This window comes from Pongo pygmaeus, chromosome 2, assembly GCF_028885625.2.
Source record: "Pongo pygmaeus isolate AG05252 chromosome 2, NHGRI_mPonPyg2-v2.0_pri, whole genome shotgun sequence".
NCBI classification, from domain to species: Eukaryota; Metazoa; Chordata; class Mammalia; order Primates; family Hominidae; genus Pongo; species Pongo pygmaeus.
Window position 1 is genome coordinate 51,517,068 of NC_085930.1, and position 521,218 is coordinate 52,038,285.

Below are 521,218 nucleotides of genomic sequence, written 5' to 3' on the forward strand. Positions count from 1 at the left end.
ATGTCTATGGAGGCCCTACAGAGGTACAGCTCATTCTACATGGGAGGAACCAAGAAGGATTTAAGAAGGATGTAGGACTGGAGCACAAAAGGGTAAGAATAAAGGAAAAGGCATTGTAGGTTGAGGGGTGAATATAATTGAAGGCCTAGAATGTGAAAGAGCAAGACAATATTCATTATTTATGGGACTAGAACATAGGACAAGGTGGGATTTGGTGGAAAACAAAATTAGAAAAGCCATTTAGGGGAGCCCAGTCCCTGAAGAGTCTAGCGCTTCTTCTGTAGGAAGTGAGAAGGTAATGGAAGGTTTAGGGGTAGGGAATAATATTGGCTAGGTGTGTAGTAGGCTATAAAATCTAGGTTTGTATAAGTACACCCTATGGTTTTCACATAATGATGAAATCACCTGATGACACATTTCCCAGAATGTAGCCCCTTCATTAAGTGACACATGACTGTACTTGCAGAAATGCATACCGATTGAGCATCTCTAATCTTAAAATTTGAAATCCAGTATGCTCCAATGAGCATTTCCTCTGAGCATCACATTGGCACTCAAAATGTTTGGGATTGTTGAGCATTATGGTTTGAAGATCTTCTGATTAGGGATGCTCAACTTGTAACTTTCAAGGTACATACAACAGAGAGGGTTCAGAAACAGATAGATACTGCAAGTGACTCTGAAAAACAATGTTAAAACAGTCTGTCTATTCAAACTATATAGATATATATACACACACACATATATACACATACACACACACACACACACAATTCCATAGGGGAGAAACGTATAAATTTTACATTAAAAACAATTTTGTCAGCTAGTTAGAAACTTAAGGAATGTTAGAGGATTACTGAAGAGAAAGAAGGGAAGACCTTTGATATAGGTGCTCAATCTAAATCAAGTAAACTTTTGTTTTAATTAAGGTACATTGTCATGGTCTAACTATGAGAGAGTTAGAGGGTCAAGTAATTAAGAAATTGACCTTTGAAATGAATGACTGTTAAGAGAGCATCTTATCACTTTGCTTTGATAAAGAAAAACTTCTAGAGCCTCTGGAAGGAAATACTTATTTTCCTAACACCAAAAGTATTCCTGAACTATAGGAAGGACAGCTCAGAAAGGCTTCACAGTGGAAGTAAGACCAGTGATGCCACAAGCCAGCATCATGTTCTGATTAATACTGAACACCGCAGAAGTATGCTGATGTATGTCTACATTCCACAGTTTCTTTAAAACTTGCTTCAAACCATAATTTTCATGTAGTAAAGAAGTAGGCAATCCATACTTGTCCACATCTAGACAGCTTTAATAGAGCACTACATTTTGGTTTATAGAACAATGTCAAATACAAGTGAACTATAAACATTAATTATTCTCAGCTAGTTGGGCTGGGAACTCTTGGTCCCAGGTTAGTGTTCCAAGGCCTTTCCATGATATGGTGGCAGCTGCTCAAAGGCCAGGTACAATATATACTTCTATATAAAAATAACTACCTTTTAGAATAGTATTCTCAGTCTATCTGTGATGATGGGCCAGTCTTTTTAATTGTTTGCTTTGTTTGGTTGTTTAATGTTCAGCCCACTGCAGCCTAGACACCGCACATGAGCAATATGTAGCTTGCCCTCTATGCACCTCGCCATGGGCAGAACACAATACCTGAAACTTCCCATACCCTATTCAGTGAGATAAGGTCATTGATCATCTACTAGGATTTCATGGCTAGGTTAAATGGCTATAAAATGTCTAAACACTCTCAATTTCTCTACTCACCTTATCAGACTAGAAACAGTTTTCTTACTGGCACTGGTCTACCGATGTCACTTTGGGAAGCGCTGTATAGAAGATGGGCCTTTTTATTAGGTAATATCAGTACAGTTAAGCATCCATTAACAATGGGGATATGGTCTGAGAGATGTGTCTTTAGGTGATTTTGTTGTGCAAACATCACAGAGTGTACTCACATAAACCTAGATTATATAGCTTACCACATACCTAGGCTGTATGGGATAGCCTGTCGCTCCTGGGCTACAAACCTCTACAGCATGTTCTTTTACTGAATACTGTAGGCAACTGTAACACAATAGTAAGGATTTGTGTATTTAAACATATGTAAACAAATAAAAGATACAGTAAAAAATACAGTATAAAAGACTAAAAAATGAACAAATGGAGCTTGCAGGACTGGAAGTTGCTCTGGGTGAGTCAGTGAGTGATCAGTGACTGAATGTGAAAGCCTAGGACATCACTGCACACTATTGTAGACTTCATAAATACTGTACAATGAGGCCACACTACATTTATTTTAAATGTTTTTTCTTTCTTCAATAATAGATTAACCTTAACTTACTGTAACTTTTTTACTTCGTAAACTTGTTAATTTTTGCAAATTGTGACTCTTTCGTAATAACATTTAGCTTGAAACACATAGTATAGCTGTACAAAAATTCTTTATATCCTTATTCTATGAGCTTTCATCTATTTTTTATAAACTTTTTTTTTACTCTTTAAAATTTTAAAACTTTAAACTATGTAAATTGTTGTTATACTGTATTTCTTGGAAATAATGAAGAGAATAAAAGTCTTCATATATTTAAAAAAAAAAAAAAAAAAAAAAGAAGATGGGCCTTGACAATCTGAATCACTTTCAGTGGCAATGAATAGGCTATGAGGTGAGACTAAGGAGGAAGAGACCAATGAGTAGACATTAAGCAAATGTTCTCTATGAGACAGCAAATGATGGCCGCATCAATACTTTCTGTCAGCACAGCCAAGCAGAGTGCCAGCTCTGTGGGAGGAGGGTTCCTCTCCTAGGCCTCCCTTAGGCTAACACCAGCTCCAGCCTGCAACAAACACACTCCAAGTATCTGCAAACATAGGGCCCCAAGACCAAATCTGTGAGGAACTCAAATGTGTGAATGAATTTACACTCACTGCCCTTTTCTCCAAGCTCGCCTGTCCTGCCCCCAGGAGGGACTCAGAAAGCACTTAGCTATAGTGATGGGTTTGAAAGAACCTCAAAGAAACTTCCATTTTCCCCATGAGTTCTCTGAAGGCTTCAGGAGAGAACTACAATTTCACTTAATCCTTAGATAGTTTGTCCTACATTTTATAATTTCTGAAAATGGTATGCACGTTATAACTAATGTATACACTTAGTATGGCAGTGTTACCTTTTTTTGCCCTCATCTATGTTTAAATTGATATTTTCTAGCTGATGCCATTTTAGAAATGGAGGAAATTAGGTATGTAATGTCACTGTGAATCAAAAGCATATGGCATTTTATTTCCCTTAGGCAGCTTTGCTTTAGGGAAGTGTGTATCAGGAAAATGGATGAGAGCATTGGTCAGCCCATTTGACAGATTTAAATAATATATAAATAATATACATATAAGCAATAAATATAAAGGTAGATTATATATATGGCTACATGTATATTTTTTATTGCAACATATTTGAGAAAAAGTGTATATATTCAGTTATTACATGATAATCTGATGTACATATATACTATATAATGATTACTGCAGTAAAACTATTTAACACATCCATCACCATTCGTAGTTACGTGTGTGTGTGTGTGTGTGTGTGTGTGTGTTAAGGTGTTAAGGACACAAAAATCTACTCTCATCAAATTTCAATCAAACGATACTTGAGTAGTATTATTTACTACAGTCACCAGGCTGCACATGAGATCTCCATAATTTATAATGAAAAGTTTCTACCCTTTGAGCAACATTTCCCATATTTATTGAGATCCTGTTATGTGCCAAGTACATGAGGGCTTCTCCTGTATTAACTCATTTAAAACTTATAATAACTCACTGTGGTTGGCACTCATTTTAAATACACAAAAAACGAGGCACAGACAAGTTAAGAAATTGTATTAGTCAGCTTTCTCTAAAGGGACAGAACAAATAGGAGAGATGTATATATGATGAAGGGGCGTTTATTAGGAGAATTGACATCACTTTGTGAAGTCCCACAATAGGCCGTCTGCAAGCTGAGGAACCAGGAAGGAAGTCTGAGTCCCAAAACCTCAAAAGTAGGGAATCCGAAAGTGCAGCCTTCAGTCTGTTGCCGAAGGCCAGAGAGCTTGTAAGTCCAAGAGTCCAAAAGCTGAAGAACTTGAAGTCCGATGTTTGAGGGCAGCAAGCATCCAGCACGGGGAAAAGATGAGGACCAGAAGATTCAGCAAGTCAAGTCCTTCCATGTTCTTCTGCCTGCTTTATTCTAGCCACGCTAGCAGTTGATTAGATGGTACCCACCCAGATTGAGGGTGGGTCTCTCTCTCCCAGTCCACTGATCTCCTTTGGCAACACCCTTACAGACACACCCAGGAACCATACTTTACATCCTTCAGTCCAATCAAGTTGACACTCAGTATTAACCATTTCAGAAATTTTTCCCAAGATCACACAGCTAGGAAGTGTTGTAGCTAGCCAGCGTTCAAATCAATGTTGATTACTGATACCCTAATCATCACTTAATCAATTTGTTGATAAAACAGCATCAAGTTCATTGCCTACTGAAATAAGAAAGAATACTCCCTTGACAGAGTCTTATTTTCTAGGAGGGATATTTATGAGGTTTGAGGATCTGGTTTAAGGCAGGTATTCAAGGAAGGAACCTAACTCAGATTGGGCCAAGTTCCTGATAAAGCAGTTTAGGATTAATGGCCATAGCAAGGAAAGGGTTCCAAGTGAATCTGGAAGAGTAAACAGTGGCATGATGAGTCTGAAGTGACCTCTTGTCCCAAAAGTGAGTTATTTATTCTAACACGGGATAGTTGGATCATCTTTCATTCAGATAAATGGGTTTCAGGAAGTCTTATAGCCAAATAATAATTTGCAACATCGTATTCCTGGGCAAGAATTTCTTGAAATAAGTCATATTAATGCAGACAGTGATCTGCATGGCTCCAGATGGTTTGGGTTCCCACCAGGTGGTTGCTACCCATGCTCAACATTCATACAAGCTCAGCCACCCTTACTGAGTGGCTGTAAAAATTTGATGAAATAATCTGTGTCAACAGGTTTCATAAGCTGGGAAGCACTATGTGCATATCAGCTGACAGAATTGTTAATAGTAGCAGTACCTGCAGTTCCTGACTTTAAGTCCCACTAGTTGGGCCAGAGCTTAATAATATGGCTGAGTAAAGCAATTGAACCTAGCAGTTCTCTGAGGTAAGGCTCACCTTGAGTTAATCAGAATGGAAACTTGGCCAAGGAATGGAAGAACAACTCGGCACCAGGAAAATCCACATTCTCTGTATTCCTGAGAAAGTGAACACCCAGCTGTGAATTTATCGACTCTCCCTTAAGAAGTTCTAATGCAATAAATTTTCCCTTCTTGGTGCCTGCTAATTAGACAATTATTTAACTCTGTTTCTTTTTTTAATGACTCTCTGCTGTTGTTTGAAGACTTCTGTCTATTATTTGTAATAAAAACCTCTGTCACATTTTTGCCTCATTATCCTTAACAAATAGTGCATTCCCCAGCCCCAATCCCTGGCTCCCTTAGTTCTCCCTCCCCCAGCACCTCCCCAGTCTAGAGCTCCCAGAGTTTCAAAGAGCAGCTGTTATCATGTTGTTGACTGAGAGATTTTTAGAAACTTCTATCACAGGCACAAGGCTCCATGGGGGGCTGTTGAATTAAATATCAGCTCTTCAAACAGGAATTAGCTCAGAGAACAAAAGCAGCAGGAAGACAAGGGACAAACACAGGCAAATGCTGCAGTCCTCCCACTCAGTGATTGAGAAACTAGTTCTCTTTTTCTTCCCTAGAACTCTAATACAGGAGTTCCTAGGCCCCTGACCACACTTGGCCATGATGAGTCACATATCTCTTCTCAGGGCTGGAGAACAAGCCCAGCCCAGCCCTGGGTTACTTACTCTTCAATCAGAAAATGAATGTGTTCAAAGGAAATTGTCCTTTTCACTATCCCCAATGGTGAGGCAGCCTCATTTCAGCACTCTGAAGGATTTTCTATGGAGCAACTGTTTCTTCAGAGGGGAGAAGTAGGAAAACAAGAAAACAAAGGAATCAACATTTGCTAAGTCGTACTACATGATGGGATCTGCCTGCAAGGTAGGTACCGTTTCTCTACTCTCAGTTTATAGCAATCCTGGAGAGACTAGATCCTTGCTACTCAAAGTACGGCATGGGTTGGCTTCAAGGGTGTGCAACTTCTTTTTTTTTTTTTTTTTTTTTTTGAGATGAAGTCTCGCTTTTGTCCCCCAGGCTGGAGTGCAATGGCACGATCTCGGCTCACTGCAACATCCACCTCCCAGGTTCAAGCGGTTCTCCTGCCTCAGCCTCCCAAGTAGCTAGGATTACAGGCACCTGCCACCACACCCAGCTAATTTTTGTATTTTTAGTAGAGAGGGGGTTTCACCATGTTGGCCAGGCTGGTCTCGAACTCCTGACCTCAGGTGATCTGCCCGCCTTGGCCTTCCAAAGTCCTGGGATTACAGGCATGAGCCACCGCGCCTGGCCTGGGTGTACAACTTCTATAGTCACATGGGGCCATTCGCTTAGGATGGCCACACTTTGTTTAATGTTCTGTTGTCTTGAATTTTTAAATAATTTTATCTTTCAACTTGCATTTTGTAAGTAAAAATGTACTGAAACACACACAGACACAAAGGAGATGCAGGCAACATATATATTTACCATTCCTTGACACCCCATTCACAAATAGCATTTGCAATGTCCATAATCACAGAATTCCATTGGACTCATGATATGTGGGAGTTCAGTAAGACTCAAAGCAAGTACAAGGTAAGCATGTTAAGTCCATGACTGAGTAAGTGAGAGTGGTGGCAGCTCCAAGAAACCATACCTCCCTTTTACAACAGCACATGCTTTGAATACAGAAAGAAGAAAATGGCATTCTAAGAAGCACAAGCTACCAAGGAATCCTTTCATCCCTGTGTTAGCCAGACACATGCTGAAAATGACACAGGAGGAAAAGATAAGAGAAACTCACAACTCCTTTTCTTTGAATCCTTCCCTACTCATAAATAACCTGAAGGTAGAAAATATTATAGACTATGTGTGTATCAAGAAGTGAAATAATTTCTTTTTCATGATGGCTGACTAGGAGCATCAGATGTCAGTTCTCCTCAAAGAAGTTCAATGTTCCAGGTGAATGGTCATCATCTGAATGGAAAACTAAAGGAAGAGAGCCAGACTCTGTCAGAGTGCCCACAGGAAGAAGCTGGGATGCAGAAAAACAAAGCAGCAAGCATCTGGCAAAGATGGACCCCTGAGGAACTCGAAGCCACATGGAAAGGGTAGGTGGGGGTGCTTCTGTGCTCCCCTCAGCCCTGGAACAATCTGCTGACTGCTAAATTGTCAAGGAGTACCTCTGCCCTCACAACCCAGGACAATGCCATTAGTAGTCATTTGAGGACTTCCCGGGGACAGAGAACTGGGGGCCAGCTCGCACAGGGGCACCTGTACTCCCCTCAGGCCTGAACTGAGATGGCAAGCACCATATTGGTTGTGTAATTATTGTGGGCCACTGCTCTGCCTGGGGAACCTTAAACCTTGAGTTACTACATCACCAGATACCCCCACCAACATACCCTAGAAACTTCCCTGACTTTGGCAACCGCAGAGGACCAGCATCCAAATTGGGAAAGAGGGAGTCAAATTATCTCTTTGTTGAGGACATGATTGTACACCTAGAAAATCCCAAAGACTACCACAGAAGACTCCTAACTTGAAAAGCATCTTCAATAAAGAATAAGGATACAAAATCATTGTTTAAAAATTAGTTCCATTTCTATACCTAACAATGCTCATGCTGAGAACCAAATTAAGAACTCAATCCCATTTACAATAGTCATGGAAAAATATCCTATGCTCATGGATAGGAAGAATCAATATTGTGAAAATGACCATGCTGTTCAAAGCAATCTATAGATTCAATGCAATTCTCAGCACATTACCAGTTTTATTTTTCACAGAATTGGAAAAAACAATTCTGAAATTTGTATGGAACCAAAAAAGAGCCTGAATGGCAAAAGCAATCCTAAGCAAAAATAACAAAGCTGGAGACATCACATTACCTGACTGCAAACTATTCTGCAAGTCTATAGTAACCAAACACCATGGTACTAATACAAAAATAGACACATGTATCATATAAAAATAGACAAAAATATACACATGTATCAGTGGAAAAGAATAGAGAAACCTGCAACAAAGCCACATACCTACAACCAACTGATCTTCAACAAAGCTGACAAAAATAAACAATAAAGAAAGGACACCCTATTCAATAAATGGTGCTGGGAAGACTGGCTAGCCATATGCAGAGGAAGGAAACTGGATCCTTATCTCTCATCATATACAAAAATTAACCAAGATGGATTCAAGACTTAAATATAAGACCTGAAACTATAAAAATGTTCTAACAAAACCTAGGAAAACCTTCCGGACATTGGCCTAGGCAAAGAATTTATGACTAACACCTCAAAAGCAAATGCAACAAAACTAGACAAACGGGACTTAATTAAAGAGTTTCTGCACAGTAAAGAAACAATCAACAGAGTAAACAGACAACCTACAGAGTGGGAGATATATTTGCAAACTATGCATCTGACAAAAGACTAATACCCAGAATCGATAAGAAACTAACACAAATCAACAAGTAAAAAACAATCCCATTAAAAAGTGGGCAAAAGACATGAACAGACACTTCAAAAGAAGACACACATGCGGCCAACAAATATATGAAAAAAATGCTAAACATTACTAATCATCAGAGAAATGCAAATTAAAACCACAGTGAGATATTATCTCAAACCAGTCAGAATGGCTATTATTAAAAAGTAAAAAATATAAGAGATGTTGGCAAGGATGAAGAGAAAAGGGGATGCTTATACATTGTTGGTGGGAATGTAAATTAGTACAACTCTAGGGAAAATAATATGGATGATATAGCTTGGCTGAGTCCCCCGCCCAAATCTCATCTTGAATTGTTGCTCCCATAATTCCCATGTGTTGTGGGAGGAACCCGGTGGGAGATAATTGAATCATGGTGGTGGTTTCCCCCACACTGTTCTCATGGTAATGAATAAGCCTCAAGAGATCTGATGATTTTATAAAGGTTTTCCCCTTTCCCTTGATTCTCATTCTCTCTTTCCTGCCGCCACATAAGACATCCCTTGCTTTTCCACCATGATTGTGAAGCCTCCCCAGCCATGTGGAACTGTGAGTCAATTAAACCTCTTCCCTTTATAAATTACCCAGCCTCAGGTATGTCTTTATTAGCAACTAAGAACAGACTAATACAATGGAGATTTCTCAAAGAACAAAAATAGAACTACCATTGGACACAGCAATCCCACTACCTGGCATCTACCCAAAGGAAAAGAAATTATTATATAAGAAAGACACCTGCTCTTGTTTATCACAGCACTATTCACAACAGTAAAGTTAGAGAATCAACCTACTGTCCATCAATGGTTGACTAGATAAAGAAAATATATATGCATATATATATATATATATTCACTGTGGATTATGCAGCCATAAAAAAGAATGAAATCATGTCCTTTTCAGCAACATAGATGGAACTAGAAGTCATTATCCTAAGTGAACTAACTCAGAAACAGAAAATCTAATACTATATGTTCTTACTTATAAGTGGGAGCTAAATAATGGGTACACATGGACATAAAGATGGAAATAATAGTCACTGGGGATGGGGGTAAGGATTGAAAAACTACCTGTTGGGTACTACATTCAGTATTTGGGTGATGGGTTCACAAGAAGCTTAAACCTGAACATTACACAATATACCCAGATAACAAACCTGTACATGTAACTCCTGAATCTAAAATAAAGTTCTGTGAGAAATCACCAAACTGCTTTTCACAACAGCTGAACTAACTTACATCCCCACCAACAGTGTATATGCATTCCCTTTTCTCCACAGCCTCACCAGTAACCGTTATTTTTTGACTTTTTAGTAATAGCCATTCTGATTGGTGTAAGATGGTATCTTACTGTGGTTTTGATTTGCATTTCTCTAATGATTAATGATGCTGAGCATTTTTTCATGTGCTTGTTGGCTGCATGTATTTCTTCTTTTGAAAAGTGTCTGTTCATGTTCTTTGCCCACTTTTTAATGGTGTTGTTTGTTGTTGTTTGTTTTTTGCTTGTAAATTTGCTTAAGTTCCTAAAACAGAATTACTATTCAACCCAGCAATCCCATTATTGGGTATTTATCCAAGGGAGTATAAATCGTTCTGCCATAAAGACATATGCATGCATATGTTCATTGCAGCACTATTCACAATATCAAAGACAAGGAATTAACCCAAATGCCCATCAATGGTAGACTGGATAAGGAAAATGTGACAGACACATACTATGGAAAACTATACATCCGTAAAAGGAATGAGATCATGTTCTTTGCAGCAACATGGATGGAGCTGGAGACCATTATCCTAAGCAAACTAACACAGGAACAGAAGACCATATACCGCATGTTCTCACTTAGAAGTGGGAGCTAAACACTGAGTATATATGAACACAAAGAAGGGAACAGCAGACACCATGGCATTCTTTCTTGAGGGTAGAAGGTGGGAGGAGGAAGAGGTTCAAAAAACTACCTATTAGATACTATGCTGATTACCTTGGTGATGAAATAATCTGTATGCCAAATCCCCATGACATGCAACTTACCTATATATCAAACCTGCACATGTACCTCGAACCTAAAACAAAAGTTTAAAGAAGTTTAAAAAAAAAATTGTAAAATAAAATACTTTTTTAAAAAGTGAAATAAAAACAGCTGTTTTGTGTAGTGTGACCACTATTTTGGTAAGAAAGAATTACATATGGATGCACCAGCTACAAAATACGAATTATATAATTATATATGAATTGTATAATTTCAGTGAATCCATATATGAGTTAAATGCTCTTATATTTGCATTTAAAAGTGATATTGAACAACAAAAAGATAAATTATAAACCATGCTAATAATTTAAAATTCCAGCATTTCTTTACAACATTAAATAACAAAACACAGCATAACAAGCTGAGTGAGACTGGAAGAAAGAAAAAAGCTTTATATTTTAGTACCTTTAACAAAACTTTCTTCTCGCTTTTTGAACAAGGGGCCCCTCGTTTTGCACTGGGCCTGGCAGTCCCCACCCTGTCTGTAGCATCAGTATGAACTGGGAGCTCCTTAGAAACGCAAAACCCCAGCCCCCTCCTCAGATGTATTAAATCAAAACTCACATTTTAACAAGTTCCTGAGATGATTCATGTGCACATGAAAGTTTGAGAAGCACAGGGTTAGAATAATCTGCTCAATGATTCACAATTATCCAATGGAGGAGTTGGGATCCAAACTCCAGCGGTCTGACTTCAGAGTAGAGGTGAGTGACCACTACACTTAACTGTGAGACTGTGAAGTCAATGCCATATTATCCCTCATTTACAGATATAAAAACAGCTTAGAGAGGTTAATGGACTTGCCCAAGGTTGTAAGTTGCCAGCTAATGAACAACCAAACAGGAATTAAAAGCAAATCTGCCTGGTTCCCAATCACAGCTGTTTGCATTGGTACGGATAGTTTCCAAATAAGAGTGAACATCAGAAATAATTAGAGAATGTTTTAAATGCAGATTCTGGCCCCACTCCAGTTGAGAATGCCTGTTTTAAGAAACTTCCAGCTGATGCTGATGCTCAGCCAGGCATGGAGACTCTGCTTTACAGGGAAATATGCACCTGTCCACAGGGCTGCCCACTGGACTCCTGTGCATATAGGTTAGGAAGAAGTGACTAATAAGCAAACAAAAAATATAGAATTTCAGAAAACTACTTTCATTTCTAAAGCCAACCTTATCAACTGGCTTTAAATGTGAAAAAATGCAATTAGTACTCAAGATCACTGGTATAATGTATCAAAGAATCATTAGCAGCCAAAAAGCAAGAACTCTGTACTAAATATTTGTATCTGTTTCTAAATCAACATTTTTATCTCCAGGAATATCGACATTCACTAGTCATTATTCTGGAACTCTTGTCAAATGTCCACGTTAAGAGAGAAAGGAACTATCTGCAACAGTCAGGGAAACCGGAAGCAAGAAACCCAAGACCCACAAAGGCAGAATGGAGAAAGAGTGCAGCTAGGGGTCTCTTACAAGCTGTTGGCAGAGAATCTCAGGAGCTCAGGGTTAAAATGTCCCCAGAAGTCAGGAATTAAAGCCCTCTTTCAAAACCTGACTTCTGCCTACAACATCTAGCCCGACTCGAACCACCACCTGTATATAAATCACCCAGGTTATAGTTTAAGCTGCAGTAACTTCTAATCCCAGCCCAAACCTCCCATATTGCCATCATCTGGGAATGGTGCTCTAAAAAATAAGTTCCCCAAGTGATCTGCATGCACATTAAAGTTTGAAAACAGCTATTATGATAGTTCTATTAGGTACTTCTAGCCCAGTGTTAGGCAGGGGCAAATTCACCAAGCTAGCATCACTCTTGGGATGTTCTGGTGGCTAGCCAGCTGGCGTTTTCCCCTTGAACAACACTTATCTTCATAACTCCATCTTTCCTATCTACTCTAGAGTTAATTGGAGGTTGTTCTACTCATATCTTAGTATGTAGACTATTAGCCATGTAATGGACATTAGACATTGTATAATCAAATGTGTGCAATATGCAGGTCACTTTCACGTAAGCCAACATAAGTTACCTTTTCTCCCTCCTAAATATGTCCAACTGGCCTATTTGGCAAGGTTTCACTGACACACAAAAGGTACTTGGTATTGACCAACACCCCAAACTACAGAGTAGACAGTGCCATATCTCCCCTCAAGGGCTATCCAGAGTGAATCTTCTCTTTTCCACAGGACAGTCTTTAATTACTTACAAATACATATCACATCCCTCTCAAATCTTTTGTTCATCAAGCTGAATAATCCCATGTCCTCTAGCTTTTTCTTTTTACTAAATTGCCTTAAAATTATGTTTGTATGTGTGTGGTCTTACATAATATATATTATTGTTTTGGTGCATGTATTTTTAGTTCATGTAAATGGAAGTGTGTAATATCACAGATGTTTTATCAAATGTGGTCTTTAGGAGTTACACATGTTGCTATGCACACGTCTTACTTTTTTCTTTTGCACTGTGGTTTCTCTATACTTTCCCCTACCACTCCTCCTGCACACCCCTAAATCTTCCTCAATTTATTGTTTTACATGTACTCCTCTTTATCCATGTCCCTTTTAAACTGAGGTATTCAATCTGAACGTTGCCCCAGCCACTAAAAAAAACACAGAATACTGGAGATATATTTTACAGATGTGTCATTCCAGATTCTCACAATAGTTACCCTTAAGTATGCTCTTTAGTTGAAATACTATTATAATAAGACTACCTCACTTAAATCATTTACCATTGAAGGACATTCCACTCCTTCTTAGGCTGAATAAATCTATGGCATGGAGAATATTGTTTCCTAAACAGACTAGCACTGCATTCTATTTCCATGTATTCTTTTTGCTTACAGAAATGCTTGGTGTGTTGTTAAAGGCAGTCTCATCAAAAGAGACTCAGAATATTCAAAATAAACCTTGGAGATCACCCAGCGTGAAGTTGCCTAAGGAGGTGGTAGTAAACCCTAAACATTTTATGAAGGAGGAGACTGAGGTCCAGAGGGGTTCAATGACTTGCTCAGAGACACAAGCCAATTACTACAGCCTGTGAGCTGAGTCAGAAGCCCCAGGTGTCCTGATGCCCAAGCCAGCTTTCGCTAGCATCCACGAGCCATACACCCTGCGGCACAGTGGAAGGCTGTGAATTGGCTCTTACAGCTGCCCACCCCTCACCCATCCTCTGATTCTCTGAAAGCAGAGCACACAGACCCAGTCTGTTTTGGAGTTTCAGAGCTGCAAAGCCTGCATTATTTAACACTGGTTTTATCTATCAGAAATGGAGAATAAATAGCACTATAATAAAATCCATAAAATATACCAAATTGGATTTTTTTCAGGATGGCTCCAAGCACAAGTTGGTAATCAAAAGGTTTTGAGAAAAACTGGAAATAGTGTTTACTATGCCGAAAATTTCCAGAATCTTAAGAGCATCCCTGCTCTCCAACACCCACTAGCTGAATACTTTAGGAGGAGAGATGTGTTACTCTAAGTCACCAGGAAGGAGGACATTTTCAAAAGGCCTCATAAAGAATGCTTCCTCTTCCCATCTTCATGAGCCATTCCCACTTTAGAGAATAAAACTGTTTAGGCTTCGTGCTCTTCCATATTCCCAGAGCAGCAGCAGTCAAGGTGGTAGAAGAAAGGGTGGTTGCACTTTCCAGCAAGGTGTGGAAGCTGTCAGGAACAGCAAGTGACAGTTGTGTTGGCTACACTTTTGTAGCTATCTGGGTTTCTAGGACTACTAATAATGAAGCTTCCCTCTTCCTCAAGCATTTGACCGGGATTTAAATTTTTCACCAGCTAATTCCCCTCTTAAGGGAAAAAAAAAGTCCAGGAAGCACTGTTTCCCATTAGTGTAGTCAAGTGAGAGGCAGTACTTAGCGTGATTTTTCTATTCATATAGTACCTTTAAATAGAAGCTTCCATTTCAAGAAGGCCTAATGAGCATATGCAACTACCTCTTTTCCAACCCAAGTTCCCAGTGACATAACTAAAAGGATATAGGTTAAAAGGTGAAATCATAACAAGGATATCACATAAGAAAGAGAGCAATTCAGGCATCAGAAAGTTTGAAGAAATACTGAAAGACAGAAGAAAGATGAAATAGAAGGGACATCACCACCCAAAACACCAGAAGTAGGAGTTGTTTCTCTCAGGAGAAGCTGGAAACAAGACAAGCAACTTGGTGTCGATAAACAACAAAAAGCAGAAATAGGCTCTAAGGCAATCAGATGAGTTCACTGAAGAATTCTTTTTAGATCAACTGAGCCAGGAAAGTGTTGACTCCTCTTCCAGGTATACAGAATACGAATAGCAGAACTTTTGTCTACTTGGAGGAAGCTTTACAAATACTCCTTAACAAAATGGAGAATTGTCTAAGTGAGGATCAATGTGTGGATGCTTGGGGCAGAGGGAGAAGGAGGGAAAGGTTCATACACTTCCATACTCCACCTCAAATCATAAAGGAAAAGAAGAGGAGGATGAGGAGGAAAAGTTGGAACAAGAAAATGAGGAGGGAGGAAGAGGAAGTACAAGAGGAGGAGAGAGCTCTTCTTCAGGTATCCTTCCCTGGAGCAAGCCCTTTCTGACTTGAGCTGCTGTGGCAGCTGAAGACAAATGCCTGCTTCACCTCAAAGTGCCCTTCATGTGACCCACCCACTTACTTTCCCTCCCATGAGAGGAAGTCCTGCAGGCACACACCAGCCCAACAAAATAAGAAACCATACGAGGAATGTATACTAATTAATCTAGCTCTTCGTGCATTCACGTGTATTAACCAATAACCAGAATTCACTAGGCATTTGAGCAAGAACTAGAGAAAGAAGCTTTAACACAGTGACTAAACCAAATAACTGACTCAAGAAGAAAGAAGTATTTCAAGGTCCAGAGAACACAGAATGAAATTTTAAGAAATCTAATTAATATGCTCAGCAGTCACATAGTTTCGTTTCTATAAAACAACTCAGGTGTTGATCCAGAAGACAAAGCAAAACGGAAAATGTAGAGGGAAAAGTCAGGTGATATGGAGGATAGAGTCAAGGAGTCCAACAGCTGTTTAATAAATGTTCCAAAAATAGAAGACAGGGACAATGGATGTCTCTGACCAAATTTCAAAATTCCAACGATGAAGAAAAAAATCCTAAAAGTTTGCAAACAGAAAATATGTAATCACCTATAAGAGAAAGATCGGACAAAAGTCATGGTGATTTTATTTATCAACCACGAATACAGCACTTATTTCGTGCCAGGCCCTTTTCTAGGTAATTTAAAGAATACATGTATTTAGTGAAGTAAAGTGTCACATTCATTCTCATCAACAAGTCTGGGTACTAGAACACAATCAAATAATGTTTTTAAAGTTGTAAGAAGGTATTTTTAATCCTTAAAACCCACCTATGTTCAAATCATTAAGTCAAATGTGAGCAAAATAAGGCATTTTTTGGTCATGTAGAATTTGGAAAACTTATGTCTCATGTAGGAAAAAAAAGATGCTAGAAGCTAATGCAACAACATTAGAAAGAGATATAAAAATACAATATAAGACTGTGATGGCTGAATATGACCTAAAAGAAATGAAGAAAGTTGAAAATAAATTAAATAATGATTCAGTGGACCTTGACGCTTGAGATATTCTCTTTTAGCATCAATGGTTTAGTGACACCAGATGATATTTCCTTCTGTATGACCAGGCACTAAGCTTGATACGACCGGATAATCTTCACATAATCATAACATAGAAAATGCTGATTGTAGGTTTAAATTTTTTGAATAAGCATATAGTCAAAGCAAGAAAAGTTTCATTGCAGAATAAAGTATAAATTCAAATAAAAAATATGAATGTAACAAAAATTGAAACAAGAAAAAAAGAAGAGAGGCAGGGAGAAAATATAAGTGAAACAAATAGATCATCCTTCATGTCAGGAAGTCAACAAATACAATCTAGCATTAATAAATCAAGAAAAGAAAGTATTAGTGACCATTTAAGGTTGTAATGATGAACATCAGAACAACTAAATATCAAAAAATTTAAAAATCAGTTATAGAGGTATATGGGAACTATTTGTACTTTCTGCTCAATTTTTCTGTAAACCTAAACTGCTCTAAAAGTAAAGACTCTTAATATTTTTAAAGGGTAATTACCTGTGTGGGGTAGGTGGGTAGCCTCTCTGTGTGGTTTAAACATTTTTATTATGATTACTTTAATAATATGTTAAATATAGCTTAAGGATTAAATAACATTGAAACAGGATGGAGAGTTCTTGACAAATACATTTGATCCTTATTATGGTTATTTATATATTTGTCTTACCTCCATAAACTCTTTGAAAACTTGTCTAGTATTTCCTGTAGTAATTAGCACAGTGCTTTTCTTCTTAGTGTAATTTTTTAAAGTATTTGTAAAAATTTTAAAGAAATAGCCTGGGTGTGGTGGCTCACACCTGTAATCCTAGCACGTTGGGAGGCCGAGGCAGGCAGATCAGGTCAGGAGTTCGAAACCAGCCTGGCCAACATGGTGAAACCCTGTCTCTACTAAAAATATAAAAAAATTAGCCCGGCATGGTGGTAGGTGCCTGTACTCCCAGCTACTCAGGAGGCTGAGGCAGGAGAATCGCTAGGATAATCATTTGAACCCAGGAAGTGGAGGTTACAGTGAGCCTAGATCGTGCCACTGCATGCCAGCCTGGGCGACAGAGCGAGACTCCATCTCAAAAAAATATATATTTAAAGAAATACAAGCATAAAGGCACAATTATTGATGTTTCTTACTAATTTTCCAATTCCATCAATAACGTCATGTGTGCAGTATCTAGTTAAGACAGATTTTGGCCAGGAACCAAGGTCATCCTGGTGCCATCTACTGCCTGTCTGCCCTCCTTTCTCATGGCTCCCCAGCTCTTCACGGCTCTCTTAAACTTGTGGCCTTCACTGGCCTTTGCCTGGCAATGGCTGGGTCCTTCCACACACCTGCATTGCTTCTGTTTGCTCTGAGGTGTGATGGCTTTGTATTTCCAGTCTCTGAATGTCCTCCCTTGCTGCTGACAGCCCACACATCCAACTCTCTCTCATTCCCTGCCATCCGTTTTCTTCATCTTTGCTTTCCCCCTGGGTATCTCTTCATCCCACCCCTTACTGCACATGCCCATCCATTTCCATCTGTCCCTCTCCCCACCACTTACCTGGCCATAATGTTAGTCTAAAGTACATTTTATTTGTTATGTCTATTGATTAAAGCTTTATGTTCCCTCTTCCTAATTAACTTAGCATTCATCCTCCCATATCTTGCTGTTGTATATTTCAAACAGTAGATATATTGCTGATAAAGCTATTTGTAAATCAATGTTCTGTAAACTGAATCATGTTTTAAATATACTGGAAGAACTTGCTAGACAAAAGAATCATGTGATGAAAAATTAAAACAATTCCCAATAATGCATATTTTTTGTGTGTCTAAAGTTTCAGATAATGGCCATGTAAAATAAAACAAATTCATTTTAATGCCACCTGCCACAATCATTCTGCCACAGTTTTGGTTGATCACCTCAAGATAGATATTAAATCTGAAAATAAAAGTCTGTAGAAGGTACTAGATGATTCCCCCTGGAGACTCTTCTATATGAAAATGGAAGCGTTGGAAGATGAAGGATGAATTAGTACATGCCTAAGGTTTGAAAATTTACAAAAGATAAACATGCAAAGAAGATTCATTCATTATATATATATATGTTTAGTTACTGTTATATTCCAGGCAATCTGCTAGGTATTGAAGATAAAAACTGGATTAAGACAGTGCTTGCCCTCAAGGATTCACAGTCAAATAGGGGATACAAACACATAAATAATTCCAAAACAATGTATAAGTATTATATAAATAATGGTAGAATGTATCTTTTTTAAGGCTCAGCAGTGTCACCACCTGGGGAAATTTTCACGAGAGCAGAAACTGGGTCTGTTTCATCTCCAGTGTCTAGCTCAGAGCTCCACTTACATCAGACACACAACAAATATTTGTTGTTAAGCTGTCGAGTGATCCACTCTGCTGTGGAGGGAGTTGGAAAGAGCAAATCAGCAAGGTCGTCAATGAGGACAAGATATTTAAACTGGGACTTCAAGAAGAATGGATGTTTTTTAGTAAGGCAATGATGGAAAACAGCATTCCAGGTAGGAGAAACTATGCATTGAAGTACAGCGGTGACGGAGATCACTGGACACTCAAAAACTCCAAGTGCCTCAATGTCAAGGCAGCACACATCATTCAGAAAGCCATCTCTCATATTACCAGGAGGAAGGAGAAACTACTTCCTTTTATGTGTAGCTCACTATCTTGGCTTCTTTTTCCCCTTTATGGTTTTGCCTATACTTATCATTGAGTTGTCTCCTGTTCCTCTATGCCTCTTTGACAAAATTGGACCCTCAAAGGTGTATTAATTCTTCCAAATACTAGCCCCTCTTTTCTTTTCTTTCCCTTTTTTAAATATTTATTTATTTATTTATTTATTTATTTATTTATTTATTTATTTATTTTTCTGAGACAGAGTCTTACTCTGTCACCCAGGCTGGAGTGCAGTGGCGCGATCTCGGCTCACTGCAAACTCCACCTCCCTGGTTCAAGCGATTCTCTTGCATCAGCCTCCCGATAGCTGGGATTACAGACATGCACCACCACACCTGGCTAATTTTTGTATTTTTTTAGTAGAGATGGGATTTTGCCATGTTGGCTAGGGCTGATCTTGAACTCCTGACCTCAGGTGATCAGCCTGCCTCGGCCTCCCAAAGTGCTGGGATTGCAGGCGTGAGCCACTGCACCCGTCCCCTTCTTTTCTTATACTCCTAAGCTAATGTCTTAGCTCAATTGTTTGAAGTAGCTCCCTAGCATGTGTATGTTAGTGCAAGATGTGTTACTCATTCCAAATGACTTTTTGCTTGCCCCTGTAGGACCTGTCAGAGATGGTATACCGACTTTGTGGGTTTTCATAGGTAGTATGAACTTACACCCAGGATTTTCTGGGACAATTTTTATTTTAAACACTCTATTCTATTGTTCTCTAAACCTTCAAAGTCTCTGAAGTTTGAATGTTTCATCTTCAATCTATGTATTCCAGTCTGATTCACAGCATGAAGCTGCACAAAATTCTTTTGTTAGATCACCTGTCACAATTTTTGTTACCTGCTTCATGGGTCTTGTCTCCTACAATTTGTACACCTTAACATTTGGTGCAACAAGTTTCCTTCTCCATGGCTACTCTGGAAACAGGAGCCGCATGTTTGTCATGAGTGTGCAGCACATTAGGTGAAAACTGGAAGCTATCAGCATTGCCCTCAGGAAGGGCAGAAGCAGTAATAAAGGTAATGAGGCAGAATGTACAATGCATGGGCTTTACAGCCAGCCAGGCCTCATTCAAATTCCATCTTTCTCACTTACTAACTGAGTAACTGCCTAGCACAATACCTTGTCTTAGCCCATCTCAGTGCTTTTCCTCTTCCACCAAGCAGTGAAATAGAGGCAGGAGGTCTCCTAGCCAATGAAGTTGGTCACCTACCAATGCCTAATGCAGAAATAAAATATTAATAGATACTCTTGGCCTTCTACACCTGAAGACCTCCTTCTGCCATCAGTCACATATGTTTCTATACCACCTTCATGAAGAGACATGGCCCACACTCTATCCCTTCTCTCTTCTGATCAGTCTCCCCTTTATTCTCCCTGCCCCAAGGTTTGCAAGCAATAATACCCCAAAGGGTAACTGTGACTCACACAGCCACAAGCTACTGAAAGGGGTCATGAGCAAGGGAAAGGCTCTTTGCAAACCTTAGATTTTCACCCTGACTTCCCAATTCTCACTTCTCTCTCACCCCTCAAGGATGCTGCATAAGATTATATAAGTTTCTCCTGCACAGATGTGCCCAACCCAGTCAAGGGATGCACTCATGCAGCCACCTAACTGCAAATGGGTGTCTTTTCCTAAATCACACAAAGATACTGGATGGGCCAGCAGTGGCCCTTTTTCTGATTAAATATGCTCCAGACGACCATTTACATAATGCCTGCTCAGGACCCATCATGTGCTCAGAGCCCCCTCCTTCCCTTCTCTTGCCCTCCCCTCATCACCCCAGCTGTCTTTTTGTCTGCTCTTCTCTTCCATTTATTCTCCTCTCTACTCTCCTTTCAACCCTTTCACATGCCTTGGTCATTTTATGGGAATACAAGGACCACGTATTTCATCTTACAATTACACCAGACCCTCCTTAATTCTAACTCTTATCGACTCCAAATTGGCCTTCTGAGGCTGAAGTATAGGGCAGGACTACACAGCAACGTGTGGGCAGTCATTTTCTAAGAGCTAAAATACACACCCGATTTACATGACTATTTGCATTTGTGTATAAATTATACACCAATATGTATCCTCCTAAGACAGTCAGTTACTAAAATAATTTTGCTACTCTCAAACTTGTTATTGCTCAATTTTTCCTCTCTTCCTCTTGTTACAACACCCACACACATCTTTTCATTCCTTGGGAGAAAGAAAATGAGAATAAAAACAGGGGAAGAGAGAGAAAGAATACGCTAAGAGTGGAATACAGGAGAAAAAGGAGCAAAGAAAAAAGACAAACATGAGAAAAAATAAGAGACATTTTTGAGCAGTCATATAAAGGATACCACTGTCATGATCTTGAAATTATGATTAGGCACAATGTAATTCACCCCCAAAGAAAGAAAAATAAATATAAAATCAATTATACACAACCTCTCCATAATTTCAGGTAAAAATAATTAGAACTTAAATTCTTCAGTAAGTTTCCTTAATAGGTCACTTTGCTGTACTAATCTAGATTCAGTCTTTTAACAGTAAGTGAATGTCATAAAACACTTCAGCTTCAACTGTTTTGTGCTCACACTAAACTGGCTTTATTCAGTGGCACTGCAAGAGGATCAAACAAGATGGAATCTCTCTTCCCTGCCCCATCCCATTCCACCCCAAATCGGACATCCAGGCAGCCATGCTTTCACCACAGGACTCCTGCATCCGAGGCGAATCATATTCCCCTTGGGACTTAGAGATGCCAGGTAGTCTGAGCTCTTCGTTTGAGCTGACGAACTGAGTTTCCCTTAGAGAAAGCCATCTTCAGCTGTGCAGAAAGAAGCACAAATAATGACTGCAGAGAGAGAAAACTGAACTAGAGAGAAATCTTGAGGGTTAAAATGTGCTTATGCCTAGCTTTGGGTGGGTTGTTAGCTTCAGGTTGCAATCCCATTTTCCGCCATTGGGAACTCTGAGACACCCATGTGTCCTTATTAATAAACTCCCACTCTCTGTGCCAGCCAGTGTGAATAGGTTTTTGTTATTTTCCACCAAAAGAATCTTGACTAAGACTGTTTAATCAAATTAATCCAGAGGCATTTCCAATTTAGTTTTGTATTTCTAATCATTTTTAACACATTTGAAGTGTTTTACGGATGATGGGATTTTTTTTTTCTTTTTCTATTAAATAAATTTGACTCTTTAGGATATGGTTAGCTTGTCTAAGGAACTTTCCCTAAGAGCATTATATTTTCAACCATAACAGTATCAGATACTGTAGGGACACATATCACTTTGTGTTGCACAACATATTATGGCTTTGCAAATTATACATCTTGGAAAATAAAATACATTGAAGTTCAATAAAATTCTTACCCATGGGTTTCACTTCTTCATTTCTGCCATCAAAATACCAATACCTTATTAAATGTGAGCAAACATTAGAAATGTGCTAATTCAGTTAATAAATATGTGAAAAGAGCAAAGGCACAAATAACAAAAAAAGGCAGTAAGAATGAGGCAATAATAATAAAAAAGAATAACTATGATAAATTCTGCAGGACAGGCTGCAGACTTGGTAAGAATTTATTATAGTAGAACTAAGAAAGTAGAACGTGGTTGGAGATTCACAAAACCTAGAGGAGGAATCTGTGCCAGCCTGAATAGAGTCCTTTCTCTCTGCCCTACTTGTGTGTAGCACCCAGGAGTTAATATCAAAAACTCATTATGCATTAGTTCTTGTTGGTTGTATAATCATGCATCAAAGCTAATATATGACGAAATGCATGTCCTTCACATTGCACAATATAGAATCAGTCATTCTCAACTATTTTTTATATTTTCAGAAAAGAAATATAGGTTCAGATAATTTATAATCTACGCATTCAAAACAATGTTTATTTCTGTCCTATAAACTATGCCTATGACTGGGAGATCCAATCCCTGTTGTTAGCTGAGACAGGTCTGAACTAATCCTATATTCATGCTCTAATTTCTCCACTCACTGTTACTAATGTAACTAAAGTTGGAATGAAAGACATAGAATCACAATTATCATTATTAATATTCAATATCTACTGTGTGCCAAAGACTATCAGGTGACATATATATATATGACAAATAAAATTATCTTTCCATTCTATAGGGCAGGTATTACTCTACCTATTTTACAGATAAGCAAATTGAGGTTTAAAGAAATTAGATAATTTGTCTAAATCACACAATAAATCAATGACAGTATCAAGACTGAACCCAAGTCTCTCTTAATCCATGATTCATATATTTCTATTTCACTTGGACTGAACATAAAACTACACTAAACAGCCTCTGAAAAAAATGAAAAGAAAGATATTCAATCACTTAATTGTTCATTCATAAATATTAATTTATTTTTATTAAGTGCCTACTGCTGTGTTGCACAACTTCAGGGGTACCCCTCACAATGTATCTCATATTAGGCTCTCCCTGCTAGCACAAAAATGTGGCTAGTGCCTCTGGAACTGCAAAACTTACAGACCCTGTCTACCATTGCACAAGGCCTTGTATAAGATACAAAAGTAAGGCGTACAGTCTTCTCCTTACAGAAGCCTATGGTCTTTTCTTTCTGAGGATAAATAAAATATCTATTAACCATTAAATAAAATACCATAATGCCTCAAGAAAAGTAAAAATACAGTGGACCTTCCAAAGCAAGCATCCAATTTCCCAAAGGATGCTTGAGGAGATTAATAAAGGAGCCCTTTAAATACCATGAGCAATTTGCTAACTGCACAGGTGGCCTGACATGGCCCACTGCTGCCAAACACATTCAAAGACACCACAAGGAAGCGAGGTGAATAGGGAAAGTTTTTTACATTTTTTTAACCTCCTGTGTTATCTTCCTCTGTGCTATGAGTGGAAACAAGTCTGTCTCCCTTCTCCTCTCAATTTCACCTCCTCTCCCATTTCAACACACACACACACAACAGACACTCTCCAATTTAAATTTATAATTCATCTGTGTTCCTCTTCATTGGGGTTTCCTTCAGGTTTCAGTGACTCAACATTAGGGAATGCAAATAGGTGTTCTCTTGTTACCTGCCCTAGCTCAATAATCACTTGTCAGTACACTGACAATACATGAAATTAAAGGACATCTGAAAAGACTCATGATTCTAAGAACAGACATCAAAGAATATTAAAAAGTAATGAATCCATAATTGGACACCAAGTAAACTTCCCTTCGTGTTATTTCTTTGGCTCATGGATATCTGATAATGCACTTATGCCTACGAAGTTAAGTATATTAGATCAAGGATTCAATTTTGATATTTTTTCACATATCTAACATTATCTGTTGCTACAGTTCCATAAAAGTATTAAACTGATACTAATCATATAGATACGTGAATACACACACACACACACACACACACCAATGCATGTCTCCTACCCTGAAATAAACTGCAGCTGTTCTTCATTTCCCTCCTTCCATTGGTACCTAAGCTTTTATTCTTACTGAGGAAGGAAGATATTATTTTTTTTGCTCTAGAAGTCAGAAGATTAGAAGCATTAAAACAGATGCACCACAGTCATGTTTATTTGAGATTTTTTTTTAATCTAAAGACCAAAAGGAAGCAAATCTAATTGGTAGATACATGAAACAGGGCTGCTTTCTCAAATAGATTATTTTCTTGCCACTGACTTTCTTCTCATGCTCTATCCAATGCCTCATCTTTGAAAATACAGGGTTTGCTTTGTAATGAATCTTAGGAAATCCTCTCTGTCACTCAGCCAGCCAAGAGCAGTCCTCTATGGCATGACACGTCCCTTCACAGGTGGCTATGCCTGTGGAGAAGACATCAGAAATTCCCCAGAGGGAAGAAAAAACACAAAACAGACAGCTTAAAAGTCGAATAAAGAATTAAGTGAGAAAGGGTGTTTTCCTTTGGGGAGGAAGAAGATTGGGGAAGGTTACAGAGAAGACAGGGACTAGATAGACCTGGAAAAGGATTGCCCTCTTCACTCCAGGGGGAAATCCACAGTAAGTGATGCCTTAGACCAAACCAAACCTGCCCGGTGCTTAGAAACCTGAGCATCATCAAATACAGATTTGTGGGTTCCATCCAAAAAAATTGCTGAATCAAAACCTCTGGATATTGAGCCTAGGCATCTGTACATTTTTAAAGTGTACCACACGATGGAGCTTGTGTTTGGAACCTTACACGACACAGAAATGTATGCTGCTTTATCCTAGTAGAAGCCAGTTTCCTCAGTGCTGATGCAGATCCTGGGGTGGGATGAGGCCCTCATTAAAATGGGGAATTGAAGGGCAGAGGACTAGCAGTTTTCAGTAAGCAAACCCTAATAGGAGATGGCTATAATTTAGACACGAAGCCACAGCCCTGAAATTAAGTGACAAGACCATGAACGGAAAGAAAAATACAAATGCAGGTATTATACAGAAATATTGAATGGAATGTGTTGGCTGGTTGAATACTAAATGTGTTCAAATATAGTGATACTGAGGTTTGACTTTGTGTCTGAGAATCAGCATCTTCTCTCAACCTCCACAACCACCTCCCTTGCCCTAATTTACATTATTGTTACAGCCTCCAGACCAGACCAGTGTCCCTAGGTCCACTCTTGCCCATCTCCTTTCCCTTTTCTACCTATGTTGTTTTCCTTGTTACTTTGACCTGTACAGTTTCCTCCCACTACCACCCACATCCCAAGACTTTCAGGAATGCTATTTTTGTGCCTAAAGTGTCCTTCTCCAGCCCTGACTCATCAATCAGATCTCAGGGCAAACATCCTTCTCAGAGAAGCTTTCTCTCCCCTCCAGTCTAGGTCAGGCCCCTATTATACATTTGCATGGCTCCCAGTACTTTTCCTTTAGTCCTCCTCTCAGATGTGTGGTAACCTATATTTTTGTGATGATAGAAATAATAATATAACCCTTCCACATGAATGCAAACTCCACTGAGGTAGGGACCATATCTCTTAGTACATAATCTACCCAGAATCTAGCACAGTGTCTGAAATAAAATAGATACTTGTATTTGTTAGTTGGTGGGGGGTGGAAAATACAGAAATACTTGGATGGCTGGGAGAATAAGAATACCACTGAAAACATAGAGAAACCAGGAAAGAAAAAAACAAAATGTTCGATTTCAAGGATAGACAATAAGCTGACAGAAGCAAGTTCGGGTATAGATATGTAAAGATAATAATAATTACAGTGACATTTGACTTAAATGGATAATAGATCATGCACATTGTTGTTTAGGGCTGAATATAATGTTTTGAAACATATCACGTAAGTGGTAATGAAATCCTGAGAAATCCAAATGAAAACGGACACATAGACAATAATGTCCAAGAACCAGATGCTGAGTCTCAGGGAATGTCCATGGTGAGCTGGTGAGAGAGCTACGTGAGAGAAGGATGGACTGGAAGGACATAAGACCAATCAGGATGGTGCAGTGAAACAGCACAAGGAAGGGGGTTTTCCAATCGGCATCATTAAGATGGTCAAATGCTGCAGAGAAGATAAGGATGGTAAGGATCCAACAGACCACGGGTATTGGTGAAAGTCTGCCCCTTAAAGAGCTGAGCACTGGAAACTCTATCATGAATGACAGGTAAGCAAGTTAAGCAGTAGACAAAAGCCTATATTCAAGCATCACCCACATGTTTATCTGCAAATGTAACCCCAACGTCTTGAATAGGTCAGTGTGTCCAGCAGCAGACAGATTAAAGGCTCTTTGGATAGCATAAATAAACACAACGTTCCTCCCTCACTCTTCTTCCAGTCTTAGTCAGATGCATGGGATCTACCTTCCCTCTGTTCAAAAGCATCTCTGACTGTCCTGAATGTTTGCTGACCTAGAACACACATCTTTTCAGGTGTGGTCATTCATCATGCTTTCTTAGGGCTTTCTGGATGGTGCTATTTTGTTCTTATTAAAGGGGTACTAAAGAAGCACCAACAATGAAGGGCTTTGCCCAAGTCTCCCCCAGATTAGAACCCCAACTTGTTCCCATCTGAACCAATTACATCATATACCCTCAGTGAGTATTTACTGATTCTGACGGTAATGTTATGGCTTTTGATTGTACCCATTTTTTTTTAGCATAACAGAGCTTATTTTGTTATCAAATACTTGTGAAATATTTTATTAAATATCATTATAAAAATTCAAAGATACAGTGGCATTCCTTCTTGAGATGCTAATTGGCAAACATAAAGGGAGGGTGGATTGGGGCAAACATTGAAATCATCCGCCGATGGGGGTTCCAACTGGTCCATAACAACACTGACACCTTAAAGTGTGTAAAAGGTCTCCCAGCACTTTGGGAGGCCGAGGCGGGCAGATCACGAGGTCAGGAGATCGAGACCATCCTGGCTAACATGGTGAAACCCTGTCTCTACTAAAAATACAAAAAATTAGCCGGACGTGGTGGTGGGCACCTGTAGTCCCAGCTACTCGGGAGGATGAGGCGGGAGAATGGCATGAACCCGGGAGGCGGAGCTTGCAGTAAGCCAAGTCGTGCCACTGCACTGCAGCCTGGGCGACAGAGCGAGACTCCATCTCAAAAAAAAAAAAAAAAAAAAAAAAGTGTGTAAAAGGTCAAAGAGGTCACTAATTTAAGAGTTCCCATAAAGCCATAAGGTAATACTGGAAATTAATGCATGTACTCTACCATCTAGCTCACAGCACAGATTTTTAAAAAAGAGCTGAAATATGGACTTGGCCAGTTTGTATCCAGAACTGGACACCAGAACCAGGAAAGTCAATTTCTTCCAGCATTGATAAGCAGACATGTGAAAATCTGGTTACAGAAAGAGTTTTACCAAATACTGCATCCTATTCTGAATGTAGTGTTTCACACTTACCTCTGTGTCTCTTTCAGGTCCACTTCACTTAGCAAGTGTGCCCACCTTTGGCTGGGCCCATCCATGGCCTCCACGATCAATGGCATAATGAGTCAATTCTCAGAATGTTTACATGTGACCTTAGCGACCCACAACTAAGCCCAAAGAGAAGGCAGACAAGAGAAAGGGAAGTTAAATTCTTCCAACCCTTTGCTCTGACATCAGCCTTGCCTTTCCTGTCCTCCTGTTCACTCAAAGCATATATTTGCTCATTACAAGTAGCCCTGGATATATCAATAAGTCCTAATGACTTTAATTGTCCACAAGTTCATGATGAGCCAGCAATGTATCATCTAGAAATAGAAGGAAATAGATAGCAGTCCCTTTCTTTGGTATATTCAGACCACATCTGATATCTGTAATCCATGCTGGGAGCGACATCTTATTAGGGATGCAGAAAAATTGAAGTAAGTTCAAACTATGGTAAACAGAGAGCTTCAAAACAATATCATATGAAGACAAAGTGAAGGAATTGGGGCTACACTGCCCTGGAGTAGAGAGGAGTAAGGTGGAGTCGGTGCAGGGCAGGGAGGCAGGGGACACCAGTGCATTGTTAAGCTGTACTGTTTTCATCACTTTTTCCATCTTCCCCACAAGACTGTGAGCCTGGTGAGTACAATGACCATATCTTATTTGTGTTGGAGTCTCACTACAGGCCTGGGCCTATAATAGGCACTCAGTAAATATTTGGTTTTTAAAAAGTAGATAAGTGAAAATTGCCTTCAAATTTTCAAAGAACTACCATAAGGAAATATTAGATTTTGTACTTTGTGGTCTCATGTAACACAATCAGGAGCAATGGATAGAAGGTATAAGGAAATACCTTTGTGTCAATATGAAGAAGAACTTCTTATAGAGCTCTTTAGAGAGGATGAGCATTTTCCTTGGAGGTAACTAACACAGACCAACCAAATTTGGGCCAGTCATAATCATGCATGGGAGATTTGAGCATCAAGTGGGTTTACGTAGATCATGGTTCTAAATCTTGGCTACACAGTAATCTGAGAGTTCATTTTGTTTTTATGCAGATGGTCAGCACAATGCCCCAGAAGCTTGGTTTCAACTGGTCTAGGGCATGAGTATTTCTAGAAGCTCTCCAGATGAGTCTAACCAGGAGTGAGAAGCACTAGTCTAGATGAAACTTTAAGGTTCCTTCCAAACTTAATACCCTGTGACTCTACATCTGAAGAAATGGGAGTATTCATTTAAAACACCCCAATTTTGACTGACTGCCTCATTCATTAGATTTCATTTAACATTTGTTAAATAAATAAGGCATCTCCGGCAATATTCCAAACAATATTCCAGATATTCCAAACAGAATAGAAAATTGGATAGACAGAGAGAGAGAGAGGAAGAGAGACAGTGAGTGTGTGCTGTATTAAAAAACATATCTTGATTTGTAGTTTGCAAATTCTAAATAATTGGATTTGCACTTTATCAAAATTTTAGAAAGTGCTGGCTGTACAAACATGTAAATTTCTTCTCCTGAAGTTTCCTGATATGGAACCTCAGCAGTTGGATCACCAGTAGGTGTGGATTTAATCAAAGACCTCAGAATTCTCAAATCTCAAAACACTGTTTGAGACCTTTCAGCCTGAGGGCTGAAAATATAGAAAGTGAATGGGAGAGTACATATGGTTGTTAGAATGCAAGTAGATGACAATTAGATAATTGCATATGCTGCTTTTTATCCTAAACTATTTTAGTAAAAGTCTGCTCTTTGGTAAATGAATAATTCACTTATGTATCTCAAATGCATTTTAAATGTTTCATATTTGAAAGTGGGGTAAGATATATTTATATAATTTATCACTTTTTAATAGGTTGAGAAGTGGTTTGGGGCCCCAGATGGAAGAAACTGATTACCTGAATTTCTAGGAAAATAGAAAAGGGATGAGCATTTCATTCTTTCCTTTCATCCAATAACTAGAAGAAAATTCCATTTAATACCTCTTCTAGTTTCTGGTTTCCTTTGACTTGGCTTCCAAGATCCTGATTATGTTGACTGAGTCTGTTCAGTTACCTGTGGTTCCCAATAATTGAGGACTTATCTACATCTGCATCCTTAGAAGAGATCATAATTTTAGAATAAATGTATCATATTATCAAAATACAAAAGTCTTTAAAACACATTGAAACAAATATACAATTAACTTCCAGTAAAGACAGTTGGGAGGTAAGAAGGCACAATGCCATATCCATAAAGTTCCAACACTCTAAGTGCAGCAACAGAAGATCAGCTCTTCAAGCAGACAGGTATATAATACTATCTATTAAAAAACACAGACACTGCACTTTTTTTTTTTTAAGACAAAGTCTCCCTCCATCACCCAGGCTGGAGTGCAATGGCATGATCATGGCTCACTGCAACCTCCACCTCCCAGACTCAGGTGATTCTTCTGCCTTAGCCTCCCAAGTAGCTGGGACTACAGGAGTGCACCACCACACCAAGCTACTTTTTGTAGAGATGGGTTTCACCATGTTGTTCAGGCTAGTCTCAAACTCATGGGCTCAAGCAAACTACCCACCTCAACCTTCCAAAGTGCTGGGACTACAGGCATGAGGTGCACCATACCCGGCCAACACTGCACTTTTAAACAGTATGTTTGAACAAAGTTTTTGGAGAGTGATCACTATATTCTGGGTAAAAAGGTTCAGAAATTGAAAACATTATTACCTTCAAGAATGAAATTTTTACATGGTAATTTTTAATAAGATTCATGATCAAATAATCATGATCAAATTCATGATAATTTTCTTTATAAAACCATTGTCTTTTAAAAATTATATTTCATTTTTAATAAGTCTATAGTACAGCAAGAGAAAAGGTAGGAGCTTCTGGGATGACTGGGTTTTCCAATTTTAAATAGGATGATCAGAGAAGGCCTTACTGAGAAGGTGACATTTTGGGAAAAGTAGGTGAGGGAATTAGTCATGCAACATATATGGAGAAAGAAAGTTCTAAGCAGAAGGAGCTGCAAGTGAAAATCTTCTGAGTAGGAATGTGGCTGGAGTATTGGAAGTCAGTGTTGTCACTGACGACACACAGAGAGAAAGAGACTATTAGGACATTAACTCAGAAATGGGTTTAAAGAGCCTTCTAGGCCTCTGTAAGGACTGGCAATTACTCTGAGTGAAATGTGGATCCATTCAAGATTTTGAGCAGAGGAGTAGCATAATCTGAATTTTGTTTTTAAAGCATAATCCTGGCTGCCACATTGAAGCTCTACTACAAGGGGCCAGGGAAGAAGCGGGAAGACATTCAGGAAGGGTATTGCAACAAACCAGGTGAAAGAATATGGTGTCTGGGACCATCACAGTGATAGCTGAGAAATGATAAGCCATGGTCAATTCTGGATGTACAGATATTGGGAAGATAAAACCATTAAGCTATGCTGATGCACTGAAGTAAAATGTGAGGTCAAAAGATAAGTTAAGAATGACTTCAAGGGTTTGGGCTCAAGCAACTAGAAGGAAAGAGTCGCCATTTACTGATAAGGGAAGACCAGGAGGTGCATGTTTGGGGGAGAAGTTCACTGAGACATTAATTTTTCAACATGCCTGTTACCAATTCAAGTGGAGAGTTGAGCAAGCACATGGTTATATGTATCCCTAGTCCACAGGAGAGTTTCAGGCCAGATATATACATTTTGGCATTTTCAGTAGATAAATTGAATTTAAATCCATGAGATGGGATGGGCATGAGTATAGACAAAATAGGAAAGACATCCAAGGACTGAACCCTAGGGGACCCAATATTTAGAAGTCAGGAAGATTAGGCTGCATCAGTCAATGGGAGAGAGATGGAGCAGTCACTGAGGTGCAAGGAAACCAGAAGAGTGTGATGTCCTGGAAGCCAAGTGAAGAAACGGTTTCAAGTAGAAAAGTATAACCCAACGTGTTAAATGTGATGATAGCACAATTAGAATGGAAGCTGGGAACTGATCTCTGTTTTTAGCTGTGGGGAGGGCATTGGTGGTCATTATGAGAGTACTCTGGCTGCAGTGGAGGGAGTGAAAGTCCTGAATGGAATGGATTTGAGACAGAAGAAGAGGAAGTTTAGAGAGCAGGCAGAAACGATCCAAGTAGCCATCACAGAGTGCAGGAGACAATGAAGAACTAAATGGATGTATCCCCCAATTTAAGCAGTTGAACTCAGCACACGTAAAATGGGCTCCATATTCCTACTCTTAGAGGAAGGAAAGAGCTGCTCATCTCTTTCTCATAAGGTGATTCATTTTTAAACTGCTTCATCTTGTCAGCCTACCTGGCCTCTGAATCTAAGTCACAGTATTTCTGCTCAATTTGACAAACTCATCGGTGGCAGGCTTAGATTTCATCTCCAACCATTTTTGTAGGCCATAATACAATTCCACACCCCAAATGCCTCAGGCTTCCACCCAATCAATAAATTGCAGTTAATGTCCTTAGGGAAAATGTTCTTTGATGTGTGTCGGTGTTAGCCCCCAATCCAAGCCCATTAACTTTCACATCTGGAAATAAGGTGAGTAAGGAAAATGAGGCTGATGGCTTCAATTTAGTTTTGATTTATCAGCATCACAATAACCTGACTCAACTACATACAATTCAGGGTGACTGAATGAATTTGCTGAGTAGAGGCCCAGGACTGAACTAATAAGGAGGTGGAAGGTTAGGATCCAGGACTATTGGTAGAGTTGTTTCAAAGGACCAGGAGTGGAGTCACGGAGCAAGAATAAAAGGGCACCGAGTAAGACGCACAGAGGCTCAAATCCCAGAAAAGCGATCAGGGCTGACGTAGCTCCACATCACTCACAGTTCCTGTGACTTTTGATCCTTGCTATCATCTAAAACAAACAAACATTTCTATAATTTAATCTCCTTAAATTGTCTTATTGTCTATTTTTTTCATTCAAGTCCCTTAGCAGGCAATCACCTCCATTTCATAGATGGAAAAACTGAGCTCGAAGAGGGTAAAATACACAGAACAGTTAACAGTGAGAGCAGGTAAAAGAGTATGCTTTGTCTCAGTTAACAACACATTCCCCTAAGGAAGCAAGGAATTGGCTATTTGCAATTAACCAGATTTGGGAAGTATATATATGTAATGGGGTGAAAAAAGTTTTATCAGCTAACACCACAATTCTCCTTATGGAGAAAATGGCCCATGGTTAGAAAAATACCTATTTATGAAATAGCAGATTTTGATTTATCCAGAACAATTCAAAATTTTGCCTTTTATCCAAGGGAAATTATTAATACTATCCACTTTAACTTTCAAAATTGTTCCAGTTCCTAGGATATAGTCACCCTATTGACTGACTCTCTCTCTCTCTCTTTCCCTCCACACAAACATACACACCCCACATATAAGCTACCTGAGTAGAGGCAAGTAGGAAGGTGAGATCCTACCCAAGAGTAGCGATTAGCCAAACAGCTCTGCCTTTCATATAAACATGAATAGAAAAAAGAACAGAAGAGAGAAAAGAAACAAGTAAAATTCAAAGAAAGTAGGCAGATAATGCATGGCTGGGGTACTATGTTGGGATTAATGGTCAAATTCTCTTCTCAGTAGCAAGGTGGCCAAAGGACTTTTAAGAACAAGGATATCTGATTTTCAATTTGAAATTTTTGTTGCTACAATATAAAGCCCTCCCTTTCTCCCTCTTCGGTCAAGTCTACCATATATGCAACTGCTCTATGTAAGATTTTTTTTAATACATAGAAATTACAGAAACCTGAGATCACAGCCAGGACTAAGTGACAGAGAACAAAAAGAATACACAAACGACAAATGATAATGCAAAAACTGAAATACAGGGAACCAGAAGGTTAGCGCCAAAGGTGACCACAAACATGTAAGTCCCCCAGGAATTCTCAGATTCCTTGGCCTGGTGTGGAACTTTAAGGACAATGTCCTATAATTCTGAAGGAGCAGAAACACCCAGCTCATGCTTGGGCTTCATAAATAGCGAATGCAATAGGAATTGACAGTTGTTGCTTAATCATAAAAGACAGTCAGTGTTCCCTAATTTTATTCAAAGTTAAACCTATAAGTATAAATGTATTCATCAATGTATTAATCTGGAGTCCAGGGTGCTGCTTCTACCATAAGCCTGTTGGTAAGAGTCTTCTATTGTCTTTCTTGTATAAACCACAGCCATCATGTACCATCTGATTTCTTTAGATGAAACAAAAAAAAATCTTAATGCAGAATTCTCCTAGACTTTAATGATTTAACTTTTTGCAGATGTTCTGTCCATTCCTAATTTGATAACAACGCTTATTAACAACTTGTATTTAAATCTTTCCAAAGAAGCTTAGCTTTCACAGAAATGCTTTTTTCTTGCATTAATATCCCATCTATTTAGAGGAAGTTTACAGAGCTCAGCTCCCTTCCATAATTGGGACCAAAAGCCTATTGACATACTCCGGTGCTCCGTGTGCTACCATAGGCCCTCACAGAAACTATCTGTGGTCACACGCATATCTAGTTTAAACGGGCACCCCTGGCCCACTACCCATGGGGCTTGTGCCAGCTGAATAGCCTGCTTGGCTGCCAGGAAGCCTGCTTTAGCTGCACACCCATCTCCCAGAGTACCTGCACCAAATCAGAGTATGATTGCCATTTACTCACAGTTTCTGGTATCTCACCGACATCATGACAAACAGTCTGTATGGCTGCCATCAGCCACTTGATTAACATGTGCTCACCTTGCTCTTGTGCCAAGCATTGGCACAGCTGCAGCTGCTGACGAAGGGAGGGGTGAGTTGTGATAGAAGCCAGCTTCTCCAACTCGGAGGCAGGGCAAGAAATTCTGTCAGCCCCCTCATCCCAAAGACAGAGTAATCAGGGCTGGGAGGGGCTCCCCTGGGTGCTGCCTGTATTGCCTACCTAATTCCCACAACTCATGGAGGGTATAAACACTATAAGAGGTGTGTTCCACCACTGTGGGGGGCCCCTGGGCTCTCCTCTGGGGTCCCATCAGCTGCTCATGTTCTACCTTCTGACAGATCACAGGGTGAGCCAGCAGTGGAGGAGCCTCCTCCTTCTCAGCATCAGACCAAACGGGAGTGCCCGGCTTGGAGGACCGGCTCAAGGTTGCATTCAGAGCTGTTTCCAACGCCTGCTCCAGGCTGTTTATCTGAGCCTCTAAGTGCCCTGCTTGCGCCTGGAGGTCCTGCACCCCCAGGTTTTGCTCCAAGCTGTGCATTTGGGCTCCCAGGCACTCAACTTGTGCCTGAAGGTCCCTTACCTGTGCCATGTCCCACAGAGACTGAGCATGTACTTCACGTAGTATGGTCAGAAACGCCTATCCAACTCTGCCGGCGAAGGTGCATTTCTTCTTGGTGCTATGAGCTTCCAGCTGCTTCAGTGCCTTCTCCACACTCGTGGGAGACCCGTCCACTGCCTCCCACATTTCCACTGGGGCCCACCCAAGCAGCACCTCTGCCACTGGGTACCAGAGCCCATGTTGCCACATAGCCAACCTGGGAGCCCCAAGGGCTGAAGACCCACTCACCTCATCCTGCCAACGACTATGCCAAATGTCATGCTCAGGGTCAGGCTCCAGTTCCAGCTGAGAGCTGAGGGGAGTGGGTGGACGTGGGGGAGGGAGCTGGAAGAACACTCAAGAGACAGCAGGTAGATGAGACACGGCTTTATTCAGCAGCCCCTTCACAAGGTCAATATTACATTTATACACTACACAGACAATAGTGGCTGAAAGCCAGGTGGTGAGCTTCTCTATGTTATGTCTACATGGCTATGGTTATATAAGACATGGGACTGTGCTCTTGCACCCCAAACTCGCTGAGTCATCTAGGCTGTTTACCTTGGCCATGCCTGCTGCCCTATGCCTGCTTGGCTGCAGCACAACCATGATTTTCACAGTGCCCCATTTTTTACAGAGGAAAGAGCAAGCTCTGTTATTCTAGGGAGCTTTGTAAGTGGAGGTCACCTTCTAAAAAGCTTCCTTTGGGTCTACACATAATTTTCCTGAAGGGTTAAACAGCTTGCCATTGCAAAGTACATGGAACTATGGCCCTGCCTTGCTCCGTCTAGCAAATGCATCACTTTTTTTTTTTTTTTTTTTTTTTTGAGACGGAGTCTCACTCTGTTGCCCAGGCTGGAGTGCAGTGGCACGACTTGGCTCACTGCAACCTCTGCCTCCTGGGTTCAAGCGATTCTCCTGCCTCAGCCTGCCTCCCGGGTAGCTGAGATTACAGACATGTGCCACCATGCCTAGCTAATTTTGTGTTTTTAGTAGAGACGGGGTTTCACCATATTGGCCAGGCTGGTCTTGAACTCCTGACCTCATGATCCATCCGCCTCGGCCTCCCAAAGTGCTGGGATTACAGGCATGAGCCACCTTCCAGATCCCTGTGATCTCCATTCAGTGGGTCCAGAGGCCAGAGAACCACCTCTCCTCGTGGAAAAAATTCACTCCCAATCCTAACTGAATGATCATACTCAGTGACAGGCTTTGACATAGGCTTAAACTTCAGTGAAGCCCCATAAAAGAAGCTAGACTGTACCAAAAGCCAGACAGAAGAGTTCCAGGAGATTCTCAATGAAAAGTTGTAACATTTAGTGGTAATGACTAAACGTATGTATTCAGTGTAAATTAAGACTCTCTTCTTCAGCTGGAAAGGGCAGAGAGCTAAATCTAAGAAGCAGTCAAAGCAAATTTTCTCCTAATCGGAAAAGCACAATCATGGTGAAGTAGAGCAGGTAAATGGAGCTAGTGTGTGTAATTGGGATCGTTTTTCTTTTCTTGCAAACTATGAGAAAGAAAAGGTGGACATCTGAGGAAAAGGAAGCTAAGACTTCCAGAAGATGACTTTGTTTCTTAACTGAGGACAGGTTAAGCCTTGATAATTGTCTTGGTAAAGAAAACTGAAGACACCTACAGCCTGGGGAAGGGCCATTTAAAGGGACTTCTGATGTCAAATTCTAAAGTGATAACACTATTTCTTTCAAGTTATGGACTTTTAAAGGACTGATATGGATCAATATAAGCAGTTAATCAAGCAAGTTTTATAGCTGTACCTAGGTTTCATGTGTCTTTAAATTTTACTGATCATATGTATTCTTCATAGAGTGTTTAATAAATTCCACATAGTGGGGAATTTAGTACAAAAGATTATTTTTTTATACGGGCCAAATTGAGTAAAATAAATGTCCCATTGGTTCTGGTACTCTGCCCCTCACATATGGGCCGTCTAGTCCTCCATGCCTGAATCAGTTTAATCAGAGACCTAGTACTGCAGGTAAACCGGCAGCAGACTGAAAACTATAAGGTGTATTGGTAACTGACAGAAGGTAGGAGATGTAAAAAGTGACTCAAATTGAACTGGATACTTTGTTGATTTGTTTTTATATTTAAAAAATACTAAAAGAAGCAAAGAAATTAAACGGAAGTTGCTGTTTGGGGACTGGAGAACAAATACACAAATTTTGTTTTACCTGCCCCCAACCTTGCCTGGCAAATGAAGACTTTGGTTCTAGCCTAGCATTTGTGTTTTGAAGTTGGAAGGTAGATATTAGTGGAGTCTCCACACTTCCCTCTTCTCTTGTTCTCCCCCAGCTCAAATTCATAGCAAGAAGGCCCATGCTGAGGCCTCTGCGGGAAACCATCAACAGTAGCTGCTAATGGGAAACCTAATGACACTTTAATGGGACTAGTAAAGCTAAAAGAGTTGTGCAGATAATATTTATAATAGAAGAAAAAAGAAACTATGCACTAAGTGGAAACAGGAGCTGGCCAGCCCGGCTGGGAACTGTTAAGCCCAATAAAGAAAAAGCTGTAGTCCTAGAGAAAGGACATTTATCACTCCTTTGAAGGCTTCCATTACATCCACTGTAGCTGACAAACAGAGAGAGTAATGAGGCAACATTCACGGGGCACCATGACATCTCACAGGACACCTGTGCTGAGTAACAAGCAGTAGACTGAGGTTTTTCTTCATTTGAATTGATGAAACAGTTTTAACCAATAGGAAATAGGCTGGGTGTCCAAGACCTGGGCTAAATCTAACTGAAACAAAACATGTTGTCAATCAAATTTAAATATGGCCATTGTAGCAGAAGAGCATGGTTCTACAAATCTTTCCCAAGCCCCATTACATCACCTGGTTTTACCAACTAACCCAAATTCATCTTTATAGCCTGAATATTTCCATCCCACCCATTCTGGTAGTAATAACAAAGCTGAAACTCTAAAATGATGTTTCTCCAACTATAATCCCCAGGTCAGTAACATCAGCATCACCTGGGAACTTGTGAGAACTACAAATTCATGAGCGCAATATCAAGCCTCCAGAAAGTCTTGGAGGTAGAACTCAGAATCTGTAGTTCAACAAGCCTTCCAGGTGATTCTTATACATGCTCAAGTTTGAGAAGCACTGGTCTGTAACACTTGATCTCACACTTAGCTGCATATTGTAATCTCCTATAAAACTTTTTTTTTAAACGCTGATGGCTGGTTCCTAATTCCTCTCCGACCTCCAGAGATTCTGATTTAATTGGCACCAGGTGCACCTTAGATGTTTAATTTTTCTTAACTCTCCAGGTGATTCTAATGTGTAAGAAAGCATGAAAACTACCAGAACATACTCAGAAAATGAAAGTGAACAGCCAACTTGTCATACCTGGGTCAAAAAGCAGATAGTCAACAGATATTCAGAGCCACCGATTATAAAGAGTACTAGAAAAGCTATACTGAGCGACTCAGCCATGATTTTCCTTGATTATACTTCATCAAAAGAGAAAATAAATTTGCCTGCAAAGTCTTAGGTTTGATTTATTTAAGTATAATTTGAGAATTCATGTTTTGTCTTTGCTGGTAGGGAGCTCAGAGGTTAATTTTGTCTTTAGGAATTTTGTCTCCCCTTTTTAAAGTGCTGACTCCTGCCTTTTATATCTATTTGAAAGTTCTGTGGCCATGCTTCTCACACTAAAGTACACATGTGCCCAGGTTATTGCCATGGTGTGCTGTAGGATCCAGGAAGCCACGGGTTAAAGGCTCATATATCTGGCAACTCCAATGTGTTCAAAGCTAGGTAATTTAAAACTTCGTAATATTCATACAAACATTGTGAATTGGAAGGCAAAATTTGATCATTCTGGGTTATCCCCACAAAGCCTCCTGAGAACAGTGCCCACCTATTCTCCTCTGCCATTAGGAGCACCACACTAGGCAAGTTGAAAAGACACGAACATTGTATATATGAGCCTTATTGAAAACTGCCTGAAATTATTCTGGAAGAAAGAAAAATATAAATAAATAAAGAGACCTCTTCTATGCATTTGTTCAAAAACAGTTATTAGTATCTCAATATCTCCTCTCCTTCAACCACTATTTATTCTTTGGATTATCTCAGACTCTGATACTCCATAAAGAGAAAAGAGCTATTCCCTATATGATATGATTGATAGATTGATACATATGATTCTACTATAGGAGACATTCAAGAAACCTTTGAAGTATTAATAACAATAAAGTTAACCCCTTGTCTTTCTAAATGAGACCTGAATTTGGGACTCGTTCCAGGTGCATATATCTGTCTCTGGGAGGACGATGATGGGAGCAGGTCAGAACTTAGTGGTAGAGACACAAGGCAACCCAGCAAGAAGCAAAAAAGAAATAGTGTTGAGTCACTGATGATCAAGGAAATGCCAATCAAAACCACAATGAGATACCACCTTACTCCTGCAAGAATGGCCATAATTAAAAAACCAAAAAATAATAGATGTTAGCATGGATGCATTGAAAAGGGAACACTTCTACACTGCTGGTGGGAATATAAGCTAATACAACCACTATGGAAAACAGTGTGGAGATTCCTTAAAGAACTAAAAGTAGAACTACCATTTGATCCAGCAATCCCACTACTGCGTATCTACCCAGAGGAAAAGAAGTCATTATACTAAAAAGATACTTGCACATGCATGTTTATGGGACCACAATTCACAATTGCAAAAATATGGAATCAGCCCAAATGCACATCAATCAACGAGTGGATAAAGAAATTGTGGTACATATACATACAATGGAATACTACTTAGCCATGAAAAGGAGTGAACTAATGGCATTCACAGCAATCTGGGTAGAACTGGAGACTATTATTCTAAGTGAAGTAACTCAGGAATGGAAAACTGAACATTGTATGTTCTCACTCATAACTGGGAGCTAAGCTATGAGGATGTAAAGGCATAAGAATGATATAATGGACTTTGGAGACTTGGGGGAAAGGATGGGAGGGGGGTGAGGGATAAAAGACCACAAATTGGGTTCAGTACATACTGCTGATGTGATGGGTGCACGAAAATCTCAGGCATCACCACTAAAGAACTTACTCATGTAACTGAATACCACCTGTTACCCAAAAACTTATGGAAATAAAAAATTGTAAAATAGAATTTTTAAAAAAGTGTAAAAGTGTTGAAATTGGGATTCCAGGGAAAAACTTGTAAACATATATAAGGTAAAAGCTGGAGAAAACAGGGCATTCCCACCCTCTTTCACAAGAATGAGAGTAGAGAGTGGAGAATGAGTGACAAAAATCCAAATCAGGATTACAACCTCAAGGAAATATTGTCAACATTTTATACAGAATTTTTGTGCCATATTTACACATTTATAACACCCAAAGGGTTTATTGTCCAGTCTTTCTGCTATACTCCAGGTGAAAAATAGAACTCTGCTTTTCAGAGCTTTTACCTTTAAAAAAGAATAAAAAAGGTAATAAAATTCCCCATAGAGTTGTCCCTGTCTCCTAGCTTTTTCTTCTTCACAACCAAGTTTGAGCTTGTGGAATTGGCCTTGTGGGGTGTTTTTTATTTAACTTTTGCTGTAGGCAGTGGCATGCTGCACTGCATTTTGGGGCCTTCTCACTTCTGTTGTGTTCCATTGAGGGCAGATGGCGACACAGGTAAGTGCAGCATCCCTTGGGTGTGTCAATATTTTATATAAATGCAATTTCTATCTTTTCTGTCAGAAAAAAAACAAAATATAAAGCTCCTAAGTATCCTTAGCATTACCTGTTCTAAGCAACAAAATAAGCATACCCAGAAAGTTGAGGAGGTGAGCCTCTAACCTTCCACAAACATCACATTGAGCCAGAGCATGTTAGTACCAAGGAGAAACTCAGTGACCCTATTCTAACAATAAAAGAATGGGGCACAGAGAGAAAAAAAAATGAACTCTCAGGACCACACAGCCAGTGAGACCAGAGTCCCAGTCGCTGAGTTAGTTTTCTTCCCCCCCCCCCCCCGCAGTCTACCTCATCCCTCATCACCCCCCTGACATGCCACAGGGCACAGCTGGGCTGCAAGCTGCTGTTGCAACCAGCAAACAATGATAAAGGAAACAGAATAAAGCCTAACAAGATGGAAAGGATAGGAATGAAGACTTGACACTTGACGAGCGTGGAATGTTGATGCATACACAGGAGGCAACCAGTGGAGCTGCAATAGGTCTTGACTCACAGGCAAGCAACACAAGCAGAGAGCAATAGCAGGGACAGAGAAGCCAAATGGGATTGCACAGGAAGCTCCAGAGGATGCAGGTGAGGGCCAGGCCTAGGGCGGAGACCCTCTTGCCTGTCTCCTGGTTTGATGCTCCTAGACAAGTCCAAGGTACAAGGCCTAGCACATGTGTTCTTGCACCCAGAGAGGTGGAAAGGACAACAGATTCTAGAATATATTCTAGCTTCTCTGTCCTCATCTGTAAAATTGAATCAAATACTCCTGCCCAGTAAAAATGAAGTGAGACAGATGAACTTCTTTGTAAATTACAAAGAAGGGCAAAATAGCACTTGTCTTTGTTAGGACTTCTATAAGAAAGTACCATAAACTAGGTGGCTTATAAACAACAGACATGTATTCCTCACAGTCCTAGAGGCTGGAGCACCCATCATCAGGGTTCCAGCATGGTCAGATTCTGGTGAGGGGCCACTTCGGGTTGCAGGCTGCTGACTTCTCATTGTATCCTTACTTGGAGGAAAGAGGGCTATATAGAGCTCTCATTGGTCCCGTTTTTTTAGGGCACAAATCCCGTTCATCAAAGCTCCACCCTAGGCCAAGCCACTGTGGCTCATGTCTGTAGTCCTAACACTTTGGGAGGCTGAGGTGGGAGGATCACTTGAGCTCAGGAGTTTGAGACCAGCCTGGGCAACACGGTGAGACCCCATTTGTATTTGCAAAAAATACAAAAATTAGCCAGGCATAGTGGTACATGCCTGTAGTCCCAGCTACTCGGAAGGCTGAGGTCAGAGACTGGCTTGAGCCCGGGAGGCGAAGATTGTAGTGAGCTATGATGGTTCCACTGCACTCCAGCCTGGGCAACAGAACCACGCCCTGTCTGTATTAGTCCATTTTCACACTGCTGATAAAAACATACCTGAAACTGGGTAATCAATAAAGAAAAAGAGGTTTAATGGACTCACAGTTCCACGTGGCTAGGGAAGCCTCACAATCACGGTAAAGGTGAAAGGCATGTCTTACATTGTGGCAGGCAAGAAAGAGAATGAGAACCAAGCAAAAGGGATTTCCCCTTATAAAACCATCAGATCTCATGAGACTTATTCACTACCACAAGAACTGTATGAGGGAAACAGTCTCCATGATTCAGTTATCTCCCACTGGGTACCTCCCACAACACGTGGGAGTTACAAGAGCTACAATTCAAGATGAGATTTGGGTGGGGGGACACAGCGAAACCATATCACTGTCAAAAAAACAAAACAAAACAAAACAAAAAAAAACCCTGCACTCTCATGACCTAATCCCTCCCCAAGTCCTACACTGAAAGGCAAAAATATCTAGGCCTTTAGGGGATTTCTGATATAAAGTCCCCAAGTTTAAAAACCGAGAAAGTGCATTGTGAAACAAGAACAGGCTTTGGAAACAAATAAAGCTGGGTTTTCACAGCAGCTGAGTTACCTTAGACAAATTACCTAACTTCTCTGAACCTCGTTTCCATAGCATACATTAGGAAATTAATAAATTGCAACAATGAATAATAATAATAACAAATACGCTATGAATAAAGCTCTCTCTGAAAACCAGTCATCTCACGGCCAGCAAGAATAAAAAATCATTTTCCATGTGTTGACTCTGTTACTGTATTAGTCCGCTTTCACACTGCTATAAAGATACTACCTAAGACTGAGTAATTTATAAACAAAAGAAGTTTAATTGACTCACAGTTCTGCAGGCTGAGAAGGCCTCAGGAAACTTACAATCATGGCTGAAGGTGAAGGCGAAGCAAGCAGGTTCTTCACAAGGCACAGGAGAGACAAAAAGCGCAGGGGAAACTGCCATTTTTAAAATCATCAGATCTCGTGGGAACTCCCTCACTATAACGAGAACAGCATGGGGGAACCGCCCCCATGATCCAATCACCTCCCACCAGGTCCTGCCCTCACACGTGGGGATTACAATTCAAGATGAGATTTGCGGGGGACACAGAGCCAAACCATATCAGTTACCTATTTCAAATCCAATCCCAAATGGGCTTATCTAGATACACCTTTGTCCTGAAAAGATTTTCCTCTGTCCCCTTCTGACTATCCAGGTGTGGAAGACCAACTATCAGTGACAGTTTAATCTTCAAATCAAGAATAGAAATACAGCTAGAACAAAGTAAAAAAGAAAGAGAACAAATATTCCATCAGAACCATCAGTTTTAACATTAACTAGCTAGCCCGAGAATCAAATATTCAATGCATGATTTTGGAAATTGTTTAATAATAACTTGAAATAATTGCCTTTATTTGGCTTTCTTTTTATACATGCAAGAAATTAAATGTTCTAGTAAGTCAAAGAAACACAGCTGAAAAATAGCAAAAGGCATGTTGGATAGAAATGACAGAAACCACAGTTATCCGATCTGGATCAAAAATATTAAACAAAGAAAAAATACTCATTATTCTGTCAGCTTTAAGACATTTTCAGCTTGTTCAAACTGGAACACTTCCCCCTGTGGTCTTGTAAAACTCAGTGAATTGGAGTAAAGCAATGTAAGCAGTAGCTTCATCTTCAAAGATGCCATGTAAAATATACATATTAACAAGCAGGGTTGGTTTTCTTTCCTTTTGTTCTTATCCCTTCTGTTTGTTTCCCTGCTCTGTTCCAAGTACTGGCATGTCTTAGTAGTGTAAATATCCACTAGAGTTTACATTTTCCTTCACCCACAATCATCTTCCAACCTTGAAGCTTCCACCACTGCCCTCTTGGGTTCCTCCAGCAGGGACTGAACTTCCAGAGCCAATAAATTTTTCCAACCTACATCACTTTCCTCAAAGACAGTACCTGGTAAATAATGCCCAGGTTAAACTGCTTATATTTGAAAAAGCAAATAAACCAAAAAGGCATGTTTGTGGGTGTGTGTCTTCATGATTCTCTCTGTAAATTTTTATTGAATAACTGATTAGACCACGAACAAGCAGAGTCGTAGATCTGAAACAAGGATCTAATGTATAAATTCAAGATTTTACATACACATTTCAAAACTGGAGAGTTACATACACATTTCAAAATTTGGGAGTTCCACTACACCACACCATTCCCATTTTGGTGGATTGCTGTAGATAAGATTCGGGATTCCATTCATCTCATCCTGACCACACACCATCCTTTGCAAAGGGTAGGTGGATGGAGTCAGGAAGCAGGACAAATGTGAAATAAGAGATAGAAGTCCTGGTGATGTCAGCTTTTTGAATTTTAGCTTCCCTTTTCCTTCCCACCTATGGCTATTGAGGTATGTCTCTCTAAAGGTAAAGTAGCTGTCAAGGGAGTGGTGACAGTCTGTATTTCATCCTTTAGAGTGCAAATTAGCAACCATTTTTGGAGACTCCAAAAATTATGAAAATCTGTATCTCCAGCATTTAGTACAGCGTCTGGTACATTGGAGACCCCCAAAATAATGCCTGTTTAAAATAAAAAGGAAACATGCTGAGAGGCCAGAAGGAGCAGACAACCAAGATGTTGGAACCTAGGAAATGGACAAACCCACCAGAGTGGGGCAGGTGGACCAAGCTTTTAGAATTCGACAGCAGAAGTGTATGCAGGTGTTGTGAGCATCATAAGAGTTTGGCATGGGCCACCAGCAGTCAGACAGGGGTCAGGCCTGAAAAAGACTCACTGCAGCTAGAGGCTGCCGCATGGTGTCTGAGCACCCAGGATAAGACTCCAGGAACTAGGTAAGCACCCTGCTGTGTAGGCCAGGACTTGCAGTAAAACTCTAATCATACAGCTGCTGAAAGAAAAGATAGTGTTCCTAAAATCTCCCTGCCTTTCCTGGAAACATAATTGGCCCTTGAGACCAAAGTGCAGCTGAACCTAAAACAACCATATTAACACGAAATACTGATATGGTAGTCACTGTGCTGGGTACTATTAAGTATATTCACCCTATGAGGTGGGCACTATTATTAATCACCTCCATTTTACAGATGAGGAAATGGGGGCACAGAGCCCTTCAGTGCTTGCCCAAGGTCATGCAGCCAATAAATGGCACAGCAGGAATGTGAACCTAGGCAGCCTGGTGCCAGAGCCCATGTTCTTCACACCACATCTGCCTCCTTGTAGGGTCCCTGGCTGGGGGATGCTGATGGGGGTGGTCAGAAAGCCTTCTGTACTTTCTTTTTTTTCTTTGGAGACGGAGTCTGGCTCTGTCGCCCAGGCTGGAGTGCAGTGGAGCGATCTCGGCTCACTGCAAGCTCAGCATCCCGGGTTCACGCCATTCTCCTGCCTCAGCCTCCTAAGTAGCTGGGAATATAGGCGCCCGCCACCGCGGCCAGCTAATTTTTTGTATTTTTAGTAGAGACGGGGTTTCACCGTGGTCTCAATCTCCTGACCTCATGATCCACCTGCCTTGGCCTCCCAAAGTGCTGGGATTACAGGCGTGAGCCACCGCGCCCAGCCTGTACTTTCTAAGCAGTTTCAATGAATCCAGTTGCCTATACGGAGAACTCCCTGATGAGATCCACACTTTCAGATGTGCAGAATTAGAAAGCAGTGGAGCACATAACCAAAGACTCATACACAGGACTGCACAACCCTATAAGAACAATTCAGCAGGGAAAAAGCCCCAAAGGACATGAGGTTTGCTCATGCAGTGAATTTAAAATTTGTGCATTATGACTCAGATGTGAAGAAATGGAGCTTAATTCCCCATACTCTCGAGCCCCCGTTTCCATTTGCCTGCCCCTATAAAGCCACCAAACAATCACTTGTGGTTTAAAACAGTCTCCTTCGGGTGGATGTTCAGGGCAGTCAGGGGTATCCCCTTTATTGTTCTCCTTCCCTTCCCCCGGAGGGTGGACTTAGCTATTGTCCTAACCCTGGGGAAAGGAGTTCTGGGTGAGGAATCCTGCCCCACTTACTCCTGGGCAAAAGCTTCTTTAGCCTGTCAATATTTCAATTAAAATTAAATAAATGAAAAATCAGTTTCTCAGTCACACTGGCCACATTTTAAGTGCTTTATAGCCACGTATGGCTAATGGCTATCAGAATTGAATAGTACAGACAAAGAACAATTTGTGTCATCACAGAATATTCTATTGGACAACACTGTGTGTATGTGTGTGTGTGTGTCTGGGTGTCTGCGTGTCTGAGTGTTATGTGTGTATTCTTGTCTATGTATAGTTTAGTTTCTTTTGAAAATAACAGACACACAATAAAACACATTTATAACAAGACATTCAAAAGTCAAGTTAGAGATCCATGGTTTGCAGAACCAGGTTCTGCCAACTGGTCACAGTGGGATCTTCGAGCAAGTTACCTAGCCTCCCTGAGTCTGCTTCCTTGTCTTTAAAATAGAGAGAATAACACCAGTGCCACAAACCTCACAAGTGGTTGTAGGATCACACGAGATAATGCATCTAGAAGTACTTTCAAATTTTTTAGACAAAATTTAAATTTATCTAGTGCTATTTCTATTCTAATAAAGAATTACTATTGTATTTTAAAAGGAAAAAAGCTTGTAGCAGAACCCAGACTCATTGTATCTCAGGTGCTAAAGGAATTTGCATCTGTATTTCAGAGCTACTCTGTTAGTATGATAAAATCACAAAGAACAGACATTGTATAAGAAGACTGAATATGGAATAACTCTTAAGTTTTTAAAAGGAAGAAAAAGAATGGTTCTACTAAACTATAGAACAACACATTACTTATCAATTCTCAGAAAATTTAGTGCATACTTTATAAAAAATGATTTCAAAATATTCAAGACACAATGTATTTGTTAGAATTACTTACTAGGCTATTCATCTGCAGACCAAATAATTTAAAAAATAAAAAATAAAAATAAAGGCAAAAATAAAGAATTACTAAGCTAAAAAACTTTAGGGAAATTGCAAACATAGTTTGCCTTGATTTAAGCAAGATATTTAATATTCTCCAATATACCTTTATTGTTTGAATAGTGACATGGGGACTGTATTAGTCCATTTTGCATTGTTATAAAGACCAAGACCTGAGACCAAGTAGTTTATAAATAAAAGAGGTTTATTGGCTCATGGCTCTGCAGGCTATGCAAGCACAGCACCAGCATCTGCTTGGCTTCTGGCAAGGCCTCAGAAAACATTTGCTCACAGTGAAAGGTTAACAGGGAGCAGGCATGTCACACAGCAAGAGGGAACAGGAGAGAGAAGGGAAATGCCACACTTTTTTAACAATCAATTCTCACATGAACTAATCAAACGAGAACTCACTTATTACCAAGGGGATGGCACCAAGCCATTCATGAAGGATCCACCTCCATGACCCAGACTCCTCCTACCAGGCCCCACCTCCAATACTGAGGATCACATTTCAACATGAGATTTGGAGGGGACAAATGCCCAAGCTATATCAGAGACTAAAGGCATGATTAGGTCTACTCATGTCTGTTTGAAAAATTACCCCAAGGTAGTGTTAATTTTGTGTTCAAAGTTAGCTTGAAAGGGAATCTGGAGACTATTGTCTTTGGACTATTTATTTTGCACATTTTGACAAGAATGGATGCTCTCAAGGGAAGTCTTTGCATATGACAACAACATACAGCAATTCACCTAAGCTTCAGCAGAGCTGGGCTTTGAAGGGACACTCTCCAGATGGGTAGGGCAGGCATTCACCTTATTCTTGTTTAGCCTCACCTATACATTCTCCTTGGGATGCCTTTCCGTAATCCCCAAGGCAGCCATCATACCACACCCCAGCTCCCAGGATTACTTTTCTATGATGGAAATAAGATGAAGAACAGCCGGCAATGCGAAAGAGACCACTGAGCAAAGTAATGGAAGCCTACTACTGCTTTCCTCACAGTGGGAGACCATCAGATCTCTGGGTAAGAGCACACAGACATACACACACACCCACAAATTAGTACCAGGACATTGTGCCCTGTTAAACTTACTACAACCATGCAAAGATCGATATTATTAACCCTACCTTAGAATTAAGGGAACTGATCATCAGAATGGTTAAGTAAATTGCTTAGGGCCACAGGGTCACCAGGCAGCACAACTGGGATTCCTGCCCTGGGTCTCCTAACTCCCAAGCTTCTAGTCTTTCCTGTACCGCACATCTGAACACAGCCGGGGACTGTCTTCACTCCCCACAATGCACCACTCTCTCTTTGTCCTTTCTCTGCCTTCCTCTTCTCTTTCTCTCATTCCCACTTTCTTTCCTTTTTTATTATCTGCTCTTTGAATTATTCCATGCCTCATACCTATTCGGGTTTAGGCAGGTTTTGTGCCACTAGATTTCTTAAGGAGACGCTACGGGCTGATCCCTGCCTTAGAAAATAATGTTCATGTTCCTCCAAGGGCAAAACTACTAGGTATCCCAAATACAGTTGGAAATGACCCAAATTTTAATGTTTGTTCCATTTTCAACTCCATTGGGACAAATAACTGTCCTATATTTAAAACTGGAACTAGGGTGTGGAGGGTGTATATGTGTGTGTGAGTGAGAGAAAGAAAAAGAGAACATGCAAAAACCTCACTTCCTGATTTTATCATGGAAACTGCCAGGTCAGTCATATTTTGTTCAATCAGCATTCACAAAGCATGACCTCTCTCACCCAACACACACCTACTATCATATACCAATAACCTCTATCTGTAGCACTGACATCTGGAACCTCAATATTTCATTCACATCTTGCATGTTCATTTTAACCTTTATAACATTCCTATCTGATAGGAGTAAAAAATGTTACCATTCCTATTTTGAGTAATCAATAAATCAGAGAATGCCAGTCACTAAATATATATGAAATTTTATTTCCAAGTCTCTAAATCTGGAGTCTCCTGGCTTCCAGGCCAGCTCTCTCTAACCTCTCAAGGCTCCTTGACAACACTGCTAGGAGGAAAACTAGGTCCCCTGCCTTCTTATTCAGGTGTTTTTACAGCTGAAATTCACATCCTTAAAAAGGAGAGAAGTTGACATGGAAATAATTTATTCTCCCTTTAAGTAAAACAAGGAAAAAAGGAGTAGGAAAATAAAAAGACAAAACCTCCTACCACTTCAAATGCAGCAAGATGACCAGCTTCATGCATAACAGGGAAATAGTTATCTACAATTATAGAGAGCTAAGGAATCTAAGAGCAGAGGTCTCAGAGTTCCTCCAGCTCGACCCCAGCTCCACGCACAGAATCTCTGGCATGTGATGACATTAGTGACGACAATAGTCACTAAAATGTTCACTGAGCACCCTCTAAGTTTCAGGTATTTTTCTTAGGAGTTTTGTGTATTTTCTCTTGTTTACTATCTACCACCCTAAAAAGGAACTATTATCATAAGCATTTTACAGATGAGAAAAGACATTATTGCTTGCCCTTAATTTTCATAATAGTCCAAAAAGATTGCTGTTACCATGATTGCCATTTTAGAGATGATGAACTGAGGCTCAGAAAGGTCAAGTGGCTTGCCCATGGTCACACGGGTCTTCTGATACGGAGCCTGCAACTCCTTCACAGTCCAATAACTCAGCAGCCCAGAAAATGCCTTCACACCCTCCTCCCATTTGACCATTCGTCACAACACATTTAAGATCAGACCCTGACGGTGACATTCTGCAAATAAGTTCAACTTTGGGTGTTGTAGAATCTCAGGGAAGAAAGGCCAGCACTGACCCCTGAGGATATCCACAGTCAATAATTCAAAATGTAGGCATGAATTTGTCACTAAGCCAACTTAATCCTCAAAAAAAAAAAAAAGAAGTTTCATAAGAAGAGAATCTTTAAAAGAGAAACAGAATTGATGGCTTAGGAAAGGTAAAGTTACGGAAACGGGTTGTAAATCCTGATCATAAATTAGGGCTGAAAGGAAGAGGATTTTTGATTCAGTCGCTGAATAAACTGTCTTATTGGATACACTAGCACCACCTTGTGGTGAGGAGCAGGAACTCACAAAGTACTACCTGTTTGGCACCACGTATAGTAAAACCTTTGCTGTGGAGGTAAACAATGTTGGATACAAATCACAAGGCTCCAGAATTTCATCACCAAAGTGATGATGGCTACTTTGACTAAAATAGACCACTTTTGAAAGAGCATGTTTGTTTTATCCCAGAGAGGGCAAAATGCAAAATGAGGCCAGTCCTCTGGTGCATTTCAAGGGTATCTTTATTGATGAATGCGAAAACATAATATTGAGGTATGAGAATATCTCACATTTGTGTAGCATTTTTCACATACATAATTTTATTTTATTATCAAAACAACACTGTGAGTTAGGCAGACAATATATTGATCCCATTTCACAGACAAGGAGAGAGGTTTATTTGTGATAAGCATTAATGTGAAGTTAATTGTGAAGCTTCCAGAGAAAGCTCAGTAGTTATTAAGCCTTCTCAGGAACTAAGAATATTGTAAAGATGAGTATGCTGAAAAGGTAAAAGAGTTAGAATCAAGAGTCAGTCAAGCAAATGATCCATTCACTTCTAAATAACTTCTAAGCAGTTGATTTCTCAGCAAAAGTGTGCTAGAGTTCAAAAGTAAATAGAATCGTGGCACCAAATGCCCGATGAAATAGGCAGCCACAATTGTCTGGACCACTGGGCCAGACCCATGCCATGCCCATGTGTTGATTCATCACTAAGTCCTTCAGGGACAACATGTTTACATAGAAGATATTTTTGCCAAGCTGGACTCATCACACTGCAGTTGAAATAATTACATCATCCAAATCAGACCACCTCACCCCATCCCCAAGTTGTCCAAAATCTGCTTGTAATTTCTTGTGTGAGCTCCTGTCCACAAAACATCAGAGACCTTATTTTCATTCCTCTGTTTGGACTGAGCCAAGGAATCTCATTTAGCAAAGAATAGTTCTATATGCAATCTTCCTACTAGGCCTGTGGCCTGGTTCATGGTGGAATGACATGCATTTGGCAATTTTTTTCAACTGTGCTTTTAGTGAGAGCTGTGTCAGGGATGGGGTGCTCACCTGTCCCATTTGAGAGAGGGCTTACTTGATGTCTTATTTTTGTGTGATATCATGAGACATTTTGAGGATCGTGCATTCATTAAGCATTAATCTCATTGATCTCAAATGTCAATTCACCAAATCTATGATAAACATACGTACTATAAAAAATTCATATGTTAATCTTTTCTGCATTTCTAATTATTTCTTATTAGGTTTTTTGAAGGAAAAGGTGTAGAGCTTGACAAATTATTCTAAATTTTATTTGGAAAAATGAACAGATAAGAACATATTTTTTAAATACCTTAAAAGAAGAATGGGGAACTTTTTCTTCAGGATATTAGTTATTCCAATTATTTTCCTGTTTATTATTTGCCTTTTAATTTTCTGGTGAAGTTATTTGACATAGATTACTAGAATCAGAGGATTTAGGATAATTTTTGGCTAAAGATCAATATTCTTTTTTCCTTGCTTTGCCCCAAATTAATTAATAGGTTCTTTTTTAAAGGCAGTGATTGAAAGGCCCAGATACCTATCAGACATATTTTTAACAAAGTTCCTTTATTCTCTACTCAAGATAACATTAAGAAATCATCAGATATCACTTCTCCTTGAACTGCTTCACAGACCTGAGCCAAAGTGAAGACATATCTGCACACACACACACACACACACACACACACACAGATACACACACGCACACACACACCCCACATACACCACATGATGGCTTAGGTGCAACTATATTCAAGTGATATGACCTGGTCCCTTCATCTCTCCCTTGAGAAATCATAGCCCCCATTATGCTCCAGATGACTGACAGTAATCACATTCAATCACTTTTTCCTTTTTTTATCTAGATCTCCACGAAGTGGGCTTCCCAATCTCTAAACAAGATTTTACAAAGTAGCCAATATGCAAACATTTTGATGACATAATACAATATAAAGCTAGTGAACATCTTAAGAACTCATTCTCTTTTCCACTGTTATAACTCATATATATGTATACATATACACACAACACATATCACACACACACGTGTGTGTATATATATATATTTCTAAATAATAAATTAGACCGCACTGTTCACAGATGAAGTAAATGTTTTCCCATAGCAAAGACTGAGAAACCTATTGGCATATGGTAGCAAGACTACCTGAGGGATCCTGAGAACTCCAGGTCAAACAATATTAAGAACATGAACGAATGGAAGACATCTCAAAGAATATTTTTGATATATTTGTTTCTAGTTTATATGTCAATAAAATAAGAAATCAATAATGAATATATGAAAATGCCACAGGAAAATAGAGAAAAAACATAGACAATTCCAACAAACAAATAAAAGTGACTGCTGAAACCACAGCGCCCATCACTAGTAGCTGCTAAAAATATGCCAAATAAAAATAATTATAATTAAGGTAATGGAAACTATTTCAGCAAGGAAATACTTTTTTGTCTCTATCAGGCTGGAAAATATGAAAACATTAGCACATATATATTTTATACTGCAATTGCCCCATGCCACCAATTGTGAAAACACTAAGACAATATGTATTAAAAATCTTAAAAATTTTATACTCTTTGACTTAGTAATTTCAATTCTAGATAACTACCCTAAGGAAATCATCAGAAATGCAGGCGAATTTATGTGCAAATATGTTTATTATAGCATTATTTATTATAGTAATAAATGGAAGCAGTAAAAATGCTCATGATAGAGGACTGCTTACATAAGTTAGAGGCCATACATACATGCATATCATGGACTGTTACACGGTCATTAAAAATTACATTCACAAGGAATTGGAATGTCATGGGGAAATGCTTACAATGCACTCAATAAAAGAAGCAGAATATACAGCTATTTATATAGCACAATCTCATCATTTTTAAAGTGAGTTTGTAGCAAAGAAAAATAATTAAAAAGTATGAAACTGTGAACAATATATAAGATTATAAGTGATTTTTATTTCACTCTTTATAAAACTTGTTTTTCCAAACTTTCCATAGTGATCATTATTACTTTAATAATTAGAGATATATTAACTTAAAGTACATTCCATTCACGGCCCTGGAAAACCTTTGCTCTAGCCCTGATTGTTTCCTAAATACATCAGGCATTTCCAGATCCCCATTTTTTTCTGCTTAATATCTGACTACTTGGAAGGCCTTACATGAACTTGAAAATCAGTTCTTCTAGGTGGCATTCTTTGAAGCCCCAAGTAAGAATTGGTTGTTTCTTCATTTTTATTTTAAAACCACTTGATACTTGGCTGTAAGTTGCCATTTACTAAATTAATTATAATTATTCATTTATGTGTGTGGCCCCCCTATTGGACTTTGAACTTTTCAAAAGCCCTGGGTCTTAGAAACCCTTAAATCTCCAATATATGGTACTATTCCTAGCAAGCCATAAATACTAAATACATGCATAAGTGAATGATAAATGAATGGAACAATGGATGGATAGAGGGAAACGTATAAATTTTCAAAAGGTGACAGAATCTAGAAGCTAAGGCATCTTCAAGTTGTTTCCTGTATTTGGATGTGTACATACTACAAACAACATACAGGAAACACTATGTTGAGCATTCCTAAGACAAGTTGAACTATAATTAGCTTATAATAGAACTGAAATTTTTCTAGTTGAAACAACAAATCTGTTATCCTACTTTGCAGTAAATGGCTTTCTACGAAGGATACCCACACGCTTTTTTATTATTAAAAACCATTCCAATAAAAGATATGCTAAAAAATTATTGTAATTTCTGCTAATTAAAAACTAATTAAGTCATTTGCTGAATAATACATGTACTCTACTTGCATTATCTATAAGCATGCTCTTCACTTACAAATATTTGTCTCCATTTCATTAAAGTAATTAAACTGCTCCAAGTACGGTTATTTTTACAAGCATTTTATAGCCAACTCTCAATTTTCCATACCAATGGAGAAGTATAATTGAAATATTTAAAACTGAATAACAGATAATACAGAACCTCCCTGCAGTTCTTCTCCTCCTCCAGTTTAGCAAACAACAAAAGCAACCATCCTGAGGTTTAACTCAGTTCCCTTCCCTCACACCCACTCTGGTAGCCTATACAGAAAATAATTACACATAAATAGTATGACTGTATTCAGGCACTTAGGCCTTCTTCCCACCCCCACCTCTCAACACTCTCATTTTAATGTATGTTAAGGCAAGATGGAGGAATGTGCTAGCCTACTTTACCAGGGAAGAGGGACCATCCCCAAATCAATGACAAAATTAATTGCACTCTGTCTCTCCTACCACATTGCTCATGCTTTGTCCCTGGCAATTATGACAATTCCTTAAGTTCCTAGAAAAAGAAATGCTGCATAAAGCAAAAATTCTTTATGCTAAGAATTATAATGGAGATTCTGAGTGAAGGTGTCAGCGTGCACGTCACAGTGTGCCTGGGTGCAGCATTTTTTGCTATTATAAAGGAAAGCGAATTATGTGGAGGATGCATTCTTCTTCCCAAAATGGGAGGGAGCATAATTATGAAGGGGCAGAGAGTAAATATAAATTGGATGCATCTAATTACATATATTTAGAAATGTGACAAGAAAACATTTATTGCAAATGGGTTGACAATCTATCTTCCATAATAGGCACTTTGTTGTGGATAAACAGAATAGAGCTCTTCTAACTCCCTAATTCTGGTTTTTGCCTAAGTGTTAGAGGCTGCAGTGATGCTGCCTGTGAGAAGAGAGAAATGGTGCCAAGCAGAGAAAGCACCATCCGCAGAGGCAGAGTCATGCAGTGGGGACAGCTATGAGGAGAACAGGGAGGGAAGAAGGTGGTCAGGGAACAAGCTGGTGCATAGGACATAAAGAATGATTCCAGGCTGGGCACGGTGGCTCACTCCTGTAATCCCAGCACTTTGGGAGGCTGAGGCGGGCAGATCACCTGAGGTCAGGAGTTCGAGACCAGCCTGGCCAACATGGAGAAACCCCATCTCTACTAAAAATACAAAAATTAGCCAGAAGTGGTGGTGGTGCATGCCTGTAATCCCAGCTACTCAGGAGGCTGAGGCAGGAGAATCTCTTGAACCTGGGAGGCAGAGGTTGCAGTTAGTCGAGATCACACCATTGCACTCCAGCCTGATCAACAGAGCCAGACTCCATCTCAAAAGAAAAATAAAAAATAAAAAAAGATTGATTCCAAGGGCCTGGAAACTGCAGTTGTGCTACAAAACAGATAACAGATAGATAGATAGTGGTGGTGGGGGAAGTGCTGGTGATATATATGTAAATAAAAAGAAAGAATATTTGTTATACACACCTACCACATAATAAGTATTTAATAAATGTACTAAGCACTTGAGGTCCTCAGAGACAACATTTGGTTCCTAAGGTTAAAGACACAATAGAAGTTGTTGGACAAGAGGCGGGGGAGGTGGTTTTGTTGTTTTGTTTCACTTTTAATACAGGCCTCAGAGGCGGTACCCAAAATGTGTTCAGAAGGCTTGAAACAGAATTAAATTCAGACCCTGCGTGTCAGATGGCATCTCCTTTATTCTGGACTTTCCCCTGCTTTAAATTTTATTGGATTTTAATCGGAGACCATCTGATGAAATGTTCTGAACCTAGATTAGAATGTAGCGTGTACAACAGCTGAATGAGAGGGAGGACAGTGGAATCACATAATGGAATATAAAATAGATTTTAAAAGCAATAAAACTGCAGCAGGTGGAGGGGTCTCCTGAGGGTCAAGAAGAAGCGGGAATGTTGAGGCGCTCTCTCACTGCCCAGAGAAAGAGGAATCCATCAGCCCTTCCCTGGGACTGTGCCCAGGATGTGCCCATCCTACCCAGGGCACAGGAGAAAGGGGAAGCAGAGCCTGAACTGGTTTATGCAAATAAAACTGAACAATATTATAAAAAGAAATAGCCAGAGTACCCAAGGACCCAAGGCAGGCCCTTGACTTCTCCAAAATTCATGATGAGAGACAATGGAGACGAGTTTTGCTGTACCACTTACAGCAGGGCTTCTCAAATTTACTGTGCAACTGAACTCAGGTCTTATTAAAATGCAGATTCTGATTTTGAAGGTTAGAGGTGGGCCTGAGAGTCTGCATTGCTAGCAAGTTTGCAAGTGATGCTGATACTGCTGTTCCAGGGATCACACTTTGGGTGGTGAGATATAAAGGTGCTTTGCTCACCTGCATCAGCATCACTCAGTGCCCAGTGAAAACTCAGACTCCTGAGCTCCACCCAGACAATGCATCCCTAGGGACAGCACCTGGGGATATGCACATTTTTTGAGCTCTCCAGTTTTTTGTTGGTTTTGTTTTGTTTTTTAGACAGGATCCTACTCTGTCACCCAGGCTGGAGTGCAGTGGTGCAATCTCAGCTCACTGCAACCTCCCCCTCTCGGGTTCAAGCAATTCTCCTGTCTCAGCCTCCCGAGTAGCTGGGATTACAGGTGCATGCCACCATGCCCAGCTAATTTTTTTGTATTTTTAGTAAGTAGAGATGGGGTTTCACCATATTGGTCAGGGTGGTCTCAAACTCCTGACCTCAGGTGATCTACCTGCCTCGGCCTCCCAAAGTGCTAGGATTACAGGCGTGAGCCACGACGCCCGGCCACTCTCCAGTTGATTTTTATGCCTACTCTTCCAAATGCCAGGCACATTCTTGAGAATTTATAATAAGGAGTTATCCACATAATTACAAGACAGGAAGGTGAGCAACAAGTTAACCAGCAGAACTGAGAGTGATGTGAGGAGGTGTGGGGAGTGGCTATCATCTGGGAGTTCAAGAGCGAGTCCAATAGAAAACAGCAACAGGAACCCTCCCTTTGGGGCATCCAGTGCATGCTTTAGGGCAAGCAAAGCTACTTAAGGAGTACATCTGCCTGAGTAGATTTTTTCTTTTCTTAAAACAAATCCCATTACACTGTTTTATTTAATGGAATCATCTTGGGAGCCATTTTCACTCTGCTTGTTCTCCCTCCCACCTTCTGCCCACATCCCATTACGAAGTCCTGTTGGCTCAGCCTCCAAGATCCATCCTCTCATGCGTCTCCTTCTCCCATTCCCAATGCCATCATCCTAGTCACAGCTGTTACCTTCTCTCACCTGGGCCACAGCAACCGTTTCCTAGCTGGTGTCCCAATTTCTGTCTTGTCCCCTAATATCCATTGCCTATTCCACAGCTAGCCTAGAACTTCTTCAGAAGCTTCTCTTTGCATTCAGAATAAAATCATCACTGAAGCTGTGAAAGCCCAACAGGGTCTTATCCCTACATCTTTCTTGAACCTCATCTTTCTCTCTCTATGCTCCAGCTACACCAGTTTTCTTTAGTTTCTCAAATACACTAAGCTTGTTCCCACCTCAAGGTCTTTGCCCATGCTCATTTTTCTGTTCTTTGCCAGACATAGCTAGCCCCACTCTTCCTTTAGGTGTAATCCTAAGTATCACCTTTCCAGAGAGAACTTCCCTGCCCACCTAACCTTGAGTAGATCCTTCTCCAGCCCCTCGTTGTTCCTTTATAACATATATTATAATTGGCAGTGATTTTACTTTGTATGTGTCTTTCTCTTCCATTATAATACTGATTCTCAAAATGTGGCCCCAGACAAGCAGCACCAGCATCACTTGGGAAACTCTGAGGGTTGAGCCCACTCCTGTCTTCTCAATCTGTCCTAGTAAGTTTGTGGATGCTGAAGTTTGAGAACCACTGCACTGGACTGTAACCACCACAGGAGTAAAAACTGCATCTGTCTTTTCCATCATTATATGCCCAGCTCCTAGATTTCGGCATATAGTAGATACTTGGTAACATTTTCCTCAAATAAATAGATAAATGAGTCCCATGAGGCAAGCAATTTACATTTCCCAACCAGTATCCCATCCTAGTATACTTACAAAAAGCTCTATTTGAAAGATAAATCTCACAGAAACTTGGCTTCCAATGGTGGAGTTCTAAGCAGGCTTCAGAATAGAGAATCCATTATAGGGGACAGGATAGAAATTGGAAGACCAGGTAGGAGAGTGTTGCAGTGGTCTGGCTGAGCGATGATGATGGTGGGAACTAGAGTGATGGTGGTGGAAATGGAGAGAAGGAGGTAAATTTCAGGATGGATCTTAGAGTCTGAGCCACCAGGACTTGATGATGACTAGTCATAGGCAAAGGGGTGTGAAGGAAATGCAGGGTCAGGAAAGGTATAACCTGCGTGCAGGTGGTGAAAACGGGGGCGCGCAAGTATACTGGGTTCCAAGTAAGGAAAGTGGGGCAATCAAACAAATCAGCAGACTGCCTTTGCTTAAGAATAGTCAACCTGGGCCCTTTTCTCTCCCTCCTTATGGGCCCTTTTCTCTCCCTCCTTAACTCGCTTCCATCCCACCATCCCAGAAAACACATGCAAAAAGTAGATATTCTAATGTAACCCAAAGATGAATATGTGGAAGAAATCAAAGCACATTTAGTGGCCTCACATGTTTATTAATGTGGCTGAGGATGTTGCAGCTTGTACAGGGTCAATGGCTCATTCAGGTCACACAGCTGCTGGAGGCCATCAGGACCAAGCCCCAGTCTCCCACCTCTCAGTCTATTGGAAGACTTGCTTTATTGGATGCTCTGTGGGAAAAAAAGAAAAACTCCAGGGTTCAACATGTTTGGAAATGCTGCAAGCAATATGCCCTCTAGAGAGTTTCAGCGGTGGACATTATATTAAGGCTACAAAAAGTCTTCCATCGGAGAAACATGTTTAATCCAGCACTCTGCAAACAGCTTTGGCCATGGATTCCCATTGGCCCACAGAGCTTCATAGCATCTATTAGCACCCTCAGACTATATATACCAAGCATGAGCCATAAGAAAAAGAAGGATAAGTTAATCCCAGTTTAAAGGTTATGCCTGAATTTTTCATATGCTCATAGAAGTCCTGGTGTCTTTGCCCACAGAGCTTCATAGCATCTATTAGCACCCTCAGACTATATATACTAGGCATGAGCCATAGGAAAAAGAAGGATAAGTTAATCCCAGTTTAAAGGTTATACCTGAATTTTTCATATGCTCATAGAAGTCCTGGTATCTTTGCCATGTTTATCCACATTTTGAAACCTTTAAATGACTATTTTCAACAGCTAGCTGGGTTCATTTTGAAGGTACTTGGCTAACACCAAGGGAAAATAACATGGGAAGCCGCACTGGACTGATGCTCTCATGAGGTATTCCTTAATGCTTAGGATATGGGCTTCCCAGGCCTGATCCGTGGTGACCTGCACTCAGAAGTCTCCCCTGCCAGCTTCCCTTTTCTATTGTATGACCACAGCTTGCACAGAAGCCCCTGGTGTGGACAAAAGGAACTGGCAAATAGCGATGCATATCCCAGGGGTGGTAATATAGTCCAGGGTGATCAGGCAAGGCTGCCTGCCCACCGGGATGACGAGGGATGGGGGATAGGGACCAGTGCTCAGGAGTCCCATACCTGGAGCCATGGGGACTTGGGTAGGCTTGAGGCAAAACTCGGAGACCTGGAGGAGATCTCCCAGAAATATGAGATTCTGAAAGAAGGGATTTCTGGGAGGGGTGCACAGGCCTAGGACCTTCCCAATGGGGAATGGCCTGGGAAGGACACTGGGAGCTTCACTGGGCTGGGTCATCCAACTGTGTGGCAGGGAACAGTCAGAAGAGCTGAAGCTTTAGGATTCATACAGACCAGTGGCCAAATGAACAAGCTTCTCATGTTTTAGCTTCATAACTTTAGACAAATTACTGAATGCCCCCGAGCCTTGGTTTCTGCATATGTAAAAAAGACACCATAATTTCTGCCTCTCAGAGTTGCTGAGTGGTTTAAATCACATAATGAGTATGAAAACACTGACAGATAATAGAAGTGTAACCAAACACAGGTATAATTGTAATAATTATTACAGTTGTTTATTGAGCATTTATAATGTACCAGGCACGGGGTTAAGTACATGAAAAGACATTAGGTTGTTTAAACCTTCTAGGAACCCTCTGAGGTAGATACTCACACAGCTCTAATTTTATAGCTGAAGAAATTGAAGCCCAGGAAAGTTAAGTTAACTTGCCCAGAGGCACACAGATAGAAGGCAGTGCAGTTGAGATCAGAATGCAGACAGTCTGAGTACAGGAAATATTTTCTACTCTACAAACACTGATGCAAGAAAGTGGCAGAGAGGCAGACAGGCACCTTAACAGAGAAGCAGCCAAGCTCGCTGGGAGGGTGGGCTGTATGTGCCACAACAGTCAACAGCCCCTCCTGGGTCAGTTTAGCCAGCAGAATCTTTTGAGTTCAATTTGCACATTCTGCCTGAGACATAAAAGGAACTAAAAATTCCATCAGAGTATTTATCCAGTCCTCATCGTGGATGGCAAAAAAGCCTAGCTGGGTGACAGTGGCCAAAGGGGACCTGTGCTGACACAAGAGGTGGCCATAGTGTGCTCTGTGCTGACTCCTGGGACAGGCATCTCCCTCCAGCCCCTCAGGCTGAGCCCTATGCTGACGAGACAGAGTGCACAATGCAGGTCAGCCCAGCAGCGGAAGGCCCCACATCAGCCGCATCAGGTAGCAACTGATCACAAGCCCCCTGTGGAAGCCCATTGAGTCTAGTTGGTGCAGCAGCCCTTGGCAATCCGGAGGCAAAAGCTCCTAGGTGGAGATTAAACCATAGGAAAACTATTTGCCCAGTTGGGATTTGATGGACAAGCCCAGCCAGCCCTGAGTGATCTTTGGAAGCAGGTCTGTGGGGACTTTAAGGAGTGAAAGCATCCATGGAATGGGGTAAAAGCAACTTTTACAGCACCTGCCTGCACTTGGCCACACCAGGCAGTCCTCAAAGGTGTGTAGAACCCAATTACTCGCGTAAATAACAGATTCCAGTCATTGGTACCAAGATTTCCTGGGCTGGGAAGAGGCAGACACCAGCAGAGGAGATCCTCTCTGTTTTGCAAGATGGGTGCACAGGCTTAGGACCTTCCCAGTGGGGAATGGCCTAGGCAGGACACTGAGGAGGGCTTGAGGAGAACCCTTGAGATTAATTACAGCACAGGGTTAGGTCAAAGGGTTGGAGTGGGGGATTTCAGATTTGAGGCTGTAGTGCAGGGAATAGGAAGGAGTGCTACATGCCTGCCCCCAATCCCATATGCATCATGAAATTCAGTATAGAAAAGTATATCTCATGAGTGAAATTATCTAGCCAGAAACCTACAGAGCAGTCCAGAAAACCAAGCAGTGCAGATGAGAAAGACAAAAATCGGCCTTAAAGCACTTGAGGAGGGAGATGAGGCTGGGAGAAGGAAAGAAAGGAAGGGGAGAAAAAGAAAGGAAGAAGGGAAAGAAGAAACAAAAGGAGGAAGGAAAAGGGGGAGGGAGGAGACGAGGGCTCCTAAATGAAATCCTTTAGATGAAGAAACTGCATATCCAAAGTCAGCCCATACGTGATAGGACACTTTTATTCTATTGGTTATCATTTCAATAAAATCTATTGTTTTAAAATAGTACCATCAGACTTTCAGACAAGTCTGCTCTTCACTATAGCTTTCACTCTTGTGATAAAGGGAAAAAAAGAGTTTAAAATTAAACATAAATGATAAAAACCTCAAAATTTTCAAGTCAAATTTCATTAACTGATAAAGGTCTACCCTGAGCCCTGGGCAAGGGCAGTGGAACGGATTTGGTTAATTTGGAAGATTAAAGGCATTCTGAATAATTGAGGCCACATTAGAAGGAGACTCCATAGTTTGAATGACATTCCAAAGTCAAGAGACTAAAGAGCCAAGAGTTCTTACCCTAAAAGCCTTGAACCTCAATGGCTGATAAGAAGAAACAGAAAATACCAATTGGTAATCTACCTGTTTATACATAGATTTATCTTTCCTTTGGTTAAGGAATTTGACCAGTAGAGTCTTGAATATTTTAAGGTGTTCTGTATAAAGTAATGTGTTATCTTGACAGTTTATTAGCAACAAAGTCAAGAAGGTCAAAACTGAAGACTCCTTCTATAATTTCCGCTCTGCTTACATCTTAATAAAAGGTGTCTCTTGCAACAGTAAACAGAAACCAATCTGCATTTGCAGGTGCAGAAAAGGTGCTTTCAAATATATTAGAATCACAGAATGGCATAAGCTTAGAAGGATGTGCATTACTCAACATTCTTTAGACCTTGGCAAGATACAAAATGATCTTTCTTTTCTTGGTTAAACAGAAGTAAATGACAAAGTCAAAAGGATACAAATCTAAACCAGTTAAGACTATGTTCGTTTTGTTATTGTTGTTATTAATAATAATAACTTATGCAGTCCTTTATAGCAGAGATCCCCAAATCCTGGGCCACGAACTAGTACCAGTCTGTGGCCTGTTAGAAACCAGGCTGCACAGCAGGAGGTGAGTGGCTGGCAAGTGGGCGTTACTGCCTGAGCTCCGCCTCCTGTCAGATTGGCAGCAGCATTAGATTCTCATAGGAGTATAAACCCTACTGTGAACTGTGCATGCAAGGGATCTAGGTTACGTGCTGCTTATGAGAATCTAACTAATGCCTGATGATCTGAGGTGGAACAGTTTCACTGGAAACCATCTTCCCCAACCCCCATGGCTGTGGAAAAACTGTCTTCCATGAAATCAGTCCCTGGTGCTTTATAGGTTACTAACAATTTCCCACAGTTCATTGGTCAGCACTGCTTTGGTTGAAGGTATGTGTGTGTTAGGGGCAGGTCAGACCTGAGTGTCTCATCCCTCACTCCGTCACACCCTATGAAGTAGCTTTTGAGGCTAAATGAGACACAGAATTTTAATAACCATAGCCATAAATTGTCTGATTTTATAATCTATTTACTATCATGGTTATGGTTGCCTCCTTAACTTCTCTTTCGTCTTCTCTTGGTAAACATCAAGATTCTCATTCTAGAACCCACACCCTGCCCACTGTAGCCCATGTGCTTTGGTGGAAACTAAGGCACACCTGATTCCAGATTTGGGGCATGTAGGAAAATAAGTGTTATCCTGTCCCTAGGCCACAGTTAGTGGTTCAAGGCTAGGAATACAGCACAATGTGGGCCCATGAAATTGTATGCTGGAGTTTTCTAGGAGGCCATAAGAAAGAGCATCCCCTCTTTTCCAAAAGACTCCCAATGGGTTCCCATATTTACACACTGCAAATGTGGACAAGAAACCTGGTCCTCGAGTTGGAGAGTGATGGAGAATTATTCTCAGGATGAGGTTGGCACATAGGAAGGCAAAAAAGGACAGAGAGAGAAAGAAATACACTGACATTGTGGTCTGCTGAATCACACCCATCCTGAAGCTCACCATAGTTCTAGACCTCTAATTACATGAGCTAATAAATTTTTTTGATTACTTAAGCTAATTTGATTTGGATTTTCTGTTACTTGTAACTGATTTTACCCTAACTGATATAGTTACTAAGTGAGGTTGTTTCATCAAATGTTCTCTCTTCATTTTAGAGATAATTGTGAAGTTCTAATATTTTATATGACACAAGAGCACATAGCTAGTAATTGATGAAACAAAGGCTCAAATTCAAATCCACTGACTCCAAGTTCAAGTGCTCTTTCTTTTGACATGTGCTCTGTCAATGATATGGTCCCAAAAAGCCCCTTTTTCAGATTTATGATTGCCACTAGGTTTGAATTTAAATATTTCAACATTATGCAATTGAAATACAAATTTGAGTATTGGCTCAAAAAATTATCTGTTAATGAGTAGCAGTGTTATTTTTTATAGAAAAGCACCATCAACCCACTTGTGGACTGGGCAGTAAACCCATCAAACACCTCCACTCATATCACCACCACCAATATCAGGCATGAAGACAGGCTGGCCAAAATATGGTAGATGGCTAGGTATGTTGTTCTTATAGGAAAGGTTATAAAATATATTAAAACAGAAGTCCTAGGTCAGTTATTTAATGCCAGTTAACAACATTGGTGATTAGGCAGTGTAGAATCTTAAACATAGTTGTCTTCCAAGAGTTCGTTATCTAATGGGAAGAGAGAAGATATTGATACCCTCTCCTGCTACACCTTCTCTCCACTATATTCCTTTCCCATAGCCCGGTTGTAAGATTAACTCTATGTACATACATGCTAAATAATTGAGGGGTGGATCAGGAATCTTTCTACAGTCACAGAAAAGAGGGCCCAGCTTTGCGTAAAAATCAACTAATTAGGCTGTGCACAGTGGCTTATGCCTGTAATCCCAGCATTTTGGGAGGCCAAGGTGGGAGGATGGCTTGAGCCCAGGAGTTCAAGACCAGCCCTGGGCAACACGGCAAAACCCCGTCTCTACAAAAACTACAAAATTTATTCGGGCATAGTGGCACGTGCCTGTAGTCCCAGCTACTTGGGAGGCTGAAATGGGAGGATTGCTAGAGCCCAGAAGGCAGAGGTTGCAGCAAGCCAAGATGGCATCACTGCACTCCAGCCTGGATGACAGAGTGAGACCCTGTTTCAAAAATAACAAATTTTTAAAAATGAATTGTATAAAAGTGGGTACAGGCAGGAGGAACAGAAAGAAAATAGAATAAAGAAAAGTGATTTGTTCCCTGAAGTTATACCTCAGGTCATCAAAGATGTAAACGCAAGTTGAACCAAAGGTGAAAAAACTTTGGGCTGCCTAGAGGTAAAACAGACATCAATTATCATTCTTTTAAGTTAACATTATTTTTATTACAACTAATTTCAGACTGATAGGGAGGAGTAGGAACTAGGCAGTTATAGCCTATAGCCACTATAGAGAGGGTCATGCTCTTTCCACTACTTGGAATATTGACTTCTTCTCTTTTAAAATTTCTGCATAGTAAGAAGGTTAAGAATAGTGCTCAGGAGTTCTAGATTCAATATAGATTTATAAATCTGGATCCAAAGCCCATTTCCAACATTAACTATTACATGACTGCATGACTGGACAAATTACTGAATCTCTTTAAAACTATTTCCTCATCTACAAAATGGGTTGTTGTAAGGATTAAAAATACCTGTGAAATATTTGAGAAATAGTAAGTATTCAATAAATTGAAGATGCTATTCACTGCCATATTCCAATCATCATTAAAAACTTTGGGCCGGGCGTGGTGGCTCACTCCTGTAATCCCAGCACTTTGGGAGGCCAAGGTGGGCAGATCACGAGGTCAGGAGATCGAGACCATCCTGGATAACACAGTGAAACCCCGTCTCTACTAAAAATACGAAAGATTAGCCAGGCGTGATGGTGGGCGCCTGTAGTCCCAGCTACTTGGAAGGCTGAGGTAGGAGAATGGTGTGAAGCCGGGAGGCGGAGTTTGCAGTGAGTCGAGATCACGCCACTGCACTCCAGCCTGGGCAACAGAGCAAGACTCTGTCTCAAAAAAAAAACAAAACAAAAAAAAAAAACTTTGCCCAGATTCCTAATTGCTGATCAAGCGTTCTCTGGCTTCCCATAAACCCTGATCATCTGACCTAGAGCAGCTACTGAAGCAGCAGTTACTAAGGCTCTTCTAAAAGCTCTGGCTACCAACTCCAGAGAGGGCTTCAGTATTAACTCTTTCCATTCCAGACCCAATCCTTCTTCGCTGGTTTTGCAGACTCTCAGTAGGCTAAAGATCACTCCTCTACATCACTGCTTTGTTTTCTGGGTTCCTGGGCTCTTTCCCAGGTTGTCTTAGCTCAGATATGCCTGCCCTAGAAGTAAGCAACTTCTGATGACCCAGGTTAGCATCCTGGAGAAGGGGTATCTCTTGGCGGGAACCAATGTGTAAGGCAGGATTCATGTGATCCTTTTTCACAGAGGGTCTGGGAAACTGCAAAGGCTCACATCTCTTTCTATATTCTGGTAAAGACTATGAGTCTCAAGGGCTCCTATATTGGCCTTGTCTGAGAATCCTTATTACAGTTCCAAGCACAAACTCAGGTAAGATTTTATATCGGTTAAGGTACAGTAAGGAGACAGAAAGCACCAAAGAAATGTGAATAGAGAGAATTTAATATAAAGAATGGTATAAGGCTATTAGCCGAGAAACAGAGAGAATGAAAGAACATTAAGGTATTATGGAGGCAGCAACTGCAGGAAACAGCTATCATCTCTAGGGCTTGGAGAACAAAGTAGTTTGCAATTATTAAGACTTAAAGAAGGAAAAAAAATTACAGGAGGGACACTGACCTCTGGGGGGAGTGGAGGGGTGGCAGCTGACTAGTGCTATTGTCTCGAGGGGAAAAAATAAAACTGATCTTCCAAGTAGTGGAAAATCTGTAAACCAAATTCAGGTACTGCTACAAAAAGGAACTGCTGCTGCCAGAGTGAAGAAGCTTTACTGAGTGACACCCAAAGGAACAAAAAGCAAACAGAAAGGAGTTAAGTCCTTTCTTCTTCCTTTAGCCTCTCAGTCTCCCTCTTAGTACCCCCTACTGGCAACGTGAATAAGTAACCAGCTGGCAAACCATAAATATGATTGGCAGAGTATCACATTTATGGTGGCTTTGGAGGTAAGAGACAGGTCTTAATGACTGACAGAAAGCACCTATCCTTCCCCTCAACCAGAGATTTTCTACACTGGGAAACTGTGGAGGTTCAGAGACATCCACTATGCTCTTCCCTATTTCAAAGTACCCCCAACATTTAGCCCCAGTAGCCCCTGAAGAATCCAGGGATTTCCCAAGAATATAAAAGGCATAAAGGGCCTCCTAAAACTGCCCAGACTAGATCTAGTTCCTAGGTTATAAATCCTATTAAAAATGAGAGCAACTAAGAGAAAAGCCAAGTCTCTAATATCCACAAATGCCTAAATACTGTCTCCTATGACCATTACCACTGCTCCACCAAGGTTCCTAGGATGATTGATAGATAGACAGAACAAAGCCAAAAATGCATGATCTTTATTACCATGAGTTGTTTACCCCAATCCCAATGTGGTCCTTGGTGACCAGACTCAACCACATGGAAGATCCCTTTTGCCTAAGAGGCATATAAGCATAGCAAACTCAGAGACCCCCTAGATCCCTTTCCCATAAGCTGACACATCTTAATCCTCTGAATATTACCACTCCAATGGGAAGGAAAAGCAATTCCAAGGAAAAGCACACCAAGAAAATAGTTTCTTCCCACCATCCAAGCTTACACACCAAGGCAGTAAGCTCTTCCCAGGAGGAAAAAAGAAGCAAAGGAATAGAGAGTTACCCTTACCCCTCTCACCAAGGCCCAACTCCAGGTAATATGGGCCAATAAATGCCCTTAGACCTGTTTGGAAACAAAGCAAGGAAACGAAAAGTGGTTCCAAGATGACTCATGAGCTCCCAATAGACTAAAATTACCCTGACTGTTCGTTTTCCCTAGTATGGCTGTTCTTCCTCAAAATAATATTCCAGTAGCATATCCAAAAAAACTCAGTCTTTCATAAAGCCACATTTCCCATCCCTGTTCCCAATTTTATAAATAGACTTAATCCAAGAGATGACCAGTTTAGCTCATCAAAACTATTGCCTATAGGAACATCTGAGATGGGTTCAAACAAAACATGAAGTTGTCACCAAGGACATATATTACATAAGGCCATATTAGTCCATATTGTGCTGTTATAACAAAATACCACAGACTGGGTAATTTGTAATGAACAGAAATTTATTGATTTGTGGTTCTAGAGGCTGGGAAGTCCAAGATCAAGGGACCAGCATTTTATGAGGGTCTCCTTCCCTCCATAGCAAAAGGGCAAAGAGAGAATAAGACAGAGCAGGAGATAACAAAACTCATTCTTTCATAAAGAACCCACTCCCTCAATAATGACATTAATTCATTCATACAGGCAGAGCTCTCATGGCCAAATTACCTCCCATTAGGACCCACCTCCCAACACTGTTTCATTGAGGATTAACACTAGCATTTCTTAAAATTCAAGCGCAGTACACAGGCACCCACAAAAGATCATTGGAAACTGGAAACACTGATTTTCAAACTAAATATCTCAGTAAGTTAATTGACACAGAAGTGGTTAACAGCAAGACACAATTAATGCCCTGGAACACCAATTATAAGAACAATCTCAAAGCACAGAAAAAAAATGGTAAGGTGAAAGATAAAAGACTTAAAGGATAAATTCAAGAGAATAGAAATGCCAATAATAGGAGGTCTAGAAATCACAAATGAAATACAGGAATGAGAAGAAATAATTAAAGTAAATAAAAAATAAAAGAGAACTTCCTGAGATAAAGGAAAATTCAAAATTTCAGATTAAAATTACATTAAATTACAGACAAATTTGACTGAAAAAGATATTCCCAAGCATATCCTGTTAAAACTGCTGAATTCCAAGGATAACAAAAATATTATAAGTTTCTAACAGGAAAATTATCTACTAAGAACTAGCATAAAACTCCTTATCAACCACATTGGAAGCTAGATGTTGGTGTACTATCTAAAAAACTACTGAGAGCAAAGAAATGCAACCCAAGAATTCTGTATTCAACCCTGATATTATTTAACTGTCAGAAGGAAAAAATAATAATTTGTAGATATGCATGTCATTCATATTTCACCAGAATAAAATGCTCAAGAAAGCACTATAATAAAAAACAAAAGAATCATGACAGAAAACTCAATATCTAACATAATGAAGAGGAGAGGAAACAATGATGAATATAAAGCTTTGCAGCCCATGTGTGTGAGAGAGAGAGAGAGACAGAGACGGAGATGGAGACAGAGACAGACACAGAGAAAACAATAAATGGATACTGATAAACTATGGGAATGAATGATGTAGGCACTAAATAAGGATTATTAAAATAGAAGGAATAAACATCAGTAAAAATTTTAATAATGCCTAAAAACAAAAAGAACTAAACTATTTCAGCAAAATGTTAAGGTCAGGAGTACAGAGAGGAAAGAGGATGTTGACGTATTCCAAAGTGTCACCTGGGTTGGAGCTGGAATTTATTAGATGATGAAAGTTAACGTATTCTTAAAGTTTTATTTTATTGACATCATGGTAAGAGAATAAGAGGGGGGATACAGGGTCTTGATAAGGGAAATAGGCAAAATGTTTAAAAATTAAATAGTAGAGAAATATGAATATGAGTTTGAATAACACAAAAGAGAATGGCAAAGTATAGTAGAAAATTAACAAGAGGAGACAAATTAAACGAATATCAACTTTAACAAACCAGCAAAAACAATAATTTAAAAATAAAACTCATTTGGATTATTTAAATACTTTAAGTATTCCATTTTAATTTATCTATTGGCTTTCTGGTTATTTTTTTTTTTGTTTTATCTTATTTCTAATGGCTGCTCTAGGGATTTTAAGATAAATATCTAACCTTACCATCTCAGTCTAATTAGAGATCATTATGTACCACTTTTTATAAAAGTAGAAGACTCCTAACCATATAGCTCCCTTCACCAAACTTTATGCTATAAAGATTATATATATTGCATATTTGCACAGTGAGAAACCCTATGTTTTTGCTTTTTTCAGTCATACATAATTTAAAGACTTTAAGAGAAAAAAAGTCTTTTGTATTCACTGAGAGTTTTGCCACTGTTGTTTTTCCTTCATTTCTGAAGATTCTTTCATCCTGAAAAAAACTTTCGTAGACATTTCTGAGAAAGCAGATCTACCCATGATGATTCTCTTAGCTTGCCTTCATCCAAGAAAAGCATCTTCATTTTATCTTCATTCCTGATGGATATTTTCACTGGACATAGAATTTGAGGTTGACAGTTCATTTCTTTCAGTATTTAAAGTTTTCGTTTCATTCTCTTCTGTCCTTCAAGGTTTTTGATGAGCAATCTATAATCATTCTAATTATTGCCTCCCTGTATGTAACATGTAATTTTTCTCTAGCTGCTTTCAAGACTTGCTTCTTTATTTTTTCTTACATCACTTTGACTATGCTGTATCTGGGTGCAGCTCTCTAAGTTTGTCTTGTTTAGGTTTCACTGAGCTTCCTGAATGTAAATGTGTGGGCTTTTCCCCTCCAGATTTGGAAAGTTTTGCTGTTATTTCTTAAAATGTGTTTTCTCTCACAATCTCTTTGTCTTCTAATTCTAGAACTTCCATAAAACTTATGTTAGAGCTTTTAATATTGCTCCACAGGTCTCAAAGACTCTGTTCATTTTTTTCAATCTTTTATTTTTTTGCTCCTCAGATTGGACAATTTCTATTGATCTATCTTGAAATTCACTTATTTATTTGTCTTACCCACCATGCTATTATGCTTATCCAGTATATTTTTCTAGTTTACATATTGCATTTTTAGTTCTAAAATTTTCATTTTATTCTTATAATTTTTATTTATCTTCAAAGAGCTCACATTTTTTTCATTTACTTCAAGTGTTTTTCTATTAGTCCATTTTCACACTGCTATAAAGAACTACCTGAGACTGGGTAATTTATAAACAAAAAAGGTTTAATTGATTCACAGTTCCACAAGGCTGGGGATGCCTCAGAAAACTTACAATCATGACTGAAGGTGAAGGGGAAGCAAGGCACGTCTTACATGGCAGCAGAGGAGAGAGAAAGAGGGAATCACCACATACTTTTAAAACATCAGATCTTATGAGAACTCACCCACTATCAAGAGAACAGCATGAGGGAAACTGCCCCCATGATCTAATCATCCCTCTCTCAATAAGTGTGGATTACAACTGGAGATGAGGTTTGAGTGGAGACACAGAGCCAAACCATATCATTCTGCCCCTGGATTCTCCAAAATCTCATGTTCTTCTCATATGTCAAAACACAGTCATGGCTTCCCAACAGTACCCCCCATTCCAGCATTAACTCAAAAGTCCAAGTCCAAAGTCTCATCTGCCTATGAGCCTGTAAAATCAAAAACAAGTTAGTTACTTCCAAAATACCATGGAGGTACAGGCATTGGGTAAATGCTCTCATTCCAAATGGGAGAAATTGGCCAAAACAAAGGGGCTATTGGCCCCATGCAAGTCCAAAACTGAGAGAGCAGTTTTAAATCTTAAAGCTCCAATATAATCTCCTTTGACTCCATGTCTCATATCTAGGGCACACTAATGCAAGTGGTGGGCTCCCACGGCCTTGGAAAGCTCTGCCCCCATGGCTCTGCAGGGTACAGCCCTCTTGTACCCTGTACCCTCTTGTACCCTGTAGCCCTCTTGCTTTCATGGGCTGGCATTGAGTGCCTGTGGCTTCAACGCTGGATCTACCATTCTGAGGTCTATAGGATAGTAGCCCTCTTCTCACAGCCCCACTACGCAGTGCTCCAGTGGGGACTCTGTGTGGGGTCTCCAACCTCACATTTCCTCTCTGCACTGCCCTAGTAAGAGGTTCTCCATGAGGGCTCTGCCCCTGCAGCAGAATTCTGCCTGGACATCCAGGTATTTTCATACATACTCTGAAATCTAGGCGGTGGCTCCCAAGCCTCAACTCTTGTCTTTTGTGCACCTACAGGTCCAATACCATGTGGAAGCCACCAAAGCTGGGGGCTTGCATTCTATGAAGACACCACTAGAGCTGTACTTTGGCCCCTTTTAGCCATGGCTGGAGCTGGAGTGGTTGGGATGCAGGGCACCATGTCCTCAGGCTGCACAGAGCAGCAGGGCCCTGGGCTCAGCAAATAAAAGCATGTTGCCCTCATGGGCCTCCAAGCCTGTGATGGGAGGGGCTGCCATGAAGACCTCTGACATGCCCTAGAGACATTTTCCCCATTGTCTTGGCTAATAACATTTGGCTCCTCATTACTTATGCAAATTTTTGCAGCCAGCCTGAATGTCTCCCCAGAAAATGGGTTTTTCACTTCTACTGCATGGCCAGGACGCAAACTTTTTTTTTTTTTGGTAGAGTCTTGCTCAGTTGCCAGGCTGGAATGCAGTGGCACAATCTCAGCTCACTGCAACCTCCGCCTCCTGGGTTCAAGTGATTCTCCTGCCTCAGCCTCCTGAGTAGCTGGGACTACAGGCACGCACCACCACACGTGGCTAATTTTTGTATTTTTAGTCGAGACACGGTTTCACCATGTTGGCCAGGCTGGTCTCAGTCTCCTGACTTCATGATCTGCCTGCCTCGGCCTCCAAAAGTGCTGGGATTATAGGTGTGAGCCACCTTGCCAGGGGCCCAGGCTGCAAACTTTTATGCTCTGCTTCCCTTCTAAACATAAGTTCCAATTTCAGATCATCTGCTTTTTGAATGCATATGACTATATTCTGTTAGGAGCACCCAGGCCACACCTTGAATGGTTTGCTGCTTAGAAATTTCTTCCTGTAGATACCCTAAATCATCTCTCTCCAGTTCAAAGTTCCACAGATCCCTAGAGCAGGGGCACAATGCCACCAGTTTCTTTGCTAAAGCATAGCAAGAGTGACGTTTGCTCCAGTTCCCAATAAGTTTCTCATCTCTATCCAAGACCACGTCAGCCTGGACTTCATTATCCATATCACCATCAGCATTATGATCAAAACCATTCAGCACATCTCTAGGAAGTTCCAAACTTTCCCTCAGCTTCCTGTCTCCTTCTGAGCCCTCAAAACTGTTCCAACCCCTGCCTGTCACTCAGTTCCAAAGTCGCTTCCACATTTCCAGGTAGATTTATAGCAGTGCCCCAAACTCTTGGTACCAATTTTCTGTGTTAGTCCATTTTCACACTGCTATGATTAACTACCTGAGACTGGGTAATTTATAAACAAAAGAGGTTTAATTGACTCACAGTTCTGCATGGCTGGGGAGGCCTAAGGAAACTTACAATCATGGCAGAAGGCAAAGGGGAAGCAAAGTACATCTTACATGGTGGCAGAGAAGAATGAGTGAGGGAAACTCCACACACATTTAAACCATCAGATCTTGTGAGAACTCACCCACTATCATGAGAACAGCATTGGAGAAACCACCCTTATGATCCAATCACCTCCCACCAGTTCCCTCCTTCAACACATGAGGATTACAATTCAAGATGAGATTTGGGTGAGTACACAGAGCCAAACCATATTAGTGTTTAACTTAACATCATGGAGCATAGATATAAAAAAAAGTTTAAAAACTTTGTCTGATAATTCTAACATCTGAGTGATCTCAGGATTGGTCTCTGTTGATTGCCTTTTCCCTTGAGAATTGATCACATTTTTTTGGTACTTTGTATGTCAAGTATCAGATTGTTATGTCATGTAGAGTTTGGGTTCTATTAATAAACCTTTGTGTTGATGAGTATGTAAAACTGGGTCTGTCATATATCTCCAGAATGTAAAAAGGTTTAGCCACTTTACAAAACAGTTTTTCAGTATCTTGTAAAGTTAAACATATACCTGCTATGTAACTCAGCCATTTTATTCCCGCATATTTGCCCAAGATACATAAAAGCACATGTCCATACAAGGACTGCTACATGACTGTTCACAGCAGCTTTCTTCATGAACTCCCAAAACTGGAAAAAAACCATATATTCATCAATTGGCCACTGAATAAACAAATTGTGATATATCCATAAAATGGAATATAAAAGAAATGAACTATTCCTACACACAAAATAGATGAGTTTCAAAATCATATGCCCTTTGAAATAAGTCAGGCAAAACAGAGTGCATACTATATGATTCCACTCATATAAAATTTTATATCTAAACTAATGTATATTAGCAAAAAGCAGAACAGTGTTTGCCTAAAGACAGGAGTGAAGAGAGGGAGAGAATATAAAGAAACACAAAGAAACCTTTGCAGGTGTTAGAAATATTCATTATCTTGATTGAATATGGCTTACAAATGTATACATATATCAAACGTGATCAAATTGTCCACTTTAAATCTGTACATTTCATGTGATTTAATTATTTATATCTCAATAAATGGGATGAAAAGAGGACCAAACCATGTAATGAATACAAAGCATAAAACAAGAGAGATGGAATACCATCAAATATATCAATCCTTACATTGTGCATGATTTAATTCTTCCACTAAAAGATAAAAGACAAAGTGTGTTTTCTCTTTAAAAAAATTCTAAGCTTAAAAAAACCACTTAAAGCAGTCATGAGAGCTTGAAAATAAAGAGATATACAATGAAATCATGGGAAAATATAGATAAAAGAAAGCTGGATAGAGCATTTTAAAATCAGATCACCATGTAATGAATACAAAGCATAAAACAAGAGAGATGGAATACCATCAAATAAACCAATCCTTACATTGTGCATGATTGAATTCTTCCACTAAAAGATAAAAGACAAAAATAAGTTTATTTTCTCTTTTAAAAAAATTCTAACCTTAAAAGAAACACTTAAAGCAGTCACGAGAGGTTGAGAACGAAGACATACACAATGAAATACTGGGAAAAGTATAGATAAAAGAAAGTTGGATGGAGCATTTTAAAATCAGACAAGGTTATTTTTTTAAAAAAAACTTTTTTTAAAGCAAGTTCAGCTGGGCCCAGTGGCACATGCCTGTAATCCCAGTGAGGGACTAACTGGCTAAATTGGCTGGACTTCCTGGGTCAACAGGGACTTCCCTAAGGGGACTTTCACCTAAGCCAAAATGAGTCACAGCTGCAAGCTAAGGGATTGCAACTTCAACCAATTATATAGGGAGTTTAAGCTCTAGCTGCAGCCTAATGTTGGCCCGCCAACCCACAAGCAGAGAGAAAATAAGCTAATTCTATAGGACAGAAAAAAGAAAAGGGGAGGGGTCATAAGGGGATATAAGCATAAGACACCCATGCCAGGCCACCTTCCAGGTCCCCTTGCACCGCATGGAAGCTTTACTTTCTCTTTTGCTTTACTTTCACTTTCACTTTAATAAATCTTGCCACTGCACACTCTTTGGGTCCGTGCATTTCTCTAGTCAAGCTGTAACACTCCATGCTGTGGTCCACAGCTTCATTTCTTGAAGCCCATAAGACCACGAACCCTTTGATTGAGAAGAAAATCTTCAATCAGGAGAAGACTTCTTGTCTCATTTCTGGGGGCTCGTCCAGGATTTCTCCAAAGCAGTGAGTAACATCAGACCCCTTTTGCTTGCTATTCTTTTCTATCTTCTTGCTAGAAATTGGAGGAAAACACCAGGCACCTGTCAGCCATTTAGAAGTGACAAGTGTGGCTGCCGGACTTAAGACACAGGTGTGAGGCTTTCTGGGAAAGGGCTCTCTAACAACCCTTGGCCCTCCGGGCTGGGAGTATTAGGTTGCCTGGAACCAATTCCACCTTTCTCTACCTTTCCTGGGAAAAGCCAAGGGCTGGCTAGAAGTGGAAAACTGAAGTCCTGAACTCCTGGCACTGACCCGGTCGAGATTATGGCACAGTGAGAAGCCTCTACTCTGCAGCTGCCCATGCATGTGTTCCCTGCCTTTTCTGACCCATGCCTCCTGGGTCCTAACATCCTCAGAGAAGACTTTCTTGAGGCCCTATCCTCCAGGATCCTTCCTACCCCTGAGTCTAAGAATCTTTTGGCTAGGAGCCAAAGTCAAGTGGCAAGGCAATCCAAAGACCCTTGCTCATGGGGCCCCCAGGCTTATTCTTATGCAGATGGGTATCATTATCCTTATACAGGACTTGTCTCTCATAACCTGTACCCTCGACACTATCCGGGACATCAAAAGGCATGTCAGTGGCTGATAGAAGGCCTAGGAAATTTTTCCTTTTGTTGGCCTAAACTTACTCCAGATTGTAGAGGCTACTTTAATTACTATCTTTCCTGTCTGGGATCAGTGATTAGAACTGTAGAACATCTCCACTGGAAGCAGTCATACATATGGGCCGAAAACAATATAGCAGACAATAGGTCCCCTGGTCCAAGGCCAAAGGTCAATGAATATTCTTATGAGGGCAAATGAGGACAGAAAATTCGGGTACAAAAAGCACTGTTTCAACCTTGGTCCTCCAATTCGCCATTGCCTACTCTAAAACTGTTGTGCTCCAGTTCCACTTTTATGGAATTCATCTTGCTGGGAAAGCTCCAAGCCCAGAAATATGCTACTTGGTGCCTGGTCTCTGAACTCAAAATACACCCCGAACCTAAGACCCACTCACAGATGCAAAGGCAATTGTGAGCATGCTGGTAAGGAGCCACTAAAATCCAGCAGCCCCATCTCCCTTTTTTTGCAGCTAAAAAAGTGCGGGAAATGAGTGCGGGCAAAACTGCTACATCAGTAAGTGCAATTAAATCAGATCAGCAGGGTTCCATGGGTGATTGCACACCCTGGAAAGAAAAGGACACTAGAACCATAGGGGACACCGTAGGGCTATTGCTCACTAGGGGATGACTAGGGGTGCAGGCACTCCTATGTTCTCCTTTCAGATGGGAGATGTTCTCTCAAAAGTGAAGCCACCCCTGAGGTGTATTCTGGATAATTGGGATCAATTTGACCCTCGAATGCTGAAGAAGAAGCGACTTATATTTTTCTGCAGCACTGCCTGGCCACAATATTCTCTTCCTGGAGGAGAGACATGGATGCCCAAGGGAAGTACAAACTATAATACCATCCTACAGTTAGATCTCTTCTGTAAACAAGAGGGCAAATGGAGTGAAGTGCCATACGTACAGGTTTTTTTCTCACTAAAGGATAACCCACAATTATGTAAAAAATGTAATTTACATCCTACCAGGGGTCCTCAACGCCTACCCTCATACCCTGGTCTCCCCACAGCTCTCCCTCCCACTAGTAAGGACTCTTCTTTGGCCCTAACAGCCCAAAAGGAACCAGAAAAAAAGATAGTCAAGGAACCGAAAGGCGCCAGTGGCCCTTGATTGCGCCCCCTCCAAGCCATGGGAGGAAGAGGAGACTTTGGCCCAGCATGAGTACATGTCTCCTTTTCCCTCTCAGACTTAAAACAGATCAAACTGGACCTAGGAAAATTATCAGATAATCCTCATGGATACACAGACATCTTACAGAGATTAGGACAGTCTTTCGATTTAGCGTGGAGTGATATTATGTTGTTGTTAGGTCAAACATCAACTCCCAGCGAAAAAGAGGCCACCTTAGCTGCGGCCCGGGAGTTTGGGAATCTCTGGTACCTAAGCCAGGTAAATGATAAAATGACATCAGAAGAAAGGGAACAACTCCCCGCAGGCTAATAGGCGGTTCTCAGTGTGGATCCCCATTAGGACCTCAATTCTGAGCATGGAGACTGGAGTCACAGGCACTTACTGACTTGTATACTAAAGGGATTAAGAAAGGCCAGAAAAAAGCCAATGAATTACTCAATGATGTCCACCAGAATGCAGGGAAAAGAAGAAAACCCTATGGCATTTTTAGAGAGGCTAAGGGAGGCATTAAGAAAGCATACCTCCTTGTCACTGGACTCTATTGAAGGCCAACTAATTTTAAAGGGTAAGTTTATCACTCAGTCAGCTGCAGACATTAGAAAGAAACTTCAAAAGCCTGCCCTGGGCCCCAAGCAAAATTCAGAAACTCTATTGAATTTGGCAACTTCGGTGTTTTATAATAGGGATCACGAGGAGCAGGCTGAATGAGGAAGACAAGACAAGAAAAGGCTGCTGCTTTAGTCATGGCCCTCAGGCAGATGAATTTTGGTGGCTCTGAAAGAAAGAAGGGCTGGGCAGGCAACCTGCCTAACAGGGCTTGTTATCAGTGCAGCTTACAGGGGCACGTCAAAAAGGACTGCCCAAACAAAAATAAGCTGCACCCTCGTCCATGTCCCTTGTGCCAGGGGGAATCACTGGAAGGCACACTGCCCCCAAGGGCAAAGTCCTCTGGGCCAGAGGCCACTAACCAGATGGTCCAGCAACAGGACTGAGGGTGCCCGGGGCAGGTGCCAGCCCATGCCATCACCCTCACAGAGCCCCAGGTAAGCTTAACCATTGAGGGCCAGGAAACTAACTTCCTCTGGACACTAGCATGGCCTCCTCAGTTTTGCTCTTCTGTCCCAGACAACTATCCTCCAGGTCTGTCACCATCAAAGGGGTCCTAGGACTGCCAGTCACTAGGTATTTCTGCCACCCCCTAAATTGTGACTGGGGAACCTTATGTTTCTCACATGCCTTTCTTATTATGCCTGAGAGCCCTACTCCTTTACTAGGAAGGGACATATTAGCTAAAGCAGAGGCCATTATATACTTGAATATAGGAGAAGGAATACCTGTTTGCTGCCCTCTACTCGAGCAGGGAGTTAAACCTGAAGTCTGGGCAGAGGAAAGACAATACAGACGAGCAAAAAACGCTTGTCCAGGTCAAGTTAAATTCAAGGATCCTACCTCCTTTCCTTATCAAAGGCAGTACCCCTCAGACCAGAAGCCCAACAAGGGTTACAAAAGATCATTAAAGACCTAAAAGCACAGGGATTAGTAAATCCATGCAACAGTCCATGCATCACTCCTATTCTAGGCATGCAAAAACCCAACGGACAATGAAGGTTAGTGCAAGACCTCAGAATTATCAATGAGGCAATTGTTCCTCTGTATCCAGTTGTACCTAATCCTTATAATCTACTCTCCCAGATACCAGAGGAAGCAGAATGGTTATACAGTCCTAGAGCTTAAGAGACACTTTCTTCTGCCTCCCTCTGCATCCTGACTCTCAATTTTTATTTGCCTTTAAAGATCTTTCAAACCCAGCATATCAGTTTACCTGGACTGTCCTACCCCAAGGATTCAGAGATAGCCCCCATTTATTCAGCCAGGCCTTAGCCCAAGACTTAAGTCAGTTATCCCACCTGGACGTTCTCATCCTTCAACATGTAGATGATTTGCTGTTAACTGCTAACTCAGAGACCTTATGTCATCAGGCCACCCAAGTGCTTTTAAACTTTCTCGCCCCTTGTGGCTACAAGGTTTCAAAAGCAAAAGCTCAACTATGTTTACAACAGGTTAAACACCCAGGGCTAAATCTATCCAAAGGCACCAGGGCCCTTAGTGAAGAATGTATTCAACCCATTCCGGCTTATCCTCACCCCAAGACATTAAAACAACTAAGAGAGTTTCTTGGCATAACAGGCTTCTGCCAGATATGGATCCCCAGGTATGGCGAGTTGGCAAGGCCACTATATATGTAATTAAGGAAACTCAAAAAGCTAATACTCATTTATTAGAATGGATACCTGAGGCAGAAACAGCTTTTCAGGCCCTAAAAAAGGCCCTGACCCAGGCCCCAGTGTTAAGTTTGCCAACAGGGCAAAGCTTCTCTTTACATGTCACAGAAAGAACTGGAATAGCTCTTGGAGTTCTTACTCAGGTCCAAGGGACCAATTTGCAACCAGTGGCATACTTAAGTAAGGAAACTGACATAGTTTCAAAAGGCTGGCCTCTCTGCCTATGGGTGGTGGCTGCAGTAGCCATCTTGATATCCGAGGCAGTTAAAACAATACAGGGAAGAGATCTTACCATATGGACCTCCCATGATATAAACGGTATACTCACTGCTTAGGGGGGTTTATGGCTATCAGAAACCGCCTACTTAAATATCAGGCTCTGTTACTTGAAGGGCCGGTACTGCAACTGCGCACTTGTGCAGCTTTTACCCCAGCCACATTTCTCTCAGACAGTAAAGAAGAAATAGAGCATAACTGTCAACAAGTTACAGCCCAAATCTCTGCTGTTCAGAGGACCTTCTAGAGGTCCCCTTAATTGACCCTGACCTCAACTTCTATACTAATGGAAGCTCATTTGTAGAAAAGGGACTTTGGAAAGCAGGATACATGGTGGCCAGTGATAATGCAATACTTGAAAGTAACCCCCTCGCTCCAGGTACCAGTGCACAGTTGGCAGAATTGGTAGCACTCACCCGAGCGCTGGAACTGGGAGAAGGAAAATGAGTAAATATATATACAGATTCCAAATATGCTTACCTAGTCCTTCACGCTCATGCTGCAATATGGAAAGAAAGGGAATTCTTAACCTCAGAGGGAACACCCGTTAAGCATCAAGAAGCGATTATGAAATTATTGCGAGCTGTGCAAAACCCTAAAGAGATGGCAGTCTTACACTGCTGGGGCCATCAAAAAGGGAGTGAGAGGGAAGCAGAAGGAAACTGCCGAGCAGATGCTGAAGCCAAAAAAGCCTTAAGATGAGATCCTCCATTAGAAGTGCCCATAGAGGGACCTTTAATATGGGACAATCCTCTCCAAGAGGCCAAACCCAATATTCATCTGAAAAAATAGAGTGGGGAACCTTATGAGGACATAGTTTCCTCCCCTGAGGATAACTAGCAACCGAGGAAGGAAAAATACTTTTACCTGCAGCTAGCCAATGGAAAATACTAAAAACCCTTCATCAGACATTCCATCTAGGTATCAATAACACCTATCAAATGGCTAAATCATTGTTTACAGGACAGGGCCTTTTCAAAACTATTCAGCAAATAGGGAAGGCCTGTGAAGTCTGCCAAAGAAATAACCCCCTGCCTTATTGTCAGGCTCCTTCAGGGGAACAAAGAGCAGGTAGTTACCCTGGAGAGGACTGGCAACTAGACTTCACCCACATTCCCAAATCCCAGGGACTTCAATACTTCCTAGTCTGGGTAGACACCTTCACTGGTTGGGTTGAAGCCTTCCCCTATAAGACAGAAAAAGCTCAGGAAGTAGCGAAACCCTAATTCATGAAATAATTCCCAGATTCCAGCTTCCTCATACTTTACAAAATGACAATGGCCCAGCCTTCAAGGCTGCAGTAACTCAGGGAATACCCAAAGTACTAGAAATACAATACCACCTCCACTGTGAATGGAGACCACAGTCCTCAGGGAAAGTTGAAAAAATGAATGAAACCCTCAAAAAACACTTAAAAATACTAACACAGGAAACTTACCTCGCATGGCCCACTCTGCTACCCTTGGCTTTGTTAAGAATCTGTAACTCCCCATAAAGAATAGGGATCAGTCCCTATGAAACACTCTATGGACGGCCTTTTCCATGAATGGCCTAGTAATTGATAGGGAAACAACAGACCTTGTGAAAAGCATAACTTCCCTAGCAGGCACATTCTAAAAGCATTGCCTGAAAGACATCACAGAGAAAAAGGAAAAGAGCTATTCCATCCTGGAGACCTAGTATTAGTCCCTCTACCTCCCTGTCCCTACACCCCTCCTGGGAAGGACCATATCCAGTCATCCTCTCTACTCCAACTGCAGTTAAGGTAATTGGGATAGAATCTTGGATTCATCACACTCGAATCAAGCCCTGGACGCCACCAGGAGGACTCCAGGAACCAACAACCCAGGACCCTGAAAACAATGCCTCCTACACCTGTGAACTGCTGGAGGACCTGTGTCTGCTCTTTAGGTAAATTCCTAAGGAAATTAACTAATCACCACTCTCCCCTATGGCCCCCTCCTATTTCAAATTCCTCCTAATAGTCTTTATGCTTCCCTTGGCTAATACTGTCCCTTCATGTACCTGCACCACCCCTGGCTTCAGTTCTTCATGACTCCTGGGAAACATGGCAGTAGTCAATTTTGCACGCCTGTTTGGGAGGGGGGGCCTGCTTTACTGCCCACACTTATATGCGCAGAGAGTGCTATAAGGCTGCTACCCTCTGTACACATGCAGGCACCAATTATTGGACAGGGAAAATGATCAGAGCTGATTGTCCAGGCAGATATGGAGCCACTCCTTGTTGGACCTACTATACACACGTTGGCCTATCCAACAGAGGTGGGGTCCAAGATCAAGCCCAAGAGCAACACCTTCAGAAGGTGATCTCCAAACTGGTTCAAACCCCCAGCACACCCAGTCCCTACAAAGGATTAGACCTCTCAAGGCTACATAAAACTCTTCGCACTCACTCCTGCTTGCTAAATTTATTTAATGTCACCCTTACCAAAATTCACAGGGCCTCCAGCCAAAATCCAACTGCCTGCTGGATGTGCCTCCCCTTATGCTTTAAACCATATGTCCCAGTTCCTGTTCCCAAACACTGGAATGCCACCGAACTGAGAGCAAACACCACAGGCCTGGTGGGCCCTTTAGTCTCAAATCTAGAAACAACACATATATCAAATCTCACCTGTGTAAAGTTTAGCACAACAATTGACACAGCCGCCTTCCAGTGCAAAATATGGACTACCCTACTTCCACGACTCTCTTGCTTGCCATCAGGAATCTTTTTTGTTTGTGGCTCCTCAGCTTACCGCTGCTTAAATGGTTCCTAACAAATTCTATGCTTTCTCTCCTTTTTGGCGCCCCCCTGTGAGTATCTACACTGATCAGGAGTTACAGGATTTTCTTCTACCCAAACCCCATTACAAACGGGCACTAGTACTTCCATTCATTATCGGGGCTGGGACACTAGGACTAGGAACCGGCATTGGAGGCATTACCACTTCCACCCAATTCTATTACGAATTATCACAAGAGTTAAATGATAATATGGAACAAGTCGCAGATTCACTAGTCACCTTACAAAGCCAGCTTAACTCTTTAGCAGCAGTAGCACTTCAGAATTGGAGAGCCTTAGATTTATTAATAGCAGAAAGAGGTGGGTCCTGTCTTTTTCTAGAAGAGTGCTGTTGTTTCGTTAATCAATCCGGAATTGTCACCAAGAAGGTTAAAGAGCTTCGAGACCAGATACAGCACTGGGTACAAGAGCTCCAAGACACAGGACCTTGGAGTATTGTCAACCAATTGCATCTGGAGAAGACATCCTGGCTTCTCCCCTTCTTGGGACCCTTGGTGGCTGTTATGATCTTGCTTATCTTTGGACCCTGCATTTTTAACCTCCTTGTAAAATGTGTCTATTACTGAATAGAATCCATGAAACTGCAAATGGTTCTACAAATGGAGCCCCAAATGACCACCACTAGCACCTACTATTGAGGACCCCTAGACCAACCCACCAACCTGTTCTCCCACCACAACACTGAAGAATCCCCTCCCCAGGAAACCTCAACTGCAGATCCCCTTCTATACCCCAGTTCAGCAGGAAGTAGCTAGAACCATCGTCACCCAACTTCCCAACAGCACTTGGGCTTTCCTGTTGAGAGAGGGGACCGAGGGACTAAGTGGCTAAGTTGGCTGGACTCCCTGGGTCAATGGAGACTTCCTTAAGGGGACCTTCCCCTAAGCCAAAATGAGTCACAGTTGCAAGCTAAGGGATTGAAACTTCAACCAATCACATAGGGAGTTTAAGCTCTAGCTGCAGCCTGACGTTTTTAACCAGTCAGGCCTACCAACCCACAAGCGGATAGAAAATAAGCTAATTCTATAGGACAGAAAAAGCAAAAGGGGAAGGGTCATAAGGGCATATAAGCATAAGACACCCAAGCCAGAAACAGCAACCCTTCCAGGTCCCCTTCCACCATGTAGAAGCTTTACTTTTGCTTTCGCTTACTTTTGCTTTTGCTTTACTAAATCTTGCCACCGCACACTCTTTGGGTCCACGCGTTTCTCTAGTGGAGCTGTAACACTCACTGCTGCAGCCCACAGCTTCATTCCTTGAAGCCTGTGAGGCCACAAACCCTTCGATAGAGAAAAAAACCTTCAATCAGGAGAAGACTTCTCGTCTCACCAGCACTTTGGGAGGCTGAGGCAGGCGGATCACCTGAGGTCAGGAGTTCGAGACAAGCCTGGCCAACATGGTGAAATCATCTCTACGAAAAATACAAAAATTAGCCAGGCATGGTGGCAGCCACCTGTAATCCCAGCTACTCGGGAAGCTGAGGCAGGAGAATTGCTTGAACCCAGGAGGCAGAGGTTGCAGTGAGCCGAGATTGTGCCACTGCACTCCAGCCTGGGTGACAAGATCGAAACTTCATCTCAAAAAAAAAAAAAAGGAAGATCAAGAGATATTTTGCAGTAAGAATGCACTATTATAAAGAAGAGACAGTGATCACCAAATAACACAGCCAATAAATATGTCAAAAAAAAAGCATTGAGATTACAAAGAAAACTCAATAAAAATACAAATATAGTAGAAGGATTCAAAACTTCTCTTTCAGGAATGGGTAGCTCTACCATACAAAAAATAAGCAAATATCTAGAGAAACAGACTGATGCAATCAATAAATTGAGTAATACAATCAATAACTGTATTAGATATATGAAAAGCCACATAGCTCTAAATAGAGAATACACATTTTTGTCTTATGTCCATAAAACATTTACAAAAATAATCATGTATTTTGCTTAAAGATTTATTAAGAGAATATAGTTTACAGGCTACATTTTCAATTCATAATCAATTAGAAACAAAAAATAAAAGTTGCTTTCTAAGGTACTGTCAGGACTTTTCTGAGGCTAAAATATCACTTGACATTGATCATGACACAGTGTGAAACTTGTGGGCAGAAAATTTAGGATTAAGTTGTGTCTGATTTTCCTGACTGTGTGACATTGGGGCAGTCACACAAACCTTATGAGATTCCAACTCCTATAAAATAGCGCTGATTCTACCCACCCTAGGAATTTTATAAAAATTGTTGCTAACAACCAGGCCAATTGAGGTCATGGAGATTATAGCATTTTTTCAAATTATAAAGTACCATGCAAGCATAGGGTTTCTGTAAGAAAATGCATCCAAGTAGCAATCAACTGAACTCATGAAAAGACTTTAGAAAAAACAAAAATGCTTTAGAAATATATGCTTCCTTTTGGGGGGTCTGCCTATGCATGTATGCAAAGATCTTTTCAAAGAAATCCAGAAAAGCCATTCATACTTGGAATAGTAGAAGCTGTAGCAACTAACAATGATAACTTGTTACTCACTTACAACTAATGAGGAGTAAAAGTCCCTCAGATAGGCGCTACTTAAATATTTGATGACTAATAAATTAAATGTTAATTAAATACTTCAGTGATTTTCTTCCCTGACCAGCATATAATTAACATTTAATTTGTTATAAAATATTTAAATTCATGAAATATCCTATGGCATCAAAATGTCTCCATTCTGAAATCATCTTGGGACAATGTGTCAAGGGCACAAGAGGTTAGACTGGCATTTAAACCTCAGGAGACAGAACATAAAAAGTGCCTTTTGTGATTTTCTCACATAACGAAACTGAGAATGAGATAAGGGAAACCTCATTTTCCAATTGAATTTAACCATAGAATGTATAACTAAGTGCTACTGAGGTGTAAGGGATGAAATAGGAATGAGATACCCTTCCAAAACTAAAACTACATTGCCACATGAATGTTGCAACCACCTTAAGTGAAAAACACAATTAAAAGTTGGTTAGGAAGAAAGCATCATTCTCTTTGGCTACTTTGAACTTGAAATACATGTAGAAGAACAAATGTTAGGAGGTAGATTGGATAGGATAGTTATCTAGTAGGACAAGGGGTGCCATGAGAGAAGTGTCCTACTCCTAACTTCCCCAAAGGGCTGGCTGAAAGTCCCAGACAGAAATGCATTTTCCACATTGGTTTTTAGCTAATCTTGGAAAGTACGTGAGCCTGGGCTTAAATAAGGAAAGTGGGGGCTGGTAGGGCAGAGATTGCTGTGGAAAGACATCTAGATACTAAGGATAGAGGGATTTATTTGAGGTCTGAGGAATGAGCATCCACGTTGTTAGTCTCTAAGACCATGCACAATAGTCACTTGACCACGAGAAACAACATTTCTTGTGGATCATCAGTAGAGCTATATAATGAACCAGGCTAAGAGCAATCCCACCAAAGAAGGCTCCCCTGACAAATACCTACAACATCAAAGGGAACAGGTGGGTTTCTCTATCAAAGACCATAACTTGGGGATGTTGTCTCTCCCCTTCCCTCCTTTCATGATCCACTTGCATGAATGGTCTTCAACACCAACCCCAGTTCAGTGGTTCAGAATACACATGTGTTCTATCAGAGGTGAGATCAGTGTGATATTCACACCAGACACTAGACCTTGGCCAGCTCCAAGAGCTTTCCAACCCCCCTCAATTCCTATTACTACAGGTATGATGATAAGACTACCTATTCAAACTCCTTGACTCATCAACTCACTTCTACCTCATGTTTAAAGAGAGTATAGCTCCATCTCCAGTCCCCTAGCCCCAAGGAATATGTTCTGCTCAGCATAATATATGCCATTAATAAAAATCTCATTTTGCTTGTCAGTGATTGATTTAGGAGGAAATAGGGACCTAGTTCTTGCCAAAGAGATATGAAAATAGGTGTACTGGGATCTCTCTATGAAGAAGCAGAACCTGGAAGAGCTAGTTCTCATAATTTTCTTCTGGTGGTTATGTCTGTACACAACTATGGAACAGTGGCAAACATCTTGTCACCATGGGAAGGGTGACCCTGAAGATCAAGCATCCCACTAAAAATGAAGATAAAAAGAATGAAAGAGGCTGGCCATTCTTGACATTAGTGAGCTATGAATTAACCTCCCCTGGGGATGCCCCACCTCTGGACTTCTTACACTGTGTCTTTTCTTTTTTTTTTTAATATTCCTTCTTCTCTTGCATTATACAGCCTTCCATTATTGCTAACTTCTATTTTCTCAATATTTCTGCCCTTTTAAAAACTAATATTAATTCCCTCCTATCTGATTCACACAAAACTCCTACTTGGTCAAGTTACAGCCTTCTCATATTTGGTCTAGCTCAATTCAACAAACATAAATTTAGTGCCCACTGTGTGTTGGTTACTAGGATTTGAGCTAGTAGTAAAGTTCAAACTGCCTCCATATAATGTGTCTAAAATCTAAATTGTAATATGATTGCAACTGTCTCTTCCAGACAGCAGTGCTTCTGAGTTGTCCTGTAATTCTAGATACAGGAGACATCCAAAATTGCATAAATAATAGTGTCTACACCAGAAATTGACCTTCTTTTCATTCCTTTAACTTCCATCCCACCCTCCACTCCACAAAGTTATTTCATTCACTGCTACCTACAGGTCCAGAGGCAGCCATTTCAGGGAACAGATTTGAGTTTAACATGAAAGATCTATAAACTTCTGGGACTGAACATGGCTTCATTAGACACCACCATTTTGCAGCTACCTTATAACCCTTGTTTTCTTGTTTGCTTTTCTCTACGTCTTCTGCTTCTGTAGAACTATAAGTCTCAACCCTTTCCCTGGACGGTATACTACATACATTGCTTTGCTCTTCAGGAAACTGTGGCCCAAATCAGATTTGCCTACATGGTTTCTTACCTGCTCTGTGGCATGTTTCTCATCCTAGCTCTACTCTCCAAGCTTAACATTAATCACTGACCTGCTGCATAAGAAAAGCTACTGTCCATAATCCAGAATGACATATGTAGTCACAGCTCTAAGAAATATCAGCAAGGGCAAGGAAAATATGTACATAATACTGTGAAACACACTATTCTATGGATATAAGCCAGGCCAAGTGACAAGTAATTTTTCCATGGAAAGGTGATAAAGCAATAAAGGAAAATTACAGAGGGATAATGACATATGCACTAAATAAGAATACGGGCATACTTTGTTTTATCATGCTTCATGTTATTACACTTTACAGATATTGCATATTTTACAAATTGAAGCTTTGTGCCAAATCTACATCTAGAAATTCTATCAGCTCTATTTTTCCATCAGCATCCACTCACTTCATGTCTTCGTGTCATATTTTGGTAACTTTCACAAAATTTTAAACGTTTTCATTATTATCATTGTATCTGTTATGGCAATCTGCATCCAGTGATCTTTGATGCTACAACTCTAATTGTTTTAGAGCACCACTGACTGCCCATATAAGATAGCCAACTTAATCAAAAATGTTGGGTGTGTTCTAATATTCCACCAACCAGTCATTCCCCTGCCTCTCTCCTTTTCCTTGGGCCTTCCTATTCCCTGAGACAAAACAATATTGAAATTGGACCAATTAGTAAGCCTACAATTACCTCTTAGTGTTCAAGTGAAAGGAAGAGTCATACATCTTTCATTTCAAATCAAAAGCTAGAAGTGATTAAGCTTAATGAGGAATACATGTCAAAGCCAAGATATGCCTAAATCTAGGCCTCTTGTACCAACAGTTAGCCAAGTTATGAATGAAAAGGAAAAACTAGTGAAGGAAACTAAAAGTACTACTCCAGTGGAAACACAAATGGTAAGAAAGGGAAACAGCCTTGCATTAGTCCATTTTCACACTGCTGTAAAGAAAGACCTGAGACTGAGTAATTTATAAAGAAAATAGGTTTAATTGACTCACAGTTCAACATGGCTGGAGAAGCCCCAGGAAACTTATAATCATGGTGGAAGGTGAACGGGAAGCAAGGTGCAAGGCATGTTTTACATGATGGCAGGAGAGAGAGAGTGAAGGGCAAACTGATACTTTTAAACCATCAGATCTTGTGAGAACTCACTATCATGAGAACAGCATGGGGGAAACTGCCCCCATCATTCAATCACCTCCCACCAGGTCCCTCCCTTGACATGTGGGGATTAGAATTTGAGATGAGATTTGGGTGGGGACACAGAGCTCAACCATATCGAGACTTATTGCTAATATGGAGAAAGTTTTAATGGTCTGGATAGAAAATCAAACCAGCAAACAGTCCCTTAAGCCAAAGCCTAATTTAGAACAAGACCCTAACTCTCTTCAATTCTATGAAGGCTGAGAGAGGTGAGGAAGCTAAAGAAGAAAAGTCTGAAGCTAGCAGAGGTTGGTTGATGAGTTTCATAAAGAAAAAAGCTGTCCCATAACATAAAAGTGCAAAGTAAAACAGCAAGTACTGATAGAGAAGCTGTAGCAAGTTATCCAAGAGAAAAAACTAAGATCATTAATAAAGGTGGCTACACTCAACAACAGATCTTTGATGTAGCTGAAACAGCCTTCCACTGAAATAAGATGCCACCTAGGATCACCATAGCTAGAAAGGAGAAGGCAGTAGCTGGCTTCAAAGCTTCAAAAAACAGTCTCTCTTGTTAGGAGCTAATGTAGCTAATGACTTTAAGTTGAAGTCAATGTTCAGTTATCATTTCAAAAATCCTTAAGCCCTTAAGAATTATGTAAAATCTACTCTGCCTGTGCTCTGTAAATGAAAAAACAAAGCCCGGATGACAACACACCTCTTTACAACATGGTTTACTGAATATTTTAAGCCTACTGTTGAGATCTACTACTCAGAAAAAAAGAATCCCTTCAAAATATTATTACTCATTGATAATGCACCTGGTAACCCAAGAGCTCTAATGGAGATGTACAAGATTAATGTTGTTTCATGCCATCCATTCTGCAGTCAATGGATCAAGGAGTAAGTTTTACATTCAAGTCTTACATTTTAAGAAATACATTTTATAAGGTAATAGCTGCCATAGATAGTGATTCATTTGATGGATCTCGACAAAGTCAATTGAAAACCTCCTGGAAATGATTCACCATCCCAGATGCCATTAAGAACACTTGTGATTCATGGTAGGAGGTCTAAATACCAAAATTAATGGGAATTTGGAAGAAGTTGATTTCAACCTTCACAGGTGACTGTAAGGGGTTCAAGAGTTCAGTGGAGGAAGTCACTGCAAATGTGGTGGAAATAGCAGGAAAACTATTAGAAGTGAAGCCTGAAGATGTGACTGAATTTCTGTACTCTCAAGATAAAATTTTAAGAAATGAGGAGTTGCTTCTTATGGATAAGGAAAGAAGGTGGTTTCTTGAGATGTAATCTACTCCTGGTGAAGATGCTGTGAACATTGTTGAAATGACAATAAATGATTGAGAATTTTAGGTAAAAGTTGATAAAGCAGAAGCAGGGTTTGAGAGAAAAGACTCCAAATTTGAAGGAAGTTCTGCTGTGGGTAAAATGCTATCAAACAGCATTGCATGCTACAGAGAAATCTTTTGTGAAAATAATGCAGCACATTTCACCATTGCCTTTTTTAAAGAAATTGCCAGTCACCTCAACTTTCAGCAACCACCACCCTGATCAGTCAGCAGTCATCAACTCTCAGGCAAGACTTTCCATCAGAAGAAAGTTAGGACTTGCTGAAGTCTCAGATGATTGCAGCATTTTTAAGCCATTAAGTATTTTTAATTAAAGTATCTGCATTGTTATTATAGACATAATGCCATTGCACACTGGACTAAAATATAGTGTAAACATGAGTTTTATATGTACCGGGAAACCAAAAAAAATGTGTGTGACATATTATTGTGATATTCAGTTTACTGTGGTGGTCTAAAACTGAGAAGTCAGTATCTCTGAGATATACCTGTATATGTAGAAGTTCTTTGATATATGTGAAGCTTTGAAATGCTAGATTGGAGAATGGTCAACAGAATGAAAGGTTGAGAAAAAAAATGAGGTTTTGGGAAACATCATGCATCTTAGTTCATTTCAGCTACTGTAACAAAACATCATGGACTGGGTATCTTATAAACAACAGAAATTTATTTCTCACAGTTCTGTAGATCTGGAAAGTCCAAGATCAGAGTGCTGGCAGATTTGGTGTCTAGTGAGGTCTCATATCCTGATTCATAAGTGGTGCCTTCTCACTGTGTCCTCACATGAGATTAGCTAGCTCTCTAGGGCCCTTTTCTGTCTTATTACCATTTTCAATTAAAATATAATAATTGTATATATTTATGGGGTAAAGATATATGTATACAATGTGTAATAATCCAGAGGTAATTAGCATATCCATAACCTCAAGCATTCATGTTGGGAACATTCAAAATCCAATCTTCTAGCTATTTAAAAATAAAAAATAAACTGTTAATTATAGTCACCCTATAGTGCTATAAAACACTAAAACTTATTCCTCTTATCTGGCTGTACTTGTGTTTCATTAACCAAACTATGGCTATCCTTTCCTACCCCCACTCTTCCCTACCTCTGGAAACCACTATTCTACTTGCTACTTCTATGAGATCAACTGTTTTAGCTTCTGCATATGAGATATTTGTCTTTCTGTCCCTGGCTTATTTCACTTAATGTAATGTCCTTCAAGCCCATGTGTGTTGTCACAAATGCCAGAATTTTGTTCTTTTTATGGCTGAATAATATTCCATTGTGTATATACACCACATTTTCTTTATCAATTTATCTGTTGATGTGCACTTAGGTTGATTCCACATCTTGGCTATTGTGAATAGTACTGCAATAAACAAGGGAATGCAGAAATCTTTTTGACATACTGACATTCTGTCCTTTGGATATATGCCCAGTAATGGGACTGCTGGATCATATTGTAGTTCTATTTTAGTTTTGTTGAGAAATCTCCATACTGTTTTTCATACTGACTGTAACAATTTACATTCCCATCAACAGTGTATGAATTTTCCTTTCTCCACATTCTCACTAGCATTTGTTATTTTTTGTCTTTTGGATAATAGGCATTCTAACTAGGGTGAGATGATAGCTCATTATGGCTTTGATTTGCATTTCCCTGATGATTACTGAGGAGCATTTTCTCATATACATGTTAGTATACATCAGTTGTATGTCTTCTTTTAAGAGATGTCTATTCAGATAATTGGCCCATTTTTTAATCAAATTACTTGGTTTTTTTGCTGTTGAGTTATTTGAGTTCCTTGCATATTTTAAATATTAATCCCTTGTTGGAAGAAGAGTTTGCAAATATTTTCTTTAACTCTGCATGTTGTCTCTTCACTTAGTTGATTTTTTGTTTGTTTTGCTGTGCAAGAAGCATTTTACTTTGATACAGTCCTATTTGTAGTTTTTGTTTTATTGCCTATGCTATTGAAGGCTTACCCATAAAAAACTTTGCCTAGACCAATGTCCTGAAGGATTTCTTCCATATTTCATTTTTTTAAAATTTTTGTAGGTACATAGTAGGTGATATGGTTTGGCTCTGTGTCCCCACCCAAATCTCATCTTGAATTGTACTCCCATAATTCCCACGTGTTGTGGGAGGGACTCGGTGGGAGATAATTTGAATCATGGGGAAAGTTTCCTCTATACTGTTCTCATGGTAGTGAATAAGTCTCATGAAAGCTGTTGGTTTTATCAAGGGTTTCCGCTTTTGCATCTTCTTCATTTTCTCTTGCCACTGCCATGTAAGGAGTGCCTTTGGCCTCCCACCATGATTCTGAGACCTTCCCAGCCATGTGGAACTGTTAGTCCAATTAAACCTTTTTTTCTTCCCAGTCTTGGGTATGTCTTCATCAGCAGTGTGAAAACAGACTAATACAGAAGGTGTATATATTTATGGGGTACATAAGATGTTTTGATACAGGCATGCAATGTGAAATAATCACATCATGGAGAATGATGTAGCCATCCCCTCAAGTATTTATCCTTTGTGTTACCAACAATCCAATTACACTCTTTATTTTTAAATTTACAATTAAGTTATCATTGACTGTAGTCACTCTATTGTGCTGTCAAATAATAGGTCTTATGCTTTTTAACTAATTTTTTGTGCTTATTAACCATCCCCACCTGTCCCCAGGCCACCACTACCCTTCCCAGCCTCTGATAACCATTCCTCTACTCTCTCTGTCCATAGGTTCAATTGTTTTGATTTTTACACCCCACAAATAAGTAAGACATGTTATGTTTGTCTTTCTGTTCCTGCCTTGTTTCACTTGTAATAATCTCCAGTTCCATCCATGTTGTTAAAAATGACTGGATCTCATAATTTTTATGGCTGAATAGTACTCCATTGTGTGTATGTACCACATTTTTGTTATCTACCATCTGTTGGTGGACACTGAGGATGCTTCCAAATTTGACTATTGTGAACAATGCTGCAAAAAACATAGGAGGGAAGATTTTTTTGTATATACTGATTTTCTTTCTTTTTGGTATATATGCAGCAGTAGGATTTCTGGATCACATAGTAGCTCTATTTTTAGTTTTTTGAGGAGCCTCCAGTGTACACCCTCACCAGCATTTGTTATTGCATGTCTTTTGAACATAAGCCATTTTAACTGGCATCAGATGATATCTCATTGTAGTTTTAATTTGCATTTTTCTGAAGATCAATGATGTTGAGCATCTTTTCATATGTCTGTTTGCCACTTGTATGTCTTATTTTAAGAAATGTCTATTCAGAACTTTTGCCCATTTTTAGAACAGATTATTAGATTTTTTCCTACAGAGGTGGTTGAGATCCTTATATATTCTAGTTATTAGTCTCTTGTAGATAGCTTACAGATACTTTCTCCCATTCTGTGGGTTGTCTCTTCACTTTGTTGCTTTTCTTTTCTGTGCAGAAGCTTTTTAACTTGATACAATCCCATTTGTCCATGTTTGCTTTGATTGTCTGTGTTTGTGGGGTATTACTCAAAAAATTTTTTGCCCAATGTCCTGGAGATTTCTCCAGATGTTTTCTTCTAGGAGTCTCATAGTTTGAGGTCTTAGATTTAAGTCTTTAATCCATTTTGATTTTATTTTTGTATATGGTGAGACATAGGGGTCTAGTTTCATTCTTCTGGATATGCATATCCAATTTTCCCAGCATCATTTACGGAAGAGACTTTTTCCCCAGTGTATGTTGTTGGCACCTTTGTCAAAAATGAGTTCACTGTATATTGTCTGGGTTTGTTTCTGGGTTCTCTATGCTATTCCATTGGTCAATGTGTCTGTTTTTATGCCATTTCCATGCTGTCTTGGTTACTATACCTATGCAATATAATTTGAAGTCAGGTATTGTGATTCCTCCAGTTTTGTCCTTTTGCTTAGGATAACTTTGTCTATTCTGGGTCTTTTGTTGTTCTGTATAAATTTTAGGATTGTTTTTTCTATTTACGTGAAGAATGTCGTTGGAATTTGACAGAGATTGCATCGAATCTGTAGATTGCTTAAGGTAGTATAAACTTTGTAACAATATTGATTCTTCCAATCTATAAACATAAAATATTTTTTCATTTTTTGGCATCTATTTCACTTTCTTTTGTCAGGTTTTATAGTTTTTACTATAGAGAACTTTAGTTTCATTGGTTAATTCCTAGTTATTTAATTTTATTTGGGGCTATTATAAATGAGATTACTTTTATGATTTCTTTTTCAGATTGTTCAGTTGGCATTTAGAAATGTTACTGATATTTGTATGTTGATTTTGTATCCTGCTTTACTGAATTTGTTTTATCAATTCTAATAGTGTTTTTGTGGAGGCTTTAGGTTTTTTAAAATATAAGATCATATCATATGAAAACAAGGAAAACTGTGTATTTTCAAATAGCTTGTCTTCAAGCTCAGCAAGTCTTTCTTCTGCTTGAGCCATTCTGCTATTTAAGGACTCTGATGCATTCTTCAGTATGCCAATTGCATTTTTCAGCTCCAGAATTTCTGCTTGATTCTTTTAAATTATTTCAATCTCTTTGTTAAATTTATCTGATAGAATTCTGAATTCCTTCTCTGTGTTTTCTTGAATTTCTTTTAGTTTCCTCAACACGTGTATTTTGAATTCTCTGTCTGGAAGGTCACATATCTGTCTCTCCAGGATTGGTCCCTGCTGCCTTTATTAGTTCAGTAGGTGAGGTCATGTTTTCCTGGATGGCGTTGATGCTGGTAGATGTTCTTTGGTGTCTGGGCATTGAAGAGTTAGGTTTTTATTTTAGTCTTCACTGTCTGGGCTTGTTTGTACCTGTCCTTCTTAAAAAGACTTTCCAGGTATTTAAAAGGACTTGGGTGTTGTGATCTAAGTCGTATCTACTTAGGGGGCACCCCAAACCCAGTAACACTGTGGTTCTTGTAGACTCTTAGAGGTATATCCTTGATTGTCCTGGATAAGATCTATGAGAATTCTCTGAATTACCAGACAGAGACTCTTGTTCTCTTCCCTTATGTTCTCCCAAACAAACAGAATCTCTCTCTCTGTTCTGAGACACCTAAAGTTGGGGGTGGAGTGACACAAGCACCCCTGTGGCCATCACCACTATGACTATGCTGGGTCAAACCTGTAGCTAGCACAGCACTGGGTCTCACCCAAGGCCTGCTACAACCACTCCCTGGCTACTGCCTGTTTGCTCAAGGCCCTGGGGCTCTATATTCAGCAGGTGGTGAGGCTAGCCAGGCCTGTATCCTTCCTTTCAGGGTAGCAAGTTTTGTCAGGCTCTGGGTGGGTCCAGAGGTACCTGGCAATCAGTGACCAGGATCAAAAACCTTAGAAGTCTACCTGGTGTTCTATTGTATTGTGGCTGAGCCGGCACTGCAACCCACAAGACACAGTCCTTCCCACTCTTCTCTTCCCTTTCCAAAGGCAGAGGAGCTTCACCCCAGGTCATGAGGAGTACTGCCAGACTACTGCTGCCACCCCAGGCCACAAGGAGTACTGCTGATGTTTCCTTAAGGCCCCAGGGCTCTTAAGTCAGCTTGTAGTGAATGCTGCCTGGCCTGAGACTCACCCCTCAGGGCAGTGGGCTCCCTTCTTTCCCAGGGCAGGTCCAGAGAAGCTGTCCAAAAGTCAAGTTCTTGAATTGGAGGCCCCAAGAGCTCACTTGGTGCTCTACCCCTCTGTATCTGTGCCAGTACCTAAGGTGCAAGAAAAAATCCACTTTACTTTTCTCTCTGTTTTTCTCAAGCAGAAGGAGTTTGACCTGGTAGCACCACAGCTGGTAATATGCTGAGTCTCACCTGAAGCCAGCAAGTCTCAGAGGCTCACCCAAGGCCTTTGAAGTAGTGCTGGGGTGTCGCGGGAAGTCAGGGACCCCAAATGGAGGGACTGGCTGAAGCCATGGCAGAAGGACATAAATTGTGAAGATTTCATGGAAATTTATTAGTTCCCCAAATTAATACTTTTATAATTTCTTATGCCTGTCTTTACTGCAATCTCTGGACATAAATTGTGAAGATTTCATGGACACTTACCACTTCCCCAGTCAATACCCTCGTGATTTCCTATGCCTGTCTTTAATCTCTTAATCCCATCATCTTCGTAAGCTGAGGAGGATGTATGTCACCTTGGGACCCTGTGATGACTGTGTTAACTGCACAAATTGTTTGTCGAGCATATGTGTTTGAATGATATGAAATCTGGGCACCTTGAGAAAAGAACAGGATAATAGCAATGTTCAGGGAACAAGAGCGATAACCTTAAACTCTGACTGCCAGTGAGCTGGGCGGAACAGAGCCATATTTCTCTTCTTTCAAAAGCAAATGGGAGAAATATCGCTGAATTCCTTTTCTCAGCAAGGAACATCCCTGAGAAAGAGAATGCGTCCCTGAGGGTAAGCCTCTGAAATGGCTGCTTCAGGGGTGGCCATCTTTTATGGTCGCAGCTGTAGGGATGAAATATGCCCCAGTCTCCCGTAGCGCTCCCAGGCTTATTAGGACGAGGAAATTCCTGCCTAATAAATTTTGGTCAGACTGGTTGTCTACTCTCAAACCCTGTCTCCTGATAAGATTGTTACCAATGACAATGCGTGCCGAAACTTCATTAGCAATTCTAATTTCACCCGGTCCTGTGGTCCTGTGATCTCGCCCTGCCTCCATTTTCCTTGTGATATTCTATTACCTTGTGAAGCACGTGATCTCTGTGGCCCACCCCCTATTCGTACACCCCCTCCCCTTTTGAAAATCACTAATAAAAACTTGCTGGTTTTACAGCTCAGGGGGCATCACGGAACCTGCCAACATGTGATGTCTCCCCTGGACACCCAGCTTTAAAATTTCTCTCTTTTGTACTCTGTCCCTTTATTTCTCAGACCGGTCGACACTTAGGGAAATAGAAAAGAACCTACATGAAATATCAGGGGTGAATTTCACCCAATATCTGGCTGAATTTCCCCCGATATCTCATGAAATATCAGGGGTGAATTTTGCCTGATATCTGGCTGAATTTCCCAATACCGGGGTATCATTGCTGGTTTTTCAGGGCCCAGGGGCTCCTCAGTTAGCAGATGATGAATGCTGACAGGACTTCGCCCTTCCCTTCAAGACAGTGGGTTCCCTTCTGGCCCAAGGTGTGTCTAGAAATGTCATCTGGGAGCTAGGGTCTGGAATGAGGACCTCATGGCTCTGACTGGTGGCCTATTCTGCTGTGGCTGAGCTGGTATCCAAGATTTAACACAAAGTCCTCCCCACTCTTTCCTCTCCTCTCCTCAAGTGGAAGGAAGGGGTCTCTCTTGGAGCCGCAAGCAGTGCAGCCTAGGGTAAGGGGAGGAGTGACACCAGCACTCCTATAGTTGCCCGGCTGATGTCTCAGTAGGTCACGTGCCACTCCAGTCTACTGTCTCTGTGCCAGGTTCAGCCCTAGGACTCATCTAATAGTTGCAGCCCTTATGGCCTAGACTGCCTTTCAAGTTTACAGACTGAGAGCACTTTGGCCCTTGGTAGCAATGTTTGTGGGCACTCAAGTCCAGACTGCTGGGATCAGTGATTCCCCTCTGGCTAGGTCTGGTTTCAATGCTTCCTCCCTGCATGTGCTTCAGCTGAGTTTGGTCGAGTTGTCCTTTCTGCTCTAACAGGGCAGCACTGAATTCAATATCTCACTATTGCTGTGCTCTCCCTCCCTTTTCCTCCAGAGCTACCCTGGGCTCTGCCATTGCCAGGGATGGGAAAGGGGTGGTGACGCACTCCAGGACTGTTTTTTCTATCTCTTCAGTGCCTCTTTCAGTGATACAGAGTTAAAACCAGGTACCATGAGGGCTCATCTGATTTTCTGTTCTTATGAAGTTGTTTTTGTCTGTGTAGATAGTTGTTACATTGGTGTTCTTGAGGGAAGGATGATTGGCAGATCCTTCTATTCTACTATCTTGCTCCTGACAAATCTCTCTCCTATGTTTTCTTCTAGTAGTTTCATCATTTCAGGTCTCACAATTAAGTCTTTAATTCATTTTGGTTAATTTTTGTGTATGCTGAGAGATATGGGTCTAGTTCCATTTTTATGTATATGAATGTCCAGTTTTACCAGCACCATTTATTGAAGATACTGTTTCTTCTCCAGTGTATGTTCTTGGCAACTTTATCAAGAATCAGTTAGCTGTAAATAAATGCATTTATTTCTGGCTTCTGTATTCTGTTCAACTGGTCTATGGGCCTATTATTATTTCAGTACTATGCTGTTTAGCTTACTATAGTTTCGTAGTATATTTTGAAGTCTGATAGTATGAGGCCTCTAGCTTTATTCTCTTTCTTAGAATTCCTTTGGCTATTCAAGGTTTTCTGTGGTTCCATATAAATTTTAAGATTGTTTTTTCTATTTCTGTGAAGACTGTCAGTGGTATTTTGATAGGGATTCCATTGACTCTGTAGATCACTTTTGGTAGTATGGTCATTTTCACAATATTTTTCCAATCTATGAATATATCTTTCCATTTTTTGTTTTGTGTCCTCTTCAATTTCTTTCACTAGTGTTCTATAGTTTTCCTTGTAGAAACCACTTACCTCCTTTGCTATATTTATTTCTAGATATTTAATTATTTTTCATAGTTATTGTACATGAGATTGCTTTCTTAAAATTTATATGGAATCACAAAAGACCTTGAATAGCTAAAGCTGCAGGAGATCCCAGTGGTGAGATCTGTAGGTGTCCAAGATGTTGTTGGGGGTTGCTGGGATTATCTTGCTTACTTCATCACCATAGGGAAAAGTTCCTTCTCATTCCCAACTGATCCTGTTTGGGAAATGGGGTGGTGGAGGTCCAGCATTTCCTACTGTTTTCTATGTGACCATCTCAACTTTCTATGCTCATTAGGGTTTTTTTTAACTCTTCCGATATACTCCAGCACTCTCCCTGTTATTTTTATTAAAATATAGTTGTTTATTCATTGTTCTGGCTTTGTGAGAGGGATGAGCTCAAGGGGCTTTTACTCAGCCATCATGCTGATGTCACTGGGGTCTCTTTTATAAGGGCAATAATCCCAATCATGAGAGTTCTGCCTTCATAATCTAATCACCTCCCAAAGGCCCCACCTCCTGTTACCATCATCTTGGGGATTTGAATTTTAACATATAAATTTTGGGGGAAGACACAAACATTCAGACTATAGCATCATGTGATTTACAATTTCAGAGGTCATATTAACTAAGTCAGAATGCAGAGAATCTAGATTAATATTGCTTTTAGAGGAAGAACTCTCATTTTTGTTGCACTTATACCCATGGGTGATTCAACAGAGAAGCTGAGCACAAAAGATAGTGTTCATAAGATACTACTCAAGCAAATGGCAGATCTAGCGGTCTCATGCTTTCAGAAATTACATGAACCTCACATGAGGTTATACAGCAACATCAGCTTTGGTACTGGCTGAAACTTTGCTTACAGTGCCAGACATCTGCATGGTGGAACAGCTTTCAGCCATGCCATTTAACTCTCCAATGAGCCTGCCACAGTGATAAAGCTCTTCAGATCCCTAGACTGGCAGGAAACAACAGCATCACATATAATTATCATCCTCAGAGAAAAGAGTCCATTAATGATCCGGGCTGAAACAAGGTCTGAATACTAATGAAAGGGTGGCCTTCTAGGATATTAATTAGGGGTGACACTTTCAGTGCAAGTTTGACTTTTCTTCTTCAGATTCCAGTTGAAACTGTGCATTGGATGTGAGCAAAATGCAGATCAGAATGAGAAAAGAAAAGAAGAAACAGCATAGGACTGGCAAAAAAGCGACAAAAGGGAAAATAACCATGAAAAGCAAGTCAAGAAAATTTCAATCCTAAAACACAAAATGTAATTCAGGTGCTTATAACTCAGGTATTGGCTTCCCTCTCCCTATCATTTGAGATTTAGTAAAAGTGGCTCCACCCTTCTTTCATGAGCTCTCTGGGTAGTGTAATACTTTATTGCAAGATATCTGAGAATCTCTAGGGTTTATGGCCTCAAAGATTTTTGCATTCTAAGTTTCTCAATCTGCTGAACATGATGTTTCTCCTGCATTTCTCATGCCTGTAATTCTTGCCTCTCTCATTGACAGTTGAAGTATGGTCTTGAGATTGGTGTATTGGTAATACCTGGGTCTTGTTAGTAATGCAGACTTCCCCACCCCAGACCTACTAGATCAAAATCTGCAAGTTTAACAAGATCCCCAGTGATTTTCATGCATATTAAAGTTTAAGAAGCTCTACTATAATCAATGCAGACAATCTAGGTATGGAACACAGTTACTTCTTGGTTTCCCAGGAAAAGCATGGTAGGAATAACAGGTTTTATTACAGATTTGGTACAGTGGAGGGGTTTATACAGAAGCAATGCCTATACTTTATAATTGCATATTAGCTGCCCCTAAATTTAGAAGTCCTTGAATCATCTTTTTTTTTGAGACAGGGTCTCAGTCTGTTGCCTAGGCTGGAGTGCAGTGGTGCAATCTCGGCTCACTGTAACCTCTACCTCCTGGGTTCAAGCAATTCTCCACCTCAGCCTCCCAAGTAGCTGGGACTACAGGTGTGCACCAACCACCACACCCAGCTAATTTTTGTATTTTTTGGTAGAGGCAGGGTTTCACCATGTTGGCCAGGCTGGTCTCAAACTCCTGACCTCAAGTGATCTGCCAGCCTCGGCCTCCCAAAGTGCTGAGATTACAGGCATGATCCACCATGATCAGTCTCTTTGGACCATCTTGACTGTTGCTTGACTACCTTTTTCTCAAATCTCACATCTCAATTCCTCTCATTTTAGTTTTCAGACTAATTTAGTTCCCCACCCACAACCAGGCTCTATGCTCACATTTGCATATATAAAGATTCATTTATGTCCTCCAATAAAAGAGTTATCTATTCTTGCTCTCAACCTTTGGTACCCCAGAAAAATTTACAGTGACTTTGAAGTTTCATCCTTTTCTGTCTTTCTTTCCTTCTGGCCTCTATGAGTAGAAGGAAGTTGTACAGACATATAATTTTTCTCAGATATGAAGTATGTCAGATCTACCCCACTTAAAAGGCGGAAACTGCTATAGTCACTTTGGATTTTGAAACAATCTTTTTTATCCAACTACATGCCTAAATCTCAATTATTCATTGTAAAGCAAGATAAGAATAGCTTGGGTCATTCAAATCCACAGAGTCTAAACACCATATGTGAGAAACCACTTTCAAATATTTTAACAGAATTACAGACAGGGAATGAGAATTATTCTGAGAACAAGTTCTACTTAGTTTTTCTTTATTTGATCATTCTCTTTTGTCAAGACCAGCTATTATCTCCGACTTGTGACTCTGGCTGGAGTAACCTAGTATCACCTTCCTTATCCAAGTCATTGACTGCTTGTGGGTTTTAGGGGGATGTCTCTCTAGAATTGGTCAGAGTCCATAACTGGACATTACTAAACATTGCTGGCCAAGGTAGGTGTTTAATGTGGGTTGACTCTGTGTTCCCACCCAAATCCCATGCTAAATTGGAATCCCCAATGTTGGAAGAGGGACCTGGTGGGAGGTGATTGGATCATGGGGGTGGATTTTCCCCTTGCTGTTCTCATGATAGTGAGTGAGTTCTCATGAGATCTGGTTGTTTAAAAGTGAGTAGCACCTCCCTCTTTGCTCTCTCTCTCTCCTGCTCCGCCATAATAAAATGTATTTGTTTCCCTTTGCTTTCCATCATGATTGTAAGTTTCCTGAGGCCACCCAGCCATGCTTCCTATACAACCTATGGAACTGTGACTCAATTAAACCTCTTTTCTTCATAAATTACGGAATCTCAGGTAGTTCTTTATAGCAGTGTGAGAACAGACTAATACAGAGAACTAGTACCAGAGAAGCAGGGCATTGCTATGAAGATACCTGAAAATATGGACGTAACTTTGGAACTGGGTTAACAGGCAGAGGTTGGAACAGTTTGTAGGGCTCAGAAGAAGACAGGAAGATGAGGGAAAGTTTGGAACTTCCTAGAAACTTGTTGAATCGTTGTGACCAAACGATGATAGTGATATGGACAGTGAAGTCCAGGCTGACGTGGTCTCAGATGGAGATAAAGAACTTATTGGGAACTGGAGTAAAGGTCACTCTTGCTATGCTTTAGCAAAGAGACTGGGGCATTGTGCCCTGCTCTAGGAATCCATGGAACTTTGGAGTTGAGAGAGATGACTTAGGGTATGTGGCAGAAGCAATTTCTAAGCAGCAAAGTGTTCAAGACGTGGCCTGGCTGCTCCTAACAACATACACTCATATGCATTCACAAAGAGATGGTCTGGAAGTGAAATTTATATTTAAAAGGGAAGCAGAGCATAAAAGTTGAAAAAAATGTGCAGCCTGACTATGTGGTAGGAAAGAAAAACCCATTTTCTGGAGAGAAATGTAAGGCTGCAGAAAGTTGCATAAATAAAGAGGAGCCAAATGTTAATAGCCAAGACAATGGGAAAAATGCCTCCAGGGCATTTCAGAGACCTTTGTGATAGCCCCTCCCATCACAGACCTGGAGGCCTAGGAGGGAAAAATGGTTTTCCAGGCCAGGCCCAGGGCCCCACTGCTCTGTGAGCTTCAGGACATGGTGCTCTGAGTCCCAGCCACTCCAGCTCCAGCCATGACTAAAAGGAGCCAAGGTACAGTTAGAGCCATTACTTCAGAGGGTGCAAGCCCCAAGCCTTGGTGGCCTCCACAAGGTATTGGGCCTGTGAGTGCACAAAAGACAAGAGTTGAGGCTTGGGAGCCACTGCCTAGATTTCAGAGGATGTATGGAAATGCCTGGACGTCCAGGCAGAAGTCTGCTGCAGAGGCAGAGCCCTCATGGAGAACCTCTACTAGGACAGTGCAGAGAGGAAATGTGAGGTTGGAGCCCCAACACAGAGTCCCCACTGGGGCACTGCCTAGTGGAGCTGTGAGAAGAGAGCAACCATCCTATAGACCCCAGAATAGTAGATCCAGCGTTGAAGCCACAGGCACTCAATGCCAGCTAATGAAAGCAACCAAGGGGGCTATATCTTTCAGAGCCATGGAGGTAGAGCTGCCCAAGTCCTTGGGAGCCCACCCCTTGCATTAGTGTGCCCTGGATATAAGACACGAAGTCAAAGGAGATTATTTTGGAGCTTTAAGGTTTAATGACTGCCCTTCTGTGTTTTGGACTTGCATGGGGCCTGTAGCCCCTTTGTTTTGGCCAATTTCTCCCATTTGGAATGAAAGCATTTACCAAATCCCTGTACTTCCATTGTATCCTGGAAGCAACTAAATTGTTTCTGATTTTCAGGCTCATAGGCATAAGGGACTTGGCTTGTCTCAGATGAGACTTTGAACCTGAATTTTGGGTTAATGCTGGAATGAGTTAAGACTTTGTGGGACTGTTGGGAAGCATAATTGGTTTTGAAATGTGAGGACATGAGATTTGGGGGTGGGGATCAAGGGCAGAATGATATGGGTTAGCTCTGTGTTCCCACCCAAATCTCATTTAAAATTAGAATCCCCAATGTTGGGGGAGGGACCTGCTGGGAGGTGATTGGATCATGGGGCTGGATTTCCTCCTTGTGGTTCTCATGATAGTGGGTGAGTTCTCATGAGATCTGATGGTTTAAAAGTATGACACTTCCCCCCTTTCTCTCCTGCTCTGCCATGGGAAGATGTGCCTTGCTTCCCCTTCATCTTTCACCATGATTGTAAGTTTCCTGAAACCTCCCAGTCATGCTTTCTATACAGCCTGTGGAACTGTGAGTCAATTAAACCTCCTTTCTTCATAAATTACCCAGTCTCAGGTATTTCTTTAAAACAGTGTGAGAATGGACTAATAGAGCGTTTCCTTGGGATCAGATGACCAGGAACATAGGGAGTCATCAGACTTACTGAGAGAATGAAAAGAGGAAAAGTTTCACCTATCTCCACATAAAGTGGAAGGAAGAGAATGTTTCACACATAGTAGATAGAAGGATAGACTGGGTGGGTGGCCTGCATGACCAATAACACATCAGATTAATTTGTTTTATAATCAGCAACTTCTAGTATATACTAATCAACTTTGATCAATAGAAGAGTTGATAAAAATAGTCTTGAGTTCAATTGAGTTCCAATATTCAGATTCACAAACTTTTTTTAGCATCTACTATGTGCCACATGTGAGGCCTGGAAAAACACAAATAATTATGAAATAGTTACCACCTTCAAGGAGCAAATAATTACAAAATAGTTCCCATCTTCAAGGAGCATAGTCACCGGACAAAATTAATTTGAATATGATATGGTATATCCTATAATAGGTATACATTATCTTATATAATCACAGAATATTTATTTTCCTGTCTTAGGCAATCAAGGAAAGCTTCAGGAAAAGATATCACCTAGGAAGAGATTTTTCTATTCTTCTGTGGTGGAGATTCCTATCCTATTTTCATCATATCCTTTCACCATGAAAGTTAGGTTTCTAAGATAAGCACATAACTTTCCTGAAGTTTTGTCTCAGAGCTATTAAAATAGAGATGTTGAAAGAGTCAACAAAGCTGTAATGTGAATTTGAAGATCTATGGAAAACTGATGTTAGATTGTGAACTCCTGACATAAAATAATTTGGAGGATGATTACTAGACATCATTTCAAGCTGTGGTGACCTTATAAACTTATTGCCCAAATTAAGAGAGTAATTGAGGGACACTATTAATAATTCCTAGGCTACAAATATAAACTGAGACTAACCTGGGTGAGCTGGTAATAGGGTCACTCTAGTGTAAGGCCATATTTCCAGTCATCTGGGAAATAGTAAAGACTTCTAATAACATACTTCGTAATGACCATGGGTCTTCCATATCATGTTGAGGTTAAACTGCTTGTGAGGGATTTTTGAATAATATCTGAAACATAAGATTAATTTTTGGCCTTGAAATTAAGCAACTTTTAAATGTTAAGTGCTATTGTCTGAATGTTTTTCAGAATTCATATGTTGAAACTTAATCCCCATGGTGGTGTTGTTATGAGGTGGGGACTTTAGGAAGATGATTAGTCATTCCGGCTCTCCTCTCATAAATGGATTAGTGCCTTATAGAAGATCTGGGGGAAGTGGCTTAGGGTCTTTTTGCCTTTTTGGCCCTGCAAATATGTGAGGACACAGCAAAAAGGTCCTCACCAGACACTGAATGCTGGTGCCTTTATCTTGAACTGCCCAGCCTCCAGAACTGTAAGAAATAAATTTCTATTGTTTATAAATTACCCAGTCTGTCGTATTTTGTTATTAGCAGCACAAATGGACTAAAACGATGAGACTAAGATCACATCTGAACGGACCATTACTTAGAACAGGATGTGACCAGAGAGGAGGGTCCAGGAGAGCACTCAGCACAGCCACAGGGGACAGGCACTGGGGAAACTGAATCAGCCACTAATGCCAACAAAGCTTCCTGATCTATAGCACTCCTAAATCTTAGCTTATGTAGATACTCACCAGTGGCTGAGACAGAAAGAGGAGGAGGAGCACAGGCAAAATCAGAGGCTATCTCAATTGGTAGGCAGTGACCATTGAAAAAGAATACAGGATAGGTAAGACTCAACAAGTCAGGTCAGGAATCCAATATCTAGATGGTATTAAAGCCCAGCCACAGCCTTGCATTCTGCCTGGAGAGACCTAAATCTCAAATTCAATTAGTGGTACTGCGGCACTAGGGGAATGCAATAGTCTTAAATACAATGTTGACTTTGCACACATTTTAAAATATGTATTTATAACAATGAGACATTTCAAATAATAGTGATAGTGGCTAGTGTGCATTGAATAATGTTTCAGTGACTGTTCTAAGTGCTTCACATCTTAAATGCTGTAAACTATCATCCTCATTTTGCACTTGAGAGACTGAAGTACTGAGATATGAGCTGTGAAGTCTTGGAGGACACGGGAAGCAATGCATTTACCATTGTTGCAATTTTGTCACTTAAAAGGTAGACTTGGACAGACGAGAAATACAGCTCTTTTAAGGCAATGCCATTTACTTAAGAAGCACACAATGAAGGATTTGAGATTATCCTAAGAGTGTCTCAAAGGGTAAGATTTTTAAATTTTTCCAAAAATAGTGAGAATTTCCTGTTCATTTACACAATGCTAAGTCTGGTGCATTATTATAAATGCCCACTTTAATTAATACAATAGTACAATGTCGTTCACCTAGAATTAATGGATGAGGGAGGAAGCAAACTTGCTCCTATTTCTCAAAGAGGTGTGGAGAGAGACAGAAGTTAGGGAAAACTTTCTAATAAAAAATCAGCTGTTGAAATCAAAGAAGCTTTAGCATGAATCAAATTGCTAAGAACCAATGGCAAATTAGAAGAGGGTAACTAGGTGCTGGGATCCTAAAAAGAGATCTACCATCCAGAAACTCAGACTGGAATTTGATAACCTTCTGAGAAACATCAGATTATTGTTAAAGCACATTCCAATAAACTAGAGCTCCTATTTGGCTCAGGATGAATGTTTTTAATTTTGAATACTGCTCTGAATTGCTTATCATGAAAATGTTTAATAATGCAATGTGCTACAATGTAGGAATGCACTGTAAAGAGAGGCAGAAGGTGAATAATTGACTGGGTAAAACAATCTCAATTTAAAATGAGCAGGGCAGCTGGTTCATAAAAGAAATACTGTGTACATGAGTGGAAGAAAATAGCTGGTGAAAAACAAAGAGAATCAAAAATAGTGTAACACAGAGAAAAGGAACTGCAGTTCCTAAGTCCTCAACAGAAAGCCATGTGATGTAAGCGGTGGGTTTCTATATTACCCAGAATCCCAAACAACAACTAAAGATCTAAAGATGTGCTTTTCGCAGTAGAGTTGGAGAAAAGAATAGATTCCAGATGACTTAGATGATGCCCCTCACAGAGGCCCAGGAAATATTCTCCAAGGCGTCAGCTACATGGACAAGGTAAAGAACATCACAGTTGGCCACACAAGACATTTGGGCCCCTATATGAAATTTATGTTCGTTGTGTGTTGTTTCCAAGTAAAATTTCAAATTAACTATTTCTTTGAGAAGAAATCGCCATAATTCTTAGAGTGCTGAAAGGGAGAAAATGAACCAACTATAGTCATGGACAATGAAATTAATTGCCTGAGAATTTTCTGTAAAAGGGCTCTGGATTAGGTCACAACACACTTATGTTAAATGCTGTATGAGATATTCTCCAAAAAATGTCCTAAATGGGGCCTAGATCTCCTGGCACTGTCATATAAGGAGTTCTTCAGATGGGACTAAATTGAACAAATAGAAAGTAATCGTTATCTGTTGGAAAGGTGTAGCCAGGTCTTTCTGTACCCTTTCCAAAAGAAAAACTGCATATCTTCCATGAGAGACAAAAGTATGTACCATCTGCAAATTCTTGGGAAGAGCCATATCACATAAAAATTACCCTTATTCTCTCCTTTGATATGTGGACTTCTATAAATAAATCGAGAGAAGCTAAGCCTTTGGCAAGCCAAAAAAGACAAAATAAAATTGGGACTGGATGTCACTATGAGCCCACAGTTTCAGTCTAGAATAAATAAAAGGAATCAGTATTTCTATGCCCCTTTTCTAGAACTGTTGCACATTTTCACCAGGCTGCCTGGTCGAGGAGAAAAGAAGTCTGGGAATGGGGATGCTATCTTTGTAAAGGCTTTGGAAACAGGATCTCAGCATGGCAGAGAGAAACCATGTTGGTTTTCTATGGGAATTAAGCAGATTAACTGTACAAGCCTATAATTCCAGGGAAGTAACAGCCTTATTGCTGCAAAGGGTAGAAGCTTTAGAGTGGAAGTCACTATTAATTCCTATGTGGTTTGCCACAAAGGGTGTGCTGTCAGCAACAATAACCCCAAGGGCTGCTAGCTTGAATTCTCAGGCCATGCTCACATGAACTACAGAATCCTACAGTGACTCTAGAGATTGGTGGTGCTTATGTCTCTCATTCTATGCTACAAATAACTGAATCCTGCCTCAGCTGATGGTATTCCCAAACATAAGGACTAGACAAGGGCACAGCGGTAGCACAAGTTTTAGAGTGTGAGTCTGAGATTACAGAGGGAAGTCAGGCCAGGATAGAACCCCTCCAGTGTTGAGGGTCAACATAACAACAAGCTCAGAAGCAAATGTAACAAGCTGCCAAATCTCCAAGGTAAAATGTGGTAGCTGAAATAATTTAGAGAGATTCTGTAGGGAGAAGGACATATTTGAAGTGAAGTCCACAGATGAGGATTTCAGGATCTTGCAGGATATTGAAAGCAGGATAAGGTTTTTTGTTTGTTTGGGTTCTTTTTTTTTTAAGCTACCATTGTATTAATGGTCTGAGGATCTTTTTTATTATTTATTTATTTATTTATTTTCAATTTTTATAGCTATATAGTTGGTGTACATTTTATGGGGTACATGAGAAATTTTGATACAGGTATATAATGCACAGTAATCACATTAGGGTAGATGGGGTATCCATCACCTGAAGCATTCATCCTTTCTATTACAAACAACCCAATTATACTCTTTTAGTTATTTTAAATGTACAATAAGTTATTATTGACTATAGTTACCTGTTATGCTTGCTACCAAATACTAGATATTATTCATTCTAACTATATTTTTGTACCCATTAACTATTTCCACTCCACCTACTGCACTCACTACATTTCCCAGCCTCTGTATTATTTGTAAGCCTCATGGTAACCATAAAATTTAAAACAACAGATACACACACACAAAAAAGCAAGAAATCAAAGCATACTACCAGAGAAAACCACCTGTACTAAAAGGAAGACAGGAAGGAAGGAAAGAAAGAAGACCACAAAACAACCAGAAAACAAACAACAAAATGGCAGGAGTAAGTCCTCACTTATTAGTAATAACATTGAATGTAAATGGACTAAACTCCCCAATCAAAAGACAGAGTGGCTGAATGGATTAAAAAGCAAGACCCATTGATCTGTTGCCTATAAGAAACATACTTCACCTATAAAAACACACATAGACTGAAAATAAAGGGATGGAAAAAGATATTCCATGCAAACAGAAACAAAAAAAAAGAGCTGGATATACTTATATCAGACAAGATATATTTCAAGACAAAACTTTAAAAAGAGACAAAGAAGGTCACTATATAATGATAAGGCAATAAATTCAACAAAAGGACATAACAGTTATAAATATATATGCACCCAACACTGGAGCACCCAGACATATAAAGCAAATATTAGAGCTAAAGATAAGGACAGGCCCTAATTCAGTAATAGCTGGAGACTTCAACACCCCACGCTCAGCATTGGACAGATATCTAGACAGAGAAATGACAAAGACATACTTCATGATATCCTTACTTCTATTTTTACCTGGGAACTTTTTGAGACTCATTTTATACATAGGGTACAGTTGAAGCTGGATTGTTCCATCATGCCCATATTTACAAGGTAGAGGCATGTAATTTTGGTGTTTGTAATATTTACGAGGTAGAGGCATGTAATTTTGGTGTTTGACTTTTCTGTTAATGAAGAACAACAGGGAGCACACTTAGAGTGCTGTTCAGTAACTCTTTCCCAAAAGGGCTTTCAAGTGCTAACGGATCAGGAATACATACCACTTCTTATCAAGGGCCAAAACCTAGTGAGCCATAAAATTTAAAAAAAAAAAATTGAGACAGGGTCACACTCTGTGGCCCAGGCAGGAGGACAGGGGTGCAATCATAGCTCACTGCAACCTCCACATCCTGGGCTCAAGCAATTCTCCCACCTCAGCCTTCTGAGTAGCTGAGACTACAGATGTGCACCACCACACCTAACTAATTTTTGTATATTTACTTTTGTTTTTTGGTCTTTGGTTTTTGGTTTTTTTGAGACAGAGTTTCACTCTGTCACCCAGGCTACAGTGCACTGGCACAATCTCGGCTCACTGCAACCTCCGCCTCCCAGGTTCAAGCAGTTCTCCTGCCTCAGCCATCCGAATAGCTGTAATTACAGGCACCCACCACCACACCCGGCTAGTTTTTTTGTTGTTGTTATTTTACTAGAGACGGGGTTTCACCATGTTGGTCAGGCTGGTCTCGAACTCCTGACCTCAGGTGATCCTCCTGCCTTGGCCTTCCAAAGTGCTGAGATTACAGGCGTGAGCCATCACACCCAGCCAATTTTTGTATATTTTATAGAGATGAGGTTTCACCATGTTGCCCAGGCTGGTCCTGAACTCCTGGGCTCAAGCCATCCTCCCACTTCAGCCACCCAAAGTGCTGGGAATACAGGTGTGAGCCACTGTGCCCAGCCAAAATACATTTAATTTTCAAGTTTCTAACATCTCTGTTGGTAATTATGGAATATAGGCTGTTCTGGTGATGGCATCAGGTAAAGAAGGGCATATTTCTTTTTTAATGTTACACATCATGGGTTAGCAAACTATAGCCTGTGTGCTGAATCCAGCCAGTTCCCTGCTTTTGTAAATAGAGTTTTATTGGGACATAGCTATGTTCATTCATTTACATATTGTTTATGGGTACTTTTATGCTACAATGTTAGAAATGAGTAGTTGCAACCGAAACTGGTCCACAAAGCCTAAACTATTTTTCACCTGATCCTTTACAAAAAAGGTATGCCAACTCCTACCCTAAAGTAAAAAAGGATTTGAACTTTGTAAAATTCTGTGACAGTTTAGTCCTGTGAGCAGGTCCTGATGAATTGCTTCTCCTGCAATATAAGTAAGCAACAAAAGGTCAGTTGAGTCTCTGGGGTTGCTGTGATTGTAAGGTAAAGGCAGAACCATCTGGCTTGCCGAATCTCAGGAGACAAGTGTCTTCAGAGGCACCAGCCACAATTTCAGAGACCCAGGACTGGTTGCCAGTCTCATAAGCAGTTGTGGCATGTGGAGTGTGACCCAGAGGCATGTTAACCTTGAAACTCTGAACACTGCGATAGCCAACTTAACAACCACTAAAACTAATTGTCATAAACCTTGCAAAGAAATAACCTTCTCCCCAAAGTATTGGGCTTTCAACTCTATCTCAGACAACAGCAACAGCAAATGGGACTTTCGGAAGGTGAGAACTCTGGGAAGCAGACAGCCCAGGAAAGAGGATCCCAACTTCTTCTCTGAGCTCACTGACCACTAAGGCAGAAAGGCCGTTTCTACTTTTCACATTTGGGCAGGACAGTTCCTCTGAAATGCCCAATAATGATTCCCTTACTATTCTCTCATGGAAATCTCTAAACTCCTGTTTCTTCCACCTGCTAGCTCAGCTGTGCAGTGGCTCTTAGCTACTTGGATGCAAACCCTCCAGAGTACAGTGGATTACTCTGGTCATTCTGCTACTGAACGGGCTTTGCTTACATTCTAGCTCATGGGTCTGCATGTGAGGGAGGGAAGAGACAAGCCTTAGGGGTGTCCACGAGTTATTTTGTTGTGGATATGCTGCACTTCTGAAAATTTCCTGCTGCCTCTTCTCCTATCATTGCCTCTGATAAAGTAGCTATCTATATTCACTAAAGGTGGCTACTGGCCAGGGGACCCTGAACTCTGAAATTTGTGCCTGCTTTTTAAATGGATTAGGCAGAACCTTCAAGGTGTTTGAACTTAAATGGCAACTTGATTATTTTCACTAGTTCTCAGCCCCTTTGTGGCCTCTCTTCTTCCAACTGCAAAAAGGCCCAGCCTCTTTTGAGTGTGAGCTCCTAGTCACCACCATCTGCTTCTCTTCTTCTACCAAGTGTATCTGATATGTAATCACACTAATTATAATTCTGCTCCATTACGTTCCTCGCAGGTTTGAGGAGAGGCTGGTTTTTGGGTGCATTTGGAACTAACCACTTCTCACCATGAGAGGGTCCTCCAGCTGGTTTTATGCCAGCTTCACTGCATGACGAGTGAATGCAGAGGAACTCCCAGTCCCAAAAGTAGATCCCAGTATTTGGTTCAATGCTGTCTGTATCTCAGGGGCAAGGAACAAGAGCCACAGTTCCCCCCATGCCGTGACAGGGAAACCACCACCTAGCATTAGGGACTTTAACAACGTTAAACCAGAAGGTCAGGTGATGAAGATTCTCTGCTATGGAAAGTACCTCAGGCTCATTAGCATATCTATGTGGGGCTCATCTGTGTGTGCTGGGGGTGCATGGCTGTGGTCGGGGGCATGGTTGACTCTTTCTCTCTCTCCTACTCCCCTTGGCCAATCCTCAATTGTCTATCGGCCCCCCATCACTTGTAAGGTAAACAAACAGCAAGTGATGGGGGCTGATAGACAGGTGAGGATTGAAGCGGACTGGGAGACAAAAAGATAGTGGTGCAGAGAATTACCTCTCACAAGCCTGCGAAAGGTATGAATAATTTTAAAAACAAAACCAAGCCTCTGCCAGTGAAAATGCTAGAGCCCCACTCTGCCAGAGCTCCTCCCTTTCCATGACAGAGCTCTATGAGTGGGTCACTGTGCTGGAGAGTCACTACAAGTTCATCTTTATGGTAATGGAGAAAATTCCACCTCTGATCCTCCCAGGGCTGAAGTTTCCCTGTTCTTCCTATCACTATTGCATGGCAGATGATGTGAGGACCTGACCACCTCCGAAGTAGCAGACCTTGCCCCCCAGCCACCTGCTCTGGCCCCTTGCTACCTCCTTGTCACATCCCTCCATCACTTGGTGCTTTGCTGTCCTTTCCCGTGCCTGCCACACTGTGGAGGTGAGAGGCTTTCTCATCACCAAGGTTCCAATGTTCTAACATGGTCCTGGTATGGAATAAATTGTGCACCCCCTTCCTCAATTCATATGCTGAAGCCCTACCCCAAATGTGACTGTGTTTGGAGACAGGCCCTTTAAGGAGGTAATTAAGGTTAAATGAAGTCATAAGGGTGGGCCCCTAATCGGATGGGACTCGTGTCCCTATAAGAGGAGGAAGAGAACCTGGAGACCACTCTCCTTCCACGTGCATACAGAAGAAAGGCCATGAGAGGGCACAGAAGAAGGCGGCCACACGCAAGTCAGAGAGGCCTCCCCAGAAACCAACCCTGCTGCCACTTTGGTATTGGACTTCCAGCCTCCAGAACTGTGAGAAAATTAATTTCTGTTGTTTAAGCCACTAAGTCCATGGCAGATTGTTATGGCAGCTGGAGCTGACAAATATGGTCCAACACAGGAGGGACATGCTTTGTCACTGGCTTCTAGTATACCCTTCCATTGGTAACCTCCATCCTCAGTCTCTTACAGTGCCTTCCACAGGAAGCTGAGAGACAGCCCTTTGGCACTAAGCCTCAGGAACTATGAGAGGGAACATCAAGTTGTATTTGAAACCATCCACCCTGCCCTGCCTGCCTAGCTTTGTCCAGAGTCTGAGCTGTAAGTTCCCTAAGTCCAATTCACGATTTCCCTCCGCAGGCCCATCTATTCTTTCACCACCCAAAAAGGACCCCAGCCCTTCTCTTGACCCTCTAGAAATATTTCTTGGGAAGACAACACTGGCCTCTGCAGAACCCTCACTCTGCAGTGATTGCTTTTTTCATTTAAAGGTCTCTTTTCCTGTGTGTCTCTGTGCTTCCCACAGCATCTTTCCTTGTCTCTTTCTTTTGAAAATATCCTTGTTATTCTTTCTCTGTCTCACTCTTGAGGTCTATCCTCATCTCTTACTCCTAATGATTCCCTTTCTATTTCTTTCTTCTCTTTCACCATTAACATTGAAGTATAAGTTATTTTTAACTTATTGAATATGGCTCGTTCTCTAATACTAATTTGATAAGTAAATGAGTCCAAAATATATGCCTCTTCTTGCATAACAACAAATAAGCAAACAGAGATAAAATTAACATAGCTTCTCTAATCCTTGACTCCACTTTTCCTGGGTTCCTCTGCTCAGCACTACTAACCAACATTTGTTGGTGCCACAAGGGGGCAGTGCGATCAAGCAGATTATTTAACCCAAGCAGCCATAAAAGAAGTCAGAGGAGGTAGGGAAAGGTAGAGGCAGAAATCAAGAAATTGCCTGCTTGTCACTGGGGAAAGGCCATGGCAGGCAAAGAGCATGGAGAATGATTCCACTGGCTTTCTGACTCATCAGTTTTTATATCTAGGAAATGAGATTATACCCAACTAGAGGAACTTAAAGTTCATCCTGGTGCAAAAGTCTTTTGATTGGAAATCAAAAGGCAGGTGAGGGTGGCGAGGTCAAGGATGACTGAATCTTTGAGTAAGGGTGAACACAGGGTCCTGGAGGCTTGCTTATGCACATATTGACTGTGTGGTAATGGAATGGATAAAGAGAAAGATCTAGCCGGTATCTGGAAATTTGTGCCTAGAACTCAGAAGAAAAATGAGGAAAAGAAATGTGATTTGGGAGGTCACAAAAGCCACTTACATGGAGAACCAAATGTTCTGCGATTTCCACCTGATGACTTAGGCAGGGCTCTGCTTCCCAGTCCTGTGTCTTCCTAACTTCCCAAGCTGGGACCCAATATGCGCCTGTCCTAACTCTGTCATTCGCAAGTGACAAAAACTCAAGTCAAATTAGAATTAGTGAAAAAGGCGACTGGCTCTTGTCTCTGAATTCCACAGAAGCACTAGCCAATATAGTGTGAGACACACATGTAATTTAAAAAGTGTTAATAGACACATTTTAGAAAGCTGAAAGGTCAAGGTAAAATTAATTCTAGGAATATATTTTTTAAATTCAGTATATCCAAAATTATTCTTTCAACATGTAATCAGAATGTTAAAATTATTGAGACATTTGAAAATTTGTGTACAAAATCTTCAAAATGTGGTATGCATTTTACATTTCCAGCCATCTCAACTTGGCCTAGCTATATTTTATGTGCTCAATAGCCACATATGCCAATGGCAATCATATTAAACAGTGCAAATCAAAACTAGACCCTTAACACAGGGCTGGATCCAGGAACTTAAATAGTGTGATGTGTGCTAAGTTTTGCATTTCTTTGTATGTTGGGCTCATCCTCTCCAAAAAGATAGTTTGGGAAAGATGGCCTGCATGTAGTTGCAACTTATATTGTGCTTACACTCACAGTCACAGAAGAAAAGACAATGCAATTTCAATAGCTTTGATTGGTCCTGATGATGTCACATGATCCTCCATGAATCAATTACTGAGGCCAGGGGAATGGAACCAACTCTAACCAACACTGTTTTCAATAGCTCAGGCAAACAAAGCTCTGATTGCCCAGGCCTGGCCACATGCTCCTCTCTGGACCTGAGGGTAGAATGAGGAGGCTGTTCAGCCCCACCTGAGCCACACAGGATCAAGGAAGATGGGTCTCCAAAAGAAGGGATGTGGCACACATCGCATACATCCATTTAACTGCCACTTGTAGAGTTAAACAGCCCAGAGACCCTAGATTCCATGCAATCCCAAGGCAAGGGAGATTAGGAAGGTTGGTATTAATAGCTGTCCATCCAGTCACACCTTGATAACCAGTTCTTTTTCTACTTACACCATAATCACAGTATCACAGGAGTGGAATTCCACTGGATTCCCACTTCTGAATCTGCAAGTCCATTTAGCCAGCTTCTCAATGCCTGTGGCCAGATCCTGGATTCCTCTGAGGGTCTAACCTGTTCCTCCATCAGGCCCCTTGGAGCTTAGATTTAATTTTGGCCACGTGCCCTGTCCTTTTTCCCTTGTGGAGCTCACATTTGCTCTGAAGCTCAGATTTAGTAATCTTAGGCTCAGCTCCTTCATTCAACTATAGTTGCCTTTGAGAGGCAACCTCAGTCCTCATGGTGCTCTCCTGACACTGAACTCTGAAAATTTAAATAGCAATAAAAAATAACACAGAGAGATTGTATAGTATAAATAACAACAACATAGACTATGGAGCCATATTGAAGCTGGGATTCAAATCCCAGCTCTGCCAGAGTCTCTGTGATGTTGGGCCAATTAACCTTCCTGTGCTTTTTTTTTTTTTTTTTTTTTTGTCTTCAACATATGGATAAAAGACAACTTACCAGGCTTGTGGTGTAAGTTAGATCTATAAATATATGCAAAATTCAAACCACTTTATGCACAGAATTTACAGAGCTTTTACGTACACAATATTTAATCCACATAACAATCCAGTTGTGTAGGCAAGATAAGGTTTAGTTAGAGAGCTAGAGAGTGGCAGGGCTGAAACCCCACGGCTGGCAATCTGATGATTCCAATCCAGTGCACCACTCAGTCTGCCCATTGCCTCCTCCACCACCTGGGGGCAGCACAGGGCACAGTGTGAGCACTCAACGATACTTCATAATTGGCTTTCCATTTACAGGTGCACATCAATTAAAGAAGAATGAGTACTCTATGGCACAGTGAAACTAATTTTCATGTGGGGCTTGTAGGATCTGTCATTACTAATTCATCACACTTCAAATATTCCACCCAAATGTTGAATTTTTAAGGGTTGCAGTTTCATAGAATTTGCAGTAAGTGTCACCCTACAGCTACTGAACAATCAATGCCCCAGATCTAAAAGTAACAATAAGTGAAAAAATGTAATGCACATCCTATAACATCATCTACATTTTAACCTAGATAAAACAACACAAAGCAAAAAGAAAAAAACAAAAAACATTGCACCATTTCATGTTACATTGCAGATGACTGTTTTTGCGGCATATTTCTTCCCACTGCATCCCCTTGACTCCCTATTCGTCAGGGAGTGTCTTTGGGACATGGTTATGTGCTGATTGCTGGAGAGTGGCAGACTGTTAAAGTAGAATTTTCAAAAGCGTTACTTGTTCTGTTGTTTTGATATCCCCCAAGTCCTATGACTATCCCTCAGAGTTGGATCTTCTTGATGCAAAGCTGCCCCTAACAGCACACTGTCCTCTCCCTACCTTCTTTGCTCCTTCCCGGATCAACAGTCATGATGAACTTGGTTGCCCTTATAGCTGGACAAGTGTGTTTTAGGACTATTTAAAAACATGGGGGATAATAGTAACCTTGTATTTGTTTTACCCCTTGTACTTTTCAAAGAAATTTTTTTAAATATCTGTAATCTCACTTGAAATTTATAATAACCTTGTATAATGAGTAGGGCAGATATTGTACTCATTTTAGAAAAGTGGAACTACGCTAGAGAGGTTAAGTCAATTGACTAAGATTGCACAGCTGGTCAGCTGAAGGAAGTGCTGTATTTCCCAAATCCAATCCCAGAACACATTCTGCTATTGTTAAAGAGGAACTAGGGTCTAATATGTATATTAGCATAACATGTGTGTTCCATACTAAGAGGTTTTGACTGAAAGAGAATAATTAGCTTCAACAGTCTCAACAGCCACAAAATCATAATCTCCCATTTATCTACAGTTTAGGATGGTAAAGAATAGAACTTTCTGGTTAGAGTGCCACACATATATCTATGATTTGATACTGCTAGAGTGGCTATCCTAATCTTGATTTATGTTAGGATTTCTAGAATGTAAGTTTATTTGAGGGGACAGACTTTGGTTTGCTTCTGCATCTTCAGCTCCTGGAACAGTCCCAGGCACATAGTAAGTGCTTAATTTGTAGTTTTAAATACTTAAAAATTTTAAATATATGTTGAAAAAAATAAAATCCGGAGAAAAGCAAAGCAGAAAGGAAAAATAGTGAAAATGTGTGCACTGTGGCTTTGCACAATTCGGCTTTCTAGTTTTGCCTCAGTCACTTAATATATAGAGGTATAAATCTTCCATTTTATATCTGATTCTATTCAATAGACAGAACTACAGAACAAATGAGACATTTAGCAGTAGGCATCCCTGCATTTTTCCCTGAGCCCTTGTTATTTCCCCAGTATTCATAAATGCCATATTCAAATATTAAAGTCATTCATAGTCATCCAAATCAGAATCTTCAATCCACAAATGGATTTCCTGCCCCGACTCTCACCCCTCAGTCGAGTTAATAGTTTCCAAGTTTTGTCCATCAGAAATGCCTGAGTTTTGAGAAGAATACACTGTGATTTTTTAAGTGTGTTTTTCAATGGCCCTATACTTGGATTGTGTCCCATCCCATCATCAAATTGCTCCAGAAATATCACCAAACCCAGGCCATCAGAGGATTTCAACCACTGCATTGGGGCTAGAGGCTAGAGAGCACTCTAGAGTCTCATGGAGTATACTGGGCAGTTTGTCATCTGATTTCTCCATTGGAAAGCAAGACTGGGTTCCCAGGCACATGCATTTCTTGCCTGAATTATTGAAATAATCACCCAGCTAGCTTATGAAACTTAGTTTCTCCTCCACTTTCTCATTCTGTAATATAGGGCTCACCTCATCACTTCACTTTCTGCTTTCAAACCTTATAGTGCTTCAGTTCCCAAGAATAAAGGACAAAAACTTAGCAGTGCATGTAAAACCCCTGAACTCTGGCCCTAGACTATTTGACTATATTACTGCTCTCTTTCACCAACTATCCATGAACAACACTACCTGCTATAATCAAAGTTAATAAACACTTTCAACAACCCCATCTCAATTCCTTGATTATTCTGATTTCTCTGCCCTGGAATGTGCATTCCTCCCTCCTCTAATGCCTGAGAATGTTCACTAGTCAGGGCCCAATACCAAAAAATTCACCTGAGCACATATGATGTTGCTGGTAGTATAACTTGCTATAATCTTTCTAGAAAATAATTTGGCAATAGATATCAGGAGACTAAAAGTTCATATTCTGTGGCCCAAATATTTTCCCTATCTATCCTTTCTAAGGAAACAAACTTAAGAAATTATCTCCTGGGAAATCCATTACAGTGTTATTTATAATAGTAAAAAATACAATGACCCAAATTTCCTCCTGTTGAAGAATGTTTAAAACAGCAACTTTCAAACCTTTTTGACCATGATCCTCAATAAGAAATAAAAGGTGTATTATAATCCAATTACACTATTCATTTGTATCCACACAGTAAACATACATTTATGTGTGTGTGTCTGTGTGGAGAGATCTGAAATCTTCATGAGACAATACATACTGTTAACTACATATAATGCATACAATTTCACTTTTTAAAATGTTGATTACAACCCACTAAACCTACCAATTAATAGGTTGTGAGCCACTGTCTGGAAAACAGTAGATTTAAAATATGATCGTAGTATAATGGAATAATATTTAGTTACATAAATATTCCTTAAAATAATAATCGCCCAAGAATATAATAGTGATAGAAAGCAAGGTACTGGTTAGGCACAGTGGCTCACGCCTGTAATCCCAGCACTTTGGGAGGCAGAGGCGGGAGCATCACAAGGTCAGGAGTTCGAGACCAGCCTGGCCAGCATGGTGAAACCCAGTCTCTACTAAAAATACAAAAAATTAGCTGGGCATAGTGGCAGGTGCCTGTAATCCCAGCTACTGGGGAGGCTGAGACAAGAGAATCGCTTGAACCCTGGAGGCGGAGGCTGCAGTGAGCCGAGATCGCACCACTGCACTCCAGCCCGGGTGACAGAGTGAGACTCCATCTCAAAAACAAAAACAAAAACAAAAAACCAGTGAGGTACCAATAATCTACACAGCCTGATTTTAATATTTTTGAAGTATATATGCATTGGGATAGTTCTCTGGGGCCATTGCTAAGACAGAGGGTACTCCACTGTGGTCAACAATTTGCCTAATATTTCTATGTCACAGTTTCTTGCAGGGAGCATAACAGAAGAGCATGGGATTCAGACAGTCCTGGAGTCCTGTGTGCTCTTGGATTAACTGTGAAATGTATTCATTTTATTCGGCTGGGCACAGTGGCTCATGCCTGTAAACCCAGCACTTTGGGAGGCCGAGGCAGGCAGATCACTTAAGTCCAGGAATTTGAGACCATCCTGGGCAACATGGCAAAAACCCACCTCTACAAAAAATACAAAAATTAGCCGGGCACAGTGGCACACACCTATAGTCCCAGCTACTTGGGGGGCTAGGGTGGGAGGATCGCTTGAGCCTCGGAGGTCAAGGCTGCAGTAAGCCAAGAACGCACCACTGCACTCCAGCCTGGGTGACAAAGTGAGACCCTGTCTCATTTAAAGAAAAATAAAAGTATTCTATTCGTTTTATTCAATAAACACCATTGGCTATAAATATTATGTGCTCAGAACTACAAAATGCGAAGGTGTTCCAAATCTATCACATGAAGGCAGACATTTAAACAAATAAATGCACTAGTGTTTCAGACGATGGATGGACGATGTACAGTGGGGGCCAAAAACGAGAAAGAGAGTGCTCATTTCTATTGGGAGATAATGCCTGATCTGAGACTAAATAAACATGGGTTTCCACCAGGAAGTCAAGGAAGAAACGAAGAGCAATCCAGGTAGAAAGAAGGAGCACAGAGAAGGGTGAATCTTCGTGGTAAATTCAGGGCTTAGCAGGCATACTGCCATGATTGGAGCACAAGGTAAGGTGGGGATGGGGCTGAAAAGTGAATCTGGAGAACGGAGTGCAGGCAGAATCACGGAGGGCCTTGTGTGCAATGCCAAGGACCCTGGACACTCTGAGCCACTGATTCTTACAAGAATGCACATAGCCTGTGCAGCTTTAAAGATGACAGGTGCCTAGCTCACCCCCAGTAACACTAATTAGTTGGCCCTTGGTGAGATTTGCCATGTTTTATTTTTTTACTCAACCTCTTTGTGTAGGCAGTGAGGGGCCACTTAAGGAATGCAATAAGCAGAGGTGTAGTATCACAGTTTCAATCAGCTACACTGTGGAGAATGGATTGGAGGTGTACAAGATTGAAAGCAAGAGATCCAACTAAAGAGACCATCATGGTGGCCCAAGTGAATAAGGGCAAAACACAGGCTAGAAAAAAATGCAGGTGGAATACAGACGAGAGGAAGGATATTGAAATGTCAAGTACACAGTCCAGACTTACTATAGAGGCAGGGATGGTGTGAAAGGGTGGGTTGGATCATGGGGTTGAACCTCCCATGATCTTCTGCATCCCTCCTAAATGCAAACGTAAAACAAAAACAGGTATTTTCTGTGCTAAAAGAGTCGCAGGAAAAATCCTCCACCTTCCCTTCCTCCATCCTCCACACTTTCCAATAACTTGTTGCCTCTAAGTAGTTCTTCTTTCTGAAGTCATAATTAGTGTCTGGGGGCAAAGAAAGGAGGCATAGGGGTGGAAAGGAATTAAGAATGACTGCCTTTCCAACACGTCAGGGAAAGTAATACTTACCTCACGGAGTGAGAAAAAATAAGATAATTTATGGATTGTGTCTGGCACATGGTAGGCTCTCAAAAAATCACTTCCTTGAGTGACCGAAGCCCAAGCCCTCCCCTTGTCTGAGCAAAAATTTCTACCCAGCTCTGTTTTCCTCTCAAACATATCTATAAGTTTTCTAGTGCAAGACTAAAATGACAAGTTTTCACTTTCTTTCTCAGACAAGATTTTGTTTTTCATCCTATGGAATAAAGTCAGAACTGGGTGAAGGATTTTCCCCTTTCTGCTGTGTTCCATCAATTGAGAAGAAACTCTCTTTCCTGATAATCTTCTCTGAAATGTAATATTTTTTTTCACCCTTATACTCAATGGGGGAAAAAAAGTACTAGCAGCAACACATCTGAAGATTCCTTGTACCCACCTAAAAGTTAACTCCTCTTTAGTGCTTTGCAGGTAAGCAAAAACACTACACTTCAAAAAAAAAAAAAGCAAGCAAGCTGCAGAGGACTCTACGAAAGCTGTTCTTTTTATAGAAGTGTGGTCACAAATCAATGCATTGTTAATGAAGAGTTTCCTCTATAAAACTCTAGAGTTATGTGGAGACTCAAGATTTGCTTATGACTTCTCACTGTGGGGAGGGGTGGGCTGAGAGTTTACACAATGGGGGCTTTCAGCCCCATTTACTTCAGAAGATCTTTGCCCAAGAAGCCTGATGAGAGAATTGCCCTTTTCTCCTCCTTTCCAAAATGTCAGCCTGGATTGTTTCGAGAACTAGGGAGAGTAGTGTACTGATCTAAATCATTGAAATATTCCTTGAAAATTTAAAATTACCAGAAATGCACCGTTTCTTTTTCTTCTGAAAGCACAAACATTAGAAAATACTATATAGCAATTAGGAGCCAGGTTGCCTACATTTGAATCCAGGTCCCAGGTCTGTCCATATAAACTTAGGCTAGTTACTTATCACTTGTACCTCAGTGTTATCATCTGCAAAATGGGATAGTGTTTGTACCTATCTCATACAGTGGTTGTGAGGATTAAAATGATTTAATAGATGTAAAGTGCTTAGAGCAGCACCTGGCATGTAGTTTCCTGTTACTCGATACTATTCAGAAGAGGAGAGCTCCAAGCTGGATCCACCCATGAAGCTGCTGGAAACAAGTCTGCTCAATAACAGAGATTGTAAATACTGGACCACAGGCCACACAGACTTACAGGAATGTATAATTAAGCAGGATTTAACTTTAAAAAATTCATTGCCGACATATACAATCCAAGAGAGATACAAATAAGCATTTCTGGCTTCTCTTGAAGATTCAAGAGACCTGGCCATCCTGGACCCAAGTCCTACTGACCACTCTTGGTGGGAGCTGAGTAGCTGCTAACCTCTTTAAGCAGGGCATAAATCTCCAAGTCACCATGCTCCCCATCTGGCCCAGTTCTCTCATTTACTTTACCTTCACAGGCATTTCAGGTTGTGATCTCTATACTAAAGGGATTGGGGCTCAGAAATCACAGCCTCGCCTCTACTCACATCATAATACAGGATCTCTACTGTGAAGCTGGAGGGGTGAACACACCTTGATCTCTGGATGACCGAGAGAGGGGAGGTGAAGAAAAGAGTTACAAGCTGGTTGTATGTGAGACTCAGGTCTTCTCTAATCTCTCCAGTAGAACTTCCTTTTTTCTCCTTATAAAATTCAAATACATGACTTAAAAAGTAAACCAGTAACAGCTACAATTTATCTATATCTTTTATATACATTATCTAATGGTATCCTCAGACCTATGATGTAGCAATTATAATCTCCATGTTATATCCCCAGAGAGGCTAAACAGCTTGCCTCAAGTCAGTAGGAAGTGATGGAGCTAGGACTCAAGTGCAGGCCCAGGGTAGCAAAAGGCATCCTTCCACGTACAATTTCCTCCAAATTCACCATGTCTTCAAAGACCTCTGTGTTCCCCTCAAAACTTCTCGCCTACGGGAATTTCCTCAAACCCATCTTCCCCTGGCAATAGTTCTGACTGTAGAGCTGAAGGTGGTAAGGGAACTAGTGTTTTACGCAAATTGCAAATGCCCTAGGAAACTGATGAGAAAGAATTAAACGGCTGTGAGACCCCCCAGTGTGCAGAAATTAAGAGGAGAAAAACTCAAAAAGCTTGACCGCATGGAAAAAATTATTCTAATAGTCTTACAAGTCAGAGATGGTAATTTTATTAAATAATTTTTTTAATGGGCAAAGAATGACTAGAAAGAATAAAGAACTCTGTCTATGCCAGGCCAAATTTGAAGCAGCACCAAGACCTTTACTATTTATTGGCTATCTTAACGGAAGGACAGTATATGGCAACACATGAGCAATGCCCTTGGCTCTACATCTTACAAGCTTTATGACCTTGAGCAAGGTACTTAACCCATGAAAGCCTGTTCCTTCATCTGTAAAATTAACATAATACAGTACTGAAATTGAAAGTGTTGAGGATTCTATGGGATATACACAAAGTGACCAGTATGCTGTCTAGCATACAGTAGGTGCTCTATAAATGCTGATGTTTTCCCACCCTCTTAATTATCCTCAGCGATTTGAAATTGATAGTAATCAGAAGATAAGTGTGTTATTTTGGAACAAAATGTGAGGAAAAGGGAAATAGGAGAAAGTATTTGGGTAGACAATAATTACCGAGGCTTCTCCTTTCTCTTAAACAAAAAAAAGTCCCGAAGTGCTATTTTATATGCAGTAGCACTCAAATAGTACTTCTGGCAAAAAGAGTTGGAATACTGAGTAGGTGTAAATGACATAGCTATTGCCTAGAAATTTAAAGCTTCTGAACTACTACGAATAATGGCAAATATCAAGTGTTTACTATCACCAGACACCATGATATTCATCTTATGTGCATTATTTCATTTAGTACTCACAATCTCAAAGATAACTATTAGTATATTGTTTCTATTTTGTAGATGAAACTGAGCCTTAGGGAATTTTGTAGTTTGTCCAATGTAATGGACAACTGAAGCTCATTCATATATATATATAGATATATATATAGATATATATATAGATATATATATAGATATATATAGATATATAGATATATATAGATATATATATAGATATATATATAGATATATAGATATATATAGATATATAGATATATAGATATATATATAGATATATAGATAGATATATAGATATATAGATATATATAGATATACACACATACACATACATATATATATAGGCATACAATCTTGTCCAAGCCTCAAATGCAAAACTGCTGCAAATCTGATAAACAGAGGGAGCAACTGATGGATGATAGAGAAATATGGCTTCAATGTAAGTTATAACAAGCCAAATTATCTATTCTAATCTGACCTGCTAAAATTAATCAGGTATCAACTGACCTCACTGTGTTAAATACATATTAGGCACATATACTTATTGCTTTGTTTAATAAACTTGCCTCTATCATTAATGTCTTATGATTAAGTCAGAATTTTGTGCCTTGCCTTTACCTAAAATAGGGAAATAATACCTTCTTCACAAGGAAGCTGTGAGGAAAAGCTATAAATAGCTGTATACGCATAAAATTTACAAGTCAATTTTTCTCTGAATTGCATTTATCGTCTCAGCATTTTTTCTGTGAAGTTGAATATCATCTTATTTAATACAAGTGATTTGTCCAAAAGAGGGCTATAAGAAGGCAAAACAACGAGGATCCCAGATCTTTCTTTTTAGACATTGGTTCAGTCAGACAGAAATATCTACTGAGAAAAGCAACTGACAGATTACTGAATAGTCTGGGAAAATTGTTTAACCACTCTTACAGTTTCTGAACTTGTAAAATATGAATGATGATATCGTCCATGTAGAAGTGTGATAAAATTAAATTAGTACTTGAAATGCATTTTTTCATGTACTGCCACGTAGTAAGCATAACAGATATTATTTTCACACAAAACCCTTCATAATTACTTAAGATTCTTCCAAACCACTGCATTAAGTATGTTGTCTCCACAGCTTTCCCAAACAATACTGCATCTCTAATATAACATCAAATGCCCCCAAGGAACTGGCACAATCATTTGCCACATGAGTAAATGACTCTGATGTGGCCTTGCTTTGGGAATATTCTAATATTTGACTGCTACTTTTAACACTGAAGTTAAGAGACCATATATTTTCAGTTTCATGAATTTAGCACATCCTTCAAGCACTTTCTCTGAATACAGCAACGTGTTAAGTGTTGTGACCACAACCAAGATATAGAAGTAGTAGTCCCATATGCTTGAACTTCTATAAACATCCACTCATATACTTACACGACTTGCAACTACTTGCTCACAGATGTGGATCCCTCCTGCAATATGGACTTTCTGAGGATATGGCTGCAGTTACTTCTCTGCTTTTACCTTCAACACCCAGAACAATGTTTAGCACATAATTAAGGATCAAAAATGATTGTGGAATAACTCATTTTACAGTCCAGCAGGAGGGATCAATCATGTACACAAATACAGAAATATAATACAAACTGTGGCAATTCCCTTACAGGTAGTAAATGCTATACCTCTTTTTATTTTATTATTATTATACTTTAAGTTTTAGGGTACATGTGCACAACGTGCAGGTTTGTTACATATGTATATATGTGCCATGTTGGTGTGCTGCACCCATTAACTCGTCATTTAGCATTGAGAATGCTATACCTCTTTAGAGAGGGCAGTCACTTCTCATTAGACTGAAAAACAGAATTTATACAGGACAATGTATTTGAATTGGACTTGTGGTACCAGAAGATTTGGGTGGAGATTATAGCTGGAAGGTGGCGGTTGGGGGTGGGGGCGGGTGGAAAATAGAAACAAAAAGAAAAAAATTTACTTCAAGGGAAGGTGAACAGGTCTGGAGCAAAGTTTGCATGTAGAGGAGGCGTAGACGTTAAGAATGAAAGAGGCAGTGAACTATTTGTGGAAGAAACTGAATAAGTCAAGGAAAGGAGTAACAATTTTATTTAATACACAGTTGAGAATTCTTAAAGCTTTCAAATAGTAGGGTACTATGAGCTTTGTTTAACTGATGATTATTTCAAAAAGTAATGATTCAGGATTTCTGGTTCCAGCCAAGATGGGATAGGCCCATTACAAACTCCATTTTAAGATGATCTAGCCTCTTAAAATTAACACAAAATTGACATAACACAACAAGCAAGCATGGGAAGACCCTAAACCGTAGAGAGACAGTGTACTTCCTGAGGAAGTTGAGATTCTCCCAGTGGGGAGCTGAGCCACTACTTGCACTTGGCATTAACAAGGTGGAAAGACGTGGTGTAAGGCAGGGCAGGTGACACTGTTTCCTCCTTCCTCTGGTTTCTGCCAGTGGGGAGATAAGCCTTCACCCTTCACCTACCATCAATAAGCCCAAATGAAGAGGCACTCCACTTCCCTCCCCTGCTCCACTGGTGTCAGCAGGGAATCAGGATATTGAGTTTCTACCCTTACCCTATGGCAACAAGCGGTGTGGTGTCACCAGGGCCCAGTTTGTATTTCCTCTTAGCAGCAACAATGTGGTGCAACTTGGTGCCCCACTTTCACCAAGAAAGTATAAGCAGAGCCAAAGGAGAAGCCATCCTTCTACCGTGTTCATCTGCACTGAGGCAGTATAAACATTCCACTTTTGAGGGGGTGCTGTCACTGAGACCCAATGGTAGACTCAACATGTACAGATCCAGAGTCCCATAATATCCAAAGTGTCAAAGAGAAAATAGTCACTCATCACCCCAAGAACTAGAAAAATTACAACTTGAATGAGAAAGGACAATCCACATATGCCAACATCAAGATGAATCAGATGCTGAAAGTATCTGACAAGATATTTAATGCAGCCATAAAGTGCTTCAATTATAAATTCGCTTAAAACAAACAGAAAATTTACAAAATGTCAGTAAATAAATAGAAATTAAGTAATACATGCTACTATATATGGATAAATGTAAAAACATTATGCTAAGTGAAATAAGCCACACACACACATAAAAACAAAACCTCACATATTATATGATACAATTTATAAGACATGTCCAGAATAGGCAAACCTACAGAGACAGAAAGTAGGTTAGTAGTTTCTGAGGCTAAAGGTGGCATGGATTGAGGACTGTCTGTCAGTGGGTACAGTTTTCTTTTTGGGGTATTGAAAATGTTCAAATATTAAATTGTGGTGATGCTTCTACAACTCTGCATACATACCAAAAACTACTGAAATGTGTACTTTATATGAATTAACTTTATGGTATGTAAACTATATCTCAGTATAATTTAAATTAATAATTATATTTTGTTTAAAAAAGGAACGTCATCAAACTAAAGAGTCCAGTAACTGAAATAAAGCCTTGCTGCCTGGGTTCAACAGTAGAATGGAAATGACAGAGGAGAGAATCAGTAAATTTGAAGTCAGCTCAATACAATTTACACAATGTGAACACAGAGATATAACCAACTGAAAAAAATAAACAGGGATAATAACAAAAGATCCATCATTGGAGTCTGAGGAAAGATATGAGAGAGTATTTTAAAAAGTAATGGCTGAACACTTCCCAAATTTTTCAACTGCTGAAAGAAAAGAATTGCCAACCATGACTACGATATCCAGTGAGGGATGAAGGGGAAACAGAGACATTCTCAGACAAACAAAAACTAATAGAATTTGTTGCCAGTATAACTACTTTTAAAGATCGGCTGAAGGGTTTTCTTCAAAGGAAATGACAGAAAAAGAAATCTCAGACAATCAGGAAGGAAGGAAGAACAAAATAAACCCAGATGTATGGATGCATACACTGGACTTCTCCTCATCAGTTTTAAAAATCATCCCTGATCATTAAAACAAAAATTATACAACATCTTATACTAAAGAGAAAGATATTTAAAATAGAGAAAGAAAAGGGATGTAAATGGAATTAAGTTTCCACACGTCAAAGTGGTAAAACATTGATACAAATAGACTGGGATATATTATGTGTCCATGTTTTAATACCTAGAACAAACACTAAAAATACATATGTATATACACAAAGCAATATACTAAAAACACTATAAATAAATCAAGATGGAATCCTACAAGTTATTCAAGTAACCCACAAGAAGGCAAGAAAAGCAAAATGGATAATGAGAAACTGAGGGAGAAAAACAGATCATGCTCTGATTAAAAAGACAATAAGGAAATAATACAAACAATTTTATGCTAACAAAATTGACAGCCTAGAAAAAAAATCGCAAACCACAAACTAGATGAAATAGTCAACCTTAATAGTCCTATAACCACTAAAGAAATGGTATTAGTCATTTAAAACCTGAAATAGAAATCTCCAGGCACAGATTTCACGAAAGATGAACTCCAACAAATTTACAAGAAAAAAACAAACAACCCCATCAAAAAGTGGGCGAAGGACATGAACAGACACTTCTCAAAAGAAGACATTTATGCAGCCAAAAAACACATGAAAAAATGCTCACCATCACTGGCCATCAGAGAAATGCAAATCAAAACCACAAGGAGATACCATGTCACACCAGTTAGAATGGCAATCATTAAAAAGTCAGGAAACAACAGGTGCTGAAGAGGATGTGGAGAAATAGGAACACTTTTACACTGTTGGTGGGACTGTAAACTAGTTCAACCCTTGTGGAAGTCAGTGTGGCGATTCCTCAGGGATCTAGAACTAGAAATTCCATTTGACCCAGCCATCCCATTACTGTGTATATACCCAAAGGACTATAAATCATGCTGCTATAAAGACACATGCACACATATGTTTATTGCGGCATTATTCACAATAGCAAAGACTTGGAACTAACCCAAATGTCCAACAATGATAGACTGGATTAAGAAAATGTGGCACATATACACTATGGAATACTATGCAGCCATAAAAAATGATGAGTTCATGTCTTTTGTAGGGACATGGATGAAATTGGAAATCATCATTCTCAGTAAACTATCGCAAGAACAAAAAACCAAACACCGCATATTCTCACTCATAGGTGGGAATTGAACAATGAGAACACATGGACACAGGAAGGGGAACATCACACTTTGGGGACTGTTGTGGGGTGGGGGGAGGGGGGAGGGATAGCACTGGGAGATATACCTAATGCTAGATGATGAGTTAGTGGGTGCAGCGCACCAGCATGGCACATGTATACATATGTAACTAACCTGCACATTGCGCACATGTACCATAAAACCTAAAGTATAATAATAATAATTAAAAAAAAAAAAAGAAGGACACCCATAAAGGGTCTAGAAGACATAGAGGGTATGTGAGCTTGCTTATCCAGGAGAAAGGCCCAGAAATGAACAGCAAAATTTGCTTTCATTATTTTGATTTGCCCAGCCAATGTCCCTGAACGGTATTTCTGTAGCACCAGAAAACGTCCCAGCACTGTTGGATAACATATGGCATTGCTTGGAACAAGGAAGAATTCATTCTACTCTGATCTGGAAAATTTCAAACATGGTCCTAGGCCAGTGTTTGATCTGAGGCGCTAAGCAAGAATAGTCAGAACAATCAGCAGAGGTGGCCACACAAACCCTGAGATCTGACAAGCAAGGAGAGAGCACCCATCAGAGAAGGGGAAAAATGCCCCAACCAACTTCATCAGCTGCTGGGCTCCGCTTAGGTCCAAGGCCTAGCTCAGCTTGAGGCTCTCTGCACACAGGCACATCTCCAGAGCTGAGGGTTAGGGCATCCAGCCTGGAGCACGTCTTCCTGGGTTACCTCAGCTAACTCTGAGGGTGAGGGCACCAGACAACTCTCCCTCAGTGTCTGCCCCAGCATTCGCCTTCCTCTAAGGCTTCTAGGCTTGAATCCTTTTCCTGGTGTGGAAGTCACATCTTCAAAATAAAACAGAACCCCAATATATGTTCTGTTTTTAAAAAGCAGTTTTGATAAAATCTTAAAATAATATAGTAACCTCCCAGCTGGTCTCTACCTCTGTACTTCCAAATCTCTCTCATTCTCTCAATCTATTCTATGTGCAGTTGCCAAAATTCTCTTTTTGAGAAGCATGTGAAGCAATTACTGCTGTGTTTTAAAACCTTCCATAGCTCCTAACTGCATTCTAAATAAAGTACAAACTCCTTACCCAGGACATTTAAGATTCTTGGTAATCTGGACCTAGTCTGCCTTCCCAATGTTATTCTCACTATTTTTCTTCCTGTATCCTATGCTTCCAGCAGATGGAATACTGACTGATTTCCCTCCATGCCTTAGAATCCAATCTTGGTGACCCTAGTCACATAGACACCTGGACCTGCCCTTTTCTCTCCTCACCTCATGTCTAACTCAACAAATGAGACTTCCTCCAAAGAGATTTCTTTGATATTTCATTTCAGAAATAAAATTTCCCTCCTCTAAACTTCAAAACAAAAAGATTTCCATAAACACACACACAAAAATCCTCATCAAAATATTAACAAATCAAATCCAGCAATGTTTAAAAAGAATTATACACCATGACCAAATGGGATTTATTCCAGGTATGCCAGGCCGCTTCAACATTCAAACATCGAACAATGTAACCCAGCATCAACACACCAGAGAAAAAAATAATTATGTAAATAAATGCAGAAAAAAACACTTAACAAAATTCAACACCCATTCGTGACTAAAACTCTCAGAAAACCAATAGAAGGAAACTTCCTCAACTGATAAAAAACATCTACCGAAACCTATACCTAACATCATATTTAATGGTAAAAGAATGAATGCTTTCCCCATAAGACTGGAAAAAGGGAACACCACTTTTATCTAGCATAGTACTGTTAAGTTCTGGTCATTGCAAGACGGTAAGAAAAAGAAATAAAAGGCACACAGTTTGAAGGGGAAGAAATAAAACTACACCTATTTTCAAATGACATGATATTGTATGTAGAAAATCCCAAGTAATCTATAAAGAAGTTTAAAAAAAAAAACCTCAGAAGACATAAATCAGCAAGGTTGCAAAATACAAAATCAACCACATAGAATCCAATCATTTAATCCAATCACTAAAACCAACATTTAAAAAACAATCATTTACAATTGCTTCAAAAAATTAAATACTTATGTGTAAGTCCAATAAAACATGTATCATATCTGTGTCATAAAAGTTATAAAATGCTAATGAAATAAAATTAAAGAAGACTTAAATGAAGAGACACTGTGTTCATGGCTAAGAAAACTCAACATAGTAAAGATGTCAATTCTTCTCAAAATGGATTCTATAGGCTTCAATGTAATTCATATATGAAAATGGCAAAGTGTTTTGTAGACACAGACCACCTTACTTCTAAAATTTATAAAGGCACAGGACCTAGAATAGTTAATGTAACTTTGAAAAAAAAAGAACCAAGTGGGAGAAACCATTCCACCAGATTTTGTTAAGGCTTACTAAATTGCTACAGTTATCACCACAGTATTGATGGAGGGGCTGACACACACACACACACACAAATCAATGGAACAGCTAGAGGACTCTGAAAGAGATTCACACAAATATGTCTAAGTGATTTTTTACAAAGGTGCAAAAGCAATTCACCAAAGGAAGGACAGGCTTCAACAAATGTTACTGGAGCAACTGGACATCCGTAGACAAAAATATAAACCTCAACCTAAACCTTACTATTTTATAAATTAACTAAAAATGAATCACAGAATTAAATGTAAAACTCTAAAATTTTTATGAAAAAAAAAATAGAAAATCTTCAGAACCCTGGCAGGTCTAGGCAAAAATTTAGACTTGACATCAGATGTACAACCCAAAAAAGGAAAAATTAAATTGTACCTCATCAAAATTTAAAACTTTCGCTTTATGAAAAACTGAAGAGAATGAAAAGGCTTTAAACTGGGAGAAAATATTTGCAAACAATATATTCAATAAAGGATCTGTATCCAGAATATGTAAAAACCTCTCAAAACTCAACAGTAAAAAAAAAAAAGTGTTCTAGAAAATGGGCAAAAGACACGAGCAGATATTTATTGAAGAGGACGTAGAGATGACAAGCACATGAAAAGATGTGCTTAGCCATCAAGGAAGTGTGAATTTAAACCATCATCACAAATCTCACATGTTCTCACTCATAGGAGTCAAAATGAGTTAAAAATTAACACAATTGTTCTCATAAAGATAGAAAGTAGAACGATGAGGATCAGATGATGATCAGAGGAAGGGTGGCAGGTAGTGGGGGAAAGTGGGAATGGTTTAGGTGCAAAAATATAGTTAGAATGAATAAGATCTAGTATTTGATAGCATAACAGGCTGTCTATAGTCAACAAAAATTTACTGTTATCTTTTTAAATAACTAAAAGAGTAAAATTGGAATGTTCTTAACACAAAGAAATAATAAATGCTTGAGGTGATGGATACCCCAATTATCCCAATTTATCATACATTGTGTGCTTGTATCAAAATATCACATGCACTCCATAAATATATATAACTATTATGTACCAATAATAACTTAATAAAATTTTAAACCACCATAAGATATGATATCACTACATAACTATCAAAATGGCTACATGTAAAATTTTGATAATATCAAATGCTGTCAAGGATTCAGGCAAACTGGGTCACTCAGATGGCTGAAAGAATTGTAAAACTATATGGCTACCCCGGAAAAGAGTATGTCATTTTCTTTCAAAACTAAACATGTACTTCCCACATGCAACCCAGAAACTGCACTCCTGGATATTTATCCCAGAAAAATGAAAACTTATGTTCACACACAAACCTATGCACACGTTTATAGCAGATTTATTCCTAATAGCAAAAAACTAGAAACAACGCAAATATCCTTCATATCCTCCGATGGGTAAAATAAACTGTGCTACCTCTTCTGTACCATGGGAAACTACGCAGCAATAAAATGGAATGGATTATTGATACATGCTACAACTTGAATGGATCTCAAAGAAATTATTCTGAGCAAAAAAATTTAAAAAAGCAAAAGCCAGTCCTCATACTGCATTCCACTTATATAGCATTCTCAAAATGACAAAATTACAGAGATGAAGAACAGACAGTGATTGGTAGGAATTAGGGACTTGGGAAGGAGGGTGGTGGCTATGACTATGAAAGGGTAGCATAAGGAATCCTATATCCTGACTGCAGTGTTGGTCACATGAAATGTACATGACATTATTGAAAGCTGAAACCCTAGGAACAGAAGTCAGGTCAGTGACCGCTAGAGAGCGGTTGGGGAGAGTGGTTTAATTACAAGGTAAGGAGGGGATTTTTGAGGGTGATGGAAATATTCTGTATCTTGATTGTAGTGGCTGTTACATTCATCATACATCACACACACACATCACCTTAAAATGGTGAATTTTACTGTATGCAAAATATGCCTCAATAAACAACAAAAAAAATCTGTTTGTAAATAAATGAATGTAAATACTCCAAAATGTTAAGAGTGGTATTCTGTAGGTGGGAGTATATTACTTGTTGATTTTTAAATCTTTTTTCAGTATTCTGTATTACTTTTTAAATAAATAAAAACTAATAAAAGTTTTTAAAAAATCTACATGTGTGATAAACCTGTATATAACTAAATGTGCACATACACACGAGTGCATGTACAAGTGTTGAAATCTGAATATGGTTGATAAATTATATCCATGTCAACTTGTGATACTGTACAATAATTATGCAAGATGTTACCATTGGGAGAAATAGGTAAAAGGTATATGACATCTCTATTATTTCTTACAACTGAATGTAAAAGTATAATTATCTCAAAATAAAAAGTTAAAACAAAGGAATGATCCAGTACACATCAAGAGCTACAATCATGCTCATAACTCGACTTAGCAATTTCAATTCAGAAATCAGCATTTATCTACTCAACACCCACATGAGGCACTGTGGTAGGTGACGGAGATTCAGTGGTGAAAAAGGCAAGCATAGAGACTGTCTTCATGAACTTTCATTCTAGGAAATGGGAAAATAGCTCAATGTATGAAGGTCATTAATCTTCAGTCATATGGGTAAGAACTGGAATCAAACTAAATTTAAGAGAAAGATTAAGTAATTTTTGGAATACCATGTGCCTATCAAAATTATTATAAATATTATTTAACAGGATGGAGAAAATCTTGTAACATTAAAGAGAATACTAAGTTTTAAAATGACATACTCATTAATATTGATAATTAATGACAACTTATTTTATATGAATAAAATTTTATTGAATTTTAGATAATTAGAAAGAATAAAGAAATGCAAGATAAATGCTTTCTAAACAGCATCTGATAGAGTCATCTTTTCAGTGTCATGGTATTTTCACTTTTCTTTATAAAAAGTATAGACATTCATTTATTTAAATTTTTACAAAGTAAGAACCATCAAATGGAAAAAAAAATAAGTAATGCTAAAGTAAATTCAGCTTTTTATCAATACTGAAATGGTTGGCAATGGTTAGGTTCTGAGTGTAGCCTTCTTGGAAAAACAGTGTTTGCAGCAGCTGTTGGTTTCCATTAATTCACATAACTGAAAAAAATGTCAGGAAGCCACTCCCTGTGAAGACTACGCTTGCAGGAGAAGAGAGCAAAAAGTACGGTGGTAAGAGGGAGTGAGAAAGAAAAGACACTCTTATTGAGACATGGGATGAGTATCATAAGTAATCTAGGAAACAAATCTGGGAAGAAATTTGTGGGTTGCTTAAAGTGTGGTTAAGGCAAGACAGTCACTAATACAAGTATGGCCAGATCTACATAGCACAAAATAAAGTGGGGGAGTTTGTAAATTAATCTGGTGAACCACAAGGCCAGCCAAGCCAGGTAGTAACCATAAAAGGAATCTCTTTACAGTGGTGTAAAATGCATCTGGGCAACACTGCAACCCTGAGCTGACACACATGTAGGGTAGACAATTCCAGGAGCACAACCAGAAGATAACACCTTTAGTCTCAGTCTTACCTCTTTTGCAAAAAGAATTATTTTGAAAAACAAAACAAAACAAAAAAACAACGTCTGCCCTCCCTGACAAGTAAGTTAACCTCTACTTGTCAAATAAGGAGAAAGTTACCTACCTCAATACAAAAGGCATCAGGTGCTGCCCTCATTAATAGTAACCTACTGTAATAGCAAGGGAGATCTGAACAACCTTGCTCTGAGAGGCTGCCCAGCAAGGCTACAACCCCTTAGCCCTACCTTCCTGCCCACACAACCTAGCTCGGTCATGATATGATGGACCTCTATGAGCTCACTAAATACAACCATTGAACAAGGTATTACACAACAGTCTTTTCTTTCTTAGCCCAATGCCTCTCATGTATTTAAAAAAAATCTTTTATAAAAAAATATTTTTCCAGGAAAAAATAAACAGTAATTGCCATGGACCTGTAACAGATCCTAGAATAACACAGACAGGCAAGAATCTGTCAATATAGCAATATTCCAAATATGAAATTCATGGTTCAGGAAGAGATAAATAAATAAATATGAAGGGGCTTCTCAAAGACGTTTCCTTTGTCTTCCCCCATTTCTTACTGAATTTTGCTCATGTAAAAAGTTTTGATCATATGATAGAAGAGTCAGCCCTGTTGGGACCAATATTAACCACTTACACCATTAAGCCCTCTACATAACGAGGGAATTGGGAGAGACGGAACATATCACAGGGTTGCTTGTTATTTTCTTAAAGACACCTACCTTTTAAAATAATTTCAATATTTAAACTCCATCTGGCACTTTAGTCTCTTAAAAATTATTAAGTTAGGCATGAAGAACAAGCCCATCTGGGCGGCAGTTTGGATTTTAAGTGCTATTCTGCTCTTATATCTTTTTCCTTGGCTTGGCACATCTTTGAGATCCAGCAGAATCCCAGGACATCTTTGGTGGGGAAGCAAGTCTTCATGATGGAGCATTCCAGTCCATTTTACACATCTTAGTGGCCAAGTAACAGCACTGCCTTCTTCTTTGTGCGTTTTACTAATATAATTATAAGGAAGTGTTCTTTCCCAGCACTCCCCACCCCACCCTCCCCCTTGCATGAGGGCATTCCGTTTATTCATTTCTGAACACAACATTTCCTCATGTCCTATACCAAGGACCCGGCCCGACTCTGGGCTGGTACCATGACAGGTACTGCACCAATTCGTTCCAGCGTTGCGTGGCTGATGGTGTAGGAATGAGTGTGTGGAGGCCGAGGCTTCCTACTGACTGAGCCATTGCTCCTGGACATCACCTGTGGTGATGACCCTCTGTTGGCTGTCACTACCAGAGTCTTATGTTGACCTGGGACCAGATGGGTCCCATTAGCATAAATGGATGGTATGTTGGCATTGCCCGAGTGGAAAGAGAAAGACTGGCCCAAGTCACTGAAGTGGTTGACTGACTCTGTGTTTCTATGAACTTTTGGATTGTTGCTCCAGTATCGACTGTTGTAGGTATTGGAAGAGGTTAGTGTGTTGTTGTCCGAGGAGGAAATCTCAGTGTGAAATGCTTTGGCAGAAGAACATTTGGGTGGAAGATCATCCTCTCTGAAAGGAACAAAATAAAGTCGTCATGAGGATTTACTTCAAGTTAATCCTATCCTCCTACCCTGGAATCTTTCTTTTCATGTTAAGGCTTATACATTCAAAAAACAAATCCAGGAGAGACTACTCTGTCGTGAAAGCAGGCATGGCAACCCTGGATGGCCTCAGCTTTGGTATCCATTCCCTTTGAGACAACGGTCAAGAAAATCTCTCCTCAGCTTCTCAGTCTCCAACAGTAGAAAAGGATATCTCAGATCTCTCAGAGAATGTCTCTTCCAAAACAACTTTTAAATATATATGTAAATAACATTCACATAAATATGTTTATATATCATATAGTAAATACATAACAAATCTTGCTTTATATATATTTATAGTAAATATTTAGTATCTTGCTTTATATATATAGTAAATATTCACATATAGTAAATATTTATTCACACATAAATATTTACTGTAAGTAGGAAATTAGTCCATGAAGAAATCTACTAAACTAGGTGCCATAAAATAGCTGGGAAATCAAACTATAGGTATGCAGAACTTAAATAAATAATCAGAGTTGGCCTGACTGTATTACCCTTTGGAGTTTGAGAAATCACTGCGGGATGCTGATGAGAGGTTTTCCTCAGTAATCTTATCCTGGGATAGACTCTATCCCTGCATATGGCCCAAATGCTTAAGAATTACAACAGCCTAAAAGAAGTCATTTATTTAATTTAAGATGCTAACCAATTCATTTAACATTTATTGGGTACATTTTACAATATGTTTCATGTAAAAAAGACACAAATCCTACACCTAAGAAACCTATAGTCAATGAGGGTAGTAATCAATGCAAGAATGTTTACAAGTCTGAAAGGTTGGGCAAGGGGCTAAAGACAACTTATGTGAGGAGGTGATGCCTGGCCTAATCTAGAAACAGATCAAGGAATTTAGTAAAGAGATGGATCAAATGAAAAGCATGGTCCAGGAAGAGGACAGAGGCTTGAGCAAAAGCCCTGAGCAATGGGAAAATGCAGGACAGACTGGAAGGCAAAGTGAGCTGAGAGTGATGAGAGAGAAGATACGCAGGCAAGAATCAGATCCTGTAAGGCTATGGTATGTCTCACTACTGAGACTAGAGTCATTACAGCATTTTCAATAAGGATATGCCATGATGAAATCTGAGACTGAGCCGGAACCCTCAAATCTCCCCAATATGACTAGAGTCACTTTTCTTTAAAGATGATGTTGGCATTGTTTTCTTAAAATGTTCATATTCTTGTCTGAACTACCTTTCTGAGCCATAATGCTGTGGCCTGACTGTGTACAGGCACTGCTATGCTCTTACGGAGTTCCTTCTTGCTTTATGTTCACATCTATTATAAATGTCAATAGTAAACACGTTTTAGACACTACCTTTCCCATTGTGGTAGCCACGTAACCTAACCCTGCCTACCCTGGAGACATGGAAGAGCAGGGGAATCTTCATTTGTATCCTCCTAGTTGGGCACATGCTGGACCCTTTCCCTCCTTCATGATCCAGTGAATAAAACTGAGTAGTACCATGAAGCAAAGTGATATACAAGAAAATACCATTTAGCCACTTTAATAATCTCGGCCATCAGAGTTTTATGATTAGCAGATATATCTTAACTGACAAAAATGAATAGAAGTACATAATGGCTATGCAGGACAAATTTTAAAAATCTGACATACAAACCTTATTTCATTAGGAATTTCTTCTTCTTCCTCCTCTTTATTTTTGCTTCTCCAGTAAAAGAATGCCCCTAAAATTAGTGCAATGCAAAAAATGATAATAACTGCACCAGTGCCAATGGCTCCAGCTATTAGTCCAATGTTCCTGGGCTGGGCTGCAAAATATATTTAAGATATATTTAAAGAAAAAAGAAAGAGAGAAATAGCATATACCCATGCACCTGTAATAAGCACATAAGCTTACTAAATAATCTGCTTAAAACGTATAAAACTGTCTAAAATCTTTCATCTATATAAAGTTAAACCTCAATTAACTTTCTATATTGTCAGTGGCTAGGAATAACACATAGTAGGCTCTGAACATATTTTGAATGAATAAACAATTAAATGACTTGCACATTTTAGGAGAACAATACCTACATTAGGTAACAAACAGCACCAATCTAACTTGCCTGATCTACCCTATATGAATGCTGGAAACTAGGGGATATCCTTCTACCTCAACCCAGCCAGATCACTCCCTTTTGCAACTGGAATTCAAATATCCCAGAATTCTCAACTAAAGAGAAGTTTTCTACACTGCCATTTATAACCTAGACACTCCAAAATTATGCAGATACAAGAAACAAGGAAAAAACACAAGAAAGTCTTGCTATACCCATAAGATTATTACGATTTTTATAATGTCTATAGCATTATATGATAAGAAACTGTCCAATTTTATTGATCCTGAGGAGAAAGATATTTTGCATAAAGATTATCATATTGCTGAGGCTGGAAAGTATACTAAAACATTTACAAACTATTTTCAATAATAATTAAAACCAAAATAATTTCTATTTAATCTTCAGATAACCTTAAGACAATTCATCAGAACTCTTCATTTTCTGGTATAACAAAGATCTTAGAGTTTCAGACCCATGGTTGACATCAGAATTTCCATATGCTTACGTGAAATAACCTGGAGATCCAGAAGACAGGTGCTGGTTCCAATAGCATTAGAAGCCACGCACTGGTACAAACCTGAAGACAGGGCACTGATGTTCCGGATGGTGACTGTTCCCTGGACCTGGTCTGTCACAAAAATAACAATCGAGTGAGGATTTGGCAGGACTAATAGCAAAACCAAAGAAATCAGCAGAAGACCATAAAAACAGACGAACACTGGAGAGCTATCAATAAATTTCTTTTTTGGGGGGGTAGGGTGGGAAATTACTGGTTCATGAATGTTAAAGACTAAAATTACTACATCACTTTAAAGACCTGGAACTTTGGAGGGCTGTCCTAAATAAGAACAATCTTAAAACTGAATCTGCAGGTTAGCATGTAAAGTCCTAAATGTTCGTAGACTTCCCTGAGGAAATGGTGGCTAATACTTATCCTAGGGAATTTAAGGTAACACCAAATTCTAGTTCTGAGGAACTGCAATAACATAAAGATCATGTTAAACTTATAATAACTTTAACTTCATACCTGATGAAGAAAATATCAAATCTGTGCTCTAAGGTATAGACTGTTACTCCCTAACAACAATTACAGTTGTTTGTGTTAGCTCAGATCCTCCAAGAAGTAGGCACCAAGACAACTGTGAGGTTTCCTGGAGGAAATACCAGTAAAGGAAATGTGAGAGGAAGCTGCAGAAGGCAGGGAGAGCCTCAGACTTCGGTGTAGGTCTCACCACTCACTGTCAAGGGGAGAGGGAAGCAAGGAAGATTGGGTAGAAAGAGTCTCAGGCTGCAACACAGTTTTATGGAAGTGTCCACCAGGCAGATGGGGAGTCCTTGAGCCAAAGTCACCTGTTAAGGGAGTCCCATGCTTTGCAGAAATAGGCCTGCATTAGGCCCTAACCCTAACCCTAACTCCTCATCACTGGCTGGGAGCAGCCCAGGGGAAGCTTGGTCTTGGTGCAAAGCAGTGGTGGATCTACAGGGGAAGCTGCAGGGCTTTCAGTCAATCATGTTCCCCACATCAGGAGTTTGAACAACAAATTTTCAAGGCCACTGCACTGGTATTGCCAAGAAATGCTTCAATAGTTCACATTTTAGTAATTCATCAACATTAGCATAGTTTGATTATTTATTCCTATAAAATATAAATGACTTACAGGAATAACTTTAAAAAGTTAATAGTTATTAGTATGTTCCAGGCATTGGGTAAGCTTTTATATGTATTATTTCAATCTTTACAATTACTCTGAGGTATTTTTATTATTAATCTCATTGAACAGTCAAGGAGACTGAAGCTTTAGATGTTTAATAAGATTACACAGCTGGTTGTCAAGAAATTCAATTGGATGAAGGGGCTGTCTCACCTCTAAGCTCTAGGCTTCACTGCCTTCCTTATGCAGGAAAGAGAATACATTCTGTCATCTCAACCATTCAAAATAGCTGCAAATTTAGAAGTAAATGGAAAAGCCTCCTAATAGGACAAGTAAAAAAATATTCTGGCACAAAGTCCAAGTATGCCTGGGGCAACACCTAGAGCTATCCCCATCCTGGGCTACTTATTTTTACATGGAACTAAGATTTAGTTAACTGGTTTCTGCTGGCAATCATCATCTCTATCTAGATCAAAGGCAGAAGCAGACAGGAGGAGTCAGCAAAAGCAGACCTGAGTAAAGTATGCATGCATTTATTAATTCATTCATTTAATAAATAAATATTTATTGAGCATCTTCCTTTGTGCTTGGTTTTCTGAGGATGGTGATAAAATAATGAACAAGATAGGCCCAGTCCCTTACCCTAAAGAGACAAGTATGCACACAATTACAATACATGGGATAAGTGCCAGCCAGTGCTAGAGAACAGAGGGTGATAGGGGAGCATACAGGAGGGACATCTAATGAGGGATTGAGAAATCAAATAGACTGCAGGGGAGGAGAAAATAATTGCTATCTCAGAAATTACCAGGCACACAGAAAGGTGCTAAATAAAGGTAATCAATAAATAAAAGTGCTGCCTACTCTTTAGTGTCTGTTGTGTACCACATACACTGCACTAACAGCATTAAATATGCCTCATTTAATGTCCGTAACAAGCTTATGTTCTATATTCCCTACTTTTCAAAGATAAGACAACTCAAAGAAGCTATGAAATTTGTCCAAGATCACAGAGTACACAAGTAGCAGCAATCTACAAAATGAGGTTTGTCCAAGTCCAAAGCTTATACTCACCATACATACACCTGGCACTCTAGTAAGGCATTTAAAACCACATTATTCTATAGGATGCATCTATAGAATATTTCCTGACCAATAAATGTTCTAATGCTGTAATATAAACTAAGCGATGTGCCTATCTCCCTCTTCATGTACACATGTACTAATATCATCAACGCAAGAAAACCATAATCTCTGGGCAATCAACCACATAATTTGTGTTCCTGGGGTTTTTGTTGTTGTTGGTAGTGGTGGTGGTGGGTTTTCCCCTAAGCTCTGGAATTCTAAAAATTTGATGAGCTCACACCAAACTGGTAATTTTGTTGACATTTCCAGAGACAATTTGGGAAATTTTAAACAGCTCATCTACGCAGCATTCTGGCATGTAGAAAGAGGTAAACTGTAAAGACTCTTGCTTTGAAAAGTTATTTTTAAAAGGTGAAGTCAATGTCTTCCTTTTGTCTCTATAGATGCCAATACCATGAGCATGTTTCTGTAAGATAATATTATTAAATGAAGTTGATATACCATGGTAGATTTAACTTGGAATATAATCAGGGAAGGAGACAGGTACATTGATAACAGAAGATTAACCAGAACAAAACAGCCCTGTTTATATAGACAAGGCAAAATAGAGAAGGGAGCAACTCCAGCAAACAGCAGACTGTTTGCAGCCACAAAGCACATAGCCCTTCCTGAAACTAGCGGGCTAATTCTGCCATCTGTCATTTCACTTGGTCTGCTCAGGCAGGGAAGTAGTTTTCCGAAATAGAGAATAAATACTTTTTTGAGCTTCTTTTAAAGAATAGGGAAAGTTCAATGGCATGAAACGACATAGTTTGGGCAACTCAAAGGACCTCACACTCCACTGTTTTAGTTCACAGCAACTATGCACTTGGTTTACCACCTACATATCTGGCACAGAAGGCCCTTCTGAATTAGAAAAAAACAAATGTTAGTGTACATTTCCAGTTCCATCCTTTCTCCTTAGTTCCAGAATGCTGCCTCTGGCTGCCTAGTAGCTGATGTATCTGCTAAGAGCATGTTCCAGTTAGACAGCCTAAGTTTGAATCTATTCTACCTACTACCAGTCATATGGTCTTGAGTGTGTTCCCTGTTCTTCATCTATATTTTAGTTTCCTCATCTGTAATATGGAGCTACCAAAGTGCCTACAAATCGTAGATTACTGTGAGGACTAAATGAAAGGTTAGTATAGTATATGGTAATGTTTCCATGTAGGAATTCCTTCCTGGTACTTCTAGGGGAACTGATATATTTTTCTGAATCATAAAAAAATTCAGTCAAGAAATATGAAAAATGTCTAGTGTCTCCCAATGGATATTAATTCCCAATAGATATTGATCTTCAGGAGTTGAAGAGTTAGATAAGAATTCTTAAATCATAATTATATATTTTCATATGACTTATATATTTTAAATAATGAGTAACTATAATAAACTGAACATTTCTTATATAAAAGTTTCAGAAGTATTCTGTAGGCTATATAATAATGGATGTATACCTTACTGTTATTTGAATGAATACATCAAAATTATATATTTCAATAATAGGTAAAAATGATCCTAACCTGAAAAAGATATTTTTTAAAAATCGTAAATAAAGGGAAATACAAAATAAATGTCAAATAAAAATCTGTGGAAAAAAAGATGACATCACAAATACTTAATATCAAACTCTATTAAAGATAAATTTAAAATATAACATTGGACACAGAAAATTTTATTTCATTTTGTGTTGATGCTGGCTGAATTAAGGCAGAGATGGAGAAGGGACAGGGAAAGAACCTGTTCCCATTAATAGAATTTCCAAGGGCACCGTCCAGATGGATGTTAGGATACTTCCTGCTTCACAGTAGCTCAGTGCCTTTAGACAATGATAAAAATATTTTGTCTGTTTGCCCTGATTTTGGTTTGGCATTGAAACAGATATTGCTTTTGCCAAGTCAGGTTTTAAATTCACTTCTGATGTCATGTTAGTATACTGCTGAGCAACATTCTCATCCTCTTCTATTTGTGTTTCTGCCATTCAAGTATTCACAAAGAGCTGAAGCTTATAGCAAATATTCAAACTTGTGAAAATACCAATGAACATTACTCAGCATTATTTGAATAATATAGTGTGTATAAATACATTAGTATCTCTTTGCAAGAATGATTCACCATTAGCAACATACAAGAAGGCCATGACCACACACTTATCACATGGCAAAAGCTACAAGCAAGACCAACTAATTAGATTTTGACTGCTTCTCTCCTACACACTTTTGTTGACTCTGCTTTTACGTTTAACTGGACATCAACAGATTCTTCTGAATCCGTATATCTCTATGTTGACTGTTGCTCTTTAATTCTCAAAGAATGGCACATGGTGTTCAAGAAATGTTACCATTATCATTATTTCAATCCCCATATAGAGGTCCCAGGAGACCACTAACTCTGCTTTCCTCAAGCAAACTTCTACAAATTTCTCTTCTGAGTTAAGATGGTTACTGTTGATTCAGTGTCCCACAACAGGAATCTGAGTTAACTCTGACTCTTCTGAGTTTAAACATCTAATCAAGCTCCATATATTGTAATTTTTTCCTCAATCTCTCTTGAATCTTACCCTCCCCCACTGTGCCTTCTCCGCCCCTGTCACTAGGGACTTAGTTCAGGTCCTTTTCATTTCTTGATGGGGCTATCAACAAAGCCTTCCATTTATGACTGGCTGCCAATCTTTCAGCCTGATTACTGACAGAGTTTCTAAAATGCGTATCTGGTCATCTTCTCTTGTTTATAAATGTCAGCGCATCTCTACACTTAAAGATAACATCCAAACTCCTTGCATATTATATAAAGCCTTTCACAATCTGGACTTCATCTTTTCAAGCTCCTCTCTCGTCAAATCCCCACGACCCTTTATGTCAGCTTCACAGATCTTCTCACTAAAAATGTCAAACTTTTACACTTGCAAGATTTTGCAAGCATGGTTCCCTGTATTTATAATACCCACTTTTAACCAGTAAAACTTCTATCCATCATTTAAGACCCTTTTCCTGCTTGGGAATCCTTTTCCCTATAAAGTTCTTCCTGGACTCTTCAGGGACAAGTAATATTTCTATCATTTAAATTTTATAGCACTGCATACATTTTTATAGCATTAACATGTAGTGCTATGATTTTCTCTTTATATCTGTCTCCTCCATTAGGCAGTGAGCTTTAGGATGGAGATATGTTTCCTTGTATTTCTCCACCTGCCCCAACACTCAACTCTGAAGCAGCTGCAAAGAGTAAGGTGTATGTTTATGTGTGTGCACACACACACATATATGTAAAAATGAATGAATATATACACAAATTAATATGGTTATAACTGTTGACATTTAATCTTTTAAAAAAGAGGAAGTACTGAACATTATATGGGATTTGCTTCTTTATGTCAGCAGGCAAAAAAAAGGGAGAAAAAACTCAACTTCAATTAGAATAACATCTTGATAAAGAAGAAATAAGCACTCATTTATTCAGCACTTCTAGTGGGTGAAAATTTTTCTGCTCCCCATGAAAAAAATTATGGAACCACTCTTACTGGGAAGGGAAACAGCAGTGTCAGTTCAAGAAACAGAATCAGGCGTGGTGGCTCACACCTATAGTCCCAGCACTTTGGGAGGCCGAGGCATTTGAGACCAGCTTGGTCAACATAGCAAGGCCCCATCAGGACACTAAGGCAGGAAGATAATTGAGCCCAGGAGTGTGAGGTTACAGTAAGCTGTCATCATGCCATTGCACTCCAGCCTGGGGGGGTAACAGAGCAAGACTTTGTCTCTAAAAAATGAGAGAAGAGAAAGAGAGAGAACAAAGAGGAGAGAGGAGAAGAGAAGAGATAGAAAGTGAGAGAGAGGAGAGGAGACAGAGAGAGAGAGAGAGAAAGAGAGAGAAAGACAATATAAGATTCCTGAGTGTTACAACCACGCCAAAATAATTTTAGTCCTTCCTATCAGTTTTGGGCAAACCTGGTCTCTTCTAGTAGCCTCAGTCTTTTCCCTTGTAACATGAGAGTGGGACCATGGTGATATTTAAGATACTCTCCTGCTACAGCTATGATCTCTAAAGATCTACACAGAGTTCACAGGCAAGCAGGAGAGTTAATCATCTCTCTTCACTGTATTAAATTATGAAAGGATGATGAAAACAGAGGATTTCTTACAAACCATGAAAGAAAAATGTATAATCTAGTTTCAGAAAATGTTAACCATTAATAATGAAAATAAATACACTATATATTTACCAAGATAAAATAATGGATAGAAAATGAATTGCCATTATTTGCATATAATTTTTAAAAACACATTTTAAAGTTCTCCATGCATCTTTAAACCGTGAAGGTTATTCTCCCCTTTAAGTCAGAAGGGAGGTGTTTTTTTTCTAATTATCCCTCAGCTTTCCTTTCTGAGTTCAAGTTTTACTGACCATTGTGAGAAACAACTGTGCTTATCTCCATCCTTGGTTGCCAAGAAGCTGCAGGACTTGGAGAGTGGGTGTCATTCCAGGAAGGAATTCCACTCCATGGCTTGATATGCAGCTCCTGTGAGCTAGCTCCAGCCCTGGATTTTCAATTGCTGCAGGACAAATCCCGTGTTGCCTCACATCTCCAATCATCTCACTCAACAGCACAGGGCCCAGCCGCCCGACCACACTCACTGTATGGACAATCATCCCTTTCCTGTTTTGCTCATCCCTTCATCTTCCCGAAACCTCTAGAGCTGTTGGCAGAAACAAATAGAAAACATAACCTACAGCTTTAGAGAAACTATAGAACAATCCAGGTGAAGAGTTCACATGAGGAAAACAGGAAAGGAATGTCACCGTGAAGAAAAGTTAACTACACAACAAACAGGAGGATTAGCATACAAAGAGCATAAAGTTATGTGAAGGTCACTATAAAATTAGTATGCTTAAAATTATTAAACATATACAGAATAGTCACCATAATAAAAGAGGATGATGCCATGAAGAGACAAAAGCAACATAGAAATAGCCAGGTGCTGTGGCTCACATCTGTAATCCCAGCTACTCGGGAGGCTGAGGTAGGAGGATTGCTTAAGGGCCAGGAGTTTGAAGTTGCAGTGAGCAGTGATTGTGCCACTGCACTGCAGCCTGGATGACAGAACGAGACTTCATCTCTTAAAAAAAGGAAAGAAAAGAAGAAAATAAATTCCAAAACTCAGTGGATAAGCTGAACAGCCATCAGAGTAGAAGAGAGAACTGGTGATCTGGAAAAATAAAAAACGAAAACAAAAACAAAAACCAGAATGCCACACAGAAAAGTAAAGAAGGTAAAGACATTTATGGATAAGCAAAGGATTAAAAAAACATGGTTTACAGAATTAAAAGACTAAACCAAGAGCTAACAGGAAACAATAAAGAAAGAAGAGAAAAGGCTATATTCAAAAATATAAGGACAGAGATTTTTCCAGAAGTGACAAAAAATACAATCTCTCAATTTAAGAAGCACCACAAGCCCATAGCAGGATTAATAAAAATTAACACATACCTGAAATATATTCTAGGATCTACAGAACATCAAGTACAAAACAACTGCAAAAAGCAAAGGAAGGAAAACGCAAATGCCTACAGACTACCAGCAGATTTCTCAACAGAAACAAGAAAGGTGGGAAGAAAATGAAACATTTTCAAATTCTTGAGAAACAATAACTGATAATCTAGCATTTACACTCACTAAACTGCATTAAAGAGTGTAGGGAAAAAAGATATTTTCAAAGAAACAAACATTAGAACAACTTAACACTCATAGATCATCGATGTAATACCTACTGAAGGGTGTGTGTACTTCAGTATAAGAAAACGGAACACAGAAAAAATGACTGTGATGAAAGAAGCAATGGAGCAAAAAAACTGGCAAACTTTCGGGTAAATCTAAATAAAACTGAAATGTATGTAAACGATGATGAAAATGGGGATGATTAATAAGGAGAAAAGTTAAAAATAAGGTGGAACAAATATACTAAAGCCAAGAAAATAACTAAAATGCAGACAATAAAAACACAGAAATTAAACATATCAGACAGAAGCTGAGAATTATGGTGGACAGAATGAAAAGGTCCAAAAAATGGCTAATAGGAGAGAAGAGAAAGAACTGATGAGATGAAATATTCACAAAGATTAGGGAAAACGGAAGAAAGACAGCTTTCTATGGTCCTATTATTTGGATAGAGAGTAGAGATTTTTTTTACTTCTAGACTACATTAAATCAAGTATGTATTTAAGAACTTTAAGAATAAGCACTAAGAGAAATACACTTACAACTTCGAAAGTAGAGGAGAAAAAATATTATAAAGAATATTCAAATAATCAGTAGAAGATATGGGAAGAGGTGGCGTAAAGAAAAAAGCTTAATAAATAGAAAACCTCAAATAAAATATTAGACATTGAACCATACCCATAATCATTGAATTCAGAGGACAGAAGCTCTCAGATTACAGATTGAAAACCCAACTAAATCCAGATATATGTTGTTTATAAGCAATACATCTAAAACATAAAGCATGGGAAACTGAATGCCAATGAACCATATAATAGAAACGTACCAACAAGAATTGACCAAAGAAAGCCACTACATCTTTTAATTTTAATAATTAAAAATAACACAAAAAGCTTATTAAACATAGAGAAACAATGAAATATAACAAGCTTGCAAGCATCTAATGACACAGGCTCAAGATGGGTAAAGAAAATTGGCATAATTATAAGAACAAATTGACAAATCCACAATCTTACAGTGTGATTTTTAAACACATATTTCTCATAATAACATAGCTGAAGCATGTAAAATATTGCTAAAGATACAGCATATTGAATAATACAATTATAATGCTTCCTATGCAATGCATGTACCAACACCCTAACACCTGCAATATAATGGCTCTTAAATTCTCCACCTTGCTGGCTGCACTCCAAACACACTGGCCTCTTTGATATTCATCAAGTACATGGGCACATGCCTGCCTCAAAGCCTTCATATGTCCATTCCCTCTGCCTGGAATGCTCTCCAGTCCCCATATTCACATGGCGCATTCCTTCGTTATCTTTAAATATTTGTTAGAATATAATGAGGCTTACCCTAAGCACCTTACTCAAAATTGCTGCTCCTCATCCCCTAACTAATCTATCTTACCCTGATCTAATTTTTCCCCACAGAACTTTTCACCTTGTAACAAATTCTGCAATTTACTGATTATATTCCATCTCCACCCATTAGAATGTAAGCTCTACAAAGGGAAGAATATCTATCCTGTTCAGCAATGTATCTTCAGCACCTAAAACAGTTTCTGGCACCTGATAGGTGCTTAACAAACATTGGCAGGAGGGAGGGAGGGAGGGAGGGAGAAAGGAAGGAAATTTATGCAAGTTACAAAAGGTTAGATAAAATCAAAATCTGAGTTTAGCAAGACAGATTTTAAAAATAGAGGAAAGGCACATATAAACAGTATTAGGAATGAAAAGGAGACTAAATACAGAGTTTAAAACTTTGTAAGAGAATAATGATGGTAATTTAAATATTAATATTTAGTAGGGACTTACACATGCCAGCTGCTGTTCTGCACATCTTACATGCTTATTCATTCAATCTTTATCCAACCATAAGTTAGTCATGATGATTGTCTCCATTTTACATATAAGAAAACTAAGACACAATGTCACATACCCAGCGATTCCTGGATTCAGAGTTCAAAACTATGCCCACTGTCTCCAGAACTTACACTCTTAAATACATTATTCTGTTTTTGTATAGAGAATTCTATGAACATCTTGATGGTGATATGTATAACTCAAACAAAAAAGACATTTTCCAGAAAAATAGGGTAGAGAAAACCTGTACCATTAGAGAAATTAAATCAGTAGTCAAAAATCTACAAAAAAAAAAATAAGAGCAAGGCAAACTTTCATAGGCAAATTCTATAGAATCATCATGATGCCCAACTTATTCATACTATTTCAAAGAATAGAAACAAGGAAAAGCTTCCAAACTCATAAAATTATTTGATATTATATGATAATAAAATTGAACGAGGACAGATTTCTCAATAGAAACAAGAAAGGTGGGAAGAAAATGAAACATTTTCAAATTCTTGAGAAACAATAACTGATAATCTAGCATTTACACTCACTAAACTGCATTAAAGAGTGTAGGGAAAAAAGATATTTTCAAAAAAACAAACATTAGAGGACAATAGAAGACAGAAAAAAAAAACCCATAGGCCATTCTCACTGGTGATCACTGATGTAAATATTTTATTAAAATATTAGCAAACCCAATGGAACAATTTATTTTTAAAAATCACAAACAAAGAGACTTTATTCCATAAATGCAGGGATGTTTTAACAATAGAAAACGTTAAATGCAACTTATTTATTGAAATTTGGGCCCAGATAATTCTTTGTTGTGAGGGCTTTCCTTATGCATTATACGATTGTTTTTCTTTCTTCCCCAGCTTTATTGAAGCACAATTGACTAACAAAAATTGTATATATTTATGGTATATATTTTGATATACATATATACTGTGACAAGATTACCACAACCAATCTAATTAATATGTCAATCACATCACATAACTACCTTTGTGTGTGTGTGTGTGTGTGTGTGGCTGGGAACAGTTAAGATCTCCTCTCAGCAAATTTCTAGCATACAATACAGTAATGCTACATACAGTCACCATACTGTACATTAGATCTCCAGAATTTATTCATCCTGAATAACTGTAACTTTGTACCCTTTAACCCACATCTCCCCATTTCCCCCACTCCCCAGCCCATGAAAACCACCATTTTATTCTCTGTTTCTACCAGTTTAACTATTTTAGACTCCTCACTGTCTTATCTGTTTAGGCTGCTATAACAAAACACCATAAGCTGGGTATTTTATAAGCAACAGAAATTTATTTCTCATAGTTCTGGAAGGCTGGGAGCTCCAAGATTAAGACCCCAGCAGATTCACTGTCTGGTAACAGCCCATTTCCTGGTTTCTAGATGATGATGTCTTCTTGCTGTGCCCTTTCAGGACAGTTCTTTGGGTGGTCTGGGACCAACTCAGTTCTTCCCACTTTCTTGCTTGCTGTTCTCAAGAATAACTATAGAACATGCTGGGAATGCAACATCCTGAATTAAGAAGGAACTGACTGGAACACCTCAGGCTCTGTTCCAGACCCTCCTAGAAACAAGATGTCCTTCAACACTTTAGTGCAGTGACACTCGGGTATAAAACTCAGAGTGAGCTGCTTTCCGGGTTCTCTCAGCTGATGTGCAAGTGGACATGTGCAGAAGAGACTCTATCTGTTCCAGGAAGCTTTTCTGAGCCTTGGGGAACTGGCTTTCAATGAATGCTAGGCTTCTGTTGTCCTTTGCTGCCTATTAAATAATAAATACACTTCGTGAAACTTGTTTTGTGTATGAATGCTCTGTCTCACCAGACTCGGGCAAGTAACCAGTGCACAGTAAATTTGCTTCACAGTCCTTACTTGGTGAAAAGAACTAGTTAGTGCACTGAGTCTCTTTTATAAGGTTGAAGACATCATGCCTTTTTACCACTAAGTACTTTAGTGAATACTTCCTAAGAACAAAGACACATTTTATGGAATCACACAGTACACGTATTAAAGTCGAGAAATTTAACTCTGATCTAATAGTATTAGCTAATCTATAGTTTATATTCAGTTTCATCAATTATCTCAACCATGTCCTTTATAGCTATTTCTTTTTCTGTTCAGATTCTAAACCAAGATTCTTCATTATGTCTAGTCATCTTAACCCATTTATGCCCAGTGTTCCATTATTGGAATGCTAAGCATGTGGGAGTTATTTACATCCTACTGCTCAAGGTCATTGCCAAGGTCTGATTGCAAAAAATCAAAAAATTGCAACCTCAGGGTTAACTCCCTAGTCTTTTTCAATTTGAACAGTTTTGCCTTCACATTTGTTTGTTTGAGGTTTCCTCATGATGAGATTTAGGTTATGTGTTTTTGACAGTAATATCACAGAAATGATGTGTCCTTTTCAGTACATATATTAGGAGGTACGTGATAGCAGTTTGTCACAATATTGGTGAAGTTTACTTTGATCACTTGGCTAAAATGGTATCCAACAGGTCTCTCCCTTACAAAGTTACTTTTGTGTCATTAATAAGCAATTTGTGGGGACATACTTTGTAACTAAATAGCCTGCTTCCCATCAAACTTTTGCTCACTGTTTTCACCTCAATGATGATTTTCTAACTCCATGATTCCTTGTATACACATTAGTTGGCATCATACTGTGAAAAAAAAAGCTTGCCCTTTGACCCCATTTATTTATCAGTAGGGATTTGGTGATGCTTATTTTATTCTATGGACTATATATTTATTTTGATGTTTGAATTGTCCTAGATCTGGCCAGCGCGAGTTCCCTCAAGCTAGTCTCTACATATAAGAGAAATTCTAATCTCAAAATATTATTCCCCTGTCACCAATCAGACTTCCGGGATTCACTTTCCTGGTGTCAAATATTCTTTTTTCAGAGAATGCATCATGAGTTTATATTAATAACTGTAAACATAATTCGTAAAGTAAATCTTCTGAAAAAAATCTAAATTATTTTGGGGCAATATTCTATTTTGAGATCAACTTTATTAATATGGATATTAAGAGATAAATTTAGATTAAAAATATTACCATTTAATGTACATGATTAATAGATATGGTTATCCAAAGTAAGTTTGATAATCAATCCAGAGTTTATAAAAGACAAAGTTTTCATCCTTGTCATTCAAGTTCACTTTTATACCTAAAGGTGCAAAGAGTATTCAAGTTGAAAAAAGGATATGATACCAAGAAATCTAACTGATGTACACTTACCCAGAAATAAAGAGGTTATGGAAGGGTCTTTCTACAGCTATTTCTCAACTTACATACAAATAACCACTGTCAATTGTTCATTTAAAATTCCAAACTCCAACCAATATTCCACAAAGATATTATAAATAAAAAAAGAAAACGCTGCCACAGAGGACCTTGAGGATGATACCCCTTTATTTTTGTTTAAAAAAAAGCAACATGGGCCCGGAGAGGTGAACTGTTACAGAAACAGTGGAAAATCTAAAATTTGAATATAGTTTTCAGTATGTCAAGACAAGGGCTATTTTAATCATGTCATTTACAATGGTGAGATTGACAAATCATTCCACAAAAGCGGCTATTTAGCCAACAGTGTGGCTGAAACATTTAGCAATGAACAACAGTATTGCAGCAATCACTCTTAAAGTAATAAAACTTATTATGTTGAAGTTTTTTTTTAATGATGAATTTGAGGCTAGGTTAATTAAAAGACTACTGTAAGGTCCATCAATATTTGCTGGGATTACTAGCGGACATTTATAGGCTCTTAAGAGGCTTGCGGCGCTGGCTCTTTAATGTGAATAATTTTACTACAACTTAGGACTTTCCTTTTCCATGAGAGGCGTGGACTATCAATATGATTCAGACTTACAAGGCATAATTAAGGCTGTTTGTGGCCTCTCCATTAACTGCCAACACTTTATGGTTAAATTTCAGATTTGTAAATCTACCCTGAGAATACTACAAGAAACATTTTCTGTATTAGAGATGATGTAATACTCGAAGCTGCTAAATTTCATTTTCTTGAACTAGAGTATTTTATAATAAAATTCTATATCTTCCCCTCATTTTATTTGACAAAATCTCTTCAACTTTTCAAGGATGTCCTATTTAAAACTAAATTTAAGTAGCTGGGTTTACATGTAGAAATCATCCATGACACTCAGGCTTCCTCCATTATTACCTGTTTGGTGTGACCAATTCCTGGATCTCCTGTGACCTGAGGCCTTTTCCTTTACTCTTTCCTATCTTCCTCCTCTAACCAGATTTGAGGCTGAAAACAGGAGGATCAACCCTACTGACACTATGCTCACATTTCTCCTAGTAAAATAGGCAGCTCTACCTCAAGCAGGAAGTGTATTCTCAGATATAAATTTCAAGGATTGTCTTACAGTTAACACAAAGAAGCTATCATTTAGGTGCTTTAAATCTTCACGTGAATGGGAACAGTTTCCATATATAGTTACCACTGGATGAAATACATTTCATAAAGACAATATAGAGAAGAGAGAGAAAATGTTTTATTCACTTTAAATTTGAAAACACAAAATGATCCAGAAAGCTTTTTCAGCAGTTATAGGGTGTTATTTTTCAAAACCAATTAAAGTTAATTACTTTTTGAATATTAGAATTGTCCATGATAACTAATAAAATGGGTAAAGCAGCACTGTACATACCCTGAGTAGCCGTTGGAGGTAGTTTGAGGGTATTGTCTAACTTCTCCCACAGGTAAGTTGGTCGAGGAATGCCTTCCTCTGAGCTACAGAGCAGGATGACATCACTGCCAATATCCTGGGATCCTTGGATTTGGCAGTGTGGAGCAGAAGGGGGAACTATAACAGGAAGAGTAAGCAATAAAGTACACATTTTACTGTGAGCCAAGTGATGACGGAGGAGACATCAACATTCAGTACACTGGACCCTTAGATTATACTGTTTTGGGAACACATACCAGGAGACAGACTCACCGCCTGAACCCAGAGGAGGCATGTACCAATTCACGAGGCTTAGGCACAGGAGCAGGCCTGCTGCTTTGGTAAGCAGGGGGCAAATATGTACAAAGGGGCTTCACTCTTTGATTATATTTCCAAGGTATCTTAAGATCTTCCTTTCACTCTGCTTCCTCTAAAGAAGAATTCTTAAGATCCATTGTATCAACATGTTGATTTTAAAAACATTGCTGAAAGAGGCCACTTTTCAAGATTTCAGGGAAAAGCAAGCATTATCCTGCCCTGGCGAAAACCATTTTAACAAGGTCCTTCGTTACTTTACAAACAAAAACCGGACAGACCCACTTTATATCAAATTCTGCTTTATGGTGGGGAAAGTTAAACTAAGGGTCAGGTAAAAGCAGAGTGGATAATAATGTAGTGGACATTTCACAATCATTAAGACAGGACACAAAAAACATGGAACAAAAATTACCAAAAAGAACACTAAAGGAAGAAGGTGGTGATATATAGTAACAAGGAAAAAAAACAAAACAAAACCATAAATTAAGCCCATGGCTTGAAGTTTCATGCTGGGGAATACAGACGGTAGAGTTTAAATCCAATTTATGATTTATTTGTAATGCTAATGACTTTTCAGTAAATATGTTCACCCTTTCCAAAATGAATAAATGAATGTATGAAAAAATGAATGCAGAGTATACACAGGAATCAGAAAAAAAAAAGAGGGGGTAGGGGAAGAGAGAACAATAAAAGAGTATAGGTAGGAAGAGTAAAAATCTTAGAGAATCCTAACTACTGCGGTGGGGCAAACTAATCTTTGGTTGCCTTTGTCATTGACACTATGATGCCAGGAAGAGAAACCCAAAATAATTCTTTGGAGGTAGCATTAATTATAAAATAAATTAAGGGCTTTTTATCTTCTTTTTAAAAATGATGCTGAGAAGTCTGGACAAACAAAAAAGAAATAAGGTTGGATAATATGGGAAGCCAGTCACCTAACTTACAGGTCTAAGCATCAGAATATTTAATTCCATTAGTACACTATACTTGGTACTCAGAGTATTTTATAATCTATAAAATTTTTAATATACTACAATGAATATGATTTTGAGAATAGAAATCCCCGACTTGGTCATTAGTTTTTTTATTCTGTTTGAAGGCTGGGAGAAAAAGGCACCAAAGGCCAAGGGAAAATGACAAGAATTCCCAACACCTGTATTCTTAAGTGACTCAACAACAACAAAGGAAAAAGAAAGGGGGGGGGGTGGAGTTTGACAAGGACTACGGGAGTAGATTCTGAGACTTGAGTAGGATGGAGGAGAATCAAGAACATCAACCTTCTCTAAACGTCTTCCATCTCCCCAGATGAGCTGAGTTTAGCCACCTCTACCACAAGTATTCATTTAGAAAGCAGTATTTTATATTAGAGACAGAAGAATTGAAAAATAAAACATGCTTATAATGGATATAATTTAGTATGAGATAGTCTAACAACATGGTGTAATGGAAAGAGTGCTGGTTTGAGTAAGGAGATCTAAATTTTAATCTAAATGTTGTTGTTTATTTTCTATGCAATCTGGGGGAAAAAAACTAAATCTATTTGGTCTCAGTACTAAGGTGATAATATGATTTATTCTTCAAACAAGGATACTTGTGGGAGTAAAAGGAGGTATTATTACAATTATGCCAGGACAACACATGCAAGCCAAGAACTGTGGTGATCCTACTCGGTGTTACACAGATATGAAGTAATAGTATTATTCTCACACGTGCTAAAACTTCTGCTCTGTACTAAAATAAGTAATTCTTGATTTAATTTGCTCTCAACAACAAGTTCTGCCCTGTAGAAGCTTAAGAAAAGTGAGAGACCACTTCTGATGGTATTTGATACCATCTTTCTTCACCTTCAGAAGAAAGTCATTAAAGAATTAAGTTTTAGAGACCACCGGAAATGAAGAAAGGAGGGGGAGACTATCTGTAAGAAGCATGGAGAAGCAGAGAAGAGATGGAACTGAGAGAAGACAGAAAAAGAACATAAGCAGACTGAAGGTGTAGAGACAAGGGCAGAAGCAAGTATGCTTGAGAGTAGATTCATAAGTAAAGCCCAAACAGCCAAGAACTCTTGTGTCACTCACCTAACACCGTAAGACCGGTGACCCCAATGTTCCTGCCCCCTATGTCTGGAAGGTTGTTGACCAGGCACTGGTAGGTGCCAGTATCTGATAACTGAGTGTTATTAATGAAGATAGAGACATTGGTAGCTGGCATGGTGCCTGTAAATCCTACCCTACCATGGAACCGGGGGGCACCGTCAAACATCTGTCCACCCTGATACAGGATGACCTGGAAAAGAAAGCAAAATAAATAAACTGGCCACTCTATCTTCTCCTAGACACAAAACAATAACTATTTGGTAGACAGTACCAAATGCTGCACCAAACGTTGGAAAATTTTATTTCTAATATGAGAATTATCATCAACTTTTTTTTTACAGTATTTGTTCATACGTATCTTGGAGTTTTAAATTCTCACATACCAAATTGGAATAATATTTTTTCCTTACCTAACACATCAGAACATAAAAAAAGTCTTTGCTGCTACCCACCCTACTATCAGTTCATAAATATTTTTACCAGTTCGAAAAATTGATTCCAAAACAAAAATTAAAAAATATTAGCACTGCCATTCTCATGCTTATTAGGTCACACAATGATAGATCATAGGTATAGACTGAATGTAAATAAATGTCACAGAAGGGAAGTAGAGTTACAAGTCCATGATTGCTGTTCTTATGTCAGCCTCTATTATCAAAGTTAAGTCTTCATGGAAGATTTAGAATGACATAACAAAAAGCCCTTTGGGCTGTGAGTGAGGGACTCAGTTCTATTCAAGCTCTACCTGTAAATGTGTTTAGTAACTCTACTCAAGCTCTTTCTTTACTTATTTAACTCCATCCTTGATTCCTAAAATAATAAGGTTGAACAAAATGATCTTGAAGGCGGAGTCTAACTACAAAAATTCTACGAAGAAACAAAAAAAGCTTCTATTTAATTTCATATCAGAAAATTTAGCTTATCAAATATTTTGAGGTAATAATAAGCTTACTGAAGGAGGAAAGCTCCATTAACATTGTAAATAAAGGTGTAATCATTATCACAATTCATTAACTTCCTGAGCATTATTTTCTGCAGTGAGTTCTACAAATTATGTGTCTTTTTCCTGTAATTGATACAGCTTACTGGGGAGTAGCTTCCATTTTCATGTACATTCTTTCATGTACACATTCTGTTAATAATTTATATGAGACTCTTTGAGGTGGCTAACATGGCTAGTCATGTTTTACTTTAAAATACTAGTGAAGTTAACTTAAAAAAATCAAGTACTACAACCTAATGTTACTTCCTTACTCTTATCACTATCTTTTAAAAGTATGCTCTCAACCATCTGTGATGGTGCCAGTCCCTTCTGGTCAAAATTGCCTATTAGCAATGTTGTTGATAAAATTACAGGTTCCTAAGTAAAACTCTCAGAAGGACATTCTTAACATCTGTTACCTTTTTAAAAAGAGGATAGCATCTTCTGATAGGTGACTGACAGGGCAGAGGAGGAGGCCTTAAAAGAGCACACATATGCTGAAAATGCCACCTTATTCTCGAAACCGAAGATGTACTCACGATGATTCCCTACCAACCTCCTCTGAAAAGATTAACCTTTTAGAGGTAGCATAGGATGGAACAGAAATACCTGTTCAGGTTGGTTGGCATTGGAGAGAGGAGTGACCATCCAAATGACATTGAGGTTAATGAGGGCAGCGCTGGTAGTGAAAGTGCAGGGCAGGACTGCTGTCTGACCCCGGGCCACTTGGATACTCCCAGGGCTCTCTGACACTTCCAAAGATGCTGCAACGCCTACAGAAAAAGGAACAGGGAGGTTATATGCTCGCCCTTTCCTGACAGTACAAACTCCTTCAGGGAGGTTTGTGTGTTTTATGTTATTACATTATTATTGATGATGTGAACAGACTGACATGATAGTCTTACTTAACAACTGCTGACCAGTCACTGAGTCAAAATAATAAAAATTGTTCATCCCTTTACCTCCTGGAAACTACAATAGAAAAATATTAGAAGCTCTTTACTATCTTTTGGAAGATGGTACCTGATATGTGGCCAGATTCAAATATGACACAGATGAATTCAACTAACGGGGTTTGATGAAAGATTAGAAATAAACTGAATTTTCAAAGTGTTGTTACATAAGCACACTGCAAAATTAAATCCTTACATATAAATCTAACAAATCATATAAGTCTAACAAAATACGTACAGCACCCATACACAGAAGAGTATACAATGCTAATAAAAGAAATCAGTAAGACTAAATAAATGCAGAGATATGTAATGTTCATGAATTGGGAGAGTCAATCTTAAGATGCCAATTGTCCCTAAATTGATCTATTGATTCAGAGCTAGCCCAGTCAAAATCCCAGTAGTCTTTTTGCAAACGTTGACAAATTCTAAAACATATAAAAAGACAAAGAACTAGAATAGCCAAAAGAATACTGAAAAATAAGAACAAAGATGAAGAATTCACACTATCCAATTTTAAAACTTGCTATATAGCTGCAGTAGGACAGTATGGTACTAGGTTTTTAAGGATAGACATACAGATAAATGTCACAGGGTTGAGAGTACTGAAACAAATCTTTATATTTATGGTCAAATGCTTCTCAATAAAGGTACAAGACAACCACATGGGGCAAAAATAGTCTTTTCAACAAATGGTGCTGGGATAATTTGATAGTAATATGCCAAAAATTAAATATTCTGAATACAAAATCAACAGAAAATGATCACAGACCTAAATAAAAATCAACAGCAAATGTTCATAAACCTAAATAATCATAACATACAAGTAGTCAGCAATTTCGTTTACTAGGAATCTACTCAAGTAAAATGAAAATGTATGTCCACACAATGACTTGTCCATGAATGTTCACAACAGCATTATTTATATCATGTCCTGAAAAGGAAATAATACAAATATCCATCAACTGGTGAATGGACACACAAAATGTGATCTATCCATACAACAGAATACTGTTCAGAAACAAAAACCATCAAAGTACTGATACATCTTACAACATGCACGAGCCTCCCAAAACATATTTCTTAAAGATGCCAGATGCAAAACACTGTATAATATATGATTCCACACATATAAAATGTCTAGAAAAGGCAAATCTATAGAGACAGAAAATAGATTAGTACCACCCGGGGATACACAGGATGGCATAGGGACTCGTGAACAGACTTAATGGGACTTTTCAGTGATGGAAAACTAAAACTAGGTTCCTGTGATGGTTATACAACTCTGCAAGCTTAAAAGTCACTGAATTTGTTTTTTTTTTTTTTTGAGACAGAGTCTTGCTCTGTTGCCAGGCTGGAGTGCAGGGCACGATCTCGGCTCACTGCAAGCTCTACCTCCCAGGTTCATGCCATTCTCCTGCCTCAGCCTCCCAAGTAGATGGGACTACAGGCACCCGCCACCATGCCCAGCTAATTTTTTTGTATTTTTAGTAGAGACGGGGTTTCACCGTGTTAGCCAGGGTGATCTCGATCTCCTGACCCTGTGATCCTGCCGCCTTGGCCTCCCAAAGTGGTGGGATTACAGGCGTGAGCCGCCGCACCTGGCCAAAAGTCACTGAATTTTATACTTCAAAGGAGTAATTTTATGGAATATAAATTATATGTCAACAACACTTAAAATTCTAAAAAAGAAAACTGATTCACCAGAGCCAACTCATGGGAAGTCAAAATAACTGTTATCTCTTCTGCAAAGCCTCCTCCCTAAGATGATGAAACAGTATGGAAATAACAGTAGATCAAAATAGGCCATGGAGACCCTACAAAGAAGTTATTTTAGATCATGAAAAATACATTCAGTCTATGACAGTATCTCAAACTGTTTTACTTTGAAGTGATAGTATCTCAATTCTCCCAAAAAAGTAACAGAATAACATACTGTTAGGATTACAATTAGTTTAAAAAATAAACATACATAACACCTTCCCTGTATAGAATGTCATATTCTTCACGTATAGTCTGATGATGTTCTCAGGAGTTAAATTTGCAGAATAAAATGTTTCATAAACTGTCTGTGATCGAATATAAAGCATTTGATGACATCAGGAAAAGTTTCTAAAATAAATAACATTAGGGGAAGTCTCTAAATTTTAAAAAAGAAGTTGAAAGAACCTCAGCAATTAGTGACAGAAAGGGAAGGTTACTTGATCATGGAGCAGGCAATGAATAGAATGAGCTACCTCATAAGGTAGAAGCGGGTTAGAGAATGTATTTGTTATAATGATATGATAAATTTAAAATAAATGCTGATAGAGATGTTTTTAAGAATAAGTGTGGAAGCCAAACTGGTGCCGAACCTCCATCACTGCCTTCTTCAGACAATACTCCAAGGAAGAGGTAAAGGAAATATAATACCAACTTAAACTACACAGGATTGTAAGTATCCTCCACCAGCAATTCACTAATTTCAAGCTTAACTCAAATAATCTTTGATACAAATTTTTAAAAATGACCAATATGAACTAAGAATGAAAGAGAAAGAGAAAGCAACCGCAACAGGGTGCTTTCAGAGGACAAGGAGCTGTGCGGGACAAGGCTGGGAGCCAGGCAAGCAACAGGACTGCTGGCACAGAGCAAGCCTCTGGGGCAGCAGAAGTTGCGAAAGGCCAACTTCACTTACTTCATGTTTTTACATAAGGTCAATCCTAAAATCTCACATTCTGAAATAGCTGAAGAAGAAATATTCCGGATGAGCTGCTTTCAGAACTTGCAAAGGTGTAGGTTTGAAGCTGTACAAATCGGGTTTGAAATGTGGTACTTTCATCTATTTAGCTGCATGTCCCCAAACAAGTAACTTAATCTCTGAGTCTGTTGCTTCACCTATAAAACAGAGCTAAATATTATCATCACATCATACAAGGGGTATGATGAGGGCAGTACCAGATGCTGAGGGTGACTACCACCACCACTACTATTGCTAGCTAATATTTAGGTCACACTGACTACACCAAGTCCACATTAAGCTCTCTCTACATATAACATGTATTATATATATGTATACACAAACTGATTTAATCCTATAAGGTACTTACTGACATTATTTTCATTTTACAGAAGAACAGAAAAACAGAGAATTAAAAATACAGCTCAAGGTTGCACAGTCGCAAAGCTAGGAAGTGGTAAGGTCTGGCTTCAAACCCAGGCAGTTAGTCTATAAGGAACACACACTTACTACTACACCTAACTCAAGACACAGAAATCATTCCATATGTGTTTGCTGTTATTATCACTACAATATTATATGATGACAAATTTTAAACTAGAATGGACTTTTACATAAAGGAGTTAGAAACTCCTCTACTTCCTGCTTCTCAATCTGCAAATCAGTTTCAGTCTGCCTCACCCTCATCTCCCTCTCTCCTGTCAGGTTAGAGGAGTTTATCTAGAACCAACCCTGTATGTGAGCTTCAAATAACATCTGCTTGGCCCCCTTAGTGACCTTACCATAGACTGCCCCCTCCCGTAACTTCAACCCCTTTCTCTGCACTGGAGACTTCCTGATAGCATTTAAACATCCTCAAGTATTTAAACTGAAAACAAAATTCCTACCTCCCTACACCCCACAGTCCTCACCAGGGAGGCCTTAGCTCTCTGACACTTCACATTAATCTTTTTGAAAGCACTGTCTATACTCTCTCCACAGAATCTATTCCTGCTCCATAGTCTTCAATCTACTTCTGCCCCAATCACTTCTTAAAAACAATTTTCCCTAGGCTTCCCAGATATCTCCTTGTGGCTGTATGACACTTGTAATCATTCTTGGACTCTCGTAAACATCTGACAGAGATGACCCTTCCCTCTTCCTTAAAACACACCTTTCCCTTAGCTTCAGTGATGTTAATATAATTCACTTCTGGTTTCCCTCCCAATTCTCTGGACACTTCTCACTTCCTCTTGCTGTTTTACCCTTTTCCACATGGTAACTGAATGTTGGTATTTCTGAAAGTGCTGCCTTGATGCCTTATTCTAAACTATCTCCCTACAGAATTTCACTTACCATCATGAATTCAATTCTCATATAAATGCTAATGGCTTTCAAATTTATATCTCTAATCAAAACCTCTCCTCTTATATCCAATTGCCTCCTAGACTTCACCATGTGGCTACCTCAAAGGCATCTCAAAAGTGTGCTTGTCCAAGATCAAACTATTCCTTTGCATGTCCACCTCCCGAATATACTCTGGCTCCTTCCTGATGTTCCCTATGGTTGTGAATGGCTTGAACAGGGCCAAGCTGGGCAAGCCAGACATTTAGAAATCTTCAAGTCAACTCTGTCATCATCTCCCAAACCCAACCCATGATCAAATTTGGCACATTTTACCAACTAAATTTCTCTTGACTCCTGGAATCTGAGTCTTTGCTCTGTTTTCTGTCTTTCCTCTGTCTGGTTTGCTTTGTTCCAAACCTCAACTTCTTTACGTAGTAACCTACTCATAAACCCCAGCTTCTTTACTTAGTAACCTACTCATCATTTACAATAGCTCAAGTGATACCTTCTCACAAGAAAAGCCCTGACCTCTCAGTCTAGGTCAGAGTCTCACAAACTAGTGTCAGAACACCACCAAGCTTTTAATCATATCTTGCGATTATTTAACAAATCCTCATTAGTATACTGTATGGTCTAAGAAAGCACACCATAGGAACGCAATACATACATGTCGCTAAATTGATCTAATCCAATTCCTTCAATTTCCACATGAAATATCAGGGTATATATATATATATATATACCCTGAGATATACATACACACACACACACACACACATACGTATATACATATGTACATACATATATGTGTATGTATATGCACACATATATGTACATGTATGTACATACACATATACGTACATGAATGTACATACACGTATACGTACATGCATGTACATACACATATACATACATGAATGTACATACATATATGTATGTGTGTGTGTGTGTGTGTACATATATATATCAGATGCCAAAAGAGACTTTTAAGACAAACTGCCCTGAAGAATTTGCACAAAGAAGATGGCTGAAAATTGTGAGGACTACACAAAGAGAATAAATACGTCAGGGGTGAAAGTCTGTAAAGAGGCTTTGTGGAGAGAACTTTTAAATTAGGGCTGTGGTACACTAAAAGACTCACTCACCCTATTCCCACCTTGTAGGTGAACACACATGAAAGTTGGTGCAGGGTCTTCTTAGGCCTAACGAGCGCTCGCTGATGGGACCCCAGTAGAGGAAAGTTGAAGCCGGATATCTGGACTCCTAGAGGGTATCTCACTGGCCGTCAGGGAACCATACTTATAATTCTGTATATAAATTAAGATTTTCTTATTTTGTTTCATTTTTTAAATTCAAAGTGATCAGAAAAGTTGTATAACCTGCTTTAGTTCTCATCTAGGGAAAGAACTGACTCATGAATGAATTTAAAGGTATGCAGAAGACGAAATTAAGTTACTCTGTGAATGTGTCTCATGGTTCCTCTTTAGTATATTGATAGAAGTATGTGTAATAAAAAGTTTCTTAGAGTAATAAAAAGTTTCTTAGAGTAAGAAGGAGGGAAATGGGTGTTTTTTTTGCATTTTTGATGCTTAAATTTTTTCTATCCTATTAAAAAATCAAAAACCCTATTTCCTTTTAAAGTGTATTTCCATGTTTAAAATTCTAGGCAAGAATTTAAACTTGAACGCTAAATATTAGATTAAAAATCCACTTAGGCTGGGTGCAGTGGCTCACACTTGTAATCCCAGCACTTTGCGAGGCTGAGGCAGGCAGATCACTTGAGGTCAGGAGTTCGAGACCAGCCTGGCCAACATGGTGAAACTCCATCTCTAACAAAAATACAAAAATTAGCCAAGCATGGTGGTGGGCGCCTGTAGTCCCAGCTACTTGGGAGGGTGAGGCAGGAGAGTTGCTTTAACCTGGGAGGTGGAGGTTGCAGTGAGCCAAGATTGCACCACTGCACTCCAACCTGGGCGACAGAGTGAGATTCCATCTCAAAAAAAAAAACCCTTAAAACATCTTACAATTTGCAATATTTACATGTAAAATGTATAATTTAAGAGCCAAAGTGACAGAATTTTGCACTTGAATCTTTTCTTTGTACTTTCACTTGAGTCAGCTCAGGAATTCTGAACAACTCTCAGCAATTACATAAAAAGGACATCAAGTGCATGGTCATATTTCCTCTGAGGAGTTAAAGTCATAAATACAGTTGTCTATAATCTTTCTTTAGACTCCTGTTTCCCAAGATTTAAAGCAGAAAGGCATTCACATTATCTCAAACCTCTTGGTACATGTTAGAGGAAATGAAGCTGGCAACAAAGAATCTTTAAAAATCCTAGGCGGTACCATCCACACTACACAGCCAAGAGAACAGACAACGGACATTTTACTGTGATCTGCCTACTGCTAGAGTCAAATGACATGAAATCCCCCTGCAAACGCATCAGAGATTGAACGTCGGATGTTCACAACAGGAAATGGCCCAAGCAATCCAATGGAGATTTCACAACAGTGTTCTCTGATGACTATGGAGCAAGTGCTCATGTTTCAGGATCAGCCCAACTGCCAGAACACTTCCCTCTGGGAATATAATCAGCAAAGCATCAAAAAGACCTTTATGGCACTTTGGGAGGCCTATGTTAATCCTTCTGCCTAAAATGTTAATATCAGTGGTCACAAAATGCTTATTGGTTTATATCATCCCATATGATCTCACAAGTATTTCTTACATAAAGACATGTAATACAAATTTATTTAACCTATCAAATTAAGTTTCATAGTTTATCAGACTGACATGAATTCAAAAAGTAAAAATTCTACACTATCCTCCTTGTTTTCTGAAGGAAACTAAAGAATACCACAATTCTCTAGTATTGTAGTAGTTTTTTAAACAAATCATTCTCTCTTCATATTTTAACCAAATTTTAATTAGATGAAATAATCTACCTTTATACTTACCATATAATCTTTTTACAAACTGCCATCTCAACTAAAAAAAAAGTTTGTGTTAGCTGAAATTCAATTATATTTTGGCCATCTACTCAGTGCTAAGTGAAATGAAGAGTAATAGCTGACTAATTTATCAATATAGATGGCTCTATTACATATTGGTCATCCACATTCATCAATTTACAAGATCACTGCCAAGTTTCCACTTCATTTTATGCCATATCACACAATATATTTCATGGTCGGTATACAATGGCAAGCCACCATAAAATTATGTATCTTCATTTTCTGGCTGAAGCATTAAACAGTCATTACACAGTCTATGTAACATGTAATAGTCTGGCTGTAATATGTAATTGTATTCTATTTCTATGGTACTACAGTTTCCCTTTAGATATAATTTCAGTGCTTTCTCACTGACTTCTCCCCTTCAACCACAAACATTGCTCAGGGACCATCCTAAGGGCAAAGAGCACGGCTTATACTGAACTAATGCACACTCTCTAGATTATCACTCCTCTTTGTCACTTTCCAAAAGATCTCTCTCTCTCTCTCTCTCTCTATATATATATATATATAGTGTGTGTGTGTGTACATATGTATATATGTGTATATACATATGTGTGTGTATACATGCTTATTTGATTCCTACATGTCATGGCATATATATTACGTAGGTAGCATTAACTCAGCAGTATCTCCTAAAACTTGGTGTGAACTTTATCAGAATTCTCTTCAGCAAGTTTCCTATTATTATCACTTCCTCTTGATTTCATATCTGGCTATCAGCTTATGTATTCTACTCCATTTAGGAATCCCCTTTTGGGGGGCAGTTAGTAACACCAGGCCTGCATTTCACATGGCAATTGATTAGTGCTGCCCCTTTAGACAAAGCAGGAGCTTTCCACACTGCCAGGATCCCCACCCACTTCCTGTTATTCCACGATATAACCCACTTTACTCCATCATGTTACCTGTCTGACTCCTGTGGGCATTTATGTTTGCAACCCCTTATTTAAAACTAAGCAAGTAATGTGATTATAATTAGCTATAAAGAACCAAGGCACAAAAGCAGAACCAGGTTTTGCAGTGTTATGATGGACATGCTACTATGATTGCTACCACACTCAAAACTGACTTCAGAGAAAGGAGAAAGAAGCAATTCCATGAACATGAGTCACTATGGTTTATGACATAGGATCTTATTTACATCCTGGCTACAAGTGATCGTACCAGAAATTAGCATTTCACCAAGGAGAGGCTGGACAGCTAATTATGAGGTAACTTATAAGATAATATAGTTTGGGAAAGCAAAGAGTTTGGGAAGGCAGTAGCATGTGAAGAGAGAAGAGTCAAATAACTAAAACAGGCATAAAGAGGGATATTACATAATGATAAAAGGGCGGGCTGATTCATCAAGAACCTAACAGTCCTGTGTATGCACTTCACAACAGAGCTTCAAAGTACAAGAAGCAAACACTGACAGAATTAAAAGGAAAAAAGTGAAAAACCTGCAATTATGGTTGGTGATTGCAACACGTCTCAGTCATTAACTTATAGAACAGACAAAAACAGTAAAAACACAGAAGACCTGAACAATGAACTTAATATAAATGAAAACTTTAGGATGTTCTACCTATCATAGAATATACATTATTTTAAAGTAGACATGGAACATCCATTAAGGCAGAACATATTCTGGACTATAAAATGAACTTTAGAAATTTTTAAATAATTAAAGTTATACAAAGAACATGAGTTAAACTAAACTCAATAGGAAGAAATCTAGAAAACCATCATGTATTTTTTTTTAAATCACTTCGGGCCAGGTGCAGTGGCTCACGCCTGTAATCCCAGCACTTTGGGACACCAAGGCAGGTGGATCACCTGAGGTCAGGAGTTCAAGACCAGCCTAGCCAACATGGCAAAACCTCGTCTCTACTAAAAATATAAAAATTAGCCGGGCATGGTGGCATATGCCTGTAGTCCCAGCTACTTGGGAGGCTGAGGCAGGAGAATCGCTTGAACCCAGGAGGCAAAGGTTGCAGTGAGCCAAGATCACGTCACTGCACTCCAGCCTGGATGACAGAGCAAGACTCCATTTCAAAGAAAAAAAAAAAAAATCACTTCTAAATAATTCACAGGTCAAAGAAGAAATCACAAGGAAGATTAGAAAATATTTTTAATTATGTGAGTATGAAAACACAACATATCAAAATTTATGGGGAAGCAACCAAAGCATTACTTAGAGAAAAGTAATAGCAGCATCTAAATGTGCATATTAGAAAAGAAGAAAGGTTTATAATCAATGACCTAAGTTTCCACCTTAAGAAACTTTTTAAAAACTAATTTAAATTAAATCAAATGCAGGCATACAGAAGCAAAGTATCAAGACAGAGTAGAATTCAATAAAAATAAAGACAGAAAAACAACAGGGTAAATCAATAAAATCAAAATTTAGTTATCTGAGGTCAATAAAATTTATAAATCTCTAACCAGACTGACAAAGAATAAAGAGAAAAGTCACAAATTATCAATATCCGATATGAAAGAAGAGACATAATTACAGATCCTACAGACATTAAAAAGAAGAACAAAGAGATATTATCAGTACCAATAATTCAAACAGCTAACAAATTTAATGGTAAAAGATTTTCCTCCTACAGTAAGGAACAAGGAGAGATGTCTGCTCTTGCCACTTCTATTTAACATGCAGATTGTAGCCACTGCAATAAGGGAAGAATAAGAATTAAAAGACATATAGATTGAAAATTTGAAAGTAAAATTGTATTTATTTGCAGATAACACAACTATCTACATTAAAAATTCTTACAAGTCTACAAAAAACCAACTAATTCTAATAAATTAGTTAAGCAAGGTTTCAGAAATCAAGGCCAATATACAAATAGCAACTATTTTTCTATACAGTAGCAATGAATATTTGGAAATTAAAATTTTAAAATGATACCACTTATAATAGCATCCAAAACATGAAATACTTAGGGATAACCTTAAGAAAATATCTGTAAGATCTGTGCAATGAAAATTACAAAATTTTCCTGAGAGAAATTTAAAGATTTTACTGCATGGAGAGACAAACTGTGACCATTAGTCAAAAGACTCAATACTGTTAAGAGGTCAAGTCAACCCAAATTTATCTTTAGATTTAACAGAATCCAAATCAAATTTTCAGTGAGCTATTTTGTATAAATAGACAAATTACCCCTGAAATGTATGTACAAAAGTGAATATTAGAATAGAATAATTTTCAAAAAGAAAGTAAGTTATAAAGTAATATAGATAAAGTAGCATTGGAATAAGAACATATAGAGAGTCCAAAAATTGATTCATACATAAATGGGCAAATGATTTCCAACAAAGGTGTCAAAGCCATTCAGGGGGAAAAGTTTACTCTTTTTGAAAAACTGCACTGGGGGGAAAAATAATCTCCATATGCGAAAAAAAAAACACCTCTACCCTTATCTAATACTTTATATAAAAATTAACTCAAAATAGATAAAAAATTTAAACATATCAATAAAACTATAAAACTTCTGGAAGAAAACACAGGGGAAATTCTCTATGACTCTGGGTTAGAAAAAGCCTTCTGGAATAGGATACAAAATGCATTAACCACTTAAAAATTGATAAGACCTCATCAGAATTAACAGTTTCTTGTTTTCAAAAGACACTATTAAGAAAATAAAAATACATGCCATAGGTTGGGAAAAAATATTTTCAAAACCCAAGTTCTTATATTTATAATACCTAAAAACTCTTAAAATTCAACAAAACAGTCCAATTTTTTAAATGCACAAAAGATTTGAACAGACACTTCACTATACATAGAAAGCATACAAATGAGTAATAACATCCTGAAAAGATGCTCCACTTCATTATTCAACAGGGAACTTAAAACCATATTGAGGTAATACAAAACATCAACTAGAATATATTATATTAACACGACAATGCTAAGTGTTGACGAGAATGTAGAACAACTAACTCTCATACATTTCTGAAGGAAATGAAAGGTAGTACAGTCATTTGGAAATATTTTCACATTTTATTACAAAATTAAATGTACACTTAACTATACAATCTAGCAATTCCAATTCTAGATATTTATGCAAGACAAGTAAACATACAGATCTACAGAAAAACCTATATGCAAATGTTCACTGCATCTTTATTTGTAAAGCCAAAGTACCAGAAACAACTCAAATGCCCATCAACTTACAAATGGATAAAACAATTGTGACACAGCCATTTAATGAAATATTACTTATGAACAAAAAAAACCTCAAACTTCTGATATATGCAAAATGACTAAATGTTAAAGCTATTGTGCTAAGTGGAATAATCCAGAAACAAATGGCTATATACTGCATGTATCCATTAAAAAAAAAATCTATGGAGAAAGCAAAACTATACAGGCAGAAAACAAAGCAGCAGTTGCCAGATGCTGGAGCTGGGACTGAGGGTTAGAGTTTGGCAGAGACTACTACATAGGTCAGAAGGGAACTCCTTGGAGTTATAGAAATAGTGTACATCATGGTTACAGTAGTGAACACAAGATGAAACATTTGTCAAAACACAGCAAACTATATACCTAGACAGGGGGATTTTATTGTATGTAAGTTATACTTTTTTAAACTTTTTTTTAGAAAAAGGTATGTTGGGAAGCTCACAGAATCATGGAGATGGCTTAAGAAACAAATTAAGAGCTAATCTTCCAGGAAAACATCCATAACTATACTGTAAAACTGGCTTAAGAAAATTGCTGCAACTGTCCCTGTCACCAAACCCCAAATGCCAAAACTTTACTGCAACTACGAATGATGTCTCAGTGCTATATCAGGCACTTAACCCTACAACACTATAATCCTGCAAAGCCATACTCTTATGCTGTTATCTGTGCTAGCAACAGAAGCTCAATATAGAACTTGTTCTGTCATGTTTCTTCTTTCAAGTTTCTTCTTTCAAGTCAGGGCGAGATTCTCTATGTGAATCTGACTGAAGGGCCGAAGCCCAAGCTACACAAGAGGCCAGAAATTTAAGTTCTCATTTCTAATACTGGGGAGGTAGACTCATAATGTGGGAATTCCTCCAAATAGAAATACTATTCAAAATATGATTTGTCAGCCATGAATACGACTATGCTGACTATAGCAAGCGACAAATGAAAACATTAACAATTATGTCTTTCTCCTTCCTCTCTCCTACCTCTTCTAAGCCTATCTTTGTCAAGTTGTCTGTGTATTCCTTTATTGTGTCGGCTTTGCAGGGTGGAAAGATGAAACTACTGAAGACCAACAGGCTTCCTGTCTCTTGTGAAGCCTATGCTCACTGAGGAAGCTACAGTGGGGCAGAGGAGGTAGGAGGGGCTGCCTTTGAGCCTGATAAAGGAGAAAAAATACTACTGGGAGGGGAATGGAAGTTGGCCAAGTTCCTTGACAAGAGGAGATCCATGCTCTCCTTTGCTCAGAGGACAAAGGAAATAATGGTGCCTCAAAGAGGATGGCTGCCCTGGAGACTGAAGCTCTGGTCATCACAACATTCCATGTGTCCTACAAGGCACAGAAGCTGCAGAGCAACACGAAGGATCCTGTGGGCTTGAACAAGGGGCTTGAACAAAAAGCAGTTACTCCACAGAAGACCAGAGGGGTCCTCCCAGCATTCTGGCTCTGTAAGAGAGGCTGCAGCACATAGAAGGGAGCCCCAATAATTCATAATTATCACAATGATTTTTTTAAAAAGGGGTCTCAGATTTGAATTCAACTTGACATTTTAAAAAACAGATATTTCTTAAAAAAACTTTGTTGAGCCTAGAAATGATGAATAAAGTTTAAAAATAAATCTTAATGCCCCAAGCATTAGATAAGGACTTTAAAAAAGATCTCGGTGCTTTCAAAAATTTCAGAAATCGTAGTTTAAAGACAAGGCAGGGAATGGGCAGAGAAAACTGACAGAATCTAGGGGCTATTTTTTCGCTATTTCAGGATTGTCTTTTATTACAATGATAACCCTCTAGCCAAATCTGAACTTCCATGTGACTGGCCTTTTTGAGGGAAAATAAAAATTTCTTGCTGCTTAGCTTTCTAAAGGACGTCTGAAAATCTAGGCTTTTAACTTGGATAATGAATAGGGTGAGAAGAATTTATTTTTCTTTCCTGTATACAGAACACTCTCTGACACTGTGATACTATAGCTGCATGTCCTTATCAGTCTGGTTATTACATTGAGATTTATATTGGGAAATGCTATCTAGAGTTTCCAGATGGCAAGAGGCCAGATAAAGGGCCTTTGCTGTTAAATACAACCGTGTACTCTCAACTTCACCACTTGGTTGAATATAGCTCTACTTGGCTATAATGAGCAAGCTCCATTTGTTTAATGAAGCATTCATATGACAAAAGTGGCTAAATCAACAAGTAGAGTTATTTATGAACAAATAAAGCCATCTGAAACCATCAGGAAGGATGTTACATTCTGAAACCAATTAAATTCTTTTTAAAAATGGCTCAACTGAAATATTTTATTCTTGTTCACCAGTAACACTGCTTCTTTCCAAATTAAACACTATTTTTAAAATTTTTCTTGATTTTTAGATATGTTTGTGTTAGTACTAATTTAACTTCTAACTAGTTTAAAGCATTCTTCAGTTTTTAACATACAAATATTTTAAATGTGGAAGTAGAGAGTTTGGTTATCCTTTTAGAAGTTCTCTTGAAGTCTAGGAATACAGACAGAGGTAATACGGCATCATCATTAGGTTCTGATACAATGTATCTAGATTTAGTTTCTATGACCTTCAAGGCTCTGCTTAATCTGACCTTTGCCTATCTTTCCAGCCAGTCTTACAGTACTTTCTTCCACAGTGGACTTTTCTCAGGTTCAGCAACACACTGCACTCTCCTATTTAAGATTTATGTGGTCTATTGCCTTAGCTTGAAATACATACACACACACAAACACACACACACACACACAAACACACACACACACACACACGATCCCTCTCATTTCTACCTATCCTTCAGATTTCAAAATTCTGCTGTCCTCCAGAACAGACTACCCTTCCTTTTTAAATGCCCTCATGACACCCTGTACTTCCTTGATATAGTCATGACACTTCAAGTTATCTTAATAGAGGCCTTTCTCAATTTGATTCTAAGCAGAACCTGTATGCTCAGGTCTCAGCACACAGAGACCATAATACAGTAAATGTTCAATATATTTGAGGTTCAATGTACTTGATGCTATTCATCAAGAACTTATGTGCCAAGTATTGTTTTAGGCGGTTTATATAAAGCTTAGTAACAAACAAGACTTGGAGGTGATATGATTATTAATCGTATTTTACAGATGAGGAAACTGAGACCCAGAGATGGAGCTGGGATTCAAAACAATGTCTAGTGTGACTCCAGTGCCTTTCCTAACTCCTACCCCTTAAAGCCTCTGAGGAATGCTGAAAAGAGCACAGGACATAGAATCCAGGTACAGCTACTGACTAATTGTGTAGCCTGGGGGACATTATTTTAACTTGTTGGCCTTAGTTTTTGGCATCTTTAAGAAAAGGCATAAAAAATATCTGCCTCACAAAATCACTTTGAAGAAATATACATTAAATGCCTTGCACAAAGGGTTTTTAATAAATAGCAATTGAATTTGATCTCAAAAAATAACCTAACATACAAATAAGCAGGGAAAAAAAAACAGAAAACAGAGGAAAGAAAATAGCATGTATTCACCTAGAGCCATATAATCGTCCCAGGAGCAGCAAACTTCTCAAGAAAATTGTGGTCATACTCTTATTTTGACAGAGATCTGCAACTGTGATTATTAAAAGTAATACAAAGTTACTCTTAAGCATATATTAGGAAGAAGCTTATTTTGGCATGAGTTATTACATATCTATACTTTCCACCCTGCCACCTCAGAGTAAAGCCAAAAAACTTCCCATGATGAAGCCGTGGTGAAATTCAAAAGTGAAATGTAAATGAGAAGTAGGAAAGAAATATTAAAAAACAAAAATTGGTAGGAAATGAAAAGATAAAACTAAATGAAACCACAGAGTGCCGGAAGAATAAGCAAGGAAAGAATACAGGAAGATAATGGGGATAGAAGGCACTGTATTGTTGACAGCATCTGATCTAAAGATTAGTGTTATTTCTAAGCAGATTAACCAAATCCCAACTGTTCCACATCAGGTCCTTTCTCTAAGCTTTTCTTACCTCATATCAGCAAATAAAAAATAAATAAAATTTTAAACACATAAATGAAATTAAAGGAAAAAACCACCCACACAAACCAGAAATGTCCCGGGTTGACAATTCATCCTAATATGCTTATCGTCTCCTTCTGTTCTGTGCCTAGACTAAAATGATGAAAGTCATCAACCTTAAAAGAAGCAAAAAAGAAGAGAATTAGCTCCTCTGTGTAATTTTTTAAAATATAGCATCAAACCATCTTCCCGTCAGCAACAGGCACTGCAGTATTCAAGATCATCACATGAGGGCAGAGGGCATAAAAAAGGATGGTGTGGTGGGAGATTGTTATTTCTGTCCCAGATACAGAGAAGAACTTTTAACCTTATTGTGCTTTTCCTTATCATAATCTTCTCCATAGCAACCATAGAACTGCAGTAGCAAGAAACAGATGGGAAGACAAAAAATATACATACATTATTAACCATTGGCTACACACACACACACATATATATATAAATCCTGAAAAATGAATTCAGTAATGATTTTTTTACATCACTTCCCCCCAAAATTTCATATTGCTATGGAAGACTAACCACTAGAACACTAGGCTAGCATAGTATTATTGTAATTTTTCTATAGCACTTATACTTGCAACCTATTTATAGCACTTTACAACAGATTTAATCTCTAAAATGAGCCTATTTTGCTTAAAAAAAAAAAAAAAAGAAGAAGAAGAAGAGGAGGAAAGAAAGAAATCTTTTGAGGCCCAACAAACAGATTTCTCAATGTTTAGTCCTAAAGAATGGGCTTTTACCTCCCTCACTATTCCTGAATAACTAAGACTGACATAGTAGTCATGTTATAGGATTATGACTTTGTGTCCAATGCATGTCATACTGCTGGTGAAAAGCACTTCTTAACCCTATTAGTCATTCTCCTGAGTTTACCAGAAAATCTAGAAAGGGTCACCACTAACAAGCATTTTTATGACAGGTAAAACAATAAGAGTACAGTCACTCTTTGGGCACAACGCTCCCTACTCTGCTATCACTGTTTCTTTATTTTGGCTTAACGTTTTTAACTGCTTAACAAATGCACATGGCCGGGCGCGGTGGCTCACGCCTGTAATCCCAGCACTTTGGGAGGCCGAGGCGGGCGGATCACGAGGTCAGGAGTTGCTTCCACCAACTTCTGAGTTAAAGGGTTGAGAAAATTGTTAAGAATTTAAGGTACTACAACTACTTAATATTAGTAATTTCCTTCCAAATAATTTTTAAAGTTATTCTCATTTCTCTCCTCCTAAAACAACTTCCAGTTGAGACCAGAAGCAGCAGCAGTCCTCGACACCAATTACAACCTTCCTTGCACAGTGCACACCCTCTGATACACTGAACCCAACGCCTATCCTCCAGCCCCCTAAGTACTAGAGAGGGAGCCTCGCAACATTCCAATTTAATCCTTCAGAAAATTCATTACTCTTCAAAGTTGTCTGTGGTTTTGTGACAAAGATATGACTAGGTGCAAAATGGCTTGCAACTAATTAACAAACACAGAAGCATCCAACAAACATATACGTGTACAATCTGAGGATTTAGGGATGAAATCAGTTATCCAGGTTAGACATCAACAAAAGAGCAGTAATTATAAAGTTTCATGAAGAAAGTGGCTGTTGAGGTGTGGATTATGAGAGTAAGACTGACAAATAACAAGAAATGATTTTGTTATAATCAAGAAGTGAAACTAAATAAATGTTCTTTAAATTGATGGATAAATAAGAATTTATTTACAACAGTAAATAAATCCAATACTTGTTATAAATAAGATAAAGTTAGCTATAAATTCACATTTTCATGTGAGCGTTTTGAAGTATGTAGACAAAGAAAAAACACACACCTCAAGTATACTTCTCAATGATTTCTGATAAAGAACACACCTTTGTAACCAGCACATGCTGTGAAACCAGAAACAAAACATTACCAGATTCCTAAAGAAGCCTTCTTTGTGCCCCTTTTTAGTCACTACCCTCCCCCATTCAAGGTAACTTCTGTCTTGACTTCTAACACCATACTTTCAGTTTTGCCTATGTTAACTTGATATAAATAGAATGATACTGTATATTTTGTGTGTGTTTGGCTTCTTCTGCTCTAACTTTTGTTGGTAAGGTTCATACCGATTGTTAAATACAGCCATAGTTCATTTATTTCTATTACTATGTAGTATACTTGGATTCAGGAATACACCATAACTTAATCATCCATTCTATTGTTGACTGGCATTTAGGTTATAAGCACATGCACAGATGTAGAACAACCACTTTTAAAAAATGGCTTGGCAATTTTCTAAACATACACAAATTCTATGAACCAGCAATTCTATCCCGTGTATGTGTACATATACACACATGTTAAATATATACACAGAAACATGCTGTGAAAGTGCTTTGCAAATGGCAAAATGTAAAATGTAAGGAATGTTACCAAAGAGCTGAAACGCACTGTGGCTTTCTTGCAACACAGATTCTTGGACATATCAGATAATAAATGTATTTTGTACTGAAAATAAGATATTGCCACTGTTGCCCTCAGAAATTACTATAAGAATTCAAGGGTCACGGGAGGAAAAGGCAGAGGAGTACTTAGCTGCAGGAAATCTGCTGGGACACGTCAGGTCTCAGGGACTTGTCTCTACGTGAAAACTTGAGACTTCTGAAAGAACTGGATACGAAAGCAGCGTGCTCAGCCCCAAAACACAAGAAATGAAGTTCCCACAAAATGGGAGATTACAGAATCCTTAACTTGACCAGAAACTGAAGTTAAGTGGGGAAAAGGTCTACATGCCAAAGTTTGGGTCTGGTAAACAGGGTGGTAATAGTCAATGAGGAGGATTAGTGTTGGATGTCATAGTAAATACAGCCATTTGTTGTCCTGTTCTACAGCTCAAATGCAGGGGATTTATCCCTGGTTCCTCAGGAGAAAACTGTAAGAACCTTAAAAAGCAAACATTAGGCCGGGCGTGGCGGCTCACGCCTGTAATCCCAGCACTTTGGGAGGCTGAGGCAGGCAGATCACGAGGTCAGGAGATACAGACCATCCTGGCTAAAACGGTGAAACCCCGTTTCTACTAAAAATAAAAAATAAAAAAAAATAGCTGGGCATGGTGGTGGGCGCCTGTAGTACCAGCTACTTGGGAGGCTGAGGCAGGAGAATGGCATGAACCCAGGAGGCAGAGCTTGCAGTGAGCTGAGATCGCTCCAGCCTGGGCGACAGAACGAGACTCCGTCTCAAAAAAACAAAAAAAAGAAAGCAAACATTACATTTAAAGGCACAATTTTTTTATATAAAATGATAACGAAGGCAAAGACATCCTGATAAACTTCATAAAATAACTGATAGGAAAATGGATACTCTTTGGCCCTGGCTCAACCAGGGCAGCATAAGGGACAAAGGGCACAAGAGGCAACAGAGAGTCCATAGAAAATGTCAACAGCCACCAAGACCATCTGTCCCAAGAAACCAAAAAAAAGAACAAAGATTTTTACCATTCTATTATTGGAGCAGAAAATCACAACTGCTTAACTCCTCTGTTACTATTACTTATGCATTGTCTCACTAGGATTGCTTTAGCCACCTGAGGAAAAAAAAAAAAGTTATACTCTGCCTCAGAGTTGCCCAGAAGCTTAAAAAACCCTATAGGTAGTCTGACCACTCACATTATTGAAAAGAAATACAACACATGAACATACACAGACACAAAAACCACACAAACATCACTTCAAGAACAAGATTCTCCTGAAATCTAACACTCCACAGTTGTTAACATTTAAGAGGCTTGAACAATGAAGCATGCATAGCTGAAATGTGATGAAACCTCAACCTGAGATCTGTTATCTTTCCTCTGAGGGCTCTAAGCAGTTTCACTTTTGCATGTATTATTCTCAACATTCTTGCAAATTAGGTGGGCACTGCTCCTGTTATCTTCATTTTATACACAAAATAAGGAACAGAGTAGTAAAGCAGCTTGCATAAAGTAATCCAAAAAATTTCTCAAAGCCAAGACTGAAATTCAAGTCTCATGATGTTCACTTTCTTTCTACTGTAACACACAGCCCCAGGAGAAAGGATTAAGCAAACAGCTGTTCCAGGTAGGTCAAAAAGCCTCTGCATATCTCCCCTTGGGGAGAAGTGATGAATTTACTCTAATGTAAGGGTAATGTTTGAAATTAATTTAGCAATGAAAATTGGCCTTAGTCCTCAAGCCCAAGGCCTAGAATAAATTAGGTTATGCTGGAGAGGGGAAGGAACAATTACCAATGCAAACCCTCAATAAAGAGGGAAAATATAAAGAATTATCCCTAATATTTATTGAGTCAGGACTGGAAGTATAAATTTATACTTCCCATTAACCATATAATACTTGATGCTACCACTCTTTCTAAAGAAACCACAGCACATACACGCTCACTCTATACTTTGTTTAAGGAGTAACATGCGGGCTCCATCATGAATGGCAAAAGAGACACAATCCTATCCACTAACCTGAATATCCCTAAGGGATCTGATCTGTTACATCACCTCCTCCCAGCTCAAGCTTTCTCCGGTTAAGTTCTAACAGAGTAAAAATTCTTCAAATCACCATTAAGGTTAAAATTGTGCTATTTCCTATTATAAACAATAAAGCATTATTCTAGTGATAGCAAATGTTGATTGCCACCACGAGATACGACAGTATTATGACACAGTAAAAAATTCCTAAGGTAATATGCCTTTTATATATTTTATAGAGAATATTCAAGGTTAAGGTTTCTCACTGATGTATTTCTCCTAGTGGGTGAAAAAAATACACACACGCAAACATATATATACCGCAACTCAATTTTCCCCTTCTTGCCTGGAAAGGTATTCATAATGTATCTATATAATAGATACATTATAATAATACATTACAATAATGTATAAATGATTCTATTTATATCAAGTTAATAATAGGCAAAACTAAAAGTACGGTGTCAGAAGTCAAGACAGAAGGTCATGCAGGAAAATAAACTACTTTGTTCCCCTATGGAATTTTCTCCTCAACGTGGAGAATCAACTAATGCCAGAGGCCTACAGTCACCAAACCAAGAGCTTTGATGGGGTTGGGGGAACCTGAAAAACAAACTTGTAAGCTGCTGCTTGGGAGCAGATTAACAGCTAAGTAGCATAAGACCAGTCTTACAGTACTGTGTATTACAGGTCTGCTGGCTCTGGCTTGGTGATTTCTCACCTTGTAGTCACCATTCCTTGTAGTCACCAAAGAATGGATAAGTTGGTAGACAGTAATGAATGAATATGTTTACAAGCCATTAGGTCAGCTCTATCCAACAGAACTTTCTGTAATGATGAAAATGTCCTGTATCTGCACCACCCAACACAGTAGCAGCCACATGTGGCTACTCAACATCTGAATTGTACCTAATGTGACTGAGGAACTGAATTTTAATTTAGATGTCCACATGGGGCTAATGGCTAGCATGATAGATAGCACAGCTTTAAATACTCAGTCTTTTTATAGAACTAAGCTATGTTTGATGCATGTATACCTTATATCAGGGACTGCAACTGGTGATTCATAGACCAAAGCTGGCTGACAAATGAGTACAGTTTGGTGATCATAGTATTTTGGCTTTTAATCTAAATTGAAACTTATAGACAGGGTACTCCCCAGTTGGCCACTGTATCTTAACATTTTCTAATTCTCCATCACACAGATACAACTACACACACACATAAGCATTTGATTTTTCTATCCTACAAAATGTGGTAGTATTATTTTTCAGATTCTTTTTCACAAAACATCACTTCAAGAAAGCTTCAAGTGATATTTCTTTTAAAAATAATAATAGGCTAATAATAATATCTATCCCTTTATTGGTTATTTACTATGTGTTAGGAACCATTCTAAGTTCTTCACCCATATTAGTTCAACCCATCAGTATCGACTGGGATTGGTTCCAGGACACCCCCCAGACACCAAAATCCCTAAATGCTTAAGTCTCTTACATAAGATGGTACAGTATTCGCATGTAACCTACAAATATTCTCTCAAATACCTTAAATCATCTCTAGATTACATATAATACCTAACACAATGTAAATGCTATGTAAATATAGTATTGTGTTTGTATTTGTATGTTTTATCATTGTGTTTTTTTTTAAATTTCTTCCCAAAATATTTTCAATCTGTGGTTGGTTGAACCCATGGATGCATAACCCACAAATATGGAGGACTGACTGTATACATGCAGACATATCTCAGAGATATTAGAGATTTGCTTCCAGACCACCAAAATAAAGTAAAAATCTCAATAAAGCAAGTCATAACATATTTTTTGGTTTCCCAGTGCATATAAGTTGTATTTACACTATACTGTATGTAGTCTATTAAGTATGCAGTAGCATTATATAAAAAAAGTACATATCTTAAAATAAAAAATACTTCATGGCTAAAAATGCTAACGATCATCTGAGCCTTTAGTGAGTCATCATCTTTTTGCTAATAGAAGGTCTTGCCTCAATGTTGATGGCTGCTGAATGATCAGGTTAATGGTTACTGACAGTTTGTGTGGCTGTGGTAATATGGCAACAGTGAAGTTTGCTACTTTGACACTCCTTTCATGAAAGATTTCTCTGTAGCAGGCAATGCTATTTGATAGCATTTACCTACAGCAGAAACTCTTTCAAAATTGGAGTCAATCCTCTCAAATCCTGCTATTATCATCTAAGTTGATACGATATTCTAAATCCTTTGTTGTCACTTCAACATTGTTCACATCTTCACCAGGAGTAGATTCCATCTCAAGAAACCATTTTCTTTGCTCATCCAGAAGAAGCAACTTCTCATCTGTTAAAGTTTTATCATGAGATTGCAACAATTCAATCACATCTTCAGGCTCCATTTTTTTAAGATAGAATAAGCTTCTAATATAAAGATGATTGAGCGTTTGTCAAACTAGGGTATAAATATTACTGGAATTTCCCATGATTTTTTCAGAAAACTTGTAGATATACAAAAATGAGAAGTAAAAATTAGATCTTAAAACTGAAATATGACCCATAAGACACAAGCACTTAAAGGAATTATATTAATAAAGTTTTGAATGCACTGATCAAATGGTGAAATCACTTTATTTGGAAAACTCCTGTTTTTATGTTGTTATTTTTCCTGAGATCTTAAAATTATTTTTTAACTTTTTTTATTTCCATAGGTTTTTGGGGAACAGGTGGTGTTTGGTTACATGGATAAGTGCTTTCGTGGTGATTTGTGAGATTTTGGTGCAACCATCACCTGAGCAGTATACACTGTATCCAGTATGTAGTCTTTTATCCCGCACCCCCCTTCCAAACTTTCCCCCCTTTCCCAAAGTCCATTATATTATTTTTATGCCTTTGAACCCTCACAGCTTAGCTCCTGCCTGTGAGTGAGAACATATGATGTTTGGTTTTCCATTCCTGAGTTACCTCACTCAGAATAATGGTCTCCAGTTCCATCCAGGTTGCTGTAAATGCCATGATTTCAACGCTTTTTATGGCTGAGTATTATTTCATGGTACACATGAATATATACCCCAATTTCTTTATCCACTCGTTGATTGATGGGCATTTGGGCTGGTTCCAATATATTTGCAATTGCAAACTGTGCTGCTATAAACACACATGTGAAAGTATCTTTTTTGTATAATGACTTCTTTTCCTCTGGGTAGAGACCCAGTAGTGGGATTGCTGGATCAAATGGTAGTTCTACTTTTATTAACAGTTATTTAAGGAATCTCCATACTGTTTTCCTTAGTGGTTGTACTAGTTTACATTCCCACCAGCGGTGTAAAATTGTTCCCTTTCTACCTCATCCATGCCAAAATCTATTACTTTTTGATTTTTTTTAATTATGGCCATTCTTGCAGAAGTAACGTGGTATCGCATTGTGGTATTGATTTGTATTTCCCTGATCATTAGTGATGTTGAGCATTTTTTCATATGTGTGTTTGCCACTTGTATGTCTTCTTTTGAGAATTGTACCATGGCCTTAGCCCACTTTCTGGTTGGATAGTTTGTTTTTTTCTTGCTAATTTGTTTGAGTTCCTTGCAGATTCTGGATATTAGTCCTTTGTCAGATGTATAGACTGTGAAGATTTTTTCACACTCTGTGGGTTGTCAGTTTACTCTGCTGATTGTTTCTTTTGCTGTGCAGAAGCTTTTTAGTTTAATTAAGTCCCATCTATTTATCATTGTTTTTGTTACAGTTGCTTTTGGGTTCTTGGTCATGAGATCCTTCCCTAAGCCAACATCTAGAAAGGTTATTCCAACGTTATCTTCTAGAATTTTTATGGTTTCAAGTCTTAGATTTAAGAACTTGATATATCTTGAGTTGATTTTTGTATAAGGTGAGAGACGATTCCATTTCATCCTTCTATTACATGTGCCTTGCCAATTATCCCAGCACCTTTGTTGAATAGGGTGTCCTTTCTCCACTTTATCTTTTTGTTTGCTTTGTCGAAGATCAGTTGGCTGTAAGTATTTGGCTTTATTTCTGGGTTCTCTATTCTGTTTCATTGATTCATATGCCTATTTTTATGCCAGGACCATGCTGTTTTGGTGACTATGGCCTTATACTGTAGTTTGAAGTCAAGTAATGTGAAGCCTCCAGATTTGTTCTTTTTACTTAGCCTTGTTTGGCTATGACGGCTTTTTTGGGGGGTTCCATATGAATTTCCAAGTCTAGTTATTTTGCTATTTCCAACACAACCGCAGTGACTTCCTCTTCTGAAGTCTTGAACCCCTCAAAGTCATGCACAAGGGTTGGAATCGATTCTTACAAATTCCTGTTAATGCTAATATTTTGACTTCCTATGACAAAAATGTTCTTAATGGCATCTGGAATTGTAAATCCTTTCCAGAAGATTTTCAGTGGACTTTGCCCTGATCCATCAGAGGAATCACTCTCTATGGCAGTGACAAAATGCATCAAACAGCCAAATTGTGAATGAAAAGGATAAGTTGTGTGTTCACTGGAGTAGCATTTTTAATTTCCTTCAATACTTATGAAATGTATTTCTTAAATAAGAAGACTTGATAGTTGAAGTTATTCCTTGATTGACAGACCACACAATGAATAAATGTGGTTAAATGCTATCAAATGGTGAAATCACTTCAAAACCACAACGCGATACCACCTTACTCCTGCAAGAATGGCCATAATAAAAAAAAAAAATAGATATTGGCATGGATGAGGTAGAAAGGGAACAATTTTACACTACTGGTGGGAATGTAAACTAGTACAACCACTATGGAAAACAGTGTGGAGATTCCCTAAAGAACTATTAGTAAAAGTAGAACTACCATTTGATCCAGCAATACCACTACTGGGTATCTACTCAGAGGAAAAAATGTCATATGAAAAAGATACTTTCACATGCATGTTTATAGCAGCACAATTTGCAACTGCAAAAATATGGAACCAGCCCAAATGCCCATCAATCAATGAGTGGATAAAGAAATTGTGGTATGTATGTATGTATACATATACACACACACACACACACACACACACACACCATGGAACACTACTCAGCCATATAAAGAAATGAAATAATGGCATTCACAGCAACCCAGATGGAACTGGAGACCGTGATTCTAAGTGAAGTAACTCAGGAATGGAAAACCAAATATCATATGTTCTCACTCACAGGTGGGAGCTAAGCTGTGAGGGTTATCATCTATAATTTTTATGGTTTCAGGTATTAAAGTCTTTGAACAATCTTGAGTTGATTTTTCTATAAGGTGAGAGATGAGGATCCAGTTTGATTAGCTGTCATGAAAACAACATTAATCTCCTTGTACAGCTCCATCAGCACTCTTGGGTGACCAAATGCATTGTCAATGAGCACTAATATTTCGAAAAGAATCTTTTTTTTCCGAGCAGTAGGTCTCGACAGGTGGCTTAAAATTTTCAGTAAACCCTGCTATAAACAGATGTGCTATCACCCAGGCTTTGTTATTCCATTTACGAAGCACAGGTAGAGAAGCTTTAGTGTCATTCTTAAGGGCTCAAGGATTTTAAGGATGGTAAATGGGTGCTGGTTTACCACTTAAAGTCACCAGTTGCGTTAGCTCCTAACAGGAGAGTCAGCCTGTCCTTTGAACCTTTGGATCCAGTCATTGACTTCTCTCTAGCTGTGAAAGTCCTAGATGGCATTTTCTTCCAACAGAAGGCTGTTTTTCATCTCCATTGAAAATCTGTTGTTTAGTGTAGGTACCTTCATCAATGATCTTAGCTAGAACTTCTGCACAACTTGCTGCAGCTTCTAAATCAGCACTTGCTGCTTTACCTTGTACTTTCATGTTATGAAGACAACTTCCTTCCTGAAACCTCATGAACCAACCTCTGCTAGCTTCAAACTTTTTCTGTGCCTTCCTTGCCTCTCTGTCTTCACAGAATTCAGAAAAGTTAGGCCATTGCTCTAGATTAGGTTTTGGCTTACAGAAATGTTGTGGCTGGTTTTATCTTTTATCCAGACCAGCAAAACTTTCTCCATATCAGCCATAAGGCTGTTTCACTCTCTTATAAGTTGTGTGTTCACTGGAGTATCACTTCTAATTTCCTTCAAAAACTTTTCCTTTTCATTCACAACTTGGGTGTTTAATACCAAGAAGCTTAGCTTTTGGCCTATCTAGGCTTTCAACATGCCTTCCTCACTAAGCTTAATCATGTCTAGCTTTTGATTTAAAGCAAGAGATGTGTAGCTCTTCCTTTTCACTTGAATACTTCGAGGCTATTACAGGGTTATCAACTGGCCTAATTTCAATATTGTTTTGTCTCAGGGAACAGGCAGGACAGAGGAGAGAAAAACTGGCAAACAGCTGATCAGTGGAGCAGTCGGAACACACACAGCATTTGCTAAGTTTGCCATCTTATATGGCTAGTTTATGGCACCCCAAAACAATTACAACAGTAATATCAAAGATCGCTAATTGCTACAAAGCTGCAGAGTTAAGAAAAAAGAGATCACTGACCACAGATCATCATAATAGACAGAGAATAATGAGAAAGTTTGAGATATTGTGAAAATTACCAAAGTGTGATAAAGAAACACAAAGTGACCATATGTTGTTGGGAAAACAGTGCTGATAGACTCACTAGATGCAGGGTTGCCTTAAACCTTCAATGTGTGAAAAATGTAATATCTGTGAAGCATAATATACTGAAGCACAATAAAACAACGTATGCCTCTGTGAGTGTGTTGTGGGGGGGGGTGGTTTATTATGAGGAACTAGCTCACTAGATTAGAGAGGCTGAGAAGTCCCATGATTTTCCATCTACAAGCAGGAGTCCCAGGAAAGCTTGGGTGTAACTCAGTCCAAATCTGAGGGTCTAAGAACCAGTGGACTTGATTATGCAAATTCCTGTTCAAGGGCAGAAGATGAGATGAGACTTGTCAACTCAGACAGTAAGGCAGGAAAACAAGGTGAATTCCTCCTTCTTTCATTTTTTGTTCTATTCAGGCTCTCAACTGACTACACGATGTCTACTCACACTGGGGAGGGCAATCTACTTTACTTAGTCCAACTACTCAAATGCTAATCTCAGCTAGAAAGACCCCACAGACACACTCAGAAAAAAATGTTTAATCTAGGTACCCACAGCCCACTCAAGTTTACACATAAAATTAACCAGAGTTAATTATTAATTCAATTTCTTTAACAGACATAGGCTTGTTTAAATTATTTCTTCTCATGTGAGTTCTGGCAAACTGCGTCTTTTAAGGAACTGGTCCATTTCACCTAAGTTAACAAATGTGTCGACATAGAGTTGTTAATAGTATTCTCTTATCAGAATCAAATTTTGAATATAAGAAGTCTGGTCCCAGAGTACATGCATGCTCTTAACCATCACACTCGCCATTCCTTGTAGGCTAGCTTATTTTCTCCAATCACCATTTATTTCACAAGCAACATATTTTAAACATAATTTTTTCAATGCAATTACTAGTCTCCACTTTACCTCTGTTTTGAGGTAAAGTAGAAAGTAATTCCTATTTTGAAAGAGCAGTCAACTGCCAGCAGAGGCTTAAGCGGAAAGTGCTCTGTCTATAGGCTAAACACAGGAACACCCAGTTTTGTTACCAACTTGACCAAGGATAAAGTAACTAGCATTCCTTTCTTTGCCTCCAAAAAGGACATCAATCCACAAACTTCTATCTTTCTTACCTTCTCTGGGCTACTAAGCCTATTACATGTTTCCAATTTGACTAGGAAGACATTAGCAAAATAAGCTAGTTTTACAATAGCTGAAAAGCCCTCCTCCTAAAATCAAAGGTGCTAAAATACAAAAGTGGAAGTTCAGAAGGAAAAGAAATCTTAAACTTAACAGTACTTATTCTAGAATCACTTGAAAATCACCTTTTTTCTTCTGTTTCCCAGAATTACAGATACTGCCCCAAATTTCTGCATAGTATTTCAGAGAAGGTAGGAAAAAATTCAAAGTCTACTAAAAGAAAGGTTAAATAAATTTCACAATTAGCCTTGCCAATGATGAACATCATTACTGTCCTTCCGTAAAAGAAGAAAGAAATACATGAAAGTTGACAAATGTTGGCAATAAACTACAATCCAGAAACCACTGTTATTACCCATTATTCTGACCACCATTTATGCTTTAAAGTGAAAAGGACGGGGAACATAGACATATTTTGTAACTAAATTTGTTAATTTTTCCCTTTCCTTATCACACTGTATTCAGAGATGCTTATATGAGGACTATGGCCAGGAATCTTATAGCCATGCATTTCATTAGTTTCCAACTTTGTGGGAAAAAAACAAGAAAATGTTATAAGCAGCAAGATAAAAAAAATTATTACAAAGCATGCATGCACATTCACTATAATAACTTCAAGAAATATAAACATTTTATAGTTATGATTGTTTCCACCCCTAGAATTAATTCAAAAATGAAGAATGCTAGATTTACTTGCAGTGAGTAAAAAGCTGATATAATGACAAGGTCAGTCTGTGACATTAAGGATTAATAAGTGTGTTTTATAATAGATGTTCTTCAACACTGAATTATCACCAAAGGCATTATTATAATAATACGATGAAACAGAAGTATAGACAAACAGAGAACAGCTATTTTATTAAGGGCGAGTTTTGCCCTTAGCATTGAGTTAGGCATTGTGGAGAATACAAAAGCAGCAAATGAGATTCTCAACATTAATAGAAGTCATCATTTCACTTCATAAATTCCAAGCGCAGACTCCCCCTATTTCCTTCTGGCAGAAATTCTACTTTTGCTGAATTCTATGGACTGGAGAGGCACCTACAAAATACGTGTAGGGGAGAGAAGGCTGTTTTGCTCGTAAATAAAGTTGGATACATCATATTAGATGTTAAAGCTGCACTTTAGAGGTGCCGTATGGATTTGGTAAGGAGTACAAATAGAAAACCCATTCTGCAATATGTGTAGAAGAGTTTTCTTTAGACAGAGAGTCTATTATGATGGTCCCTGCCATGAATTGTGGACCACAAGTCTCTGCTTAGACAAGATACAAGCCTCTAAGTAACATTCCTGATTGAGATTACATATGCTACTGGATGTCAGAAAAGGAAGAGATAGACATGGCTTGGGTCAAAAGGGAAAGACTGTGGACAGTTTGAGTAGCGAGATATGGAAAAACAGGGAGAAGAATAAACAGCAAGGAAGTGGTACCATACTCTAGACAAACAAAACTCCAATAAATGCCTCACAGAGAGTTATGTCAAGGGTTATTCATGACGGAATAACAGGTGAGTAATAACATTCATGGATAACGTGACCCAACCAAAGGACTACCAAAGCCATTCTTAGCCAGGTGTCATTGCTGAATTCACAGAAAGAGAGCAACTACTATGAATAGTAAGTGGTTTTCCTCAAAGAAAACAGACAATAGGTATCCTAAATTTTTAGGGGAGCATGGCCTGAGGAAGTCTTGATTAGAGAGAATAGCTGTGTATGTGTACACATGTGTGTTTAATTACTGCTGCTACTGTCGTTGGTAAGAAACAACAAATGTGGGCCGGGCGCAGTAGCTCACACCTGTAATCCAGCACTTTGGGAGGCCAAGGCAGGCAGATCACGAGGTCAGGAGATCGAGACCATCCTGGCTAAAACGGTGAAACCCCGCCTCTAAAAATACAAAAAATTGGCTGGGCGTGGTGGCGGGCGCCTGTAGCCCCAGCTACTCGGGAGGCTGAGGCAGGAGAATGGCGTGAAGCTGGGAGGTGGAGCTCGCAGTGAGCGGAGATCGCACCACTGCACCACAGCCTGGGTGACACAGCAAGATTCCGTCTCAAAAAAAAAAAAAAGAAATAACAAATGTGTCGAACAAAAAGGTTATACACTCAGGTAGTAATGTGGCTCAGTCCTTAAAGTTAAGGCTTTCAAAGGATCACTGAAATTAAAACTGTTTAATATCTAGAACTTTGAAAATGTTCCTATTATCTAGCCCAGTAATTCCATTTCAAGGAATATGTACCAAGAAAACAATCAAATATGCCAGGATTTACAAAGAAATGTGTGTAGTACGGCATTACTTAAGATGGTGAAATTTTAAAAATAACCTAGATGTCCAGCAACAGAGATATTGTTCATCAAAAAACTACTATATGGCTATTTTTCTAACTGCTTTTGAAAAATACTTAGGGAAAAGGGAAGCTGATTGTGTTATTAGGTGATGAAAATGCAAGATATAAAATTCTATAAAATGTATTTTATCATATACGTATGTATAAAATGTATCCTATACAGGTATTAATAATGCAAATATATCTAATTTAAAAATTACTATTTTGCCGGTCAATTATTCTTTAACAGTATTTGTTCCTCCTAGCTACAACATATACAATTTATTTCAGACAATTTAAGGGGAAAAAAACAAAAAAATAAAATAAAAATCACTTATAATATCACTACTCAGAGATGAAGACTATTGGTGTATATATACACCTAATCTTTTCCCATGCATTTATTGTATTACTTTTATAATCACATAGTAAGGCTACAAATTTATTTTTTGGCAGGGGTTAATTTTTGTGGTAACATATTACAAATTTACTTTTGAAACATTCAACTGTGTAAAGAAAATGCAGCTTCTTTCATTTATATAGTTGATTTAATCATCCTTAGGAACCCCATCCTAGTGGGTAGTGGGAAAACAGACTTGCTAATCAGCAATATTTCAAGCTTTTCCAGCTTAGACAATCCTTTGGTTTAAACATTCATTTATTTGAAATCTGACCTGCCAAAACAGCTGGTTTAAATGATCCCCTTTGGATGACTCAGGGACTTCAAGACAGTCTCTTAGAGCTCCACTCCCATCCAGGAAGATTAAAAGACACAATCTGTAAAGAGGCTCACAAGAGCCTTCTGGTGAGAGGGAGGGCTTTGGTCCAGCTGATGCCCCTAGGCATCATTGCTGTTGTCAGCTACAAAGTGACCCTCTTCCTGGGGCCAGTTCCTGCTGAGATGTGGCTGGTCCTAGGCTTCTTTGAAGAAACCTGCTGGCACCTGCACTGTGGTCGTAGACAGTTTACTCTGCTAACAAAGTCCCTGCGTAGAGCCTGCTCTCCTCCAAAACCAGGCTTCTGCAAGTTCACAGGCTCTTTCATACATCCCCACCACACTTATTCCTTAAAGCTCAGGGCACTGTATAATACACAAAGCAGCAATTTTCCTACACAAAAATTATACCTCAAAAAAAGCTATTTTTTACAGTGGTAAAGGAAAATTTGTTTAAAATGTTTACATTAACAAAAAGAAAAGTCTCAAAATAAATTAATTAACCACACAATGAATAAGTTAGAAATTGCGTAGAAAAATAAACTCTAAAAACATAGGAGAAAAGGAATTTTTTAATGATCCTACAGTTCTTGGCCTAAGGTGAGTGTGTAAATGGCGATCCAGTGGCGAGATCCAGTGGATACTAAGGGTATGAGAGTGAGTTCAGACAATAATGGGGTACACTGTTTGCAATCAATTTAAAAATAATAGTATAGCTCACTAAAAGTCAGTTTGCTTCTTGTTGTCACTGTGAAATAGCAATTGTAAACAATGTCATTAATAAATTACTCCCTGTTAAAATGTGTTGGTCTATGTGCCCAATAATTGCCATGGTTACTGTTAAGTTTTAGCAATAGCTATGTAATATATGTGTAAATGCTGAACCAACACATTCTCATTTCTTATACTTTAATAAATGTGGTATGCCCCATGAAAGTTATTTCAGAAGGAACACTAATTATATGGGATTTACAGATAGGTAATTATATGGCCTGGACTCTGATACATGTTTGTTGGAAAAACTTGGAGCTCATTTCAGGTGTAGTTTCTGTCTCTGACCCATATATGTCTCCAACTACATATTCCTGTGCTTACAGGTTAGATTCTAAATAAACAATGAAAGAAAGAAACACAATTTGAGATATTTCCATTTTGTTCTTCTACCTGCAAATTATTTTCTGAAATTTGTAGAGTTCACTCTTTTGGAAGTTTCTTCACAAGTTCTCCCCTTTCTTTTGTCAATTATTATATTATTATAATTATGTGACTATATAAGTTTTCCTTTTTGTACTATAATACTTTGTTGCTGATATGATTATATGCACACAGATTTCAATAAAAAAAATTTTCTGCCATTATTTGTTCCATTTCATTATTATTAGTGAAAACAATTTTGTCATATAGGAAAGGTGAGTCTTAAAAAATAATCTACTCTGGTTGTCAAGCACTCTGGAGAGGTCACTGGTGGGACCATTTAATAAAATGGAAAATACAGGTGGAAGAAGTATTTGGGGGAAAATGACTTTGGGTTCAATTTTAGACACTGAGTTTGAAGGTTCTGAGGGACAGACAGGTGAAAACGACCAGTATGTAGCCATAAATAAAGGTAAAGAGCAAGATCTGGAAATCACAAAAAAGTGGGCCATGAAGGTAGTGAAACCAAATAAGAGATCATCCAAGCAAAAGACAAAAAATAAAGGCTAGAATTCTGTGGGCGTACCTACAAATGAGTGGTAGGCAGAGGAAGCAGAACTAGAGAATAAGAATAAGAAGGAATAACTGGAAGGGCAAGACAAGCACCTAGACAAGTGAGAAATAGGGAGGAAAACAGTAATCACAGGAATAAAAAGCTATAAACATCAATTTTTATGTGTAAGTCAGTTTATCATGAAGCTTGCAAGCCAGTAACACTAGACTTGGCTACCAGGAGTTCTCTGGTAGTCTTTACAAAAGCAGTTGCCAAAGAGTAGTGCCACTTCGCTGACACAGATGATTGGACAATTAGAAACCCACACTGCCCACTCTAGGTAAGCCATAGTGGAAATCTCTGGGCTCTGGTGAACTATAGAATGTGGTCCCTGAACCACATGCATCAGGATTATCTGTCATACCCGTCTAAAATGCTGATTCAAGGACCCTACTTCAGATACTCAAATCAGAATCTCAGAGGTAAAACTCAACACTATGTATCCTAAGCACCCAGGTAATTCTTAGGCATGCTAAAATTTGAGGACCACTGCAGTATATGTTCTTCAAGGTCCATTCTACCTCTGATATTCTGGACTTCAATGGATTGTCTCTCTCTGACAATAGGATGTGAAATCACGATTACTAACATCAATGCAGAAGTCAGCAATTACATATTAAACATACAATAATCAGAAGCACTGAGGGCAAAAATAATACTTTTTATTTACATCAATGCATTCTGATCATGTGATATCTTTATTCTGATGAGGGTTGAGGTGCTATAGCCCTAGGGGATAATTATGTTCATAGATAGCTAAGAGACTCATGGAGATAGGATTCTGGGCCAGGAAAACTGTGAAACAAGAATTGAAAAAAGAAAAAGTTCTGTTTAGTAGTACTGAGGTGCTGAAAAGAAGTCAGAGAACCTAAAAGCACTAGATTCCTATTGTTAGATGTATTCAGAAATACTTAGTTATTGTCTTTCTTTTGGTTGGGAAAAGAACTATATTTCTATTTATCTATATATAGAAATAAAGAGTCAATGTTTCTAATCTATATAGAGAGACAGAGAATCAATGTTTTTTTCCTTAGGGAGGCTACAATTTTAATTAATATTCTCTAATTGACATTGACTTTAATTGACTGGTGACAGTCTTATGATGGGCCCCTCTGCCAAGCTTCCTGAGTGAGAATCACAACGAGCTCCATTATAAAGAGAAGCCTTTTGTTCTTAGTGATCTCCGCCTAAGCAATGTTTTTTAGGTCTCAGAATATGAGAGCCAGAAAGATCCTTGAGAGACCATTTAATTCAACTTTCTATACCTTACTTTCTAAAATCATTACACCTACCCATCCCCACCCTCACAGTCTAAAGGATCTGCTCACTTCACTTGAGTTCTTCCACAGTTATGTCCTTTTGACTCACCTACAGCATCCTATATATTGGATTACCTTGGGGAAACTGGTATTCAGGTATACATTACATTATGGGTTTGTATATTTGTTTCAAAGAGTTTTTAATAAAACAGCAACTAAGTGAAAAAGAAATCAAGAAAGTTGGGTGGGTTAAATCTGTATATGTCTCCTAATCATAGTGTTCCATAGACAGTTAACCAACATGCAGACAATGAGTGCAAGTCAGAGGATGGGATGAAGAATGGGCAGAGCTAAAGAGGGAAAAAAAGGGGTCAGGACAGACTTTCCACCAGTATGTCACAGGCTAAGAAGAGGGTCTGAAAACACTAGCTTAAGGTAAGTACACACTTTACAGCAAATACACAAATTATTTGCAGGAAGAAAGCATGGAGAAGGGAGGAGATACAGATAGGAAGAAGGGAAGACATTTTACACTTTTAACTACCTATTAGGATTTCTTAGACTCTGAGCATATGGAATATTTCACAGGTAATGAAAATTGTTTTAAATTCAAATAAGATCACTTCTAAAGTACTTAATTAAAATAAAAATCTTACCCAATTTATGAGAAGAATATTACAAAAACTCATTCTAATGTTTGAAATTCCTATTAGGAAATGTCTACCAAATCTATCATATAGTCTACCAAATCTATCATACAAGAATTTAAAGCAGTATTTATTTTGTCTTCGGCATTCCATAGCTCATAGTTAGCCTCAGAATACAACAATAGTTGATATGGTTCAGACTAGAAATATACTGTCCCTTGACTTTTTTCCTAACCACTAAACCCAGTTTTCATAATTGTCTTTAAATTCTGTATAACTTCCACGTACTTTATGCATAAGTGACTCCTCTTTGCCGAGCGGTTATGTACCTTGCCCAGAGTTGACAAGAATTCAAGGGCTAGCCATAAGCAGATCTTAGATTCAGATCCTGAATCTTTTTTCTGGTCACAGAATCATTTAAAAATCTGATAAAACTCATAGGCTGATTATCTTCCCAGAAAAATAAACATATAAAATATACTTTAGCATATAACTTTAGAAAATATAAATAACCCCCAGATCAGGAGCTTTCAATTTAGATAAAGCATGTCTTCTAAGGGACCATACTCAAATTCTAACATGAGCTACATAAGGCACCCCAAGGAGACCCAGTGGGATGTCATTCCTTAGCTAAATGTGTGAGCTATAAGGAGTATAAAAAATATAGGGAGGGAAAAGTAAGAAGCAATGACAAGAAAATTAACTATTTGATGAGCATCTAAAATGTGTCAAGAATTACTAAATAAAAGAGCTCTTCTCTCTCCTGATTTATGTTTTGTTGCTTCTTTTTTTTGGCTCAAAAATGAATCAATGTTAGTAAACATAGTCATCTTATGCCAGATAGAGGTAAAAATAAAATGTCATTAAAATTCTTGAGGAAAACTAGTTCCAAATTATCATAGATCATAAATAAATGTGGTGTTGATCTTCTAAATCTAACAAATACATGTGAGTTGCACTGAAAATCCAAACATTTCCTAAGTAATTTTTTAGGAGATACAACAGATACATTAAAAATCTAGCAGATGTGAGCTCTCAGTGCAAAGCATTAGAGTAATTTTAATTTTCTTCTTTGTACCTGTCTACCACTTCTAAAATCCCTGCAAAATGTATGTTATGTTTGGAATTAGGGAAGCATTTATTAAAACATGTTTACTGCATAGTAATAAAATGTCATTTTAGAGGGATGAAAGAAAGATGAGGAAAGGACAACTTATTTTACATTCAGCAGTTGGGTGGATGAGTTCTGGGTATGGAGCAGTTCTTAGGGTTCAGAAAAGACCAGACAAGATTAAGGAAAGGTAAGAAAAGGCCACAGAAATGAGAAAAAAAAAAACAAAACAGAAGAGTAAAAAGAATTGTTGTGAACAAAACTACAATAGTAGTTAATCAAAGAACCTAGTGTGATGTAAATGTAATCAAAACCCATGTCAGTGAATAAAAATACTATCTCCTTTTATATACAAAATGCATAATGAATAATACAAAACCAATACCAAGTACACACCCACTTGGTAAATTTCACCTCGCTACATACCACCAGCCTCTATGCTCAGGTTTCATCACAGTTTCATCAAGCAATGCCAACTCTGCTGCATTTCCAGCATCATTCATGTGATCACGGAGGCTCTCTTCCACCTATCCTGCTCTGGTGGACTGACCCCCACTTCATCAACTTGCACAGCAGCCAAACCAGATGATTCTCATGTTGCGTGATCACATGTCATCCAGCAAGGTGGCAATACAGTCTGCTTCCTGTCCCGTGGTCCTCTGTGTGAGGCAGGACCCCGTGAGTGACCCCTGGTCTGGCCACTGAATTGAAGCATGATGCAGAAATGGCACTGCTAATGCTTCTCAAACAACACACGGAGCAGCTACAAAGGATTCAGGTCACACAGCTACTGAACTGTGAACTGCTTAAAGGCAGGGGCTAGGATTGTCTTGCCCAGCATAACCCTGCACATAATATAGGTATGATCAACAATTACTTAATTAAACTCATCTGAAGGTTAGGGACCACACAAATGTGTGGAGCACTTTCACATGTATTGTGATCTTCACAAACGTCCCTAATAAAGTAGGCATTATCTCCATTTCATAGATGACGAAACAGCTCAGAAAGCTTATGTTTTCAGTATAAAGTCACATGGCTCTTTTGTGGCAGAACTGAAGTGTTAAAAGGCCCCTGGCTCCATGTTACTTTTTTTCTACACAACAGTACCTTTACAAGCTTGGTTATTTGGTTTATCTTAATTATATTCTACATAAGCTAAATATCAGAAAAGTATGGTAAGTTTACCAAAAGACATCTAGCCTTTCTGATTTGCATTTCCCTTCAAGCATTTAACAATGTGCTTACTACGGACTAGAATTAAAAAGGTAACTTTCATCTCCATATTATGTATCTTCAGGGACAATTATAAGGATCGCCAGGTTCAGGTTAGCACAAAGGCAACATTAAGACAGCATATCAAAGATTCTATATTTACTCAAATAAAAAGCAGCCAGATCACTTTAATAAGGGTCAGGTTTGGATTTACATTTAAGAAAGTCAAGTGAAAAACCATTTGTCACTTCTTATTCTTTATATCTAGTTTATCCTTTCACAAACTGAATGTCCATGTAGCTTAGCCAAGCCAATCTTCCTCTCTCTTTGTCTAGTTTCCATTCCCAGGACATCTTTGGAATGCACAGGGCTCTGCCTGCACAGGAGGTGGTAACACGGCACCACATTTAGAAGAGACAACTGTTCCTACCACTTTCTGTAATTCTACCCAAAAGATAAGCTAAGAAAGGGAAAGGAGAAGAAAGCAAAAAAGATACACCTTCCGAAGTAAACTCAGGATTTTGAAGGAGGGCTCTAATTTAAATATATTGTTATATTCTCAAGTGAGATAAGCTATAAAAGGTTCCTAACATATGGGGACGCTAAATAAACTGAGCTTCAAGAATTAATGCCAAAAAAACCCAAAAGACTATCTACCCATACATATATATGTGTACATATGTATGGAGAGAGAGAGATATATAATCTTTTAAATAAATGTCCAGATGTAACAGTCATAATTTGAGTAAAAAAGTTTATAAAAGCCACGGACCACATGGCATGATCTGCGTTAAATTTTAAATCTCTAATCTTTCTTTACATTCTCTATTAAGATTTAGATATAACTTTACAAGATTATGCTGTTTCAACTACATTAACTCTTCAAAACAAAATATTTCACTTTCCACAGCTATTTGCCAATCGAGCCCAAGACGTGTCTTTTAAAAATTAAACATAAGTATTTCTAATGGAGCTGCCTCCATCTCCTGCTATTCTCGCCTTATTGCTGTGCCATGTTGTCTAGCCTTCTACTAGTCAGTAGGAATTCAACTTAGAAATTCAGTAAGTCTCAGCTTAGAAATTACTTTCTTAAAGAACCCTTCTCATAAAGGACCACCATCTCCTGTCCATTTTTTTGCATAGTACCCTGTGCCTTTTCTTCTCCGCACTTACTGAAACATGTCAAGTAAATAAGCAAATGAGAAAGCAAGTGAATACATATAGTTGTATTGTTTTCCTCTTTGTAGGAGCTTTTCTATCTTATTTTTTTACTATGCATTGGCAAGCAGTGCCACTGAATGAGGTGGGGATTCCTCCCAAAGTCAGTGCATGTTCTTCTTTATTCTCACAATAAGGACACATTTGCCAGTAACTTTAATGTGACACAGGGTAGTTTCCAGTTCACTCCAGTAGGAAAGAAGAGAGAGAGAATTTTTGAGATCTTAACCAAGAAGCACCTCAGATAAGGGTGACCTACAAGCAGGGTACTGCAAAGCTCAAATTATTTGTAAGGTGCCATCTGAGATTTTTAAAAATATCAGATGCATTATATATTTTTATATGTGAAAAATAATACATGTTTTATGGGTCATCCCTAAAGAGAGGCATATGGCCTGCTTCTGCAAAATAGGTTTTATGTTCTTCTCTGGATCTGGGGGAAACCAATGCACGACTAGAGGAAGGTGCTGAACGAGAACAAAGTGACATTCCTGTGTGCCCGAAGCCTCTCAGGTTTCTGTTCCTTCTTTCCTAGGTCTCTTGCCTGCTTTGGGTCCCCAGCAAACTATACACAATAGCCAGAGAAATTACGTGAGACACAATAGCCAGAGAAATTACATGAGACACAATAGCCAGAGAAATTACATGAGAAAAGAAGATCTAGCTTCTCTAAAACCCAACGGGGAAGTACTCTTCTGTGAAAAGGTCCTTAATATCGAATTAAAAAATAAAGTACAGGACAGAGAAAGTAAAGTCCAGAACAGGGAAGGAAACTTATCCAAGCATATAAATGAAACACTGAACTAGAATTTAGGGCAAAACATTCTTCTGAAGCTACGTCAAAAAGGGGATCCTAATTAACAACAGATAACTTAGCAATTAAAAAATATTACACAAGACAGAACAATAACTCTCTCTTTATCTCTTTGATAACTTTGAGCAAGTGTTAACTAAAGATGTTCAATCTGTGATGCCCATATTCCAGAGGCCCCTTTAGAAAAGTATACCATTGCATTAAAAACACTCAGAGTACTTATTTAGCTACCTATTTTTAAGTGACATTTGAAAAATTAACACCATCAAGGTTTCTAAAAATAGGCAAGTCAGCTTTGTTGTACTTGTCAGAGATGGGAACAGTGCATCCACCCACTGCTTGCTTCTTTAACTTAACTGCTAGTGTGGTAGAGACATAGAAATACATAAAGAATAAAACAGATAAAGATAAAATTCATCTCATACACAGAATGTAAATAGCAATCGCTTCCACCCCATTAATTAATGAGTAATTTTTCAGTATCTGCTCTATGCCCACCATATGCTAGCATTCAAGAGAACACAAGAGAAAAACAGGGTATGGCCCATGTTCCTAAGAAGCTTATCATCGAGTTGGAGAAAAAAAACACTAACAGCCATAGAACAAAAATCAAGAAACAAAAAGCATTACATAAGTGCCAAGAAGTAAATATTAAAAAATAATAATAATAATCCAACACTGTAGTGACAATAAAAATAAAGAAACGTCATAAAATGACAGCTCTGTTAGGGCCGAACCATGAAAACTGGTAAAGATGTAGACTGGCGAAAAAGAGGAAGGCGACAGCTCATGTCTGAATGTAAGAGGGAAAAGTATACACAAAGAAAGAGCAGTTAGGCGGGAAGCTGAGAAGTCTCCCAGTAGACACCAGGCTATGAGGGGACTGGGCTGCGTAAAGGACAGGTTCAGGTTGGAAAACAGCGGGAACAATGAAGCAGACACAGAGTATGAAGAATCAACATGTCCAGGCCATGTATTACCAACAGCCATGGTAGCTTCCCCCGTGAAAACAGCAAGATTAGAGAGGCTTCACTGCAAAGGAACCAGAGCAGCAGGTACTAGGGCAAAGCACAAACTCAGGTGTGCAAGCAATTGGGAGTTTATTACTGTACAACTGAATTTAATCTCTGTTTTAAAACTCCTATGCTGCTGAATGGTGAAAATTAAATTTCAGTCAAGTGAGGGTAATCTCAATTTCTGGTTTCCCCTTCCTCATGGGCTGCATCTAAATTCCAAAGGATTATAAAATGCTAGATTTGTGTGGTAGAGGAATGGAAGGATGGGTGGAGGTCATCAGCATTTATCCACAAACATCTGTAGCTCTCCTACAGGCAGGTCTACCCAGATCCTTAGCTCCTTCCCTCATCCTCCTCATCTCTGCCACAAGCCTTCTGTCAAGTCTGGCTTTCTGTTGGCTACATCCATGTCCCTCTGGGCATACAGGTATCTCCTCATCACACCCTAAGTTACCCTTGCCATGGGAAATTTGCAAAGTTGCCACAGTTCCCTCTAACTAGACAGCCATCTCTACTATTCTCCAGCCACGCTGGGCACAGGGGATCTGCATGCCACCCACCACCCCTAACTCTACTTTTCTGAGGACAGAAATAACTGATTCTAATTATTCCAGAACAGCTCCCTTCATGCCTAGAATTTGACATAAAATTCAAAAGTCAAGAATTCAACTCTTCTGCAGTATGAGATATGCTACGTTTATCTTTTCCTGAAAAAAACAGTACCTATTTCCAAACAAAAGGGAAGGTATAATAGGAAATAATAATAGGGAGAGACACTGATTAAAACTCCAATTGTTACCACATCAAAATAAACTAGACATAAAGAGGACCTGAACTAGGGGATCTTTGGAAATGAAATAAGTATGTATATTTAGAGGTGCTAAATGGAAAAACTGGCAGGAATGTTCAATGGGAGTGAAGGATACTACATAAGCAAGAAAATAAAATAAATTCATGTTTCCTGCCTTTAAGATTATCAGAATCCTGGCATTATCAAAACAGAAGCCAGTTTGAAGTGGAAAGGTTTTGAATTTGGTTTTGAATTATATTCACGTACTTTTGTCATTTAAGGTGATGATTTAAAATAGCAGCAAAAAGGATATATTCTAGGAGTTGGTACTATTGCATTCTCAGTAATACACTCATTACTGTGGTTTTCAAATACTACTAGCTTTCAAACAGCTACACAGTTTAAAAAAAAAACCACAACTAATTTTAAAAGTTTTTAAAATCTTAAAGCATTAAAATCTGCTTTTCCGTTCCCACTTCTCTATTAAATAGTCTTTTCATTTGTAGAAATAGGTACGTAAGTTAATTATTTGAAAAAAAAATGTTTAGCTAAAAAGACCAAAAATAGTGTGTGGTGTCACAGCAGTATTGGCAGCTGATGCAGAACAGGCAACAATAAAGCTGGCAATAATGAGGTGCCAGCCCCACCTTCACATGCCCTGCCAAAGCCCAGGGGTGAATCCTGCTGAGCTCTGGAGCTCACAGATGTGCGTCATGCTCCCTTATGAACTAACACTCTGCCCAGATGATAACCTGAAGAAATATAAGAGGCAATTATACTATTAAAGAGCAAAAAGTACTAGAATGACTGAAGCATACAACGGGCATTTACGGCATGCTGTATTTACAGGGGCAGAAAGCAGAGAGACATTTTTATATTCTACATTATTAGGTCAGCTTCCATCAGATTAGCAAACTTCAGGGAGTGACAATCTAGTAACAGAAAATAAATACCAAAGGGGAAAACATTTTAGGTTTATGTGTAAACATGAAAAACAGAACACCAAAATTCAGGATTATGCCAAAATAAGAAAACATACCTTAAAATTAAAATCAATGTGGTTTCATTTTAATTTTCAGGTATGTTTCCTTATTTCAATAACATTAATTATTCTGAAAAGAAGTGACTGGAAGAAAAAGGGAAAATAAATGATATAAAAGTATAGTTGGGCCGGGTGCAGTGGCTCACACCTGTAATCCCAGAACTTCGGGAGGCCAAGGTAGGTGCATCACGAGGTCAGGGGTTCAAGACCAGCCTGACCAAGATGGTGAAACCCCGTCTCTATTAAAAATACAAAAAATTAGCCAGGCGTGGTGGCAAGCGCCTGTAATCCCTGCGACTCAGGAGGCTGAGGCAGAGAATTGCTTGACCCCGGGAGGCAGAGGTTGAAGTAAGCCGAGATCACGCCACTGCACTCCAGCCTGGGAGACAGAGTGAGACTCCATCTCAAAAAAAAAAAGAAGTAAGTATAGTTGCTGGATAGAAGAAACTTCTGCTCCAGTGCCTTCTCAAGCCTTGACTGATAACCTGAAAATTTTAGTTTATAATTAAGAATAAAGAATGGCATGTTTAAGATAACATATTCCCAACATCATATTTAAATCTATTCAATACAAAGATATTCAACCAAACCACCTAAAATTCAAATTATTATTGCTTTACATTGAAGACAAACATTAGAACAAAATGCATTTCTATCTTTAAGGAGAAACTCCCAAGTTCCTAAGAACAGAAAGGAAGAACTCAAGTGTCTCCTTTGGGGGATTGCTTTCACTACATCTTGACCTGGACTCGAGATTTGGGGATTTATTCCTGTCCTTCTCTCCAATTCCCAAATGGCGAGAACCAAATGGCTAATTATTCCTGTAGGATCCAGATAGATACAAGGATTTGAATGCCTGTTTCCTTTAAGTTCTGTAATCTAAAAAGCAAATGGAAAATACTAACCTATAATTAATCTCGTATAATTATGTATTTTCAACTCATGCTCTTACCACTCTTTCTATTTTGCAATGTACTTATGACTTCCTAACACACTTATTAGGAGCATTATACTTATTATGCTTCATGTCTATTGTCTTCACTCCTGGCTAAACTGTAGGTTCCGTAGGGGCAAAGATCTCCTATTTTTTCAGTATATCAGAGAATACTGCTCAATAGTTGCTGAATGGATGATTTTGCATAGTCCATGCAAATTCTGACATCCTATTAATTTGCCATTTAGAAACAATAAAATCCATGCACCTGACACATAACACATGGGTACAGGGCTGGACAGATAGATCCTCATTATTCGGGGCAGACACCATTACTAAATTTGTAGAAGCTATAGCTTAATGCTTGGGAGGTATAATTCAAGGATAAGTGAAACATTTTCAGATATGTAGCCCAGGGTTTCACTTGCATAAACAAAAAGCAATTAAAGAGTTAAGTAGCCCCTGAAGAACTAAAATATAGACATTTTCAATAAAGAATTAACATCTCCCGGTAACACTGGGATAAAGCATAGACCACACCACAAATGAATAGAGTTGGAGTCAGTGACCTTCAGGTAATGCCAGAACCTAGGTAAATTCTAGACAAAGACGCACGTACTGTGAAGGACATCAAAACCCTGCTCTACGTGGTTGTTTCCACTGGCAATATGGATATCAATTTCCTCTATTATTAATATCTCCTTTTATGTCTGTTCTAACTACTTACTTACAGTCTCTCATTCCCACTGTTTTGTTCTCTCTGCTGCTCTCTCACCCAGGATTTCTCATCCAGGGATATGCCCCACCCAGCAGAGCTTATCATATGTATACAGAAGCCAGGCCTCTCCTGCCCATCAGTACATGCCAAGCTCAGCAGTGGCTTGGCACACATAAATGAGTCCTGATCAGAACAGAATGGAGCATGGACATCCCCTAGAATTAACTGTTCTATGTATAAGGCACTGGGCATGCACCCAGAAGCTGAATCTATTCAATGCATCTAGGATAAGTCCCCTCAAAACTAAGGAAAATCATTTTTTCTGTCAAGTGCCTGGGCTGCGTAGAATTTGGTGACACCAGGGCTTTGACAGGAAATTAAACAAAGGAGTGAAATAAAAACCCAACTCATTTCTCTAACCTGACTTGTCTGAGTTCCCAAAGGCCTGGTGCCACAGCAACTTGAAATACAAAGCGGGGTAAGCCATCCTGATCTCTCCTAAAGGCCTATGCTTCAAGCACTAGCATCAACTTTTCAGCATTGCTACACTATAAACAACTATGCTAAGTACTGTAAGATCTCTTAAATAAAAATATAACAGAAAATTAGTGGTAGAACACAATTAAGATGGTGAGGTACTGAATTGGACCTTAAAGGATTTAAGACTTAGAGAACCAAGGAGGTTTCCAAACAACAGCAATCATATGTGCAAAGAGGCAATGGCAGAGATGAACACAACACATTTTAAAGACAGGCAGGACACAGGCTAGTTGAAAACAGGGTTCATCAGAAAACCAAACACCGCGTGTTCTCACTTATAAGTGGGAGGTGAACAATGAGAACACATGCACACAGGGAGGGGAACAACACACACTGGGGCTTGTCGGAGGGGCCGGGGGAGGGAGAGCATCAGGATAAATAGCTATTGCATGTGGGGCTTAATGCCTAGGTGATGGGTTGATAGGTGCAGCAAACCACCATGGCATACATTTACCTATGTAACAAACCTGCACGTCCTGCACACGTATCCCAGAACTTTAAATTCAATTTAATTTAAAAAAAAAAGAAAAGAAAAGAAAATAGGGTTCATACAGAAGAGCTATAGGAGATAAAGTGGGTTGGTCTCTCTTCAGGTGACCTTGAACGTCAAGATAGAAGCATGGTATTGTAGGCAATGTGAGCCTTTACCAAAAGTATTTGAATAAAAAAGAGACAGGGATAAAGGAGTATTTCATAAAAATGTATTTGGTGGCCACAAGTAGGTTGAATTGAAGTAGATAATAATCTTTACCTGAGAAAGATCCATTGGAAGAACAGGCAACAGTTCAGTACTAGCAATGAGAATCATCACTAATGTGTTGGCAATTGCAATTAAGAAAAGGGCACAGAGAGGGTGATCAGGAAGAACAGTCAGATGTTACGAGAAGCCTCTTCCAGGATTTGGAATGGCATGCTAATCTTACGTGAGGGTCGAGTGGCACTGCAATCTATCCTAAGAATCCTACAATGGTTTAGCACATTTGTGGTTGCAGTACCTAATCTCCTGGCCCTTCTTCAGTACAAAACACATTCCATGACTGGCTTCCCAAAAGACAGTTTTGTATATCCCAATTTTGTCTTCTCCTTTAAATTCTCCTTCCTCCTTTTCTCCAAACTTCTTAGCGTTGAAAATCTGGTGTGAGGTTTCCACCATATCACCACATCACGGAGCCCATCTTCTTTCACACTACAATCTTTCTTCTTATCATTTTCTTTATCACTATTACTTTCTTCTTTATCATGAATTAATCTCATTAAAAATATATTTGTCAAAACACCCAGTTACCATGGTGATAAGAAAGCAACATAACAGATAACAACAACAAAAAAAATTGCCCTTCTCCATTTCCTAGCTTAAACATATCTCAGTTTCTATCAATTTACCTAAAAGATTAGGCCATTAATCTCCAGTCTCTCAAAACAAGCCTAGAAATAGCTCAACCCTCCTTCCATGACCAATATACAGTGCCAGCCTCATCCTAATTGCTCTAATTACATGAAGAACAGAATGAGATACAGCAGCAGATGGCTACAGATTACATTCTGGAGAGGAAATTCTCCTCTATCTCCTCTTATTGAAGAGATTTTGCCTTCAACAAAAAATAAAATAAAATCATTTTGTTCACAAAGCCAAATATATGTTTTTTAAAATGTTATCCCACCACTTTTCTATTTCCTTCAATAATATCTTTCCTTAAAAAAATTTACTCATTTCATATAGATTTTACCAGGTGACAAATAAATTTGTAGCCCTGCTGGATTTAAAAAAAAAAAAAAAAAAAAAAAAAGATGTCCTCATAGAAAGTTGTTAGGAGCTCATATATTGAATCATATACTTCCACAAACCTGAACTATAATCTCAAAGATATGCTCTATCAAATAACAAATTTATGAGGGGGTCTTTAATTTGAGCCTAAAAGTCTCTATCCAAAACATTGTTAGCCCCAGCTTTTCACAAAAGATGAAGTGTCAACTCGTATGTTCACCGCAGCACTATTCACAATAGCAAAGACATGGAACCAACCTAGGTAGCCATCAACAGTGGACTGGATAAAGAAAACGTGGTACACATACACCAGGGAATACCATGCAGACACAAAAAAAGAATGAAATCATGTCCTTTGCAGCAACATGGATGCAGCTGGAGGCCATCATCCTAAGTGAATTAATGCAAGAACATAAAACCAAATATTGCATGTTCTTATTTATAAGTGGGAGCTAAACATTGGGTACAGATGGACAAAAAGATGAGAACAGACACTGGGGACTACTTGGGGGCAAGGGGAGGAAGCCAAGGGCTGAAAAACTACCTTTTGGGTACTATGCTCACTACCTGGGTGACAGGATCATTTGTACCCCAAACCTCAGTGTCACAGGATATATCCATTTAACAAAGCTGCACACGTACCCTCTGAATCTAAAAGTTGAAATAAAAATTAAAAAAAAAAAAAACAGAACATGAAACTGATACATGAAATAGAAGAGACAGACTTAACTAAATTCAAGTTATGTGTTCCCAGCCAGCCCTAAAGGCAGTTTAAGCTGTATGCATTTCATGGTTTGGTTATATGCCCCAGTAAATTCCTCTTTTTAACCTTAAAAAAGAAAAAAAAGATGGTGTGTCAAACTTCCAGCCACCATTTTAATAATCATCACTTCAAAGTCAACGTCCAAAAATGAAGTCAATGTCTTCTCCTTAAAAATTAGTTTGTTTTCCCAACTTGCTCTTTTTTGGTTAAAGGTAACAGGCTCAAACCTTGAAGCTATCTTTTCTAGTTCTCATGCTATTGTCTGTACTTTCAAATGGCACCTTGTATATAGGAAATCCCCAAGGCATGACCCCAAAACCACCCTCATCATTAAAGTGCCCAAAGCTCTCTTCACCTACTTCCCAATATCTTAAAGTAGGAATCTACCACTGCTGCCATGATCTGGGGTTCCAAGGAAGTTTCCATGCTGCTACAGCGAGTACAGGAAAGGCGAACAAAACTCCTGCTACTAGGGAAACTAGAGATAGAATCAAACTTTTATTCCACTCTGAAGATAGAGAACATTCTGAAAACTGGATATAGGCAACCCTTCTTCCCCGAAGTTATAAGCCTCTTGCTTCATTCCTCATATAATTTCTATGTGGACCATATTAATGTATATCAAAGTTCCTACTACCATGGCAATCTACAGTGGACCAGGAGAGATATGAAAGATAACAGGAGAGTCCATCCTTCCCTTTACCAACCCCCATAATGTAACAGTCTAACCTCAATATCAGAAATTATTTTTCATAATCATATTTTCAAAAATAGTGATAAATTCTCTAAGAAGTGAATTTCCTGTCACCCACTTCTGTAGGAAAAAAAGAGATACTGAATTTTATCAGCTGCTCTTAGGGGTCTAAGCCAGGGCAAGTTCATTTATTAATGGAAATTGATATGTGAAAAAATATTTGATCCACAGCATTAGGACAGTGATCATTTATCCCATATTTCACTTTATATTATCATAATGTCTGCTTTGAGAAAATGGCAGCAAGAAAACACATATTCCCCAGATTTTCCTTTAATGTTGCCCTGGTTTGGATCTCTAAGTAAGCCACCTAAATACTTGATTTGGACACTCCTGGGAGGGTGAGCTCAGCGGTCCCAGCACCGTGGTTTGCATAAGTTTATTTGTTGAGCTCTATTTCTGCTGCCCTCAGACAGGCAGCAACAGCTTGCAGGGCCCTTGTGGCTAAGGGCCAGGACCACATTCCTCAGTGCCCCACACTATACCTGGAACCTCTGAGGCATGTTCTAACTTGGTCTTGGGTAGTAATTCTTGAAAAAGACAATGTCCCAGCTTCAAGATGGCTGATTAGAGGCATCTCCTAATGCCTACTCACCTCCTCCATTAAGAAGAAACAAAATAGTGAGGAGAAAAATCACATTTCAAATAGATCATCCAAGAGAGAACACCGAAATTCAACAAAGTAACGGGAAACATCTAAAGCAACAAAGTAGAGGGAAGTGAGGTAGCCTGCTCAGCAGGGATCATCTTGGAACTCCCCAGTGTGGAGAAAGGGTGAGAGACCCCAGTGGTCCACATTCCCATCATGGACTACAACAATCCTAGCCAGGGGAGAGCCCTTTGACCCTCAGAGGCCTTGAAAGTAACATAGGGTGTGCCCTAGAAACCACACGAAGGCACTGTTCCAGACAGGGAGCTCACACCGAGTCCCACAAACCCAAGTCCTAAGCGGCTGCAGCACAGTGCCATTTTAAGAGCCCAGCCCACACTGGACTGTGTCCTGCCCTGCAACCAGGCCCAGGTCAAGAGTCTTGAGCAACAATCCCATCCCCAGCCCAGCAGAGGGGCGGCCACGCATCCTCATGCATCCTGAGGACAAATTCCACTGCCCGCAACCACTGCAGCTACAGACTGCTGTGGGCTGAGGTGCAAGAAAAGCCCACACCCTCCAGCTGCCTGCCTATGGCTGCCCCCAGGGGAGGCAACCAAGCTTTCTCTGATAGCAGGTCCACAGCACAGATGTTGCTGCTTCCACCTGAGCACACCATCCAGGAGCTTGGAGATTGCCTGATCCAGTCCACTGCCCGTGGCACCTGAGCACTCCTCCCAGTGTCTAGGATCAGGTCCACTCAACCTGCTACTACCACCACAGCCGGTACCCATCCCTCACATGTCACCTGCAGGTCATCAGCCCACCCAACTGGTCACAGCCACTGCCAACACTAGCACAGACCACTTGGGTTTCAGAGGGTTGTCTCACTGCTGCCACATTGCTCATGCCACATCCACTGCCAGGGGCTCAAGAACTCTTCCACCCACCCAGCCCACCACTGCCATGCCTGGTACCTGAACAAGCCACTTGGAGGCAAAGAATCAGCCTGCCTGGTCCTGCTAACACTGGTACCAATGTATGCCACCTTGGGCCCAAGGGCAGGCACAGTCAGCTCCCTGCTGCCACCACTGAAGCCTAAAGACTGGCATCCCGGATCTCAGCACAACTTCACCACAGCCTTCTCTGACAACTGTACCCTAAGCCGCCAAGGAAATCAGACACCACTGATGCTGTCTATAGTCAAAGAAATCATACAGACACTGCACTATTGCATGTACCCAGAATCAAAGCCAAAGTGCCCTACCCAACCAACACCATATATTCATCTTCAGGAAAAAGTCCTCCCCTATGAAAGCAAAATCACAAAATTGGAAGAAGCAACTGTTACACCAGATGCACAGATACCAATGTAAGGACACAGAAAACATAAAAATGCAAGGAAATATGAAACCTGCAAGGGAACATGTTATCCAGCAATAAATCCCAATCAAAAAGAAATTCATAAAATCTCAGAAAAAGAGTTCAAAATGTAGAAAATGTTAAAAAAGAAAACCTCATTGAGCTATAAGATAACTCTGAAAAACAATACAAAGAAATCAGAAAAACTATTCAGGATGTGACTGGGAAATTTACCAAAGAGATAGATATAATAAAAAAGATATAAATAGAAGCTCTCAAGAATTCATGGAATGAAATACAAAATACATTCAAAGTTTTAATGATAGACTAAACAAAAGAAAGAATATTAGAATGTGAAGACAGGTCTTTTAAAATAACACAATATAAATCAATAAATAAATAAGAGCAAAGCCCTCATGACATATGGGGACACAATAAGGCAACCAAATATACTCAAATTATTGGTGACCTAAAAGAGAATGAAAGAGTTAGAAAAACTATTTAATAAAATAACAGATGAAAACTTGCCAAGTCTAGAAAGAGACTAAGACATCCAGATACAGAAGTTCAGAGATCTCCAAATAGGCACAATGTAAAAACAATATACTTCTTTAATACATGGTGCTGGAAAACGAGATAATCATGCAAAAGAATGAAACTAGAACACTATCTCTCAGCATATACAAAAATCAACTTGAGATGGATTAAAGATTTAAAAGTAAAACCCAAAACTATAAAACTTTGGGTTTTATAGAAGAAAATTTATGGAAAACTCTTTAGGACATTGGTGTAGGCAAGGATTTTATGGCTGAGACCTAAAATGCACAGGCAACAAAAACAAAAATAGACAAATGGGACTATATTAAATTTAAAAGCTTCTGCATAACAAAAGAAACAATCAAAGGAGTGAAGAGGCAACTTCTTGATTGGAATAAAATATTTACAAACTATTCATCCAACAAGGGACTAATATCCAGAATATGCAATCAACAGTAAAATATTAATAGCATGTAAAAAGAGTCAAAGGACATATATAGAAATTTTCAAAAGAAGACATATAAATGGCCAACAGGTTTACAGAAAAAAATGCTCATCACTAATCATCAGGGAAATACAAATCAAAACCACAATGAGGTATCATCTTATTCCAGTTGGAATGGCTATTAATTAAAAAAACAAGAAATAGCAGATGTTAGTGAGGACGTGGAGGAAAGGGAACTCACACACTGTTGGTTGTAATGTAAATTAGAACAGCCACTATGGAAAACAATATGGACATTCAAAAAACAACAACAACAACAACCACAAACAGAACTACCATACAATCCAGCAATCCCACTACCAGGTATTTATCCAAAGGAAAAGAAATCAGTCTATCAAAGGGTCACCTGTACCCTCACATTCACTGCAGCACTATTCATAGTAGCAAAGATATGGAATCAACCTAAGCGTACATCAACAGATGATGAATAAAGGAAATATTTTATATTTATACAATGGAAATCTATTGACCATAAAAACAAAGGAAATCATGTCATTTGTCACAACACAGATGGAGCTGTAAGTCATTATGTTAAGGGAAATAAGCCAGGCACAAAAAGTATTGTGTGTTCTCACTCATACATGGGAGCTAATAAAGTTGATCATATGGAGGTAAAGAGTGGAACAATAGATACCAGAGACTGGGACAGATGTAAGGGTAGAGGGTGGAAGTGAGATAAAGAGAGGTTTGTTACGGGGTACAAACATACTATTAGACACAAGGAATATGTTCGAATGTTTGATAGCAGATTAGTGTGACAGCAATCAACAACAATGGTCGTATTTTTCAACACAAATAGTAGAGAGGAAATGAAACGTGCCCAACACATAGAAATGATAAATACTTGGGTGACAGATACCTTAAATATCCTGACTTAATCATTACACATCTATGCATGTAACCAAATTTCATGTATGCCCCATTAATATGTACAAATATAATGTATCCAAAAAAATTTTAAATATTTGATTTGTATTTTTTCTTACACTTTATTCTGCTATTTCTTTTTTATCTTCACAATGAGTCAACCTAAGAAGTACATTTTAAGAAGTCACATTTTCTTGTTAAGTGGTTAAAGATACTTGAAAACTCATTTCCCAGGAATCAAACCCATTTACCACTTTATGTGGTATGTGAGGGAAGCAGAGTAACATCTGGGACAGTGGTTGACAACACTTTGCCACTCACCAAGTTTCACCTCAAGGATCACTTGTGTTTATGAGTGAGCTGAGTTCTGACTACATCTTCCACTGTAGCAAATTCTTATAATTATTTTATGTTGCTTTGGCATCCATTTTATTTTATTTTATTTTTATTTTGAAACAGGGTCTCACTCTGTCACCCAGGCTGAGTACAGCGGCGTGATCTCAGTTCACTGCAACCTCCACCTCCTGGGTTCAAGCAATTCTCCTGCTTCAGCCTCCCAAGTAGCTGGGACTACAGACACATGCCACTATGCCTGGCTAATTTTTGTATTTTTTGTAGTAGAGATGGGGTTTCACCATGTTGGCTCAAACTCCTGACCTCAAGTGATCTGCCCGCCTTAGCCTCCCAAAGTTCTGGGATTACAGGCATCAGCCACTGTGCCCAGCTTTTGGCATTCATTTTAAACATAAGTTGAATTTTTTTCGTATCAGAAGGAAGGGTAAGTCATCCCTGACACAGTTTCCAGTTCTTCACCTCTTCCCTGTTCCTCAATGTGATTGATCCAGATATCTCCCTTATATAACTGCCTCCTGGTGACCACTTCCCTGTGGAACAGCTAAACACAGCCTATTTGACTTGCCCCACTGACCTCCACACCCCATACATACTGTGCAGATATGCCACAGTGACCTCCTCTCAGACACAGCATGCCTACATAGAACTTGTGCCTGCTTCCTCTAAACCCACCAATTAGAACTCCCTGTGGGAAACTTACTTGGGTAACACCACGGACCCCAGTAAAGACTTCGACCCACATGTCTATCTCTTTCTGTCTTGTTCCCAACCGCCAGTTGAGAGTACATGTCCTGGATGACTCCCCTTCCTCCTACTGGCCCTGAGGTGTGCTGCCCTCTTCTTTCTGGGTCTGTAAATAACATACACTGCTTCTGTTATTTCATGCCTCCTCTGTGTCTCACTTGACCAACACAACCAAACCTAACTCTCTGCCCAGTCATGGCTCTCCTAGAGAGTGGCTATCTCATACGCTGGACACAAGCGAGGCACAAACCACAAAGGTACCTGCCAGTATATTCAAGTTCCCTGTAAGAGGGAAACCTGGTCATGAGTTAGACACTTAGGTTAGACTGTCCACCAGGATAAAGAAGTATCATGTAAAGCCACTTTGTAAGCATCTAAGACCATCTCCCTTGGACCCCCATCAGGGCAGAGCTAGAGTTTCTAGCAACTCTCCAGAGAGAGACCTCAATACCAAATTAGAGGAAAATACAACATCCACTGTGCTTCATTCTTAGCCTGCATTTAAAGCCCCCTCCTTTCCTCAAAAACTTAATTGGAACTCTTATGTTTTCTCCTCCATACCTTTTGATAAAATCTTCTCCCAAAAAAGAGGAGCTGATAAACTCATTCACTAATAAAATTAGTAATGACCACTCCAGAATATAACTGTTTCGCATTTAGAAAGATGTAAGAAGCTTTAAAGAAAGAAAATTCTATTACAGGATATGGGACAATAAAAAGAAGGACAAAGGGTTTTATCACCAAAACATGCATTTCCTCTTTTAACCTTGTTTCTGTGTCTTCAATAAAATCCTCCCTCCTCCTTAATATCATTAAGGAGGATATCTTAATGAATACCTTAATTCACTGAAAAGGCCTTCTCCTAAAAATGACCCCTCAACAGTTTGTTGCATTTAGTATTCATCTACCAATATTAGTCATATTAATCTACACAGGCTAGATTATGCCTTGACAGCACAATGACAAACTCTCAGCAGTTTTACACAAAGTTCATTTCTTGCCCATACAATGTCCTCGATGCATCCAGAAGCTACATTACAAATGGTGATTTAGAAATTCAGTCTAGTATCACCTTGTGAATCCATCATCTCAACATGCAGCCTCCACAATCCACATGGCAAAGGGCTTTGAGTCATAAATGACACATATCACCTCTACTTATAGTCTACCAGTTAGAATAAGCACATAGCCCCAACATAATTGCAAGGAAGGCAGAAAAAAACAGCTTAAGTTTGGCTCTAAAGATGAAAACAAAACGGGACTAGGTGAACATGTAAGCACTGCCTCTGTCACAATGAGATATTTACTGTATGTATAATTAACTAACATGTGCCTATAGTTGTCTATAAAGACACACTAACATGTGTCTTTATCTGTATTAACATCTTTAATATTCACAACTAACCCAGGAGATAGGTATTATTAATATCCTCTCCAGTTTACAAATAAGGAAACTGAGGTTCAAATAAGTTAAGTAACTTACCTAAGTGTGTAAGTGGGCTAGCTGAGATTCAAATCTAAGAAGTGTGCTCCAGAATACATTATGGCATATGGCTTCTCAAATATACAAGACACAGTTAAAGACACTGGCCCTCAAATATTTGTAGAGCTGTCATATGAAAGAAGGGTTTAGATGTAGTCTATAAGTCTTAAGAACACAAAATAAAGACGTAATACTGAGATTAAAATGTAAGCAGAGTATATTTCTGAGTACCTACTATGAGCCAGGCACCATTCTAGATATTGTACATATATCTATCCAAGCATCAAAACACTTCAAACGATGTGGGTACTATTATTCCAGTTACACAAATGAGAAAACAGACTCAGAGAGATTAAGTAACTAGACTAGGGTATTACACAGAGCCAGTATTTAATCCCAAATCAATCCAGCTTCAGAGCCTAAGCAATTTTCCACTATATCTCACTGTTAGTTATTCAATATAGATATAGTAGATGCAAATCCCACTCCATAAATCACAGGGGTAAAAAAAGTAATATAATTCTTTTTATTTTTTTCTATGACTAAACAATTTCAGTTGTGAGTCTCCATTTAGTTGAGAGGCAGAAACTTAATCTTGGCACACTTCCTCTCAGGTCTTTCTGCTTTTTTAGCTTCCATCAGTGGGTGGGGTGAGTCATGGTAGGGGGAAGTCCACTCTCCTCTAGAATTTATCAAACCTGCCTAGGGGGTTCAAATACAATCCCAGTATCTAGGTTCGTTCAACCCCCTACCCAGCTCTCCTTCCTCTTCTAGTCTATAAAATCTTTTTTCTTGACTTTTGTTTTTTCAAATTCAGTTTTATAGCCAGACTCAGGCTTTGTAATTTCTGAAATTCAAAAAACAAACAAACAAACAAACAAACAGACATTTGCCTGTTTTTTACATCCTGCTGAAGTGTCCTTCCCCTCCCTCCCCTTATAACCAGAAAAAGTAAAGCCGTCAGAAGGTTGCAGAAAATAACAGGAATAGAAAGCACATTGGTTAATGTATCATGATATCACCATGTTACGTAAGGAAGGCCCTTCAACAATTAATGTTGCTGAAAATGAAATGAACTATATGAGATCATGAACCTCCCAGTCAATACAAAATGTATCTAAGAAAAGAACGGCTGGTCAGTAGCTAGAACATTAAAGAGGTTTAAAAAATACATATGAATTGGGAGTAGGGTATAGTGATTGGATCTGGGATGTTTTATCTTAATGGATAGAAAAAAAATAGAAGGAAGGGAAGGAGGAAGACAGACAAACCCATAATTTCAAGGGAGCCAGAACAGAATGGCTGATTTTCTATGTAAATTCAAATGAAAGAGGGTAGGAAGAGACAGGTTACCAAAAATCTCAATATTGACAAGAAGACAATTAAGGAAAAATATGTATAGAAAGTAAAGGAATAAATCAAGAACATCCAAGAATATGATTTCCTAAGGTCTCCTGAAATAAAATGAAGTGTACCCTCCACGCTGAGAAAAGAGGAGGGAAGGGTAAGGGAGCAAGGTGAAGGTGTAGAAGATTATCCCAAAAATGCAGTGCTGCAAAAAAACTGACTGAAAGCTGCCACTCAGTGACACCTTGATTCTGATCTAAAACCACAGAGCCCTTCCAGGAAAGAAAAGGCAGGATGAGTCACGTGAGAAGATAAGAAGCCACTGCCACCAAGGCATTTACATTTATCCCTTCCACAGCCTAAGGAATACATCCTGACTTTTTCTAATAATTTTTTCTAAACTTCTGTCTGAGATCTAATAATGAAATAATAATAATAATAAATTACTTTAAAGCACTCCCAGAGGCATCAGAATATATGCTGAGCCACATTAAAATGCAGCTTGGAGTTATGAAAAGTATCACATTAAAATTTAAAACCCTTCAAAATTCAATCTTGTTTAATTTCAAAGCTATATCTCAAATCAAAAGGCACTATGAGAATTGAAAGAGAAAAGGGAGATAACAATATTCTATCTCCATTAATGAGAGAATTGAGGTAGGAGGGAAGGGGGGAATCTACTGGATATTTTTAACGACAGCTTCATTTGTGACATATTCTAAATTTCTGTCTCTGTCACAATGCAAAGACAAAGCGATCATTCTACTTGTTGTTTCTAACGTCACTGTCATCAATGAAGACTAATGTTAAAAAGCTGTGTTTCTGGCCTTGACCTCTGTGAAGCCCCAGACCTACCTATCAAACTGCCTGCCGGTCTTCCCTCCCCTTGGATAACATCCCACAAGCAGAACAAATTCAATTTGTCTGAAACTGAATTGATCATCTTTTCCCCAAAATCTGATCTTTATTTGCCATTCCAATTACATATACCCAACAAAACAACCTAAGAGAGTCACCCTTGACACTTTTTCATCCTTTACAATGAAACTATCACTCATTTTACCTCCTAAGTTGGTCTCCTCCTCTTTATCCCTCTGCCATTTGCTCTTTCAGTTTAGCCCCTTATCATCTCTCCTCTGAACCCCTGGCACCAGCTTCTTGATATGTCTATTCCTCCTTCTCCCTTGTCTTCCTGCAATACATTCTGAGCACTAGCACCAGAGTGATTCTTAAAAAATGCTAATTTGATTTTGTCACAACCTCAGTATAGAGCCTTGAAACGAATGGCCCCCATTCTTCATAGGATATAAGTCAAGTTTCTCAGCACGACAAAAAGGACTTCCATGGGCTGGCCATTAACAGCTTCCCCTCCTGCCACTTGTCATGTCATAATCTGCAATTAAGCAAGCCTGAACAATTTGCAGTTACACTTGTTAGGCAGCTTCATACTTTATCTTCCCTCATGTACTTCCCTCTGCCTGGAATGTGTGCCCTCTCTTCAAGAAGCCACAGTTCAAAAATCCTTTGCTTTACCTCCCTGACTTTGTGCCACCCTTCACTCCTCTCCCGCTGAATGAGAGCAAGTGCCCTCTACCTTATGTGCAGAGGAACCAGTCATGCCTCTAAAGCACCCATCACACCCCATTTAAATGTCTATTCACTCATCTGTTTTCCTCATTAGACTGTAAATTTCCAAAAGAAGCTGCCTTCTCTACTCACAGGGCCTGGTATGCAATAAATGTGCATTGAACTGAACTGAATTTTATTCATTAAGTGCCTCAATTTCTACTTTATACTATCTGTAACATTTTCTGTTAGTTTCTAATATAGGCACAAGTGGGGAATTTATAGTAAATAATAATTTGTATGCTCAATTTAACAAGAAAATGGAAAGGAGCTTTTACTAAAGTGTTCCCCAGGTCAGCAGTGCATGGTGCCAAGTACATACTTTCACCATGTTATTTAATATGTAATACAGCCATGCATGTTAAGCAGTGGCTATAGTCTGTTTTCACAGAGAACGAAACTACAGCTTAAAGGGGATAGTAAACCCTTCCAAGATTATCTAGCTGGAAAGGATGGGTTCATATTGAAATATAGGTTTTACATGTATACACTAGTGCTTCTCAGGTAAGAAAGAGAAGAACACAGAAATTGAGCAAAAAGAAAAGGCAATACGAAGAATAAATAAAAGAAAATTTTCTAAGTTCTCCTCCAGTCTCACAACTTCCTCTTTTCTCCACATCCCTCAGCAGAATATGTGACTCTGGGTAATCAGGTCACTATAAGACCATAGCTGTTGCTTAGAACACAGTGTTAAAGGAGAGTTATGGTTAGCAGTTCCATAAAGTTATGCATTAATTAGTTTCATTTATCTAGACATCTGTCCACTAAACCCTTGCAACCTATTTCACAAACACATGGACCAGGAAAACGTGTGGAAGCTCAGGTTAAATCCATCACCATCCTTACAAATACAACCGTAAGTACTAACCTTCCTAATGGTGCTTCCACATTTTGGTATTTGAAAGATACTATAAAGAGGTAAACGGCTCAGTTCTGTGAATGGAATGCAAAATAGAATGCCTAACTAGAAAAGTGAGGCCAGGTAAGTGTGAGGGTTATTTCTTGTGTTCATCCCAGAGGATGAGAACACCTCTCCTCCAGGAAATGGGTGAAGACAAACTGCCTCTCACACGACACCCACACATATTCTAGGTTTAGGGACACTGGGAACAAATGGTGGACGTTGAGAACTATGAGCTGGTATGAATCAGGGCTTCAAGCTCAGGAGTAAGGACTAAACCAAGTCCAGAGCCTGACACTTCTAGAAGTCCTGCCTAGTAGTATGGAGCCATAAAAACAAGCCTGGCCTAGTCAGTGGAGGTAATCTAGTCCCAATAAAAATTGCTTCTGCTGCTCAACAATATTTGGAGTTCATCACTCAGAGAGTTAAAAGGGCTACAATTCAGGGACACCAGGCAAAGAGCCCAACATCAGTAGCCTTGAAAAAGACAAGGAAGAAAAAATGTAACAGCAATTCACTAGGCATGTGACTTGAGACTTGGCAGGCTGCCTTGGCAGGGCTGGATAGTCTGTGGGCAGAAAATTCACATATTTTTTTCCTGCAGCCAGAAGCCAAGAAGGCACAGACAGAGGAATACCAACTCAGATCCTTCATCAAGCTAATAATAATCAGTAAGACCTTCCTAAGGAGAACAATGAATGAATAACCACAACTTTCATCTGTTTTACACATGCATATGACTGATCACCATTACTCCAACTGGGCTTTATTACTTTTACAACCTTAAACAGTTCTGTAATATATTAATTGGATATCAAATATGCAACCAATCCAAGTTTTCTCACCTGATAGGCAGACTGCCAAACAAAGGTCTGAAGCAAAAGCAAGGGACAGAGTTCAGCTCAAGTCAACCAACGTTAATAGGGCATGAATTAAGACACTGGGGCAAGAGCAGCTAATACAAAGATGAATACGGTATCTTTGAGGAAAGTACAGTATACTGTAGGAGGAAAAAAAAGCAAAGAGAATGTCAAATAATATCCTAATTGCTGGCACAGTATGTACGTGATAGTGTATGAAGATCACTAGCCAGGGTTCAAAGACCAAAAGCAAAGCAAGCAAATGTCGATCAACCCCTGTGAGGACTAAAAGGAAGAGTTAAAAAGCTACCCTAGAGATAATTCAGTCTGGATTTCAAATGAGGACACATGTTAAAAAGGGAGTATGACCTGCCCAGAGTCATAAAGTTAGTTGCAAAACCTAGGCTGGAATTCAGGTTTCCAGCACTTTCCACCATAGCAGAACGCTTTTCCAAAATCACAGGAAATTGGGCAAGTTGCAGGCTTCCGAAGCTGGGAATATGACTTTCAAAAATGCAGATTCTAAAGACATATTGATTAATGATCTTTGATTAATGATCTGCGAATGAGGATGGGGGAAGTGCATGGCAGCTGGCTGTCCTCAGGGTGGGAAACTTGGAGAACAGAATGGCATCTGCATGTGGTTTGTCAGTAAAAACAAAAAGCTTAAAAAAGCATTGCATTTGTAACTCAAAGCAACTATTTGCTTAAAAAAAACTTGCTTCAATGGCGCTACTAGTTCCATTCTCCTCTCCTACAGCAAAGAACTGTTTTATCACTTGTGCTAATAATATGGAAATCTCTCCTTCCTGAACTGTGAGGTTTCTCAGAGATCAGCAAAACTAAAGCATGTTACAACATTAATACCTCTACTTCAGACTGAGTTAGAAAGCTCTTTCTCCAGTAGACTTTCACTATGACATCATGAAGTACTAAGTCCCACATAAACTAAAAGAAAACCCTACCCAAAGAAATGCAAGCCAGTTGTGATTATAGGGTAATAAGACCAATGCTACTCTTAATCCATTCAACAAACATTTATTGATTAACCCTGTGTCATGAACTATTTTAGCTAAGATTTTGAGAGGAGGGAACAAAAGATGGGAAGACAAAACACAAGATCAATCAGACACAGCCCTTGTCTAGTGAGGAAAGCAAATACACAAGCAAAGGATTGTAAAATTGATAAATGTTACAAAGCAATGCTACTCAAAATGTGGCCCTGGACCAGGGCAGACCTGTGAATTGTTGGTTGTTGATCCACAAGAAGATGGCTAAGTACACACGTTAAAAGTAAATATATAGAAAACCTTTATAGCATTTTTTTTTTTTTTTTGAGACTGAGTCTCACTCTGTCACCCAGGCTGGAGTGCAGTGGCGCAATCTCAGCTCACTGCAACCTCCGCCTCACAGGTTCACGCCATTCTCCTGCCTCAGCCTCCTGAGTAGCTGGGACTACAGGTGCCCACCACCACGCCCAGCTAATTTTTGTATTTTTAGTAGAAGACATGGGGTTTCACCATGTTAGCCAGGATGGTCTCGAACTCCTAACCTCGTGATCCGCCCGCCTCGGCCTCCCAAAGTGCTGAGATTACAGGCGTGAGCCACCACATCCAGCCCCTTTATAGCATTTTAATAGTAATTTTAGGTCTGTTGAAGCTAACAATTTTTTAAATGAGGCTATCTTATGTTTTTTACACTTCATTTTTCTTACATATTTCATTTTTATTACATTTTACAAAATCATCAGCACAAAAATAGTTTAAGGAGCAATTAATAGAGTGATATAACAGAAGTACTACTTTCTATACTATACTATACAAACACAGATAAAAAGAAATGGCCTTTGAGATTTAAGAGAGGCTCCAAAGGGGAGATAACTTTTGAGCAGCAAAGGATAAGTAGGGGTTTTCCAGACATATTAAGCAGAAGTATCAGGCAGAGGAAGAGCATCTGCAAAGGCTTGGGGTCATACTAGTGGATAGTATTTTTATAAAAATAAACTTTGAGGCACAGTAATAAACAGTAGAAGTGCAGAAAGTTAGGTTACAAAGAGATTCACAGAGACTGGCATGATTTTACAGTTCAGGCTTTGGACTCTCCCCCAAAATGCAATAGAGAACCACTGAAGAGTTTTATAAGTAAAAGAAGGATATATTTATGTTTTCATTATTCTGACAGCAGTGTGGTAGACAGATTTGAAAGGGAGAGAGAATAGAGGGAGGGACACAGACCAGTTGTGAACACACTGAAATAACCTAGGTGTGAAGTGAAGAGAACCTGCATTATATCAAGGAAAACAGGCAAGAAAGAATGGCTTAGAGCAATGTTTTGAAAGTATGGATGTATAATGTGCCTTACTTAAGATGGGTCAGAATCTGTAATTAGACAGCTGTTCACTCAATTCAATTAAGTGTACTGATGATATGAAGGGGAGATCAGTAAACATAAAGATGCTAAGTGAGTGAACTGAGAGATAGGAGATAGACCTGGGAGTGAAATACAAAATTCTAGAAAAATCTTGGGTTTTAATAATCTTATATAGATTCACATATATATAAATGGAGAAGAAAAATGGATAAAGAGTTATAGCCAACACATTTATTCTCCACATTTTATGTACAGAGCAGTATTGTAGACACTATGGAAAATACAAAGGGAAACAATACAGTCCTTTTCACTGTTTCTAACCCCTGGGCAACTTGAGGGTCTCCACCTAGAAGTTAGTTCTGGGCGACAGAAACCTGATGTATTTATTTCAATAGATTTCAAACCAAGACTCATTTTTTCAACCCACAGAAATTCTGTGGGTTCAGGGAATCTCTAAAGGGCAAGGGTGTGTATATATGTGTAGGTAGGAAGGGAGAGTTCCTTGATGGGAAGAAATGAGTATTTCCTGAAATGTTCCCAAGGAAAATATGAGTCCCTTGGATGAAATCTGTTCAATCAACCAGCTCCTCTGGAATTACCTAGTCTCCAGGGAATGCACAGCCCTCTCAAATCCAATATAAACTCCACAGAGATCCAGAGAATTGCATCTCCTAAAAATACAGGTCACAGGCTTAGGGAGCCCATAAAACTCACTTAGAAAGGACCAGAAGTGGAGGCACTGGGCAAACATACACCATTCTTCTGGGAGTATTTTTTAAAATGCAACAGAAAATTAGATGGAGTCAGAAACAATTCAATTATTGTTCCATCACAGATATTCTGTACCCCCACTAACCATAACACATACAAGGAACACCACTTATCATGACACTGTTGTTGTGGGCAGGCCCAATATCTATGTTATGGTGGTCTGACCATGTCTTATAAGGCTCTCATAAGTGCCTACTATATTTCAGGGCACATGATTTTACCAAAGTATATAACAGGCTTAGTTTTATAACAACATCTACTGTATTCTAGTCATGAACTGGGACAAATAAGCCTTTTTGTACTCCACAGCTGCATCTATTCAAGTGAAATATCACAATTAACCTGTGAATTTAATCTAAATATTCAACAAGTATACAAAATTAAATATTAAAAAGTTTAATTTACCTAAAGAGTAATTAGCTTTTAACATAAAATCATCAACTGCCACTTAATTTTCTTTTATAAAAACATTATTAGCCTCTGCCTTTGTAAAATGACAATGGATATAAGATAAATGCTCACATATAAGAGAACAAAACATAAAATTATCTCCTAAGAGCATTAACTACCATTTTTTTAATTTAGAAAATGAACAAATTCTCAATCAGTGCCTACCATCTGCAAGACACTATTGGGAATCAATGGAAAACAAAAAGATCTAATTATCCACAAGGTCTGGAAAAGATAGAGAACAGAATCACTTAATACCACCAGTGTATGGAGGTAAGCAAGGAGAAGCTCTCCATTCAGTCTCCAAGATCCTCTGCTAGTCCCATACAATGCACCAGCATGGAAAGTGATGAATAAGCTTCATTGATAATAGTGACTACGTCACAGCTGGCTGAACATTCAGTCCCCAAACAGAAGGCTTCTGTATTTGCTCGAATCAACCATAGGAAAGTTTTAGCAAAAAGACTGTTATATTCAAATGGAAATCAGTACTTTCCAGCAAGAATAGACAATTAGTAATTCCTTTAACTGGCAGTAAAAGGAAGAACAGAGAAATGTACCAAAAATTATCACAAACAACCTATATTCCAAAATGTGAAACAAATAAGAAAGATTACTATTGTTAGCATTTTGAAAAACTCACGTACCAGACATAAGGTAAGTCTGGATGTTATGAGTCTCCCAGTTATCAACTTATACTGATAAATTTTACTCAACTACTCTCCCTTAGTAAATTTCTTATCACATAAAGTTTAAACTGTAGTCCAAGATTTCAGCACATGGTTAATTTAGATGGCATTCTTTAAACATTTAGCAAAAAGTGCAAAGTCTGTTTATACAACGTTTGAATCTACATTTTAAAAGTGTTTATTCACCAGATTAACAGATTCTTGCAAATACCTCTTCAAGACTAGCAGGGCACATAATCATCAACCTCACTCCAATCTCCAACCACACACACAATTATGGCCTATCTGACTTATGGATCTGGTTTTATGAATCTGATCCTGCGACTATAGAAGTCTGCAGGCCCTTAATTAAGTTACAATTATTCCATGGCTACCTTGGTGTTGAAAAACACAAAGGTCAAGGAAATAGGCAAAAGAAATTTCACCGGAGGTAAAGCAATCATTTCCTAGATACAATGTCAAAAGCACAAGTGATAAAAGAAAAAAATTGAGGTTCAACTTTATGAAAATTAAGAATTTTGGTGTTTCAAATGTGACACTACCGAAAAAGTGAAAAGAGAGCCAACAGAATGGAAGTCATACACAAGGGATTTGTATCCAGCATAAATAAAGAATCTTAAAATTCAGTAACAAAAAGACAAATAAAGGTCAGGTACATCACATCTAGAATACCAGCACCTTGGGAGGCCAAGGCAGGAGAATTGCTTGAAGCCAAGAGTTCAAGACCAGCCTAGGGAAAATAGCAAGACCCTGTCTCTACAAAAAATTTAAAAATTAGCTGGGCATGGTGGCACATACCTGTAGTCCCAGCTACTCACAGTAGGCTGATGTGGGAGGATCATTTGAGCCCAGGAGTTCAAGGATGCAGTGAGCTTTGATGGTGCCACTGCACTCCAGCCTGGGCAACAGAGCAAGATCCCAATAAAGTAAGTAAATAAGTAAGTAAATAAATAGGCAAAGACATGAAATGATGTTCAGTATCATTAATCACTATAAAAATGCAAAACCACGAGATACTATTTCAAATCCATTAGAGTGGCTACAATTAAAAGACAATAACAAGTGTTAACAAGGATATGGAGAAACTGGAGCTTTCAGACAATTCTGTGGAGAATGTAAAAGAGTGCAGTCACTTTGGAAAACAGTTTGGCGATTAAACAGAGTTGCCAATTCTGTAATTACTAAGCAATTCCACCTTTAGTTATATATGCAAGATAAATAAAAACATATCACATAAAAACTTTTACCTATATTTATAGAATATGTGTTCACAGCATGATAGCCAAAAAGTAGCAACAACCCAAATGTCCATCAACTGATGAATGAAAAAATAAAAAGTTATATATCCATACATGTATTATTCAGCAATAAAAAGGAATAAAGTAGTGATAAACGCTAAAATATGGATGAACCTCGAAAACATTATATAAAGTGAAAGAAGCCAGTCACAAAAGACCACATATGGCATGATTACATTGATACGAAATGTTCAGATGGAAGTCTACATAGATAGAAAGTAGATTAGAGGTTTCCAAGGACTGAGAGGGTGCAAGGGCATGGGAAGTGAATACTAATGCGTACAAGTTTTCTTTCTGGAGAGTGATGGAAATGTTCTCAAATTAGATAATGGTACTGGCTGCATAAATTTTTTAAACATACTGCAAACAAATTGTACACTTTACATTGGTAAATGTTGTGGTATATAAATTATATGTCAATAAAATAGTTTTGCATTGTGCCAAACTGCAAACCTTTTCACACTTCTGAAAGCAGTCCCTCAAACTACCTGATATCTGATGGGGGGCAAGGCACATATGAAGTAGAGCAATTATTCTCCTGTCAACCTGTGTCTATATCTCAAGCATTAATCTAGAGTTGGGCTGGCTCTGGGGGCACCAGAGAACTCAATGTATACATTCTAAACATTATGAATTCCTAAGAATTACCGAAGCCTAGCAGCACCTACTGCCAATTTTGGTTCCATTTACTTCAGTAAACATTGACTGAATGTTTATGGACAGAGGCCCATAATTGGCTAAGGACTATCTCTAGAATACAAAGGCAAAAGAAATAGTGGGGCTGGGCACAGTGGCTCATGCCTGTAACCCCAGCACTTTGGATGGCTGAGGCAGGAGAATCCCTTGAGCCCAGGAGTTTGAGACCAGCTGGGGTAACATAGCAAGTCCTCATCTCTATCAGAAGTAAACAAAATTAGCCAGGTGTGGTGGCACACAACTGTAATCCCAGCTACTCAGGAGGCTGAGATGGGAGGATCACTTAAGCCTGGGAGGTTGAGCCTGCAGTGATTCAAGATTGCACCACTGCACTCCAGCCCAGACCTTGTCGAGAGAGAAGAGATGAGACGAGAAGAGGAAAATAGTGGGCCTAATACCCAAGGAGTTCACCACTTGTTAAGTCTAAGACAGATACATATGCACATGGTTCCAGTTCAGTATACCATGTGCAAACTACAGGAATAAGCATGGGGGCAGAGAAATAGTACAGAGAAGGGAGTAGTTAATTTTATCTCAGTATGACCCACAAAGGTTTCACAGGAATAAGAATACCTGAGCAGGGCTTTAAAGGATTGGTAGACAGGAGAGGAATGGTACAGGGAAGAACGTGGAGGAAGGAAAGCAGGCCACACTCAAGGCAATGAAAAGGGGTTATGTAATAGAAAAGCGGCTTGAAGGGCTGAAAGAAATTTGGAAACAAAATTAAGGGCCATGCAAAAAATGTCAGAAGATGAGTTTGGGGAATTAAGCTAGACTATGGATATGCTACAAATTTCAAACCTTATCCTAAGGCAACAGTGAGGCTTTGAAGGGTTTTAAGCAGGTGAATGAAATTATCAGATTTATTCTAGAAATATCATCCTAGCCAATCATTTGCAGAATGACGATTCATTAGAACAAGGGTTCTCCAGGTTTTATTTACCTAAGTAATCACTTTTAATGTGCTTTCAAATGCAATGTTACATAGTAACCTGAGACGAAAGAAAGCAAAAAGCAAATCACTTCTGGTTGAAACACTGGAAGGCCTGGAGCCCTGTACAGGCAATGATCACCATTTAGCCCCCACAACTGAAGAACCCTGACAGCTCAGCAGAAGATGGTGTGGAAATTTTCGAACTAAAGAGAAGTATTAATAATAATGGAAGACTGGAGATTAATTAAGAAGCAAGTTTAATAGTCCAGGGTAAAATGATCAGTACCTAAAAAGACAGACAAAGAAGAAAAGAGAGTCCAGAAAGCTCTAAACAAAAACAATTGACAGAATTTCAAGACTGACTAGATATAGCATAAGAATGAAGACAGAATCAAGGATGACTTCTGGGCTTATGGTTTGCTTGTTTGTTTGTTTATTTATTTTTGAGACAGAGTCTCACTCTGTTGCCCAAGCTGGAGTGCAATGGCACAATCTCAGCTCACTGAAACCTCCGCCTCCCGGGTTCAAGCGATTCTCCTGCCTCAGCCTCCTGAGTAGCTGGGACTACAGGCGCCCACCACCACGCCTGGCTAATTTTTTTTTTTTATTTTTAGTAGACAAGGTTTCACTGTGTTAGCCAAGATGGTCTCGATCTGACCTCGCGATCTGCCCGCCTCGGCCTCCCAAAGTGCTGGGATTACAGGCGTGAGCCACTGCACCTGGCTAATTTTTTGTATTTTTAGTAGAGACAGAGTTTCACCATGTTGGCCAAGCTGGTCTCAAACTCCTGATCTCAGGTGATCCACCCACCTCAGCCTCCCAAAGTGCTGGGATTACAGGTGTGAGCCACCACACCTGGACAGCAAGCAGGTTATGGTTTAGGTGAAGGGAAATGACTCTGTTGATAAAATGGACAGGGATATTTGGCTTACCTAAAGATACTTCAAACTTAGTAATTCCCAAAATTGAACTCTCTCGCCCCTCATCAAACCTGTTAGTGTTAGCAGTGTTAGCAGTTTCGTATCTCAGTACATGGCACCAGATTATGCTGGTGCTTGAGACAGAAGCCTCAGAATCACCTTTGATAGCTACTCCCACACATTCCATACATTAAGTCCATCACCAAGTGTCACTGATTCTAATTTCAAAATTTGTTTCATTTACCCACCACTTCCATCACCACTGCTACCACACTACTTCTATGCCACCATCATCTTACACTTTGATTTCTACAACAGCCTCTTAATCCAGTTTCCTTGCTACTATCCTTGACTCACTCCAAACCATTCTACACACAACAATGAGCTTTATAAACCATAAAACTCTTCTGTGGATTCCCATTGCACTTTAAAGACAAAGAACATGTCTTGTTTGTTTGTTTGTTTTTGAGTCTCGCTCTGTCACCCAGGCTGGAGTGCAGTGGTGCGATCTCAGCTTACTGCAACCTCTGCCTCCCGGGTTCACGCCATTCTCCTGCCTCAACCTCCTGAGTAGCTGGGACCACAGGTGCTTGCCACCACGCCTGGCTAATTTTTTGTATTTTTAGTAGAGATGGGGTTTCACTGTGTAAGCCAGGGTGATCTCAATCTCCTGACCTTGTGATCCGCCTGCCTCGGCCTCCCAAAGTGCTGGGATTACAGGCGTGAGCCACCGCGCCTGGCCGAGAACATGTCTTGTTTTATTCATCTTGGGACACTCAGTGCCTAGTACACTGTAGACAATAAATATTTTTCAAAAGAATAAAAAAGAAAGGATCAGGCCTGGAGTAAGATGATGAGTTTTATTTCAGGATTCTTGGGTTTGAGGTGTCTACGGGATGTGCAAGGGGTGACCCTATGGCAACTGGTAGTAGGAGCCTGAATCCAAACTGACATTTGGCCTCACTATTTCAGGACTAAACAGTAGTAGGATCCTGAATCCAAACTGACATTTGGCCTCACTATTTCAGGGCTAAACAGTAGTAGAAGCCTGAATCTAAACTGACATTTGGCCTCACTATTTCAGGACTAAATAAGTAGAGTTATCTACGGTAAACAGGACTAAGACTATTTTAGATAATCATAAACTAAGTTAACAAAGCTTGAAGCAAGCTCAGCTTCTTAGAAAGATTAAAGTGTCTCTCTAATCTGGAATTCTGCAGCTCTGGGTCAGGTCTAGGTCAGCATTTCAAGGACCACAGAAACCAGTGACCTAGCACTAGATTTGTGGTGGAATCTTTACAGAAGGTATTTGGCAGCAAAGCCTGTGATTTGCCCACTTTCTTCAAACTATTTTCACAACACCTCTGCCGCCCCCCTAACCACACCACCCCCCTCCCCCCGCTCCCTGATGTCCTCACCAATTTCCAAATGACTTCTCTATTAGTTAATCATGAACCTTACCTGACTCTCAGACAGCACATCTGGGGTGGTGCCTAGAAGCCTGTATTCTGACAACCATACCAGGCAATTTCTCAGTCTGGAGAAAGTTAACAGTTTAGAGAACATATGCAAAAGTTACCTTCATTCCTCTCTTCTACTGACCCTAGATAGCTGCCTTAGGACGTTACTGTTATGAGGACTTTCAAACAATAATAAAATTGTAATTTATTGCAGATTTCCTATAGTACTACACAAAAATATTTAATATAATGTACTGTTCATGGCAAACGCTAAGAATTTCCAGGTTTCTAATAAGTAACCACTACTTTTCCAAAGACACATGTAAGAGACACTGATTATAATATCCAATATCCCTTTTCCTCCTTAATTTCCACCAACATCAGTGTTTAACTACTGTATACAAACCCTTCAAGTTCAGAAAGCTGGTAATGGCACCTCTATTTTGATTTTTAAGTCAATATATAAAATAATAACATTTTTTCTTTTAAAACAGAGCTTCTGAGAACCTCTGCCTACATATCCAGGGAATGTGTACAACAGTAAGTGTCCGATGAGTTGGCTTATGACCTAATCGTTTGGTTTATTATTCAGGTGATCAGAGGTGACAGCCTGGTAACTTTGTCAATCCTAAAGTTTTACACTGATTTATGCTTGGTTTTAAATCAATTGTTTTATATCTATAAAGGACTACTGGTTAAATACAAGAAATATTAGAATTATTGAAGTCAATAAGGAACATAAATGTTAAATCCTGAAACTTCAACTCAAGATGACTTTTACCAGCTCTGTATATTGCATTATCTGATCAAATTTCTTAAGACTTAAAATGTCTCCAATACTTCAAAATCAATTGGGGGAAAAAAGAAAAAATGAAAACACAGCAAACAACATCAAACTGACTTCTTTCATTTATGGTGAATAAGTATTATCTGCACCCACAAAGTATTATTTGCAAAAAAAAAAAAAAAAAGTTTGCAAATAGCAGTTTCAAATATGTCATATTTTACTGTATTTTAAAAGAAAGCCCCAAAACTATTTTTTATAAATAAGGAGAAAATACAAGACTTTCAACTGCTGGGTGACAGACTAAGGTTTTTATTTATTTTTGATGCCTCAATATAACCTTAAATTTCAATCGGCCCTTTAATCTACACTCATTCCCAAAAGCATGTGATTTTAAAAGTTGACAAATGGTATCTATTTTATGCGGTTAAATTAAGCAACCTTTACATTGCAAAACAGTATGTACAAAGTTATTCATTTTGGCATTGTTTATAACAGTAAAACAGTGGAAACCATCTAAGTATTCATTAATACAGGGTGCAAGTTATGTTACATCCATACAATGAAATGTTATGAAGAAATTTTTTAATAATAAGGAAATGGGTATAACTGTGCTAGTACTTGTGTAGGAAATGGGGGTGCACTGGGGAATATGTAAATATATTAGACTGTATATGGGTAATATAACTCTAGAATTATACTTTAAAAAAAAATCTGACAATACTAATGCCCTGTGGGGAAACAAATTGAGGGAATGGGGCCAGGGTATGAGAAAAACTTACTAATAAATATCTTACATTTTTTGAAATTTGAGCCATATAAATATATTAGCTAAAAAAGAAATGGTTAAAATAAATAACATTTTTAAAAAGTGAACCATGTATAAGAGTACTTTAAAAGAAATGAATACTTTCAAAAACATATTGCTCAATGACTAGGTTATATATAATTACATAGATAAAACCAATGTGTAAAGAAACTGTAATAATTATGTCTTCTCTTAAAACTTCTCACTATGTACTCCATTGAGTAATATGACATATAAAATTCTAGAGTTAATTTCATCCCAAACCCTTCAGACGTTCCATCAATGGTTGAAACAGCAACAACAATGGGTTCCTTCATTCCTCAGGACTACAGGAAAAAGGCAGCAAACATAAGGTTCTTGACATATCCCTGTAAGTGACTGAGCAAAAAATTTTGAAAATATTCAATTTTTCTCATCGCACTGTAAGTCACTTGTTAAATGAAAAATGTCTCTTCATTCATAATGCTATATTAAATCATATATTAAAATAAACTTTATAACACTACTTAATAATAGAATATCCATTTAAAATCCATATCTTATTCACATTATCTTTTATAGACCCAAAATGACAGAATGCTTTTTAAAAAATAATTCATATAGAAGTTCTTCAGAAATAAGGTCTTGGGTCCAAAAAAGTTGAGAACAAAGCAAGATGACTACAATACCAGCAACCAACACCCAGAGTTGTTGGAAAACAAAAATCAATAATGTAAAACAAGATGAACAAAAAGGGTTGGCTTCTCGATTAACCATCTAAATTCAAATAGATACTCCCACTATTCATCCCTCACTGAGTTCCTGACAGACTGGCTTTAAAAGCTCTTCCAAAGATTCATTATTCTTAAACTTTACTCCTATCACACCCTTCCAACCTTTGGCAAACACCTCATTTTTTATCTTTATTAGACTAAATTGAAGGAATTCTCCCCCTACCATCTCAGAGTATCCACTTTTTCACCTATCCTTTCCCCTTCTCTCCCACACCACAGGAAGCAGAGTAAGCTCCATCCTTGCTTTAACCCATCTCCCAACCTCTACCAAGATCTTGTTTGCTCGATCATCCTACAACTCGACATTTCAAGTTTTCCCTTTTCTTTGGTCCCTTGCTTTATGCCTTCAAAAAAGCAAAGATCTTCTGATATTTTGAAGAATGTATCTTGATCATGCTTCCACCTTTAACTTTATCATATTTCTTTCCTTTTTCTAGTCAAGCTGCCTAAATATGTAGTTCACATCCATTGCCTCCTCCTTCTTCCCTCAGAAAATATATGCTTCAGCTTCAAATCCTCTACTAAAATAGCCTTATCAAAGTTCCCTAATGTCCTCCTAATAATCGACTCAAAAGTGAAAGCAACCTCCATATTAATCTACTCCATTCACTCCCCTCTACAGACAAGGAAGCTGAGACCTATGAGAGATTATTTTTACCAATATTATAGTGACTCTTGAGGGTTGAAATCTCAACAACCTTCCATCCAGAAGAATAGACTTTTCTTGGTTAAGAAATGAACAACAACAAAAAAAAGGTAAATAAAAACTCCAGATTATTTCAGAAATCTCCACAAAAGAAAAAGCCACATTTGTCTAAAATAGAAGTCAACAGGAATATACCAAGAGATCATCCAAAACTCATTCCAATTGTCTTTGGAATATGGCCTTCCTTGCACTTTTTGAATTCCAAAATCTCCAAACCAAATAATAAAGTTCCACTGTGAAAGCTTTTCAGGAAAGTCAATTTTTTCTCTACTCCTCCATCTGCCATGCACTATAGTACACAGTCTAAATTTGGATATTAAAAGATCCTGCACAGAAACCTAGGGAGTATTCAGAGAGGTAGAAAGAGAATCAGGGAAATAAGGAGGAGGAAGTTTTTAGGAGGAGGAAGCAATCAACAGTGCTAAAAGCTAATTTTTCACATCTTCTCCCCTACACACCTCCACAACATTTTTGGTGATTCTGAATAAGTCCATAGAGTGTTCCTGAATTAGGGTATAATCTCATCTACAAAGAAACATGCCCATCACCTATGAGGGTTAATGTGCCAACTTGACTGGGCTATGAGGTACCTAAATATTTGGTCAAACATTATTCTGGGCATTTCTGTGAGGGTGTTTTTTAATGAGATTAACATTTAAGTCATTGGACTGAGTAAAGCAGATTGTCTTCCATGTGCGGGTGGGCCTCATCCAATCAGTTGAAAGCCTGAATAGAATGAAAGACTGACCTCCCAAAAGCAAGAGAGAATTCTCCTGCCAACTGCAACATCACTTCTTCCTGGTTCTATAAGCAGCTTCCAGCCTTCAGAGTCAAACTAGGACACTGCCTCTGCAGATATTGGACTTGCCAGCCTCCATATACACAGAAGCCTATTACTTATAATAAATTTATTTATACATACATACACGCACACATACACACACACAAATTTCTCTGGAGAATCTTAATACACCATCTGAGCATGAAAAGTATACATTCTTTAGTCTATTTCCTTCAATGTTCACCCTTTCAGACTAAATTTTAGAGGCCAACTAATAATCTTAGAGTAAAACATTTGAAATTCTGTTACCCAAGCTTTCTCATCTTGCATAAAACCCTTTGCAACATCCATATTACCAAAAAAAGAGCAAAATAAAGACCAAAAGCAAAGAACCTATAAACAACTGATATGATTTGGCTGTGTCTCCACCCAAATCTTACCTAGAATTGTAATCCCCACGTATCAAGGGAGGGACCTGGTGGGAGGTGATTGGATCATGGGGGCAGTTTCCCCCATGCTGTTCTCATAGTGAGGGAGTTCTCATGAGATCTGATAGTTTTAAAGGTGGCAGTTTCCCCTGCATTCTCTCTCTCTCTCTCTCCTGCTGCTTTGTGAAGAAGGTACTTGCTTTTCCCTCACCTTCCACCATGACCATAAGTTTCCTGAGGCCTCCCCAGCCATGTCGAAGTGTGAGTCAAATAAACCTTCTTTCTTTATAAATTACCCAGCCTCAGGTAGTATCTTAACAGCAGTGTGAGAACGAACTAATATAATGATCAACAGGAATTAACAGATAAAAAGATTATTTTCCTTATCATTTAGCCTAATTATTTTCATTGTCAAGTAGTTAGGAAATTTCATAGTCGTTTTGCTTTATTTATTTCTGTTTTGTCATGCTACTTTCAACTACCATACAAATTGGGAAAAGGCAAGGTACTATAAGGAACATAACATCTACCTTGACATCTACCTTGAATTATACAATACCTAGATTACAAATTAAACAATTTAAACCATAAAATCATGTTTTATTTGCTAAGAGTAAGGTATTTTGATATTTTGAATATGAATTTAATAAAATTAATAATCAGAATGAGTAGAATCATAATAAACAAAAAAGGGAAAAGAGATGGAAAGACAGATGAAAAAAGTAGAGAAAGTCATGCAGAGAAGAGTCATCCTATTGGCCTCCTTCTGGGGCGCTGTGAAGTGTCAGTTTGCTTTCCTTTCCTTCAGACTCCTATTTGAGAGCTGAAAAGATTCCCTGCAGGAACCACAGAGTATACCCATGCAACAGGACTCCTTCTGGCAAAGCAGTGTACATGAGGTTACTGAAATTCAGCTGGGATTCCCCAGCAACCTTCTCACTCCACTGTCTTGTTTAAAAGGAATAAAAAATAGAAATACCACAAGAAGGAGAAAAGCAGGAAAAGATGAGAGCCCTTCTGCAATGGTTAATTGTATGTGTCCACTTGACTAGAGTAAGGGATATCCGGAAAGCGGGTAAACATTATTTCTGGGTGTATCTCTGAGGGTGTTTCTGGAAGAGATTAGCATTTTAATTGGTAAACTGAGTAAAGAAGACGGCTCTTCCTTATGTGAGTGGGCCACTTAGGGCCGAAATAAAAACAAAAGAAAGAGGAAGGGTGAATTAAACTCTCTTCTATAGCTGGGACTTCCCTGTTTCTTGCCCTCAGACATAAAATCCCCTGATTCTCAAGCCTCCAGGCCCACTGGACTGGAGCTACACTACTCGCTTTCTTGGGCCTCCAACTGACCAACAGTAGATCATGGGACTCTCAACTTCCAATGCTGTGTAAGCCAATCCCTCATAATAAATCTCTTTCTACATATCTACATATATCTAATGGTTTCCTTTCTCTGGAGAACCATGAATGATATATCTTCCCAGGTTAGCAAACACCAAGGATGCTTCTCTAAATACCTGTGTACTCAAGAATGGCAGCCAAAACAGGACATCTGGCTCTCTTCAGTAAATATAATTTTAGACTCAAGGAATCATACTAGTTAAAAATGAACTAAGAAGTCATTCAATTCATTCCTCCTACTTAGAAGTTACTGAGATAAAAAGCACTTGAAGAAAAAACCATTGCAAGGTTTCATACGGAAGGATAAGCTTCTAACAAATTAATCCTTCCACAAATAACGTTGGATAACATATGAAAAACAATTACCTGAGGGCTCTGGCAAGTGAACAAAAGCAGCCATGTTTGGGAGGGAAGTCTAAACTGTGGAAGTGACTGGCATGGGGCAAATTTCAGGGTTTTGCAGCTTTTCCCTGAGGACCGTGGTGATCGTGGTGCTGGGCAGCTAAGCTGAACCTTTTGGTTTAATGTTATAAATGAATCCCTAGGAAAATAAAATATTAAATTTGAAAAAAATAAAAAAAATAAAAAACATCTAAATGGCCTGTAGAACCAAGAGAAGGAACTCAGAGAAACCAGAGCCCTCGGATAGTAAGGGAAAACCATGGAAAAGAGAGATCAAGAGGAGAACATCAAATTCTATATAAAAAGTCTGCCCAAGTTGTAGACCCCTGAAGCACATGTGCATGGGACAGACCAAAATTAGTATAATCTGTGAGAAGAGCCACCACCTACTGTGGCCACAGCACATGGAGGCTGAAACTCCAGTAGAAAAATCTTCCATCCTTCTGTCAGAAGAAACCAGGGCCCAAGGCAACATAGGCTACCAGAGAGAGAAAGAGGAACCCTGGAAAGAAGAGGGCCACAGAAGGAGAACCCAAAATTTTACAGAAATACTATATAAGTCTCTGGCTAACCAAGGAGCCATATATGTACAGGCCAGACTCAAGGCGGCCTGAAATTAGATATGAGTCGCCATCTATTGCAGGCATGACAGAGGCTGCAGCTTGAGTCTACCCATGTTAAATGCCTGCTTACAAAGGAAAATATTCAACATACTTTGGACCAAGATAACAGAAACCAGAATCTTACAACACAGCATTCAAAATGTTGAACATATAATTTAAAATTATTCCTCTAAAAAAAGGCTAACAAAATCTGATTCATTCTCAAAGAAAAAGACAATCAACAGATGCTATATAGTGTTCTCTGTGTGTGTGTGTATATACACACATATATATAGGTATATATTCTTTCCTCTAGCAATATAGTGTACACACAGAGAGAGAGAGAGAGAGAGAGAGAGAGAGAGAGAGAGAGCGCGAGTGTGAGAGCACTAGAAAGAATTACTGGTGGAAAGCTGAGGAATGGCGTTGCAAGGGTCCATTCCCAGGAAGCATAAGATAGAAAAGTGACACACAGGCAACTCAGTATCCCCAAAAAGACCCTTAAGGACAAGAGATTGCCAGAGATTCTTGGGGACCTCTGAGAAATATGGAGAAACTGGCAAACTATCAGTGATTAGTCTCTCAAGGCAAATTCAGGAGAAATAAACTACTAAGGTCTGCTATTCTCAGAATTATTCATTATGATATTTCCAAACCTTTCATGAGCTTCCCAAATAAGTTCTAAACTATAATTTTACAGGTTTTAGTCAACATATTTGTAATTTATATACCAACCCTCCAAAAAAAGGTGGCTTAGTTTGTGCTCAGAGGTATACTGTTTAGTAAACTGAAACTGAATTTCCACTTTACCATGCAATCTAGATTTCTAAGATCTGGCTGGCTCATCAACACAAGTAGAAAATGGATACAAATGGCTATAATTCAGTCTCAATACAACACCAATAACCTGTCAGTTTTTCACATTTCTCATCTCTTAAATAAAACTCCCATCAACATTTTTTCCCTTCATACATTTCCCCCATTCTAAAAGAAAATCTTTTGCAGTTTTCCACTCCCCCCCTACTTTTTTTTTTTTGCTTTCAAACAGAAATTATAACAAGTGTTTTAAAGATCTATTGAAAATCCATCCCTTTTCTTAAACTTAATTTACTAGCACTTATGAGGAATCTCACATGATCTTTAACGACCATGACAGCCTCAACTGATCTGCCCCGGTCCACTTCCAATCCATCCTCCACACTGCTGCTAAAGTCAAATTGCTAAAAAAGCAAGTTTAAGCAAGTTATTCCCCTGTTTAAAACCCTTGGAAGCCTTCCCACTGCTCACCGGATAAAGTCCAAATATCTGGTGCTTGCCCATCCTTCTGGCCCCATCTCCAGCCTCTGCTCCCCTTAAACCCTACCCTACTCTCCAGTCACGTAGAACTACCTGTGGCTCTCAGGCTATTTTATGCCTCTGTAACTCTGCTTACCCATTCTCTTTGCCCAGAAAGCCTAGCTCTCCCATGCCCTCTCCTTTCCCCATTACCTCCTTGCTTCCTGAACTTCTATGGAGTTCTATGAAGACTAATCACATCTTGGAGGATAAACAGAAGTTCAGCAAGTCCATCCTTCTAGGCTCACTTCTTCTGCCCCTCATCTTGCAAGACTTCCTTTGGTAATGGACTCAGACTGTTTTCTGCAATTTCCTCTTGGAACTTTGGAATAAAAGTGGTTCTATCAACATATTCATTTGTATAAAATGTGATTCCTCACAAAACTCACACTCCAATGAAAGGCAATCTGCATATACAAACCTCCTCACTTGTTTGGTTATTGCTTTTTTATGTCCCTGGATCCCTTTTTGGTCTCCTCAACTTAACTGTAACAGGGAGAAGTAATGTCTTCTAGTGGTGGCCAACACTTAGTTCCTAAATAAGCTTCCCAATGAATTCTGGTAATTGAAAATATAAGGCAAACAGTACCGATTCTTTTGACAATGTTTATTAGACAACGACTAATAAATGTGGGCCAGGCACTGTGGTAAATTCTGGCGACACAACAGAATACAAAAGAATTTATAGACACGGATTCATTTATAAAAACAAAGAACTTTGTAATTTAACAACAAAAGATACATTAGAGACCATGGAGTCCAATCCACCCATTTTACAGTGGACAACGTGTGTCTTGCCCAAATTCACCCATCTAGTTAATTGCAAAGATAAGATACAAGAGTTTTCTCATTCAATGTCTCTCTCTTTCCAAACTATTTTACCAGTCTGAAGGAATCTTGAGTAATAAGATTAAACACTATTTTCGGTTTCAGATACGATATACATCTCAAAGTTTAAAATAATATTAATCTATATGTGAAAAGAGGCTTGACACTACTTTTACAGAAAGAAAAGCAGCAACATAAAACAAATCTAAAGGGGGTGAAATAACAGAAACCCAGCAGTGGAAGCTGAGCTTCATCTAAGTCAGCAGATGACATCTATTTGCACTCGTTAGCACTGCCTGGCATGTGCTACACCACCCCCTCGGGTAATTTACATTTTTTTAAAGCATGTATTTCTAAATTTAGGAAGTTAGGATAATCAGGGTGGAAAAGCCCATCTGTTTGACGTTCACTCCAGCTGCTGCAGATTCTGAAATGAAATTTGAGTATTTTCTTCTGTTTCATCTTATCCAGTCTGGAATACAATGGCATGACAGAGGCATAAAAAGGTAGCTACAGGCAATGTATCCAATATATATTTTACTCGATCACACAACATCCCCACTGTGCCTAAACAACCCTGCCACAATTACACAAGCACATACACTATTTATACATAGTGCACAAATATATCCGTGTACATTCATGGGACATACACATTTTCTTGTGTAGTATTTTATTGAGATGGAAAGACAGAGACAGAAAGGCCCCAAGAAGAGATGATTTTTGACCCTAAAGAAGTTAAAGTTAGTTTGAATAAGACAGAAAAAGTAACTGAAATATTGCTTAGTTTTATTATTTCACTCATGTTTTTGGAAAGAGCATCAACATGGATTCTGGCCTAAACTTTGCCACTTACATGCTGTGTGGTTTTAAAAAGATCACTTTACCTCTCTAGATTTTTTTATTAAATGACATGCAAGAATAGAAGCAGGAGGAAAGAGTTGAGTATAGAGGAGAACCCAGAAGACTGAAGGTATCTTCCAGATCTACAATTCCAGGGCTGTATGACAGCTACATAAAATTTCACAATGAAGCCACTGTAAGTGGAAGAAATCTTCACCTTCTGGCTTGGAATTATCAACATTAAACCTTCAGAAGCAAATCAGTAAATACCTATATACCTTTTTATGTATCTAAAAAGTGTATGAGTCATATACAGTATGCTAAATGTCTTTTTAGCAGTACTAAAACAACTTAGAAGTATTTTTAAAATAAACACAATTCAAACAGAACAATTTTACTTTTCTGAAGTATACAAATAACAGACAGACATTATCTAGGATGATGTTTATTACTGCAAACAAACATCACATGTAATTGTTGATAAAGCCCCCAAAACGGAAGTATAAAACTATCTCCAGAAATAAACATTTGCTGGGTCCACACATCTTTCCTAAATACCTTCCCTCTGTAAGGCACTGTGGTATAGGAAATATTGGCCAATGATTGTTTCAGACAAAATTATTAAAGTTTCGTTACTGCTCTTAGCAACAGTCATTTATTTAGAAATGAAAACAATGCTTGTGTAAGATCTACCTTATTTAACGCAATTAACTGCAGGGGTGTCAGAGACAGAGACCCTCCAACCCATTACAACCCTGTCACTTCACTAAGGAATCCGTTATAAACCTCGAGGACACGAACAAAACTGAAAGGTTATAAAAGCTTTAAAAAGTATATTTACCACGACTTAAGGACACCTAAGTACCTAACATAATATTTTTTCTGTATCATGTTATTCTTCACATGCCTCTATTTTAGAGGTAAGTAAACATTTTAAGCGGCAGGGACTTGAGAGAAAACAATTTAGTGCTATCTCATTTTTTGCTGCCTTAGATGTTGTTACAAATGTCTTTAGTCTATTTTTGCCTCTGCTATATCCTCAGTATCTAGAACATAGCCTAACACAAAGCAGGCACTAGATAAATATTTACCAAATATGAATAAATGCTAAAAAAAAAACTGTTTTATAATGTTAAGAGCTGGGGGAAAGCAAAAGTTAGAAACTCCTATTCACTAAGCACCTGGTGCCTGACGTCCACCACTTCATCTAGTCTAGCCACTTGGTGTGGGTAGGCATTACCTGTCCCACTTTCCACGAGAGAAAAACGATTCAAAGGTTAAACAATACTCTGACCAAAGAGAAGAAAACATGAACCATCTAGTCTAACCACTGAACGGGGGCACAGGTGCAAAACTCATCTGAAAGAGGGAAGACATAAAGAGAAAAGCAGTCTGAGCAGACCAGGCAGAAAGGCTGAGCTAGGAAGGTTAGGGATTGAGTAAGAGGCAGCATGGGAAAAGAACAGCCGCAAACACAAAGGTGTAACTGGCTAGGCCAGAGCCAGGAAGGAGGCACAAAGGGTGTCACACTGGGCTGCGGGGCACAGAAGAGAAGGGAGAGAGGTGTGGCAGCCCCCAGGAGTGAGGCTGTAAGGGTCCTGGGAGCTGGGAAGCTGGGGAAGCCAGGTGGCATATGGCATGTGTTCAAAGGTTCTCAAAGTAAAAACTGCCCAGAAATATGTCAATTCCAGCAAATAACAGCATGAACATGAATGACAAAGATGATGGTCATTTATGGTAATTTATTATTCATGCTGTCATTCTTAATTCTTTTAAAAAAAAATCTTTAGAAATCTAAGAGGAAAAGCCTGTTTTCACCAGAAGGAAGAGAACATTGTAAATATAGGATTATTGACTATGCAAGAAAATATTTAGAATGCTGAAGCAAATAGTTCAATGTGTACAGATTATATGCATAACAGAGCTTCAAATGAGTTACCATAGCTACCAAAGGATAATTAATTTTGAGGAAACAAAAGAAAAAACATATCATTAGGGGCAGTTTTCAAAGAGCTGAAATGATAAACGTGGCATCCAAATTTAACCCACGTTACTTCCTAACAGGAACTAGCAACGCTTCTTTCCACATGACTATTTCTAACATTATCTCCCACCCTCCTCCCTCCCCAGTCTTGTGTACCAGGCCACCTCTGTGCTAGTCTAAATCCCACTCAGATCCTGCAAGACTCAATTATAGTTCCTACCTGTTCCATAAAGTGTCCGACTCTAGTTGTATTTCTAACCTGACAATACAATTATCGTGTATTGTTTATGAAATAAACGTGTATTAAGCACTGGCTAAGAAAGGAAGAAGATTAAACAAATAGGTAAGTGCATAAATTACAGTAAACAGATATGGGCTAAAGTATGAGCAAAGTTAAATGGATGCAGGACAAAAAAAAAAAAAAACTATGGGGCCGACTTCACTTGGGAGGTGATATCCAAGCTGGGTACTAAAGCATAAGCATTATTTTCCAGGCCCAGAAAAAAGAAGGGTAAGCGAAATTTGAAGGTGAAATACAGTCACGTTTCACTTAATGACAGGGATACGTTCTGAGAAATGTATCATTAGGTGATCTCATCATTGTGTGAACATCGAGTGTACTTACACAAACCTAGATGGTATACAGCCTACTACACATCTGAACTATATGGTGGAGCATCTACAGTACAAACCTGTAGAGCATGTCACTGTACTGAATACAGTAGGCAATTATAACTTGATGGTAAATATGTGTATCTAAACATATTTAACACAGAAAAGGTACAGTGAATATACGGTGTTATAATCTTATAGGACCACAGTCATTGTATGTGTGGTCCATTGTTAAACAAAACATCATCATGCGACTCACAACTTTAACTGTATTTTCCTCTTCTCTGTTTCTTAAACCAGGAAGATGAGTTTTGGAAACCAAATGAATTGAGCCATGTGATCTTATTTAACCTTTCTGATCATTTTTCTTGTTTATAAAATGAAAACAATGCCAAGTTGTGGTAAAAATTAATTATATAATGCATACTGAAAGACTAGTTAGGCATTCAAAAATTTTTTTTCCCTTTTCTCCTCTAAAATTATAAACTCAGTAGAGGCAAGAACTGAGTTTTTTGTTTCTTTGTTTTAGTTTTTTTTTTTTTTTTGAGACAGAGTTTCACTCTTGTTGCCCAGGCTGGAGTGCAATGGCGTGATCTCAGCTCACTGCAACCTCTGCCTCCTGGCTTCAGGCGGTTCTCCTGCCTCAGCCTCCCTAGTATCTGGGATTACAGGTATGCGCCACCATGCCCAGCTAATTTTGTATTTTTAGTAGAGATGGGGTTTCTCCATGTTGATAAGAACTGAGTTTTATACCTCTTTCCTATCACCTACACTGTCTAACTCAACAGTCGAGCACAATTTCTTACTGACTGGTAATCTCTAAAACAGGATTTTTAATAATTCCCCTTTGAATTTGATAACACATTTATTTGATATAAATTAAAATTGTAAACTCTCATAGCTAGTGCTTTATTACTCAATAGGCACACCAAACAAATAAATAAGGCATCAGCAAGGCAGAGATAGAGATAAATGAGTGAGAAAGAGAGAGAAGTCCTCTTGAGGATAAAAAACTCAGAACAGTGTTACCTGCTCACCTATACTTTACAGTTTACTGTTTGGAGCTTCACAGTGCTTAAGTTTCTAATGTTTAGGGTTCTAAAGGTCTCTTACAAGATCTGCTCATAACTCCTATAAATGTTTCCCAAATTCTCTAGTTAGGCCCTAAAATGCAGACAAAATCACCACAAAGGTAAATAGAACTTATAAGAGAAAATGTAATCCACTTACTGATCACTTGAGCCTGACACAGTATTAGGCACTTTACTATTTTTACATGTTACATATTATGTTTACCTATTATCTTACTTAATATTCCAGGCTCTTAACTATAGGTACTGGAATTCATTCTGCTCTACAACTGAATCATCTATTTCTTCACTTGGAAATAGGACTAATACTCATCCATCTCACAGGCTTAGTTTAATGATTAATGAATAAACATACATAAAATGTCTAGGCAATACATGGCACATGGTGGTTACCCAATAATGACAGCTATGCCCTTAATGAAAATTTGACATCCAGACTGGACACTTGTGACACTAAAAGAAGAAATGTGTGAGACTCAGAGAGGCATGCAGAAGTGCTGGCAGCAGCAGAACTGAAGCTCATCAGAGCTGGCACTGAAGGCTGGATGACTTGGCTTGCCATCCTTTGGCACATGTGCCCAGAAACTATTCAACTCCAGTGTTCCAAGCTGTTTAACCGCATTCGGTTTACTGTGAGCACCTCAGTATCAGAAAAAGCCTGCCAAATCCAAGTATTTTTAAAAAGCACTTCAAGTGATCAAGCGAATAAGGAGGCTTTTCTTAAAAGAAAGTATCATTTATTGAGATTCAATAAACCATTGCAGTGCAGTTCTTGCAACTGCTTATACATTTGCTGCCCTGTTGGTATATCAGCTTAAGTTAAAAACTAGGACAGAGGTCAAAATTGGTGCATCTGGCCAGATAAGGATCCTTGATTCTGTGGGATTAGCCATAAATCTATAGCAAATTTTATCAAGAGGACAACAATAAGTACATTTACATTCCTTTGTTAATAAATAGGCATATGCAAAGAAACAGAGCCTATTTTCTCTCAAACTGATCTTATCTTACCACTTCTCACTCACACACACCCCCAACTCACTCCCATACTAGATGGGTGGCAGGGGTCAGGAAGATGATTAGAGTGGACTGAATTTAGTTATTTCAGGCGGATCCAAGAATTTGCACAGCCTAAGAAACCTCTAGATTTCTCTTTTCAATAGCTCAGAGAAACTCTCGGTCTTTCAGATTTCTTTCCCTTTGTCCTCTTTACTTCAGGACAGTATCTTCCTGCATGAAGGAGAGAGTGCTCAAATTACCCCCAGCCAGAGAAGGAAAGAGTTGCCCCTATAGCCACACCAAGTTCTCTGGTTTCTTTACCTGCCTCTGCTGGAGAATATCTTGACAGACTAGGCCAGACTGGTAACCAGTAAAATATAAATGCTCCTCCATGAGGGTATTCTTTCCATTGTTGCTGTTATTGAACAGGAACAGTGGTGGGTGTGTGCAAGTTCCCACCCCTGTACTGTGACCCTGGCCATCTGTCTCTGATTGCCACAGACTGAATGTTTGTATACCCCACAAAATTCCTATGTTGAAACCTGAAACCCAAAGTGGTGATATGTGAAGGCAGAATCTTTGGGAGATGATTAGGTCATGATGGTGGAGCTCTCATAAACGAGATTTATGCCATTATAAAAGAGGACCCAGGGAGCTCTTTGCCCCTTCCACCATGTGAGGACACCACAAGAAGATAGCTGTTCATAAGCCAGGAAGCAGGCTCTCGCTAGACACTAAATCTGCAGGCTTAGACTCCTCAGCCTCTAAAACTGCGAGAAATAAATTTCTGTTGTTTATAAGCCACCTAGTCTATCGTATTCTGTTACTGTGGCCCAAACAGAGGAAGACACTGATCTTGAAATCCCTGCGCAGACCTCTACGTTATAACACAGGCCTCTATCAATCCCCTCACAAGGACACACAGACACTACTAGGTCTCTCATACACTTCATATAGTCCTGAGTAACCAGGAGCACTGCCTCAGACGCCACCTGTTTTCTGCCACTGCCTCGATGTCATCACTCTTACACACTCATGCACAGCTGCACAGCATACAGACTCCAAAGAACCACACTCCAAAGAACACATACTACCAGAGAAAATCAAATGGCTTGGTGAGAACAAGAATGAGAATTGAGCAGGAAATAACACTTCACTCACTCCACGAATGTAACACATTACACCATAATGAGCTAAGTTATGTTTGTCCTTTAGAGTAAATCATGTTAGTTTAGTCTAAACTTGAAGACTGGATCATACACATTTGTCATCCTTCTATCCCCAGACGCCTGGAGCATAATAAACCCTCAGTTGTTCTTTTTCTCCTTACAAACCACTGAATACATAAGAATCAAATGTGCCATGCCTCACTGGCTGGGATAAATACCAGGCAGGCAATACACAAGTTTATTAACTATCTGGCTACATCTTCTTCCACATGACATTTTAACTATCATACATCTATACTTCTGTTTCCCTACATAATCCTGACAATAAGTATTCTGCAATTACTTCTTTTCTGATTCACATATATCTCCAAACTGTAACTACAGTTATAATTCCAACTGTAGTTATGTAAGTATAAAGTTACTTAAGACCAGATACCATATTGAACATCTCTTTATAACTCACAGTGGTGTATATAGAATAGGTTCTCAATAGTTTGTTGGAAAATGAAATAACATATTTTTAAAAGTTGACGAGACACTCTCCCCAGGGAAAAGAAAAATATCAAGGCATATAACACTGAATTTGGAATAAAATTTCTGTGACCTCCCGAAAACCATCTTTTCGCCACAGGTTAAAATCCCTTGTACAATACAAATATAGGCAGTGGTTATATGATGCAAAGGATTCAACAATGTAAAAAGTCATTTAAAACTAAAATGATTATTTTAAAACAAATTACTATATAATAGAAAAATTAGTATCATGAGATTAAAAACTTAACCTCAACTCCAGACGATGAAGATTATGTTAATGAAGTAAAAGGATATGACAGTGATAAAGATGATGGTGACAACAAAGGAAGAGGAAAAAGACAACAAAAGGAGGAAAAAATAATGCTTATATGGCATTCATATATAGAATTCTGTTTGGGACCGTATGTGTCTTTTGGGAGATGAGTCTTCATGACTTATTTATTAATAAGAGTTTATTGATCACTCACCATGTGTAAGGCACTGTACTAGACTCTACAGGTAAAACAAAGTGTAAGATCACAACAAAGTGTAAGACCACATCTTATCTACCTAAAAAGGCTAAAAATAAATAAGCCAGCCATCATAAAAAAATAAATTTTTGTCCTTACCCCCGACTCTCATTGCACACAAGACAATGAATCCTAGATGGGCTGTAGGTTGAAATATGAAAGGTAAAACAGTATAGCCTACAGAAGACCACAGGAAATATCTTTATGACATTGGGAAAAGCAAAAAATTTATAGTCAAGGCACAAAAAATGCTAGTAAAAGAGAAAAAAAGTTGCTTAAATGAATCAATTAAGAACTTCTGTTCTTTAAAAGACACCAAAGTGAGAAAGTAAAAAAGCAAGTCACAGAGTAAGAGATTTTACAACATATATAAACAACAATCTGCCAGTACTTCCACAAACATGTTTTTTAAACCCACCGAAACCAAGGGAGTGGGAGGGGACACTGACTCCTTAATTTTAAAAACTGGCAAGAAGCCCAAGTATCCATCAACAGATGAGCATATAAAATGTGGTATATTCATACAATGAAAAATTATTCAGCAATAAAAAGAAATGAAGTTCTGGTATATGCTACAACATGAACGAACCTTGAAAACATTATGCTAAGTGAAATAAGCCAGACACAAAGGATAAATGTTGTATAATTCTACTTATATGCGGTATCTGGAATAGGTAAATTTATAGAGATAAGAAGTAGATTAGAGGTTACCAGGGGTTAAGTAGAAACCGGGAGGTATTGCTTAATAGTTATAGCTTCTGTTTAGGGTAATGCAAAAGTGTTGGAAATAGCGGTGATAGCTGCATAACACTGCGAATGTACTTAACGCCACTAAATCATATACTTAAAATGGTTAAAATGGTAAATGTTATGTTATATATATTTTACCACAATTTTTAAAATAATGTAAAATACCAAAAATGATTGGACTGTATACTTTAAATGGGTGAACCATATGGTTTGTGAATTATATCTCAATAAAGTTGTTTTAAGAACAGGCAAATGACTTGAATAGAAAATTTGTAAAAGACAATACCTAAATGCTAGTAAAAAGGGGAAAAGGTGTGTAACTTCATTAGTAATCAGGGAGTACAAAACACCTACATACATACACACACAGACACAATGAGATGCCATTATGCACCTATCAGAATGGCTGAAGTAATAAAATAGATTGACAATACCTAGTGTTCACTGACAAGGATGTAAAGGAAATGAAACTCTCATACACTGCTAGTGGGAGAAAGATCAGCACAGCCACTTCAGAAAATGGGCCATACCTACTAAAGTTAAATACATGCAATTTGTTTCATAGGGATATACCCAACAGAAATGCATTCTGATATGCATCAAAAGACACACACAAGAACATTTGCAGCAGCATTATTCATTATAAGCCAAAACTAGAAAAAAAAATGTCTTTGGCTGAGCACGGTGGCTCATGCCTGTAACCCTCGCACTTTGGGGGGCTGAGGCGGGAGGATCACCTGATGTCAGGAGTACGAGACCAGCCTGGCCAACATGGCAAAACCCTGTCTCTACTAAAAATACAAAAATCAGCCAGGCATTGTGGCTGATGCCTGTAATCCCAGCTACTCGGAAGGCTGAGGCAAGGAGAATTGCTTGAATCTGGGAGGCGGAGGTTGCAGTGAGCCAAGATTGCGCCACTGCACTCCAGCCTGGGTGACAGAGCAAGACTCCGTCTCAAAAAAAAAAAAAAAAAATGTGGTGAGGAAAGAAAGGATAGTAAGAAGATCACAAAGAAGAAATACTTCAAAAATTCAATGCCTTTCAAGATGTTAAAAAAAAAATAACTATTTTTGCCTACAAATGGGCTACGGGATCATGCACTTTTACAGCATAGTGCTGCTACTACTGACATAGTTCCTAAAGTCTGGACAATATCAGAAGCCTGAACCAGATACAAAATCAGCCTGCCAGAGATTTAAAAATACATATGCACATGTATGCACCCCCCATACCCAGTTTACACATATGTAAACTGCCACATATAAAATTAGATAAATCTAAGTGCATTTGTCTAATTAACATACATGAAGTAGAAGAAAAAGTAAAGTTTTGTGAAGTTTAACCTAAACATGAACATGAATTAGTTCACTTGCCACAGTTGGGATAAATACAATGAAAAGGACTAGGAGAATGGACTTCACTACTCTCCACTCAAGTCGAAGAAAAAGCTAACATGCCAACCCCCACTATGTCAAGAGAATCTGAGCTGAGAACTCAAAAGGAAGTGCTGAAGACTGCAAATTATTTTTGTGTTCATGGTCTTCATCATCATCAGTTTATAGAATATTTGTTAGACACTGAAGGAGTAAGCAGATTTGATTTATTTTAATGCAGGCAGATGGCTTGGTCATGGAAATTGTGAAGAGATTTACCGAGCGGCTTCATCAGATCAAGGACATTATGGAATTAAAGGGCTCTAAGAGACCTTACTTGTCCAGCTCCCTGTGGCTCACAACATTATACTTTCTTATTAATGAGAAAGATAACTCAACTCCCTAAATTCAAAATAACTGTGGTGGGAGTAAGGGGTTGGGAGAATAAGAGCACAATTAATTTGTTCAAAGAAATGCAAATGTTAAGACTGAGAATGAAAACACATATTAATCAACAGGCAACTAAAACTTGTCCTGTTCTGAGGACAATGAAATCACAAATTAGAAAGAATCAAAAGTCACAATTTTAGAAAATATTCTCATGAAAATGAATCATGTTTAAATTTCTTTTACTATTAATACGTTGGAGTACAAAATTCAAGAACCATCTCTTATCAGTATGGTTGTTTCAGGAAAAATTTAATGACCTGAAAACAGATTCTACTTATCAAGATAAAATACTAGGTGGTGAGTTTATGAATCTCAGAATTATTTAAGTTTTGTCAATGTAAGTAATTCTATCCATTTTAGAGACCACCTGGCTTTGTGCAAAAACCACCTCTCTCATGAAAATGCAAAAAAAGAACAGCTAGGCAACACTATTGATGATATAATCGATTATATAAAATCAAAATTAAGATATGCCCTAACCACACCCCTCCAAAGCTTTCAGTTTAAGTATCACTATATACCTGCCTAAAACTTGCTTTTTTTTTAAGCTCACAAGCTTGTCCCTTTTAATCAATAATAACACTACTAAAATGTCTATATTTATCACGTAACCTGGTATAGTTAAAATTTAGACATCTATGCTTGGCTTAGACAAAGAAAGCTCATTATCAGAGAAAAGCAGAGAAAGATCATAAAAATCAAGTTAAAGGATTAGAATACAGTGATTGAGGTAAAAAGAAGATATTGTCATACTTACAGCCTGCTTTGAACTGACCCTTTCCTGACACATACAAGATCTGTCCGTGATACAAAGGATTGAAGAGAAAAAATAGGTATGTACACAGCCTAAGTCAAAGTAAGTAGTAATCAATTTTAAAATAAATTTTAAAAATAAGCCTATATTCAAATGACATTTTGTAATCTTTCTACAACAGATGCAGATAGTTTTAATTCTGAGGATAGAAATTACTATAACATTTTATTATATTGGGAGGGGGAGAGAGAGAGGAAAGTCAAGTAACTATTTTAGGAAAAGTTTTACAAACACGTTAAAACCAGCCACATAATTTCTCCACTTTATCTTATTACAAATATTTTCAATACTGGAAACCATGTCAAAGAATCACAAGATTATAGAACTGGAAAAGAACAAGAGATTACCTAGTCTAATTCCCTCATTTTGCAAATGAAAGCAGGCCTGGAGAATTACATGATATGCCCTAGGCCACAGCTCCAGTGGCACACCCTAAATAGACTCATCTCCTGACTTAAAAATTGGGACTGATCAATCCTTGTAACAGTAACTGCCACTAACTGAGCACTTGCTGTATGTCAGGCACTATGCTAGACACTTTACAGATAACAGTTTTCATTTAATTTAGTACTTCTCAACACAGGAAGAAGGCTATCTCCATTTCACAAGAAAAACTCAAGCTCAGGACATTAAATAACATTCTCAAAGTCATAGAGCAAAGAAATGATGAGTCATAATTTAAACCCAGTATGTCTGACTATACTTTTACATGGGCTTTGTATAGTCAGACATACTGGGTTTGAATTACGACAATGCTTTTGTCTCTCCCCAAATGTTAAATGTGTACATCCAAACAATTGCACTTTGGGCAAGCTAGACCACAGAAATATCTGTATAAATGTATAGGGTATATGTACAAAGATGATCACTAAAACATTATGAATATCATAAAATCAGAGAAAACACAAATGTGCATAATGGAGAAACAGCTAAAAATTATGGCATACTTGCTATGAAATACTAAACTTCTATTAAAAAGAATGAGGTAGATCCATGTAACAGATGTGGTAAGATGCCTACATTAGGCTGGGCACGGTGGCTCATGCCTGTAATCCCAGCACTTTGGGAGGCCGAGGTGGGCAGATCACGAGGTCAGGAGTTCGAGACCAGCCTGACCAACATGGTGAAACCCCATCTCTACTAAAAATACAAAAATTCTTCTTAAAAAACTTCTTAAATACTTCTTCATTGAGTTTTTACCCTAGAATATGTTACTTTTAGATGTTTTTATATTATAATACAAAATAAAAAATTTCAAATAAGTTCATTTTTTATTTTAAAATAACACATGTATATTCCATTTAATGCTACCCCATATAGCACAGATTTATTGTATGGCTAGTTGTCTACAGCAATTTCAAAAAAAAGAGAATCTAACATTCTATTCCGGATACCAGCATTTCAAGTACAGTCCATGGACTGATGCAGATTCCCCAGACCCTTTCAGAAAGTCCGTGTAGTAAAAACTACTTTTCTTACTAACAGTAGAGTTTTATGCCTTTTTCCCTGGGTTAACATGTGCATTGATGGTACAAAAGCAGTAGTGGGTGAAACTGTTGGCACTTTATCACAGGTGAAGGCCTTGGCATTAGACTGTACTAGTAGTCACTGTAGTCTTCACCATTATATAGTCACAGTTAAAAAAAAAAATCCAGTTTCACTAAAGAATGTCTTTGATGAAGCAATAACAATAATTTCATTAAATCTTGACCTTTTGTAATATTCTGTGTGACAAAATGCGTAGTATAAAACCACTTATGCTGCATACTGAAGCAAAATGGTCATACCAAAGTAAGGCATTGCTGCAATTATTTGAGGTCAAGGCTGAAGGAACTAATCACTTTCTTTCATATCTACTTGAATGAACAACTCACAGACTATGGTTATTCAAACTTATATATTTAGCAGACATTTTCTCAAAACTGTACAAAATGATACCATCACTTCAAGTGAAATAACTGACAGTCATTTGCAGCCAATGATAAAATTCAACCAAATATTAAAATTCGGTAAAACTTGTATCTGACATTGTAAGTTTAGCAGCTTCATAACACTTAAAAGACTGTTCTGATTATCTCAGTGGTCATATTGATAAACACAATTTTTAAATTTATATAATGTAGTATAGTAACATTTGTAAGATCTGTATAACAAAGTGAACCAGTATTTTACAATGATCAATGCATAGATTTATGAAAAATCATGCATGAGTGAAAGATCCATTCAAAGTGCAAGATAAACCAATGCATTTTAATATAACAAGTAGGAAATGTTCACTGATATGGTGTCTGGCTCCACATTTCAACCAGTCTTTAAGAAACCACTGCATATCATGTTTTGGTAGAATACCAAACATGAATATCCAAAATTATCTGAAAATGCTGTCAAAATACTATTTATCAGTGTGAGCCCAGATATTGTTCACATTTTCCACCAAACCAAGATGACATATCACAACAAATGAGATGCAAAAGCAGACAGCAGAATCCATTGTCTTCTAATAAGCCAGACATTAAAGAGGGTCCCAAAAATGTGAAAGTGCCACTTCTCTCACTAATATTATTCAGCTTTGGGGAAAAAAGTTACTTGTCATAAAAATATTTATGTCAATGTGTAATGGATGCCTTGTTGTTTCTAAACAGATTAATAGATTCTTTTAAATTTTCTCACTTTTAATTTCTAATACAGTATCAATAGACATAATCCACATAAACTAAAGCTCTTTGCAGTCCTCAATAATCTTTAAAGCCCCAATAATCTTTAAGGCCAAGAAGTTTAAGAATCTTTGCAGTACACTGTTAACCAATTTTTCATATGCCCTGCATACTGTCTTAAGTCTTGATCAACAAGGCTATCTGTATTTACACATGGGCAATATACATAAGTGAACTGTACTATAAACTTTCTTAACCAATAAAAGCCTAAAATGTTAGCCTGATTTGAGTATGTTCTGCAAGAAGTGACGTTTACTACAGTACTGCAGCCTCTGTTTTTGCCATGTATTCTGTGTTCTGGCAAATGATCTTGACCCATGGGAGCTAACAGAAGTTGTATACCTGATAGTCATGGACCTGGCCCAAAGAAAAAAAAGCTTAAGTATTAAGCCTTGATGTTTGATGTTATTTAAGCCATCTTTAAGCATACAGTGGAGGATTTATGATTAGTAAACGACTTTTGACATTTTGAGAGATGTATAAATACTGCAGACTGAGAGTGGTCCATAAGGGTATAAATCATGGCTGGGATAAACTATGAATGGAAATACATAGACTTCAGGAGGCGGGAAGGGAATAGGAGAGGCAGACAACTGCCAGTCTTGCCAAACTCCCGCAATATAAGGTTGATTTATAGTTAATGCTCCTATTTCTAGAAAAGTGTCTCCAGTACTTTGTATACAGTAATGTAGGGAAAAAGAGGGAGGCCTCAGGCTACAAAAGATGTTATTTTAAGTAATTATCTCTGTTCTTGGGAGACTAGTTCTAACATACAGGTCCCTCAGGACTAAGAAGACCAGACATGAAAATGGTAAACTTCAAGGTTCTACAGAAATTGCCAAAAGTCCAAGATCATTCCTTACAACATGAAGCAAAAGCTTCCGAATTCCTTAGGAAAAAATATTTCAAATATTTAGGATTAAAGATAAGCTAAAAATCAATTTCAAAAGATCTGTAAGTATTGAAATTTTGAATAAACTTCTACAGAAGTTATAAATTTGAAAAAAAAACTATGAAAATTGATCTCTATCACCTGATCCACAAAATATTTACCAAGATGTAAAGATTAGTTGAAGCTGACATAGTCACACCAAATCCCTAAAGAAATTTTTAACAAAAATTTTATTTTTCTTTAAAAAAGAAAATGCACTTAAAGCTAGAGAAATCGGAATAAGCTCTGTGGATTGTACCAACCCCAATTTCCTGGTTTTGATTTTGTATTCTGATTTTGGGGGATGGTAACATCAGGGGAGGCTGAGTGAAGGGTGTGCATGGGACCACTCTGTACATTTCTTTACAACTTCCTATGAATCTATATTTCAAAATAAAAAGTTTAAAATATGAAAAAAAAAAGAAAACAAGTCTTCTCAGGCGTACCACCTGTATTAGTAAACCTTCATTCACAAGTATCTACTGAGCATTACTATAGTGCCCAGCATGGTAGACATGGTACTGCCTTTTGGGGATAATACACACACACACACACACACACACACACACACAGACACACACACACAGACACACACACACACACACACACACACACACACACACAGACACACACACACACACACACACACACACACACACACACACACACACACACAGACACACACACACACACACACACACACACACACAGACACACACACACACACAGACACACACACACACAGACACACACACACACACACACACACACACACACACACACACACACAGAGAGAGAGAAAGAGAGAGAGAGAATGCGAGTGAGAGAGAGAGCAGGCAAGCACAGGGGGAGAAAGGGAATTTTATTATAAAGTTAACTTCATTAAACAAGGGGAAAATATTAGCATATAACTATGCCCACACTCCCACATACCCCACCAATGCTCAGCTTCTATGGTGATTTCTGTGTCTGCCTGGTTGGCTCCAGGGTTAATTTTTTGTAAATATCAATCCTTGAAATGGGTGGGGCTGAATAATTGGAAAGAACCAGGACTGGATTTATTACCTTAGAAGAACCTGATGTTACTAGCAGAGGAATATAACATCTCCCAAAGTGGAACAAGAGGATGACAAGTAAAAAAAAAAAGAATCATTAAGGGGAATACAGAAGAGAGAGGTTTTATGAGTGTGACTGCTGTGAACAGTGAAACTTTGGGCAAAAGCGAGTAAAGGGGTTCTCTAAATTAGGACACTGTTCTGTTTCCATTGTTGGGATCTTCAACAGACTTTGGAAAATATTTAAACTTAAATTTCTAAAAATACTGAACTGATGATTCTTTTAAGACCAGCCTACAAGTGGCCCCAATACATTAGAGTTACATTCACAAAATCATATTGTATTATTACATATTTGTTACCCTCAGTGAAAAAATGGCATTGACTTTCCAATCCCACAAACCTATTACACTTTAACCACCTATTCCAACCCTAAACCCTGGTCCACTACCATTAATGGCTGCTAATGTTAACCTAATTCTCTGAAGATCTTCCCAAGGAACTCTACGTGGTATAAGAATTTTCTGAACTCGGTCCTTCTAGGATCTCAGCTTCCTTCCAGGAATCCTTTTCTAAATGTAAGTGTCCTCTAATACTGTCAGCTTATATCTCTCTCAAGATCAACAGAGTTAACTGCTAAATGAAAACAAACCAGTAAGTAGACTTTTTCAAATAACTTTTTATTGAATGGACTTTGTCCACAACAGTAAATTTGTATGGGTTTCATCCTACACTGTAAATAAAAATTTTAGTGACACTTATCAAAATACGATTCTTTCTGTAATATATGAGTGAGGCAGACCCATACTGTACCTATATAATATCTGATAAAGGCAATGATGATGCGGTAGATCATTGGCTGAGTCTATTATTTGCAAATTGGAAACAAATTTTCTCTCTGTGGCTTACTTCATATTTCTGCAATTTAAAACCATTACAAATGCAAACTACTACTCTGGTCTTTTCTTGGGTGGCAGAAAACCAGGTACACAGAAAATTAATTACCCAAATGTTAACAGAAAAAAAAAAAATCCTTCCATGGTTTAGTAAGATAGGCTTAACTAATAAGTAAACTAATTAACTTTCCACTTTTAAGACCAAACTCAGCTCAAATCAGATGGCTTTTTGAATACCACCCAAGAACCAACAACCTCTCTTAAGCCAGTTGCTCACAAAGTATGGTCAAGAGAAGATTTCAGATCCTCCAGATGGTGTGGGGGCAGTTCTCAAAATGCAAGGACGAGATGTGTTAGTGCCAGCTAGCCCTCACCAAACAAAGAAAAAGTTGAGATGACTGTGTTCACTTGAAGTAAATTAGAAAATAGAAATTCAGCAAACCCTCCCCAAACTGCCTAAAATAATTAAGTGTTGAGAGAGTATAAAAAATTGTCATTAGTCTAGATAACAATAGATTTGGAATCCCTATTCTAAATAAACCAGTTATGGGGCCAGGCGCGGTGCGGTGGCTCAGGCCTGTAATCCCAGCACTTTGGGAGACTGGGGTGAGCAAATCACTTGAGGTCAGGAGTTCGAGACCAGCCTGGCCAACATGGTGAAATCCCGTCTCTACTAAAAATACAAAAATTAGCCAAGCGTGGTGGTATGAGCTTCTAATCCCAGCTACTCGGGAGGCTGAGGCAGGAGAACTGCTAGAATCCAGGAGTCGGGGACTGCAGTGAGCCAAGATCGCACCACTGTACTCCAGCCTGGGCAACAAAAGCCAGACTCCATCTCAAATAAATAAATAAATAAACTAACTAACTAGTTATGGATGAAAAGTTTTAGTGGGAAGGCCACAATTTTCTGAACTTTCTCCCAACTCAGTAAGTACTGCCTGTCCCTTCCTTTGTATTACTCACTACAACTAAAGAATCTTTTGCACCAGCACATCACCTTGTTTGACACTAAATCACACGGCATAAGTATGAAGACTCAAATGAGAATTTTCATTATAAATCTCTCCACTATGAAAGTGTGAAAACACATTTCAAAATCTGCCACATACTGTCACCCGGGGAGGGAAGCCAAAACAAGCACTTTTACCCCTTGCATCATTACCTTGTGTCTGACAACAGTTCTAAGCATAACACTTTTTAAGTGCTTGGTAATTTAATATTTAAATTGTTTCCTGAATAGTCCATGTTGAATATACATGTGTATTAGGCTTAACATCTCCGAAATTTTCATCCCGTAGCTGTCACCTTTCACGTAGGTCAAACTACAGATTTTTACTAACAGGTGAATCCTTCTAAAACAATTACAGTATTAAATTTAGAGCTGATAAATTGGATTTTACAATAAATTTTTAATAATGGTAACACTGAAAAGGTTCACGACTTTTTTCATTTTCATTGCATTTATGCAGTCGTTTCTTTCTTTTTATACATTTTCTCAAATTCTGAAAAGTTATCTGCTATTTCAAGGAATCACAAGTATGAGAAACACTTTAGTTATATCTAACCCATTGGAAGAACTATATAGAAGTCAGCTTTTCAATTCAAATTCCCTTTGAAGTTACTCCACAAATATAAACAAAATAACAAAAAAAAAAGAACAGAATAGAAACAGAAATTAATTAACATCGATTTTCTTTCATTTATTGAAAAGACCCTCTATTTCTACCTTTGGTGTATTATTTCATTGTAGTGGCCACTGCTATTGGTTATTTATCTAGCATCCATTTCCCTTTACCCCTCTGTAATGGAACCAACTTTGTTCAGATACACACCCCTCCTGCTATTCCACATTGAAAGTTCTGGGGATGAGCCATAATTCATTCAAACCAAGTTTGCCCTTGACTAGTTCAAGAATTAAATTCGATTAGGGCAAGGTATTCTCCTGGAGACAGGTATGCTAGCACAAACAGGCGCGCTAGCTGTTCATCCTCTTCCCCGCCCCACAGTAAGGAAACCGAACATCAGTATTTTTTCCATGGCCAGCCGAATAAAGCCCAAACGCAGCATTCAGGATTCTCTACTATCTTGCCCCCAACTACTTTTTGGCTCTTTCTCCCTTGCACACATCTCCTGCTCTAGCAGCTTGGCCTTTCAAGAGTATACCCCTGCCTGTTCCACTTTACATCCTTCCTTGAGGCTGTTCCTTTGGTTAAGAAAGCCCATCCACTCCCATCTAAGCCAATTCATACCCTACTCATTCAATGTCCAGATAAAAAGTAAACTTTTCCAAGAAGTCTTACTTGATACTTACATTAACAAATAGAACTCATCATACATTCCCTGTACCATAAATTATTTGTGCATGCTTATAGCCTGTTTTAAAAATGCAAACTCCTTATGGGCTGCAGACACTCACACGCGTCTTTGTATTCCACCACCACCTTTCCCCACCAGATACTCAAATGCACAGAGTGATGGCTCTGTAAATATCTGTTGAACAAATTAACACTGTTTTTGAAAGTGGAAAATGCCTCTACATAACAGGTTATTGCCAAAACTGGGATGTCCTTGGAAGTCTTTAAAAACATTCTTGTATGGCCTGGGAATAGTTTTGCTGAAGAAAAAGGAACAAATCAGATGACCTTGCAAGGCTGATTCTGCAAATTATAACAACTCTTTTAAAGTACTGCCTAATAATTCAAAAACAAACTATACACAAATGCTATTTACAAAAAGAGTAGCATTTAGTATAATATACAAATTTAATAATAGATTGTTCTACCAAAAATTTGAGCTGTTCTTGTAATATTGGTAATATTTAGAGCTGTGTCCAAGGATTGCATAAAAAGCCGATTTACTCTTATTTCACACTTAAAAGTAGTAGGACAAAGAGAAAAACTGGCCATCTCAAACTAGTAACAGTACAAAAGATATTTGGAAGCACAAGTTCATAACATGGACATATTGATGTTATTGTCTGCACATCATCACTATAAATATACCTACTGAACTCTAGAAAAGTTAATTTTGATGATTACAGCTTCATTAGTTTCTATGGAGAAGACATACAAAAAGTTTTCGTATTCTCTTCTCCCCTATTCAATGAATCTGCACAATTTAAGTTGGCTAGAATTAGGTTACTTCAAAATCAGTTCGAATAAGGCCATAAAATGACTGGAAATATGCTGGTGTCTCCAGAAAAAAAACAGGGTTAACCACAAAGTTCCATAAATCACTGAACCCGCTTTTTAAATAACATCCTTCAGAAAAAAATCTCAGTAAATCTCAGCAATAAATGGCACAGAAAACTGGATTCCACAGGAGAATGCACACACAAAAACAAACAGCACTGTATAGGATGAAAATCAGGATCTAAATTAATATGATGGCTATTCACCGAAAATGTAAGAAAGATTAAGCAGAGAGTGAAAAACTAAATTTATAAACAGATGTTTTAAAAACCGTTAACAAGAAATTTAGACATTTATTTATTTTGTTCTAATATTGTTATATTCTATGTATTTTTGTGAGCCAACTTAAGTCCTTTGGAGATGAAGCTAGAGTGTAAATAAATTCTTGTTTTCGATTGTAGTATAGCACAGTATACAATTATTTTTAAAATAAAGATCATTTTCGGCCAAAACGTGTATAGGCTTCTAAAAGGTTACGTTAAAGCTATAAAGTTTTCCAAATGATTTTAAAAGCACTTCTAGTTTTCCTAGGGCCGCCTAGTAAAGACAACTTGTTCTAAATACAGTTTCTAACTGGACCAATGAGTAAGGGAGTTCGTTATCTAAAAAGGATCCTGCATTCCGCAGAGCGCAGCAAGGTGAGAGTCAGGGCCCGGCCTGGGACCGGAGGTAGCGGGGCGAGTTTAGTTACCTCTCTGACAAGGAACACCTGCGCTGCGCGGTCGGCAGAAGCAGCCGCCGCAGGTGCGCGCGAGCCTCGGCCACAGCAACGAACGCTGCCCCTGAGAAAGTTGGACTCCCGACCCTCGGCAAAGCAAGGAGGCTCTTTGCCGTCCCCAAACAGCTTCGCCCCGGGCCCGCCGACCCGGCCTGGCCCCACCGGGAAGAAAGGGCTGGAGCTACTCACCGTGCAGAGAGAGGAGCAGCAAAGGCGCCAGAGGGGAACGCTGAGAAGTCATCCCGGGGCCGCAGGGAGTGCGCCTGCCGCCTACCCGGCTCCCGGTCGCAGCAGGAGAGGCGCAGGCGTGACTCTCCGCGCTCCTGGGGCAGACTGGTCCTCCCAGACCCAGCGCCGGGCCGCTGTCCTCAGCGCAGAGCTGGGACCGTCGGACCCACAGACGAGCCAAGTGCAGCTGCAGCGCCGCCCGGCTCCGCGGACGCTAAGCTGTGACCAGAGGCGTTCCGGGCTCGCCAGCCGCGCCCAGCAGCGTACAGCCACCTAGCCCTGCCCCAGGACCAGCCGACCCCTCGCGCAGTCCGGGGAGCCACTCCCCCCAACTCACGCCCCCCTACTCCAGCCGCAGCTCGGCTCCTCGCCGCGCCGCCCACTCGCCCCGCTCGGTCTCCAGGGCAACCGCGGCTCCAGCGCGACGCCTGGCGGCCCACCCGCGGAGCGGAGCGCGGCGCGCAGCTGGCGCGGCCCCCGCCACCTGTGCAGCGCGCCGCCCGCTCCCCCGCACGCCTCCACCAGCTCCGGGAACCGAGGGGCGGGCGCCCTCCTCGCCGGAGTTAGGGCCCCTCCCTTGCTCTAAACCCCTCCGCAAACAGGTGGTGTCGGCTTCATGCATCCTGGAGAGCTCTAGCAATGACTTTTCCACAGCCTTCCTCTGAACCTGCAAGAGTCTTTCCTGTTGCAGTTTTCGGATAATTTATATTTGGCTTTTTCACTTTCAATCCTCTCTTATAAAACCTAAATAATCTGAAAGAACCTGACTCTGGCAGAATTAGGAATTCCTAGTTTTACAGTTTTTTGGTTTTGCGCTGTTTCCTGGATACCTTTTCACCTTTCTTCCTTGAAAAGTGGATAGAGGCTGTACCATGCCCCTAACTCCCCATTCCTATCAGAGAGACTGGCATCTTATCTTCTCTTGCCCCTTTTGTAAACCTTATGTCAACTTCTAATATTTTAAGTTTTCCAACTTAAACGTTAGTGCTTTCTTAAACTGACCTTAAGTATACATGTTAACTAGTGGGGTAGGTACATTTATTGTAATAGTTGTTTATTGGGTTTTTTGTTTTTGCTTCTTGTTTGTTTGGGTTGGGTGGGGAGAAAGACTTTCCTAGCATCTGAAATTGTTTTACTTAAATATCTACCTACATCTTTTCTTATAAAACCTATCTTTATTCCCTTATACTGTGCTCTGCTCTTTATTGTACAGCTCTTAGACACTTCCTGCTTCAGCCTCCAAACTGAGCCTTCTAAATTTGAGGACATGCCTGCCCAGGGGATGCCAACCCATTTTGGTCAGTTTCTACAGCAGCATAAATTAGGATTCTCAGAGCCATTCAGAAATTGAGCCTTCATCTGGCAAATACAATCCTCCCAGGGAAACTCAGAAACAAAAATAATATGCACAGAAGAAAAATATGTAAAATATTTTTTAAACATACATTTGGACAAGGATTGGAAGATATATGTAAAATTAAAATATCAAGATGGTGGAGTTATGGATGGACTTCTCTTTTTTGAAAATGTGGATATTATATTTTTAAGGTTAAAAAAAGGAAACATGTTAAGAAATGTTAATAACTTTTAACAAGAGTATCCTGAAAGGATAAATTTTGATTATGAATTAGAGATGCCTCAACTTTGCTCACTACTTCCAACTTGCTAGAATTCCCTACCAGATCTCTAATGGCAAGAAACAAATGATATGACAGTAGAGTTTTTCATATTAATAACAGAAATTTAAATTTCCAACTATGATATCACGAGGCTAATTCTCATTCTTTTAAACTCCAGGGGTAAGGACTAGAGTTTCTTTTATCCATCCTATTCAATTCCTCACCCTCTCTTATACATATTCCTGCAGTCTAATCCAGTCCTAAGCAGGGTGTAAGAGTAAGCAATATAAGAAGAAAAACAAGGAAGCTGTCAAGTATAGGAGCTACTGAGAGCAATTCTTCATGTCACCATAATCTCAGATATAAATATAGAGGCAGAATATTTATCCTTTAAATAAATATCCTTTAAATAACCTAATAATCTGAGCTTAAAGCCCTGATAAAGCAAGTTTTCTGATATATTTATCGCATCGATTTAACAACTATTTACCAAGTACCTACACTTTGTAGGGCACCGGGTTTAAGGTTAAACCAAAAAAAAAAATTACCCCTGACCCCAAATAAGTTCCAATTGCATATGGGCTATATCTGTGCTATCATGAATAAGCAGATAGAGTTCTGCCTCTTTGTCACCTAAGGATACTTCTGCCTTGCCAGACAAGAGCTACTGAGTCATTAAGAGGACAGTGCTCACAGTTCAGTAGAGGAGCCCTTTCAATAGAAAAAAAAAAGTATGGCTTCTGAAGGGAGAGTGAGGATGATCAGATTTCAGAAGGCAATCCAGCTGCCCAGAAGCATGGGAGCAGATGGTAGATGGCGGACCAGAAGAAAGCAGATCAGGAGTACTAGAAGCTCCAAGTGCTGTACACACAGGTTTCCAAGGACACTCTCCCAGGAAACAAAAAGTGTGGTTTTTAAAAAAATTCATAGAGATAATACCATTGGCATATACTTTGAGTAATTTTTTATTAGTAACGATGAGTTTCACCAGCTCTTTTATCCTAATCTGCTTTACAACCACAGAAGGATTTCTTTAAATCTCTTAAGTATTCTGAGTACTAAAGACACAGACAACATGTTATATTTGTATAACACTTTACAAATTTCAAAGTGCTCTCACACCTATTATCTGATTTAATCTTCACAGCAAACCCAGGGGGAATGGGTAAGGCATGTATGATGACCCTGTCTTCACACAGGAGGATACTGTGTCTTAAAGCTATCTGAGGGTAACACTGTACTTGCCTCCTAAAGATTTATCCCACCTCTGCCCCACCATGATCACTACCACACACATGATACCACCTCAGAAGCTATGAAATTTGGATGAGATTGGCCCCACCCTCATCTCTGAGAGAGTTATAGTTGGTCTACCTTACCAAGAAAGAAATGGAGAGGGGAATGATCAGGATGTGGAATCCTGGTAGAAGACTCTGCTATATGGCACCTTTGACTCAAAAACATTGATGACGTGAAAATAAGTCAACTGCTAAAGTTCACATTTTAATCCTAGGCAGGCTTCTCTCCTCAACCCATCAAAATGCTGGACCACTTCTTTCCACAATCAGTTAATCTGCCTTCAAGAATGGAATATTAACTATATTATTAGCTTAGGAGGAACATAATTAAGAAAGAAAAATGATGTAGGGAATTATAAGGATTTCCAATGCCAAGTATAAATTATTTTTGAATTAGCTATTTTAAGTTTTTAATACCTCAGGATCCCTCTTCATTCATGTATATAAATTAAAGGTTAATTGCATTTAAGTTTTGGTCTGTATTTGTCTATGGAGTGTTTTATCAGAACATTATTCTTAAAGTTAGGAAAAACCTGTTTGATCCTTGCTTGAGCCAGTAGCTCATTCTGTATATATTTTAACCCAGCTGCTTAGAGCCAGCATATAGTCTAGAGCACAGTTTGGTCCTTTTAGAAGTAAAATTTTAGAAGAATTTTTCTCCCTCCCCCTTTGCAAAATGTCAAGAAAAGCTCTAAAATGACAATAAAGGAATGGAGAAGAAAATAGTGGCATCATTACAGTAAGAAAGAAAGTAAACCAACAAGTGTTCATTGTAGGTTGACATAAATAGACCACTTAATATTTTAAAACAACACTCTCAAATTTTGGATTAACTCATAATGTAGATATATTGATATCTTGTTGTCTTTCTTACATCTGTTTCTTCCCGCTCCTCTGTCAACTGTTCCTAGATAGGATTTACAAGGAGCTAAACAGCAATATCCATCCTCCTCCCCATAGTCCAATCCCTATCACTGTTGTGAATATTGTCAAAGTTTCCCATCTTCATCCATTTTGGGAAAAGTTAGCTCTTTTTCTTGAAGCCCTAATTTATTTTTAGGTAAAGTTACTCTCTGAGCAGGGAACATTGTAACGAAATGCTACTGAACTAATTCTAATAGCAAATTTAAAATAATACCACTATTTTTTTTAGGACTTGAAAAAGGCAATAGCATAAGTAGCATTTTGTATGTTACCTGAAAAATTTTTGTATTTTCATTTTTATAAGGAATATAATTTTCAAATATTCTGCCAAGTTTCTTTACCAGTTTTCATTAAAGGTAATATGCTTCAGATTAATTCACTTGATTTTATATTGGGGTATAGGAAGTTACCTCAGTGTTTTCCAATTCTGAGGTGTTTTCCATAGACGTTTAATTTAAAGTGCAGTTCAGACTTTCACTTCCAGCAACAAAACGTGTTAGAGACCTTGATTTATTAAAAATGTGAAATTATATATTTTTATAATCTTAAATGAATCCATTATAATCTTGAATGAATAAAATATGGAAAAGTAAAGCCAAAGGCTGCACGAAGGAAGGAATCCATCTATAGTCTATTCCTAACACAGCATCCACGGTGATCCTATGAAGTCAGATCAGGTCTGTCCAAGACCTTCCAATGGCTTCCTGTATCACTCAGGATGAGTCCTTACTGTAAATGACAGGGCCTGTGTTAGTTGTCTATTGCTGCTGTAACAAATTACTACAAACTTAGTGGCATAAAACAACACAAATGTGTTATAGTTCTTGAGGTCAGAAGTCCAAAATGATTCTCAATAGCCTAAAATCAAGGTGTGGACAGGGCTGTGTTCCTTTCTGGAGGTTCCAGGGGAGAATCATTTTCTTACCTTTTCCAGATTCTAGAGCCCACCTATTTTCCTTGGCTCATGGTCCCCTTCCTCTATCTTCAAATCCAGCAACATCTGGCCAAGCCCTTCTCACCTCTTTCCACATTTAAGGATCCTCGTGATTACACTGGGCCCACACAGATAATCCAGAATAACCTCATTTCCAGATCAGTTGAACAGCATCCATCAGCAACCTTAATTCCCCTTTGCCATAGGAGGTAATATATTCACAGGTTCTGGGGATTAGGAAGTGGGGAATCCCCTTTGTGGGGGGCCCTTATTCTGATTACCACAAGACCCTACTGGATCTAGTCCCCCATTATCTCTCTGACCACATCTTCTGCTTTTCCCCTTAGTCATTCTGCTCTCACCATAACGACCTCCTCAATGTTTCTTGAATAAGCAGGAACATGTTTGCCTCAGGACCACTAAAATTGTTCTTTCCCTACATTTTTGCATAGCTCTCCTTTCACTTCTTAAGATCTTTTCTCATGTGTCACTGACACATGAGACTTTCTCATAAGTCGTAACTGACCATTGAAACCGCCTTTGCAAAATTATGACGGAGACAGTGAAAGAGATCTAACTTAACCTACTCCATCTTGCTTCTAACCTCCAACCTGTCCTTGTTCATTCCTGGGCATAGGCTGAACTAACTTTGGGAGAAACTTAGTTTATAGTTTAAACAAAGATGATAACAGCCCTTTTCCAAAGCAGACCTTCTTCTTGCCTGGGGACTAGATTGCTTTTGTAGGACTAACATTAGCCACAAGATTAGAAATTATGGTTTAGGAGTCATGCAGCCAGAGGCTACAAGATTCCGATCCTCCCTAAACTGCTCCTAAGATCAGTGCTTGAGATATTTTGCAGACCCTGCACAGGATGGATGGATCAGCTGGCACCTCCCAGACCAATAAACTGGCTCATTTGATCTTGTGGCCCCCTCCCAGGAAATGACTCAGTGCAAGAAGACAGCTTTGATTCACTATAATTTCATCCCTAACCAATCAGCACTCCTGGCTCAATGGCTTCCCCCCATCCACCAAGTTATCCTTAAAAACTCTGCTCCCTGAATGTCTGGGGAGACTGATTTGAGTAATAATAAAGCTCCAGTCTCCCGCACAGCCGGCTCTGCGTGAATTACTCTTTCTCTATTGCAGTTCCCCTGTCTTGATGAACTGGCTCTGTTGAGGCAGCAGGCAAGGTGAACCCCTTGGGCAGTTAACATCATCCTTCTAAAATAAAAAATTTAAAAGACATTTTAAAATCCTTCTCCCTGTTGTATCTTTTCTTAGCATTCTGTCATTAACATACTCAATTATTTTAATAATCTTGTTTGTTTGTTGTCTGCTTCACCCAATATAATCTACAAGGACAGGAACTCTATTTTATTCATTGCTGAATTCTCAGTGTCTTTAACAGATCATGACACATGTAGATACTGAATAAACACTTTGAATGGATGAATCAATGAATGAAGCAATTCTCAAGAAATATGACAGGATTGAAATTATTTACAACACATTCTTTGACCACAATGATATTAAGGTAGATATCAATAACAAATACACACTCACACACATTTAGATATTACAAAAAGCAATTCTAAATAATTCAAAATCAAGAAATCATAAAGGAAACTAAAGTGTATCTGGAAGAAAATAAAAATATTTTATATTGAAATCTGTAAAATGCAGCTAGAGTATCTATTCGAAGGAAAACTTAAAGCCTCAAATGTTTATAATAGAAAAGATGCAAACCTAAACACAAATAATTTACTATTTAGCTTAAGAATTTTGATAAAATAAAATAGGTCTAAAGGAAGTATTAATAGAAGAAAATAATATAGAGGCAAAATCAATAAAATGTTTAACAAATATATAATACAGAAGATTGACACAGTCAAATATTTGCACCTTGAAAATGTTAGTTAACAAAACTCCAGTGACACTAATCAAAATTAAAAACGAGAGAGACCTCAAATAAAAATGGTGGCCAGATGCAGTGGCTCACGCCTATAATCTCAGCACTTTGGGAGGCCAAGGCAGGTGGATCACCTGAGGTCAAGAGTTCGAGACCAGCCTGGCCAACATGGCGAAACCCCATCTCTACTAAAAATACAAAAATTAGCCAGATGTGGTAATGCACACCTGTAATCCCAGCTACTACTCTGGAGGCTGAGGTGGGAGAATCGCTTGAACTCAGGAGGCAGAGGTTGCTGTGAGCCGAGATCATGCCACTGCACTCCAGCCTGGGCAACAAGCAAGACTTCATCTCAAAAAATAAAAATAAAAAAGGAGACATTACTACCTATGCTGCAGATATTTAAAAGATAAGAAAAATGTGAATAATTTTCTGCCAAAAAATCTGAAAATTTGGAGGAAATGGGCAATATCCTAGAAAAATATAACTTATCAACATTTGCTCAAAAATAAGCAGAAAACGTGGATAGTCCCGTACAATTAAGGTAATTGAAGCAATAGTTTAAAATCTTGATATAAATAAAATTCTAGCTCTAGGTAATTTTATCAGCAGATTTCACCAAATGTTCAGAAAACAAAAACAAACCCAATCTTTTAAAACTATTTAAAAATAGAGAAAAAATGAAACACTCCACTCATTTTATGATGCTACCATTATACTGCATACCAAATACTGACAAGAATGATAGGAGAAAAGAAAAGAAAATAGGCCAATTTTTCTTATGCAAAGAGATGTAAATGAGCATTAGCAAACCAAGTCCACTAATATATATATGAGATAATGCATCACACCAATTGGATTTATTTCATGAGAGTAATGTTTCATATTTAACAATCAATGCAATTCACCACATTGAGGTTAAAGGAAAAAAATGAGATGATCATTTTATTAAGTGCCCACTGAAGGCAATGAAGCCATTCCTGGCCTTATCTGACAGAGGTCCTTGGGGAAGAAAAGGCAGCCAGCAGAATCAGACAGAGGCCACAGGGTGAAGGAAGCTCATAGTGCAGATTGGAGTGCTCAGTGGGCAGGCAGGGAGGGGCAAAGCCTGAGAGCCCTGCTTGTTTTCTCAGCAGGCAGGGTTGTAGCCTTCGGCAAGATCTCAGCCCTGATTGCAAGCTGACTGGATATAAACTCAATATGGTTCCTGGAGCATGGCAGGAGTGAGACTGACCTTGCTGGTTATGAGGGAGCTGGGTAAGGCCTGTCACTGCTGGCTTTCCCCCACTTCCCTGGTGACCTGTATGATGCAGCAGAGGCAGCCATAATACCCCTGGGAACAAAACTCCATTGGCCTGCGAACCACCTCCCACCCCCCACAGTGGTGTCAGCAAGCCCTGTCCAAGAAGAGCCTGAGCTCAGACCTGCCTAACAGTGCCCACACCTGATGGTTTTTCTCTACTCACTCTGGTAGCTGAAGACAAAAGGCATAAGCTCTTGGGAGCTCTGTGGCCCTACCCATCACCTGAGAATCCTGAGTACCCATCCTGCCAAACGTAGGGCAAGGTTATATACCCCTTCTACTACCTCAGCTGGCGCTCTCTTGAAAACACCACCTCCTGGCTGGAGGCAAACCAACTCAAGCCATTACAGCAACTCATAACAGAACAACTGTTACCAGGGGGTCCTTGTACTTAGAGCTCCCAAGATGGTGGCGGGCAGCTTCCAAGATGGTGGCAAGCTTCTTGTTCTCTGACCTGGGGTTCTTGGCCTCACGGATTCCAGGGAATGGAATCTTGGCTCATACGGTGAGTGTTATAGCTCTATTAGAAGCTGTGGGTCACAGAAGAGAACCGTGGAACCCAGCGACTAGTGTTCAGCTCGACTTGGACGAACCTGGGCACTTAGCTGTGCAGGAACAATGGCAAGCCTTTAGCCTGATTGTGCAGTTGCAAGATTTAATAGAGTGAAAACAGAGCTCCCATTAATGGGAGGGGACCCAAAGGGGGTTTCTGTTGCCAGCTCGAATGCCTGAAATAGACATCATAAAGAAAAGACAATCACAACTTCTGAAAATGAAAGACATACTTACAGAAATGCAAAATACACTGGGAAGTTTCAGCAATCAAATTGAACAAGTAGAAGAAAGAACTTCAGAGCTTGAAGATACGACTTTCTAGTTAACCCAATCAGACAAGGGTAAAGAAAAAAAGAATTTTTAAAAAATAAACAAAGCCTCCAAGAAATTTGGGATTATGTTAAATGACCAAACATAAGAATAATTAGTATTCCTGACGAAGAAGAGAAATCTAAAAGTTTGGAAAAAGTATTTGAGGAAATAATTGAGGAAAACTTCCCTGGTCTTGCTAGAGATCTAGATATCCAAATATAAGATACTCAAAGAACACTTGGTAAGTTCATCACAATAAGATCATCACCTAGGCACAGAGTCAACAGGTTACCTAATATTAAGATGAAGGGAAGAATCTTAAGAGTTGTGAGGCAAAAGCATCTGGTAACCTATTATACAAAGGAAAAGCTACCAGACTAACACCAGATTTCTCAGCAGAAATCCTGCAAGCCAAAAGGGATTGGGGTCCTATCTATAGCCTTCTTAAACGAAATAATTATCAGCCTAGAATTCTGTATCCAGCAAAACTAAGCTTCATAAACGAAGGAGAGATAAAGTCTTTTTCAGACAAACAAATGCTGAGAGAATTCACCACTACCAAGCTTGCACTACAAAAAAATGCTAAAAGGAGTTCTAAATCTTGGAACAAAACCTGAAATACACCAAAATAGAACCTCCTTAAAGCATAAATCTCACAGGACCTATAAAACAATAACACAATTAAAAAAAGGAATTCAAGCAACAATCAGCATGATGAATAGAACAGTACCTCACATCTCAATACTAACATTGAATGTAAATGGCCTAAATGCTCCACTTAAAAGATAGAGAATGGCAGAATGGATAAAATCCCACAAACAAGTATCTGCTGTCTTCAAGAGATTCAGCTCACACATATGGGCTCACATAAACTTAAGGTAAAGTGGTGGAAAAAGATATTCCATGCAAATGGAAACCAAAAGTAAGCAGGAGTAGCTGTTCTTATTTATATCAGACAAAACAGACTTTAAAGCAACAACAGTTAAAAAAATAAAGAGGGGCATTATATAATAATAAAAGATTAGTCCAACAGGAAAATATCACAATTCTAAATATACATGCACCTAACACTGGATCTCCCAAATTTATAAAACAATTACTACTAGACCTAAGAAATGAGATAGATGGCAATACAGTAAGAGTGGGGGACTTCAATACTCGACTAACAGCACTAAACAGGTTATCAAGACAGAAAATCAACAAAGAAACAATGGAATTAAACTATACTCTAGAACAAATGGACTTAACAGATATTTACAGAACATTCTACCCAACAACTGCACAATATACATTCTATTTATCAGCACATGGAACATTCTTCAAGATAGACCATATGATAGGCCACAAAACAAGTCTCAATAAATTTAAGAAAATTGAAATTATATCAACTATTCTCTCAGACCACAGTGGAATAAAATTGAAAATTAACTCCAAAAGGAACCCTCAAAACTATACAAATACATGGAAATTCAATAACCTGGTCCCAAATGATCTTTGGATCAACAATGAAATCAATATGGAAATTTAAAAATTCTTTGAACTGAACACTAATAGTGACACAACTTATCAATACCTCTGGGATACAGCAAAAGCAGTGCTAACAGGAAAGTTCATAGCATTAAATGCCTACATTAAAAATTCTGAAAGAGCACAAACAGACAATCTAAGCTCACACCTCAAGGAACTAGAAAAAAAGAACAAACCAAACCCAAACCTAGAAGAAGAAAAGAAATAACAAAGATCAGAGCAGAACCAAATGAAATTGAAACAAAAAAAAATGTACAAAAGATAAGTGAAACAAAAAGATGGTTCTTGGCTGGGTGTGGTGGCTCATGCCTGTAATCTCACCACTTTGGGAAGCCAAGGTGGGTGGATCACTTGAGGACAGGAGTTTGAGACATGTCTGGTCAACACGGTGAAACTCTGTCACTACTAAGACTACAAAAATTAGCCAGGTGTGGTGGTGTGTGCTTGCAATCCCAGCTACTCGGGAGGCTGAGACAGGAGAATCACATCTGTCACAAAAGAAAGAAAGAAAGGAAGAAAGGAAAGAAGGAAGGGAGGGAGGGAGGGAGGGATTTAAAAATTGCCAACAAAAAAAGTCCAGGACCAGATGGATTCACAGCTGAATTCTGTCAGACATTCAGAGAATTGGTACCAATGCTAATGAAACTATTCCAAAAGACAGAGAAATAGGGACTCCTCCCTAAATCATTCTATGAATCCAGTATTACCCTAATACCAAAACCAGGAAAGGACACAGCAAAAAAAAAAGAAACCTACAGACCAATATCCCTAATGAATATAGATGCAAAAATCTATGTTCTTGATGCAATGCCCATCAAAATACCAACATCATTCTTCACAGAGCTAGAAAAAACAATCCTAAAATGTATATGGAACCAAAAAAGACCCTGCATAGCCAAAGCAAGACTAAGCAAAAAGAACAAATCTGGAAGCATCACATTATCCAAGTTCAAAATTATACTACAAGGCTATAGTTACTAAAACAGCATGGTACTGTTATAAGTACAAACATAGATACAAAATATTAACTAATCGAATCCAACAGGTTATCAAAAAGATTATCCGCCATGATCAAGTGGGTTTCATACCAGGGATGCAGGATTGGTTTAACATATTCAAGTCAATAAATGTGATACACCACATAAACAGAATTAAAAAAAACAAAGGTCATATGATCATCTCAATAGACTCTGAAAAAGCATTTCACAAAATCCAGCATCCCTTTGTGATTAAAACCCTCTGCAAAATCAGCATACAAGGGACATACCTGACTGTAATAAAAGCCATCTGTGACAAACCCACAGCCAACATTATACTGAATGGGGAAAAGTTGAAAGCTTTCCCCCTAAGAACTGGAACAAGACAAGGATGCCCACTTTCACCACTTCTATTCAACATACTAGTGGAAGTCCTAGCCAGGGCAATCAGACAAGAGAAAGAAATAAAAGACATCCAAATCAGTAAAGAGGATTCAAACTGCCACTGTTTGCTGATTTGCTGCTGTTTTCTAGGTATAGATCATATACCTAGAAAACCCTAAAGACTCTTCCAAAATGCTCCTAGATATGATAAATGAACTCAGTAAAGTTTCAGAATATAAAATCAATGTACACAAATCAGTAGCACTGCTATACACCAACAGCGACCAAGCTGAGAATCAAATCAAGAACTCAACCCCTTTTACAACAGTTGCAAAAAAATAAAATAAAATACTCAGAAATGTACCTAACCAAGGAAGTGAAAGATCTCTACAAGGTAAACTACAAAACACTGCTGAAAGCAATTACAGGTGACAGAAACAAATGGAAACACATCCCATGCTCATGGATGGGTAGAATCAATACTGTGAAAATGACCACACTGCCAAAAGCAATCTATAAAGTCAATGCAATGCCCATCAAAATACCAACATCATTCTTCACAGAGCTATTAAAAACAATCCTAAAATGTATGTGGAACCAAAAAAGACCCTGCATAGCCAAAGCAAGACTAAGCAAAAAGAACAAATCTGGAGGCATCACATTATCCAAGTTCAAACTATACTACAAGGCTATAGTTACCAAAACAGCATGATACTGTTATAAGTACAAGCATATAGACCAATGGAACAGAAAAGAGAACCCAGAAATAAAGCCAAATACTTACAGCCTACTGATCTTCATCAAAGCAAACAAAAAGATAAAGTGGGAAAAGGACCCCCTATTCAACAAATGGTGCTGGGATAAATGGCAAGCCACATGTAGAAGAATGAAACTGGATCCTCATCTCTCACTTTATACAAAAATCAACTCAAGATGGATCAAAGACTTGAATCCAAGACCTGAAATCATAAAAATTCTAAAATATAACATCATAAATACCTTCTAGACATTGGCTTAGGCAAAGAGTTCATGACCAAGAACCCAAAAGCAAATGCAAAAAATCAAAGATAAATAGATGGGACTTAATTAAACTAAAAAGATTCTGCACAGCAAAAGAAATAATCAGCAGAGTAAACAGGCAACCCACAGAGGGGGAGAAAAATCTTCACAAACTATGCATCTTCACAAACTATGTATCCAACAAAGGACTAATATCTAGAATCTACAAGTAATTCAAACAAATCAGCAAGAAAAAAACAATAATCCCATCAAAAAGTGCACTAAGGACATGAATAGGCAATTATCAAAAGAAGATAAACAAATGGTCAGCAAACATGTGAAAAAATGCTCAACATCACTAATTATTAGGAAATGCAAGTCAAAACCACAATGTGATACCACCTTACTCCTGCAAGAATGGCCATAATTAAAAACTAAAAAATAATAGATGTTGGCATGGATCTGGTGAAAAGGGAATACATTTATACCGCTGGTGGGAATATAAACTAGTACAACCAGTATGGAAAACAGTGTAGAGATTCCTTAAAGAATTAAAAGTAGAATTACCATTTGATTCAGCAATCCTACTACTGGTTATCTGCCCAGAGGAAAAGAAGTAATTATATGGAAAAGACACTTGCACACACATGTTTATAGCAGCACAATTTGCAATTACAAAAATATGGAACCAGCCTAAATGCCCATCTGTGTATATATACACAGATACAGACACACAAACACACACACACACACCCCACACCATGGAAACTACTCAGTCATAAAAAGGAATGAAATAATGGCATTCACAGTAAACTGGATGGAGTTGGAGACCATTATTCTACGTGAAGTAACTGAGGAATGTAAAACCAAACATTGTATGTTCTCATTTATATGTGGGAGCTAAGATATGAGGACGAAAAGGTGTAAGAATTATATAATGGACTCTGGGGACTCGGGGAAGGGTGGAGGGTGGTGAGTGATTACAAAAAAGTACACATTGGGTTCAGTGTACACTGCTCAGGTGATGGATGCACCAATATCTCAGAAATTACCACTAATGAACTTATCCATGTAACCAAATACCACGTGTTCCCCAAAAACTACTGAAATAATTTTTGAAAATGATACATTTATTATTTTTCAGTACAACTAGAAGGGAAAGGGTATTGGTGGATGTGGGGCATCCAAAACTGCAGACACTGGTGATTTTTTAAATTTTGTTATTTTTTTTTTACTGCCAAGCTTTTTTTTTCTGCTAAGCATCAAGACCTTCTTCCCATGTTCAGACAATTTTCCAGAGTTTGATTTTCAGTGGAAAGTAGGGTCCACCTTCCCCTGCAGAGGCCAGAAATATCCCCTAGCAACCAGGGTGCAATCACATAACATGAGGTTCAGCCAACTGGAGAGCCTCATATTTGGAATTGTAAGTCTTGAGCAAGTGTAACAAAAATTTAGGGATAAGGAAAGAAGAAGGAAAAGGAAATGATAAGACATAAAAGAAGGAAGAGATGACAAAGAGTTCATTCCACTGTCCACTGACCAGAGGCAGTTGTAGCTGTGGTGCCAGCAGTGGTGGTGGTGCCAAGAGCTGTCCAGTGAGTCCCCACCAGAGTGTTCCTCTGGTGTCATTTGGCTATTCAGCCTCCTTTGGTTGCTGCTTATTTTCTAATCCTTTAGACTTCCCATCTTTTCTATGAGCTACCTAACAGCCTGGACCTTTTCTCCTTTAATGAACCATCATCAGTTTCTGTTGCTTGCAACCAAGAACATTGTCTTTAGGACTAAAGTGTTCTGAAATTCTTGTCTTTCCAGAAAGTTAGAGATATTGATTAACTTACACTTCAAAAGAGGTGAGGAGGGTCCTACCTGATGAGAGCCATCAGAGATCTTTCTAAACCAGCAACATCCAAGAAAAGGGTCAAAACATAAGAAAAAACAACTCTGAGAAGAACCAGAAGATTTTGAAAAAATGGCCTCCAATCTGATAGCACATATGATCAGTGTGTGAATCAGAACCAGTGATGGGTGTACATTTCACACTTAAACTTAATCCATATTTATGGCATACTTATATGGTCCAGGCACTGTAACTGTACTATACACTTTAACATAATCATCTTATTTAAATCCTCACAACAATGCTGTGATGCAAGTAATTTTACTTCATTTTTCCACATAAAGAAAACTGAGATTCAAAGGAGCTTTAAACTGCATAGTCAAGATGATACAGCTCATAAATAGTAAAGCTTAGAAAGTAAAACTCAAGTTTTCTGTCTCTATGGCCAGTGTTCTTTCCACTATATGCAGATACCTCCATTTGAATTAGCACCCTGATCAACAATTTGAAACTGATAAACTTTCTGCTACTTTTTAATACTAAAATATCTTTTGTTCAGATTTTAGCCTGTCTTTTGTATCTGTTAATGAACACTCTTCTTAAGAGATACAGACATATACAATTAAATAGATAACCCACTCTTTAAAAATTAATCCAAAGTTTTATATTTTGTAAACATGAAAGACTAAGTAAATAATACCTGGATTTTAAATGTTTTTAATAATAAAATCAGGAATAACCCATAAAAATTGGAACTCAAAAACAGTGAGCTATGCTGTTTCTATGGTAACACAATAAGGAAAAAATTAGATGGCCTAAAAGATATTTTAATTCAAATAAATTGGCTCACAGTTTTAATATCATTTTTAGAAAAATCAATATATATCTAATCATTATTATTACCAAAATCCACATATTAATACCATGTATTCTTAAAGAAAGAGTGCCGCAGTATTAGAATCTTCTTATGCACCATTTCATATCTTCTCAGTTCTATCTCTTATTCTAGCTTCTGCTGCAGGCTTAGATCAGCTTCTCACAGGTATAACCTAATAGTGTGTTGCTTTGCCTTGGACTATATCAAGTACCTCTCTCTTTCTGCTCCAGAGATTCGCTGACACCAGCAGGAATCCGGAGCCATAGACATGTGCAACCTGGATGCATAGGGGCCACTCTTGACCAATGTAGGATGGGACTCAATGGATAACCTTTCACCTTTGCATCCTCCAAGTGAAAGTTCGTAGCCACATTTCATCAGCCTCCCCAGAAGTTCCTGGCATGATCAATGACAACGAACCAACAACAAATGCATCTTTGGCTTTTCTGGTTGCCTTTTTCACTTCCCCATCAATTACTCTTTCCCCCTGAAATTACTTCTTAAATAAATTAACTATATATCAGCCTTTAACTCAGGATATACTTTCAGGGGAACCCAAACTAAGACAACTAACTTCAAATAGATTTTATGTATCTATGTATGTGGTTCCTACTAAGATTTAACTATAGTTTTTTCTTTATTTTTCAGTAGCCAGCTCTTTTTAAATATACATCAAAATTATGATAATAGTATACTTCTTGTCCTAGAGATTTGGGCATGTCTATAGTGTATATTTCTTGATGTCTGGAACCAAATAAGGTAAATACGAAATAGAGCTTTTGCATTTGACCTTCTAAATGATAAAAGGTTTGCTTAATTTCAACTGTGCTGTATTATTAATAACATTGGGAAAGTCACTTAACCTCTGTATGTCTCAACCACCACCTTATAAAAATGGAATATAAGTCCTACTTCACAGGTTATTAGAAATGAATCAGGTAATATGTATGAAAATGCCCATTACAGTGCCTAGCTGATAATCAGCCTGGCAAATCTGATTAGCTGCTGTTATTATTAACATTATTAGTAGAATTGGTTTTATGTGAAAGTTTGCAATTATGGAGACAAAAGATCCATTGACTTGATATTTCTACCCAAATATTTCACTGCATTGTATTTTGCAGCCATAAGAAAATATTTGAATTTAATTTAATGTGGAGAATTAAGATATCTCCCCAGAATAAACTGGAATACCTCTGTATAGATCTTTGAAATGAGAGACTGCAAAACATTATCACTTCCACAAATGCCTTTGCCTCACAACCAACCCCACTCTTTCCTTCCATTGAATTTGCACTGCTCTTGTGCAGTCTTTCATCAATTCAACAACTATATAAAAATCCTGCTATGATGTGTTGAGTGGAAACTAAACAATCAGATCGTGCAAAATATATAGTCATATTATTATGAGGTTCTAAAATGATTGGGGTAATAAATTGCCTAGCAAGATGGCCAAGAATTCCAGAAATCCTGTTGCTGAATCTGCATCTATTTATGTCCTAGCTATGGTTTAGCAAGGTGGCACTTCAAACTAAAGCTTAGCTATTGATGGAAATGTTTCTGGGTCCTATATTGATTGATACTTCCAGGGTTGCATCAGTGGTACCAGGAACAGTGAACCGGCACTTGTTTCATCAGCTTGATGCAAGAATGATATACAGGAACATATACAGTCCATGATATACAGGAACCCACCCTCTGCTTCTCAAGGCAGGATTAGGAAGGATTTAACCCTCTAACTTCATTCACCCCACCACATCCTCCACTTCAGCCTCCACTCCCTTTAACTCCCCTCCCCGCACTATGAGAAAAGGACTAAACATAGGACAGGAATTTTCAACAGAATTATATATTCATTCTCATTATTAACGGGGTACACTGTAATATGGTTTTACAGTGTTTTTTGAGAATATACGCGCTCCCAGGCTCTGTCCAGGGTACTGGTGATAATACATTAAGTAGCAAAAATCAACAGGTCTTTGCTCTTATGAAACCTTCAGTCTAGTGGAAAAGGCAGAAATTTACCACATAATTCTACAAACAAACGTGAAAAGTGGTAAGAAGGAGAGGGGCTGAGTTCTGAATGGGCCGGTAACAGAACAATTTGACACAATCAAAGAAAGCTGGAAAGAATTCCCCAAAGACATGATTCCTCTACAAAGACTGAGGGTTGGCTAGGCAAAGGGAAAGTGGATAATTTTTGGAACAGGTGAAAAAATTGAGATATTCTGAAACAAAACTGCATTTTAATTCCCCTTTGTAAATCATGTTTTCTTATATATTTTCCCTTTTGAGGACAAGCCATGAGGGGTTTTTTTGTTATGTTTTGTTTTGTTTTTGTGCACAGACATGAACAGTGCAGGTACCTAGAAAAAAAAATGTCATTCTTCTGCTTTGAGTACAATGGTTACATTTTTTAGTCCCGTGCAAAAATACTTTCTCTTAGCCAGGCTTCAAGATAGGGGACGTCTTACTTTTGTTGTGTTCTTGTTATTATAGTGTATAGTTTTGTTTTTAATTTCAATAGTTCCTTTTTAAATATCTAGAGACAAGTCAGATGTATTCACACAAAGGTGTTATATTGTAAGTATTTCTGAATACAAATCAGAGGATATTATATAGATGATGTTCCAACCCTAGCAAGAAGGAAAGGAAAACTTTTCAAAGAGGAACCAAGGGAGAGAAGGAAAGAGGCCAGGAGGTCAAATGTGAGTGTCCTCACTTTCTTTGTAATACATAGTAGTGCAAGGAGGCACTGCTGCATTTTAGCAAATGAGCTGTGGAAGAGTGATGATTGGGAAAATGTCTTGATGAGTAGGCCAAAAGATGGTCTCATGGAGTTGCACATTTTCCATTATAGTGGTCCAGAAAGTGCAGTGTAGCATTAGGTCCTTGGTTGAAAGGAGGAAGGGGACTCTGAGATGCCAAGAAAACTGGTGTGCAAGAGGAACCCTGAGTCGGAATAAAATGACCACAGATCAGGGACCACAACAAAGTCAGAAAGAAGTTCTCCTACATTTTACTCTAAAAGCTTTTTTGTTTTACTGTTTCACATTTATATCTGCAGTCCATATGGATTTAATTTTTATAAATGGTATGAGGTAGGAATAGCCAAAATATTGACTGAACCCAAGCATCATTTGTTTAAAAAGGCTTTTTCTTACTGAACTGCAGCATAGCCTTTGTCATAAATTAGATGGCTGAGTATGTGTAGGGAGTTTTCCCTCTATTCTGTTCTCACTGGTCTGTTACTTCATCCTAATCCCAAAACCACGCTGTCCTACACACTGTAGGTTTTTAAGTCTTGATGTCTGGCAGTGTAAGTCCTCCAGCTTTGTTCTTCTGAGATTGCCTTGGCTGCTCTTTTTTTGTTTTTTATTTCCATGTGAACTTAGAAATCATCACCTCAATTTACACAATAAAATCTCTGGAATTTTGACCGGGGTTGTACTGAAACTATAGATTAATTTGGGACAAAATATCTTTATAATATTAGGGCTCCCAATCCAAGAACATGGCATATCAATCAGTGCATTTAGGATTCTTTCATTTCTCGCAATAATATTTTGTAGTTTCTTGTTCCTTTTTAATTAAATTTATTGCTCATATGTGACATTCTTTGATGTAATTATAAATAGTATTGTTTTTCAAATTTAATTTTCTATTTGATTATTGCTGGCATACAAAAAAGTTAACTCTTATACATCTAACTTATTTCCAAAAATCTTACTACATTCACTTATTGATTGTAATAGTTTAACTATAGATTCTTTTGAATGGTCTACATATACAATCATGTCATGTAAAAATAGGTTTATTTCTTCCCTTTCAATCTTTATTCACTTATTTTTCTTGCCTCATTGTACTTCCTGAGACCTCCAGAATATATTTAATGTAAGTGTTGGTAGCTGGCCTCTTTGACTCATATCCAATTTCAGAGAGAAAGTTTTGAATATTTTATCTTTTCAAGTGATGTATCACATAGGTTTTTAATAGATATATTTATCAAATTAAGAGCATTCCATTTTATTGTAAGTTTGCCAAGATTTTCAAAAATCATTAATGTGCACTAAATTTTCTCAAATACCTTCTCTGTATCTGCTGCAATGATAATGTCACCTCTCACTTTTTCTTGATAATATATAGATTGTCTTCATTGATTTTTTTGCCAAATCATCAGTGTATCTGTGAAATCTCCCTGGTCATCATCATGGGATATGTTTTTTACATATAATTGGATTTTTTAAATGTATCTACTTTCATGAGACAGTGGTCTGTAATTTTTTTTCCTTGTAATTTCCTTGTCAGTTTTTAGAATCAAAATTATGCTGGCCTCACAAAAAGCAAGGAAGCAGGCAGGGGGCAGTGGCACAGGCCTGTAATCCCAGCACTTTGGGAAGTCAAGGCAAGTGGATTACCTGAGGTCAGGAGGTCGAGACCAGCCTGAGCAATATGGTGAAACCCTGCCTGTACTAAAAATACAAAAATTAGATGGGCATGGTGGCGTGCAACTGTAATCCCAGCTACTCGGGAGGCTGAAACAGGAGAATTGCTTGAATTCGGGAGGTGGATGTTGCAGTGAGCCAACATTGCACCACTGCACTCCAGCCTGGGTGACAGAGTGAGACTCTGTCTCAAAAAAAAAAAAAAAAAAAAAAAAGCAAGAAAGTATTCCTTGTAGTATTCTGTTTTATAAAAGAATTGTGGAATATTTGTTTCACAAGAATTTCACAAATTCTTAGAAGAATTTACTTGTGTATTCATTGAATGTGTAATTTTCATCATGGGAAGGCTGTTTTTTAATGGACAACCTTTTAAATAAACATAAAACTTCAGGTATTTTATTTCTTCTTTCAGCTTGGGTTAGTAGTATTTTTTAAAAATGCATCCATTTCATCATAATTTATCAAAACTTTGATGTCTATAAAATCCATAGTAATGTCCCATTTTTCATAACTAATACAAGTAACTGTATTTCTTTTTTTATCATGGTTAAACAGGCAGACAACAGTTAGGGCCCAGCTGAATTAACTGATCCAGGATGATCTTATCTCAAAATTCTTAATTAAATCTGTAAAGATCCTTTTTCCAAACAAGGTAACATTTGTTAGGACATGGACATATCTTTTTTGGGTGTCACCATCCAGCCCATTATACCTTGGTTTGCAACAGTTTCATGATAATATGCCTACGTATAGTCTTTTTTGGATTTACCATATTTATAGTTTGCTGTGATTTATTTTCAAAGTTTTGGGATATTCTCAGCTGTAATCTCTTCAAATATTCCTTCTTTCCCATCTCTATCTTCTCTCTGGATCTCTAATTAAACATATTTTAGATTATAAGTATGATTCATATAAAGTGGTGTGCTGGAGCAGCGCATACCAGCTTGTCAGAGCCAATTGTTAAATATTCAGGAATTCTGTGAGATTGTTGTTAAATCATTGGTAGCTTGAAACCATCCACGGTGACAGTATTTACACCATGACAGTCAGCAAACACTGCAAGTTGATACTTTATTTTTCCCAGAGAACTGGATTGTCATCATACCACTATACCTGTTTGCTATACTCCAGTTTGTTCTTTCGATCTTTTTGTCTTGCCGTGCTTCAACTTGGGTATTTTCTCTTGAATTGTCTTCCAGCTCACTTAATCTGTGTTCTGCTGTGCCCATAAAACCTATCTATTGAGTTCTTGATTTCAGATATTATACTTTTTAGTTTTATACATCTCTTTCATTTCTTATAGATTCCAATTCTCTGGCAACATTTTCCACCATTTTATCTATGAGTCCACATTTTCCATTATTTTCCAAACATATTAATCACAGTTATTTAAATTTATCGTCTGCAAATTCCAATATCTGGACCACGTGTGGCCCTAGTATAACTGTCTGCTTTTTTCTTCATTATAGATCCTATTTGTCTTGCCTCAAAGTAAATCTAGTAGCTTTTTATTGTATACTAAGCTCCATGTATTTAAAAAATGATACAAAGCTCCAAGTAATGTTATCTTTCACCAAAGAGTTTCTTCTGTCCTGTACTAGTGTATAGGATGAGTGGTTGGCTGATTACCTCAATCCAATTACTGAGCTGGGTTGGAGCTGAGTTTCAGTGTTAATAAAAGTCAAGTCTACCTCTAGCTCACCTCTTTTCCTCGGGCTCTCGTGAGCTTTCTTCTGGAGATCCTGGTGAGCTTCCCATTTCTTCAGTTCTGACAAACTGTAGATCCAGCTCTGCCCTTCCAAGGTCCTCAGCCCACCTTCAGCCTCTTGCCTCCTACATTTTAAAATCTAGCAAATATCTTCAGGAGGAAATCAACTGTATCTTTAAGGAAGGTCCCCTCCCTTGGTGGGTCTTTGTTTCCTAAGTATCATGAGACTGCAGGGAATTTCACTCTGCCTTTTAGAAGCTTTCAGCTTAGCTCTTCAGCTCCCTTGTAATACCAAAACTTGACTAACGTACTGTGGGGAAAAATCAGACATGCATCTAAAGTGCTTCAAGTTTCTTCTTTTCCATTCTAACCCTGCATGACTACTAAAAACTTTATTTCATGTATTTTGGTCTCCGTGAAGTCCCTCTACTTAGATCAAGCAGGATCCTCAATCCATGCCTAGAACAGGCAAAGGCCCCAGAGGGAGGCATTTGTTCATTCACCTACCCTCTCTAGGTTCTTCCCTCTCTAGGATTTTAGTATTATAAAATTGCTCTTACAGGTATCTGATACCTTTAAAAACGTATTTGTAATTTATCTGGCCATTGCAATGGAAACATTGGCCTGCTGCAATCTACATACATCTTACCTGTTAGTAGATGTCAATATCCCTAGTAGATTCTAATGAGTAGCCAATCTTAAGCAATACTGACTGCATCTAAGAAACTATTACAAGGTTGAGGTCTAAGTTGAAGTACTTAGGTTCTCTCAGCTTTCCCTCACTGCTACAAGATAAATGGGTCTTCACCTATCATGCCTATCATGTTCCATGCAGGAGAAAGGAGATCATCCATAGAGCAGAAAAGGCATACCAGCAGTGGATCACTAACTTTTGAAGTATTTGCAGATGTCCTAACCATAAACTTCCATTTGTTTACATCATTGACCCAAACCATATTATTTGTCCACTTCTACCTATAAGGGAGGCTTGGAAATGTAATATTTTAAGCTTGAGTACATTATTGCCCCCATGAAAACTTCATAGCAAAGAAAAAGAGAAAAATGGATATTAGGTGGGCAGCTAGCAATCTCTGCCACAGTTCCATTCTTAGCACTTGTTTTAGCTTCTTTCTTATCTGACTAATAAATTCCTCTCTATAATTGCACAAGAGAAAAATTATTTTCTGCTCCAAGTACTTATCAAAAGCCCAAAGAACATTATGCCATTTCATATTTGCATGCTAGCAGCACGACTTCCATATCTGTATCCTTTATCAATGAGAAGGAAATAATTTTACTGGCAACACGTTTCTCTGTCATTCAGCTCTTCTCTCTAATAAGAAATTTTTTAGTAAATAATTTATTTACTGATCTCTGCCAAACTGCTTTTGAGGACTCTAGCTTTCAAAGAAACTTTTTAGAAATAAGTTTTAAGCAGAACAGTATTTTAAAATAGCTTCGTACTGACTCACATGATAAAAGGACAATGGTTTATTTATTCTAAAAAAGAGATCATAACTTAGAGTCTTTCTTAAGTAAAGCATGTAATTAGAGCATATAAAGGTATGATTTATGAGTGACAATGGTTATTTTCTTTTTTTTTTCTTTTTCCTTTTTTTTTTTTTGAGATGGAGTCTCGCTCTGTCACCCAGGCTGGAGTGCAGTGGCGCGATCTCAGCTCACTGCAAGCTCTGCCTACCAGGTTCATGCCATTCTCCTGCCTCAGCCTCCCAAATAGCTGGGACTACAGGTGCCCGCCACCATGCCTGGCTAATTTTTTGTATTTTTAGTACAGACAGGGTTTCACCGTGTTAGCCAGGATGGTCTCAATCTCCTGACCTCGTGATCTGCCCTGCCTTGGCCTCCCAAAGTGCTGAGATTACAGGCATGAGCCACCGTGCCTGGCCGACAATGGTTATTTTCTATATCTTTGGTGGAGAGAGGAGAGACAACATGCTTACATTTTAGTACGTTGGGTTGGTAATTAAGACCACAAAAACAATGAGTGAGTGAAACATATTGCCATGGAAATTGAGTCAGCATTAGGTATTTTGAAACAGTGAGTAGAAAAATCCTTTTGGAAATGATCTTATTGAGAGGGTGAAGGAATACTACATGACCATTGTAGTCTTTGAGATTTTATGAATAAAATATAATTATGGCTTAAAGACATCTGATAAATACATATATTGATTATGAAAAGGCCTAATTTCAGATAATAATAAAACCCCAGATACCCTCCACAATATCCTGCAAGCAGCAGGGTAGGTGATATAAAGCTGCTAGATATTACTGTTAACATTTTCGCAGTAAATAGAAATTCAAATACCAACTTCTCTTTTTGGTCCTTTCAGAATAAACAAATAAAATTAGGAAAACTAGTTGAAGCAAAAAGGGAAAAAAAAATCATATACTTGCCAACAATTAAAAAGGTGCTACTTTGTTAACAGTTGCTCACTGTTTCAGGAGAAAATTTTTTACTTCTCGAATTCTGTTGTCATGGCAATAAAAATTGAGACCTATTTCTTCCCAGTTCTAAAACTCCCATATAGCAATGATTCACTCGAGTATGAGACAACCCTGTAAGAAAAAGCAATGGGTAGGAGGAAGTAACATCTGTTGAGCGCCTACTAGGTGCTAGGCACTTTGCAGCATCTCATTAACATTGGGAAATACATTCCATTTACAAAGGAGGAAACAAGCTCACAATGAAACTTGATCAAGAATACATAAGAAGTGAAGTTGGAATTCAGAAGTTCTGGAATTTAGAGCTCATGCTTTACTCCCTTTATCACAGTTCTTCTAGACCAAAACAGTAGATTATATAATTTTTAACCCCAGGCCCTCAGCAAGAATTTCAGATGTGTTTTTTCCTTACTCTTTTGAAAATTGAAAACAAAAATAAACGAATCTTCAACCAAAAGGGCTTACCACTTTTCCTGGGTGCCTGCATATAGGAATTGCTGGTAATTATACCTATGTCTGAAATAATGTATTACAATACTGTTCTAATTAGAATATTGATATATATTTGAAATATATAAGGAAAGAATGTATAAAGCGATGGGAGTTGAACTAAGCAAGCATACCAAAATAACTACTGATTAAGGATACTTTATGCAGTCTCAAAATTTAACTACTTTAAGATGATTTTTAAAATTGTGTCTTATCTGGACAGCTAAGGATCACATCTTCTGATGTGCAGGTAACATTCAAGTATCTACATTTAGAGTTTATATACATGTTTTTTATTCATTCCTTCTTTGTTTTTTGTTGTTGTTGATGTTTGCTTTGTTTTGGTTTGGGTTTTGGGGTTTTGAATTTTTTTTCCTAAGGGAATATAGAGTGATATAGAGGCACCTGTGGAATAAAGATAAGAGGAAATTGGGGACAATGATCAGGATGCTGTGCCATTTCTCTCCATGTCTATACTGGAGGATGGGTTCAAATTCCTCTGAGAGCAGTATTAGGGCAAAAGGCTAAAGGAAGTATATTCATGACAGGAGGCTCTGAACACAACATAGCTACTTTTTTGTCCAAGTGATCATGTGCAATACAGAATCACAGAGATTATTTTTCCTTTCCTCCAACACTACCGTGAACATACTTTTGGCCTACAGTAGGTAGAGAACAGAATACCCACATGAGTAGCATCCTCAAAAAAAGCTGTTGGGAGAAATGCTTCTCCCTGGAGTCTTGCAGTTAGGAGGCTTACACAAGAGTGAAAGAACACAGACAGAAGTTTTCATGAGCACATGTGAAACAACAGAATCATAGAGCTTCTATGAAACAACTGGAAAAAATTTTTGAGAGGAGGATGAAGTCCTGCAAGACCAGGAAGAGCTAAGAGGCAAAATGGGCATAAATGACCATGGCCACAGTCCTACTCACATAATTTGTAATTATTTATTCCCATTCTGTGTGTTGTCTTTTCACTTAATACTGTCCTTTAATGCACAAATATTTTTAGTTTGGTGTAGTCCAAATTATCTATTATTTCTTTTGTTGCCTGTGCTTTTGGTGTCATATTTAAGAAAGCATTCCTCAATCCAAGGCCATGAAGATTTACACCTATTATCCCTTCTAAGAGTTTTATAGTTTTAGCTTTTATATTTAGTTTTTGATCAATTTTGAGCTAATTTTTGTATATGGTGTGAGGTAGGGGTCCAACTTCATTATTTAACATTTGGATATATAGTTGTCCAAGCACCATTTGTTGAAAAGACTATTCTTTTCCCATTGAATAATTGGGCATCCTTGTCAAAAATAAATTCACCATATATATGAGCATATATATAATTTCTGGACTCTCAATTATATTCCATTGATCTATATGTCCATGATCATGCCAGAGATACATTGTCTTGATTCCTTTAGCATTATAGTACGTTTTGGAATCAGTAAGTGTGAGTCTTCCCACTTCATTTTTCTTTTTCAAGATTGTTTTGGCTACTCTGGGCCTTCATGATATCCATATGAATTTGAGAATCAGTTTGTCAATTTCTGCCCAACGAAAACAAAACAGCTGGAATTTTGACAGGGATTGGCTGAATCTCTAGGTTGATTTGGATTGTCATATTAAAAATATTAAGTCTTTTGATCCACAAACATGGAATGTCTTTCTACTTATTTAGGTATTCTTCACTTTCTTCAGGAAATACAAGTCTTGCACAGGAATCAAAAATAAGAGACTCTAGGAGAATATTCCAAGAAAAGAAAAGTTGCCTAAAAACTTTCCAATTTCCATAAGGTCTGGCTATATTTAGCACATGTCTTCCATGAGATTTCTTTGTTTCCGTACAGTAAGTTCACTATATTTAATCTAGCTTGAGTGGGCTTCTCTTCCTTGCAAGCAAATGATCCTGAGCTAAGGCATTATCTATCAAGATTAACAAATAAGCCTTTTTAAAAATCAGAAACTGTCCCCAAATCAGAGCAGTACTAAACAGCAAAGTTGAGATTTGAACTCAGATCCAGCTAACTACAATATTCATATTTTTCCCACTACCATCTTTTATGACTCCTTTAATTGCTTGCCAATGTACCTTTAGGAGTTAGGTTGTGTCCAGAACTGGTGGGTTCTTGGTCTCACTGACTTCAAGAATGAAGCTGCAGACCCTCGTGGTGAGTGTTACAGTTCTTAAAGATGATGTGTCTGGAGTTTCTTCCTTCTGATGTTTGGACGTGTCCAGACTTTCTTCCTTCTGGTGGATTTGTGGTCTCGCTGGCTTCAGGAGTGAAGCTGCAGACCTTCGTGGTGAGTGTTATAGCTCTTAAGGTGGTGCGTCCACAGTTGTTCATTCCTCCCGGTGGGTTCATGGTCTCGCTGGCCTCAGGAGTGAGGCTGCAGACCTTCGTGGTGAGTGTTACAGCTCATAAAGGCAGTGCAGACCCAAAGAGTGAACAGCAGCAAGATTTATTGCAAAGAGTGAAAGAACAAAGCTTCCACAGCGTGGAAGGGGACCCGAGCAGGTTGCCACTGCTGGCGGAGGCAACCTGCTTTTATTCCCTTAACTGGCCCCACCCACATCCTGCTGATTGGTCCATTTTACAGAGAGCTCATTGGTCCATTTTGACAGGGTGCTGATTGGTGCGTTTACAATCCCTGAGCTAGACACAAAAGTTCTCCAAGTCCCCACTAGATTAGCTAGACACAGAGCACTGACTGGTGCATTTACAAACCTTGAGCTAGACACAGCATGCTGATTGGTGTGTTTACAAACCTTGAGCCAGACACAGAGTGCTGACTGGTGTATTTACAATCCTTTAGCTAGACATAAAGGTTCTCCAGGTCCCCACCAGATTAGCTAGATACAGAGTGCTGACTGGTGCATTCACAAACCTTGAGCTAGACACAGGGTGATGATTGGTGCATTTACAATCCTCCAGCTAGACATAAAAGTTCTCCAAGTCCCCACCTGACTCAGGAGCCCAGCTGGCTTTGCCTAGTGGATGCCATGCCAGGGCCACAGGCAGAGCTGCCTGCCAGTCCCGGGCGACACACCTGCACTCCTCAGCCCTTGGGTGGTCAATGGGGACTGGGTGCCATGGCGCCACGGAGCAGGGGGCATTGCCCGTTGGGTAGGCTCAGGTCGCACAGGAGCCCACCGTGGCAGGGCTCAGGCATGGTGGGCTGCAGGTCCCGATCCCTGCCCTGCGGGGAGGCAGCTGAGGCCCGACGAGAATTCTAGTGCAGTGCTGGCGGGCCGGCAGTGCTGGGGGACCAGCACATGCTCTGCAGCTGCTGGCCCAGGTGCTAAGCCCCTCGCTGCCCAGGGCCAGCAGCGCCAGCCAGCTCCTCCAAGTGCGGGCCGGCTGAGCCCACACCCACCCAGAACTCGCGCTGGCCCGTGAGCCCCACACACAGCCCCGGTTCCCACCTGTGCCTCTCCCTCCACACCTCCCCGCAAGCAGAGGGAGCCGGCTCCGGCCTCAGCCAGCCCAGAGAGGGGCTCCCACAGTGCAGCGGTGGGCTCAAGGGCTCCTCAATAGTGGCCAGAGTGGGCGCTGAGGCCAAGGAGGCGCCGAGAGTGAGCGAGGGCTGCGAGGGCTTGCCAGCACGCTGTCACCTCTCAAGGTCACCTAAAGATATATGGACCCAACACTGGAGCACCCAGATTCATAAAACAAGCTCTTAGAGACCTGCAAATAGACTTAGATAACCACACAATAATAGTGGGAGATTTCAACACCACACTGATAATATTAGGCAGATTATCAAGGCAGAAAGCTAACAAAGATATTTGGAACCTAAACTTGACAATTGACCAAATGGACCTAACAGACATCTACAGAACACTCTACCCAACAACAACAGAATATACATTCTTATCTGCATATGGCACATACTCTAAAACTGATGACATATTTGACCATAAAACAATTCTCAACAAATTTAAAAAAATAGAAATCACACCAACTACATTCATGAACCACAGTGCAATAAAAAAAGAAATTAATACCAAAAAGGTCTCTCAACCCTGTACAATTACATGGAAATTAAACAATCTGCTCCTGAATGACTTTTGGGTAAACAATAAAATTAACACAGAAATCAACAAATTCTTTGAAAATAATGACAGTACAGATACAACATAGCAGAATCTCTGGGACACAGTTAAAGCAGTGTTAAGAGCAAAGTTTATAGTGTTAAATACCCACATCAAAAAGTTAGAAAGATCTTGGCTGGACACGGTGGCTCACACCTGTAATCCCAGCACTTTGGGAGGCCGAGGCGGGCAGATTCACAAGGTCAGGAGATTGAGACTATCCTGTGAATGGTGAAACCCCGTCTCTACTAAAAATACAAAAAATTAGACGGGCGTGGTGGCAGGTGCCTGTAGTCCCAGCTACTCGGGAGGCTGAGGTGGTAGAATGGCATGAACCTGGGAGGCAGAGCTTGCAGTGAGCTGAGATCGCACCACTGCACTCCAGCCTGGGCGTCAGAGCGAGACTCCATCTCAAAAAAAATAAATAAGTAAAATAAACAAAAAAAAAGTTAGAAAGATCTCAAATTAACCTAACATCAGACCTAGAGGAACCAGAAAAACAAGAGCAAACCAATACCAACGCTAGCAAAAGAAAAGAAATAATCAAAATCCAAGGTGAAGCGAATGAAATGGAGATGCAAAAAACCATACAAAGGATCAACAAAACCAAAAGATGGTTCTTCAAAAGAATAAGATAGATAGATATACCACTAGCTAGACAAATAAAGAGAAAAGAGAATCCAAATAGACACAATCAGAAATGACAAAGGGAACATTATCACAGACCTCACATAAATATAAAAATTCCTCAGGAACTACTTTGAACACCTCTGCACACAAACTAGGAAACCTAGAAGAAACAGATAAATTCCTGGCAATATACAACTTCCCAAAATCGAACCAGAAAGAAATTGAAACCTTGAAGACACCAATAATTAGTTCTAAAATTAAATCAATAATAAAAAACCTACCAACCAGAAGAAATGCTGGACCAGATATATTCACTGCTAAATTCTACCAGACGTAAAAGAAGATCTGGTACCAATCCTACCGAAACTATTCCAAAAAAACAAAGAGAAGGACTCCTTCCTAACTCATTCTATGAAGTTAGCATCATTCTAATACCAAACCTAGCACAGACACAACAACAAACAAAAACATTCAAGCCAATATCCCTCATGAACATAGATGCAAAAATCCTCAGCAAAATACTAGCAAACCAAATCAAGCATCACATCAAAAAGCTAATCCACTGTAATCAAGTAGGCTTTATTCCTGGGATGCAAGATTGGTTCAACATACACAAATCAATAAATGTGATTCATCACATAAACAGAACTAAAAACAAAACCCAAATGATCATCTCAATAGATGTCCAAAAAACATTTTATAAAATTCAATTATCTTTTCATGTTAAAAACCCTCAACAAGAATCAATATCATGAAAATGGCCATACTGCCCAAGGTAATTTATAGATTCAATGCCATCCCCATCAAGCTACCAATGACTTTCTTCACAGAATTGGAAAAAACTACTATCAAGTTCATATGGAACCAAAAAAGAGCCCGCATCGCCAAGTCAATCCTAAGCCAAAAGAACAAAGCTGGAGGCATCACCCTACCTGACTTCAAACTATACTACAAGGCTACAGTAACCAAAACAGCATGGTACTGGTACCAAAACAGATATATAGACCAATAGAACAGAACAGAGCCCTCAGAAATAATACCACACATCTACAACCATCTGATCTTTGACAAACCTGACAAAAACAAGAAATGGGGAAAGGTTTCCCTATTTAATAAATGGTGCTGGAAAAACTGGCTAGCCATATGTAGAAAGCTGAAACTGGATCCCTTCCTTACACGTTATACAAAAATTAATTCAAGATGGATTAAAGACTTACATGTTAGACCTAAATCCATAAAAACCCTAGAAGAAAACCTAGGCAATACCATTCAGGACATAGGCATGGGCAAGGACTTCATGTCTAAAACGCCAAAAGCAATGGCAACAAAAGCCAAAATTGACAAATGAGATCTAATTAAGCTAAGGAACTTCTGCACAGCAAAAGAAACTACGATCAGAGTGAACAGGCAACCTACAGAATGGGAGAAAATTTTTGCAATCTACTCATCTGACAAAGGGCTAATATCCAGAATCTACAAAGAACTCAAACAAATTTACAAGAAAAAAAACAAACAACCCCATCAACAAGTGGGTGAAGGATATGAACAGACACTTCTCAAAAGAAGACATTTATGCAGTCAACAGACATATGAAAAAATGCTCATCATCACTGGCCATCAGAGAAATGCAAATCAAAACCACAATGAGATACCATCTCACACCAGTTAGAATGGCGATCATTAAAAAGTCAGGAAACAACAGGTGCTGAAGAGGATGTGGAGAAATAGGAACACTTTTACACTGTCGGTCGGATTGTAAACTAGTTCAACCATTGTGGAAGACAGTGTGGCAATTCCTCAAGGATCTACAACTAGAAATACCATTTGACCCAGCCATCCCACTACTGGGTATATACCCAAAGGATTATAAATCATGCTGCTATAAAGGCACATGCACACGTATGTTTATTGCGGCACTATTCACAATAGCAAAGACTTGGAACCAACCCAAATGTCCAACAATGATAGACTGGATTAAGAAAATGTGGCACATATACACCATGGAATACTATGCAGCCATATAAAAGGATGAGTTCATGTCCTTTTGTAGGGACATGGATGAAGATGGAAACCATCATTCTCAGCAAACTATCACAAGAACAAAAAACCAAACACCGCATGTTCTCACTCATAGGTGGGAATTGAACAACCAGAACACTTGGACACAGGAAGGGGAACATCACACACCGGGGACAGTTGTGAGGTGGGGGAAGGGGGGAAGGAAAGCATTAGGAGATATACCTAATGTAAATGATGAGTTAATGGGTGCAGCACACCAGCATGGCACATGTATACATATGTAACAAACCTGCACATTGTGCACATGTACCTGAGAACTTAAAATGAAAGAAAAAAAGAAACATCACACTGTACCCCATAAATATGTACAATTATATGTCAATTTAAAATAAAATTTAAGAAGAAAAAGAAACCCTCAACAAACCAAGCATCAAAGGAATATACCTCAAAATAAGAGCCATCTATGACAAACCAACAACCCACATCATACTGAATGGGCAAAAGCTGGAAGAATTCCCCCTTAGAACTGCAACAAGACAAGAATGCCTACTCTCACCGCTCCTCTTCAACATAGCACTGGAAGTCCTAGCCAGAGCAATCAAGCAAGAAAAAGAAATAAAAGGCAGCCATATAGAAAGGAGAGGAAGTCAAATTATCTCTTTTCACAATGATATGATTCTATACCTAGAAAACTCCGTAGTCTCTGTCCAAAGGCTCCTAGATTTTATAAATAACTTTAGCAAAGTTTCAGGATACAAAATCAATGTACAAAAATCAGCAGCATTTCCATACACCAATAGCGTCCAAGCAGAGAGCCAAATCAAGAATGCAATCTCATTCACAAGAGAATAAAATACCTAGAAAGGCAGCTAACCAGTGAGATGAAAGATCTCTACAACAACAATTACAAAACACTGCTGAAAGAAATCAGAGATGGCACAAACCAATGAAAAAACACTCCGTGCTCATGACTAGAAAACATCAATATTATTAATATGGCCATACAGCCCAGAGAAATTTACAGATTTAATGCTATTCCTATAAAACTAAGGCATTTTTCATAAAATTAGAAAAAACTATTCTAAAATTCATATGGAACCAAAAAAGAGCCTGAGTAGCCAAAGACATCTCAAGGAAAAAGAACAAAGGCAGCATCATACTACCTGACATCAAGTACTATACTACAAGGATACATTAACCAAAACAGCATGGTACTGGTACAAAAACAGAGACCATGACCAACGGAACACCAATACAGCATGGTACTGGTACAAAAACAGAGACCATGACCAATGGAACAGGTTAGAGAACCCATAAATAAAGCCACATACCTACAACTGTCTAATCTTTGACAAAGTCAACAACAAGCTGTGGGGAAAGGACTCCCTGTCCAATAAATGGTGCAGGGATAACTGATTAGCCATATGCAGAAGATTGAAGCTGGATGTGTTCCTTTTACCATTCACAAAAATCAACTCAAAATGGATTAAAGATTTACATGTAAAACCTAAAATTATAAAAACCCTAGAAGAAAATCTAGGAAATACCATTCTGGACATAGGCCCTAGCAAAGATTTCATGATGAAGACTCCAAAAGCAATTGCAACAAAAAGAAAAATTGAAAAATGAGACCTAACAAAACTAAAAAGCTTCTGCAAAGCAAACAAAATTATCAACAGAGTAAACAGACAACCTAAAGAATGGAAGAAAATATTCACAAACTATGCATCCTACAATGGTCTAATATCCAGAATCTATAGGGAATTTAAACAAATCAACAAGCAAAAAACAAATAACCCCATTTAAAAATGGGCAAAGGACAGAACAGAAGTGAACAGACATTTCTCAAAAGAAGAGATACAAGTGGCCAACAAGCACATGAAAAAATGCTTCACATCACTAATCATTAAAGAAATGCAAATCAAAACCGCAATGAGACACCATGTCACACCACTCAGAATGACTATTATTGAAGTTAAAAAGTAGGCCAGGCATGGTGGCTCATGCCTGTAATGCCAGCACTTTGGGAGGCCGAAGTGGGCAGATCACCTGAGGTCAGCAGTTGGAGACCAGCCTGGTCAACATGGTGAAACCCTGTCTCTACTAAAAATAAAAAAATTAGCCGGGTGTGGTGGCGGGTGCCTGTAATGCCAGCTACTCAGGAGGCTGAGGCAGGAGAATCACTTGAACTCCGGGAGACAGAGGTTGCAGTGAGCTGAAATCACGCCATTGCACTCCAGCCTGTGTGACAGGAGTGTAACTCCGTCTCAAAAAAAAATAAATAAAGTTAAAAAATAACAGATGTTGGTGAAGTTGCAGAGAAAAAGGAATGCTTATACTCTGTTGATGGGAATGTAAGTTAGTTCAGCCACTGTGGAAAGCAGTTTGGAGATTTCTCAAAACTTAAAGAGAACTACCATTCGACCCAGCAATCCCATTACTGTGTATATACCCAAAGGAATACAAATCATTCTTTCATAGAGATACATGCACATGTGTGTTCATTGCAGCGCTATTCACGATAGCAAAGACAGGAATCAACCTAGATGCCCATCAGTGGTGGGCTGGATAAACAAAATATGATGCATATATACCATGGAATACTACGCAGCCATAAAAAAGAATGAAATCATGTCCTTTGCAGCAATATGGAGGCAGCTAGAAGTCATTATTCTAAGCAAATTAATTCAGGAACAGAACATCAAATACCACATGTTCTCTTTTGTAAGTGGGAACTAAACAGTGAATACACATGGACACAAAAAAGGGAACAAAAGACACCAGGGCCTACCTAAGAGTGGAGGGTATGAGGAGGGTAAGGATCAAAAGACTACCTATCAGGTACTATGCTCACTACCTGGGTAATGAAATAATTTGTACACCAAACCCCAGCAACATGCAATTTACCCATGTAACAAACCTGCACATGTACTGCCCTGAACCTAAAATAAAAGTTGGAAGGAAATAAAAAAGGGTTAGGTCAAATTGCAGCCCTACTAAGTAAGTAATTATCTATCAAATTGCACATCTGCCTCCACAGGCAATTTTTCTTAAATCATATTTCTAATTTTACATATGACTCTCTAAACTGCTTAGCTGAAACCCCTAGAAGTTTCCCTTTTATAATTTTTCTATGCTTAGTAATGGAAGCTTTGATTCTTTACACTCTGAGGATTATGGGAAACATTTTTTCTTTATTCTTGAATATGCTTCTATTAATATATTCTAGCATCATACTGGCTTTTAATAATACCACAATTCTATGATCCCTCTCATGTTGCTCCAAAAAAATTATGGACATTTGCAAACCACAGCTTTGTACCAATCAATATGACAGTGTGCAAAAAAGTAAACACTATCCATACAATTTCAGCCGACAGATTTTCTTCTCTTATTTCTTAATAACAGTGGGAAGTCTTCTGCAAGAACAAGTAACATTGAAGAGACAAAGCCCAGAGAGGAGGGGCAGAAGCCTGAGATGGTGTATTTTTAGTCATTTTGATTAAATTATGGAGATGCGAAGTTGATAATTTATTGAAGGGGAACAGGGAAGTCTATGTAAATGTTTGCAGATGAATAATTAATGTGACTTTCCTACATAACTAGGCCTTTAATTAAAGCCACTGTGAAACAAAGAAAGAACCAAAGAGCACAATTATTGTAGCAGCTAATTGTAACTTTCTTATCCTAAGTACTATTTGAAAGTCCATGCTTAATTTGCATCTTTAAAGGAAGATAGCCCAGACCTACGGTGACAGTTGCTTTTTATCCCAGTTTAACTAATTCCCCACAAATCAAAAAATCTATTAATATATTAATGAATTTCCTCCTGCTAAAATTTTACCCAAAAAGTTTCAGGGTTTATTTATTGGTTTTTTTTCAATGTATTAATTTTCATTTTAAGGCAATATATTGGTGTCTCTCAGTAACTTAGAAAGTAAAATGAATACTCAATGTTTTTAAACACTAATTGTGTAATGTGTTGTTTCACATGTTATTTACAACAGCTGATTGAGCATTTGACTGTCTAGGGAGTATTTTTCATGTCTTTTATATTTTATTCTTTATTATCTCCTTACGTTTCATCCTCATAGTCCCATTTTTCATCTGTTTCTCTTTTGCTCATTTTTATTCTCCTATTTCTGTCTTTCACTTCTATTTTTGTCTCTATCTTTCCATCTGCCTTGCTTCTCCTCATAATCTTATCCTTTACTTCTTTTCCCTCTACTTTTTATTGCTTCTTGTTCCAGATATCCTTTTTCACATTCTGTTTCTTTGTGCTCTACTCGATCATTGTCATGACCATAATACCTAGGTGAATACTGAATCCACAAGGGCAGCGTGGGTCCCTACCAGCTCCAAAGGTGACACTCCTTTGGTACAGTATTTTATATATACTAAGTATGGACTAAATATATATAAAGAACTGTCCCATGTCCTACAGTTCTTTTAAAAAGCAGTTCTTTTCTAATATACACTGGATTTGTATTTAGAAATTCTAGTCCTGGTTTTCAACACTTACAAATCGTATGCCCTTTGGCACATTACTTTACCACAAGGAGCCTCAATTTCCTTACTTATAAAATGAGAGTTGTTTTGGATTTCTAAAGACCCTTTCAGTTTTATGATGCTGTTACTTACTCACACCTACTTGTGAATGATAGGTAGGAAGATTTAAATCTTATTCCTTCCATGGGTATTTGCTTGTCCAAATAAATCTGTGTCTGGTGGAAATTTATGAAATATATTTAGGGACAAGAAACCTCCTTTGGGACAAGAAACACTTCTTGGCCTGTGAAGCCAAGGTAAGCACTGAGAATGAAGAATAGGGAAAAAAGGGAATTGGAGGTCACAGTACCCAGACGACCTGAAATTTAGGAAACTCCAATGTGAGAAATTATAAAGCCTGACCTTCTAATCCCTCCTACATTCAGGGTCCTGAGATCCTCAGATAGAGAAACTTCCTGCTTCATTCAGTTTGCCTATAGTTAGCTCCAATCCTGAAATCTGACTATGTAAACACCTCCCACTTGTAATTATTTATATTCACTTTATTTATTCAGACCTCCTGTTAATTGAAATTTAATGGCTTACCAAAAAGTAAAATATAATAAGTTATAAAATTTAATAGGTAAGAAAAAATGGCAACATAAAAGTAAGATAAAATGTGAGCTTAGGACATATACTTCATGCCATAATATCCTCCACACTTAACTACAGATTGGCCAGAAATCTGGCTCTGAGCTTCCTGGCAGGCAATGCAAAGAGGAATATGATCAGTTATAAGATACAGAGTCTCTAAAAGGTAAACAAAAGAATAGTTTATAAGCAGCAGAACTATTACAGGTTCTAAGAACAGAGAAAAATCTTCCATGAGTATTCATACAGAAAATAATATATAATGAATTAAATCCTATCCTCAATAACATCCTTACAATCAATACAATAACATGTTTTATGGGTTACGTCTATACTATTCTTCCACAGATAAATTATGACAAAGTTCAATATTTATGTTTAAATTTCATAAAGTTCAATAGCAATCATACTCATCATTTAATATTTCAGATTAATGTCACTGTAAATTTCATTGGGTGCAATATAAAATTCAGTTTGTATTTAGTCTTTAGTGTTTGTATGTTCAAACATTTATAACAACAAAAAATTAAACTTTACTGAAATCTTAAGGGAAGAATCTAGGAGGTATGATAAACTTTCTCTGAAAACATCAACTTAGCATGCTTCTATGACCAAATCTACATAAAAAGTAGGGTTTTCAAATATAAAACAAACAAACAAAGTTATTTTGTCTCAGGGAGTATAAAAAGAAAAATATCAGTAAAGATTACACAGATTTAAAATCAATTGTCAGGGTTATGTTTTAGGACAAAACTATAATCAAGAAGGCTAAATTGACCAGTTAAATTCAAGTATAGCACCATAAGCTGTGGGTTCTTTCACTGATTGCCCCAGATAATTACCTTCATAGACTAATTCCTTTTTTTTTCTTTTTCTTTTTCTTTTTTTTTTTTTTTTTTTTTTTTTTTTTGGTGGGGGACAGCATCTCAATCCTGTTGCCCAGGGTGGAGTGCAGTGGCATGATCTTGCTGCGGCCTCGACTTCGTGGGCTCAGCCCACCTCAGCTTCGCGAGGAGCTGGGACTACAGGAACAAACCACCATGCCCAGCTATTTTTATGCATTTTTAGTAGCAACAGGGTTTTGCCATGTTACCCAGGGCTCAAGTAATCCTCCCGCCTCGGCCTCCCAGAGTGCTGGGATTACAAGCATGGGCCACTGCACCTGGCCAGACTATTTCTATATAGTAGTTTATTCCCACCTCCTTTCCTATCCCTCCTGGGAATAACTGACCTAATTGATCTATAGAACAAACAATCTTACCACAAAGATCACACACACACACACACACACACACACACACACATAGAGTCATGTACCACATAATGATGTTTCAGATAACAGACCTCATATATGATAGTGGTCCTATAAGATATAATAGAATTGAAAAATTCCTATTGCCTAGAGACATGTAGCCATTGTAACATCTTAGTGGAACACATTATTCACCAGTTTGTGTAAACAAACCTACTGCTCTGCTGGTCATATAAAAGTATAGCACATACAATTATGTGCAGTACACAGTATTTGCTAATAATAACCTACTAAGGTAATTGTTTATGTATTTATCATACTACGTTTTTGATCATTCTTTTAGAGTATACTCCTTCTATTTATTTATTTTTTTTAATTTAATGTAAATAGCCTCGGACAGGCCTTTCAGGAGGTATTCTGGAAGAAGGCATTGTTATCACAGGAGATGACAGCTCCCTGTGTGTTATTGCCCCTGAGGACCTTCCAGTGAGACAAAATATGGAGGTGGAAGACAGTGAAATTGATGATCCTGACCCTGTGTAGACCTAGGCTAATGTGTGTGTTTGTGTCTTAGTTTTTAACAAAAAAGTTTTAAAAGTATAAAAATAGAGGAGGGGGCAAGATGGACAACTAGATACAGCCAGGAAGTGCTGCTCCTACAGAGAAAGACAAGGATTTTGTCTAAACCAACATAATTTGAACAGATCTTTGGAGAGAACACACCAAATGTAGAAGGTGAAAAGGCACAGACACTGAGGCTGAAGGCAAGGAAGCTGGGAAGCTGGGAATCTCGTGTGGGGTGCCTAAATGCTAGGGCTGGTTTCCCGCCTCGAACCGCACTTAGGGAAAGGGTGAGTGAAGAGGATGGACAACATCCCACTTGCACCACAGACCTCTGGGATCCTAGCTGCAGGAGACCCCACATCCCCCATGGATGCTTGAGCTAGCAGGGGCATTTCCCCAGAGATTAGACAGAAATGGACCTGCAGCAAGCATGTGTGGGGTAGTTCCAGTGGAGCCCAGCCATAAGCACCCACCCCCACCTCAGGCTGCCCATCTCCCTCTAATCTCCCAGCTAATCACCGGGAAGAAAGCAAGGCTTGCTTCTACATGGGACTGGGGCACATCTGCCCTGCAGGCTTGCCTGCCAGCCAACCCTTCCAGGGCTCCTGTCTGGCTGCCCTGCAGAAGCGTGCACACAGTGCAGGCTCTACTGCCCAGCCTGGGTCTCTTGCTTCATCTGAGTGCATTCTGGCAGTTTGTAAGCCCTTCATATCTCTCAGTGCACCCAGAACCCAGTCCTGAGGACCTGGGGGAGGGAGCCATGAGCAGGTCCTGGTGTTCCAGGGTTGTGGCCAGTGGCTCCAGACTGCCAACACAGGATCTGTGCCCGGCACTTGAGCTGGGGAGGAGCCCACATTCTCAGAAGCTGAGAGGGCTGAGTCGCACAGGTTCCCAGGCTGGTGTGGAACCTAGGTATGCCTCCTTCCACAGGGCTTGTCCAATAAGGGTGTGGCCCATCTCCCTACTGGACCTCTTCTGGAGGGAGCCTCGACGCCCAAAAGACCTAATAACAACAACAAAATTGTGGGCACAGTGCCAATGATGGGAGGTGGCTCCCCCAAGGCTCGAGAGTGGAGCTGGTGAGGTCACCTCTCTCCCCCTCGTACCATAGAACACATCTGCAAATGTGAGGATACACAAAGGAGATGCATGGCTGAGTAACAACCTGTCGCCCATTGTCTCAAGCATCACCTACTGGATTGTAGCCCAAACTACAATGTCAAAAAACTAATTCTCCCACCTGTGAAACTAAGAGCAAGCACTTAACAAAGACCCTGTACAAAGCTTTAGCCCTCTGAAAACTTCCATAAATGGAGCCAACTGACTGTGTACTCAAATTTACACCACAGTTAAGAAATAAAAATCATCCCAGTAAGATAGAATCAGTGCAAGAAATCTGGCAATTCAAAAAGCCAGAGTGTCCCCTTATCTCCAAATGAGCCCACTAGCTCCCCAGCAATGGTTCTTAACCAATCTGAAATGTCTGAAGTAACAGAGATGGAATTCAGAATCTGAATGGCAAGGAAGCTCATCAACATCCAGGTGAAAGTTGAAACTCAATCCAAGGAAGCCAAACAATCCAATAAAATGATTCAAGAGCTGAAAGATGAAATAGCCATTTTAAGAAAAACCCAAACTGAACTTCTTGAGCTGAAAACTTCATTAAAAGAATATAATAACACAATCAGAAGTGTCAACAGCAGAATAGAGCAAGCTAAGGAAAAGATCTCAGAGCCTGAAGACCAGTTCTGTTAATGGTGGATGGTGTCCAGGTTCTTGGCATCTTGAAAAAAGAATCAGACAAAATGCACAAACAAAGCAAGGAATGAATTAAGGGTTTTATTGAAAATGAAAGTAAACTCCATAGTGTGGGAGTGGGCCTGAGCAAAGGGGCTCAAAGGCCCTGTTACAGAGTTTTTGTGAGTTTCAATACCCTCTACTTGGGCAACCTATGTAAATGAAAAGGATGAAGTGAAGTTACAGTTACAAAGTCATTTATGGCATATGCCCTATGGAGAGGATATTTCCTGTTATAGCTGAAGTGTGAATCGGCCTTATGTTCCCTGCCTCTGGACCCTATTTTCCTGCCTCAGTTCTTCAAATCAACTCAGTCGGACAAAAATAAAGAACTTTAAAAAAATGAACAAAATCTCTGAGAAACAAGGGATTATGTAAAGAGACCAAATATATGACTCACTGACATTCTTAATAGAGAAGGAGAGAAAATAAGTAACTTGGAAAACATATTTCAGGATTCAATCCATGGAAATTTCTCTAATCTTGCTAGGTAGGTTGACATGCAAATACAAGAAATACAGAAAAACCTGGCCAGACACTATACAAGTCACCATCCCCAAGGAACAGTGTCATCAGATTCAGCAAGGTCAACACAAAAGAAAAAGTCCAAGGTGGAGGGAAAGCAAAAAAAAGAAAAAATCTTAAAGGTAGCTAAAGAGAAAGGTCAGGACACCTACAAGGGGAACCCCATCAGATTAGCAGCAGACCTCTCAGCAGGAACTTATAAGCCAGAAGAGATGGGGATCTATTTTCAGCACTCTTAAAGAAAACAAATTCCAACCAAGAATTTCATATCCCACCAAACTAAACTTCATGAGTGAAGGAGAAATAAAATTCTGCCAGGACAAGCAAATGTTGAGGGAATATGTTTCAATAAGACAAGCCTTACAAGAAGTCCTTAAGGGAGTGCTAAACATGGAATCCAACACCTGCTACCACAAAAGCACACTTAAGCACATAGCCCACAGGTACTATAAAGCAACTACTTAATCAAGTCTACATAACAACCAGCTAACAATATGATGACAGGATCAAAACCACACACAGCAATACTAACCTTGAACATAAATGGGCCAAAAGCCCCACTTAAAGGACAAAAGTGGCAGACTGAATAAAAAGACAAGACTCAACTATCTGTTGTCTCCAAGAGACCTATCTCACATGTAATGACACCCACAGCCTCAAAGTAAAAGGGTGGAGTAAGATCTAACATGGAAACAGAAAGTAAAAAAGAGCAGGAGTTGCTATTCTTATATCAGATAAAACAGACTTTAAGCAATAAAAATTAAGAAAGACAATGTGGAAAATAGTGTGGAGATTCCTTACAGAACTAAAAGTAGATCTACCATTTGATCCAGCAATCCCACTAGTAGATATCTACCCAGAGGAAAAGAAGTCATTATATGAAAAAGATACTTGCACATGCACGTTTACAGCAGCACAATCTGCAGTTGCAAAAATACGGAACTAGCCCAAATGCCCACCAATCAATCAACAAGTGGATAAAGGAAATGTTATACACACACACACACACACACACACCATGGAATACTACTAACCCATAAAAAGGAATGAAATAATGACATACACAGCAACCTGGATGGAATTGGAGACAATTATTTTAAGTGAAGTAACTCAGGAATGGAAAACCAAACATCATATGTTCTCACTCATCTGTGGGAGCTAAGCTATGAGGACGCAAATGTGTAAGAATGGGAGGAGGAGCCAAGATGGCCGAATAGGAACAGCTCCGGTCTACAGCTCCCAGCGCGAGCGACGCAGAAGACGGGTGATTTCTGCATTTCCATCTGAGGTACCGTGTTCATCTCACTAGGGAGTGCCAGACAGTGGGCGCAGGTCAGTGGGTGAGTGCACCGTGCGCCAGCCGAAGCAGGGGCGAGGCATTGCCTCACTCGGGAAGCGCAAGGGGTCAGGGAGTTCCCCTTCCAGAGGTGACAGACGGCACCTGGAAAATCGGGCCACTCCCACCCGAATACTGTGCTTTTCCGACGGGCTTAGGAAACGGTGCCCCAGGAGAGTATAGCCCGCACCTGGCTCAGAGGGTCCTACGCCCACGGAGTCTCGCTGATTGCTAGCACAGCAGTCTGAGATCAAGCAGCAAGTCGGCAGCGAGGCTGGGGGAGGGGCGCCCGCCATTGCCCAGGCTCGCTTAGGTAAACAAAGCAGCCTGGAAGCTTGAACTGGGTGGAGCCCACCACAGCTCAAGGAGGCCTGCCTGCCTCTGTAGGCTCCACCTCTGGGGGCAGGGCACAGACAAACAAAAAGACAGCAGTAACCTCTGCAGACTTAAATGTCCCTGTCTGACAGCTGTGAGGAGAGCAGTGGTTCTCCCAGCACGAAGCTGGAGATCTGAGAACGGGCTGACTGCCTCCTCAAGTGGGTCCCTGACCCCTGACCCCCGAGCAGCCTAACTGGGAGGCACCCCCCAGCAGGGGCAGACTGACACCTCACACGGCCGGCCAGGTACTCCAACAGACCTGCAGCTGAGGGTTCTGTCTGTTAGAAGGAAAACTAACAGAAAGGACATCCACACCAAAAACCCATCTGTACATCACCATCATCAAAGACCAAAAGTAGATAAAACCACAAAGATGGGGAAAAAACAGAGCAGAAAAACTGGAAACTCTAAAAACCAGAGTACCTCTCCTCCTCCAAAGGAACGCAGTTCCTCACCAGCAACGGAACAAAGCTGGACGGAGAATGACTTTGACGAGCTGAGAGAAGAAGGCTTCAGACGATCAAATTACTCTGAGCTACGGGAGGATATTCAATCCAAAGGCAAAGAAGTTGAAAACTTTGAAAAAAATTTAGAAGAATGTATAACTAGAATAACCAATACAGAGAAGTGCTTAAAGGAGCTGATGGAGCTGAAAACCAAGGCTCGAGAACTACGTGAAGAATGCAGAAGCCTCAGGAGCCGATGCGATCAAATGGAAGAAAGGGTATCAGCCCTGGAAGATGAAATGAATGAAATGAAGCGAGAAGGGAAGTTTAGAGAAAAAAGAATAAAAAGAAACGAGCAAAGCCTCCAAGAAATGTGGGACTATGTGAAAAGACCAAATCTACGTCTGATTGGTGTACCTGAAAGTGATGGGGAGAATGGAAACAAGTTGGAAAACACTCTGCAGGATATTATCCAGGAGAACTTCCCCAATCTAGCAAGGCAGGCCAACATTCAGATTCAGGAAATACAGAGAATGCCACAAAGATACTCTTCGAGAAGAGCAACTCCAAGACACATAATTGTCAGATTCACCAAAGTTGAAATGAAGGAAAAAATGTTAAGGGCAGCCAGAGAGAAAGGACGGGTTACCATCAAAGGGAAGCCCATCAGACTAACAGCGGATCTCTCGGCAGAAACCCTACAAGCCAGAAGAGAGTGGGGGCCAATATTCAACATTCTTAAAGAAAAGAATTTTCAACCCAGAATTTCATATCCTGCCAAACTAAGCTTCATAAGTGAAGGAGAAATAAAATACTTTACAGACAAGCAAATGCTGAGAGATTTTGTCACCACCAGGCCTGCCCTAAAAGAGCTCTTGAAGGAAGTGCTAAACATGGAAAGGCACAACCGGTACCAGCCACTGCAAAATCATACCGAAATGTAAAGACCACTGAGACTAGGAAGAGACTGCATCAACTAACGAGCAAAACATCGAGCTAACATCATAATGACAGGATCAAATTCACACATAACAATATTAACTTTAAATGTAAATGGACTAAATGGTCCAATTAAACGACACAGACTGGCAAATTGGATAAAGACTCAAGACCCATCAGTGTGCTGTATTCAGGAAACCCATCTCACGTGCAGAGACACACATAGGCTCAAAATAAAAGGATGGAGGAAGATCTACCAAGCAAATGGAAAACAAAAAAAGGCAGGGGTTGCAATCCTAGTCTCTGATAAAACAGACTTTAAACCAACAAAGATCAAAAGAGACAAAGAAGGCCATTACATAATGGTAAAGGGATTAATTCAACAAGAAGAGCTAACTATCCTAAATATATATGCACCCAATACAGGAGCACCCAGATTCATAAAGCAAGTCCTGAGTGACCTACAAAGAGACTTAGACTCCCACACATTAATAATGGGAGACTTTAACACCCCACTGTCAACATTAGACAGATCAACGAGACAGAAAGTCAACAAGGATACCCAGGAATTGAACTCAGCTCTGCACCAAGCAGACCTAATAGACATCTACAGAACTCTCCACCCCAAATCAACAGAATATACATTTTTTTCAGCACCACACCACACCTATTCCAAAATTGACCATATCCTTGGAAGTAAAGCTCTCCTCAATAAATGTAAAAGAACAGAAATTGTAACAAACTGTCTCTCAGATCACAGTGCAATCAAGCTAGAACTCAGGATTAAGAATCTCACTCAAAACCGCTCAACTACGTGGAAACTGAACAACCTGCTCCTGAATGACTACTGGGTACATAACGAAATGAAGGCAGAAATAAAGATGTTCTTTGAAACCAACGAGAACCAAGACACAACATACCAGAATCTCTGGGATGCATTCAAAGCAGTGTGTAGAGGGAAATTTATAGCACTAAATGCCCACAAGAGAAAGCAGGAAAGATCCAAAATTGACACCCTAACATCACAATTAAAAGAACTAGAAAAGCAAGAGCAAACACATTCAAAAGCTAGCAGAAGGCAAGAAATAACTAAAATCAGAGCAGAACTGAAGGAAATAGAGACACAAAAAACCCTTCAAAAAATTAATGAATCCAGGAGCTGGTTTTTTGAAAGGATCAACAAAATTGATAGACCGCTAGCAAGATTAATAAAGAAAAAAAGAGAGAAGAATCAAATAGATGCAATAAAAAATGATAAAGGGGATATCACCACCGATCCCACAGAAATACAAACTACCATCAGAGAATATTACAAACACCTCTATGCAAATAAACTAGAAAATCTAGAAGAAATGGATAAATTCCTCAACACATACACCCTCCCAAGACTAAACCAAGAAGAAGTTCAATCTCTGAATAGACCAATAACAGGAGCTGAAATTATGGCAATAATCAATAGCTTACCAACCAAAAAAAGTCCAGGACCAGATGGGTTCACAGCCGAATTCTACCAGAGGTACAAGGAGGAGCTGGTACCATTCCTTCTGAAACTATTCCAATCAATAGAAAAAGAGGGAATCCTCCCTAACTCATTTTATGAGGCCAGCATCATCCTGATACCAAAGCCTGGCAGAGACACAACAAAAAAAGAGAATTTTAGACCAATATCCTTGATGAACATTGATGCAAAAATCCTCAATAAAATACTGGCAAACAGAATCCAGCAGCACATCAAAAAGCTTATCCACCATGATCAAGTGGGCTTCATCCCTGGGATGCAAGGCTGGTTCAATATACGCAAATCAATAAATGTAATCCAGCATATAAACAGAACCAAAGACAAAAACCACATGATTATCTCAATAGATGCAGAAAAGGCCTTTGACAAAATTCAACAACCCTTCATGCTAAAAACTCTCAATAAATTAGGAATTGATGGGACGTATCTCAAAATAATAAGAGCTATTTATGACAAACCCACAGCCAATATCATACTGAATGGGCAAAAACTGGAAGCATTCCCTTTGAAAACTGGCACAAGACAGGGATGCCCTCTCTCGCCACTTCTATTCAACATAGTGTTGGAAGTTCTGGCCAGGGCAATTAGGCAGGAGAAGGAAATCAAGGGTATTCAATTAGGAAAAGAGGAAGTCAAATTGTCCCTGTTTGCAGATGACATGATAGTATATCTAGAAAACCCCATTGTCTCAGCCCAAAATCTCCTTAAGCTGATAAGCAACTTCAGCAAAGTCTCAGGATACAAAATCAATGTGCAAAAATCACAAGCATTCTTATACATCAATAACAGACAAACAGAGAGCCAAATCATGAGTGAACTCCCATTCACAATTGCTTCAAAGAGAATAAAATACCTAGGAATCCAACTTACAAGGGATGTGAAAGACCTCTTCAAGGAGAACTACAAACCACTGCTCAAGGAAATAAAAGAGGATACAAACAAATGGAAGAACATTCCATGCTCATGGGTAGGAAGAATCAATATCATGAAAATGGCCATCCTTCCCAAGGTAATTTACAGATTCAATGCCATCCCCATCAAGCTACCAATGACTTTCTTCACAGAATTGGAAAAAACTACTTTAAAGTTCATATGGAACCAAAAAAGAGCCCGCATCGCCAAGTCAATCCTAAGCCAAAAGAACAAAGCTGGAGGCATCACGCTACCTGACTTCAAACTATACTACAAGGCTACAGTAACCAAAACAGCATGGTACTGGTACCAAAACAGAGATATAGATCAATGGAACAGAACAGAGCCGTCAGAAATAATGCCACATATCTACAACCATCTGATCTTTGACAAACCTGAGAAAAACAAGAAATGGGGAAAGGATTCCCTATTTAATAAATGGTGCTGGGAAAACTGGCTAGCCATATGTAGAAAGCTGAAACTGGATCCCTTCCTTACACCTTATACAAAAATCAATTCAAGATGGATTAAAGACTTAAATGTTAGACCTAAAACCATAAAAACCCTAGAAGAAAACCTAGGCAATACCATTCAGGACATAGGCATGGGCAAGGACTTCATGTCTAAAACACCAAAAGCAATGGCAACAAAAGCCAAAATTGACAAATGGGATCTAATTAAACTAAAGAGCTTCTGCACAGCAAAGGAAACTACCATCAGAGTGAACAGGCAACCTACAAAATGGGAGAAAATTTTCGCAACCTACTCATCTGACAAAGGGCTAATATCCAGAATCTACAATGAACTCCAACAAATTTACAAGAAAAAAACAAACAACCCCATCAAAAAGTGGGCAAAGGACATGAACAGACACTTCTCAAAAGAAGATATTTATGCAGCCAAAAGACACATGAAAAAATGCTCACCATCACTGGCCATCAGAGAAATGCAAATCAAAACCACAATGAGATACCATCTCACACCAGTTAGAATGGCAATCATTAAAAAGTCAGGAAACAACAGGTGCTGGAGAGGGTGTGGAGAAATAGGAACACTTTTACACTGTTGGTGGGACTGTAAACTAGTTCAACCCTTGTGGAAGTCAGTGTGGCGATTCCTCAGGGATCTAGAACTAGAAATTCCATTCGACCCAGCCATCCCATTACTGGGTATATACCCAAAGGACTATAAATCATGCTGCTATAAAGACACATGCACACGTATGTTTATTGCGGCATTATTCACAATAGCAAAGACTTGGAACCAACCCAAATGTCCAACAATGATAGACTGGATTAAGAAAATGTGGCACATCTACACCATGGAATACTATGCAGCCATAAGAAATGATGAGTTCATGTCCTTTGTAGGGACATGGATGAAATTGGAAATCATCATTCTCAGTAAACTATCGCAAGAACAAAAAACCAAACACCGCATATTCTCACTCATAGGTGGGAATTGAACAATGAGAACACATGGACACAGGAAGGGGAACATCACACTTCAGGGACTGTTGTGGGTTGGGGGGAGGGGGGAGGGATAACATTGGGAGATATACCTAATGCTAGATGACGAGTTGGTGGGTGCAGTGCACCAGCATGGCACATGTATACATATGTAACTAACTGCACATTGGGCACATGTACCATAAAACCTAAAGTATAATAATAATAATAATAATAATTACAATAAAAGAAAAAAAAAAAAAAAAAAAAAAAAAGTGTAAGAATGATACCCTGGACTTTGGGGACTTGGGGGGAAGGGTGGGTGATGGCAGGGGATAAAAGACTACACATTGGGCACAATGTACACTGCTTGGGTGATGGGTGTACCAAAATCTCAGAAATCACCACTACACAACTTCTTTATGTAACCAAATGCCACCTGTTCCCCAAAAACCTACTGAAATAAAAATTAAAATTTTTAATAATAAATAAGGAAAAAAATTAAGAAGGACAATGAAGGGCATCACATAATGATAAAGGGTACAATCTGACAAGATGCCTTAACTATCCTAAATATATACCCACCCAACACTGGAGCACCAAGATTCATAAAACAAGTTCTTGGCATACAAAAGACTTAGGCAATGATATAATAATCGTGGGAGACTGCCACACCCCACTGACAATGTTAGATGAATCACTGAGGCAGAAAATTAACAAATTCTGGACTTAAACTTGACACTTGATCAATTGGACCTAATAGACATCTACAGAACACTCCACCCAACAACCACAGAATATACATTTTTCTCATCTGCACATGGAACATATTCTGAGATTGACACATGCTCAGTCATAAAGCAAGTCTCAAAAAATTCAAAAAAATTAAAATCGTACCAGGAACACTCTGTGGACCATGGTGAAAAAAAAAAAAAACAGAAATCAATATCAAGAAGATCTCTCAAAACTACACAAATACATGGAAATTAAACAACTTACTTCTAAATAACTCCTGAGTGAACGTTGAAATTAAGGCAGACATTTTTAAATTCCTTGAAATTAATGATAATAGACACACAACTTATCAAAATCTCTGGGATGCAGTTAAAGTAACGTTAAGAGGAAAGTTTTATAGCCCTAAACACCTTCATCAAGAAGTTAGAAAGATCTCATATTAACAATCTAACTTTGTGCCTAAAGGCACTACAAAAAAACAAAAAGAGAGAAAAATAAAACAGGACAAACCAACTCCAAAGCTAGCAGAAGAGAAAGAAGAAACAACTAAAATTTGAGAAGAACTTAATGAAACTGACATGCAAAAAATCCATACAAAAGATCAATGGAACAAAAAGTTGGTTCTTCAAAAAATAAATATGATTGATAGACTGCTAGCTAGATTAACAAAGAGAAGATCCAAATAAACACAATCAGAAACAGCAAAGACAGTATTACAATTGATCCCACAGAAATACAAAAGATCCTCAGAGACTCCTATGAACAACTCCACACACACAAATTAGAAAATTTAGAGAAAATGGATAAATTCCTGGAAGCACATAAACTCCTAAGATTGAATCAGGAAGAGACTGAAACCATGAATAGACCAATAACTTCTAAAATTGCATCAATAATAAGGAACCTACCAACCATAAAAAGTCCTAGACCAGATGGATTCTACTGACATACAAAGAATAACTGATACCAATTCTGCTGAAACTATTCAGAAAAATCAAGGAGTAGGAGCTCTCCTGACTAACTCTATGAAGCCAGCATCAGCTTGATACAAAAATCTGGCAGAGGCATAATAAAAAGAGAAAACTTCATACCAATATCCCTCATTAACATAGATGCAAAAATCCTCAACAAAATATTAGCATACCAAATCCTACAGCACATCAAAAAGTTAATACACGACAATCAAGTAGGTTTTATTTCTGGGATAGAAGGCTGGTTCAACATACACAAACCAAAAAATGTTTCACCACATAAACAGGATCAAAAACAAAAACCATATGATTATCACAATAGACACAGAAAAGCTTTCCAATAAAATATAATATTCCTTCATGATAAAAAACCCTCAACAGATGAGGCATCAAAGAAACATACCTCAAAAAAACAAGACCTATCTATGACAAACCCACAGCCAACATTATACTGAATGGGCAAAAGCTAGAAGCATTCTCCTTTAGAACTGGAACAAGACGAGGATGCCCACTCTCACCACTCCTATACAACATAGTACTGGAAGTCCTAGCCAGAGCAATCAGACAGGAGAAAGAAATAAAAGGCATCAAAATAGGAGACAAAGTCAAACTATCTCTCTTTGCTAATGATATAATTCTATACCTGGAAAACACTGAAGACTACCAAAAGGCTTCCAGGCTGATAAGCTAAGTCAGTAAAGCTTCAAGATACAAAATCAGGCTGGGCACAATGGCTCATACCTGTAATCTCAGCACTTTGGGAGGCCAAGGCAGGCGGATCAGCTGAGATCGGGAGTTCGAGAACAGCCCGGCCGACATGGCAAAACCCCATCTCTACTAAAAATACAAAAATTAGCCAGGCCGGGTGGCACTTGCCTGTAGTCCCAGCTACTCAGGAGGCTGAGGCAGGAGAATCACTTGAACCTGGGAGGCAGAGGTTACAGTGAGCTGGTATCATGCCACTGCACTCCAGCCTGGGCAACAGAGCCACAATCGGTCTTAAAAACAAACAAACCAAAAAAAAAAAAAATACAAAGTCAATATACAAAAATCAGTAGTATTTCTATATACTGACAATCTCCAGGGTGAGAGTGAAATAAAAAACACAATCCCATTTACAATAGCCACAAAGAAAATGAAATACCTAGGAATATAGCTAACCAAGGAGGGGAAAGGAAAACTACAAATCACTGCTGAAAGAAATCAGAGATGATACAAATAAATGGAAAAACATCCCATGCTCATGCATTGGAAAAATCAACATTGTAAACATAGCCATATTGCCAAAGAAATGTACAGATTTGAAGCTATTCCTATCAAACTACCAACATCACCCTTCACAGAATTAGAAAAACTATTCTAAAATTCATATGGAACAACAACAAAAAGCCCATACAGCCAAAGCAGTCCTAAGCAAAAAGAACAAAGCTAAGGCATCACACTACCTGACTTCAAACGGCACTATAAAGCCACAGTAACCAAACAACTTGGTATTGGTACAAAAACAGACACATAGACTAATGGAACAGAATAAAAAAACTCAGAAATAAAGCCACACACCTCCAACCATCTAATCTTTGACAAGGTTGGCAAAAACAAGCAATGGGAAAAGGATTCTCTATTCAATAAATTGTGATAGAATAACTAGCTAGCCATATGCAGAAGATTAAAGCTTGATGGCTACCTTTCACCATATACAGAAATTAATTCAAAATGGATCAAAGATTTAAATGTAAGTCCTCAAACTATAGAAATCCTGGAAGACAACCTAGAAAATAGATTCTTGACATTGGCCTTGGCAAGGAATTTTTGGCTAAGTTCCCAAAAGCAACTATAAAAACAAAAACAAAAATTGACAAGCGGGATCTAATTAATGAGCTTCTGCAACAACAAAGTAAACAGATGGCCTACAGAATGGGAGAAAATATTTGCAAACTCTGCATCTAACAAAGGTCTAATATCCAGAATCTACAAGGAACTTAAGGAAAAAACAAATAACCCTATTTAAAAATGGGCAAAGGACATGAATAGACACTTCTCAAAAGAAGACAAACAAGTGGCCAATAAACATGAAAAAATGCTCAGCATCACTAGTCATCAGAGAAATGACAGTCAAAACCACAATGAGATGCCATCTCACACCAGTCAGATGACTATTATTAAAATGTCAAAAAAACACCAGATTCTGGCAAGGCTGAAGAGAGAAGGGAACACTTCTACCCTGTTGATGGGAATGTAAACTAGTTCAGCTACTGTGGAAAGTAGTCTGGAGACTTCTCAAAGAACTTAAAAGAGGACTACCATTTGACCCAGCAATCCTATTACTGTGTATATACCCAAAAGAAAACAGATCCTTCTGCCAAAAAGACATATTCACTTGTATTGTTTATTGCTGTGCTATTCAAAATCACAAAGACATGGAATCAACCCAGGTGCCCATCTATGGTAGATTGGATTAAACAAATGTGGTACATATACACCGTGGAATACTACACAGCCATAAAAAAGAATGAAATCATATCCTTTGCAGCAACATAGATGGAGCTGTAGGCCATAATCCTAAGCAAATTAATGGAGGAACAGAAAAACCAAATACTGCATGTTCTCATTTATAACTGGGAGCTAAACACTGAGCACACATGGACATAAATATGGGAACAGACACTGAAGACTACTAGAGGAAGAAGTGAGTGGGAGCGTGGGTTGCAAAACCTCCAATCAGATACTGTGCTCATTACCTGGGTGATGGGATCCATATTCCAAACCTCAGCATCACACAACATTCCCATGTAACAAACCTGCAAATGTGCCCCCATATGTAAAATAAATATTGAATGTTTTTTAAAAAAATAGGAAAATAAAAATAAAAAATTTAAAAATAGAAAAAAACTTACACAGTAATAATATAAACAAAAAATGTTTTTGTATAACTGTACAATATGGGTTTTTTTCTTTTTTTTTTTTTGGTGTTTGGTTTTTGGTGTTTTTTTTCTTTTGTTTTTGAGACACAGTCTCACCCTGTCACCCAGACTGCAGTGCAGTGATGCAATCTCGGCTCACTGCAACCTCCACCTCCTGGGTTCAAGCAATGTTCATGCCTCAGACTCCTGAGCATGTGAGATTACAGGTCTGTGCCACCACGCCCTGTGTTTGCACCTGAAGCTAAGTGATATAAAGGAGTAAAAAAGTTAAAATTAAAAAGTTTCTGAAGTAAAAATATTATAGTAAGCTAAGATTAAACAAAGTTAAAATAAAGAAAAAAATTAATAAATTTAGTGTAGCCTAAGTGGTGTACAGTGTTTCTTTCTTTCTTTCTTTTTTTGTTTTTTAGATAGAGCCTTGTTCTGTCGCCCAGGCTGAAGGCAGTAGCGCAATTTTGGCTCACTACAACCTCAGCCTCCCAGGTTCAAGAGATTCTCCTGTCTCCCAAGTAGCTGGGATTCCACGCGTGTGGCACCATGCCTGGCTAATTTTTGTATTTTTAGTAGAGACGGGGTTTCACCATGTTGGTCATGCTGGTCTTGAACTCCTGACCTCAGGTGATCCACTCCTCTCAGCCTCCCAAAGTGCTGGGATTACAGGAGTGAGCTACTGAGCCCAGCCGTGCACAGTGTTTCTAAAGTCTACGGTAGTGTATAGTAAGTAATGTCCTAGGCCTTCACTTTCACTCACTACTGATTCACTAAGTTACCCAGAGCAACTTCTAGTCCTGCAAGCTCCATTCATGGTAAGTGCCCTATACAGGTATACCATTTTTTAATCTTTGTACCATATTTTTGTTGTAACTTTCTATGTTTAGATACACTAATACTTACCATTTTGATATAATTGCCTACAGTACTCAGTACAATAACATGCTATACAAGTTTGTAGCATAGGAGCAACAGGCTAGGTGTTGAGTAGGGCTATACCATCTAGGTTTGTGTGAGCATATGGCCTAGGTGTATGGTAGACTATCCCATCTAGGTTTGTGTAAGTACACTGTATGATGTTTGCACAATGACAAAATTATCTAACAATGCATTTTTCAGGGAGTAACCCTGTCATTAAGTAACACATGATTGTATATTAAGATATCAACACAAAAATAAATAAATTAACACAAAGGTATATTTAAAGTGTGAATAACAGAAAATGCCCTATCGAACAATGCACACACTGTGTTAACTCACAGAAGACACTAAAGATTGCTGAGCTACATCTGCCTGCAACGCTTGTGTATTTCACCTTCAATCATTGGCACTATACTTTTTTGGACATTTCCCAGGGATTACACTGCATCAGCTTCATGTCAATAGAATGAGCTCTGACCCAAACACACTACCATGGAGAACTTCCCGAAGAAGCTGCTGGCCATTTACACATATGGGCTTCTGAGACCCTTTTTTTTTTTTAAACCTGACCGTTAAACTTACTCTGGTTGAAAACACTTCTTAGGAAAAATTTATGTCAGTAAATGCCTGTATCCAGCCACATTTTAGGATGACAAATCTTTAATAACCACCAGGTATCTTCAATATCAATACCAAAAGCAAAGTATTGTCCTCCACATTAATTTGGGGCTCAGCAGCAGTCTACTTCCCTCTACCTTCCAGAAAGTTCACTAGATATTTTCATAAAGCTTTGACAGTCAAAAAGCCCAAGTTCCATTTCTTCATGAGAGGTTGTTTCAGGGGTCTGACATCATCAGAGGTAAAGACAGGTCCCTAATGTCAGCAAACCATTTGCCTTTGAGCTTTCTCAGTGTAGGGGCTATGGTTTATTCTGACTCTTGTACTCTCTGACTCTTGTACCCAACTCATACTGTGTGGCACAAATAGTAGGCCCAAAAGAAGGCTTAACCTGAATTGAATATATGAATAATTTATCATGAGAAATAGAATATCCAAGAGTATTTATACATCTCAGCTAATCAACACAAGCACTTCTAAGGGAGAAATCCAATTAAGATCAGAAGATAGCCTAGATACAATCAGAAAATATGATCTTAAGAGATTTTAAGAGACATTTTCGTAACGGTGAAGTATCTTGGTAAATCACCTCATGAGGTATAGCATGTAGCAGGAATATACTGGCCGAGCTAATGATATTCATAGTTACAGTTGATAAAAATTTTAATATGGGTCCCAGGAAGATGAAGGAGTGGAAATATACCTTTTCCATTTTTTCAAGTCCCCACATAAAATGGAAAGAAGAACTACATAGCGAAGTAAAAAAAACAACAACCAAAAAATGAGTAATATTTATTTACTAATTGAACAACAAGGTACTCCTATAAACCACAACATACAAATGGGTAGTGGTGAACCACTAACAACCAGAAAACCTGTATGGTATTAGCATTTGTTTGGTAGGAAAGATAAAGAAGCAATTAGGCACCTTCTGACAGATGTAACAACAAAATCCTTCTATCAGTTCATGTCTTCCAGGAAGGAGATGCTGAAAAAGAGCTAGGAGTGCTAGAGAAGGATGGAACAAAGAGAGAAACTGCTGTGAATGCAATCAAAATTGAACAGAATAGGAAAAAAGGAACGAGAATATCTACACCAAAGTAGGGTAGGTGAACAAAGCCAGAAAATCCCAGAGAGCAACTCTATTTTTTTTTTTTTTTAGACAGAGTTTCACTCTTGTCACCCAGGCTGGAGTACAATGGCGCAATCTCAGTTCACTGCAACCTCCGCCTCCCAGGTTCAAGCAATTCTCCTGCCTCAGCCTGCCAAGTAGCTGGGATTACAGGCTCCTGCCACCACACTCGGCTAATTTTTGTATTTTTAGTAGAGATGGGGTTTCACCATATTGGCCAGGCTGGTCTTGAACACCTGACCTCAGATGATCCGGCCACCTCGGCCTCCCAAAGTGCTGGGATTACAGGCATGAGCTACCACACCCAGACAAGTCTCTATATTTTTAACACCACATAAAGGAAGGAATTCTGTAACATTATGAAAAATTTTCCTGAAACCCAACCTATTCCAAAAGTTCAAAAAAACTAATTTCACATTGAAAAATTAGCTAAAGAAAAGTATCAAAGTAAAAACTCAAACAAAATTGGTATTTGAATAATGAAAATAAGAAGCTGAATCTGATACATACATACTGGATGGTTAATGCTCATATCTGAGAATGTATAATCTTTGTTTTTGTTAATACCCTCTCCTTCACACTAATAACCATAGACTATAAAAAATCTGGCACAAAGAGAATATACACAATATTTCCAAGAACTGAACAATGAACCAAGTAGACATACAAGGGTCACAATTAACCAGAGAGCTAAAATATTCACAGGGTGGCCTTGCCTGATTCTGTTATTTGACATGGTACAAGTGACCTTATTGTCCCCCTAAAAATCCACATTCATTATTCGTCTTAGCTAAAATATCAGTTTACTTTCCCAAGGCAGAGTACAGTCAGGGATTGTGAAGGGTCTAGGATTTTACTCTACTTACAAGCTAACAAATTAACCTACTACTGTTCATGGATCCTGGCAGAAGACATGAGATTCCTAGATAGTGACAAAGGACTTCATTACTTACAGCAAAAGTAGTAGCCAAAGCTTCATGTTCATGCCAGTTCCTCACATCCTCCAAGTCTCACAGAAAAAAACAACATTGAGTTAGGGACCATGGCCTACACATGCAGTAGGTTGCCTTACAGGAGAGAAACACTAAACTTGGAGATTCAGCACTTTTACAGTTAGCAAGCCTATTCTTTGGGGGAAGAAATTATCTTAACCCTCAAGGTTGCATGCTGCAAACCCAACCCTGAGAGTGGCTTAGGTAGAGATAAATCAGAAGCTTTCATTCTTGGTATACCCAGAAGGAGTACACGGCGATACTCAGGGCCCATGGAAGATTGCATCTTATAAACTTCTTTACTTTTTACTTATATCGTGTTCCAAAAATCCACCTATATGTCTTTCTTTTCAAGTATACTTAGAACTTAAGGATGAAAACTGTTTTATTTATTTATTTATATTTAACTCCAGCAACTACCTAGCACAGTGTTTAGTACTTAGTAGAAACTCTAAGAAAACAACGGATGTATTGAATAAACTCTATCATGGTTACAGTGACTTAGCTTTCAAGCACCCTTCTTGATGGGAGGGTACCTACTGGAGGGCATACTCACCCTCAAGGCTTTATTAACTGGTCTACCCCTTATGGACCAGGCTTTTGGACATACACGTGGAAGTGGGAAACATAGCTCTGACTTCAAGTAGAATATATATATATATACACACACATATATATATACACACGTATATACATACATATATGTACATGCACACACATATATACATATATAATGTGTATATATACACACATATACAGCCATATACATATAAATTCTTAAAATGAAATGCAATCTATATTAATGATAATACAGTCCAGAAGTGCCAAGGAATCTTCAAATGGAGAAAAGCAACTGAACTACACTACTTCACCCTGTCTGAGATTCTTTCCACTCCTTTGCACCTTCTTGCAGATTACTAATGCCATCATCATATTTGCCTCTGGGTTGTGAAGTTGTGCTACTTTGTATTTAACTCTCTACCCCATGCTGTGAAAGTACACCTTTTCTTTATGTCCAGTGGCACAGTGGGAAAAGACCAGAAATTCAAACATGCCTTTACTAAATGCCAAGGCATACCAAAGGGGAAACAAACAGAATAACACAGACCTTGATTGGCTTATACAAATAATAACGTTCTCTCTCTTGCAGGCCCAATTTCATCTTTTAGAGCCTTAGGCAAAGAGAGTGGCCAAGAGTTTCTAGCTTTTAAGACACTGAGCTCTACTCCTTCTAATGCATACCATCCCTTCTTCTGGACCAGAAGTTCCCACGTTTGTAAGAAAAACATTTTGTTATAATGGCCCTTTCTCATACTTTTGGCACCAAGTTTTTCTCATGCTGCCATCTCTATTATTCTTCCACATCTCTCTTCTGTTTTTTTTTTTGAGACGGAGTCTCGCTCTGCCTCAGCCTCCCGAGTAGCTGGGACTACAGGCGTCCGCCACCATGCCTGGCTAATGTTTTGTATTTTTAATAGAGACCGGGTTTCACCGTGTTAGCCAGGATGGTCTCGATCTCCTGACCTCGTGATCCGCCCGCCTTGGCCTCCCAAAGTGCTGGGATTACAGGCGTGAGCCACCATGCCCGGCCTCTCTTCTACTTTTAAGATTTATTACACTGGATCCACCTAGATAATCCAGGATAATCTCCTATTTTAAAGTCAGATGGTTAGTGAACTTAATTTCATCTACAACCTTAATTTCCTTTCGCCATGTAATGACATTTACAAGCTCCAGGACTAGAATGCAGACATCTTTGGGAGCCCCTATTTTGTCTATCATAATACCTTTCTCCAAAAAAGGAAATTGCTGTCAGAAGTTAGGAAATATTAGGGAGGAATGCATCATCTCCACTATTTCTGATGTTTCCTTCCCTGGAGGAGCTAGGTAACTATAATTATGGCATCTCTCTGCTCACAGGAGATGAAGTGGTTTATCTTCTTGGTAAACTTAGGAAGAGTAAATTGGGCATGCTTGGCTCAGAACCTCCCATTTTTCCTCTGGGGAGCAAACTGCTTATGGAGAGTACATATTTCACTACTCCTCCAGGGAATCTACCCCAGCAAGCACACATTGGGAGTGAGGCTCACCCCAAACCTGGCCTTCCTGGGGTGGAGAGGTAGAGAGAGAGCCTGCTAACTCGGGACTTGGTATCGTTTGGTTAACAAATCGGCCTCTATCAGAGGGTGATATTTTGACCCCATCACCCAACTCTTTTGTTTTATTCCTCAAACTGTTCAAGAATCCAGGTGGAAAAGGAGAATACCTTGATTGAGACTCCATTACAAACCTCAAGAGAAAGCACTTACTTCATATGATGCTGTTTATTTTTCCAAGATATCTCATTTCTCCATATGTGATTGGTTTTTTTTTTGAGACAAGGTCTTGCTCTGTCACCCAGGCTGGAGTGCAGTGGTGAAAACACAGCTTACTGCAGCCTCAGTCTCGCAGGTTCAAGCGATCCTCCCACCTCAGCCTCCCAAGTAGCTAGGACCACAGGCACATACCACCACATTCAGCTAATTTTTTTTTTTCAGAGGCAGGGTCTTACCGTGTTGCCCAGGCTGGCCTCCAACTCCTGGGCTCAGGCAATCCTTGCACCTCAGCCTCCCGAAGTGCTGGGATTAAAGGTGCGAGCCACCACCCCCAGTCAATTTGGTTTTCTTTTGGAGAACGAAGCTTATGTGGGAAACAGTGCAGTACAATGATGAAGTATGCAGGTGTATTAAAACTGCCTTAGTTCAAATGCTGATTCCATCATTTATATGTCGTGTGATGTGTGGCAGATACTTAACCTTTTTTGTGCCTCTGTTTCCCGCCTATAAAATGGGAATACTAATTCTTACTTCTTAGAGTGTGAATAATAAGTGATATAGTGGAAGCAAAACACTTAGAACAGTGCCTAAAATATTGCAAGCATTCAACGCATGCTATGTATTACTATGTCTTATAACATATATGCATACTCCATTGTATTTAGTACAGAAATACTAAAACAATTTTTTTTCACGAAACAGGGTTCTCTGAAGCAGGGACTATGTCTTACTCAGTTTTGTACCCTCAAGAATAGCACAGTGCCTAACACAATAGAGATTAACACATGTTCGCTGTATGAATAAATGAAATAAGAAATGAAGCCAAAAACCAAGGTAAGAAAATTGTTCTGCCATATACCACAATTTGCTTTACTAAACTTAAAAGCCTTTGCTACAGATTAGTTTCCACTTGGCCAGAAAGTCAATAAAATATGTTTTTTAAATTAATGGAAAAGGCATTTTGTGCAATTTAGCATTGGAAACTATATTTCAAAAGTAATCCCAAAGCATTTTTAGCTGTTGCCTGATTCAATTATGAATCTTTGCTGCTCTCTAGTGGGAGAAAACGTAAAGCACACAAAGGTGATGTCCTCAATTGGCTGGCATATATTTTTTAAAAATCAAAACAACTTTTCTACTCTATCTTATATGTTTTCAAAAAAAAAGTTTCAAAACTTGCATTATTATCTCAGGTAACAAATTCTTCGCATTCCTAATCTAGTCCCTTTGGGAAATCAGTCATATTAAGTACAATGTTTCACTTTTTAAAATATGCCCCAATTGTAACAAATTGCAAAATAAATAAGATATGAAAATTGGGGAAAAAAGGTCACAGGTGCAGAATGACATTTAGAAGTATAACAAATTTCAAGGGTACTTTTGTTCCACTATTACTTAAATGTTTGCGGATAATCCCTCTGGTGTCTAACCTCAGTTTTTAATCCAATTTCAGATTACTGAAGTTCTGCAGAGGAGTCACAAAGAGTTCTCAATTCAATCCAGAAAATTTTCTGAGCACTGAGAATGTGCAAAAACTGGGAAAGGGAAGGTTAGTGTAGTATACCAAAATGAAAAATACATTATCTCTGCATAAAGGAAGGTACGTGGACACAATACCACTAAGCAGAATGGAAAGCAAACTGTGAGAACATAATTCTATTGGTGGTACAAATTCAGAGATATGGGAGTACAGGGAAAGAAACTTTGCTCTAGGAATGCTTCCCAAAGTAGATGGTAGATGAATGAGCTCTTTAAGGATACTTAAAACATCAACAAAAAAATAAGAGAAAAGTTACTTCACATAGATGGAAAAAGGTAAACTACTACACATGAGTAGAAAAGTGCAGCTTGAATTTTGGAAAAGATGACTAGTCAGGTATAGCTGCAGTGGCAAGTGTATTCAGAAATCAAATCAGAAACAAGGGCTGGTTAGAAATCATGGAGGGCCTTGAATGCCATCAAGAAATCTGGACTTTGATCTATCTGCTTTGAAAAGTTATTGAACGTTTTACAAGAGGTTGCAGTAAGATCCATGGTTTTAGAAAAACATTTTGCTGTATATTAGTCCCTTCTTATCCACTGGGGATACATTCCAAGAGCAGCAGCAGATGCCTGAAACTCTGGGTAGTATTGAACCCAATGTACACTGTATTTTCTCAATCTGATAACTAAGACAACTACTAAGAAACTAATGGGCAGGCAGAGTGTACAGTGAGGATACGCTGGATAAAGGAATGATTCACATCTCAGGTAAGACAGAACGGGACGACATGAGATTTCATTATGCTACTCAGAGCTTCATGCAACTTAAAATATAAATTGTTTATTTCTGGAATTTTCCATTTAATATTTTTAGACTGCAATTGTGGGTAACTGAAACTGCAGAAAGCAAAAGTATGGATAAGGAGAAACTACTGTAATTTCAAAGACAAACTGAAAAAGAGAAAGCCTAAAATCAAGGAGATCAGTTTGAAGGCCACTGATATCATCCAGAGATGAAAATGTAAACCACAGCTGCAATAATGGCAATAGAGAAGACACAGATACAAGATGTTTCAGAAAAAGAACCCAAATCACTCAACAGTGGGTTGATGTGCAGTGTTGGATAAGAGAAGATCCTTAGAGTAAGAGAATAAAGATGTCTCTGAGGCTTTGAGTCTAGGCAGCTAGAAAGATTTTGAAGCCAGTGTGGCAGAGATCACAGAGATGATGACAATTTGTCATTAATTCCCATACGTTGCTTACTTGCCACATGTGGTTAAAGGACAAATTTGATCTAGTATTCACTGCTTAGAAATGTTTTCATTTATTATCATTTAAATAAGGAGTAGGGAGATCAAAAATACGTAACTTCATACTCCAACTTATTTAAATTTACAAGAAAAATCCAAAAGTCACATAAACTGTGTCTTAGGCTTTTCATTGGTAAAATAAAAGGGCTGGACCATGAGGCGTTTCTAAGGTTCATTTTAGATCTAAAGTTTATGATCTTGGGTCTTGTGATTAGTCAAGGATAAGTGCTATAAGTTACATCCAGGGGGCATCTGATAACCAGGTACTCTAGAGTTTATGAAAGATATGGAAACTGTTCACAAACATGTAAAATCGAAAGTCATGGAATGGGATGAGATAACGGGATTCTATAGAGGGAGATGAGGGATGAATCCTGAGGACAGATCCATGGGGAATCAGTATATCCCATCTTATGGAATGCCACCTCCATCTATCCAGTTACCCAAACTAGAAGAAACATAGATGTTGTCTTCAACTCCTTTCTCTTCCTCACTACTCATCATTCTAACACCAAATCTGACTGATAATACTTCCAATCCATCCACTTATCTCCATGCCACTGCCATTTGTCTAACATGGGCTATCATCATTTCTAATACAAATGATTTAAATAGCCTCTTTTTACAAATTTACTTTTAAAACTAAAAAAAGTTATTTTTAAAAGTAAAGCAGGCCAGGCATGGTGGCTCACAGCTGTAATCCCAGAACTTTGGGAGGCCAAGGCAGGCAGATCACTTGAGGTCAGGAGTTTGAGACCAGCCTGACCAATATGGAGAAACCGTCTCTACTAAAAATACAAAATTAGCCAAGCGTGGTGGTGCATGCCTGTAGTCCCAGATACTAGGGAGGCTGAGGCAAGAGAATCACTTGAACCTGGGAGGCAGAAGTTGCAGTGAGCCGAGATCACACCATCCCGCACTCCAGCCTGGGCAACAGGAGAAAAACTCCATCTCAAAAAAAAAAAAAAAAGTATAGCATATACATACATGGCACAAAAAATGTTAAATTACCAAAAGGTATACAATAAAATGTATCTCTCCCTGCCCTGAGCTATACTGAATGGATATACTATAATTTATTTCACTGGTTCCAATTAATGGGCATTTCCCTGATTTATGGTCCTTGGCTTTTACAAATGATGTTGCCATAAACATCTTTTCATATACCTTATTTCTCACATTTGCAAATATATCTCTGGGCTAATCCTAAGTGTATAACATATTTAATTCTCTATTTCATTGGATGGTATCTATTGACTCCACAGTATCAACAATGATTAAATAAATTAATCTATTTCCATTTCATTTTCACTTTCTTCTTACTCCAGTACCTAATGTTAGTGAATTATCAGATTTATCTTAGTACTTGTCTTTAAAGTTTTAAATATATTTATTTTCAATTACTTCATCTATATTTTAAATAATTTTAGCTTCTAATTATAAGAAGTGCTTACACTACCTCCCACTTTTTCTTCCCGTTCCCATCTTTTGTTTGTTCTATTGTTTCCACTTTGTCAGAGTTTATAAAACAGATTCCTTTCTAACTGTAACCTCCATGTTTATTTTTACCTTAATTCCACATTTAATCATACTGGTACATCACTGCCACTCTTTTTGCCATAATTTCTCCATTTATCTGTGGTTGTTGAGGTTTTCCATCTGCTATAAAAATTCATGGAATTATATTCTCTGGGTTTCTGCATATTCAAAGATGTCAGCTATCTTTTCACTAAAAGGATAACTTATCTGGAAATGCATTTCTGGAGTCCACACTTTCTCTCCTTAAGGAATTTTAAGCATTATTCCATTGTTTCCTAGCATTGATTGCTGCTGTGGAGAAGTCTGAGCCAGTCTGAATTTTTTTTCTTACATGAAATTAGACCGTTTTGCCTAGTTGCATAAAAGAGTCTTATTCTTTGAGGAGCAGTAATTTTGTTTGAACATAACATAAATGTTAACAATTCCATGCCAAGTTTTCCTAGGCTGCAGAATACCATTTCCATACATATATCCAAGACATTTTTTGTTTCTGGAAAATATGTTTGAATTACACATTTAAATATTGCATCTAGTCCATTGAATCTATACTCATTGTTATATATTGGACCTCCTTATCTTTCCTATCAATTATTTTTGTCCCTAATACTTCTAAATTTTTTGTGGATTCTGTTTCATTTTTCTTGCTTTTCTTCATTCCATCTTCCGCATCTCCAAAGTGTTTTAAGTTATATCTAGTTTTCTTTCGGCTTCTTCCAATAAGACCTTCATTCCTATAATAGTTTTTTAATTCTCCATTTCTTCCCTGAGTTCATTTGTCAAGTCCCTCTGTGGTCTTAGTATGTCTTCTCTGAGCCGTTGGAGTTCTTCGTTTTGAGTTCATATTTACAGGAGTGCATAACTAAGGTTTGTTGTTTTGTTTTATATTTTAATTCACACTTGGCCAATTTTTTTTTTTTTTTTTTTTTTTTTTTTTTTTTTTTTTTTTTTTGAGTTAGAGTCTCGCTCTGTCGCCCAGGCTAGAATGCAGTGGCGCAATCGCAGCTTACTGCAAGCTCCGCCTCCCGGGTTCACGCCATTCTCCTGCCTCAGTCTCCCGAGTAGCTGGGACTACAGGTGTCCGCCCTAATTTTTTGTATTTTTAGTAGAGACAGGGTTTCACCATGTTAGCCAGGATGGTCTCGACTTGATCTCCTGACCTCTTGATCCGCCCACCTCGGCCTCCCAAAGTGCTGGGATTACAGGCGTGAGCCACCGCGCCCGGCCCAAAATTTTTATGTGATCTATGACAACTTTTTTTCTGATGAGAGTTCTTCTTTCTCTACTTGTTTTGGTGTCTACTGTTCCTTTCTTTCTTTTTTTTTTTTTATACTTATATAAATCCTGTGTTAATTCCTCTTTGACTACTGCTCATGTTTGAATGTGAAGAGTTTTTCTTATGATCACAATTGGCAGGAGGTTTATAAGAGGAAGGAGCTAAGACCTTCCTTTCCGCTAAGCCAAGAATTTCTGGATTACCAGAAATTCTTCCCAGTTAACAGTGATGTTTCTTATGACACAAGGTTACACGTAAACGTTTCTTTTTTTCTTTTTACTTCTCCACAGTCATCAAAGATCAGTTGCTATAGGGCTGTACCCAATGCAGAGTCTCTTTCGTCCACCCTGTACCGCTAATAAAATAAAATGTAAAACTCAGATATGGCCTATTAGTGTGATTTTTCCCTCATTCCTACCAATCCTGCTTCCTACTAGCATTGACTTGAGTGGGTTAGGGAGACTTCCACTACCATCTTCCTATAATTCCAAATAAGGAATTGTTGGGTATTTCCCCAGTTTTGCTTGAGGTATACAGATGCAAGCAGCACCTAACTGTATCTGCCAATACTCCTCTTCACCCATAACTGCTCTTGGTAATGCCCCCTCATATATTGTGGCTAAGGTTTATAAGTTTCATCTAGTTTTTTTAGAAAGATGAAATTTACATTTCTGTTTTTTGTTCTTACCTTGGGTTGATTTCTGAGAGAATAGGAGGACAGTACCGTCTTTACTTAGCCATTTTTAAAATAGAAATTTCTATAATAAGGTCATCTTAGTAGCCCAATTTCCAATCCCTTCCTCAATCCATTTTTCCCAATTACAACCAGCATGATCTAAAGTGCAAGTCTAATTGTGTCAATACCCTGCAAGAAATCATTTGATGACTCTGCATATTCTTGGAATAAAAGCTAAACATCTCTATATGTCCCGTCTACCTTTCCTGCCTCATCTATTATTACCCAGCCCCTTCACACTCAATATTACAACATATTGAATTTCTTTTAGTTATTCAAACTCCCTGTAATCTGTTCTGCCTCCGAGCATGTAATATGCTCTTCTCTTTGCCTGGAATAGGCTTCTCCTGACACTGATCACTCCCATTCACTTCTTAAATCTTAATAACCCTTCAGCTCTCAGCATAGTAATAATGAGCTTCCATTTTTTATTATTTACAAAAGCACTGTGCTAAGCAATTTCTATGTATTAACTCATTTATTTTCACAGCTAGCCAATGAAGTGACTGGTATTATTGTCCCTATTTTAAATATAAGAAAACTGAACCTTTAAAAGGTTATGAAACTTGTATAAGGAAACCGAACTAGTAAATGTTGTAGCTGCAACTGAACTCCAGCACTCCAAAGGCCTTATAACAACAAACTGACTATACATTTTGCTATATTTATGTCACTTCTCCTTACCCTTCAGCTTTGGGTTATGTGCTTCTTCTACAGGCACCAATAGCTGTTTATACTTCTCCCATCATAGCTCTTAACACAGTGTGTTATAATTGCATTGCTTATTTTCTTATCAGAGTCACCCTCCAGCATATGGATTCTCAAGGTTAAGAATTCTGTCTTATTTCTTATTGAATCCACAGTGCCTGACACATAGCAAGGGCTCAATAAATATTTTTTGAAAGAAAAAATGATTTTTCCCAGGATTTAAAAATGGAAGATTTTTTTTAGTAGTAGAAGAATATACATAGAGGTCAGTATCACAAAAAGCCTTTCACTCAGCCAGGCCATAACAGATAATAACTACTAGTAGTAATAAAACTTTTCCAATGTCAAGTCACTAACCAGTTCTAGAAAAGCAGTTCCACCACAGCAAAAGTTCCACCAGAGACATTTATTCTTCTTGCCTGAGGAAGATGAGAACAGGGGAAGAGAGACTTTATGTCATGATAACATTATATGAATTTCATTTTTTAAAATTTTTAAATAGTTTATTTTAGGAAAACCTTCTTGGGTACAGGATTTGGAGCCATAACAAAATAATTAGGAGGGAAATCATTTCATCAGACCAATTAATCACACGGAAACTTTAATAGGAGAATGGATTAACTAAAGCTACCCCAGACTAGATCTGTATGGGATTACCCGCAGTTGTATCAACATGGATCAGGGTAATAGAATGGATACTACTTTTCCATCATGGCTGCCACCATCCAGAGACCTTGACTTTCTTTATCTCCTATATTACTCCTTGTAGTAGGTCACCTGCATCAATTACAACAACCTATCAGAGCAGTAACACACTTATCCAATTTTCTTCAGTAATTTAAAACCTCCTCTGACATAAACGGTGAGGAGTAAAAAAGTTACAAGCTCTTTCAGATTAGGAAACCACACATACCATACATGAAGTCCTTCAGCTTGCAAGATGGCATTTACCGGTTTCTTCCTCAGTCTGGATGAGCACTCCCAATGCCCATATCCAGGTCTTTCTCAGCCTAGATTCCTTTGGCCTACCGCCACAAAATAGGTCTAAATTCTCTCTCACTTTAGTTAAGGTCCCTTTTTGCCCTTTCTTACTCCAAAAATTAAATTATAGTTCTTTTCTTTTTTATACTTCGCTTGAACCCCAACCAACAAGCTTTCTGTATCCCTTTCTACAGGGAGGCAAAAAATTGGCTCATATTTATTTGTCATATTACAAACATATTGAATGCAAAACATATATAGAGCAAAGGGATCACACATTTAAGGATCCACGTTAAGAGGTATGTCTGCCATAATTCCCTGCATCCTCTTGATTTATTTATGGGATATATATTTTGATACAGGCATACAGTACAATAATCACATCATGGTAGATGGCATATCCATCACCTCAAGCGTTTATCCTTTGTGTTTCAAAAAATCCATTTATACTTTTTTAGTTGTTTTTAAGGATACAATTAAATTATTATTGACTATAGTCACCCAGTTATACTATCAAATATAGGTTTTGTTCATTCTTTCTAACTATTTTTTGTACCCATTAACCATCCCCATTTCCCCCCAAACTTCCCACTACCCTTCCCAGCCTCTGGTAACCATTTTTATACCCTCTATCTCCATAAATTCAATTGTTTTCATTTCTAGCTCCCACAAATACGTTAGAAATTTGCTTTTCTCTGCCTAGTTTACTTCACCTGACGTAATGACCTACAGTTCCATCCATGTTGTCAAAAATAACAGGACTTCATTCTTTTTTATGGCTGAATAGTACTCCATTGTATATATGTCCCGCATTTTCTTTATCCATTCATCTATTGATGAACACTCAGTGTATTAGTCCATTCTCACATTGCTATAAAGAACTACCTGAGTTTGGGTAATTTATAAAGAAAAGAGGTTCAATTGGCTCACAGTTCTGCAGGATGTACAGAAAGCATGGCTGAGGAGGCCTCAGGAAACTTACAATCATGACAGAAAGTGAAGAGGAAGCAGACATGTCCTACATGGCTAGAGAAGGAGGAAGAGAGCAAAGGCGGAGGTGCTACACACTTTTAAACAATCATATCTCATGAGATCTCTCAGATCTCACTACCATGAGAACAGCAAGAGAGAAGTCTGCCCCATGATCCAATTACATCCCACCAGGCACCTCCTCCAACACTGGGGATTATAATTTGACATGAGATTTGGGTGGGGACAGAAATACAAACCGTATCATTCCACCCCTGGCCCCTCCCAAATCTCATTTTCTTCTTCCATTTCAAAATACAATTATGCCTTCCCAATAGTCCCCCAAAGTCTTAACTCATTCCAGCATTAACTCAGAAGTCCACAGTCCAAAGTCTCATCTGAGACAAGGCAAGTCCCTAACTCAAAACCAGTTAGTTATTTACAAGATACAATGAGGATATGGGCATTGGAAAAATACTCCTGTTCCAAAAGGAAGAGATTGGCCAAAACAAAGGGGCTACAGGCCCCATGCAAGTCCAAAACCCAGGATGACACTCATTAAATCTTAAAGCTTCAAAATAACCTCCTTTGATTCCCTGTCTCACATCCAGGCCATGTTGATGCAATGGGTGGACTCCCAAGGCCTCAGGCAGCTCCACCCCTGTGGCTCTGCAAGGTACAGTCCCCATGACTGCTTTCAGAGGCTAGGGTGGAGTGCCTGCAGCTTTTCTAGGCACATGGTGCAAGCTATCAATGGATCTACCATTCTGGGGTGTGGAGGATGGTGACCCTCTTCTCACAGCTCCACTAGGCAGTGCCCCAGTGGGGATTCTGTGTGGGGTCTCGAACTCCACATTTCCCCTCTGCACTGCCCTAGTAGAGGTTCTCCATGAGGGCTCTGCCCCTGCAGCAGACTTCTGCTTGGATATCCAGGCATTTCCATACATCCTCCAAAATCTAAGCGGAGGTTCCCAAGCCTCCACTCTTACCCTCTGCACACCCACAGGCTTAACACCATGTGGAAACCACCAAGGCTTACAGATTGCATCCTTTGAAGCAGTGACCTGAGACATATCTGGGGCCCTTTTAGCTACAGCTGGAGCTGGAGCAGCTAGGATGCAAGGAGCAGTGTCCCGATGTTGTACAGGGCAGCAGGGCCCTGGGCCCAGCCCATGGCCCATGAAACCTATGCCTCCAGGCCTGTGATAGGAGGGGCTGCTGCAAAGGTATCTAAAATGCCTTCAAGGCATTTTCCCCATTGTCTTGGCTATTAACATTTGGCTCCTCCTTATTTATGCAAATTTATGCAGCCAGCTTGAATTCCTCCCCAGAAAATGGGTTTTTCCTTTTTGCCACATGGCCAAGCTGCAAATTTTCCAAACTTTTATACTCTGTTACCCTTTTAAATATAAGTTCTAATTCCAGGTCATTTCTTTGCTCACAAATATAAGCATAGGCTGCTAGAAGTAGCCAGTTCACTCTTGAACATTTTGTCACTTAGAAATTTCTTCTGCCAGATGCCCTAAATCATCCTTCTCAAGGTCAAAGTTCCACAGATCCCTAGGGCAGGGGCACAATGCCTCCAACCTCTTTGATAACACATAACGAAAGTGATCTTTGCTACAGTTCCCAATAAGTTCCTCATTTCCTTCTGAGACCACCTTAGGCTGGACTTCCTTGTCCTTTTCACTATCAGCATTTTGGTTACAATAGTTTAACAAGTCTCTAGGAAGTTCCAAACTTTCCCTCATCTTCCTGTCTTTTTCTGAGCCCTCCCAAATGTTCTAACTTTTGCCTGTTACCCAGTTTCAAAGTTGCTTCCACATTTTCAGGTATCTTTATAGCAATGCCCCACTCTTAGGTACCAATTTTCTGTATTAGTTCATTCTTGCATTGCTATCAAGAACTACCTAACACTGGGTAATTTATGAAGAGGTTTAATTGCCTCACAGATCCATAGGCTGTACAGGAAACATGGCTGGGGAGGCCTCAGGAAACTTAAATCATGATGGAAGGCAAAGGGGAAGCAGACATGTCCTACATGGCTGGAGCAGGAGGAAGAGAGTAAAGGGGGAGATGCTACACACTTTAAAATAACCAGATTTCACTCACTATCACAAGAACAGTAAGGAAGAAGCCCATCCCCATGATTCAATCATCTCCACCAGGTCCCTCCTTGAACATTGGGGATTACAATTCGATATGAAATTTGGGTGAGGACACAAATCCAAACCATATCCCTCAGGTTGCTTCCAAATATTGGCTATTGTAAATAGCGCTGCAATAAACTTGAAAGTGCAGCTATCTCTTTGATACATTGGGTTTCTTTGCTTTGGGGTATATACCTAGCAGTGGGATTACTGGATCATAAGGTAGCTCTATTTTTCTTTTTTTGAGGAACCTCCAAACCTTTCTCCATAGTAGGTGTACTAATTTACAGTCCCACCAACAGGGTACAAGGGTTCCCTTTTCCTCACATCCTTGGCAGCATTTGTTAATTGCCTGTCTTTTGGATAAAAGCCATTTTAACTGAGGTGAGATGATATCTCATTGAAGTTTTGATTTGCATTTCTCTGATGATCAATTATGTTGAGCACCTTTTCATATACCTGTTTGCCATTTGTATGTCTTCTTTTGAGAAATGTCTATGCAGATTGTTTGCCCATTTTTAACTGCATTATCAGATTTTTTCCTATAGAGTTGTTTGGGTCCCTTATATAATCTGGTTACTAATCTCTTGTTAGATGAATAGTTGCAAATATTTTCTCTCATTCTGTGGGTTGTCTCTTCACTTCGTTGATTGTTTCCTTTTCGGTGAAGCTTTTTAATTTAATATAATCCCATATGTCCAAAAATAGAGAAATGTACAATCTATATAATCTTCTAAAACGAGGTGATAAAAAAATCAGTGGTTTACCATTTGGTGTCTGCTAATTCCCTCAAAAATTTATAAAAGTGGTGCAAAATTTTATTTGCTATCACAAAAGCCTTAACAAAACATTTTAAGTCTTAAGATTATATAATTAAGGTCCTACTTCTGAAATGACAAAATGAGGAGCTTTGTGAATTTACTCTACCTCTAAACAATAAAAATATGAGCCAAACAACTGTAATGGCTAATTTTGTTTGTCAACTTAATTGCACAACAGAGTGCTCAGATAAAACATTATTTCTGGGTGTGTCTGGAAGGGTGTTTCTAGATGAGATTAGCATTTGAATTGGTGGACTCAGTAATGTAAATTATCCTTCCCAATACAGGTGGGCATCATGCAATCCACTGAGGTCCTGAACAGAACAAAAAGGCAGAGGATAAAGGAATTTGCCCTTTTTTTTCCTGCCTGCCTGCTTGAGCTGACATATTGGTCTTTTGCTCTTGGACTGGAATTTATACCACTGGCTCCCCTGGTTCTCAGGCCTTTGAACTCAGACTGGAATTATACCACTGGAGGTCCTAGGTCTCCAACTTGCAAACAGAAGATCACGATATTACTCAACCTTCATAATCACATAAGCCAATTCTTCACTATATGTAAAATCACCTTTGCAGAAGTTATATCAGTGAAAAAATTATTACAGTAAACTAAGCTAAGCTAACCTCCATCTTGCCTTTCCTTTATTATTCCTGGCATATTGGGCCATGCTAACTTTGGAAGACATTTAGGCTACAGTTTAAATGATAATAGATATTGCCCAAAACTCAACTGCTTTTGTAAAGCTAATAGGAGGACATCAGGCTAAAGGGAGGAGAGGAGCCTGAGTCCTGCTAAGGTGCAGATATTATTCCAGAGTTTATAAGATATGCAAATTCACCAATTACTCTTGCAAATAACACCATTATGGTAGATTGGCCTTTTGAGATATCTCTCCAGAATTTTTTGCATATCTGACACCCATGTCTCCACCTGGACCTGATGGCTCTACCTGAACCAACAACCCCACTCCTGTAGCTCCACCCAGAAGTGATTTGGCCTGCAGGAGGAAAGCTTCAACCTCCATGATTTCATCTATGCCCCAGCCAATCAGCAGCAAGCACCTGGTACCTAGCCACCCCTGCCCCTTTTCCCAAATTGTCCTTGAAAAACCCCTAACATATGGGCTTTGGATGAGATGATTTGAGTACAAACTTCATCTCCCACATAACATGTCCAGCCTCATATCTATTAAACTCTTTCTCTGCTACAATTTCATGGTCTCTCTTTATGCAATGGGCAGGAAGAACCCCTCAGGTGATTACACATGGAGGTCAAAACACAAACTGGAAGTTATCTATCAAAAAAAAAAAAAAAACTACTGAATCTTGGTAAGATGGGGGAGGGGGTTGTATTAGTCTGTTTTCATCGTGCTGATAAAGACATATCCCAAAACTAGGTAATTTATACAGGAAAAGGGGTTTAATGGACTTATAGTTCCACGGGCTGGGGATGCCTCACAATAATGAAGGAAGGCAAGGAGGAGCAACTCACGTCTTACATGGATGGCAGCAGGCAAAGAGAGCTTGTGCAGGAAAACACCTCTTTTTAAAATCATCAGATCTCCTGAGACTTATTCACTATCACAAGAACAGCACAGGAAAGACCTGCCCCCATGATTCAATTATCTCCTACCAGGTCCCTCCCACGACACGTGGAAATTCAAGATGAGATTTGGGTGGAGACACAGCCAAACCATATAATTCTGCCCCTGGTCCCTCCAAAATCGCATGTCCAGACATTTCAAAACCAATCATGCCTTCCCAACAGTCCCCCAAAGTCTTAACTCATTTCAGCATTAACCCAAAGTCCACAGTCCAAAGTTTCATCTGAGACAAGCTTAGTCCCTTCCACCTATGAGCCTGTAAAATCACAGGCAAGTTGGTTACTTCCTAGATACAATGAGGGTACAGGAATTGGGTAAATATTGCCATCCCAAATGGGAAAAATTGGCTAAAACAAAGGGGCTATAGGCCCTATGCAAGTCCAAAATCCAGCAGGGCAGTCAAATCTTAAAGCTTCAAAATGATCTCCTATGACTCCATGTCTCACATCTGGGTCACACTGATGCAAAAGGTGGGTTCCCATGGTCTTGGACAGCTCTGCCCTTGTGGCTTTCCAGGGTATAGCTTCCTTCCTGGCTGCTTTCACGGGCTGGCATTGAATGTCTGTGGTTTTTCCAGGTGCACAGTGCAAATTGTTGGTGGATCTACCATTCTGGGGTCTGGAGGATGGTGGCCCTCTTCTCACAGCTCCACTTGGCAGTGCCCCAGTAGGGACTCTGTGTGGAGGCTCTGACCCCACACTCCCTTCTGCATTGCCCTAGCAGAGGTTCTCCAAAAGGGCCCCATTCCTGCAGCAAACTGCTTCCTGGACTTCTAGGCATTTCCATACATCCTCTGAAATCTAGGTGGAGATTCCCAAACCCCAATTCTTGACTTCTGTGCACTCACAGGCTCAACACCACATGGAAGTTGCCAAGGCTTGGGGCTTGCACCCCCTGAAACCACGGCCTGAGTTCAACTTTGGTCTCTTTCAGCCGCAGCTGGAGTGGCTGAGATGCAAGGCACCAAGTCCCTAGGCTGCACACAGCACAGGAACCTTGGGCTCAGCCCACAAAACCATTTTTTCCTCCTAGGCCTCCAGGCCTGTGATGAGAGGGGCTGCCACAAAGGTCTCTGACATGCCCTGGAGACACTTTCCCCATTGTCTTAATGATTAACATTCTGCTCCTCACTACTTACACAAATTTCTGCAGCCAGCTTGAATTTCTGCTCAGAAAAAAAACGGGATTTTCTTTTCTATCACATTGTCAGGCTGCAAATTTTCCAAACTTTTATGCCCTGTTTCTCTTTTAAAATTGAATGACTTTGACAGCACCCAAGTCATCTCTTGAATGCTTTGCTGCTTAGAAAGTTCTTCTGCCAGATACCCCTAAATCATCTCTCCCAAGATTAAAGTTCCAAGAATCTCTAGGACAGGGGCAAAATGCCACCAGTCTCTTTGCTAAAACGTAACAAGAATCACCTTTGCTCCAGTTCCCAACAAGTTCCTCATCTCCAGCTGAGACCATCTCAGCCTGGATTTCATTGTCCATATCATTATCAGCATTTTGGTCAAAGCCATTCAACAAGTCTCTAAAAGATTCCAAACTTTCCCACATTTTCCTGTCTTCTTCTGAGCCCTCCAAACTCTTCCAACCTCTGCCTGTTACCCAGTTCCAAAGTCGCTTCCACATTTTTGGGTATCTTTTCAGCAGCACCTCATTCCTGGTACCAATGTACTGTATTAGTCCATTTTCATGCTGCTGATGAAGACATACCTGAGACTGGGTAATTTACACAGGAAAAAGAGTTTAAGGGACTTAAACTTCCACATGGCCAGGGAAGCCTCACAATCATGGAGGAAGGCAAGGAGGAGCAAGTCACATCTTACATGGATGGCAGCAGTCAAAGAGAGCTTGTGCAGGGAAACACCTCTTTTTAAAATCATCAAATCTCCTGAGACTTATTCACTATCACAAGAACAGCACAGGAAAGACCTGTCCCCATGATTCAATTACCTCCTACCAGGTCCCTCCCACAACACATGGGAATTCAAGATGAGATTTCGGTGGGGACACAACCAAACAATATCAGGGTTGTCTGTGATATTTTAAACTTGGGTCTATTCCCATGACTCCTCCCTCTCCAGCTCACTGGCAGAAGCCAAAAGCCAGCATCTTTGACTGCTTTTGGAATTCCATTAAAAGATTCCAACAAAAGGATAGGAATAACGAGATAAAAATTATTAAGAGGAACCAAATGAAAATTCTGCAGCTGAGAAGTACAATAACTAAAATGAAAACTGTATTATAGTGTTTTAATAGCTGATTAGAGCAGGCAGAAGAATTATCAAATTTAAAGATAGGTCAACTGAAATCATTCAGTCTGAGGAGAAGAAAGAAAAGAGAATGAAAAGAAGGGGAGCAGAGCCTCAGAGATATACAAGAAACTACCAAGTATACCATATATGCATAATAGCGGCCCAAGAAAAAGAGGAAAAAGAGAATGGGACTGAAAGAAAATTTGTGACTAAAAACTCTGAGTTGATAAAGATAAATGAGTCTGTAAATCCAAAAAGCTCAATGAACTCCAAGTAGAACAAACTCAGAGATTCCCACCTAGACATATTCAAGTCAAATGGAACAAAGTCAAACACGAAGAGAGAATTCTGAGGGTGGCAAGAGAAAAACAACTTACCATGTACAGGGAATCCTCAACAAGATTAATAGCTGACTTCTTATAAGAAACCATGGGGGCCAGAGGACAGTAGGACAAGATCTTCAAAGTGTTAAAAGAAAATGACAGTCAACTAAGAATTCTGTCCAAAGAATCTCTCATTTAAAAATGAAGAAGAGAGGTGAAGCAAGATGGTGGAGTAGAAGGTTGCACTAATTGTCCCTCATGTAGGAACATCAAATTTAACAAGTATCTACACAAAAAAGTACCTTCATAAAAACTAAAAATCAAGTAAGCACCACATAGTACCTGATTTTAATTTCATATTTCTGAAAGAAGCACTGAAAAGGGCAGGAAAGACTGTCTTGAATTGCTGATGTTACCCCTTCCCAAACTCCTGGCAGCAGCTGCATGGCATGGAAAATCTGTGCACTTGGGTAGAGAGAACACAGCAATTTTGGGACTTTGCATTGAACTCAGTGCTGCCCTCTCACAGAAGAAAACAGAAGCAAACTGTATATCGCTGATGCCTGCCCACAAAGAAAGCATTTGGACTGGCCCTAGCCAGAGGGAAATTGCCCATCCCAAAAAAACTTAAGTTCAAGAAAGTCTTGCCACTGTAGGCTGAAATGCACTGGGGCCCTAAATAAACTTGAAACGAAGTCTAGGCCACAAGGACTGCAACTCCTAGGTGAGTCCTAGTGCTAAGCTGGGCTCAGAGCCAGTGGACTGGGGGAGCACATGACCTACTGAGATATCAGCCAGGGCAGCTAAGGGAATGCACATACCACCCCTCACCCAACTGCAGGCTGTACAGCTCACAGTTCCAAAAGAAACTCCATCCTTCCTCTTGGGAGAAGAGAGAATTTTGTCTTGCATTTTGGGTACCAGCTCAGACACTAGGATGGGGCACTGGGCAGTCATGAGGCCCTAGCTCTCAGACATTTCTAGACATACCCTAGGCCAGAAGTGAACCCACTGCCTTGAAGGTCCCATCACCTGCTGACTAAGAAGCCCTTGGGAACTGAATAACCAGCAGTGATACCCAAGTAGTACTCTGTGAGTCTTGGGGAGACTCTCAACCATGCTGGCTTCAGGCGAGACACAGCATATTCCCGGCTGTGCTGGCTATGGTGAGAGGCTCCATCTCCTTGAGAAAAGCAGAGGGAAAAGTAAAGGGAACTTTGGCTTGCATCTCAGGTACCAGCTCAGCCACAATGGGGTAGAGTACCAGTTGGGCTCTTAAGAATCCTGATTCCAGGCCTTGGTTCTTGGATGGCATTTCTAAACCCATGCTGGGCCAGAGGGAAGCCCACTACTCTGAAGAGTGAGTCCCAGCCTGGCACCATTCACCACAAGCTTCCTGAAGAGCCCATGCACCTTAAGTGAACACTGGTGGATGCCTGGCAGTACTCTCCGTGGGCCTGTGGTGGTAGTGGCCACAGGGTCAGGTTCCTTTGCCTGTGTAAAGAGGTGGGAAGAATGGGAAGGACTATGTCCTGTTGTTTGAGTGCCAGCTCAACAGCAGTACAAGAGAACACCAAGTAGATTTCTAACGTTTTTTACTCCAGTCCCTGGTTCCTGGACAACATCTCTGGACCCACCTGGCACCTGAGGTAACTCACTGACCTGAAGACAAGAACTCAAGCTTGACTAGCTTTGCCACTTGCCACCTGCTGATTGTACAGCCCTAGGGCCTTGAGCGAACATAAGCAGTAGCGAGGGAGTGATTACAGCAAGCCTTGGGCAAGATCCAGTGCGGTATTGGCTTCAAATATGACCCACTGCAGCAGTCCCAGTGGTGATGGCCACAGGGGTGCTTCTGTCTTTCCACTCCCAGTTCCAGGAAGCTCAGCACAGAGAGAGAGAGAGAGAGAGACTGTTTGGGAGACAGAAAAGAGCACTAGAGTCTCTACCTGGTAATCCAGAGAATCCATCTGGATGTTATCCAAGACTTCCAAGGTAGCACCTCTATGACTCTACAAGAACCACAATGTTACTGAGCTCGAGGTGCCCCCTAATGTAGATATGGCTTAGGTCACAATACCCAAATCCTTTTGATTACAGGGAAAACCTTTCTGAAAAGGATGGGTACAAATAGGCCCAGACTGTGAAGACTACAATAAATACCTAAGCCTTCTGCCCAGACGCCAAGGAGCATCTATAAGCATCAACACCATCTGGGAAAACATGATCTCAACAAACAAGCTAAATAAGGCACCAGGGACCAATCCTGGAGAAACAGAGATATGTAACTATTCAGACGGAGAATTCAAAATAACTGTGTTGAGGAAACTCAAAGAAATTCAAGATTTCTTTGAAGGAATTCAGAATTCTATCACAGAGATAGAGAAGGAATTCAGAATTCTATCACATAAATTTAACAAAGAGATTGAAATAATTAAAATAACCATACATTCTGGAGCTGAAAAATGAAACTGAAATATTAAGAAACACATCAGAGCCTTTTTTTTTTTTTTTTAAGATAGAGTTTCTTGTCACCCAGTCTGGAGTGCAATGACGTGATCTCGGCTCACTGCAACCTCCACCTCCTGGGTTCAAGTGATTTTCATGCCTCAGCCTCCCAAGTAGCTGGGATTACAGGTGCCGGCCACCATGCCTGGCTAATTTTCATATTTTTAGTAGAGACGGGGTTTCACCGCATTGGCCAGGCTGGTCTCAAACTCCTGACCTTTGAGTTCAAGACCAGCCTGGCCAACATAGTCATCAGAGCCTTTTAATGGCAGAATAAATCAAGCAGAAGAAAGAATTAGTAAGCTTGAAGACAGACTATTTGAAAATATACAGTCAGAAGAGAAAAAAGAAAAAAGAATAAAAAATAATGAAGCACACCTACAGAATCTAGAAAATAGTTTCAAAAGGGTAAATCTAAGCATTATTGGCCTTAAAGAGGAGCTAGAGAAAGAGATAGGTATAGAAAGTTCACTCAAAGGGATAATAACAGAGAAGTTCCTAAACCTAGAGAAAGATATCAATATCTGAGTACAAGAAGATGATAAAACACCAAGCAAAGAAGACTACCTCAAGGAGATACTAAATAGTAATCAAACTCCCAAAGGTCAAGGATAAAGGATCCTAAAAGCAGCAAGAGAAAAGAAATAAATAACATACAATGGAACTCCAATACTGGCAGCAGACTTTTCAGTGGAAACCTTACAGGCCTGGAGAAAGTGACACAAATTTAAAATGCCAAAGGAAAAAAACTTTTACTCTAGAATAGTATATCTGGCAAAAATATCTTCCAAACATGAAGGAAAAATAAAGACTTTCCCCGACAAACAAAAGCTGAAGGACTTCATCAATAACAGACCTGGTTCTACAAGAAATTCTAATGGGGGTACTTCAGTCAGAAATAAAAGAATGTTAATGAGCAATAAGAAATCATCTGAAAGGGACAGCAGTGCCAAGATGGCCAACTAGAAGCAGCTGCATTTGGAGGCTCCTGTTATGCGCGTCCGTATAAGAGACCAACCGAGCAGACTTAGTATGAAGAACAAGGCTGTTTATTCACTTGGGTGTATGTGGGCTGAGTCCGAGAAAGGGGTCTCCAAAGGATGGTGGGATTATCATTGGTTCTTATAGGTTTGGGATAGGCAGTGGAGTCAGGAGCAATTTTTTAAGGGCGGGGTAGATGTTACAAAGTATATTCACAAGGGCGGGGAGGAATGTTACAAAGTACATTCACAAGGGCTGGAAGGTGCATTGTCACAAGGGCAGGGAGGAATGTTACAAAGTACATTCATAAGGATGGGAAATATCACAAAGTACATTATCACAAGGGCTGGGGAATGTCACCATGGCCTGACTATGGTGCGGCCAGCTCAGAGGACTTTATAGCTCCCATCAAAAAAATTCATAATACGTGTGTGAATCCTTCACCGGCAACCAAGCTATCCAGGTTCTCTCATCAAAATTGAGTAGAAGGCTGGCATGACCCATGGAGAGAACGGAGAGCAATGTGGTGCTACAGCCCACCTGAGAGCCACATGGGGAAGGGGAACCACCTCTCCCCAGCCAAGGGAGGCGGTGAGTGAGCATGCTACCCAGCTGGGGAAATGGTGCAACCCACGGATCAGAAGATCCCACTCGTGAACTCATGCCACCGGGGCCTAGTGTCCCAGTCCTGGAACGCGTGGATTCTTACAGCCTTTCAGCTGGAATCTGCTTAAGCCTGCCAAACTCCTGGGGTAAGGGGCGACCAGCACCGGCTGCTGCTGCCTGCTGTCTAAGCTGTTTGAGCTCCTTGAGGGAGGGGCAGCAGCCAGAACTGGGACTCACAACTGCCTAACATGCTAAGTTCCCTGGGTAGGAGAAGGGTGACACCCATTTCTATAGCTCCAGGCTGCGCTTTTCCCCTGCTGGAGCCAGGGAGGCTGGACGGCTTGGTCCCAAGACTTGTCCCCACAGCCGAACACACTGGCTATGGCAGTCAGCAGCCAGAGTGCCTCTTCAGGTCTAACCCTGAGCAATCCTTCCTCAGTTGGTGGGGCTTCCCTGCAGGATCTCCAATAACTCCAGCCAGAGGCTCAGGGACAGAATTCAGATCTCCCTGGGCCTGAGCCCCTAAGGGGAGGGGTGGCTGCAGTCTCTGCAGATCAGCAAACTTAGCTGATCCTCCTGGTGGTTCTGAGGAATCCAGGCAGCCCAGACAAGTGGGTTTCCCCCCGCAAAACACACCCTCTCCACCAAGGGACAAAGTGCTTCATTAAACGAGTCCTGCTCCCTGTACCACCCAACTGGTTGAGCACTCCAACAGGGGTTGTCAGACACTCCATACAGGAACGATCCTACTGGCATCAGGTTGGTGCCCCTTGAGGTCAGAGGTCCCAGAAGAAGGAGCAGGCACCAATCTTGGCTGCTCTCCAGCCTCCTTGAATGATATTTCCAGGCACGGGAGCAAATCAGATAAGGCCTGAAGCAAATCCCCAGCAAACTGCAGCAGCCCTAAAGAAGAGGAACCTGACTATTGAAAGAAAAACAAGCAGAAAGCGACAACAACAGCATCAACAACAACAACAACAACAACAACAAAAAGGCATCTACAAAAACCCCATCCAAGGGTCAGCAGCCTCAAAGTCCGAAACTAGACAAACTCACAAAGATAAGAATCAATGAAAAAATGCTGAAAACCCAAAAGGTCAGAGTCACTCTTCTCCAAATGATTACAATGTCTCTCCATCAAGGGCACAGAACTGGATGGAGGATCAGATGAAAGAATTGACAGAAGTAGGCTTTGGAAGTTGGGTAGTAAAAAACTATGATGAGTTAAAGAAGCATGTTCTAACCCAATGCAAAGAAGCTAAGAACCTTGATAAAAAGTTAAAGGAATTGCTAACTAGAATAACCAGTTTAGAGAGGAACATAAATGACCTGATGGAGCTGAAAAACACACACAAGAATTTCGTGAAGAATACACAAGTATCAACAGCTGAATCAACCAAGCAGAAGAAAGTATATCAGTGTGAAAACCACCTTATTGAAATAAGACATGCAGACAAGAATTTAAAAAAAAATGAAAAGGAATGAACAAAGCCTCCAAGAAATATGGGACTTCATAAAATGACCGAATCTACAATTGATTGGAGTACCAGAAGGAGACAGGGAGAATGGAAACAAGATGGAAAACACGCTTCAGGATATGATCCAGGAAGATTTCCCAGGATATGAACTCCTGGGAAGATCCAGGAGAACTTCACCAACTTTGCCAACATGCAAATTCAGGAAATACAGAGAACACCATTAAGATACTCCACGAGAAGATCAACCCCAAGACACACAATCATCAGATTCTCCAAAGTCGAAATGAAGGAAAAACTGTTTAGGGCAGCCAGAGAGAAAGGCCAGGTCACCTACAAAGGGAAGCCCATCAGACTAACAGCAGACCTCTCAGCAGAAACTCTACAAGCCAGAAGACATTGGGAGCCAATATTCAACATTCTTAAAGAAAAGAGTTTTCAACCCAGAATTTCATATCCAGCCAAATGAAGCTTCATAAGCAAAGGATAAATAAAATCCTTTCCAGACAAGCAAATGCTAAGGGATTTCATTACCAGCAGGCCTGCCCTGCAAGAGCTCCTGAAAGAAACATGAAATATGGAAAGGAAAAGCCGGTACCAGCCACTGCAAAAACACACCAAAATATAAAAACTAATGACACATGAAGAAACTGCATCAACTAGTGTGCAAAACAACCAAAGAGCATCATGATGACACGATCAAACTCCAAACATAACAATACTAACCTCAAATGTAACTGGGACTGGGCACAGTGACTCACACCTGTAATCCCAGCACTTTGGGAGGCCAAGGCAGGTGAATCACCTGCAGTCAGGAGTTTGAGACCAACCTGGCCAACATGGTGAAAATCCATACCTATCAAAAATACAAAAATCAGCTGGGTGTGGTGGCAGGTGCCTACAGTCCAGCTACTAGGGAGGCTGAGGCAGGAGAATTGTTTGAATCTGGGAGGTGGAGGTTGCAGTGAGCTGAGAGCATGACACTGCACTCCAGCCTGGGTGAGAGTGAGAAAGAAAGAAAGAAAAGAAAGAAACAGAGAAAGAGAGAGAGAGAAAGAGAGAGATAAGGGAAGGAAAAGAAAATGTAACTGGGCTAAATGCCCTAATTAAAAGACACAGACTGGCAAAAAAGGAGTCAAGACCCGTTGGCGTGCTGTATTCAGGAGAACCATCTTATGTGCAAAGACATACACAGGCTCAAAATAAAGGGATGCAGGGAAATTTACCAAACTAATAAAAAGAAAAAAAGAAGCAGGGTTGCAATCCTAGTCTCTGACAGAACAGACTTTAAACCAAAAAAAGATCAAAAAAGACAAAGAAGGGTATTACATAATGGTAAAGGGAACAATTCAACAAGAAGAGCTAACTATTCTGAATATATAGGAGTGTAAACTAGTTCAACCATTGTGGAAGACAGTATAGCAATTCCTCAAGAATCTAGAACCAGAGATACCATTTGACCCAGCAATCCCATTACTGGGTGTATTCCCAAAGGAATATAAATCATTCTACTATAAAGACATATGCACATGTATTTTTATTGCAGCACTATTTACAATAGCCAGGACATGGAACCAACCCAAATTCCCATCAATGATAGGCTGGGTAAAGAAAATGTGGACATATACACTATGGAATACTATGAAGCCATAAAAAATGAATGAGATCATGTCCTTTGCAGGGACATGGATGAAACTGAAAGCCCTCACCCTCAGCAAGGTAACACAGGAACAGAAAACCAAACACCGCATATTCTCACTGGTAAGTGGGAGGTGAACATTGAGAACACACGGACACAGAGAGGGGAACAACAACATCAGGGTCTGTTGTGGGGTGGGGGTGAGGGGAGGGAACTTAGAGGATGAGTCAATAGGTGCAGCAAACCACCATGGCACACATACACCTATGTACCAAACCAGCACGTTCTGCATACATGTATCCCGTTTTTTTTTTTAGAAGAAATAAAGAAAAATAAATCATCTAAAGGTATAAAATTCACTGGTGATAGTAAGCACACGGAAAAATACACAGAATATTATAACACTATAACTGGGGTATGTAAACTACTGTTATCTTATGTAGAAAGACTAAAAGATGAACCAATCAAAAATAATTACTAAAATATAAGCCATTTGAAAATAATAATTTTTCAAAAAATAGTACTATAAGATATAAATAGAAACAACAAGAAGTTAAAAAGCAGGGGGATGCAGTTAAGGTATAGAGTTTTTATTAGCTTTTTGTTTGTTTTCTTATTCAAACAGTGTTAAGTTGTTATAAACTTAAAATAACTGATTATAAGATAGTATTTGCAAGCCTCATGGTAACTTCAAATCAAAAAACATACAATGGATACACAAAAAATAAAAAGCAACCATGTACAATGGCTCATACCTGTAACCTCAATGATTTGGGAGGCCAAGATAGGTGGATCATTTGAGCCCAGGAGTTCCAGACCAGCTTGGAAAATATAGTGAGACACTGTCTCTGAAAAAAATCTTAAAATTAGCCAGGTGTGGTGGCACATACCTGTAGGCCCAGCTACTCAGGGAGCTGAGGTGAGAGGATTGCTTGAGTCTGGGAGGTTGATGCTGCAGTAAGCCATGATCACACCACTGCACTCCAGTCTGGGCAACAGACCAAGACCCTGTCTTTAAAAAAAAAAAAATTTAAATTAAAAAAATCAAAAGCAAGAAATTAAGTCATACCACCAGAGAAAATCACCTTCACTAAAAAGAAGACAGAAAGGTCTGGTTTCTGTTCCAAGATGGCCGAATAGGAACAGCTCCAGTCTGCAGCTCCCAGCATGATCAATGCAGAAGATAGGTGATTTCTGCATTTCCAACTGAGATACCTGGTTCATCTCATTGGGACTGGTTGGAGAATGGGTGCAGCCCAAGGAGGGTGAGCCAAAGCAGGGCAGGGCGTTGCCTCACCCAGGAAGTGCAAAGGGTTGGGGGATTTCCCTTTCCTAGCCAAGGGAATCCATGATAGACTGTACCTGGAAAATCGGTACACTCTTGCCCATATACTGCACTTTTCCCATGGTCTTAGCAACCAGCAGACTAGGAGATTCTCTCCTGTGCCTGGCTCGGCAGGTCTCATGCCCACAGAGCCTTGTTCACTGCTGGCACAGCAGTCTGAGATCGAATTGCAAGGCTGCAGCCTGGCGGGGGGAGGGGTGTCTGCATTGCTGAGGCTTGAGTAGGTAAACAAAGTGGCCAGGAAGCTCGAACTGGGCGGAACCCACCACAGCTCAGCAAGCCCTACTGCCTCTATAAACAACGCATCTGTGGGCAGGGCATAACTGAACAAAAGGCAGCAGACAACTTCTGCAGACTTAAACGTCCCTGTCTGACAGCTCTGAAGAGAGCAGTGGTTCTCCAGACAGACTGCCTCCTGAAGTGGGTCCCTGACCCACATGTAGCCTAACTCAGAGACACTTCCCAGTAGAGGCCAAAAGACACCTCTCTGGGACGAAGCTTCCACAGGAAGGATCAGGAGGTAATATTTGCTGTTCTGCAATATTTGCTGTTCTGCAGCCTACGCTGGTAATACCCAGGCAAACAGGGCCTGGAGTGGACCTCCAGCAAACTCCAACAGACCTGCAGCTGAGGGATCTGTTAGAAGGAAAACGAACAAAGAGAAAGGAACAGAATCAACATCAACAGCAAAAAAATCCTCACCAAAACCTCATCTGTAGGTCACCAACATCAAAGACCAAAGGTAGATAAAACCACAAAGATGGGGAGAAATCAGAGCAGAAAACCTGAAAATTCTAAACACCAGAGCGCCTCTTCCCCTCCAAAGGATCACAGCTCCTTGCCAGCAACAAAACAAAGCTGGACAGAGAATGACTTTGACGAGTTGACAGAAGTAGAGTTCAGAAGGTCGGTAAATAACAAATTTCTCTGAGCTAAAGGAGGATGTTCTAACCCATCCCAAGGAAGCTAAAAACCTTGAAAAAAAGGTTAGATGAATGGCTAACTAGAATAAACAGTGGAGAGACCTTAAATGACCTGATAGAGCTGAAAACCATGGCACAAGAACTTCGTGATGCGTACACAAGGTTCATAGCAGATTCAATCAAGTGGAAGAAAGGATATCAGTGATTGAAGATAAAATTAATGAAATAATGAGAAGACAAGATTAGAGAAAAAAGAGTAAAAAGAAGGGAACAAAGCCTCCAAGAAATATGGGACTATGTGAAAATACCAAATCTACGTTTGACTGGTGGACCTGAAAGTGATGGGGAGAATGGAACCAAGTCAGAGAACACTCTTCAGGATATTATCTAGGAGAACTTCCCCAACGTAGCAAGGCAGGCCAACATTCAAATTCAGGAAATACAGAGAACACCACAAAGATACTCCTCAAGAAGACCAACCTCAAGACACATAATTGTCAGATTTGCCAAGGTTGAAATGAAGGGAAAAAGGTTAAGGGCAGCCAGAGAGAAAGATCACGTTACCCACAAAGGGCAGCCCATCAGACTAACAGCAGATCTCTCGGCTGAAACCCTACAAGCCAGAAGAGAGTGGGGGCCAATATTCAACATTCTTAAAGAAAAGAATTTTCAACCCAGAATTTCATATCCAGCCAAACTAAGCTTCATAAGTGAAGGAGAAATAAAATCCTTTACAGACAAGCAAATGCTGAGAGATTTTTTCACCACCAGGCCTACCTTACAAGAGGTCCTGAAGGAAGCACTAAATATGGAAAGGAACGACCAGTACCAACCACTGCAAAAACATGCCAAATTGTAAAGACAATCAATGCTATAAAGAAACTGTATCAATTAATGGAAAAAATAACCAGCTGACATCATAATGACAGGATCAAATTCACATATAACAATATTAACCTTAAATGTAAATGGGCTAAATGCTCCAGTTAAAAGACACAGACTGGCAAACTGGATAAAGAGTCAAGACCCATCAGCGTGCTATATTCAGGAGACCCATGTCACATGCAGAGACACATATAGGCTCAAAATAAACAGATGGAGGAAGATCTACCAAGCAAACAGAGAGCAAAAAAAAAAAGAAAAAGCAGGGGTTGCAATCCTCATCTCCGATAAAACAGACTTTAAACCAACAAAGATCAAAAGAGACAAAGAAGGCCATTGCATAATATTAAAGGGACCAATTCAACAGTAAGAGCTAACTATCCTAAATATATATGCACCCAATATGGGAGCACCCAGATTCATAAAGCAAGTCCTTAGAGACCTATAAAAGACTTAGACTCCCACATAATAATAATGGGAGACTTTAACACCCTACTGTCAATATTAGACAGATCAATGAGACAGAAGGTTAACAAGGATATCCAGGACTTGAACTCAGCTCTGCACCAAGCAGACCTAATAGACATCTACAGAACTCTCCACCCCAAATCAACAGAATATACATTCTTCTCAGCACCACATCACACTTATTCTAAAATTGACCACATACTTGGAAGTAAAGCACCCTCAGCAAATGTAAAAAAACAGAAATCACAACAAACTGTCTCTCAGACCACAGCGCAATCAAATTAGAACTTAATATTAAGAAACTCACTCAAAACCACACAACTACATGGAAACTGAACAACCTTCTCCTGAATGGCTACTGGGTAAATAACAAAATGAGGGCAGAAATAAAGATGTTCTTTGAAACCAATGAGAACAACGACATAACATACCAGAATTTCTGGGACACATTTAAAGCAGTGTGTAGAAGGAAATTTATAGCACTAAATGCCCACAAGTGAAAGCAGTAAAGATCTAAAATCGACACCATAACATCACAATTAAAAGAACTAGGGAAGCAAGAGCAAACAAATTCAAAAGCTAGCAAAAGGCAAAAAATAACTAAGATCAGAGCAGAACTGAAGGAGATAGAGACACAAAAAAAACCCTTCAAAAAATCAATGAGTCCAGGAGCTGGTTTTTTGAAAAGATCAACAAAACTGATAGAACGTTAGCAAGACTAATAAAGAAGAAAAGAGAGAAGAATCAAAGAGGGGTGCAATAAAAAATGATAAAGGGGCTATCGCCACCAATCCCACAGAAATACAAACTACCTTCAGAGAGTACTATAAATACCTCTATGCAAATAAACTAGAAAATCTAGAAGAAATGGATAAATTCCTCGACACATACACCCTCTCAAGAATAAACCAAGAAGAAGGTGAATCTCTGAATAGACCAATAACAGGTTCTGACATTGAGGCAATAATTAATAGCCTACCAACCAAAAAAAGTCCAGGACGAGACGGATTCACAGCCAAATTCTACCAGTGGTACAAAGAGGAGCTGGTACCATTCCTTCTGAAACTATTCCAATCAATAGAAAAAGAGGGAATCTCCCTAACTCATTTTATGAGGCCAGCATCATCCTGCTACAAAAGCCTGGAAGAGACACAACAACTAAAAGAGAATTTTAGACCGATATCCCTAATGAACATCGATGCGAAATTCCTCAATAAAATACTGGCAAACCGAATCCAGCAGCACATCAAAAAGTTTATCCACCATGATCAAGTTGGCTTCATCCCTGGGATGCAAGGCTGATTCAACATACGCAAATCAATAAACGTAACCCATCACATAAACAGAACCAAAACCACATGATTATCTCAACAGATGCAGAAAAGGCCTTTGACAAAACTCAACAGCGCTTCATGCTAAAAACTCTCAATAAACTAGGTATTGATGGAACATATCTCAAAATAATAAGAGCTATTTATGACAAACCCATAGCCAATATCATACTGAATGGGCAAAAACTGGAAGCATTCCCTTTGAAAACTGCCACAAGACAAGGATGCCCTCTCTCACCACTCCTATTCAACATGGTGTTGGAAGTTCTGGCCAAGACAATCAGGCAGGAGAAAGAAAGAAAGCATATTCAATTAGGAAAAGAGGAAGTCAAAGTGTCCCTGTTTGCAGATGACATGATTGTCTATTTAGAAAATGCCATCGTCTCAGCCCAAAATCTCCTTAAGCTCATAAGCAACTCAGCAAAGTCTCAGGATACAAAATCAATGGGCAAAAATCACAAGCATTCCTATACACCAATAACAGACAAACAGAGAGCCAAATCATGAGTGAACTCCCATTCACAATTGCTACAAAGAGAATAAAATACCTAGGAATCCAACTTACAAGGGATGTGAAGGACCTCTTCAAGGAGAACTAAAAACCACTGCTCAATGAAATAAAAGAGGACACAAACAAATGAAAGAACATTCCACGCTTACAGATAGGAAGAATCAACATCATGAAAATGGACATACTGCCCAAGGTAATTTATAGATTTAATGTCATCCCCATCAAGCAAAATGACTTTCTTCACAGAATTGGAAAAAACTAAAGTTCATATGGAACCAAAAAAGAGTCCACATAGCCAAGACAATCCTAAGCAAAAAGAACAAAGCTGGAGGCATCACGCTACCTGACTTCAAACTGTACTACAAGGCTACAGTAACCAAAACAGCATACACAGATACACAGACCAAAACAGATACACAGACCAATAGAACCGAAGAGAGGCCTCAGAAATAACACCACACATCTACAACCATCTGATCTTTGACAAACCTAACAAAAACAAGAAATGGGTAAAGGATTCCCTATTTCATAAATGGTTCTGGGAAAACTGGCTAGCCATATGTAGAAAGCTGAAACTGCATCCCTTCCTTACACCTTATACAAAAATTAATTCAAGATGGATTAAAGACTTAAATGTTAGACCTAAAACCACAAAAACCCTAGAAGAAAACCTAGGCAATACCATTCAGGACATAGGCATGGGCAAGGACTTCATGGCTAAAACACCAAAAGCAATGGCAACAAAAGCCAAAATTGACAAATGGGATCTAATTAAACTCAAGAGCTTCTGCACAGCAAAAGAAACTACCATCAGAGTGAACAGGCAACATACAGAATGGGAGAAAATTTTTGCAACCTACTCATCTAACAAAGGGCTAATATCCAGAATCTACAATGAACTCAAACAAATTTACAAGAAAAAAACAAACAACCCCATCACAAAGTGGGCGAAGGATATGAACAGACACTTCTCAAAAGAAGACATTTATGCAGCCAAAAAACACACGAAAAAATGCTCATCATAACTGGCCATCAGAGAAATGCAAATCAAAACCACAAGGAGATACCATCTCACACCAGTTAGAATGGCAATCATTAAAAAGTCAGGAAACAACAGGTGCTGGAGAGGACGTGGAGAAATAGGAACACTTTTACACTGTTGGTGGGACTGTAAACTAGTTCAATCATTGTGGAAGACAGTGTGGCGATTCCTCAGGGATCTAGAACTAGAAATACCATTTGACCCAGCCATCCCATTACTGGGTATATACCCAAAGGATTATAAATCATGCTACTATGAAGACACATGCACATGTATGTTTACTGCAGCACTATTCACAATAGCAAAGACTTGGAACCAACCCAAATGTCCATCAATAATAGACTAGATTAAGAAAATGTGGCACATACACACCATGGAATACTATGAAGCCATAAAGAAGAATGAGTTCATGTCCTTTGCAGTGAAATGGATGAAGACGGAAACCATCATCCTAAGCAAACTATCACAAGGACAGAAAACCAAACATCACATGTTCTTACTCATAGATGGGAACTGAACAATGAGAACACTTGGACACGTGGCAGGGAACATCATACACCAGCACCTGTCGTGGGCTTGGGGGCTGGGGTAGGGATAGCATTAGGAGAAATATCTAATGTAAATGACGAGTTGATGGGTGCAGCAAACCAACATGGCACATATATACCTATGTAACAAACCTGCACGTTGTGCACATATACCCTAGTAAAGTATAATAATTAAAAAGAAAAAAAAGAAGACAGAAAGGAAAGAAAGAAGGAAGAGAAGACTACAAAATCAGAAAACAAATAACAAAACAGCAGGAATAAGTCCTTGCTTATCAATAATAATGTTGAATGTAAAGGACTTAACTCCTCAATAAAAAAGACATACAGTGGCTGAATGAATAAAAAGAAAAACATGACCCAATGATCTGTTGCCAATAAGAAACACACTTCACCTATGAAGGCACACATAGACTGAAAATAAAGGGATGGAAAGGATATTCCATGTCCATGGAAATCAAACAAAGAGCAGGAGTAGCTATATTTATATCAGACAAAATAGATTTCAAGACAAAAACTATAAAAAGAGACAAAGAAGGTCACTATATAAAGATAAAGGGATCAATTCAGCAAAAGTATATAACAATCGTAAATACATACGCACCTAACATGGGAGCACTCAGATATATGTTATTAGAGGTAAAGAGGGAAATAAACTCCAGTACATTAATAGTTGAAGATTTCAACACCCCGCTTTCAGCATTGGACAGATCTTCCAAACAGAAAATCAACAAAGAAACTTCAGATCTTTGTCTGCAGATCCAGATATAATCCTGTATTTGGAAAAACCTTGGGACTCCACAAAAAAAACTATTAGAACTGCTAAACAAATTTAGTAAAGATGCAAAATACAAAATCAACATACAAAAGTCAGTAGCATTTCTATATGCCAACAGCAAGCAATCTGAAAAAGAAATCAAGAAAGTAATGCCATTTACAATAACTAAAAATAAAATTATATATCTAGTAATTAACTAAAGTGAAAGATCTCTACAATAAAAGCTATAAGACACTGATGAAAGAAATTGAGGAGGACACCAAAAAATGGAAAGATATTCCATGTTCATGGATTAAAAGAATCAGTATTTTTTAAATGTCCATACTACCCAAAGCAATCTATAGATGTAATGCAATCCCTATCAAAATACCAATTATATTCTTCACAGAAATAAAAAAAAATCCTAAAATTTATATGGAACAACAAAAGATCCAGAATAGCCAAAGCTATCCTAAGCAAAAAGAAAAGTGGAGGAATCACATTACCTGTCTTCAAATTATACTACAGATCTATAATAATCAAGATGGCATGATACTGGCATAAAAACAGACACATAGACCAGAGGAACAGAATAGAAAACCCAGAAGTAAATCTATACATCTACAATGAATTCATTTTTGACAGTTTCCAAGAACACACATTGCGGAAAGGACAGTCTCTTCAATGAATGATGCAGAGAAAATTGGATATCCATATGCAGGAGAATGAAACTTGACTCCTATCTCTCACCATATAAAAAAATCAAATCAAAATTAAAGACAAATCTAAGACTACAAACTACGAAACTACTAAAAGAAAACTTTGGGGAAACTCTCCAGTACATTGGACTGAGCAGAGTTCTTAAGTAATATCCCACAGGCACAGGAAACCAAAGCAAAAATGGACAAATTGGCTAAAATCAAGTTAAAAAGCTTTTGCAGAGCCAAAGAAACAATGAAGTGAATAGACAACCCATAAAATGAGAGAAAATATTTTCAAACTACTCATCTGACAAGGGATTAATAACCAGAATATATAAGGCACTCAAACAACTCTATTGGAAAAAATCTGATAATCCAATTAAAAATGGGCAAAAGATCCAAATACACATTTCTCAAAAGAAGACATACAAATGGCAAAAAGGCAAATAAAAAAGTGCACAACATCACTGATCATTAGAGAAATGCAAATCAAAACTACAATGAGATGACATCTCTCCCCAGTTAAAATGGTTTTTATCCAAAAGACAGGCAAAATTGAATGCTGGTGAGGATGTGAAGAAAAAAGAACCCTTGTAGACTGTTGGTGAGAATGTAAATTACTTTCACTATGGAGAAAAGTTTGGAGGTTCCTCAACAACAAAAAAAAAAACTAAAAATTGAGCTACCATATGATCCACAATCCCTCTGTTGGGTATTTACCCAAAAGGAAGGAAATCAGTATGTCAAAGAGATATCTTCACTCCCATGTTTATTGCTGCACTATTCACAATAGCCAATATTTGGAAGCAACCTGAGTGTCCATCAACAGATTAATGGATTTTTTAAATGTGGTATGTATATACAATGGAGTACCATTTAGGAATAAAAAAAGAATGGGGCCAGGTGCAGTGGTTCACGCCTGTAATCCTAACACTTTAGGAGGCCAAAGCAGGCAGATCACTTGAGTTCTAGAGTTCGAGACCAGCCTGGCCAACATGGTGAAATCCCATCTCTACTAAAAATACAAAAATTTTCTAGGCATGGTGGCACATGCCTGTAATCCCAGCTACTTGGGAGGCTGAGGTCTGAGAATCGCTTGAACCTAGGAGGCAGAGGTTACAGTGAGCTGAGATTGTGCCACTGCACTTCAGCCTGGGCAACATAGCAAGACTCTGTCTCAAGAAAAAAAAATGGGATCCTGTCATTTGCAACAACCTGGATGGAACTGGAGATCATAATGTTAAGTGAAATAAACCAGGCACAGAAAGACAAATTTCACATGTTCTCGCTTATTTGTGGGAGCTAGAAATAAAAACAATTGAACTCATGGAGATAGAGAGTAGAAGGATGGTTATCAGAGGCTAGGAAGTGTACTGGGGAATTGGGGAAAGTGGGGATGGTTAAGGAGAACAAAAGCACAGAAGGAATGAATAAGACCTAGTATTTGCTAGCACAACAGGGTTAGTATAGTAAAAAAATTAATTCTACATTTTAAAATAACTAAAAAAGTGTAATTGGATTGTTTAAGACACAAAGATAAATGCTTGAGTTGATAGATACCCCATTTACCCTGATCGGATTATTACACACTGCATACTTGTATCAAAATATCTCATTTAACCCATAGATATATACACCTACTATATAACCAAAAAATATATATAAATAAAAATGAAAAAATAGGTTATATATTTCCTGGTAAATAAAAACTGACATAATCACTATCAAACCATCCTGCCATATAAAATACTAAAATGAGTCCTTCAGGCCAAAATGAAAGCATACTTGATGGTAATTCAAATCCATGTAAAGAAATAAAGAGCACCAGTAAAGGTAAGTACATAGGTATTTGATATGTTTTGGCTGTGTCCCCACTCAAATCTCATCTTGTAGCTCCCATAATTCCCATGTGTTGTAGGAGGTACTCAGTGGGAGATAACTGAATCAAGGGGGTGGATCTTTTCCGTGCTGTTCTCATGAATAAGTCTCATGAGATCTGATAGTTTTAAAAACAGGAGTTTCCCTGCACAAGCTCTCTCTTTTTGCCTGCTGCCATCCATGTAAGAGACGTGACTTGCTCTTCCTTGCCTTCTGCCATGAGTGTGAGACCTCCCCAGCCACACCTCTAAGTCCATTAAACCTCTTCATTTTGTAAACTGCCCAGTCTTGGGTATGTCTTTATCAGCAGTGTGAAAAATGGACTAATATAGTATTATAAAAGACATTATAAACACACTTTTCTATCTAACTCTTTCCTTCTCCTACCTGTTTTAAAAGATAACAGCATAAATCAATTATAATAGCTGTGTGAATGGATTTATAACCTGTAAAGATGTAATTTGTATGAAAATAATAATACAAAGAATGGTGAAGGGAACATAGATATACTGGAGCAAAGTTTTTGTATAATACTGAAGTTACATTAGTATAAATCCAAACAAGATTATTTTAAGCTAAGATTAAACTAACTGTAATACCCAGATAAATCAGAAAGAAGATAACTCCAAAAATAGTAAAATAAACAGCAATCGAATTTAAAAGGTACACTAGGAAATATCTATTTAACACAATAAAAGAAAGACTTATAGGAACAGCTCCGGTCTACAGCTCCCAGCGCAAGCGACGCAGAAGACGGGTGATTTCTGCATTTCCATCTGAGGTACCGTGTTCATCTCACTAGGGAGTGCCAGACAGTGGGCGCAGGTCAGTGGGTGAGCGCACTGTGCGCCAGCCGAAGCAGGGGCGAGGCATTGCCTCACTCGGGAAGCGCAAGGGGTCAGGGAGTTCCCCTTCCAGGGGTGACAGACGGCACCTGGAAAATCGGGCCACTCCCACCCGAATACTGTGCTTTTCCGACGGGCTTAGGAACCGGTGCCCCAGGAGAGTATAGCCCGCACCTGGCTCAGAGGGTCCTACGCCCACGGAGTCTCGCTGGTTGCTAGCACAGCAGTCTGAGATCAAACAGCAAGTCGGCAGCGAGGCTGGGGGAGGGGCGCCCGCCATTGCCCAGGCTCGCTTAGGTAAACAAAGCAGCCTGGAAGCTTGAACTGGGTGGAGCCCACCACAGCTCAAGGAGGCCTGCCTGCCTCTGTAGGCTCCACCTCTGGGGGCAGGGCACAGACAAACAAAAAGACAGCAGTAACCTCTGCAGACTTAAATGTCCCTGTCTGACAGCTGTGAGGAGAGCAGTGGTTCTCCCAGCACGCAGCTGGAGATCTGAGAACCGGCTGACTGCCTCCTCAAGTGGGTTCCTGACCCCTGACCCCCGAGCAGCCTAACTGGGAGGCATCCCCCAGCAGGGGCAGACTGACACCTCACACGGCCGGCCAGGTACTCCAACAGACCTGCAGCTGAGGGTTCTGTCTGTTAGAAGGAAAACTAACAGAAAGGACATCCACACCAAAAACCCATCTGTACATCACCATCATCAAAGACCAAAAGTAGATAAAACCACAAAGATGGGGAAAAAACAGAGCAGAAAAACTGGAAACTCTAAAAACCAGAGTACCTCTCCTCCTCCAAAGGAACGCAGTTCCTCACCAGCAACGGAACAAAGCTGGACGGAGAATGACTTTGACGAGCTGAGAGAAGAAGGCTTCAGACGATCAAATTACTCCGAGCTACGGGAGGATATTCAAACCAAAGGCAAAGAAGTTGAAAACTTTGAAAAAAAATTTAGAAGAATGTATAACTAGAATAACCAATACAGAGAAGTGCTTAAAGGAGCTGATGGAGCTGAAAACCAAGGCTCGAGAACTACGTGAAGAATGCAGAAGCCTCAGGAGCCGATGCGATCAAATGGAAGAAAGGGTATCAGCCCTGGAAGATGAAATGAATGAAATGAAGCGAGAAGGGAAGTTTAGAGAAAAAAGAATAAAAAGAAACGAGCAAAGCCTCCAAGAAATGTGGGACTATGTGAAAAGACCAAATCTACGTCTGATTGGTGTACCTGAAAGTGACGGGGAGAATGGAAACAAGTTGGAAAACACTCTGCAGGATATTATCCAGGAGAACTTCCCCAATCTAGCAAGGCAGGCCAACATTCAGATTCAGGAAATACAGAGAACGCCACAAAGATACTCCTCGAGAAGAGCAACTCCAAGACACATAATTGTCAGATTCACCAAAGTTGAAATGAAGGAAAAAATGTTAAGGGCAGCCAGAGAGAAAGGTCGGGTTACCATCAAAGGGAAGCCCATCAGACTAACAGCGGATCTCTCGGCAGAAACCCTACAAGCCAGAAGAGAGTGGGGGCCAATATTCAACATTCTTAAAGAAAAGAATTTTCAACCCAGAATTTCATATCCTGCCAAACTAAGCTTCATAAGTGAAGGAGAAATAAAATACTTTACAGACAAGCAAATGCTGAGAGATTTTGTCACCACCAGGCCTGCCCTAAAAGAGCTCCTGAAGGAAGCGCTAAACATGGAAAGGCACAACCGGTACCAGCCACTGCAAAATCATATCGAAATGTAAAGACCATCGAGACTAGGAAGAGACTGCATCAACTAACGAGCAAAATAACCAGCTAACATCATAATGACAGGATCAGATTCACACATAACAATATTAACTTTAAATGTAAATGGACTAAATGCTCCAATTAAAAGACACAGACTGGCAAATTGGATAAAGACTCAAGACCCATCAGTGTGCTGTATTCAGGAAACCCATCTCACGTGCAGAGACACACATAGGCTCAAAATAAAAGGATGGAGGAAGATCTACCAAGCAAATGGAAAACAAAAAAAGGCAGGGGTTGCAATCCTAGTCTCTGATAAAACAGACTTTAAACCAACAAAGATCAAAAGAGACAAAGAAGGCCATTACATAATGGTAAAGGGATTAATTCAACAAGAAGAGCTAACTATCCTAAATATATATTCACCCAATACAGGAGCACCCAGATTCATAAAGCAAGTCCTGAGTGACCTACAAAGAGACTTAGACTCCCACACATTAATAATGGGAGACTTTAACACCCCACTGTCAACATTAGACAGATCAACGAAACAGAAAATCAACAAGGATACCCAGGAATTGAACTCAGCTCTGCACCAAGCAGACCTAATAGACATCTACAGAACTCTCCACCCCAAATCAACAGAATATACATTTTTTTCAGCACCACACCACACCTATTCCAAAATTGACCATATCCTTGGAAGTAAAGCTCTCCTCAATAAATGTAAAAGAACAGAAATTGTAACAAACTGTCTCTCAGATCACAGTGCAATCAAGCTAGAACTCAGGATTAAGAATCTCACTCAAAACCGCTCAACTACGTGGAAACTGAACAACCTGCTCCTGAATGACTACTGGGTACATAACGAAATGAAGGCAGAAATAAAGATGTTCTTTGAAACCAACGAGAACCAAGACACAACATACCAGAATCTCTGGGATGCATTCAAAGCAGTGTGTAGAGGGAAATTTATAGCACTAAATGCCCACAAGAGAAAGCAGGAAAGATCCAAAATTGACACCCTAACATCACAATTAAAAGAACTAGAAAAGCAAGAGCAAACACATTCAAAAGCTAGCAGAAGGCAAGAAATAACTAAAATCAGAGCAGAACTGAAGGAAATAGAGACACAAAAAACCCTTCAAAAAATAAATGAATCCAGGAGCTGGTTTTTTGAAAGGATCAACAAAATTGATAGACCACTAGCAAGATTAATAAAGAAAAAAAGAGAGAAGAATCAAATAGATGCAATAAAAAATGATAAAGGGGATATCACCACCGATCCCACAGAAATACAAACTACCATCAGAGAATATTACAAACACCTCTATGCAAATAAACTAGAAAATCTAGAAGAAATGGATAAATTCCTCAACACATACACCCTCCCAAGACTAAACCAGGAAGAAGTTGAATCTCTGAATAGACCAATAACAGGAGCTGAAATTGTGGCAATAATCAATAGCTTACCAACCAAAAAAAGTCCAGGACCAGATGGGTTCACAGCCGAATTCTACCAGAGGTACAAGGAGGAGCTGGTACCATTCCTTCTGAAACTATTCCAATCAATAGAAAAAGAGGGAATCCTCCCTAACTCATTTTATGAGGCCAGCATCATCCTGATACCAAAGCCTGGCAGAGACACAACAAAAAAAGAGAATTTTAGACCAATATCCTTGATGAACATTGATGCAAAAATCCTCAATAAGATACTGGCAAACAGAATCCAGCAGCACATCAAAAAGCTTATCCACCATGATCAAGTGGGCTTCATCCCTGGGATGCAAGGCTGGTTCAATATACGCAAATCAATAAATGTAATCCAGCATATAAACAGAACCAAAGACAAAAACCACATGATTATCTCAATAGATGCAGAAAAGGCCTTTGACAAAATTCAACAACCCTTCATGCTAAAAACTCTCAATAAATTAGGAATTGATGGGACGTATCTCAAAATAATAAGAGCTATTTATGACAAACCCACAGCCAATATCGTTCTGAATGGGCAAAAACTGGAAGCATTCCCTTTGAAAACTGGCACAAGACAGGGATGCCCTCTCTCACCACTTCTATTCAACATAGTGTTGGAAGTTCTGGCCAGGGCAATTAGGCAGGAGAAGGAAATAAAGGGTATTCAATTAGGAAAAGAGGAAGTCAAATTGTCCTTGTTTGCAGATGACATGATAGTATATCTAGAAAACCCCATTGTCTCAGCCCAAAATCTCCTTAAGCTGATAAGCAACTTCAGCAAAGTCTCAGGATACAAAATCAATGTGCAAAAATCACAAGCATTCTTATACATCAATAACAGACAAACAGAGAGCCAAATCATGAGTGAACTCCCATTCACAATTGCTTCAAAGAGAATAAAATACCTAGGAATCCAACTTACAAGGGATGTGAAAGACCTCTTCAAGGAGAACTACAAACCACTGCTCAAGGAAATAAAAGAGGATACAAACAAATGGAAGAACATTCCATGCTCATGGGTGGGAAGAATCAATATCATGAAAATGGCCATCCTTCCCAAGGTAATTTACAGATTCAATGCCATCCCCATCAAGCTACCAATGACTTTCTTCACAGAATTGGAAAAAACTACTTTAAAGTTCATATGGAACCAAAAAAGAGCCCGCATCGCCAAGTCAATCCTAAGCCAAAAGAACAAAGCTGGAGGCATCACACTACCTGACTTCAAACTATACTACAAGGCTACAGTAACCAAAACAGCATGGTACTGGTACCAAAACAGAGATATAGATCAATGGAACAGAACAGAGCCGTCAGAAATAATGCCACATATCTACAAGTATCTGATCTTTGACAAACCTGACAAAAACAAGAAATGGGGAAAGGATTCCCTATTTAATAAATGGTGCTGGGAAAACTGGCTAGCCATATGTAGAAAGCTGAAACTGGATCCCTTCCTTACACCTTATACAAAAATCAATTCAAGATGGATTAAAGACTTAAATGTTAGACCTAAAACCATAAAAACCCTAGAAGAAAACCTAGGCAATACCATTCAGGACATAGGCATGGGCAAGGACTTCATGTCTAAAACACCAAAAGCAATGGCAACAAAAGCCAAAATTGACAAATGGGATCTAATTAAACTAAAGAGCTTCTGCACAGCAAAGGAAACTACCATCAGAGTGAACAGGCAACCTACAAAATGGGAGAACATTTTCGCAACCTACTCATCTGACAAAGGGCTAATATCCAGAATCTACAATGAACTCCAACAAATTTACAAGAAAAAAACAAACAACCCCATCAAAAAGTGGGCGAAGGACATGAACAGACACTTCTCAAAAGAAGACATTTATGCAGCCAAAAAACACATGAAAAAATGCTCACCATCACTGGCCATCAGAGAAATGCAAATCAAAACCACAATGAGATACCATCTCACACCAGTTAGAATGGCAATCATTAAAAAGTCAGGAAACAACAGGTGCTGGAGAGGATGTGGAGAAATAGGAACACTTTTACACTGTTGGTGGGACTGTAAACTAGTTCAACCCTTGTGGAAGTCAGTGTGGCGATTCCTCAGGGATCTAGAACTAGAAATTCCATTCAACCCAGCCATCCCATTACTGGGTATATACCCAAAGGACTATAAATCATGCTGCTATAAAGACACATGCACACGTATGTTTATTGCCGCATTATTCACAATAGCAAAGACTTGGAACCAACCCAAATGTCCAACAATGATAGACTGGATTAAGAAAATGTGGCACATATACACCATGGAATACTATGCAGCCATAAAAAATGATGAGTTCACGTCCTTTGTAGGGACATGGATGAAACTGGAAATCATCATTCTCAGTAAACTATCGCAAGAACAAAAAACCAAACACCGCATATTCTCACTCATAGGTGGGAATTGAACAATGAGAACACATGGACACAGGAAGGGGAACATCACACTTCAGGGACTGTTGTGGGGTGGGGGGAGGGGGGAGGGATAGCATTGGGAGATATACCTAATGCTAGATGACAAGTTGGTGGGTGCAGCGCACCAGCATGGCACATGTATACATATGTAACTTACCTGCACATTGCGCACATGTACCATAAAACCTAAAGTATAATAATGATAATAATAATAATAATAATAAAAGAAAGAAAAAAAAGAGAAAAATACAAAAAAAAATAAAATAAATAAATAAATAAATAAATAAATTCATAATGAACTACCAAAAAAAAAAAAAAAAAAAAGAAAGACTTGAGGAACAAAAAATATATGACATATATAAAATAATAAACAAAATAAAACATGTATATCCTACTTATAAATCAAAAGGCAGAGATAGTCACAATGGACCCTCCCCACCAAAAAAACCAACTATATCACTACGTATGTACTGTCTACAAGAGACAAACTTTAGATCAAAAGACACAAATAGGTTGAAAGTAAAAAGATTTTTAAAAATATGGCATGCATGAAGTAATCAGAGAGAGCTGGAGTGGCTATACTACTGTGAGGCAAAATAGATTTTAGGACAAAAATTGTTACTTGAAAAAGTACATTTTATAATGATAAGAAGGTCAATCTATCAGGTATATATAATGATTATAAACACATATGGCCCTAACAACAGAACCCCAAAAATATGCGAAGCAAAAACTTACAGAATTGAAGTGAGATATGGATAATTCAAGAATATAGTTGGAGACATCAATACTCCACTTTCAATAATAGAATGAACAACTAAGGAAAAGATCAACCAAGAAAGAGAAAAGACTTAACTAACACTATAAATCCACTAGACCTAACAGACTTCTAGAGAACATTCCACCCAACCGCAGCAGAATATACATTTTTTTAAGTGCACATGAACATTCTCCAAGATAAACCATATGTTATACCATAAAACAAGCCTCAGTAAATTTTAAAAGATTAAAATCATACAAGGCCAGACACAGTGGCTCATGCCTATAATCCTAGCACTTTGGGAGGCCGAGGAGGGTGGATCACCTGAGGTCTGGAGTTCAAGACCAGTCTGGCCAACATGGCGAAACCCTGTCTCTACTAAAAATACAAAAATTAGCCGGGCATGGTGGCACATGCCTGTAATCCCAGCTACTCAGGAGGCTTAGGCAGGAAAATCACTTGACCCAGGAGGCAGAGGTTGCAGTGAGCAGAGACCATGCCATTGCACTCCAGCCTGGGCCACAGGAAACTGTCTCATTTAAAAAAAAAAAAAATCATACAAAATATATTCTGCAATCACAATGAAATTAAAAGATAAATCAACAGAAAAAAATTTAGAAAAATCAGAAATATGTGGAAATTAAACAATACATTCTTAATTAACCAATGGATTAAAGAAGAAATCACAAAAGAAATTAGAAAATACTTTGAGATAAATCCAAATGAAAACACAACATACTAAAACTTATGGGATACAGGAAAGCAATGCTTAGAGGAAAATTTATTGCTATAGAGGCCTATATTTAAAAAACAACAAAGGTCCCAAATCAATAGCCTAATTTTCCACCTTAAAAAACTATAAAAAAGAGCAAACTATACCCACACCAAGCAGAAGGAATGAAATAATAAAGATTAGAGGGACGTTAATATAATGGAGAATATAAAATGAGAATATAAAAATGAAAGAAAAATAATTTAAAGGTGTTTTCAAAATATCAGCAAAATTGATAAGCTTTTAACTAGGTTGACCACATTAAAAAAAACTCAAATAACTAAAATAAGTAATGAAAAAAGGGATATTACAATATAGATTATCTATATTATCTAATATATTACATTAGATAAAATATCTAATATATATTTCTAATATCTATATATCTAATATAGATATATATTATCTAATACAAATGGGCACATTCTCTGAAAGGCTTAAATATCAAAACTACTGTGCTACCATGTTTATTGCAGTATTATTGTGAATAAATAGCCAAGATATGGAAATAACCTAAGTATCCATCAACAGAACTCTCAGGACGGAAAAGTGGATATAAAGAGGGCATTCCTCAAAAACATTGAAAGGCAACCTCCTGGCATCTGGGTAAAAAAGACTAAAATCATGGTTAAGTAACGGACACACTGAAAGCTTGGGAGGAAAAGCTGGGGAGAGAGATTATTTGAATAATTAGTGTATCAAAAAGTTTCTGGCCGGGCGGGGTGGCTCACGCCTGTAATCTCAGCACTTTGGGAGGCCAAGGCAGGCAGATCACAAGGTCAGGAGATCGAGACCATTCTGACTAACACGGTGAAACCCCGTCTCTACTAAAAATACAAAAAATTAGCCGGGCATGGTGGTGGGCGCCTATAGTCCCAGCTACTCAGGAGGCTGAGGCAGGAGAATGGCGTGAACCTGGGAGGCGGAGCTTGCGCTGAGCCGAGATCACATCACTGCATTCCAGCCTGGGCGACAGAGCGAGACTCCATCACAAAAAAAAAAAAAAAAAAAAGTTTCTGAATGTATTGGACATCCACAAAAGCACATGCATACCCACAGAATGATGCATGTAATATGCAAACTGTCCAGACTTTACCTTTTGTTTTTTTATTATGAAGTATGCAAAGAAACAAGAAAGTATGGCTAGGAGAAATTAAAATAAACTGCTACTAAGGAAGCACAGATATTGGACCAAAACTTTAAATCAACTGTCTTAAAAATGTTCAAAGAGCTAGGGGAAGATAGGTTAATTGAAATTGTTCAGCCTGAAGAAAAGGAAGAAGAATGAAGAAAAATTTATAGCGCCTCAGAGACCTATAAGACACCCTTAAGTGTACCACTTGTGCATGGTGGGAGCTCCAGAAAAAGAAGAGAGAGAGAAAGGGAAAGAAAAAATATTTAAAGAAGTAATGGCTGAAAATGTTACAAATTTCATAAAAGAAATGAATGTACACATTCAGGAAGCTCAACAAACTCCAAAAGAATAACATAAAAGATCCACACTGATACCTGACAATAAAACTTTCAAAAGAGAAAGACATTTTGAAAGAGAAAATCTTGAAAGCAGCAAAAGAGAAGTGATTCCTCACATATAAAGATACTGAAGGTGAACAGCCAATTTCTCAGCAGAATTGATGGAAGTGAGAAAGCAGTGAGACAACATATTTACAGTTGAAAAAAATACCATCAACCAGAAATTCTACATTCAGCAAAACTACCTTTCAGAAATAAAGAAGAAATTAAGACATTCCCAGATAAACAAATCCTAAGGAGTTCATCTATAGTAGGCCTGCCATACAAGAAATTCTAAAAGGATATCCTCAAGTAGAAATGAAAGATATAGTAACTTGAAGCCATATGAAGAAATAAAAAATACTGGTTTTGGTATCTATATAGGTGATTTAATAGCAAGCATGGTATTTTTAGTTTGAACCTCTCCTTATGTATGATTTAAATGATGGATGTACAAAATAATTATAATAAATCTATGTTAATAGGCACACACTGTATAAAGATGAATTTGTGACAACAATAACATACAAAAAAAGGAGAGATAGACATGTATTATATAAGAGCAGGGTTTTGTATACCATTGAAGCTAGGATGGTTTTAATTCAAAATAGGCTGTTATAAGTTTAGGAGGCTAATTGTAATCCCTAAGTAACTACTAAGACAATAACTAAAAACATATATACAGAAAAGGAATGAGAAAGGAATCAGCATGTTACACTATAAAAAAATCAACTAAACACAAAGGATGGTAGTAATGGAAGAACTGAGGAACAAAAAAGATATAACATATAAAACTAAATAGCAAAATGACAGAAGTAAGTCCTTCCATAGCAGTAATTACTTTAAATGTAGATGGATTAAGCTTTCCAATAAAAAGACAAAGATTGGCAGAATAGATTTTTTAAAATGTAATCTGACTATATAGTGTGAGATTCTTTTTAGTTTCAAAGACATTAATAAGTTGAAAATATAACTATGGAAAGAGATATTCCATGCAAATAATAACCAAAAGAGAGCTGGAGCTGCTATACTAATATCAGACAAAATAGACTTTAAGTCAAAAACTGTTATGAGGGATGAAGAAGTGCATTATATATTGATAAAAGCATCAATTAAACAAGAAGACTTTATTTCTTCTTGTTTGTAATAGTTATTTATAGAAAATAATTATTTGTAGAAAACAACAAGCTCAAATTACATGAAGCAAACATTGACAGATTTGAAGGTAAAAGCAGACAGTTCTACAATAATAGTTGGAGATTTTAATATCCCACTTTTTTTGTGTGAAATAGGGTGTCACTCTGTGGCCCAGGCTGAAGTGCAGTGGCACAATCATGGCTCAGACAGCCTCAACCTCCGGGTCTCAAGCAATCCTCCCACCTCAGCCCACCAGTAGCTGGGACCACAGGTGCACACCACCACACCCAGCTGATTTTTTGTGTTTCCCACTTTCAATAATGAGTAGAACACTAGACAGAAGACCAGTAAGAAAATATAGGACTTGAACAACACTATCAACCAATTAGACCTAACACATATGAAGAACATTCCACCCAACAATAGCAAATACACATTCTTTCCACGGAATATTCTCCAGGATAAACCATATGTTAGGCCACAAAACAAGCCTTAATATATTTTAAAAGATTGAAACCATACAATGTATCTTCTCTGAACACAGCAGAATGAAGCTAGAAATCAATAAGAGAAGGAAAACTGGAAAATTCATACATATTTGGAAATTAGACAACATACTTTTAAACAACCAATGTATCAAAGAAAAAAATCACAGAGAAAATGAGAAAATATCTTCGGATGAATGAAAACATAACACCAAACACTTGAGAGATGCAGCAAAAGCATCAGCACAGAGGGAAATTTTTTATCTATAAAACAGCTACATTAAAAAAAAATCTCGAATTAATAAATCATCATTTTGTAAAATATATACATACCTATAGATATAGACGCATAGATTTGCATGGGGGTATTTCCAGAGGGATACACATCAAAATGTCAATAAAGGTTATCTCTTGAGTGTTTGGGAATTTTTTTCTTTATGGTTTCTTTTTTATATTTATATGATTATTACATTTAAGTTATAAAATGGAAAAATAAATCTCCAAAACCAATAGCCCTTTGAAGCTACAAGCCATAGCCCAAGACCTATTTTACTCTAAACACAGTATCCAATGGTGTCATGCATTTTTAAATAAATAAGGTAGATAATTCATACAATTACATTCAACAAGCACTTCTTGAGCACCTATTATGTTCTAGGCACTGTTACACAAATGACTTTACTTCAGTGTGCTTAGATTCCCCTTTCCATTCCTAAGTATGGTGTCAAGTATATCCACTCTCCCTGTCTCACTTCGATCACAAGTATTTGAATTTGGATTTTAAGTTTCATTTCTAATTGTTTAATGCAGTTAAATCCCTACTAAAGGAATATCTGGCATCACACTACCAACCCTTGGCCTGCCTCAGTGATTTCAGGCTTTGCAAGGTCAAAGTAATATGTCTCATCAATCACCACCTCTGTACTGGCCTACTCCTGAAAGTAGACAGCCTACTGACTCTGAGGTGCATTCTTAAGGTTGATTGCAAAGGGGGAGGGCCAAATCTCAAAAACTGGGCTCCACTGGCCGACACCATCAAATACAAATTCTCCACTTGCTAAATATTCCTTCTGGTATCTTTCTCCCACTTTCCTTACTCCCTTCCTTTCTGGAACTCTGATTTGGCCTCCTTCTAACTCGCCTCTCTGCTGTAAGACCACTAGATGGTGCAGTTTTAGAACCCACTCCCACTGGATCTTCTCTCCTCTCTCTGGCTCTCCCGCCACAGATCACATGTCTAATTCAGCAAGAAAACACCTTGGGGCAGGAGTTTCCACTGCCAAGACAGCTATACCCAAAGGGGATGGCAATAGCAACAACCTCTGTTCAGGTTTGTGGTCCTCGTGCAGCTGGTTGTGTGTTCATCTGTTGACATTTGGAGGTGCGGTGGGGGATGTTAATCAGAGGAGCAGTACCTGAGAGAGGACCTCTTTCTCACACACTGCCGAGAACCTCCGAGAACAAGGAAGAGGGTAACACTCTGGGTGGCGATGCACAGAGTCCCGTGGCCTGGTCGCTCAGCAGGGTGAGGAGAAGCTCTAACTGCCAGAGCCTGAGAATCGCCTCTTCTGAGGACATGGCGTAGTCCCTGTGCTCGCCTGCGCGCTACAGGGTCAGCTGACTGCCGTCCCTCCACTTACAACAGCGGGACGGCCAATCACCCGAACGCGCGCAGAGACCCGAACAAAGCCCATGGGAATCATGGGGCGTTCCTGGAGGGTCGCCTAGACGACCCAGCCCAGCCCCACCCACAGTGCCTGGCAACCTAGACCAGTCAGGGACGCGGCAGGAAATGGAAGAGCCTCCGCAAGACGCTCTGGCTGAACCCTTGAAACATGAAAGCCCAGCCGCTCCCTCAAGTGCTGGCCACACTAATGACCAGGAAGAAGACGACCAGAAGAACCAGGCCGAAAGGAAGGCAGATAACCACACTGCTCACAGACTAGCTGACCAGACTGCCCTAAGAGTGCCTAGCCAGGCTGAATCCAACATATTTAGCCAAGCTACCAACGGAGTAGCTGAACAAAATGGGCATAGTACACCTGGTCAGGCTGGCCGCAGAGCTTCCAACCCTGCTGATGTTTCTGACCTTAGAGCAGATGATCAGGTTAACCAAACACCGTCTGAGCAGACTGAAGGCAAGGCATCTAGCCAAGCTAATAATCTACAGTATGAACAGAGTAATGGTCACGAAAGAACTGCTGAACAGATTGAGCGAAGATTACCTAGCCAGGCTGAGAGAAGAACTTCTGGGCAGATTGATGGTAGACTGTCTATGCCATCTGACCAGAGAGGTTCCAGACAGATTGACCACAGAACGTCAGGCCAGGCTGAGAGAAGAACTTCCGAGCAGATTGGTGGTACATTATCTACACAGTCTAACCGAAGAGCTTCTAAACAGACCGATCACAGAATGGCAGGCCAGTCTGAGAGAAGAGCTTCCGAGCAGACGGACCGCAGAATGTCTGGTGAGGCTGAGCGAAGAACTTCTGAGCAGATTACACACAGATTATCCAAACTATCTGAGAGAAGACCTTCTGTGGAGATTGACAGTGGGTCATCCGTACCATCTGACCGAAGTCCTTCTGTACAGATTGACAGTGGATCGTCTGTACCATCTGACCAAAGACCTTCCATACAGATTGACCGCAGAATGTCAGGGAAAGTTAGGAGAAGAACTTCTGAGAAGACTGACTACAGATTGGCTGGCCTGGCTGACCAAGGAACTTCTGAGCAGACTGACCTCAGATTGTATGGCCTCGTTGACCACAAAACATCTGTAAAGACTCACCACCAAGTGTATGGCCAAGCCACTGAACTAGCTGAACACCAGGCTATTGACCCAGCTCATAGTAATGCTGATCAACCTCCAGTTGACGATGCTGACTACAGTGAATCTGACCAGACTGACCACTTGGCAGACAGACAAGCTAATCATAAAGACCAGCTGTCTTACTATGAAACACGTGGCCAGTCTGAAGATAGAACATTTCCCAAGTTAGGCAACAGCAAAGAGGACAAAGAGGCTGACTACAGAGTACAACCCTGCAAATTTGAGGATAGCCAAGTAGACCTCAATTCCAAGCCTTCAGCTGAAATGGAAACTCAAAATGCAACCACTATCCCAGCCTACAACCCAGTTGATGCCAGATTCACCAGTAACTTCCAAGCAGAAGACCAAGCCCTTTTCCCAAGACTCCCCTCCATCTCATCCAAATTGAACTATATCAGCAGTCAAGAAAAAACTCAAGCCATAGTAACCAAATCTGTAAGTTAAATAGGTGTTTGATACCTACCTGGGAGATCAGAGATCTAGACGGGGCCTGGAGAGTAAAAATAGGGGTACAATGGAAGGGCGCATATCGCATCAAGGATAAAGAATAAACCCACATGTTGTGGTATGTGTGACCCATAATTTCAGGAAGGGCAAGAGAAGGATGGGAAATAAAAGAGAAGTATTGCCTTCTCTACTACTCAAAAGCCATTCAGGAAGGATTAATAAACCAGGATTCAGGAAACCTGCATTTTAAGTCCTGGTTCTGCAACTAACTCTGTGATATTAAGTCATTTTCCCTCTCTGGGCTTCTACCAGGAGAAGGGAATTTGGAGTTGATTAGACATCCCTGTAAAGGGAAAAGTACTTGAAGTTGATTGGCAATGCCTAAGGTACCTCCCAGGACATGAGGTGCATTATATTGCACCTGGAGACCTGGAGGATTATCCAAGTCTCTCTTAAAAATGTGTCTTTTCTCCAACTCCTGGTGTTAAGATCTCATCAACATCAGGTTTCACTGATAATGACAATCCCTAGGCCCTTCAGGCTTACTAAGGACTCTTTGGTGGGGGGATTTAAATTTCAGGATGAATTTTCAGAAATTGAGCAAGGAAAGGGTTATCGTATACGCAATCAAACTTATAGAAGGTTCCCTTCTATAGTTTATGAAGATCCTTATCAAGTTTCACTCCAATACATGGAAAAACACCACATTCTGCAAATATTCCAGGTAAACCTCTCAATTCCTCTCTTTAACTGTAAGTTTTTCAAGAGGTACAAGAAAGGGTGTATTCTGTAAAAAGGGATATATTCTAATTGAGAAGACAATAAGTGCATTAACATGTAGTTACCATAAGTAGTAAATGATAAACACCAAATAGATGATACCATCATATGAAGCCATTCAGAGGGATTAGAGATCAGGTAGGTTGGTTGATAGGGAAAAACTTGGCCAAGGGTTAAATAGCCGGTCTAGGAAGAAAGGACAAAATATTATCAATTGAAAAGAAGAGAAAAAGGCAATCCAGGCAGAAGTATTATACCATCGCGTGTTGCTTAATAACGAGGATATCTTCTGAGAGTTCTGAAACATGCATCATTAGGCAATTTTGTCACTGTGTAAACATCAGTGTACTTACACAAATCTAGATGATATAGCCTACCACACACTTAGGCTATATGGCATAGCCTATTGCTCCTAGGCCGCAAAACTGTATCGTACATTATTATAATGAATACTGTAGGCAATTGTAACACAATGGGAAGTATTTGTGTATCTAAACATAGAAAACATACAGTACAATTACCATACGAGAGATAAAAATGGCACACCTCTATGGAGTACTTAACTATGTATGGAGCTTGCAGGCCTGGAAGTTGCTCTGAGCGAGTCAGTGAGTGGTGAGTCAGTGTAAAGGCCTTGGATGTTACTGTACAATACTATAGACTTTAGAAACATTGTACAATTAGGCTACACTAAATTTTTTTAACATATTTTTCTTCAAAACCAAATTAACCTTAGCTTACTGTAGCTTTTTTACTTTATAAATTTTTAAATTTTTTTAATCTGACTTTTGTAATAATGCTTAGCTTAAAATACACATAGTACAGCTATACAAAAATGTTTTTCTTTACATTCTTATTCTGTAACCTTGGTTCTATTTTTTAATTTTTTTACTTTTATTTTTCTACTTTTTAAACATTTTTGATAAAAACTAAGACACAAATACACATATTAGCCTATGCCTTACAGGATCAGGATCATCAATATCACTGTCTTCCACCTTCACAACTTGTCCCACTGGAAGGTCTTCAGAGGCAATAACATGCATGGAGCTGTCATCTCCTGTGATAACAATGCCTTCTCCTGGAATACCCCCTGAAAAACCTCCCTGCTGTTTTACAGTTAACTTTTTTTAAATAGGTAGAGTACATTCTAAATAAATCACATAGCAAGTACATAAACCAGCAGCATAGTCATTTATTTTCAAGTATGATGTACTGTACATAACTTCATGTGCTATATTTTTATACGACTGGTAGCAAAGTAAGTTTGTTTACAGCAGCATCACCACAGACACGAGTAATGCTTTGCACTATGGCGTTATGACAGCTATGATTCCTATCACTAGACAATAGGAATTTTTCAGCTCCATTAAAATCTCGAAACACATCACTATATGGAACATGACTATACTTTCAAAAGATGACCAATCTCATGACCATCTAAGAATCCACATTCTCTAGAGGGGAAAAGAAATACTTTAAAATTGCTTCTAATTCTTCAAATTCTAAATCTCATTGACCTCAGGATGTGGTGCTGGAACTTGTGGTAAGAAAGGTGTAAAATATAAATGGCTTACCTCAAATGAAAACCTTTAAACTGAAAATTTTTTAATGTAAGGAAGTAGAGAATAGAGGAAAGAGCACAGATTTTGTCATCTGTTAGCCCAAGTCTCAAATCCTAACTTTGCACTTCTTATCTTTGTGATTTGGGAAAAATTACTTAACTTTTGTGAACCTAAGATTCCTCATATAAAATAAGGATAAGTGATGTCTACTTCATTAACCTTGGTCTATGCCTTTTCCTTTTTCAAATGTCTTTTTGTTGGAAGAGTACTAATGGCTGGGTTTCTGGCTTTAATTAAAGAACTACTAATTATAAAACTGAAGGATGAAACCTGTTGAGACTTCCATTGAGACAGTAGAGTTTTAATCATTTTATAATTTTCTTCACCTGTGAAGAAAAAATGCTTATGCACGCAACATTGTTATAGGAAAAAATGGTAATTAAATATGTGTTCAACAGAAATAGATATGAAATACGTAATGGAATGACGTTGGTGCCTTAAATAGACCTGATTATTTTCTCCTGAAATTTGCCTGATTGTTATGCCCTGCAAGTGAGAATTGTGTTTACTTTATTATAATTTTTTAATTTATTTAATAACGACAAAAGTATGGAAGTGAATCTAAAGTTTTATATATACTTTTTCATAATATTATAATACTGAACATCATTTTTGCCATTTAGAATCAAATGTCTCAGAAGGAAGTTTCTATGCAAAATTGTGCAGTGTTTTAAAATTTTTATTCAGAAGGTTTTTCTTGTACTGTTCTTCAAAGCAAATAATTTATGAATTTCTCAATCTAGCAAGACCACAATTCTCAAAACAAATATTTTCTTCCAAACTTTCTCCCTATCTCTGTGATCTTGGAAACTAGTAAAAATATCAATTGCTATTTATACTAAATTTTTATTTCTCTAAATTTTACCTTAATTTGCCTAATTTTATTAGTAATAATAAAGTAAGCTGTTACTTTGTAGAAATACACGAATTTCCTCAAAATACCATAGTGAGCCAGAAATAGTGGTGTGCACCTATAGTCCTAGCTACTCAGGATGCTGAGGCAGGAGGATTCCTTGAGCCCAGGAGTTTGAAGCTGTAGTGAGCTATGAACTATGATAGTACCACTGCATTCCATCTTGGGTGACAGAGTAAGAACCCATCTCTGAAAAAAACAAAAGCTATGGTATGTGTTAGGTTAGTGGGAAACATAGCATCAAATATAACCTGACCACATAACTTTTGCTCAGAACCATAATGTGATGCCTTATGCTCTCTCTCTCTCAGCAGATTACTGAAAACTTAGTCTATGAAAAGCCAGAGGACCCCCTGAATTTTATGCTGTGCCAGGTATAGAATTGGAGAAAAAGAACAACCTTTTTATTCTCTTTATTGTAAGATACAGCACACATACAGCAAAGTGCATAGAACAAAGTACGTACGACTCTGAATTCTTATGGAGTAAACATACCTGTAACTACCATTCAAGTTTTTAAAACATAAATAAAACATAACCAGCATCCCAGAAGCCCCCCTCCTTTCCCTCACAGTTACCTCCCACAAAAGGATTCTTTATGACCTTTATGACAATGACCTCCTCACTTTTCTTTATAATTTTATCACTAAACCTGAATCATGAAACACTTGTGTTTATATTTGTCAGCTTTTGAACTGTATATAAAGGGAATCATATCATATATAATCAATTGTATCTGGTTTCTTATGCTCAAAATTATGTCATTGGGATTGATCCATGCTGTTGTATGTGGCTATAGTTCATTCATTTTATTTGGCATGCGTGTCCAATCTTTTGGCTTCCCTGGGCCACTTTGGAAGACAAATTGGAGCCACACATAAAATATACTAACAATGATAGCTGATGAGAAAAAAAAAAACCTCATAATATTTTAAGAAACTTTATGAATTTGTGTTGGGCCTCATTCAAAGCTGTCCTGGACCACATGCAGCCCACAAACTGCAGGTTGGACAAGCCTGCTCGACAGTATTCATTGTGTAGGATACCAGAATTTGTCCTACTTTCAATGGGAATTCAGGTTGTTTCCAACTTGGAGTTATTACAAAAATTTTTGCTGTAAACCTTCTTGCACATGTCTTTTGGTAACACATTTCTCTTGAATGCATACCTTGAAGAGTAATTGCTGGATCGTAGGGTATGTGTTTCCTCAGCTTTAGTAGATTATTTCAAACAATTTCCCAAAGTGATTATACCAATTTATGTTCCCACCAGCGGTCTGTAAGAGTTCCAGTTGTTCCACATCCTTACCAATGCTTACTACTATGAGTGTTTTTAGCATCAGCCATTTTGATAGGTGAATAGTAATGTATCATTGCAGTTTCATTTTGCTTTTTCCTGATTACTAAGGCAGTTGCACATCTTTTCATTTGTTTATTGGCCATTTGGAAATACTTACTTTTCTATTGATTGTTTGTCTTTTTCCTAATCATTAGTAACAATTTTCCATATATTCTGGTTATGACTTCTTTGTTGATTATGCTTGTTGCAGGTGTCTTTCACTGTGTCTTCCCTTTATTTCTCTTAAATGTATCTTTGCATGAACAGAAATTATTAATTTTAATATAGTCAAATTTAACCATCTTTTGTTTTATGATTAGCATTTTCAGTGTCATATTTTAGAAGCTTCTCCTTAGCCCAAGCTCTTGACGGAGTCTGGCTGTGTCACTAAGGCTGGAGTGCAGTGGCAGGATCTTGGCTCACTCCAACCTCCACCGCCTGGGTTCAAGGGATTCTCTTGCCTCCCGAGTAGCTGGGACTACAGGCATGCGTCACCCCGCCCAGCTAAATTTTTTGTATTTTTAGTAGAGACAGGATTTCACCATGTTGGTCAGGCTGGTCTTGAACTCCTGACCTCAAATGATCCTCCCGCCTCGGCCTCCCAAAGTGCTGGGATTACAGGCATGAGCCATAGCACCCAATCGACCATAGTTTTCCATATTATCTCATGAAAGTTTCTTTGTGGTTGGTCTTTTTAAAGAGCAGGGGGTGGGGGTTAGTTTTGTTTGTTTGTTTGTTGCCTTTCACATTTATATCCACAATTGGTCTGGGAATTGATTTTGTGCAGGGTATAAGGTGGGGTCAAGTTTCATTTTCTTCTAGTCAGACATCCAGTTGACCAAGCGCCTTTTAGTAAAACAACTATATCTTCCATATTGCTCTACTTGAATTATATAGTATATTTGTCCATCTTTGCTTCAAAACAAGACTGTCTTAGTTAGTGTGCATTACAATGTCTTAATATCTAGTAGAGCAAGTCCTCTCACTTTATTCTTCTTTTAAAGCACCTTGGCTGTTCTCGGACCTGTGTATTTCCATATCAGTTTTTAGGCTGACTTGTCAAGTTATACAAACACACACATGTACATACACAAGCATGCACTAGTGGGATTTTTATTGGGATTGCGTTGAATCTGTAGATCAGTTTGGGGAAATCTGATAGCTTTAAAATGAGTATTTCCAATCGTTGATACTCTCCATTTATTTAGGTCTTCTAAAATTTCTCACAGTACAGTTATTGTTTGCATAAAAGTTTTACATCTCTTTTGATAAATTTATTCATGGATATTTCATATTTTATGCTATTATAAATAAAACACTTAAAATTTTAGTATCTAATTGCTTTTACAAAGTACAACTAAGCTTTTTGTCGATCTTATGTCCAGCAATCTTATTAAATTCAAATTACTAATTCCAATAATGTATATGTTTATTCTTTAGGTGTTTCTACAGATACATGTAAATAGTAACAGTTTTATTTTGACCCTTACAATCCTTTTCCTTTTTTCCTCTTTGTTTTATTGCATGTATTATATATCTTCTCTTTGACTCTTCAGATCCACCTTCCTGTCTTCTCTACCACAAAAATACTAACTTGGAATTACCAAATCACCAGGCTCTCATTCCTTCTGACTTCCAATTGGGTTAAGTCAATGGAAAACCCTGGAAGAAGATTATAAGGAGGAAACAAGGTGAAATCAGGTTTATTCTCCTGGCTTTCTCCCCTATGAGGTCACCTTGATCTGTCTGTCTTAAGCTGTCTCACGGCATCTTATTTTACATGACTAGTTTCTTCTGAATTCCAGCAATGTTCTCTCTTCTTGACCCTTCAACCCTAAAGTAAGTTCAACTGCTACTAGCTTTGGATTATAGTATCGTCCCATGTGACTTCCCCTGCTGAATTCTTTTAAAATAGCCCCTTTATAAATAAACTCTCATTGAATTCTATTATAAGTATGCCATCCATTTCTTGTTGGAATGCAGCATTCCAGTACATTGGTGAGGGATCTCCTGTTTAATTAATGCTGAATAGAAGCAGCTACAGTGGTGAAACTTATTTGCTTTTGTTCTTTTCTCATTGATAAATAATAGTTGCACATATTTTTAAGGTGCATGTGATATTTTCATACATATATACAATGTATAATGATCAAATCAGAATAATTGGAATATTTACTACCTAAAACATTTATCTTTTTTTTCTTTTGGGAATATTATAATTCTTCTCATCTAGCTGTTTTGAAATATACAATAAAATATTGTTAACTATAATTTTCTTACTGTACTAAATACCAGAACTTATTCCTTTTAACTGTATTTTGTACCCCATAACCTATTTCTCTAAATCTTCCCCTCCCCTTTTCCCTTCCTAGCCTCTGGTAACCATGAATCTACTCTGCCTCCATGAGATCCACTTTTTTAGATCTCATATGAGTGAAAACATGCAATATTTGTCTTTCTGTGCCTGGCTAATTTCACTTAACATAAAGACCTCCAGTTCCATCCATGTTGCTGCAAATAACAGGACTTCCTTCTTTTTATGTCTGCATAGTATTCCGTTATATATATGTGCCACATTTTCTTTATCCATTCATGTGTTGATAAACACTTAGGTTGATTCCTTACCTTGGAACTTTTGAATAGTGCTTTGAAACACGGGAGTGCGGTATCTCTTCAAAACAGATTTCCTTTCCTTTGGAAATATAGCCAGCAGTAGGATTGCTCAATTATATGGTAGGTCTATTTTTAGCTTTGTTTAGGAAACTTGATATATTTTTCATAATGGCTGTAATACTTTACATTCCCACCAACTGTGTGCAGTATTCCTGTTTCTTCATATCTTCACCAGCACTTGGTTTGTTTGGTGGTTTGTTTTTTTGTTTTAATTGTTGGTTTGTTTGTTTGTTGGTTGGTCTTTTTGATAATAGCCATTCTAACTGGGATGAGATGGCATCTCATTGTAGTTTTGATTTGCATTTCCCTGATGATTAGTGATGTTGAGCATTTTTCCATATACATCTTGACAATTTGTATATCTTATTTGGAAATATGTGTATTCAGATCTTTTTCTTATTTTAAAGTTGTGTTATTTTTTGCTGAGTTGTCTGAGTTCCTCTAGTTGTTAATCCCTTGTCAGATGAATAGTTTGCAAATATTTTTCCCACTTTGTAGGTTGTCTCTTAACTCATTTTGTTTGCTGTGCAGAGAAGCTTTTTTTAATGAGGCTAGATTACTTGAGATTACTTGATGTAATCTCATTTGTCTAGTTTTGCTTTTGTTGCCTGTACTTTTGAGGTCTTACCTGAAAATCTTCATTCAGATCAATGTCCTGTTGCATTTTTCCAATGTTTTCTTCTAGTATTTTTGAAGTTTCAGGTTTTACATTTAAGTCTGTAATCCATTTTGAGTTGATTTTTGTATATAGTGAAAGATAGGGATGCAGTTTTATTCTTCTGCATATGGACATCCTGTTTACCAAGCACCATTTATTAAAGAGTCTCTTCTTTCCTCCAAAATATGTTATTGGCATCTTTGTCAAAAATGAGTTGACTGTAAGTACATGGATATATTTCTGAGTTGTCCATTCTGTTCCGTTAGTCTATGTGTCTGTTTTTATGCCAGTACCATGCTGTTTTGGTTACTGTAGCTTTGTAGTATCATTTGAATTCATCTAGTGTGATACCTTCTAGTATTCTCTGATGGTTGTTTGTATTTCTGTGGGGTCAGTGGTGGTATCCCCCTTATCATTTCTGATTGTGTTTATTTGAATCTTCTCTCTTTTCTTCTTTATTACTCTAACTAGCACCCTATCTATTGATATTTTTTTAAACCAGCTCCTGAATTCATTGATTTTTTTTTGAAGGGTTTTTTGTGTCTCTATCTCCTTCAGTTTCACTCTGAGCTTGGTAATTTCTTGTCTTCTGCTAGCTCTGGGGTTTGTTTGCCTTAGTTCTCTAGTTCTTTCACTTGCGATGTTAGGGTGACAATTTGAGCCCTTTCTAGCTTTTCAATGTGCATTTAGGGCTATAAATTTCCCTCTTAAGACTGCTTTAGCTATGTTCCAGAGGTTCTGGTATGTTGTCTTTTTGTTCTCATTGGTTTCAAATAACTTCTTGATTTCTGCCTTAATTTCATTATTCACCCAAAAGTCATTCAGGAGCAGGTTGTTCAATTTCCATGTAGTTGTGTGGTTTTCAGTGGGTTTCCTAACCTTGAGACCTAATTTGATTGGACTGCAGTCTGAGAGACTGTTTGTTATGATTTCACATCTTCTACATTTGCTGAGAAGTGTTTTACTTCCAATTATGTGATCAATTTTAGAGTAAGTGCCGTGTGGCACCAAAAAAAATGTATATTCGGTTGTTTTGGGGTGGAGAGTTCTGTAGATATCTATCAGGTCCAGTTGGTCCAGAGCTGAGTTCTAGTCCTGAATATCTTTGTTAATTTTCTGTCTCAACAATCTGTCTAATACTGACAGTGGGGTATTAAAGTCTCCCACTATTGTTGTATGGGGATCTAAGTCTCTTTGCAGGTCTTTAAGAACTTGTTTTATGAATCTGGGTGCTCCCGTATTGAGTGCATATGTATTTAGAAGAGTTAGCTCTTCTTGCTGAATCAAACCCTTACCATTTTGTAATGCCCTTCCTTGTCTTTTTTGTCCTTTGTTGGTTTAAAGTCTATTTGATCAGAAACTAGGATTGCAACCCCTGCTTTTTTCTGCTTTCCATTTGTTTTGTAAATTTTCCTGTATCTCTTAATTTTGAGCCTGTGTCTGTCTTTGCATGTGAGATGTCTCTTGAGTTCAGCACACCAATAGGTCTTGTCTTTTTATCCAGCTTGCCATTCTGTGTCTTTTAATGGGGCATTTAGCCCATTTACATTTAAGGCTAATATTGTTGTGTGTGAATTTGGTCCTGTCATCATCATGCTGGCTGGTTAATTTTAAAGACTTGTTAACGTAGTTGTTTCATAGTGTCGTTGGTCTGTGTACTTTGGGGTATTTTTATAGTGGCTGGTAATGGTTTTTCCAAGTTTGTGCTGAGAGGTCTACTGCTAGCCTGATTGGGTTCCCCTTGTAGGTTCCTGACCTCTCTCTCTGGCTGCCTTTAAGATTTTTTTCTTTTATGTTCATCTTGGTAAATCTGATGACTATGTGCCTTGGGGATGCTTGTCTTGTATGGTATCTCACAGGGGTTCTCTATTTTTCTTAAATTTGTATGTCCACCTCTATGGTGAGATTGGGGAAATTTTTGTGAACTATATCCTCACTCTGTTTTCCAAGTTGTTTATTCTCTCTCCTTTTCTCTCAGTAATACCAGCGAGTCATAGATTTGGTCCCTTCACAATCCCACATTTTTTTTGGAGGTTTTATTCATTTTTTAAATTTAAAAAAAAAATTTTGTCTGACTGAATTGATTTGAAAAACTGGTCTTCCAGCTCTGATATTCTTTCCTCACCTTGGTCAATTCTGCTGTTAATGATTCTAACTGTATTAGTCATTCTTGAAGTGAATTCTTCAATTCCATAAATTCAGTTTGGTTCTTTCTTAAAATGGTTATTTCATCTTTCAGTTCCTAAAATGGATCATTTTAGTGGATTCCTTGGGTTGGGTTTCAACTTTCTGCTGGATCTCAATGATCTTTCTTTCCATCCAGATTCTGAATTCTGTCATTTCAATCTGGTTTAAAACCATTGCTGGGGGACTAGTCTGTTAATTTGGAGGTAAAGGGTCATTTTGGCTTTTGGAATTACCAGAGATTTTGCATTGATTCTTTCTCATGTGTGAGGGCTAGTGTTTCTTTAACTGTGATGGAAGTTGAGTATACTCAGTTGGCTTCATTTCTGCTTGCTTTCAGAGGTCCAAAGCTCTGTGCAGAATTTTTGTGGCTGGGTTTTTACTTTAGGTTTCACAGATGCTGTATACTGGCAACATATTTTTAGTGTTATAATTTGGGCTGAAATCCAGTAGACGGTGCTTAAGAGTAGTAGCCAGCAGATAGGCTCTTAGCCCTCTGCTTTTTTGTATTTTGACACATTCACAGTAGTGCTGTGCAGTAGAGGAGAGAGAGATGACCACTCCCCTTCAACTAGGTTCACTCCTGGGCTTTGGGGGAGCCACCACCAATCACTAGCTCTGTACCTGCCTTTCCTTTGTTAGGTGTTCTAGGCTGCAGGGCTCCCTCAGGCAGGGGCCACAGCTGGCAGTCAGGCCATACCCTTCCCTAACTGGCCCTGTGGAGGGAGGCACACCCGCTCCCCAACCAGCCTGAGAACCTGGGCATCTCACCCGTTTCATTGTTCTGAGAGTGGGAGCTTCCCCGTTGCTTGGGAGCTGCACAAATCAGTAAGTCCCACCTAGCTAGGAACAGCAGGGGTGAATGAAGTCACCCAGTCCATTATCCAGGCATATCCTGGTGGAACACAGAGATGTGCCCACCCACAGAGTTCAGGCAGAGGTGTGGCCACTGTGTGGAAGCCCCAGCCAGGGAGTCTTTTATGTCTAGGAGCAGCGGTTGGGTGAAGTAATCTGGCCCACCATCCAGGTGCTTCCTGGGAAAGCAAGTAGCTGCACCTGCCCACAGAGTTTAGGCAAAGGCAGGTCTTCTCTGCTGGAAGCCCCATCCAGCATGTCACACTTGCCTAGGAGCAGCAGGAGTGGGTAGAGTAACCTCATCTGCTGTTTGGGTGCTTCCTGGAGAAAAAGCAGGAACTGTGTCTCCTGCCAGAGTTCAGGCAGCTGTGGGACCACTGTGCTGGAAGCTGACACTGAGCCTTATCTGGTGAGGGGGAGTGGAGCAATCTGACTGCTCTCTGGCATCATGACTGTGGCCTTTATTGGGGCTATGGCAGCTTGCAGCAGGCTGCTCCAGCACCCAAGGCCTGTGGGTGTCCCTGTGGACTTTAATGTTGCTTCTGCAGAAACTCTAGATGGCTGTCAGTATCAGTCTAGAGGCCCTGTGGGAGTCATGGGTGTTCTTCCATTCCTAGGATTGCATAAGTCCCTGTGGGTAGTGTGGATCCCCTGGGGGTTCTCACCCTTCCCCCTTATTGGGGAGCTTCTCTTGCCTCCAGGCCAGTCCCAGGTGACTGGCTGCTCAGCTTTGCTCTTCTCTGTTTTCTATGTCCTCTCACTCCCTTGATGGGTCCCCATGTGGTTTCTTCAGTTTCTTTTTTTTTACTTTCTGTCTTCTATTTCCTATATTTTCCTTCATTTCCAGTGTATTTTCCTTTACTTGATTGAGCATACTTAGTTATTACAGCTGCTTTAAAGTGCTTGTCTAGGGCCAAGTGCAGTGGCTCATGCCTATAATCCCAGAACTTTGGGAGGCCAAGGTGGGCAGATCACTTGAGGCCAGGAGTTCAAAGTCAGCCTGGCCAACATGGTAAAACCCTGTCTCTACTAAAAATACAAAAAATTAGCCAGCCGTGGTGGCAGGCACCTGTAGTCCCAGCTACTCAGGAGGCTGAGGCAAGAGAATGGTGTGAACCTGGGAGGCAGAGCTTGCAGTGAGCCGAGATTGCGCCACTGCACTCCATCCTGGGTGACAGAGAGAGATTCCGTCTCAAAAAAAAAAAAAAAAATTAGCAGAGTGTGGTGGCACGTACCTGTAATCCCAGCTACTTGGGAGGCTGAGGCACTAGAATCACTTGAACCCAGGAGGTGGAGGTTGCAGTGAGCCAAGATTGCACCACTGCACTCTGGCCTGGGTGACAAAGTGAGACTCTGTCTCAAAAATAAAGGGCTTGTCTAGTAACCCCAATACCAGATCATCTTGGAGTTGGCATCTATTGATTGTCTTTTTCATTTAAAGTGAATTTCTATGTTTTCTATAAGTAGAATAATTTTAGACAACCTGGGATATCGTTAATATTATATTGTGCAGACTGAGATTAGCTATAGTCTTCTGATAAATGTTGATTTTTTTAACATGGCAGTTAACATGGTTAGATTCGAAGTGTAAGTTCTTTCTTGCCTCATGTGATTAACAGGTCATCGCTCAGATCAATTCACATTACTTTGAATTTGTCCTATGAGTACATGTTCTAGGGGTCAGCCTGAAGTTCATACACAATATTGGAGAATCTTTTTCCCCTTTCAGAATTCTCCCTCACTCTTCAGAATCTGGTCATATTTGGCCAGGCTACTTGCCCTGATTCTTCCATACAGAAAGACAGCAGAATTTCTTATCAGAGTTTTAGGCATTCTTGCACTGCCACAGCTGTCTATGACCGTGATTACTATTGGGTCAAAGTTGAAGAAATGAAGAACTCATTTTGGTCACTTGGTCCAAGTTTAGACTTTCCTTTAAAATTTATCTGTCTTTGTTTAGGCTCCAGAGCCTTCAGGAAGTTATATTTTGGTTTGGTTTCATTTTTGCGTTGGTTTGTTTGTAGTGGGTGAGGTGGGTGTTTTATTTTGTCCATTGTATACAGCTGTTACCTGCAGGAGTCATTTATAAAAGTGCCTTTTCCTGTATTTAGGAAGCAGAACCTCCTTGTTAAAAAATAATATTTGCATTTAAAGCTTTATCACATAAATTTAAATATATAGTATTTTCATTTAATTTAGTTCTAGATAGTTTCTAATATGTATTATAATTTCTTCTTCAACTTATGGGTTTGGGGACATTATATTATTTGTACAAATTATTAGATATTGGATTTTGTAGTTATCTTTTGGTTTCTAAGTCAATTGCACTTTGCTCATAGAACATACTTCGTATAACTTCAAATCTTTGAAATGTGTTTACTTGCTTTATGATACAGCATATGGTTAATAGTTGTGAATAAATTTTTTGTAGTTTAAAAGAAAGGTTTATTCTGCAATCATTGGCAAGTGTTCTGAATGTATCCATTGGGTCAGGCTTACTAAACATGTTGTTCAAGTCTTCTAATATGATTGTGAATTTGTCTATCTCCCTATAGTTCAGTCAGTTTTTGCTGTGTATATGTGCTTGGGGTTATGTTATTAAGTGCATATGAATTTAGAATTCTTATTTATTTCTGGTAAATTGAACTATTTGTTATAAAGAGCTATATCACATACTCTGACTACTTGGTTCAACATTATTGTGGCTATACCAGATTTATTTTTGTTAACATGTAAATGGTACTATATTTTTCTATCCTTATTACTTTTAATTTTCCCCTGTTCTTAGGTTTCAGATATGTTTTTTATAAATAGCATATAGTTGAGTTTTTGCTTTTTTATCATTAGTATTCAAATCTGGCAAGTTTTTAACCATTTACAATTAATACAATTAAAGATATATTTGAGGTTAAATCTCTTGTTTTGCTATGTGCTATTTGTCCTACTTGTTATGTTTCTTTTTCTTTACTTTTTGCCTTCTTTTATCATTCCATTTTTCCCTCTGTTGGCTTAGAAGCTATCTACTTTTATTTTTTGTTGTTTCTTATTGGGGAAATTTTTTAAATTAGTGAACTTTATTTTTTAGAGCAGTTTTAAATTTATAGAAAAATTGGGCAGAAAGAATAGTTTCCATATATCTCCTTATCCTTCCCTCATCTCCCACCACTAATTTCTCCTATTATTAACATTTTGCATTAGTGTGGTACACCTGTTACAAATTGGTGAACCAGTATTGATATATTATTATTAACTAAAGACCATAGTTTACATTAGGGTTCTTTCTTTGTGTTGTACATTCTGTGGGTTTTGGACATATATATATGACATGGATCTACTGTTACAGTCTTATACAGAATGTGATCACTGCTCTAATAATCCTCACAATATTTTATAATGGTTCCCACAGAGATTGTAACATATGTCCTTGACGTATCAAAGTACAAATTATTTGCACCATCTCAATATAAGGATTTCTGTATTTTGAATCTCTACATATTTTAGCCTCACAAAATATGGTAATTCCAAGTAAACCAAAATTGCTAGTGGAAAAAAATTGTTTTTCATTCTCCCTAGGTGCAGGAAATGATGAAAAAGAGAGACAAAATGTGAAATCTACAAAGAACGAGCCTCTCTTCAGTATTGTTTACAATCATGTGTCAATACTATGTTCTGTTTTCCATCTGAAAAAAAATGGTTTTGAATAGACATTAGTGGTGACTCTACCTGAATGCATTCTTAATTTTTAAAGTAAAAAATCTATAGAATATCTATGTAAAATTTACATAACAATTACAGATATCTCTGGATAATCATACAAAAATATACACATTATACTTATGCATGCACTGATATTTCAATACTCATTCCCCTAAATCTCTGAATGATAAGTCCACAAATCACAACTAACAATTTATATGTACTTCTTTAAAGCATATAAATCTGTCTCCAAGCTATTTACAAAATATCTAATCAGAAAATGTGTGAAAAAGAATTTATAACAGCATTTTTTTCTTAATGAAAGATTATTGTTGTAATATCTCTTTTTTATTTTTGCTGTTTCTTCTTTAACCTTGTTTGTTATATTCTGCCATTAGTGGATGTGATTCTAATCTTTTCCTATGGATAGCTCACTTCTGATTTGTAACCTACAGCAAAACTCAAACATGTTATACTGCTCCGTACACACCTGTGGGTGAGGCAGAACATCACTTTCTCATTACCTTTTCCCTTAAAGAGTATCTGCATCATGTGGAATGTATAACCAGTTCAACTGGTATTTTAATGCAAAAAGCCTTAACTAGGTCTGTCTGGTATGAGTGTGTCTGCCTAAAGATCATAACTGAGATAATCATCTGATACTACTTTTGTGATATGAACCCTCCATTTAATTTCTATTTGAACATTACAGGAGACTTGATTTTTTACAATGTTTAGTTGATGAATTGGTATTGTTATATGGTTGAATTACAATAAATTAAGCTTCTGCTTGAACAATCACACACAAACTCTATTTTTTTATATCTTTCATTTCTTATAATTACATAAAAATCACTTTATAATTTCAAAGTTTACTTGGTTTTTTTTTTCAGTTGTCCACAAAATGTACATGTGCTCAAACTCAATAAATTGTTCTCATTCAAACAGATAAGGAGCTGTGTTGACTGTGGGCTGGCAAAACTAGGTGAAAGCTGATAAACTTGCAGTAAACCTGTGGGAAAAGTTTGAGTTACACAACTAAGGTCATACCTATTAGTTGGGTGAATAAAATAATCCAAAGATAAATGGACCAATAATATTTTAGTGACAAAAACTCAAATGTTATCAACAACAAATGAAATTAATGATTAAGTTTAGTTCGCTGGTTTTCAATCCTAAGACCAGACAGTTTTGCCATGTTTCTTAAAGCAGAACATTTGAGACCCAACCACACCAGCCACTTCAGCCTTTCTTGTTGGCCTTCTGGGATGCCTTTCACAACTGTCATTTTTGACCTTTCAGAATGAGGCAATGGATAAGAGGGATGGGCTTGGTATGGTACAGCGAACCTGTCCGAAGATGTTTGTCTAAGAAGAAAAGGGAGAAAATGAAGATCAAGCTTCATATGCAATGACTCAGGCTGTCTACCGAAAGAGCTATCTAATATGGAAGCAAGCAAAAGAGAAAGAGGCATCTCAGAACTGGCGCTTTTGGAGTAAAACTGAAACAGGACATGGATGGCTATGTCGAATATAAAAGGAAAATAAATGTTTCAATGTCAGAGTAACTGGAGATCAAAATACATGACCTCCCTTGAAGGAATCCTTTAAAGAAGCTTATGCAAAACAGGCTTTTTATACAGCTATGAAGTATGAGCGTCTCAAGTGTTGTTAGAGATGTTTATAAAACACTTAGAACAGTAATGGACATTGTTAGTCCTGATTATTTTAGTAATGTTATCAATGGTAGTAATACTGGACTTTACCTGAGCAATTCTGATTACCCTCCCTCAAATCATTCCCCAGCCACCCTGATTTCCTCACAGTAATAGCAAAGCTACTAGAGCAGTTTTCCTTCATATTTCTCCTCCCTTCTTCCGTTTAAAGAATAAATATGACACCATTAGTCATTAGAAAAATGTAAATCAAAACGACAATGAGATATCACCTTACACTCACTATAATCAATAAGACAATAAGTTTCAGTGAGGATGTAAGGAAATTAGAACCCTCATAACGCTGCTAGTGAAATGTAAAATGGTGCAGCCACTTTGGAAAACAGTTTGGCAGTTCTTCAAAAAGTGAAATATTGTGTTATTAAATGACAGTAATTCTACCCCTAGGTTGATAGGGTTTGACTGTGTCCCCGCTCAAATGTCATCTTGAGTTGCAGCTCCCATAATCCCAATGTATCACAGGAGGGACCGGTGGAAGGTGATTGAATCATGGGGGCAGGATTTTCCCATGCCGTTCTCATGATAGTGAATGAGTTTTCATGAGATATGATGGTTTTATAAAGGGCAGTTCCCCTGCACATGCTCTCTTGCCTGCAACCATGTAAGACATGCCTTTGCTCCTCCTTCTCTTTCTGCCATGATTGTGAGACTTTCCCGGCCATGTGGAATTGTGAGTCCATTAAATTTCTTTTTCTTTATAAATTACCCCGTCTCATGTATTTCTTCACAGCAGTATGAAAATTGACTAATACATAGGTATATACCCAAGAGGATTGAAAACGTATGTCCACAAAAAATCTTGTTCACAAATGCTCATAGCAGCATTCATAATAACCAAAAAATAGAAACAATCCAAATATCCATCAACTGATTAATGGATTTTTTAATATAGTCTATACATACAATGGAATATTATTTAGCCTTAAAAAAGAAGTAAATCTTGTCAATTGCTACATCATAGGTGAACCTGGAGGACATTATGCTAAATGAAATAAACCAGTCACAAAAAGCAAATATTATATGATTCTACTTATATGAGGTATCTAAAGTAGTCAAATTGACAGAAACAGAAAGTAGAAAGCTGATTACCAGGGACGAAGAGGAGGGCAAATAGGGAGCAATTTAATGGATTTACTTTCTGTTTTGCAAGATGAAAAAGTTATGGAGATCTGTTGCACAACAATCTGAATATACTTAGCACTACTCAACTGTACACTTTAAAATGGTTATAATGCTAAATTTTACTTTATGTGTTTTTACCACAATCAAAAAAATTTTTAATTCAAAATGAAAAAATGTGATATATCTATACAATGGATTATTATTCAGCCATAAAAAGAAATAAGGTACTGTTACACAACTATGACTTTTATAAGCCTGGAAAACATTGTGTTAAATAAAGGCAGCCAGACATAGAAAACCACTTGATTTCATTTCTATGAAGTGTCCAGAATAAGAAAATCCATAGGGACATAAGTAGATTAGTAGTTGTCAGGGGTTACAGTGAGCGGGTAATGGGGAGTGACTGCTAATGAGCATGAGGTTTCTTTTGGGGGGGATGAAAACATTCTGGAATTAGGTAGTGGTAATGATTGCATAAGTGTCAATATTCTAAAAACCACTTAAATTGCACACTTCAAAAGGGTTAATTTTATGGTGTATGAATTATATATAAACAAAGCCATTTTTAAAAAAGAAATGTGGAGGTTAATATTTTTAAGTTCCACCTTATGACAGGGAAGAAGAAGAATAGTTGTGAAACTCAGAAACAACAAAAACAAGAGTATCTTAGCCTTCCAGGAGAATTATTCTCCTATTTCCCCTACTCTTTACAAATTCCCTTGTTTTATTCTTTGGTCTTTGGTCTCTTGAATATGATTTATTTTTTAAATTAACCTTGTAGTATTTTATGACTAGTAGCTCATTCTCAGCTCTACTCACCCACTCTTCTCCACCTATCTTCTTTTGTTCTTATGTATTTAACCTGTTTAATAACTCTATTCGAACTCACCTATTCTTGAGAATAAGTTATGAGTATGTAAGTGTAATTATGTCTGTTAGTGTTTTCTGCTCACATGTGCCTAGATATATGTGTGTGTATAGGGATGTGGACAAGTGTGGTTTCAGGTGATTCTGTGCCTATGCTTCAATCTTCATGTCAATTTTTTGGTTGGAAACATTGTAAGGATAAAACTCAGAAAACTCTGTGTTTTTATTTGTAAGGATAAAACTCAGAAAACACTGTGTTTTTATAAGAGACAAACAATATGCTAATATTGCCAGTGTGCTAGTACCTTACAGTCTCAGGCTATTTTTTTTTAATACTGTTTGCAGAATTTGTAACAATCTAATACCAGATGGAGAGTAGTACTGTGGCCTATTATTATGAACACCCAAGGGATTCCAATAGGCAGAATAAATTGTTTGCCTAATTCAGTATTTTAATATTTTAAGGAAAAAGCCTCCTCAAACTCCACTAACATTTCAGTAAAGATTTACAAAAGGAAGTAAATTCACTGTAATACTCAAAGCAGAAGAGAAAGAGACCAGAGATTTTTATGATTTCTGATAGCAGAAAGCAGATGGGATAGCAGTGACAGATAAACTAGAGCACAGCGGGGAGAAGCCAAGTTGGCTGACTAGGAACGGCTCCAGTCTACAGCTCCCAGTGTGAGCGACACAGAAGATGGGTGATTTCTGCATTTCCAACCGAGGTACCGGGTTCATCTCACTGGGGAGTGCCAGACAGTAGGTGCAGGACAGTGGGTGCGGCGCAACGTGTGCAAACCGAAGCAGGGTGAGGCATTGCCTCAACCAGGAAGCGCAAGGGGTCAGGAAACTCCCTTTCCTACTCAAAGAAAGGGGTGACACACTGAAACAGAGGACTATAAAACATCAAAAAAAAAAAAAGAAAGGGGTGACAGACAGCACCTGGAAAATTGGGTCACTCCCACCCTAATAAGGCGCTTTTCCAACTGGCTTAAAAAACGGCACACCAGGAGATTATATCCCGCACCTGGCTCTGAGGGTCCTCTGTCCACAGAGTCTCATTCATTGCTAGCACAGCAGTCCGAGATCAAATTGCAAGGCAGCAGCAAGGCTGGGGGAGGGGAGGCCACCATTGTGGAGTTAGTTGTTTGATTAGGTAAACAAAGCAGCCTGGAAGCTTGAACTGAGTGGAGCCCACCACAGCTCAAGGAGGCCTGCCTGCCTCTGTAGGCTCCACCTCTGGGGGCAGGGCACAGACAAACAAAAAGACAGCAGTAACTTCTGCAGACTTAAATGTCCCTGTCTGACAACTTTGAAGAGAGTAGTGGTTCTCCCAGCATGCAGCTTGAGATCTGCGAACGGGCAGACTGCCTCCTCAAGTGGGTCCCTGACCCCCGAGTAGCCTAAATGGGAGGCACCCTCCAGTAGGGGCGGACTGACACCTCACATGGCCGGGTACTCCTCTGAGACAAAACTTCCAGAGGAACGATCAGGCAGCAGCATTTGCAGGTCACCAAAATCTGCTGCTCTGCAGCCACTGCTGCTGATACCCAGGTAAATGGGATCTGGAGTGGACCTCTAGCAAACTCCAACAGACCTGCAGCGGAGGGTCCTGTCTGTTAGAAGGAAAACTAACAAACAGAAAGGACAACCACACCAAAAACCCATCTGTACGTCACCATCATCAAAGATGAAAGGTAGATAAAACCACAAAGATGGGAAAAAAACAGAGCAGAAAAACTGGAAACTCTAAAAATCAGAGCACCTCTCCTCCTCCAAAGGAACACAGCTCCTCACCAGCAACAGAACAAAGCTGGACGGAGAATGACCTTGACAAGTTGAGAGAAGAAGGCTTCAGACGATCAAACTACTCCGAGCTACAGGAGGAAATTCAAACCAATGGCAAAGAAGTTAAAAACTTTTTAAAAAAATTAGATGAATGGATAACTAGAATAACCAATGCAGAGAAGTCCTTAAAGGAGCTAATGGAGATGAAAGCCAAGGCTCAAGAACTACGTGAAGAATGCAGAAGCCTCAGGAGCCGATGCGATCAACTGGAAGAAAGGGTATCAGTGATGGGAGATCAAATGAATGAAATGAAGTGAGAAGGGAAGTTTAGAGAAAAAAGAATAAAAATAACAAATGAACAAAGCCCCCAAGAAATATGGAACTATGTGAAAAGACCAAATCTACGTCTGATTGGTGTACCTGAAAGTGACGGGGAGAATGGAACCAAGTTGGAAAACACTCTGCAGGATATTATCCAGGAGAACTTCCCCAATCTAGCAAGGCAGGCCAACATTCAGATTCAGGAAATACAGAGAATGCCACAAAGATACTCCTCGAGAAGAGCAACTCCAGGACACATAATTGTCAGATTCACCAAAGTTGAAATGAAGGAAAAAATGTTAAGGGCAGCCAAAGAGAAAGGTCGGATTACCCACAAAGGGAAGCCCATCAGACTAACAGTGGATCTCTCAGCAGAAACTCTACAAACCAGAAGAGAGTGGGGGCCAATATTCAACATTCTTAAAGAAAAGAATTTTCAACCCAGAATTTCATATCCAGCCAAACTAAGCTTCATAAGTGATGGAGAAATAAAATCCTTTACAGACAAGCAAATGCTGAGAGATTTTGTCACCACCAGGCCTGCCCTAAAAGAGCTCCTGAAGGAAGCACTAAACATGGAAAGGAACAATCGGTACCAGCCACTGCAAAAACATGCCAAAATGTAAAGACCATCAAGGTTAGGAAGAAACTGCATCAACTAACGAGCAAAATAACCAGCTAACATCATAATGACAGGATCAGATTCACACATAACAATATTAACTTTAAATGTAAATGGGCTAAATGCTCCAATTAAAAGACACAGACTGGCAAATTGGATAAAGAGTCAAGACCCATCAGTGTGCTGTATTCAGGAAACCCATCTCACATGCAGAGACACACATAGGCTCAAAATAAAGGGATGAAGGAAGATCTACCAAGCAAACGGAAAACAAAAAAAAAGGCAGGGGTTGCAATCCTAGTCTCTGATAAAACGGACTTTAAACCAACAAAGATCAAAAGAGACAAAGAAGGCCATTACATAATGGTAAAGGGATCAATTCAACAAGAAGAGCTAACTATCCTAAATATATATGCACCCAATACAGGAGCACCCAGATTCATAAAACAAGTCCTTAGTGACCTACAAAGAGACTTAGACTCCCACACAATAATAATGGGAGACTTTAACACCCCACTGTCAACATTAGACAGATCAACGAGACAGAAAGTTAACAAGGATACCCAGGAATTGAACTCAGCTCTGCACCAAGCAGACCTAATAGACATCTACAGAACTCTCCACCCCAAATCAACAGAATGTACATTTTTTTCAGCACCACACCACACCTATTCCAAAATTGACCACATAGTTGGAAGTAAAGCACTCAAAAGAACAGAAATTATAACAAACTGTCTCTCAGACCACAGTGCAATCAAACTAGAACTCAGGATTAAGAAACTCACTCAAAACCGCTCAACTACATGGAAACTGAACAACCTGCTCCTGAATGACTACTGGGTACATAACGAAATGAAGGCAGAAATAAAGATGTTCTTTGAAACCAACGAGAACAGAGACACAACATACCAGAATCTCTGGGACACACTCAAAGCAGTGTGTAGAGGGAAATTGATAGCACTAAATGCCCACAAGAGAAAGCAGGAAAGATCCAAAATTGACACCCTAACATCATAATTAAAATAACTAGAAAAGCAAGAGCAAACACATTCAAAAGCTAGCAGAAGGCAAGAAATAACTAAGATCAGAGCAGAACTGAAGAAAATGGAGACACAAAAAACCCTTCAAAAAATTAATGAATCCAGGAGCTGGTTTTTTGAAAACATCAACAAAATTGATAGACTGCTAGCAAGACTAATAAAGAAGAAAAGAGAGAAGAATCAAATAGATGCAATAAAAAATGATAAAGGGGAAATCACCACCGATCCCACAGAAATGCAAACTACCATCAGAGAATACTATAAACACCTCTATGCAAATAAACTAGAAAATCTAGAAGAAATGGATAAATTCCTCGACACATACATCCTCCCAAGACTAAACCAGGAATAAGTTGAATGTCTGAATAGACCAATAACAGGCTCTGAAATTGAGGCAATAATCAATAGCTCACCAACCAAAAAAAGTCCAGGACCAGATGGATTCACAGCTGAATTCTACCAGAGGTACGAAGAGGAGCTGGTACCATTCCTTCTGGAACTATTCCAATCAATAGAAAAAGAGGGAATCCTCCCTAACTCATTTTATGAGGCCAGCATCATCCTGATAACAAAGCCTGGCAGAGACACAACCAAAAAAGAGAATTTTAGACCAATATCCTTGATGAACACCAATGCAAAAATCCTAAATAAAATACTGGCAAACCGAATCCAGCAGCACATCAAAAAGCTTATCCACTATGATCAAGTGGGCTTCATCCCTGGGATGCAAGGCTGGTTCAACATACGCAAATCAGTAAATGTAATCCAGCATATAAACAGAACCAAAGACAAAAACCACATGATTATCTCAATAGATGCACAAAAGGCCTTTGACAAAATTCAACAACCCTTCATGCTAAAAACTCTCAATAAATTAGGTATTGATGGGATGCATCTCAAAATAAGAGCTATCTATGACAAACCCACAGCCAATATTATACTGAATGGCCAAAAACTGGAAGCATTCCCTTTGAAAACGGGCACAAGACAGGGATGCCCTCTCTCACCACTCCTATTCAACATGGTGTTGGAAGTTCTGGCCAGGGCAATCAGGCAGGAGAAGGAAATAAAGGGTATTCAATTAGGAAAAGAGGAAGTCAAATTGTTCCTGTTTGCAGATGACATGATTGTATATCTAGAAAACCCCATTGTCTCAGCCCAAAATCTCCTTAAGCTGATAAGCAACTTCAGCAAAGTCTCAGGATACAAAATCAATGTATAAAAATCACAAGCATTCTTATACACCAATAACAGACAAACAGAGAGCCAAATCATGAGTGAACTCCCATTCACAATTGCTTCAAAGAGAATAAAATACCTAGGAATCCAACTTACAAGGGATATGAAGGACCTCTTCAAGGAGAACTACAAACCACTGCTCAATGAAATAAAAGAGGATACAAACAAATGGAAGAACATTCCATGCTCATGGGTAGGAAGAATCAATATCGTGAAAATGGCCATACTGCCCAAGGTAATTTACAGATTCAATGCCATCCCCATCAAGCTACCAATGACTTTCTTCACAGAATTGGAAAAAACTACTTTAAAGTTCATATGGAACCAAAAAAGAGCCTGAATTGCCAAGTCAATCCTAAGCCAAAAGAACAAAGCTGGAGGCATCACGCTACCTGACTTCAAACTATACTACAAGGCTACAGTAACCAAAACAGCATGGTACTGGTACCAAAACAGAGATATAGACCAATGGAACAGAACAGAGCCCTCAGAAATACTGCCACACATCTACAGCTATCTGATCTTTGACAAACCTGAGAAAAACAAGCAATGGTTAAAGGATTCCCTATTTAATAAATGGTGCTGGGAAAACTGGCTAGCCATATGTAGAAAGCTGAAACTGCATCCCTTCCTTACACCTTATACAAAAATTAATTCAAGATGGATTAAAGACTTAAATGTTAGACCTAAAACCATAAAAACCCTAGAAGAAAACCTAGGCAATACCATTCAGGACATAGGCATGGGCAAGGACTTCATGGCTAAAACACCAAAAGCAATGGCAACAAAAGCCAAAATTGACAAATGGGATCTAATTAAACTCAAGAGCTTCTGCACAGCAAAAGAAACTACCATCAGAGTGAACAGGCAACCTACAGAATGGGAGAAAATTTTTGCAACCTACTCAACTGACAAAGGGCTAATATCCAGAATCAACAATGAACCCAAACAAATTTACAAGAAAAAAACAAACAACCCCATCAAAAAGTGGGCGAAGGATATGAACACACACTTCTCAAAAGAAGAAATTTATGCAGCCAAAAAACATGAAAAAATGCTCATCATCACTGGCCATCAGAGAAATGCAAATCAAAACCATAAGGAGATACCATCTCACACCAGTTAGAATGGCAATCATTAAAAAGTCAGGAAACAACAGGTGCTGAGAGGATGTGGAGAAATAGGAACACTTTTACACTGTTGGTGGGACTGTAAACTAGTTCAACCATTGTGGAAGACAGTGTGGCGATTCCTCAGGGATCTAGAACTAGAAATACCATTTGACCCAGCCATCCCATTACTGGGTATATACCCAAAGGATTATAAATCATGCTGCTATAAAGACACATGCACACGTATGTTTATAGCAGCACTATTCACAATAGCAAAGACTTGGAACCAACCTAAATGTCCAACAACGATAGACTGGATTAAGAAAATGTGGCACATATACACCATGGAATACTATGCAGCCATAAAAAATGATGAGTTCATGTCCTTTGTAGGGACATGGATGAAACTGGAAACCAACATTCTCAGCAAACTATCGCAAGGACAAAAAACCAAACACCGCATGTTCTCACTCACAGGTGGGAATTGAACAATGAGAACACATGGACACAGGAAGAGGAACATCACACACCGGGGACTGTTGTGGGGTGGGAGTAGGGGGGAGGGACAGCATTAGGAGATATACCTAATGCTAAATGATGAGTTAATGGGTGCAGCACACCAACATGGCACATGTATACATATGTAACAAACCTGCACGTTGTGCACATGTACCCTAAAACTTAAAGTATAATAATAATACAATTAAAAAAAAAAAAACTAGAGCACAAGCCACTGCTCAGAACTCACAAGGGTAGCTAAGTTGAGGCAGAGCCTCAGAGGACTCCAAACTCGTAGTGACAGATACAGAGAAGTAGGCTATGAGTATCTAAAGGACTGTTCTTTCCCAATGACCTTTACACTGTTTTAGTCACCTTCCACCAGAGCCACAGCTGGTCATCACCAAAACTTCCACTTATGAAATCACTCATCTAGACAGGCTACACTTCCAGAAATTGCACTGAACCTGGTGAATTTTATAGGGAAAAAATTGTGTCAAATTTTTATAATAAGAAAAATGTTGAGCTAATTGTCCTACCACACTTTGGTCAAATTGTGGTGCATCCATGCAATTTAATTCTATCCATACAATAAATGTTTCTGTAATTGTTGTTTAATTCTTTGGATGAATACAATTTGATCTACTCCATATCATATAACAATATAACTCTACATACATAACAACATACACATGTAGACACAAAAAGATTCAAATAGGGAAAGAGACAAACTGAAAGGAATAAAAGAATAGAAAAAAATATAAAAATATGAAATCTTGAGTTGGGAGGCTTTTTCTAAACATAATACCAAAGGCAGAAATCACTAAGAAAAATAATTACATAAGTGACATGAAAAACAAACAAGAAACTATGGAGGAGGGGCTTCAAGATGGCTCACTAGGTACATCTGGTACTCACCTCTTCCACAAAAAAAGAACCAAAATAGTGAGTGGATAATCACACTTTTTGCAAATTGTCTAAGACAGTGGTCCCCAACCTTTTTGGTACCTGGGAAATGGTGCTATGGTTTTGCCATGTCCCCACCTAAATCTCTTATTGAATTGTAGTTTCCCATAATCCCCATGTGTCATGGGAGGGGCCCAGTGGGAGGTAACTGAATCATGGGGGTGGTTACCCCCATGCTGTTCTTGTGACAGTGAGTGAGTTCTCATAAGATCTGATGGTTTTATAAGGGGCTTTTCCCCCTTTGCTCAGCACTTCTCCTTCCTGCCACCCTGTGAAGAAGGTGACTTTCTTCCTTTTGCCTTCTGCCATGCTTGTAAGTTTCCTGAGCCTTCCAAGCCATGCAGAACTGTGAGTCAATTAAACCTCTTCTCTATAAATTACCCAGTCTTGGGTATTTCTTCATAGCAGCATGAGAAAGAACTAATACTACTGGTTTCATGGAAGACAATTTTCCACGGACTTGGGGAGGGAGATGGTTTCTAACTGAAACTGTTCCACCTCAGATAATAAGGCATTAGTTAGACTCTCATAAGGAGCATGCAATCTAGATCTTTCGCATGCACAGTTCACAGTAGGTATAGTACTCCTATGAGAATCTAATGCCACCACTGATCTGACAGGAGTCACAGCTCAGGCAGTAATGCTTACTCTCTGCTGCTCACCTCCTGCTGTGTGGCCCAGTTCCTAACAGGCCACAGACCGCTACCAGTCTGCTGCCTGGGGGTTAGGGACCCCTGATCTAAGAGAGAACACTGGAATCCAACAGAGAAGTGATAGGAAGCAAGGAAGGAGAGGGAAGTGAGGCAGCCTGCTCTGCCAGGATCAGCTGGGAACCTGGAAAGACTCCTCAATGTGGGGAATGGGTAACTGTGAGATCCTCAGTGGTCCACATTTCCACTGTGGACTCCTTCTATCCTAGCCATGGGAGAACCTTTCGACCATCACAGGCCCTGAAACCAACAAAGAGAACTGCCCGGAGACCACACATTGCTCCAGAGAAGGAGCTCATGCTGAATTCTACACACCACCACATTCTATGAAGCTACAGATGGTGCCATTTTGAGAACCCAGCCTGCCCCCAACTAGACTATCCTGCTCTGGAGCTCAACAGCCCATGCTATCTCCACATCCCTGGAGCCTCCACTGAGATTCCCCAACTGTAGCAGGTGCCACCAGGGCAGAAGCAGTAGCGATCAGCAGTGACCCCAACCTCCAACAAAGGAGCAACTGTGCACTTTCATGCATCCCAAGCACAAACTCCACTACCTGCAGCTGCTACTACCACAAGCTACTGCCGCTGGGGCTGAAGCATGACAGAAGCACGTGCCCCTCCAGCTGCCTGCCTATGGCTGCTCCCACTGAAAGCAATCATACCCTTCCCAGTAGAAGGGCAGTAGCACAATTGCTGCTGCCTCCACTTGAGCATTCCACTGGCAGCCTGGTTATCACTCCAACCATGGCTACTACCAAGAAGCCTAAGGACAGATCCACTTAGCCTGGCTTTACCTTCCAACCCCCAGTATCCAAGCATGCTATCTAGGGCCTGAGGATCAACCAGCCCGATTCACCACCATTTGCACCTGGGCACTCCTCCCAGAAACCTAAGGCCAGAACCACCCAGCCTGCTGCTACCACCACAGCTGACACAAACCTTCATGCACCACCTACATGCCTGTGGATGGGCCCACCCAACCCACTGCAATAACCACCAACACCAACACAGACCACTTGGGACCCAGAGGATTTGTCCCATCACTGTTACTGCCATCACCATGCCACACCCACTTCCCAGGGATCAGAGAATCTGCCCACCTGCCCAGCCCATTTCTGCCATTCCTAAAGCTGTCTGGAAACCCAAAAATCAGCCTACCTGGACCTGCTAACACCAGTGCCAGTGTATGCTGCACTGAGGCTCCAAAACAGGCGTGCTTCACCTACTGCTGCCACCACTAGGGCCCAAAGACTGGCACACCTGGTGTACTAGTCCCCAGAGAAATCATACAGAGGCTATACTACTGCACACAACCAGAATCAAAGCCAAAGTGTTGTATTCAACCAATACCATAGATCCACCTTCAGGAATAAGTCCTCTCCTATGAAAGCAAATTTTAAAAATTGAAAGAAGTGATATTACATCCAATGCACAGATATCAAAGTAATGATATAAGATGAAAGTAAGGAAATATAACAACTACAAAGGTACATAATAATTCTCTAACAACAGATTTCAATAAAAAAGAAATTTACAAAATCCCAAAATTATTCAAAATATTGTTACTAAAGAAGCTCAGTGAGATACAAGAAAATCCTGAAAAATAATACAAAGAAATCAGAAAGATGGCCAGGCGCAGTGGCTCACGCTTGTAATCCCAGCACTTTGGGAGGCTGAGGCAGGTGGATCATGAAGTCAGGAGATTGAGACCATGGTGAAACCCTATCTCTACTAAAAATACAAAAAAATTAACTGGGCAGGGTGGCGGGTGCCTGTAGTCCCAGCTACCCAGGAGGCTGAGGCAGGAGAATGGCATGAATCCGGGAGGCGGTGCTTGCAGTGAGCCAAGATCACACCACTGCACAGCCTGGGTGACAGAGAGAGACTCCGTCTCAAAAAAAAAAAAGAAAAGAAAAGAAATCAGAAAGACAATTCAGGATATTAATGAGAAATATATTTAAGAGTATCATTTAAAAAAGAACCAAATAGAAATTCTGGAAGCGAAGAATTTCTTTAATGAAATACAAAATGCATTAGAAACTTTCAACAATACACTAGATCAAGCAGAAGAAAAAAAATCTCAGAATTTGAAGACAGGTCTTTTGTAATGATTCAGTCAGACAAAAATAAAGAAAACAGTAAAAAATAATGAGCAAAGCCCATGTGACACATGGGAGAAAATAAATTGACCAAATATGGTAGTTTTTGGCATTCTGGAAGGCAAAGAGAAAACTAAAAGGTTAAAAGCCAATTTAAGAAAATAATAGATAAAAATTTTCCAAGGCTAGTAGGAGATTTAGACATCCAGATACAGGAAACCCAGAGATCCATTGTATTGAATGGATACAATTCAATAAGGTCTTTTCCATAGGACATAATAGTCAAACTGTCAAGTCAAATACACAGACAGCATTCTAAAAACAGCAAGAGAAAATGTGTCTAGTCACTTATAAAGGAGTCCCCATCACACTAACAGTGGATTTCTCAGCAGAAACCTTGTGCATGCCAGAAGAGAATATGGATGATATATATTCAAGATGCTGAAAGAAAAAAAAAAACCTGCCAGCCAAGGATACTACACCTAGCAAAGTTCTCCTTCATCAATGACAGAGAAATAGTCTTTCCCAGACAAAGAAAACCTGAGGGAATTCATCACCACTAGACTGGCACTGTAAGAAATGCTTAAGGAAGTCGTATAGCTGAAGTGAAAGGACAATATCTACCATCATGAGAACAAAGGAAAATATAAAACCCACAGATAGAGCAAACACATAAACATGAAAAAGACTCTATGATACCACTACAGAAAAACCACCAAATCACAATAATAAACAATGAGAACAAAGAATATGCAGAACAACCAGAAACCAATTAATAAAATGACAGGAATACGCCTTCACATATCAATAATAAGCTTGAATGCAAATGGATTAAACTTTCTACCTAAAAGATACAGACTGGCTGAATGAAAAAGCATGGCTCAACTATATGCTGCCTACAAGAAACTCATCTCACCTATAAAGACCCATATAGACTGCAGTAAAGGGATGGAAAAAGATATTCCATACAAATAAGAACAAAAAATGAGCAGGAGTAGCTAAACTTATATCAGATGAATCAGACTTTAAGTCAAAAACAGTAAAAAGAGATAAAGATAGTCATTATATAATGACAAAGGGATCAGCTCAGTAAGAGGATATAACAATTCTAATCCTACATGCACTGAACACCAAGCACTCAGATATATACAGCTAATATTATTAGATCGAAGGGAGAGATAGACTTCAATACAATAATATTTGGAGACTTCATCACTCCACTCTCAACATGAGACAGATCATCTAGACAGAAAATCAACAAATGTCAAAACTTTGTTAATGTCAAAACACTGTTGAAGGCTGGGCATGGTGGCTCATGCCTATAATCCCAGCACATTGGGAGGCCAAGGCAGGTGGATTCCTTATGGCCAGGAGTTCAAGACCAGCCTGGGCAACATGGTAAAACTCCATCTCTAGAAAAAATACAAAAATTAGCCAAGTGTGGTGGTGCATACCTGTAATCCCAGGAGGCTGAGGCATGAGAATCACTTGAACTCAGGAGGTGGAAGTTGCAGTGAGACGAAATCACACCACTGCACTCCAGCCTGTGTGACAGAGCAAGACTCTCTCAAAAAATAAAAATAAAACAGATGCTGGCAAGTTCAAAGGAAAGAAACTCATATACTGTTGGTAGGGGTGTAAACTAGTACAGCCACTAAGGAAAACAGTATGGAAATATCTAAAAAAAAAAAAAACCTAAAAATAGAACTACCCTACTGATATGGTTTGGATGTTTGTCCCTCTCTAAATCTCAAGTTGAAATGTAATCTCTAATGTTGGGGGTGGGGCCTGGTGGGAGGTCTTCGGGTCATGACTGCGGATCCCTTCTGAATGGCTTTTTGCCCTCCTCATGGTAATAAGTGAGTTCTCACTCTGAATTAACATGAGATCTGGTTGTTCAAAAAAATGTGGCACTTCCCAACTCTCTCTCTTCCTCCCTTTCTTACCTTTTGACACCACCTACTCTCACTTTGCCTTCCACCGTGATTGTAAGCTTCCTGAGCCACTCTCCAGAAGCAGATGCTAGAGCCATGTTTGTACAACCTGCAGAACTGTGAGCCAATTAAATCTCTTTTCTTTATAAATTACCCAGCTTCCAATAAATATTTCTTTTTTTAATTTTTTTATTTTATTATTATTATACTTTAAGTTTTAGGGTACATGTGCACAATGTGCAGGTTAGTTACATATGTATACATGTGCCATGCTGGTGTGCTGCACCCATTAACTCGTCATTTAGCATTAGGTATATCTCCTAAAGCTATCCCTCCCCTGTCCCCCCACCCCATAACAGTCCCCAGAGTGTTATGTTCCCCTTCCTGTGTCCATGTGTCTCATTGTTCAGTACCCATCTATGAGTGAGAATATGTGGTGTTCGGTTTTTTGTTCTTGCAATAGTTTACTGAGAATGATGATTTCCAATTTCATCCATGACCCTACAAAGGACATGAACTCATCTATGGCAATGTAAAAACAGACTACACATACTATCCAGCAATCCCACCACTGGGTATTTATCCAAAGGAAAAGAAGCCAGTATATCAAAGGGGTACCTGCACGTGCATGTTTATTGCAGCAATGTTCACAATAGCAAAGATATGAAATCAACCTCCATGTCCATCAACAGATAAGTGGATAGAGAAAATGTGGTACATATACACAATGGAATACTTTTCAGCCACAAAATGAATGAAAAATCATGTCATCTGCAGCAACACGGATGGTACTAGAGTAAATTAGGTTAAATGAAATAAGTCAAGCACAGAAAGATTAATAGCACATGTTCTCATTCATATGTGGAAGCTAAAAAGGTCAATATCATGAAGGTAGAGTAGAATGATAGATGCCAGAGGTTGAGAAGGGCATGCAGGTGGGAGGAGGGGATGAAGAGAGGTCAGTTAATGGATACAAACATACAGTTAGATAAAAGGTATAAGTTCTAATGTTCAACAACAGAGTAGGTTTGATTATCCCAATTCCAGGAATTGACTCTTGGGCATTTCTGGACTTTCCTTGGGCCCTTTAGGGCCAGTAGACTCCCGAGCCAGGCATCATTCATGACGAGCTGACTTAAGAGACCCTGGGCCTTAAAGGAACACCAGCAGTAGTCTGGCAGTACTCTTTGTGGCCTGGGGAGGCAGTGGCAATAGGGTAAGTCTCCTCTGCCTTTGCAAAGGGGAGGGAGGAGTGGGAAGGACTGCATCTTGTGGTTTGAGGGCGAGCTCAGCTGCAATACAATAGAACACCAGATAGATTTCTAAGGTTTTTGACTGTAGTCCCTGAGTCCTGGACAGCACTTATGGACCCACCCAGGGCCTGGGGGACCTCACTGCCCTGAAGGGAAGGACACAGTCCTAGCTGGCTTTGCCATCTGCTGAATGTAGAGCCCCAGGGCCTTAAGCAAACATAGGCAGTAGCAAGGGAGTGGTTATAGCAGACCTTGGGTGAGAACCAGTGCAGTATTGGCTTTAGGTCTGATCCAGTGCAGTCATAGTAGTGGTGGCCACGGGGCTGCTTGTGTCACTGTACCCCAGCTTTAGGTGGCTCAGAACAGAGGGAGAGACTCTGTAAGTGTGGTAGAAAGTAAGGTAAGAGAACAGGAGCTTCTGCCTGGTAATCCAGAGAATTCTCCTGGATCTGGTCCGAGACCAACAAGGTGGTACCTCTATAAGTCTACAAAAACTACAGGCTTGGGATGTCCCCTAAAGTAGATACAGCTTAGAACAAAACACCAGATCCTTTAAATATCTGGAAAGCCTTCCCAAGAAGGATGGCTACAAATAAACTCAGACAGGGAAGACTACAATAAATACCTAACTCTTTGATGCCCAGACACCAAAGAACATCTACAAACATTGACACCATTCAGGAAAACATGACTTCACTAAATGAACTAAGGACTAATCCTGGAGAAACAGAGACATGTGAGCTTTCAGACAGAATTCAAAATAGCTGTGTTGAGGAAACTCAAAGAAATTTAAGGTAACACAGTGAAGGAATTCAGAATTCTATAAGATAAATTTGACAAAGAGAATGAAATAATTTAAAAGAACCAAGCAGGAATTCTGGAGCTGAAAAATGTAATTGGCATACTGAAGAATGCATCAGAGACCTTTAATAGCAGAATGGATCAAACAGAAGAAAGAATTGGTGAGCTTGAAGACATGTTATTTGAAAATACAGTGAAAGGAGACAAAAAAGAATAAAAAAATCAAAGCACACCTACAGCATCTAGAAAATTGCTTCAAAAGGGCAAATCTAAGATTTACTGGCCTTAAACAGGAAGTAGAGAAAGAAATAGGGGTAGAAAGTTTATTCAAAGGGATAACAACAGAGAACTTCCCAAACCTAGAGAAAGATATCAATATCCAAGTACAAGAAGAGTATAGAATACCAAAGAGATTTCATCCAAAGAAGACTACCTGAGACACTTAATAATCAAACTCCCAAACGTCAAGGATAAAGAATCCTAAAAGCAACAAGAGAAAAGAAACAAATAACATACAATGAAGCTCCAATAAGTTTGGCAGCAGACTTTTCAGTGGAAACCTTACAGGCCAGCAGAGAGTGGTATGATATATTTAAAGTGCTTCAGTATAAAAACTTTTACCCTAGAATAGTATATCCAGCAAAAATATCTTTCCAACATGAAGGATAAATAAATACTTTCTTAGACAAACAAAAGCTAAGGGATTTAATCAATGCCAGGCCTGTCCTACAAGAAATATCAGAAAGAAAAGGATGTTAGTCAGCAATAAGTAATCACCATAAGGTACAAAACTCACTGGGATAGTAAGTACACAGAAAAACTCAGAATGTTATAACACTGTAACTGCGGTGTGTAAACTACTCTTATCCTAAGTAGAAAGAGTAAACAATGAATCAATCAAAAATAATAACTACAGCAACCTTTAGGATATAAATACGAACAAAAAAAATTTAAAAGTTGGGGGACGAAGTTAAGGCATAGAGTTTTTATTAGTTTTATTTTGCTTGTTTGTTTTTCATGCAAATAGTGTTGTTATCAGGTGAAAATAATGAGTTATAAGACAGTATTTGCAAGCTTCATGTAACCTCAAAGCAAAAAAATACAATGGAAACAAAAAATACAAAGCAAGAAACTAAATCTTATCACCAGAGAAAATCACCTTCACCAGAGAAAGATAGAAAGGAAGTAAAGAAGGAAGAGAAGACCAGAAAACAAATAACAAAATGGCAGGACTAAGTCCTTACTTATCAATAATAACATTGAATGTAAATGGACTAAACTCTCTAATCAAAAGACATAGATGGGCTGAATGGATGAAAAAACAAGACCCATTGATCTTTTGCCTACCAGAAGCACACTTTACCTATGAAGACAAATATAGACTGAAAATAACAAGATGGAAAAAGATATTCCATGTCAATGGAAACCAAAAAAGAGTAGGAGTCACTATACTTATATCAAACAAAATAGATTTCAAGACAAAAACTATAAGAAGAGACAAAGAAGGCCACTATATAATAACAAAGGGGTCAATTCAGCAAGAAGATATAACAATTTTAAATATAAGCCCCCCCCAACACAGGAGCACCGAGATATATGAAGGAAATATTCTTAGAGTTAAAGAGAGAGATAGGCCCCAATACAATAATAGCTGGAGACTTCAGTACCTCACTGTCAGCATTAGACAGATCTTCCAGACAGAAAATCAACAAAGAAACATTGGACTTAATCTGCACTATAGACCAAATGGATCTAATAGATGTTTACAGAACATTTCATTCAATGGCTGCAGAAAAAGAAACTCTTTTTCTCAGCACATGGATCATTCTAAAGGATAGATCATATGTTAGGTCACAAAACAGTCTTAAAACATTCAAAAAACTTGAAATAATATCAAGCATCTTCTCTGACCACAATGGAATAAAGCTAGAAATTAATAACAAGAGGAATTTTGGAAACTATACAAATACATGGAAATTAAACATTATATGCTCCTGAATGACCAGTGGGTCAATGAAGAAATTAGGAAGTAAATTAAAAAATATCTTGAAACAAATGATAATGGAAACACAACATACCAAAACCTATAGGATATAGCAAAAGCAGTCCTAAGAGGGAATTTTACCATTTTAAGTGCCTACATCAAAAAAGAAGAAAAACTTCAAATGAACAATCTAACAATGCATCTTAAACAACTAGAAGAGCAAGAGTGAACCAAACTCAAAATTAGTAGAGGAAATAATAAAAGGCAGAAATAAGTGAAATTGAAATGAAAAAACAAAATACAAAAGATAAATGCAACAAAAGTTGGTTTTCTGAAATGTTAAACAAAATTGACAATCCTTTGCCCAGGCTAACCAAAAAAGAGATAATATACTAATAAATAAAATCAGAAATGAAAAAGGAGACATTACAACAGATACTTCAGAAATTCAAAGGATCATTATCAGCTACAATGAGCAACTATTTGCCAATAAATTAGAAAATCTAGAAGAAATGGACAAATTACTAGGTACATACAACCTACCAAATTGAACTGGGAAGAAATCAAAAACCTGAACAGATCAATAACAAGTAATGAGATAGAAGCCATAATAAGTCTCCCACTAAAGAAAAGCCTGGAACCTGATGGCTTCACAGCTGAATTCTACCAAACATTTAAAGAAGAATTAATACCAATTCTACTCAAACTATTCCAAAAAACAGACAAGAAAGGAATACTTCCAAACTCATTCTACAAGGCCAATATAACCCTGATACCAAAAGCAAATGAAGAAACATCAAAAAAAGAAAAAGCTACAGGCCAATATCCTTGATGAATATTGATGCAAAAATCCTCAACAAAATACTAGCAAACCAAATTCAATAATACTACATTAGAAAGATCATTCATCATGACCAAGTGGGATTTATCCCTGGGATGCCAGCATGGCTCAATGTATGCAAATCAATCAATGTGATATATCACATGAACAGAATAAAGGATTAAAACCATACAATCATTTCAATTGATGCTAAAAAAGCATTTGATAAAATTCAACATCCCTTCATGATAAAAACATCCCTTCATGATAAAATTCAACATCCCTTCATGATAAAACCCCACAAAAACAAACTGGGAATAGAAGAAACATACCTCAATGTAATAAAAGCCATATATGGCAGACCCACAGCTAGTATACTGAATGGAGAAAAACTGAAAGCCCTTCCTCTAAGATCTGGAACATGACAAGGATGCCCATTGTCATCACTGTTATTCAACATAGTACTAGAAGTCCTAGCTAGAGCAGTTAGACAAGAGAAAGATATAAAGGGCATCCAAATTGGAAAGGAAGAAGTCAAATTATCCTTATTTGGAGATGATATTATCATATTTGGAAAAACCTAAAGACTCCACAGAAAAACTATTAAAATGGATAAATTTAGTGAAGTTGCAGGATATAAAATTAACATACAAAAATCAGTAGCATTTCTATATGCCAACAATGAACAACATGAAAAATAAGGTAAAAAGTAATCTAATTTACAATAGCCACAAAGAAAATTAAATACCAAGGAATTAACCAAAAAAGTAAAAGATCTCTATAATGAAAATTATAAAACAAGGCTGAAAGAAATTGAAAACAACACCAACAAATGGAAAAATATTTCATGTTCATGGATTGTAAGAATCAATATTGTTAAAATGTTCGTACTACCCAAAGAAATCTACAGATTCAATGCAATTTCTATCAAAATACCAATGACGTTCTTCATGGAAATAGAAAAACAATCCTAAAATTTATATGGAACAACAAAAGACCCAGAATAGCCAAAGCTATCCTAAACAAAAAGAACAAAACTGAAGGAATCAATTTACCTGACTTCAAATTATACTACAGAGCTACAGTAACCACAACAGCATGGTACTGGCATGAAAACAGACACTGGACACATAGACCAATGGAACAGAATAGAGAACCCAGAAACAAACCACAATGAGATACCATCTCACACCAGTTAGAATGGCAATCATTAGAAAGTCAGGAAACAACAGGTGCTGGAGAAGATGTGGAGAAATAGGAACACTTTTACACTGTTGGTGGGACTGTAAACTAGTTCAACCATTGTGGAAGACAGTGTGGCGATTCCTCAAGGATCTAGAACTAGAAATACCATTTGACCCAGTGATCCCATTACTGGGTATATACCCAAAGGATTATAAATCATGCTACTATAAGGACACATGCACACGTATGTTTATTGTGGCACTATTCACAATAGCAAAGACTTGGAACCAACCCAAATGTCCATCAATGATAGACTAGATTAAGAAAATGTGGCATATGTACACCATGGAATACTATGGAGCCATAAAAAGTTTGAGTTCATGTCCTTTTTAGGGACATGGATGAAGCTGGAAACCATCATTCTGAGTAAACTATCACAAGGACAGAAAACCAAACACCTCATGTTCTCACTCATAGGTGGGACTTGAACAATGAGAACACTTGGACACAGGAAGGGGAACATCACACACCGGGGTCTGTTGTGGGGTGGGGGGAGGGGGGAGGGATAGCATTAGGAGAAATACCTAATGTAAATGATGAGTTAATGGGTGCAGCACACCAACATGGCACATGTATACACATGTAACAAACCTGCACATTGTGCACATGTACCCTAGAACTTAAAGTATGTTTAAAAAAAAAAAAGAAAAATTGTCCACTGAATTTGGCAAAGTAGAGGTTGTTCGTAACTTGATAAGCAGTTTCAATGGATTGGTGAGAATGGATAAAATAGATAAAAACAAACCAGTTGCTTAGGAAAAGTGTAATTTTTCCAGACACTGAGACCAGAAATGTTTTCCCTTGGGACCTCTTATGCCCAAAATATAAGGTTGTATACAACATCTTCAACAACATCTCTACAATAAACAGAATGTTTTATAGAGTAGCCCCTTAATATTGGACATCAGAGATATCACAGACGGCTTTCTTCATTGGGTGAAAATTTGGGCTAAATGATTATTTTATTGGTATATAGTTATTACTTAAAATAATTCCATATAATTACCATACATGCTTATTGAAATGAGCTAAAAGGATTTAGTTCAATGCAAGAGTCTATTAATATCAGGATATCCCTTTCCTGGAAAAGGTCTAGACATACTTTAAGAAGTCATCTTGTAGTGGCCATAATCTAAACATATGAACTAAATTCATCTCTAGGAGCTGAAGGAAATATGGGAATGTCAATTATAGTTGAGTGAAAAAAATAGCTGTGTAAGAGAGAAGACCCATTAAAGGTCAAATCCCTAAATACATACACATTTCAAGAAAATTGTCAAGGAAACTCCACCAAAAATTTGTCAAGACCAACTGGAGGAAAGGTCATTTTTAGAGGCCCTGAAGAATTGTGTGGACCGTGACACTTCAGGTACATTGTTTGCTGGTTTGACTCAGCTGTTTTTAATACAGAAGCTGAGACATGATCAGTAACCTGCTTTCCTCCACAGGGAGCCTGAGTGCCCAGGCAGACTTACTCTCCAGCCAATAAGAAGCAGAAGATGGCTTCTTACATATCCCAGGAACACTATTCTACTCTCCATTAACCTCATTGATCAGTTAATAGAAGAAAATCATATTTGTGATTTTCAATTTGAATACCATTTTAAAAGTTACACAGATGATGTAACTGCACTCTAACAGTAAGAGTGCAGGCTGTGAGGACAGGTTGATTGCAGTCCTCATCTCTAAATGGCTCTGTAACAGTGGGCAGTTAGCAGCCTCAGCCTTCAGTTCTCTCATCTGTAAAATGGGAGCATAATAGTATATACCTTATAAATCATGCTGCTATAAAGACACATGCACACGTATGTTTATTGTGGCACTATTCACACTAGCAAAGACTTGGAACCAACCCAAATGTCCAACAATGATAGACTGGATTAAGAAAATGTGGCACATATACACCATGGAATACTATGCAGCCATAAAAAATGATGAGTTCATGTCCTTTGTAGGGACATGGATGAAGCTGGAAACCATCATTCTCAGCAAACTATCACAAGGACAAAAAACCAAACACCGCATGTTCTCATTCATAGGTGGGAATTGAACAATGAGAACACATGGACACAGAAAGGGGAACATCACCCACCGGGGACTGTTGTGGGGTGGGGGGAGGGGGGAGGGATAACATTAGGAAATTTACCTAATGCTAAATGATGAGTTAATGGGTGCAGCATACCAACATGGCACATGTATACATATGTAACAAACATGCACGTTGTGCACATGTACCCTAAAACTTAAAGTATAATAATAATAACAATAATAATAATAATAATAATAATAAAGGGATATTGTGAAGAGTAAATTTGGCAGTACCTGGGACTTTTACTATATATTAAGTCACATCATGTTTATAGACACATATATAGACAACATCATGTTTTGAGAAGTATTTTTCCTGAAATTGGTAACTAGAGAAACAAAAGGCATTAAATAACCCACTTTCCAAACTTCCAGCAGGGAGGCAGCCTCTTTCCCACCCAGTTTGCACTATAACTCCCTACCTTGCCATAGGAAAGTCAATTTGAAGTGAGGGATCTGTTAGGGAATGCAGAGAAGACAAACATTCCAGTGGTTCCTTGCCCCGAAGATGACAGAGGAAAGCCTCATGAGGACTGAAAAGTTTGAGTGTGTATGTAGGACCAATTCTTTTAGCCCAGTTAAATATCACATGAGTCACCAGGCCTGCTAACTTGCCTTGGAACTACCACAGAGAAGGAAAAGCTTTGGAGGGTGATGGTGCAGTGGTATGGCCCGACAGAGAAGGGGATAAGCATGCCACCTTTAGTTCTAGGTTTCTGAGATGTGCAGAAGGTAGAACCCAGCCACTTGAGAACTGGGGTCCTGGAGAGTAGGTGAGATTGAAGGACAAAGACTGACTGCAAACCAACGAATGAGGCAGAGCACCCTCTGAGGCTTAGGAACTCGTGGGGTTCAGTAGGGCTCTCCTCGGCCAGCCCTGTGCACTGGCCCCTGTCTATACTGCTGCTGGTGGTGGTGAACTAGACAGTGGGGATGACCAACAGAAAGGGATAGAGCCTCTCTCTGGCCACTCACACAGGATGACATCATTTCCCTCTCAAATGAACATACACAGGGAGTTGGGGGGTTATTAAAGATCTCACCTTCTCCCCAAAACTACTTGAGTCTGTAGTTTGAATTGTGGTGATAGGAAGAAAATATCTAAGTGTTTCTAACAGAACTGAGATATTAGTAATGAAAATTCACTGATGAGCTTGGAATCAGGTTAAGATGTGATTAAGGGAGCCACCTAGCCAGAGAGAAAGAGGGATTAGCAGAAGAGAGTTGGAAATCAATTAACTGGAAAAAATAAGCCTGTCATACATTAAGGACTTGACGTTCCTCATCTATTCAGTTGCAGTTATTATCTGAAAACTAATCTTCCTTTTCCTAGCTAGTCTCTTGTCTCTCGTTATTGGGTTTGTGTTCACATTATCTATTTTGAAGATTTTCAAATCTTTTTGTTTTCTCCCCATATAATCATGGTAATGGAACATAAAATGTCTAAGACATGAATGCAAATTCTTATGTCCTTGTTTGCTTTCTTGCTACTTTATCACAAATATTTCCAGGAAAGCACATGTTTTTAATAACTTATATGTTCTTATAATTATAATACAGATCCTTTGTAAATATATGAACTGCAAAAATAGAAGACTGTAAAAGTCACTCATATTTTACCATTCAGATATATTCTGGTTAATGTTTGCTGTATATTATCTCTAACTTTTTAAGTCATAGGTAAACTTGCTTAAAAATTAAAATGTGTCAGATTACACAAACTATTTTGTAAACCGCTTTTTCATTTTCAGCCTCTAGAAGAGTGCCTGGCACATCCTAAGTTTTCAATAAATATTTGTCAGAGAAATGACTGAACTTATTTCCATGACATTAAATGTTTATGTGTGGTGTCATTTTCAACCATTGCACAGAATTCTATTGTGTGAAATATGATAATTTATCTAACCAGGCCCTGGAGAGCTGCAGAGGAATAAGGCCTTGTGATGGACACAGAGGTGCTCCATGCAGTCCCCCTTCAAGGGGGAGGTTGCCCTGCTGCTGGGAGTACTTGCAACCTCCAGCCTCCAGTTATCAGCCCCTTTCAGGACTTGCCTCAGCTACAGAAAGCTGCCTTCCCAGGGTAACCCACATTGAAGGGCAGATCATAGAGAAGCCCAGTGTCAGAGCTACTCTGACAGGCCATCTTTCTCCAGAGTTTCCTGAGGGGGGCTGCTTAAGACTGTCCCACCTATATTGCAGCTCAACTTCTTTCTCTGCCCAGTCCTGTTTCTTCCCTCTCCCTGCCATGGGTGTTAATCTCAGGGCACTCTCTAATAAATATATTGCACACTAAATTTTGTCTCAAAGTCTGCTCCTGAACAACCTAACCTGTAACAGAGATGATGCTGACCCTTGAGGAACTCCCAAGTCTATTGATTAAAGCACTCAGTAAATTCTAACATTACATTAGGTTACCGATTCCTAACTCAGGTTAAACAAGCGATGGTGCATGTATACCATGATATAAATTAAAATAATGTTCTGGGTGCCATGTATAACACATGATGGCTCCAGAAGTCAGGGAAGAAGGCAAAAAGAAGGGAAGGGAAGAGAAGAGAAAGGAAAGGGAGGAAAGAAGAGGGGAGGGAAGAACTGGACATCAGATAATCACTTGAGCCCTCTCTCTTTGCGTGAATTTTTCCCAATCTGTTTCTTTCCACATCTCTTGCTCCTTATCAGTCTTTGGACCACCTACAGTATGAGCATTACTTGGACAATTACCGTCTCTCTGAATTTGGCATATGCAAGTTATAGAAACTAAAACTGGACATGGCCCTACACAGGTAAGCACATATCAGCATGGCTGTGAGCCGTCAGGACTAACAAGCCTTCAACACACAAAAGCAGGAGTAAGGATCAAATTACACTAATCAAATCAAATCAAATCAAATCCCTAAGTTTGTATTGCAGTAAAGCCCAGACCTAGGAGGGATCCAGGAAAGCGATGAGTGTGGCTGTCAAGGTGCTTCCATCTGTCAGAGTCACACATTCCAAAGCAGCAGAAATCTGACAGCCTCCGGTTACTCCCCCGCCTCAGCGAGGCAGGGCAGGCAGCGGCAAGCTCAGCCCATGTGAGGTGCCTCCTGCCAATCACAGACCACTCTTCCCTGGTCCTAGAGGTTCAAAGAATTGCAGGAGGGTAGAAAAGCACCTGGGTCTGGTGCAGACTGCGGAGTGGGCCGCACCTTGTGCGCAGAAAGAGGAGGCGCTGTGAGTAGACCACTTTCCCTCTGCAGGGAATCCCCCGGGCCCAAGGGTTGGGTTGCTCTCCTGGGAGGGAAGCTAGCGGACTGGGAGGGAAAGGGGAAGAAGTTAGATTCTTGATTCATAAAGTCTGTCATTTTTTTTCTTTGTAATTTAGGGTATTGTGACTGTCCTGTTGTCTTTTACTTTGAACCATTGAAATTGCTTTCTTAAAACCTTTGATATAAGTCTTGTTCTCATTAAACTTCTGGAGATATTATGCAGCCATCCTGCTTTCAACCTCAGATATCCCCACAGAAAGAACAAGAAAATCCAAGCACCCTGAGAAACCCTATATCTCCTGATTAAATCGCACATAGACAGACACCTTTGTAGACCCCCAGTTTCCTTGTGGAGTCAGAAAAGCAATAGAAAATTTAACGAAATAGCTCGTGTTATTTCTTAATAATCTGTTCAGGCTAGCAGAGAGAAAGTTTCTTGGTCTTCTTGTCAGAAATCATTTGGTCCTGCCAACCTGTAATGAAATGTGTGAGGCAATTTACTCCCAGTTATTCTCTGCAAACACTTCTGCTTAATAAATGTGTCAGTTGAAGTAAGTCAACAAAGTAGCTCTATCTATGCAATGTTATTTTTACATAATTTGTTTTTACTCCTTACCAATTCTTTGCTCCACCATGATCTGCAGGACATAAAGATATTTTTCATTCTGATGACATTTTCATACAAAATACAAATTTAAGTTTCAAATAATGCTAGTATTATTTTATGTTTGCATTTGTTTATAAACCTAAAACTCCACTTCTAACTAGTTTTAAAGATTTTTAAGCCATTTAAGAATTTGTAGCCAGTCACAGTGGCACATGCCTGCAGTACCAGCTATTCGGGAAGCTGAGGCCACGGGATCAGGAGTTCTAGTCCAGGCTGGGCAACATAGTAAGATCCTGCCTCTAAAAAAAAAATAATAAATTTTTAAAGAAGTTTTGTTAACTTGAATGTCTTCTTTTAATGAAAGACAATGTTTCTTGAACATTTCTTGCCTGAGTTGCTAAGAACAACAGGAAAGAACTCATTAGGTTTTATAGATATATATACTTTGAGTATAAACAAAATTTAGGTTACATAGTTTTCAGACCCTGTGAAGAAGTGGAGTTTCTTTTTATTAACCTCAGTGAGGAGAAAAATTTCTTACTTTGCTTTCTGCTCCAACAGACTGATTTGCTTTCTGCTATAAAATAGTCTTTAAAATCAACTCACCTATTTTTTTTTTTTTAACTGCTGGTAAGAATCATAGACTTTTACATCCAAAGGGGACCTCAGACATCATTTAATCAAGGGGAAAAAAAAGAAACTCAGAACTTTTTTTTTCTTTTCTTTTCTTTTTTTTTTTTTTTTTTGAGACGGAGTCACTCTGACGCCCAGGCTGGAGTGCAGTGGCATGATCTCTGCTCACTGCAAGCTCCTCCTCCCGGGTTGATGCCATTCTCCTGCCTCAGCCTCCTGAGTAGCTGGGACTATAGGTGTCCGCCACCACGCCCGGCCAATTTTTTGTATTTTTAGTGGAGACGGGGTTTCACCATGTTAGCCAAGATGGTCTCGATCTCCTGACCTCGTGATCCACCCATCTCAGCCTCCCAAAGTGCTGAGATTACAGGCTTGAGCCACCACACCCAGCCAAAACTCAGAACTTTTTGACTTCTCCTGCTTACAATCTTAACCAGAGTAAACACCAGTCAGCCTTTAAATATGCTCTGGAATTTGCGCCTGATAGCCATGCAGGCTGCCCACAAACTTGATGGGCCACCATTCACCAACTGGGACAGAGACCACATTGGTGAGGGGGCAACATCATCACACACCGCCCTACCCCCCTGCCCCCCCGCCCCAAGGACTCTCCACGGTACTCCTGCCCTGGAGCTGGGCATCTCTCTGGCAATGCCCACACCTGAGGCCCTCGTGCAACTGAGTGCTCCTGAGCCATTGCTTACAGCTAGTCCCTGATTTCCAATGGGTGGATGACTCCCATCATACTGGGAGCACCAGGAATGAAGAGCAGTGCTGTCCAGTAAAACTTTCCGTGATGAGGGAAATGTTCTAGACAATAGACACTAACCACATGTATCTAGGGAGTGCTTGAGATGTGGTTGGAGCAACTGAGGAACTGATTTTTACTTTTATTTAATTGAATTTATTTTACTTTAAATAACTGCATGCAACTACTAACTACTGTATTAGTCAACACAGGTTTAGAGCTTTAAAGCAAGAAAAACTTATGGGCACTGTGAGCCGTGGGTGACGACCCTGGGAGAAAGCTCCTCTTTTTGTTATTTCCAGGGACTTATCCTACCTTAAGTTGAAGCAGACCAGCATTTGTTGTGACCTACAATCTCCACACCCATCTTTACTCTGAGCCAAGCAAGTGTGTGTTCCTGTGCTGAGTTTCAGGGTCAGGGCTAAGGCAATAGCATATTGTGTTTCTTCATTTCTTCCTCTCCTATTTTTCCTTTTCTTTTTTTCTCCTTTGTTAATTCAAATTTCTCTAGCATGAACTAAAGTTTGAGGTGTGGTTTGTGTGTTCTCTGGTACAACAAACTTGGGTGAGGAAAAGAGGTAATGAACTTGAAAAAATGATCTCATGCTTACTGGGCGAGTCTCACTTCTTTTTCTTCTGCTTTGCAAATTGGTTTGTTTAGTGAGCAATTGTTTTTAGACCTTTCAATGTGTCTGGAAACATCAACACTATGGGTATGATTAATTTTTATAGGAAAACAAACTAAGTGGAAGCACAATAAAGAAAAAACAAGAAATATAATTCTAGCTTTAAAAAAATCTGCACTCCTTAAAGCAAAGGAACTCCCAGGATATTGAGCAATTTGAGTAAATCATCATCGTACCAGGCCACAGGGCAGTTTTCCCACAGGGCGGGGTACACAGGGGCTATTCCTTTACATGGAAAATATTTCGAGGTGAGTTGCGTACTTTCAGTCTGGGGCGTTCCATCTCTAACGTGGGCAGTTGCTGCTCTGCCCTCTGCCTTCCACCACTTTCCACTTGTTAAATGTATCTCATCCCATTGGTTTCCTTCCCACCCCTGCCAGATAAGTAATCCAATATATGTGAGGGAGGCATTGTTTCCGGATAACGTGGGGACGGTTCAGAAGACCACATATTTAAAACAGCTTCTACATACTGTGGGCTAAAAGAGAAGGCAGGAAGGACACATCATATCATTAGAAGTCAGTCTAGCCACAGAGACAGACCCAAACCCCCAAATCATAAGTTACGAGGTTTGTCTTTTTAGGCTCTACCCTCTCCTTGGGTCTCTTTCCTTCTCATGGTGTCTTCCCTCGCCCTTTGAAAATTAAATAAGAGAAAGGAGCTGATAAATGAGGCATTGACATGGATGGCTCATGAAACTCAATGTGCCTCTTTTATATGAGCTTGCATTTTAATCAGGAACGAAGGAGTGAGTCTCAAATTGTGGCATTCAGAAGTTAGGGTAAACGACGAGGAAGCCTTTGAATGAAGGAAGAGGATAGAAGGCTTTCTCCCTGCCAGCTTTGTTTATGTGGCTCCCTTTCTGGCTTACCTTGTAGTGAGTCTCAGGGGTAGGCTCACAGGTGGGAAGTCAAGAGTTTCTCTTAATTTAAAGAGACATAAAGGGAAGTGGATCTCCCTACCTTAAAAAGAATAATAATTAGTGACAAACCCAATAGAAGGCTGGGTTAAGAGTTAGGAAACCTGGGCTTGAATCTTAACTCTTTTAATAACACATCATGATCATGAAGAAGTCACTTCCTCTCTGTGAGCCTTAAATTCCTCACCTGTACAAAGCCTCCAAGTTTGCAGCCAGAACTGATGTATCATGGTATGAACAGGCACCTGGCCAGTAACTGTCCTAGGATAAATGACACTTTAATGTCTCTCAAATTACATATCTTCTAAGACAAACAAAAACTACCAAAAGTGTAGTCATTGACTTCTAAGTGTGACACCCATCAGTTAATTTAAAAGTTTATAATTTTGCTTTTTAATGCAATTATTTGTCAAATTGGCTTTTTTGATGCACAGCAATCCATTTTTTGTGGGTTCAGAATATCTTATTAAACAAACTTGGGTGAAGAAAAGACGTAACAACGTACCAGACTATATTGCTGTGGCAGAGGCTAGTATGGAAGAAAAGCCATAAACACATAGCCACAATGGTTTCAGCTTCCCTGGAGAGCTATTTGCTAAAGGCAGAGAGAGGAATATGGGGAAGGAAGGATAATTTTGGGTAAGAGAAGTTGAGGAGAGAAGAGGTTTTTCAGTTGGGCTTCGGAAGATGGTAAAGAGTTCGATAGGCAGAAATGGGAGAAGGGATCCCAAAGACAGGGACACCCTAAGCACAGCATGGTGGCACGACCAGGACACCAAAGGGTGGGGGGGAGGCGCAGTGAAAAATGGCAGGCAGGCCATTTAGAACCTGGACGGGTGCTGCCTTGAATACACACTGAGGAGTTTGTACTTTATCTCTTAGGTGGTCCAACCACTCCTCCACTGGCTGAATGGAGAATAAAATAGTTGGGTCTGGCCAAATACCATAGACTGGTCTTTCAGAGTGGAACAGGAGCAAATGTGGATTCAAAGAAACTGGTCAGCAACAGAGAGCGGGGGGAAAAGTGATGCACCTGGCAATAGGAAGTAAGTAGGAGCTGGTGGCTGGGCTTGTAAGTGCAGAGGGAATGACCAAGGGCTCTCCTTTAAATTTAGGCTACAGGAAACCTTTGAAGGGTTCTAAGCAGGGGGGAGATATAAATTCAGAGCTGTGTTTTAGGACAGTGGATCTCAAGATTGGCTAAGTGGCTGGCACTTGGAAGCCATGTTTATCTTTGTAGAATACCAGAAAATTTTGGTCTACTAAATTTAAAATAAGTAAGTAGATCATTTTGGCCTAAATTCATACCAAAAACTAGATTTTAGCATAGACAGGTGGTAGTAGCATCCACAATTTAAGAAAAATGTGTAAGAGGAAAATGTTTAAAATCACAAATTTTTATAGTAATTTTTCCTCAAATTAGGAAATGACTGGAATCATTCAATATTGGCATCAAAACATGTTGTCCCAGTAAATGGAACATCTGTGCTTTGGAAGATCATCTGAGAACCTCTGCTGGAGAAAGTTCACCATGGAAGCACTGTATGGAATGGAAACAGAAAATATTTAATTCATCTGATCCAGAAGTTAGGGGCTGGCAGTGGGAATTGGTAAAATGGTATCAGGAGACATCAGAAAACGATCATATGTGCTTCTATCAAAAATATACATCAATTCCAATTGGGATGGTGTGTTACTCAGGGTTCTTACAGAGATAGAACCAAAAGGAGATACATAAAGAGAGAGAGATGCAACCTATGGTGGCTCACACCTATAATCCCCACACTTTGGAAGGCCAAGTCTTGAGGACAGGAGTTCAAGACCAGCCTGGGCAACATGGTGAAACCCCTTCTCTACAAAAAATTTAAAAATTAGCCAGACATTGTGCATGCACCTGTGGTCCTAGCTACTTGGGAGGCTGAAGCAGGAGGATCACTTGAGCCTAGGAAGTCAAGGCTGCAGTGAGATATGATTGTGCCACTGCACTCCCTGGGTGACACACAAAGACCCTGTTGAGAGAGAGAGAGAGAGAGAATGAGAGAGAGAGAGAGAGAGAGATTAATTCTAAGGAATTAACCTATGTGATGTGATTGCGGGGGCTGACAAGTCCGAAATCTATACAGCAGGTGGGCAATCTGAAAATTTGGGGAAGAGTTAATGTTGCAGTCTTTTTTTTTTTTTTTGAGACGGACTCTCGCTCTGTAGCCCAGGCTGGAGTGCAGTGGCGCGATCTCGGCTCACTGCAAGCTCCGCCTCCCGGGTTCACGCCATTCTCCTGCCTCAGCCTTCCAAGTAGCTGGGACTACAGGCGCCCGCCACCACGCCCGGCTAATTTTTTGTATTTTTAGTAGAGACGGGGTTTCACCGTGTTAGCCAGGATGGTCTCCATCTCCTGACCTTGTGATCCACCCACCTCGGCCTCCCAAATTGCTGGGATTATAGGCGTAAGCCACCGCGCCCGGCCTTTTTTTTTTTTTTTTTTTTTTTTTTTTTGAGACGTTGTTTCGCTCTTGTTGCCCAGGCTGGAGTGCAATGGCGCAATCTCGGCTCACCGCAACCTCCGCCTCCTCTGTTCAAGCCATTCTCCTACCTCAGCCTCCTGAGTAGCTGGGATAACAGGCATGTGCCACCACGTCCAACTAGTTTTCTATTTTTAGTAGAGACACGGTTTCTCTGTGTTGGTCAGGCTGGTCTTGAACTACCAACCTCAGGTGCTCTGCCCACCTCAGCCTCCCAAAGTGCTGGGATTATAGGCGTGAGCCACCGCACCTGGCCTGATGTTGCAGTCTTAAACCTAAAATCTGCATACTGAAAACTCAGACAGAGTTTCTATGTTACAGTCCTCTTAGGGCAGAAATGCTGCTTCTTCAGGAAACATCAGTTTTTGCTCTTAAGGTTGTCAGCTGATTGGAGGAGGCCAGCCCGCTATGGAGGGTAATCTGCTTTACTCAAAGTCTACTGATTTAAATGTTAATCATTTAAAGAATGTTAATTTAAAGAATATCTTCACAGAAATATCTAGACTAATATCTGACCAAACAACTGAACACCATATCCCAGCCAAGTTGACACACAAAATTAACCAGCGCAAGGTGTTCATTACAATACTTCCTTATCAGACAGGCAGAGACAAAACTCAAGAAGTTATTAACAAAGGCAAAACTACTACCAGGCCCTAGAGAACACCACAGTTTATATTCTGTGCGTAGAGAAGTCAACATTTGTCCTTCCCTTTTGTTCTTTCTCCATGCCTATCCTCTCTGGAAAGGTCAACAAATTCATGTCTTTTTTAAAAAAATATCCATTAGTGTGGAACTGTGTCAAAGCTTTTCTTTTTTAACCTAAAAAAAGTGCATTACTCTACCCCTATGCACAGGCATTTATTAGTCTTCAAAGAACCCTAAACATCAGCCAGGCCTGATCTTTTCCTTTTGTAGAAATTATATCACCTTTCCTCTAAGTGTGCCAGGAAAGCAGCTCTTCCTAAAGATCCATCCAGCTAATATATTATAAAAGTAAACTCACTTGTCTCAGTTTTCCAGGACTTTTCTAGACATCCTCCATTGAATGGGGGGCAGAGGGGGGAGTCTTTGACACAGATTTTGTAAGGTCAGCTTACACGTTGTGACCAGTTTTTCAACTTCACTTTTGAGTGTCGTCTTACTTCTTGCGTAACTGTCTTCTGAGCTCAGTAATTTGCCTATTTCTTTCTTTTCCTTTAGTTCTAGAATAGTGGTTTCCAATTGCTCTGGGGCTAACTATGTGTTTAGGAGGTTTAGAGCTGGTGAGAAGATGCTCTGTGAGCCCAGGATTCCTACTCTTGTTTCAGCCAGAGAAGTACCATTCTGATCTGATTTCATATATTAGAGTTCCCTACTGAAATCATATTTCCCTATTTCCTTTGAAAATGTTGCTCTGTATCAAAAAAAAATAATAATAAACCACTGGTTTTAGATATCTTCACCAACCACTGGGCTATTAGCTCTAGTCTGTCTCCTTTATAAGACAAAAATAAGCAAAATTAGTATTGGGTAACTAATATTGTATTAAAACTTCACATATATTCTCATTTAATTTTCATAGTAACACTTGAAGTTAAGTATTACTATACTCATTTGAAGATAAAGCTCGAGGAGATTAAGTAACTTCTTGGAGTCACAAAACTAGTAAGTGGTAGAGCTGAGATTCAAACCTAGGTCTATCCAAAGCCCACATTCGTTCCACTTCACCATATTCTCTAACTTGCTCTTCAACAAAGCTCTAGGCAAACTATTAATCTGCACACTCATTTATTCAAATAAGCATTTATTTATTTACTTTATCCTTTTATTTAGCAAAATAATTAAGTGCGCCTACTATATGTCAGGTACTATGCCACTTTGGACCTAGAAAGACAAATAAAACAGGGTCCCAAATGCCTCCTCCTACTTTGGAGACTCTTGCAATAAAGTGCAGGATGCCCTTCACAGGTTGGCAATGGGAGGAAAGAATGCAAAAGGGCAGCAGAGCAGAATCCTCTCTGAGTAATGTCTGTGTCAGGGAGAAAGTGGCCCCAGGACAAGGACAACCTCAGGGGCCATCTCTGTATCACCTCGCAGTCTGGAGCAGAGGCCTTAGAGCTGGCCAAAGGCAGAGGGATGAGGCCCAATGGCGAGTGTTAACTGTTCAGGAATGCTAATGGCATGCAAGGCGGGCCCCTCCCATGTGGATGTGCAACTTGGTACCTGACTCTGGCCGCACCCCAAGCACAACTAGGAAGTGTTTTTCCTTTTCTCTCATGAATTCATCTATGGAAAATAAAAAGAAGTACAAATGGGTATCTTTGTGTAAGCCCTATCGGTCCCTTGAGCAGAGCAGCCCCTGTGCAGTGAACAGAGGGAAGGTGGAAGGAAGGCTGCTTCTCCTCAATCTAAGAGCCCTTGCCTGTGAGACCAGTCACTGTTAAAACCTCCCTTCTATCCCCCTGGGGTCACTGATGCATAAAACAAAATCATAACCCAATACCCTGCCCTTCCTAAATATCCTCTGGTTATAATTAATAGTTTCTTATATGTGTAAGCAATCTTAGTGCTTACCTATTATTTTTGTATCTTTTATCTCATTTAGTGATAACAGCAACCCCATCTAACAAGTTATAGTCTACTAATTTTATAAATGAGGAAGTAGACACTAAGGAAAACATTGTGCAACTTTACACAGTAATGATAATGACAGCACAAAGCTGGGACTTGAACTCTGGCATTCTGATGCCAAGTCCAGTGTGGTCACCATTATACTACAGACATTAGACTATGCTGTGAGCCACTAGAAGCCTACACTTGGTTCCCTCTTGACATTGTGGCCATTTGGGGGATGCAGCAAATGTTTTAGGTCCTCCAGACACCAACCTAGTCTAAAATACAAGTGGCCAAGTAGAAGCTATGAAATGCTAACCTCTCATTGACTTGCACATTGCACATTTTACTTCTAAGAATTCTGGTCTTGGGGGTAGGTGGATGAGCTGTAGATTTTTGATACATCTAGACAGGTTTTCTGGAAAAGCATGTGGGTACAGCACTGAGTTTGGGGGAAATATGCAAATATGAGCATCGTGTCTAGGGGCTAAAGAGACAAGAAGCTGGAGATGTAAGTGAAGAAAGGCCTAGTGTTTCTGACCTTTGCAAAGGTAGAGTCTCCTGAGCAGGGAAATGTATCTGTTCTCTCCACTCCAGGTGTTTCTATTTCTACTGAAAGCATTTGCTATGTAGCAAGACTTTATAAACTGTAGAGTGTTTAGCAAATGATCTGGGACCAGGCAGACCTGTGTTTCAGTCTCAGCTTCTGCACTTTTTAGCAATGTGGCCTTGGGCAAATTAATCTTCCCCTTTTTTTCTTTTTTTTTTTTTGGAGACGGAGTTTTGCTCTGTCACCCAGTGCAGTGGCCCAATAACGGCTCACTGCAACCTCCACCTCCCAGGTTCAAGCGATTCTCCTGCCTCAGCCTCCCAAGTAGCTGGGATTACAGGCACCTGCCACGATGCTCGACTAATTTTTGTATTTTTAGTAGAGACGGGGTTTTGCCATGTTGGCCAGGCTGGTCTGGAACACCTGACCTCAGGTGTTCTGCCCGCTTCAGCCTCCCAAAGTTCTGGGATTACAGGTGTGAACCACCACACCCGGCCCCTTTTCTTTATACAAACAATGGCAAGACAACAGATTCTCCCCCTAGATCCTTCAGAAGAAACACAGCCCTGATTTTAGCCTGGTGAGACTCATTTTAGATCTCTGCCCTCCAGAACTGTCAGATACATTTCTGTTATTTTAAGCCACGAAGTTCGTGGTAATTTGTTTCAGCAGCAATAGGAAATGCAGACCTGAAATACCCATCTCTCAGGTCTGTTGAGAAGATGAATATCAAATGCCTAACATAGTGCCGAGAGCATTGTAAGTGCCCAATAAATGGCAGTTTTCATCACTATTTCCTTATCTTGGAAGACAGGAGTAGCTAAATTATCATGTGCCATTGATACCAAAGGCCTAAGGGAGAAGAAGAGAATGAATAGTGAAAAAGGAGAACATTTTAGTAGCCAGAAAATTCAGATTATCTTGCCCACTGATATATCCCCACCTTCCAATAACTAACCCACAGCTGGGCTGCCTCCCTGGCATTTTCTGCAATGCCCTTGCCTAGGTTTCTTCAGTTTATGCTTTTCTTTTTGCTCAGAGCAAGTTTCTACCTTCCTTCTTTTCTCCCACTTTTATCTGCATTTTCCACCCTAATTCTGACTCCTGCAATTCTCCCACAGAATATTCATTTGCTCTTTCCCCTTTGTCTAAACTCTGTGTGGCACAGTCATCTCTGAAAAAGTCTGTATGTCACGGGGCATAATTGGACCACCCAGGCCACCTCCCTTGATCGGGGCCCCTGCAGTTCCGTTCTGCACCAATAAAGCCCCTCAGTGGTGCCTATCTAACTCTGTCCTTCTCCACAGCCCTCCTTGTCCCCTTGATGTGCACGGTCACTTTTGCTTTGAATCCATGCTGTAATCGCACTTTAAACTCCTTGAGGCCAGGTGCAGTGGCTCACGCCTGCAATCCCAGCACTTTAGGAGGCCGAGGTGGGAAGATCACAAGGTCAGGAGTTCGAGACCAGCCTGACCAATATGGTGAAACCCCATCTCTACTAAAAATACAAAAAAAAAAAAAAAGCCGGGTGTCATGGTGGGCACCTGTAGTTCCAGCTACTAGGGAGGCTGAGGCAGGAGAATGGTTTGAACCTGGGAGATGGAGGTTACAGTGAGCCAAGATCGTGCCACTGCACTCCAGCCTGGGCAACAGAGTGAGACTCTGTCTCAAAAATAATAATAATAATAATAATAATAATAATAAACTTCTTGAAAGAAGAAATTGTCTTCTTTCACACAGTACATAATCAGTATGAGTTGATATCAGTGCTGAATTTGGCCTCTACTGATTTCTGCCCTTTCCTGAACTCTATGCTTCTGTTATCTGAACTCCTACCTTTCACAGTCTATTTACTTTTGTCTCTAGTTTAGATACTAACCCAACTGGTCAGGAATAATGTCTGTACATACCAGTAATGAACTTTACAATGTGACTCAACCAGGTACATGAGTAAGTTTCCCCCTTGGGGGAGTTTGTGCAGTCTAACACGCAACAATAACTGGAAAGAATGAATGAAATTTCTAAGCAGAAAGAAATGAATGGCATTTCTAAGCAGAAACTACACAGAGACCCAATGGCCCAGATTCTTCCATTTCTCTAGCAAACATGAATTGAGTACCCACTGTGTGCCAAATTCTGAGCCAAAAATGCTCATAAATTTTAACTCAACTTGTCACAGCTACCCAGGTAAACAGATAAAGGAAAATATTTAGAGATGTCTAAACTTACTTGGAAGGTTGTTAATACTTACAGTGTAACAATGAGGTTAAAATTTAGCAAGGCTTGAGACAAATAGAAGGTTTGCCTCCCACTGCTACCCTACAAAACTAGGACTTTGGCCAAATTGACTGGTTTGCTATCTTGTGGGCACCTTGCTCTTCTGTCTCTACTCTCTAACTTTCCCTTTCTCTTTACCTGGAATGTCACCCACCCCCACCTCACTCCCACACATATCCACCTCTACTCTACGTATCAAACCATACACATCCTGCAAGACTTACGTCTTCCCGCCTCAGGACTCCCACAAAATTTAGTCTCACTACATGTAGTATAATTGTGTGGAAAGGCATCTTACTTTCCCTACTAACGCAAAAAATCCTAGAATACAATAATCTCCCTTACATATCTTTGTATGCCTCAGAATGCATATTGAACCATTTAATACATTTTTTATTTACAGCAGGAATGCATGAATTGATTAATTAAATGTTGAGAGCTGTAGATGGCTTTTCTCAAGGTGCTTCAAGTGCAGAAGCCCAAGTGATTGACCCACACGCTTACCTTTGTGTTCCTTCCAGAAAATCCTCAGGGAGGTGAAAGACCCATGTTCAGCTGTGTATGGCACCAAAGTCTATACATAGTTTCTGGGAGTCACCGTGGGCTGTGGGGAAGCACGTGGACTCTGGAGTCACACACACCAAGGTCTCTAGCCTAGCTCTGCCACTTACTGGTTGTGTGACCCCAGGGAACTTAATTTACAAATTTAAGCTTTAGTTTCCTCATCTGCAAAATGGAGCCTCCTCACCTTTCTTCTTTTTCTACCTAACTGGGTTATGAGAATTAGATGCGTGCATGCAAAGCACCTGGTAGAGTGGCACACACCTGGCAGAAGGAAGTAAATGCTAGTCCCCGTTTTCACTTCCCCTCATATACAATGGGGCACTTTTTTATTTGCCAACTATTTCTTTGAAGATAATAAAATAGTCAGAAAGTGATAGTTTTTAAAAGCAGCCTACAGTCCACATGGGAACCAACCACTAACTCTGGCCATGAGTTTACCCTTTGGGTTTCCATTTGTCATGGCCAAGGGCAGTGAGGGCTATGCCAGGGACCCTCAGTGTGCTTTGGCCCTGCCCAATCACCACCTCAGGTCTACCCCTTGTGCATTCCACCTTGCGGGGCTCAGTCCACCACTCAGAAGGATGCACTCTGCACACTCCTTGCCTGAAAGAACTCCTGAAAGGCACTGACCAGGCTCTGGAAGGCTATATTCTTTTCCTTCTTTATAAAAGTTATGTGACTACTAAGCTCAATAATCAAATGTCCTTCATTGCTAAAAGATTATATGGCTTTGGTTTGGATGCTTTGGGAACAAGGAGGCAATACACAATGGCATGGTTTACTCATGTTGCAGAAACTGTAGCAGTTATTTGGTAATGCTTTCAACAGTGCCTTCAGCTTGTGGGAAATCCTGAAGATGGCCAAAGACGACTCCACTGTTCGTTGCTTCCAGGGCCTGCTGATTTTTGGAAATGTGATTATTGGTGTAAGTAATGATTATTTTCCAGGAAATTCTGCTCTTCCTGTAATCATAACTCTAGATTAATCAAAAGTAAGAGTTTAAAGGAAAATAATGCTGTAATTACTGGCTTCCTATATTTTTGCTTCATTTTAAGAAATGTGTTAGTAAATATGCTAGCTAGAATTTAACTGTATGTCAAAAGATCATGGTTGAAAAAATAGATATTTTCCTCCCAACTTTAAAATATAAGTATCTAAAAGGAGTCATGTCAACCATAGTCAGTGTCTCAACACCCTGAATACGAACACACTTCACTGTTTCTTTTCTATGTCACCTTGGTTTGATCTCCATGGGACTCTGCTGTTAAGGTTTTTTGGGACAGATGCTTGCATCTTGTTCTCCTCATACAGAGGTCAGTACCAGGGTGTAAGAATAATACAGAGGCCACACTGTGTGGGTCTGGTGGCATAGGAGAACATTTGTTTTGGAGTCCAGAGCTCTTGGCCCAGCTCTCCCTCTGACTCCCCATATGACTCTGGCCATCACATTTCAAGGCCGAGATTCCTCATCTATAAAATGTGGGTGTTGGCAAAGATAAGCAGCAAGGTTCCTCTCAGCTGCCATTGATAAATATGACCAGGACCAGCTCAAATATGACAACCCAGAAATGTGGGTCATGACATGGGGGCAGGGGGAGATCATTCTCATACCAGAAGGCATTGTTTGAGTGATTCATGCCCCAAGGACATTGTGGATGGTCTGAAATTGTGTGGGTCTGTTACTAAATAGACAGAATAACATGTGAAGGGATGTATGCAACCAGTTAGTCGGATGGAAGTAGTTGTTTGATTTCCTGGCAATGGGGAGTTTAGATTCGTTGCATAAAGCCTGTGCAGGAAAGGGAGCCAGTCGCTCTTACCTTCCCCACCCCCCACCCCCTTTCTCAAAGCTGCACTCCTGATGGAGCCCACCCTTCATTTGCCCCCAGTGTTGTGGCATTGCCCTGACCGCGGAGTGCATCTTCTTTGTATCTGACCAACACAGCCTCTACCCACTGCTTGAAGCCACCGACAACGATGACATCTATGGGGCTGCCTGGATAGGCATATTTGTGGGCATCTGCCTCTTCTGCCTGTCTGTTCTAGGCATTGTAGGCATCATGAAGTCCAGCAGGAAAATTCTTCTGGCGGTAAGACCTCAAAATTCTCTGGAGTTGTCTCCCTGAGCCCATTGTAATGGATTCTTTCTTCTTCACTGAGCAATGCTTTGGCTTTCAGTGGGGGAGCAGGAAGTACCAGATGAGGGGTAAGGAGGGGAAGACTTTCCCTGCAGTGAAATTGTCCACATGGAGGCAAAGATGCCCTCCACTATTGCAAGCCCAGAAGACTCCAGTACAGAGAAGCCAAAGGGGAGACACCTGAGGGTGACCTGATGAGTATTTTCCATATTGTGCCTCTACAGCTGGTGTTTGCATACACCCAGTAGGTACGGCTAGGAGCTATGTAGCCCAAAGGAGAGACACAGTGAGATTTCATTTGTTAGATTTTTTCTCTTGGCAATAAGTTGTTTAAAACATTTTGATATTAATTAGGCATTAATATATTAGGATATAAGATACAAAATATGCATACATTTTTAAAAGAAAGTATAAGGTTTCAAAGATTTTTGAGCTCAAGGTTAATGATTCTGTATCATAGCCTATACTCCCCACATTATCATCCAATCTGATTTTCAGGGACCCCAGAAAACCTTGATAAGCACCACTGTAGAGTTAGCCTTCAGCTCATACCTGCCTGTGGGGGCTTTAACTCTGTGCACCGAGGAGAGGCTTCTGCCCTAAACCACAGATAGCAAGACCATGCCCTGCCTTTGCAGATGAAAGCAAATTTGCAGGCAGCAGAGCTGAGAAACCTCAGTGTTAGGCCTGGACCCCTACTCTCTGCCCCAATACTTAGAGCAGCAGTTTCACACTATGATGGAACACGCCTCCAATCCCCCACCCATGAAATAACCCTTTTATTCAAATGCTGCAGGACCTCAGTTCCCCCTTTGTAGAATGAGTTCAACAATGTAAGGTGCTTGTTAGTTCACTCTTCCTTTGAACTAACCATTGTCCTGGTTCCAACGGATTACAGAACATTTACATTCTCTGATTCCTTAGTGTGTGTAAGTTCCAGGGCAAAAGTACCCACTTTTGGTGGGTGGGGAAAGGAATACAGGAAAAAGGGAGAGGAGACACAGGTGTTCCTAAAGACAAATTCACTTGCATCCCAGCCTCACTTTGGGCCAGCCATGTGCATGCCTGACAGCCAGGAGAAGTGAGCTGGGGAGGCAAAGGGGCTAAAGGAGGAAACACCTCACTGCATGCCTCCTTTCTGGAGCGTCTTTACGAGGAGCCAGCAAAGCTCTTGGCAAGGAGCAAGGCAGCAGCTAATACAGGAAAAAAATATTCTGGGGCCTCTGAAGGTGCTCCTGCTGTTGACTGTAGCCAGAGCTTTATCCTGGGCTGAGTAGTGAGGGCAACAGAGGGTCCTGCTCAGAGAGCCTCCCATACCCAAAGAGGAGGACAGTTTTCCCTGCCTGCCCTGCTGACACTGACCACAGTGCCCCATCTCCCAAGAGTGTGTGCAAGGCTGGGGAAGGCAAAGATGGAACTCTTGCAAACAGTCCCCATTCCAGATTCAGAGTCCCCATTCCAGATTCAGAGGTCATTTGCTGTTCAGATATTTTCCAGCCAGAAATAGGGTCACTGTCATGTGGAGGTATCACGTGCACATGCACCCGTGTGCCCACGCATACATGTGCCCATGCTCATGCACACACACCACCACTACCACACACAGCAAATGCCATTTCACTCAACTGAACCAATGTACTTTGAGTGCGGGTGCGTGTGAAAGAACACCCGCAAATCGCTGTGCACTTGGAGGCTGCCTCTCCTTTGATGAGACTGGATGCTTGTTAGGAAGGACCCTAGATGTTCAACATTATCCAGTTCATCTTTTTCTGAACTCTGTGATTCTAAATTTTCAGCAAATTGTAGAGAAAATTTCTCCAAAATTCCAAAATTAAAGGGGATTTATGAGGCCCTATATTGTATGTGATACACTAAGACTCTCTTGCCACTCACTGAGCATGCACGTGCATGTAAATGCACACACTCAAATGTGTGCGCGCACACACACCAGTTCATTCTCTTGTACTTGTTTTTCCCAGTTAAAATAGAAACTCAGGAAACTGGACTGAGGAAGGTCTGTATTCAATGGCTATTTGTTCTCTGGAGAAAAGGAGAGAATTGAGCTGACTAGCACCAAGCCCCAATCCAAGCCACTGGTCAATGAGGGTTTGTTGAATAACTACATGAATGATTACATGATTATATGATAAATTTGCTGAAAAAACATAATTATTTGGGCAAGTCGCTCTTTGACGGGTAAATGTAATTCTTTTATCTCATTTATTTCTCTTCCAGTATTTCATTCTGATGTTTATAGTATATGCCTTTGAAGTGGCATCTTGTATCACAGCAGCAACACAACGAGACTTTGTGAGTACAACCTCAAAAAGCAAAATAATATGAATTATCACTATGATAACAACCAACATATATTAACCCCTTACTATGTGCCCAGGCAATCCAATATGCACAGTAATAATCCATATATTTTACTTAATCCTCATAAATCTATGAAATAGGCATTATCACTCTTGTCATTTTAGAAAGGAAAAAAATGAGACAGAAAGGTAAAATGACTTGTCTAAAGTGACATAGTTGGCAACTGAAAGAGCAAAAATTCTGAACCCAGATGGCCTGACTCCCAGGGCCCAAGTTCGTAATCCCCTGTGGGTTTCACTATTCTGCCATGGCCATGGGCCTTCCAATGGGAGGATCTCTGTTCTACCTCAGCTAAGACTTGCTCTCAATTCTACATCTTTCTTTCTCTCCCATTCTCTGTTTCCCTAGCCTAAGCCACCCTACAGTATGTGTTCCCCTGGCCTCATAGTGATTTCTTTTAAGATGAGAGTCTCTTCTCTGCATGGGGACTTATGCCAACCTCAGCCAGCTATACTTGGTGCCTCTGAGTACAGTTTTGCTCCAGGAGAGAATGTTCAGTGTCCCCAGGAAAAGACAGAGAAAAATATTTTCATCTCCTTGAAAATTAGTGTGCTAACTCTCCCTCTTGTGTTGCCTCTTCCTACTATAGTTCACACCCAACCTCTTCCTGAAGCAGATGCTAGAGAGGTACCAAAACAACAGCCCTCCAAACAATGATGACCAGTGGAAAAACAATGGAGTCACCAAAACCTGGGACAGGCTCACGCTCCAGGTAAGACCTGCAGTCTTGGGGAGATGCCATTTTTATTTACTGGTGGGAGTGGGTGTCATACACATGACTCAGTGGGACCCTATATTTTATTTCAAGCCATGATGATTAGCTTACATTTATTGGAATGATTTTGTCAAGAAATTTAGATTAATCATATACTCTCCCTCTTAGAACTCAGGTATCATTTACATTAAAAGAAAAATATTTTCTCTACCCCACAGTGAACTCGAGTGGTAATTACTGCCTGTTTCGCCTTTTTGGTACCTCTTCACAACTCCTGTGAGCTAGTCTTGCCAAGGACCAGGCACTATGTCTTGATTTGATCACCCAATTTTTTCCAACTGGCAATCATAGTTTATGTCCATGTTTATCTCCAATGCCATCAAAAGTCCAAGTCTTCCAGAATATCCATCATCACCCCCACATTGCCCTCTGTACACAAATTGTTATCCTCTACATAACTACCAATCTGACCTAGCTTTCTCACTGGCCCCTGCTCCTACTCCACACCCCACCACCAACTTTTTACAGTCTGTCATCAGCAAACTCCCTTACAGCCACCACTCCTTCTATGAACTCTTTACTATCTTTTTCTTGCTTCATTGGAAATTTGGCTATCTCCTGGGAGTACTACCTGCCCTTCACTTTCCTCCATATCCATGTACCACAGGACCTGGAAATTGGCTAGGTGTCCTTCCTGCTCCCCTTGGCTGCCATACTATTTGCTTTCTTGATCTACATCACCCCTTATCCCTCCTTGTCATTACTTACCAGCCTCCCTACCCTCAGTAGTTCTCCTGCCTTCATTAGGGATTTCAATATCTCACTTACTGTCTACCTCTTCAGTCATACTCCTGATATCCCACCTAGAAACTTCAGCAGCCACATGGATGACTCAGCAACATTTAGTCTCACAATTCTTTGTCCTTACCCCATTCCAAAGATTTTGTCTTCCTCCCCACCTCCACCCTCTTCCACGACCATAGCCAGCATGCCATCACCAGTAACTGTGCCACTAAGAACATTCCACTCTCTGACCACTAATTTCTATCATTTCTTTCATTTATTCTAATATCTCAATTCTAATAATTTTATCCTATTAGAACCTCCAATTAATTGACCACTTTTTAACTTTCTATCACCCCTTTCATGTTTTCTCTTTCCTCTTTGCCTAACCCATATTCAGGTCCAGCCCCATAGCCAGTCCTTCCCTACCCTTCTCTGTTGGTCACTCTTTCCTAACCAAGCCCACTGAGTAGAATACAGCTTTTTGCTCACTCTTCATTTATACTCTAAGAGCTAAACATTGCTGAGAAAAGTCACACAACCATGATCATTTCAATTTAAACTTGTGACCACAGAGCTCAAATGTGCACACAATATTTTCTAGTATATTTTCCCAGAAAATTCACTTGTCACTATTTTACATGTTCTTCCTTCATGCCTGCCACACCTCTTCTCACCCTCCCTCTCAGCTGATGACCTGACCTCATATATTTTTAAGAATATAGAAGAAATTAGACAAGAACCACCTCATCTTTCTACCACCAAATCTACATTGATCTACACCTGTGCACTTTGCCTTCTCTCTTGTTATGACACACAGGCTGTCCTTTGTCCAGCTCTTTTGCTTCTGTTCTGCATTCCATCTCCTTTGCCCCAACAGTCTTCCCTGCTCTGATCTGCCTCATCAGTTTCTCCCTTTCAACAGCCTACATGGACACCTTAAATTGTCTATCTTATAAAAAGACTCCCTTGTCCAACATTCACCCATTATTCTGTTCTACTACTGTTTTGTTTTATTCCACAGCAAATCTCAGAAGAGATGCCTACACTTGTGGTCCCCATTTTCATTCCTCTCATCTGCTTTCATCCAACTACAATTGGCCTCTGGCCTCACCACTCAACAAAAACAACCCTGGCCATAATTACCAATTACCTCCATCCTGCCAAATCCAATGGCCAAGTCTCTGTCCTCATCTTCTTTGACATCTTATCAGCATTTGTCTCACTGACTACTCCCGCTCAGTCTCCTCTGCTGGGTTGTCACTCTTTACCCAAATCTGAAGCTTGGAGTGCTACAAAGCTCAATTCTGGACCCTTAAATCTTCTCTGTCCTCACTAAATCCTAGTTTGAAATAAGCCTGGCTTAGACTTAACCATTTTTCCCAGAATGCAGAATAATTATTTTTCTTGGTTAGATATTTCCCATAATATAGTGACAAAATTGTACATCCTTTAAAGATGGTTGATTTATCATCAAGTTTACTTGAATATATTCATTCTAAAAGTTCCAAGATACCCATAGTTTTAACTTCCTCCCTTTTGAAGGATTTTAGCAGAATTGATAATAAAGAAGGAAAGCTATATGAATTGTGTTTTGTCCTCTATTCTCAATTCTATCCAGAGTGTAAGGGATGTATTCATTGGTCTCCCTTTCCTGTGTGGAGACATAGCTCTGTGTCACCAGGTTATTTTTTTCACTTTATTTTCTCCCATTATAAAAATAGGACCTAATTACTCTAAAAAATGTTTAAATGTATAGAAAAGCAAAACAAGAACAATTACTCATAACTTCACCACTAAAGTTTTTAATTTTATGATTCTCAATTTGCTTTGATATAATCTTTAATTTTATGATTCTCAATTTGCTCTGATATATCAGAATAATTATTCCTCTCTCACATTGTTATATCAATATATTAGTACAGTATCAATCATAATTAACATTTATTAAGAGTTTACCATAAGCCAGGCACTGTATTGAGCACATTAAGTATATTAACTCATTTAATCCTTCAAAAAACTCTATGAGATAGGTACTATATTCCAATTTTACAGTTAAGGAAACTGAGGCTTAGAGAGTTTAAGTAACATGTCAATGGCTACAGGGCTCACTAATGACTAGTAAAGTAACAAGCGTAAAAATTCTTTTACAAACTGTAAAATGTAAGTTGTAAGTTATCGATACCTTCAGCTGTCATTTGGGGATTTCTTAGTAAATGTAAGATATGGTACACTTTCCATATCTTCTTTCTCTATAAAATTTCAGTTGCTACATTGATGGCTCTAGTAGGGACCACGAAAGAGAATTTTGTATCTCTCATCTGCTGACAGGACAATTGCTGTGGCGTAAATGGTCCATCAGACTGGCAAAAATACACGTCTGCCTTCCGGACTGAGAATAATGATGCTGACTATCCCTGGCCTCGTCAATGCTGTGTTATGAACAATCTTAAAGAACCTCTCAACCTGGAGGCTTGTAAACTAGGTGTGCCTGGTTTTTATCACAATCAGGTGAGTCCTCTCTCCTCCCAAGACTTCCCAGGAGGTTCTGCTGCTCTTCATGAGAAAAACATTGGTCAACTGTAGGAAATAGTCTTTCAGTAAGGAATTCTACATTCTTTTCCCTAAACCTCATGTTAACTATTTCCTTCTCTGTTAATAAACTGCAAATGCTAAACCAGGACTGATAGGGGCAAATTTACATTTTAATAAAATTAGCAAAACATGAGAATTGCAAAAGCAGAATCCAACTTTGTTTAAATGAAGACAATTTGTACAATGTATAGAATTGGTATGTCAAGAAATATTTACATTAAACAAAGTTTTGCTCTAGTTTTACAAAATGTAAATTGGAAGGGATGATGTGCAAAAAGAATGTTTTGCCAATTCCAAAGCAATGACTATTGCTGAGGATAAATGTAGTAATTACACATCCACATTCCTTATTCAATGGTAAAGTAGGACAGTCGTAATAAACATTAGGTTGGTGATTTGGATGGAAGGTAGTTTACATACAGATAGTTTTTGAAAAAGTTTCCAGGCTGATGAGGATAATGTGATCACAATCATGAAAACTAACATTTATTTCGTACTTACTAAATGCCAAACACTGTTTCAAGTGCCACACATATACTGTCTCCTTTAATGCTCAGTAGTAGGTGCCAGTAGGATCCCTGTTTTACAGACGAAGAACTTAGACATAGAGATACTAATAAATACCTTGCCGAGGTCACACAACTAGTAAATGTCCATCTTTTCAAAAAACTCTCTGGCTTTTGAAACATGAGTTTTCTGTCTTCAAGCACAGACTCTAAGCCAATGAAGACATGTTAATACTCCCCAAAAGCCCTGATGAGAACCTCCATGTACTTGTAGTCAGCATCTGCTGACCCTGTACACTGAAACACTGTACTCTGCTCATGGAGTTACCTCTTTAAGGAAAGCTAGTTGTGTACCTGTCATTAAATAATTGAGAAATGTCAGGCTATTTTGTTTGGGAGCAGTACAAACTGTATGTTCACACTGAGGAACATGGCACTGTTGATCACCACATACCTGACAGGGCGCCTGGACTAGAACTGGATGCATTATTCCAGAAAAGGGCATGGGAGTGATCTAGATTATTTTGCAGCAGTGTCCAAAGCAACCCTCATTGAGCTTTACTGCAACATTGTCTGGCATTGTTTTAATCAATTATATTCAGACTGTTATTAAAAATTAAATTTGCTGCTTATAATCAAGGTGTGCAATATAATTATTCTCAGGACTGTAAAAGGCTTTTGATGTTTCAACACTGGAACTGCTCATGCAAACAAATCTTGATTGGATTGTAATTGTGTACAAACTGTATTACCTCTTTGAAAGGTTTATAGGACATTTGTCTTCAGATAACCGGTTTATTTCATAGTTATACCTTTTTTCCTAGCACATATAATATTTTAGTTATGAGGACAAACCTGAAGCTTTTCTCAAGTTTAGATAGATGAGAAATTGAGGAAAAGATACAAATGAACTCTTTTCCTCTATCCTGGGACCTCCACACCCATTTTGACAATGCTTCTAACATGTTCCCTTACAGTTCCCTGGCCTCATCTGTTCTAACAATTTCACCTCCACTACCTTACAGTTCCCTGGCCTTATCTGTTCTAACAACTCCACCTCCACTACCTACCAACTACAAATTCATCATCACTCAGCCCTACTCCTCCACCAAATTCCTGAATTCTGAAATTCCTCTCTCTGTTCCTGACTTCCTATGCTCCTTGTTTCTCAACCTCACTCATTCTGCTCCTTTGACATAATCTCTTATCTATCAGTCCTTTCTGATTCTCCCTAGCCCAGCCTCCCAGATTCCCACACACCACCATTCTCCCTGACTCATAGGTCTTGCTAAGTCCCCTCTTGCCATCCTTTTCCACCAAGCAAAAGGTGCCACCCCAAGACCTGGTATACTTTATTTCTATTATTGCATTCACTACCTGGAACTATATTTGTTCCCAAGTCTATTTTTTCTCAGTCTCCTTGAGGACTATGTATTATTTGATTCTACAGATTTGATATTTTTAGTACTTAGTATAATGCCTGGCACAAAGCAAGCACTGATGTTTGATAGATGGGTGAATAAAGAAGTGAATAGTGAATGGTTTTTCTTTTTTTTTTTGAGATGGAGTCTGTCTCGCTCTGTCGCCAGGCTGGAGTGCAGTGGCGCTATCTTGGCTCACTGCAACCTCCACCTGCCAGGTTCAAGTGATTCTCCTGCCTCAGCCTCACAAGTAGCTGGGACTACAGGTGCACGCAACCACACCCAGCTAATTTTTGTATTTTTAGTAGAGATGGGGTTTCACCATGTTGGCCAGGATGGTCTCGATCTCTTGACCTTGTGATCTGCCCATCTCAGCCTCCCAAAGTGCTGGGATTAAAGGAGTGAGCCACCATGCCCAGCCTGGTTTTGGTTTTGTTTTGAGAGACAGGGTCTCACTCTGTCACCCAAGCTGGAGTGCCATGCTGCAGTCACAGCTTATTGCAACCTCAAACTCCTGGACTCGAGTGATCCTCCTTTCCGCCTTAGCCTCCCAACTAACTACGGGCATGTACCACCAGACCTGGCTAATTTTATTTTTTGTAGAGATGAGGTCTCACTGTGTTGCCCAGGCTTCACTTTTTGACAACCATATTGTAGGTTTTCAGGATCTACAATGCACAAATGTGCTGCTATAGCTGTGAAGACTAACAAAATTAGGGAAGTCACTGTAAGCTTGTTAATAGTAGAAATTAACTAGAATTTCACACAGCATGTCAGATGCAAATATATATATTCTATGTTATGGTTTATGTGACTCAGAAATGCTATGTGCAAATTGTGATCACTATACCTCAAAAATGTTATAATAGAAAGAATGAAGATCAATTAAAGTACCACTAAATTGACTAGCATCACGAAAAGGCACTAAATGATGGTGAAAAAAATGGGACTTCTGTCTGTGAGCTTCATGAAGGCAAGGCCCATTTCTGTTTGCCACAGCTAAATGCCCAGCCAGTACTTGGCACCTGGCATAAGTGGGCTCTTATATATATATTATTAGATGAATGACCACCTCCCAGGATTGTTGGGAGGATCAAGGAGTAGCAGATATGGGAGTGTTTTGTGAACCATCAAGTGTGTTGCAAATTATACTATTGTAAACATTACTTAATGTTCCATTCATTCTGTAAATGTTTATTAGGTGCCTACTATGTGCCAAGCACTTGTTCTAGGTTCTAGAAATTCAACAATGAACAACATAAAATCCCTGCCCTCATGGAGCTTGCATTCTAGCATGGCAGACAGAAAATAAACATGTTACCAAACAAATACATGATAAAATTCCAGGCCCAAAAAGGCCATGAGCAGAAATAAGGCAGGGTGAGTATATAGAGTAGGATGGAGAAAGGGTCTTTTTCTCTGTCACTGTCAGGAAAGGCTTTGTTGAGATGATATTTGCAGAGGTCTGAATTAAGTGAGAAAATGAGACACTGGAAGATTGGGGAGGAAAGTTCTACACGAAAGGAGCTGTGAGTGCGAAGGCCCTTAAGTGGGAGCAGGCCCAGCTTTTTGAAGGAGCATAAAGGAGATCAGTATGACAAAGCCAGAATGAGTGAAGGATGAGTAGAGGACAAGGATGGAGCTAGATTTTTTGTGGCTGGAGTCCCCCACCCCCACCCTCACACACAAATTATAGGGAAGGATCCTTCTTAGGAAAAACAATAAAAATATGCGTACAAAATTAGGCACAGGGCCTTGAAAGGGTCTTGCAAGTAAGGGGCCCTGAAGCTTAAGCTCATTCGCTTTATAGAGAAACCTCCTCTGGTAGTGGAAGATAGGGTGAGAGGCAGGGCCGCATGGTCCATGGAACCATCCCTGGTTATTGCATTTCCTAGGCATTCCCTTTGGTTCCCAGAGCTTTGGTAGAGGCTGCTCAGATGGCAGCTCTAGCCTTACACGCGTGTATCACTCCGGAACTTTGCACAGTGACTAGGATAGAGTGTGCCATGTATAAATACTTACTGGATTGTGGCATGCATGAATGGATGATTTGGTGAATAAAAAAATTATTCCTTTGCATGCTCACTGTGACCCTTCAAGGTCTCACTAGAATCCAGTAAAGATATGTTGAAATATAACATCAAATGAGAATTCAGGGAGCATAATGCAGGGGTTCCTTTAATGATTATTAAAAATGGCAACAGGGGACCTCTGGTTTTCACGGACAGAAGCATTTTTATTCAAAAACAAACAAATCAAAAAGTAACTGCCTCCAAAAAAATCACCAATAAGGCCTTTGGGGAGGGAAAAATTCTAATTGAATTAAGATTTTTGAATTTATTGTCCACGTATTCAGTATAGGAAGAGTGTTATGCTAAAATAGCAGTACTTTTTAGTGAGATTAAGTGATAAAGACACAAATAAATGTGTTGTGGAATCATTGTTCAACAGTATTGTTTATGTTCCTTCAGTAAAGCACTATTAGTAGCTGGCTGTCCCCAGAGATGTGGAAATAGCCTGGGTATGTGAAATCAGACTTTTGGGCAGCATTGATTCCAATAGGAACCTGCTTTCCCATCAATCTCTTCTTTGCTTTCTGGTTCTTCTCACACTAATGTGGAATTGCCCACTCCTTCAGGGCTGCTATGAACTGATCTCTGGACCAATGAACCGACATGCCTGGGGGGTTGCCTGGTTTGGATTTGCCATTCTCTGCTGGACTGTGAGTATTTCCCAGCACATATTTTATCTCTGAGAGGATGATGATAGGGAGAGACCTTGAGAGTGCCACTGGTTACCTCAACCACACTAGAAAGTCTAGAAACAAAACCTCAGGCCTGAAGGCTAGTCAGGAAACTTCTGGCACCAGAGGAAGGACAGTGGGTTCCCTTGAGAGGCAAGGAGTTAACTTCCCCTACCAGGGAAAGGCTGTGCCCTGCCAACCAGCTCCTTCTTCCGGCTGACTGATGCGCAGCTGCCTTTAGAGGGCTGGAGAGCCTCTTTCCCTTGCCAGAGTTCTTAGTGAACTGCTCCTCCAGGTCTCCAGATCTCATTAATTCATTTCATCCACGTATCAAAGACTGTCACCTATCCAGATGGTCCCTGCCTGACACTAATATGCCCAGATCCTTCCAGAGAGCTGCCTCTGGCAGATTCATCCTTTCCTACTGCCCACTTTATCTGACGCATATGCAGCAAGAGGTTACAGCAGTGGTTCTCAGCCCTGGCTACACATTAAAACCCCGTGGGGAAATGTTTTTAAAAAATTGCTTGGATCCCAACCTCCAAGACTTCAATTTAGTTGACCTGGGGGTTGAGCCAAGGCACTTTTATTTCCCCCAGATGATCTGCTGTCAGGGTTGACAACCATTGCCTTAGAGAAGCAGTCACAAACTTTTGATTTCAGAACCCCTTTACACTCTCAAAAATTATTGAGGACTCCAGAAAGCTTTTCTCTATGTGGCCTATATCTATTGGCATTTACCCCACTGGAAATTAACATAGAAAAATTTAAAACATTTATTTTAAAATCATAAGCCCATTAAAAGTTATCACAACATATTTTTGTGGAAAAACAACTATTTTATAATAGTGACCTTTTTGCAAATCTCTTCAATGACTAGCTAAATAGAAGACAGTTAGATTCTCATATCTGCACCTTCATTCAATCTGTTGTAATATGTTGCCTAGGTTGAACGATCTGAAGAAAATATATCCTTCATATAGACATGTAATTTTAAAAAGTGTTTTAATAATATTCACAGTTATCTGAAATAGTGAAGTATAATCTGAAGATAATTGTGAATGTGAAGATAATTGTGAATATTCTTCAGTACTACACAAAACTCCACAAGTAGTAGTTTCATTTCATTTCTTTTCTTTTTTTGAGTCAGAGTCTCACTCTGTCACCCATGCTGGAGTTCAGTGGCACAATCACAGCTCAGGGCAGCCTCCAATTCCCGGACTCAAGTAATCGTCCTGCCTTGGCCTCCCCAGTAGCTGGGACTACAGGTGCACACTATTGTGCCTGGCTAATTTTTTTATTTCTTATAGAGACAGGGTCTTACTTTGTTGCCTAGGTTGGTCTTGAACTCCTGGCCTCAAGCAATCCTCCCACCCTGGCCTCCCAAAGCACTGGGATTATGGCCATGAGCACTGCACCCAGCCCACAAGTAGTAGCTTCTTAAAGATCAGTTGCAATTTGGAATCTGAAATTCTGTTAATGAGCTTTTCATACTCTGTTATGTTAAAATACATTACATTGGTTTGTCTTACACTTTGCATATATCTTTCAGCCATTTATAATTCTATAACATCATAGATTGCTTATTTGGAAAAAATATTAGTTCATTGTGTTATGCAGATCTTCCAAATGTTAACTGATTTATGTATGCAATATCCAGAAAATCACATGTGGCATTGATATTGCCATATGGAAAATACCTTAAGCAGTGGAATGCTATCAAGTTCACGGTGACAACTAAAAGTTTTCCAAGGTTCTGATTTTTGCTTGAAAGCTCAAATTTATCATTGGCAATGAATATTGTCAGTTGTTTTCCTTGAAGTGACAGACTCACTTTGTAAATTTTCAAGAAAAAATCTGCCACATGTCCAAGTCCAAACAACCATAGCTTGTCTGTTCATCATTTTTTAAAGTAAAAGTGGTGTTTCTTTTTTTTAAAAAAGAATAGTTCAGTACACAAGTCAATCATGCAAGTGCTTTTAAGACAACCATATTACACTATGCAACAGACTTGTTTTATGAATGAATACTTCCTTTTTGTCATGCAGAATATTTAAAAAGATGTGTACTCAAAGGCCAAAATGTAATAAAATTAGTAGTTCTTACTGCGTCACTGAGGACAATCTCAAGTAAAACTGGCTTTTTCTATTTTTTTTTTTTTTTTTTTTTTTTTACTGCAAGTGCATAGCAGTGAAGACACAATGATCACTAACAAAGTTTAGTGACTCTGCCTTGATTCTTGTTAATACTCCAGGAGTTTTACTTCCCACTGCATTTACACCATCAGTGCAAATATGAAAACAGTGAAAAAGGCAAATAAATTCTCATTCTTATTCAGATAGTCTTACATAATGGACTTCTGAACTGTCCCTCAGGTGTTTACTATGTGTATTAGTCCATTTTCATAGTGCTATGAAGAAATACCCAAAACTGCATAATTTATAAAGCAAAAGAGGTTTAATAGACTTACAGTTCCACATGGCTGGGGAGGACTCACAATCATGGCAGAAGGTGAAGTAGGAGCAAAGGCACGTCTTACATGACGGCAGGCAACAGAGCGTGTGCAGGGGAACTGCCCTTTATAAAACCATCAAATCTCATGAGACTTATTCCCTATCATGAGAACAGCACAGAAAAAAACCCAGTCGCATGATTCAATTATCTCCCATTGAGTCCCTCTCATGACATGTGGCGATTATGGGAGCTACAATTCAAGATGAGATTTGAGTGGGGACACAGCCAAACCATATCACTATGCTTTAAGAAATACTGGCTTAGGGGATGACAAACTGAGTGAGGCAGGAAGGAGAGGGAAATCAACTCCTTCAAGGGATCTTTTATGATCCCTCAACCCAACCTGTTAGGAGCTCTCACAACATCCTGGGCACACCTCTATGGTGGAACTTCTCCATGATGATGTATTTGACTGCAAAAAGCTGAGAACCAGCTGTTCTTTGTACCCCCAGTGCCAAGCATAGCATGTAGTAAGAGCTCAAGCATTTGTTGAATGAATGAAAGGTAACAGTGAAGTTTCTATTTGTGCCATATTAGCAGGAACAGTGGGATAATGTTTAAAGGCTTTGAGTATCTTAGAACTCCAAACCAGTTGTAACCCTTGATTTTCCACAAGTATCAAATAAACTCTGGATCTAGTTAATTCCCTCTTGAAATTCAAAAGAGGGAAGGGAAGGGAAGGGAATTAAATGATTAAATATATTGAGGGCCTGCTATAAACAAGGTACCATGTCAAATATTTTTAATATTAAATCCCTATGACAGTAGCTAAGCATGTAGCCAGTCTCCCACCTTACAAGGAGCAGAGAAATTCAGTGGGGCTCTCAAGAATTGTGCTTAATAAGAGCTCTTAAGCATGCCCATTTCACTGTTGCTTGCAAGGGGCTTTTTCTTAGTGATTAACTAGATAAGCTCTGAGGTTGACTGCTTGGGTTTGAATCCCAGCTCCACCGCCTACTAGTTCTATGACCTTGGGTAAGTTACTTCTCTGTGCCTCCGTTTCTCCATAGGGTTTTGGAAGCATTAACTTCAGTTATACAGGTAATACTTAGAACAGTGCTTGATGCATAATGAGGTATTCTAATAAACATTAGACCCTGTTATTATTTCATTATCTCATTCACTGCTCTAGCTCTAGGGTAGGTGGAGATGTTATATTTATTTTATAAATGTAGAAACTGAAGCTCAGGAAATTTAAGTGACTTGGCTAAAGTTACCCAGGAGTAAGTGCCAGATCTAAAACAGAGCCCAAATAAACTAAAATAAAACTCAGCCCTTGCCTAAGTCAGATATCTTGAGTTCTGTGGCATTCTTCAGAGGCAGCCATTCCAGGTCACAAGCATTTTAGGAAAAAAGAGAAGTTCCCTGGGAGAAGTTTAATACTAGAAGCAAGGAATGCTTACCCCAAAATGGTACATACTAGAAACAGGAAGGCGCATTGGAGGATAAGTGGCCTTGATGGCAAAAAGAGTTTAGCACAGACGAGAAGGGCAACCCCAGAAGACAAGGAATCTAGGATGAGAACTGGGATCAGAATGTGGGGAACAGAGAAGCTGCTTCTGAGTGACAGGTAATAAGTGATGCTTTGGAGCAGGATGGATTTGGTGTCACATCTGGCCCAGTGATGTTGCTTATAACGAGATTACTCTTAAAAATCTGATATCTAACAAAGACATGGAACCAACCCAAATGCCCATCAGCAATAGACTGGATAAAGAAAATGTGGTCCATGCACACTATGGAATACTATGCAGCCATAAAAAGGAATGAGATCATGTTCTTTGCAGGGACATGGATGAAGCTGGAAGTCATCATCCTCAGCAAACTAACACAGGAACAGAAAACCAGACACTGCATGTTCTCTCTCATAAGTGGGAGTTGAACAATGAGAACACATGGACAAAGGGAGGGGAACAACACACACCAGGGCCTGTTGAGGGGTGAGGAGTGAGGAGAAGGGAACTTAAGAGGATGGGTCAATAGGTGCAGCAAACCACCATTGCACATGTACATCTGTGTAACAAACCTGCACGTTCTGCACATGTATCCCATTTTTTTTTTTTAGAATAAAAACAAACAAAAAATTCTGTTGTCACTTAAGCCTGAATGAACCTAACATCCATTTTTTCCAAGAATGAAGTGTTTCTAAAACAATCCCTTGTTTTCCTTTTTTCTATTGCAGTTTTGGGTTCTCCTGGGTACCATGTTCTACTGGAGCAGAATTGAATATTAAGCATAAAGTGTTGCCACCATACCTCCTTCCCCGAGTGACTCTGGATTTGGTGCTGGAACCAGCTCTCTCCTAATATTCCACGTTTGTGCCCCGCACTAACGTGTGTCTTACATTGCCAAGTCAGATGGTATAGACTTCCTTTAGGATCTCAGGCTCCTGCAGTTCCCATGACTCCTACTTTTCATCCTAGTCTAGCATTCTGCAACATTTATATAGACTGTTGAAAGGAGAATTTGAAAAATGCATAATAACTACTTCCATCCCTGCTTATTTTTAATTTGGGAAAATAAATACATTCAAAGGAATCTGTGTTATCACAGTAACCCAGAGCTGTATTTGGCTAGCAATCTGCCTGTATCTCTCACTATTATCTAAAAGAAACCTTCCAAGGCTTCTGTTGATCTCAGTATTGTCAGGGGAACAGAGAAGTTGGGAAAAGATTACTGAAATATACCTTTTGCATTTCTTTCTAGAGTAGCTCCCATGTATGGAGATGGGTGATTCTCTTGATGCCACCTTCAGATCCTTTTATTCTCCAGAATAATTCTTAACAGTGGTTCAAATTTCCTTTCATACCTTGAAGTATGTGTTTAGTAGCCTCGATTCTCCATTAATTAAAAGTGTGGGCTGGGCATGGTGGCTTATGCCTGTAATCCCAGCACTTTGGGAGGCCGAGGCGGGCAGATCACCTGAGGTCAGGAGTTCAAGACTAGCCTGGCCAACATGGTGAAACCCCATCTCTACAAAAATACAAAAATTAGCCAGGCGTGATGGCAGGTGCCTATAATCCTAGCTACTTGGGAGGCTGATGCAGGAGAATCACTTGAATCCAGGAGACAGAGTTTGCAGTGAGCTGAGATCGTACCTATTGCACTCCATCCTGGATGAAAGAGCCAGACTCTGTCTCAAAACAAACAAAAAAGCGTGGGGACGTCTGGGGACAGACAAGGTGCCTGTTATATATTTACTCAGTCTTTGCCCTGAATGGTCTCAGCTTGAGACCACTTCAAACCGGAGAGAAGCAAGCCAGCCAATAGAATGGGGTGATTTACAGGGATTTCTGTTTACTGTCAAAATATTTCTCATCTGAACTATGTTTCCATTTGTGGTCCTGAAGGAAATTCTTATAACTCAACATTTGTCTGGTCTTATAAGTAAGGACAGCTTTAAAATCTGTTCACTTTCATTTTTACCAATGTCAGCTATGAGTCTAACAAAATAGGTTTTCCAACAGAAAAGCCTAAAGCATGGGAATTAAAGTGGAGGAGGTAGAAACTGCAGACACAGGGTGTGGCTTCCTGCTGGATGCTGGCAAACTCTGCCATACAGTTAAACGGTGGGAACTTCTACACTCACTTTTACTTTTCGCTCCTGCTACACTTACCCCAGAAGCAGTGATGAGACTAATGCTGTTCAAATCATTTTCCTCTTGCAATTGGAAGCAGTGGAAACCTCGCCAACGCTAACTGCAGAACTGTGTGCCCTTCATGAAGAAAACATACCTGTCGCTTTGGCGTCCTGCTCCCAGCTGACTCAGACGCAGGCAGCACCCCCCATCCCATGCCCCCACCAGGTACCTGTGAGTGAGGCTGAGCGCGGGGGTAGGGGAAGGACAAGGCAGATTGGAGGGGACTTGCCTCGGTTGTCAAGCTGGCACAGGAGCCTGATCCCTGATTCCCAGGAGGGGGAACCAAAGGTCCGTGTCCCGACAGCACAGCCAGTTCACCTCTCCTTGGCCCGCCTTGTCTCTCCTGAATGAAGGTCATGGGATATCGAGATAAATGACACCTGCGCTTGGCTGAGAAGGTTCTCTCTGTGGTCCTTTAGAAGACAGGAGGAGAGGGAAGGAGCTTCCTCTGGGCAAAGCTTTGAAACAGCCGTGCTCTCATCTCCCTCCACACACTCTCTCCTGTGTGTTCTGGTGCCTTTTGCCTCCACCACTCACTGGGCTTTCCAGTGCCCTCACCTCCCGACTGCCTGAGCAATTCCTGCCCCAAGCCCACTCCTGCCTTCCTTTGCAGGGCTTCCTGCCCCAAAATTCTCTCTACATGCAAAATTCTCTTTTTTTTGAGACCGAGTTTCACTCTTGTTGCCCAGGCTGGAGTGCAATGGCACGATCTCGGCTCACTGCAACCTCTGCCTCCCAGATTCAAGCAATTCTCCTGCCTCAGCCTCCCAAGTAGCAAAATTCCCTTCTTATGATTGGATCTCGGCTAGGTTAGGGGAAGGCCTTTTTGGAAACCAATTCATACTAAGGAGTGGGTGACAACTCAACTCCACTCTCTCAATCTCTATGACATTTCCTTGATAACTGAGGTTGATCTCTAGTTGGTGGAATCCAGCACAGCAGTGGGAGCGTGAAAGAGCCATTGTGGGACAAGATGGCCCACCTGCTGCTCCTTAAATCTTATCCCCTGACTTCCTTACCAAGCAATAACTAAAAGAGAAAGGGCCTTCAGTGAGCCACTGCCCCCTGCCCTCCTCTCCAGCTAGTTTCCTTCCTGGAGCCTCAGCCTCCTCCTGTATAGAAGGTGCAAAGTCCGCTATAAATGGGGGCAGGCTCTCCTCCTTCCAAAACCAAATAAGGTCCTAAACACAGGCACCCACTATGTCCTGGGACTCCAACACTTGAGGAGGACACACCTTTCAGCTAAGACAGAAACAAGGTCTGAGGATCATCCTGCAGAGTCTGGCCATTCAGGACTCCTGTGCTTCCCTCTACAGGGCTCTCCTGTTTTAACCTCAGGAGTTTCTGTTCTGCCCAGTTCCTGCTCCCATCTCCCTCCACCTTCCCTGGAGGCCCAGCCTTGCCCCTCTTCCTTCTGGCTCCAGGGACTGGCAGTGGCCCCAAGCCAATGCTCAGGCAGGCCCAGGGTCAGCCCCAGCCCCAGCAAACCAGGGAGGCAAAGGGGAGCCAGGTGGCTTGGCTCTAGGGATCTGGCAGCTTGCTGAGTGTGAGACAGGCCCAGACACAACTATCTTGTGAAACTTCCCTCTTCAACACCTGCTTATCAGGTGGGCAAAGAATAATTACTATCTAACACCAAAAATGTGTCAGGCTAATTTGGGTAAGTTTTACTTGATTGCAACGCCGGGCGGGTCATCATGCTCTCTTGGCTGGCCATTTCCCTCCCTAGATTGCTCCACAGGCTCCTGGCAGGCAAAGTTTGTCATTTAATGTTTAAAAGCCCACTGCTCCTACTTGTCAGCCTTGTAGCTTTTCTTTCTCTACATCAGCTGGAATAAACAGGAACTGCTTCTATTTTAAGCAGAAGATCAGATATTTTCTGGCTACCCATAAAGAAAAGGAATACTAGTCATGTGAACTTGAAAATCTAATCTCCTCTCAATCTCACACCCCCACCCCAACCAATCTGACTGACAACCTGTGTTGTGGTTGAGGAATTAGAAACTAAGCTGGTTTCTCATTTCTATTGATGGAACAATTTCCTTTCTCCTTCTGGGTCTAGTATTTCCTCTAGTGTCTCTTCCAGATCCTTCTCAGCTTGTGTGAGACTGAATCAAAGAAGAACCCCAAAGGAGGGTAGCTGTAGACTACTGAGTTTGCTATTGTATTATAAGGCTCAAGTGGCCAGATCCCGTGAAAGGATCCAGAAACATTGTAGAGAAAGGCAACCTTGCCGAGAAACACAGAGATCCCATACCCTTCTCCAATCAACCCTTCCCCCAGCACACACCCCCACTCCACATTGTTAAAACACAAATAGCCAAATCCTGGAGTTTGGAGAAATGGTACTGTCATGCCCTACTTTCTAGTGGTTTCTACCCTGAGTTCCTCTGAAAAAGAACTACAGAGCAACAGACGCTGGTGAGAAACTCACAACTAGGCTCAACTATTCTCCTGTTAGACAAACAATCTCACAGAATACCAGCCTCATAGGGTCACTCTGAGACCACGGTAAAATGAGGCAAGCCAAAGCCACTGCATAATTTTGTCTATGCATAGACAAAAACAAGGTCACTGTGCCACCCACAAAAAACCAAACACCTGCTTTCTTGGCTAAAATTAGTGACTGCTATGTCTTCCCAATTACAGCTTTATTCTCTTGCTAGTCTCCCTCCCTACAAATAAAACTTATTGAAATACACAACCATGGACTTGCCCCTGCTTTCTGATAATATCCAACAGAACAAACCCTTTCTTGGACCCTCCCCAAATGACCCAACCAAAGCCCAAATGCTGTAATAATTCTAACTTCCTTCTACTGAGTTGCTTCATGGATCCTCCATGGTGTGTTCTCACTCACTACAACAATTGCAACTAGTCACAATCCCAATTTTTTTCAAAATAGAGCTCTTGAATTTATTCCTCCAACTGAAATTTTGTACCCTTTGACCAACTCTAACCCAATTAATTTATCTGCAACGTGTTCCTGGGGGGGTTTTGGCTGAAGAGCATTGACACTCTCCAAATTAGTCTTCCAATCCTTATTTCATCTAGGAAATAAGGCTTATTTATTCCTTCCTGGTGTAGATGTATTTATTTATCCATTGCCATGAAGTGCTTAAGAACATGAACTCTGGAGTCAAAGTACTTGGCTCCAAATCCCAGCTCTTTGACAAGTCACTTAGCTTCTTGGAGCCTGCTTCAGAAAAATTGGTCTCTCCTCACACAGGACTGGGAGGATTCAGTAAGATACGTACAAGTGTGCATCAGCCTATAAGAGATGCCAATCAGGAAGTTATATCAGGGAAACTGATACAGAGCAAGCACTTAGTTTATTATTATGTCCCACCCTTCACCAACCTCTGCTCCAAGCCCCCACATCTCTCTCTCATTCTCTCTCTCTCTCTCACACACACACACACACACACACTCACACACACTCCACACATGGGCACACAAGGTTTGATAATTTTATTTAAATCTTAACAATTATCAATGGAACAATGGAGCCTTTACCTATACAGGTGTACTTCCTAGGGGTGGAACCTCTAAACTACTCCCTTGTGTATATTTTTGGAATGATCAGGCCCTCTCAGCAGGTATAAGATGGTTATGCATATACAAAAAAATCAACGAAGGTAGAAATAACATAAAATATCGAAGACACTAAGGATAGAGGTTTTTTTTTTTAAGTTATAGAATGTGATTGGTGAAAAAGAACTTACGAAATGTACCTGAATATGCTTCATCTTGCAGAACATGTTAATGGTTTTTGGTAGGCACTGCATATATGAATAGGATTGGGGAAAGTGAATTTCAAGTCTGGGAGAAAATGTCTTTTATCTCACTCAAGTCCATTCACAGAGCATTTTGGGGCTCCCAGGAAATCTATCCGTTGGGGCTTGAGTGGAAGTGACAGGGGTAAGGGCAGAAAAACTAGGGAGGGAGTTGGGGACAAAGTTCTGAGAGCAGCTGAGAACAGGAATGCACTTTCCAGGGTCCAGACAATACTAACTCTCTTTAGGAATTAACGACACACATTCAGGAAAATTACCACAAAGAATAAGAGAAGCCAAGAAGGCAATATGATGTAATGGTCTTGAAAGTCAAAAGGCCCAAGTTTGGCTCTGAATCTGCCATTTGTTGCCTGTGAGACTCCTGGCAAGTCACCCTCCTGGCTGGGACCTCTACTTACTCATCTGCCCTCTTACCTCAAGAGTCAGAAGCATCGGCCAGGCACATTGGCTCACGCCCATAGTCCCAGTACTTTGGGAGGAAGAGGCAGGCGGATCACCTGAGGTCAAGAATTCAAGACCAGCCTGGCCAATATGGTGAAACTCCGTCTCTACTAAAAACACAAAAATTAGCCAGGCATGGTGAGGCATGCCTGTAGTCCCAGCTACTTGGGAGGCTGAGGCAGGAGAATCACTTGAACCCAGGAGGTGGAGGTTGCAGTGAGCCGAGATTGCGCCAGTGCACTCCAGCCTGGGTGACAGAGTGAGACTCTGTCTCAAAAAAAAAAAAAAAAAAAGTGTAAGCAGCACCGATAAAGTGTGTATAAAGATATCACAAACTGTAAAGCACTATAGGAATGAATGCCAGTATAGGTGAGGAAAAAAAGATCAATGAAAACCTCAAAGTAACACACTCTTTGTGTTAGGTAGTTGTGATATCCAAATAGCCTGCCCCCATATAATCCTTAGCAATTATAGTAGGCATAGCTGTCTCTACAATGTTTAAAACGGTAGGCCTCTTTGTGGCAACTATGAGAAAATGCACAGGGCAGGAACTGGAGGAAGCCAGTTCCTTTGAAGCCAAACCCCCTGCCCAGTGGGGAGGCAAGAGCAGGGAGGGAGGCAGCAGTGAGTGGGCAGGCAGCCTCATGCCCCGTGTCACCAGCCTTTGATGCCCCAGTGCAGGGAAAGTGCCAAAATGGCAGTGTCAAGGTCTTAAAAAACTATCTTCCACCTCAAGAAGTTTCATAACAAGTCATTTAAGGGACTTTTAGATTATCTTGGTTGAAAGAATTACCTGAAGAAAAGTAAAAGGCATCATTCAGTGGTTTCCAACATTTAAAAACTGCAGATGTCAAAAAAACACAGAGTTTCTGCATGGTACTAGCTATATTCCATCTCCATTGAGTAAGAAATTGAGTTCTCAAATGCAGATCTTCAAATTCCTTGTACACACCATTCTCTTCCATTGCCCTTCCCAACCATGATGAGGGAGGGACCTATAACCTCTCAATTACCGTCTGTTAATATGGTCATAGTCAAGCAAACTGGGACACAGCTCTAGAGAAAGTTTCTACAGAAAAGAGAAGGGACAGTGAGAGAGAGATTTACTCAATACACTACAGCTCCATTAGCGAATCTCCCAAGAATGAAGCTCCTTTACAAAGTTTGAGCAAAAAACATGAAAACCCTGAGCATTTCTCTGCTAAGTAAAGTAATAACATGGCCGGGCACTGTGGCTCACACCTGTAACCCCAGCGCTTTGGGCACCCCAGGCGGGCAGATTGATTTTGAGCTCTAGAGTTCAAGACCAGCCTGGACAACATGGTGAGACCCCATCTCTACTAAAGATACAAAAAAATAGCTGGGAATGGTGGTGTGCGCCTGTGGTCCCAGCTATTCAGGAGGCTGAGGGGGGAGGATTGTCACTTGAGCCTGGGTGGTGGAGGCTGCAGTTAGCTGAGACTGCACATCCACACACCAGCCTGAGTGACAGAGCAAGACCCTGTCGCAAAAAAAAAAAAAAAAGGAAAAGAAAAATAACCACTTTTGCTCTTTTGCACCCTGTGCTGAGTTAAAAGCTAAACCAAGCTAGCCCTAGGTAAACGTTTCAGGTCTATGAAGTGTATTGTCCTCTCAAATTCTCCTTCCCCACTTGGGTGGTGACAACTCCTGTTTTATCTTAGGAGCACCAAAACTTCCTACTCCCTCTCCCTGCTTGGGAAGGATTATTTAAACTTCCTGGCTGGCACTCATTCATGTTAAAGTTTAACTGTTGAGGTGTCATACAATAATGATGGACTGAGAACCCCTAGGGCTTGCATGATAAGCATAATGCATTCATGGAGAGGCCCAGGGAGTGAGACACAGATGGGCCAATCTTAAGATTGGAGCTGGTTCCACAAGGAGGTCACACATGAGACGAACAAGAGAGAGGGACAGAAGGATGGGAGACAGACGGAGTGGAGGGCTTTGTTTCATTTGTTCTGTTTTTAAGCTCTTTAGAATTATGGATACTGAAATGAACATATCTGTAGGCCTCAAAGAACAATAAAAAACACGAAGGAACACTCAAAGCTTTTTCACATTTTACTACAGAGGTATTTGATAGACATATTTATTATTAGTTAATATGTAAACTTGTAAACTGCTAATTCATATCCTACTTGTACAAAATCATTTTACAAAAACTCTTTAAAAACTAATAGAGAATGTGTTCTCTGGTGGGCATCACAGGAAGGCATACCTGGGCAGGTGCCTCCCCTGAAGGCTATCAGCAGCTGCAACCAGCTCAGCTACTGCTGCCTTTGCAGCCGACACTCCGCCCTCCTGCTACCTCTTCATTCCCAAGTTCACTGCGTCTTGAAAATCACCTTTTCTCCCCTCTTTTGTGGCCGCCTTGTCACCTGACACCCACCACTTCACAGATGATTGTACAGGATAAATGAATAACAGTATTGTATCTTCGTACCTTTCTACCTTGGACGAGAACAACTCTGGTTCTCTCAGACATTCAGCAGTCTTATTTCCTGTGGCCTTTTATCCCACAATATATTACTTCAAATTTAAATAAATCTCCTTCAACCAGAATCCTCAAATAGCGTTCATTTTATCCTCTGAGTCATCCTTTTATATAAAGTCCTTCAAGTATCCATATTACAATATTTAACCCTCATGATCAAAACGACTAACAAGCTGTCTTGTTACAACTGTTTTATACTCTACATCACCAGGAGCTCTGCTAAGAAAATACAAAAAGGAAAAATTCAGCTCAACAATGAGCTGTAACAGGTTCTTGATGTGTGCTACTATTTGAAGTCTCTAGGCCAAAATTATTGCAAACAAAGAATCAGTTCTTCCAAACATCACCAAAAGATCCAGGGTCATGCACCAGACCAGAAATCCACTGTGATGTTGATATATAAAGGATTGTGTTCCACAGATACTAATTTATAAGAACAACTACTCAACCCATCTGTTCTCCAGACTCGTGACACTTGGTGTAAGAGCTTCATCCTAAAGATAAAAAGAACAAATGTGAATGATAAGAATTTAACGTATGTCTCCACTGCATCTTGCCTTGCCCTGAAATGTGGCAAACATATTTTTGTAAATTATTGTACCTGTTGTGTTTCCTACCACTACAAAGTTTGTTTTCCCCATTGAAGGTGACAGACATGACAGCCATGTATTCATGTGTCAGACTCCATGTGAGAACCCGGGGACCCATGATGAACAGTGTCACTGCACTCAGTGAGCCCCCAGTCTATAGGACAGAAGGATGTGCAAGGAACACAGATACAACAGGATATGTACCATCCACTGCTAACTGATCCTTGGCTGAGCTTCAGGGGATCTCTGAATCTTCCTATGTTATAAGGAAAGTTTGTCTGTAGGTGGGTACATAGCTTTCACGAGCCTCCAAAAAAATCAGAATGTATGTAGATGAGGATGAATGAAGGGGGACCTAACTTCATGAGGAAGTCGGGTGAGGTGTCAGGGAGAAGGGAAATTTCAGTAAGGCTAAAAGAGAGAAATCCACCAAGTGAAGAAAGGAAAAAGCACTCCGGGCAGAGAGACCACCCTGGGCAAGATGCACAGATGCAAAAGAGCAGGATGCATTTAAAGAAGTCACTAGTGTGGCCAGAACCATGGAATCTGAGAAGACAAGTGGGCAGTGAACTGAATAGGTTCTACTTGCTCAGCAGTGAAAACAATAAATGCTAGTTACCCATGACAATATGGATGGGGATCAGATGCATAATGTTCAGCTAAATAAAGTCAGAGAAGAATAAATGCAGTGTGATTTCATTTACATAAAGTTGAAAAACATGCAGAACTAAGCAATCTTTTGTTTAGGGATACAAACATATGGGAAAACAAGAAAACCAAGAAACAGCAGAAATAACTATCAATATCACAAATACTTATCACAAAAATTCAGAGAAGTGTTACTTGGGTAGATGGATAGGGGAGATGTAAAGGTGGAGACTACAGAATTAGGGAGGACCACACAGGTCATCCACTCAAAGTGGGGGTAGGAGATACCAGCAGTGTCCATGGCATCAAGAATCTTCATACTTTTCATACAATTTAGGAATACTCTTTTGTATCTACCCAATAATTAATTTTTTTAATATAAAGAGAAAAATGCACACCTATGGACAATGACTAGAAAAACATAGAAAATAGAAATAGCTATTTTGTTGGAGTGGTTGACTCTACCAAAAGTGTGAAAAGCCATTTAATAATGCTTTAAAATATAAACTTTAGGCCAGGCATGGTAGCTCATGCTGTAATCCTAGAACTTTGGGAGGCTGAGGCAGGAGGATTGCTTGAGCCCAGGAGTTTGAGACCAGCCTTTGGCAACACAGGGAAACCCTGTCTTTACAAAAAATAAAAAAAAAATTAGCCAAGCATGGTGACACATGCCTGTGGTCCCAGCTACTTGGGAGGCTGAGCTTGGAGGACTGCTTGAGCCTGGGAGATAGAGGCTGCAGTGAGCCATGGTCACGCCACTGCACTCCAGCTTGGGTAACAGAGCGAGACCCTGCCTCGGAAAAAAATAAACTTTAACAGGACTCTTTAATATCAGGCTGAAAGCACTTTAATATTGTTTTAAAATGTAAAACCCTTAAGACTGTTTGAAAATTTAAGGGGAAAAATCAGAACAAAGAAATATAGATTCTTCAATCAAAGCCTCATTAAGAACTGGCTTATCTGCCAGGATTCCTTGGTGAATAGGCCAATTCCCAAGGCAGGAAAAGTACAAGAAGAGCCTAGAACATCTCATCACAGCAGAGCACAGGGAAGGAAGCTCTCGAGGACTACTGGGATTCAGGACCCAGCTTGAAGAAGATCCCATTGGCCAAAGATGAGACAATATGAGTACCAAAAAGTACAAGAACTACATCCTGAAGGATGCTAGGAAACACAAGTCATTAGTCTGAAAAATTTTTAATCAGTGCTTGACTCTTTTCTCTTTATTCTGCCTTTCCTATAAAAACTATACCCCAGAGTACCCAAATACATGGAAAGAGAAAGTACTTTGTAGAAAAATCTAATAAATGCAGAAGGAACAACAGAATTAGAATATTACAATTTTGCAACTCCTAATTAAATAATAAATTTAGAAATCAAGCATCAATGACTGCTGAAGTCATTAGGTAAAAAACTGATAGGGAATCTCACAATGCATAGATTAGACTGGCAATATCGAAACTCATAGATCAATCCTAACATACAAAATGACACAACCAGACTACATCCTCCTGTTGTGACACTGGAGGAAGTACACAACACCATAGATGAAAATTCTTGCCCAAAAATAAGATTCTGTTCAAGTCTCCAGAAATGCAGAGAAATCCCAGTGTGATGGTTAATACTGAGTGTCAACTTGATTGGACTGAAGGATGTGAAGTATTGTTCCTGGGTGTGTCCGTAAGGGTGTTGCCAAAGGAGATTAACATTTGAGTCAGTGGACTGGGAGGGGCAGATCTACCCTCCATGTGGGTGGGCACCATATAATCAACTGCTAGCGAGGCTAAAATAAAGCAGGCAGAAGAAGGTGGGAGAAGCCAACTTGCTGAGTCTTCTGGACTCATCTTTCTCCTGGGCTTCCTGCCCCTAAACATCAGACTCCAAGTTCTTCAGCTTCCGGACTCTTGGACCTACACCAGTGGTTTGCCAGGGGCTCTCGGGCCTTTGGCTACAGACGGAAGGCTGCCCTGTCGGCTTCCCTACTTTTGAGGTTTTGGGGCCCGGACTGGCTTCCTCGTTCCTCAGCTTGCAGGCGGCCTATTGTGGACTTCACCTTGGGATGGTGTGAGTCAATTCTCCTTAATAAACTCCCCTTCATATATACATCTATCCTGTTCATTCTGTCCCTCTAGAGAACCCTGACTAATACAACCAGTTTATGAGAAAATAAAGGTCAGGAGGACATATTAAGTTATACTACCAGGATGCAATTAGAAAAATGCATAATGCAAGGAATTCTATTGGACAAATAATCTGGCTTGTTCCACAAATAAATATCAAGGAACACATAAAGAAGGGGAGAGGGAACCTACAGATTAAAAGAGATCATTCAAATGCAATGTGGACCTTGTTTAGACACTGATCTGATCAACTGGTTTTAAAAATAAAAAAGCACTTAACACTGACTAGACATTTGATGACATTAAGGAGATATTGTTAATTTTATTCTAGGTATGATAATGGTATTGTGATTCCTTTTATAAAACTGCTTATATTGTAAGAATACATACTGAAGCAGTTACACATGAAATGCTATGACATCTGTGACACATTTCTAAATCCAGTGGGGTAAGAAAAAAACTGAGGGAAAGAAGAGAGGCCATGAGTTGAGAACTGTAGACGTGAGGGTTCAGTGCACCACTTTCTCTCCTTTTGTGTCTGTTTGAAAATTTGCTTAATAAAAATCTTTTAACACAATGAACTGGCTCAAATCTGATCGAATTCAACATAGTCCTTATTGACAGAACAGACCAGGGAGGTAGCCTGCCAGGCAAGTGAAGCCAGGACTTACCGTTCTGCGTTCACCTCATTGCCTTTGTCTCTAGTGTGGAAGACCATTGTATATTTACCCACTTCAGGCAGGGGCCGGGAAATTTTCATTTTATGGAGCTCAACCCTAGAAAAATAATAGAGATTTTTTTAAAGTCCATCCTGTTTATCTATCACTAGGCAAATAAAAAGCATCATTCGCGAAAATGTACACACACACACACACACACGCACACACACACACAGTGTCATGAACAGCTTGATTATTGGAGTATTAAAAAAAGAAAAACTTCTAAAATTTCCCATTTCTTATAACGGTGGAACTTCAGGCGATAAGCCCAAAAAAGAATGAGATTTCACATTTATTGCTGGGGTACAAAGGAGATGTGCTAATTTATACTTAGTCATTTTCATAAAGAAAAAAACTGATAAAGTACTTATTTCAAAACATCCTGAACAATAGGAGAATCAAGTCTGTTAGGAGCCCCAATTTACTTAGAGTTGCCTTCTTTTGACAAAGAAAGGAATGGCCATTTATGGTCACAAGCTTTAAAGCTACAATCCTAGGTTCAAATCTGGACTCTGTTATTTACAACCTCAGTAAGTCAGTTCACAATTCCAGGTCTCAGTTCCCTCATCTGTAAAATGGCAACGGTGATAGGGAGCTGATTTCAAATATTCAAATGATATAATCTGCATGGAATATGCTTGTACTCTGCAATGTATTCTATGTATTATATAAGTACAAAGAAGGGTAGTGCCTGTTGCACAGGCAAATAAATAAGCAGTAAATCTCAACCAACTTTCATATTCAAATCATCTTAGTTCATCCACCACATTAGTCAAAAACCATTCTGAAGGCCACGATGGTCTTTCCAAATGAAAGCAAAATTGGAGGCTCCCCTCTTCTTTGAAGCTGAAGTGTAGCAGGAAAGAAGACAGTGAAGATATGTGATCCGGGCAAAATTCTACTAATCACCCCAGTGAAGTAGATTTGGGGAAGATAATGGGGATTGTTTATCACTAGCCTTTGCTACTATTGTCCTGAAATGTAGCAGGTACCCTCTGTCCACTTCCTAAGTCATGACCACATAGACTGCTGATGGGCTGGGCTGTGAAGAGCTGTTGCCCATCACTACGGCCATTTCTGTAGAGCCCTTGGTCAGGGAAATCCACTCCCTCCTGCTAGAAACATTCCAGAGGCTCTCAGCCTAGACATGGGAACAAGAGCAGCATGGAGCCCCTGGGTTCTTTATGATGAGGCAACAAAAAAATTTCTGACAGTCACATAACTAACAATTCAGAGCCCCAGGTTAGAAATTTCCTTTCCAGCCAGGCACGGTGGCTCACACCTGTAATCTCAACATTTCGGGAGGCCAAGGCAGGCAGATCACCTGAGTTCAGGAGTTCGAGACCAGCCTGGCCACTATGGTGAAACCTGGCCTTTACTAAAAATACAAAAAAATAAGCCAGACACGGCGGCACACGCCTGTAGTCCCAGCTACTCAGGAGGCTGAGGCTGGAGAATCACTTGAACCCAGGAGGCAGAGGTGGCGGTGAGTTGAGACTGCGTCACTGCACTCCAGCCTGGGTGACAGAGCGAGACTGTGTCTCAAAAAAAAAAAAAAAGAAAGAAAGAAATTTCTTTTCCAAGAGGCAACAGCAGGAGGGAAGGCAGCCTTCCGACACCCAGAATGGCCTTGTGATTACAAGTCTAAAGATACCAGCCCAAGCTCTTGAATAATTACTTATTTCTGGGAGGTAGGGATAACTATAACTATCTGGCCCTCAAATCCAAGTTGAGGGGAAGAAGCTGTGGGTAGAGGCCAGACTTATTCCCTTTGAGCCCCTCAGAGCAGAAAGCAGTCCAAGAGAACCGAGGGTAATGCCAACAGCCCAGCGTCAGGCCTGGGGTCAGGCCACCTGCAGTCCCCACAGTGTGCAGGGCTGCCAGGGCTGCCTAACACTTGAGGAGAGGACCTCTTTGCCTGCTTCAACATGTGCAGCTCCCCAGAGGCTGCTGGCACTCCCTGCGGGGGACACTGGGAACTGTGTCCCCCTGGGGTCTGATAGAAAGCATGAGGCTCTTAACAACCCGGTCTCCAAATTGCAGTTCAGCAGACACCTTGCAGTTTGGGGTTTCTCACTCACTGGTGTCTCAGTAAGTCTTTCCCACTGACAAGTCCATGAGGCCTCCACCAACACTTCTGGACCCCAAATGCCCCCAGGCCAGAAGTAAACTGCTACTGGCACAGAATGATGTGGGCCATCCTACCTTCCCTCCACCCCCTGCACCCTTCAAGCCCAAATCTGCAGCCTAGTGACCTGCTGGACTGGCATCTAAAGGAATAAATATAAATGCAGGTCTCCAGAGCCACACTGATCACAGAGCCCCGTGAAGGGGACCTTTCTCTGTTGTTCACCTGAGTCTGAGGTCATCGTCTTCGCCTCCCCATCCCCAGTAGTTGTTAGAGAATCCATTCACCTTGAAAAACTGCTCTCTGCTTAGGGCAGTAACACCCCCAAAATATCCACTGTAACGTAACCTGGAGCAAAAGAGATGAGAGAAATGGTAAGAATATTAGCAACAAAGGTCTCTGATTTCAGGGCTGGCGTTCTAGCAACACCTGGGAGACCATGTACTTCCACCCACCCACTCCTGCTTCTCCTGCTTGACACCCACCTCCCAATGCTCCTGGCCTTCCCTGTCTTGTCTTCTTTCCTCTATCTAGACAAATGCTCACCTCTGCTCACTGAGCAAGGTGCCAGCCAGCTGTTAATGGTGACGTTTGTGTATAGAGGCCTATAGAGATACCTGTCAATGTGAACCACACCATCAGATATTGATAAGATTTCATCTCATGTGTCAGTCCAAGGAAGGGTAACAGTTGCCAAGGGCACTGGGTTAAGAAGGATTCTGAGGCCGCATCCGGGTTCAGCACGAATGCGTGTCATGGTGAATATACCTTTTTTTTTTCACTTTCACTTTTGCAGGGGAGGGTTGAAGGCAGGAGACAGCTCCTGCACACACACTGCATGCACACACTCTGTATGCAAATCTCCACTTCTCAACATGCATCTCCAGCTCAGAGTCTGTTTCCTGGATAACCCAACGCATGTCAACCCCCCTTGAAGTTTCTGGCCTGTCAACCAGATAGAGTCTAGGTAGTGCTTCTCATGAAAATAGGCTGTACAGAACAGGAATTAGGTTTTGAAAGGAAGGACAGTGAATCACGCTTTAGATAAGCTGAATTTTAGATACACCTGGGGCTTTGCCAGTAGGCAAAAGGATACAGTGTCCAATCTCACAAGAGAGGAGTGACTACAGATATGGCTTTGGAAATAAGCTGTTATCATGTAGTACCTGAAGGCATAGGTCGAGAAATCTCCAACAATCTAGTTGGTGAGAACAGTACAAAGGGTAGACCCAAGGGGCTCAGCTCTGTGGAACCCTAGGAATACCGGAAAGAAAAAGAGGCAAGAGGAGAAAGATCAGGAGGTAAAAGTCAGAGAGCACCTCCCAGCCTCCCAGTTATATAGGACTCTTATTATCTGTGGACGAATTTGTAAATCTCAGAAATAAAGGTATCCCTTAAATATAACATTTCAACAATTCAGAAATGCAAGTTAAGGTAGCTTAATAACTTGGATGTTACTAAATAAAAAGATGTGAATATCTAGAGAATTTTTAACTTTAACTTCAGGTCAAACTGTTCCAGGACCGATAAAATATTTATGATTTTCTAGATAAAAAGAAAAACCAAAAGGAAAGATCAATAAACATGTAGACACTGGCCATCGAACAAGTGGCATCCCAAAAGCTAATTTGTAGTTCAGTTGTTTCTTTCTACGTTCTGAGAAAAGACTGGGGACTCTGTTTAACCCATAAGAGAAGCAGATTTACTTCTATGCCCCTAACTTAAAATTCTGGGAAACTGTATATTTTGCAGCCTATAATAAAACAAAAAAAAAAGGAAATAAAGTGCTTAGAAGGTAAATATCACTGACCAAGACATCTACTAGCAATGTCTCATTACCATGGTTATCAGAATGCATTTTATAGAGGGGAGGGATTCTTAGCTGCCTGAACACCAGCTGCCTGATTAGGATGTAGTAATAAGGCAGGCATAACCTGCTGACACCAACAAGCAATCAGCATGAGAACAAGGGAATGATATGGCAGCTTATCAAAACCAATATCCACCACATGCAAGACGGCTGGCTAAACACCAGAATGTGGGAGCCCCGCCGTCAGAGTTTATAACCTAACAAGAGAGGTGAACATTATCAGGGTTCTGAGGAGAGAGGTGTCACCACATCAGGAGGAGGGGGCCTGGAAGGATTCAAATAGGCAGAAAAATGGGGGATCTCCTGGTGACCACAACTCTGTGAGGCAAAGCACAGGAGGGAGAAAGACAGGCTGCTCGACGACCACCTGGAGAGGGGTAAGCTGGAGTGGGGAGGGGCAGAAGAAGACAAGTCAGCAAGAAGGGTTAAAGAATTGTCTCTCCACGCCTGTAATTCCAGCACTTTGGGAGGCCGAGGCGGACAGATCAAGAGGTCAGGAGATCGAGATCATCCTGGCTAACACTGCGAAACCCTGTCTCCACTAAAAATACAAAAAATTAGCCGGGCGTGGTGGCATGTGCCTGTAGTCCCAGCTACTCGGGAGGCTGAGGCAGGAGAAGCCCTTGAACCCGGGAGGTGGAAGTTCCAGTGAGCCGAGATCGCACCACTGCACTCCAGCCTGGGCAACAGACTGAGACTCCATCTCAAAAAAAAAAAAGAACTGTTTCTCAGGTGCCTGTCAGATGGCAACTATCTCTGTGTTTATTGATCTTTGCTTTTGGTTTTTCTTACCTGTAAAAGCAAAAATATTTAACTGGCCCTGGAACCGTTTTATTTATTTTTAAAGCACTATAAGGCCCAAGGGTGGGGAAAACGTAGTCATAAAGTAACAATGGAATTCCTGTAGGAAGGAGGCTGGTACCAAAGGAGTTCTTGCCGTAAAATTTGCCACCGGCTGGTCCAGAGCTTCATCACTGACCCCACAGGCAGTGAGAAACAAGATTTGTTTCTGGCTTCATCAGAGTCTGAGACACTTGGGGCAACTTACTTTAACTTCTTCCCTCTGCACGTGTGTAAGGTGAAAACCTTTCTTGCACTTGTACTCATGGGGCTGGTGTGACAGTGATGAGGCATGTGCTGACTTAAGCTCTGTGGCACTGGGGCACACAGTTGCCAGCACGAGGCAGACACTCAGCTGCCTGGAAATGAACTTGCCTGCCACAGGGACTTGGCCCAAAGCAGCAAAAGCAAGTAGTCCAGGAGGAGGGCAACTCCTACCTACATTACTTATACATACCTCTCTCCAGCCACAAAACATGAGGCTGCTTACATGATACATACAAAAAAAAGAAAATCATAAATGATAAACCAGGACCCTAGAAACATTTAAATCAGAATACAAAATTAAGATGGGAAATACATTAGAACTCTGATCTGCAAATAAGATTCTTTTCAATTTCTAAAAGAGGGCCATGGATTTGGCTCAGAGCCTCTCGATCAAAAGGGGAAACATATTCCATTACCTGAATCATATTAAGAAAACCTGTCAGTTACTCAGCAAAGGCTTTCTGATACCTAGTTATAAAAGAAACATCTGGCCAGTTAGAATGGCAAGTTAGAAAAAGCAGAGTCATACATATGCTGTTTCTCAGAGTGAGCGGCATTTGATGAAATCCACGACTGTGACACCAAAACATGAGTGAAAATCATTTCCTGGCAGGAATGTCCAAGAGCTCAGCCTTCTTATGGTTCAGCTTAATAGAAAGATAAAATCTAGAATCCCAGCAAAAAACCTGTCCTTAAGCAATCCTCTGTGATTGCTTAGAAATGAATGGTGCAACCAGGTGTTTACAAAAATCTGGGCAATGGGAAGTTTAAGATTATCATCTATGGTAAATGTCTAAGGTACAGGTGTTATGTGTTGTAAATAGTGACATCTTACTACAGAATAAGTGAACAGACAGTGACACGCTTTTGAAAAAACCAAGTTGCCCAGCCATGATACACTGCTTTCCTCAATGCAGAAGTGACTCAAAGAAACCAGAAAACAAAACCCCTAGATAATAAGATTAGATCCAAAGATCAAGTTTCCCCAAAGAGAAAAATCATGGGATTCTCTCCTTGCCCTCTGGATCCACAGCCCCTGCCCTAACTCAGACATGTGGCATCTCTCCCCTCTTCCCTTGCTTCATCCGATACATTCAAAATCAGCTGAACCAAGCTTTCTCCCATCCTTCCCCATCTGTAACATGTGTCAACAGCTCCCCAACCCCTGCCACAGCAAATTCGAACTCCGTATCAGACTAAACAAGGCCTGCGTAATCTGGCTCCTGCTTAGCCTCAGTTCTTGCCTCTCCTCGCAGACATGCCTTCTAGAATACCAGTGAACTATTGCATTTTCCCCAAAACTGTGCTGCGCTCTCTGGCATGTCTTGGAACTCTGCTGAGAAGCTCTTGTTGTTCCACAAGATTAAGGTACCACCTTACCTGGGGAACAGCTTTAAACCCTTTCCTTCAAGGTGTTTCTTAAAGACACGGTGCTGTCACCCACCATAGTCTGTTCTAGGTGTTTATGTCCTGCAGCTTACACACGGCCTGGGTTTAAAGTCAGTACCTGAGGCAACAGTCACCTACATCAATGTTACTTAAGAATTCTCTTAAACTGCCCAATGTGAGAGAGCAATACGGAAGCCCAGAACAAATGAGGTATCAAGAGACTCACTTTCCACTTCACACTCACGTAGAGTATATACTGGTGGAATCTCCAGCATTATTTGATAGTTTCACAGTTCTCTCTCTCCTTCTGCCTTCCTCTTCCTCTCTTCATTTGTCCCTCTCTCCTCTCCTCACCAAGTGCTTATAGTCATATTTGCAGAAATGCAAAATTAACGCAACTCCACTGTAGCTACCTGTCTCCCCACACTGACACTCAATGGGGAGCCCTGTGAGGGCAGGTGCTCTGCCTTATTCAAACTGGTCTCATGGCCTCCAGCACAGTCAGCGCCACAGATATGAGCACCCATCAACGGCAGGGCTTGGGGAAAGCTGACAGGTAAGTGTGCACACAAATGAGGGAATATAGTGTTTCATTTGCAGAGAAACATTCTATGTCACTATTTCCCCTTGGTTGTGCTTGAATAGGAGCTGGTGAATCAAATAAGGCTGAAAAGCAGCTACACCCTTCTTAGGGGTGGAGGGGATGGGGAATGAAGACACAGATGATGGCATCTGGCACTTCTCACAGTGGCTTTGAGAGAAATGAACTTGTCCTGGGTGTCCTGGCTCCCGAGAAGACTACTCAGAGGACATGCCCTCCCCCACCTCTCCCCATACTCTAGAAAGAGGCCACAGTTTGGAAAGTGATGTCTCAACAGAGGTCTCACTAAGGGACACCAGCCTGTTGCCTCCTAGAGGGGGAGTCAGGAATAGACAAATAAGTTACTTGCATTCTAGTCAGTGTGGGAAAGCTTGCAAAAGCCCCCCGACAGGGGCGCTGCGGGTGAGACTGGCCACCACCTGCAATGCTGGGATGATATTTCTCTCCAGTGCTTTCCCTTGTCTTTGTGATCCTCTGCCGAAGTTGTAGGGCTTTTTCCTCATTACATTCTCTAACTTCTGTTTTGCACTTTAAGTGATGTATACATTATGGACCATTTTTTCTATTTCTCATTTTCTTAAGACACTCTGAATGCTTGTTCCACCCAGTCTTGATCACAATAGTTGAGCTTCTCGACCTAAGCCACCCTCAGCAGAACCACCTTACCTGTACCCAGTGCTGTTCCTGCCAACCACCAGATGCTTGGGATGCTCCTCACACTTGTAAAGGTTAAAGTCATTCTCGGGTACCAGGTCCACGTCGTGGAATATAAAGCAGTCCCAATTTTCTTGCTTGAGAGCTTCTAGATAGCCCACATTCAAGAGTTTGGCTCGATTAAACTTTTTACCTCCAGCCTAGAGATATGAAAATTAAAACTTGAAAAGCTCCTGAGATAAAGTTTCACATTGTTCCCCTCTTAGTTAGGATTCAGGAGGTGGTATTATTCTAATTATTCTACACACAAGACTATACTTGTGACATAAAGATCTGACAGAGAAGATGCAATGACAATAAAAGACCATTTGATTTTTTTCTTCGTGCTTCACACATACTTATATTCCAGAACTTAGAAACATTCCTTGAAATCCAAAGAGTTGTTGTTTAATGATAGAGAGTTCCAGTTTTGCAAGATTAAGTTCTGGAGATTGATTTCATAAATACACTGCATATATTTATGCAACCAATATACTGCATAATTATGCATAGATACGTTGCATGTAAATATTCTTAACATTACTAAACTGTACACTCAATAATGGTTAAGACAGTAAAAATAAAAAAAGTTAAAAAAATGTTAAGATGGTAAATTTTACGTCGTGTGTTTCACAATTAAAAATTTTTTAAAAGCAGCTTAAAATACATATAACTCAAATAATCAATAATAATGTACACTTAAAATGTATTAAGAGTATAGCTCTCATGTTAAATATTCTTACCACAGTTAACAAAAAAAAATTTTCACTTAAAATTTTACAAATACCTTTACGTATTCTGTATAAAACTACAAAACCTTTCTTATATACTAGTCATGTCAATTAGTATTACTGCTTCACAGTTCAACCCTAGGTAATCCCAGTCTTACCCTCTGTTATGAATTTACACTAAGCTTCTAAGAGACTTAGTTAATAGCTTGCCAGAAAGGATCAAGAAATCTCAACCTATAAAAAGAGAAGGTTATTGCTAATATTTCTAAGCTACTTTAAAGTTTCTTAGAAATCCCTGTGAGAGAATCCTGTTATAATGCTACTGGTGGAGGCTAATCCTCACAGCGGCCTTATGGAGGTAGATGCATCACTGGACAATAAAAGAACACAGTTTGACCTGTAATATGATTGAAGCTGTAATAAAAAAATTAAATAATTTTTTCATGGCTGCTTCATTCAAATTCCTTCAGAATGAATTCCAGTTAAGTGGTTCATCATAAAAGTACAAGTATTTCTCAGAAGTTACCACAATGTTTTCCTGATAAGAATAACACAAAGCAGACGTATTTTTCTCTCTTTTTCTTTTTTTTTTAATTTGAGATGGAATCTCGCTCTGTTGCCCAGGCTGGAGTGCAGTGGTGTGATCTTAGCTCACTGCAGCCTCCACCTTCTGGGTTCAAATGATTCTCCTGCCTCAGCCTCCTGGGTAGCTGGGACTACAGACATGTGCCACCACACCCAGCTAATTTTTTTTTTTTTTTTTTTTTTTTTAGTATTTTTAGCAGAGTATTTTGTATTTTTAGTAGCGACAGGGTTTCACTATGCTGGCCAGGCTAGTCTCGAACTCCTAACCTCAAGTGATCCACCCACCTTGGCGTCCCGAAGTGCTGAGCCACCGGGCCTGGCCCAAAGCAGACATGTTTTTCTATTCATAAAAATAGTACTATACCTTGTAGGTTACTGTCCTGAGCAAGAACTCAGAATCAAATAAATCATACCTATGACCAACAACCTTAAAAACAAAAATAGCTATAAAACAATATAATAGTAACATTTTGTTCCACGTACTAAAATACAGACTTAGGTGTGCTATATAAGCATACTGATTTTCAAGAGCCTCAGTTTATCACCAAGTCTATACTGCAGAGCTGGTCCTCTGAGTTGTCCAAAGTTTTACCTAAAAGAAATATTACCTGTTCTAACAGTAGTGATGATTTTGCTGACATTCTTAGAATTTGTAAGAATTTGAGGGGGAATTATCCCTCTTATTGGCCTCCTTGGATGGCCAAGGATAATTGTGAAAAGTTTAGACACTGATGTTTAAACTGATGTCTTAGTTTTCTTTCAATGAACTTTAATGCCAAATAGAGGTATCTTTAATCACCCACTCCACTGACCTTAGAGGTAAGCTCTTCAAAAGCAGCTTGTAGTTATGCTATGCTCCTACCAAATCATGCTTCTGGAAGCCAAATAAATGAATCCAGAAAGTGAAAATCAAACATAACATGTCTCACATAATAAATAGTCGCAAAGTTCAGGGCAGAAATGTGGTGGCAGCCATAGAGCACCACAGCTACTAATACAGAATGTTCTTTCAAATCCTCTGTCTAGATCCCCATTGAGTAACTATAGTCGATAACGACAGACAATTCCAGAATCTCATCATATAGTGCACAGCATGCACAGAAAGAAACAGAAGAGGCCAGGAAGCCTCCAGGGAAATCTGAGGGCAGTCATTGGCTAACATGGAAGGGCTCACAAAATAGGCTTCCTCCAGAGGTTCCTTTAAGGACAGTAAAATTTCCCAGAACTTGAACCCATAACTCCACACTCTGAGACAAGAATTTCCTCTACTCCTTTCAAGGATAAATGAGGTAAGAGAACTCGTTTTTGATGATAGTCTGATGTTCCTTTTACCCAACATAGACAAACAGTCACATGGCCAAGTCTGGCAGAGAGAGGAGGGTCGAAGGCAGGCCCCGGTCTGCCCCCACGCTCACCTGGTGGATGACGTAGATGCCATAATCCAGCTGCTGCCTCTGCAGGAAGGGATGCAGATGTTCCAGCAGGTACATCAGGTGTTTCTCTCTGTTCCGGTGGGGAACGAGGATGGCGACCCTCTGTAAAGCTTTACATTTCTCAGGGCGATATCGGCCTCTGGACACTTTGGGATTTTCTGCCTGTACCTCTTCCAAAGTGAGATCTGGTTTGAAAATGAGCTTGCTCTGGCCTCCTACAATGAACATAGGACACAGACAATAACAGTAGCTATTTCAAAAAGTGGTGAGGTTTACACGAGCTAATATGCATAGAAAGAACACTGCCCAGCTCACAGTGAGTACTACAAATGTCAGCTTTTATTATGATTACTTTAAAGGCCCATTTAGTCATGATGATAGCCAGATCATCATGTCACTAAGGTTACTGGCTGCAAAAGCAAGTGGCGGATATATAATAAAATCATTTCCTTGTGGCTGGATCATCAACTTGCTCTATGATCCATCTGTAAGAGGGAATATCCTGGTGAACCCTGGTAAGAGCAAAGGGCAGGGCTAGATAGAGTAACTTCAACTTTGGTCTATCCTCTTTTCCTTCGCCAAATTCCAGGAGGAGGGGAAAATCTCTTAAATATCAACAGCATTCCACAGAATCAAGCTCCTGGACAAGGCACTCTTCCCACCCCTTCCCTAAACTCTGGAACTACCCTGGCTCCCTGTAAGCAAAGCACTAAAAAGAAGTAGAAACCAGTCTCCCTCCCTAACCCAGCTGTAACAGGTATGTGTGGCACTGCAACCACTCTCCCATTTTGCCACAACAGACGTTTCCAGTCGAGCACAGCATTTGCTCAGTGTCTGGAAGCAATCCAAACAGATGAAACCCAAAGCCATCCACAGGAGGAAACAGCTCAGGTTTTTTTGTTTGTTTGTTTCTAAATTCCACGTATACTGGTCAGGCTGTAAAATCTCAAGATGCTTGCAAATTGAGCCGTCCCCTTCTGAGTAAAGCAGTCATAGGCCCTTCCTGTGCATAAGTCGCCATGCCTTGTTCCATGTAACCATCCCCTACCCTGGCCATGGCTGCTTAGACCAGGCTCACGTGTCTAATGGCACCTTGGTGCTCTGCTCAACAGCAGGCAAGGTAAGTAACTTCTTCAAGCCACCCGAAGAGAATAATTGGCCTACGAGAGCCTTCCTGCAGGGTCTACATGCAAGACACAGCAGTCAGTAATGCCCTAAAAACAAACAGTAAGGAATGGAGTTACACTGATGACAAGTACTAGAGCTGATGCTGGGCTATCGAGCTACCAGAGATAATGGGGTAGCTGTTGAGATGGTCTCCTGTGTGGCCTGTTCACAATCCCCATCGTTAACCTGACTGTGTCTCTGTTCTTGCGCCCTCAAAGAGCCTCACGCAACAGGTCTAATGTAAACTAGTCCCCTGGCTCACCTTCTCATCGTCATAACTTTTTACGTGCCCTAACCTAGTATCTGCTTCCATTTACTCTCTATCAGTCTCCCTATCACTCCCCCTACCCCAACATCTTCTAAAGATCTGCCCCTCCTTGGGTCACTAACGGCCCATTTTAAGTCATCACCAACCACATCACCTTTAGTCCAGTACTTGCCCAGTAATGCATCACTGCCCCTCTATTCTTTATGAATAAATTTACTGTTTAAATATACTGTGAGCATTTTAAGCAAGAGGAATAATCAGCCAGTAAAATTTGCATTTACCTGACTCATTTTTACATCTCAGCTTGTATAATCTGTGAAGGAACACACAATCAGAAATAACATTTTGGCTCTTCCATGACTAAAGAGAAAGCAGCATGCCAATATGAATACAATACAGGACTGTGACTCAACTAGGAAAGGGGTGCACAGACTGAATGTCTGTGTCCCCAAAAATTCGTATGTTGAATCCCTAATCCCCACTGTGGGGCCTCTGGGAAGTAACTAGGTTTAGATGAGATCATCATAAGGGTGGAGCTGCCAGGTGGGATTAAAGCACTTATAAAAAGAACATGAGGCATGAGATCTATCTATCTCTCTTTCTCTCTCCCTCTCTCTTTCCCTTTCCCCCTGCATGTATGTGTGTGCGCACACACACCAAGGAAAGGCATGTGAGGACAATATTCAGTAAGAGGGCCCTGACCATGCTGGCACCCTGATCTTAACACTAATTCACTGTTTAACATAAGTTGAGAGGCAAGACATAAAAGGTGAACCAAAACATACAACATATTTAAGAAATAAACACTAAAGACCACATTGAAAAACTTACCTAGTCTCTGTCCCTTGACTCCATAGTTTTGGCCAAAGGAATACAACAGATGTGACCCCACTGAGGCTTGAACGTGCTTGCATTTCTCCTCTCATGCTCTGGTGCTCTGCTGATGCCATGAGGAGAACATACCCAGGCTAGCCCACTAGTTTCAGGAGGAGGACAGGAGGCACATGGGGCAGAGCCACCAGCCTAGATCAATGGACCCTATTAATGTGTGCTGCTGAGACTTTTGTGGCTGGATAATAAAACGGGGTCTGTTCCTATGACAGAATACTATACGTCAATGAAAATGGACAAACCATAGCCACACGCAACCATAAGAACAGATCTCACAAAAATAATGTTAAGCAACAGAAGCCAAATACAAGAGTACATAACGTATGCTTCCGATTTGTAAAGTTCCAAAATAGGAAAAATGTAAAGTGTAGAGTTAGAATCTTGAAGCCAGAGTGGTGACTGAAAGAAGCACGGGAGTTCCTATGGTTCCAGCAAGATTCCATTTCTTAATTTACATGCTAGTTAGACAAGTATGTTCATTTTCTGAAACTTAACCAAGTGGTACACTTCTGAGTTTTGTACTTTCCTGTACATATTTATTTTATTTGAATGTATAGTTTTTGTGACACAGGAGATATATATATTTATGGGGTACATGAGATGTTTTGATACAGGCAAGTACATATTACACTTAAATAAAAAGTCTGCATACTACTTAAAGGAAAAAAGGAACACTTACTGAGGTAAGGAGACACAGAAGGGCAGTTGTCAAGTTCTGCCTTCTTCGTGGATGCTTCATTAGTCAGAGTTTTTCCCTTCCCCAAAGTGAGGGTCTTATGGAAATTAGCCATGAACTCCTTTGCTTTAGGAATCTCTTGAATGGCACTCACGAAGTAGTTACTGGTGGCCCACCCAACCACTGTCAGGCACAAAGTCAACAGCAACAGTAATCGGAATTTGTAGGAAAGGTGGAAAGTCAGGTTGAAGCCCATGTTTTTTATTACGAGAATAATATCTATCTCTCTGCTTCACTGCAGGCAAGAAAGCTTCAAGTTGAGCTTTTCCAATCTGATTGCAAACTCGATGACAACTGAAGATACAATGCCTGCTTTTTCTCAGTAGTTCTGCTCCAACAATCTGAAACGCAATCACAAAAGACACGTTGTTTTAAATGGAAATTCTATCCTGAAATGATTCACTCCAGCACAAACTGAAAACCCATCCCCAATGGACCTTGACTAACCGTAATGGTAGGTCTCCCACTTAGCATTTAGAGATTCGAAAACCAGAGGTTTTAGAGGTTCCAAGCATCGATACATCACAGAAGCACTCTCTAGGTTATCAGCCAGGCTGTCTGTCACCCAAGAAGGGAAGCCACTTCCAGATGTTGGACAGAACAAATAGGCAAAGGAGACAAGGGAGACTGCAAAGACCTGAGCTGGACACAGCCTAAGACATAGCCCTAATGGTTCTCTGCCTCAGTTGCCCCTTCCTGGCACAGTTTTAAGGGAGGATTTAAAAAATGTGAAGCCTTGTTACAGAAGCACATTTTGTCCCAAAGAGAAAATAAGGGAAAAGGGAAAAGTTCTTCTCCCCTGTGAGAGCTAGAAAAACATGGTCCTCAACAACAGGGAATGAATGCTAAATTCTCAAAGAGGCACTGGCACAGGGCACATTGCAATGGGGGCCAGAAGGGAGTCTGTCAAGAAACACAGAGAATCCCAAACAGGAGGTCAACAATCTATCCGTAAGAATAACAAAACTACAGCACAGTGTTTAAGATCAGGAGTTTGGACTTAGACAGAAACTGTAGCTCTACCACATAACAGCTACATAACCTTGGGCCAGTCATTTAACTAAGCCTCAGTTTCCTTATCTGTAAAATGGGGATAAAAATACTATCTACCTAGAAAAGTTATTGTGGGGCTTAGATGACCTAATTTATTAATACATAAAGTAGTATCCCACCTTGACCAACAAGCAGACACACTGAAACACCACTTTTTGTACTGTATTTCTCACTGTCAGCTGAAAAATTGCCACTCTCATTTCGTACTTCAGTAGCATGAGATGGGATAATATGAATTCACTTCTAAGAGGGGGCTATGCTGTTAATTATTGACAAAAATCATGTTTTTAAGACCACCTAGCTGAGGGCCCACCCTGGACCACAGAAAATACACTAAAGTGGTAAAGACTACCTGACAAGGATACCTGGTTTGCTGCCAGCAACATCCACTATATCCTCTCTGTGTGGACAAATCACGTCTCTCCTCAAATTCTAAACATGTTCTCAGAAGAACACAGAAAATGCTAAAGCTAGGGCATAGATAATCTCCATAGACAAACATATTCTCAATTAAACAAATAAAATGGAGACCAAAATATTTTCTATGCTTAATAATCACATGGAAACACTTATGATTAAATCTTAAATGACAAAAAGAAAAACAGAAAGTAAGCTCTATATCTGTGCTATGATTACAACTAACGATATATACAATTAAGGAAAGTCTAGAAAGCTAACAATAATTATATTAACAGAATGGGATTAGCTGGGGTGGTTTTTTTTTCTCTTTTCTTTTTAGAATTTTTAATAATATATTTTATATTTTTAATAATTTTTATTTTTATAAAATTTATTTTATAAATTTAATTTTTATTTAATAATTTTTAATATATTTTATAAAATATAAAATATAAAAATATATTTTATAAAATATAAAATATAAAATATAAAATAATATATTTTATAAAATATAAAATATAAAATATAAAATATAAAATAATATATTTTATATTTTAATATATTTTATAAAATATAAAATATAAAATAATATATTTTATATTTTAATATATTTTATTTTTTAGAATTTTTAATATATTTTATATAAATGTATATATTTTTGTATATCACATATTGTCATATTTACATATATTTTACATATATCATTTTATAATATGGCACTCTTACAATGAAAACAAAGTGAATTTTTTTAATGGTGAATAGAGAGGCAGTAAGTAACTGTAAAAAACAACCACCACCTCAGAAACTCTCAAGATAGTTTCACACTTACTAAAGGATACAACTCCAAAAATTTAGTTTCAGGTTAGTTTGAAGGAAACCTAGAAAATATTTCTCTCTAAACACAATGCTATAGATGAAAAGGGAGGTTAGTTCTTCGGGAATGTTTGACCCAGGAAGCAATTAAACAGTATAGCCTGTGCTCACGGTCCTATGAAGTTATCACAGGAAGTCAATGCTGAAGGCAGCAATAACTAATAAAAAAGGCAATTTATGTGTGCATTTACTCCATGCCATACACTGGGGTAAAATCACTTATATTAACCTATTTAATTCTCATTTAACCATATGATATAAGAATTACTAGTCTCCCCATCTTACAGGTAAGAAAAGGAAAGGAAGGTTTAGAGAGATTTAAGTACCTTGCCTAAGCCCACACGACTAGTAAGTGGTAGCGTGGGGTCTCCGCCCAGGTGCTCAGCTCCACATCCTTCACATGGATATTTCCTCTTTTCTCCCCTTGGTGCCTGGGTAGTCCCAACACAAATCCTTGAATATTCAGGTTCCCTTGGGGGCCTCCTACCTCTCTCCCACATCTGCCTTCCGTTTCCTAGGGACTGTCTGATCAAATGCCTTCCTGGAGGTCTGTTCTTTTCCCACCTGGTGACAGTAAGTCATCAGGTTCCTGGGGCCAGTCAGACAACCTCTTGTTGACTTAATTGCAGGAGGCTTAAATGCTAGGATTGGCAATTTTTAAAATAAGGATCTCAATCTTAGAAAATTCAGACTGGGAACATTGCTTTTATTTATTTTTTATTTTTATTTTTATTTTTTGAGACAGGGTCTCGCTCTGTTGCCCAGGCTAGAGTGCCGTGGCACAATCTCAGCTCACTGCAACCTCCACCTCCCGGTTCAAGCAATTCTAGTGCCTCAGCCTCCCAAGCAGCTGAGATTACAGGCATGCACCACTACGCCCAGTTAATTTTTGTATTTTTAGTAGAGCTGAGGTTTCACCATGTTGTCCAGGCTGGTCTTGAACTCCTGGCCTCAAGCGATCCATCCACCTTGGCCTCCCAAAGTGCTGGGATTACAGGTGTGAGCCACTGCACCCAGTCCTGGGAACATGGCTTTTCTAAGAGCTATTTTTAGAGGGAGAGTCCCCTGGAAGAGAGAATCGCCAAGTGGAAGGAGGTTATGACCATAAAATTACTGCAGTGTTGAAATTAGAAAAGATCTTAAAGACCACACATCCACCTCCCTCATTCTACAGAGGGGGAAGAGATTTAAAAACCTACCCAAGGCACGGGGTACATGGGAAATCTCTGTACCTTCTGCTCAGTTTGATTGAGAATCTAAAACTGTACTAAAAAATACAGCTGAACCTTGAACAACATGGGTTTGAACTGCACAGCTCCACTTAGATTGTTTTCAACCAAATGCAGACCAAAAATACAATATTCCCAGGATGCAAAACCCGTGTATACAGAGGGCCAACTTTTCCAATATGTGGGTTCCTCAGGGCTGACTACAGGACTTCAGCACGCATGGATTTGGGTAGATGTAGGGGTCCTGGAGCCAATCCCTTCCACATACTGAGGGATGACTGTAATTTAAAAAAACAAAAACAAAAAAACCTACCCAAGAATAGCTGTGAATATTCATAAACTAATATTGCTCAACTGCAGCTTACGGACACTGTTCAAAGGTAAGACATTTATTCTAAAAGCAAGGAGCCATTATTGATAATTACTTAAGTATTAGGCCTTCATTACTAATCCTGCTTTTGAGACATCTGACCCAGTCAAAAATAATTCTTACCTATCTTTCTAAGTCTAAGTGCTCTCCCAAAAACTGTACAGAGAGCCAGCATAAGGAAGTTCAGGGGTAAGGTTTCCTTGGCTCCTGTGAGTAAACATCTGAAGTGTGAAGGGTCTGTCATCTGTCTGTCCATCTGTGTTTCAAGAGAGACCAGCCAAGTGACTGGAGGCAACCCCTCTCACGGTGTGTCCCAGCTATAAAATGATGAAAAATACTTATCTCACAAAGTTGCTCTAAGAATTTAATGAGATGATGCACCCAAGTACACTGTTATATCTGGTACATTTCCAGGACACAAGTTTTTATTTTTTTCTTTTTTGAGACGGAGTCTCCCTCTGTCGGCCTGGCTGCAGTGCAGTGGTGTGATCTCAGCTCACTGCAACCTCCGCCTCCCAGGTTCAAGCGATTCTCCTGCCTCAGCCTCCCAAGCAGCTGGGAATACAGGCGTGCACCACCATACCCAGCTAATTTTTCTTTATTTTCAGTAGAGACAGGGTTTCACCATGTTGGCCAGGCTGGTCTCAAACTCCTGACCTCAAATGATCTTCCCACCTCAGCCTCCCAAAGTGCTGGGATTACAGGCGTGAACCACCATTCCTGGCCAGGAACACATGTATTTATTGGCTCTAATTACCAATGTGATTCGCGTTCAAATGTTATCAGAATATTGCCCAAGATAATGTTATCTCTGGAATTAATGAGATGATTTTTACTTTCTAACTCTGTAATTTCCATTTTTTCTTTTAATGAGTATGTAATATTTTTATAATTAGAAAAACATAACGACTTTTTAAAGAAAGTTATTTTTAGAGCAAGTGACTCCTGGTTGGTGTTTGGGAAAGTGCCATCATATTGGATTTATTTACACTAACATTTAAGTAACTGAGAGACCCTTAATTCTCACAAGAGTCTCAGAGTTATTTTCTTTTTCAGTCAAGGCTGTCTTGAAGTGCCAAGGGACTACATCATCAGTATTGAGAACAAGTTCAGGCAACATGAAAGAAGTTATTTAGGGCAAGATTTACCACTCTTTTCCTTTCTAGAAGTCTGCCCTGTAGTTAGTTAAAAATGATCATGTTTTCATATTTGGTTTTCCTCCACTCAATTCAACCAGTCTTCTTCTGACTACCTGCTATTTTCAAGCAAAGGGAAAACGATATAAAGAGAATTAAAGCCTAGTCTTTGTACTCAGGGTTTATTTCTATCTTTTTCTAGATCTCAATGTCTGCAATTTCCTGTCAAATATGAGAACAACATCCCAAAGTGGGAGAACAGATGAAACAAGATGGATAAAACACTGAGAAGTCTTGAATATAGGTGATAGGTACCTCAGAGTCCTTTCTTTCTCTCTACTTTTATGAATGCTTGAAATTTTCCATAATAGTTTTTAAAATCTGGCAAGGAAGATAAGCTATAACAAAAGGAAAGGAAACATAAGTGCTAAGTATCATTCTTGGAGAATCTCTAACCACATACATTTTTACTCCACCAAAGTGGGTGGGGAGGACACCATGTATCACTCTAAAAATATTAACTAAGCATTTGCATCAAGGAGAAAGGGTGTGTTCATTCGGCAGCTAAGAGCACCAAAATCAGTATTCCAACATCTCTGAACCTATCAGGTAATTTTGCAGACACAGGGCATGTGAGTGGGCTTGATGTTGTCCCAGGCACATGATCCTGATGCCTTGGGGCTCCCTGGGGCAACAACAGAAGAAAGACTGATTATTTTGCTACTCTTTTTACTCCTGCAGAGTTCCTAGGAGTTTATCTTTTACACACACATTGCCCCACCTTCCTTAGGCCTTGGTATTCATTATCCCAATTACAACTCCTTTAGGAGGCTTCTGAATGATCACTGGCCGGATCCTAAAGGGGCAGTGGTTCCTTGGGCGGGGTAAGGAATGGGATAAAAATGGTGACAGCCATTTACATGTACAAGTCATTTAAACCCAAAGATTAAGCTCCTCATAGCCCAACCTAGAAGCATTTAAGTAATTTAAAAAAAAAATGATGGCACTGTATTTTAACCCATAGGATAAAGTGAATATCCACTAGTTTACACTGATAAAAATGATCAAACAAATAAATGAATAGAAGAGAAGGGGCGGCTCTTTTCTTAAATTCCAACTAGTAAGAAAGTGAGAGATGGAAAAAAAATCACTCTTGGCAAACACCACTTAATAACTGTTGCAGACAAGGTTCACCAATGGATGCTAAACTAATAGGCAAAAATTTGAGGATAAACAGTATAGTCTCAAAGTATCTCCCCCAAGATAATTCTTATGTACAAAGGGAAAGACAATAACTCTGTAGTGGAGAAATCCAATCGCTCACCACAAGTTCATTCCACGATATACCTAACTGGTACTCTTCGAAAGAATCAAAATCATGAAAGACAAGGAAAAACTGAGGAACTATTTCAGATTGGAGGAGACTAAGCAGAAAGAAAAACTAAATAAAATGCAGGATCTTTGATAAAATACAGTGGGAACAGGAAAAAAAAAAGACAGTAGGAAAACAGATGATTTTCAATAAAGTTTGTAGTTTGGTTAATAGTATTGATCAATGTAGCATGGTTATGTAAGGGGTTAATATTAGGGGAAGCTAGGTGAACTCTCTGTATCATTTTTACAACTTTTCTGTAAGTCTAAAATTAACTAAAAATAAAGAGTCAGAGACTAGGTATAACCCAAGTCAACAAATGATAGTAAAATTAACTTAATTCTCAAGGAGAATCATTGTTTTTGTATTCCTAGTGCCTCAAACCAACCTGACACATAGCAGGTACCCAATTTAGTAACAAATGACGGACTAGGACATACTAGTTGAAATACACAAGGACACATCATATTCCAGGCTACTGCTAAAAGGAATGAAACATAAAAAAAGAAGGTGGGAAATAAAGATTAATAAAATGAGTACAAAATTCCATCTGAGGAGGATTTTAAAAATTAAAAAGGCTCACCCCGATACTAGCTCCCTTCAGTTCACTAATATCAACACTTTTTTAAGGGTAGGGTCCTCACCTTTAATAAATGGCACTTTTGGTCACCCCACTGCCTTCCGCTCCTCTGCCTCTAAAAGTGATACTTCTCCTTGGCTTGGGGAGGAAGTGTTGCGTGGCCTGCCTCTTCCTTCATGAAGCCACAAAGTGCCACTGCGTGAGTTCTGTGGCACACTGGAACACAGTGTACCCGCCTCTGGGCAAGAGCCGTGGAAATCCACACATGAAGCCAGGTGGTCCTGCAACACCCAAACAACCAAAGTTATTTTGGGTAGTATATGTTATGCGGCATAATACAGAATTCACCAGAATTTCTGATGGGAGGTTTCAATAGAAGTTCATTGTGTACTTATATGTTACTTTCAGCTGTCCCTAAGAAACCAACAGTGGAGTCAGTAGGAGTTTACTTTCTGCAGTCATTAGGGGCACCTCACCCTAAACCTTCTTAAAAAGGTTTAAAAAGCTCTGAGATCATGGGTATAACAGGGCTCTGAAGTCACAAAGAGGTGAGTGCAAATTCTGATTATCAGATGCATGAATGGCTTTTGACAAGTAACCTAAATGTTTTGAGTCTGTTTGGCCATTTATTTAAAAAGCAATTCTCAACATCTGGTTCCAAGAGAGCCTTTATCAAATACATAAAGGAATGTGTTAAAACTGCAGATTCCTGGGCCCCACTCCAAAGCCAACGGGTCAGAACAGCAGCCTCTAGGACTCAGAAAAACAAAATTTTAACAAGCTCCCCAAATGATTCTTATCTGCATTAAAGTTTGAGAACCACTGATATAAGAGAATGGACCTGGAATGCAATCGATCTTTGAGATATGTTAATTTCCCCTCTGGTAAGGAAAAGCAGTAAGAAGATATGTGAAAATGAGATTTTAAAAATGCATTTGAAAGGTTTTTGATTCCATCATTTAGAAATGTATTCTAAGAAAATAATCAGAAAGGTATACCACGATATTCAAACCAACATTGCTAAAATAACCAAAAATTGAAGAGTCTAAATGTTAACAATAGCGATCTGATTTAATTAATTATAATACATCCATATGATGGGACATATGCTTTCATTAAAATGTTTACAATAACTACATAGAAAAATGCTCATAACAGCTAAGCAGAAAAAAAGATATAACAACATATACGAAATATAGACTGAGTGTGATGGCTCATGCCTATAATCCCAGCACTTTGGAAGGCCGAGGCGGGAGGATCACTTGAGGCCAGGAGTTCAAGACAAGTTTGGCCAACATGTTGAAACCCTTCTCTACTAAAAGTACAAAAATTAGCTGGGCATGGTGGCGCATGCCTGTAGTCCCAGCTACTTAGGAGGCTGAGGAAGGAGGATCACCTGAACCCGGGAGGCAGAGGCTGCAGTGAACTGAGATCACGCCACTGCACTCCAGCCTGGGCATCAGAGACCCTGTCTCTAAAAAAAAAAAAAAAAAGTATATAAAATATAATACCAATTATGCAATGTGTGTGTGCATACCTTTTACATACAAAATGACAGAGTCACTGGTAGTCATCTCTCAATTATAGGATTAGGGGAAAACTTTTATTTCTTCTGTATCTTCTAATTTTTCTAAAATGGAGTTTTCATCAACAGAAACAATGTTGTTTTCTGATAAAATGACTACACGGTTTTCCTTTAAAATACAGTAGTCCTTGGTTTCACTTTCTGCAGTTTCAGTTAACCGCAATCAAATACAGTAAGATATTTTGAGAAAGAGATGACATTCGTATCTTTTATTACAGCATATTGTAATAACTGTTCTATTATTAGATATTATTCATCTCTTACTGTGCCTAACTTATAAGTTATACTTTAGTATAGATATGTATGCATATATAGAAAAAAACAGTGTATACAGGGTTTGGCACTATCCATGGTTTCAGGCATCCACTGTCAGTCTTGCAACATATCCCCCAAGAATAAGGAGGACGACTGTACATTAAAATTTAAAGATAACATCACAGACAGGAATTATAACTTTTAGTTACATAAGTTTGACAATTCATTCATATAACCTTTAAGAAAACCTGTTCTAAATAGGCCAAAAAGCCCCAATCTCAAAGAAAAACTTCAGAAGCTGTTAGTAATCTTCAGTGCCAGAGAACTCTGTGGTCTGTGTTTGAAATGCCTATTCCCAGGCTCCAGCCCCAGAGATTTTTATTTCAAAGGCCTGAAATGGGGTCAAGAAATTGATATTTTTGCCTGGGCTCATGGTTCACACCTGTAATCCCAGCACTTTGGTAGGCAAATGGATCACTTGGGGTCAGGAGTTCCAGACCGGCCTGGACAACATGGTGAAACCCCATCACTACTAAAAATACAAAAATTAGCCGGGAGTAGTGGCCTGGGCCTGTAGTCCCAGCTACTCGGGAGGCTGAGGTAGGAGAACTGCTTGAACCTGGGAGGTGTAGGTTGCAGTGAGCCAAGATCGTGCCACTGCACTCCAGCCTGGGCCACAGAGCCAAATTCCAACTCAAAAAAAAAAAAAAAATTATATTTTTAACAAGAACCTAGGTAACTCTGAGACATGCAGCCAGGTTTTAGAAACCACTGTTCATTGATGGCTTAAAACAAAGAATAGAAAACCATCACTGATTTGCTTTGGATGTTTCCACTGAATAAAAGATTTTCAAAGAGGTTAGTTCCCAAAACATTTGCATGCATCTCTGGAAAAGGCAGGCATTACTATTAGTTCGGCTTAAAGTAGATACTAAATACTTATTATATTAAGTGGCATATAAACTATAACCACAGAGCTGATTTTATTGCCCTCTCTGTCCACTTCCCCTTAGATTAAGTAGTCAAACAGTTCAATTCAGGTCAGTACTTCTTCACAACATATGTTCTCAATCTGATCAAAGCTATAGGTAGACGAAAGTTATTGCAATTTCATGGGGTTTACAATTTCCATAAAGAACAAACCTGCTCTCTAGAAGACAAAATTCCAAAAACTTCTGAACTATATGCAATCAAGCATTATCTCCTCTCCCAAGAGAGACCTTCCAGCACTCCCCGCCTGGGTCTTGGGAATAGCCCTCTTCTGAATCCCAGTTTCTCAATCCGGACCCTGAATCCTATTCATCCTGATCTCTCCTTGATTTTCTTGCATCTTAAAGGTGTTATTTTCCTTTCTTTAAAAATTAAAAAAAAAAAAAAAAAAAAGCCACAACTCGCCTCCACGCTCAAATTACCATCTTCTTATTCCTCCTTTTCATCACCAAACGGCTGAAGAGGTCTACCAGTACCCTCACCACCTCCACGTCCCCATCCCTCACCCACTCTGGAACACTTTGCAACAGGGTGCACGCCCACCCTCTGTTGATGACTACTCCCCTAAGGCTACCAACCCATAGGCCTCTTCTCGATCCAGAGTCCTTTGGACCTATTTGTTTTTTTTCAAACCAAGAATTAACAGCCCTTATCTAATGGAAAACAGAACATCAAGGGATACAGATCAACAAACACTGGATGGCTATCTCCGAAGTCTTTTATAATCCAGGTGACCAACACCTTTGGAGAAAGGTCAAAGGTCGCCGGCCCCTCGCAGGACTGGGGCTGGTGTCAGCTGATCAGTTTCCCCGTTGAAACGCTGGAGAAGGAGGGTTTTCAGGAAGAAGGGGCTTTTTCAGGTTGATGCACCCGGCGGAGAGGTGCTGGGGGCGACCCCGGAATTGTGACCTGGAGTATGAGTGAGCCCTGGATCTTTTCCTACCTGGCAGCACCTCGTCTGGCTCCCCCGGCCCGCAGCAGAGGCGGCGCCGCGCGGGACGACAGCACCTGAGCCGGTGCCTCCCGCCAGGCTCGGCCTCCGTAGGCCCCTGGCCCGGCCCACCGCTCCGGCTGAGGCGGGACTGCCCCACGGAGGCCGCCGCGTCATCCCCACGCCCGCCCCGCTACAGCCCTGGGACTGACCCCGGCCGTCGCCTGGCTATCCTCGCACGGCGCCCGTGTCCAGGAAACTGCATTTCCCGGGCGCCGGCGGAGCCAGCGTACTCACCCCGGAGGCGGCCTCGGCGAGCTAGCACTGCCAGTGGAGAGGGGAGAACGCGGAAAGCAGGTCGGGGACCGCCCCGGCCGCCCAGAAGGCGGCTCTTGAGTACGAGCTCCGCCTCCCGCCGTGGCCCGAGGGGCGGGTCCGCCCGGCTCTGCACGCGCCTGGCGCTCCACCCCCGGCAAATCGACCACACCAGACGCTGGAAGGAGCATCGGGAGGGAAACGGAGGGTTGACGCCTCGCCCTCTGGGTGGCTTTGAAAAACCCTGTTCCAGTAGTAGACTAGGTGCTGAGCGCTTCCCAAATTCCATCCCCTTAAAAACTCACAAAGCAGTAGGAAAGAGAAAGGGACCCTTCCATTTTACAGATTGGGAAACTGAGCCTTTAGAGAGGCTAATAAACTTACTTTAATCACCCTGCGAGAGTTCAGCCCTCTCAACTGCAAAAATGATAATAATGATAATAATATTTTTCCCATGTTGCAGGTCTACTGAGAATATTAAATGATTTTTTTTAAATCCGTATTTCTTCAAAGATATTATTACAGAAGGCCAAGACAATTATATTTATACTGAAGATTTGAGTGAAAAATTATGGTGGGCTCTGTTTAGGCAGTCAGGATAGCTAGATTCTCCAATACAGTCTCCCACTGCACTCACGGGAAAGTAGTAGATTCTCCAAGAACCACACATCCACTCCACCCAAAAAGGAACAAACCATAGCTAGAGCCAGAAGCTTCGTAGCAGGAAATCTGAGGCTATACTGAGGCCACATAGGCCCAATGTAGGCCCTTGGAAGCTGGAAAAGAGAGCCACCTAGTGGCAGTTGAGCATAGGTCAGTGAAATAGGTCAGCACTGCTCCCGAACAAGGTCCAGTGTGAAACTTAGTTTTTTGTGTTCCCTTTGTAACATGCTGTAAGGGTGTATAACCACATTTAGTGAAAAAGGACATTACTGGATTTAATCCAGTGACATTATACAATCAGTTACTTATACCCACATAGATAGTCCCCAGGTCTTGAGAATATGATGACTGGAAGCATAATATACCTTTTGCAAGAATCACTCAGCTTTTCTATATTTGGTAGCTGGTAGGTTGTTAATTGGAAAAGTTAGATTATTGCTTTCAGTAAGTGTAGGAAAGAAAGTAGCAGTGATATCTACAAAATTAAAGATAGCTTTCCAATCTGCTTTTGAGGTTTTAGGGTGGCTTTCATTTCACAGAGAGGCATTGGCATTAATAAAATTGTTTCCTAGGGTGTTTTTTTTTTTTTTGGCATCAGTCCAGAAACCCAACAGTTGCTCTAGTTTTTCTTGTTAGAGCATGAGCCTTAGCTAAAGCCATCTATAAATTATGGTCCCATGGTTTTCCCAGCAGGAAATAAGGAAAAAATAGAAAAAAAGATAAGATAGTCATGATAGCAGAAAAGTCTTGATCCATGATCTTGAGAAAGCTGTCCATGTCTAGGATGCCATCTGCTTCTGGGGAGAAACTTCCCTACCTTAAGGTCTCCAACAGGTGTATAGTTCCAAGCGTTTGAAGGGGCTCTTTTGAGTTGCAAGGTATGGACCCAAGACTCGAGGCCCTGAAGTTTTACTGTGGGTGGTGAGAGAAGTACGTGATATAATCTCTTCTAATGGGATACAAGAGCAGTTTTTCTCAGATGTGATGTTATTTCCAGAAGACTCAATCTCTGAGTTCTAGATTGTGAAAGGTTGGTTGTACTCACTATATCACAAAAGGCTTTTACCTGGTGAAAATACACTTTCATATAATGGATTAAAGCTTTGCAGTATTTAGTTACAGCAAAGCTTATAAGAGCAGGAGATACATGAGATTCTATTATTAAGGATATAGGTCTTCCCAGAACTAGTTTTCTGTCTACTCCAAGATGAGTAATGGAGTACAGAGTTTTTAATAATGGAAGATTTAAGGACTCAGGAAGAACCAGGTGGCCATATGGGGCCTCCATGAGTCCACACTTAGCAATAAATTTACATCCTTTTAAATATGTTTTGGTTACCTAATGTTAAATAACGAGTTAATGGGTGCAGCACACCAACATGGCACATGTATACATATGTAACTAACCTGCACGTTGTGCACATGTACCCTAAAACTTAAAGTGTAATCAAAAATAAAAAATAAAATAAATATGTTTTGGTTTGTCTGTTCTAAGATGGCAGGTAGTAGGCAGTGCTAGTGTGCCTCTCCCACTTGGAAGGACAGAACAGTGTGTAACCATTAACACTGTGAACTTTTATTCCAAGAACCACTGCAGGAAGTTACCAGGAAACCAAAAGAATTCGCAGATCCTATGAAAGAAGGAGCACACCACAGCAAACTCTGTGAGACAGGCAAAAAACTGTGAATTCTCAGTGTAGGAAAAGGGGAGAGCCTGCCTCTGAACACACGTTCCTACTGGGGAATCTGAAAATCCAGACGATGGGAGAAGGCTTTAGCCTTACCTAGAGCTGGAATGGACTTAGGGAGCAGCACAAAATATAAAAGTAGAAGCAGCAGCAAGAAGAGCCTTGGAGGCATTCTCAGTCTCCAGCTTGAGCCCAGGGAAGCCATCCCTGACCATATCTCACAGGGGCCCTCAGGGAAGGCAGCCACCAAACTTAGGAAGGAGTCACAGAGTGAAAGAAGCTACCAACTGAGTTTTGTGGTAATTTCAAGTGGGTATGAACACCCTTGAACAGAATCCAGGGGTAGGCGGACAAATGGAAACTAATGCAGATACGAGGGCAGAAGCTGGGCACCCAGCATTGCAGGCAGATGGGGAGGGGTGTGACCTGAAAGCCATGCTTTCTTTCTCAGCAGGGAAGCTCATGGCCCTGGGCAGGTCTGACTTCTGCACACCAGCTGCCTGGATCTAAACTCAGTGCTGTTAGTGGGGCACCATGGGAGCAAGACTGGCCTCGCCAACTCTGTGGGAGCTGGATGAGGACTTTCACTATGAGCTAATCCCCACTCCCCTTGCAAACTCTACTGCACAGCAGAAGCAGCCATACTCCCCTCTAGAACATAACCCCATTGGCCTGAGATCCATCCCTCCTATCCCTCAGGGGGCCACGGCAGGCCTTGCCCAGGGAGAATCTGAACTCTACCTGCCCTGTAGCTTAACACAAAAGATATAAACTCTTGAGAGCCTTATGGCCCTGCCCATTGCCTGGGAAACCAGAATACTTCCCCAGACAACTTAGGCCAAGCTCAAATGTCACTGCTACTACCACAGCTGGTGCTCTCTTGCAAGTGTCCCCTCCTGGCTGGAAGCCAGCCAACTCAGGCCATTACAGCAACTCTTGGCAGAATAACGCTTCTTCCGGGAATGAGAAAACAACAGCTAACACCACTCCTTGCAACACCTTGGCTAACTAAAGGTCCTGAGACTGTCCACATGACAACTTCACCGCTAGCATAACCAGCATTCAAGAAAGCCAGCACACTGTGTCTATCTACAACCAAGAAATCTCACAGACTACATCACTCCCCTGCCACCTCCATCAGAACAGGTGTTGGTATCCATGCTGGGAAACCTGAAGACAGATCACACACAGGACTCTTTGCAGACATTCCCCAGCACCAGCCCAGAGCCTAGCTGGGTGGCTAGACCCAGAAGAGGAATAACAATCACTTCAGTCTGGCTCTCAGGAAGCTCCATTCCTAGGGGAAGAGGGAGAGCACCACATCAAGGGGTCACCCCATGGGACAAAAGAATCCAAACACCAGGCTGTGAGTTCCAGATCTTTCTACTGGTGGGAAGTTTCTCACAGCAGAGACACAATTGCAGTGCTGGGTACACTAGGGAAAGTCTGCACCTCTACCCCAATGGGCAGGTGGCTTCTGTGATTATGAAGGGCGTTGGAGAAGGGATCCTTGTTCCCCCTGGCACTCCACTGCAGACACAGCTGAAGCTTCCTCCACAGGAATGCAGCACAGAGGCAGCTATAGACAGCCTTGCTGGAACAATCCAGGGTGAGCACAAGCCCCACAGGAGAAGCACCCCCCAGATTCAAGCCTGCACAAGAGGCAGGGTCACAATTCCTCCCTACTTGAAACATCAACATTCCTATAGATGAAAAGAGGTGCCTGACTGATCTGAATAGCTGAAACACTGGGACAGGAATGAGACTGTGAGGTGAATATCTTGCTGACCTGAGAAGGGAGCTGAGGTAGCTCCTACTCCTCACCCTGATAAAACCTCAGGACATCAAATTGCGAGCTCCCCCAGCCATCCTCATCAAGGCTGGGGCCTCAGCCCACCATTGGGATTATCTATTCACCTGCTTTAGCTACAACTAGTACCTACCCAAGAATACCTCCCCTATTGGCCTGAAGCCTGAATCGTCAACTCAGTAAATAAAATACTGGGGGAAAATTAAACAAATAAATATAGACCACAAGAGAATGAGATAAGCTTCAAGAGATCCCCGTCATTCCAACTTAATAGGAGACAGTGAATTTGCCCACATACCAAGTACATAACTATTACAACCAGCATCAGGAGAGCCAGCACACGAAGACTCTCTATAACTAAGGAACTCATACAGAGTCTTCACACCTACAAGCACCAGGAATCAAATTAGACTGAAATAAATATTAAGGTCTAATCCTTAAGAGGGAAAAAATAAATTAAAAAAGCACAATCCAATCAAAAATAAATTCAAGAAAAATTTGAAGAAATAGTCTACCAAAAGGAACCAGAAAAGTAATTCTGATAATATGACAAAACAGGGTTCTATAGTACCCCCAAAATATCACACTAGCTCCCCAACAATGGATCCAAACAAACAAAAAATCTCTGAATTGCTGATAAAGAATTCTGAGGGTTGATAAGCCACTCAAGGAGAAGCCAGAGAAAGATGAAAACCAACTTAAAGAAAATTAAAAAACAATACAGGAAATGAATGAAAAATTTTTCAGAGAAATAGATATCATAATGAAAAAGCAGTTGCAACTCCTGGAAATGAAAGACATACTTAGAGAAATACAAAATACAGGGGAAAGTTTCAACAATAGACTACAACAAGTAGAAGAAAGAACTTTAGAGCTCAAAGACAAGGCTTTCAAATTAATCCAATCAGACAAAAAAAAAAGAAAAAGAAAGAAAAAGAATTTTAAAAAATGAACAAAGCCTCCAAGAAATATGGGATTATATTAAATGGCCAAAGCTAAGAATAATTGGTATTTCTGAGGAAGAGAAATCTAAAAGTTTGGAAAACTTATTTGAGGGGATAATTGAGGAAAACTTCAATGGCCTTGCTAGATGTCTAGACATCCAAATACAAGAAGCTCAAAGAACTCCTGGGAAATTCATTGCAAATAGACCACCACCAAGGCACATAGTCATCAGGTTATCTAAAGTCAAGACAAAGAAAAAAATCTTAAAAGCTGGGAGACTGGCTGGGTGTGATGGCTCACATCTGTAATCCCAGGACTTTGGGAGGCCAAGGCAGGCAGATCAACCGAGGTCAGAAGTTTGAGACCAGACTGGCCAACATGGTGAAACTTCATCTCTACTAAAAATACAAAAATTAACCAGACATGGTGACACATGCCTGTAATCCCAGCTACTTGGGAGGCTGAGGCAGAAGAATTGCTTGAACCTGGGAGGCAGAGGTTGCAGTGAGCTGAAATCATGCCATTGCACTCCAGCCTGGGCAACAAGGGTGAAACATCATCTCAGAAAAAAAAAATATGTGAGACAAAAGCATCAGGTAACCTGTAAAGGAAAACCTATCAGATTAACAGCAGATTTCTCAAAAGAAACCTTAGAAGCCAGAGAGGACTGGGGTCCTATCTTTAGCCTCCTTAAAGAAAATAATTGTCTACCAAGAATTTTGTATCCAACAAAACTAAGCTTAATCAATGAAACAGAGATAAAGTTTTTTTCAGACAAATGCTGAGAGAATTTGCCATTACCAAACCAGCACTACAAGAAATGCTAAAAGGAGTTCTAAATGTTAAAATACAATGTTTAAATACACCAATATAGAACCTCCTTAAAGCATAGATCTCACAAGGCCTATAACACAATAATACAATTTTTAAAAAAAGGTATTTAAGCAACAGCTAAAATGATGAATAGAGCAGTACCTCACATCTCAATACTAATGTTGAATGTAATGGCCTAAATGCTCCACTTAAAAGATACAGCATGGTAAAATGGATAAAAATCCACCAACCAAGTATCTACTGTTTTCAGGAGACTCACTTAACACATAAGGACTCACATAAACTTAAGGTAAAGGGGTAGAAAAAGATATTTCATGCAAATGGAAATCAAAAGCAAGCAGGAGTAGCTATTCTTATATCAGACAAAACAGATTTTAAAGCAACAGCCATAAAAATAGGCAAAGAAGGACGTTATATAACAATAAAAGAATTAGCCCAACAGGAAGATATTACAATTCTAAGTATATATGCACCTGACACTGGAGCTCCCAAATTTATAAAACAATTACTACTAGACCTAAAAATGGGATAGACAGTAACACAATAATAATGGAGGACTTCAATACTCCACTGACAGCACTAGCCAGGTCATCAAGACAGAAATTCAACAAAGAAACAATGGACTTAAACTATACTCTAGAACAAATGAATTTAACAGATATTTACAGAACATTCTGCCCAACAACTCCAGAATATACAATACATTCTTCTCATCAGCACATAGAATATTCTCCAAGATAGTCCATATGATAGGCCATGAAACAAGTCTCAATAAATTTAAGAAAACCAAAATCATATCAAGTATCTCCACAGACCATAATGGAATAAAACTGGAAATTAACTCCAAAAGGAACCCTCAAAACTAGAGAGCTACCTGGAAATTAAATAACCTGTTCTTGAATGATCTTTGGGTAACAATGAAATCAAGATAGGAATTTAAAAATTATTTGAACTGAATGGTAATAGTGACACAATTTATCCAAACCTCTGGGATACAGCAAAAGTGGTGTAAAGACGAAAGTTCATAGCATTAAATACCTACATCGAAAAGTCTGAAAGAGCACAAATAGACAACCTAATGTCATACCTCAAGGAACTAAAGAAACAAGAACAATCTAAACCCAAACCCAGCAGAAGAAAATAAATAACAATGATCAGAGCAGAACAAATGAAATTGAAACAACAACAAAAATACAAAAGATAAATAAAACAAAAACCTGGTTCTTTGAAATAATAAACAAAATTGATAGACCATTAGTGAGATTAACCAAGAAAAGAAGAAAGAAAATTCAAATAAGCTCAATTAGAAATGAAATGAGAAATATTACAGCTGATACCACAGAAATCCAAAGATCATTCAAGGCTACTGTAAACTTCATGAACACCTTTATGTGCACAAACTAGAAAACCTAGAGGAGACGGATAAATTCCTGAAAATATACAACCATCCTAGATTAAAACAGAAAGAGATAAAAACTCTGAGCAGACCAATAACAAGTAGCGAGATTGAAACGATTGAAACAGTAATTTTAAAATTGCCAATAAAAAATGTCCAGGACCAGATGGATTCATAGCTGAATTCTATCACACACTCAAAGAAGAATTGGCACCACTACCAAAACTATTCCAAAAGATAGAGAAAGAGGGAATCCTCCCTAAATCATTCTGTGAATCCAGTATTACCCTAATATCAAAATCAGGAAAGGGCATAGCAAAAAAAAGTAAACTACAGACCAATATCACTAATGAACATAGATGCAAAAATCCTCAACAAAATATTAACTCATCAAATCCAACAGCACATCAAAAAGATAATCCACCATGATCAAGAGGATTTTTTACCAGGGATACAGGGTTGGTTTAACATATGCAAGTCAATAAATGTGGTATACCACATGAACAGAATTAAAAACAAAAATCATATGATCATCTCAACAGACTCTGAAAAAGTATTTGACAAAATCTGGCATCCTTTTATGATTAAAACCCTCAGCAAAATGGGCATACAAAGGACATACCTCAATGTAATAAAAGCTGTGTATGACAAACCCACAGCCAACATTATGCTGAATGGGAAAAAATTGAAAGCATTCCCCCTGAGAACTGGAACAAAACAAGGTTGCCCACTTTCACCGCTTCTAAGCAACATAGTACTGGAAGTCCTAGCCAGAACCATCAGACAAAAGAAAGAAATAAAGGGCCTCTAAATCAGTAAAGAAGAAGTCAGACTGTCACTGCAAGTGATATGATTGTATACCTAGAAAACCCTAAAGACTCATCCAAAAAGCTCCTAGATCTGATTAATGAATTCAGCAAAGTTTCAGGATACAAAATCAATGTACAAAAGTCAGTAGCACTGCTATACACCAACAATGACCAAGCTGAGAATCAAATTAAGAACTCAATCCCTTTTACAACAGCTGCAAAAAATAAAATAAAATACTTAGGAATATACTTAACCAAGGAGGTGAAAGATCTCTACAAGGAAAAATACCAAACACTGCTGAAAGAAATCATCGACAACACAAACAAATGGAAATACATCTCATGATCGTGGATGAGTAGAATCAATATGGTGAAAATGACCATATGGCCTAAAGAAATCTACAGATTCCCTGCAATTCACATCAAAACACCATTATCATTCTTCACAGAACTAGAAAAAAAAATACTAAAATTCACGTGGGACCGAAAAAGAGCCCTCATAGCCAAAGCAATACTAAGTAAAGAGAACAAATCTGGAAACATCACATTACCCAACTTCAAAGTATACTACAAGGCTATGGTTATCAAAACAGCATGGTATTGGTATAAAAATAGGCACATAGACCAACGGAACAGTATAGAGAACCCAGAAATAAAGCCAAATACAGCCAACTAAACTTTCACAAAGCATACAAAAACATAAGGCGGGGAAAGGACACCATATTCAATAAATGGTACTGGGATAACTGGCAAGCCACATTAGAAAAATGAAACTGGATCTTCATCTCTCACCTTATATAAAAATCAACCAAAGATCAGTAAAAGACTTAAATCTAAGACCAGAAACCTTAAGAATTCTAGAAGATAACATTAGAGAAACTCTTCTAGATATTGGCTTCAGCAAAGAATTCATGACTAAGATCCCAAAAGCAAATGCAACAAAAACAAAAATAAATAAATGAGATCTAATTAAACTAAAAAGCTTCTGCACAGCAAAAGAAATAGTTGGCAGAGTAAACAGATAACCTACAGAGTGGAAGAAAATATTTGCAAACTATGGATCTGGCAAAGCACTAATATCCAGAATCTATAAGGAACTCAAACAAATCAGCAAGGAAAAAATAATTCCATCAAAAAGGAGCTAAGGACATGAATAGACAATTATCAAAAGAAGATATACAAACAGCCAGTAAACATATGAAAAAATGCTCGGCATCACTAATTATCAAGGAAATGCAAATAAAAACCACAATGAGATATGTTCTTGCTTACAAGTGGGAGCTAAGCTATGAGGATGCAAAGGCATAAGAGTGATATAATGGACTTTGGGGACTTGGGTGGAAGGTTGAAAGGCAGGTGAGGGATAAAAGACTACATATTGGGTATAGATACACTGCTTAGGTGTTGGGTGCACCAAGATCTCAGAAATCACCACTAAATAACTTATCCATGTAACCAAAAAACCACCTGTTCCCCAAAAACTATTGAAATAAAATTAAAATAAATAACAGTTTTGTTTCTCTAATTTAGTGCATAGCACTGTTTGTTAAATAGGTTAATGAATGTAATTTGAGTCTGATCAATCTTTACTCAAATTTATTCAAATTGCATATTGTATTAGTCCATTCTCACGCTGTTAATAAAGACATACTCAAGACGCGGTAACTTATAAAGGAAAGAAGTTTAATTGGCTCACAGTTCAGCATGGCTGGGAAGGCCTCAGGAAACTTACAATCATGGCAGAAGGGGAAGCACACACATCCTTCTTTACATGGCAGCAGCAAGGAAAAGTGCCAAGCAGAAGAGGGGAAAGCCCCTTATAAAACCATCAGATCTCATGAGAACTCACTCACTATCACCAGGACAGCATGAGGGTAACTGTCCCCATGATTAAATTACTTCCTACTGGGTCCCTCCCACGACACATGGGGATTACGGGAACTACAAATCAAAATGAGATTTGGGTGGGGACACAGCCAAACAATATCACACACCTTAACAATTTCAATACTGGCTCACTTAGCATGAAAATCTGGTAAAGCATTTCTTTGGTTTCAGTTAATTCTTATTCTGCTTGATGTTGGGTTAGTAGTTTTATGAACCAATCAGTTTCCTCATTAGACTTACGGAAATTCTTAGTCCTGTGGTATGATATTAAAGTTATCAGAAAGCTGTATTTGTCAGAGTCTCTTCCATGAATCTTCTAAAAGACAAAATACTTTAGGTTTATACTGTAGTTGCCTGCAACAGCTTTTAGGGAAGTACAAGAGTAAAACAATTAACTGTCTGTGAATCACAACACTTAAAATGGTCATGTTAAAGATTTGCTGAGAGTTCATCGTAACAATGACACAACTGACAAGGAACTTTGGTTATTTCAGTGGCATACAATATTTTAAGATAATAACTAGAATCATGACTGGACTGTAACTAGAATATTATATTAAGACTATCAGATTTCTAGGAATTTCATACAACTTCTGGAATACATATTAATAACACATCCATACAAATATAATTCAGTGAAGGCTTAGCATCATTTCTTATTTGAAAATGCTTCACAGCTGGGCACAGTGGTTCATGTCAGTAATCTCAGCACTTTGGGAGGCCAAAGTGGGAGGGTCACTTGAAGCCAGGAGTTTGAGACCAGCCGGGACAACAAAGCAAGACCCCATCTCTAAAAATCTAAAACATAAGTAAAGTAAAAGAAAATGCTTCCTATATAATTTAATATATAATCCTAATTAGTTTAATATTTTGTTTCATAAGGAGGGAAACAATCCTTTAAGACATTCAAGATGCCCTCTAGAACATTCTAAAGTTAGTTCAAGGTTTAAAAAACTTAATTTAGAATATGATATTGGAAAGTTGTCAAAAATGTCAGAAGGTTTAAAATAATTTTAAAAGATCACAAGTTACTGTAAAGCAATATCATAGTGACAAAATATTTTAAAAGCAAAATGCAGAAAGTCACACAGTTGTAAAATAAGATGAAACAAACAAAAACCTTAGCTCTAATACTGAGAAGTCTCACTTTTCTTAAGTAATCAGAGACCTAATAAAAGATAACATGAGGCACAAGAAATTATCTTGATAAAACCCAAGTCTTTGTTTCCTAAATCAATTACTTAACAGGTAAAGATATCTTTACATTATCAGACTAATACTCCAGGAAAATGTTATTTTAACCAAGAATACTAAATTATAGTTTTGCATCAGTCTACTATAAATGCTAAAGCTAATTTTAGTACAGCCTTTTAAATGAATTCATCCAATCTCAGCCAGCTTTGAAAGAAAGATAAGATTTCTTTCCACGACCTTTTTTTTAATCAGCTTTTTTCCCTTCCATTTTTTTCTCTCATGCTGGAACAAGCAGTCATTCTACTTCAGTACAGAATTAATTACTCCTTTTTCCCTTAACAGAAAACACACTCTCATGCCTTAGAACTTTCCTTATCAAAAATACCTTTTGTTTTTTCTATATTTGCATACAGAATTGTTTCCCTTGTGATTTCTAGTTTTCATTACACATATTAATTAGAATTTTAATCCTTGGTAATTGTGAGCAAGCATTCTGTAACACTATTTTATAACTTTTAGAAATGTGCTTCTTCATAGTATAATTGTTCATGTCTACTAACAAATTCAAATATATTTAACTTCTCTATAACCGTATTAAAATAAGATGCCAAAAGCATATAAAGTTAAGCCTATATTCAGCAATTAGAATTTCAGCATTTTATCTTATTGGAAATAATCTAAATATTCAATAAATATCCATTACTTAGCCTAGCAAAACTCCATTAAGTGTAAGTTACCGAAGAGACTTTATAATATGTCTGTTTAAACAAAGCTAGCCATCATTGAGTATTTCCCTGTTAATACACGTATGTTAGGCAGTCATCACAAAGGCAAGAACCTAAAAGTTAAATATGTGATTTTGTTTGTTTGTTTTACTGCTGTGCTTGATATATATGGAGTAATGGACATTATATTTCCATTTGGACATTTGTTCGTAGGTTGAACTCACAGTTCTACATTTGTAAACATCTGGGTTAGTTCCTATACTTCTAAGAGTTTTAGGAATACTTAATTTGTATTAGTTCTTATTATTATTTAAGCAAATTAAATTATAATTAATTTAATAATATTGTTTCTTAAACTAATTTAATTAATAAATGTGATAAATTTATAAAATTTAATAACTTTAATAATAAATGATTTATAGCAATACCATCTGGAGGTAGAAAAATATTACACATCATACATATAAAGACTTACATAAACATACAGGCAGAAGCATATCTGACAGGTTTTTTTCTGAAATTTTAGCCATGTGTCAGGCACAGACAGCAATACAAAACTCACTAGATTATAAAAGAATACTTAGATCACAAAAAAATTATGTTTCCAGCCAATGGAGCAAGATTATCCACATCGATGGCCAAAACTTTTTACTAATATTTGTGAGAGGAAAAAAGACTTTTAACATTTTTTTATTCAGCAATTTTTCAGATTTCCCTTTTTTCTCATTTTGCTTTTTCTTCTTCCCCAGTCATCTCCTCTAAATTTTCAAAGGGAGGGCTCTCAGGTAAGATGGGGTAGAAAATTGACATCTCCACCGGGCGCAGTGGCTCACGCCTGTAATCCCAGCACTTTGGGAGGCCAAGGGAGGCGGATCACCTGAGGTCAGGAGTTTGAGACCAGCCTGGCCAACATGGCAAAACCCCATCTCTATTAAAAATACAAAAATTAGCCAGGCATGGTGCCGGGCACCTGTAATCCCAGCTACTTGGGAGGCTGAGGCAGGAGAATCGCTTGAACCTGAGAGGCAGAGGTTACAGTGAGCCGAGATAGTGCCATTGCGCTCCAGCCTAGGCAACAAGAGCAAGACTCGGTCTCAAAAAAAAAAAAAGAAAAAGAAAAGAAAATTGACATCTAAAAGGCACATGCTTCAGGCTGAAAACCATCATTTTCCAAAACAAAAAAAGGTGAAAAGGACCTTAAACAAAGGTAAGGCTTGTTATGTACATTTAAACCAGATTCCTTCCCCATTTAAAAGAGTTTCCTATGATTCAGTCCTCTTCCTCCTGGTGCAGAAAGAAAGACAAACTTAAAAACTGAAATTTCTTTTATAGATGTAAATTTATCTTACAAAAGAGTCTCAAAATAACCAGCTGAATGCCAGAAATGAGTATTTTGGAGACCGATCCAGCTAGATAGGCAGCTTCCCAACCCAGTTTCTGTTTTTTAACTAGATTATTGAGTCAGATTGGTTCATTCTTTTTTTCTCTTTGTAAGATCCAAAACCAGATCAGTCTGGTTTTGCGGTTTTTTTTTTTATTTATTTTTGTTTTGTTTTTCAGAAAATACTTTAGGGATGAATTCTAAGAGATCATCTGCTATTTTCCTAGTCTCTTTGGTCCAACCCTAAAAGAAACAGGAGTTGAATCTTTGATATCTTCCTTGGGTACCTCTCATTTGGCCTCAGCCCTCCATTTATGGGCTTCTACAGGTCCCCATGTCATGTGTATAAATTAGTAAAGATCAAGGAGTCCTGGATGAGATGCTCCAATTAGAATTCTAAATTTCTTAGCAAATTTCTAGGAGTTTTCCTTTGGGACAGAGAAATATTTCAATATTGCTCAGAACTCCAGATTTTGAACAAGGGATAAAGGTGGTTAAAGCAGTAAACATGGTTGATCTGAGGGCCTAAATTTATAAGGCATTTTTCTGGCTTTATTTTTTCCTTTGGGATGAGAAGTTAACAGAGTGAAAAGTTTCGAAGGTTCAGAGTATGCTGAGGAAAATAAAGAGAAAGATAGAGAGAAGTGCAATCAGAGCTAAGTCAGTCAATGTACAATTCTAAATTATTTTAGACAAGGTTGACTCATTTCTCTAGAAAAGCACAGGTTTCAAAATGGAGAAGCCCCAGGAGCCTTGGATTCAGATGAACCCATTATTGCCGGTCTTCTTGTAACCTTATGTACCAGAGGCCTTTTACAGAACCCAGCCCAGTTTCTGTTGAATCCAATCTGATACAAAACCCAGTCCAACTTGTGAACCCAGTCTGGATTTAAGATGCTCAGATAAACTCAGGGATCACAACAAAAGTTATGGAGCTCATATTCAAATGGGACTTGCTGATGACAACCTCCAAATGTGCAGTGAGAAACAGCGAGCATAAGGGGTTTAGGAAGATACCTCCAACTGTTTGCTCATTGCTCCTAAAGGTCGTCATCAGGAGGGCACCTTTGGATCTCACTTACAATGTAGCAGGATGAGCCGCAGACAAAACCCCTCAGACACTGAGTTAAAGAAGGAAGGGCTTTATTTGGCCGGGAGCGTCAGCGAGACTCACGTCTCAAAAACCGAGCTCTCCGAGTGAGCAATTCCTGTCCCTTTTAAGGGCTCACAACTCTAAGGGGGTCCGTGTGAGAGGGTCATGATCGATTGAGCAAGCAGGCAGTACATGACTGGGGACTGCATGTACTGGTAATCAGCACGGAACAGAACAGGACAGGGATTTTCACAGTGCTTTTCCAAACAACGTCTGGAATCTATATATAACATAACCGGTTAGGTCAGGGGTTGATCTTTACCTACCGGGCCCAGGGCGCGGCACTGGGCTGTCTGCCTGTGGATTTCATTTCTGCCTTTTAGTTTTTATTTCTTCTTTCTTTAGAGGCAGAAATTGGGCATAAGACAATATGAGGGGTGGTCTCCTCCCTTAACAACACCAGATCTGTTCAAATAAAAACTTTCAACAAACTAAATTTAACAGTTTGTTTCAGAAAAGAACAATTTATGTATCAGGCAGCACTCAGGACCAGAAAAGGTTCAGAGAGCTCCACTCTGAAGGGGGGCAGTGAGTATTTATAGACAGAACAGGGAAGTAAAGTTCAGAAATAGCTTGATTGGTTATAGCTAGACACTTGCCTTATTTGGACATGGTCTGAACAGTTGGCAGCCTGTGATTCTCTGAAGCTCAGCTGCTTCTGATTGGCTGAGAAACAGCTATCTTATATGAAAAATGTGCTTCTAAGTTAGGTTTCAGTTTGTTTACATACTAAATTAGGTTGCAGTTTGTTAATGCAAGGACTCAAAGTATGTTTTTGTTGTTGTTCTTTTCTTTTTTAAAACGAGCTTTCTCTTTTCATTTTCCAAAAAGATTCAAAATATAAAGACAGCCTCAAGGCCAAATTTAATTTAACAGACAACAGATATTGGAATTGCCTGACACAGAATACAGAAGAGCTTTTTTTTTGAAATTTTTAAAGAAAAAAAAAATTTCCCTAGAGATTACTTACCAATCACAAAGGGAAACAGGGACCTTTCCTTCACAGAAAACTGGCAGATACTACCTTAAGCAAGCACTAAAGTTAATTTCACCAATAGTAGAAATTGACATCACATCACACATGAGATGATACTTTGAGGTTATAACATTATTTTATTGTACTCCTACCAAAAATGCATACCTGTAATGAGGAAACAGACAAGCTCAAATTAAGGAACATTCTATGAAACAACTAACCCATACACTTCAAAAATGTCAGTGTCATAAAAGACATGGAAACATGAGGAACAGTTTCAGATTACAGGAGACTAAGGAGATTTTACATCTAAATTTGATACCTGGTCTTGGATTTGGGGAAAAAAAGTTACTATAAACTACATTATTGAGAATTGGAAATAACTACATACTCTGTGGTAGATTAAAAACAGCCTCAAATTATTTAACATTCCTCTCACTGAGGAATGGGGACAGATTTCCCTTCCCTTTAAATCTTGGCTGGTAGTCTGTGACTGCTTTGACAAATGTATAGTGAAAGAGGAAGCAGAATCAGCCTGGTAAAGGCTGGGCTCAGAACTGGCATAGCTTCACTTCCACTCTACTCCATTTGTCAAAGCAGTCACAGACCAGTCAAGATTTAAAAGGAGGGGAAATATACCCCCATTCCTGAGTGAAAGGAATACCAAAAAATTGAGGCTATTTTTAATCTACCATACTATACATATTCATTTCCAATTTTCTTGATAATATTCTTTATAGCAACTTTATTTCCAATCCAGGACCACACATAAAGAAGTCCCTTTAGTCTCTGTCACGGGCTGAATTCTGAATTGTGTCCCTCATCTGCCGTTCCCGGCCCCCACAATTCATGCTGAAGCTCTAACTAACACCTAGTACCTCAGAATGTGACTATACTTTAAGACAGGGTCTTTATAAAGGTAATTAAGTTAAAATCAGTTCACAAATATGAGCCTTAATCCAGCATGACTGGTGTCTTTATAAGAGGAGGAGATTAGGACACAGATAACACAGAGGGATGACCACATGGCTGTGTGAGGGACCTCAGCAAGAGGGTGGCTGCCTGCAAGTGGAGGAAAGAGGATGGAAGAAACCAAACCTGTTGATGTCTTCAACTTGGACTTCCAGCTTCCAAATTTGTCAGAAAATAAATATCTGTTGTTTAAGCCACCCAGTCTGTGGTATTTTGTTATGCCAACACACTAGCACGTAGATACAGTCTTGTTTAATCTGAAACCGTTTGTCATTTTCCTCATCTTTAAGGACACTGACATTTTTAAAGTATACAGGCCAGGTGTTTCATAGAATATTTCCTAATTTTGACTCACCTGATTGTTTCTCATGATTAAATACCAATTACGTATTTTGGGCAGGAATATGATAAAGGTAATGTTATGTCCTCAGAGCATCACCTTGTGTGGGATGCCAATTTGTATTATTAATGACCCCTAGAAGCACTCATGCTTGGAACCTTGAGCCACCATGTTGGAAGTTCCGCTATCCTGAAGGTGCCGTGCTGTGGAAAGCCCAAACTAGCCAGGTGGAGAAGCCATGTGAAAAAAAAAAAAGGATATTCAGCCACCTCCCAGCTATTCCAGCCCCCAGCCACTGAGTCACCACAGCTAAGTTTGCAGACATCATATAGTGGAGAAGAGCCCTTCCCAGGGTGCCATATCTGAATTCCCCTGACCTGCAGAATCATGATACAGGAATAGTAAATTGTTTTAATCCTCTAAGTTTTGAGATCATCTGATACACAGCAATAGACAATCAAAGCAAAAAATATATTAGATAATATTCTCTCAATGTTAAATTTCCTGAAATTCATCATTATATTGTGGTTATATAGGAAAATTACTTTGTTCTTAAGAGTTATTTAATGATGAAGTATCATAATGTCTGCAATTTACTCTCAAATGATTTAGCTAATGTGTGTGAAAGAAAGAGAAATGGGGAGGAGAGGAATAGAGAGAGAGCACACAAACGTAGAAAAATGTTAACGACTGGTGAATCTAGAGAAAATGCATACAGGCGTTCCTTGATAATTTTTACAACTTTTCAAAGACTTGAAACTTTTCAAAATAAAAAGCTGAAATGAAAAAGAGAGAAAATATTCAATCTCAAAGAGAAAAAGCAATGACTAGACTTCCCCTTCTGGCCATGGTGAAGTCGCAGGAAACAGATTTACCATCCCCCCTGAAGCATTTAAAAAAAAAAAAAAACAGACAAAACATATAAAACAATGTTCAAAACATTTGATATCAGGCAACAAAGAACACTGATTTCTGAGAGACAGGAAACGAACAAGTTGAGTCCTACAGTTGCTTCATCTTACTACCTCAAGGGAGTTTCCAAACTGTGACAGAGGGAGGTAAAACTGAGGCAGAGCCTAGCAGACTCCCCGAATTGAAGAGACAAACCCTGGAGTCCGAGAGACCTAGGCAGCTACAGTTCATAGGACAGAATACCAGAGATAAGACAGATGCACACAGACGGAATCCTGGAGATCTTCAGGGAGTCGCCCCCAAATACGCATGATCAATGCCTGCATGTAAGGAAAACACCCCAGGCCAGGAAATATACATCTGTAAAGATTAGTGGGAACAGTTCCTGTCACTCACACTGGCCTGAGGGTAATGTGCTTCCAGGAACTAGACAGGAAAAACTCATAATTCACAAGGCATTAGGTGGAGTATTAAGGATGGTCTTGCCTCAGTAACGAAGAAGAATAAGCCCTACACTGAGCAATAGTCCAGACCTGCCTAACATATTATCAGAACAAGGACCAAAAGAGGCCAGGCATGGTGGCTCAGGCCTGGAATCTCAGCACTTTGGGAGGCCGAGGCGGGCGGATCACAAGGTCAGGAGATTGAGACCATCCTGGCTAACATGGTGAAACCCCGTCTCTACTAAAAATACAAAAAATTAGCCAGGCGTGGTGGCACATGCCTGTAGTCCCAGCTACTTGGGAGGCTGAGGCAGGAGAATGGCGTGAACCCGGGAGGCGGAGCTTGCAGTGAGCCGAGATCGTGCCACTGCACTCCAGCCTGGGTGACAGAGCGAGACTCTGTCTAAAAAAAAAAAAGACCCAAAAGGATAAAACTTTATCCAAGTAATTTAAGTGTCTCCCAGAACAAAAGCTCAAGAAGATTTATATAAATGCAACAATATCTAGCACACAGGATAAAATTCACAATATCTAGCATTCAAAGATTACCAGGCACACAAAGAGGCAGGAAAACATAATCAATAGTGAAGAGAATAATCAATTGAAAGCAACCCAGAGCTGACGTAGATGTTAGAATTCACAGAGGACAGTAAGACAGTTAATTTCATTGTATTTCATATATTCAAAAAGTTAGAAACATTTAAGTATAAAGAAAAATCCAAATTGAACTTGTAGAGATGAAAAGATCCATGACAACAATAACACACATGCCAGAAGAGAAGAAATGGAAGTATACTATTGTAAGATTCCTATACTATATAGGAAGGTTTTATACAATGTGAGTATAATACAACTTTAAGGTAGACTGTGACAGATAAACATGTACAGGCATACCTCAGACATACTGCAGATTCAGTTCCAGACCACTGCAATAAAGCAAATATTGCAATAAAGTATGTCACACAATTTTTTTTGTTTTTCAGTGCATATGAAAACTTATGCTTATACTATACCGTAGTCTGTTAAGTGTGCAATAGCATTATGTCTAATGAGACAATGTACATACCTTAATTTTGAAATACTTTATTGCTAAAAATGCTAGTGGAGTGAGCTGAGCACATGCTCTAGGGAAAATGGTGCCAATAAATTTGCTTGGTACAGGATTACCACAAACAAAAACAAAAAACACAGTATTGGATAAGCACAGTGGCTCATGTCTGTAATCCCAGCACACTTTGGGAGGCCGAGGTCGGCAGACCACCTGAGGTCAGGAGTTCAAGACCAGCCTGGCCAACATGGAGAAGACCTGTCTCTACTAAAAATACAAAAATTAGCCCGGTGTGATGGCAGGCGCCTGTAATCCCAGCTACTCCTACTCGGGAGGCTGAGGCAGGAGAATCACTTGAACCTGGGAGGCAGAGGTTGCAGTGAGCCAAGATTAGGCCATTGCACTCCAGCCTGGGCAACAGAGCAAGACTTAGTCTCAAAAAAAAAAAACAAAACAAAAAAACCCACAATATCTGTGACATGCAATAAAGCAAAGTGCAATAAAATGATATATGCCTATATACTATAAACCCTTGAGCACCACTAAAAAAACAAAATAAATAATTATAGCTAATATGGCAATGAAAGGGATAAAACAAAATCATTTAAAAATTGATTAGTTCAAAAGAAGGTGGCAAAAGAGAAAAACTGGAACAAATAACAGATGGGACAAATAGAAAACAAATAGCAAGATCACATGTCAAACCTAACAACATTAATAATCAAATTAATGTAAACAGTGTAAACACCCTGATTAAAAGGCAGAGATTGTCAGATTAGATTAAAAAAGACCCAACTGTATGCTGCCTACAAAAGCATACTATAAACATAAAAGTAATATAATAAATAGATTAAAAGAATGGAAAGGGCTATACCATGCTAACACTAGTCAAAAGAAACAAGACAGGCTACTTTAAAATCAGACAAAATAAATTGCAGAGCAAACAATATTATCAAGGATAAAGATCATTTTATAATGATAAGAGGTAAATTTATCAAGAGGAAATAATAATCCTAGACACTTAGGAGCCTAATAACAAAGCGTCAATATACATAAAGTAAAAACTATTAGAACTACACAAGGAAATAGACAAATGCACAACTATAGAGATTTCAACATACCTATTTGAATAGTTGCTAGAATAAGTATAAAGAAAATAAGTGAGATTATAGAAGATTTGAACAATACTATTAACACTTGATGTGATCGACAATTTTATAATACTGTACCCAGAAATAGCAGAATACACACTTTTCTCAAGTGCACAGAGAACTCTTCTGAGTTACAAAACAAGATTCAATAAATTCAAAGGAATTGAAGTTTTACAAAGTATATCCTCTGACCACAGAGGAATTAAATTAGAAATCAATAATAGAAATATCTTTGGAAAATCCACAAATATTTAACAACAAAACAACACCCTTCTAAGTAACCCAGAGATGAAAGAAGAACTCTAAAGAGAAATCAAAAAATATTTTGAACTGAATGCAAGTGAAAACACAATATATCAGAAATTGTAGATGCCACTAAAGCAGTCTCTAAGAGAAAATTTATAGCATTAAATGTCTACATTAGAAAAGAAAAAAGTTCTCAAAGCAATGATCTCAGTGTCTACTATACAAAATTAGAAAAAAGAAGACCAAATTAGACATGAAGTAAGCAGAAGGAAGGAAGTAATAAAGATCAAAGTAGAAATTAATGAAATAGAAAAGAGAAACTCAATAGAAGAAATCAAAAAAGGCAGGGCGCGGTGGCTCATGCCTGTAATCCCAACACTTTGGGAGGCCAAAGCGGGCAGATTGCTTGAGCGCAGGAGTTCGAGACCAACTTAGGCAACATTGTGAAACCCTGTGTCTACAAAAAATACAAAAATTAGTTGGGTGTGGTGGTGCACACCTGTAGTCCTAGCTACTCAAGAGGCTGAGGTGGGAGGATGGCTTGAATCCAGAAGGTGGAGGTTGCAGTGAGCCGAGACCATGCCACTGCACTCCAGTCTGGGCAAAAGAGCCAGATCCTATCTCAAAAAGAAGAGAAGAGAAGAGAAAATCTGGTTCTTGAGAGGATCAATAAATATATTAAGCTCTTGAAGGAATGATCAGGACAAAAGAGAAAATACACAAATTACTCATATCAGGAATGAGAGAAGCAACATCACTATAGATTCTACAGATACTAAAAAGATAAGAGATAATTATGAATAATTTTATGCCAGTGAATTCCACAATTTGGATAAAATGGACACATTCTTGAAAGATATAAAGTATTGAAGTTCACTCAAGAAGAAATAGGCTGAGCATGGTGGCTCATGCCTGTAATCCCAGCACTTTGGGAGGCTGAGGCAGGTGGATCACCAGAGGTCAGGAGTTTGAGTCCAGCCTGGCCAACATGGCAAAACCCCATCTCTACTAAAAATACAAAAACTAGCCAGGCATGGTGGCACGCACCTGTAATCCCAGCTACTCGAGAGGCTGAGGCAGGAGAATTGCTTGAACCTGGGAGGGGGAGGTTGTAGTGAGCTGAGATTGAGATCATGCCACTGTACTCCAGCCTGGGCAACAGAGTGAGACTGTCTCAAAAAAAAAAAAAAGAAGAAGAAGAAGAAGAAGGGGAAGAAGAAATAGACAACCTAAACAGCCCTATACCTCTTAAGGAAATTTAAATTGTAGGTAAAAACCTTCCCACAAAGAAAACTCCAGGTCCCAGATAGCTAGTGAATTCCACAAACAGTTAAAGAAGAAATACCCAGGCACGGTGTCTTATACCTGTGGTTCCCGGACTTTGGGAAATTGAAGTGGAAGGATGGCTTGAGTCCAGGAGTTCAAGGTTATAGTGAGCTATGATTGCACCACTGCACTCCAGCCTGGGCAGCAGAGCAAGACTCTATCTCTAAGAAAGTAAAAATAAAAATAAATTTTAAAAGAAGAAATAATACTAATTTTACACAAACTTTTCCAAAAAATTAAAGAGGAGAAAATACTTCCCAACTCACTCTGAGCCCAACATTATCCTGATACCAAAGTCAGTCAAAGACATTATAAGAAATGAAAACTAAAGACCAATATCTTTCTTGTACATACATATAAAAATTCAAAACAAAATTTTAGTAAATTGAATCCAATACTATAAAAAGGATACTACAAAGCATGACCAAGTGGGGTTCATCTCAAAAATGCAGGATTGGTTTAACACTCAAAATGTATTCAATGTAATTCATTATATAAACAAACAAAAAATCATATAATCATCGAAATAGATATAGAAAATGTATTTCACAAAATCCAATTTCCTTTTTCTGATAAAAATTCTCAGCAAATTAGGAATGTGAGAGAACTTCCTCAACCTGATAAAAGGCACTTATAAAAATCTGTAACTAACATCATACTGAATGATGAAAGACTGCTTTTGTACTAAGATCATTAACAAGACAGGGATGTCTTCTGTCACTACTTCTATCCAACATTATACATAGGTGCAAAATTTCTAAACACAATTGTAACAAATCCAACAATGTATAAAAAGAATAATACATCACGACTAAGTAAGATCCATTCCAGGAATAAGTATTGGTTTAATACCCACAAATCAATAAATGTCATTCATCGTATTTGTAAACTAAAAAGAAAATCCATATAAAACCACAGTTTAAGAAAAATGAGAAGAATCTAGATTAAAAAGGAAGAGAAAAACTGTACTAATTGATGGCGCCATTGTCTCTGTAGAAATTCCAACAGTGTATACAAAAAAGCTACTAGTACTAATAACTAAGGTTAGTGAGATTGATGGAACAAGATCAATATACAAAAGCAAACTGAATTTCTACATATTGGCACTTACAATAACATGAAGTCAGTAAGAAAGATCAATTAACCAGTAGTAAAATGGGCAAAGTATCTGAAGGGATAATCACAGATAAGGAAATGTAAAAACATCTGTATTTTATGAAAAGAAGCTCACTCTCTTTTCTACCAAAATTAATACAATTCAAATGTCAGTTAAAACTACACTGAGAGAATCAGAGACACAGTTTTTTTAAACTTGTATTGACGTTGGTGTGGAACAACAGGCAATCTTTTAGATAGCTAGTGAGAATGTAAATTAGTTTAACTTTTGTCAAGGACAATTTGTCAATATTATTAAACTTTTAAAAAGCATATTGTGGCTGGGTGTGGTGGCTCATGCCTGTAGTCCCAGCACTTTGGGAAGCCAAGGTGGGCAGATCACCTGAGGTCAGGAGTTCAAGACCAGCCTGGCCAACATGGTGAAACCTGTCTCTAGTAAAAATACAAAAAAAAATTAGCCTGGCGTGGTGGCATGCACCTGTAATCTGAGCTACTTGAGAGGCTGAGACAGGAGAACTGCTTGAACCTGGGAGGCAGAGGTTGCAGTGAGCCAAGATCATCCCATTGCACTCCAGCCTGAGTGACAAGAGTGAAACTCTTGTCTCAAAAAAAAAAAATGCACATTGCACCCCATATATATACCTATTATATATACCCACAAAAATTAAAAATTAAAATAAATAAATACAAGTAAAATAATATACATTGCCTTTGATCCAACAATTCTTCTGTAGATTTTTTTTCTACAGATATTCAAGCATATGTGTCTATGGATAGTCAATGAAGCATCAATTTGTCATAGCAAAATCAGAAACTGACTAATGGCCATCAGTAGGCCCACTTAAACAAATTATGGCACTGATTAGGCAGTAGTGCAGCACATGGAGGGCGAGCAGAAGCAGGTTCAAGTGTCGCCTCACCAGGGAAGTGCAAGGAGCTGGGGGGCCTCCCTCCCCCAGCCAAAGAAAGCCATGAGGGACTGTGCTATCCAGACCATGTACTATGCTTTTCCCACGGTTTTTGCAATCTGCAGACCAGGAGATTCCCTCATGTGCCTACACCACCAGGGCCCCGGGGTTCAAGCACAAAACTGGGCGGCTGTTTGGGCAGGCATCAAGGTAGCTGCAGGAGTTGTAGCACCTGGAACCCCAGCAAGACAGAACCATTCACTCCCCTAGAAAAGGGGCTGAAGCTAGGGAGCCAAGTGGTCTCGCTCAGCGGGTCCCACTCCCACGGAGCCCACCAAGCTAAGAACCACCGGCTTGAAATTCTCGCTGCCAGCACAGCAGTCTGAACTTGACCGGGGGAGGGGCGTCCACCATTACTGAGGCTTGAGTAGGCAGTTTTCCCCTGACAGTGCTAAGGAGGCCCAGAAGTTCAGACTGGGAGGAACTCACCACAGCACAGCAAAGCGGCTGTGTCCAGACGGCCTCTCTAGATTCCTCCTCACTGGGCAGAGCATCTCTGAAAGAAAGGCAGCAGCCCCAGTCAGGGGCTTAGAGATAAAACTCCCATCTCCCTGAGACAGAGCACCTGGGGAAAGGGGCGCTGTGGGTGCACCTTCAGCGGATTTAATCATTCTTGCTTGCCGGCTCTGAAGAGACCAGCTGATCCTAAGAAAAGGGATTCTCCCAGCACAGCACATCAGCTCTGCTAAGAGACAGACTGCCTCCTCAAGTGGGTCTCTGACCCCCGTGCCTCCTGACTGGGAGAGACCTCCCAGCAGGGGTCGACAGGCACCTCATACAGGAGAGCTCTGGCTGGCATTGAGCTTGTGCCCCTCTGGGATGAAACTTCCAGAGGAAGGAGCAGGCAGCAATCTTTACTGTTCTACAGCCTCCGCTGGTGATACCTAGGCAAACAGGGTCTGGAGTGGACCCCAGCAAACTGCAGCAGACCTGCAGAAGAGGGGCCTGACTGTAAGAAGAAAAACTAACAAACAGAAAGCAATAACATCAACATCAACAAAAAGGATGGCCACACAAAAACCCCACCCAAAGGTCATCAGCCTCAAAGAACAAAGGTAGATAAATCCACAAAATGAGGAAAAAGCAGCACAAAAAATGCTGAAAATCCAAAAACCCAGAATGCCTCTTCTCTTCCAAATGATTGTAACCCCTCTCCAGCAAGGGCACAAAACTGGACTGAGAATGAGTTTGATGAACTGACAGAAGTAGGCTTCAGAAGGTGGGTAATAACAAACTCCTCTGTGCTAAAGGAGCATGTTCTAACCCAATGCAAGGAAGCTAAGAACCTTGATAAAAGGTTACAGGAACTGCTAACTAAAATAATCAGTTTAGAAAAGAACATAAATGACTTGATGGAGCTGAAAAACACAGCATGAGAACTTCATGAAGCATACACAAGTATCAATAGCCAAATCAATCAAGCAGAAGAAAGGATATCAGAGATTGAAGATTAACTTCATGAAATAGGGCATGAAAACAAGATTAGGGAAAAAAGAATGAAAAGGAACAAACAAAGCCTCCAAAAATATGGGACTATGTGAAAAGACTAAACATATGACTGATAGGTATACCTGAAAGTGACAGGGAGATTGGAACCAAGTTGGAAAACACACTTCAGGATATTATCCAGGAGAACTTCCCCAACCTAGCAAGACAGGCCAACATTCAAATTCAGGAAAAACAGAGAACACCACAAAGATACTTCCTTGAGAAGAGCAAGCCCAAGATACATAATCGTTAGACTCTCCAAGGTTGAAACGAAGGAAAAAATGTTAAGGACAGCCAGAGAGAAAGGTCAGGTTACCTATAAAGGGAAGCCCATTAGACTAACAGCAGATCTCCCTACAGAAACCCTACAAGCCAGAAGAGAGTGGAGGCCAATATTCAACATTCTTAAAGAAAGAAACTTTCAACCCAAAATTTCATATCCAGCCAAACTAAGCTTCATAAGCGAAGGAGAATTAAAATCCTTTACAGACAAGCAAATGCTGGGGGATTTTGTCACCACCACACCTGCCTTACAAGAGCTCCTGAAGGAAGCACTAAATATGGAAAGGAAAAACCTGTACCAGCCACTGGAAAAACACACCAAAATATAAAGACCAATGACACCATGAAGAAACTGCATCATCTAATGTGCAAAATAACCAGCTACCATTATGACGACAGGATCAAATTCACACTTAACAATATTAACCTTAAATGTAAATGGACTAAATGCCCCAGTCAAAAGACACAGACTGGCAAATTGGATAAAGAGTCAAGATCCATCAGTGTGCTGTATTTAGGAGACACATCTTATGTGCAAAGACACCCACAGGCTTAAAATAAAGGGATGCAGAAACATTTATCAAGCAAATGGAAAGCAAAAAAAAAAAGCAGGGGTTGCAATCCTCGTCTCTGATAAAACAGACTTTAAACAAACAAGGATCAAAAAAGACAAAGAAGGGAATTACATAATGGTAAAGGGATCAATTCAACAAGAAGAGCTAACTATCTTAAATATATATGCACCCAACACAGGAGCACCCAGATTCATAAAACAAGTTCTTAGAGACCTACAAAGAGACTTAGACTCCCACACAATAATAGTGGGAGACTTTAACACCCCACTGCCAATATCAGACAAATCAACAAGACAGAAAATTAACAAGGATATTCAGGACTTGAATTCAGCTCTGGACCAAGCAGACCTAATAGACGTCTACAGAACTCTCCACCCCAAATCAACAGAATATACATTCTTCTCAGCACCACATAACTTATTCTAAAATCGACCACATAATTGAAAGTAAAACACTCCTCAGCAAATGCAAAAGAATGGAAATCATAACAAACTGTCTCTCAGACCACAGTGCAATCAAATTAGAACTGAGGATTAAGAAACTCACTCGAAACTGCACAACTACGTGGAAAGTGAACAACCTGCTCCTGAATGACTACTGGGTAAATAACAAAATTAAGGCACAAATAAAGAAGTTCTTTGAAACCGATGAGAACAAAAACACAACGTACCAGAATCTCTGGGACACAGCTAAATCAGTGTTCAGAGGGAAATTTATAGCACTAAATGCCCACAGGAGGAAGTGGAAAGATGTAAAATCGACACCCTAACATCACAATTAAAAGAACTAGAGAAGCAAGAGCAAACAAATTCAAAAGCTAGCACAAGACAAGAAATAACTGACATCAGAGCAGAACCGAAGGAGAAAGAGACACGAAAAACCCTTCATAAAATCAATGAATCCAGGAGCTGGATTTTTTGAAAACGTTAACTAATGAAAAAGAGGGACTCCTCCCTAACTCATTTTATGAAGACAGCATCATCCTGACATCAAAAACTGGCAGAGACACAACAAGAAAAGAAAATTGCAGGCCAATATCCCTGATAAACATTGATGCGAAAATCCTCAATAAAATACTGGCAAACTGAATCCAACAGCACATCAAAAAGCTTATCCCCCATGATCAAGTCAGCTTCATCCTGGGATGCAAGGCTGGTCAATATACGCAAATCCATTAACGTAATCCATCACATAAGCAGAACCAATGACAAAACCCACATGATTATCTCAATAGATGCAGAAAAGGCCTTCAATAAAATTCAACACCCTTTCATGCTAAAAATACTCAATAAACTGGGTATTGATTGAACATATCTCAAAATAATAAGAGCTATTTATGACAAACCCATAGCCAATATCATACTGAATGGGCAAAAGCTGGAAGCCTTCCCTTTGAAAATCGGCACAAGACAAGGATACCCTCTCTCACCACTCCTATTCAACACAGTATTGGAAGTTCTGGCCAGGGCAACCAGGCAAGAGAAAGAAATAAAGGGTATTCAAATAGGAAGAGAGGGAGTCAAATTGTCTCTGTTTGCAGATGATGTGATTGTATATTTAGAAATCCCATTGTCTCAGCCCAAAAACTCCTTAAGCTGATAAGCAACTTCAGCAAAGTCTCAGGATACAAAATCAATGTGCAAAAATCACAAGCATTCCTGTACACCAATAATAGATAATCAGAGAGCCAAATCATGAGTGAATTCCCATTCACAATTGCTACAAAGAGAATAAAATACCTAGGAACACAACTTACAAGAGATGTGAAGGACCTCTTCAAGGAGAACTACAAACCACTTCTCAAGGAAATAAGAGAAGGCACAAACAAGTGGAAAAAAATTCCATGCTAATTTTTTAGCATGGATAGGAAGAATCAATATTGTGAAAATGGCTATACTGCCCAAAGTAATTTATAGATTCAATGCTATTCCCGTCAAGCTACCATTGACTTTCTTCACAGAATTAAAAAAAAACACTTTAAATTTCATATGGAACCAAAAAAGAGCCCATATGGCCAAGACAATCCTAAGCAAAAAGAACAAAGCTGGAGGCATCATGCTACCTGACTTCAAACTACACTACAAGGCTACAGTAACCAAAACGGCATGTTACTGGTACCAAAACAGATAGACCAATGGAACAGAACAGAGACCTCAGAGATAACACCACACATCTACAACCATCTGATCTTTGACAAATCTGACACACACAAGCAGTGGGGAAAGGATTCCCTATTTAATAAATGGTGCTGGGAAAACTGGCTAGTCATATGCAGAAACAGAAACTTCCTTACACCTTATACAAAAATTAACTCAAGATGGTTTAAAGACTTAAACATAAAACCCAAAATTATAAAAACCCAAGAAGAAAATCTAGACAATACCATTCAGGACATAGCCATGGGCAAAGACTTCATGACTAAAATGCCAAAAGCAATTGCAATAAAAGCCAAAATTGACAAATGGGATCTAATCAAACTAAAGAACTTCTGCACAGCAAAAGAAACCATCATCAGAGTGAACAGGCAACCTACAAAATGGGAGAAAAATTTTGCAAGCTACCCACCTGATAAAGGGCTAATATCCAGAATCTAAAAGGAACTTAAACAAATTTACAAGAAGAAAACAACCCCATCAAAAAGTGGGTGAAGGATATGAACAGACACTTCTCAAAAGAAGACATTTATGCGGCCAACAAACATGAAAAAAAGCTCATCATCACTGGTCATTAGAGAAATGCAAATCAAAACCACAATGAGATACCATCTCACACCAGTTAGAATGGCAATTATTAAAAAGTCAGGAAACAACAGATGCCAGCAAGGCTGTGGAGAAATAGGAACACTTTTACACTATTGGTGGGACTGTAAATTAGTTCAAACATTGTGGAAGACAGTGTGGCGATTCCTCAAGGATATAGAACCAGAAATACCATTTGACCTAGCAATCCCATTACTGGGTATGTACCCAAAGGATTATAAATCATTCTACTACAAAGACACATGCACACGTATGTTTAGTGCAGCACTATTTACAATAGCAAAGACTTGGAACCGACCCAAATGCCCATCAATGATAGATTGGATTAAAAAATGTGGCACATATACACCATGGAATACTATGCAGCCATAAAAAAGGATGAGTTCATGTCCTTTGCAGGGACATGGATGAAGCTGGAAACCATCATTCTCAGCAAACTAACACAGGAACAGAAAACCATGTTCCCACGCATAAGTGGGAGCTGAACAATGAGAACACATGGACACAGGGAGGGGAACATCACACACCAGGGCCCATCAGCGGGTGGGGGACTAGGGGAGGGAGAGCATTAGGACAAATACCTAATGCATGCGGGGCTTAAAACCTAGATGACCGGATGATAGGTGCAGCAAACCACCATGGCACATGTATACCTATGTAACAAACCTGCATGTTCTGCACACGTATCCCAGAAATTAAAGTAAAATTTAAAAAATATATAATAATAAAAATTCTTATTGGGGAAAAAAGAATTAAAAACAAACTCTTTAGAAGCTAGTTACCTTTGGATGGTGAGACATGGGGGTGAAAGGGAAGTTTGGAGAATAAAGCAGGAAACGTTTTTCTTTTTCCATTTCATGCCATTCTGTACTTTTGAATTTTTTAACCAAGTACATGTATTACTGTTAAAATAGACATTCCCTATACAATTTCATCATTTTGGTTTTGTTTAATTTTAGGTTTAAGGCACATGAGGAAAGTATAATGTATCTATTTTTAAAGTTTTATGGTCTGAACATTTATGTTTTCCAGATAAAGCTAAGCCACTTCATAGCCTGTCTCTGCATGGTACTATTTTCCAAAGAAACACTAACCCATATCCAAAAATAACAGAAAGGCAATTTAAATTTTTACTTCAGTGCCATGAAAGCATCAAAGGGGGATTCCATTTATAATACATAACAAAACCTCTTAAAATCTTCTTACCCGACCTCTCAATATCTCACACCATATGGTAGCTGCTTCTGAAACTCTCTCCCCCCATCTTCAAACCTTTACAGAATGCATCCCACACTGTCTCTAGTTTCCTCTACTCCCCACTTCTCTCCCTTCTCTTTCTGGGCCTATTGTCTTCTAAGTCTCGGTCCTTTCAAATATAAATCAAGCTGTCCCTGATGTTCATTTTATCCCTTATCACAAGGATCCTTCTTCTTAGTCTGGGAAAATTAGCATTATTGTTTGTTTGTTTGTCTGTTTGTTTTTGTTGGAGACAAGAATTTCACTCTGTCACCCAGGCTGGAGTGCAGTGGTGCAATCTTGCTTCACTGCAACCTCTGCCTCCCCAGTTCAAGCAATTCTCATGCCTCAGCCTCCTGAGTAGCTGGGACTACAGGTGCGTGCCACCACTCCCGGATAATTTTTTGTATTTTAATAGAGATGGGGTTTCACCATGTTGCCCGGGCTGGTCTCGAACTCCTGAGCTCAGGCGATCTGCCTGCCTCAGTCTCCAAAGTGCTAGGATTACAGGTATCAGCCACCATGCTAGGCCAGCATCATTGTATTATTACTTCTAAAGAAAAACCAAATTCTTATTTCTAAAAAATCTACCACAGTCAAAGATTTGAGACATAGCCTGCTAGAATATAGTCATAAAACTACGAGTTTCTGTCCTCTAAGCAACTGAGAGACAGGGACTGGGTTTTATTCATCTTTGCATTCACTGGGCCTACAAAGTGCTTTACACACCAAGTGCACACGGAACTATTAAAGCTGTAATTTGGAATTATAGCTTTTATGAGAGGTCGTAGGGAGAAGAGGAAGGAAGCTAATTTTTACCGAGTATCTGCTATGGAGCAGTCACTGTGCCTTCCTAGCGGTGAAGTATCTCTCTCTCTTCTTTTCTAGATCAGTAATTGCCACAGGGGAGCAAGAAAGGCAGATGTGAAGTACATAAAGTTTGAAGAGACCCTCCATGTGATGCTGGTATTCCCACATCATGAAATATCCTCATACCTCCCACGTGTAAACTAAGCCACTTTTACAAATGTGGATGTGTCCAAAGTACCATCCTGACCTTTAAGTGCTGGGGATGAGGTAGAAAGATTAGGAACTACTGATGGAAACTCTGAGTGTGTGTGTGTGTGTGTGTGTGTGTGTGATGCGTGTGTATTTAAAACACATACACATTCAAAAATGCCCACTAGATGGCAAACCCACATCTCAAATGTTAACCATTACTGGAGTGACCCTTCTGGAAGGCTAGGGCACTTTAATAATTCAAGCCAATTCGTAAAAGGCCAAGATTTTGTATACAGTTTAAGGGGCATGCAAATTAGCTTTGTGATGATGGTCTTACAAATCATTTCTAGGAATAGAGGCTAAACATAACTCCACCATTTCCAGAACCTACTGTGATTTATTTTCCACGCAAAATACAGTATGAATGCAGGTAAATTAAATTTCCTTACTAGACCATCTGATTTCATATCTAGGTTTCATAACTTTGTGGGAGTAAAGCAAATGATGGGGATAGGGTGTGACCCTAAGTAGTCCCATTCTGGAAGTTAAGCATTTTATCCAGGATGTATTTCAACCTTCCGCTAACGTGAGAGGGAAGGCACCAAGGAAGAATGCGTAGCTTTCCGCCCTCCTCCCCAGCCTCCTACATTGCTGCCAGATGTAGTTGAGCCTGCACTGCTCAAAATTCTCCCCACTAAAGGATCAACTCTATCAATGGTATCACACACACAGTCCCACCTTACGGACAAGCTGGTATATCACCAATCTCTCTCACACCCAACCACATTGATTTGCTTTCCAGTCCCTGAGCAAGTCCTGATCTCACACACCTCTGTGACTCTCGAAATGTTATTCTTGCTGTCCTGAAAACCCTCTCCCCTATTATCTGCAGGAGCAACTACTCACTCTTCGTCTCCACAAGGGTCACTTTCTCTAAGAGGCCCTCTGACTCTGCCAGCCAGTCAGGTACTCCAACTTCAATATACCCATCATACCATTTGTTACACAGTGCACCTCTCTCTTGCCACAAAAACAAGGGCTTCATGAGGGCCTGGATGGTGTCTTTCCAACATTGTGTCCTCAGCACTGAATCCAAGGCCTAGCATACAGACAATGCTTAGTAAATTATTGACTGGCTGGCCAAATAAATATATAAACGTTGTGTGTAAACAGACTTTGCATATTTCCTTAAAAATTTTAGTGCTCAGCTCCCAGAATATAGCAGGGAGATAGCTCCTTCATTGAGTCCCTTGCAGAGGCATAGGTGGGGATGGAGGATCAGGGAGCCAGAGCCAGACAAGCCAGCTCAGGGAGGCTACAGGGCTGATAGAGTGGCTCCACAGAGCTTCCTGTCTCTGGTGCTACAAGAACAGTCTTTGAAAACATGAAAGCATGTGAGAAGGAGCCCCATGACCTCCCACCTCCCAGCAACATCTATAGTCAGGTGAATCCCTGGCTGTTTCCGAAACTATCCTCCTTTACCTCCAATGGAGCTCCTTGCTGAAACCAGCATTTGTATAAAATTGCTTAATCTTAGTGCCAGCTAGAGACACATGTATTTACTGGGGGCTCCACCAAGAAAGACTTCTGAGGTTTGACTGTTACCAATTCGATCATTAAAGTAATAGATTCCAGTGCAGGACTGGGGGCTAGTTCTGTTCCTTAATTATGTTGGCTGTATTCATCTGTTAGGGCTACCAGTGTCACAAACCAGGTGGTTTAAACAATAGAAATTTATCATCTCCCAGTTCTGGAGGCTAGAAATCTGAGATCAAAGTGACAGCAGGGTTGGTTCCTTTTGAGGGCTGTGAGAGAGAATCTGTTCCATGTCTCTTCCCTAGCTTCTGGTGGTTTGCTGGCAACGTCTGACACTCCTTGGCTTGAGGCATCGCTCCAATCTCTGCCTTCGTCTTCACGTCTTCACATGGCATTCTCCCTGTGTAAGTAGACAGGGAGGATGTCCACATTTCCCCTTTTATAATGACACCAGCCATACTGGATTAGTGACTCACCCTACTCCAGTTTGACTGCATATTAACTAAGTAGTAGTACCCATCCTATTTCCAAATAAGGTCATATTCTGAGGTACTAGGGGTTAGGACTTTAACATTTGAAATTGGTGGCATACAGTTCAACTCAAAACATTAGCCATGTTTTCTAAAGCGAAAATCAGAATACATATTTTGGCACATGGTTTGACTATAGGGCAGAATGTTTGAAATCAGGACTATCTGAGCAATGTGGGTGTATGGGGGAATCTTTTTCAAGAGTAAATCTCGGCAAGTTCATATTATAGAAAACTTTTTAAAACATCCAGGTGGATACCCCATTGAAAAAGTTCTGCTAAATACCTGGCCGGGTGCAGTGGCTCATGCTGGTAATTCCAAGACTTTGGGAGGCCAGGACAGGCAGATCACTTGAGGTCAGGAGTTGAGGCCAGCCTGGCCAACATGGTGAAACCCCGTCTCTACTACAAATATAAAAATCAGCCAGGTGTGGTGGCACGGGCCTGTAGCCCCAGCTACTCGGGAGGCTGAGGCACGAAAATTGCTTGAACCTGTGAGGTGGAGGCTGCAGTGAGTCGAGATCGTGCCACTGCACTCCAGACTGGGTGACAGAGACAGACCCTTTCTCAAAAAAAAATTTTTAAATAAGGAAAAGTTCTGCTAAATACCTAGAATTAGAACAGAAATCTGTGGCTGCTTTAAATAATCAGGTTCCACAAAATCAAATTAATGTGAGCTATACAGATATAGAAATAGATATAGATATATACATACCTACATACATACACAGGCATCTTACTTTGAGAAAGCACATAAGTAAATGAGATCTGTGTGTATTTGACTAGCTTCTTTTAAGATCAAAATGGAGATTAAAATACTTGTGTATTGAAGGTTGAAAAAAGAAGAATGTTCTCTGAAATAAATGTTAAGATTCAAGTGTGATTTTGATTACAAAGTGGAACCCCTTCTCCCCACTTCTACCCAGCCCCCCGATCACAAGCTTGGAAACATATATCCAAAAGGTAGAATGAAAAACAACAGGCCTATATTATCCAACTTACAAATGTTCACAACTTTAGGGGAGCGAATATATATTGAGCGTAATTTGTGTCTTTGACCTATTATAACTCTTGTCTCCAAACTAACTTCTGCATACTGTATTCCCGAGATGGGAATGAAAGCAGGTCCTGGGATACCAGAGATGTAAGAAAAGTGTGAGCCACAATCAAGACCATTTCCCAAATAGCCCACAAAAAGCAATGTGCCCTCCGTGTTAGAAAACTGTTTTATGGCCGGATGCGGTGGCTCAGGCATGTAATCCCAGCACTTTGGGAAGCCAAGGCGGGTGGATCACCTGAGGTCAGGAGTTCGAGACCAGCCTGGCCAACATGGTGAAACCCTGTCTGTATTAAAAATACAAAAATTAGCCGGGGGCGGTGGCACGCACCTGTAGTCCCAGCTACTCGGGAGGCTGAAGGAAGAGAATCGCTTGAACCCGGGAGGTGGAGGTTGCGGTGAGCCAAGATCTCGCCACTGCACTCCAGCCTGGGTGACAGAGCAAGACTCCATCTCAAAAATAAAAAAAAAAGAAAAGAAAGAAAGAAAGAAAAGAAAACTGTTTTACAAGAAACAGTCTTGCCCTTTCTGAAAAATTTTCCAGGTTCTAAGCACTTACGTGTAAAGGAAATCATCTCAAACTATGTTGGAACTGGGAATGGTAAAAATAAATTAATGAAAATAAAATAAACTTAAAGTCTTATAAATATATTTAACATGGGACAAGGGATCAGGATAAGGAAATGGGAAAAAGACATGAATAAACTGGATAATGATGGAGGAAATGGAAGAATCACTCAGTGAGAAGACAATAAAAATCACTCTCATTTATGTATCAAGCTTCTACCTCGGTATAAACAAAGTGCTAGGCATTTTCACTATCTTATTTAATCCTCACAACAGCCTAACAAGGTAGATATTATCACTCCAATTTAACAGATGGGAAAACTGTGGCTCAGAGGGGTTAAGTCATGTGTCCAACCACTGGGCAAATCAGTGGCAGAGTCAGGCATGGAGCCCAGGTTGGCCTGAGTCCACAGTCTGTGTGCCCAGAGCTGGGGAGGAGCCTCTGGGGACACGAATGTTTACAAGAACCTTTACAGCACCTCCATCTCACAGACAGGACTGAGTAGGAAAACTAGGCCTGTAGGGAGGGCTGAAATGGAAGGGGAAGAGCGTACAGAGGCAGATTACTAGGCATCAAGGCCTAACAACAACTGTGTATTGGGGAAAACAATTTTGTTCAAGAGGGCTATTTATAGGGATGTTTTTCCTCAGTACTCCCTTCCCCCATCTCCTCCCTTTTGTGTTAAGAGGCGCCTGGCAGATTGGTAAAGGGTTACAGGCAGTGGACAGGAAACCATGGAACACAATGAACGGGGCGGGGACAGTTCCCCACCCACCTAAGAAAATCGCTGGCTCCAGTATTGAGAGACCCTGCGGGGAGACAGACTGAGTTCAGGGTTCTACTCCTTCCCTTGTTGTCTTTTTCAAAGCCAGAAAGAGGCAACGTTCCCAAAGGGGTGCGAAACAGAGCAAGAGGGGAGCAGGGCAGAATGAGGCAACAAAACATAACAAGATTATTAAAAATAAGTCAAATGGACAGTTCATTCTCTTTCCTGAGGACTGCTGTATTCTGTGAGAGATGAAGGTTTTTCTACCCAAAGACCCTGCCCAGTGTGGGAACTCCAAAAATACAGCACAAGAGGCAAGAGAAATCATCTCAAACCCAGCTGCTGAGCGGGACCCCAGAATCCAATGTGAGGTCCTTGGGACACACCCTGCCAGGCTTCTGGGGGCTGCTGCTGCGGGGAACAGCCCCCTACATCCTTCCCTCTGGGCCACTGGACACAAATCTCAACCCAAATGCATCCAGATTCAGACTTAAAGCCTAATGCCAGACCCTGTGCAGATTCAGGCATTGGTATAATAATAATTCCACTCACGGCACTTGGCTCTTTCGGGCCTTGTGAAGTCTCTTGTCCACATGTGACTCTAGGAAGGAAGTGTCCCGCTGCTGTTTGGCAGTGTCTAGTGCCCATGGTGGAGTGGGACAAGGGGGTCTTGTACTGCCTGGTTTGTTCATTTCTGAAACACTGAAGATTGATTTAATGCTACAACTGTGCATATGGGTCAAATGTCATTATGGTTTTTTAAACACTATAGAACACAAAAGATTTCCAAACCTCTATTTTTGAATACTATTCAATACAAAGAAATTAGAGCATAAGTAAAATATTGGTGAGGAAAAACTTATTTCTCAAATAATTTCAAATAATTTATGCTGATGTCTCATCTAATCTCTAGTCCTAACTTCTCAGCTTCTCCTCAGTCTTGCATTTTATACTATCAATGGACATTTCCTCCTGAAATTTCTGATATGGCCCTTGATGTGTAGAGAAGTATGTATTATCATTCTCCAAAAAAAAAAAAAAAAACAGTTTTTACTCTTACCAGTCCCCAGTCTTATAAACCTGGAGAGGTTTTGGACTCTACTCTCTCCTACATCTAGTCTTTTAAATAAATGTCTGAGATTTTGAGTTAGCAGTTAGGGTCCCTGATAAATGCACGGTTACTATAAAAAATAATACTTCATTTGTCATCTAGTCTTATTCTTTCTTGCTATTCACTTTACATTGCCCTTTCTACCCCAAAATTGGTAGTTGATGGTAAAGTAACTGAATTATGTTCTCAGCTGAGGAAGTGAGGATATAAAGCAGTCTCCCAGTGCTTTTTTTGCCCTAACTAATGCAGCTTTGTAACTCTGGGAACTATAATATTCAATTTAGGGAGAGGAGAGAGAAAGAGATAAAGAAATTATGTTTAATAATGACTAGATCTGTTCAACTTTTAGGCTGGGAGTGAAGTCATTTAAAGCCCTTCTCTTTCTCCACTCTTATCAGGGCACCTGCTTAATCTTGGAAGTCCTTTTAGAAGGAAAACTGGCTTTAATAATTGCAGAGATGGTGGAGCAATGGGAGGTCAGGTGGTCAGGATAGGAAACTGATTCTGATTCTCATTTCTTCTCTCCCATCAAGTTAACTTCTCCTCCACTCAGTACTGTTTGACTAGGGATTGGTAATGTAGACCTCCCTGCTCCAGTCCACTAAGTATGCTTAATTTGGAAACTTAGAAGCAACAATTTGCAGTATAACCTAAATCTGGAAACTGATGCACAGGGAAATGCAATAATGGACTTGGGATACACAACTTTTTAGAAGATCTTTTGCTCTGGTCAAGTGCATCTTCTACTAGCTTCAGAATCCCATGACATTGGTGCCTGGACTAAGGGGGTGCATACGTCCTCTCTAATAGGAGAGCATCATCTAACAATTGATCTCAATACTAGATACTACATAAGCACTGATATTATTAGACTCTGTGTCCCCACCCAGTCTCATGTCAAATTGTAATCCTCATGTGTCAAGGGCGGGACCTGGTGGGAGGTGATTAAATCATGGTGGTGAATTTCCCCTGTGCTGTTCTCATGATAGTGAGTTCTCATGAGATCTGATGGTTAAACGTATGGCACTTCCCTGCCCACTCTCTCTCTCCTGCTGTGCCATGAGAAGATATGCTTTGCTTCCCCTTCACCTTCTGCCATGATTGTAAGTTTCCTGAGGCCTCACAGTTATGCTTCCTGTTAAGCCTGCAGAATTGTGAGTCAATTAAACCTCTTTTCCTCATAAATTACCCAGTCTCAGGTAGTTCTTTATAACAGTGTGAAAATGGACTAACACAGAAAATTGGTACCAGGAGAGTGGTGCTCTGCTCAAAAGATACTTGACAATGTAGAAGCAACTTTGGAACTGGGTAATGGGCAGAGGTTAGAACAGTTCTGAGGGCTCAAAGAAGAAAGGAAGATGTGGGAAAGTTTGGAACTTCCTAGAGACTTGTTGAATGGTTTTGACCAAAATGCTGATAGTGACATGGACAATGAAGTCCAGACTGAGATGGTCTCAGACGGAGATGAGGAATTTATTGGGAGTAAAGGTCACTTTTGCTATGATTTAGCAAAGAGACTGGTGCCATTTTTCCCCTGCCCTAGAGATCTGTGGAACTTTGAACTTGAGACAGATGATATAGGGTATCTGGCAGAAGAAATTTCTAAACAGCAAAAAATTCAAAATTTGGTCTGGCTGCTCCTAACAGGATACAGTCATATGCATTCACAAAGAGATGGTCTGAAATTGAAACTTATGTTTAAAAGCGAAGCAGAGCACAAAAGTTTGGAAAATGTGCAGACTGACCATGTGGTCAAAAATAAAAACCCGTTTTCTGGGGAGAAATTCAACTCAGTTGCAGAAATTTGCATAAATGAAGAGGAGCCAAATGTTAATAGCCAAGACAATGGGGAATGTCTCCAGGACATGTCAAAGATCTTCACAGAAGCCCCACCCATCACAAGCCAGGAGGCCTAGGAGGGAAAATGGTTTCATGGGCCAGGCCCAGGGCTCTGCTGCTCTGTGCAGCCTTGGGACTTGGCACCTCAGTCCCAGTTGCTCCAGCCCCAGCTGTGGCTAAAAGGGGCCAAGGTACAGCTCAGCCCGTTGCTTCAGAGTGTGCAAGCCCCAAGCCTTGGTGACTTCCATGTGGTGTTGGGCCTGCAGGTATACAGAAGGCAAGAATTGAGGTTTGGAAACCTCTGCCTAGATTTCAGAGAATGTATGAAAATGTTTGGATGTACAGGTAGAAGTCTGCTGCAGGGGTGGAGCCCTCATGGAGAACCTCTACTAGGACAGTCTGGAGGGAAAATGTGGGGTGGGAACCCTCACACAGAGCCCCCACTGGGGCACTGCCTCATGGAGCTGTGAAAAGGGGGCCACTGTCCTCCAGACCCCAGAATGGTAGATCCGTGAAGAGCTTGCACTGTTCACCTGGAAAAGCCACAGACATTCAATGCCAGCCTACAAAAGCAGCTATTGGGACTTTACCCTGCAGAGCCACAGGGGTGGAGCTGCCCAAGGCCTTGGGAGCCCACCCCTTGTGTCAGTGTGACCTGGATGTGAGACATAGAGTCAAAGTAGGCTATCTGGGGGCTTTAAGATTTAATGACTGCCCTGCTAGGTTTCAGACTTGCATGGGCCTTGTAGCCCCTTTGTTTTGGCCAATTTCTCCCTTTTGGAATTACCCAATGCTTATACCCCCATTGTATCTTGGAAGTAATTAACTTTCTTTTGATTTTACAAGCTCATAGGCAGAAGAGACTTGCCTTGTCTTAGATGAGACTTTGGACTTGGACTTTTGAGTTAATGCTGGAATGAGTTAAGATTTTGAGGGACTGTTGGGAAGGCATGATTGATTTTGCAATGTGAGAAGGACATGAGATTTGGAAGGGGCCAGGGGTAGAATGATATGGTTTGGCTCTACGTCCCCACCCAAATCTCATGTCAAATTGTAATCCCCATGTGTCAGGGAAGGGACCTGGTGGGAGGTGATTGGATCATGGGGGCAGATTTCCCCCATGCTGTTCTCATGATAGTAAGTGAATTCTCATGAGATCTGATGATTTAAAAGTGTGACACTTCCCTCCCTCACTCTCTGTCTCCTGCTCCACCATGGGAAGATGTGACTTGCTACCCCTAAACCTTCTGCCATGATTGTAAGTTTCCTGAGGCCTCCCAGTTATGCTTCCTGTTAAGCCTGCAGAGCTGTGAGTCAGTTACCCTCTTTTCTTCATAAATTACTCCGTCTCAGGTAGTTCTTTATAGTAGTGTGAAATGGACTAATACAAGCACCTTTAAAATAGAGGTTACTGGGTGTGTGGCCATTTCTATGTCTTCTTTTGAGAAATGTCTATTCAGATCATTTGCTAATTTTTTAATTGGAATGTTTGTTGGTTTGTTTTTGCTGTTGAGATATTTGAGTTCTTTGTATATTCTGGATATTAATTCCCTGTCAGATGAGTAATTTGTAAATAGTTTCTCCCATTCTATAGATTGTCTTTTCACTCTGTTGAATGTTTCATTTGCAGTACAGAAGCTTTTTAGTTTGCTGTGATTTCATTTGTTTATTTTTTTTCTTTTGTTGGCTAGGATTTTGAGGTCTTATTCACAAAATATTTTCCGAGACAAGTGTCCTGAAGCATGTCCCCTGTGTTTTCTTCTAGTAGTTTTATTGTTTCAGGTCTCACATTTAGGTCTTTGATACAGTTTGAGTTGATTTTTATATAGAGTACACGGTGAGGGTCTATTTTCATTCTTTTGCATGTAGATATCCAGTTTCCCCAGGACCATTTATTAAAGAGACTTTTCTTTACCCAGTGAGTATTCTTGATGCTTTTGTCAAAAATTAGTTGGCTATAAATATATGGATTAATTTCTGGGATCTTGACTTTGTTCCATTGGTCTGAGTGTCTGTTTTTATTCCAGTATCATGCTGTTTTACTGTTAAAAAAATCTGTACTACTACAGTTTTGTAGTATATTTTGAGATATAATAGTGTGATACCCCCAGCTTTGTTTCTTTTGCTTAGGATTGCCTTGGCTATTTGGGATCTTTGTGGTTCCATAGAAATGTCAAGATTTTTTTTTCTATTTTTATAAGGAATGTCACTGGTATTTTGATAGGATTGCATTGAACATATAGATTCCTTTGAGCAATTTTAACAATGTTAATTTATCTAATCAGTGAGCATAAGATGTTTTTCCATTTGTACCATCTTCAATTTCCTTCATCAGTGTTTTGTAGTTTTCCTTGTAGAGATCTTTTACCTCCTTGGTTAAATTTATTTTCAGATTTTTTATTGTAGCTATTGAAAATGTGATTGCCTTCTTGATTTCTTTTTCAACTACTTTGTTGTTTGTGTATGGAAACACCACTGATTTTTGTATGTTAATTTTGTATACTGTAACTTTACTGAACTTATAAGTTCTAAAAGTTTTTTGATAGAGTGTTTAGGTCTTTCTATATGTAAAATCATTATCTGCAAATGGGGACAGTCTGACTTATTTATTTCCAATTTGGATGTCCTCTATTTCTTTCTCTTGCCTAATTGCTCTAGCTAGGACTTCCAGTACTATTTTGAATAAGAGTGGTGAAAATGGGCATCCTTGTTTTGTTCTAGTTCTCAGGGGAATAGTTTTCTGCTTTTCCTTGTTCAGTAAGATGTTAGCTGTAGGTTTGTCATATATGGCCTTTATTATGTTGAGATACTTTTCTTCTATACTTACTTTACTAGGAGTTTTTAATCATGGAGGACTGTTGAATTTTATCAAATGTTTTTCTGCATCTGTTGAGATGATCATATACTTTTTGTCCTTCATTTAACTGATGTGATGTATGACATTTATTGATTTGTATGTGTTGAACTATTCTTGCATCCTTGGGATAAATCCCACTTGATCATGGTGTAGTATCTTTTGGATGTGTTGTTGGATTCAGGTTGCTACTATTTTTTTAGGATTTTTGTGACTATGTTCATCAGAGATATTGACCTGCAGTTTTCTCTTTTTTAATTGTGTCCTTTTCTGGTTTTGGTATCAGGTTCATGCTATACCCATAGAATAAGTTAAGAAGAATTCCTTCTGCTTTCATTTTTTTTTAATTGCTTCAGGATAACTGGCATTAGTACTTCTTTAAATGTTCAGTAGAATTCAGTGGTGAAGGGATCCCATTCTAGACTTTTCCTTGTTGGGAGATTTTTTTTTATTACTAATTCAATCTCATTACATGTTACTAGCCTGCTCAGATTTTCTATTTCTTCTTGATTGAATCTTGGTAGGCTGTATGTGTCCAGGCACTTATCCATTTTCTCTCGGTTTTCTAATTTTTTAGCATATAGCTATTCATAGAGCCCCTAATGAGCCTTTATATTTCTGTGGTATCCATTGTGACATCTTTTTCATGTCTGATTTTCTTTATTTGGGTCTTCTCTCTTTTTTTAATAGTCTGGCTAATGGTTTGTCAATTTTATCTCTTTTTTTTAAAAAAGAACAGCTTTTTGTTTCATTGATTTTGTTTGTTTGTTTTTAGTCTCAATGTTTAAATATTTTGCTCTGATCTTCATTATTTCTACCCTTCTACTAACTTTGGATTTGGTTTGCTCTTGCTTTTCTAGTTCCCTGAGGTGCATTGTTAGGTTGTTTATTTGAACTCTTTCTACTTTTTTGATGCTGGTGTTTAGTACTCTAAATTTTCCTCTTAACACTGCTTTTGCTGCATTCCATAGGTTTTGGTATGTTATATTTCAATTTTCATTTGTTTCAAAGAATTTTTAAATTTCATTCTTAATTTCCTCTTTCATTATTGGTTCTTCAGGAGCAAGTAGCCTAATTTTCATGCGTTACTGTAGTTTTTAATATCCATCTTGTTATAGTGTCTAGTGTTATTCCATTGTAGTCCAGTAAGATACTTGATATGATTTTAATTTTTTTAACATTTTCTCAGATATGTTTTGTGTCTTAATACATGGTCAAACCTGGAGAATGTTCAATGTGCTGCTAAAAAGAATGTGTATTCTGCAGCTGTTTGGTGAAATGTTTTGTAAATGCCTGTTTGGTCTACCTGGTCTATGGTGAAGTTTAAATCTGATGTTTCTTTGTTTTTATGTCTAGACGATCTGTGCAATGCTGTGACTGGGGTGTTGAAGTCCCAAACTATTATTGTATTGGGGTCTATCTTGCCCTTTAGATACAATAATATTTGTTTTATATATCTAGGTGCTGCAGTGTTGAGTGCATATATATTTATAACTGTTATATTATCTTGCTGAATAGATTCCTTTATTATTATGTAACAACCTTCTTTGTCTCTTTTTACAGCTTTTAACTTGAAGTCTATTTTGTCTGATATAAATATAGCTACTTCTGCTTGCTTTTGGTTTCCATTTGCATGGACTATCTTCTTCCATACCTTCCCTTTCAGGCTATGTGTGTCTTTGCAGGTGAGGTAGATTTCTTGTAGGCAGCATATAGTTGGGTCTGGGTTTCTAATGCATTCAGCCAATCTATATCTTTTAGATGGGGACTTTAATCTATTTACATTTAAGGTTATTATTGACAAGTGAGGACTTACTCCTGTCATTTTATTGTCTTTTGATTGTTTTGTACATCCTTTGTTCCTTGCTTCCTCTCTTATTGTTTACTCTTGTGGTTGGGTGGTTTTCTGTAGTAATAAGATTTGATTCCTTTTTCCTTACCCTTTAGTGTATTGGCTCTAACAGAGGGTTTTTTTAACATAAGTTTTGCCTGCTTTCATGATTGTGGTTATCATCTTCTCACTTCCAGATGTAAGACTCCCTTGAATATTTCTTGTAAGACCAGTTTAGAGGTGATGAATTCCCTAAATTTTGCTTGTTTGTGAAAATTTTATATTTCCTTCATTTGTAAAGGATAACTTTGCTGGGTACAATATGCTTGTGTGGCAGTTTTGTCCTTCAGTATTTGGAATTGATCACCCCAGTGTCTCCTGGCCTATAAAGTTTTTGCTGATAAATCCACTAATATTTATAATAATCTAACAGAGATTCCCTTATGTGTGACTTGATACTTTTCTCTTTCCCCTTTTAAAATTCTTTGTCTTTGAATTTTGAAAATTTGACTATAATGTCCCTCAAAGAGGATTTGTTTAAGTTGAATCTCTTAGGGGTTCTTTGAGCTTCCTGGATCTGAATGTCCATCATCTGTCTCCCAAGACTTGGTAAGTTTTCTGCTATGGTTTCATTAAATATGTTTTACTCACCTTCTTCTTTTTGTTCTCCTGGAACGCCCATAATACAAACATTTGTTCACTTAATAGTGTTCCATAAATCCTATAGGCTTCCTATAGGATTACTCTTTTTCATTCTTTTTTCTTTTCTTCCTTCTTTCTTTTTCTCTCTTTTTCTTCCTTCCTTCTTTCTTTCTTTTTCTTCTTTCTTTCTCCTTTTCTTTCCTTCTTTCTCCCTTTCTTTATTTCCTGCCTGTATTATTTCAAAAGATATAACTTCAACTTCTAGCCTATTGCTGAAGCTCTCAATTGCATTTTTTATTTCCTTCATTATTGTATAATGATCTTCTTTGTCTCTTTTTATAGCTTTTAACTTGAAGTCCTTTTTGTCTGGTTGCTTGCTTTTGGTTTCTGTTTGCATGGAATACCTTCTTGGTTGATGTTCTTGCATGGAATTCTCCAGCTCTAGAATTTCTGTTTGGTTCTTGTTTATGATATCTATCTCTGCTGAAATTCTCATTCAGATTATGAATTGTTTTCCTGATTTTGCTGAATTGTCCATTTGTATTCTCTTGTATTTCACTGAGTTTCCTTAAGATTATTATTTTGAATTATTTCTCTGGCATTTTGTATATTTCCTTATGATTGGGATCTGTTACTGAACAATTACTATTTTCCTTTAAGAGTAATACGTTTTCTTATTTTCATGGTTAATATGTCCGTATATTGATTTCTATGCATCTGGTGGAAAAGTCACCTCTTCTATTTTTTTGGAGAAGGCTTCATAGGGAAAGACTTATTTGTATGAACGGGTCTTGGGTGTCAGTTTGGTGGGGTATGTTGACCTTGACTGTAGGTGGACACAGTCGTATAGTCTCAGTGTAGTTTCTTCAGCTGTAATCCATACTAGTGGCATTTGCAAGTTTCTCAGTGGCCTAGGCTGAGAGAGTTTGTGGTGACTGTGCTGTGGTTTTGCCAGGAGTGGGCTTGCTGGGCTGTTTCTCAGGTTGAGGGTACATGTATACACGTGATGAGTTTCTTGATTTGTGGTCTTAGTCACTAAGGTTGGAGCCACAGGGCTGTTACTCTGGCTGGGAGCATAGACACATGGTTGCTCAGCCATTTTGAGTGCATGCCTGCCAGGAGTGTTCTTCAGTGTTGGGATGCAGGTATACAGCTGCTTGGCTGAGCTGGGAATATGTCTGCCACGGGTAGCCAGAAGGGGTGTTTCTCAGGCCCAGAACATGGGTGTAAGGCTGCTCAGCTGGTCTGAGGGTGTGCTGCCAGGGATGGTCCATGGGGCTCTTTTTCAGTCCTGGTACACAGGTGCAGGGCTGCTTGGCCAGCCTGTCTGTAGAGGGCAATCCATGGGGCTGTTTTTCAGGCTTGGTTGGCCTTGGGTGTGTTGCTAAGGAGTGGCCCATAGGAAACTTCTCAGATTTGGGACACAGGCACAAGGCTGCTCAGCTAGCTCAGGGGCGCGCACACTAGAGGCAGCCGATGGGGTTGTTTCTCAGGTCCAGTATGCAAATGTATGACTGCTTGTCTAGTCTGGGGTGTGTCTGCCAGTGGCAGCCCATGGGGCTATTTCTCAGGTCTGAGACATGGACTTTTAGTGACTTGACTGTTCTGGGGGCACGCTTACCAGGAGTGACCTTCGGGACTAATTCTCAGGCCCCTTTAGGGAGTGCAGGGCCATTGGGCAGGCTGGGGCATGGTAGGGTGGAGGCTCTGGGGACACGGCGGGGCTGTTTCTCAGGTCCTGAGCATGGATGTGTAGCCACTTCACTGGCCTGGGAACGTATCAGATGCTTGGAGGCTCGGGGGCCTCTCCCACTCAGGGAAGGATATGTAGTGGTTTGGCTGGCTCACTGGTGGTTTCACCCTGGGCAGGACTGGCAGACAGTTCCTCCTTCTAGAATTGCAGTGGCAGGGGTTGGTTTCCTTGCTATGTAGGACCAGAGTCACAGCTGATCCTTGGCCCAATCTCCATACAGCTGGGGTTGTGGCATTCAGCCACCCATATGGGCTTGGTACAACGAAGATGGAGCCCCAGTGCTAGGGAAGTGCAGTGGCTACTGGCCATCAGAGCAGGGCACACTCCAGAGGTAGTTCTGGTCTCAAGATGGTACCATGCTGCAGCAGCTTGGCTCACAGAGGGTTGGTGTGAATGAGGAGTGCACACCTTGTGCTCTTAATCAGGGCCACGTAGTTGTGTGAATTTCCATCAGCTCTCCCAACTGGGCTCAGGGCTTGTGAGGACTGTGGAATTCTCCTGTTGTAAGGACTGTAGGCTGGGCCTTGTCGCTCATTCCTATAATCCTAGCACTGTGGGAAGCTGAGGCAGGTAGATCGCCTGAGTCCAAGGGTTTGAGACTAACCTTTGGCAAGATGAGAAAATCCCATCTCTACAAAACATTAGCCAGGCATGGTGGTGCACGCCTGTAGTCCTGGCTATGCAGGAGGCTGAGGCGAGAAGATCGCTTGAGCTGGTGAGGCAGAGGTTGCAATAAGCTGAGATCACACCACTGCACTCCAGCCTAGGTGACAGAGTGAGACTCTGTCTCAAAAAAAAAAAAAAAAAAAAAAGACTGCAGATGTTTGCAATGGTAATAGGGGCTGACAGAGATCATCTGCTTCCCTTTTCCTTGCAATAGGAAGTCCCTCCTCTCTATGGGTTGACCAGATTTGGGCAAAAGAGATGGGGATGCAAAGGCTCTGTGTCTTCATGCTGCCTTCCTGGACTTCCAATCACCACAGGTCCATCTCCACTCCCCCACTGCACTCCAGCACTCTCCTTTTGACACTTCAGTAAAATCTTAGCTGTTTATTTGTTGCCTTGGTCCTTTATTGTCAGGGGGATGAATGCCAGGCATCTCTAGTCAGTCATCTTGCTTTTCTACATCTCTTTATTTACAGGAGAGAAGGTTGTTACCATCCTTGGTGATGAAGGAAACAGCTCATGTTGAGAGGCATCAGTCCTCAATAAGTGCAGATAAGAGGGATCATAGGCAGCAACAGAATTCTGAGGTATCTCTGTGTGAGCAAAGAGCTTTTCCGGTAAATTGCACCATGACAGTCTGCTAAAGGCATAATTTATATGATCACCAAATGGCTTCTCAATTAGTCTTTCTGTTAACATTCCTACACTATCTCCATACCAACTTGCTTCTTAGGTAATGCTCAGCCAAACAGAAATCAGATTTTGGAACCAAATCAGATTTTCTTCTATAGCCCCAGAAAAGACTCTGCTTAGAATAAGCAAGGAGAAAGAGAAAAAAATGGGACGAGAAAGAGATATGTAGAGGAAGAAAAGAGAAAGAAAAATTGGAAAAAAAATCTAAAACAAGCATTAGATTCAAGTTTGGCATCTATCGCAGGACATACTCAACATTAAGAGGGGGCAGAAAACAAATGGGGAGGGGGACAGCTTTCTAACTCCCCAAATCAGGTTGTCACCATGTGACTTCATTATCTCGGTTGAAATATTGTGAATTCATCCCACCATTTGGTGTGAATAACTGAGTTATCATCAAGATAACCTTGAAAAGCACATCACGTGTACATTTCGGATAAGGTTTGTTTAATCAGCACAGGAATAATAACCACTTTGCTAGGTGCTCAGTATTACCCTCACCTTGAACTCTTACAAACTTGAACCCAACTTAACATGAAGCAGGGATCAAAAGGTCCATCAGGCCATTCCAGGCTGAAAATCCTATGATGCCAGAGGCATTCAGGGAAATTCTAAGTAAAGCATAGAAGAATCTCAGAGCTATGTTAAGGTCACTAACTGGCCTCACTGCTTCACCTAGACAGCCCTGTTTTTCAACAAACTACATCTGCTGGGTTTGATGGTGATTATGGAGATTTTGTACATAGCTAAAGTTATACTATGAAGTATTTTTGAAGTATTTTGAGAATTACTTGTAAATTATTGTTTGCATACCTAACTGATAGCCTTCATTACGAGAAAGACCATGTTTAATAAAAATTGTATGTAATTTAAAAATTAATTCAGACTTGAATAAAGTCTGTTGATTAATATTATTGTATCAATATAAACTTTCTAATTTTGATAACTATACTCTCATTGTATAAGATATTAATATTTGGGGAAGTTGGGTGAACGGTGAATGGGAATTCCTTGACTATTTTTTTGTAAATTTTTTTTTTGTTTTTTTTGAGATGGAGTCTCTCTCTGTCGCCCAGGCTGGAGTGCAGTGGCACGATCTCAGCTCACTGCAAGCTCCGCCTCCTGGGTTCACACCATTCTCCTGCCTTAGCCTCCCGAGTAGCTGGGACTACAGGCGCCTGCCACCACCATGCCCAGCTAATTTTTTTGTATTTTTAGTAGAGATGGGGTTTCACCACGTTAGCCAGGATGGTCTCGATCTCCTGACCGCGTGATCGCCCGCCTCAGCCTCCCAAAGTGCTGGGATTACAGGCATGAACCACCGTGCCCGGCCTGTAAATTATTTATAAGCTGGAATAACTTGAAAATGAAACATTAAAAGAAAGTTTTAAAATATTTAAAAAGGTAATTAACAGGGCTTGGCAATTTCTCCATTATTTGTACTCAGAAAAGGGGCTCTTTCAGCCTCTCTCTTTTGCTGACAAGATGATGAAATCCACGTAAGCCAGATGAAAGAATGAATGCAAAAGTCCTTGCTGAAGTAAACTGCTAAGCAAATGCTAATAGTGATCATTATAGTCCCATATGGAGCTGCTTCTCTATAAATAAAGGGAGGAACAAGCCATTGTACCAAATACCCTATCAGATACTCTCCAAGCAGTTTACAAAATGCTTAGAAATTGCTGCCCTAAAAGTAGGACTCAGGGAGCTATTGAAAGGTTTTCAGCAAGGCAGGCAGGCATATAACAACAGCAATCCTTCAGGATGACTCCTCAAGCTTTTAATACATAGGATGGAGGAAGTGGAGGAGATTGGACTCAACAAATCCCACTAGGAATTACTTTAATAATTGAGGAGTGGATGGTCCTCACTGAGTGGGCCTGGAAAGGAATAAACCAAGCTGAGAGTCATGGTGAAGAGCTCATCGTCTGGGCGGGACTACCTTGGAGATGGGAGAGGAAGGAGACAAATGAGTCTGTGATTACTTGAAGACATTTCACCAAGATGACTGGGGCAAATGCTTCTCAGTGTTACTGAGAGATGGAAAATGAAAAACAGGAAAGACAATTCATAGAGGTTGGGCTGCAAACTCAAATGGCAGCAGAGGCCAGGCAGGTGCAAAAGGTGGAAGACAGGCCGTGGGGGCTGTAAAACTGCAAGAGTCGTCTCTCTAAAGAGGGTGCCTCCAAGGGGCCTGCCACAACTCAGCATCAGCCGTCCTTGCCATATGGGAATGCACTTGTGGTGTAACTAGATCTTCCATTTTTTCAAGAGAAGCCAGAAATTCAGATCTTATGTGAAATCTCTTAACTTTTTTAACGCTAGCTACTAATTTTAAAACATTTCAAAGCATGGTGTCTGCCAGCCAAGCACATCTATGGGCCAGATCTGGCAGGCTGGCTATCAAGTTTTGACCTCTGACATAGAGAAAATGTCAAGGGTCAAAGTTCATAGACTGTTACAGTGATACATAGAGAGACAGAGACTGTAAAGGGATTCAGTACCTAAAATGCTACCGATGCAGCTTTGCCAGCAATCTGAGCTGTATGACATATGCCCGTATCCTTCAAGCCTGTATACGGATTTGAATTTATACAGGAAGTTTCATCTAATCCTCAAATGGTTAAATCACAAGAATTTGAGTGCTTTCTGTGTGCTGAGTACACAGAAGTTAAAGAATTTAAAATCTAACTGGAGAAGAAAAAAACATGCCCTCTTGAAACAACTTGAAACAAATTATGAAACAACCTGGGAGACTGCTTTCTTCACATTTAATGTGTCAGAGGCATCTTAAATCCTGGTTTGTCCCCCCCAAATCACTTCCATTTAGAAAACTTTGCAGTAGTGTGTGTGTGTGTGTGTGTGTGTGTGTGTGTCCTGAATATGTAACCAGAAATCTGATTTCCTGGGCAGTGGTTACAAAGCTGCAGCCTCTCTTTGCCCAGGGGTATCTTTACCCCAGCGTGGGAGGGGAGTGAGCTGAGGTGGGGGTGCACGAACACTGCAGAGGAGGTTGGGATGGGAG

The 521,218-nt window shown here is 39.4% G+C and overlaps 4 protein-coding genes and 1 long non-coding RNA gene across 45 annotated transcripts; 3 read left to right on the forward strand and 2 right to left on the reverse strand.

The window, feature by feature from the left end:
* Window positions 1-58,783: 58,783 nt before the first annotated feature.
* IGSF11 (immunoglobulin superfamily member 11) lies at window positions 58,784-360,161 on the reverse strand. 19 transcript variants are annotated; one of them, XR_008501405.1, is made up of 10 exons: window positions 359,893-360,161; window positions 337,823-337,944; window positions 320,975-321,036; window positions 157,704-157,867; window positions 156,095-156,302; window positions 153,684-153,839; window positions 139,135-139,257; window positions 138,188-138,338; window positions 135,659-136,488; window positions 58,784-58,936 (listed from the first exon to the last, which is right to left on the reverse strand). XR_008501405.1 is itself a non-coding variant. In XM_054480095.2 (9 exons), the coding sequence occupies exons 3-9, from the start codon at window positions 321,021-321,023 to the stop codon at window positions 136,047-136,049; spliced, it is 1,293 nt and encodes a 430-aa protein (XP_054336070.1). In that variant the 5' UTR covers window positions 321,024-321,036; window positions 337,823-337,944; window positions 359,893-360,144; the 3' UTR covers window positions 134,170-136,046. The 19 variants fall into 19 exon arrangements, 14 of the variants coding, with proteins under 14 accessions (XP_054336070.1, XP_054336080.1, XP_054336074.1 ...); XR_008501408.1 differs by having other exon boundaries at window positions 138,188-138,254; window positions 139,207-139,257; window positions 359,893-360,136; XR_008501406.1 differs by having other exon boundaries at window positions 138,188-138,254; window positions 359,893-360,115.
* Window positions 360,022-378,913, forward strand: TEX55 (testis expressed 55). Of its 19 annotated transcripts, none has more exons than XM_054480077.1 (4): window positions 360,215-361,745; window positions 362,338-362,481; window positions 365,387-365,449; window positions 376,357-378,913. In XM_054480077.1, the coding sequence occupies exons 1-4, from the start codon at window positions 360,270-360,272 to the stop codon at window positions 376,390-376,392; spliced, it is 1,719 nt and encodes a 572-aa protein (XP_054336052.1). In that variant the 5' UTR covers window positions 360,215-360,269; the 3' UTR covers window positions 376,393-378,913. The 19 variants fall into 19 exon arrangements, with proteins under 19 accessions (XP_054336060.1, XP_054336067.1, XP_054336052.1 ...); XM_054480075.1 differs by having other exon boundaries at window positions 377,782-378,180; XM_054480078.1 differs by having other exon boundaries at window positions 365,390-365,449; window positions 376,357-377,421.
* A 24,978-nt stretch (window positions 378,914-403,891) lies between these two features.
* Window positions 403,892-435,271, forward strand: UPK1B (uroplakin 1B). Its single transcript, XM_054480107.1, has 8 exons — window positions 403,892-403,935; window positions 416,897-416,993; window positions 417,958-418,158; window positions 420,442-420,516; window positions 421,175-421,297; window positions 424,415-424,594; window positions 429,244-429,327; window positions 434,045-435,271. Exons 2-8 carry the CDS (start codon window positions 416,925-416,927, stop codon window positions 434,093-434,095), a joined length of 783 nt encoding a protein of 260 aa, XP_054336082.1. The 5' UTR covers window positions 403,892-403,935; window positions 416,897-416,924; the 3' UTR covers window positions 434,096-435,271.
* Window positions 435,272-441,813: 6,542 nt separating this feature from the next.
* On the reverse strand, window positions 441,814-471,127 carry B4GALT4 (beta-1,4-galactosyltransferase 4). 5 transcript variants are annotated; one of them, XM_054482775.2, is made up of 8 exons: window positions 471,006-471,127; window positions 467,012-467,228; window positions 459,879-460,276; window positions 456,856-457,088; window positions 454,098-454,285; window positions 448,690-448,812; window positions 446,289-446,393; window positions 441,814-442,753 (listed from the first exon to the last, which is right to left on the reverse strand). In XM_054482775.2, the coding sequence occupies exons 3-8, from the start codon at window positions 460,129-460,131 to the stop codon at window positions 442,621-442,623; spliced, it is 1,035 nt and encodes a 344-aa protein (XP_054338750.1). In that variant the 5' UTR covers window positions 460,132-460,276; window positions 467,012-467,228; window positions 471,006-471,127; the 3' UTR covers window positions 441,814-442,620. The 5 variants fall into 5 exon arrangements, with proteins under 5 accessions (XP_054338750.1, XP_054338751.1, XP_054338752.1 ...); XM_054482776.2 differs by lacking the exon at window positions 471,006-471,127 and adding an exon at window positions 470,721-470,833; XM_054482777.2 differs by lacking the exon at window positions 467,012-467,228 and having other exon boundaries at window positions 471,006-471,108.
* LOC129033787 (uncharacterized) lies at window positions 456,536-465,307 on the forward strand. Its single transcript, XR_008501669.1, has 3 exons — window positions 456,536-456,729; window positions 460,177-460,389; window positions 465,198-465,307. It is a non-coding gene; the product is annotated as an uncharacterized LOC129033787 (long non-coding RNA).
* Window positions 471,128-521,218: the final 50,091 nt, after the last annotated feature.

Bases quoted from the DNA above. Each gene is read 5' to 3' on its own strand.
- IGSF11 (XM_054480106.2), bottom strand. From the start codon at position 210,012: ATGTTATTTACAGACCCAGAAAGAAGAGGGCAGCACACCTCAGGGCCA. The intron at 153,840-156,094 runs GTGAGTGACACA...TTCCTGTTATAG, and splicing joins CACCGGTCTTACGGTGTTAG to TTCCCCCTTCTGCTCCACAC. The intron at 139,258-153,683 runs GTATGTACAGTG...TTTTTGTGACAG, and splicing joins ACCTCCAACGGCTACTCAGG to ACCAGGTCCAGGGAACAGTC.
- TEX55 (XM_054480073.1), top strand. From the start codon at position 360,270: ATGGAAGAGCCTCCGCAAGACGCTCTGGCTGAACCCTTGAAACATGAA. The intron at 362,482-365,386 runs GTAAACCTCTCA...TCTCTCTCTCAG, and splicing joins ACATTCTGCAAATATTCCAG to CAGATTACTGAAAACTTAGT. The intron at 365,450-367,969 runs GTATAGAATTGG...TTGACTCTTCAG, and splicing joins TGAATTTTATGCTGTGCCAG to ATCCACCTTCCTGTCTTCTC.
- UPK1B (XM_054480107.1), top strand. From the start codon at position 416,925: ATGGCCAAAGACGACTCCACTGTTCGTTGCTTCCAGGGCCTGCTGATT. The intron at 416,994-417,957 runs GTAAGTAATGAT...ATTTGCCCCCAG, and splicing joins TTGGAAATGTGATTATTGGT to TGTTGTGGCATTGCCCTGAC. The intron at 418,159-420,441 runs GTAAGACCTCAA...TTTCTCTTCCAG, and splicing joins GCAGGAAAATTCTTCTGGCG to TATTTCATTCTGATGTTTAT.
- B4GALT4 (XM_054482775.2), bottom strand. From the start codon at position 460,131: ATGGGCTTCAACCTGACTTTCCACCTTTCCTACAAATTCCGATTACTG. The intron at 454,286-456,855 runs GTGAGCGTGGGG...TCATATCTCTAG, and splicing joins GCATCTACGTCATCCACCAG to GCTGGAGGTAAAAAGTTTAA. The intron at 448,813-454,097 runs GTAAGGTGGTTC...CTTTTGCTCCAG, and splicing joins AGGAACAGCACTGGGTACAG to GTTACGTTACAGTGGATATT.